This window comes from Paralichthys olivaceus, chromosome 1, assembly GCF_024713975.1.
Source record: "Paralichthys olivaceus isolate ysfri-2021 chromosome 1, ASM2471397v2, whole genome shotgun sequence".
Classification (NCBI taxonomy): domain Eukaryota; kingdom Metazoa; phylum Chordata; class Actinopteri; order Pleuronectiformes; family Paralichthyidae; genus Paralichthys; species Paralichthys olivaceus.
Genome location: NC_091093.1, coordinates 2,268,442 through 2,739,491, shown reverse-complemented (window position 1 = coordinate 2,739,491; position 471,050 = coordinate 2,268,442). Strand labels below are relative to the sequence as shown.

At 40.4% G+C, this 471,050-nt stretch overlaps 7 protein-coding genes and 1 long non-coding RNA gene across 17 annotated transcripts; 4 read left to right on the top strand and 4 right to left on the bottom strand.

Annotated features, from left to right (window-relative positions):
* Positions 1–120,594: 120,594 nt before the first annotated feature.
* Positions 120,595–125,496, bottom strand: mex3b (mex-3 RNA binding family member B). The gene is made up of 2 exons (XM_020080270.2): positions 125,033–125,496; positions 120,595–123,320 (listed from the first exon to the last, which is right to left on the bottom strand). Exons 1-2 carry the CDS (start codon positions 125,253–125,255, stop codon positions 121,918–121,920), a joined length of 1,626 nt encoding a protein of 541 aa, XP_019935829.1. The 5' UTR covers positions 125,256–125,496; the 3' UTR covers positions 120,595–121,917.
* A 35,628-nt stretch (positions 125,497–161,124) lies between these two features.
* On the bottom strand, positions 161,125–243,860 carry efl1 (elongation factor like GTPase 1). 4 transcript variants are annotated; one of them, XR_011243088.1, is made up of 24 exons: positions 243,237–243,860; positions 242,689–242,756; positions 242,483–242,567; positions 241,816–241,949; positions 240,293–240,430; positions 239,865–240,079; positions 238,835–238,958; positions 236,451–236,530; positions 234,489–234,625; positions 234,254–234,376; positions 232,216–232,315; positions 219,098–219,249; positions 217,792–217,955; positions 215,421–215,556; positions 190,151–190,282; positions 188,825–188,972; positions 183,113–183,242; positions 182,825–182,951; positions 182,020–182,224; positions 180,099–180,613; positions 177,830–178,014; positions 168,337–168,583; positions 165,653–165,723; positions 161,125–161,308 (listed from the first exon to the last, which is right to left on the bottom strand). XR_011243088.1 is itself a non-coding variant. In XM_020080159.2 (22 exons), the coding sequence occupies exons 1-22, from the start codon at positions 243,325–243,327 to the stop codon at positions 168,395–168,397; spliced, it is 3,378 nt and encodes a 1,125-aa protein (XP_019935718.1). In that variant the 5' UTR covers positions 243,328–243,860; the 3' UTR covers positions 167,177–168,394. The 4 variants fall into 4 exon arrangements, 1 of the variants encoding a protein (XP_019935718.1); XR_011243037.1 differs by having other exon boundaries at positions 161,125–165,723; XR_002202439.2 differs by lacking the exons at positions 161,125–161,308; positions 165,653–165,723 and adding an exon at positions 167,177–167,307.
* Positions 243,861–247,232: 3,372 nt separating this feature from the next.
* On the bottom strand, positions 247,233–400,881 carry adamtsl3 (ADAMTS-like 3). Of its 3 annotated transcripts, XM_020080365.2 has the most exons (33): positions 400,619–400,881; positions 399,456–399,563; positions 372,683–372,802; positions 331,077–331,204; positions 322,235–322,280; positions 318,465–318,701; positions 308,016–308,142; positions 299,259–299,333; positions 295,510–295,667; positions 293,434–293,545; positions 293,158–293,296; positions 292,065–292,115; positions 287,748–287,952; positions 287,106–287,253; positions 285,493–285,577; positions 280,064–280,350; positions 279,838–279,967; positions 274,477–274,687; positions 274,213–274,392; positions 272,180–272,333; positions 266,636–267,361; positions 265,866–266,106; positions 261,697–261,824; positions 260,132–260,269; positions 258,015–258,197; positions 257,722–257,847; positions 256,622–256,870; positions 251,908–252,091; positions 250,136–250,340; positions 249,945–250,048; positions 248,437–248,651; positions 248,102–248,126; positions 247,233–247,605 (listed from the first exon to the last, which is right to left on the bottom strand). In XM_020080365.2, exons 2-32 carry the CDS (start codon positions 399,513–399,515, stop codon positions 248,107–248,109), a joined length of 5,172 nt encoding a protein of 1,723 aa, XP_019935924.2. In that variant the 5' UTR covers positions 399,516–399,563; positions 400,619–400,881; the 3' UTR covers positions 247,233–247,605; positions 248,102–248,106. The 3 variants fall into 3 exon arrangements, with proteins under 3 accessions (XP_019935924.2, XP_019935923.2, XP_019935925.2); XM_020080364.2 differs by lacking the exon at positions 248,102–248,126; XM_020080366.2 differs by lacking the exons at positions 247,233–247,605; positions 248,102–248,126; positions 248,437–248,651; ... (13 more) ...; positions 279,838–279,967; positions 280,064–280,350 and having other exon boundaries at positions 285,489–285,577.
* Positions 400,882–416,768: 15,887 nt separating this feature from the next.
* Positions 416,769–419,541, top strand: LOC138409437 (uncharacterized). The gene is made up of 3 exons (XR_011242712.1): positions 416,769–417,131; positions 417,215–417,273; positions 417,368–419,541. It is a non-coding gene; the product is annotated as an uncharacterized lncRNA (long non-coding RNA).
* Positions 419,542–424,828: 5,287 nt separating this feature from the next.
* On the top strand, positions 424,829–427,010 carry LOC138409135 (uncharacterized). Its single transcript, XM_069525815.1, has 2 exons — positions 424,829–425,255; positions 425,550–427,010. The coding sequence occupies exons 1-2, from the start codon at positions 425,007–425,009 to the stop codon at positions 425,952–425,954; spliced, it is 654 nt and encodes a 217-aa protein (XP_069381916.1). The 5' UTR covers positions 424,829–425,006; the 3' UTR covers positions 425,955–427,010.
* Positions 427,011–433,075: 6,065 nt separating this feature from the next.
* LOC109624932 (pancreatic secretory granule membrane major glycoprotein GP2-like) lies at positions 433,076–448,961 on the top strand. 3 transcript variants are annotated; one of them, XM_069525801.1, is made up of 19 exons: positions 433,076–433,235; positions 435,764–435,892; positions 436,158–436,222; positions 437,294–437,518; positions 437,641–437,712; positions 438,758–438,845; positions 438,943–439,048; positions 439,139–439,382; positions 441,339–441,495; positions 442,265–442,349; positions 442,491–442,553; positions 443,187–443,392; positions 443,595–443,726; positions 444,424–444,611; positions 444,737–444,885; positions 446,695–446,940; positions 447,325–447,487; positions 447,632–447,721; positions 447,957–448,961. In XM_069525801.1, the coding sequence occupies exons 2-18, from the start codon at positions 435,841–435,843 to the stop codon at positions 447,719–447,721; spliced, it is 2,331 nt and encodes a 776-aa protein (XP_069381902.1). In that variant the 5' UTR covers positions 433,076–433,235; positions 435,764–435,840; the 3' UTR covers positions 447,957–448,961. The 3 variants fall into 3 exon arrangements, with proteins under 3 accessions (XP_069381902.1, XP_069381907.1, XP_069381912.1); XM_069525806.1 differs by having other exon boundaries at positions 433,089–433,227; XM_069525811.1 differs by having other exon boundaries at positions 433,126–433,235; positions 435,811–435,892.
* Positions 448,962–451,564: 2,603 nt separating this feature from the next.
* Positions 451,565–459,125, top strand: lmnl3 (lamin L3). 3 transcript variants are annotated; one of them, XM_069525770.1, is made up of 12 exons: positions 451,565–452,147; positions 453,195–453,351; positions 454,567–454,692; positions 454,826–454,996; positions 455,108–455,233; positions 455,625–455,845; positions 455,999–456,218; positions 456,565–456,672; positions 456,780–456,896; positions 457,966–458,073; positions 458,182–458,228; positions 458,567–459,125. In XM_069525770.1, exons 1-11 carry the CDS (start codon positions 451,756–451,758, stop codon positions 458,212–458,214), a joined length of 1,779 nt encoding a protein of 592 aa, XP_069381871.1. In that variant the 5' UTR covers positions 451,565–451,755; the 3' UTR covers positions 458,215–458,228; positions 458,567–459,125. The 3 variants fall into 3 exon arrangements, with proteins under 3 accessions (XP_069381871.1, XP_069381880.1, XP_019935890.1); XM_069525779.1 differs by having other exon boundaries at positions 458,182–458,232; XM_020080331.2 differs by lacking the exon at positions 458,182–458,228.
* Positions 459,126–460,768: 1,643 nt separating this feature from the next.
* On the bottom strand, positions 460,769–470,590 carry LOC109624863 (E3 ubiquitin-protein ligase MARCHF3). The gene is made up of 5 exons (XM_020079778.2): positions 470,411–470,590; positions 467,417–467,625; positions 466,265–466,469; positions 462,893–463,099; positions 460,769–461,780 (listed from the first exon to the last, which is right to left on the bottom strand). Exons 2-5 carry the CDS (start codon positions 467,599–467,601, stop codon positions 461,622–461,624), a joined length of 756 nt encoding a protein of 251 aa, XP_019935337.2. The 5' UTR covers positions 467,602–467,625; positions 470,411–470,590; the 3' UTR covers positions 460,769–461,621.
* Between the last annotated feature and the right edge of the window lie 460 nt (positions 470,591–471,050).

Below are 471,050 nucleotides of genomic sequence, written 5' to 3'. Positions count from 1 at the left end.
ATAAAATGCTGGAGAACTCAACTAATCAGGCGTCCTCTGTGCAGCGACAGTTTCCTGTACTTAAAGTGCCAGTGCCTCGATAGCCACCTGTTGGCTGTCAGCTGCAGTATATGTCCCACTTCCTCCATTTTAGTAGATGACAACCCAACTAAAAAGTCACAGTTCATGTCAAATTAATTTTCATCATGATGGCTTCTGTAGTTTCAAAGGTAGTTAACACTGATGAATATACAATTGGTCATTTTTCTGGTTCAGTTTGGTGTTAATATGACATTTTATTCTATGAAAACTGTGTGAAAAGTCATGATTGACAGCTGAGATATACTGTCAATAAGACCTTGCTGCTGGTTCCAAATGTGTAAAATGGCAGCAGGATATTTTGGCTTCATTTCGGGATAGTAGGATGAAGTGGACACTTTTTGTCCACCTTCATTTACAGTCTATGATGGAAACTGCTCTCTTTTTTTATTTTAATACTGTCATGTATTAGTTGGTAGAGTTGTGTGTTTATTTGCGTGAACCAAAAATCTCATCCTCCTGACAGCTGCCAAAGGTCAGTGTCAAGAAGAAAATTCTTAATAATACATGACAATGTCCTGTAACATCAATAATCCAATGTATTCCCTGATTCATATGTAACAGTTGCATTGTCTTGATCAATTCTTATTCACATCATTGTGCATGTGTTGTCAAACAATAAGATGTTGTTTTCATGTGGTTATCCTAGATGCATGTGTTTTCTTAGGTTGAAGTGCATTGAGCTCTCAGGGCCACTGTACATGAAAATAAAATTGGTCTCAACATTTCACTGTTAAGTAATTGTAAATTGATGGCTGGTGAAATCTATGGACTATTTTATAACTGAGAGTGACTGAAAAAGATTATGAGTCCAATTTTCTTACAGGAGCTGTTTTCTTAACTGGACACACATAAGCTGCTGTTAAACATGCACTGAACTCCTGAGATCCTCCGGAGGTTCTCTCTCTGCATATGTTCAAATTTCCATGTGTGGATTTACTGTCAGTGAGTGGGGGGGGGGGTTGATGATGAGGATTTGTTGACATGTGAAGGCGTCTGGGCAGAGAATCTCCTGCTGCGGAGATGGTTCAGACCCGATTCTCTGGAGGTGCAGTCCTTATATGATATGACATAACATACAGTGAAGCTCCTTAGTCCTTACTTCACCCAGACCTAATAGTGAGGAAGGAGCACCATTGCAGCACCTGGTGGCAGAAAAGAGAACCGCATATTGGATTTAATGAGGATTGTGCATAGTTGAAGGAAACTGCATAATAATTGCAGGATCCCAGCAAGAATGCCTCAAGCACAAGTAGCAACACTGAAGTGCTGTCACTGTTTAGTAATTAATGAATGGTGTGGTAAAATGTAAAACTGCTCAAGTTTTAAAAAAAACAGCAAGTGGGTGAGCAGGTGAAAACCTTTGCACTTGTTTTTGCATAAAAGCAACTAGCAGCCTCACAGAGTCCATCAAGCTGCTGAATCATCCCATTAGTACCATCAAAACGGCTCAAATCACACATAAAAAGGTCAGTTTTATCTACATCCTCGTGGGAAAGGCCCCTCCTCCCTTTTCCAATACCACCAGCATTACCACCTCCTCCTCCTCACACTCCCCCCACTTGGCATTGCCAATACACCTTGTCAACCAAGTCTGGATTATAAAACACATCATCTATCTGTGTTAGTTTCCTCTCTTACCTGGGTAGAGGACCCAGATAGCAAAATTAACTCAGCTGCCAGAGAAAAGTTAGGCTCAGCATCCATTCATTGCTTTACTCCTGTACAAATGGAGCTGGAGGTTAAAATCAAATCTACACACTTTTGTTGTATTTCTTTAATATTGTTAGTCAGTGCTTGTACCAACCAAACCTAGATGACCTTTTGTCACCCTTGGTAACCCTGATGATGTCACAAAGGTTGTCTTTTATAGTTTATAACAGATAGCCAAGTTTAAAAAAACAAAACAAATCACTGCATACTCTAAAAGTTAGATAGTCCTTAGCCGAGCTATCTAATGCTATGTCATGCTATGCTAGGGTCAGTCAACATTACCAAGTCTATGGAGGGAGAGTGCTTTGCACATTCACCTGTAGGGGTAGACTCTCCCAATACCTGTTGGGATGAAGGGGTAGGGCCAAGTGTTAGGGCTTAATAGACCTCGAAACAAAGATTTTTCTGAGCCTCACTTCAAACCAAGCAGTATGTAAACTTCCCAGAATGACTTGCGAATCACTTGCAAGCTGGGAGAGACCCGCAAATGTAGCAATTTCTCCATTAAAACAGATTTAAAAACTATGATATTAAATGTAATATATTAGTTTAATATTGTTTCAATGTATTCAGTAAACATTTTTCACAACGGCCTTTAAAAAAAGCTCATAGCATGCTAGTGTTAGCATGTTCGCAACCTTTTTTTTTGCATGATAATCCCCTATTGTCACATAATTGTATCTTTGAAGATACACAATACACTTGAATCAGCCAGAGTATAGCAGCAATGTAACTGAACTTAACTGCTCCTAATAACACAATAGCATTCTGACAGGGTTGCATACAGACCACTGCTAGCAGCCTGAAGCTGTGTGCTTCTGATTTATATGTGAAGTAATGCAGATCATCCAAGCTTTTCAATTTCAAATTTCATTTATTCACCTGCAATAGCATAGATGTTATTATATTATATGTCTGTCACTTTAGTAACTGCATTTATTTAATATCTCAACAATGTTATTACAATGGCTTCCCCATCAAAACGTTTTGTCTCATCTGTTTACATCGACGACTGCAACTCTGCTTGGTGCCTCTGTTACCAGAACTAGACTGAACCCAAATGTGAGATACAGACAGAGTGAAAGGTTTAAAAGATAATTTATGACGAGCCTAAGTGGGGGGAGCAGGCTGGAGAAGGTGAGGCAGGCAGATTTGTGGCTGAAGGCTGGGCTTGGCCTAGAGTGGTGGATTGAGCTGCTGATCCTGAACACAGGTCACAAACAATCAGCTCAGGGACAGAAACACTTCATGAGATAATTCTAGAAAATAGCCAGCCTGCCTGCTGCCAGGTTGGTGACGAAAAAACATGATGATTCTGTCCTGCTAGTTAGCTGTTATGCAGCACTACTCTGGTATTAAGAGTTCGGCCACTAGGGGCTGCTGTAACACCAGCCGCAGCCCTGTTATGAAACCTGTGTTACCCTTTGTCTGACTGCAGCACTGCTGCAATGTAGACAGACAGGGGTGGGGACCCTCTCCTTCTCTCACTGCTCAGTGTCTCCTCTTACTCCATGTGTGTTTTGTCTTACTCTTACTGCAGCAGTGCTGTGTTGTAGACATTTACAGGGCGGGGTCTGTCTGTCTGCTTGTCCCCCTTTCATTTTAATTATTGTCTTGATTATGCATCTATAATTGTATTCAAGAAGCAGGATAAAAAACAATAAATATATATGAAAAGATAAATGTCAGTTAATAGATGTAAACCATGAGCAACAAATTCTTTAAAAACACAAGCTTCATTGAGATTGAACATCTTGTCGATAGCTCTGTAAACTTATTGCGATTAACATTAGACTCCATAGCACCTCTAAAAAAGAAGCATGTCAAACAAAGTAAATTAGCTCCCTGGTATAATCTCAACACATGAATTAAAACAAGCATCAAGAAAACTAGAAAGGAAGTGGTGCTCCAACAACTGTGTTGAAAATCATGTAGCCTGGAAAGATAGTGTTAGAGCATATAAGAAGGCCCTCCACAAAGTAAGAGCTACTCACTACTCCAGATTACAGCAATAGAGGAAAATAAAAACAACCCCAGGTTTCTCTTCAGCACTGTAGCTCGGCTGACAGAGAGTCACCCCTCCATTCAACCCAGTATCCCCCCTTCCCTTAATAGCAATATCTTTATGACCTTCTTTAATGATATAATTCTAACTATTAGAAATAAAATCTACAATCTCCTGTCCTCACTTGACATTAATACACCATCAAGCACAGAAACCTCAGTAACAGCTGAGAATCCTACCAATTACTTAGACAGCTTCTCTCTGATCACCCTTGATCAGCTGAACACAACAATCTCATCCTCTAAACCCACAACTTGTATCTTAGATCCTATTCCTACAAAATTACATGAAGAAATTCTACCTCTAATTAATATTACTTTACTGAATATAATCACTCTATCAATATCATCAGGATATTTACCTTGGTCATTTAAGCTAGCTGTAATCAAACCTCTTCCCAAAAACCCACCCTGGACCTGGAGGTTTGAGCCAACTACAGACCAACATCCAACCTCCCTTTCCTGTCTAAAATCCTTGAGAAGGTTGTAGCCAATCAGCTGTGTGAGTTTCTCTAGGAAAGTCATGTGTATGAAGACCTTCAGTTGGGGTTTAGTGCTCATTATGAGTCATCTGTGTGCAACAAAGTTAACAATGGTGTTCCACAGGGTTCTGTGCTCGGCCCAATTTTATTGTTGTTATATATTCTTCCACTAGGAAACATTATCAGGACACACTCAGTAAATGTCCTCTGATATGCGGATGACACCCAGTTAAACTTATCAATAAACCCAGAACCCAGTGTTATCAATTAACTAAACTTCAAGCAAGTCTCAAGGACATAAAAACCTGGATGACCCAGAATGTTCTCTTATTAAACTCAGATAAAACAGAGGTTCTAATACTTGGCCCTAAACACCTTAGAGATTATCTAATGATATAGCTGCACTAGATGACATTGGCCTCGCTTCCAATGAAACAGTCAGGAATTTGGGAGTCATCTTTGATCCTGATTTGTCCTTTGATTCTCAGTTAAAACTAATTTCTAGGACCGCCCTCTTTCACTTATTTATCATTTAAAAAATCAGTGTCATCAATCAATGTCCTGTCTCAAAAAGATGCCGAAAAACTGGTCCATAGACTTACCATAGAATTGCAATTCCTTGTTATCAGGCTCCAGCAGGAAGTTGTTAAAGACTCTGCAGCTTGTCAAAAATGCTGCAGCACGTGTCTTGACAAGAACCAGGAAAAGAGACCACATATCTCTTGTATTAGCTTCACTACACTGGCTTCCAGTTTAATCGACAATAGAATTTTAAATTCTCCTCCTCACCTACAAGGCCATTAATAATATGGCACCATCTTACCTTAAAGAGCTCATAGTACTATATCACCCCACTAGAGCACTGCATCCCCAGAATTCAGGTTTACTTGTTGTCCCTGAAGTCTCTAAAAGTAGAGTAGGAGCGAGAGCTTTCAGCTATCAAGCTGCTCTCCTGTGGAATCATCTCCCAGTTTGAGTTTGGGAGGCAGACACCCTCTAGACACCCTCTCTATGTTAAAGAGTAGGCTTAAAACCTTCCTTTATGATAAAGCTTATAGTTAGAGCTGGTTCAGGTTTGTCATAGACCTTCTCTTAGTTATGCTGCTATAGGTATAGAAAGTCGAGGACACATGACACACAGATATTCTCTTTCTTCTCCTTCCTTATCACATCAAAGAAATGAATATCTCATCAATACATGTTACTGACTTGACTTCTTCCCTGGAGTCCCTGTGCCTTATCGTTCACAGATCCACATCATGGATTATGATGGTGTATTGCGAATTAGAGATTGTGATCATAATTGCTGATCCTGTATCGTATTGGTATTTCTGATTGTAGTGGTGGACTATGATCAAGGTGGCAGATGATGGTGGAACCTGATGGCGGCAGTGGTTCACGATAATGGATTATGATGGTGACTCCTGATTGTGGACTATGACTACAACAAGACTGCTTGATATACAATATAACTACTGAGATACTTGACCATTACTGACAATATTACCTCAATTCATTTACCTTCCATCATACTACAATCTGTTTATTCTAACCAATGCTGTAAATTCTCCATTACACGTGGTATCTATTGCACTTCTGTCCGTCCTGGGAGAGGTATTCCCTCACATGTGGCTCTCTCTGCATTCTTGTTCCCCTATTTAAAGGGTTTTTGGTCAACAAGTTTTCTTGTTGAGGGTTAAGGGCAGAGGATGTCACAGCTTGTTCAAGCCCTATTAGACAAATTGTGCTTTGTGAATATGGGCTGTACAAATACAATTTGATTGATTGTTTGATGAATGAAACACAAATACCCACTACAGTAACACAAAATATGCAGTATGTAGATGTACAAACCATTCAGAAAAACAGGGCAGTATTATTATTCATGTCACATCTGGCTCTTCTGATTGCTCTGGCAGCTAGATTAGGCAGAGATCTGATGCTGATGCTCATCATGAATGAAACTCAACACACTCACAGAGAGGGAGAGAGAGAGAGAGAGAGGGCAGAAACTCACCGAAGCAAAAATGACATACGCATCCAGAAGCAGATGAACAATGCCAGACACGTGTGGTTAAAAAATACAGTACTCAAATCTTTATTGGAAATGTTGCTAAAGATGTGTACAAAACGATTCCCCCCGATTATATTCAAACCATGTTGATAGTGAACTCTGTTGTCCTCACTGTGACCTCAGCGTAACCCTCCTGCTCTGTCTGCCTGCACAATGTGTGATGCTGCTATGTACAGTGCACTGCTGACGACATAGGAAGGAAGGAAGGAAGGAAGGAAGGAGAACAGTATGAATGAACGCTGCAATACCCCAGGGCCGGTTCTGTCAGGTTGGGTTTGAGAGCAGGTCTATTAGCTGACAGCTCTGCTAATTGTTGCTCATTATCTTCCCACATTTGCTGCAGTAACAGCATTGCACCAGTAAGTGTACTGGACCCACTGACCCCCTCTGAATGGGAGATATGGACGAAAGCACTCAGGAGAGCCCCAGCCTGCTTCAGATGCTAAGGTAGACTGTCAGAGTCACTGTTTGAGAAGGGTCTGGTGCTGAAGGAGCTGACACTTGCAGCTGTACATTACAACACTGACCAAAGCGTGATGAGTTAAGGTTCCGTCAGCAATGACGTTTCTCTTGGCTTACTTTGTGACAAAGCTGCAAATTCAGTTGGAGCTTTTGGATGATGAGAGTGAAATATGTTTTTAAGTGACTGTTGATGGCACTGTTTTGATCAGTTACCATGGTGGCCAAATAGAATGTGAAAGGAGAATCATGCAGATGAAGTTGTAGCAACACAAGATCAAAATTAAACCCAAGCTCCCAACAAAGCAGGGGAAGTGAAATAATTCAAACCACACTGATTTAAGACAGGTAAAATGTAAAGACGCGAATTAAAAATCCAGCTCTAGTACAACACAGTGTGGTTCAGTTTGTGTATATAGTAGTTCATGTCTGAAACTCATTAAAGCTATTTTCTGGCATGAACTCTGGAGAATATCCACAGTTTGTCTTTCCCATATGAACAATGCAGCAGGAGTTTCTAAGCTCAGATGTGTTCAGAATGACAGAGGTGTCGATCTTTTGTAAACAAACACACGTAATCTGAGCAGCAGAATTATCACGTTACATCCTGCCTCTGCTTAATATCTTCCACCATCACCCAAATTATCACCTTGAAATTCCACATGGTTTATTTATTCCATTTTGCATTTTCCATTAATTGTCATCCCTAAAAAATGATCTTCCTCATTGAAAATAGATTTAATATATTTTGTATCTGATGCTGCATTGTGTGTTCTTTTGGAGTTGGAAATCCATAGAATAGAAAATTCATGTCTGTATGATTTGAGACTGAGTATTAATTAGCTCCAACAGGAGCTGGCGTCCCTTTTACTCAAGTTCTGAATAGGTATTTACATGTAATAACTGTTATGGTGTAGATCCTATGGTGTGTTTGTTCTGATATGAATTAGCTGCATTGGAAACCTGAAGTCCGTTAATGATGCTGAGTCATATTAGCAGCGGGCTGTCTTCATTACTCAGCAATGATTAAACATCAACATAAAAGACATTCTGTCTCTGTCACTTTTACTGAAACAACAGCAGGCAGCACAAAACACCTCATATAAGAGTCTGTCATCAATAACTTTTGATCATTGTTCAAAAGGCATTGACATTTCATTCATGGAAGCAGGTGATTATATGGTAGACTCCCTATTAAAGTCTAAGCACTGTTTGTGAATGAACTCTTAATCTGCTTAACTTGGTAAATGAATAATTGAACAACCAATCACACTTGTATTAAATATTTTTAAATTGCTCTGTTGAATGCAAAACTGTTGTTTGTGTGAGAACAACTGAACACCTACACCTACCCACCACAATGCCCCCTTCCCCCTCTACCAGAGCGTCACCCCTTTTCATCCTGGAGAGGGACGTTTACAAGGTCTTAAGGAGACAGAGTTCTCGGAAAGCAGCCAGGCCTGACTCTGTCTCCCCATCCGCCCTGAAGCGATGTGCCGATCAGCTGTCTCCAATGTTCACAGACATTTTTAACACCTCACTGGAGACAAGTCAAGTGCCAGCCTGCTTCAAATCCTCCACCATCATCCCCAACCCCCAACAAACAAGGACCACAGGACTTAATAACTAAAGACCGGTCGCCCTGACTTCTGTGGTAATGAAGTCTTTTGAATGTCTGTCCTGTCCCACCTCAAGGACATCACCAACCCCCTTACCAGACCCTCTTCAGTTTGCCTACAGAGCCAACAGATCTATTGACAGTGTTATAAATATGGCTCTCCACTTCATCCTCCAGCTCCTGGAGTCCCCAGGAAACACGCCAGGATCCTGTTTGTGGACTTTAGCTCTGCATTCAATGCCAATGCTCCAGGACAAGCTCTCACAGCTGAGGGTGCCTGACTCCATCTGCAGGTGGATCACAGACTTCCTGTCTGATAGGAGGCAGAGCTGGGGGAACATCTCTCTGACCCCCAGACCATCAGCACCGGATCCCCCCATGTTCTTTCTTCCCTGCTTTTCTCCCTGTACACGAACAGCTGCACCTCCAGTCACCTGAAGTTTGCAGACGAAACCACCCTCATCCACTTTTTCCAGTGTGGGATGAATAAAGTCTATCTTATCTGACTTATCTCTGTCAGGGACGAGTCTTCATACAGGTGGGAGATTGACCACCTGGTGCAGTGACAACAACCTTGCCTTGTGAGCCGAACATCTCAGGAACACCTTGAGGGAATTATGTAGAAAGGTTAACTTGGTGTTACGTTATGTGGAGCGGGTAAGGGAGCAGGTGGACCCAATAAGCAGAACAAAAGGGTTTTAACAAAAAGTGTCCTTTAATGAATAAGGCAGAGAATAACAACAAAATCCAAAAACAACAGCAACTCAAAAATGCTCTTCAGCAAAAACAGGGGAAACACAAGGAGACACTAGAGAACTTACAGGAGGGAGCAGAAACAATGACGAGTGGTGAACCGACACAAGGGATGACATGGTACACCAAAGTACAACAACGAACTGACAAAGACCAAGGGAAGCACATAGACTTAAATACACACTGAATTGATGAGAAACTAGAGACAGGTGGCACAGGACAAACAGGTGAACCTGACAAGGTTGATGAACACAGGGTGAAGCACAGGATGGAACACAGAGGGGAACAGAGTGGGACACAGGGGAGGGACACAGAGAGGAATAGAGTGGGACACAGGAGAGGGACACAGAGAGGAACAGAGTGGGACACAGGGGAGGGACACAGAGAGGAACAGAGTGGGACACAGGAGAGGGACACAGAGAGGAACAGAGTGGGACACAGGAGAGGGACACAGAGAGCAAAACCTAAAACACAAATCCAAATATAAGAAACACACAGTCCATAATTGAAATGAAAACTCTCTTTTTAATAAAAGAGGACCATAACACAGGAGACATGACACTTGGACTCAGAGGTGAGCTGATTAGATTCAGTGGTCGAAGATCCAAAGTCAATATCACAGTGACCTTATGATCTTGTGAATTTCTTAAGAGTTAATGATTTTTTTCAAACACAGATTAACTGATTAGATGTGGTTGGTCAAAGGTCAAGGTCACAGGGGCCTCGCAACATGTTCATTTCCTCATGAACATCTCAAGTCTGCCTGTAGTTGTTATACTGTGGTGAGCAGGGAGACACAAATGAAGGAGACACATTTAGGTGAAAAAACTAAAATTCCTTTAATTCAAGAAAAGGCTCTTGCAGAAAAAAAGCACAGTCCAAAAATCTAAATCCAAATAATCAATATACAGAGAAACATCGGGAAAGGCTCTGGCAAAAACAACCTACATGGAACAAGGGGAATGAGAGAAACAACACAAACTGACCAGGACAAAAGGAATCAAAGAGACTTATATACACAAGAGAGGAAGAGATGATTGAACACAGGTGGAGGAAGACAGGGAGTTAAGTTAGAGACATACGAGAAGCATCATTTCAAAATAAAACAGAAAATGGAGAACTCAGAAACAACAACCGAACAGAACACAAATCTAAACACATGGAAACCGAGGCAAAAGTAACCAAAACAGTCTTTCCTCAAAAGTTCATTACCACAACAGCAGAATCATAACAGTCGGGAATTTCTTCAACTTCTGACAAGTTGTTATTCTGACTTAAAGTTGGACTGTTTAGATTTCAGCGATAGAAGGTAATGGTCACAATGACCTGTCTGAGGCATACAACTGCAGGTTGGTGATTGTAATAGGAATATGTAACCGTAAAGAATATGAAAGTACAAGTTGATAGGCAGGATTTGAAAGGATTTTGAACAATATTAAAGGGACAATTAATCAATTCGGCCTCAAACACAGCTATTATTTTCTTGTTTAAATTATTGACAAGTTATCTAAAAAAACACTAGCATATGGGTGGTTCATATTTTAAATCCTCAATGTTTCCTTAATCCACAAGCATGCAGCTATCCGACACCATAAAATGTTTGGTGCTATTTGTACCATCCAACGTGCAAGGATGATGGGACAGAAAAACAGAAAGGCTGATGGCAATTTTGCTTTTAATTTCAGTCCTTGCACTAATCTAGCTGTGAAACGATATTTAGGAATAATTCAGCTTGAGCAGAAGAGCTCGAGGCTCAAACAGCGAACATTCCACTCATCCCAGCAGTCAAAGTATGTCCTCAGCATTGTAAGCTGTAAATTCTGGCACTCATTGTTCATGTCAGCAGGAGAGAAAGCCCATTTCCTTTATTACACCATGGCCATAAAAAAGATAACATGGGGTAGAAGAAAAACTAAACCTTGTGCCTGCAAGGACCATGCCTGCTAAATACATCCTTTCACAATTAAACGGATGGTTGGTGAGACAGATGAGGAGGACAGAGGAAGTCAACAAACAGTCCTGTGTGGGGGACATCGTAATGTCCATACTGTACTGTCTTCAGCTCAGGGGTAATACCAAATCTATACAATCTATTTTAAGTTATCTTTATTTAAAAAACATTAGGTTAAAATTTTCATTAATGAGATTTTATTATTACATGTCTGCAAGGGGATTGTCAGAGGAATTGTTTAATATTTACAGGAAATTGATGTTTTCTCTTTGTTTTGGAGAGATAATTAGAAAAAATGGAGCCAACCCTGTGAGCTAGTTCAGGCAGCCAACTCAAGCTGCGATGCTCCAATCATGACACACATCATGTGACATACCTCATTCTCCACAATCATCTATTAGACACACCCACCTTATTAGGCAGCCTATGTAAGCAGAGAAATTTTCCATCAACCCCTTTGCTCGCACTGCTGCTGCAGTATCACTACCAGTTGCTTCAGCCCCTCCACCACCCCAGCATCCACCTGTAGCCTCCGGGAGGGGTTACAAGTATTTGCTCGTCACCCCCATCATATCTGTGTAATTATATCTGTGTAAGTATAATGTGAGTTGTCTGACAGAGCTGCTTTTTTCACATTTGCAGCCACAGCAAGCCACAGAGTCCTGGCTCTTGAATTGACAAAGTCGCCACCGTGCTGCCTGTCTTTATGAAGTGTTTTACCTGATTTTTCCTGCCAGTGTGCACTGATGAAGACCTAAGCTGAAATGCTGAGGCTTTGATTTAAACTGATGTTATGTTTTGAATAAAGATGAGAAAAAGAAATTAAGGTGCTGAGGATAGTAAACATGGTGCATGTGAAACATTTACATGTTAACACATATTATTGCAAATAATAGGCAGGCGTTTGTAGGTGCTTCCTACAGTCAGATGCAGATGCGTGACAGAGGCGCTGTGACATTGGGGAGGAGTGAAGCTGCAAACGTCTAATGTAAGATTTACAATATCTGAATCTGGGTAGAGCTGATGGCACTGCCACAGAGAAAACTACTAAGCTGTTGAAACCCCATCAGGCATTTCCTTCCAATAAAGCAGATTATCCTACTTGAATTCAGCTTAGTTTGCATATTTTCTTTCCAAAAGCGTTGAATAGTGTGCTATTTTACTTAAAAGAGATGGGTGAGTAAAGACACTCATAAACTGTAACATTTTGTGTGTAAGTAAATATGGTTGCAGTTTAAACAAGCATTTACATCAGCTTAAATGTGTAGATGTTCAGTGCAACATGTATTACTACTGCTGTAGCTCTAGTTAATGCATACATTGATGTAATATATTATATATTATATGGAATAATACTTTGTGTATTTGAATCATGGTAAAATCTTCTGTCTATTAACTGCAAAAACCCAGATATAGCAAAAGACGAGACAATGTTGATGTAAATGATTTTATTTTACATATTGCAAGGATCCTTATATGAAAACCTTTTAAATCATTATGATGGATGTTGTGCACACTGCAGCCTTTTATTATTTGGATCGTTTAAACATTTTGGTCAAACAATATTCAGACAGAGAAAAATGTGATCTTAGAGGCTTGCAAACAGACTGCTGCTCTCACTCAACAGTCTCTGGGGTTTTAATTCAGAATGGAGACAAAAACAAAGTGTCGGAAAGACTATGGTCACTCAAATAACCACTCACACACTTTGAGGTGGATCTACAACAGAAGAGACTGCGTCAGGTTCCTCAACTGCCAACAAAAGAGAAGTGAGGCTGCGGTGACACAGACTCACCAACACTGGACAGTTTAACACTGAAAAACATTGCCTGGTCTGGTGAGTCTGGATTTCTGCTGAGTCTGCAGATGGCAGTCTGGAGTTAACTGCATGATCCATGAATCGGCCTTGTGTCAACAGTCCAGACTGTGTGTGTTGTGATGGGGTAATTAATGCTTTCACATCACATTTTCACTCTTTAATACCAATCATTTGAATGTCACAGAATAGCCACAGTCTTTCATCTTCTCATGGACACTTCAAGCAGGATAATGCTCCAGGTCATAAAGTCTCAAACTGGTTTCATGAACATGACAGGGAGTTCAGTGAACCTCAGTGACCTCCACAATATCCAGATATGAACCCAGTAGAACCTTTGGGATGTGGTAGAACCGGAGACTGCAGCATGAATGTGAGCTGAGTCTGTTTTGAGGTATGTGTGTTTTGTGGGATGGTGGTGTAACTCCTCACCAAATCTTTTGAACCTCAAAAGCCAAGTGAACCTGCGACCACACTGAACTGTAGGTATTCAAGGGGATTTGGTTTTAAGAAGATATTATGGGGAACCATAGACATTGATGCCTGATAATGATACTGAGGGGCATTCTACAAGGAAGGTATGAAAAGACAGCCGTGAGATGTAAGGACGATGATGAGGTGCCGATTAGGTGAACCTCAGACTATTGCAATATCAATAGTGTTTAAAGATGAATAAGCATGGCTAACTTTAACCATCAATTTGGGCCACTGGGATGTACAACAGATCGGCTGCCTGCACTACAGGATTATACATCATTAAACATAGCAGAAGTCTTCTGAGGAAAGTGCCACTAATGATGACATGAATAATGTTAGTGTCTGGATGCTGTACCAAGGAGCTGAAACAAAACACAAATTGGTCTGGTTTGGAACCTGGTCCCTTTGTTTAGGTAACACAGCCCCTGGGTTTACTCCAAAATGCTGGGTCTTCTTTCTGGCTAATGAGCAGAACTAAACATGTCACTAACAAGCAAAAATATCATCACAAGTCAGAGCCTGAAACACAGGGTGGCTCAATTTGGTGTTGCTGTTTGTCCCTGACCGTGGAGCTTTCAGCGTGCAGAGCAAAAGGAGGAGCAGCGGTAATGATGTCTAATGATAGAAACTAGTTAGACGTCCAGATGTAGGTCACAGAGTGCGCGCCAGACAGACATCCATCTCTGATTCCTGTGTTTATTTTAAGGCCTATTCGCCCTATATGTTACTCTAGCTTCTGCAGCTGGCCTGACTGCCTGCCTTTGTTCACAGTAGCCCACCCCCAACCCTTACCCCACTCATCTCCCCCTCCTCCTCCTGCTTCTCAGCCTCCGCTCCCAAACATGCTGCCTGTACTTTTATTTTTCCTGGCAGTGCTCACCTCCTACAGCTCTGTCAGTCTGTCAGAAAAAAGCACAATACTGTGGGAGAGAAGCAGAAGAGATACCTCTCCATACAAATCACAACCAGATGCTTTCCTTCCCTTCCAGTTTTCTTCTTTTTCCCCTTTTTTCTTCCCTTGTTTTTTGTTCTTGTCCTCTGCTCTCCTTACCTTTCTCCCAGAAAAGAATTGGCAGAATTCAACTTACCGACATAAACAGCTTTTCCCACAAAGCAGTCCTTGTAAAAGTCTTAGTTGATTCAACATTTAAACAGTTGAATGCAGTGGCATGCCATCAAGTCAAGCAGTGCTCAACCTGTTATTAGCTAAAAAAAGAATGCAATTAAATGATGGAGATGTAGAAGCGATATTTGTTTTTACATCTGATCCCCGAACAGCATTCTGTTTCATAAAGGAGTTCAGTCTGAGCTACTTGTATTCTCTGTTTTTCATCTGTCGCTTGCTACGTGCGTCTTCACTGTGCCCACTTGCTCAGTGAGTCCTCCAGATAATCTGCTGTTGTATTCTCACATGGGCTCACTCTGGCGTTATCCAGAGTTTTAACCAGGGGGCTGGCCGGTGAAACTCCAGAGAATATCTGCAGGAACTGACACAGACACACACATTTGTCTTCTAACATTCAGGAGATTATCCAGAATGCAGAGCATGTGTGAAAGTAGCTTCAATGACACCACATTGATGTATGGACTATACAATACTCACGCCTTTAAGTTCTGTTCTGTTTTGTAATGATGAGATTAATAATTTTCTCTTTGCTTATCATGGCATGGTGTTCTCCAGCAGTAGGTTTGAGGTGTTGGATGCTGGAAAATATAGAATTTGAGTAATCAAATAATGGTAACTATTTTTCCCCTATCCTGCACATTTTATATGTTGGAGGAATGAGAAATAATTCCTATGCCTCAGCAGTGAGGAACGAGAACAGAAGATAAAGTTGTCCAGGTGGAGTTCGGCAAGATGGAGACACAGACTTTCAGAAATGTAATGTTTAGAGTGGTTGGTCTAATTAAAAACAGAATCACACATGGCTCTGCAGCTCTGCTTTCCCATGTGTCAACGTCACCACACAACACTGGTTGAATGTTACATGTTAAAAAGGTTTGACTTTAATTTTTTTGAATCTCTTACTTGTCATTTCAAATGTAAAAGGTACATTCAAAACAGCTTTCAAAATCACCTCCTAGTCCTTTTCTTTGTTAAATCCACAGTCTGTCCATGGTCTTTTATTCCATGCTCAGCTCACTGAGCTCCTTTTTTCCCCCTAAAAACTTAAAGGCCCTTAATGTTTGCCCAAGGAAGTAAAGCGAATAGGAAAAGTATTTCTTGGCACAGTGCAGTGGGATGGCATGTCTCCTCCAGCTATATCCAAATCATATCCAGATGGAGAATAAGAAGGAGTCATAGATTATGCTGGAGGTAGCTGCCATGTTAATTAATGTTTCCTGTTTGTGTTCGTCAGTTGTATTTGTGAAGGCGGAGGTGAGCTTCTTTATTATGGCAACCAATGTCGGCATGTCCTTAAATAACATGAGCAGACTACCGTGGTAAAGTACCATCACCTGTGGATCAGTGGAACCGTTGGGAAGTTGTCTTTTCCTAATGCAGCATTATCTTTGGTGAGCACCACCACAGGCAGGGACATTTCACATGTAGTGGGAAGAAACATGTTTCATGGAGAGGTGTCGATCTGAGGAGCAGCCTGGTATTCTGGGTAGCTAATGCTGGGAATGACTAGCAATGAGGTAGCAATGAGGAGCGATCAACAGATGCAAAAATTAAAAATACTAAAAGAAAACTGATATCTCCCTGTGAATAAGCGGAGCCACACAAATAGAAGACACGGACGAAGATGACGGAGAGTTTGTGGTGATAAGAGCTGATGACGGTTTCAGGGTGATGTAAACATGACCACGTGATCTCCGCAGTGGAGTTAACATGTCACTTCCTGCCTCTGCCTGCTGCACCCGGCTGCTCCACCTCTCGTCTAAATAATTCGGAGGATTCGTTGCTGTTGTGAACGCGTCTGTGCAGAGAACCTGCCTCTGTGTTGTGCATGTGTGAAAGGCAAACTACAGGTAAACTCTGGATCCAATTCTCTGGACTTTACCTGGAGTTCATGTCTGAAAACGTCTTATGTCGCTATTAACGCCAGTTTAAATGGTCTGTATTTATAAAGCGCTTTTCTTATCTTGATGACAACTTAAAGCACTGTATAGTAAATGTTTTGTCATTCCCAAACAATTATACAGTGCATCTATTTGCAGCACTTCTCTTGCTCTCTAGTATGCATCAGTCACACATCGTCTGCACAGGGCATTTAGGGGTTCAGTATCTTTGGACGATGATTTTTTAGGTTTTTCCCATTTTGCTAAGTAGCAAAGGCAACATTCATTCACTGATACCTCTTCCATATTTCTGTTTTCTCTCTTTTTCCCCCATACACGGTCTAGAACACTATGTAACATGGCCGCCTACTGGCTCACATTGGAATGGGAGAACCAACGCCAGTGTTGTCAGAGACCCTTTGAAAAAGGGGCGCAGTATTTTTATTACAAGCTCTAAGGAGTTGACCAATTACTATAAGAGTAGTGGCCAGCCAGCCATCAGAGAAGACTGGACTTGTTGGGAGGCAGGCCAAGAGCTAAAACTGAGATATTGGCTGACTAGAAGAGCTGCAGTATTACTCGTCTCAATCTGTAACACTATGAGACAAGATTTCAGCATGTTAACCTATAGCAGACCCCCAAATGAAATCAAGATGCTGTAAAATCATATGAGCACTTTAAAGGTAACAATGCGGACATGGAGAGTCTGAATGAAACACCACTCTATACCATCAGTGAAACTTGACTGATGCTACACATCAGTGCTCTTCAGGTGGTTAGTTCAGCTCAGTTCTTATGTTCCTCATTATGATCGTTATTGCTGTCCCCTTGAACCATAGTCTTATTTGTTTGAATGTCATTGAAACCATTCACTATTAAAGATGTTTGCAAATCATTTTATCCATCGTATAAACTGGACTTCTACATGTACAAAAGCCAACATACAAATTTAGCAAGACTTCATATTATTTTTCTTTACGGTTAATGATCACTGGCTACTGTAGGCAGCACTGGATGAGTATGGAAAGTACCAGTACTCAAAAGTAAATTTAACTTAATGAAACTTTTCCTGAAGTAAAATTTGAAAGCAAGATGTTTTCTAGTGATTCAGTGTGATAATGTTACTTTTCTCAATGTTAAGGATGTCATTACTTTAACAGTAAGAGGGGCTCAGTCAGGGATGATGCATACTTTGCAGTGCTGCAGTCTTGTATCATGTTTTATCCTGAGAATACATTTGGATTTTTCCATTCGGATTTGAACTCTGCAGCTTTGAAAACAGATTCTGCATCGTGTCTTTTTTTTCCACGGATATTGTGTTTCTTTTTATAGATATGCAAGTGCACAAACATGAATGCTGAATGAACTGGCTCTCTGTGTCTGTGTAGGTGGTGACTCACCCAACCCACAGCCAGACTCTGTTAGGAAACTGACCTGAATTTAAGTGTCGTGAGACAAGAGGAGCAGTGCAGAGAGGAGCACATCTCTGCCCTGACACATCACTGGTCATTTCATGGAATGACCCTGAGTGGTGTGCCCCCTGGGCTGGCTTCCCTTCAATCCTAGTCGCAACATGAGATCAGCCAGCCTGTCACTGTCCCCTTTTCATCACACTTTTAATGATTTGATGTCGTTTTTTAATTAGGACAGCTTTTAACTGTAGGTGTTAGTTTAAAAAGGCATAGAGGTAATGATGTCTGATCTACTGAGCGGGCCACGTGGCTTTCATAGTGCCATACAAGCCAGATGTATCTGTAGCACCAACATTATTTTTTATGTATTATTTTTCACCATGTATTTTTGTGAAGCACTTTGTAAATTTGTATGTGCTATAAAAATAAATCAAAATTATACTAAACTGTCACAGATGAGCAACCATGTTATTTTGCTTTGTGGGTATTGTTCTGTTTTTTCCTAGTTTTGTTTTGTTTTTTTACATTTTTTAGACATTGCATTTACCTTTAGTTATTTCTGATACATTTCCTCCTTTTTCTTCAATTTACTTTCTCTATTAAACTCACAGTGCTTTATACAACAAGTCCTGTTCACCCACTCACACACACATTCATCATCATCTATTATTTTACATCATCTATTGTTTAAAACCTCGAAGACACATTGAGGTAGAACCCTCATTTTCAGTGGTGCTGAGCTACAGCAATGTAACAATACAGGGATGCAACACTTCTAGACAGATCAGATAAAAAGACTGAGAAGTCGTAAAAAACCAGTGTTGAAATATAAGGAATTCTATAGCTACTGTTCTTCTGGTTCAGGAAGCCGAGGATCATGGGTAATATCCACCGTTAAGTTGTGTTTCAGTTCAGTGAGTGGAACTACGCCAATAGAGCTCCAGTCAAGAGATTGATAAACTTTGTTTTTTCTCTACTGAAATAATCAGCATGTGTGGCTGCAGAGAGCACGGCTGCTTGATAAAAATTACATAGAACTGCTTTAAAGGCACTTAGATCTTTCACTGGTTCCCCATGTATTTGCCTTCCTCCCTATTGAAAAGCTTTAGCCCCTTTTTACACCAAACTGAGCGAGGATATGCAGGTGTTTTAAATGTGGGTAACCTCTTCTAAAAAAGTCTGTGTTCTCTCACCTGTTTGCCATCAGATTAACACCTACACCTGGGAGTCATGTTTCCATCACTGTCAGAGCCGGATGAAAAACTGATGTTGGTGTGTTTTTTGTCCAGTGGAAAAGGTGTCTTAGGTTTAGTTGCCTCTATTAAAGAGATTATCTTTTCGCCCCTGTCACTTTGTCAGCAGGGTTAAAATACAGATTGGAGTTTTTCAAAAACTTGGTGGAAGGATGGGACATGGGCCCAAAAAAACGATTACATTTTGATGGTGATCCAGAAAAAAGGGGCGGATTCAGGAGTACTCTATCAATTTAATTTAAATTGTGGGTATAATGCATGGATCTTGATGAAAAAACATGTTTAGAGGACTGATGTCAGTGAGTATTTGTAATCTGGAGCAGCTTGATATAAGGGGACTGTTGGGCCTCTGTTGGGCGCTCTACATGTAAATGTGCTCAGCTATGGGATAGCACCTCAGATCTATAAGCTGTCTCTATATGTAAAACAGGCACCAGCTCCATCAACAGTCCCTCTAATATATAACAAAATATCAGCAAAGGGGCCAATACAATACTTTTACACTGTTACTCAATGTAACTTCATTTTGCTGTTACAAGTCTGAGGATGTAAACTAGTAAACTGTATGAGAACGCAACAATTGAGATTTCCAACGGAGTAGCAGCAGCAGCAGAGGCCGGTGGGGCCATGACAGCATCATGGTCTGTGTCTACATGTTGTAAATCATACACTCCCTCACTGAGGCTCAGAGGATGTGTCATTATGTGGATTACGATAAGCATCTACCTATATACCAATCTGGTGAACCACCCGTCAACCACAGCAAGTGTCCCAAATCAAACACACCTGTATAGTGCCTGACCAGCAGTTGCATGCTGGGTCTAAAATACTATTGGTGACTTCCACACGGTCTGCACCAGCTTTCTTCTGCTTTCGTCTTCTGCTCCACCAAATTCCATGACTTTCAAATCCAATAGCTGAAATATTTTACAGAGCAAGAGATAAGATTATATTCTGAACCTAATTCCACTCTGTGGCTAAAATGTAAAATGAGGTTTCTTCTTGTTGAAGAGTTTTATTTCTCTCCACAGTCTCCAATGCTTGCTCGTTGTGGGACCTGTTGGGTATCTCTGTAATATTCTAAGGTCTTGACCTTACTCTGTAAAGTGCTTTGAGGTAATGTATCTTGTTATTCAGCAGTATACAAAAAAAAGCATGAAAAAGCATAAAACAGTTTGTTTAGGATCCACACCAAAGCTTATGATTTCTTCTTAATATCATTCACAGAATGTGCAACCATGAATGTATGTTTGCAAAGAGACCAAGTGCAACAACTAAATATAATTATAATAATTTCTTTACAACTAACTTTTTAATGATCTACTTTAGGTTATTTGTAGCTTAGTGGTATTTTTCTTTTATTCAGTGGTGTTCTGTCTGGAAAATGTGATCTTTGCTCTTAAGTTTACTGAACACTATGTTGTATCATGGTTTATCATGGTGTCATTTTATATCTCTGATCCCATCTGAATGTCAAGATTTGATCTGTTTCTAGTGCTGAATCATCAGCTGCATATTTTCTTGTTGTTTATACAGAAGTACAGTGTTTTGGAGGTTGTCCAACCCTTTTAAGACCCAACTCCCACACATCAGATCAGATGTGATATTTATTCTGTTGCCGACAGTTGTGCTTTCAGGTCCCAAAGGACAGCACGGTCCACTGCTTTGTCTTATCACACAATCTCCACGTCCGCAACAATAGAAAAAAAAAAAAAGACAAATCTTGAGCTGTGTGTGAGCTGAGAAAAGAGATTTTCTCCTTCTGAGGAAGAACTGAACCCCTGGGGGAATGCAAACAGTTTTCAGTAAACCCATTCCATGTACTGGTGCACTGCCACCAATTAATTTGCCTTTACAACCTCTGTTAGACTAATTAGTGTTGTAGTGCAACTCCAGGAAACTACTATTTTAACAACACTAAACCAATCCAAGTCTGTCCTCTAACTTGCACACAACAGACTTTTCTCTCATTCGTACAAAATATTTCAACTTGTCATCATTTATTGTGATTATAATATGGGTAGATGTTCACTTATTATAAATGTTATCAAGAAAACTGATTTACTTACTTAAAATACTACAGATTTACTTAGTATAAGGAATTATTTGCTTGTTTTCTCAGTTACATTAATGACTTTATCATCATGTATACTGGCTATACACTATTGTCAAAGCATGAGAATAAAACTATGGAAAATTCACAATGATAAACTTGTATCAGTGTTTTTTACTTGTACATATGATAGTATCTCTACAAGCATCTGTGTGTGGTGGTTCGATTCTGTGCTAACTTGTATCAGAGTTCATTAATAAATGGTGGGATCCCCTCTCTCATGGCCACTGTTGCCCAGTTCAGTCAGTGTCCAACCAAGGATAAAACTGTGGCATTTCAGAGGCTTTGTGGGACGGAGGTGGGTCAAATGTCACCAAAGGTGATGGACCCTCTGGCCCCATTGACTGTGATGTGACCCAGCAATTCGCCTCGTAAAGGACTTATTGTGAGAGCCGTTGAGAAGAGAGACCATCAATCTTTGGCCTCAAAAACAGCATTGTGGGGCAGAGGATGTGAGACACCAGAGTTAAACGCGTCTGGCATTCTTCATGCACGCATAGGTGGACGCAAAATGTCAGCAAATACATGCATCTAAGCACACATACATACTGTATATCTGCATGCATAATGGAGTCTCCAGGGCCTCTCTCAGTGTAAGGTGTTCAAACCTGTGAAAATGTAATATCTGCATATCGTTACTTGTAATGACTTTTCCAAATGTTCCAAAAAAAATGATGGGGAACATTTTAATCAGCCTTGGTTTATGCCTGGTTGACTCAAGTAATTAAAGAAAATAATTAATTTAACAAAAATAAGTAATGCATTTTAGCCTGCAAACTAGTGCACTGAAGAGAGAAGCTCCAATGATATTTTTTGTGAAGTAAATGTAAGCAGTGTCAAAATAATAATATTATATATTAAGATATTAATATCAGTATTATTAAAAAAATGAATCCCGACGGAAAAGCTGACAATCAAATACATACAAGTGTCAAATGATAACCAGGGCCATATAAAGACATAAAGACCTGGAGATCCTTGAGTTATCTCAACTACATCTCTACATGGCAAATATTTTGCCAAAGCAGTAGTTTCATCAGTATAACAACAATCAGGCCATATGCCACAAACTGTTGCTCTAAGTTTCTTTTTCAACATAAATGTTGCCATACTCTTTCATACTGGGATAGTGATCAAAGTGATCAATGTTGCACAAAAAAATAACAAATGAATGAATAGATGAAAAACTAAAACTCAACTATTTCAAATGGAAGTGAGATCTGATCACAAAGGGCAACTGGAGACATGGTGGCTGTGGTCTGGGAGGCAGAGCGGGGCGTCCACAAACCAAAAGACTTGAGCAAGAAACTGAACCCCCTAATTTCCCCTGACGGTTGTGCTGGTGTGTTATAGAAAAGCGCTGTGTATAGAGGTGCTGTGTGAATGTGTGTGTGAATGGGTGAATATAACTGGTTAATAAGACACAATACAGCACAATACAAAAAAAATAATAATGAAGCCTAGAACCAGGTATGGACAGGCCTCTGACACAGGAGTCGTTCCCTGGGAGGCTGTGGCTGAGGGGTAAGAGCGGGAGTCCTCCAACAAGAAGGTCGGCAGTTTGATCCCAGGTCTTCCAATCTCTAGCCAAAGTGTCCTTGGGCAAGATGCTGAACACCGAATTGCCCCTCATAGAACAAAAAAATGCTGCTAATAGATGCACTGTGTGAATATGTGTGTGAATGGGTTAATGGCAAAAATTGTACTGTAAAGAGCTTTGAGTGATTATCAAGGCTAGAAAAGTTCTGTCTAAATACAAACCATTTACCAATATAAATACAGTCCATTTACATGTGGAGTCACATTCTAATGCCATGTGTTATTTGTTCACTTTTGATCAGATCACTCGAGACAAATGTTAATACCAGATCTGAAGAGGGAATGAAGGAACGGCTTAATGTGTCAGTCTGGATTTTTCCTCATGCACACACATGAAAACTTGGGTGTGCTTGCATGATGTGATATGTTCGGTCCCCCTACAGTCCCTCAGGGGTTTGTACTTGAGCCACTATCATTCTTTATATGCATTTAACAAATGTGTGAAACATTTATTAATAATGTTTGGATGGCACAACAATGGTTCTTTCACCTGAAGAGGCCAACGCTGGTTTATTAATTTACTAAATACAGTTCAAACTAATAATTGTCAGTAAATTAAAAAGACATATTTCTTTATATTTATTGGTTGAAAGCCAAGGATAAAACGCATAACTTAATTGTTTAAGGTTGATTTATCTCCTGATTACAGTCACACATATGAAGACAGGAAAAGACTTCATTAAAATTGAAAGGACCATTTCTCTTGCACTCAGGGCTCTGACAGCTGACTGCTGTTGTTCAGTGCTGAGGCTTAACAGCTTCATGACTGAACAGGTGTTACCACAGAGGAGAGTCTACAGAGCTCACTCCAGTTCTCCTTGTTCACACGTCAAGATAAATTCACAGGATGAAAAGCCTGATGTTGAGCCAGTTCAGTCTACCCTTCTGTTACCTGCACAAGCAGAGAAAGCTGGATCCAATGAACCCAGATGTAATGTTTAAGATACTGATAAGGCTAGCAAACTGAATTTAATCCTTGGTGGGCCAACGTGAAATCCTAAATGTTGCTTTATGTGCTTGTCTTCCCTTACATTAGACATTCAAAGGTTAAATATGTACACACACACAACAGACATGAAGTTATTTCTAATCTTCCATATGGCAGACACTTCCAGTCAGACAGACAAACACAAACACAGACAAACACAGCAAACACAGCAGGTGCAAATGGGGACCCTTTAGCCAAATACACCACACGCAGGGTTTTTTTAATATAAAAAACCTATTTGACGCCACGGTTATAAATAAGGCCCCAGGTCATTTACTGAGTGGATTTACAAAGCTTTTACTTTGAAAAATTGTCAACTTAGGCCTCACGATTGTCTTGATTGTTTCACAGACCTCTGAAATAGCTGATAAATCCTTCAGACTTATAGATAAACCACACATGAACAGTTAAAGGAATTTCAGTTTCATTTTATGAAAAACACTGACAATAATATCATCATTGCATGTTAACCAGGTAGGATGAATTCACTCACCCAACTCAAATTCTGGGACTGAAACAGAAACTGGATCCAAATACAAGACTCAGACAAAAGCTCCAACTAAACAGTTTTAATGAAGGTCTTGTGACAAAAGGAATGAACACCAGGGTTCTTCTACTGCAAAAGTGGAGATAAGCTGCATGTGTGTCAGGGATCTGCAAGGAAAAAACACACCCAACCTACCAATCCCATCACACACACACTCATTCATCCCACGCATGCTACACCAATCACACACATACATTTATACACACACACCTGTCTCTCTATAGTTGTGAGGACACTCATAATATATTCCATAGCCCCCGAACCATCACTAAATGCCTAACCCTAACCCATACCTGACCCTTAAATCAAATAGCCCTTTGAATTGGTGAGGACCAGCCAAAATGTCCTCACAATTATGGTACTGAACCAAAATTGTCCCTCATAACTATATAAAAACATGCATGCGCAGACACACACACAGAGGAGGGAGGGGCAGCCGCTATATATAAATAGCTCTGCACACAATCAGCACACAAAATATTAAAAGTGTGAGTTTATTATAGAACTGTTTGAGAAGGACTCACTAATGTCAAGGAATGTTTTTTTTAAGTAGCTCCAGAGCACAGGCCAAGAAAACTGCCCAGTCCAAACAGGAAGGTTTAGAACGGGTACTGACCAACTCACCTTAAAACAAGGTTCCTGTCTGCAAACATCTCTCACTGAGGGATTTAGAATAATTCATAGAGAAAAGATATAAGATTTACAATCTCTCACAATATTCTACCAGAGCTGCTCTCCAAGGGACTGTTGCTGTGGAAATCACCAGTTGTTGCTACAGTCCTGAATTCTCCTCCCTATTATCTTTGTGACCTTAACCAGACTAAAGCAGGGGGGACGGGAAAAGCTCAGGGCTGAAATCAGACTTCAGAGAAGGTAACAGACTAATCTCTTTCTATTTAATCTTTGAAATGCTGTTTACTTAAGTTAAATAAAGTATAAATTCCATACACAACTGTAAAGCAGGGCAACATAAATTACAGGAATACTCTTGCTAAATCAGTCATGGAGAGAAATTGGTTGGATTTTATTTTTGCATCCACAGGTGCAGGATAATGTCATCACTAAAGAAACAGCTCCCTAACATGTGTCAATCCTAGAGTATCCCTGAAAACTGATCTCCGTCTGGGACTGCATTTCTTTAGTAAGCCCTCTGGTGGAAGTAGGCTGTGACTTTGCCCTTCACAGATATTAGGAGAATGTTATATCGAACTAAATGGTTATTATTAACAGGTTATTATGTAGAGCTTGAATGATATATCAGCATGTGCTGATGTTGGCTTATCATAGACACCCAAATGTATAGGCATTCTAATTATTCTAAAACAGCTTCCGTCATAACTCACATACATGCACACACTCTTCTCTGAGTCTAAACTCTTACTTAATTTGAAATATCTTAGAAAACATTCTTACAAGGGAAGTTCCTCAAAACAAGATCAGTCCATTACTGATTCCATTCTTCAGTATCACAAGTTATCCAGGAAACGGATGTCTGCCTCAGGGTCACAGTGCAGCTGTTACCTAAAGAATCATCACTTTCCATGATGCAAATCCACCAAAATGAAAAAAGTCTATGCACTCCCTGTCTCCATGGCAACAATCTACTTTTGGCTTACACCAACACCAAAAGCATTGTGGGAGCCTGGCTGCAAAAACACAAAGTGGTCAGAAAAAAAGAAGTCCAAAAAGAAATATTGTTTAAAATAGACTTTGCAGCAACTTAAGAGGAGGTGTAAATCTGTGTCTGTGCTGCTGGTTTAACTTCTCACCTTGATTTACAAGTGTACTATGAGGCACAGGCAGTGAGGTCACCGTTGGCTAAGGTTTAACATGCAACAGAATAGATTCATGAGGGCACTCAATAGTGATACTTGGCTTCCAACTAAATTTATCCATTATCACACTTGTATTGAATTCAGTGTAGCCACACATCTCAGGTCCGTCTCACACAGTGCGTCCCAGCAGTAAGTCAGGCTAACCTCTACACCTACAAATGACTGACTTACAAATATTAATCATGTTAAATAAAATAAATGAATCATTAAAATGATTGAATGGCCGCCCATCCAGAGAGTATTATTAAATCATGTGTCAGTCAAAGTTATTCATCATTTGTGATTCTGCTGAAGGGTTAAATCAGCAAACCTGGTCATATCGATGGAAGAGCCATGATTCAAAAGTCATTACTTGAGAAACATAATGTACCACAAGCATCTTTAAATTGTATGTTATTGTACCAGACTAATGCTACTGTCCTTTTAGTGTAGCGAGTGCTTGCACTGACTTAAAGTAGCCTACACATTTATAAACTCATCATGTCAAGCGTCTTCATTAACACGAGGATGGTGATGATGTATCTGCTGCTGATCACGCTCTAGTTGCACTGCTGCATCAATCAGCAAGCTTACTAATGTGTTAGCTTGCCATCAATATGAAATCAACAGTGGGAACAATCTAAAGTCAGTTTTCTGGCTTTTTAAAAAATCACATTATCGCTGTACAGTTCACCTGAACTTCTATACCATCATCAGCACACAATTCAAGCAAAGGCCCTGATAATTTATTCCATTAATCTCTGGCTTGGATGTGTCAGAGGGGAGATGACAGATTGGAACCTGAAACTGAAGAGTGAGTGAATCACTGCTGTGTTATACACTCTTAGGTACTTTCTTTTAAATTACCAAAGGTCAGCATGACCCATTTACATGGTTTTTATATTTGATTCTCCTTTTTCCAATCATGTTTTCCATGTAGGCTACATTCAGGTAAATATCCAAATAATGGTTGATTGCATAAGCTTGTTTTTCTTAGTTATAACTAGTGATAAATGTTTGGTTTTTTCTGAGATGACCATCTTATCCTGAAATGACCAATAGATGGCATCCCTACAGCTAATGACCATGACGTACAGGAAGTCTTCAATGTAGTCAGAATGAAGAACACACAAAAAAATTGGAACAACGGAATTTTTTTGTATTTACGTTCATATATTGGTTTGATTTCATAGTCTACTTATCAATTCTGTCAATATCTCTTAGTTTACCAATTGTATGTCTGTTGCTAAATCATTGCGTTAATATAGAATTTGTGTATTAAATAATAAACATTTGTCATAGTAGATTTATCAGATTCAAATATGTGTATGTATTCATTTATTTTCACTGTTCCATCTTTGTGATACAACATAGATACATACATTTTTGCACATTGGCCTAAATAAATCCAACATCGGTAATGGCGTGGTTTTATTCATGGGAACAGGACGATTCTGCCCACGTTCCATCAATGAAAATAGATTCTAACAAAAACATTTTATCACAGTGCCTCATTTAGCTGTGTGCTCATTACTGGAGACATGCATATGAATGGTGTGCCAGCAGCTCAGCTAGAAACAGCCTATGTGAGCAGATGGTGGAGGGTTGATGCTGTTGGGTGAATGACAGTCTTTCCTGATTTTGGTGGCAGCAGGCCAGTCAGATTATTCAATCATCCACAGGTCTGATGATGATACGTGGTTGGGATGTTTGACTGTGCCTATGAAGTCATGTCAGATTTATTTCCAGCATGGTCCTCTTCATGGATATATTGGTGCAGGACAGAAATGACTGACAGGTTTAGGTTATATTTCAATTAGAAGAGACATAAAACTTGGTTTTCTCTATGGATTACTACCTGTAGTTGCAACTCCAAACAGCAGTTTAGAAACACACAAGAAGCAGAAACTACAAAATAAAACAGGAAACAGAGAAGAGCACAATGAAACAGAGTGGGACACAGAAAGAAACACAGAGTGGAACATAGAAAACACACCAGGAGCACTACAACATAAAACTGAAAACTCAGAACACACATCAAAACAAAAGGAAACCACAGGTAGACACAGATATAAACGATATAAAAGAGTCTTTTCATAAAAGAGGACAAAACACAAGAGTCATGACATACATATTAACAGCCACCCAAAACACTATGATACTTGCATTGCACACCATTTTCATTTTCGGTTCCTCTTACTATAAACAATTAATACAAATCATTTCAAATTAAAGTCCCTTTTTCATCTCTGTGCACACTATTTTCTTTTTCCTTTTTGAAAATGCACAATGAGTGCATAACATGCAAACTTGACAGAAAAATTTACTACACAATAATTTCTAATGTAATCCAACGTATAATAGTACCACAATTACATTGCGCATTCAGACTCTCATCAAAAGTCTGCTCACCTGTGGGGTCGCTCTCACCGAGACGTGCTGCATCCTGCTCCCTCAGGTTATAAATAAAAATGTTCTGCCTCTGTAAAGGAGCAGTCTCTAGTGTGTCACTTTCATGAATGAAGAAGGAAACAGGAACATATTGAAAACAAAACCTACAGCTCTGAAGTCTCATGACGGAGCTGAGGTTGGCTGAAATGAAGGCTGAATATCTTGGATCTCATGCTGTCTCAACACCTCTGAATGGAGAATACATGTGATGAAATGAGCTGTGATGGTGAATGGTTTGTATTTATATAGAGCTTTTCTAGTCTTGAAGACCACTCAATGAGCTTTACAGTACAGTTTGCATTCATAGTATGCTGATGTTAAATTGTGAGGGCTCGTGAAATGAGTCTCTGAAAACTGAAGGGGACAGAGGATTAATTATTTTCTCTCCACCTCCCCTTCCTCTCAACCAAACCTTGACTTTATGCAAATGTGGAATATTGAGATTCCTAAGGTAGTTCAAAGAAAATAAACTTTTTCAGTTATATATTAAGAGTTTTAGGCTTGATTTGTTTTCTGATGAGGGTGTGCTCTGTCAAAAAGTATTTGGTAGATATCCTTCTTTTCCTACTGGGCTATTTTTTAATCTTTTCTTTGTTAATTGCAAATCAACAAATAAATGAAAAATAAATTGGTCGAGAAATACTTTAAAGTTAGGGCAGATCATTTGTTTCTGAAACACTTTTGTATTTGTATTTGTTGAAATCCTCTTCATTTCCCAATAGCCATCAATAAATTAAATCCTGTGGCCCCAATAATTTTATTTAGCACAGATTAAATGATTGGCTATAGTACATAGCTGCCTGTGTATTTACTGTGCACAGACATAGTCTTCATGAGCTGGAGAGACATACACACCGCTGAAGCAGAGATGATAACTAGAAGTTAGCAAGTGTCCAAGTCAGCTTCTAGCTGTTGTCAGACAGTGCACGTTCATGTGTTTTGGGGTAAAACTTAAACAAGAGGGCTGATGGGAGTCGGCGGAGTGTATTGATTGCATTTTTGGAAGTGTAGCCTGCTATGCTATCTTTTCAGGATTACCAACCCTTGCTTTAACCTTCAGTTTGGATCTTGTTAGCGACAGAAGGCTTCATATGTATATATATATTATATGTTTTATCCAATTCAATTATTTTATTTCTATAGCATCAAATCATATCATACAATATCTCAATGCACTTTACATTGTAGGGTTGAGACCTTACACAGTTTTGGGGAGAAAACCAACAGTTCCCACAAAGAGCAACATTATAGCAGCTGATATAAAGCCTTTGCAGAAAAGTTCCTGGAACTGCTGCTGCTGATCCCTCCTTCTTACAGTTTGCTGGTATGAAAATCAATTTGCTATATAACAGTTCATATTATCGCTATACTTATTCTGCTCATTTGTAGAGTGAATTCAAATGACAGGGCTTTTTTGTTGGATTTGGGGGGTGACAATGCTGCCTTAATTGACAGAGGAGTGGAGGATTCCCTTCGCTCCTCTGTCACTCTCACTCTCCCACACACAACATCTCTACCTCCCCCCCACGCTCATCTGCTTCACATCTTCTCAATCTACCTTCATCGTCCCTCTTTGTTCTCATTCATCTCCCTTTCATCTTTACTCTGTGGGATTTGTGTTTTGTGTGATGAACATTTTTCTGTTATTTTTGCTTCATTAAATCTGAACAGTGAAGATATTCCAACACTGAAGTCAAGTCAGACTTGTAGCACATTAAAGAGCTGAACCTGTACCTGTATGATCTAGTCATTATTTTACCAGCCTCATGTGCAAAAACCAATGCAAGAAGCACGTGTGTGTGCATGACTAAATGTTCAAGGTTCACAGTGAAGACATTCAATGTCATGCAGTCAGAAAGAAAAAAGTCGTTTACATCTTTAAATTATTCTTTTATTCCAGAAAATGCACAAACTCGTTTTCACAGGAAAAGCAAGCAAATCCAAATGTCCTTTCATACCCCCAAACAATTTTGTTTCTTGTGCTGAACTTCAATCATTCTCCCAATGATACTGTATTCAACCAGATTCTGACATGTATTAAAGTAGTCAACCTAGTTCAGCTTAGTCACACAAAACCAGTATTGCCCTTTAATAATACTTTTATAGGCAGCCATTTTCAGTGAACAACATCAGACAAATCACGTCTATTTTATTTACAATGGCAGAGATGATGGAAACAAATGACAAGCTGGTGAAGAAAGAGAAACATTAAGCAGCTTAGACAGAGACACTTTCAGCGTGAAGATAATGTGACTTTGTGTCTTCTACACACACAATAAGCAATCTCTTGCTAAAACATTGGTAATTAAACCTTCATAAAGAAGATGGCAAATCAAAGCAGTGCCTGTGACTTGCAGAATGAAGTGAAATGACTGGAAGCAAAAGGAATCTCTTATAAAGAGAGATTATTCAGTGTTTGTCCAGCAGCTACAGAGGACACAAGTGTCAATTAAAAGATGATGAACATTTCTTTTTTAGGATTGTATTGAGTCATTTGCCTGAAAGACATTATTATTAGCTGATGTTAGAGGCAGAAGGATGAAACCACTAGTGGTAAGCAGTAAACAGGTCTTGTAGTGAGCTGCATTCAGTTTGCTTACAGTTTATGTTGCATTACAAACCTGGGGTCTGACCAGTGACTGTATAAAGATGGACAAGGCGTTTCCACATCCTCATGGGCAACAGTTAGGCCAAAATATCCCAGACACAGGCGCTGCCATTTAGCACTGGTGATGCCGTTGTGAGCCAGAGTCTGTCCTAATTGTGGAAAGGAGTTGCAGGTCGTTATACAACTGTCTGGCCAATCATGAGTCAGTCTCAGCTGTCAATCATGATGTCTCACTGAACGAAAAAATGAAAAAAGTAACTAATTACAACAAAATGTATCAGAAACATGAACACTAGAATGGTTTGTGTGATAAGAAGTACCTAAAATGACAGGACCCATCTTTAGGAGGTTTGATTGAATTATTTTAGTATTTTTATGGCTGTCAATTCTTCCAAAAATTAAGTTTAAACAAATTTGATATGGCACATAATTTATTCTAATATATTCAGACGGCTTTGCTTTCTAGGGTTGTCATGTTCAAAGCAAAACAACATAACATACCTGCTTTCTTTACTGACAGGCAAAAGATCCAGCTGACACACACACACACACACACACACACACACACACACACACACACACACACACACACACACACACACAAACAAAGTGGGGATCAATTTGGCTTCACTTCTGCTAGAATGACCATGGCCTGTTAAGGGGCCATAAACTACCTCTGCCATTGTAAATAAAGTGCAGACATGATTTGTCTGAGGTGGTTCACTGAAAATTATATAGCGCTTTTTTAGTTTTGATGACAAGTCAAAGCAGTTTTGTCATCCACCCATTCACAGACACATTCATACAGTGCATGTACGTATAGTGCTTTCTCTGTCACACACAAATAACACTCATTCACTGCCGACACAGCAGTCAGGGGCAATTTGAGACTGGGATTGAACTGCCAACCTTAGACTGCAAATAGGAGCAAGAACATCTCAGCCAAAGATGTTTTCGGGAAACACTTAATTAAAACATTAATTGTTGTTTATACAGCATGGCTCAGTTAGTCAAGTGCAATCCAGCTCCAACCAGACCATTCCAACTCAAACTGAGTCAAATCTCCTACCTCGCTAGCTCCCACTGGTGCTTATTCTGCAGCTCACCTAATCAAATTGAAAGTCAATAAGTACGCACACACACACACAAATACACACATCCTACCACCACTCCCTCTCCTTTTCCGCAGTCTCTCTCAATCTCTCTATCTCCCTCTCTCCCTCCTTGCTCCAACACCATCTGCCTGGTAGAAGGAGCAGCTTGCCCGATCCACTGCCTCCTTTTCCCTAGAGACTGTGGCTAGTGCAGGGCCAAACAAACACCAACCATCCACCAGCTAACACGGTACTGCTCCACTGGGAATTTGGAATTCACACTCACACCAAAATACTCAATTCGAATGTCCAGAACAACGGTTATAACATTTCCTACATAACATTAAGCTGTAATTTTGACGTTTGAGAGCCTTGTTGTTAAGACCAGCAAATGTTACTCAAAATATACAAGGATAAAAGCAAAGCCTTGTTTGTAGGATAATCGATGATACAACAGCTGTATGTTTGTTCAAAGATATAAAGGACAAGCTCCAGTATGTCAGCTGCCCTCATATCTTAACACTCCAGGTCACCAGGCTGAGGAAACGATCAGGAGGAATTGCCATGGACCCTGCAGACCCGGCCAACCATCTGCTCCAAAGTCTTTGTGCTAGAAGGGGAGAAGAGAAACACCATTCAAAAAGTTGTATCCAGTCCAGTCCTGCACATTGGGTCTACAGCTTGCTATGTTACAGATCTAACAAAAAATATTCAGTTATATATGATATTACTTTAGTACCCTCAGTACTGGCACCTCTGGCGTAGTGTTTTTCCAGGGCCTGGTCTGGTCTGCACCTTTATGTGAAAAATTTGATCCAATATGCCCATTTAAACCTGGTATTATGCATTGCTGTTACAGACATTTGTTAAATAAGTGTGGGTGGCATTGTGGTTGCAGTGAAGTTGACATGTTCTCCATGCCTGCATGGGTTTTCTCCAGGTACTCAAGCTTCCTCCCACAGTCCGAGACATACAGTATATGTTAACTGAAGACTGTTGGTGTGTCTGTAGGTTTGTCTCCGAATGACATTGGTTGTTTGTCTCTATATGTCAGCCTGGACTGCTGACATGTCCATGTCAGATCAGGGGAAGTGATGTTGGACTGGCACAAAGGTGAGTGTGACGACACAAGTTTTACCATCTCTAAAAGTGGACAGCTCCAAGTACAAATGTGAACACTCCCCAGATGCACTGAGGGCAAATTTGCAATCCTGAAACTCAACTACATTGAAGGACTACATACTCCACTTACATCGTCTGGCCTGCTACAGTTTTATATCACTTCTGTCTGTTTCATGTACATTGATTTATTAGTGTTTTATTACACACTTACTAATTCCTAATAAGTATTATATAATAAGTAGTGTATTCGTTTATTTTGCCAAACTGCTATTCATCACAGCTGTGGAGAAAGATCCACCATCAGAAGGTCTTTCTCAGTCTTTCTCTCTCTGTTTCTCTCTCTCGCTCTCTCAGCATGGACGTCCACAATGTTCATGGATTTATTGGATGTTTCTGTTTGCTCTTTTTCTTTCCTCTGAGCCCCATCTGAGTTGTGCCATGCTGTTTGGTTTGAATCTGTCCTTGGCTGTCCGTTGAGCTCCATCACCCATCTGTCTGACTACTATACCCATCCCTCTCTTTCACACACACCCTCCTTTACCCCTCTCCCTCAGTTTTTCTCTCTCATCCAGTCTCACACTGCAGCCTGGAGTCCGGCCAGTTTAGTGTTTCTCAGTGCTCTACATGTCAGCCTCCACACTATCAAATATTTAATAAGGACATAGATAGATGGATCTATCCATCTACAGTATCTTTCCACTGACTGTAGTACTTCTCTGCTCTAACCAATTAGAATAGAGGCTACATTTGCTATGATCTGACCTTGGTCTGATAGTTTTCTGTAGATAATTGCACAGCCCCTTCTTTTGAGAGCACAACACCACCCATATATACCCAACCTTCCTCCCAGCTCACTCTTGAAGCAACTAGTAAACAGTCCACAAAACATGAAGCGTAAGCTGAAAAAAAAAAGGTTTGGATTCAGGGATGGTATTGAGCAACAAAATCTGTAGATTTACCAAGACAGAAGTTAGAACAAGATACATGGAGAATAATAACGAAGAATCTGCACATCTTTTTCCTTTCTTAGCCACAGGAGACATCAACAAAATGAAAATTAAGTAACACTAATTGGAAGGCCAGATGAGTTTGCAGTGGTATAAAGACATTTTGTATCTTGGCAGTGTAATTTGTAGTTTTGAGGCCTATTTAGGTGACGATTCTTTAAAAAAGTGGGGGGGTTATTTTGGTTATGAGCTATAACCTCAACCATACTATGCTGCATGGATAATGTTGTAGCTCAGAGTTGAAGACATGTGGTTGTTTGATAAAATAACGTCACTGAATCAATGTGTCAATCCTCAGAAACTTGTTCTGTCTCTAGACTGACCTCTTCAAAGCAGCTTATTATAACCCATTGTCACATTTTATTTGTAGATGACAACAGACCATTACAAAACATGCCCTGTAATCTTAAGGAAGTACTTACTTAATCTAAAACACAATCTTTTACTCAACTCAACCAAGAAAGTTTATTTGTAACTGACATTTATAAATGTATACATGAATATATAAAGAATGAAATAGAGCTTGCAGATAAAATCATATTGACTGTGTGGTGGCTCCTAACTGCTCAGAGTATGAATGCTGGTCGTCTATCTGTCTGTCTGTGTGTGTGTGTGTGTGCCAGATTGTTCCAGCTCAGTTTAACCGAGGGAGAAAACCCACAAGGAACACTAATATTTACATTGCACATGGACAACTTCTATATGAGCAAATTTAACAGCAGAAATGGTTTTGTCCCAAGCTCATTGATCTGTATAAGCAGTTGGTCACTGTGTGTATGATTACTGTAAGTGGCTTCCATTTGACTTAGATATTCTCGCTGTGTTTTGTGATGTAATGATGCTTTTATCTGCAGTCTCTTTTCTCATTTCTTAGGAGTCCCAGAGAAGTACTAAAGCGCTTTTTGTTCAGGCCCGCCCACATGCTCGAACAATTTCTCCTAAATTAGACACAGAGGTACACTGTAACTGGTATATGGCATATATTAAGCATTTCGCAACTGCCTGTCCAAGTTGCAGAAGGGCAGCCCTATGCTGAAATAGCTTGTGATGAGAGGAGGGCTTTTATAATTAGTGCTTGGAGATGCAGATTACGGCCTATGGTGATTTGATCTGACCTATTTTGAAGTAAAGTAGGGCAGCAAACTGTCTTTTTACAGAGATAGGTGCCCTGCTGCAGCACTGTCTGCCTGACAGCAAGTACAAGGTGAACTCACACTCCAGCAATGACATGCTTTATCAGGATGGTTAGTATAAGTGAAATCTACTCCCTAAAACAGGATACTCATTACTAAGTATGTCCAAGAAAATGTTTCTACTCATCAACAATTGCGCTCACCTTACTTTTTACAATTTGCCTCTGCAGCCATAACGTATAGATTGGAAGGGATGGCAGGACTCGAAGTTCTGAGCAAAAGCTTGAGACAAATAAATAAAAATATTCTATTATATTGACGAAATCGAAAATGTACTGGCGAGAGTAATTTGGTAGTTGCAGGCTGGCAATCAACAAACCAGGTTACTAATAAAATACTGATACTTGAGACTTGGGGTTTAGATCTCCATGGTACAGAGTGTTCTAGGCTAAGCAGAGCGAAGTGAATGAGCTCTTGGTACCAGGGGATACAGAGACAGGGTGGTTGGGCTGCTGGCAATAGTGAACAAGGAGCAGAGGTTTTAGTGCTGGTAACAAAGGATATGAAGGCATCTTGTGGCAGAGTGCTGAGGCTGAGATGGGCAGTGACATGCTGGCTGAGCACAGCACACAGACGGAGGTATCAGGTCATCCTGAACATTTCTCAGATTAACTTGGAGAGCAGGCAGGTAAAAAACTAGAGCCAAAGATCCAAAAATCACATACAACAAAGACAGGACTGGTTTAAGGTCGGCCGATGTAACCTCACCACTAGGTTGACCAATGTTCTTGCAGAGTAGTCATGGTTCAGCTGCTTGAGGAGGTTTGGCTGAGTGATGCAGCTCAGGTGTGTGGGATCGTTGACGAGAGATTCAGGAGACTGGAAGCCACACCCAGCCAGGTACACAAACTCAACTCAACACTTGAAAAACTTTTTGGCTGTGGATGAGGGGGTCGAGCAGTTTTCCTCTAACCAGAAGGTCGGCAGTTCAATCTCAATCCCATTCCGCATGCCGAAGTGTCCTTTCGGCAAGATACTATTCGTAGAATGGCCAATAAAAAAAAAAGCACTGTATGAATGTGTGTGTGAATGGGTGAATGACAATAAACTGTACTGTAAAGCACTTTGAGTTCTCATCAAGACTAGAAAAGGACTATATAAATACAGACCATTTACCATTTATCAAAAGCAGACATGGCCAAAGACTGAGCACAAAAATATACTCAGACCATAGCCAGAATATTTAAAGGTAGGGTGAGTAATTTGTTTCTTTAATACTTTTTATTTTTTTGTTGAAATCCTCTCCAGGTCGCGATAGCCATCAATAAATAAATCCCTAAAAGATGGTATGTGTGAATCCATTCAGTCTTAATGTACCTGTCTGTCACTAGCCGACCTGCCTGCCTTTGCGCACCCTGCCAGTGCTCTTTATGTGTATAAGCAGGGCTTCCAGCTGGGGAGAAATGCACTTCTGAGACTGAGACAATAGCCAGACAATTGGAAGCGAGTCACAGAAACATTTGCCTCTAGCAGTTGTAAGGCACTGAATGTGTTTATGTGTTTTGGGAGCGTCCTTTGGGTGCAGAGGGCCTGTAGGAGGGGCTGGGATGTATCAGTTGCATATTTTCAAAGTGTTGGTAGCTTGTCCCAGAATAACCTACCCTTTGCCTTAATATGGTTATTTAACATAACTTCAATCCTTAACCTCACCATAGATGTGATTTACAGGAAAAGTCTATTTTAGTGTATTGGACCAACAAATTGATCAGAATTGATGATGGCTGTATCCAAATAAGAATTTTAATTACACATTTTTGATTATTTGTTTCAAGCTAAGATTTCTTGATTTTCCAGGTTTTGAAAAGGGAAAGTGAGGAGCACTCACTGTGCAGCTGGTTTTGGAGAGTGAAATGTTCGCTTTAACAATGATCAAGGAGCAGACACTGAACTATCTTACCTGGCAATAAAGTTTATTTATGATAGACCAAAAACCCATCATTCTGCAGTACAGCAGATATCAGTTGATGACCTCATGTAGTGTACTGTACAATAAGTTATTGGATAGAGAAAGTCACTGAACAATACAAATCAAATACATAAATAATTATGGTAGCTACTATTATGGTCTTTCTGAAATTTAAAGGGCGTATAGTCCATGGCCATGAAATGATACAATTTGTATTATGATATTTCTATAGCTACAGTTCCTTGGTAGGTTTTCAATCAATGAATATTCCACAAGCTTCAGTGCAAATTTATAGTAACCATGAAGATAAATGTCCTGTAACAATTCAATTAACGCATTAAATGGCCTTGCACCCACCTACATAAGCGAAACCCTGAAGCTCCACCAACCCGGCAGAGCTCTCCGCTCTGCTGGTCAGCACCTGCTAGAGGTCCTCCGATCCAGGAGCAAACAGTGGGGTGACCGATCATTTGCAGTAGCAGGTCCCAAACTTTGGAATGCACTGCCCTCTGAGCTACGCACCACCACTGACCTGCCTCTGTTCAAAACCAAGCTCAAAAAACTTACTTGTTTGATCTCGCCTTCAACTGAAACTGTTCTTGTCTCGTGTTTGTTGTTTGTGTATGTTTGATTTGCTTTCATATTGTGAAGCACTTTGGTCAACCCTTGGTTGTTGCAAGGTGCTATATAAATAAATGTTGATTGATTGATTGATTAAACATTGATTTTTACATAAACCTAACCAAGTTGTTTCTGTGCCTAAACCTAATCAAGTCATGACCATTACAGAAACATAACCATATCTTTACTTTTGTAATCATGACCCAGAAAGTATGTCTCTTGCATATCAGAGGGTTTTTTCAGATTTTTTGATGTCTCCATTATATGCCTGTTCAGAAGCCCTATCAGATCATTCCTGTGAATTGTACAGTTATCATCAGCCAGAATGAGGAATGCATTATACATTAATAAGAAAGTCAAAAGTATTTTCAGATTTCTCACATACCCACACACGCATCAACAACAGATGAGAGAAGCAGTGAGAGCTTTCTCCACAGACTGTACTGAGCCAGATTCACTGTTGTTGGTCTGAGGGGAGACAGGAAGGACACACACACCCAAGAACAAGAGGAGACATTTCTCCCTCCCAGTTTTCATGGCAAACAGTTGTTTTCTGAAATACTTATAATAACTCGTAATTGTTATATAATTTATATATTACAAAGTCCATGATGTGAAAGGCTTACAGGTCAACAGAAATACATATTGTAAAGCATTTTGTAACTGAAAAATACTATATAAATAAAGATATTATTGTTACTATATTCATTGCAGTCACATAACAGCAATGAGACAAATTAAGTAGAAGAAATGGCTATGGTTGTAGTGACACTAGTGTTATTGTCATTTCTACATCGTCAACGTAATTCTGAGATTACAGTGGCAGGAAAAATAAAGTGAAACCCTTGAAATGTTTGTGAACATTTGACTCAACAACCTTTTGACATATATCACATAAATAATTAAATACATTATCCAGACCTTCAGCTAATAATGCTAACAAAAGCTAACTGGAGTCATGGGACGGCAAACCTTGAGTCCAGTCAAAGAAAGCAGGTTAGAGGTGTGTGTTACTTATAAAAAACCCAGTCTAACATCTTGAAGAATCTGCTGCTGTGCGCTGTGCCTCTCAAAGTCAACTTAAAGAATTGAAATATTTATAATTGTATCAATTCATCATATTCATGTCAAAATGTACTCTATATAAATAGAGATGATTTAGAGGTAGATATTCAGCTAAGATCCAAAGGCACAAAGAATGATCAGTGGTACAAATTAAGCGTGCACTAACATCTAAAGGCTTAAAGGAATTAATGGAACATCCTTAAATCTCTGTTCATGAGTCCAGCTACACATCATAATGTAAAGTTGCATGTACGATGAATAGTTATAAAATACAAGGGTTCACTGACCATTATTAGAATTTGTTTTGTTCTTAAATTTGTTCTGAAGAGAGTTCCTAAGAAAACCTCTCTTCTTAAATTGATAATTCCAAATGTCGTCATAGGTCAAAGGTGCATGTCAGTTATTCATAATTAGCATAGTTCTATGCCCCACTAATGCCCAGAGAAGGGCTTGAGAGTGCAGTGCCTTGTGCAATCACTGAAATCAAAGACACTGAAAGGAACATTTAGGAAGTCAAGAATGTCTAAATGGAAATTGAAATACACTAACTGTGAAAAAAAAAATGCTGTTGTATTTGGTAGTGTCAGGAAGGGAGACAGTTATCTAAACAGTGAGTAATCTGACCAGCACATCATTGGAAACACAGCGCTGCAGGTTAACCCTCAGCTGAGCCTGTGGATATACAACCTGAGCCCGGGACACATCGGGACTGGACACGCTGATCCAGGCTTGGACAAAAATCTTTAAATAATATTTAGGTCGCTCATGATGGGTGGTGTGAGTTTTTTTACACTGCACTTACTCACGTCTGTAATTTGGAAAACAAGCAATTACCATCTGTGTCAGGGACGGACCAATACAAAGTCAGTGCAGCTTACTGTCACTGTATTTGGTCCGGTTGGGTTTCACTGCTCAGACGCGTTCAGACTGTCAAATTCCAAACTTATGGCTTCAAAACAGCAGTTCACATTTGGACTGTAATGTGTTGTTATACAATGGATATACAATGATGTTTTCTTTAATAAAAAAAATATTTTTCTTAATACTTTATAATTGTTTCTTCATCCTCTGCGTTTGTAACAATGCCAATTAATAATGTTCATCTAATGTTATCTTAGATCTACAGATACAAATGTACAAATTGTTTTTTTGCTGTCTTTTTAATTGTTGCTAAACAAATTCCCAGAGCAGATAATGAGTTTTTCTTTCTCTAATTTCTCCTCTCAGCAGCAGTCTCTCTGTCCCTCCTCTCTTCCCTCTCCTTCATCTCTTTAAAGAAGTGTTTAATGCCTCACAGTGTCTCCCCTCTCCTCCCTCACAGCTGCTTCTCTGGCTCTAGTCTCGTCTCTCTCCTTCTCTCTCACCCTCGCCTTCATCTGCCTCAGCTCTAGCTCAAACCTCACCTCTGTCTCCTGCAGGTCCCCAATATCCTCCATGACATCCAGCCGGCTCATCTTGGTGGTGGGTGTAATGGAGTTCGTGGCTGTCTCGTCTTCTGGGGTCACCGTGGAGGGCAGGGGGGATACCACAACCATATCCAGGGGAAATGAAGCAATGAGGACAGACTGCACTACCAACCACCTGGCCCAATTGCCTCATCCATCATCCACCACTTCCAAGATGCAGAAGTGGTCTCCCCCTCCATCAAGCTGATCCCAGTTTTTGGGGTTACATCAGGTCGGTGAAGGGAGGACAGCAGAAAAAAAAAACACAATCACTACAGTTTCACATTACACATTTGAAATGTCACTCCTTGCGCATTCCTCTCAGCAGACAGTGTTTCCCTGGCACTGTTGACGATGTGGTTACTGTAATATAGTAAACAGGCAAATTTATGAGACAAAATGGAAATATGTAATGATGTAAAATTATCCTCAGTTAACCTCTGTTATGAGCACCAAACATCATGAATAATAAAATGAGAAATTTCAACAGCTGCACTCCCAATTCAGTTCTGGAAGTCTGCCACTAATGTTAAAATCATACAGGGAAAAGACTGGTATTGCATTCCCTCGGTTAACTGAGTAACATACTGAGTAACATACATGGCATATCACCGGCATATCAATAGTGCATACACTCTGTATGGTGATTTGTTTGACCATGACAGCTTTAGCCCCCTTGGTCCATGTTCACAAATTTAGCAGTCCCTGCCCTTCTTCTACCAAGAGCCAAGATGGTGAGTTGGAGGTGTCCTTTGTCCTTTGTGACCATTTTGAGTGCATCATCCAGGTAGGCTTCTTCTGCACGGCATGTGATCATACTTGTGAATGTACCTATGCACTCAGAGAAGCAATTGTGACTACGGAAGTATGCAATTTCAGACACAGCATAACCTGGTCAATCATGGTAGTGGCCCTGTGAGGCTATACAGACACATTGCATTGCCGGATTTATCATTGAAACACAGTTTCAAAGTTTTAAATGACATCATACCAGTGATATGAGGACTGTATATTCATACACGGCCTGAGGATGTGGTCCTGAGCTGTGGCTTAGCTGTGATGTAAGAGAAACATCATTCTCCCTGAGAGGTGGCCACAGAGAGCAGTAATCTGCACTATACCTTCCCACTCATATGCAGCACTCTAGCCTCAGAAGGGGTTATTAAGATTCAGGGCATTGAGGAGTCAGCTGGAAGTAAAATGACTTATCTCACTAGACGCTTCTCATATTCAATTCATAAAAGGTTGCAATGGGTTCTCAAAGCACAGTGAAAATGTCTGTGTTCAATGGCTGTGATTGGACAAGCTTTGATACCATTCATACTGATGACTGTTTTGGATTGAGGACATCATTTGATGACTTACATGTTTCCAAGCAAGATATGCATTGTAATGAGTGTGAATGTGTAAAGCCTTTCTCTAGGTTAATGTTTCAGAGGTCGGAGACGACATTTTTATTTTTTATTTTCTTGCCAGACTGAAGACGAGGCCCATCATGCAACAGTGAAATATACCCTCGATTTTGGCTTCTGACTCACATGCATTCAGTCTCTCTGAGCAGGCACACACGGCACATACACACACACAGACATTTATAAAAGCATCTCCACAGAGTGTAGGTGTAGAGCGTATTTTCAGGTATGGATAAAAAGCATCTGCTAGTGTTATTGTTTCTCTGCTGACAGAGTGGCAGACAGTGTGGGAGCATAGAGAACCCAAAGGCTGACACACACCCTGATTTATATTAAAACTACAGCCAACCACTGCACATAATGACCATGTATGCAAAATATTTATTTTAACTTTCTATTTTCAGTCTGTAGACTGTATATGAAGATGGACGACACATCTCCACCTCATCTCATTGTACTAAAGTGAGGCCAAAATATCTCAGATACAGGTGCTGCCATCTTGAACTTTCAACGTCATTTGAGGCTTGGTATAAATCATGTTTCACCCTGTTTTAACTAACCAGACATACATAATTGTAATGACATCTGCTTAAAATGACAAACCATTATTGAGAAAAAAATATTTAATGTGTATTTAAACTTTTTTTTGGGTCCGTGTCCCATCCACTAACATAGAGAAGGCCAGGCCTATAACAAATTCTGCAGCCGAACCAAAGAGGGAAATTGATTTAGCTTGTAATCTATCATTTTATACAGTCTCTGACCCAGAACAACAGTTTGTCTCAGAGAGCAAACTAATATGGTATGATATCTCACTTGTGCTTAATTTTTAGTGTTTAAAAAGTTTTTGGACACTGTTACGTTTCCATGTTTGCAGAAACATTAACACTGACAATTAACAAAGAAAGAACTCAGGGTGGACGTGAGGCAGTCAAAGAATAAAGGTTTATTTACAATTTAAATGATGGTAAACAACAAACGTAGGTTTGAAACATGTGGGGGAAGGAGGAACTGTGGGGGTTGTGCCAAACAAAATAAACAAAGTACAACAAAATAGGGCCTAGCTCAACTCTATCTGTAAGAAAGTAAAATAGCACAAAAGGCCTGACTATCTTATCTAAAAAAGTGTCTGAAACTAATAAAAGTACATCAGTGGCAAGAACCCATAACCTAGTGTACATAACAATTTCTTCCTACGTGTGAGAATGTATAGGGTACCCCAGCCTTACCTTAGTTCAACCTCCCCACCACAAACCTTGCGTGATAGAAAGCAACAGAGGGAGAACAAAGCAAAAGAGAGGCTTTTAACACGGTGCCCTCTGTCTCTGGTTGGCTACTTGGCTGAAGTGTGAGCCAATCCACAGATCTTCTGGAGCTGGCAGCCAATCTTCCACTTCTCACCTGCAGGACAAAGGGAGGAGAGAGCAAGGGAGAGAGAGAGAGAGAGAGAGACCCCTGCACACACACACTCAATACACGTAACAGACACATTTTAGATCCACTGTTAGTGTTGAGTGAGCATCCCTGTCCCTGTGAATGTCTCTAAACCCTGTTCAAAGCTCTGGCAGAATAACAGAACACAACTGTTCCCAATATAAGCAAACAGTTTCTTGTAAATAATTATCTACAAAAGTGCCTTAGTAGTCTTTCAATACTGAAGAGTTGACCAGTGAAAACCAATGATTACATTTTTTAAATGTATATATTGACCTATTACAGGGAGACCCATTCTTCATTTACTAGTGTTTTTTTTCATACTTTTGCTGCTTTTTATGCAATTGTTCTTTCATGTCCTTAGCTGTTATTTGACAATTTTCTGACTATTTGGTTGTATATATATTTATTATTTCATGATACTTTAATTTAACTATTTTATTTTCTCTATCATATCATATTCTAAAAAATGTGATATTAAATTGTATCCTTTGGTACATATGATATAGTTTGGCATTTCTGCAAAGCTATTTCTCTTTTTGAATCACACTTGGGAACCTTTAGAAGTGTTTCCAGCTGCGATGATGCTTGAGATTGGACTTTTTTTCATCCCTGTGAGTGTGTCCCTGCAAAGTATACACAGTGATTTCTCTCTTACTTCAACAACAAAAAATGTTTCTCCAATTCTCTTGTAAAGTGCAATATTCTAAATCCCCTTCTCTTTTCTTGACAGTCCCCATGATGCTGGTCAGTGACGATAACATAACAGCTACAGTACATAGATATATTCAATCCACCCTGACAGTGACCTGACAGATATACAGCCAGAACGTCTCACAAAATAATGGCTTAAAACAATTACATAACAATAATTAATTAAAATAATGACTGTGATTGTTTTTCTGAGCTGCTTTTGTATTTATAAATTCTATCACAGTACGTATACAGCTGAAGGTTCTCCACTTCTGCTTTAGAGGACATTAAATCACCAAATGCATTGCTCCCCCTGAAAGCATCACTGAGTGCCAAAAAAGTAACTGCATCTGTTTCCTTGTCTAATTCTCATTGGAAAATAATCTGATTCCTTCAAGTAGAGGTAAAGTATTGAATGAGCAGTACATCATTTGGCATGGGTTTTATTGAAGGCAGTGCAACAGGTCAAGTGGCCAAATCACTCAATCATGTATTCTTCCAGATGAATGTTTTTCATCATTGATTCAACTTTTGGTTTCAGTTTTTGCCATGAAAAAATATGTCATCAAGAACAATTTCTCTCAATAACTTTCCTTAACAACATTAACTCCCATCATATCTATTTAATCACATCTATGGGAGTGATGAAGTAAAAGCCTAGATCGAAAACACTAACATGTTCTACTGTTGCAGTAAACATTTGTAGAGTTGTCTGACTGAACTTCATTAGTATTCCAGCTGTAGTGTACATCATGTTGGCAAAAGAACCTGCAATTATTCATGAAGATAAAACCTCTTCCCCAGCAGCTGCAATCATAATCAATATTTATATTTGTGGGACAGGAGAAATCTATCCACTAGTCAGATTAGTCAGGGACAAATGATGTACTCAAACACCCAGACCAGTACATACACACCTAAATCCATCCCTGTATATCAGAATGAATTTATATTCTATAAACATAAGTCTTTTACATCTGATATAACAGATATGCTGCACTCTGGTTAATTTAAATATTATAGATCAGATTATATTAGACATATTAAACTGTATTAGATTTAGCAGCCAAGGACCAGTTTCATAAATTGTAAATCATCAATCATTGCGACTGAGGAAGTGAGTGAGGAAAACACAGAGGAGGGAGAGAAGTCTGAGAAATGAGCAAGAGATAAGAGGGAAAAAAAGAGAAAAGGAAGTGTCCAAGCTGTTCAGCTGTTACGGTGCGTTAAGGTTGTATATTCTACTAATAGTTATAAATATGAGATGATGAAAAAAGAATAAACAGAGTGCACATTTTTCAAAAGTATGCATCGTATGTAATTTGATGTAATGTAATTTAATTTATCTGAGTACTTTGTGTATCACAACCAAGAGATGGAGGACCCAAGAATGCACAGTTCAACAGGCAGAGTAGCAAATACAGTGGTTTATTACAGTCAGGGTCAGTACACAGGAAGTCAAAAATAAAGGAACAGTATCTAAAGGAGCAGGCAAAGAGAATCACAGCAGGAAAAACAGACGATGGTCATACACAGGAAAACTCACAAAGGTATAACGCTGGTAAGTGGCGACACGAGGAACACACAACGAACTGGCAACCTAAGGGGGGGCACACATTGTTAATATATACAGACAATCAGGAGACAACAGGATGCTGGTGAGACTGATTAGGAAAGAGCTCCGGCAGGCTCTATCTGCCACAGCGAGTCATGACACTTTGAGATTATTTTCAGCTGGACCTGTATTGTGTGATATTATTGGCTGGTGCCTGCACTGCCACATTAAAGTTGAACTTTTCTCAACCTTTAACATACACAATTGTAGCAACAAAGGAACCACAATCCAATTTGGCAACGCATGACGTCACTGCATTCAATGTGAAGAAGCAGCCAAGAAGCTGTGACGACCCTTTCCAGTCTGCCTGCCTGTCTCATTCTGATCTCTTACAGAGCTGGCAGGTACCTGCGGAAGTTATAAAGGACCGCCCTTTGCAATCACGGGTCTCTCAGCTGGGCCTGCTGCAGCCACATGTCCTTTGTTTGGTTTGTTGCACCTTACAAACACACACTACATCATGTTCTCACCCATCCACACACTCCAAACACGACTGACGACCTTCCTACTTACACACCCCATCCATTAGTTACTTTGCTTGCTTGTTTAGGTTAAATAAACTAATTTTTGCTTGTTATATCTCTGTGTGGCCTCCCTTTTTGTTGCTGGCCTTGAGCCAGGTGGTAACAGCAGCTGAAACCTCCAACACAACTGTGTGAGAGCCAACTGACACAAGTGATTAGATAATGCTCTTTCTTTTCTGATTGTATCTGTGTGTAAGCTGTCAGTCTGCATTGAAGCTCAGCAGCTTAATTCGAAAAAAAAACTATGCGACCTGTGGAGCAAGACATAAAATTTTCCAGTGAGCTGGTGAAGAAAAAGACTATTCAAGATGTTAAACTGTGGACTTGAACAAGAATGTTTATTGCTTTTCAGTAGGATGCTTCAGAGCCCCTATTCCACTGGTCAAAAACATCTGGATTTTGTCTGCAGTGGGAATAGATACAATTGGCATTCACTCAAGCGTCTCCATGGCTCTGCAGTAGACAGGTTTTTATCGGTTCCGATCGGCAGTGATGGTAACACCCGGTTTAACGTGTTAATTTGGCAAGACAACAAGTAAAGAGACCACCTCAGTTTTCAGTGTGTTGTGATGTTGAAAAAATTAGAAAGGCAAACTCTCTTGGCAATGGGAAAGGAGTCAGTCACTTTTTTAAACGGGTTAACCCACATTTAAAAAGTAAAACCCAAACACCTGTTAATTATGGTGTAAAAGAGGTGTAGGTTTCACTAGGACCAGTTTTATCATAACACCTCAATAGTGACTCCCTAAGCCCAGTGACAGTGTGTGGCATAGCAGTTGACTTGTCTAAGTCATGAGAGCGGGTGAAGGATGTGTGTTGAGTGTGGGGGCGGGGCTGTGTGTTGACAGCAGCACAGGAAAAATGAACTTGCATGATGTATGTTTGCAACTGCCAATCAGATTTCTTTGTGTGAGTCATGATTATGAAGCCTCCCAAAAACTAAAACTAAATATATGGCCCCGGCTAAATTGTTCTCAAACTATTTTACTTCTAAAGCAGATCCCAGATATGTCAAGACGTGGGACAGAAGTGTATTGTAAATAAAGACACAGGCCTGCCTACACAAGCCTGGTCTGTGGGGAGTAGTTGGGTCAGTTGTGAGTGCCATGTTAGTTCAAAGTGTGTGTTGGTGTTGTTAGCAGTTAAAATGTCCAACAAACCAAACCGTGAAGCGAGGAGTGAGGAGAGAAAGAGACAATAAGAACAGGCCAATAGTTTTGGCCTTGGCGAGACCTACAGGTGCCACCACATTACTCCAACTATATATCCTCCATGACTGCAAGCTCCTGGAGGAAGAGATCAGCTGACAAACCAGAAAGGGAGAATACCTAAATCTGTCAGGTTGGTTTTAAAAAAGTGGGTTTGTTGGACTTCCGCGCTTGAGGGGTGGGACCACTCTCTACTCTAGTGTTCCACAGTTTACCCTGTTGTATTTTCCTTGGAATTTTGTTGTCCCATACTCTGAATCTTGTTTCACAGATTTCCACCCCTGACAACAACAGCAGCATACTGTGGGAAACACTGAATACTTGTCAGCATTCATCGTCCAGTGTGTTCAATCAATTGTGCAGAGAAGCAGAGATGTGAGTGGCAGTGAAGGGACATGTCTCTGGATTCCTTCACTCTCGTGCTAATCTCTTTGTTTCAACCCTTTTTCTCCTTCATAATGTGCTTTTCGATTTATACCGGCAACTCTTTTGTTGTGTCGCTGTCCTCTCCCCCTGCCACTGACCTCTCTTGACCTTTGTAAGCTCCCATGATGTCACGCTATAAGACCAAATTACCTTTGACCCCGGGGAGCTGTGAGCCTCAGCCACTGACCAGTGGGAAAGTGGAACCTTCTTGTTGGGCGCACACACACACAATCAGTGAGTGAGCTGTGGGAGAGGTGGGAGGAGGATCTCCACCATTATTGAGGCTACTCCACAGACAAGAACTTTGCTCTTTCTATAATCAGAGGTCACCTCTTTGTTCAGACCCTTACTTCACTACAATAAAGTCAATGAGGTGAATGTAGCAGACCACATACTGGAGGAATACACCAGTCTTGGTAGAGTTTCTCAGTTCAGCCATCTTTTAATAAGAATGTAGCACCTACAACAACAACAACGTGTCCCTAAGAGATAACGGCCTCTTCGAGTGGGCCTCCTGGTTCGTTATAGTACCCGAATCCACAACTTTAAAGCTCAATATTAAACTAGTTTGTTCACAAACCTCTGATGTTCACCTCATGTTAACAATCATATTATTTTTAAATTTCGAAATATTGCAAATCATGCTACAGGATGTTAAAATCCATTAATCTGCCATTCCAGTCTCAAAGCTCTTAAAACGTATTTATCAAGCCTGCAGTGGTGTTTGCATTTCCATGATTGCAATTAGGTAATGGTGCATAATTATAATCATTAATCATTTCTAACTTGCCTCATTACTATTCCGCTGTGTAATGTTTATTGCAGATCATTTTTATTCAAAACAGAAGGAGAAGGAGACTAAACACAGACATGTCAAACTGAGCAAACAAGAGAGATGGGTTTTGGTAAGAGAGGTGACCGACACCACAATGGTCACCCCTGAGTTCCAGAGTCCCAGTGTGGAGATGGGTTTATCATGTCTGATGAGACACCTCTCGTCACTTGCCCAGTACCATCCCAGAGGTGAAACATGGTGGCAGCATCATGTTGTGGGGCTGTTTTTCAGTAGCAAATACAGGGAGACTGTATGGTATGCAGAGCTTGTCAGGCCATACCCAAGAAAACTTGAGGCTATAATCGCTGCCTCAGGTGCTTCAACTACGTACAGAGGATCGGATTTAATATGTTTTCTGATATTTCAGTATTTCTTTTTCACCTATATTTACAAAAATCTAAAATTGTAAGAATACGAAACACTTCAAATTCAGTTTTCACTTTATGGGGCATTGAGTGTAGATTGATTAAGAGCAAAAAGTCAAGATTTCAGCATTAGGTTCCGACATAACGATGTAAATGATGTGAGGTATCAATGGAAAGATTGAGACCACATTGTTTCTGCAGATTTTCTTCATCACTTGTTTTTATTCATCTTCAAATATATTTTTTTAGAAATAGGATCATCCAGTTCATGTCAGAGCACAGTGTGGCAAACATTTGGATGTCATCATTGGAAATACTGACGGTTGGAAAGCCTGACCCTCTGAGGCATGCATGCCTCAACCCCAAACCCAGCGATTAGCCGGCTGGTGTACACACACACACACACACACACACACACACACACACACACACACACACACATACTTGCACATCTAGCTCGCTCTATCTCTATATCCTCACATCATAAGGTGCAATTGTCAAATAAAGATAGAAGTACAAAGAAGAAGCGCACACACACACACAGACAGACAGACAGACAGACACACACACACACACACACACACACACACACATTCCTTGCATATGACAGCCTATTCAAAAGTGTGGACTTACCCTTGATACCCTGTTATTACGATTTTAAAAATACACACAATTTCCCTTTGTGTGTATATGTAACTGTGTTAATTTGTTAGAAACAGTGAAAAAAAAACCTCAGCTACAAACAATTATAAAATGGAGACATTACAGATGTTGTTAGCATGGTGTAACCATGGTCACTTCACTGAGAGACAGACACAGACAGCATCAGCCACCAAACATTTATTTGGGGAGTCCTAAAACTTTGACTACAGTCAAAGGCCAGGAGACGTTACAGTCAACATGTGTCAACAGTGATTATCCATGTATAGTGAAGAGTGGGTTTTATGGACTGCTGTGTAAGGAAAGAGCAGCAACATGATGTGATTCTTTGCAACAAAAATAATGTTGCATGATTGATTCAAATATAAGCATTTTTAGGGCAATATGAGGCACTTCAAGTGATTCATATCTTTATAGATGCTAGAATCCTGCATGCAACACTGCCCACATCAACGTACTGATAGCTATCATCCCTCACAGTTGACTAAGAGATTCTCTCACGACACCAGGTTGACCTAAATTGACTCCACAGGTTTTCATTCTGCAGACACTCTCAGGACCCCCCATCGTCTCTGCAGCTACGCTTATCAATGTAATTCCACAGTCAATGCAAAATAGATTAACTATGGTGTGTGTGTGAAAACAAGTGGTCAGTCTCAGAGTTCACCTGAGAATGCAGCCGTTACCTTATTTAGCCTGGATGAAGAACCCCAGCAGAGGCAGATGCTTTAAGGTGAACACTTAAATGATGACATGATGTGCTTCACATGGTTATTCTTCATCTCTGTCAATTAGAATTAGAATGTCCCTACACTGTTTACAAACCTAATGAAGATGGGCTGCAAACATGATCAAAATGATGGTCACATATTACACATTATTTAATCTCTCTTAGCTAACCAGCTTCTTGTTCATTTTAGAATTGATCTTAGAATTTCCGTTTTCAGTCATGAACTCTGGAAAATGTCTGCACAATGTTGGTCACCGCTCATCTTTGAATAGTCTCTCGATTCCTTCGTAAACTTAGCTAAAATCCATCTCTTCAGGCGTTCTTGCTATGTCTTATATCTGATTGAGTGCTTCCCTTAGTGTATTCTACATGTACTGTTTAGGTTTTACTTGTTTTTAAAATAAAAATCCTCTGATATCCTCCTCTGGAGCCGCATTCGCGTTAGCATGCACACACTGCACACAAGCTCTGTGGGGTGCACGTTAGAAGTTTCCGCTAGCATAGCTACAGCAACAGTAGCGGACATTAAGGCTATAAACAGGCTGTAAATGACGCTGTTTGAGTCGAATTTGAATGCGGGGGCTTACGGACACTTGGATGACACATCATGAGCAGTATGAAGATATATCATGTTTTTTTTCTATTGTTTTATTATGTCTGAAGAAGTGGTCAGTTTACCCCTGAAACTCCAAAAGTGTTTGTGGACTCCAACACTTCACCCACCCCTCCATCTGCATAGTGGTGAGTACATAATGACAAATTTAAATTTTTTGGTGAACTATCCCTTTAATGTTATAAAGAGGGAGAGGAGGAGAGAGAAGCCCCATGTGTCATGTGTCCCCCATTCTAGACCTCTAGCAGCATGACTAAGAGCTGATCCAAGACACACACCAACTCTAACTATTAGCTTTATCAAAAAGGAAGGTTCTAAAGGTCCAGTGTGTAAGATTTATGTGAAAGGGATCTATTGGCAAAAACTGAATAAAAAATAATCCCAGTGAGGTTTTCACGAGTGTGTTTCATGTGAATTGTATAAATTCTTGTTTTCTTCACCATAGAATGGAGCCTTTACATTTAAATACTTTATATTTACATCGGGAGCGGGTTCTCTCTGGAGGCCACCGTGTTTTTATTTATAGTAGTCTAAAGTGGAAAAGAAATAAATGTTGTTTATACAACCTAAGGCTACCACAGGTTCCGTTTCATGTTTGGAAGGGGAGGGTGAGGGGAGGGGTATTAGGCTGCAACATGACACTTCACTACTAGATGTCACTAAATCTTATACACCAAACCTTTTACTCTTAAACATCCTTGTAGATCTAATGTTTTGACGTTTTGCAAAGATTACTGATTTGATGGTATTTCACTAACCATACCATCAATCAAGGTCAGCCACTGCAGTTTTTAAATATTTTTAAGAAAAGCTGTCCACAATTAGTCTTTTTTGTCCTTGTATTTGTTCAGTCATTAATCATCAAACCACAAGCAGGCACACACACACACACACACACACACACACATACTCACACACACACACACACACACACATCTAACTAAACCACACCTACTACTTTTCTGACCCTAACCACAATCTTAACCTAACCTTAAAACATTTAAAGCACGACCTCACATCAAAATTGTCTTCACCTCAATGCCCCCTAATGTTTGGAAGATGTGAACAAGCATTTGTGGTCTAAGGTGCTGAATCAAGTCTACAGTCTCTTTGGAGGTGTGAGTTCAAATTCCACCACTGCCAGGTTGCTTTTAAATGTCCTAGGTGCCGCTGAGCAATTTCAGTAGCTCAGACCTCTCTCCAACACAACCTCTGAGTGATTTGATCTATGATTATTCCTTCCTGTATAACATTACATACAACAGCTACTGGTGCAATGAACTTGGCATTTAAATCAGGTATTCATTATGAGGTCATTTCATTTATACAAACTCCAGTGTCCAAAGTGTCATTGGGCAAGATGCTGAACCCCAAATTGCCCCTCATAGAACAAAAAGTGCTGCTCATAGATGGACTGTGTGAATGGGTGTGTGAATGGCAAACTGTACTGTAAAGAACTTTGAGTGGTATAAATACAAACCATTTAGCATTGTTTACAGACAAATTATTTTTTTAACCTTGACTTAGTAGCTCAACTTATTGGATCTAAAAATGCATAAAATGTAAAAAGAAAAACATGCTCAATGAAGCATTTACCAGTTGCAAGTTGAAATAAGTAATTTGAAAATGTAAATGTATTTTTTAGATGAATTAATGTAACTGTAAAGCTGAGGTTATTTTTTTTGTCCAGTCGTTTGAAATTGCAACCATCACAGTCTCTGTCTAACACAGAACCCCCCCAAGGTCAGCACAGAAACCACCCTTTTTCTGTCTGTTCCATCATACAGAGTAAATGCATTACAACTGCCTCCTCTGAGGATCCAGTCCCCATTATCAACCCAGTCAAATGACATAAGCTTTAGACACAAGTGCCCTGACAATTTGTCCAGAGCAAAGCACAGTGATGGAGGGGCGGCCTAATGGACACTGAGCAAATTAGAGTTGATCAGCCATGTGTTGTTTTTTTAAAGTGGCTCGAATCTAATCAGGGCATATCTTATGTCAGACACAAGGGACCATACAGACCTAAACTGAATTAAAACTCAGATACATATTCTTTGGCTTAAAAGCAGTCTATATCCATCCATAATGTCCTGAAACCACCTGTAGCACCAGATTTATATTGAACCACTTTTCTTCAACTGATCTTCCTGAACTGACCTCATTAGTTTCATCATGTAAACCAACAACTTGTCAATTACACTCTGTCCCAACTGGACTTTTTAAGGACGTTTTCCCCCTGACTGACAGTTCCATATTAAATCAGATTAACATGTCTTTGTTAACAGGCTACGTACCACAAGCTTTTAAGGTAGCTGTTATTAAACCTCTGCTTAAAAAGCCTATGCTTGATCCAGAGGTTTTAGCTAATTATAGACCCATATCAAACCTGCCCTTCATTTCAAAAATCTTAGAAAAAGCTGTTGCTAACCAGCTGTGTGATTACTTAGATAGTAACGGTTTGCTGGACAAATTCCAGTCAGGATTTAGAATCCATCACAGCACCGAAACAACACTATTGAAAGTCACTAAGGACCTTTTAAGGCATCAGATGATGGACTTGTCTCTGTCCTCGTTGGATCTTAGTGCAGCATTTGACACCATAGATCATAAGATTCTGTTACAGAGACTAGAACAACATATAGGCATCAGAGGAACTGCACTAAACTGGTTTAAATCATATTTATGAGATAGATTTCAATTTGTTAACATCAACAATGACCCCTCCATGCACATGCAAGTTAGTCATGGAGTTTCTTAGCTTCTTTACATTGGCTCCCTGTAAAATTCAGAATATAATTCAAGATCCTGCTCCTCACTTACACAGATCTCATTACACTGTCCCAATAGATCACTTTGTTCCCAAAACACAGGCTCTCTTGTGGTTCCAAGAGTCTGTAAGAGTAGAACAGCTCCTGCTCTGGGTTCAGAAGACAGACACCATCTTTATGTTTAAGGTTAAATTTAAAAAACGTTTCCTGAACCACCCTTTAGTTATGCTGCTAAAGGTCTAGACTGTTGGGGGAACTTCCATCATGCACTAAGCACTTCTCCCCTTCTCTCTGTCTCTCTATTATTAAATATATAGATACATGTATCTATCTATCTATATATATTTGAATGAAAATATATTCATTTACCTAATAAAGTTGCAGCTTATTCACACTCTGACTCAGGATAACAACTATTGTTATTATTAACAACAATACTTATTCATAATTCATTATTATATGAATTGTTATTGTTATCACTAATAATCAATAACCTCATCTAATGTGATGTTGCCAGTGGTAAGTGGGGGATATGTGATGAAACATAAGAGCTCTCTCCATGTATTGGTAAAACACTGGATTGGGTTTTGTAGAAATAGAAGTCATCTACATACAGGCTAATCTTGTGTGTCATGTTACTGGTACAGATCCCTATGATATTGTTGTTTTGGCATCTTGCTGCTGCTAGTGGTTTGATACAGATTGCAATTAGTGAACATGAAAGTGCCTCTGTGAGAGTTAAGCTTTGTGAGATGATGGTGTTGGTCATGACTGCTGCCTTTGGTTTGTTGTAGAATGTTTTTGATTCAATGAGTAAATGATTCTCCGAAGCCAAATATTGTCAGGGTTGTCCAGTTTACTTTGTCAAATGCCTTCTCCACATCCAATGAGAGGATGATAGTTTGAGTATGAGTTTGAAGGGCTATGTTTATCAGATTGAAGAGATGGCGTGTATTATTTGATGATTGTCTGCCATTATAAATCCGGTTTAGTGTCTGTGAATCAAGGATGAGATAACTGATTCAATTCAAGGTACATAGAGCTTTGCTGATGATTTAAATGACTGTGTTTATTCAGGAGATGTGCCTGTAGCTTCTGCAGTGAGTTGGGTCCTTATTTGTTTTAAGCAGTAATGTGATTAGTGCTGTGTTTTCATATGATAGGGGATGGATTTGTTTTTTAGTTTTTTATCTCGTCTGCCATTCTGCTGAATAGTGGTGATAGTCCGTCTAGTCCGGGTGTTTTATTGTTTGACATTGTTTTTAGTGCTTTTTCATATTCTGTGGCTGTTAGTGGTGTCAAAGATATCTGCTTGGTCTTTTATTAGGGAGGGTAGTGTGATGTCATCTAGAAACTGTTCTACATCGGCTATGTTTTGTTCCTTGAGTTCACTTTAAAATTCATGGTAGTATTGTCTGAAGATATTATTTATTGCTTGTGGGTGATATTTTCTGTTGAGTCTTTGATTGTTGAGATTAGTGATTTCTTCTTATTGCGTTCGAGTTGATTTGCTAGGTTTTTGCCCGATGTTCAAAATGGTTGTAGTGTAATCTTTGTAACATAAATTGTGCCTTTTTATTGATGATTGTGTCAAGGTTAGCTTCTCTAATCTCTTTCAGTTTTTGTTCTGTTGGGGTGGTTGCATAGGAATATTGTTCAATTTGTTTTCTATGTCTTGAGCTTTATTTTTTGAATATGAGATGATTTTCCCTCTCAGTACTGCTTTGGCCGTTTCCCATATTAGTGTTGGTGAGGTGATTGCTGAGTCACTGGTTTCCATATAAAACGTCCATTCTCTCTTAAAATATGAATCAAATTCTTTAAGTAAGGCTGTGTTGAATCGCCATCTTTGGTTGGCTTTAGTTTTTGTGTTGTGATGCAATATGAACCTGATTGGGGCATGATCTGATATGATAATTGGATGGATGGTGGGGTCAGATATATCTGTCATCATAGAGTTGCTTTAAGTAATCTATCCATGAAAATGATTGATGTACTGGAGAAAAGTAAGTGTTTTCCCTGGCTGATGGGTTTTGTAGCCTCCAGTTTCGCCAAGACCCAGATCTGTCGTGTATCTTTTGATTATCTCTGTTGAATGCCAGCTTTTGGTATGATGTTGGATTGTTGAACTGTCTTTTGCTGGGTTGACAACTGTGTTAAAGTCACTCCCTTTGATTATCGATGATAAAAATCTTGCATTGCTGGAAGTCATGAAAGAATGTTGGGTCATATGTGTTTGGACCATAGATGCTTGTCATTGTTATATTGATATTGTTAATTGTTCCATTCATAATTCTCAGAGTTCTTCTGGGTCTGTTATAGTGGTGTGGTTTTATTGATCAGAATTGAGACACCTCTTGTTTGGAGTTGTATGTGGCAAAGTATGTTAGTTAATATTAATCTTTTTTTGCAAGTCCAAGTCAAGTCTCAGGTCTTTGTGGGGTGAGACTTGATCAAGTCTCAAGTCTTTGGTCATGAGTCCAAGTCAAGTCTCAAGTCTCTAAAAAATAAAAGTCTCATGTCTCTTCTGGTTGTAATGAGCCTTCTATCATCTGCTGCTATCCAGTCTGTTAAGAATACTGCACAGCTATATCTAATAAATTCAAAGCATTTACTGTATTATTATCACTCCTTTATCTATTAGCATACAGTATCAGTACTGATTAGTTGTTTGTTATATGACCACTTTAAACAGGCTATTAACCATGATGATGTGTGATGCTAAGCTAAACATGTTTGCTAACCATCCATATGCGTTACTGTGACTGACCTCTCCGCCGATTGCATAAAATGTTTTCTTGCTTGTTCTGTGTTATCTTGATGTTGTTCTGATATTCCGAGGGAGATGAGATTGATGTGCATGCTGCGGCTCTGACGGTCCAGTGCGGTTTCTTTCATTATTTTGTTTTCATTTGATATTGTTTCCATTTTGACAGAGAGTGTATTGAAGGTGAGTTTGAGTTCCTTGTTTTCCACCTGTAGTGTTTCAATTTGTGACTGTTTGTATTCAAGACTGGCTTTAAATTATTTCATGTCTGATTGTAGTATTTCCAGGATTGACAGTTTATGGATTTGAATACACTGACCTCAATAGTTGTGCTCCGGTCACTGTCAGTTTTGGTGGACCAGTCTCAGCGTGGTTGTTTCTGTGGTGGACCGATAATGCGTATTCTATAGAAATACTAATCCACAAACTGTTCTAGGTCGTCCAGTGTTTGTGTTGTAATCCATGGAAGATGATCAGTTGCGTTTTATTTGGTATGTTTTGAAGAAAACTTCAAAACAAGTGAAGACTAACTGACACATTCTTGTGAAGTTCTCCAGAGCTGAAGGCAACTAGTCATTAAGGGGATTTTATCAGACTGTACTCGGGAAGTTAATAATTGTTAGTGATGGGAATTTATTTAAACATTATTATTGCATTGCTGCATTAACTTCACTAGTATCATGAGATAAACATTATCATTGGCACCTGATCACCAGAGAAATTATCTTTCAACATTAGTCAATTATTAATTTGCTACCACCACTTTTTATCTTCATGAAAATATATTTAGCAAAATGATCACATGTAAGTGATCACAAAAACGCAGGTCCTGATATTGATCATGGGACTTCATGTGGAATGTGTGTGCAAATACAATCTGCAGACAGTCTTGGAACTCATATTACAATCATATACATTTGCATTTATATGTTTCTTTCATGTCAGGTCATTGCAGTGTTACTGTGTTAACACCTGTGGGTCACTCAATGCTGTGTTTTCTAATTGTTGCATAAACTGAGATACTGTGCTCTTTATGTTGCTAAGCTGTGCATGTGAATAACTGCAGTGTTCCATGAGGAAACTGAATATGGACTTTTAATTGAAGTCTTTGGGTAAATAATCTTCATATGTTTTTTGTTTTCCTTATTTTTGAGTTTTGATTTAGTCTCTCTTCAGTTCCACATCAGATTAATGCTCCAGTCAGGATTAATCAATGAGAGATAACTGACTGGATCCTTTCGACCTGCTTCTGATTCCAGCCAACAGTTGAGGATGTGCTGGAGGTGACACATGCTGGCTCAATGATTAATGTGCTCTGTCAAAAACAACATTGAAAAAAAGAACCCCAAAGCTATCAAACAACCTTTTTGGACGGATGAGTCATTCTCAGATGAAAGACATAAATAAAAACCTTCATGCGTGTGCCTATATGTGGTGTTTAATGTGGTGCATCAGAGATTCCTGAGGTGGACTTAAAAGTAAGAGTCACTGAATATTGAATAATGCAGAGGTTTGGGTGAGACAGGGCATGCAGGCCTGTGGTCCAGTTGCCCAGCAGATGCCTGGGAGGCTAGATGTATGCTGACGCAATTGCTATGTTATGGTGAGATCCAGTGCCGCCCTGTAGACATTGTGGTCGTCGTCATTCCGAGCAATCTAGATGACAAAAGAAACAGCTGGATCCAACAGAGCACAGCAACAACCACGCTACACAGCTGCTCTGCATGGTCAGTTTAACTATTTCTCTAGAGAAATTGGTCACAGAGTCCTGAAATGTTCAAAAGCCATAAATCTTCATGTGGAGTATTCTATTGCCATCAGAAGTGAACATCTGGAACAGTGGGAGTTTTCCCAGTGGGTAAGTTGACTACAGTCTAGCGATTTAAGATGAAAGAACAATTCTTAGTATTCAGCTGACTCCAGATTTCATACTTCTCTAAACTGTGATCAGTTCTGAGTTCCAGGACATTACTGTAACAACTCACTGGTAAAGTTAAGGAACATTTTGTGATGAAATGCACAACTGGGTGTCTTTAAAAAAAATTATAGTTAAAAGGATAGTTCACCAAAAACACTTTTGGAGTTTCAGAGGTGGTTTTGTCCAAGTGACTCAAAACGGCATCATTTACACCCTGTTTTTTTTTTTTCTTGCTTAAATGTCCACAGTTATCCTCCTAGCCCAGAGCCACATTCATATTCACATGCACACACCGCACAAGCACCAAGGTGCAAAAGGTGAAATCAGCAAGAACTTGCGATAGCTGCACACCTATGTGTATATGCTACTGAAACTTGCAAACATTCCAAACTTTCTAACAAAGAGGTTCTGGTAGCATGTAAACATAGGTGTGCAGCTATCGCAAGTTCTTGTTGATCTCATCTTGGGCAAGAACTTGTGTGGTGTGTGCGTGCGAACGTAAGTACAGCTCCATCAATAAAAGCAGACATTAAGGCTAAAATTATTTTGTAAATTTCATAGTTTCAAGTCAAATTTGAATGTCAGGGACATAGGGACACTTAGATGACACCACAGGGGCAGTATGGAGACATTTCATATTTTTTTCTGTTGTTTTTCTTCCATCTGAAAAAGTGGTAACCATTTACTTCAATTGTATTTGGCTGCATCACTGTTTACCCCCTGAAACTCTAAAAGTGTTTTTTGGGCCCTTCACGCACCCCTCTATCGAGAAAATAATGGGTGAATTTAATTTTTTAGGTGAACTATCCCTTTAAGGTTTGGATCAGTGGTGGCTGGTCAATACGGGGAGCTGGGGCACCACCCCCTTCAACATTCTGAGACAAAAAAACCTGTATAAAAATTTTAAACATAATTTAATTATATAGTAATATTTTACTTGTACAATGCAACTGGTTGACCTTAAGCGCCTGTGAGTATTCAATATAATAATAATAATAATATATTTCAAATTCTATTTGGTTAATTTCTGTCAAAATACATAATACTTCCAAGTGTGGGGCGCCGGCCAAGTGGATGTGATTGTAGGTACTTATACTTTTGGCATCTACAGGACCTGAGGCTTCTCTTTAATTGGTTGTTGCAGATTTTTCACGGGATGCTGCTCTCTGCGCCCCAGACACTCCCACTTTTATTTACAGCCAATAGGTATTGATTTACTATTTTTAGATCTAATGTTATTGGTCGACCCTCAACGCCATCTCAGAGACATTTGCAGACTGACCTGATTTACAGATTCAGAAGCAAGTGATGAGGAAGAGCTCACACCTTCTCCCGCTCTTGTTATGACAAACAGAGGTGACTAACTGGATGTGGTTGATTACATTCTTTTATTGTTGTTGGTTACTTACCTCATGATTAACATAATGGGAAGGCACAGATAATTTTGCATTTACATTTTTTCATTATTGTCACATGTTGCAATAACACATGCACAAGCTCATTTTTAACCATGATCAACAAGGCTGCTCACCAATAATGCCCCATACATAAAATCACAGCTGGATCAAAGTCCTTCACTGGTTAACAGTGGCTGCCCGCATCCGTTTCAACATCCAGGATATGGTCAAACCTTACACCCCGGCCCATCCACTCCGCTCTGCATCTGCCAATCGGCTTGTTGCTCCCTCACTGTGAGCAAACCACTCAACAAAATCTCGAGTGTTTGCGGTCCTGGCTCCTAAACGGTGGAACAAGCTCTAATTTGACAGCAGAAAGTCTATACAAATCTCCCGCCGCAGACTTAAAACACTTCCAACTACACCTTAGTTAAGAAGATGGTGTCTAATAAAACACTGACAACTCTTGTATAAAAAACTTCACATAACAATATTCACAGCTGCTGATTCTTTAGACCATTATGAACCAAAGAAATATAAATAATCGAAGAGTTGACAGTCAAACTTCACAACCTCTTCAAATGTCAGGAGTCACCACTGTCTCTATGACTTGCTGGTTTATGCTGGCACAATATCTGAATGAGTCATACTTTTATTCTCAAAGTTTTATAATCAACCCAAAGAAGAAACTGAACAGAAGTAAAGTGGAGAAAATATTCAAGCTGATGAAGTATACAGGTCTTTATGCTGATTTGATACAGGCTGATTTCATACAGGCACAGCTCTAATACACTCTTCATCACACAAGCTTTTTCAAATAAAACTCTCAGACCTGTGTCGCTGAAAAACACTTCCACGTCTCCTCATTTATCAACCCTGAACTCTTAAGGATTATAACTTTGAAAAATAAATTTCCACTGCAAATATATTGATTTCTTTCTTTTTTCAATTACTTAGAGTATCTGGGTTTATTCTCCCTAATATACTTGTAATGGCCCTAAACTTAAACTAAAGCATACAGCGCCACAACACAGTAGTCCTTGACAAATAGAATAAACATTTCCTGGCCTGCAATATCTGTTCAAGCAGTTTTAAATGGATTCAATATGAATATGCTATTACAGCTTCTTCATGTCCCTGTGCATTAAATGCCTTAATGGACGGTGAATGAGTGGGAGTATTATAAAAAAGGGTGAGACAGACTGGTGGGTGCAGCTTTTGGCTGTCAGCAGATTACTGGTGGTGCTGCTGCTGAGATGAAACAGGGAAGAGCACATGGCTGCACTGAGACATGGGGGCATGTTGTCTGAGGGAGAGACTTGAGTTGAAGGGAGGAAGATTACTTTTTGACGCACACACACACACAGACAGAGATACAAAGATGGTCTGAGCACAGTGAATGGGGGTGGATAGCTCATCTGTCTGGTTGGGCTGGCTTAAGTAGAGAAAAAGAAAGATGCTGAGATAAAAGGTGGCAACACTGTGCTAGTGTGTAGTTAACCAAACCATTTTAAATATTAAAGAATGACGCAAGCTAGCAGAGAACTCCAGGGAAATGGAGATTGATTTATGGATGAATAGAGACACTAGCTGTGTCCCAACTCAGGGGCCGCCTCCTTCATGGGCTGCATTAGTCGACTGTCCCAATTCGAAGGCTTCTCCAAATGTGTCCATCCATTTATTTTTAAATGTAAGTATTCAACCAAACAACTAACGGTGCAACATGTTTTCAAAATGTTGAATCAATCAAAGAACACTTTTGTTCGTAGCTTTGTTGCTAGGCCTCGGCTGCAATGGCGGGACAAGCTGGTGACACAATAGGTACACCAGATTGTCTCATTTCGGTTCAGTGTACAACGGGTCCTCCGCAGGATGCGACCGCTGCATTGAGACAAGTAGTATCTCCTATGTGATCATTAACTACAGTACTCTATATTCAAATTTTCATACAATATAAATACATTAAAATCTGCCTATGTTAGCTTGGAGTTATACAGTTCCCCTCAACTCTAGCATTTCTTACTTAGGCTTTCTGGCCTTAAAGCAGAAGTGTGACACTTTTACATACAAGGTAAATCTTTCTGTATTTCAAACTACAGCAGAGGTTTAACTAGCCCAAATAATAGAGAACAAACCATTTTTGATCATCCAGAAAACCAGAAGCTTGGTGTTCAGGAGGAAGGAATACAGTCTAAAAAAGTAAACAATTGATATTGAAGACAAACACCTTTTTGTGGCTTTGCTGATTGGAAAGTATGAAAGAAGAGGAAGGGAGTGAGGGAAAACACGACAATTTTTGTGTCATTACTCTCCCTGACAGAGGGGGGAGACAAATGTTCCGCACTGCAGGTTTAGCTCGACTGTTACTGGGTTGGTCTTGTTGCTCTCATCAGCACGACACCCAGCTTCAGCAAATTGTTGTTTTGAGCTCTGATAAAACCCACTGTACACTATAGGAACCAAAAGCAGACACACCCTTGACAGCCTATAGCTAACATCTCACAGGCAGACACACTCGCTGCATCAGAGCCAGATCATTTTCTCAGGATTGCAAAAAGACACAACTCCAAACAAACGTTGCCCTTTATCAAAAAGAACAAATAGACAAGAGATAGATAGAAAATGTTGAACTGTCTTGGATCTATATTTTTTCCCTGCTGCCACCAAGTGATCAAAAGTCAATATACAAAGCTCTAAACATCACCCTCATAATGAAAGTGTATAGCTGTCACACCAGAAAAAAAAGAACATAAAACGGATTTAGGCGTGTTTTGATAAAAATAATGTTATAACGTGATAGAGTTAAGTAACTTTAGACACTGACGACATCTAGCTAACAAACACATCTTGAATTGGACTTAGAAAAGAAGAAAGTAAAAGTCTGGCCACGGTGTCTTCAATATCAGGTTAGCGTCGTCTCCGCTCCTGTCACATTTTTACTCACTGTGGTCTCATTTTTAGATTTAAATACATATAGAGATAGATAGATAGATAGCATGGATCCTTTCCTTTCCTATCCTTATTTTCACAGAATGTGCTGTGACTGTTGGTGTCACACGACGATGTTTTATCTCTGGTTGATGCAAACAGTATATTTATGGCAATTTTTAAATGAGAAGTATAGAATTAAGTGAGTTGATGTCACAATTTAAGATCATATCTGGTTATTTTTCTTATTTTTCCTGACGTGACATAATTGGTTCAAGGACTGTGTGAAAATCAGACATTACCTTCTGTTTCTTCTTTCGGGCAGTTTTTATTTTATTTTAAAGAGAACATGACAATCTGTGGTTTCACGGATGTCAGCATATTCTATGTATGGAAAGCAGCAGATAGTCGGCTGTCTTTAAATAGGCAGAATGAACCACCCAGTCAGCTTGCTGGTCATATGACATATAAATCTTTAATTCTTATTATGTAAAACTAATGTCACACATGATCAATTAATGAGGATGCCATCATGAGCATTCAATTTATTATTGATGGTGCTGAACCTTGTCTAACAAGCTTCAATATGAGGGCACATTTCAATTCATACATTTGTGTTGATTTTAGTGCTTTGAGCTATGAAGCATTAGCAGTTTAATGTCAGTCATGGCTTGTCCTTGAAGAATGCAAACTGTACAGGCCTCATGGATTTGTCTGGTGTTAACAGACATATAAGACATAATAACTGATTGTAATCAGCACAAAAATCTAAATTATAGAAAGAAGACACTGGTTAATCATACTTAATGATGTACCTTGACCCCACACAGGATAGGGATAATTCTTCACATGATTTCATTAGCGTGTTTCCAGGTTGGCCCTTGGGTTACAAAAATACTATTTGATTCAATTTTCAGACTAAATCAACATTTACTCTAATGTTGCACGACGGTCTCACATGGTTGTAATGTTTGGTTTGTAAGGCCAGTGATAAGTACATTAATAAATCTGCCAGATAATAATCACAATTATATATATGTAGGTTAAGAAAATATTTGATATCAAATTGATTGATAATGAACAACATCATGTATGTGTACATACTGTATATATGACATTATTTTGTTTCCATGTTGATTTCTATTTTGTCGATTACTTCTCATTTTGTGTTTAGCACAATGGCTGAAGCAGATAAGTGAGCAGTCACTATGCTACTTTTCAATAAAGATGATGCTGGGGGTAAATAAATCTGTGGTTTATATGGACAAACATAAAGCATTTTTTGTTTACAGTAAGTTTTCTGAAATGTTCGCTCGTACCATTGATATAGTCTCATTGATGTTGACTGACTTGTTCTGGTGATCTGTGTGTGGGTGGCTCAGGGAAGGTAAATAAATCCCATAGTAACAGCAGCCAGTCTGATGCCTGTTAGCCTGGATTTCATGACCACAGCTTCCTAATGACATCCACACCTCTGCACACACAGACATGAGTTCCAGCCCTGGAACGTCTGCCTATGGGCTGATGTTAAGGCGGAGCAGGCAGGGCTGCTGTCAGCTCAGGCTAATGTTGATGTGGAGCAGCAGGACACAAACTAATAACACTCTACTGCTCAGATCAGTGATGACACCCAGGCTGAACAGATACTGCTCGCCAGCATATCAGAGGGAAAGGGGGGGCAGACAGTGAATTGGATCCAGTTTGAGTGAGAGGATAAGGAGGCTGTGTGTGAGGTCATGGATATTTCAGATGTGCATATCAACTGACAGTGGTTGTTGATTTCTAATAATTTCACTGTGACATATTTAAAATGTGGGTTTCTTATTTTCTAAACAAACCTCAAAAGTGAAATTACCTGCAGTCGCATATAGCACAAAACATGCAGACTGATGTCATCTGTTTATAATGCTTATAACATATTTAAGAAAATCTGTCCAATGAGAATTCTCTAAACAATTTTCTCATTATATTATACTGTATTATATACATTGTGAAGCATTAAGTAAGAGTTTTTACAATATTATCGAATATAACATCATGTTATAGGTCTCGTTTGCATAAAAATGGAAAGCTAATAAAACGATACATTCAATCAATGAATTTCTAAACAAAGACAATGTAACAAAATAACTAATAATAATTAATTTCACTGGTCTTATGTTTAATTTGCCTATTCCGATAATAGAATTTAACAAACCATAAACATTTACATGTACATATTAAAGCCTGATATTTACAATGAAAACATGTGAGGAACTGCTATCACTTGTAAACTGATGGACTGGTTTTAATACTCAGTTTACTATATCACACGTTTCTATTGGAGGTGTATTGACATCCATAATATTCACTGATCGAAACACTACAGCAAACTGGTGATATCTCAAGTTATTATTAAGATATAATGTACAGTACAAGCAGACTGTAAAATATTATACAGGAATCGTGCAGACTGTGTCAGTTTAGAAAGGTTTTACTTTTCTTTTCCTTCTTTTTTCTTTTCTTTTCACAAGTTTACTTTTAAAGAGACACCAGACCCTGGGTACTAAGTTCCACCATTCCCCCCATACTACAACTCTATGCCAAATGAAGGCATTAGGTGCTTTCAATTGTGATTCCACAGTTTCAGATCCATGACTTCAAACAAGCAAAAATGGGACCGACCGTGCCAATTGCAGAGGGGACTATGGGATGGACGCCATGTTGGAAGTAGTGCTGGTACTGTTACTGGTTTGCTTCAGTGTCTGAGCTGAATTCAGAATGCTGCACAGACCAGCTGGGGAAACAAAACAACATCCACTGTGTCAAACCACTTCATGTTTTCGTATCTGCTCCTTAGTCCAAACTGTGATCCTGTAGCTCTAATAACCTGTACTGTTTGTGTAGTATCTAAAAGTCCTTGATATACATTTAGATACCAAAACACTATAACTAGAGTCATAACCAAGCTGCTGAGCGGCAGATAATATCATAACATTATGATTACCACACACTACAGATACATATGGGTGTGCATTTTGTATAGACTGCATTAAGTCATGAAACAGTCTCAAGGGCTGTGGTTCCTGGACTTTATCTTTAGGGCAGTGCCTCCAAACAGGCAACCTTACCCTGTTAAATCTGCAAGAGGCCTGTGGGGAAGTAATGCCTGAAGGAAAAATTCAGATAACAAATAACTGACTCGCTATAATTCCATAATCTGAAAACTTAACTAAAAATGCTGGAAGGGGAAGCAGTTTCCCCAAATAAAAATTCTCCATTACAAATGAACTTATTCAATGAAAATGTTAGCTTCAAGTATCAAACGTAAAAGTACTCAAAGTACCCCCCCATGACTGCGATCACTCAACTATTATTACTGTATTACCTATAAGTGTAGGTTTGATTTAAGAAGTCACTTTTAGAAGTTAACAATGTTTTTTAATTGAAATATTTGACTTCACTATATTTAAAGTCAAGATTGTTACAGAGTCAAAACTAAAGTTGTATAATTAACACTGTAAGAATACAAAATACTTGACAAGAGCCAAATCAGCAGCTGCAGAGAAGTCGCTGATGGTAAGTCTACATCATCATGGTCTAGGTCTGTTGCTGTGCTGTGAATTGAATGTTGTCTTTACATCTCTGTGTTTTTCTGTCCCTTTATTCTGACAGTAACTCTATGAAGAGACAGGACATTTACTTCATAAAGTCTATGCATGGGTCCTGCTGTGGTGAATGAAGAAAATAAAGATATCTCTCTGTGTAATGTAACACAGTTCAACACCACAAACTACATCATCCAAAATGATAAGAACAATTTTCTGCAACAACGAACGATTCAACCCTCGTGAAGTAGGGTTTATTGTAGGACAGTGTTTTAAGACTCCTGCTCATCCCATCTCTCCCCATTCCTCCTGAACGTCCACACCCCATTTCCTTCAAAATCAGCTGCAGTGAGCTCAACGATAACTTTCAGAATGAAGCTGACAAGTGATACAAGTGTGTACAAGTCCCATAACACTGACACATGAAAGTCTGTCGTTTAAACTTGTTTAGTTAAAAAAACATTTCAATTAACAATGAGATGTTTCTGTGAGCTTTGGGTTTTTATTAAAGACAAAATAAAATGATGTGGGAGAATTCTGGGAAGGAACCAGACAGAGCGAGTGGTGAGATTCTTGTGTGGAGTGGGATGAAAGCTGTGTTGAGCGCAGAGCGAAATCGAGTGGAGACGACGGACAGCTCAGGGTGAGCACATGCACATCTCCAAAGAATGATGGATTCATATAAAAATGTGGAAGGCTAAAAATGTTCATCGTTTCAGTAGATTGATCACATATCATTTTTATCACTCACATGTTTGGCCCATCCTTTTGTGAAGTGTAATGCAGCAATTTCAATTTTTTTGCAAAATTTTCTCTAAGGACCATTACTTTTACTTGAGGAAAAATCTTTAAACCTTTCTACTTTCTGATACATTCATGAGTATTTATTTAAAATGATTAAGTATTGAGTATTATTAATTTAGCATGTTATTAATTTGGTTGAGCTAGTTTAACCTTTTTATATATATTTTGGGGCAGGTTAATATATTGTAGTATCGACTCATTATTCACTCGTTTGTACAATGTGCATCAGTCAAGAAAATAGTAACTAAGGTTGTCAAATTAATGTAGTGGAGTAAAACAGGTTTTAAATCAATTTGCATGAAGCAGAGCAATAACCAAGTTGTAATTATTGGCACAAAAATAATACAAATATCTGAGTGAGAGCATTAAAGGTTCAGTATGTAGAATTTAATGATATCTAGTGCTGAAGTTACCACTGACTAACCCTCACATCTCCCTCTCCTTCCAAACATGAAAATGAACCTGTGTTAGCTTCAGTTGTAATAATAAATCCAAAGGTGTTTAGTTTTTCCAGTTTGGACGACTGGAAAAAACATGGCGGCCTCCGTAGAGAGGGTCCCCTCCATGTAAATATAAAGTATTTAAATATAAAGGGTCCATTCTATGGTAAAGAAAACAACAATTTGTACAATTTAGATCAAACACACTGGTGAAAACATCACTAAGATTATTTTATATTCAATTTCAGCCATTAAACCCTTTCAGCTAAATCTTACACACTGGACCTTTAAGAGAAAAAATTAATAAATCCAGTGAAAATGTTTCTACTGAGTCAGTTCAAGGAGCTCCACACAGGCCGTCATTGCAACAAATAGGAATAGGATTAGCATATCCATCACACATTCGCTGTGGATGGCACTGAGTGGACCTGCACTAATTCTTAACAAAAGTCCCAGCGTTACCGCTCTGATATATGATGCTGAGTGGACCAAAGGTCTGGCTGACCGTATGACAGATGACACCAGTGCAATTTAAGAAGTCTCCTATCTCCAGGTTTTTCACTTATCCACCACACCAGATGTTTTACTGCTATCCAGGGAATTGCAGCTCGTAAGATCTATTGCCTCAGTCTGAAAATGACTGTTGCAATTGAAAAATAAATATTTCACTTGGCCAAACACATAGAGGCCAGACTGGGAAGTGACATGAAAGTGCTCGACAGCTTGGCAAGCGGGCACTCTCAGATGGCTACTGATGGCTGGTCGCCTTTATTTTTTTCATGGAGACTATTGAGATAAATGGTGCAGATTCACTGGAGGTGGGTGGGGGTTACAACAGTTACTGTTGGAAATAGCAGCCTCTGTTGCAGAATAGATTGTGTGTTGAATGAAACCAGTCCTTATATACATGTTAGAGTCAGGGTTTGTAATTCAGTCAAGTCTTTTTCAAACAAACTTTGAATCATCCAGATGCTAATGAATGTTTTTTGTAGATATACACATGGACTCAGACCATTTTTTGTACTATTGCTTTGCACAGTCATACACTTGATGTTTTGACAGTTTATTTACCATGGCGCTGAGAAGAAATCATTCTGCCATATTTATTATGGTTGAAATAGGAACAAATGTGAAATGACAGGGTTACTCCAGTAATTAAGTATTTAACTTCCATAAAAAATAGGGAAGAAATCAAAAATACAACAGAGTTAGATTGTCTTATCCCAGTTATTTAGATAATCTGGACCAAAATGGTGGGATTGCAAAAATGTGACCAAAACAATAATACATTTCAGGAATATTGTTTAAATATGTCATTGAAGCACTTATCATATTAATTAGATAATTAATTTGCATTAATTTCCAGGTTTTTTCCACTTATTTTTGACATATTGAGTAGTGGTTTTTAATTGATCAATCTATCAGTCAAATTTTATTTGTATTGACCATATTCACAAATCATAATTTATCTCATAGAGCTTAAACAAGGTGTGAAATCCTCTGCCCTTAACCCTCGACAAAAGAAAGGAAAAACTACCAAAACAACATATTAACAGGGGAACAGGACTGACAGCAGTGCAATACATGCCACGTGTAACATCAGCAAATTAACAGTATTTACAACATTGATTAGAAATAACAGTTTTTAACATAATGGAGAAGTGTGACAAAGTATTTATATATGAACAAATGTCTGATGGCGATTAAGGGAGCAGCAATGACAAATTGCAGGAGTTATTGTCAGTAATAGAGTATCTGAGTAGGCATATTGTATATCAAGCAGTCCTGTTGTAATAATATTCCACGATCCACAATCCACCGTCCTGATCCACGATCAGCTGTCACCACAATCATGATCCATGATCTGACATCACACCATGATCATAGTATAAGATCCACCATCATCCACGATGTGGCCGGAGCAGTGATCCTGGATCTGCAAACAATCAAGCACAAGGATTCCGGAAAGGAAGTCAAGTCAGTAATATGTATTGATGAGACATTAATGTGATAACGAGAGTGAAGAGGAAAGAGAAGCTCCATGTGTCATATGTCCCTCGACATTCTAGACTTATAGCAGTATAACTAAGCACTGGTCCCAGACAGAAGAGAGTTTGGATACAAGTGAGAGGTGCTTCCCACCTCCACTCACCCGTCCTAAGGAGAAGCACTTTGTATCTGTCCAATCATCAGCCATTTAACAAGCTACCAATCAAATGATTAATTACAATCAACAATGTCTCCAAAGTGCTGCTCATTGTGAGAACTGTTGGGTTTCTATATATTAATAAGATTTTAAGGTCCTGACCTTCTGTGTAAAGTGCCTTGAGATAATGTATATTATGATTTGGCGCTATACAAATAAAATTTAATTGAATTAAATGTAATAAAAAAGGTAATGACAAGGTGTAATGGTTTTTTGAAAACCACATAGGTCAGACAGAAATATCTTGCTTATTGTTGCCTGGGAAGATATTGACCAGAAATGAATGGACTTTGAAATATTTTTTCCATTGTTTGTTATTTTTCAATAACTGCATAAGATGTAGTGGTTTCGCCTTTTCATTTGGCTGGTTTGACTCCAATGACACACAAAAAAAACCACATCACTTTCAATGAAAGCTGCTTCAGCGAAGTCTATATTCAGTTGACAAACAAGATGTTAGGAGTATAGGCTAATGTGTGGAAATTCAGTAGATATAATGTGAACTTGGATTCTACAATTGTTGCATATTGTAGTTCATGTTTAAGAACTGATAAGTATTAGTTGACAGAGCTGCATTATGACTGACACGACCATGGTAGACTGACAGTATTGATGTAGGGTTGCTGTGTGGCTGGTTGGGACATTTTGTTTGTTTTGATGCATCATAGACTTAGTTACTAACATGATAAACTCCAGTGCAACAGAAGACATGTCATGGTTAATGTGATCCAAGTATTTTAAAGCTGTCACCTGTCAAACCCTTGACATCACCCCTCACACACACACACACACACACACACACACACACACACACACACACACACACACACTCACAAGAAAGGAGTGAGTTAATCCTTAATCCTTTATTTATTATTCCTATTTTCAACTGAGTTAAGGAAACAAGAGAGTATGTTAGTTTGTCACCATCAGTTGTGAGTAATGTTTGAGTTGGCATATTTCACTCAGTGTGTACAAACAGAAGCTGACAAGAGCACATTTTTAATGTAAGACAGCAAGTTCCTCAGCCGGGCTGGGAGCCTAAGAGTCTATGAGGCTAAGGCATGGGAAAACAGATTTAGGCTTAGTAGTAGAGTTGTGTTGTTTGCGTATGTTTCGTTCAAAATCATTTTTGGGTGAACGAACTGCACTGAATCACTTTCCAAAACGATCAGTTGAGTTGTCAGTCAGTCAGCAACATACACAACATTACTGTTAGAAAGAGTAGAGAGAAATGAGGAGTAGGAAGTAGAACCAAATGTTTTATTTAACAACACAGAGTCGCTGAACTCTACCTCCACATGAAAGAGTAGCTTTTAGTTTGCAAACATTCATTAAGGTCGGACCAATGTTCAGTAGTGTGTCAGTACTCTCTTCCCCAATATGATTAGAAGAAGAAAGTTCTGGTGTATTATTTAATAATTAGGTGTCGAAAATATATGTGATGTTAGATGATAGAGTGGGACAGCTTTTAGTTTAACCAGTTTGCTAATTTATGAGCTGAAGAACGTTCAGGACAGTGTTTGGTGCTCTGCAGTCTGAATGAACCAGTGATTTGGGGTGCGATGAAATATTCCAATTTACTTCCTAACTGAGTAATCTAATTTACCACCACAACAGACTTTACATACTGGTATACTTATATTATATTATTGACATACACCAAACATGTATCACAGACAGATTAGGTGAAATCTGCTTATTGTTGAAGCTCTAATATTTATCTGGTATATTAGGGCTTCAACAAAAAGCTGGTTTTACCTAATCTGTCTGACTGTTGGAAGATACCAGTGATAACAGTGATACATGTTTGGTGTATGTCAATAATATAACATAAGTATCCCAACATGTAAAATCTGTTTTCATTGGCAAACAATTACAGATTTTTTCAAATATGAATTCGTTTGGTCATGTTTGTCAGATCTATTGATGTTCAATCTCTTTAATGACGGTCTTTTTCAGGTTGAGTGGACCACACATGTGGATGTAGCAGGTCTACTGTGTAAAGACTGTCTGCTGCCGTCACACATTGACATACAGCACATCCCACATGGGGCTCTAATACTCGATATGCGATCAAGAGAGATGGCTTAAGTGCTGTTGCTGGACCATTAGCTTTGTACCACAGGCTTTTACACAACCACCCACACCCGAAATGGAAGCTGGCTCTCACTCTTTGTTCCCTCTATTGTTGCTTCCTCTTTCACTTTCCAAAGTATGACCTTGGATTCCAATCACGGTATCTAAATGCACATAAATTGATTGAAAGTCAGTTGTTTTATTATAGTTTACCCAAATACAGTTACAATTTGTCCCATGTCAGACTAAAACCATTTGCACTGCTTACCTCAGTTAATTGAAGATCATAATGTCAACTCAATATTTTTAATAATGCAGGACGCTGCTTTCACCAGGAGAAAGCTTTCTTGTGCCAGTGCCAACATTGCATTCACTCTGAGAAGCAAGGGGCTGATTCACTCAGCCAACAGTGATACTATCATTGCTGCACAAATCTGCATCACTTACTTTTTTCATGTTTGTTGGCTGTCGCCACTGTGGAGTTTGTACTGTTTACAAATTCACATCGTCTGCTGCAATATTCTGCTGAAATGTTCTTTGGCGCTATACAAACGTATAATAGCAAGAATGGCATTTCTGTCATTGCCTCAGCGCTCCGGAGCTACATCATGGAACTCTGGAGTACCATGCAGGGATATTCACAACATACTCTACGGTAAAACAACAACACAAACAACAGCAACAACCTGAGCCAGAGTGTGCAGGAATCAGTAAGACAGCTTGGTATTCTCAGTGTGTACATCATAGCAGTGTGGGCGAAGAATCCGAAGAGGACATTATAAAAGGAATGGATTTAATTGGACCTGCTTTTAATTGTTGGTGAAAACTAAAAGAGACAAAGGGATGAAGGATAGATGCCAGCCTGGTTAATCAGCCTGAGCAGATGGCGAAGGGAAGATACTCTCATCTGGGGTCATTTATAACTGTTACGTACACATGGACCTGCAGCTTGCATACGCCACTTCTCACGCAAACGTTGGGATTTATAAAAACAAACTTGACTGGAGAATGTGCGCACTTCCACGCTAACTCTGACCCATGCGTATGGACATTTTGGAGATGGGAAAAGGACGATACTGATGTGAGGTATGCCATCATCATCATTATTTTGTCAGAGGAAACGGCTTTCACTGTGGCAAAGTTGCCTGAAATTAGCAGTAGAGGCGAAACATATCTATTGTCTGTCAAATCAAACAAAAGATATAATTTAATATATATTCTGGTTTTGCAATTAAACAATTAAAATGAATACAAATGCATGTCATTCAAACAACCACTGCTGATTGAACTTTTTAAGCCTGCAACCTTTCTATGGTTTTCAGTAAGAATCATTCATTTGCAAATGTTCTAAACTTGTTAAATACTTCCTCCCCCTCTCTTTGTGTAATCACATTTCCTTTAGCTCAGTCACATCCCCTCCTTTTACCCCTGTATTTCCAGCACAGTGTGCCATTGAGTTGACTTTAATCCCTGCCTTCTGCCTCTCTGCTGTCAGCTCTCAGCACTTCAGCAGCTCCCCTCTACCTCATTACTGTTAGTGAATGACAATGCAGGACTATTCTCCTGGGGGTTCGGGGAGGAGGGGGGTTGATATAAGGAGGCTGAAAGGCTTAGAGTGAAGGAGAGCCACTGACAGATCACCACTTTCTGCTGCGCTACACTCGGCATCTATAACCTGTGTGTTGGTTTGAATTGAGTGTGTTCATGTGTGTCTCAAGGGCTAAGGAAAAGTACACACTCTACCTAAGTTTTCCTCTGTCAGTATGTGTGAGAGAACGGATTCATGTGATAACTTATTTCTGTCACTTTAGCCCAGATTATTCATCAATTTATTTAAGAAGACAATGAGTAGTGCATGCACCCCACCCCCCCTCACACACACAAACTCTACATCATATCACGATTACACTAACTTACATTCAAACCTAACCTTCCATTAACTCTAAACCTGAACATTTAATGTAATGATCTATGTTAAGGGGACTTGTTTTTGTCCTCATAAGAAGGACAAGTCCCCATAATTGTTTAAAAAGATTTAGGTCCCCACAACATGAGTAAAGCCCAATTCATGCTTCTGCTTCAAATCTACGCTCAGGCGTAGGGTTCTCCATAGGGTACACGTCTATGCGTACCCTGACTAGCAACTCCCCAAAAACATAAGTACGTGTTACCAAAACCTCTACTTAAATCTTTGTCAATATGCTTTTCCTTTATGTTCTTTTTCCATTGTCTGTCACATTGTCTCCTTCAGACATTCTGCTGACGTTTTATGAGGGGACTGGACACAGAAACTCTGCAGGATCTCACCCGGACAGTTGCATTCACAAGTCCTGCCCCCAGGACTCTCCTATTGAGTTGGCACCCACTTGTCTGTATCCTATTATGTAAGAACACACATGAAATGTTTCACAGAGGAGTGTCATGCAAAAAGAAGGCCTTGTTTACACAAGGTTGCATGGCATTCACTCTGCTTTTTGGCACTAAAAAAAAGAAGAGGAAAAATGTTCTGCTGTTTTGATCTGAAATCACCCATGAGAAGAGGGAATTCATTTCTTGCCATGGCTTAGTTGCACAAGATTAGAAGGAAGTTCACAGGAAAACGTTTGCAAGCCTATAACGTTGCTCACTCTCTACACAGACATACAAACACACGCACACACACGCACACACACACAGTTCAGTCCTTCTTGGAAGCACTTTCCATCAAATGCAGGCTAAGTGTACCTTATGTTGGTATTTTTTTCTGACATGGCAAACACTTGCCTAGAACTTTGCAGTGCACATGTAATTAAGTGCTCAAGACCTTAAGTGCATCATTCCTTTGTCTCAAATATATATGTATATCTAAAACTCTGTGAACCATGCTAGCTCCCACAGACCTGCCTGGAGATAATGTCTATAATGATTTGATGCTGTATGAATACATTTGAATTGAACTGAAAGTACATTTTTGTCAGGGAAACTTTGGTCTGGCAGGTTTTTCTCTGCCTGATCAGCCAAAGTGAGCACCACAGTGATTAGTCAGGAGAACATTTCTCTCAAGGGACAAATGCAATGTATATAGTTATTGACTTGGGTTGCTGCCTCATAGATCCCTATAGATAGATATAGTAGTGAAGTACTAGCTGATCAGTGTTGGTCCTGCTTCTTCCAAAAGTGACTTATAAATGAACAGATATCAAATTAATAGTAAAGGGCCTTTAGAGTATAAGCAAGGGACAGCTGTCAGTGGGCTCCCAGCTTCTTGGTGGCCCGTAGAAGGATTGTTGGAAACATTTTCTTGCAACTCTGGATCTAGATCTCTAGATCTAGATAATAATCTCACTCTAAAGAATGACTTTTTCAGTCAATGTCAAACGTACTGTTTGAATCAGCTGTTAAATCAGACCTAGTTTGTTCTCCGAGCATTTTACCTGCATGGACTACACTTCCAGGAATCCCTTCCTTTAAGTCTTTTTTATCTCCACATCATTGTGTTTGTACAGAGCAAAGAACTGATGAGTTAAAGAAGGACTTTTTGCTTTTAAAATCATATTCCCTTTGTTTAATATTGCATGTGGTTTGTAGAATGTTTAACAAATTGTTTTCTATGTCATTATATTAGCTTGGAGATTATTGATACACTGAAAGATGCTTAAATGATTAAGATTAAGATTCTTTGTGGTCCCACACACAGCATGCAACATGCAAACATAGGGAAATTTGACCTCTGTATTTAACCCATCCGTGTACACAGCACACACAGAACACAATCCACACAGTGACCACACACGGAACAGTGGGCAGCTATGAAGGTGCCCGGGGAGCAATTGGGGGGTTCGGTGCCTTGCTCAAGGGCACCTCAGCAGTGCCGAGGAGGTGAACTGGCACCTCTCCTCTCTGTCCATGTTGGACTTGAACCGGCCACCCTCCGGGTTCCCAAGCCAAGTCTCTATGGACTGAGCTAAATACTTGTTTTAATATTATAATTTGTAATATTTCCTTTGTAATGTGTATTTTTCGACGAATAAAAAAACACATCTATTCATTCATACAACTATGGCTGCTTCTGATAAACTTTAACTGTTTTCAATGGCCTATATGAAAATATAGGTGGTTCATGGTCAGGTCTTTGGCTACTTTATGGTCATTCTACTTAATGCAATGTTTATGTTTAAGTAGGGATCTTCTAACCTGAGCTTTGAGGTCTACAAATCACAGTATGAGGCAATAAAGTTTGCTCACATAATCTGCAATTAAAACTCGTGGAATTATTTCACCTGAAGTTGCCCAAGAATCTTTAAAATGTTATTCATGTATGTGTTTTGCAGCAGGTTAAACAAATGCACATCTTTCAGCGCAGTTCATTTGCTTTTCCAGTCACAGTGGAAGTTTTTTCCATAAACGTGGTTTTGGGGAGCGACTGGACACAGTGACTAGACACAGTCGTCATGAGAACCATAATGAAAACCATATTCCCATCAAGAGCTCCTTACAGGTCACAAAAACACATAAAACGCTCAACAGGACTGGCTCTATAAATCTTCAATAAACACAATCCAGTTGTGGATTAATGGAGTGGCAGACAGGATGCCACAGAGGTTGTGCTTAAAGAGTAGTGCATTAATAAAGCCAAAATATCCATGCCTCTTTGAAGTTCACCCATTAGTCAGCATGTTCAGGATTTGGGTTTCTCACCAGGACTGCTGCAGCCGAGACAGAAACCTTGAGGAATTGTTATTATCCATGATTAAATGTTTTGCAGTTTTGCATGATTGATGCTATTCATTACTTCATGCTTCAACAAATATGGAAGGGTAGACTGAATCACCAAAGTAGACCAGCTCCGGGGGTTGTGGTTTACAACCATGGGCGCAGCTTTTTATTGTTTCCTTCCAGCATTTATGTGCTAATATTTATCGAAGTTAAGTGGAGGGGGAAGTGCAGAATTCTGGCATATGGGTCTACAAGTTGGTAGTATGGTCCTGATCAATCCTGCTATTAACATCTGTCCTGAGATCATAAGTGGAAAGCTCTGAGGCTACATCCACATGACTATGTTTTTTTCTTGTAAATGCATCAACTCTGTGACAGATAAAACAAGTGTCCAATCTTCAGCGGAGATTTAAAGCCACTAGAACAGAGAGCTTTGGAAACGCTGCCGGTCCCATTTTAGTCTGAAAACTCAGGGGCAGCATTTTAGTCTGGACAGGCAGAAACAGAAATGTTTGTAAACCATAATGTAGACTCTCCCAACTGCTTGCTGATTTGGTCTTTTCGGTCATGACATCACCTTCACTGACTCGTCAGGCTCCTATTATATGACCCCCTTTGGAAGAAAACAACTGGCATTGGCCTTTATCAAAAGTGTGGAATGGACTGATGATAATCAATAACAAGTGTTGCTCACCCTGTTGTTTTTGTTATTGTCGACTATTGTGCAGTTAAATTCTGTGTTTAATAATGATACAACTACTAACATGTGTAGGAAACAAGTTGTTATTCAAGCAGTCTGCGACAATTCTGCAACTAACAACCAAATGTTTCCTGTTGACGGCAACGCGCACGCCCAGTATGCTATGCTTTTTCCAGCTTGTTAGTATGAACATTGATTAAAACTGATACAGAGCCAAACAACTCGTGTGGGCAGCAAAGTAGTAGCTTAAGGATGAGTTTGTAAGTTCCTGTGACCACGTGTTATCGGATCTCACTTCCTTCTCTTTATCCAAATAAACATGTAGTACATATATCTGTTCACTAAGAGAGTTATAGTGTTAGCAATCAATTAATCCAATTTTTATTTGTAAAGCCCATATTCACAATCACAAGTTGTCACATAGGGCTTAACAAGGTGTGACATCCTCTGTTCTTAACCCTCAACAGGGAAAAAAGAACGTAGAAACCCCAGAGAGAGCAACATGTGAGGGATCCCTCTCCCAGGACGGACAGAAGTGCAATAGATGCCACATGTAATTAGCCAGACTGACTGTACAGATTTGTTTGTCAATGGACCCGGGAGCTTCATAATCAAACAATATTTTACAAGTTTTTATATCAGTGATGTGATGATCAGTGTTAATTCACTGCTCCAAAAAATGAAGGACGATTAAATCACACTCAAGATCTTGATGAAAGAATTATTCAAGTTGAAAATCTTTATTGATGTACATTGTATAATTTGATGAGAACAAAATGATGTCAACAGTCAATGAAAACCAAAATGATGTCAACAGTCAATGAAAACCAAAATGATCAACCCATTGACAGCTGGATTCAAAACCACAGCGAAAATCAGAGTATCCCACAGGTGCTCAATGTGAGTTACATCAGGGGAACATGAGAACCAGTCAGTAACATCCATCATTGTCATCAAGGACCTGCCTACACACTCTGGCCACATGAGGCTAGGTGTTGTCCTGCACCCGGAGGAAGCTAGGGCCCACTGCACCAGCAAAAGTTCTGACAATTGCTCTGAGGATTTCATCACTCAGGGAACTGGGTACTGTTGGCTATGACATGGAGGTCTATGCAACCCTCCAAGGATTACCTCCCCAGACCATCACTAAACCCAACTCATGCTGGATGATGTTACAGCAGCATAATGTTCACCACAGCTTCACTTCTGTCACATGTGCTCATTGTGAACCGGCTCTCATCTGTGAAGAGAAAAGGGCGCTAATGGAGAAAATGACAATTCTGGTTTTCCAGCTTCACAGTGATGGGCTATGAGCACAGGTCCCACTACAGGTCGTTGGGCTGTCATGCCACCTCATCGAGACAGTTTGGTCAGAAACATGCACATCAGTATTCTGCTGGAGGTCATTTTGTAGAGCACTGTAGTGCTCCTCCTGTTCCTCCTCACACAAAGGAGCAGATACCGGTCCTGCTGCTGGGTTGATGACCTTCTACTGTCCAGCTCTCCCTGTGTAACTGCCAGTCTCCTGGTATCTCCTCCCTGCTCTTGAGATTGTGCTGGGAGACAAAGCAAACCTTCTTGGAACCGCTCGTATGGATGTTCCATCCTAGAGGAGCTGGACTAACTGTGCACCTGATCGGGCTGCAGGTCCCGCCTCATGCTACCAGTAGTGACAAGGACACTAGCAGAACCCAAAACTGGAGAACAATCAGTCAGGAAGGATAAGGAGAGAGCAGCTGTCTGTGGCCAGCACATGTAAAACCATTCCCTTTTTGGGGGTTCTCTTGCTTTTCCTTCTCCATTGCACCTTTTTTCATTTGCACCAAAGCAGGTGAAACTGATTCATTATCACTTGTGCTGCCTAAATGGACAGATTGATAAACCTGAGGTTAATGTGACTTGCTGTTATACTGTGACGATTAAGTTGAGGATCTCTGGAGTTCAGTACATGTCTGAAAGCAGATTATGTGTGTTATGCAGCAGTGTTGCTCTTTGTAATAGTCTGTTTGTCTTTACTACACAGGGTGTTATTTGCTACGGTAGGGAATCCCATTTTAATTGAAATGTTACAACTGAATGAAAGACCAGAAACCAAATATTATACTGGAAGAAAATACACAATACTGTTAACTGCAAGTCACAATGTGTCTTTTTCATGAGATGAAAAGGTTGACTAATTTAAACCCATTTGTTATTCTTCAAAACCACACTATCTGACACAACTGCAGTGTAAAATACAGTGCGTCTGTAATCTCAATGTCAATATGCAGTTTCAAAAAACTGTGACACTTTTACTGTTACATTTTATTATTACTATATTATTGTACTTTCACTCTTTGCAAGTATGAAAAAACATTCTTCACGCATAGCATTTTAGCTCAGTGTAAAAGGTCATCTCATTTCATATCAACACAGCTGAATATATATATATCACATCACAATTCCCATACAGGCAGAATTGTCTACTCTCGCCAATGGGATTTTTCACAAGCTTGCCAGGACTTTTTTAATAATTAATAATTGGTTTTTACACATCAATTATCATTAATTTGCCATTATAGTTACAGCAAGTTAAACAATTGCATGCATGTGAAACCTGTTTAGATGTCCATAGCTTTTTTTATTTTTTCTTATATATCATTCTTAGTGAATTGCATGAGCTTTAGGGATGTTTTTAGCGACGGTATCCAAAGCAGCATATCTACAGCAGTCTGTTGTGTGGTGAAAGTGACCTATCCATAGAAATCCTGGTTTGATCTTGTGTTTTGCTTTTCTATAGTTTTAAACAGATTTCTCTAGCATTTGCTATTTTTCTAGAGATTTTTTTAGTTATATTTCTACCATATTTTCAGCATCTAATTATTCTGTTAAGGACAGTAAAGAAGTTATATGTTTGCAGAGGAGACGAGTTTAAATTATTTTAATCCACAACATATAGTGTACTTCATTACACATCAAAACATACAGCGTCTGTGATGAGTCCTGCAGTCAACCAGACAGTCAGAGCTCAATGATATTGAGTTGTTCTGGAGGAGCTTTCACAACAGGCTCATCAGGTTTAGCACAATTGGTTCATATTGATCACAGATATGTTGTGTAGTAAACATTGTCTGCCTGAAGCCCAATACATAAACAGGAGCATTAGGCCACAGCACTGAACTCCCAGGAACGACTTTCAGCCCTAGCACTCCCTTGGCTTAAGTTTAGCTGATGAATCATTAAATGACTTTGATAATCACAAGGGGCATGGTGAGTTTTAGAGATTTAGATTTGCTGTTGCATTTGTGTTCATGAGATTGGATGCCCTACATGTTTTGTTTTTAAATCATCTATCTACACACACAGAAAGGTAGTGTGTAATATAGAGTACAGTGGCTTTCCCTCATTAAAGGGTTGAATATTGGACTCTGTGACCAGAGACTGGCACTTGGTGTAAATCAGGCTTTGCTGCCTTCACTCCCTGCAAGGTTTTATGACTACCAGCAGCCAGACTACAAAGAAGCTGTTACATTTAGCGGTGACTTGCGCCAGTCACTTTATCCAAGCCATATGTGGCTGAATCCTTGGCCTCCACGCATACTGTCAATCAACACCCACACCACTCTGAAAATATGCTCCCCGAGAAATAAATGGCTTGTGTGGGCCTTTTGAGCAATTGTGTATCTGAACATATTGTACGTGTGGTGCATGTGCTGCACGCTCCGGGTGTGTGTAACTATATGTCCCTCCAGTATTTAGATGAATAAGTGCACACGCACACGCACAAGTGCTCTATTAACTTTGAGCAGGTCTATAATGATTCTGTGACACAGAGGCCCCCACCTCATCCCTCACTGATCACACAGTCCTCTCTCAGGACAGCAGAGACAGATGGTATGAGGAGAGAGGAACGGGTCACAGAAACATAGATAGACTCAAGTTCAGAGAATGATAGGGTGACATACATACAAAGTGTGAGAGGAGTTAATAGACCATTCCATCTGACGGTGGATGTATTAAGAGAGCTGGATACAGTGCCACCAATTAGCTTTGCAGCCATGTGGGTGAGTGCACAGTCCATTGTGACGAAATACAGGGGTGGGCGAAGTCAGCTTTAGTGGCATATGACGATGTATGCAGTAATGGACGATGGGCCGGGGGTTGTCTCAACACATTTTCTTACTTTACTTGCAGACAGAGACACACACACAGACTCAGCTGATGTCTCTGGCCCGCTACAGTAAAACGTCGATTTGTTGTGGCCGCCACAAAATCAACACTGATCACCGCAGTATGATCCATACTTTTCTTTAATGAGTAAAATCTTTGTTCATAGCTGCACACGTTCATTCAATAGATCAGCTCGTCATGACTCCGTCCACTCTCCTCCTCTCTCTCTCGCACTGATTCACACACACCGACACTCACACACACACAAACAGTATCAATGGACATGTGTGGAGGAGATGGCGGGGCGTGGTCGGTTTGGCTCAGTTCAGTCGTGAATCAGCCCAACCTGAGTGTTAACTATACAGTTTTATGTTTGATTTTGTTCATGAAGGACAATGAACATGTTCTCACCTCTGCAAGTTGACTGTGTTTGTGGTGATTCTTTCAATTGAGCTGATCACATCAACTTGAGGAGAATTCCCCTCTTACATGTTGGTGTATCTTTTATCAATAATTTGTACTGCTTATCTTATTAGTTGAATCTTAATCTTCAGTATTTGGAACAAGTAGTTTATAAAACCTAAATAAAAGTCAGTAGGGCGAAAAACAAAATGTTCCAGTTACATATTGATCAAGATTTGCTCATTTCATCCATTCAAGTTATATGTACCAGTTATTTAGATGTTTCACAATGTTGACAGGTAAACAAAAAGATTTATTAGATTATTTAGATCTGATAAGTAAAATTTAAATGCTAAATAACCCCTACCTTATACAGTGATTATTGCCACAATAACGTTCAAGGGTTGTAGAACTGGATACTGGACATGTTTCTGTTTCTATTCAGTTGTACTGTTGTGGAAATAAATGAAAATACAAAATGAGGAATTGAATTACAAGGATGATGGTTCTCCGGTGTTTATGCTTTAACAAATCATCTGCGCCTTAGGGAGTCAGCAATCATACGTCTGCACTTTCAGCAGTACATTTTTCCCATTTATGCTCTGTGCAAGTTGTAGCAGGATTATGGCTTTGCCTGAGGTTATGTTGGGGAATACTGCAAGAACAATGACAATGACTCTACATCAAAAGTAAATGTAGATCCAAAGTTTTCTACATATGTTCTCGATGAGCTGCGATACGGCAAGTTATTCATCACACTGACTCAATACTCATCTGTACTCACTGCTCCACTTCTGACATGTTTAATGTTATGTTGCATGTTGTTGTTGCATGTTACATCGTGGAAGCTTGAAGTATAAAGATAGGTTGAGGTGAAGCTCATGCCCAGAATCCTCCTTCATTGTCCTAGTCTGCTCTTAATGCAGTCCTCCACAACTGGGCCACTCTTCCCCAGTGCACTTCCTGCCAGGTCATTCTTCATGCGTGACAGAGGCTTCTGCTGCCACACAGCACCCACACATGTACCAGATTAAATCAGACAGTAGCTGCTGAAAAACTGGGAAGGGTTATTTCAAAATTCTAGGTGATCCAACTGACAATTAACTCTTTGTGTGTCAATCAGCTTGTTTTGGTTTTCTGCAACACAACACAGGTCTGGACACAACGAGTTTCTGCAGACTGTATACTGAGACAAAAAATAATGTATGTACAAAGATCATTTTCTTTACCCAAACATGGAGTTGGTAACCTTCTCTATCACCACTAAATTCCCTAATCTACCCAGCTGCTATGTCAAATTGTTTCTAACAGTATTCATTTTTTATCTTGTCTTGGAATTAATAACCCTTTTTTTGAGTCTTTTATTTTAAATATTAAGCTAGTGCTTACTATTGCTAAACATCGCAGACAGCAGATTATACAGCATACAGTATTACACAGCAATTGACCTCTCAAGAGAAATTACTGCATCAGTCATCAGCCAAGGAGGAAGTTCGGTGATGTTCCTGCAAAAAGAGAGGGAGGGGCTTAACCTTTACCACATGTTTATAACTCTTACCATAATGACAGTGCTCCCCAAACGTTTGCAGAGTATCAATATTTCTTCACCTCCTTGAATACTACTTTTGACCCATCCCTTTCGTCTTTCCTGAAACATCAACCTAGTTATTTTTATGCTTAACAAACATTCAGCAGTGTCATTTATGTATCATCTATGTCAGTATTTTCAACTTCAGTTACAAGTCGAAAAAGTTGAACCCAAATGAAGTTGGTATGAGTTAAGATTTAGATTTGATGAGCGGATTTGATATTGGATTCAAACTTGATCAAATGTAATTAAACCTTGACCCTATCCACAACACAACAGAAACTGTAATTATGATATAACCGTATCGCAGAGCCACATGTTCGACAACACAACATGGTGACTTGACTTGGCACCTGCTGCTATTTCTCTGGAGCCATTGAACCCCAGTACAAAAGGTGTGGTCACCAGATGGAGGCTCTGATCAAAGAGGTCATTGATCCAGCAGCTGCAGTATGAGCACACAGGTTTAGTGTTGGGCTGCCAGAGAGCAACTGCACATCTTTTTGTTATTTAACAACTTACCTTTTCTTTGACGTCCTTGAGATTTACAATATAATATAAGTTTACAGCCTCTAGTATCAGCATTCCCCTGTTACTTTGGCATGGTTCTCTTGAAGTGATCAACTCTATTCACGAGTATCCACTTTTACAGGTACAACTTGCTAATGCCTTCTCACATGATTTTTGGGACTGTACGGGTTGACAAAGGTCACTTGAAGGCACTGTCCAACAAAAACCCTGTGAGGAATTCTGGGATACTAAGAATTTACCCATATGTCATTGACTTAGGGAGCCGGTAGGATGAAGTCTATCATTGTCCAGTTCAACTAATTCAGATATATGTGTTCCCACATACAACTCGTCTGTGGGATGTCTACACATTTCATGTTTGTATGCGTGTAAGGAACTTTAGAGTAGGTTAAGACTAATAGGCCAAGGGAGAATGGAGTTTAAAGAGCTCATTAGAGGCAGCTGGTGGAGGCAATAAAGGTAAGTTAACGGTCTCAAGGCTACAGGGCTGAAGGGTTAGAGAGCCCGAGACAGCCAAACAATCCATCACACATGGAGAACTTTACACTATTGGAGAGTGTAGCCTCCTACCATCTGGCTTCAAAGCTACAGTACTTCTACATAGTGTTGTAAAACTAGCAGAACGTGGCTTTGACTCAAGCTGCCAAACGAAAGCCAGATTTCAAAACATTGCACAGAAGATCAATTATTACTTTACGGTTCTGAGATTGAAAGACCGCTCTCTTGTCCCTGTCAGTAATATGTAAGAACATACAAACAATGTTAATATTAAGAAAATAAAACTGCAACCACTGACGTGAGCTCCAGAGAATGACCGCACAATTGAGTCCGGGCTTTGTTAGAAGTTTGCCTCTTGCATGTGGAGAATGCAGCAGGTAGATAACCACACAGAAATCTCTGGAGCACTCAAGTGAAGTGGTTGGCAGCATGCAGAAGGCAGGAACACACGGTATAAATGCCCCTGCAGAGATCACATGTTTTTGACATAGACAGTACACACCTGGTATTAACATGTGTTTTTTGTGATCCGATCACAAGTGGACAGAGTGTGTGCATTCACAGCATGTCATTTCTTTACCCAGAGTACACAAGTGTATCCGATGTCACTTTGTATGTGTGTGTCCGTGTATATGTGTGTCTCTGTTGGTGTGTGTCTCTGCGTCCTCACAAGCGAGCGAGCAAGAGAGGGGAGCTGACTGAATCTCGTGCATCCGAGCTCTGAAGAGAGATTTTAACCACTTTAATGAAAGTATTGATCATTATGTGGTGATGTTGTGGCTGTGGTAATAAGCAAATCAATGAGAAGAGAGATTATACGTTCAATTCGTAGTGAAACTGCAGCAGCTCAGAGGACATCAACAAGGAGGAGGTTCGTTATTTTGTGGCCCAGGATGGATTTGACATTTCTAATATTTTACCCACTGGACTTCACACTGCTAACAGAATGTGAACACGTGGCCCAGACTCCTTCCGAATGTGGTCTGGCTTGATCGGATCGTTATCCGATCTGAGTGTGTTCACGCCTGTACTTGCACATTAACACATGTTAATACCAGGCGTGTACAGGGCCATTGACAATGGCATCAGCCCTTATCAACAAACGTTCTGACATTCCAAGTTAACATCTTCGTTGGCAACTTTTTCATCCTGAGATATTTGCTTGTGGGGAATCTGTCAGATAATCTCAGGAGAAATTCCAAAGACTGTCCACAGCAACTGACTCTGATGTCTGTCTTCTCACATACAGCCCCTTCGGATAATTTCAGGTGATTATCTGGAGTTTAGTGCATGTTTAAAAGTTTATGCTTACATGAGAGTGTTGAAGCCCTTAAAGCTATGTCAGAAAACATTTCTTTGTTACATTTACAAATACAATCCGCAAAGTTGTAGACCTCACATCTTTCCTAATTGAATTAACATTGCCTAGGCTTAATTGCATGAGCTAAGTGAGAGGAAGTAAAGTTCGTTGAAGCCTTTTTACTTTTTCTCCCCATGCTTCTATTGTTTTTGCTAACCTATCACAGGGTCTGAAACTGCCTGTTGCCCAAAACCTGCCTGAGCAGCAGAACACAAGAGCTTTTTCCCTTAACCAAGACTTACAGGCAACATGATGCAAAATAAAAGTGTAGGTTAGAATGAGAGTGAATCAAGATTCATGGCCCATCAGTTATTTTAAAATTAAAATACTGTACCCATTAAGCACTAGATTAGTCATTGAACAATTGAGATAATTGAGCCAAATGAGATTCGAAACAAAAAATTCCCACTTATTGAACTGAGTAACCTGAGTTGGCAGATGTCCCTCCATGTGAACATGATGGGCATGTGTGGTAAATGTTTTCACACATGGATTCAGGAATTCCTCTATTGACTTTTTGAGGCAAATCAGTAATGCAATGCTGCTAACTTTACACCTTTGTGAAAAACTATCCCCAGATTCCTAAATGTCAACATTTCTGTGAAGGAGAGAACTCTCCAAAGCTGGAGCTTCCACTATATTTTTTCAAGATGAGACACTTTCTAAAGGGATGCTCAGGTTATGTGGCTCTACAATCACATATGAGGAAACGTTTCCTCTTGTGACAGTGATGAGCAGCTTGAAGACACCGACGAAGATGTTGAGAGAGTTTGTGCTGATAAGAGCTGACCACGTCACTTCCTGCCTCAGTCTGCTGCACCCGGCTGCGACACCTCTCGCTTAAATAACATGGAGGATTTAATGCTGTTGTGAACATGTCTGTGCAGAGAACCTCCCACTGTGTTGTGCATGTGTGAAAGGTAAACTCCTGTAGCCAAATCTTTTACCCAGAGGTCATGTCTGAAAACAGCTACTGTGACGCTCTTAAACCTGACCTGACTGCAACTCTTCTGTACACTAATCCATTAGGAACGCTATTCACTAACAGAACTTACATTTCTTCACTTAGATCCGTCTGCAGGGCACAAAATGATTGAAAAGTATTTGAAATGAAAAGGCTGTTTGCCCATGATTACAAACCAACTATACTATACTGTATACTACATATTTTTTATAACCTATAAACCCAAACATATTCCTGGATGCCTCTATGTCTGGTCTTAGTTTGTTTATAATGTGTGTTTTGCTTTTTTTGCTTTTGTGTGTGTGTGTGTGTGTGTTTTCCCCTGCTTGTATTTATATTTGAACCTTTTTTGTATCTACTTGATGCCCATCTTGAGAAGGACATCCTGGCAGAAAATATACTGGATCTCAATGGGACCTACCTTCTTTCCTAAATGGATACAAAATTTGCCAATCTAGGCCAAAGAGACACAATAACACAACTGTTCTTTCCGTCAGGATGACAACGCCACAGCATCAATGTAAAGAAGTGGGGAGTTTGTTTTGGATGGTTTGCTGACATTGTGCTACCTGAGATTATTGGAACGTTCGACTCTTGGGTTCTCTGAAATAAGAAAATCACTTCATAATCAATGCACAACTGCTCATTTTTTTGTCAAAAGTGGACACCTTACTTCACTGCTGAGGCTGGTAGGATTTATGTAGCCTGGTGTCTGCCCACACCTCTCTCAGAAGCTTTTTTTACAGCCTGCAGGTCACAACCGGTGAAAAGCTTGCTTTCCGCCTCATTTCACCACAGCTCATTATTCCTCATGCCATCCTTGTGTGTCGGAAGGGAACTGGCAGGAGAGTGTGCTGCAGCTGTTTGAGCAGCAGATAAGTTCTGCTCAAACACTAAACACAGACCAGCAGAGGTGACTTGGCTGGTGCCCAATTAAAGAGATAATAAATGTTGTTCAGTACGGAGTTGGAAGTACATTGGAGAGGCATCAGAGTAGAATGTATACCCAAGGCTCCTTAATAGGCTGCAAAACAATCTTTGCAACATCCATAGAAATGATATTCTATCTGTGTGAATTTTGGCGGTTTGAAGTCCAGATCCAGGATATTTTTGCTTTGCTTTTGCTGTGAAATGATCATGTGTCATTTATTTTGTTGTTATGTATTTTAATCATTTACATCAAGTATTTGGAGGCCAAATGTTTACACCTATTCTGGTCAGAAGTGTTAATCTCATCTTTTGCGAGGCAGAAAAGACTATTATTTTTTTTCAATAACAGACTCCAATACTTCACCCAAACAATAACCATGTCACCTTTGCAACAATGTAGTTAATGTTGAGTAATGTAGGGGAGCAGCTAAAGCATGAGATAACATTAATGCAGAAACATTACTGTAGGAAAATGTAGATGGTTTGAAAGACAGTACAGTTAAAGTTTGAATTAATATTTTACATTAACCATAAATCTAATGGATAAATCAAATGTATACCATGAAACGTGTTACTTGTACTGAAGATCACAAGGCGATCTTCACCAACCACAATCCTACATAAGTCCTATTTTGCAAAACTATTAACTATTTTACAGTCACCCCACAACTACAAAGTGCCAAACCTTACCCTCATCTATAGAATTACTCAACCACAGACTCAAACTCATCCACACAGCATTTGCACAGGAGTTACATGATGACTGGTATAAGGCTATCTGCCATTTCCCATAATATACTGATGTGAATTCAGACGTGGAAAACACTCACTCAGTCAGCTCCCTTGTTGTTGATGCAAACTGACACACAGTGTCTGCTTTGGGAAAGTGACCGCATTCTCAGTTTTAGAGTGAAGATGATTTGAGGGATGGAGGATTGTCATAAATGGTCACAATAAAAAAAAGCAATAAAACAATACTGGTTTAGATGTTAAAAAAAACTCTGCCTGTTTTCTGCTTTACACATTTTTTGTTCTCATGTTTATTTTACCCACTGATAGCTAGGTTTTACCAAAGGCCACTGAAGAAATATAAACAGATTTTTAACCAGTTTTTTGTTTACCACACCTTCATTGGTATTTGATACTGCAGTGCCCAAGTGTCCACACAATTTATTACCATCAATTAAACTTCAGTTAGTATTATTGTAATTTAATAAGGCAAATCACGTTCACCCTTTATATAGATTGGTGACCTGCAAATCCTCAAGGTGTATTTTTTGATTTTTGCATCTCATATGAATTAATTCAGTCTATAACTATGTTCCTGTTAGCTAACATTACAGTTACATGTTATTTGTTAAGGTTACTACAAAGTAGACATTTTAAAAATACTTCTGATTTGTAAAGATTCCTTTTGTGTTTTTATTGGCTATCTATGACGCATCTGTCAGTGCCTGTTAGCTGGGATCTGGCAGTAAAAACAGCTGTGGCCACTGTACAGGGTCATGACGGGGGTGCTGAAGCAAGACATCAGGTAAGATCAGACTGAGCTTTGTGACGGCCCCTGCCTTAATTAACCTATTATTCTTTAATGTGATGCAGCAGGTAACTGTTGGGCGGAGACTCTCATAGTTGGAAGCACCTGGGTTCGGTATTCTTCCTATAAAAGCCCTTCCTCCTGAGACTTGCTCTCTCTCACTCACCTGACTTTCAAGCTTGGTTCTCATCCATCCAACATCATCCCCACACCACACATGCTTCACTCAAGCATCCACGCACCCTCACTACTGATTCCACTGATGAACACACCTCATTCCCTTTTTAGTTTGTGTTCTGTTCGTTGTCTCAGATAGTTTTATTTAAATAAATTACTCAACCAGCATCTCCCTATCTTTCGTCACGGCTTCTGAGCCGGGTCGTGACAGCTTTGTTAAGGTTCTCGGTGCACGCTGGCTATTAAAATGAAATTACACGTTGCAGCTGAATACCCCTCACCTCACCCTGCCCTTCCAAACATGAAAAAGAACCTGTGGTAGATTTTAATTGTCATAAAAACTCAAAAGGTGTTTAGTTTGTCCAGTCTGGACTAATGTAAAAAACATTGCAGCCTCCGTAGAGAGGGTCCCCTCCATGTAAATATAAAGTATTCAAATATAAAGGGACTTTTCTGGGGTAAAGAAAACTACAATTCATACAATTTAGATGAAATGAACTAGTGAAACATCATGAGGATTATTCTACATTAAATTTCTGCCAATTGATCCCTTTCATCTAAATCTTACATACTGGACCTTTAATGTCATTGATCAGATCGACTTTGCCCTGGAATTTCAATCACTTATTATATGTCTGTTGCTGTTTGTTAAATAGCAAGCTTGTTCAGGGTGCAATTGATGGAGCAATGACATTTTTGCTGTGTTACTGAGCAGCTTTCATAGCGTCAGACCCTGTATGTCCTCCACATGCTGCCACCTGCTCCTCAGTGGGAGGTGGGATGGCAGCAATCTGTGGAGGGGGTAGGGGGTTAACATGGCAGAGGGGGGCTTAGTCACTAAATGGGGCAGCCAAATCCCAGTCATTAATCACCCCCTCTCAATTGAAGAGATGCTCAAGGTGTTCTGAACTCTAAGGTTCGCCAGTTTTGATTTTGCCTAATGTCAGTGAAAATGTTCAGACCTGTCAGCATCTGTGTTGTCATGCATTTAGACAGAGTGGCATCGCTATGTCATTAAACTCCTGACACCTTTACAGTGTGTTTCTGAAGTACTAAGTGGCACAACACATCTGCTGTGGTGTGTACTTTCTGCCTGAGCTGACACTAGACAAGCCCAGCACCTGTCTGCATTTTAATGCCAGAGGGATATGTGCACATAGGCCTACTTACATGGACAGCTGCACATGCACACACTGCAGCTGCAGCCCACTTTGCACCTCTCGGCACAGCTCTCCAGGAGCAACAGCACAAATGAGTCAGGAAAATGTGTAGGTGGAAACTACATTCAACCCAGCCATTAGCAGGGGTATGTGTGTGTGTGTGTGTGTGTGTGTGTGTGTGTGCTTAAGGGGGTGGGGGCACAGGTTCTGAAAAGCTTGGAATTCTGGCTGTACTAGCTGTGAGAGGCAGTTCATGCCCCATGGATTTGGTGTTGGTTATTGCAGTTACTGTGCTCATCCTCACTATATTCAGGGATACAAATGTAGAATGTACAATGTCTTTACTAATTAAAGTTCTCCAAAATCATTAAAGAAACATGATTTTTCTCCTGGTACTTATCCATGTAGGTATTTCTTGTTTTTATGTGCCTAGATGGATAGATCATCAGTCCATGCAATGTCTCAGATTGAGGTGCCGCATTCATGATTTTGCTTGTGGTACTCAGCTTTTCAATCAGTCAATCAAGCAAATTGTATTTGTATAGCATAGGGCTTAACAAGGTGTGACATCCTCTGTCCTTAACCTTCAACAAGAGTAAGGAAAAACTACCAAAAACCCTTTTAACAGGGGAACAAGAACATAGAAACCTCAGAGAGAGCCACATGTGAGGGATCCCTCTCTCAGGACAGACAGAAGTGCATAGATGCCACGTGTAACTGAGAACATCAGCAAAGTAAGAGAATTTGCAACATTGATTAGAATAAACAGTTTGTAACATAGTGGAAGGTAAATTAATTCAAGAGTTATTGTCAGTAATGGTAAAGTATGTGAGCAGACATATTGTATATCAAGCCATAACTATTGTTGAACAATAGTTGGGCGTACATGTGTAGCCAAAGCCTGACCACATGTCTCCTTTATCCTGAAGACAAATGCAAGGTTTCAGAACTCAGTCCCCTAGGGTCCTTCACTTCTTCACACCTAGGTGTGAAACCTGCCCCTGGACCCAACTTTCAACCACGATTTGTTACTTGTGCCTCAGGACCCATGAGGTCACCAGGTCAATAAAACCCCAGTTCCCCGTCTGCTCTCTCTCTTCCTTATCATTTCTCCTTGAGAAGTGTATCTCTCTCCCTTTCTCTCCACTCCAGGGACACATTCGCTCATTTGACCTTCAAACAGGCCTGCCTGAAGCAGACTGCTACAACTTTCCAAAAGGGCAGTGACGCAAAGGCTGGGCCTAAGGACTTCAGCACGAGCAGCCCTGACACAAAGTCTTGCCAGCAGGACAACAACAACAGGAGCCACAAACCAGCCAGCAAGACCACTTCACTGGACTTTAAACAGCACATCACAAAGGGACCATTCCGCTTTTCATGAACTGGTAACACAACTGGGCTAATTACTCTAGGCTATGCACAGGGCTGATAAAATTATATTATTGTGATGTATATGTTTGATTTGTGTTGTGATATTATGGGCACTTTCCAATATATAGCTGCCTACTGCTCCGTGTGGTCACTGCCCTTGTGTGTGTTCCATGTGCTGTTTCCACCTACAGATGGGTGAAAAGCAAAGGTTGAATTTCCCGATTGCATGTAGCATGATTGTGTGTACATGATTGATGCGGGGCAACATTAAAGGAATTTAAATCTAAATTATTCGTTATTTGAAAGTTAGTTCTGTTATGCTCTTCATAGCCTTCATAGCATTTTGAAAACACACTCACACACACACATTTGCATACTCACATACACATCTGTATATAGTAAGTACACTTTCAGGTAGTCTGTGTTTTTTCACCTTTATTATTTCATAATAAATGTGTTTCTTTAACATACTGTCTTCATTTATGTTGCATAGGTGTGAATTTTGGCTATCTTTTCCCTTCCTTTAAAGGGTGGTGCCCAAGGCTTCTCCCTCTCACTCTCACTAGTAATATTAATATTTAAAAACATCAATCTGATAACCAAATTTATTGAATGCCCAAAGACACAACATTTAATGGTGCCGCGTTTAAGGCATAGTAATCCCAAACAATTCGCTAAATGTATTCACAGTATTATCTGATAAACACTCAGGGCCTGATCTACTAAGATCACAAATAAAGAGTACTAAATTGCGTGTGCATAATAACAGATTCGCCCATTTGGTTGGTGGGTGTTTTGTGGGTGATCTACTAAAAATAATTGCACAAATGATAACCAGTGCAAACATGGTAGAGGCAGTAGTATTGAAATTTGTATTTTGCGTTACTGGTTCCCGCCATGGACCATTATGGAGAGAAGAGTGACCACAAACACAGAGTGAAATTGAATGCAATGGAATTGGAGGTTTTAGTGTAAGAGGCAAACAAACATGTTGTTGAGCTACAGCAAAGAAATATGAATATAACTCAAAGAAACATGATATGGGAGAGTATCTGTGAGGAAGTAAATGCTGTGGGTAAAACAAAAAGAACAGATGAAATTAAGAGAAGATGGCGTGACATAAGGGAACTGTTGGGTTTCTCTATATTAATACGATTTTAGGGTCTTGACTTTCTATGTAAAGTGCCTTGAGATAATGTATATTATGATTTGGGGCTATACAAATAAAATTGAATTGAATAAGAAGAAGAACAAAAGGATAAAAGCTCATAATAAAACCTCAGCAAATAAAACAGGTGGGGGTCTGGTGGAAGAAATGACGAAAATTGCGCAGGAGGGGAGAGCTGTGTCCTCTGTGGCACGAGCGCACAGGTGTGACACTCGGGCCATTGTACACACAGAGCGCACACCAGGCAGCTGGGCAGCGCTGTATCTGATCCAACAATGGCCATCATTGCCCTGGCAAGAGAGGGATTATTTTTGCCACTGTCAATTCAAACATGTGCAGAACCCCCAAAACAATGGAACCCTAACACCAAGCTAGAATAATGATATCTCTATGTAGCAGCAGGCATTCTGCAGACCTCTAAATTATTGACTAAAGAATGCAAGCATGCTGCAGACCTCTAAATTATTGACTAAATAATGGAAGCATGCATCCTCTGAGAGGTCATATTGCTGTTGTGAGACATGTCTATATGTAGCAGCGAACATGCTGCAGACCTGAAATTGTTGTCTAAGGAATGCAAGCATGCATCCTGTGAAGGGTATACTACTATTTTGTGATGTGAGTAAGTGCAGTAGCAAGCATGCTGCTGACTTCTAAAATAATCTAAAGAATGCAGGCATGCATTCTGCGAGAGGTCATACTAATGTTAGGTGAAACATCTATGTGTAGCAGCAAGCATGCTGCAGACCTCTAAATTGACTGAATAAAGAATGTAGCCGTGCATTCCGCGAGAGAATGTACTACTGTTATATGAAATATGTATAGCAGCAAGCATGATGCAGACCTTTATAATTATCAATCAAGGAATGTGGGTAATCATTCTTTTTAAGAGATTCTTTATTAATCCCTCAAGGGGAAATTCTTTTTACACTCATCTTTTACATGCATTTTAACCCCTGAAACATGCAATGTGGAGAGGGATGGTGGAGTGATGGGCAGCTTCGGAGAGGCGCCCTGCGAGCAATTGGGGGGGTTCGGTGCCTTGTGCAAGGGCACCTTGGCAGGGCCCAGGAGGTGAACTGGCACCTCTCCAGCTACGAGTCCACCTTCCATACTTTGGTTCATGCTGGACTTGACCCTTCGGTTCCCAAGCCAAGTCTCTATGGACTGAGCTACTGCCCCCTTTTTTTCTTTTTTAATTCTGCGAAAGAACATACTTCTGTTTAGTGAATTATCTATATTTAGCGTGCTGTAGACTAAAGTTATGACAAAAGAATAGATTCTGCGAAGTCATACTACAGTTATGTGAAATATCTACAGACTGCAGCTGATTTCTAAAATTATTGACTAAAGAATGCAAGCATGCATTCTGCGGGAGGTCATACTACTGTTATGTGGAATATCTGTGTGTGGCAGCAAGCATATAACTGAAAGATTTGGTCATTTTAGCTGAGATGATGTCTAAGCCCGGGTGAACTTGACGCTCGAAGGCTGCTAAAGGCCATGACACGTGGCTTTCATGGTGGATTCAGAGACCAGGGCAGCAGCGGTGGTAGCAGCACCGATGCAAAAGGAGTGTGAGGTGTACCACTGGGATGGGAGTCCACTTTATTTGCAGAGTAGGCGAAGGCAAGACGTGAACCAAGATCCTGACATGGCCTTTCCTTTGTCAGTGGGTAACAAGGGTTGATCTTGTGTCAGTCAAGGATGCCATTGGAGATAGAGGTAATAGAAGAGAGGGGACAGTGTTAGTTGTGATATGACAAAGTTGAACCTTTTCCCTCTCTATCAGATTTTGAGTGCTTAAGGTGGATTGAGATCATTCAAGTGTAGAAGGCGGTAGTGATTTCGCTGCACCTGAGGAACCCATGAAAGCAGCCGTGAATATGTCTTCTAATAAAGCATCTCCACACGACCAAAACTCGAGCTCTCACCTCCTACCTTAAGTGGATCACAAGCTGTGCACTAAAGCCAAAGAGAGTGGAAGGCACTTATCGTTGCTTCCTGGATGTTATTTTTAAGGCCACTGAGGAGGAAACGAATGGGGGGATTCCTGAGCAGGCTACATACTGAAGGATCTTTGCATCTTAAATTAATGAATACCTGCTACAAAGCTTTGGTGGATGAAGGTTGCATATTTCAAGATTTGAACAGAGAACAATAAAAGCACAGTTGCTTCATTATTGCAGTAACTTATTTGTTTCCTTGACCAAGATTTGCCCCAGAGGTGCAAGCAACGATAATAGGATATAATTCTAACGAGCAGTGGGTTGACGTAAGAGTAAGAATCTGATGGCAAGTGATGTCTCTACTTTGTTGTAGAGAAAAAAATATATATCTATATATATAAATGTGTATATATAATACATATTATATATATATATATATATATATATATATATATATATATATATAATATATATTATACAGTTCTTTTCATGGCTTCTTTAATTCGCACTGCTTTTGTATTGGTAGTGATACTTGCATAAGGTTGCTGTCTTAATAAGATGCCTAAGAACTCTATCTTTTTAAAGAGCCTTGAGTTTTCTTTTCTGAGAGACACTTAACATCGAGGAAACAGTCTGGTAGGTGAATGACAAATGCAAGCTGCAATTATTATTGGGCAATATCCTACGTAGTCTTCTGAAATAATATTGAATATGCAGGCTGCTGTATGACAGATGGAAGCACCATCGTCGTGGCGGGGCTGACTTTTATTGATTTAGATATATTACGTTTACCTGAGTCTTTCCGTGTTGCTATGCTGATTTATGCAAAATATGGGAAATGAAGGATCAGATGGGCCCCTCATGGCCCCTCTCCATCTCAACTCTTTCTGTTTGATACAAGATTATTACAAGTGTGTAATACTTTTGGCAGAGCGCTTGAACCAGCCAGAAAACCTGGACCAAACCAGTCATTAAATTATTAACAAATCGCCATTTGGGTGCTTCTTTAGAGCTTTGCCAAGCTCTGATACATTAAACACTTATCTTTGTGTATGCAGCGATGGCACGCAGGCCTGGAGTGGCCATCTCCGCAATACTGGGTGAGTTTGATTGCAAAGCTGAGGAGACGCTGCAGCAGCGGGTGGGAAGAATGAGCCTCCAGATGAAGTTGTAGGAACTGCAGTTCCCAGAATTCTGGTGCGGCGTGACATCGATTAGCAGCACGCTTCCTGCCGTGATCACAGCGAAAACAGCAGACGGCCCTGGATGCAGTGTTGAAGTTTGTGGAGAGTTGTCTTGGTTCTCCCAGACATGGAGGCGGGTGACCGTCTCGCTGAGGGAGGACTGGTTGATGATCAGCACAGCGAGGACCGGGTATTTTATGTTACATGCTACATGTATGGTCAATCTTTAGATTCTACAGGGACATAAGTCACCACCATCAAACAAATGAGACTAAAATAATAGAGATCCTTTGTTTCTAAGGGAGTGACACCAGTTGATGCCTGATTGAGCCCAACCACTGGCCTTCTATGATAAATTAATAATCGGTTTAAAGGAGAAGTTCGTTTTTTTTCAACCTGGACCTTATTTCCAGCATATGGTATGTAGATCTACTCACCCATAAAGGTTTGGAGTAACTTTGAGTCCTTCGGAAGCTTTTAGATCCACACGTGATCGGCATATATCCATACAACGCAAGTGATTGGGGCATCCACAATACAGCCTCTAAATAAAGCATTATCTGCCGCAAAATTCTTTATTTACTATGAATCGCAAGCACTAGTCCCCTGTGGGCAGGGGTCGCGTTAACCGAATATTTTCCGCCATTGACCGTTTTTTAAAAACGGTGACGGAAAAAACTGAGGGCCATCCGTCATTTTGATAGATTGCAGGTTCTTTGGCGTCACACTGACACATGTAGACGCGCAGACATTTTCATCTTTACGCACAGAGTGCGTTGCGGAGGTGACCAAATCAATAAAAAATAGATTCCCATCGGAGCATCTGAGCATCAGCGCATTTCCTCAGCGGGTTAAAAAGCTATGGACAGGAGGCTTTGGAGCGCGTGGTCACAGACCGGTGCAGCTGATCCACTGGTGCAAAAGGAGCGCATGCTGCGGGATTTCCTACTGCTGAAGCAGATGCTTGCAGGATCAGGAAACCCCTCGTTCAGAGAGTCTTGCCGACTTCTGATCACTTCACTTGGAGAAATGTTCCCTGATTTCAAAACTTTGGCTGAAGTGGTGCTTGTAATTCCAGTTTCCAGTGTGGCGGCAGAGCATGGATTCAGTCTCCAGAACAAATTCAAAACAGCCATGAGAAGTCATCTGTCTGAGGAAAAAGTCCAAAACCTTCTGACAATAGCCTCTGCAGCAGTCCCACTTGAGACATTTGATTACGTGCAAGCGGGCATGCAATTCAAGTCCATGCGGACCAGGAGGAAGGTGTGAGACTGTGCGTTTAGGCCACAGGTGAACTGTACTGTACATTAACCAGTCGGCCCCAAATCGTGGTCCTTGCAAGTGCAGAAGCTGTTACATGGCCTTTCCTTGGGATGTTCTTGTTATTTGTGTGTGTTCTGGTTCTGGTGCATATATTTACTTTCAGGAAATGTGAGAGCAATAACACACTAAGCCACATAGTACTGTTTACTGAAGAGAATATCACATATATATGATGTGGGCTACCATGTTTGAGAAATCCATCCAGACACAGCTAGAAAATCCAAAATCCAATGTTGCAATCCCAGACAGAGGGATATTCGTCAAAACATTTGAAAGACCTAACAAGTCCTGCAACCTTGAGGACCATATTGTCTCTGATACAGTCTCCTCAATTAGCACCCCTGTAGCAGCATGTGCACCAGACTATAGTTACAGGTAGTGTAGTGCCCATGTTGAACGTGCCGGGAAGGAATCGGTTGTTAGCTTGTCCTTTGGTAATGCTGGTTGCAGCTTTCTTTTTAAAACTGTGAAAGTGACCTGCAGCAATTTGGCCATGGCAAGTAAAGACCTGCTGCAGAACCCTGAAGCCACAAAGACCAGTGACAGACAGAGACTTCTGGAATTATTAGACTGATTAAATGCTCTAAATAATCAGTTTTTCTTCCCTTTACATATTATGAATAATAATACATGTATATTATGGTTTTAACAATGACTGCTTCTTTGTCATTAGTGAGTCCTCCTCAAACAGTTGTACAATATACCGTCACTTGTATTGTTATTTTGATGTTGTGTGCAGGATGTTGCCTGCAGATCTTTTTATAAACAGTCTATGGTGCATAGTGAAGATAGAAAACTGTGTTCATTCTACCTGGTTTATATGATATGAATTAATCTAAACTTTTCTCAATAACATTTCAAGCATGTGGTGTATACGTTTGAATGATATACAGAATAAAATTCATACATAGCATGTCAGCTATTTCAGAGATCTGTTAAACAGTCAACACAATCTTCAGACCCAAGGTCAGCTTTTCAAAATAAAAGCTCTGTAATTCTGCCTAATATAAACCATTGTACTAACCAAACGTACCTTGTGCTTTTACTATGAATACAAATTGCTTAAGAAGAAGTGATTGCCGCCATGAGGAAGATCATCACTGGCAGGCCTGTTTCTATTGCTGGCAGGCCAGTTTTTACTTGCAGGGCAAGGGGACACTGAAGAGGATGTGTTCAACTTGGTCTGCAGACTGCCTTATAGCACACTGGCCAGCCTGTTAATTCAAAGTTCATTACTGAACATATTGTGTGTCCAAATCATACTAAATTCGACACCATACTGTCTTGGGCTCTATATGTGTTCCACACATAGACAGACAGAGATATCTGGAAATACTAAATATTTGTTTGTATAGCACCATACCATAACATACATTATCTTAAGGCACTTTACATAGTAGGTTAAGACCATACAAAGTGATAAAGAATCTCAAGCAAGCGTTTTTGCGACTATGTTCCAATGTCAATGTTGACCATCTTACCTTGAGTGGAGAAAATGAGGAAGAGAGTCGCATATCTAGCTTCAAAAAGGAGATTGATGATTAACACATGGTTAAGTTGATTGAGATGCGATATGGTTCTTTACTTTTTGTTTTTATGCAACTCTACTTTCTGTTTTAACACAGATGCCATTGTATCATTGTCTGTAAGGAAGGACTCAGTGACCCTCATGTCCAGATCATTTCAGACTTTTTTTTTCTGAAAGCTTTCACACTGCTGTCTGAGTCCTGCTGCCTTCTGCTGACACTCCTGAACCTCTCACTGTTTTCTCTCTCTCACTCTCTCTTCTCTCTCTCTCTCTCCCTCTCAAACACACACACACACACACACAGTCTGACTTGCCTCCTGAGTCTGCTGTGACTCCAAAAATATAAAGAGGAAATGCTTACTGAGTGATATCATATTCTGGAAAAGGGCAGGAAAGCCTTGAAAAGTGCCTCAAGTTGGGCTCTCCCATTAATTTCTTATTTCACCACATCTGTCTTTACATTTTGCTGCTGTTCAACAAAGATGTCAACATGTGCATTTTGCTTTGACATTAATCTCCAAGACATAACCACTATATATATTCTGTCTGGTAAATAAAGTGTTTCTGACTCTGAAAAATCAGCAAATGGTTCATCCCTGCTGCTACATGTCTGTGTATCAGCCAAGTAGAAGACCCAAGTGTAGTCTGTACTGTAGCACACCTGTTGTACTTATAGGCTATTATTAATTATAACTAAAAATATTAATAGTTACTTATGGTTTAGAAATGAAGGTGCACCTTTCCCTGTTTTTAGGGGCAAATTATAATGATTTAAGACTAATTAAAGGGATTGTTCATTGTGAAAGTGGATAATCTTTTACTGTAAAGTGTCAGTGACAGATTGTTATGTTACAGATTCTCTTAAGCTGCTAAAGCTTCAGACATGTACTGGACTCTGCAGTTCCTCTGTATTTCCTCTGGAGGAGGTGCATGTGTAAACGCAAATGTCCAAGTGAGACGATCTGTAGATCTGTAGGCGCTGCAGACTTTAACCACCTAACCTTCTTGTATAATGTCCATGGAAATCTAGAAGTGTGATGTGTGAACACAGCAGGAGATTCCCTGCTGGATTCACCGTGAGAGAGTGGGGATGTTGATGAGACTTCTAAAATGCGACAGACACAAAAAGTGGTGCCGCATACACATGCAGTAGAGTTAATACGTCACTTCCTGCTATGTTGTGCATGTGTGAAAGACTACGGGTAAACTCCATAGCCAATTCTCCGGATTTTACCTGGAGGTCACGTCTGAAAACAGCTTAAGAGACTAGAAAACAGGGGGCATCAGGATTCAGATCGCTGTCAAGTTATAGATATTAGAACTCGTAGGCCTCAGACCAGATAATTCATTGCTATGTTGTATAATTATATATAATGATAATAATGATAATACTGATAAATTCATAGTTACATTTAGGTAGATATTCATATGCCTATGAGGAATGTCTGGAACGTTTAAGTGAAGACAGACAGTGTTACAAAGATTATTAAGTATTTTGATGGATGCAATTAATGTTTTTGTTCAAACAGCATAAGACCATTGTGTCTGAATAATTCAGCACAAGGCAATACTGTTGTATTTTGTAGTTCTCCAGCTATCCTGCATATTTACCATAACCCCATGTTGCAGCCTATTTGTTAAAACTGTGTATCCAGAGTACAAAGCAAGTGCAGTGTCTGTTCCTTTCCTTATTCCTCAGCTTTATGCTGTCAGACAGCCTATGTGCATCTCATCGAGAGGCTTGCTATTCTATAATGACTTCCGTAAGTAACCTTTCAGCATACAGCATGATCCACTGTTCCATAAAAAAGAAAACAACCAATAACACACGAGAAACATGCACACATGCAATCACACTCAGAGCAAAAAAAAAAAATCACACATTCATTTCCACCTCTGTCTCTTCCCTTTTAAATCTGGTCCAGATTTTGCAACTGATTTAATATTTTATTGGGAAAACCTATAAAACTTACTTATTCAGGAAATTGGACAATTTTGTGAACGCAGTGAAATCCACAAAATCCTGGAGATACAGGTCAGCAGCATTAGTTGATATTCACATCAAACATCAGAATGGGACAGAAAAAGTGATCTCAGTGACTTTGACTGTGGCATGGATGCTGCTGCCAGATGTTCTGGTTTGAGATGAGTTCCACTTCTGTCAGCCATTAACATAAATCTGGGGCTGCGGTGGGATTGGGCTCATCAAAACTGGTGAGGACTGGAAATACTTAGATTGGTCTGGTGAATCTGGATTCCTACAGAGGCACACAGTTTTATGGGTCATAAATTGGTGTCGAGAGCATGAATCAATGGCCTTTTGTACCTCTGACCACCAGGGGCATTGGGAGACAGTTTTTTGCCTTAAGTTCATAACAGGACACGCTATACAACTAAAATATTGTTGAAACAGAAATGAAAGTAACACTAATGACTAATGGTCTCCCAAAACAAAGGGCAGGGGCTAGACTAAGAGCGATAAGAACCTTGATGAGAGAGTAATGCAAGAGCTGTATTATCTCATGTAGTTAAAGGGAAACTTCAAGGCACCTGATTCAGAAGAGAATTGTTGAGTTTTCTTGCGCCACAAGCCTCTTATATGTCACATGGTGGTACTTTTGGAGTATTAGACCAGAGTTGTGGTTCCCAGTGCTGATTTTGAAAAGGGGCTTGAGAGGATGTGCTCCTCTTATCAGGGATACACGCTGCTCAGCCTCCCCTATAATGTTTATTCCAGGGTACCGAAACGAGTCTCCTGCTTATGGTCGAACTTCAGATTCAGGAGGAGCAATGGGCAACAATTCTCTACACTCACATGTTTGGCCATCCAGTTTACATGTATTCTGTTGACTTGGAGAAGGCTAAGACCATGTTCCTTGGCGAGAGGATTTCAAGGCAGGACCTTGAAGAGGTGAATGTACAGTGTGTGAACCCCACAATTGTATTGCCTTACAGATGATGTGGTCCTGTTTGCTTCATTAATAAATCAATCAAATCAATCAATCCTGTGATCTTAACCTCAACTAGAGTGCCAAAATAAAACTTTTAAAAGTGGGAAAAACGCAGAAACATCAGGGGAGCCACAAGTGATGAATAGTAGAATATGTGATTAGGCATATTGTATTTCTAAGCAATCTTAATTCACAATCACCTGCCACCATAATCCATTATCTACAATGTAGATCTGGATCTGCAACAATAAAGCACTTGACCACTCATGTACGCTGGGTATGAGCATGCCTGAGTGCATAGATTGCTAGAGTAATAGCTTGTGTCCTATGCATGTAAGCGGTTGAATTTTCTTATACTTAATTGAACTGCACAACAGCTGTTAGCAAAGACAACAGGGTTAGCAATGATTAGCCATGTTGTGTTTTCAAATTAATCCGAGTCCAGCAGCATTTCCAAACTTATCTGTAGCTGTGTTGAAACATTTTTAAACAAAAGTGTAGCATGGGATGGAGCCTGCATCAGTGTTCCAAAAGTCTCTGTATGAACTAAACTGTCAAGTTTAGTTTGCAAGGGAAGAACACCAACTGCTAAAACTGCCAATGAACACCTTGATTCAATTCCTGCTGCACACCAAAGCATTGATTGCACTTGCCTGTCCTCGCTCGTACTCTAGACATTGAAATCTGGAACTGCATGTTTACATGTGCTTGAATTTTGTTTTGTTCTTGCTCAGTAGTTTCACTGATGTGCTTTTGTATGGAGTTTTGTTCCTCTCTTTAATCAAGAACGTCAACAACCTGGCATTTATTGATTGGGGACTTTTGACAGAGATGTAACAATTCCAAGCGCACAGGAGAAGTCCAAGAACAGACGATTCACGAGTGCACAGAAAGCAGCCCGAGTGCGGAGAAGGGCTGAAGCTGGAGTGCAGGAAATCTGTGTAAGCAACAATATATCTGAGTGCAAGCACACACTTTGAGCAGAGGCAGAGCCAATTTAAGTGCAAACAGAAGCTATTTGAGTGCAAGGGCAGGATTTTAATGAAAAGTAATAAACAATCTGAACATAAAGTCAACAAGTCATGCACTTGAACCGAAAGACCATGCTCTTGATTAAAGATAGGGAAAAAAACTCCATACTTTTATACAAGCTCCCAGATAGAATAGTCACAATTTATATCATGCATCCAAACACACACAGCTGGAGGGAACTGACACAAAGGAGAGGTCTTCCCACTCATGAATGTGTAAAGCCCTGTGCTGCTCTCTGAGCCTGGGGGAGAGACTCCACAGCAGCAGCACAGCAGTTTGCATCACTTCACACACTGTCTGATCAACATAAGAAATGGGTCAGTGGGGTGGGGGGGGGGGGGTTGGGGGAGGGATGTGGGTTTTGTCAGGGAAATAGCGCTCCTAGTTCTGAGGAGCATTGCAATTGTTTTACAGTAGTAACACTGTAGGGGAGAGGGAGAAAAGAGAAAGAGTTGAAATGGAGCAAAGAAGGAGAAGAAGGGGTTGAAGCAGGAACACAGGGAGGGCTCTGCAGGGTCAGCATAACCTGTTGAGATATGTGGTGTAATTCAGCATTAGTATTTACACAAAGTTCTTAAGTAGTCAGACAAAAAAAAATTAAACTGCATAAAAACAATTCTAAACATTGGGCATAGTGCTATTTTACTAAAGTAGTAAACCATGTTACCAGACATGATACTAGTAGACTAACTAAAAAAGCAGAGGTAACCTTAGATACCACCTGAATTAAGGCAACATAAGCAATACTTTCAGCAAAACTATTTTAAAATAAGGGGTGATGGTGAAAAATGTGTAAATCATTTTCTCACTGTGAAATTGGGCTGATGCGCAACTTCAGTCATTGGACTAGGCAGTGATCATCCATCTACTGATCCCAAAAATCAGTCTGTCGGTATGTGGCTCGTATATCTCCAGAACCGTTCATCTTGTGGGCTTTGCACTTGGCATGTGTATTGCTAAGGGTGCCAGGACGCCAACTTTTTTTTAATTTGGAGTGATACGTTCAATATTAATAAACGATGAATAAAAAGGCAATTAGCACTCTGCAGCAGCTGCAACTGAGACTTGACATAGATGATCACGAAAACAGTGCATTCTTGACAACAGGGCCCGTCTGCATACACACTACTCTAAGTTTAGAGCCACTAAAAACTGGAGAAGGCTCTGTTTAAGTTTAAAAACTACAGGGCTGCATTTCAGTCTGAATGGGCAGAAATGTAGATGTTTGGAAATGATGACAGACTCTCACAGCCGCTTGCTGAATAAGTCTTTGCAGCATCTACTGCACTTCTGTCCATCCTGGGAGAGGGATCCCTCACATGTGGCTCTCTGAGGTTTCTACATTTTGTTTTACCCTGTTAAAAGTTTTTTTGGGTAGTTTTTCCTTACTCTTGTTAAGGGTTAAGGGCAGACAGTGTTACACCTTGTTAAGAATGCAACATGGTTAATCAATTACAAGCATTGCTGACCCTGTTGTCTTTGTTGACAGCTGTTGTGCAGTTACAGTCTGTATTTTAAAATGCTACAACTGCTTACTTGTATACGTAATGAGCTGTTATTCAAGAAATTCCAGTGTACACCAGCACACACGTCCTCCTGTTTCACCAGTCGTGTATGCCCAGTGTACGTGAGTAGACCCATGATATGATTTTTGAGGTGTGTTGGTATGGAAGGGGATCAAAACTGATACTGAACCAAAACACTCATGTGAATTGAGATTGCTTTGGTTTGAAAACTCACATCAAAACATTGTTGAATGAATATAGCCTTTACTGGCATGTACTTGTGCTTGGGGGTGTGGTGGGCTTAGTCTTTGTTCAGTGTTGGTGATGGTCGACCATTAAGATGTGGAGATAAACACTCATGAATCATTTACTTAACAAAAGTCATGATGAAGATGCTAATATGGTAATGATCTTTCTTTGTGAAATTCAACCTCAGTGTATTTGTATGACAGGAAAAGATAAAAAGGGCATCCGCTCAGTAGACGGTGGCCAGGACACAATTGTAGTCAGACAGCTAAAAAATGTGGCCACATGCATCCCATACCACCACCTAATATGGGTTGTTTTAATGGTAATGGTTTATTACAAATGTAATATTACTTTGCAACAAGTCAATTAGGAGTGGCAGAATAATTAAGACTTAGCAGTAAGATGGTCCTGATATATGGATACTATGTATTAATAAAACTTTTAACAGGGAAGGAGGAGCAATTCATTACATTAAAAACAACTGCAGCTATATCCAGGTCCTGGTATTGTGCATAACGGCTGATGGGAACATTTGAAGGAACTGAGCCATTGTAAAAATGTCTGCTGTGAAGATGGCAGACCTGAGGCTGCTTAGGAGGTAAGTGTGTCCCTGCAGACTGCTGCACTTAATAAATGTAAGTGTGATCGTTTTGTACAAAAACATTAATTACACTAAAAATAGCAAATTTCACCCCGAGCTTACCATTTGCTTTAGTTGCAACACCTATACTTAAATTGAGTGAATATGAGTGCAGCAGGACTAGTGATATGTGTTATTCCATGTGAGAGCTTCAGGTTTGCTATGAAAGTTGTAGTCTGGTTAAGGCTAACTTGGTGAGGGTTGAGAAGAGCATGGTTTGGGTTAAAATAGACCGTTTCACAATATTAAGAATCTGCAAAGACTTTCTGGCAGGAAGAAAATCAGAGGAGATCACCTTTAACTAGTTTGACCCTATTTTAATTGTCCTAACTTTGTAAAGCAGCCTTGGGTATCTTGAAAAGCACTTTATAAATCCAAGTCATTATTGTTATTATTTTTAAAATGTGAGTGACGATTTATCATTTGAATTAACACTGGAGCAAAAGACACTTCTGACTAGGGATACAATCAAATAGCAGTGACTTTATTAATTGAAACAGATACAGTATGACACTGCATATCTGTTTGTTGCCTCAGTGAAAATGTAAGAATAATGTATTGATCCAATTTGTCATACATTTCAATTCATTTTTTTTGGTCTCTACCTTGTAACTAAGTTTTAAGGTGCAACCTGTTTTTATCAAGTCAAAACATAACTGGTGCATAGCTGATTGCATCAGCCTGCTACTGTTCTGTACTCAATGCTTGTTGAACTAAATTCCCAAATCATTACATATAAAAAAGTTGAGAATAGAAAACAGGCTGAATGAAAATCATTATTCTGGCTGATAGACCCCTGTGGAGGCGACAATTACTGCACCATCAAGCCAAAGCCAATTAAGAAGGCAGGTCTAAACACAGCTTGCCTTTCACATGCATGCAGCAGCCTGGATAATAATCTGCCAATCACTGACAAGAAGGCAGCCATGCATTAACTCTTTGTTTGCCACTTTAAATCAATCCACAAAAGTGTGTGTGTGTGTTAGAGTGTGTGTGTGTGTGTGTGTGTGGTGCAGACCTTAGAGGGAAACATTGGGTGATACAGAGTATCTGGAGCTGCAGGCTTTGATGTCAAAAGCCACTTGGACCTGTCAACAGCCATGGCTGTGAACACACACACACAAGCACACATTGAGATGTAGTGACAATAGCCACTTATCAGCAGACTTTCCCTCCTTAAATCATTACAGGTTCAGTTTCCATGAGTGGGATTATTGCCCATTCATGACTCCTATAGTTAAGCCTCAGTGTAATCCTGTCCATAGCACAGTTAGCAGTAGAGAACCCACACTCACACATGTGTGCACACATACAGTAAAGCATAAGGTACAGCAGTTGGTAACTTGCAGTCAAGATTAACTCTTAAAGTAAGGAATGGGGATGAGAGGATGTCCTTTAGTCTCCTCTCTACGGGCACCAGGTGCGGGACAAAGTGGCTGACCCAGGGTCTGTCCTTAAGCCAATCCCGCACCGGTGCCATCCTCTCTAGGAGCTTTGCACGCTGCCTGGTGCCTGCGGTGCTCAGCTCGTCCACCAAGGAGTCCAAATAAAAAACCCTACTACAAAAACATTAAGCTCTGCTTGGTCCATTTTTGGTTGGTTCGTACTGTCAGGATTCGAGTGGGAGGGTGACGTGAGAAGGGGAGGACCAAAACGCAGAAACTAAATAAGGTTTAACAAAAAAGTGTATTTTATTTAGCGGGGGGGTAAACGTAACACAAGAAATCTTCAACAAACAAAAGTCGCACTCAAAAACAGGAGTGGAAACACAGGAAGGACAGGAAACAAACTTACGAGGAAACGTGACGAGAGCTGACGGGACACATGAACAGACAGAACCAGAATCTAGATGACGGACAGGACCAGACCAGAAATGACGATGACTAACCAACAACCACATGGGGGAACACAAAGACTTAAATACACACTGGAACTAATGAGTAACTGGGGACAGGTGGCACAAGACAAACAGGTGAACCTGATGAGGGCAGGAAGTCAACAGGTGAAAACACACAGGGAGCAAGGACTACAAAATAAAACAGGAAGCACTGAACAAACTTATCAACGAGAACAAAATACAATAACCAAGACAGGGATGAACACGGGAGAATCACAGGGTGGAACATAGCGAGGGACAAGGAGGGGAACACAGGAGAGGGACACAGAGAACAACACAGGAGAATCACAGGGAGGAACATAGCGAGGGACAAGGAGGGGAACACAGGAGAGGGACACAGAGAACAACACAGGAGAATCACAGGGTGGAGCACAGAGGAAGGCAGAAGGGAACATGAGAGGAACACTGAAAATACACAACTGTGACAGCTACCCCTCCACCTCTACCTGTACTTCGGGGAACATGAGTATTACTGTGGGTTGGAGGTGTAGCTTCATTTAGGATCACAAACTCGTCCTGTTGGAGCCAGGATTCTGTTATACAGAATAAATCAAATTTGTGATCACTAATCAGGTCGTTGATCAGTAGAGATTTGGACCTGAGTGCATTGTCTACTACTGATTAGCTACTGTCTTAAATGGGAATTAGTTTTTTATGCTATGTAGATACATGACCATTTGGTTAAAATATCAACAGTATATGAAGATGAGCAGTGTTAAATATTCTTCTTTTCTGAAATTAAAAAACACATGTTCGAAAACACGATGTCCTGCTTCCTGAATGCTCTACTCAGATGCCACCCCTCACCTGAAAACTCCAGAGATTTCACTGTTGATGTAAACACGTCCGAACTGTCAGACAAGAATAACAGTTATTATTATTATTATTGTGCATAAAAAAGCCTGGAAAAGACTTGGATGGAGATAAATGTTACCCAGGATAGATGAGGTACTAAAGTTTTTTTTAAAAAGAGCCTGTGAGCTGTGAGTTTTTTATTGAGTGTCCATGGGGGAGTGGGGGCAGGGGGATGTTCTTTGCATTAAGTCTGAAGTGTGCTCTGAGTGTTGATGCTGTTGTGCCTGTGGTGTCCCAGGTTGTGTGCTGAGGTCCTCCACCTGAACACAGCACTACTATGTATGTGTAAGAGGTGTTAAAAATGTGTATACACATCCAACACAGGCCTTCAGAACTCAAGCTACTTTTAGACATGCACCAAACTCTGATTGATCTGCTGACATTCTCCAAAGCGGTTGTACACGAGAAAACAAATCACCAGTCAGAGACTCTGAAGTGATTGCTGCCAGCCCGGAGTAAAAACTCAGGATAATGTCCATAAGACATGAGAACACAACAGGAGATTCTCCGCAGGACACACTGCGAGCCAGACATCTATAACGCAGGACAGACGCAAAACTGAAAAAAGGGCCTCTACATGTTTGGCCACCCCTCACCTTTTTTTCTGTTGTGAACATGTGTAACCGCAGAATCTGCTGTATTTTTGATTTGTGAAAGGCAACCTGGAAAAAGGCCAGACCCATTCTCCAGGGAACCGCTTCAGTGACAGGACTTGCTGCTTTGTGGGGTTTACCCGTTTTAGAGCCCTAAGAACCACTGTGTGTCAGAATGCAGGCTTCTCTGGAATACTGGGGACGTTTCTGTTGAGCGATTCAAATCTGGCAGCGAAGCTATTGAGGTTTTGTGTTTTAAACCAGGTGGTTTTATATGAATATTGATTTAACTTACAACACTATTTGTGTATTGGTGAATATTGCAGGGGGCCGACTTACCAAAGTGGGGTTTGGGGACAGCAGCGTAAACATTCCTTATGTTACAGTGGCAGTTTTTGAGTGTTGTAGTGTAGAATAATGCTCACACACAGTGTACACACAGAAATAAAACATTGCAGAGCACAGACGCTATGAGGAAAGACAATGATAATTACTGATCCAAAGACTTACAACGCCTACTTAATTGTGCTCCCTACTTATAGAACCCAGGGCAAGAGGAGACAAAGGGAGTGCACATGAAAGATGCATCAGGGAGACTCTCTTATCTGTCATTTGGATTGCTTTGTCTTCCTCTGCCAGCCACCCCCGTTATTACGCTTCCTCTCCTCCAAACAGCCACACGCTAATGACTCATTCTGCTCTTTCATAAAGTATTCTCCTAAAACAACAGGCAGGCATCTTGAGCACATAATCATGTGTCATCTTGAGATGATATTATCGGTGTTTTAGACAGAAAACTACATGCTTACCAGTAATGGCTGGTGTTGGAGAGACTCTGTGACCAAAGCCATTATAACATAGGCAAAGATGTAAATATATACTGTCCCTGTGTGCTGCTGTCTTGAATGGAATTAAGCACGAAACACTGTGACTAAAGGGGAGAAAAATCATTCAGAGCATTTCATGCCACAGAGAAGAGTATCAGCACACGGTGGCCTCATGCTGCGTAGGTGTCATGATGCGATATGCACACTCTCTCCATTCATTCCAGCCTGTGAAGCCATATGGCTGAGTGATAACATTTTACCCAGCGAGATCTGGCTTGAATCTCTCAGCCTGTTCTGGGGAATGAAATAGAGGATGCATCCTCCTCATGAGATATGCAGTGGGTCTCATTCAGCAGCCACAGCCAATGTAGCAACTAATCCATGTCACTGTAGGCACTTTTCTGTCTTTGCGTGGGGGCAGAGAGAGGTTTTGTCTCGGAAATGCCTGCTGTATTTAACCCTGAGTGCTGTTGCGTTGGCTTCCCATGAGTTTTTGCCAACAGCCAAGTGTCCTCAGCCAGGCTGCTAGATAAATTAGAAGACTTCATATGTAATGGATGCAGGAAAACACTCTGGTTTGACTTCAGACAGAGTGTTTGTTTTTATATAAATACCGACAGTAACTCAGTTCACTTGTCATTGCAGCTCCCTTAATCTCTATCAGACATGTGTTTATGCATAAATACTAAACATTGTCATACTTTCCCATTATTTTCCAAACTGTTTCTTCAAATCAATGTTGTAAATACTGTTGCTGATGTTCTCAGTTACATGTGGCATGCACTTCTGTCATTCCTTGGAGAAGGATCCCTCACATGTGGCTCTGAGGTTTCTGTTTTTCCCCTGTTAATGTTTTGTTTTTTGGGAGTTTTTCCTTACTCTTGTTGAGGGTTAAGGGCAGAGGATGTCACATTTTGTTAAGCCCTATGAGACAAATTGTGATTTGTGAATATGGGCTATACAAATAAAATTTGATTGATACATTTGTGTTTCAACATGTCTTCAAGCAAAAAATACACATATAATTAAGTATGAAATAAAAACAGTGGTTTTCTTGAAGTCCATGACGTGCAAGTCACATTTCCCCATTCACACAGCGCTTTTTCTATCATCCACCCTTCATCCATTTCTTTCAGGGGTATTTTGGGTGCTCAGTGTCTTGCAGACTGGAGGAGCCAGGGATCGAGCCACTGAAATTCTGGTTAATGAACAACCCGTTCTACCTCCTGAGCCACAGCTGTAACATGAAACAGCAACATGAGATTTTTCTCCTTAGCTCTTGTTACCACGGCCTCCACAGGCTTTTGTTTCTTAAATATAATTGTGTAATTTGGGGTTATTTGTTGAAACAACTGGTATAATTTCACAATTTCAATTAAATGTGTGATGATGGGTCATATAAGTTTCTTGCACAATTGACCTTTGGGGATCATGTTCATAGTAGTTTCAGCATGAATTCAAAAGCCAAAATACTAATAAATCATATTTGGTCTTTCCAAACAAGCTTCTAATTGATCTGTATCATTAATGTGTATATTTTTGTGGTACGTTACACACGACACGACATTTCTCACATGAAAGATGAGGACAGAGCTTTTGTTGATAAGGGCCAATACCAATGTTGATGGGCAAAAGATGTGATCCTCATGGCTTAATCGTATCAAGCTATCCCATGTATACATACTGACTGTTTGAAAACGGCTTAAGACTCACACTGCACTGTCCAGATCACAAGTACTGTATATACTGTATACATACACCTGCACGTCTGTACATTTACTACCTCTCACTGACACGTGGAAACATTCAATAGTTTAATATCACTTAATGTCATTTACCAACTAGACCCCATCTGTGGTTACATTTCGGCAACAAAAGCATTATAGTTTGGATTAAGGAAGGATTTAGGAGTGGTTTATTGCAGAACAAGTTCACAGTGACTTAAAAACAATAAAGCTCTCTCACCCCATATATATCAGCAGACAACATGCTATGGTCTGCTTGACTCCTGTGTCAACTTTCAATGTAGCAGAGAAATCTATTGGACTAGCCTGCACCTTGAATAATGATGCTAATGAGGGGCCCAGTGCAGTAAGAAGTGATGGGGGTCCAGACCAAGTCTCTAGTGACAACATGGGCAGGTAAAGTCTGTGATCACCCTTGTCAATACAAACATTCTGATTTCTAATCTTGTTAACAAAAACCTGTTTTACATATATCACTCAAAGAAATCCTCATTTCTATTGCAGTGATCTTCGAGGATGGTGTATTTGGTATTGAACATAATTAATTGAATCATAATAGGAGAATGTTGTTGATCAATGAATTTTACAAGTGGCAAAAATCTTGATTCACTTAATTTTTCACTGAGAATGAATTAGATACATTCTTTTGCAGCATAATATCCACTTGGTTCGCATTACTATATTGTTTCATTTAGACTGTTCAGAATCTGAGCACTTGGTTTGGGTTTGGGAAAAGATCCTGGTTTTGAACAATACAGACAAACTTCAGTTATTTCCCACACAACCAAAATCACCATATTTAACTGTCATCACTTATGACATTTTCTATAAAAGGTATATTTGCCTTTGCGGTTTACTTGCAACTTCTAGGAAACAGGGTTAGCATGATAATTAAGGATCAATGCCGCAGAAGAATAGGATATATCTGGCTTCCGATACCGAGTTTGGGTGTATACAAATAGATAATCCATAACCTTTTTTTAAATTTCAGCATGAGCATAATTTTGAAAAAAACATAGGGCCCCAGTATAATGACAGGCTGGAGTCTTAGCCTCTGGCTTACACCATAAATATGAAAAGAGCTCAAACAACTGTAAAGGCATCTGCCACCGAACAAGCCACAGCTTATGTTGCACTGTAAAATTGCAAACCATGTGGTGGGCAAACATCTCAATCTTGAAAGAATTAACAGAGTCTGCCTGCAGGCATACATCACTTTGGAGTGCCAAGGGTATTTCTTAGATGACAGGGAAATGAAGTGTTTATCTATCTGCCTTTCTGTGCTGAGGGAGGACAATACCAGATATGTTTCCGAGGACATTCACAGGACAAAAAGAGTGTGTGCTGTGCTGCAGAAAAGAAAGTGAGGAGGCCAAAAAGATGTGAAGGCCAAAATATTCCACATTGTTTTACACAAAAGCTTCAAATTTGAGCTTGAGAGTTAAATCCTGCAGCTTGGGAACAGAGGGAAGACGAAATGATTTTAAGCTTGTATATTAGTTACTGTAATGACTGGCTGGATTATGTGAAGCGAGGCAACATGTTTCCAATGATTGAAGTACAAACTACAGGATCATTGATGGTTGGGGTGGATGTACAAAGCACACTGTAACACCTGAGAACAGGGTTCATATCTGACGTGTGGTGTCATCTAAAGTAACTGTGAACTATTTCTTTATTATTATCTTTCCCTGACTTTAACCTCCATGTGCTGGGAGTCTAAGCGTGTAATTAAATTAAATTCAAATCTATTTATTTTGCTTTATATGTATTGCACCAATTCACTACAGTATCTCAAGGCAGTTACAGTTCGGTCAAGACATTAAAACTGAATTTTACAGGACGTCAATACACAGAAGCTAACGCAGGAGCAATATGATCCCTTTTTAAAATTCCTGTTAGAACTTGTGGTGCAGAATTTTAAATCAGCTGGAGGCATTTTACAGTCTTTTGGAGCATTAATACAGAAATACCTTACAGTCCATAGTACAGTAACAAATGTTTGGACTAGTTTCTCACTATTATTTTATGCAGGTGAAAGAGGGCTGTCCTTGTTTTATGTTGCTGGGTCAAATGACTTACCTGATCAAAAATCAGGTTCGTTACAGTAGAACTAGAGGGAATGTCAGTACCATCCAAAGTAAATGTATGATCAGGTCATGCTTCTCTGAGGTGTTTAGGTCCAAATACAACACTGCTCAAACACATTCAGGGAACACCCAAATCAGATCTTGATGAACAGGTTATTTAAGTCAAAAATCTTTACTGATGTACTTTGTACAATTGGTTGAGGACAAAATGACGTAACAAGGGTCAATGGAAACCAAAATCATCAACCCATTGAGGGCTGGATTCAAGACCATACCGAAAATCAAAGTAATAAAAATGAAATCACAAGGTGATCCAACTTGTGTGAATTTCATCACAGCAACTCATAATGTGACTCAGTACTGTGTATGGCCTCGCATGCCTGTATGAACACCGACAACGTCTGAGCATGCTCCTGATGAGTTGGCGGATGGTGCCCTGAGGATCTCCTCCCAGACCTGGATCGATCAGTGAGCTCCTGGACAATCTGTGGTGGTACTTTATATCAGATGCACCGAGACATAATGTCCCGTAGGTGCTCCATTGGATTTAGGTCAGGGGAATGTGAGGTCCAGTCAATGGCATCAATGCCTTCGTCATCCATGAACTGCCTACACACTCTGGCCACATGAGGACGGCCATTGTCCTGCACCAGGAGGAACCCAGGGCCCACTGCACAAGCGTAAGGTCTGGCTCTCGGAGGATTTCATCCCCGTATTTAAAAGCTGTTGGCTATGCTACGGAGGTCGGTGCGACCCTCCAAGTATATGCCTCCCCAGACCATCACTGACCCACCTCCAACCCGATCATGCTGGATGTCACAGGCAGCAACAATCCCCGAGAGGATGTTGAGCCCTCATGCCGCCCTCATGGATTCTGTTTCTGACCGATTGCACACCAGTAGCCTGCTGGAGGTCATTTTATAGGGCTCTGGCGGTGCTCCTCCTGTTCCTCTTCTAGTACTGCAGCCCCAGGGCCTGCACCTCAAGGCTCAGAGACAGCTTCATCCCCAGGCCGTAAGACTGTTAAACTCCTCTTGCACATTGTAATATAATATATAATACCACTGATAGTATTACTTACATTTTATTTTATATTTATCTACTTAATTATATATTTTATTTTAGTTTATAGTTTATATGTTAGGTTCATATATTATTACTTTATTTTTATTTTATTTTATATAGATATTAAAATTTTTATATTCTATTTTTTACCTTGGATGATTTTATTTCGAAATATTTTTGAGCATGGATAGAGTGAGCCTGTGATCCAAGAATGTCTTTGCCGGAGACTGCTGTATGTAATTGTTTTGCACATGACAAATAAAGTCTTGATGCCCTTCTATTGTCCAGCTCTCCTTATGTAACTCCTGGTCTCCTGGTATCTCCTCCATGCTTTTGAGACTGTGCTGAGAGACAAAGCAAACCTTCCATTAACATAAAGCAGAGGATCATTTGTTCGAAATGTACTGTAGTTTAATAATGCTGTTATCACTATGAGTGAAAATTGTTCCACAAGATCTGATATTCGTGTGAAAAAAGAAATGTCAGTGATATGTGGAGAATCACTGTTTGTGCAACTTGCAACATATGTTAATTAACCTCATCATGATCATAACAAATGTCAGCCGCTCAGAATTTGCTTCCAAACATATTGGCTGATGTAAATGAGTTGTATATAAATGTACTTTCTAAGGGACAGTTTTGGAATTTGCTGACAAACTGAGCCTCATGAGACTTCATGAAGAGAACTTCATTGACAATGTATCAAAAGGTCACTAAAGAACTGTTACACTGAAAGACTACACTAAATAATAATTCGTAGGTCTAATATCAAGCATTAAGTGCAAATCCAGAACATGCTAGAGCAGCCATTGAGTTGCTTAGCATTAAGACTGGAAGCACAGAGATATAGTCAAATCTCTGTTCAAAAATACTGTAAACATAACAATAGTCTAACTTCACAGTCAAATTAAAATAGTTTCCTGGAGATCCATCTTCAGAGATGCAGATTCAATTTCAGTTAAACATGTCATGCTTACTACTAAAGCTGTTCTTTTTATAGTTAGGTGTTCAAACTATAACTATGTTACTTTGAGACCTCCCCTAAAAACACAAATTGTTGGATTGTACACCCCTCCCTTGGTACAAGTTGAACAAAGAGGTACAATTTGTACATTAATGAGCTGGGCTGAGAGCCAGGCAAACTGTTTCCACCTGCTTTTAGTCTTTATTCTTTATTTCCTCTTCAAATGTTGATCCATTCTTTCAAATAAAGTGGACCTATCCTCTGTATTAATGAGGACACCATCAAGTTGCTGTGAGGCTTCTCCTATGGCTTTATGAACATGTGTTCTGTGCTTAAGGCAAATCCAGGAGAGAGAGAAATAGATATAGCTAAAACATTTGCCATCATAATTTGACCTAATCTTATTCCATCCATCAAAGATGTAAATACAGCAGCAGCAGGACAGACTGGTTCTTTTTATACTCCACTTGCTGCCATGTCGTGAGTCAGTGTCTGCTCGCCAGACAGAGGAGGACTGAGACGGTTGCAGTTGGCACATTTGCATAAAACTCTTCTACCAGGATGGAGTTCAGTTCACATCTTGCAAGCGTGGGCAGCGATTTTACTTTAGTCAGCCACAAGTAACATTTGGAGGAAGCTGCAATTCACAGTGGCATTCAGACATACATGAGGAGGGGTAAATATAGAAGTAATAAGTAGAAAGAGCATACAGCATGAAATTATTTGCTTCCATTAGCAGGCTCTCACACGCAGAGAGTACAATCAGTGTGTGTGTGTATGTGTGTGTGTGTGTGTGTGTGTGTGTCTGTGTCTGTGTGTTAATACTTTTATTTGCTGGAAAAACCATAGAATCTGATGAGAGGCTTAAACTGCAGGACTTGTGGGCAAACAGGGAGGTGAGAGGTGAAAATGGCAGGGAGGCAGAGGTCGCTGTGTGTGTGTGTGTGTGTGTGTGTGTGTGTGTGTGTGTGTGTGTGTGTGTGTGTGTGTGTGTGTGTGTGTGTGTGTGTGTGGAGAGATACAGAGACAGAGGGCAGACGTCGGTCTGGTATGTCTCCGCCGATACACTCTCCGTCTGGTATAATAAAGACCATGTGGAGTCACACAAACTGTGACCGCTGTGCTCTGCGAAGGATAAAAATCCATTATGCACATAGAGGCACACACACATAAATGCACACACACACACACACCCAGACACATGCACACACTCGCATATAGGGAGAGAAAAAACAGAGACGGAGAGAGAAAGAAACAGAGGGAGAGAGAGAGGGAGGAAGAGACGTGCCTCAAACCGTGTTCATTTATAATGCATATGCCGAGGTTGGGCTTTGAACAACAAACCCAGTGCCCTCCCTTCTCTTCCATCCTCCTCCCCCTCCTCCCTCAGCGGTGGAGGGGAAAACCCACAGCCTGCTCAGACTGCTTCTTACAGGCAGGGATATGCTGGAGGAGAAGCTTTAACCATTATTAAGTCAGCTCAAATGAAGCACACTGGCCTGCTATAACATATTCTGAATATAAGAATTAGAGTGAAATATATGCAAAACCTTTTACAGATAAATCTTGCATGACATAATCATCTGACATCTTTAAGAATTCAAAGTGGAAACTATCAACGGATAATTGTGGTTCAATAAGACTAGGCTCTTATTATCTTTGTTCTGGACAATCTGACATCGTACTCACAGTGTAACAGTTACTTAATGGAAATTTGGAAAATAAATTACTGAAAAGCAATGAGCAGTGAGATGATCAACACCTATAGTGTAGCCAAACATGCTTTGCAAAGGCGAACAGTAAAATCACTACCCAAATGTTAACATTCATTACTGACCAACTGCCTGGTTCAAATTTAAACTTGTGTCAAGAACGGTGTAGATTTCCGACCAGACCAGGGGAGATGTGCTGCACTTCTCGAGAAGTCTGTCAGTTAATTTCAATTCAATCCTACTTAAATGCAGCCAAATCATAACACAGGCCATCTGCATTGTAAGGTTATTACAATTCTTGATAATCTTGTATGAATTAAAAGATAAAGAAGGCAGAAGCACGTTGCAATGACAGATGTGCAGTCTTCATTGCATGGGCTGATGTTTCAGCCTTTGAAGGAAAGGCTTTTACTTTCAACAGATGTGTTTACTGTGTACAGATCAGTTTACTTTACTTCTTGTTAGCTGTTTAAATTCTGAGGAAGACAGTGTTGCTAAACATCAGCTTTTATAGTTGCGCTCGTTTTTAAATTTCACTGACTGTACTAACTATTCAGTGAGCACGCAGTTTTCTTATGCAATGAGGGATTATTGGCAACAAATTCATGGATATGCACCTTTGGTCAAAAATCCACCAAAATTGTATGGGTTCTCACTTGGCCCATGAAACACAACTGGTTGGAGTTTCTAACATTTCAAAATAACATCTGGGATCATCAAACTACAAACTGCTCTGTTGAACTGTGTTGTTCTGCATTCAAAACTCAGGCTGTAAGAAAGGACCTGACCTGATTTAACCTGACTGGTACTTGACAATGCCCAATTCATTAATTATACTGACTATCATCTTGGCCGTTTCTTTAGCCTACTAGACAGTAAATCTAATATTTAGTTGCAACACACACACCTATGATAACAACAAAATCCCCTCTCACTTTAGTGCCTCTGTCTTTGTTTGTCAATCATATACTGCGAATTACACACAAAGCCAGATGTGCGACAGCTGTTGGTTCAGAAACTGTGTGTTTAAATGGGTGAATCACATAAAGTAATGACTAAACCACAGAGTGGTGACAAGCAGAGAGCACAGCATGAATAAAGTATAGACATTCACTCAGCAAAGTAATGGCTTCTCCCTCCGATGTTTCTGCAGGAAAGTGGTCTTTCTGTGTGTGTGTGTGTGTGTGTGCATGCATGACCGTGCATGTGTGTCCAAATGGAGGTCCATTAAATACATGAGATGTAGGTCAAAAGTGGGAGATGCCAGACATGCTCTGTTGTTCCTCTGCTGTTAGCACAGACTGGCACACCAGACAGAGTCGTCTGCAGCCAAATGCTCAGCCAGACAGAGCTTTGTAAAATGTACATCATGGATGAGGAGCTGTCATCTGACACAGTTTAAGACTTTTCAGCTAATGGCTCAAAGATCAAGACTGTCACCCTCCCTCTACTCTTCGGGTGCCCATTGAGGAAATAAAACATACTTTGAGGAGTAATGTGTAACTGTATACTTCTATATGTTGTTGAGTGGTGCACTCACATTATCAAAAATGTTTTCAGTAATTTTTGAGCCTGGAGGAATATGTAATTTTAATCAAGGTAAAGGTGTGTTTCATTTGGCGTCATATCCCCGTTATGCATGTGTCAGTGTTGTGTTTTTCTGCCAAGATATTTAATAATTGATCATTTATTCAGTTTTAAGTCTACTTCTTCGAATCTGGGTCATTTTGAACTTTTTCTGAATTATACTTTATTTTAAAGTAAGTATAATTTTGTATCTTAAAAAAAAGAAATCAGGTGAGAGAAGGGGAATGTTTTACAGCAATGGTTCAGGTGGCCCTAACCATTCAACTACCAGGTCTCCTCTGAGTGTCTATATGTTAACCAGATGAAGGATTTCTGCCATCGGGCGTCTGGATTTCAAATTATGGATGAAACAAGCTAAACAAACATGAGCAGATTTGTGACATCACCAAACTCTATCTTTTTTTAACCATTGTGATTGAGAGACGCCTGGTGGCAGAAATCACAGATTGTGCTTTTGAGGACAAAGTTTCATAATCTGTCTCACAGAACAGATTAACTTCATTCCTGTGTATCTCATCAGAGACTGTGGAAAAGGTGTCTGGCATGCATCAAGAAACCAAGGGCATCCACTTTTGTTCACTCTGAATGGATGCTCATAGGCATGTTATTTGAGACAATGTCACATTAGACACACCTTTTAGTTCACAATGCTACAAAACTACAATATACCTACATAATAGTCTTTTACAAAGCAGAGATCTATCTTTAAGAATCACAGAGAAAGATAAGATAAAAGTCAGAAAAACTTAAAAAGCTAAGGTTATATTATGATATAATGTAAGTCGGTGCTACACTGTATTTTTTTTCTTTCTTCTTATCCTTGATCATGGGAGAAGCAGTAGGTGAAGGCCATGTGTTTAGCATTTGGCTAAAATCATCTGTCAGCTCTTTTCCGCAGTGGTGAAATTGCTTCCTAATAATATAGCTCATAGGGCCAGTTTCTGTGGCCCTGTGCTGGATGTTTCCATTTTAAACTTATCATTAGGGCCTGCTTGCTCCACATTTACTATCTTGCAGCAAAGCATGTGTTTAAACGTCAGTGTTTCCAACAGGACCACATGACATGAGGCAGCACTTCAGCACAGGGGAGGAGATGGGGGAGGAGAGGAACACGAGAGCACTAAACTGTTCTCTTATGTCAGACAGAGGAGTACCAAAGGTGATGCCCGTACACACAGGCTGTTTGCTTTCGACAAATCCAGCAGACTGCAGAGAAAATAAAACTGACTGATGTGGTCTTAAAACACTGTTGGAATGCAGGTAATTTAGCTGTGAGAATAGGTCACACAGCACTTTTAATTAGTGATAAGGCAAGCCAGGTTCCCCCATCTGACTGCAGAGCATACGCTCATAAATTAGGCCACTGTGATAATCCTGCCGTCTCCAAGCTTCCATTAGGAAGCAGAGAGGGGTCAAATGTTCAGAAATCTATTACACTTCAATAATCCTCAACAGCCTCACCTCGGCCTGCTGTGAACACCAGCAGACCCAAACAACACAGGTCGGGAAGGACAAGAGCAAGACACCTCATGAATGTACCATTTTTATTGGACTTATATAGAAATACTTAAAAAAAAGATGAAGTAGCACCATTACTTAAGTTTTACTTTTTATCATGTATAACTTTAAATGTCAGAAAAATAAAACTCTTGATACATTTTCAAATCTTGTCTCAGCAAATATAATATTAGTATTTGACCATGAGGTTAAAGGCCCTTTATCATAAAATAAAATATACTTTGTTCTTAAACTTTGCTCAATAAAGTACATTTACGCTCAAGTAACTTCACCTACATATACATAAACAAGTGGTAAACAAATGTATTAAAATAGAAATACTAAAACTATAGTGGTGCAACAGAAGCCTGTAATTCCCACTGGAATCTAATTCATACAAATTTTAGAAAGCATCAACAGTTTCTTTGTGTTCAACTTACTAAGTTTTGTACATTTCAATGTTTCATAATAATATAGAATAAAATATGCTTTTATATTACTGAATAAAAAATATGCTGGGTGAAGCAGATTTAAAAGACATTTTTTGCTGAACCTATAAAAACTCCATCCCAACAGAATACTGTCAAATGCAATACACACTGTGTGGACTTGGATTTCCTCCCAGTCGTGTGATATTAAAATAATACAGTGATCAATGCCATAAGGCCATACTAAAAAATAAACAAGGTCTCAACCCAGCTACAAAAAGTTCACTGAACTTAAATTAAAATATCTGTAAACATCTTTGCAATAAGAAATATAATCTTTCAAGTCAAAAAAGAATAAAATACTTCAATCTGTATTAATGTCATTTAAAACTTTCAACTTGTGGAAATGTATTCTATACATATATATGTAGGATATGTTGTTCCTCTCCCACGTGTGGTTTCTGACTTCAAGCTGCAGTATCTTGTAAGTCAATAGTCCTGTTTAGCTGGAAGCCCTCCACGTTTCCCAGCCATGGCCTCCCTCTTACTACATTCAGTCGGCAAAACTGGAAGGCTCAGCCCGCTAACAGCCTGCAGTTTGACCCACTTAATTCCATCCTGACCCCACTTCATTTCTTAAATATATTGTACAATTTTACTAGAACTATTGATTACTATGCTGTAATATTTAAAACATGCACTTAGATGTTGAAAATATTTCCCCAGGCTACAGTATATTAACAACTACGACTGAGCCCCAAAAGGGTGTCTGGCCCCTCTTCTAGATACTGCAGCCTCTTACATACATATGTATATCTATGTACACGCTCCAAATGATGATTGGGTGATCCCATTAAAGCAGTATGAAGAGTCTGTTGTTGCTATTGTAGCCTGTCTCACTGACGAGATAGTCAAAGAGTTTCACTTCTTATGAAAATATACGTATAGCCTGAGTGACGCCTGTGTGGCAGACAGGGCATTTGGGCTCGCTCCTCTCACAGATTCGATTGGCACATTCCATACAGAAGAGGTTGTGCCCACAGGGGACCAGCGCTGCGATGACCTCACTCTCGAAGCACACCGAACAATCACGGCTGCCTTTTCGGCTTGTGCCTGAAGAGGTGGAGGAGGATGAAGACGAGGAAGAGGATGAGGCGGAGGAGTCGCATGGAACCCCAGGTAGGTGAGGGCCCGGCAGGGAAGCAATGGTACTGGAGTAACCAGGGAAACTGAGCGGACCACCACCCGGGTCACTGCGCACCCTTCGGGCTAACGGGTGCTCAGTGGGGCCTCCAGTGTGGCTATGGAGTGGAGGCGACAGTCTGGGCTGTGGGGTACATCCATTGACCCTTCTCTGACTCGCCACTATCCCATTGGCATTAGTGGATGTATTGGTGGGGAACATGGCTGATGTTGAGGTGGGGGAACTGCCTCCAGTTGAGGAGGGGGTTATGCGACTATCACACTGGGACCACAGCAGACCCGGCGGGGCTTGTGTTGGGTCAAACCCTGGTGAAGAGTCAAAAGTCAGATCAGTGCAGTCAGGTGAGATCACCTCACTTCCGTAAACGAAACCATTGCCATTGGTGTTGACATTGATGTTGTTATTGTTGTTCCCATTGTTGTTGGTGGTGGTGTAACTGAGTGCAGGGCTGGGAGGGCTGTAGTCAGCCATGCGTGAACTGTTATTACCAAAGTAGGAGTCTGTGGAGGCACTGCCCAGAGAGGAGGACGAGTCGTTGCGGTAGTTGGAGAAGGGTTTACGCACTGAGGTGAGGGTCATCCCACCATTTGGCTTGGACCACAGGGTGGCATGCCCGTGAAGATCAAAACCAACATCTGTGCCGTTAGCATGGAAGTCATTTTCATCCTGGAGCTCAATAAGGCCTCCTGTCCTCATAGCGATGTGGGCTTCAATCTCTTCACGTGCTCTGTCCACATTCTCTGGCATTCCCGTCACCTCAAACACTGGCTCCTTATCTCGACTGGGTGTCACAATGTAGGTGTGGGTCTGCTGCTGGATGCGCTTGACTGTGGCACCCTTGGGGCCAACAACCAAGCCCACCACACGGTAAGGCACCCGCACCTGAATGGTTGTCTGCCCTGGCAGGTTAGGTGGTCCAGGGACAGGGGTACCACTCCCATTCAGGCTGGTGTTTTTGTTTCTGGAGGCTCTGATCATGGAGAAGTGCTCAGCAGCAGAGATGATCTCCCGTCTGGCCATAGCCACGTCCTCCCTCCTTCCAGTCACCACAAAAACAGGCTCCTCACCTCGAACAGGGGTCTTGATGTAGGTGTTGGTCTTAGCTCGCAGCGCTTTGATCTTGCAACCTGGGGGATGGAAGCAAATGGTGAGAGTGAGGACATGTCCCAAAATAACAACAGCTTGAAACATGTCATGTGTTAAACCATTACTTATGGACTATTCAAAACAGCTGCTGTATGTTTATTATTGTCTCACAAAAGGCCAATGGTCTGAGAAATGAACCCCCCCCCCCCCCCTTTCTTTAGAGAAGAGTAAATTCAAACCACATGCTGCACAGCCTTGCACATACAGCATGACAAAAAAGCTTGCTGCTGCTGGATCCACAATGTGACCTGTTCATTTACTATAACACAGTCAACACCTACAACAGCTGCTGTTTAGCTCGTATTCTTATTTTAGGAAGAAGCCGCTTAATCACTTCTTAGTCTGACACTGCATGTCAGTGCAATGTCGGCACATTAAGTCGCATTCCAACACCTGCCAGCACAAACGCACATCTCTTTATCAAATGTCTGGCTGAGGAAGCAGCCGAGGAAGAATGACATAATTAGTAGAGCAGAGCCGGCTGAGCGGGACAGGGTGATGCAGGGGAGGGTGAACCCACCTCACCTCAGTCTGCACAGTCCATTTAAATTCACAACATCAGTATCAGTCCGGTGCAGGTTAAATGAGGACCAGGTCTCTTATACCAGGCTGAATGAAAGTGGCCCCTGAGGAGAGGGTTAATGCTCAGTTTTATCTGAAATGTATAATGATCTAATAAATGTGTGTGTGTGTGTGTGCGGGGGGGGGGGGGGGGTATCTGATGTAAATAAAAGTGGTTCACAAATTCCCCACAGTAGAGTCGCGGTAGGTTCATGCTTCCTAAATATTCCTTTGTTTTTCTGGGAACAACAACAGCAGCAGCGGCGCTGCAGGGTGTGGAGAAGATTCCGCATATGTAACCAGGCACCAGTACCGCCCTGCAGCCCTGCAGCTGGAGGACAGGCTGGGTCTGTGCAGCTATGGGCGTCTGCTGCTTGTGGCAAGGTAAGATCGTGACCGTTGTCCTAATTTGATCCTGCGCTGCTCGTCGCCACACACCGACCCGCTGCAAGCCGCTTACTAACGAACACTCTGCGGTCACTGTCAGCGCTCCCCTCGCTCACTGACCTACATGTCCTACTTTACCAAACAATAACCGGACCGTGTGCTGCTCATTGCTGCTCCTCACCCAAACGTGTCTCTCAGTTTAATACGAGTGGGTGTCCCGGTACGAGGTGTTCTCTCTATTCAAAACCAAACTCCATTCATTTCTTTCGCCATTTAGTGATCAAGCGCTTACCTAGAAGCACACACACATCAGATATTATCACTAAGTGTCTCATCGGAGCTGGATCAAGGCGATCTTTGATTCTCACAGACAGAACCACCCCAGCAGGATCTTATTCTACTTAAATGTCAACTTCTTGAATCGGCTTCTGCTGCGCGCTGCCGCCCACCTCACTGTATTTATAGAGGAGGAACAACGTGTGACCAACTGACGAGACGGCCGCACAAGTACACGTTTTACTACCGGGCGGATGTATAGTGATGTGTGTGCTACATATTCAGACACGGTAACACGCAGCAGTTCGGGTGCTTGTGCGGACAAGCAACGCCGTGTTAAGTTATTACATGCAGGGTGAGAGCGTGTGTTGGTATGGTGTTCCCCTCGCACCGCTGCCCCCTGAGCTGTACGGACCCACGGCTCCGCTGCACAACATGACAAACAAGCCAGACGCACGAACACACACACCTTGTCTGCCCACAATCTCGGCCACATGCTCGGAGCTGGGCACCGGGACGCATTCCGTCATGTTGACGCTCTTCTTCCGGGGCTCCTGGTTGTTGTCGTACAGCGGGTTCTCGTCGTTGTCCAAGCCGAGCAGGGAGAGCTGGTCCAGGGCGATCTGCAGGGCTCTCTGCTCGTCCAGCGCATCCCCCTGCACGCTGTTGTCGGCGAAGAGCGAGCTGGGCATCTTTGCGGCTTCGCAGCGTTGCGGGGACGGATAAAAGGCAAAGAAGGAGGGTGGAGAAGGAGTGACCGGGGGGGAGAAAGAGAGGAGAGGGGAGGAAGAGGAGGGGAGAGGCACCGGACCCGGTTCTCAATAAATGGCTCGTGCAAATGAATCAGTGCGGCTGTGGGGGGGGTGGGGAGAAGCGGAGCAAGGTGCTGCAAAATAACATCCACCCCCTGCGTTCCCCCGGTACACACTGGATGTCCCGGTCCGAGCCGTGCCGGGCTGCGCTGTGCACGGAGAGGAAGGAAGCAGCGGGTTTACTCCAGAGCCGGCGCGGGCGATAGTAAGAATATTCCTCCCTGACAAAGGGCCCCTCCCCGGCTGCTCTCCCTCAGGTCCGCTGTTGCTTCTGTCTGAGTCTTTTGCACAGCCAGACGGAGATGTGCGGGTGACGTCACCGCCTGGGCAGGGACGCTGCGGTGCCGGGCGATCATTTGCATATCCGCGAGCTGATTAGCTGAGCGGGCGTCCAGTGGGCGGGGCTTGGTCTAAAGCCCCGCCCGGTTCTTTGTTCTCTTTGTCTGCTCCCGTTGGTGGAGTTGACACAGAACAAAGATCTGAAAACATAGAGTCACCACAGTGGACATCAACAGTCCCCTGCTCTCAGGCAGCCCCACACATGGCACACATGGTCTGTCTCCTGTCTCCTGCTGGCATGCCTCACTTGCATTAAAGTACAGTTTATGTGTATATTATATATATATAAAGTGTAACTATTAATTTGAAGTGTATAAGGAGAACTATTACTTAGATGTGTTGACAACACCAGACGTCGGTATCAGACTGTATCACCTCAGATGAACCTCTGTGGGGGGAGATGAGGACACTGGGTGGATGTAGTTACAGGACAACAACAGAACATTTAACATGTCTGCAAGCAGCAGTTCACAGTGTTTGGAGCCCTGGAGACCATGTTCAGTCTCAACAGCTTTCAAACCATATTCAGAATTGTTGTTATTCTAAGGATTGCATGAATTTCTGCAATTGTTTTAATGTGGCTAAACCAGCTTTTAAAAAAAGTGTGTTTTATTACTTTCCAACTTCCAGCCACTGAGGTTGGATTTCTTTTTTTCTTTTTTTTTAACTGGTGTGTCACAAACAGGGTTAGTAAACTGTAGAAAACAGCATGATCAGTGATTACGTGAGGACCCTTTGCTTTATATTTATTTTATTTTCTGGAGACGATCAATTGCCCCTTTTCACACCAGAGCCACTTGGTAAAGCATTTTTGTACAGTGTGTGGGTTTTATCAGCCTGATAATTTATGATTTCTCCTAATTTTAGGAAAACTGCTTATAAACATAATGCTTTTGAGTTCACCACAGAGAATGAAACATTTTTTTCATCTAGCTGCAGAGACTCCTGCTGCAAAGCATGGTCTGTTTGCCTTATATCTGCGATTGATGTTGACAGTACATTTTAGAACTACCAGTCCAAAATCCTAAGGAGTATTCTATTCTATTCTGCTATTATTGGACTTTTAAAAGGTTGTTAGATTTCTCTGTGGTCTAGCTTGAAGAAGGCACATTTGACTGTTTTGATTTTACACTTATGATTATGTTCACATATACAGCAGTGGTCTCTCTGGGAGCTCATGAAATAGTGATTTGGAGCCATATCAACCAAAAACCAAAGGTTAGAAGAGATCATTGTGATTGGATTCAAATACAGGCCTACGGTCAGATAAGAGAGGGGATACTAGTTATATCACCCACATACAATTACAAATAAATTCAATGTGATTTCAGGACAAACATTATTCCAAAAATGGTTTGGAATTAAAAAAGAGGGTGTGTATCTCATTGCTGTAGAGAGGATGCCTCTGTGTCCACAACACTTACCATTTAAATCTATTGAACAATTGAGAAGAATTGAATTGTTCCACATTCCCAAGACACATTTGCATTCATATGCATTTGTAAGAGATATGGGGTGGGGGGGGTGGGGGGTGGGGGGCAGCTCTCTGTTCATGTGATGATAGAATTTAAACCACATGTGGACAACACATTGTGAATATGGAGATGTTTTCATCATTCATAATAAGAACTGAGCTCCATCTGCTGATTAAGTACATGTGAAAGCTCTGTAATAAGGTAATGAGAAAATTTCAAGTGAGGATTATTTTCTGAAAATATATGATAATATTACATATTTATTCCCATTGAAACTTTTCAGCTCCAGTACTGCTGTGGAGTATGACCTGACTTGTCGGTGAAAATGTGTCTGCTACTTTAACTAAATATGGTGAATCAAATTTATTGAATTTTCTGAAAATTGCTTTTGAAATCACATGGATGTTTTTCTAAGCCCTTAGTATATTTTGTAAATCATCAATGCATGAGTCGATCAGTTTACATTATCGTGCTGTTATGGAAGCACTCCAACAATGTAATAATATTTTTTCCACATATTTAGACATTCATAATGATTTTTATTTTATTTTCATTTGACAGCCTTCATTTGATTAAGTCTGGAAAAAGCCTTTTAAAACACCTCAGATCCAGCAGTGCGATGCAGATGACAATGGCTACAGGCAGTTTGCATGTCTTTTTTCTCAGCATAGTGTGGTATTATGAAGCCTAAATGTTAAAAAAAAATTCAGGGTGATGGGTCGGTAGCCTTTGTGGACGGCCAAAGAGCGGAATAAGCAGGAGGAGGGTGGAGGTGGCTGTCAGGGGGGCGTTGTGCCAACACAAAGGGGATTTTAAGGCGATTCAAAACCGTTGAGACCAGAAGCACTTTGCTTTGTCACCTCACTCCTGGAGCACAATGCTGATGCTAATGAGGAAGCACTCACAAACCAGAGGAGCTGATGGGATGGGACCTTCTTGTTAATATTTGACACCTCACAACCTCCTCCGCATTCGTAGAAATGCTAATTCTATTCAGTTCTGCAGTGTGTTTCCCATACTTTCAAATAGATAAATACCAGTCACACACTTGAAACAATTCTAATTAAATGATTGGAAGTAGAGGGATTTGACTAAATGAATGCTATATGTTTTTACTTTATAACACCTCCTCTGAATTTAAGTCCAAATTTGAAATGAACACAGAATTATTAAGAAGTTATATTTGCAGGCAGAAAAAAGGAATCAAATGATTATATGTATTGTCAGGCATAATATCAGCCCTGGTGTGGATTCAATGTGGGACCTTTTATTCATTTGAAACGACAAAAGTAATTCAAAGTATAAGTAAGAGTAGTACTTCTGTAGAAGTTAAACTATTCAATAATTCACAAACGGAAAATATTCAAGTGAAGTGTGCAGAGATTAACATAACTCTGTGTAGCAATGTAGGAATGTTTCTCTCTACTTGTGACCTCTTCAGATTTATCTTGTGACACCTGGGGGGGGGGTCCTAACCTCCAGGTTGGAAACCACCGATTTAAAACATAATAACACACTGATATATTGTCTTTCTACATTGGCATTTAACTAACAACCAAAAACTAAATGCTAATAAGTGGGATGTGAAATTAAGCACAGAACAATCTCACCCTGAGGACCAGTCAGTAGCTATTCTAGAGCTTTCTATCACAATGCTCTTCATCACAAGATGAAATTGTTACAAATTTATTCTGCAGATTCTACATTCTACAACACATTACATTTTCTTGTCCATGTTTTGCTCAAGAGCTCAGATTTAGAGTTGTGAATCTAAAAAACAGCAGTTGACTAGGCAAACTATCTCTGAGATCAAATTAACATGTGTAAAAAAATGATGATTTGAAAGAATTAACTTTAAAACCTAAAAATGTAAACTATTTATCTCTAGTGGGGGGCACTGACAATGTATTGTATTGCCAGAGAGCCTGCTGTAGGCTATATCACATCACAATGTTGTTGTTGTTGTTAACATGGGAAATAACTTTCATTTAAGCCAGACAGAGAAAGATCTTAATACAAAATCATTTGTATTTGAGTCATTTTACAAAGATTTTCAGCAGCAATAGCTAAGCAGGGCTGCCGCAGGTTTATCGGACTAAAAACCAGATTTACTGTTGACTGGTTCCGCTTCATCCACGACCTTCCAGAAATAACACTAGAGAAGGAGCAACCTCATAGTTCACCTCTGCATTGAATCCTTGAATCTGTTGCTTTCACAGAGATAAAATATCAACTGAATTTCATCTCTGTTGTGTGTTCGTGTTCACACATTCTATAAAATTATCCCTAAGCATTGAGGCCCTGATAAAATTAATTTGTACTGACATACATTCAAAGCCTTGTCTTGTGTCGTTGCACACGCACAGATTGTGTGCCACTGTTGTTTCCTAAGCCTAAACAGACGCTGATTGCTGAATCACAGCTGATATTTGTTGTTTGGTATTAGGTGCTGGCAGCTACTTAGGGGCGATTACCCGTATGCCTTTTAATGAGAGGAAGAAAAGCTTAGCCTGCTCTAACCCAGAGAGCAGCGGAGGCAGACAGGGCTTAGTGATCTCTCTGCCAGTCACTGCGCAGCTGCAGGGCTGCAGACACTGGGTCACAGTAAACATCAGGTCACAGGATCCTGAGCAGCCTGTCTGCTCACAGCTTCATCACTGTAACACTCTGACTTCATATACACTTGCACATGCTACAGGTTACAGTACTGTGTTGTTGAGAGACCACTTGTGTTTGGTTAAAGGTCCAGTGTGTAAGATTTAGGTGAAAAGGATCTATTGGCAGAAATGTAATGTAGAATAATCCTCATGATGTTTTCACTAGTTCATTTCATCTAAATTATATGAATTGTAGTTTTCTTTACCCCAGAAAAGGCCCTTTATATTTTAATACTTTATATTTAAATATTTTATATTTACATTGAGGGGACCCTCTCTACGGAGGCCACCATGTTTTTTACATTAGTCCAGACTGAACAAACTAAACACTTTTTGAGTTTTTATGATTTAAATGCTACCACAGGTTCTCTTTCATGTTTGGAAGGGGAGGGTGAGGTGAGGGGTGTTCAGCTGCAACATGCAACTTTAACACTATATATCACAAAATTCTACACACTGTACCTCTAAGGTTCAGTAGTCAAGCAAAAGCTCCTGCAGCAATGCAAGTACACTCCCTCCTCAGTCATTTATTGCCCGTTATGGCCTCCTTAAAGCTATACTAACTGATATACTGGATCAAATTTAACATATTTGGGCTCATTATTTAGTTACAAATCAATCACTCCTATTAACCAACAGCTTTTAAAAAACCACTAAACCACTGTTTTCGCACATACACTGCTAACCTGATGTGGACATCACTAGGAGGTGATATGCTAGCACATATCAACTTCATTAAGTAATACAGTATTTTAATGTTGTTTTCAGCTTGTTCTACTGCCACCAAGTGGCATAAAAGGCAATGAATGCAGCTTTAAGGTCATATAAATCTTACACTTCAAGTAAAGGGCTTTATACTAGTACTGATACATTAACCTGGACCCTGAAATTTCTATAGCAATGCAAAAATATTATGTTTTATTAAACCAGTCAACATGGGCATGCGCGTATGCAAGTGAGGCCATTCAGAAAAGATAGAGACATTTTGGTTGTGCTGTGCCTGTATAAAAACAGTTCTTACAAACTACTTTGTTTGAAGCATACCGAGACTTTGGATGTTTCACAATTTTGATGATATATATTAAGACATATTTCAGACTGAAGTGGCCAATAGCAATGATTTTTAATATGGTCCAATTATGTCCCTGGTATTTTGGTCACAGTGTAAAAGCCCCAGGCACTGTCCTACCACAGGACATCACAACAAGCCAGTGAAGAAGCTCTATTATATCAGAGGTGGGTGGTACACAGTGTGCTGTGTAACAGACAGAGAGGAGGAACAGCAGAGAGCACACACAGATGGCAATGGAAGGATACAGTGTGCTTGTGTGGTTTAGGGACTGGCTGACATGCAGCGCACACACGTGTGCATGTGTACACACATGCAGAGTCACAAGGTGGGTAACAGTGTGGTGTCGCAGATGTTTTACTTTTAAGGTGCTTCAAAATGTGAGCTTTTTGTCTGTGGCAGCTTAGTGAGGCAAAATGGAGGTGTGTTTGTGTGTGTGTTTAAGCCTTTAACCCACAGAGTCAGGACATTTTTGTCAAAGTAAGGACGTTTTGGCCAGTCCTCACTTTGTGACCCCCCTTTAATGGACTGTTTGGGGGTCAAGACTTGGTTTTAGGGTTAGGTTTAGGTTAGGTTAAGGGTTAGGGTTAGGCATTTAGTTTGGATGGGTAGGGTTGGGGAATGCATAAAGCCAATGAGTGTCCTCACTAAGATAGCTGTACGTGTGTGTGTGTGTGTGTGTGTGTGTGTGTGTGTGTGTGTGTGCGTGTGTGTGTGTGCCACAGATTGTAACCTGATCCACATTCAAGGTTAGACAAAGGAAAATGGTTTTGGTTGTGGTGCATTTTTACACAAGAAAGCTTCTTTCCTTATAGGTCCTCAGACACCACTGGATGCAATCAGTGAAGTGAAAGCGTCTTTGTTCTGGCCGGGGGAATAATTGTGTGTGTAACTGGTATTAATTTTCCTGCCGCTGATCCACACACCAGAAATATCAAAACAAAGAACGTTGAGGTTTGAAAGACAAGAGCTGTCACTGAGGAAAAATAAACTATTTAAGAGAAGAAGATAACTGATGTGTGTCTGTTCTTCATGACAATCCAGCAAATAACAGATGACAAAGGAGGGAAAAACAGGAAATGCTTGATTCATGTTTTCCTCTTGTTGAGAGCAGGAGATGTAAAGGTATCTGGAGCTGATTGTGAGCTTATCATTATGCATGTATTCTCCCTGTGTGTTATTTTTTTCATCTACATGTGGACGTTAGCACTGGGGGAAAAAAAGTTTTTATTCTACATAAAGCACGTGCAGAGGGACAGTCTCCATTGAAGTGTTGGAAGCTATAGAAATGTTGCAGGCTACGAGCTGGAATCAGGAGGTATGGATACAGCACTGTCTGCCCCCCCCCCCCACTCCACACACTTTTTTTTTCTACTCCTGCCTCCCCCCACTTCCATCTCCTCCTCTCATCCCTCTCTCCCCATCTGCTTTCCATCCCTCCCTCCTTCCTCTCTCCTTGCTCCCTCCTCTCGTTGTCCTTACATCTCCCTATCCCCTCCCTCCCATCCTCCCCTCTTCCCTCCCCTGTTCGCTCTGACACACTGAACTGAAGTGGCACCGCTTCCCTACGCTGTGATTGGCTGCCTGCCAGACGCTGGGTGAGCCAAGCAGCACAGCGGCAGGGCAGCTGGAGCCGCCGGCCCACAATGCACCACAACGCACTGCTCACCCTAACCCTTTTTCTCCTCCTCTCCCTCAACCTCCTCAGTCAGCCACAACCCAGCTCTTTGTTTTCGCCTCCTTCCTTCTCCTCTCATATTCAGTCATTGGTTAACTAGCACATGGTGTCATCCACAATTACAAATCTTTTTCATGTCTTGACTTTAGTTGAAAGGTGACGTAGATAAATTACCTGGAGGGAAAAAAAGAAGCAGAATCTTCTCATATGTGCAAATGCTTACAGTGATTTACGTTCGTGTTAGATTGATAAGCAACTTGTCGTGGTGGTGTGAATAAAGACCTTTCAGAAACAATGCCCAGCATGGCACGAAAACACAAGAACAATGCAAAACATCTTTTTCATTTATTTTAAAAATACGACCAACATTGCTCTCCCAACATATGATAGCAGTCTTTTCCTTCCCCTTTCAACCATGATTCTGATCTATAAGCAATCTTCTGTCTTCAAAACCTTTTAACAATTGGGCCATGTTTACCCATTCTTAACCAAGTTTTGTAAATCATGATAATGATCTTTCCATTTTTCCCTAAAGAAACAAAGCAGTTTCCTAATTGATTTTTTCTGTCACAGTATTTTCATTATTTAGCCATTATTACAATGTCTTCTAATTTTAATGGGGCTCTTTCTAAGTAGTTTTTCAGAAGCATGACCACAATCTTTCACCATCATACACCAGTTAATCATTTTGTAACCATAACAAATGATTTTCTAAAATGATGATTGATTTGTATCTATCCCAAACCACAAATAAGTGGTTTTAGACTTAACCAAACCATAGAGGTGGCAGGTCACTAATTTGTTTCAGGTATACTCATTTGGATCAATAATGTGTGTGGGGTCTGTATACATGAGGAAAGTATACAGGCAACTGTGCATACAGTATAAAAGCATGTTGTGCAGGTCAAAGTGGAATCATGAAGAGGAACAAAGCAGTGTTTTAAGCTCCTTGACTGTTGAAATTGATGATAATTTGAGGTTTGAACTCAATCAGCAGCCAGCATCCAGAGAGTAGCACTAATTTCCACTTCTGCAGAGCCTAATCAGTCCCTGCCCCCCTGCCTCTTCCCTCTGCCGCCTTCACTCAGATTGCTTGCTGGTCACTCGGCAGCCCAGTGGGAAACCCCTTCCCTCTTCCTCGCCAACTCCTCTGGCAGATAAATACACAAGGCCGGTGTATAAACAGTGACAGGCAGGGAAGGAGAAAATAAAACGCTCCATCACATCTCCCCCTGGCTCAGCACAATGTTGTGGCCTACACGTATGAATGGAGCACAGAGAAAAAGGAAAATACATGGAAATATTTTCATAGAGACATTTCTTCTAGGCAACTTCCCCTTTGAGATGTGTTTTCTAGTTTTTAGCATCTCATGTTCAAATCTGGCAAGTGATGGATTAGTGTACTGAATGCTAAAGTGAGACAGTTGAATGGCTGTGCAAATGCCTGCTGCCGATTCCAGCTTCTGATTGAAAACCTGATCTGGTCTCTGTTATTTCATCTAATATAATTGGTATGATGGGTATAACACAGAGCCAGCATGGTGTCCTGTTGCAGTGACTCTTCTTAAATATTTGTTTCATACTGCACATTGCACTCAGGAACCCTGTCTGTCATTAGAAAATCTCAAAAATGATCACTGGTTTGGCAAAGAAGAAAAGCACTGGGAGCTGTTGTAAAAATGTCTCGACCTTACAGTGATAAGTGCTTTGAGATATTGTATGTTGTGATTTGGCTCTGTACAAATACAATTGAATTGAAAAACTCTAGGCTTTTATTTTACACTGCCTTGAAATAAAATACATAATGTCACCAATACATCATTAAATGAACTGTATGGTAAATGCATCATAACATGGATGCAGATTTTTCTGAAGCACCTAATTCTGAATGTGAAATAATGTGCTCTACTTGTTGCCAACAATGCCACAATGCAATCCAGATCTAAACATTACAATTGTGCAATACAACACTTGTCAGTATTGACACTAGATGACACTGGCGTGAACTATTGAGGTTCTATTACTGAAGGCTACATAGTAATTAGTGAAGGAGTGATGATGGGATAGGACACAGTTTATGAAATGGTCATATCTTTGTTTTAAATCTGTTCGAAGGCTGGGAATGTGTTTACATATTGCCAAAAAAACTGCTCTGTCTGTGGTGTGGAGCTAAGGGCAAGAGCCAAAATGCCTGGGCAAAAGCTAAGAGGAAATACATTCATTAAAAGAATCAATGGGTCGCTAAAGTCATCAAGTTTCAAATTCCACTAGATGCAGCATTACAGAAACTATCAACAATAAAATTCAGCTGCTGGCAGCTTTAGTGCAAAATGTCTATTTAACTTAGAAAAAAACACTTTATTTGAAGTATTCATCTTATAGAGCCACTGTACATCATACACCAACGGAAGTAGGTGACTTAAAAAACTGCAACGATCAAATCCCCCTTCCTCAGCCAGAAAGCTCCAGGCGTTCCTATATAAACATTAGATCATGGTTTCTGGCTCGCTCTGGGTGGGGTTGCCTGCCCAGCTGCATACAGAGATGAAGGGATGGCGGGGTGGATGCATGAAAGGATGGATGATCGCTCCAGGCAAGCTGGCAGTGATGGTACATTACAGATGTGGAGACAGGGAATGGGCTCTGAGTGATGTTTCCATGGCGGAAATCAAATCCTAATGGACTGGAGAATGGCACCAGTGGGCGAGATCCAGTGGAGCTCAGAGGTTTCTGTAACATGCTGAGTATAGGCTTCCTCCATTAGTGTGTGATAGAGATAACATACAGTCAGCCGTAATGCCTCATTGGCGACATTTGAAATTGCTGTACAAAGATTACTCATTGTCACATTTTCACTATTTGCACCTCATAATGTCATCGTTTGTTAGATGTTAGACATATTTAATTCCAAATAATAATTCTTATATGTGTATTTGACAATATAACATGTTCCATTTGTGTGAGCATAGTATACAGGAAATACTGTTGTAATATGTATGGTACTGCTTTCCCCTCCTAAATAGTTATAACATTATCTTTGTTTAATAGTATGACTCCTGTCAGCTAAGAACAGGAAACGGAGATTACAATTTGCACAGGCTCACCAAAATTGAGCAATAGAAGATCAGAAAAAAACGTTGCCTGGTCTGATGAGTACATCACCGGTCACTTTATTAGGTACACCTTGCTAGTACCGGGTTGGACCCCCTTTTGCCTTCAGACCTGCTTTAATTCTTCGTAGCATAGATTCAACAAGGTGTTGGAAACATTCCTCAGAGATTTTGGTCCATGTTGACATGATAGCATCACGCAGTTGCTGCAGATTTGTCAGCTGCACATCCATGATGCGAATCTTCGGTTCCACCACATCCCAAAGATGATATATTGGATTGAGATCTGACTGTGGAGGCCATTGGAGTACAGTGAACTCATTGTCATGCTCAAGAAACCAGTTTGAGGTGATGTGAGCTTTGTGACATGGTGCATTATCCTGCTGGAAGTAGCCATCAGAGGATGGGTACACTGTGGTCATAAAGGGATGGACATGGTCAGCAACAATACTTGCAGCTGAAGACTCATCAGACCAGGCAACATTTTTATAATCTTCTATTGTCCAATTTTGGTGAGCCTGTTTGAATTGTAGCCTCAGTTTCCTGTTCTTAGCTGACAGGAGTGGCACCCGGTTTGGTCTTCTGCTGCTGTAGCCCATCTGCTTCAAGGTTCAACGTGTTGTGCTTTCAGAGATGGTATTCTGCATACCTTGGTTGTAACGAGTGGTTATTTGAGTTGCTATTGCCTTTCTATCATCTCGAACCACTCTGCCCATTCTCCTCTGACCTCTGACATCAACAAGTCATTTTCGCCCACACAACTGCTGCTCACTGGATATATCCCTGTAAAGAGATGGTTGTTCGTGAAAATCCCAGTAGATCAGCAGTTTTAGAAATACTCAGACCAGCCTTTCTGGCACCAACAACCATGCCACATTCAAAGTCACTTAAATCCCCTTTCTTCCCCATTCTGGGCCAGTGGTATAAAGTTCAGGATGATGGGAATATCAATTACTTAATGGTTTTTGGGAATCAACCTAAGTTTGGATATTTTTGGGATGTTATCATTAGGATCAAAAATCAGGCATTAATCAGTGTTAATGAAAACCCATCATGTGTGCACCACACAATGTGGAATGACTATCAATCTCCTGGTAGTGCTGGAGAAAAAAATATTTTTTAACGAGTCAATTCGTCTTGTAAATGTGGAGATATTTCAGTCAATAAATAAGCATTTAAAGTTGGTGATGTAGAATCAAATAAAAACTGGAAATCACCAAGGATTCGTTTAGTTGGCTCACTGGATATCTGAAGCAAATTTCACAGCATTCCATTTAGGAGCTGTGGAGGGAAAAGGTCAAGGAATCATCAAAATCATTTGAACGGTCAAATTGGTGGACCCACCAACCAAACAACACCGCCATCCCTGAAGGGCCAAAGCCAAACAAAGAAAAACAGCAGAGATTATTGTGACACTGCAAAGAAAATAGGTCCACACAGATGTACTGGATATTTAAAAGAAGTCATTGAGGGAGTAAGACCGTTCCACTGTTTGAGGCCCTGACAGAAAATACACTCCTAGCAGAGTTTAGCTGCAGGATCTGATCTATGTTAAAGTCAAAGCACAGTGTTCCACTATTGTATCAGACATAAGTGCCTCTCAAAGTTTTGAAGATATGAACCTTCAAAAAAAACTTCTGGTTGTGCCACCAAATATTTTACACCTTTATTCAAACCACACTCCAAATTCTTTTGATCAGAACAAAACTTTAACTAGATGCATCTTCAAGCCCTTAGAGGGGACTTCCTCCTGAACTAACTTTGTAGACCCTCGAGCATGTATAGGCCCCCACCCTTAACTCAGACGCAGCCAGGCCTGCACTGAAACAAGCTCCTAATGTACTGCCATGTTTTGCTGCTGCTGAAACTGTTTTCTTTTCTTTTAATGGGAAGCTGACTGTAGCAAGTTTGGCACCATGAATCCAGTCTTTGTCCCAGTTGCTGCATCTGCTCACTACGTTAAACTGCTTTGGAGTGTGTGTGTGTGCCGTCAGGTCCACCAGTGATGTTGGATTACTCGGAAAAATATATTCTGGGTCAAATGGCAGTACACTCCAAACTGCTTGGGGGGAGTGAAAAGGGATAGTGGATATGGTCTTTTGAATTGGAAATTAACCGAATCTAATGTATATTTGGAAATGTCTTAATGAATTAATTGCATTTCGATTCAACAAATCCATTGGTAGTCACACCAACAAATGAGCAAATGACAAACAACATTATAAGGAGGGGTTATACACACACGCAAGCACACACACACACACACACACACACACACACACACACACACACACTCATTCATGAACATTGCATCATATTTTATTAAGTGATCAAGTGATACTATAAAATTAGTTAGTGAAATGACTTACTGTTTAGCTTAGATTAGTGCACTGGTAGCAAGTGCACATAGATCACTGTAGCAGTCCATTCTCATGGTTCTTTATTAAATGTTATAGACCAACACTTAGAAAACCCTTTTTATTAATGGTACCTATGGTGAAGTTGACTACATTCAGCATCTTTTGGCTTGTGTGAATGCCCATACCACAGGTAGGTGCAAGTAATGGACCTCAGGAAAAACAGTGAAGTGACATACACAAGACCATGATCATGCTCATAGATTACTGCCTAAAGTGGCTGTGGCTCAGGAGGAAGAGTGGATCATCCACAAACCAGAGATTTCAACCATGATTTCAAGCGTCTGTCAAAAAGATACTGAACCCTGAATTGCCCCATATGTGTGATGTGTAGTACAGAAAGGGTTGCACACCTGCACTGTAAGAACGTGTGAGTGAAAAACAAATCTATGCCGTGAAGAGCTTTGAGTGGTCATCAAGACTAAAAACACAAACCATTAACCATTCAACACTGTGATTAAAATTCACATCCTTTCATGAGAAAGAAAGCAGCGTGTATTCCTAGGCAGGACTGTATGAACTGTTTTGCTGCCACACAATTGGCCAAATTGCATGAATAATAATAAACAGGTGCTCCTAATAAAGTGAGTGTGTATCTTTGTTATTTGTGGATTTGGTTTAGCATCCCTCTCTCCCCTCAGAAGACACACCAGCAAGCCTAAACATAGAAAAACAAGGTCAGAGCAAATTTTAGGTTTTTTTTTATGGAGACAGGACAAAAAAACTGAGAACAGGGGCTGCCTGAAAATGCATGGTGAAATGTGGGAACAATAGTGAATCATTTTCCAAGAGGGGTGTTGCATATCCCTGCTTTTCAGAGAGACAGATGGGTGGACAGAAAAAAGGAGCTGTGATTCTTGTTTCCATTGACTTCAGGCTTCATTGATTGGCTGCTTGGCAGAGGTCCAGGACGAGGCGAGGCTCCTGGCCTCTCAGCTCTCCCAGGAAGGCACTGCGGCAGCAGGGCTGGCCACAACTCAATGCTGGGCCTGTTCTCTCCATGTGGGTCAGGCCACCATCTGATAACCTAGCAGGTTTAGCACAGAGTGGATGGCCGATAAGTTTGTTCCACTCCTTGTCTCCACTGGAATCTGGAATGTTTATGATTGCATATGTAAAGGAATGCAAGTCAGTTGAGGATGTCAAGTTAGACATAGACATCCACACACACACACACACACACGGCCTCCCATATTCGTTTTTTGCTCTCTTATAAGTGACTTATATAAGTGATTGGATCTCTTAATCCAATATAAATATATATGTATATGTTAGGTTTGTAGTTGAATGCAACAGGGAATTTATTTGTCATACACCTGTTGAAGTGCACTATACCTGTTTCAGAGAAGGTAACATGGTTTCCATGCGCAAAAAAACGATATACCTCTGTAGCACCAGTACTTTGTGCAAAGATAGTTAATATGCAGCTCTTATACTGTCTACATTATAACATTAAACTTATAACTGACACCTTGAACATCATTCCCCAGACAAGTCTGTTTTCGGTCCAATGCCTCATCCCTCAGCTCTGTTATGCTGTCCTTTGGTAAGGGAGTTCAAGAATTTGGTGAATACCTTATAGAGATATAGATATTGTGAAGGTGCTAGATGAAACATTAGGGCTATTACAGATCATTCTCTGGAGAGCTTGAAGCCAACATTTGACAGCAATCCATAAACTAGTTGTTGAGACATTTCAATAACAAGCAAAAATGTCTGTCTGCTTATTGCACCGGATGATGAAGTGAGGGGATCGCCAAAGTGCTTATGACTCAGACAGCAGACAGCCAATGAAGAAGAGGAAGAGGATAAACCATCATGGGGGGACAAGTCCATGCATGCCATGCACCACCAGCAGATAGAAGAGGTGGCTGACAAATCTGACCAAATATATCAATATATCAAACTGCTTTTTCATGTGTATAGTATTATTTTACTAAGCTGTGTTGAGCTGAGCCAAGCCATCATCACATGCCTCTCACTGTGATCATTTCCTCCCTCAACCCACTATGTCTCTAAGTCTCTGTGGGAGTTTAACTCTTGTTCTCTCAAATATCAGCCTTGTTATCATTTATTGATTCGTCTCATACAGCTGTATCGGAACTGTATTATGGTGTGCTACATTACTGCAAACCTTCATTCTGCTGCTTCACATTTCTCCTGTTACCACAGGAACTTTTTCAAGATTTAATGCTTTTAGTTCCTTTATGTAACCAATGATAGGTGACACTCTGTAAGACTGGTCTAGTGTTTACACTGCGTTGTGTGATTTCTTTGTAAAATGATGAGTGAAACACGTTCCCAGTGCTGAGGAAATGTATTCTTCTTTGTAGTGTTCGGAGCCAGCCTGGTTACCTGCCTGGAACCACACCGTCACACCTCCAACACCGGAAGTCTCTCTCACACAAAACCACAGATGTACAAAGCAACACCTCGAACATCACTACAGCGCCACCCAGTGAAGGCACCCCGGGGTACATATATATATGTATAGAGAGAGAGCAAGTGGAATATCACCAAATAAACTCTGTTACATTTAGTTTACCTACTTTTCTTGAGTTTAACTTTATAATTAGTTGATTTAAAGAGGGGCCATTTTAATCTTATCACCAATGAACTAGTGAACAGCATTGTGCTGTTATTGGTCGCATTTGATTTGGCTTTTGATTTCAATACTAATAGGTGGTTAGTTAGTGTTGTAGTTCACAGGTCACTCACAGGTCATTTACTAAAAGCAGAGAGCATTGATTCCTCTATGAAAGTTGCTTCAGCAACAAAGGTCATGGGACAGACGCTCCACATGTAGTAGATGGTATGATAGGTTATACAGCCATAACAAACAGCCTGTGTTTCACCATCAGTTAGGTACAAAGGTATCAGAATGAAGTTCCTCTTCACACATGTGTGAATGTAATGTGGTTCCATTAAGAAAACATTGATTTAAACAAGTATTATGTGGCATAAGATTAAGTATATGGTTAACCAAGACGGAATCTTTCAGACTTGGAGAATGTTACACACTGGTAATGTCATCTCTATTTGCTAAAGCTTCATTAAATTCTTCTGTCATGTAGGTCTACCAAAACTTATTTACATTAATATGCTTTTATATAACTTGTGAAAATCTTGTTCAATAAAGATTGAAGTGAGTAGGCAATAAAGTGGAAGAAGTCAAGTGAGCTGAGATATGGTCTGACTAAGTTTTGATCTTATACAGCATTATGTACTGAACAATCTAACTGCTAAGTTAAATATCGATGTCAGTGGTTGGTTGGAAAATGAAATACAGACAGAATTACATAGGAAGAATTGTTTCTGTGGCATTTTCAGGTTGCACCAGACACAGTGAGGTTACATCCTAAGGAGAAAGTTTTGAGGTAGCTACATAATGCTTATCTCGGTGTAATCAAGACCAGTGGTGAGTCTGTGTCCGCTGGGACAAAAGGTTCTGTTGTGCTTGATAGTCTGGGAAGCCGAGGTGCTGATTGGAGTGTACGCTAGAGGCAAAATACTTTCTATGCTTTCATCTTAATAGGCTCAAACTTCCACAGCTGTACCACAGCAACAGAGAATAAGACAATGGAGACTTGTTGATGCTGCAGCAGTGCTTATTAATGTGTAATGTGTATTAATGTGTTTGTTGATTTAAATGGACATTTGTGAATTATTCCCTTAAAGATGATCAAATTAAACATTCAAATCAAAAAAGTCAATCTGCCCCTGGTGGGCAGGAAATGTCATTATGAAGAAGAGAGTGTCCTAATGATTACATTAAGCAACAACAATTCCACTTGTGGAGCAAATGGTGTAACATTTTGCATCAGACTTTAGTTATGGGCACTGCTCAGACTTGTTGGGACAGCATCTGTCCTGCAGGACAGTTACATGTGTCAAGTCAGCCATAGAAGAAAAGTGCATTGGATGGTCTTTGGACTTTGCAAAGGCTCAAACAGGGCTAAATTTAGAACCTTTTTGCTTATTACTTAGGTAGAAATGTGAAATTGACATTTGAGTATGAAGTTAAAGTAACTTTGACCCAAACAAACTGTTCCAATCCACCAAAAGACTGAGTATGCCTGCTGTGACCCTACACCTCTATGGTATTGGCTGAAGCTGATGCTATGTCCATCATAAGTAAAAGGACATAACTCTCCTTAGAACTGTCACATTAGAGAGTAAACAAACATGCATGAGTGATCAATGTGTCTACCCTCTGTCTTGGTTCATGACATAACTTAATCATGAATTAGTCTGTGTTTCCATTGAGCAGGGAAAAGAAAGGACAAAAACAAAGTACTGGACAAAGTATGTGTTGGTGAAAGTCTCAACAAACAATCCTCACTACCAGATAAAGTCTATCTAGTTTGTAGAGACAAAACCCTACAGTTAAAACTTGTGCTGGATCTGACTGTGCTTGACAGACATTTCTTTCACTCTCCAACAAGTTTTGTTGCACATGTTGGGGCCTGACAGCTTACACCGTCATCACTGAAAGTCTGTTTGTTTTAGGTTTGCTAACCTCAGCAAATTCTTTGATAGTTCCACAAATCTTAAATCTGAGCAGAGGTCTGGTTAAACACATGATTCACCTGGATGGTGATGCCTCTTTTCAGAGCAGACATTTAGACTTGCCGGGGCATGAGCAGCACAGGTGTTAGAAACTCAAATGTTAGTGATTTAGTAATTCATTTAGGTGTGGTGGTAAGCCATACCAGTAAGCCATTATTGGCTTAAGAACCACCAGCATAGATAAATGGAATGCAGCCATTGGCCATGTTATGTTTTGCAGCGGTGTACAGCACATCTAAGGCTACATCCACATTACTACATTTTCATTTGAAAATGCATTAACTCTGCTGGGCCTGTTTTAGTTTGAAAAGTCCAGCCTTTTAGTTTGAAAGGGCAGAAACAGAGATGTTTGGGTCAGGATACTATCACATGCACATGTGCGAAAGAAAACAACTAGCATTACACTACACTAACCAGTGTAGAATGTTACACTGATAATCAATTACAAGTGCTGACCCTATCGTCTTTGCTAACAACTGTAACGCACTCAAATTCTGCATTCAACAATGATACAACTGTTTACAAGCATAAGAGATGAGCAATCTGCTGTGATCACATGGTATACATTTTCAGCTGTGTTAGCATGGATGGGGATTAACACTGATACAGAGATCATTTTAGTTTGAAATCACCTTTTCAAACAAAAATGTGTTAGTATGGATGTAGCCTCAGTGTCTGTCATGGGAAAATACCACACACTGCATAGGAATCTGTCAGCTTAAGTTTCAAGATGGTGCATTTTCTAACAGAAAGTATGACCAACTTTGGGTGTTGAGAGGTGAGGATTCATCTGACAGGGATAATCAAACAAAAGAGGCCATTAGTTGCATTAAGGGAACTGAAGGATCCTCTTTTTAACAAGTTAGCCTCTACTTTCTCTCTTCCAACCAAGTCTTATTTTAAATCTGTCTCGTGTCTGTTTCCTGTCTTTACAGATGTGCATCACTACATGTCTTCAGTGCCCTTTAAATGGTGCAATCCAGAACAGCTGAGGAATGTGGGGAAGGTGGGTCATTCTTGTGACTGAGTAACAGGGGAAGTGATATGTGGCTCAGACCCTGTACTTTAGCCACTTCACTTTGAACACAGAAAAATGCAGCCTCTCCAAACAGACACAAGACGTGTTTGTTTTATGTTTTAACCATCCTACAGAGTCGAATTATATGCTGGTAAATACATATTATGTATCCATTGGCAGTGAGTCTACTACACACAACAATAGTTATATATCTTTGGTTGTATTGGGCAATTATAGCCAATGTAGTAAATAAATGAAAATATAAATTCTTATTTATTGTGAATTAGCTTTATCTGCAGGCATATGAATTTCAGGGGATCAAGCAAAACTTTGTATTATCATCATCATCAAGTTTATTACATATATAAAATTAAAATATTAAAAATATATATATATTACAAACCCCTACCTACCTACTGTTTGAGCTAGCATTGTAACAAAGTCAGTTTGCAAAGCATAATGGTTCCCATTCCTGGTGGGTGACACTGCTGTTTTTTATCCACACACCCATTAATCAGTCCTTGATTAGATACCTGGAAGAAGAAGCAATAAATAATAATAGCTTCATTAATATTATCTCAGAAGTAAAACAATGAGAAGGATACTTATTTGAAGGGAGACTTTAGCAACCAAGGATAAGCTGTTATTTCCCTTGTTTGGTGTGAGATAGTGACTGTATGTCTAAAATTAAAAGCAATATTTCTGTTGGCAGACATGGATGAAGACGGGAAGCCATGCAGGAAAAACCTTATTTTCCAATTCCTGATTAAATAATAAGCAGTGTGATTGAATCTTCCTCTCTCTTCCAGAACAGCATCACGGAGTGTTGCATCATGGTATGTTTCCCTACAAAATGACACCAAAGTATTAGTTTATTTTCTATTACTAGTCAATGTAAAACAGAGCAGCTTGTAATCAAGCCGAATGAGTTGTGCATTTTCAGATACCTGTGTGGAGCTCAATCAGTCAATCAATCAAATTTCATTTGTATAGCCCATATTTACAAATCATAATTTGTCTCATAGGGCTTAACAAGGTGTGACATCCTCTGCCCTAAACCCTCAACAAGAGTAAGGAAAAACTATTAAAAAAAACATATTAATATGGGCAAAAAAAAGGTAGAAACCTCAGAGAAAGTCACATGTGAGTTATCCCTCTCCCAGGACAGACAGGGGTGCAATATATACCACAGTTTCTTACATGAATGAAGAGGTGTTTCAGTGTTTGTTATTCATACTAAATGTCTGACGGAGATGAAGGAAGCAGTAATGACAGTTGAAATGACAGAGATGTTGTCAGTAATGGTAGAATATGTGAGGAGGTTACCCTGTATAGCTAAGCAATAGTTGTACGTCAACTAATAAAAGTGCTGTGTATTTTGCCCTTTCCTCTACATTATGATACATATATCTCATTATTACAATGTTCCCAGCCAACTGTATGAAAAGCTTGTTCTTCAGTTGTTTGAATCCCTGCAGCATCCAAACGCAGTGCCATGGTTCAGTCCTGTTCCTTACAGCTGTTCAGTGTTTTCATTAAATGGCCTGAACACTACACATTACCTTTCATTTAGCTGACGCTTTTATCCAAAGCGACTTACAATAAGTGAATCACCCATGAAGGTACAAACCCAGAACAACAAGAATCAAGTAAGTACAATTTGCTTCAAAAAAGCCAAACTACAAGTGCTACATGTAACTTAATTATTTATCTTTTTCAACCAAGGTTTTATCGGAATAGAAGTGTCTTTAGTCTGCGGCAGAAGATGTGTAGACTTTCTGCTGTCTTGATGTCAATGGGGAGCTCGTTTCACCATTTGGGAGCCAGGACAGCAAACAGTCATGATTAAGCAAGCCAATTGGTCGATTCAGTGCAGAGTGGATGGGCTGGGGTGTAAGGTTTAACCATGCCCTGGATATAGACTGGGCCTGCTCCGTTTGCAGCACGGTATACAAGTACTAATGTCTTGAAGTGGATGTTGGCAGCCACTGGTAAAAAGTGAAGGGAGCGGAGGATCGAAGTAGTGTTATTGAACTTAGGGAGGTTGAAGACCAGTCGAGCTGCTGCATTCTGAATAAGCTGCAGGGGTTGGACAGCACTAGCAGAAAGACCAGCCAGGAGGGAGTAACAATAGTCTAGAGCTGACAAGAGTCTGGACCAGAACCTGTGCCGCCTTCTGAGTGAGAAGGGGACGTATTCTCCTGATGTAGTGCAGCACGTATCTACACAAGCGGGTTGTTGCAGTAATGTTGGCCGTAAGGGACAGATGACTGTCGAGTGTCACACCCAGGTTCCTCTGGGGGTGGGCTACAACAGAGTTATCGATGGTGATAGTCAGGTCATGGGTGGGAGAGCCTTTCCCAGCCACCAGGCTGTGGTATAATCCCACAGACCTCCACATACGTAAAACAGTTGGTTGTTACCTGGTATTCAGATTATTTATTTTAGGAAGACAACGTTCCGTCTTTAGTGGTAATCGTTCTCACTCTGTTTACAATTTTATGTAAGCAAAAGTAGTGGATCGCATCATATACTTCCAGTACATGGCAGTGTAAACCCTGTTATTGTTATGTATATGTATGAGGAGTCATTGGTTAGGATGATAGAAACGTCTGTTTAATTGTGTCAGTAGTTTTACCAAAGCATTCAAATAACTACCTGATGGAAATAAAACATGTGAACAGAAAGACACAACAATAATGGTTCATACAGTAAATGTGGTTGATGTTTAAATAAACAGATCGTTTCATTGGTTCTGTCTGACCGTTGAGTCCCATGTACGCCCACACGTGTGCATGCGCACATGCAGTCACAGAATATTAACACCGGCCTGTGTTTTAGGAGGGACACGTGCACTTGCATGGAGTTACTCATCACAAACAGATGAGTCTACATACACACATTTGGGACATTAAGTCAAGTCTGGGGGGGGGGTCAGCAATGCAAAGTTGTTTCAGACTCTTCATGTTTATCCATGGGAGGAAAGGAAGTTGGCTTTTTTAATTTAGCAGAAATTCAAATAGACAGAGTAGACATGAATCCAAAGGAGTGGGGAAAAAACCTGAAAATCACAATCTACTGTCTTCTATCTACAACCTTTCTATAAACTATAATGTGGTTATTTTCAAAATATGGTGTTCAGTTGGGTGTGTAGACTTCATATCCTATAGAAGTGTATAGCTGCCATACGAGAAAAAAGAAAATCAGGTCAGTATCACTGAAATGTATTATTTCAACAAAACGTCATACCATTCACACCTGACCTGACAAATCAAACCTGACCACGGAGCTTGCAGATATGAGACGAGTATGTAAAATATGCATCAGATGAAAGAAGAGGGGAACATGTTTGAAAAGGGCTTTAGAAAACATCTGACGACGCCAGTTCGGATATAACAATGTTTGCTATTGGTGCCAAGTCAGAAAAAAAAAATGGATCAGTTTCACATTGCAACATCAAAGGGATATTGTATAACAAGATTTTTATTACACAATATTTTCACATCATTAGAACACACAAACCTATGATATTATCACATGAAACTTTACAATATCATCCACTGAGCTCAATAACCGCTGATCATCAGTTCCATGTAAATGAGCCATATCACACATGCTTCATCCAAACATGAAATTCCTGTTATAACAAATCAAGAATTTATCATATGATTAGTTTGTATTTTATAATAATGTAATATTTTACAAAATAACATCTGATGGAAATGAAACTATTGGTTTGATTAGTGTAATGATGGCATTTTTACAGGGTCAGACCTTGAATTATAACTTTAAACATATTGTGAATAGTATGACAGCCAGAGGAAAAGAAAGATCAAATTTAATATTTTATGCACAAATTAAATCAGTAGAATAAACTAGGAAACACATTGAAAGAGACAATTTTATTTTGCTGAGATTCTTCGCGAGTCATTGAAGCAGCTTGTGAAAAGAATTCTAAAACAACTTGGACAACCACAGTATTAATCTGACCACCAATCTCTCTATATATATATTTTCAATTTTCAGTCATGCCAATTACCATCTTGTCCAACAATTGAATGAAAGTTCCAAATTGACATAAATGCCTTCACACTGTGGGATGCCAAACAGGCAGCAGACTTCTTTAATAATGTTAAATAAAGAAATTGATTCAGTGTGAGAAGCAGAGGCCATCGTCACTCAAGCTCACAATGGTCATTAATCAAGGCCTCAATAGTAAAATACGTTCAATCCAGCAATGCTGCAGCCTGTGAAACAACAAAACAATACTTTTCATTCTTGTCTCTCCCTGAACGGCTCTCTCCATAAATGTGCTGCTAAGTCTGAGTGAAGCTCCGAGGAACATTACAGAACAATTCAGCAACTGTGTGTGCGAATGACAAAAAAAGAGAGGAAGGCAGCAACTGGCTCAGGCACACAATTGTATCATTGCAGCTGGACAGACTCAGACACAGTGTTGTTAGGCTGTAACCTGTAATAGCGTCTGTAAACTGATCCTTGTATTCTTGACTTAATCAAGCTATGAATCCATGGAAATAACTGACACTACAGAATGGGATTTAAATCATTCTGAATTTGAACTCTTTAGCCCTTTTCAGACCTGACCTACGGGTAAAATCCGGAGAATTGGCGACGGAGTCGTAGTCTGCCTTTCTTACACAGCAGGAGGTTCTCGGCACAGACACGCTCACAACACGATCTAATCCTCCACTGACAGTGTTGAAAGTCGAGGCAATGGATCCAAGTTCAAAAGACAAAATTAAGTTGCACCATCCACTTTTATAGAACCTGTTTGAGTATCCCTTGCTGCATTAAGGCTTATTTTGCAGACTGTTGGTCGACAACAACCTGTTGGTCTGTACTAAACTGTTTATCTGTAGACAGCTTAGAGAGCTATAGCGATTAGGCCTACTTATTGTTACCTTACTGCTTTTGACCAGCCAATTAACAGCCCTGCAAGAACTCCTTCATATCTAGCTACCCAATATTTTGTGAGCATTCAGTTCACAGTGCCTCTTTCTGTGTGGCTGAACCTTTACAAAGCTCAACAAAGAACAACCCTCACCTCGACCATGTCCTGGATTAACACTAAATCCTTTTCTGCAGAAGCATCTAACATCAGTAAGGGAATGAGTTTGGACAGAAATGGAAAGTTGCCCCACATGGTTTAAAGAGATAGTTCACTGAAAAATGAAGATTCACTCATTATCTACTCACCACTGTGCCAGAGTGTCAGAGGTAAACAGCATTGCAGCAGAATCCAATACAACTGAAGTCAATTGTGACCACTTCCTTTAATGTAAGAAAACAACAGAAAAACCCCAACATGACTCCATACTGCTTGTGCGGTGTCATCCAAGTGTCCATAAGCCTCGACAATCATATTCGACTCGAAACGGCATCATTTACACTGTGGAGACGCGTTCATGTACCCACATGCACACTCACCACCACACACACTCTCGCCCAGGGTGCACATTCGTATTGCTATGTATGCTACCTTAGCCACTTCCGGTAGGCTGTAAACATGGTGTAAATGATCTTGTTTTGAGTTGAATATAAATGTCAGGGCTTGCAGACACTTGGATGACACCACACGAGCAGTATGGAGGCACGTTGTGTTTTTTTTTCTGTTGTTTAATTACATCTGAGACTCCAGAAGTGTTTTGTGGACTTCACACAACCCTCCATCGGCATAGTGGTGAGTAGATAATGAGTGAATTTTAATTTTTCAGTAAACTCTCCCTTTAAGCTCTTCTCTGTCACCTCTGATTTTGTTCACCTACAGTAAACACACACTACAACTTCTTTTGTCGAATAAGTGTACTCAACCAAAACTGATGACAGCTCCGTGGCTGCTGTATTGAGATAGTACATGATAAATTACAATTTTATAGTCACAACATAGTTTGGGAGTGTGATTGGATCTAAATGACAACAGCTACCCAATGATATTCAAAGAGAGGAGGCAGAAGAGTGTTTTTCTGAGTGTGTCCACAGTGTTTTAACAGCTTGGGTATTTGTGGTGGAAGATTTCGGAGGAAAAGGTATGAGGTAAAAAGAAAAGGATGTATTTTCTCTGTGGAGTCAGTTCATCAGGAATGAATCTAATATCAGAACTGTAGAGCAGATGAGAGGAGGGTATGGAGGGGGGGAATCTTCGTTTCTGTTATTCACTCTTGAAAGTCCTGGCATGAGAGCAATATTCCAACTTCCCATCTATTGAATATCTCAGTGATAACTGTGAGCCATATTTGTGCACACACAAGCAGTGCTCAAAGCACTGCTACCCCATCCTCCCGCCTACTCTCTCGATTCACCTACCACCTACTCAATCACCCACGCACACACTCCCAGTATGAGTGCCTGCCCAGCTCCACAGCAGCTTCATGGAATCAGAGCTCCATTGCTTCCCCTGAGGCTGGAGGCAGTTACTCCCAGCAGCCCGTGTACACCATTAACAGCCTGGTGCATTGGCCTACGTCTGGCAGCTCAGAGCACAGTGTTTTCATCTGGAGACCAGTGTAATACGTTCTGGCGAATAAGTCTTCATTTTAAAATGAAAACGAGTTTTTCCCAGACAATGCTTTAGCTCTGTGTCTGAAAAATAATACTCTGTCCATACGAATTTATCTTTCATACATATTTCATGACCATGCGTGTACACTGGGTGTGTGTGTGCCGGATGATTTGATTGACTTGATTTTAAAATAGGAGAATGTTGATAGTTTCCCATCAGCTGACAATAGCCGAAGTTAGCCACAGTCGCGGTGGTTATTCAAATTCAAATTATTTTTGTGATCATGGGGATGAAGGTCCTCCACCGTTCATAATAATGTTACTTTATACCAAACTACGATTCTTTACTAACTGTGTCTATAATTTGTGCGCTTAAATATAACAAGATCCCAGCCATAGCATCGTCACATCATAAATTGAGTGGAGAATCTTCTACTGCTAGATTCATGTGTGAAAGACAAGCTCCAGTACGGGAAACGGCCTTACACATCTGGCAGTTACTTCTTTTAATGTATTGTTCACTGTCCGTATTTCCCATTTATGTGTTGTGCTAATGTTGTCGTTGCTACTTTAACTGTAAATGAGATTTGTAAAAAAAAAAAAAATCGAACATCAGGGTAAAGAGAAGTGCAAACCTAGCATCGCCCATAGAGTCACAGAGGCCACATTCATGAGAATGATAATTATGTTGAATGGAAATGGGGTAAAAGAAATGCTAAACAGATATGAAATTAAAAGCAAACATATTTTAATCACTTCCATTGGTACATGTTAATACATGCCGATATCAACCAGACTGCATCACCACTATAATCTGCACAATTTTGGAAAAATATACATGTGAATACTGACAAATAAACTTTTGTACCCTCAAAAGTGAAGACAGCAGACAGAAATCTGGCCAGGAGGCTTCTCACAAGAATCCAATAGGAAGCCAGACTGGGCTCACTGTGCCTAAGGATACTGATCTACGGTCATCTGGGTGCATTTATCTTCCCTGCTTAATATTTACCACCAAACACGCCTACACAAAGAATACAAGGTTAGTGTGCTAAATTACTAGTGCAACTACTTAAATGAATCATAAAGCACATAAAAAAATATAGAAATAATACTAAACACAACATCTTGAATGAAAACAAGCAACACATTTTACAATATGTTTTCATCAAACCTGATGAACAGATTGTGAATCCATGATTTCTTCCTAACAGACAGTGAGCATGTGCACATGAAATGTGAAAATGTATCAAATGCAATTATACAAATGACAGTTTGTTGAGCACTTGAGGGAAATATGGTTTCAAAGCAAATGATTCGGAAGCTCAAAGGTACTCTGGATAATTTCTGGCTCTTTAAAATGCAAATACTGCTTCCACGTTGCATGCTAAAACAGATAATACTTACGCAACGGTCATTTCAATAACACATTCTTTTCACTTGACAAGGAGGCCAACACTCACATGAATGTAGCTGTGTGGGTGGACAGAGAGCTTGGGGAGGGATTAAGCCATTTGAGGAGACAAATACTGAACAAGGCCTACCAGAACCTCAGCCAGCAATCTGAAGGCATCAGGCTCAGTAAGAGGCGAACAGAGCACCAGAGAAATTAAGAAACAAATCAACTCAGTAACCAGGGTCAGCAGAACACATTTATTTGACTCGACAAAGCTTCATGTTGGCTAAATGGCAGTCACTCAACCAACTTCCTGAACTCAGCGCACACTAGCAATCGTGACAGGAGACGGAGGTGAAGTGAGTGTGTGCCACGCACTACACTGCCTGTAGCTCTTAAAAAGTTAAATGAAGTGGAACAGACGGTATTGGAGTGTCAAAGCCATGAGAGAACGGGTCTGCAGACTGATACCACTGTCACAAACACAAACCTTAAAACAGAATAACGACCTTCTGCTCAACCTGCATTTGTAAAATTTGGGTCTGAGAATATGAAAGTTCTGTTAGTCTAGAAGAGGCTCAACATCATTTCAAAAAAAGATCATTTTCAGTCAGTCCTGCACCACCTGAACAACATGATGAAGTTCCAGACATGAAAAGAGAAATTTTCCTTATTACACATACCACATACACATACCATATATAGTATTTGCAATATGTATTATATAAGCTGAGCAGTGAAATTCAAGAATTCAGTTGGGTTTGAATGATAATCAATAATCAGGAAGAAATTTAAATACATTAACATAATAATAAACTCTAAATAAATTAGGGCAATCACTATGTTCTTAGTTTTGGAAAAAGCAAATAATAATGTAAAAACATGCATCACATATACAGACACATATAACTACAGGTAGAGTAGAAACAGTGACTGACCAGGAGGCAGACACTTCTCTGTGCCTCTATTTGAACAGTCACCCTTACAATATCCTATAGAAACTGTGTCTGCCCCCCAACCACCTAAATTCATTAAATCAAAAGTAAACAGGAGAGGGGTGATACATTCAACCCTCGACCAAAAGAAAGTTACAATTCCTTTGAAAATCTTATAATCAGCCTCATACATCCAAGCCTGAAATCACATAAACCAATTCATCTAGTTATCATATATCATCTGCCTGCCCCTTATTCAGAATTTTTATCTGAACTCTCTGAATTTCTATCAGAACTAGTTCTTAGGACAGATAAAATAATTATAGTAGGTGATTTCAACATTCATGTAGAGGTTGCCAACGACAGCCTTAGTTCAGCTTTCAAATCAATAATAGACTCGATTTGTTTCAGTCAATATGTGAATAAACCCACTCACTGTCTGAATCACACTCTTGATCTTGGTCTGACATATGGCATAGACATTGAAAATGTAAAATTATTTCAACAGAACCTTCTTCTGTCTGACCATTTTTTAATTACATTTGAATTTACAATTATTGACTACACTGATTCTGGACAGAAATTCTATCATAGTCAGTCACCATCTCTACATTTAAAGTTTAACTTAAAACGTTCCTTTCTGATAAAGCCTATAGTTAGTTCTGGATCAGGTGAGTCCTGAACCATCCCTTAGTTATGCTGCTATAGGTCTAGACTGCTGGGGGAACTCCCATCATGCACTGAGCACTTCTCTCTGTCTCTCTGCCCCCCCACATTCATTTATTTATTTTAATACATGTCAATAACTATGTGACTTTTTTCTCCCATAGTCTCTCTCTCTCTTTGTCTCTCTCATTTCAGATATCTCTGACCCCAGAACCTCAGGACAACAACTTTTACCATTATTACTACAATTAATTACAATATTTCAGTAAATAATTATGATATGAATTATGATTGTTATCAATAATAATGAATAGTCTTTACACTGTTGTTTACATTTGAACTAGTCAGATCTGATACCTGATGGTGTTCAAGTGTTCCAGGTCTCTCTCGCCTCTCTCTCGCCCTCCTCTCCACTATCTCTCTCTCTTCTCTCCCCTCTTTTCCACCCATCTCTCCTCTCCTCCCCTTTTTCTTTGCTCCCCCCAACCGGTCGAGGCAGATGATCGTCCACATTGAGTCTGGTTCTAGAGGTTTCTCTCTGTTAATGAGAGAGTTTTTCCTCCACAGTCTCCAAAGTGCTGCTCATTGTGGAAACTGTTGGGTTTCTCTATATTAATATGATTTTAAGGTCTTGACCTTCTGTGTAAAGTGCCTTGAGATAATGTATATTATGATTTGGCGCTTTAGAAATATATTTGAATTGAGTTATTCTGTCTTTGCTCACCTCTCGGGTTTGTCTCATGATGCTCATGTTTTGCAGCACAACAAAAGAGAAATGTCTGCAACACCAGAGTTTACCCTCCATACTAGTCAGTAACACTGCAGGTGCTGTTTTCAAAATGCGTGTGACAGAGTGAACACACAACCATCCAGCCTGTTTCACTGACAAACATCAGCCCAGATGTGATTATATGCGTCAGTAACACTGAAGGTCAAACAAACTGTGCTTTAAATGTGTTGACTTGATCAGCTTGTGTATCATGAGGTGTGTGCATGCAGCACGCTGAACATTAATAAGACCTTGGCACAGACTTTATTGTCACATGCACAACAATTACATACAGCATGTCACTGGCAATGAAATTCTCGGGTCACAGGCTCCCATCTAGCCATGCTCAAAAATATTTGAAAAACCCAACAAGCACAAATTAAAAAATAAAATATAAAAAATAAAATAACATATATAAAATAAAGTAAAACTACAGTAATAAAAAATAATGAAACATACACAATAATAAAATATAAATTAGAAACCAAAATAAAATATGTGCACTGCTGTTGTATTCATTGTTGCCATGTACATGCACATGAAGTGGGTGTGAACTATGCAAACACCAGACACTGTGATGACACACATAAGCTCAGGTTCCTGAGGCCTAATGTCATCAAAATCATAGAGCTGCTAATAATACGGTGAAGCAGAGTGAAGGTGTGAGTAGTTGTGTGGTGTTTGCAGAGATCTCCACAGTGTTCTGACAGGGGCACGCAGCCTGGTGTAAGCCCCTCACACATCCTCGCTGCAGGGACTCTCGACACACTGGACTCTTATGATGACACTTTACTCCCAGTAAAAATCAAATTTGGCATTTTTGAAAAGGCTGTCAAACTGCTGCAGCGCTGCAGCAAACGAAAGAGCAAAGTCTGTAAGTTTAATGATGCACACTGTGGATGGAGCAGCTTGTGATTCACAGTGGGAGTGTATAACTGGAAACACATGATGTTACTCACCAGTTGCATTACTCGGGTGCAGAGAACGTATGTGAAGGCTTAATGCTATACTTTGCTGCATGAGAGGTTACTACTGGTTTAAGCTGAGACATGAATCACACTAAATTATATAGTTTGACATTTAGAGAAAAATACTCATGTTTGCTATCAGTATAAGAGAGAGTGAGGTGAGCCTGTTCATTATAATAGAGAGAATATTTGGAGACAGTTTACAGAAAAAAAAACTGTAAACAGGAATCTCCAACAGACCGGTTTCAGGGTGGGGATCTACGTTGGTGGAGTTAAGAGAAATGAGGGAAGAATAAAAAGGGGGGGGGCAAGAGAGAGAGACAGGAAAAGCTGTGTACGTGTTTAAACAGTACATCTACCAGCACTTCTACACCTCACACACAACAATATATCAAGGGAGAAAAAAAAGCCTGTTTCAGTAGAAGCAGATCGAATTCTTTGTGTCTGAGAACTTCAGCAGTACACACAAATTATAATGCTTATAAAACTTGACTGGAATAGGATTTGTTAATAACTTTGATCACATCTGGACCTGAAAGGATCTCTGTAAGAGAGACCACAAGGGCACCAGACAACAAAAACCTTTTTCTACATTTACAATCCCTATGATGTGCTGTGAGTATAGGTTTCACAAGTAATACCCCCCGTCCCAGTGACTCTCACACTGGATCCCTATCCCATACCATCATGTCTATTCAAGTTATTGAAAGTAGGTGTTCCCATTTAATTGGTCATAAAACTAAACACATGTTAGCTAACCGTCAAAATCTGATTCAGATGAATGTCTCTTTCTCTGAGACTGCAGCCTTAGGGTTGCTGCACACTAGAGGATTTCCAACTCTTGATGGATTTTAACAACATGGAAGATCACAGACATAATGACAGATTCAACGGATTTAAATCGTATAATCTTCAGAACACACACATACCATATGTAGGAAACTATTTCACAGTGGAGATTCCAGAGACTTGAAATCGCACAGAAAATGGCGATATCTTTTTCTTCAGTGTTTTTATGGCGGTTGGCAAACAACTTAGGCGCATTACCACCACCCTCTGAACTGTAGTGTGGAACACTCAAGTGATTAAACGTGACTTCGGAAGAAAAACCAACATGAAGGAGGAGCGATGTTGTGTGTTGGTAACGCTTCCCGGTCAGCTCACTTTCTCTCGCTGTTGCAGGTTTCTGTTTGAGCCAATTAAAGCAAATATCAATCATGTTTGAGATAGGGGAGGCTCCGAGTTAATCGGTAGCATTAAGATTATTTTGTAAACCCCCCACAATTCAGGATTATTTGGGAACGCTAATTGGCACAAATCATAACAAGGGGCAAATTGGGTCCAGCAGGCTGTAGCTGGGCTGAAAGAGGCTTTTAAAAACGTGCTTTATTAAATGTGAGATCTTTAAGGATCATAAGCTCAATTGACTATTTTTCACTGAAACCTGGCTGGACTTGATTTCACACGAACAAAGGCATCACCACGAAATTTCAACTCTCTAAATGTTTTTAGATCTGACCGGAGAGGTGGAGGTGTAGCAGTACTTCTCTCGCATGTGTTCTGATACAGACAACTCACTTTCGGGGAGTATCTTGCTAAAAAACCCACTGGAGACCTATGGTCTCTCTCAGCATGTAACAGGACCCACTCACAACCTGGACCATACTTTAGACTTAATCTGAATGTGAATGCATCTTTTTTGATCTCACTCTTCTTCCTATGAAAATAAACTCTTAATTGTACTGTCAAAACTGTACAAAACTGTACCTGCCTGCTAACTCTGCTGATATTTTCTGTAATGTCACATCTCATATGTCATCCTGTGATGACATGATAGCTGCTTTTAATTAAGGTACTAAACAAGTTTTAGATGAGTTAGCTGAAGTCGTTATAGTGGCTTACACTCAATTTTGGAATTGATTTTACGATTTTAATGTTCGTTTTTAAGGCCCTACATGGTCTGGCACCTCACTATCTTACTGACATGCTTATTAGCTATGAACCAGCTCAACCTCTTCCATTATCTGGAGCAGGTCGTCGAGTTATTCCCCAGATCTCAACAAAAAGTGCTGAAAGAGCCTTTATGCTCTAAGCAGCTGGAACATCCTACCATGTCAGGTATGCTCCAACACTCCCATCTTTTAAAGCTAAACTACATTAACCCAACTGCTTTTTATCTTTATGACAATTAATTATAATTGTTTCCAAGTGGACGCACACTGTGTGTTATAGAAATAAAGATTTGCTTGCTTGGCTTCTGTATTAAAGTCTCGCAGATTCTGTGACAGTCTGCAGCGAAACAGGACACAAGCAGAACATTTTCTCTGCATGAATTTGTATGCATGGACACACACATACACACAGCCCACACACACAGTGTATCCTCTTATTCTCAGTAGAGGTCGTAGCACTGTTCGGCAGCTTTATCTAGAAGGACAACTTATTTTACAGTCCATTACCTTTGAGTCCCAGACTTGTTCTGCAGCACATGTGGCTGCAGCACAGCGACTCATCATGTCTGCTGCCACATAATGGAAACTGTTGCCACTGCCGAGGTTGTGTTTTTCTCATTTTACCTCATCATTTTGTGAGGGAACAGGACACAACTTGAAACACTTTCTCCTGGATTTCCAGGTGAATCAAGAACAGCACTGTGTTACACGGAGCAGAAACAGTGTCAGGAGGACTGTTTTAGTGAAAACTGATCCGTGGTCAGGCTGTTTGGAAAGACACCAGTTCCCCGGCAGGCTGGGGTCTTCAGAGAGTGTGGGCAGGCTAGCTTAGCAGAGTTTGGCAAAGTCAGTGGTGGTTCAGCCCTGACGGGGGTTTTGTGAGAGAACACACACACACACACACACACACACACACACACACACACACACACACACACACACACAACCACACACACACACACACACACACACACACACACACTGTTACTGTCTGAACCTGCCAGGTTTTTTAGAAAGGGTTTGTTCAGGTTTCATGCATTTGTTAGATTTAATGCAACCAACGAGTTTCAACAGAAAACAGACAAAACCAACCTGTTTCTAAAAAAATGTATTTGCATGGCCAGGTATAATAAACAGTTTGAATAACTGAATTTACTGAGAGACAATGTCACTTTTGAATAAGGACACAACCAAAATGAAAGGTTGAAATGATCCTCCATATCCACACCCTTGCTCAGTTTATTACTCTCAGGAGTTTTGCTGCTATGTAGAATCTTGTTAGCAGCTTTGACAAATAGCTTAGGGTTGATAAATGTTAGCAAACTGTAGATAGATACTGCTGTGACTCACATGACTCATTTAATTTGTCTACTTTATGATGCTTCTCTACTGATAATACACACATTTGAAATATTTAAATGGTTGTATCACAACAGTAAGGCAAGTACTTAACACTCTGTATTTAAGTGCAAGATATGTTATGACCTCACATGGTCCCACTCCTCTCAGTTAGGCCATTTTCACTTGTCATTGTATTATTGGTACTCGTAAGATTGTGAATGGCTCATGACAGTGTGACAGTGAGGCAGCAGGCACAACACCAGGCAGTCAGATGATTTAATCCTGTGTTTTTCACATGCCAACATCAATTCTGGGGAAATCATTACCTCCTTAAAGCAGCTGGTTTAAGAGCATCCTGTGGAATTAAAGTCACTGGTGTGCAGTGCCTGTTCTAAGCCTGCCTGTTTCAAACGGGCTGTTTTCTTGGCCTTAATGCTCGGGAGCTTCCTCAGAATTATTCCTTGTCATTAGTGAGTCCTCCACAAACAGTCCTATCCTGTTGGTTTATACACTAAGGATATTAGCAGCAGTTTGACTATTATTGCAATGTTACCATTGTTTCCCACTTCATTGATGATGACAGTGCACATGGAGTCAGCAGATACACAAGCAGCATCAATACAATTTTCCCAATAAGTTAAGTTAAAAAATAATTCTTTCTCTTAAGCTTTTCAGCTTCCAATCAAACACGCTGATGTCATACTGCCTGTAAGGTGACTCAACAAACTGACAACACAGTACATCCACTCAGTACACTGGTCAGCTCTTCTATCATCTTTAAAGCTCCAAAAGATTGGAGTACATCGGTGGTGTGTGTAATTGAATGATCAACAGCTGAAATGTTATTTATTCTTCAAGCAGAGATCTAACACAATGCATTTGCATGAATATATATTCCTATATATATATATATGGTTTAATTTTTCTAAAATGTGCAAAATGGGAATTTCAATTCATATCCTTTAAGTTCCTTTAAATCCTCTCCAGACTTACTGCATATGGAAGAGATGAGGAGAGAGGGGAAGCAAAAGATCAGGATAAGATAAGTTAACTTGCAAACCACATGGCTGAGCAACAAGCCGATCATTTCTCCAATGGAAGCAGTCGACCAGCCCAAACCAAATCTATTAAAACATAGATGCGTAGAAAAGAAGAGTGGTGGTGCACAGTGTGGCTGTCTGCTTTTCTCATTACTGTCTATGAGACCGACTTTTAGACCTTTTCAGTCTCTCTGCTGTGTCTCCAGTTTCATTTCCTGCAGACTGAAGCCAGTGGAAAGAGGCCGTCCTCCCACATCGAGCAGCAGTGTGATCTCATAGCCTGCAGAGCTGCACTGCTGAAGTGTACACACACACACACACACACACACACACAATCCCCTGCTTTTCTAAATATTGACTTCTATGCAGAGGACTATATAGTGAGCTCAATGGCAAAAGTAAAAACACATCTTACTCACTACTCTGAGCATTTTCTCAGCACTGGTTATTACAGTCATTGTTGCAGGGTTATGACCACAGACTGTATATAAAGGTTATGACATACAACAATAATGGTCGATGGAAAATCCGATGCCGTTTGTGTTGTGATGCTCCGCTCGTATTCACATTTGTTTGACAGGTCGGGCTGAACCTGCTGTCCTCTCTCTATCTCTGCCACAAGGGCAATGGATGATGGTATACATGTATGTTGCTCAGTTAGTGACCATCAGTTGTACAATTCTTTTCATGATGCATTGTGGGAAACGAAATGAGTGCAGTATATAGGGTATGGAAAAAATCACAAAACATTCGGACAGCACTACAAAATGGCGAATCCATTTTATAGTGTAACATATAGTGATTAGTGAGGGATTTCAGACACAGCCTTACATAAATTACAGGGAGATTTACCCAGGCTACTATACCACTGCCACTCTTTTAGGGGACACTGCTTCTGTCCCTAATTGGATAAGTCATCAGGACCTTCGGAATGATGTTTTGCCTCAACAGGACTGTGCTTTGTTTCCCCATGAGGACAACGAGCCCTGACAGTGCATGTACGTATACCAGCAAATAAAAGAGCATCAGCCGGCCTCACCCAGGTGAATCACATCAACTGCTCCTGCACAGCCAGTCCCCTCCCCCTTGTGTGATGTCAGCTGTGATGTTCCTTTTTCAGTTACAGGCTTAATTAATCATCATCAGCCACAGCAGATGCTCACCACAGCTCTCCCCAGATCACCCAATGCAGTTTCTCATCAATGCCATTGTTAATTAGGTAGAATTAGATTAAATGTATAATTGTGCTGCCTACTCCATACAGTCTGATTGTTGCCAGTAGTTAAGACATTGCATGACTTTGTGACCCTTGTTTGAACCGTTCTTACTCGTACATTGTTTTGCTGGATATTTAATGTTTATTTTAAGCATCAGGCATAACAATAGGACATTTATGAAGACAGTAATGTCTCTCCCTCACTGTAGATGTCTGACCTACAATGAAATGAGATGTGCTTCCCATTCTGAGCAGCTCACTGGTTACTGGCTGTGTCCCAGATTCATCTGAAAGTGCCTACATCCAGCCAGTCTTCAAAAAACTGGGCTTGATCCTTCCATCCACAGCAACTATCTTCCCATGTCTAAGCTTTCATCTCTAAAGTTCTTGATAATCTTTTATGTGTAAATACTTTAAACTGTTTCTCTAATCATTGTTGGAATAATGTCACTTCTGTCCGTCCTGGGAGAAGGATCCCTCACATGTGGCTCTCTCTTAGGTTTTTAAACTTTCTTCCTCTATTAAAAGTTTTTTTTGTTGATAGTTTTTCCTTAATCTTTATCAGAACCAAGAGATGGAGGACCCAATAATGCATGGTTCAACAGGCAGAGTAGCAAATACAGTGGTTTATTACAGTCAGGGTCGGTACACAGGACGTCAAAAACAAAAGAACAGTATCTAAAGGAGCAGGCAAAGAGAATCACAGCAGGAAAAACAGGCGATGGTCATACACAGGAAAACTCACAAAGGTATAACGCTGGTAAGTGGCAACACGAGGAACACACAACGAACTGGCAACCTGAGGGAGGACACACAGGGTTAATATACACAGACAATCAGGAGACAACAGGATGCTGGTGAGACTGATTAGGAAAGAGCTCCGGCAGGCTCTATCTGCCACAGCGAGTCATGACACTCTTGTTGAGGGTTAAGAACAGAGGTAGAAGTCAAGACAAATTGTGATTTGTGAATATGGGCTATACAAATAAAATGTGATTTATCGACGATTGATTTAAAAAAAAATAAAAATCAGCATATTGCAGCTGTAGAAAAAAACGGTGTGTTTGAAAAGAGGATTTGGCCAAAATCACATAAAATTACATTTGGATGTATTCTGACAGGCATGGTTTCAATTTTTGACCTCGCTTCTTGACCAAAGTGCAGCTATTGCCCCTAGTGATCATGTGTTCTTTCAAACAGACTGAGACACTGGGGCATTTCTGGAACTGCATTAAATTGTTTTTCATCATAATACGTCTAATAGGAGATTGTGTGTATCCGTTAATATCATCCTGTCATCCCTCTTCCATGTAAAGTATGGTGTGCCTCAAGGGTCTATTCCAAGCACAATTTTCTTCATGGTATAACGTATACACTTTCCTTGGGTGATATCATATCCAGAGACACTGTATTTGTTTTCATTGTTTTGCAGATGACACCCAGCTGTACATCCCTCTCAAGTCCACTAACCTCAGTATGCTGGGGTCTCTACAGGATTGACTGGCTGATTTCTTTAAGCTCCATCCTAATTAACAAGAAGTCCTTGTTATTGGGCCTCAGTATTTCACCAAACAAATACTGCTAAATGCTGGGTAATGTCAGTGTCGACTAGATAATGGAACATTTTTGTGAACAAAACCTCATTACATCCAAATTGTTATCCAAAGTACATTATTTTTATACTGTGTGTCTTAAGATGTTTGCAGTGCATGTTCTATTATAATTGTAGCGTGTGCAAAAGTCTGAGGTGATTGTGGCTAAAGAAATTAGTTTATAATTCCAAAACAGCATGATCTCTTCGGATTCGATATAAGTAGCAAAGCACTTTCAGGAGATTTTGCATATCATATCTTCAGTTTGAGCTTTTCTTGTGTCTAATGCCATTTTGGTGAGGGTTAGTGTATTTCCAGTGTGAAATGGCAAATGAAAAGCCAAAAAATACAAAGTAATATCGAGCAAAGATTACATTTTTCCAAAATGACTGGTTTGTCCAGATTTCTTTGTATGCTTAGATGTTTACTTTTGTGATGAGGTCCCAGCTAACGGTTCCCTCTGTTGATTCTGTCAGACCCTCCTTGTGCACCACATCTGTGCAGAGAAACAGTGCAAAACCACTAATGTGCCAGATTAACCTTCCTGCAGCTCCTCTGCAGTCATAAGAGGCTTTTACTTTGTCTTTCTGCCCGGCAGATGTTGATCATGTCCAGACTTGCAGAGTTCTTTAACTGCCATTTCTAATTATATTTCTGTAGCCTTCCCTGCTTTCTAGGCATCTATTTGTGTGTTTTACTACATGGTCATTCATTAACTCTGGCATTGTCATTTAATGACAACCACCACATAACTAATGAGTGAATTATAAGAAAAGTCTCCCAAACTTTTGTGTATAAGTTCTTTTTTTCTGCTTAAAAAGTAAACGTGCATTGACATTTGACTAAAGATACATTTTAATTTGCTGCAGGGGTTGTATTTACTCTACTCTACTCTCTGTACTCGTCCTGTTGGATCTTAGTGCAGTGTGTGACACCATAGATCATAAGATTCTGTTACAGAGACTAGAACAACATATAGGGATCAGAGGAACTGCACTATACTGGTTTAAATCATATTTATCAGATAGATTCCTCCAAGCACATGCAAGTTAGTTATGGAGTTCCACAAGGTTCTGTCCTTGGACCGATACTCTTCACCTTATACATGCTCCCCTTAGGCAACATCATGAGAAAGCACCACATACACTAGCATTGTTACGCAGACGACACCCAGCTGTACATTTCTATGAAGCATGATGAATCTAATTACTTAGTTCAACTTTAGGAATATCTCAAGAACATCAAGGCCTGGATCAAAGAGCTGATCAAAGAGCTGATAACACCATATTATCCAAATAGATCACTTCGTTCACAGAACACAGGCTCTCTTGTGGTTCCAAGAGTCTGTAAGAGTAGAACAGGAGGTAGAGCATTCAGCTACCAGGCTCCTCTCCTGTGGAACCAGCTCCCACTCTGGGTTCAGGAGGCAGACACCATCTTAACGTTTAAGGTACTCCCATCATCCACTGAGCACCTCTCCACTTCTCTGTCTCTCTGACCCACACGGGTGGCTGTGGCTGAGGAGTAGAGCGGTCGTACTCCAACCAGGAGATCGGCAGTTTGATGGCTGTGTCCACCATCTGCATGCGTGGTGTCCTTGGGCAAGATGCTCAAGCTTTAATTGCCCCTCACAGAAAAAGAAAGTGCTGCCCATAGATGCACTGTATGAATGTGTGTGTGTGAATGGCAAACTGTAAAGAGCTTTGAGTAATCATCAAGACAGAAAAGCGCTGTATAAATACAAATCATTTACATTTATTTATTTTAATACATGTCAATAAATATGTGTATTTTTCCTCCCAGTCTCTCTCTCTCTCTTTCATTTCAGGTATCTCTGACTCAAGAACTGCAGGAGAACAACTATTATTATTATTAACAACACTAGTTATTAGTAATTAATTATTATATGAATTGTTGCTGCTATCATCAATAATAAATCACCATTTACACTGTTATTGTATTTATTAGAACTAGTCAGAGCTGATACCTGTGAACCACAAGTATAGTATTATTTTGTAGGTTAGACCAATTTGTAAAAAGTACTTAAAAGTTATTCTTATTGGCTTTTTATGGTCAGTTGGTTTGCGGCTATGAGCATTATTGTGAGTTTGTCCTCTTCTGTACATTGTTACCCTAACCTTAACTCCACTACAGCTTTCATAATGTTATAAATTGAACTTATATTAGTGTGAAATATAAGTATGTTGTCCAGCTGCTGAAGGCCCACTTAACAAAGATGGACTCATTCATCTAGTTTGTTTCTCTTCTCTTTTCATTTATACTGCAACAAATTATTGCCATCTTAATCCTCATCTAATAAAGCTACTATCTTCACCACAGTTATTTCGTCCCTCAACCTTCTTTTGACTCCTTGTCTAATATTGCTCGGTATGTATTCAGGACATTTCTTACATTGCATATCAGATGGGTTTATTTAAATCTGTAATCATAATAAATAAAGTTGTTAGAGATGTTTGCAAAAGTCAAGATGCTCTTTGAGAAGACTCGATTCATCCTTCAGGTGGAAAAGTGCATGAGACAGCTGGACACTGGATGATCAGCCTTGAGGATCGTACTGTATGTAGGGCTTGCTGCTCTGTTTACAATGTGACTATCTTTAACTGGGAAGCTCTCTGAACAAGGTAAGGCTTGTGCTGTCCATCTGTCATTTTCTCCTTTTTCACATGTATTTTCAATCCTAACTTCACAAACACTTCATTATCGACATTGTATATCACTGACTTTATTTCTATCCAACCTCTAATCTCTTGTGTTCTTTTGTGTTTTGTAGATGCCTCTTTTGAATCAACTCAGAAAGAGGAACAAAAGCTGGGGGAATCGTCTCCAAGAGGACAGGGAGAGTCATTCAGAAGAAATTTGTCACAATCCACCTTGTAGACTTTGAGTGGAATTTCATAGGTCAGTGAGAGCTCTCTCCCCAGGCACTTCACATCAATGCAACCACGGTTATTTGTCAGATTTTGTCTTTCATTTTGTACATATGATCATATTCTTGTTCTCCTATCCACTAAATATGCATTATTTGTGGGAATGCTTACATAAAAGGGAACATGCCCACATTGTAGGATTTGATCATTTAAGCCTTTTGAGGTTACTGTGTATAAAACAGTCAGTATCTGAGCAGACCTTATATCCTCCGCTTTATTTCACTCTGTTAGAAATGTGGACCAGTTATTGGATGTATTTACTTCATGCATGTCACGTCTTCGTCTTCACACCATCTGTGCTTCACACACAATACCTCAGAAACCATAGATCAATTTTGATAGTATTCAAATTAAAATTAATAGTTTTAAAGAGATTTGTCTGATAAAGGCACTCTTTATTTTTACCAGGACCATTCAAGTCTGACTGGCTAGATTTTACATTTTCCACTTTATTTAACCGCAGTTGGCATTTTAGGCCACTGCTGCTCTAAAACTCACTGAGACAACAGCCAGTAAAAGTCAGGCTAAACATTTAAAACCAATGCGGTTCTCAGAGCTTACAGCTACAAGCAACAAGAATATATAGACAGTCTTAACACTGACCTATTGACCTGGCACAAGCAGGCACATCGACTGGGTGACTGGCCTCTCGACACACTCCACTCCTCTACAGCCTGAACAAATGGACAGAGAATGAGTGAAGGCAGAGTCAGCTGACACATGAACAGAGAGCCAGCCAAAGCACTGTGAGAAAACCTTTCCTTGAAAACCACATGTCCTGGCATCAGTGTGAACCTGTGTGTTTCCATGCTGTGACTGTGCTGACTTGACAGAGTGTAAGGGATCTTGTGTTTTGTGTCTGCAGGGACTTGCCAGACAGCTCGAGCAGGGAGAGAAAAATCCACTCAGCTCTGCAGAACACATCAGCAAAGTATATGGTCTCAGCAGAAAGGGGGAGAGAGAGAGAGAGAGAGAGAGAGAGAGAGAGAGAGAGAGAGAGGGAGGGACAGATAGAGAGAGAGAGAGAGAAAGAGAGAGCAAAACAATACCGTTTTTTTCAGAGACATAGACACAGACAGAGATACAGAGACACCAGAATAAGATGGCAGTGCTTGTATCCTGGATATTTTGGCTTTACTCTTGTACAGTAGTTGGAGGTGGACACGTGTTCTCCATCTTTATTTCAATCATCAAGATGGAAGGGTTACTGTCAGCTATACTCAAAGGTCAGAAATAAGAAAATGACCGGATGAGCAGAATAAGGCTTCTTCCAGGTTGTCTCTCTCTCTCTCACACACACACACACACACACACACACACACAGAATCAATAACTGGGCTGTTTAGGTTTACACCAGCTGGACTGCCCTGTGTGCCACACTGAACAGGCAACTCCAACTCTAATAACAGTCTCTGTGCTTTGTCCTGAGGAGGGGAAGGGTGGGGAGGGGAGAAGAATGATGTAATGGCGTAGCCCGACTCAGCTCACAGGAAACAAAGGCAATCAATTTAAGAGCAGTGGCCTGCTGCCAGGCCTCGCCTAAACTCATCTCTCTGGACGCATGAGCAGCCGGCTACAGCACATTCAACACAATAACCTGCTCCGCTGTGTTTTTCTGTACTGTTTGCATCCTGCCAGGGTATAGACAGGTATTATTTGTATTGGCCATGCTGATGCTGCAAAACAACCCTCTGTGTTGTACATGGGAATGAGACAGATTATTTCAATTGTTTATAGCAGAATTTCGATATCCAGCACACAGTTTCCTGAAGAATGAGGAACTATCAAAACTTAAATATACTATAAATATATATATATATATATATATATATATATATATATATATATAAATATAATATAAATATACCTATTTAAATGAATGGCATTATATAATGGTACCCATTGTAACAACATTTTTAAAATTTATAAAACAGTGATGCTTATGCAGTATTTTAACACAAATTGTTAATTGGATTAAAGCAAAACATACTTGATTTCCAGCTTTACATAAACCGGGGCTGGTCAGGAAGGACAAATGGTGAGAGGCATCAATATTTCAATTGCATTAAGAAACATTTCGCTCTTCCTTTGGGTTACACAGTTTGTTATAATGACCAACAACAGCAGTATCAGAGAAGATTTATTGACAGACTTGTTGTCTCAACTCAGAGACATGTTTTTCAGTGGAGACACTCTGATGCCTTTGTTGACATCTCACAGCTGCAGCATGAACATCAGGCAGGTTGTCACACTGCATGCTGCCCAAGAGAAAATTACACATTAGGTTGATGGCATGATGCAGAATCTATATCATGTTTCAATGCAGAAATGTGGACTTGGTGGTAATATAATTTGGACAGTTGCTCTGCTCTATTCAAGGTTCATTCAACCATCATGACTTTGGAATAATTCTTTTTTTCAGATTTGTACAACACATCTGAGGAAAAAGTTGATATTCCACCAGTCTCATCCTTTCCCATGGACATTATGTTTTTGCATTTCCTGCACTGTTACCTGATAGCATACTAAATGTTAGCCTGTGTGGCTTTGAGACGTCAACAGTAATGTTAATGGTAGAGTCCAGGTTGCTGTTACCTAGCAGCAGTGTTTTCTCATGACTTGAACTCCAAACATTCCTCCTACATGATTCACAAGTGTTTCAAGCTCACAAGTTCAGTTTGAAGGCAGCCTTTGTGACGGTGAGCTGAAACAACCAGTGTCAAACCAAACATCACAACGTAAAGATTGATTGATTTGAATGCTGTGATGTGTAAACTATGCAGGCTGCTTTCCCTCTTCTCCTAGATGATTAAAACTATCCTTGTTTCCCAATTTTCACTATATTCATATTTTCCAAATTAAAAACCTTCAGGGTCTGTGTAATGCAATTCTAAAAATCAGGAGTCAAAAGGAGTGTGTGTGTGTGTGTGAAGGATGGAATTAATTTGAGCCACTCGACTACAGCAAATCTGCCAGATTTTGCCCGGAGTAAATGTAGCTCCTCAATTATGCATGACAGTAACTGACTCCATGATGCAAGACAAGTCCGTCCCACCCAGTGGACTAACCAAGGTCTCACAGGAGGAGCTCACCAACCATTAGCAGTAAGTGGACATGCAGGGTGGGGGCTATCGACTGGCACCACTGTCAGTGTGGGCCTGCAGACAACAGGATAAAGCTGTTTGCAGGCTTTTTGAGAGTGTGACACACAAACACAGACAGCGGTGTGGTGTTTGATTGCATTAGTGTAGAAATGGAGGACTGGAGAGGCTATGAAAGCCATTTACCTCTTCTGACTTGTCAGCACATTTTCTGCTGCTACTGTATCAGACCACAATATCTCCACTACTTGTTCTTGCTGAGAGTTCTCTGCTTCTCTGCGTACTCCACTATCTTCTCCTCCACGTAGAGACCTTTACGGCGGCGGACAGCGTTCATGTATTTGAGGGCCTGGTTGGCAGAGTCTGCTTTCTCTCCAAAGTGCAGGTACTCTTCTTCGGTGGTGGGAACCCAGTATGGGTCACTGCTTATAACCTGGGACACAGAGAGCAGGAGAGGGACAGACATGTGATGGTCAGTCATAGTATAAGACAACATTTATCATCTACATGTAATTCTGCTCCTTTCTGGTTGATTGTACTCAAATGTGACACAAACCTTAATTTTACCTACAAGTAACACACAACTGTTATCTGTAACTGTTCAATCCAAACACAATGGATTTAAATTATACTATATACAAATATAACATAGTGAATGGATTTGGAAAATATGTTCCTATTTGTTTATACCTTCTCCTTGCTGACAAAAGCTTACTCTATGCATTGTATGCAGAGAGAACATAATGGTTATAATACTGAAACATGCCCCAACAGTTCCCCAGAGCCCAAGGAGGAATATCCAACATTTAGAATCTCACAGATACACCAGTTTACAAAGATAGGAAACAGAGAAAAACAGCAAATCATCAGAGCAGCTGAAAGCTAAAAACGTTTGACATTTTGCTTGAATCATGACAAATAACAACTAATGATGATTAACAAACGTTGATTAATAAATTGATCATATAACTAGTAGTTAGGCACAACTGATGCTACTAGTCCTCTTACTAAACTGGATCAACTGAACAAAAGAGGACACACACACACACACACACACACACACACACACACACACACACACACACACACACACACACACACACAGTTCAGCTCAAGACAAAGGCTCTCAATGCTGCACACTGATGTGTGACACACATTAGTAACAATTACAGTTGAAGCAACAGGCAGCAGGGCTCTGCACCTGGCTCTAGTTACACTGGGACAGATGGCAGAGAGCTAGCTACAACAACGGGTGGATTAGAGGACACAACCCACACCAGCCCCGACAACACACACCACACCACACTGCACGTGAACAGCATATGCTGTACAACAATGGGATCGAGTGGGGAGTGAGGAGACACGTGGAATCCTGCAGCAGTCAAGTGCTTGACTCGCACCTTGAACTCAAGGCCACCCCACATTTAGGATTTATTGACCCAATAACTAGCTTTAAAAGACAAATAATGAGTACTCTGTGAATACTGAGGAGGGAGGGGGCAATCAATACCAGGCACGATAGGAGGGCTAATATTGTTTTCATCTTGTGAGCCTTTGTGTGTGTGTGTGTGTGGGTGTGAATGTGTCATCATGGCAAAATGGAGACACCTGCTGTAGAGGGAACTACCACAGAGGCAGCTTTAAATTCTCTGACAAGAGTTTTTTCGACTTTTCATCTGCTATAGCATCGCACCTGTGCAAGACACAGTCATGAAACTATACAGGTGAGTATTTGAGGTCAAACTGAGTTTGAAGGTGGCTGTGGTACTCATGGTAGTGCTCTACTGAGAATGTAATACTGAGCCATGGGTTGGAATGTCAACATTCGACGGGTCTGTTCCCATCACAACCTGGTCTTTGTCTTTTTTCATGAGATTGATACTGTGGGCTGTTATCCCCATTTTCAAATTATTAAAAGTCATTATAAACTTCATTTATATTCATTATCAAGTAACTACTACATTATGACATGGGTACTTCATAGTCTTGAATACATAATTATGAGTGCTCTGTAGTCTTTACTTTAGTCTTACTACCATATAACAGTTAAGTGATGTCAATGGGTCGTAGGCTTGGTGAAGTGATTGCAAAGTGTAATGCAACCAAATATTAGATATTATTGAAACAAGTTTGAGATCAACTCTTGCTTTACTTTAACTCACTTAAAATGGGGCAGTCTGATACAAAAGGTGCAATGTCTAAGTTGTGTGACACATCTAGATGTAAAAACCAGGAAATAATACCTGAACTCTTGTCATATATCTGATTTTTGACCCTAAAACCCAATTGTCTTCAATGTACAACACAAAGGAGTTGGCTGTATTGTTTCACTAGTTCTGGAGGAGTCTCTGAGCACCTGCCAAAGTAATCAAAGCCACCTCTGTGGTACTTCCTGCCAAATGTCTCAAGGACCATGACAACACGCTCATCTGTTAAAATGAAGACAGTCTCTGTCCAGTTGAGCATTTCACCTCCATAATGGAAATGATCTCCACCAACAATAACAGATATACAATAATATCTCATGATCGTTCACATATGTGCTGGTGTAAACAGGAAGCAAAACGTGTAATTACTGTCGGTTGCCTAGTTGCAGAAAATAAAACAAGAGAAGGGATTTCTCTTCTTGGACATAACCTGAGGAGGAGCTGGTACAGTAAGTTGTAGCAACGCTTAGCATCTACTACCCATTGTCGAGTCATGTTTGATAAGACCCAATCAGGAAGTGAATGTGGGTGTCGACATCATTGTTTCCGAAATTCTCAAATTTGTATATATATGTTATTTCAACCTTATGCATGTCCTGCATCTCCTTGCGATTATCAGCTGAAACATATAAATGTAACTGTGATACGATAAAATCTAGCATCTCTGCCATGCTCATACATCATTCAGGTTCAATGTATAACCAGGCCAACAACACACAAACACCTACCCACGCACACACACACACCCCCCCCGTTTAGTTGGACTGTCAGACAGATGCTTCGGCTGATCAATACAAGACTTATTCACACAATTCTTCAGTCTGCAACTGAACAAAAGCTCCATTCTGATGGAAATCTAATGTAAACGTCCCCACAGGAGCCACTAACTCTCCAGTTACACAACAATGCAACGCTCGAAATCTGCTCTCTCTGCCTATGCACTCATTCATATGTTAATCCAAGATTCTGGCCATATGAAATCGCTGTCAGAAGGAACGCTGACACCAGCACTAAGCAGCCGTCGAGTCCTGAAGCTGAGAGGGCTGGGGTACTGTGGTGGTGGTGGTGGGATCAGGATAAACTCTTTGTGAGGAAGCGTCTGCACATAAATGAAATGAGACAGGCAACTTTTAATGAGGCAAAGACAATAGCTACGGGACAATGGCTCGGGGGGTGGGGGGGGGTTGTGCTCGTGGTGGTAGCGTGTTGCCAAGTGCTACAAGATTTTGAGGGTTAAAATGATGACATGAAGGTCACTGCACACACACAAAAGGCCTATAGGTGCTCGACAGGCTCTGTGGCAGCTGCCAGAGATTAGACAGACAACGTTCTACATTCAGAACAGGCGCACAATCTTGGCAGCATACAATCTGTTACAGAGTATGTTTGTACCAAATGTTGGCGGTGAATGATGAATGAGCTTTTTTTCTGGTGTGTCATGTTCACACGTGTCGTGAACTCACCAGAAACAGGGTTAGTAAACATTAAACAGCAGCATGGAGGCCAATGACTATGGTGGTTAACTTTTACATCTTTACTTTTTCTATTCAAGCTCAACGTGGACTGAATGGTGTTCAAGTGCTGCTTGACCAGAGAGAGTGGAAAAGAGATACAGAAATTAGCAGTGGAGGACGACAAGCGCACATCCACACTAATCTGCAGTATTTTTGATTTTAAAATGCATCACTATTTTCCACTTGTGTCGTGTAAATTCATCAAAATTGGCATATTACAATATGTTTGGATGTACCCTTAAAATCATTAAGTTTATCATTAATGATTTAATGCTCGTATTAGCTAATAAATCCACCCCCCTACAACCACTTGCTTGGTTTAAGTAGGTATGAATTTGTGGGACCAAGATTTTTTTTGTTACTGACTACAACAAATGTTCAGTGTACCATGTGACAGACTACCAAGTCTGTCACATGGTGAGTGCTAGAGTGTGTAGCCAAGTTCTCGAGCAGTTTTTACCAACCTACGATCACTTTTTAATTCCAAACGTAAGCCGAGATCTACCACCCTGATTTCTCCCAAAAAACCCACTCAGGAGGGTCATATTTATTTATTATTTTGGGAATTTCCGTTAAAGGCTGAATGTACGAGCATAAATAAACACAGAGAGAGGCAGTTGTGCAACTTTATCTGTTCAATGCACAATATTCACATTAATATCAATTCATATTTACAGCATCTGTTCAATGCACGACATTTAGCTTCAGTTCAATAATATGTTCTGCAGAGGAGCTGCTACTGTTATTGCACAGGCTTTGCCTTGAATATGGCCATACATATCACTATTTCCTTGTATACAAGTGTATGTAGTCCTGTGTACTCAAATAAATACCAGTACTATACAGTATGAAGCCGTGCATCTTTCGCTCCTGCATATATTTCCCCAAAAAAACCCTTATTTTAAACAAACGAATGGATTCGGTTATCAGAAACACTTTAATTTTGAAACCCACACAGAAAGTGTTGCAACCATTTATGTTTGTGACATAAATTCAACAGATAAACATTAAAACTCAGCTGAAGGATTCTGCTGTGAACCACAAAGTTTATCTGTCTGTGTCACAAACATAATTCCAACACTTTCTCAACCCGTTTCAAAGTCAAAGCACTCCAGAGTTTCACTTACTGAATCCATTCATTTGTTCTAATGGGGCTTTGATTGTTACTGACAGACTGGAAGATGAAGGTCTTCATCGCAGTGTCCTGATATTTAGTTTAGTACACAATCCGACTTGAAGAAATGCAGTGGATAAACCAGCAGCTCTGCCGCCAGTAGAGGACACACAGCTGATCTGTGTAGAACCACAGCCATTGAGTCTAGAGAGTTATGGTTTAAGACATAGACCGGTAGATCGTGATCGACAGGTTGGTGACCACTGTTCAAGAGGTTGTCTGATAGTCAAGACGTTGGACAAAGATCCATAATGAATACTCCTGCACTTGTCAAGTCTGGATGGAATGAAAACATGAATCTGTTTTTCTGCAGCAGACAAGGAGAAGGACTGGCTGATGCATGCTATGTTTTTCAAATGGAAAACAAAGTTCTGGTAATGATACTGGTAATTTGTGATTGAATTATAGGTCACCATTGAAAACTGCTCCAAGCTTGTGGCTGTGCGGGGAGGGAGAAAAGAGGGGAGCAGCTGATAGCTAGGCACAAGTTGTGTGTGGTTTTTGTAAGGGATTTGAGACCAGTGATGATCAAATCAGATTTGTCAGATATGTGTTTGAGGGAACTGGTTTGCTGCACTATTTAATTTTGCGGAGCCAGCTGCATTTAGTGGGGAGTTAGAGCTGGGCATCAACAGTGCATCAGTGGAACTGGAGACAATGGCCCTGTTCAGACCTGGTGTTGACATTCATCCTGAGAGACACAATTAGAAGTGCTAAGTCTGTCTGTTCACATCTGGCATTAAAATGTGTCCTGAATGTGTCTCCTGTGACCACTTGTGATTGGAACTCCCTTTCCCCGCTCTGTCTGAAAATATTAATGCAAATCACTCTGAGTTTACATATGAGTCTAATTACATTGTGTGTGCGTTCTTGTACTTTTACCTTTTTGAAGTACATTTTAGGTATAAACCCTATAGAGTGAGGACATTTTGACTGGTCCTCACTTCTTCAAAGGGCCTAGAACTTTGTTTTAGGTTTTGGGTTTGTTTGTTTGTGTGTGTGTGTGTGTGTGTGTGTGTGTGTGTGTGTGCGTGCACGCGCATGTGTGTGTGAATGTGAGCGAGAAAGATTTTACCAATTAAATCAATCAATATGTTGAGATGAGTGTTTGTGGTGGTGGCCACAAACTAATCAACATATAGTCACTGGGAGACGTAAAAAATACATTTGATTCATAGTGAACCTGCAACAGGTCAGACGTCCTTCATATGTGGCCCAGGGCGGATTTGGATTCGCACAGCGGAAGAACATGGCCACGTCTCCCAGACCAACTCAGGATGGATGTTAATACCAGGTCCGAACAGGGTCAATGACAATGAATGGTGTTACCAAGCGGATCATTTAAAGGACTGCTGCCTCTAAATGGATTGGACTTATTAACTTTTAGTTAGAATATGGGACATCATCTACCCAGTATGTTGTTCAAGTGGGTAATGCAACTACAACATGGATGCTAATATATAAACATTACTGTTGAGGCTAACAATTCAGCAAGCTAACAGGTATTTAAAGTAATGCCGGAAATGTAAAGAGGGCAAAGAAGAGGCCATAGAAAATATAAACTAAAATATATAAAACATAAAAACATTTTCCTCACAAATATACAAAGTCATAAAAACCACAAGGGGGCGTTCACACAGACTCACATTTGAATTTGACATAAGAGCGCATGGACTATTATTCCTTCTGAGAAAAAAAATACCGTGGCCACGACTGTTGGAGTGTCCCACATAGAGCGTGAGGTAATGGAGATCATGAGACAAGAGAGTTGAGCAGTGGAGAATGGCGAGGCTTAAAATATTCTATGTCCATGGTTGGAGGTTTCAAACAAGCCCCTTTTCTTACATATACAAAGGCTGCATTGAAGGAGTCCACAACTGCAGAGTTTCGTGTTCAAGGACTGCTCTGTAGTAAAGTGTAAACTTATGTCTAGATTACATTTCCTTCGACAGCTTCCCGATGCACTTTGAAACTCAAAACAATTTTGAGACATTTGCAAATCCTTGGGTGTTTAGGGCTTGATGTTGCACAGTCAGTGGGCAAACACATGTTTGCTTTGGCACCACTGACAAACATGTGCGACATACGTGTGATTACATGAACACTTGTGTACATGGTTCTGTGTAGAAACTCTGAGAGGTTGATACAGGAAAAGTTTTATAGGATTAACTTTTACAACTTTTTATAACGAGTAAGTCAGTGAGGGACAAGTTTTTTGGAACACTGTTGTTCTTTCATAATGAACTGGAAAGAAACGTTTTTATAATCAGAATAACGTGGATTTACAATCAGGCTTCAATTTACCACTTTTCCGTCTCCTAAATGTTTGTACGCGTGGAATCGGAGTTAGTGCACATGTCCGCACATTACTGTTTTTATATATCCCAACATGTCAGTTATTATCTATGCTTCTGTTTTCATTATGTCTGTCAGTCAGTTTGTAAATAGGATTATGCCAAAACTACAGAACAGATCACCAGGAAACCAGATGAAAGGATGCGGCATGGGTCAGGGAATAACCCATTGTATTTTGGTGCATATCAGGACCAGGGGCAGATCCAGAATTTTATTTTCTTTATCAATGTGCGATAGGGCATTTTGCAAAACATTCTTTGCTTTCTCAGAGAATAATTAGTGGATCTTGGTGCAGATCCAAATGAAAACCCAGAACTAGTGGATTTAATTGTGGTGTCATGATGTTCAAAATCTTGATTTGTAGATTCTATGGATCAACAAATCCATAAATCAAACCATAAGACCATAATGTTCATTAACCAGCTCACATCGGCACCTCTGGACTTTCTGCAGACTTTATACTAGGTGGCCAGGCAGCCTAAACTCTGGAGGCAGACATTTGTGTTCAGACATAAAGCGCCTGTGGAGAAACTGCAGAGGATCTCCAGACTTCAGCGCATGTCTGAAAGCAGCTTTAGACAGTATCCCATCATAGTAGTTTTCCACTATTCTCCATACTTTACCAGCACATCTCTGTAATAAAACTGCACAAGCAGGATGTAAAATGAACACTGTGAAACATTTACGACGTTAAATCACAGTGAGGAGAGTCTGTCTGACATGTGGCTGTGCAGCAGCAAGAATCACTTGACCCATTACCCCTGCTGACAATGTCCATATGGCCTGGAGGATGTGCGCTCGTGTGTGTTGCAGCTTGAACGAGCCAGGCAGCAGGTATAACGGTCTGACACACATGTTGGCTATTGCAGCTTTGATCCAACTCCCTTGAGGGAATTGTCTCATTAACCAGACAGCCTCATTGACCTACAGCTCCATATAACAAGTCACACTAAACCTGCTCTGTGTGTGTGCGTGTGTGCGTGTGTGTGTGTGTGTGTGTGTATCCTCGATGAACAATGGTTTCGGAGAGTATTGCTGTTGGCACAGATTGTTTCCTCAGACGTAAAAGATGTTTATTTTCTTTGCCGTAGATTGTGTTATATTGAAAGGTGCTACGTGTTTTGTCCAGCTAATGTTCATTATGAGGTTAGGCTAAATAACAGAAACATTTCTCTATAATAGAAAATATTTCAACGGCACCACAAACTACATCATCCATAATGATCATACCTTTCTGGAACAATTGAAACACAGCTGAACATTATAACTTTCATACAGTTAGGACTTATTGCAGTCAAATGTATTACATTAGACTGTACAAGTCTGAAAATGTTTTTCCTAATAAACTGAGAACTAACTGCATGTCATGTCACATCACATCTGAAACACATTGGCTAAAGCTTGCATGCTCATTGTCTGTTATGGCAGGTTAACAGTTCACGTACCAGCTGTGGTTGCATACACTAACTCTGGCTAACAATTTGTAGGAAAAATCCCTTTTGCAACAGCAAGATCAAACCGGTCCTTGTTTTATTTATGAATAACAGGTCTGCCAATTTCATGTCTCCAAAATGTGTTTTAGGAAATGGGCAAATATATGGAGGAAGAGGACAACATAACACAAAACAGACACTGAGAATATCAGACCATTGAAGAGGAAAAAATGCCTCCTCAACAAAACAAGCATTTTTTTGAAGCTCTAAAATAAAATCCCACCAGGAAATTGATTGTTATGAGACTTTCATCTGGTATCAACACACTGAAAAAATGAATGTCAATTAATCTGATAAAGTAATTGTTTTGTTGAACAATCCCTGAATGGGACATTTTTGCCAGGTATAAAAGCAAAAGTTGTGTTAATTCTAAAATGCTTTTCCAATTAAAGAACTGTTGGAAAATCACCTCCTTCTTTTACTTTTATCCTAAATCATTACCTGGAAATAACCATCAACATTATCAATTCTTTTCATTCAAGTTTTGTTTTTAAACATTAGAAAAAATGTTTTAATCTAAAGCAATGATTTACAATAAAAGCCTAAAGTTCAAGCTCCGATATGTTTTTGTTCATGTTTCTGTTTGCTTTAGACTTAGTAAGTAAAGGTGATATAGACCCTATCGGAGCCAAATCAGATAGTTTGCTGTCATTGTTTTTTCTGCGGGTGGAGTTTTCCATTGTCTGGAATGCCACTTTGAACACAGTTTTTGTGGGTTCACCATAAAAAAAACAACAAAAGATATTTCCCTTTATGCAGTTCACCTTCCCAAGCGAATAACAATGCATTCTAGTCTTAAATAAGGACAACGTCAGCGAAAATGTGCAGAGGTGTCAACCAGTTTTAAAGTGAGACAAATGTTGCATTCAGTTGGTTCGAGGCAGTTAGGACGCAGATTGCAAATGCTGTTGTGTCATTTAATTCGGCAATAATCACCTCCCAGTGGCTGAAGACCAACTGTGGACTGGCCAATCCGCTGGTCTTCTTGCGGATCTCATCAGCAAATCCAAAGCTCTCAGCCACCGGCAGAATGGCCTTAATGATGAACATATCTGTGCCTTCCTTCATCTCTTCATGGAGGATGCGACCCTCACGTTTCCCCAGTACACCATACATACGGCCTAGAAAAGAAAGAAACAATCAACTTGATCCTACGATTCTATAAAAAAGTGACATGACTTAATATGGAACAGAGCATTTTTCATTTGAGACTGTTTCTATCAGGCTGCAAACTTACTTTGGCATTTCTGAACAGCCATTGTTTTATAAGCCAACATATTCACAGATACAGAATATCAGCCGATATGTTGGCTTTGCTGATTTATTGATGTAAATTTAGTTTGAACTACATTTTTACATTGAAGGGCCACTGTAGCTATTTTGTTATTCATTACTATTTTAACGACTTATACAAGTTGTGACAGTGGGAAGTCAGAAAGATGTGTATCAAACTTTTATCAGCTTGATGAAGGGAGAGGTTCAGTATAACCAACACAGTAAGAATGACATAACAGACTTTCAAATCTTATTAAACACTTTACGCAGCCAGACAATACAACACCAAACTATTGTCCTAATAAAACTTATTACATGTGACCGGCAGGACCAATCAACTAAGTGAATAGACCAGGATGCTGACTGGGTGGAAGCAATGTCTAACATCTGTAGTCACAGAAGAACAGGCACAATCTGCATCAGGTACAGCAAAGCAATGCACTCAGTAGTCTGGTGTATGTAACTACAGATGCATCGAGAGTGATGAACTGATGAAAAAGTCAGAAATATATATAATTTTATTTTTTATGAAGGTGATCTAAAGGAAAATAGCTGTTGACCATGATGACTCAGTAAAAGGATAAAGCAGATGTGGGGTCCTTTGGACACATCCAGACTGAGCCAAAAGTCAGGAGTCTTCTCTTCATTTGACGCCTCACTTATTCAGCCTGCTTGGATTCAACTGACAAAGCAATTCTTTCTTTAACAAGCTGCTGTAAACAAGCCTGAAGATATTGTTTACCAACATGTTAAATGGCATTTCAAGCCTCATTTTCATCCTAATGACTTTCAGAGGACAACAATTTAGGGAGTGTTGTGGAGCATTAGTATGTTATGAGCTCTGCAGACTTGAGTCTTTTTCTTGCTGAAATTACAAACTGAGACATTTATAGTGTCTTAAAGCAGGATGGTGTGTTTTACACAAACACACAAACACACACTGAGCCTCAGCCTCAGAAGATGTGTATGCACCAATGATCATGGCCTGACTGTTTTAGGAAATGTAAACACACTTTTGAATTAATGCTTTAATATATTAAAACTGTATATACTAAGCCTGCTGCAACAATGTAGCCTCATTAGGCCTCATACACTAACATGTGCGCAGAAATGTTCTTAGGATATTCTTGGGAGTGACCAATCAGTCATAGGCCAAGAATTTAACGATTTCAATATGAACATCCTTATATACTGTATTATAAACTAAGAAAACTATCTCAACTGGTATAGTTGAAGATTTTAATGAGAGCAATAAATGAGGATTAAAGGGCGTTAATTTCATGCTTATTCAATACATTTGGTCAATGCTTTAGTAATTTAGCTTTTAGTTAAAAGGGTGTGTGTTTTCATTTTCTCGGACAGCTGTGTCTTCATCATTTGTGCGTACGCATGGTCTGGGGAACTTTTGTTCATACTCTGCAAGTACTACGTAGTAGTAACTCAGTGGATGTACCTGAGATGGCGTTGAGGGTCAAGCAATTACATTATATAAAAATAAAAACACACTTGGAAGTATTATGTATTTAGACAGAAATTAACAAAGTTGAAAACAACTTATATTGAATGCTCACAGATCCTTAAGGTTTACCAGGAGCATTGTGAGTAAACTATTATTATCTAATTAAATTATGTTTTTATACAGGCTTTCATGTCTCAGGATTTTGGAGGGGGCGCGCCCTGGTGCCCCGAATTAATCAGCTGTCACTGCTTGAGTTTAATGTCCTCCAACACACAAATAAACCATACAGGTTTAACATGCAGTTGATTAGTGACAGCACAATCACAAGTTACCTGCAACATTACCTTCTGTATTGACTGATTATACATATACATACAATATGGCGCGAATGTGACAGGGAGAGAAACTGACCCTTGTGAGATGTATAATATTTTCTTTGTGTGGAGAGGATTGTCAAAAATACTTTCTTACCCAACACCTCAGCGGTGGCCATGATCTCACAGGTATACATGGCGGCCATGAGTCTCTGAGGCTGAGCCTGGAAGGCATGACGGCAGGCCTCCTTAGTGGCAGCGATAAGCTGGCCAGAGACTGGCCCATAGCAGTCTGCAGTGGTAGTCTCTGGTCTGCGTCTGGCCTGGCCTGGTCCTGCTGCTGAGCCCTCCGCTTGTGGAGATGTCTCACTTCTTCTTTCCACTTTTTGGTGTGCTAAATCCTCAGGAGATATGGAGTCCTGATTCTGAGATAAGGCTAAAGACTGGATGTCCCACCTCTCAACAGAGAAGCAAACTCCCATTAGGGGTTCCTCACACATGGGCCCTGACAAAGTTGCTAGCTGGAAGCCACTGACGATGCTGTTGTCTAAGTCTCGCAGAACAGTGGCCTGAGCTCCAGCCTCACTTACTTTGTCCCCTCTGCTCAGACACTGCCACACTGAGGGCCGCTGGTAGCCCTCCACACTGTTCAGCAGAATGTTGGGGCCGTACCTGAAAACAAGTGCAGTAAAATGGTGAGTAACACATTACAAGGTACAACAAATCACTGTGTTCATGCAAACCCAGGCCACATACACTCAGTGGCAGTTTATTAGGTACATCCAGCCAAAAATTATGTAATCTAATCCAGTCCTGCAATCACACCTCCATCATGACAGTTGCACTGTTCAATTTTAATGCGGATTGTACTATAATTAAAGTCAACTAAATACATAGTTTTTAATTTTCATGTGTTTAATTATTTATCATGAATTATTATCAGATTTTTATGTTGAGATTTTGTGTTTTATGCATGAATAGTGCTAAATAAATAATGTTTTTCAAATACTTTAAGATTTTTATAAGATATTTTTAATATGACCATATCGGACTGAGACACAGACGGACTGACACACGATGGATGCTGATCTCCGCCATGGTAACATTCACTTCCTGTTTGGCAATTTGTCTTTAAAGTAACATTAGTTTTGTTGCAACAATGCTTCTTACTGAGCAGAATTACAGAGATTTTATTTTGAAAAGTTGTGAATTTGGGTCAATTGGATCAAATTGTATATATAAGCCACACATGTGAGCATCAATAAAGTATTTTCAGTATCATTTATTGACTATAAAATCTTCACTGCAGATAAACCAGGTAGGATGAAAACATTTTTTCTAACTTCACCGTGGCCCTTGGACTGTTTGTACACAATGTCCAGCACACAAACAATAAAAACTGACAGTTTATTATAGAACTGTTTGAGGAGGACTCACTAATGGCAAGGAATAATTCTGATATAGATCCAGAGCATTAACACTGGCCAAGAAAACAGCACATTCCAAACAGGAAGGTTAAGAACCTGCACTGCACTAGTTTCATTAAAAACAGAACAATAGAATCTACATGAAAGACTCATCACAGGACTGTTGTATTTGACTGCATTAGTTTTTGAAATATGTACCTGACACACTGCCAACTGAAATGAAAATCGTAAAAACAAAACTAGTGCCTGTTCTATGTTTAAAGTGAAGCACATCTGTAGTGAAAAACATAAACCTGTTGTATAATATTATAATGAACTGGTGCTGCTATCTTTAATAAAGTCAATACATTTATAGATATCATTACTTTTTTGTCATTATAACAACCAGTCTGACAGAGCTTAATCCTCTTTTCCACACATCTCCTCTCTCCTCCCCATTTTGCTCTGCTCATCGCAACCAGTCAAGGCAGATGGCCGCCCACATTGAGTCTGGTTATGCTGGGGGTTTCTTCTAGTTAATGAGGGAGCTTGTTTTTCCCCACAGTTGCCAAAATTCATTTTGGGAACTGTTGGTTTGGTCTATACTTTTTAAGGTCTCTACATCAATATGTTTAGTGCCTTTAGATAATGTCTGTTATGATTTGGTCAGACCTGCGAGGACCAAAAGCCCAGATATGCTCCACAGTGTTCCTCCACTTCCTCCCCTGCAGTAGGCTTTCCAGCTGGGTCTTGAGTGCAGCTATGGCCTCCAGGGTCCCGAGGCTGACGTCCAGACTCTTCCCCTCCCTCAGGGACATGTTGACCTGCTCCAGAGTTCGGATCAGCTCGGAGTTACTCTCCAACAGACAGGTCACCTCTGACAGGATAAACAACATTACTGACACGGACTCATGGAAATTCTTTCATTAAGATGCAAGACCTGTCGCTTCACTTTTCATCAGTCTTTGTCTCTGGAAATCTGGTCTGACAATTCACATCTAGTATTTAGTGGACACTTTTTTCTAGCTTTTCTATCCAAACATCCCAGAATATAGCCCAGCAGTAGAATCAAACCCATCAGGGCTCAGACACATTTATAGAAGTATGTCATCAGAGGAGATTCATCCCACAGGCATAGGAAAGAAAAAAAAAGACCATGTGATTTGCACCTTTCCTCTGAATCCTCAAAGCCTCAGTAAGCTTCGATTGATTGTCTCACAGTTTAAACCTCAGTAAATCAGCAGGGATAGGGAGGGGTGGGACTGCATTAGAAATGTGTTATAACGAGACAATCTGACAGTGGTAGTATGCTGCATTATTTTGGTTGGTTGGACTCGTCCTGTACCATCTCTCTCTACGATGTCATTTGAAAGATTTATCCACACTTCTTCCTTTTGACGTGGTCGCCTGTCACAACACACGACCTAGTTCGTTGAAGTGGAATGAGATGTAAAAAGTTCATGTGTCCAGGTCTTACCCTGTGGCAGGGGGATTGCCCGGATGCTGACAGTGGCCAGTTTGTTGGGAGTGGTGAGGGTCACCAGACCACTGGGGTCCACATGGAGGTTGTCTGATGATCGACCCTGTGACACCTCTTCTTTTACCTAACAAAGCATACAAACATAATGACACACTTAATTCCCCTAATTATTCCATCACAGTAAAACATGCCAGTCTATCACTTGATCCTGATTTCCAGTCAAGATAGCAGACACAACTTTACTGAACTGGTTGTACGCTGATCGACTATAGTTCAGTGACTCACCTGGTGAATGATGGCTACTTTCTGCTGCCTTCCCATCTCTTCATTCACCATATCCACTTTAGGAGGACGTACCACGGTCTCCCTGAATGGAATGATGGGCTTGGATGCGCTGATTTCAATTTTAGCAAACCTTTAAAAGACAAGTGAAACTCCTGTTACTGATTTGTGACAGTTAATATGGAGCGTGTTCAGAAAGTCCTAATAATCTCCTTTCCTAAGCATTATTCCTTGACCACGATGGAATACCTCTCAAGTTCAAGGAAAGATGTGGAGGAGAAGCCGTAAAGAGCTAGGAAAGGAGAACCACGGTTCTCAGAGACAATCAGACTCCACTTACACTTGGCATTAAAAAAAAAACTGCTTTATTTATAACAGAAAATGTGCAATATACACAGTACTCTGTGCTGTGAACTGATGGTTATAATAACATTTTTTTTAAACAAAATGACACATCCTGAGAAAAGATGTTTTCAGTTCAAACAGAGGAAACAGATTTCATTAAAAATGAAATAAAACAAACAAGACCAAAGTGTTTAAACTAATATAATAATATGAGGAATATATGTGGAGAAAAATTTTTGTGTAATGATATTTTGAACTATAAGTTCATTATGTTTGTGTTTATTGTGGCTCCTAAGTGGACAGATGTAACAGAGAGGAAATCAGGGGCCCAGAAGATGTTGTGAGGATTTACATCAGATCTGGATCGTGTCATGAGAATAAAACAGCTGTTCGGTTTAATTCTATTTACCTGGCTGTGTCCAGGTGCAACTACTGCCTATAATAACACTCATTTAGACTGTTTTCATAGAGCAAGCTGTGCCTGGTGTGGGAGACCAAAGGAAACAGGTGACAAGCTCATATCAGGGAAAAAATGTGCGTTCAGAGCAGTCTGACGGCTGAGCTTCTGTCTCACAAAGATTTGTATCTACATACATGTATCTCTTTATTGAAGACTTTGTCTCATGTTTAAGAATGGACATCCAACACTGTAACATTATCTGACAGAAAGTAAGGAAAGGCCCTTTAAGCAGTAACTCTGCAGGTAACAATCTTCCACTGGTCAAGGCTAAATTTGAAGAAAAGTTAAAGAGAAATTTATAGCAATTACACTAGGATTTGGAGTCATTTGGAGTCTTATAGTTATGGCAAAAAATTATCGGAAATGGTCCACATGAACACCAAAAACACAAAACTTGTCTGTGTAATAAATATTCTCAAAATCGAATGGCTCTGAGATATCCCTTTGACACAAACGGGGTCAGCAAAAAACCTCTTTCGCACAGATAACAAGGAGCAATTACAGATATAGGAGAAAAAAAAAAATTTATATCACAAATTTAAAAAAAGAAGACATTAAAATACTGAAAGCCATAAAGGACCTCGATATATTTTGCCTCTCCTGATTTATGTCCTTGCTTAGTCTCTGCTTTAAATCTGTCCTGGAGGAGTTGCGGCCTGTGAACAACAGGGTTGGATATAATCCATGTGAGACGTCGTACATGTTAATATGAATAATAACACTTTGTTAAGGTGGGCTTCAAATCTCTTTGACACTTTAACTCTGGCACTGTGAACTTGTTAATCCCCTGACAGACACAATGCTCTCAGTCTTGAGGAGTGCCCACATTATTATATCAAGTGTTTTTTAAAACATCGACAAATGCAGAGCTGAAACTACGAGTTATATCAAACTCAAGTAAATTAATTGGCAGCTTTCTGCATAATCACTTTATCATTCAGGTCATTTCTCTAGCACACATGTTACATACCTTAAAGACTGCAGATTTCTTTTTAGATTTCGGGCTTTCTGTGTTTTTATTCACGATGCAGTCAATATTTTAGGGTTTGGACATATGCAGTCATCTCATGCTATTAACTACTGATAATTGCTTTTCTTATGTTGTGCAGGAAAATTGATTTGATTGTTATTGAGAAAATAATCTGCGGCTTAATCAATGAAAAAAACAAACATAGTTGATGACTACTTTGAATGGTGTGCTCTAATAAAACAATTTCAGGATGGCTGGGCAGGGTGACACTTCAACCTGCATGGTTACTTAACCTGCCGGTCAAAGCACTTCTCCAAACATCAAGTGTTTTAATGGAGTTTATGTCCCTGAGTAACGTTCTTCTATTAACCTTAAGAGCGGCTCTGGTAATAAATTATTTAATCAGTGAAACCCCCCTCTCTTCTGCCTGTAAGGTCATAATCAGGGCGAACAAAACACTTGTAGCTTTTGCATGTCAATACTGACATGAGCCATACCAGGATAAATGGACAAACACTATTTTTCAAATAAAATACAAGCCAGTGAGCCAGGTTTGTAATACAACATTTAGAGTTTAAGCTCTAAATTGGAGTTTGGTGTCCAACAAGCAGCTTTCAGAAGACCACATTCTGACAGATTCAATGTTCTGCAGGCAGGTTTTGTGGTAAGCGATTTAATAGCAAAGAAAGTGAAACCTAATTCAGCAGCAGACTGCTCCACAAGAACAAAAGCCTGCTATGACTCACAATATGCTGGTGAGTTTTTCAAACTCCGGGCATTTGGTAATTCCCAGGACATGGAAGTGAAAGAAAAGGAACTGAACATATAAGTCATCATCGCTGCCATCTGACATCAGCACTTCGCAAAACAAAGAAAAACAGTTCCAGCCATCATCAGAGAGGTTAGTGTGACAAATGTGTTCACGTATTTAGTATGGCCCTGAAAGAATGGTATAACAATTAAAATAGAATTGAAAGGCAAAAAATGGTTCCCCGCCATTTAGTTTACAGATGAATCTGGAGCTTTGTCTTGTTGACAAATTCTGTGAAAAAACTAAAACCAACAATGACCTGATATCACTAAGTGTCTACCTTGAACCACATAAGACTGCTGCTGATGTAACTAAATAACCAAATGTATGATTTCCTCCCATCAGATCACTGTTTAACTACAGTGTTCAGATGCTTTTTTTTTTAAACAAGTACACTATTTCTGAGCTGTTTTAACCCCTTGCTTAGTATTTATAGGATTTTTTTGACATCTCAAACATCTCAATTGTTTGTGTGTCGGTATGCCTTGGTGCAGCTTCCTGTGCAGGACAAAACCTCCACACTGATTAGGTCGTCTGTCCAATTGCCTCTCTCCGTCAGCATTATAGGCTTTACTAAACAACACTGTTGCGTCTTGTCTGACCCAGGGTTCACTGGGTCGTTCTTAAAAAAGATGTCTGCGTTTATGTTTGTGGTAAGGGCTGAGACGGCATTAGACACAAAGACAACGATATGTGCTCATCTAATCCAGCTATAGCCAGAAACACAAAACGATGATTCGAATTCAGACAGAAATATGATAAGTTCTTATGAAGGTATATGCAGTGCAGTAAAATGCAGTCACCTTTATTCTATGCAAACACAGGCAAAGACAAGTATGCACAAGGATGTGATTTTACGAAATTCGGAGAACCAATTAGGGTAATACAACCAACACACATCACTTAAACCCCACCCAACTAAACTGCCCTTTTGTCAATAACTGTCATCCTATCGGTTGAGAGAGAGAGAGAGAGCGCGAGAGAGAGATAATCCCCTCAGAGTGGTGTGACGTCATAGTCTTGTGCTCGCTCTGTGGCTGAGCAGTGCTGACCTCATTCTAAGCGTAACACACTGCAGGTCAGGCTGCTTGCCAGCGATGTCATAAGGGGTTCAGACTGCCATCGACCAGCCAACATGACTCTGTGTCACAGAGGTGTTGATTAAACACTGTGGTCAGTTTGGAAACTGGAATCTGTACAATGGTATTAGTCCAGGGGTTCCGAAAGTTTTCCATGCCACGGCCCCCCAAACAGCATTAGCTTCTGGCCGGGGAACCCCCCCCCTTTGCAAACCCACAGACAATGCTACAACATATGTAAAGAAACATCAACTTTATAATGTTTTTTCTTACTTGTATTCACTAATCAATAATTATTACATTTGTTTAGAATAAGAACATCATTAACTAACATGTCTTCAACACTGAATAACAAACTTTTCAACAAACTGTTGACAATAAGAACAGAACAAAAAAAAAATCAAACCTCTCTAAAGTGTGTGTGTGTGTGTGTGTGTGTGTGTGTGTGTGTGTGTGTGTGTGTGGAAGAGACAGACAGATTATTAGTGTGAGGGATGGGCTTGGGGACTCCTACACAGTTTATAATAATGATTAAACAAACAAAAAAAAAAAGATTATATTTTATGATAATGATTAAAAAAAATAGTTAGATTCTATTTCCCTCCAATTTTCTAAGGCCCCCCTAGCGCCCCCTGGCGGCCCCCACTTTGAAAAACACTGTATTAGACTACATTATATATATGTTTTTCATGGTTGTTTCTCATCTATTCATAAAAAGAGGTCAGGGGTCAGTAAAATTCACACCAACACAAAATATAACACTACCAGATATGCAATATAGGGCAGACTTGACACAAATAAGTATACTGTATACACGGAATTCAGCCTGAGCCTACATAACCAAATATACGCTCACCGGTCACTTTATTAGGTACACCTTGCTAGTACCGGGTTGGACCCCCTTTTGCCTTCAGAACTGCTTTAATTCTTCGTAGCATAGATTCAACAAGGTGTTGGAAACATTCCTCAGAGATTTAGGTCCATGTTGACATGATAGCATCATGCAGTTGCTGCAGATTTGTCGGCTGCACATCCAGTACAATGACCTCATTGTCATGTAACAAGAAACCAGTTTGAGATGATGTGAGCTTTGTGACATGGTGCATTATCCTGCTGGAGGTGGCCATCAGAGGATGGGTACACTGTGGTCATAAAGGGATGGACATGGTCAGCAACAATACTTGCAGCTGAAATCGAGACTCATCAGACCAGGCAACATTTTTATAATCTTCTATTGTCCAATTTTGGTGAGCCTGTGTGAATTGTAGCCTCAGTTTCCTGTTAGCTGACAGGAGTGGCACCCGGTTTGGTCTTCTGCTGCTGTAGCCCATCTGCTTCAATGTTTGACGTGTTGTGCTTTCAGAGATGGTATTCTGCATACCTTGGTTGTAACGAGTGGTTATTTGAGTTACTGTTGCCTTTCTATCATCTCGAACCACTCTGCCCATTCTCCTCTGACCTCTGACATCAACAAGTCATTTTCGCCCACACAACTGCTGCTCACTGGATATTTTCTCTTTTTCAGGCCATTCTCTGTAAACCCTAGAGATGGTTGTTCGTGAGAATCCCAGTAGATCAGCACTTTTTGAAATACTCAGACCAGCCCGTCTGGCACCAACAACCATGCCGCATTCAAAGTCACTTAAATCCCCTTTCTTGAACTTCAGCAAGTCGTCTTCACCATGTCTAGATGACTAAATGCATTGAGTTGCTGCCATGTGATTGGCTGATCAGCTATTTGTGTTAACAAGCAATTATGCAGGTGTGCCTAATAAAGTGGCCAGTGAGTGTTTGTACCCAGTCACAACACAGGAGCCCAGCAAAGAGACAAACACAGAGACAGTCAAACGTAGAAGAAAACACAAATAGGGAAGTATAATAGTCTGTTGTAGGGAAAGCAGACAGCATGTTAAGGGCACTATTAATACTGATGCACTTGGTAAGACCTTCTGTAAAATGAGCTGGGAAGCACTTTACCTCTTGATGAGGTGGGAGAAGAAGCATATATATATATGATAGATATTATGAGATGTCACACACACAGACTAACCGTTCTCGGAGGTCATCCAGACAGCGTTGGAGATGGACCTCACCAGCAGTGACCAGAACATGCTCTCCTGTTTCCTGGATCAGTACCTCAGCACAGGGATCCGCCTGGTTCAACAAACGCATTCCACGTACTAGCTTTGGCATCTCACCTAACATACAAATAAAGAAGATGGAAACCCATTCAGTGCCTTTTCTGCTGTATTTACAGTCCATAACATACAACTTTTCTTAAATTTTGGCATGGCATATTGCAGTCTACTGTTGAATTTGGTTAAACTTATAATTTTTCTATATGCTATAGCTATATAAATACTGTCTAATTACAGCCCATTACCATTTGCTATGACACACTCTTCATCATCTTCCAGATATTCCTACACTTTGATGGAATTCACACACCACGGGTCTAGATATAAGTTCTGATGAGAGAACCCAGCTCAGAGACAGGGGTTTCCAAACTCTTTCTAATTGAAACTGGTCTATTCTTCAGCAGCAAATTTAGTTTTACCTGTACTAAGGAAGTCTTTCTGTTTGTAAGTTAGGAGGATTATGCAACAACTACTGGACAGATTACCACAAAAATTGGTGATAGGACAGTATATGTTAGGGAAGAACCCATAACATTTAGGCACTTATCCGGATCAGGGGTGAATCCAGAATCAATTCATAGATCTTGAAAAAAAAAACAGGCATGTTTAGGGGACTGATATTTGATTTTGTGCAGATCCAAATAAAAATCCAGTGACTTAAAAAGCGTTTTTCATTTAATGACTGGTTTAGAAGTTTAAGCAGGTTGTCCACAAACCAGAGGGTAACCAAAATTGTACTGCGTATCAAGTATCAAGACTAGAAAAATCCTACATATGTAAATAAATACCATTTACCATAAATTAAGTGTTGGGCGGAGGTGTGCGCGCTACTGATTACCATTCTAGTTTTATGCTTAAATCATTGCTCTCTAGGCTTATTGGATAAAGGCTACCAGTCATCATCACAGCAATCAATGGACTGGGTTGACAGTCAGACACAGAGCTGCTGCCTAGGGACAAAAAGGGGGACATCTAAGTTGATGTATGATGCCTCTGATTACCTGTGACCAGAGTATGTGCCCATGTACAATGACAAAAAAATAGAAAAATTATATATACTATATAAAGCAATTAAATCTGAGCATGCTAAATGTTGAAACCTTACTGTACCACAGGAGACAAAAGTATGTCGTTTTTTTATTTTTATTAAACCTGATGTGTAAAATAACTCAAATCGGTATGTCTGTAAAAAAGGTAAACATTATGAAGTAGGCATGTGTGTGCCGTCCAACACCTACTTGGATGTTTGGGTTCTATTGCTACCCGTACGATGGGCGTGGCCTCAAAGTTGAGTGGGGTGAAGGGTGGGCAGGCGGGGGAGGTTGACAGGGTGGCTGACTTCAAGACCCACTCCTGCAGACCTCCAACACCTGGAGACACATAGGAGAACAACATCAGAGTTTCCGTTGCTTCAGTGGCCTGCAGAGTGCCTACACTTCAACAAGCATCCCTGATGAGGTTAGTACTTTGATTTATTTCATTTGTAATAGATAATGAACAATATCGAACAAAAATGTTATCATTCGATGAGATGTACTAGTGGTAGCTTGAGGATACACATACCTCATCAGCACAAAGTTAGACAAATGTTGCACGAAAAGGAAATGTGTGTGTACAAATCATGGACAAATGTAACTTGGTAAGGTATCTCCATATAATTAACTTTTGAAGCTGATTGGTTGTGGAGGTGGGAGGTGGGTAGGACACACACATTTAGAGGAAGGTCAGTGTTGGGTCTGTCTGCCTGTTATGTGAATGTGCACAGCGAGGATCTAGTAGTTTTATGCTGAATCCTGTGTGCCTGCCCATGAGGACGCTATAGACTTCATGGATTTTTTAACAGCCCACAAACACAGGCAGGATTCCTACTGCAGCTGGGTAAAAGCCATGCTCATTGTCAAGGACCCTACTAAGATTTTCTGTGTGGGTAAGGTCTGCTTTTAAAAAAGAAATCAAAATATAACAGCAAGAGCAGGCAGATCTTTCTGAAACACCCTGAGATTTAGTTGGAATAGAATGAGAGGCACCCTGCTCCACACTGTTGAAGATCAGCTCTTTTCACATCTCATGCTAAAACCGAATGTAGTAGGAACACTGCTGAAATAGTTTATTGACATATTAGTGTGTTCCTGCTGATTTTTCATATCTTTGTACATGGAGATTAAAGCATGTACATTCACCAGTGTTTTAATCTTGTTTCTCTCATACGGTCTCATAACATTTCTTTTTGATGCATTTGGAAATTATGATTTGGCTTCCTGGATGTACTGTGTGTACACAAGTACACATCCAATCACACAAAGTGTACACAAACCCATTAAAATATATTTCATAGTGATATGAAAAGGTTAATGTTCTCCAGGTAGAAGCATGAGAACCATATACACTACTAATGGCACTTGTACAAAACTCTAATTGCTGTTGGAGAACTGACTCTTCTACTGACCAGGGCCTTGCATGTACTCAAGTAATTTGGAGGAGTGTAGTACATGAGGTCAGAAAGGAAAGAATATTGTTCCTTCAGTCACAGGGGATAATGATGTTCGTGCCACTCTGCAGATCAAATGACATCATTATTGTGGGAGGCTAATATTGTTACACTCTTTGTGCTCTGCAATTCATTAAAAGTCAGGGCATGGGAGGAATGAATAAATAGAGAGACTTCATAAAAAGCACAGCAAGCACAAGAGGACCAAATGTATGGAAAATGAGAAAATTGAATAAAAGCACGCAGAGTTAATCAGTTAATTACATTAAATGTGCATATATTAAGACATACCTAGCGTTTTAAGAAAAAGAAAAAGAAGTACATCCAAAAGTCAATTTACAGGCATATCTGGCATCACCAGACAGTGTCTTCATTGCTCGTCCAGTGGACTCACAACCAGAAACTGACAGTAATTCTCAACAGCCCCCTGTGAAGTGTATTTGCTATCTGTAAACCCACATACCAGCGCTGGGAAGAATATCGACAAACTGCAGTTTCCTACTTCCAAGCAGTATTTTAATCTTGTTCCCTTTCCACTGCCGGCGTCCATATAGGTGAACTAGGCGATTGCATAGAGCGGCACTTTGGCAATGGCGAAGAAATGTGAATAACTGAGCGTGGGAATATACATATGTGTGTCCTCCACATACACGCGGAGCGAGATGCAGAAATGACAAAAAATGAAATACATGATTGTAAGTTCATCATCCCAACAACAACCATCCCAATACAAATGGAACCAAGTGGTGTATTAGGGAGATTTGAACTGGTATTTACTTTGAGGAGCTGAAATTTATTTGGAAAATATTTCAATATATTTTATGTGCTGCCATGATTCATGATATGGATCCGCAAAATGCCTGCATATTGCTTCATGCATACTTTAATACTGTTGGCACTTTGAGAACACTAGCGTTGTATTAGCATTTTGTGCGAATGGCATATTGCAGCTTGTGTGTTGTTGCTCGTGGTACGTTGCAAAAAGAGGGGCAGCAAAATTATTTTTCGCCTAGAGCGGCAGAAGTACACATGCCAGTCCTGTCCCTCCCACAATACACACATCCTGGTTGCTATACCATGACTACTTTCTTAGGGGAAGATGAGAAGTGAAGGTGGGCTCATCTGGTAACCAGTATCTGACAGTGGAGAGAATAAGTGAAAACAGTACGATATCAGGATCCAGTCACATTTTCATCATCAGTGTGTAAAAAAAAAAAAGAATACTGTGTAACAGAGACCAGAAATTTTGAGAAAAAGGGGCATTATTAAATAAAAACACCTTGCATGACACTTAAAAGGAAACACTCTTTCTTGGCTGACTTGAATCCAAAAATAAGCCATATAAGCCATTACCCTAGACATCATCAGTGAAACAATGATGGCACACCGCACTATATCTGCTTAAGAAATCACAAATAAGCTCAAATCTAGACAATGTAATTCACAAAATGTCATAATAATAAATATACTATATATTATACTATCGGTCAAAGCAGACAACAAATAGAAATGTTGGTGTGTCCCAATAACGAAAGATGATAGACTAATGAAGAAGACATTTACACAGCATTTGTTATCCTGTCACTGATACATTAGAGAGCTATTAAAAATTTGAAAAGCATGCAGTTGTCCTGGACTGTAAGAAGGGGATGCTTTGGTTTGAGGCCATGCCATGAAAGTGCATGTGTTGTGACCTCAGGTTTTCCTGGTTCAGCCTGGTTTACAGTTCTGCTTAGGATCAAAGCAGAATCTGCTGTGCACTGCAGCCTAACTAAGCAAGAGGTCTACGCTGTGTGAGCATTTATACTTACACAGCCAAAACCAAGCAGCTGGTGGGTACGCTAAGCCACAGCGAGTGTACATCAAACAATTGCAACTGAAACAGAGAGGATGATGTTGGAGTTGGAGCGAACATCTGTGATTCAGAAGAGTGAAGACGTCTCATGAAAAGAAATTATACTGTTGTGTGCTTCTCCAGCCACTGAGACATGGACGGGACATTCTACAGATTGGACCAATCACTGCTGTTGTGGTCTGCATCAGTGAGCTGTATGTGCATGTACCTTAGGCGTTGATTCATGTGATTAAAATATGAGAAGCACAATGGGCCTTATGCACAAACAGATTTTTTCTCAAGAGTGGGAGTGGTTGGTTTAACATTAAGCATGAAACATACTGTACAGGATACAGGATACAACATATTATATACTTGTACATCCAAATGTGTACCTAGTACATAAGTAAAAGCAACCACTTTGCAATCAGTCCTGATTGACCAAAGTGGAGGAAAGTCCCAACTGCTTGAATGTACACACACAAGCACACACTCACTGTGCATACACCCCAGGGACCAAGCCTGGTTATACTGCAGAACTCAGAATGACTCAAGCCTGAAGACATTTCCTCCAACCACAAGTACAGTTGGCTGTAACTCTGGTTATATAAAGATATTTTTTCCCATCCTCTTTATGCCCCCACTTCCTCCCTCAGCCTCCATTAAACCTGCTCTCAAAACACACAAACGAATGAGAGAGGGACAAGGTGAAAATGGAGAGGAGGTATAAAGAGAGCTTTAACTAGAAGGGAAGCAGATAGACACACATGGACATGTGAAAGACTTGCATGTATCTCATTGGACTTATGTACTGTAAAAGTTGTCCTGCTAAGAGACCCTCTAACAATCCACGCGTTAAGCATCACTGGATCATTTTTTTTGTTTTGCTCCATGGGATCCTCTAAGAACACTGATGTCATATTTCAAAGGAATGGAGTGGTGAGTGGGCAGAGATTTTGTACTGCTTGATATCTTATCTCAGACTTAACCTGCTCTGGGGCTGGTTGGCTGTTGAGCATAAGTTACTATGGTGATTCACTCTGATGTGAGTTGAAAGAGCTTCGTAGGACCAGAAACCCTAACTTAGCATGAAGTTACCCCGATAAACGCAAATCCTGTTTCGTAGCGGAGACCCCTGCTCTTAGTAATGCTGCTATAGGACTAGATTGTTGGGGGACACACTATACATGGAGCTTCTCTCTTCTCTGCTTCCTCTTTATCACATTAGCGTCTCATCAATACATGTTACTGACTTGACATCGTCCCTGGAATCCTTGTGCTTTATTGTTTGCAGATCAATGATCGCTGCTGCAGCTGCATCACGGATCATGATGGTGGATCTCAGATTATGACGGTGGATCATGAATCAGAGATTGTGATGGTGGATTGTGATGGAGGCTGATTGTGAACATTAGTGGATGATTGTGATCGTGGTAGCAGCTAATCCTGGACTATGATGACAACAAGACTGCTAGATATACAATATACCTACTCACATGTTCAATACCTACTGGGGATTAACTGTTCCGTTTCCATTGCCACTGCTGCCCCCTTCAACTCTATCAGGCATTTTCTTATGTATAAATACTTTTAACATTTACACAACTTTCCTTTATGTTAAAAACTGTTTCTTCTAATCAATGTTGAGGCCATGCCATGAAAGTGCATGTGTTGTGACCTCAGGTTTTCCTGGTTCAGCCTGGTTTACAGTTCTGCTTAGGATCAAAGCAGAATCTGCTGTGCACTGCAGCCTAACTAAGCAAGAGGTCTACGCTGTGTGAGCATTTATACTTACACAGCCAAAACCAAGCAGCTGGTGGGTACGCTAAGCCACAGCGAGTGTACATCAAACAACTGCAACTGAAACAGAGAGGATGATGTTGGAGTTGGAGCGAACATCTGTTATTCAGACGAGTGAAGACATCTCATGACAAGAAATGATACTGTTGTGTGCTTCTCCAGCCACTGAGACATGGACGGGACATTCTACAGATTGGACCAATCACTGCTGTTGTGGTCTGCATCAGTGAGCTGTATGTGCATGTACCTTAGGCGTTGATTCACTGAAGAAATATGAGAAGCACAATAGGCCTTATGCACAAACAGATTTTTTCTCAAGAGTGGGAGTGGTTGGTTTAACATTAAGCATGAAACATACTGTACAGGATACAGGATACAATATACAACATATTATATGCTTGTACGTCAATGTTGGTACTTTGACCTCTGACCACTGAAATGTAACCTGTTGTGCCAGATGTCATGAAATTCCTTGTGGGCAGTCCTGATATATCACATTCAAAGGAACGTGAGGTTGGGTTACCTTCACCTTTAACCCCCAGGTACAAAAATTGAATTGGTTCATCTTTGAGTCCAAGTGACCATTGTTTACACTGTTACCCCTCTTAAGCAACATATTAAGAAAAGCACCTACCAATCTCTTTGAAAATGCTATCAGCTTTCAGTCATGATTCAGAGAATATCATACTAAAGAAACAACAAAACAACACAGGATTTATACAATGGACTTGTCTCTATACTCCATACAGATCCATGTTGGATCTTAGTGCTGCATTTACCACCATAAACCACAAGATTCTGTTCCAGAGACTGGAACAACACATATGTTTGCATGTAATGCAGATGATACCCAGATGTACTTATCTAGGAAGCCAGGTGAATCTAACCATTTAGAAAAACTTCTACCTGACCATATAGGTATCTATCATTGCATTAGCTTGGCCCCCAGCTCTACTGTTAGGAACCTTGGAGTTATGTATGACCAGAACAATTGTGTGTGGGAGGGCCTTTGTCCACTTGTGCAATATTGTGAAAATCAGAAACATCTTGTCTCAAGGATGCTAAGAAACTACTCCTTGAATTTATTACATTGACAAAAGAAATCATGTTTTGCATTGGGTCCCTGTAAAATTCAAAACAGCTTAAAAAAATCCTTGGTCATGGTCAGACACCATTTATTTTAAAGAGAGCATGGTACCTGATTGCCCCTCTAGAACACTTAATTTTGGTTCCATTAGTCTCCAATAGCCTCCTCACCTGTGGAGCCAAACACTCCATCTTAAGAGTAGGCTTAATATGTTCATCTTTGATAAAGCTTATAGTTAAAACTTCATAGGGCTTGCTTCCAGCCATTATGTCTTCAGCTGTACACATTCATATCCTATGGATGCATGTTACTACCTTCTTCTCTCAACTGTGCTTTCAGGTCATTCTCCTCTCACTCCCTGACACCTTCTGCTTCTGGAGCTGCCAAGACTGGATCAGTGACTGGAGCACCTACTGCCCCTTGAGCCTGCATAACACCTTCGGCTACAATTATAACTAGTCTTGGTATTAGTCTTGTTAGCCCAACATCTTTATGTGGAGCTTGCATTATTCTATCTTCTCTTTCCTCCTGAAGTGAACATTTCTCAAGACATGTTTTTCCACTGTTGCATCATTCAACTGCCTGCAACATGCTGGTTTGAACAGTTTTTTTCAGTTTTGTATTTATTTATTTATATATTTTTGGATCAGTACAAAATTAGACACATGTAAGCAATGTTTATCAGCTTTGTAATAGCACTGTGCAATTGTGTTACTTTCCAGGACATTACATTGTATGTCATGTGGGACGTTGATGCAAAAAAGCAACTGATTCTCTCACTGACACTGATGTCTAAGATGTTTAGACTTTATCCCTAAGAAAAACAAACACAAGAAGTATTGACAGTTGGCAGTCTTAGTGATCATGTTGATCTGATTATTCCTTGACAGAGATTCAGTAAGTGGGGCTGATTTTATGCCTCATACATTGATATAACAGAGGAAGTCTGATTGTCATTCACAGGAAGCATGTAGAGCCAAATGTATGGCAAGAATTAGGCTGGAAAAAAGTGCTGTAGTGGTGGAAACAGAGCAGATTGAAAAGCAATGAATACAATGTGGAGCTGGAAATTGTTAAATGTTCTTTTTTGGATGGTGTTTTATTAGGTACAAGGCCAGAGCCCTGGAAATCTGCTCCCTTTTAATGTCCGATGGAATTTCCCTTGCTCTGGAAAGTCCCACTTACATCTGACAGTTTTGGGAGTGTGTGTGTGTGTATACTCAATTTTCTTACCTCTTTAGGATCTTTTCCAACATAAATACTGAGGACCAAAGCCCGATTCGAATGAGTCAAAACAATATGGTCCTGGTTAGGGGTAAAATGTGAATTGTGGTTAGGTTAAGGTTAGAGCTCGGCATGAATTGGTCTGGGTCCAGGATAGGGATAAGTGGTCAGGATGAGCATAATGAATGAGAGTCAACACAATGTCCTAAAAAGGATAATTGCTTAAACACGTGTGTGTGTGTGTGTGTGTGTGTGTGTGTGTGTGTGTGTGAGAGTGAGTCCGCACATGTAAAATTTCCCAAAGCCATTACTGCTGCGTAGATGACCATTATAGACATTTCATTGAGAAGAAACACTGATTACATCTACTTCTGTACCATCTGTATGTGGAAAACAATCTTTTCAACCATTCATCTCATCTGCCTCACACTTGGTATGTCTATTGTTAATTTCCCTAAGAAGTGTAGTGCCAAATTTGGGGCAATTTAGATGCACAAAACATTTAATATTAATACAAATTTAATAAACAGACGAGCAGCAGTGGTCACCAACCTTTTCAAGCCCAAGATCACTTTTTAATTTGTGATCGACAGGTTGGTGACCACTGGCATAGGGTGTGTGGCAGGCATTTTCTACCAGAGGAAAAGATCGAAACTCAGATTGTACTTCATTGTCTTAGAAAAGCTTGCCAGTGTTAACCATGCTATTTACAGACACTAAAAAACTAGAGAGAACTCTATATACTAAATATAAATGCTCAATACTATTTACAATACATCCAAAACCAGTGAAAAAAATATTGAATTCACAAGAAAACACTGTGTGGAGATTAAGTTGGACACAAGAGTAATAGTATAGTGTTGACAGGAAGTGAACTGACAGGGCAGTGCAGAGACCGGAAGTACCTCACACTACATTTTGATGATTTTATTATTTTTATTTTACCTTTCATAAAAAATATTGACTGTAAAATCTTCATGGCAGATAAACCAGGTAGGATGAACACAAAGTTTTAAAGTTAAAGCCTAACATTTAGCTGGAGTTTGATTTGATCGAATTGTGCCGCTTCATCATCTTCACACAGGCTGGCCCCACCCCCACTCACTCACACACCGACACAAGGACGAGGCGGGAAATGTCGACCAGTTGTGACAAAAAGTGTGAATATAGGTTTTCTGTGATGGACCACTATAAACGATGGGTTGTACCATGCCAGCGTCTTTGAATATTCTGGGTTTTGAAATTCCAACATTTGGAACAGAAAAGAGAAGAACACTAAAGAACATGTTGGACTTGACTTCACATAAAAATACAGATACAACAAAAATAATCTGTTCCACGGATCTTCATCAACTAACAGCTCAGGAAAGTAAACAGAAAGAGAAGTGCCTTTGCTGCTTCAATAACAACAGTGTTCCTATATACAATATGTATAGGGCAGTCACTCTCTATGGTCAAGTCACTCACTCACTCACTCACTCACTCACTCAGGCATACACCAGCCAGCAGCTCCAGGAAAACTCCAAAGGGAATAAACAATCCACCAGATGATTTCCTCCGGACTCCAACTTTAGAGACTAGGCGTCGTCTCCCGAGCGGCAACAACGCACTTTTGTAAAGGTAAAACAGACGAACCTCTCCGACCTCCACACTCTGAAGCTACTGGTCACTGCTGTGTGTTTGTTTAGATTACGCAAGGTTGTGGTCCTGGGGTTGTGAATGGATTGGAGGGTGAATAGACTTGTATTAGACAGACATGCAACAGGCCTCAGCTGCTCCGGCAGCATAGGAGGTTGGGCAGGGAGACGTGAAGCAGTTCCGTCTTCGCATATCAGTGGATAGAAACCATGGATGTCTAGACAGCAATTTCGGGTTTTGGTTTCAGAATTGTTACAGCCCTCATGATTGTGTTATAATATTATCACTATAACAGTGGTTTAAAATGGTTTCACAATAATGACAATAGTGTCATTTATGAATTTAAGAAAAAAAGGAAAAACTGACAAAGAATAAAACACTATAATCAATTCTACTGACCCGTCGACCCAACTATCATACATATGCTCCTCCCATCCTTCCCATTGGATTAAGGGCCTAAACTTAAAGCACAGTGGATCCGACTCTTTAACTAAATTCTAGAACATATATGCTCTCCTGTCTGTTATCATAAATACTTGATATGTTACGCTAAGTTACAAAGCTAAAAGGCAAATATGTCCATCTAGCCAAAACTAAGGCAGATTAATACAACAGTTCCGGAAGTCTAACTTGATTTTGTGTATCAGCGGTTTAAGAGAAGTGCTGATTAAATGTATGGGTATTTTAGATGCTCTTATTTGTGGTGCTGTTGAATTGTTTTGCATTATATAGAGAGATGATTAAAATAGTTTATATTTCCCCATTTATATTAATGAGCACAGTTGTCACTCGCCAGCTAACTTTGAATTACTCCAATTTGGAATGGAATTGGGTCCTAGACCACTTAGCAGACTTCTAACCCTGAAGAGGTAGAACCATTCTGTGTTTGGCACAGAATTGTGTAGAGGCCACAATACAGCTTAATGTGTTAAACAAAAAAAGCTTATTTGACCATAAGCTTTGCTAAGATCATTTGCTAATGTCCACAATGTGCAAAATAGTATATTGAAGAGAACTTGTTCAGTTTTAACTTTTGACTAACAAAACAAACTAAACTTAAACATTTACGGGGGTTACACATTTCTATCATAAATTAGAAAGATTGGTTGGCTGCCGCAAACATTTCCCCACAAAGGGTAAGGCTTAGTGGACACTGGCTATTCCTCAATAACTCGCCCACTCAATTTATTCAACCATCATAAATCTTATTACATAACTTCAGTCTCTGATCTGCATGGAACATTTGTCAGAAAGTATCAACTTTTCAAGTAATACCAGCTTAATTAGTACTACCTGAGATGTCTCAGTACATCAAAAATGACCAAAAAAAGGTTTTATCACATTATTCAGGAAACACACTGTTTATTGCTTTAGATGGAGAGATGACAAGGCCTGCTAGAAAACTTCCTGTTTTTCTTTATGAAAGAAACTGTACATGGAGCCAATGCAATTCTCTCAATGCTATTAAAATTCCTGTATTTTCCACTCCAGCTCAACTATAACATCTCTTGCTATAATACTAAAGGGAATCAGAGCTCTGGCTATTTTAAGACTAAGTAAAAAAGATCTACTCCACAGAGATCTTGGCCTTCTCTCATTTTACAGCCAGACTACACATTTCTTTTCAGATCTGGCAAGACAGTCGTAGGACTCACAAAATGTATTCTTAAAAGAGGAGGCTGAAATGTCAGGATAACTGCTAGCTTCATATCCAAGTAAAACTCTATATATGTAATAGTGCTGAAATAAAATTCAAAGGGGTTGTTTGATCAGGAAAACATATTTCCTCCTGCCCATATACAGAGCAGCTTTTTATTGTTGGAGAACATTAAAGGGAAATTTCACGCCAAAATGAGGATCACTCATTATCACTCATTATCTTGGAGTTTCAGGGTAAACAGTGTTGCAAACAAATCCAATATAATTGTAGTCAATGCTGACCACTTCTTCAAATGTAAAAAAACAACAGAAAAAAAACTTTCCCATGGTGTCATCCAAGTGTCCATAAGCCCAGACATTCAAATTTGTTTTGAAACAAAGTCAATTACATCGCGTTTTGGCCTAAATGTCTGGAGGATAACAGCGGGCTTTTAGGCTAAAACCATGGTCTAAAAAGAATAGTTTTTCAACATAGTTCATCTTTCAGAACCACAATGACCCAAAGCACACAATCAAGAAAACACTGGAGTAGCTACATGACAGTCACCAAGGGGGCAAGCCAAAGCCCAGATTTAGATCCCAGAGAACATCTATGGAGAACTGAGGAGGCAGTTCACAGAGGCTTTCCAGAGCTTGCGAGGATCTGACGTAAAGCTGATAGAGACTTACTCAAGAGGCTTACTTAGAAAGCTTTTATTGCTGCCAAATGAGCTGTAATAATAACTACTGAATCTGGAAGAGATGTCAGTTTTAGTTTTTTAAGAAAACCGCTACATTTTCCAGACCATGTTTCTTCTTTGTCTTCATACATGGGTTTATTGAAAGAAAATAGCAATCTTATCAATCACAACGTGAGTCTTCAATACAACAAAGTAAGCACAAATTGAACAGGTCTGAATACTTTGTAGAGCCACTACATGTCCTTAAGATACAGCTCACTTAGGGATTTGGTTGTTATTGTGAGCACACACTATCACAGAGGGACAATTGCTGATCGTCATCTCTGTCCTGAGGAATCTGCACTGTGACTTGACATCTGCATCTGTGTTCCCTGCCCAGACATTGTTACACTGATCCAAAATACCCCTAGACACTACAAAGATATTTATTGTTACAGCTCTTAGTTATAAATCACATTAAATTCAAATATGAGCTAACATTCACCCCATTACATAAATGTGTTGTTCCAAGCCCATAAATTCATAGTCGCATGGAACATGTTACATTTCTGTAACCCCAAAGACATGACTTCAGTCTGATTTGAATGTCATCACAGAAAAGGCTTGTCCTGTTTCTTAGGGGCACTGTAATGAAATTGTAATTTCATTATCATCTCTTGTGCATAAAGAAAATTAGATCAGTGTACAAAAACACACAATCCTGTGAAGCAGCCACATTTGAGTTGTTAGAGACTTAGGCCAGATCCCATTTCACCACTTAACCCTAGTCCTTAGCCCTTCCCCTTCATTTTGTGTGTTCATGTGTAGGCGTAGGCTGTCCCAATACCTGTTGAGATGAAGGGGTAGGGCAAAGTGTTAGGGCTTTATAGCCCTCATAATGAAGATTTTCAGATCCAAACTGGAAAGCAGTGAGAGAGGCCTGCAAATGTAGCAAATTCTCCATTAATACCTATTAAAAAAAATAATATAATGATTGTAATATCTTTGTTTAATATTGTTTGAATGTATTATAGTTATTTTTTTCATAACCTTAAAAAAAAAAGAAGCTAGGATTAACAGGCTAGCGTTAGCACGATAGTGATCTTTTTTTGCATGATAATCGTGTATCTTTGAAGATACACAATACACTTGAATTAACCAGCATATAGCAGCAATGTAACTGAACTTAACTGCTCCTCTAATAACAAAGCATTTTGATTTGTATGTGAAATAATGTAGATCATCCAAGCTTTTCAATTTCAAATGTCATTTATTCACCTGCATTAGGATATATGCTATTAGGATATTATAGATTTGTCACTTTAGTAGCTGCAAACAATAGCATTGGTTTATTTAAAATCTCAACAATGTTCTTACAATGACAATCCCCAGCAAAACCTTTTCTTGCATCTATTTACACCCACGACTACTGAAGATGTGTCAAGTTCCCAGAACGACTGCTGATGACGTAACCACTTCTTGAAGGGATGCCCCAATTCATAGGGGAAGGTTTCAACCACTAGCCCTTGTGACTCCAGGGGGCAAGGGGCAAGATAACCCTTGAAAACAAGGTATAGGGGTAGGGAGAAGAGGTGAAATGAGATTGGGCCTTAAGCAGCAAGCCAGTAAATTTAGCCTATCAAAATACTTCTGATATTATAAGTGGATCCACAGGGTCCATTACAGTGGTAAGAAGCAGGAACAAGAGCAACTCATTCTTTTAATTACAAATACATTGTAAAAGTTATCTCGAAATGTCAACTTACCAGATAAGGACTATAGTTATTATACTGCTTATGTGTATAATGTGAACACTGGGAATAGTCACACTGATGTGTGAAGTCTAAATTATTTGGAAGAATAAAGTCTTAACACTAATAATGTTAATGTATTTTGCAAATTCACATTTATCACAGAATTGTGACACAGTTAAGACCAACAGTTTACACTGAGTGACTAACATGTGCCCTCTTATGAGCCACGCATCATACAACCATTGCAACCTGACTTACAGTGGACCTTGCTGTATACGGCTTTGTCCATAGCTACAATGGAACATTACGAAAGGAAGACTAAAATGAATTTATCTGACAGGAGTCATACTTAACCGGCATAAAAATGATGAAGATATTTACACTGTCAAAGCAACTGAATTGGACTGCAGTTGATTTTTCTTGATGTACTTAATTTATCAATATCAACACTGTGATACCAAACGTACCAAATTCATTTCAGTGTCCTCCACTCTGACACAGATATTTATTTTCCTGATAATCTGGTTGTTCTGTCGGCTTATTTGTAAAACCTGTCAACAGTACTATAGACATCATTTCAGGTGAGATTACATGACAAACACAGAGCTGTGTGCAAAACTTATCTTTGAAACACTGATTCTAGCTCAGTGTGACTCAATCTATGTCTGTTACAGCTTTTGTTCCTCTTGGCTCTTTGTCTTTAGAGTTTGAGGCAGTAAAAAGGAGAAAACATCCATTTTCCCTCCTCACTTATGCCACCTATTGGCTATGTGAGTGCTACCAGCATGCTGACTGTACCACATTGCTCAGACAAATGATGGCAGACAGCCAGCAGTACTCATACTGAACAATAGAGAAGAAGGAGTGAGAGGGAGCCATGGAGATGCTTATTATGGCTGATGAGGTCAGCCAGGCCCTGGATCAGTGCCTAAGACCGGGTTACTGCAGTACAGAGGTAAAACAGTAGAGGTGTGGCGGATATACTATAGGTTAGCACTTAAACACAAGAGGGTTGTGCTGCCATGCTCTACACCTGCCGAGAGTCAGCAGCCAGAGGAAGACACCCTCCACGTTTGCCCTTTTTGCTACACTCACGCATGCACACAAACTTTCTCTATGTCGGGTGTCTATGTAGGCCATCGACTTTCTAACTTTACACATTCAGAGCTGACCCACCTGCAGCCTGATTCTATGAGTTTTCCTCAACTGATAAACACATGGCTTACACAGGAGGACTTTGTCATGGACAAGACTATCACCGCTGTCAGGTATTCTGTCAGAATCAAATCATCTTTGTTGAATTGAAATGAACCTGTAATTGTTATAAAGTGATAAACTATCCTTCTGTTGGTTGGAGACATGGAAAGTCTGGAAAAGTAAAACCCAGTCTGGGTCCTTTAGGAATGATGATGGTTTTTATTTCATCCTCTTAAGTAGGCCTGTCGCAATATTTTAGTGTTCTCATTTTATAAAATTTTTGGCAAATTTCTCTCAAAATATGATTAACTACTACGGTTGTAAGGATAGACAATGGTCTCTGTGAAAGTGAGAGCCCATTCTACGATACATTCATCCTTTATAGACAGGGAGTCTTTATAACGCCTTTGTCTCCTGTCTCCTCTGCTCTGTTTGTGTCAGCAGAGTGGGGAGTGTGTGTGTCTGACATTTGGCGAGAGGCAAGGTCCACACCCTGCACAGTGTATCACAGGTCTCACATACACTACAATCTATGGTCTCCAATAAACTTAACCCCAGTCTTAATGTCTTAGGACTGTGGGAGGAAACCTGGAGGAAACATATGCAGACACAGGGCCCTCACCAAACTGGGATTCAAAACCAAGAACCTTCTTGCAGTGCCACAAAGTAAATGTTCATGTCTTAAATTATTATAATAATTCATAGTTATACCATTCAATTGATTATTTAATTCATGAGACACAAAAACATACACACACCCCACTTGCTGACACAGAAACCGAGCAGAGGGACATCTCACCGTCTGTCTGTATGATTCTCCTGTTTTTTTTTTTGTAAATATAACAATTTCAATGTAAAAAGACAATCAATGAAAGAGAGTTGAAGAGAGGTGTTTTGCACAGCACAGTGTGTGGAAATAATTAACTAACAATATTAATGTTGGAGTCTGAAGTAGATACTGCATCACAAAGGTCACAGGCACAGGAGGATTATTTTCTTGACATTATAAAATGTGTATACGTGTGTTATAATTTGTTTAACTTTTAAACATCATGACACCTTGACTCCACTTAAGTATCTGTCTACATCTGAAAATGCCATTCTAGTATTTTACGAGTATAGCAATCATGAAGTTGCTTTCATGTACATACACTGCTCAAAAAAATTAAGGGAACACATCAAACTTGATGAACAAGTTATTTAAGTCAGAAATCTTTACTGAACATTGTATAATTTGTTGAGAACAAAATGACAATGGTCATGGAAACCAAAATCATCAACCCATTGAGGGTTAGATTCAAGACCATACCGAAAAATCAAAGGAAAAAAATGGGAATCACAGGGTGATCCAACTTGCGTGAATTTCATCACGGCAACTCATAATGTGACTCAGTACTGTGTATGGCCTTCCGACAATGTCTGGGCATGCTCCTGATGAGTTGGCGGATGGTGTCCTGGGGGAACTCCTTCCAGACCTGGATCAGGGCATCAGTGAGCTCCTGTACAGTCTGTGGTGTTACTTGGCAGCATCGGATGCACCGATACATAATGTCCCATAGGTGCTCAATTGGATTTAGGTCAGGGGAACGAGAGGGCCAGTCAATGGCATCAATGCCTTTGTCATCCAGAAACTACCTACACACTGACCCACTGCCAAACCGGTCATGCTGGATGATGTTACAGCAGCATAACGATCACTACAGCTTCTCCAGACTCTTTCACGCCTGTCACATGTGCTCAGATCTCATATGTGAAGAGAACGGGGCGCCAATGGCGGAGCGGCCAATTCTGGTGTTCTCTGGCAAATGCCAGTCGAGTTGCACAGTGCTGGGCTGTGAGCACAGGTCCCACTAGAGGTCACCGGCCCCCCCCGAGCGACCCTCATGGGGTCTGTTTCTGACAGTTTGGTCAGAAACATGCACACCTGTAGCCTTCTGCAGGTTCCCTTATTTGTTTTTAATAGTTCTTTAAAAGTGTGAAACAGGGATGTCAACGTATGTTAACCAGTATAATATTATTATTAATATAAAATATTAACCAATCAAACAGTATTGACTACAACACAGCAGTATGACACATTTTAAGATCATGATCTTGTCAGACAAAATGGACCTAAAACTAAATCTGACAAGTATCATATGAGTGATTACAAAAAAACATTACATGCGACTGTGTCCCTTTCCTAATTTTACAGCTATGTGGAAATCAACTGTGATTTGGCAAGTTAATGATTTTGTTTTCCAGAAGCTCAGTTTTCCAGGTCCAGACTGATTGGACTAAATTCCACAGGCTCAGTCTCACCAGTGTAGATCAGCTTTTCCATAAAATACATGCAAACATCATAAAAATATATTTTCCCTTTACACTTGTTTCAACTCAAACACACTCAGAGGCAGAGCTTTTAATGACATACACATTAAGCCTATGGACCACATGAGAGGATCTAACCTGTTGTTACATTTATAACGAGGCCTATAGGTGAAAAATTAAACATACTAGTGTTTAGAGTTTAAATGAAGACAAATAACTCATCCATGCCTTTCCATCGCCCATCCTCGTCTTGCCAATCACATCATTTAATCATCATAAATGACCTGAGACAACATTTCAGGGGAAAACGCAAAATAAGAAAAATCTAGATCAGCAAGAGTGAGACAGACGATTGTAAGGAGACGTAGACATAGAGAGAGGGAGATAACGAAGAGAAGAGCAGTGAAGGAGAAAAAAAAAGGAGACAAGAGGAGGCGACTTGAGGGAGGATGTGGTCAATAAATTTCCGAGGGGAGAGCAGAGGACTGATGAGGTGGAGAATGCTTCATGGCTGTGGGATCCCAGCAGGGCTCGGCTGGGACTGGAAACTGTGTCAAGGACGACTGAGAAAGAGACCGATGAGTCAGGAGCATCAAAAAACTCTTAGTTCTGCACGCGCACACACACTTTTGTAATTCTATCTAATGCTGCTTTCAGACATGCACGGTTTCTCCTCCGAAGGTGCATGTGTGAACGCAAATATTCCAGTGAGACGATCTGCAATTTCTACAGACTTTATCTGCCTGGATTCCTTGTATAAACTCCATAGAAATCCAGGAGATGTCAATGTGTGAACACAGCAGGGATCCCATGCTGGATCCTTGCAAGCGAGTGGGGGGGGGGGGGGGGGTTGTTGACGCTTTTAACACGTGACATGCGCAGAAATGAAAAAAAACTAAAAGAGAACAAACATCTCCCGGTGAAAAAGCAGGGACACAGACATGGAAGTAACAGACGAAAATGTCAAGAGAGTTTGTGGTGATAAGAGCTGACGGGGTGCTCTCTGTACAAAATCACGTGAACTCTATACAGCAGAGTTAATACGTCTCTTCCTGCTTCTTACTGCTGCACCCAGCTGCTCCACCTCTCGCCTGAATAACACAGAGGATTTTGTTGCCGTCTGTGCAAAGAATCTCTTGCTGTGATGTGCATGTGGGAAAGACAGACATTGGGTAAACTCCGTAGCCAATGGCGGTGGCACTGTGCATGCAACATGACAATAAAACTAATCTTAATCTTAATTCTCTGGATTTTACATGAAGGTCTTGTCTGAAAACAGCTTTAGTGAGTACAGTCATTGACATAATGGATTCCCTAGCCCATTAACCATCCAAACTAAATGACTAACGCTTACCCGAAAACCAAGCCTAACCCTCAAACAGCCCATTGAAAAAGTAGGGTCTATGCTTAAAATGGTCCTCACAAAGATATAAGTACAGGAACACACAGTTGGTTTAATTGCGTAAGGACACATTTTTAAAAAATGAATTCCTGAATACCTTCCTTTAAAGGCCAACCCTGATTCTAAGGTATAATTTATCAATATTGTGTCATGAGCTTATATGTTTAAGGGAGCCCTCAACTCACATTGTCTCTTGATGAAACCATTTGAAAAGTGGTCCTTCAATCGAGAGTTGTTTCCGATGTAAAAAATGAACTGTGAAGCTCTAAGTTAGTCTTATTTTGTATTTAAACAGGTATAAGATAAAACATCAATAATATCATTTGTTGGTATTTGAACGTATTTTCATTTTAGATGGAGGAGAATGTTCCCCTTCTATCAGTCTCTATATACGTTAAGCAAACACATGTTGGTTCTACAGTATCTTTGCTTAACAACAGATACTTATCTTGTCAACAAACTATAGTCTCTGGTGAACAGCACTATGATGCATCATTTGAGCATAAGTGGTACAGCAAAACAAAGTTTAATAATATTTCAAGTAAAGGACTAAAAATAAACAAATGTAATCTTGAAATGCAGAAGAGCAAAGCTCCTCTTTGCATTGATGGAGTACAGAGCACTGTAAAATAGGTTTACAGAGACGATTAAGTGACTGAAGTGGAACACTACAAGAGACAGTGTCATTATTCATGATCTGATCTGCTGTGCACTGAGATGAACCCAGCTAGCCTTTGCCGTCACCCTGGTGTGGTTGACATCATTGAAATTATTCAGTTGGTGTATTCTTTTAAGGATCTGGGTCGCTAGTCACCACTGGCATGCCGGGAGAAGCCTAATGCAGAACAAATGTTTTCATAGAGTCGTCCAGTGTTGACTCAGCATCATTCATCTCGCTCAGACTTTTTTCAGTCCTTTTCCTTTTTCTTTCACCCTGAGGACTGACTTGGATGACTCTGGTTGAGGCTGTGTCTCTTCAGACAGCTGCTTTGCATTAGATACTGATGAAGAGAGTTTGATCCTGCCCACATCTTTAACCCCTGTGACAAACAATTGGCCCTACTAAGCTCATCATCAAACACCACTGAGTTGCCTGTGTATTTTCCCTCTGCAGCAATCACAGATAAATCCCCCAGCTGGGGGTATGATACTAATTGAAAACACTGAACAGACCTAACCAAAGGACTTTTGTTAAGGCACTCAGAGAGTTTCCATGGTTCTTTACTTGTTCGTCCAAATACAAGCCAGTCTGTCTCTTATTGGGCAATTTTAGATCAGCTGTTAAAAGATCTGCTGATCTACCAAGTTTTTATTAATATCAGCAAAGAGACAGTTTTGAATTTAAGAGGGAAAAAAATCACTAATAGCCACATCAAATCTAGTCTACAAGCTCTTCAACTTTAGAAATTGTTCTTATTGTCCCAATGCCCTCTGTAGAGCAACCATAGCCCACATGTATTATACAATATATGCACATCAGTATGCAGTAGTATACCTGAACGTTACCTCTAAACTGTGGTTGCTGTTATGAGAGCCTTCATTCTTCTGATTTCTGTATGTCCAGGGTGTACGGACATGAAATTCGCTCTTCTGTCCATTTGTCAAAATGGAGATGCAGTAATTATACCAACAGTCCTGCTGCAGACCTGCAGCCGACCCGCTGCCAGTGTGAACAGCCAGCCATGACACGCAGCAGAACCGTGGTGCAGCCGTTCTGTACCGCATCCTCAGCCAGTGTGGCCCTGGCTTCATGGTAGCCTCTCTGGCATTACATCCGTATTGAGTCAAATAAGCCAATTGAAATTATCATATCATGCTACCGTAAGAGATCCTTAACTTAAATCCACACAATGGAAGAAGTGCCTTCGGCTACACTCAGGCTCTCCCGACAAGTGGGAAGGATAATTTTAGAGAAAGTAAGGTAAAGTAGATGGAAAAACAACCACAGAAGCCGAAGAACCATATAATCTAACAAAGTACAGTTAAAGGAGTTTATGATGCATGTTTTATTTGTTGTGACAAAGATGAAACCTAACATAATACAAAGACTGAAAAGCATTAGAGGAAAAAATGCATACCCTGCATGCACACTGCATATGGGCTATATACACTACTATATCTGGCCAGAGTTTCATAGAAATTTTCACACAACAAAAAGATCGATAACTTTGTGTTTTGTTCAGTTGCTTTTGGGAACATTCTGCTGTCTGTATCACTCGCTTTTTCTCTGACACACAAACACACCGATCATCCACAGCACCAGGGCATATAACACCAGTTCATCAAAACATCTATAAAGTTTCCAATTGTCCTGTGCAGGCAGGATTCTTGAGATACCCCTCTTTGGTTTCTTCGCTGGCTCTGCCATGATGAACATACTGAAAATAATGATCTGTTCCTGAATGGTTAACCAGTGTTGCAGAAGGCAATCCTAGGCATTCTGGGAGAGCTGTGACAATGACAGAGATGGCGTTATCACTATTTTAAGTGTGTGTAGAACAAAAAATCCTTTATTTTAAGGTACATTAAACTACACTGTGCTGCTTTAAGGTAATGAGACTAGAGGCAATGTTCTGTAACCTATTTTAGATTAAACAGTTATTCCCCAAAAGTTTGCATTTCTGATTGCAAAAAAAGGGTGACATTGAAAATAAAATCAGATTATTTTACAACATCATGTCTCTTGACACTTAAAAGTACTCTTTTTTTATGCAGAGTATAATATATGTAGCGGAAAGCAAAGTATTTGCTTTGTCACCTGATTACACTCAAATTGATGCAACTATATTCAAACTATTGATTACATTTTGACTATGAATCCAGTGTGTTGTGGTAGTATATGTTGTTTTGTATAGTTTCCACCACTTCCTGCTAAATGCTCCACCGTATTCACCAATATCTTCTTAAGATTCAAAAAGAATTTCTAAGAAAAGTCATCAGAAAACTGTCAAAGGCATATGCCAGTTAATCCCAATTAGCATAGGTGAGAAAGCAGGGCCATGTGGACTCAGAGAAATCATAAACTGAAATAAAAATGTAAGAACTTCAAAAAGTCGGTGGCACACCTGACTCAGAGTCCGAAGTAAATGAGTCAATACATGGGGTGCAGTCACACATTCAGTGAAAGCTTCTTTCGGCTGGAAGTTGCACAGTTGAAATAAAAAAATAGTTTGTTCTCAAATCTGAAGTAAGAAAAAAATATTGTCAAACATAGAGGTGAAAAGGGAAGGGGAAAGGTTTGACAGAGTTATATGATCTGGACCAGTGAATCATCAGAAACACAGCACTGCAGGTGAACCCTCAGCTGTGGAAACCTGTCTCAAATCTGAAGTCTGTCTATTTTAAGATAAAAATGATAAAATATTATGGCAATTTCAATTATACAACTGCAGAATAAAAGAACATAGTAACTGAGATTTTACACAAATAAGTCAGTAGTCAAGTGTGCGTAAGAGTGCTCTTGAATGTGCGTAGCTTCTGTCTCAAATTCCAGTAAAGAAAACATTGATGAATGTCAGAATCTTCTTAAAATCTGTATAAGCAGGTTTTAAGAAGACATTTCTTCTTAATAGGGATTGGGTCCTGAGTCCCATCATGTGTAGTAGTTTAGTGTCATCTGGTGGTAGTATCAAAAAAGACACCAGCGTAGACAAGACCGCATGACAGTATCCCAAAGATCCAATGAAATGATGTTCAACAAAACACTAAGCTACAGACAAAAGCTTGTTATCTAAAATGCAAGGACCAAAGCAAATTCTAAGCATCAAACCCTACCTGCAGCTGCCACAGTGGATGATTGAGGCTGCATGTTGGATTCAAAGCTGAATTGTCATACAGCCAAAGCATGGTGTGAGGCCTTGTTTCCCTGAGGTGCTGTTTCTAATAGCTGGCAGGAAACAGAGGAGGGAGGGCAGCTCTACGCAGAGCATACAGCCTACAGCAGCTGCCTTTCCTTTGTCCTTCTGCCTCTGTGAATGTGTGTGTGCATGTTATCTGTTATTCATTTAAAATGGCCATGGTGGACCATAAGCACTCTCATGACACACTGACACACAAAGATAGTGCTTTGTCATGAAGTCTGCGCAATGTACTGTGGTTAAGTAGAAAATGATGTTTCCCACATCAAATGGTGCCTTGTGAGCACATTGTGAGAATGGTGTTCTCTCCCCTCAATTACTTACTCCAACCCTCAGATAATAATCAGGGTCTAATCAAGGCCAATCCTGGTGGGGTTTACACACTGGAGCTCTGCTGGCAACTTCCCCACTGCCCGCAGTCCACTACCAGAGCAGGAATGATGGCTCCCATATGGCTCAGGCACACAGAGAAAGGCAGAGTGTGATTTTGTGGGTCTGCACAGGATAGAATTGTTTCCACACTGCCTGCCACGAGTTGAACTTTCTGCTTTGTCATCAAGCTTCTCAGTGGAATGCAGTCCAGTGGAAACTATATGACTATGTCATATTTATTCCAGGGGCATATTATAATCTATCATTTGATTTTCATTTTCAACTTGAAGATGCCTAGCATATAATAGCATTTAATTAACAGAACAAACTAGAAGGTTGCTTGGAGAGCGTGTACCTAGTGCCCTATGTCGAAATGTCCCATTTTACCCAATCAGCTGAAAAGTGTATGGTTTTTTCCTTGGGTCATGTCCTACCACTCCAATAAATTTGTGCAATCATGCTGACAGACAAACAGACAAACGCAGATGGAAACAAAACCTCCTTTGTGGCAGTGCATCACATACATAAGGCGACTGTCCCATCAACTTGTGGAAAGAGGCTTTCCATATTGTTTCTTCTTAGCATACCTCTGATATCCCTCTTTTAGCATTAGCATCACAAGAGGTATCCTATATGCTTACACCTGCATCTACCTCTGCATTCAAAATGAAACTGTATTTAACATTAGCAACACATTATTAGCTGTCCGATAATGTAGTTAAGACGAAGGCCCTTAATATCGATTGCCGTTAACGTTGAAGGGATCTACACATACATGTAGATCCCTTCGAGTTTCAAGTTCTTTTTGTACATGTCTGTAATGAGGGAAATCAAGCAATAGCCATGCCACACAGACTCAGAGCAGCTTACATTAACTGCATCGGGCTTGAGTCAGGTTCCGACACAATAAAGTTATTTTCTGGTTTAACAAGTCTGAAACAACGTCTCTGAAAGTTCCATGTTATTCCACCTTGTAGTTCATCATTGTAGTATCATAACACATAGTATAACATTACATTGTGAATTTATAAGAGTCAAACAAATGTTTGGTCTAAGCCACAGATTAAATCCAACACTGTAGAACCATTGACAGATGTTTAAACTGTCCTGTGAAGGCCACTCAAAGATCAGCTCATCTGTAAGTCGAAAGTCCAAACTAAATAAGGAGCAGGGGATCTGTGATACTCAGTCGAGGGCTAATTGTCCTATAGTGCATTCTGCCCCACACCCTACTTACTGACAGATGACTGAATGTCTATATCATAATGCACACCTCTTAAATAATTCATGACAGTCTCACAGGAGCATCTTACAGCGATCAGACGTCAGTTCAACATTTCCAGCTCTCTGGATAAAGTGGCCAGGAACATTAATGTGAGCTCACATCCATACTGCACAATCAGAAACAATCAGGACATGCCACATTGTGTACATGCACACAAATACACACACTTTAGTTGATTTTAAAGGTTCAGTGTGTAAGTTTTAGGTGACAGTAATAAAAGGTAGAGAATGAGAGACACAGAACTATACAACTTCTTCAAATAATCATGTGCAATATCCGTTTATCAAACAATGATTTGCTTAATCATTCTGTCTCTTAAGTATCAAAAAGGCAAATATAGCCATATACTTTTTCCCCAGATGATAGTCTACAATTTAAATATGTTCATTCTACCTCTTTGTAAGACAAAGAAATGCAGAATATACTTATACTCATCAAGGTGGAACCAGACAATGTATGGCATTTTAGCTTAAGATGTTAATTACAACAACACATTTATTATTGAAAAAACAATTTCTTTGTTGATGTTTCAACTCTAACATGATCACTGTAATATTTGCACTACCACAAATCAGTACTACTTACATTCTAATTCTTTTATTTTACTCAGTAATATATATTTTAGTTGTGTATTTTAATATATTTTAGTTTTTATGTTGTATTTTTTTTTTTTTTTTTGCTTTTGTGGTTTTCTATCTTAACACGGACTGCACAAACACATAAGCACTTGAATTACCAAAATGCTTCTGGTTCAATCTTGTGTTTTTTCGTGCTTGGTGGTGGATCGTGATAGTGGATCATGGTGGCAGCTGAGTGTGGATTATGATTACAACTATATTGCTTTGATATGTAACATGCCTGCCCACATAAATTACCATCATTGACAGTGATTGCTGCTTCCTCCATCTGTCACACATTTTTCTTTTGTATAAATACAGTTATACATTTATAAAAGTATCATTTATGTTAGACAGTCTTTTCTCAATATGTTGTAAATATTGTTATTTTGTGGAGGCACTCTGCTACATGCAACATCTATTGCACTTCTGTCTGTCCTGGGAGAGGGATCCCTCGCATGTGGCTCTCTCTGAAGTATTTTTTTCTTCACTCATAATGAGAGCTAAGGGCAAAGGATGTCTTGTTAAGACCAATGAGAAAGCCCTGTTAGGCAAATTGTGATTTGTGAATATGGGCTATAAAAATATAATCGGATTGATTGAATGATGTGTTTTTGGCTGTGTTTTGTTTTTGGCTGGACCACAACAGCAGGACCTGTCCTATTAGGATGCTGGTCTGTGAATTAATGATAGCATTGGCTGGGTGTTGTGCTTCTCCTTTGGCGGTCGCTCTATCAAGAGGATTTGGCACCAACAGTTAATTACATCATTACATTATCAGAAAGTGAAACTTGTTTCTGTTAGCCCACACTGACACTCTCAGCTCCGGTGTCAGGTATTTGCAAGCTCGGCCTACCTGCCGACAACTAGGAATGTACAGAGCTAAAAGGGGCCAGGCAACCACTGATGTGTCTCAGTTTGTAATGAAAAATTCATGAATAGATCTTAGAAAAACAATATCATGATGTAATATGAAGACAGCTGACAGAGCAATCAACAGCAACCACAACAATGCACCATGAACTGAGGTGTGTGATTTTCAAATAAAAACTGCAAACTTATGTACAATCGTTTAGAAAAAAGCACTTCTCAGAGAAACGTGAAGGAATCTAGGGGGGTTCTGGGTTTGAGTCAAAATGTGGATCAAGATTTGAGAGGGTGTTATGCAGAAAAAAAACATGATGTGCAGGGTCCAAACACTGTTTCCAACCTCAGCCTCCGTGATCACACTGAAATCAGATCTGTCAAACTGTGATCCAAATTCTGTCCACCGAGGCAGTGAATAAGAGCCGCAGCAACCAAAGAGGGGGACCAGGGACACTTACCTAGGATGTTTCCTGCAGGCACCTCCTCCAGCTCTTCTAGCTCTCGGCCCATCAGCAGATATATGCTTTCCATAGAACAACAGGACAAATGAGGCACCTCGCACACACTGTCTGAAGCACTGCAACTCTCCGGAAGCTGGCAGAAATGACACAGAACATCATGTCAGGCGTGAACCGATGTGTGTTCACTTTTGCTGGGATTGCTAAAGATGGATATAAATACCAGGTCTAGACAGAGACCTTTTCCGAAGTCACGCTAGCATTTTCTATGCTTTGGGTCATTGGCGTGCTGAAAGGTGTAATGTCGCGAGATGGATGTTAATACTAGGTTTGACCTGCCTGACTGTCACTGAGGGGCCAAGCCAGTGCCCAGAATTAAACCAATAGAAAATCCGTGGAGAGACCTGAAGTTGATACACACACACCCTATCTGACGACATGGAGCATATCTGACAGTAAGGTCTCTAATAGGTACTGAATTAAGGATACAAATACATTTGTAAATGAGCAATTTCAATTGTTTATGTAAATGCCCTGTCCCAATTCACCCCTTAGTCCTAACAATTGGCCCAGCCCCTTTATTTTGTGTGTGGCTGTGAAGGGGTCGAGTTATCCCATTCCTCTATATGATGTATAGAGGTAGTGGCCATCTATCCCCTCTAACACCCCTTCAACCATAGGGTATTCAGTACCCCCCTAAAAACAAAGGGATAGACAGAAGACAGAAATGTTTAAACCCAGAAGAATATCTTATTTTTTAATCCAGTACAAATTAAAACCTAATTGAATCGCTGTGACCAGCGTTTCTGGAAAATTGAAAACAATCTGAGTGAGAGTAACGAGTAACATTCGTTACTCTTGTGTCTTCCCCACACATGCTCACGTTTTTAGTGCAGGGTAGAAGTTTCTATGGACGTTACATTGAAACAACCAATGTAAACATGCTGACTGACGATGTATTCATCAACAGATCAATCTGTCCCATCTGTCCAGCAGTTGTCAGATGTGTCACTGTTATAATGTTGGTTGAAAATTGTTGTTAGTCGATATTGTTTGTCACCGAGATAATGTTGGTTGGCTACTGATGACCGAGTGATGTCCCAATTCCTAGGAGAACATTTTTTAGTCCTCTCCGTTGTGTTTGAATGGGGACACACCCAGCAAAGAGCACTTCATGAAGGGTAGGGCCCAGTGAGAGGAATTGGGACAGGGAGTTAATATATCTGCAAAAATATATCAAAAAGTGTTCTCACTTTGCTATTTTGGTTTTTTGGGTGTAGATTGATGGAGAAAATGTAATTTTTACAAGTTGTCTATAATACAGAGCGTGAGAAAAGTAAGGGTCTGAATGAGTCCTGTGGTCACTGTTCAGTAAATTGTTTGTCAAATCCCTTGAGCAGTTTGTAAGGATTAAACTTGATTTGACATTATAACTGCACAAAACATGATTTGAAGGTCTTAAAATTCAAAAAGTAAGAGCCTTGTAAAGAAATGGGTGTGATGACTTTCTCTTCTATTAGCTCACCACTGTAAAAGTGAAAACACTAAGAACACATTAACAGCCCTGGAACAGCTGTAACATAAAGCAGGCCAACAGCCAATCAAATAGCTGTTTGGGACAGACAGAGTGTGATGCACAGTATTTCCTCTTAGAAAAGGTTGTTGGGAGAACAAAAGAGGAACTGCATTTTAAACATGAAGCAATAGATTATATAAAGACTGGGAGCACTGGGGTTGCGGGCTGGTTTTATTGGTTGGAACTTATTTTTATTTATTTTATTTTATTTTTTGCTGTTGCTACACAACAGGTGTTGATTTGAAAACCATAACGATAGTGGGAGGATATGCGGTGCACTGCCTGAGGAAATATTTCAATACAAGAGGCCTTTAATTAAAGTCAGATCATTTCATCAATCAAATACAATTTAAGTATTTGAAATGTTAAAAGGTACCAGAAAGCTTCCAAAGTGAATAGGTTATATAAAGGGAACCTAATATACCTTTATAAAAATAAATATATGCTTCTTTGTGAGTTCTTGTGACGCCGGAGAATAAATTAAACACACATGGTCCAGTTGCCAGAATTATATTTCCCTTGTGTTTCCCTGTAGCTCTGTTCGTTACTATGTGACATCACATTCACAGCTCTAGGTTTGCTTGTAACTGCGAACACAAAACAGATAAAACCTAAAGCACAGCATTCTCTTCCTCCCAACCAACTGCACAACCACTATCAAAAATCTATTCACTTTAAACACTGGCATATCCAACCAAATATTTCAATGGCAAAAAGTTGCAACTTTATACCAGATCTGTGCATTAAACAAGCACAGAGAAGTGGAGAGCAGGCGTTGTGTAGGTGTGGGTTTACCATTCTCAGGCCGTGGGTGGGGTCATACTTTGGTCCGAGCACAAACACTCTCTGTCCTTTCTTGACCACCCCGCTGTAGACCCTGGCAAACGCGACAAAGTTCTCCTTCTGCTCCTCTTCCTCCTCTGACTTTGAGTCTTTCAATGTCAGACTCTCCATTTTAGCTGACAGATAAACAGCACAGACACAGACAGTTAGGATTGGGCGATAAAACCATATTGATAATAATCACGGCGCTGATTAAAGATAAGATAAGATCAAACTTAATTGACCCACACACCAGGACACATTTGGTGTCACAGCAGCAGACATGTCAGAATGAGGTAGACAGGAGAATAAAGAAATATAAAAAGGCAATAGAATAAAAAATGTAATAAAATTAAATGAAAAAAATTTACATTATATACATCTCTTCACTGTAGTGGTTTGTATGAAATGTTATAAGTACATTTATAAGTACGTTATAAGTAAGTGCATTGGCACAGGATGATTGTACGAGCAAGTAAAATCTGTTATGTGCATAAGAACAAATATCTTAGAACAATGTTCTACATAGGAGGTTTTTTAGAAGAACACTGTACCTAAAGACAAATTTGCTAAATATTTCTTTTCTGGTTATCTGATTTATATCGCGATATATATCGATATCGACTGATATGAAAACAAATATTGTGATAAGATCTTTTTCCATATCGCCCAGCTCTACAGACAGTGGTCCAATGAGAGTCTATAACAAGAAGCCATCTAACGGTTTTGTTTATTTGGATGAGCGTGAATCTTGAAACTATTTCCGCTGTATTCGACATGTAGCTGGTCTGGCTGAAACCTTTAGGAGACACAAGCACTGTAAACATTCTCTCACCTGTCCACCACCACACTGTTGAATCAGAAACACTACAACTATTCTTTATTTTTAAACAGTCTATGGCACAGGTAAACTAATGAAGCTAACCCTGCTAATTGGGTGCAAGCCAGTTGCACGATAGCAACTCTATTATTATCTATCGATATTGTTATGATATGAGACATCTTAGACATTTGTTCAAGCCTGGAGGTAAATATGTAAGTGAATATTGTATAAATAAACTTTACATGGTGTTCCTCTGAGTATTTAACACTTAGACCTCAACCTGTAGCCACAACTAACTTTCAGTTAATTAATTTTTACCACAACCTGTCACTCATTGGCAATATCAATCCAAAATATTAGTTCTGGTCTTTTGTCAAGCTGTAATGAGTTTGAACAGTAGAGATGAAAAGATGTGACAATGGGAGACAGAAACAGTGAATGCAGAGAAAAGCTCACCTGTGCTGAGGCCTGCAGGTTGGCCTTCCTGTGGCACGGTCCCTGTGTGGGTGAGGTCTTTGTGGCTCTCTGTCTGATCAGCTGCCATCCTGTCAGCATGTCTCTGTCTAGCAAGCTCTCTGCGCTGGGCAAGCTCCTCCTGGGTTAACGGCCTATGCACGCACAACCACACAAGCACACACACAGAATTATATGAATTTAAAACAAACACATCTTTACACTCGGACTGGGTAAAAACAACTAAGTTAGGGGCGGCGTACAGCTCACGTGCTCAGCTGCCGCCCCAACGACTCAATGCCTCAACCTACAGTGGTCCTTGGTTCGGTTCTGACCCGTGGCTATTTCTGCGATGTCCTCCCCCAATCTCTTTATGTCCCCCTTTCACAGCATGCGCTCCTTCCTATCCATTTAAGCCAATAAAAGCCCCAAAAATATACTGAAAAAAGGTCATTCTGCCTTCATTAGCAAAAGTGATGTATGTGATCATCCAAGTAGTCTGTGGTTGTGATGTTTATTGTTTCCGTGTTGTTTCAGGTAGCGTTGAGCAGAGGTGTGGACTCTAGTCAGACTCAACTCACAATTTTGATAACTTCAGACTTGATAAAATCAAGGACTTGGACTTTAACACCAATGACCTGAAAGTTCACTTGGACTAGACCTCATTTACTTGTCATGACTTGACATATTCCATGGGTAAAAATCATTTATCTCAGGGTGTATGAGACAAAGTAATGTATCAGTCTAACTGTTAATTGGATTTGAGGGTGAATGGTTAATTTTCCTATTTTTGGGCCATGATTATTTTGCATTGAAGGGGCCCTGCTGTATTACCCTGCCGCATGTTGTCCCTCCTCACTCCTCCGCTCACTTCACACGTTAAGTATAAACACCAACGCTAATCAGAAGTTATTAGGATCCAAACAGTACTGAAGTTTACTTTGTGTTAGGAGTGGGCAATATATTGAATATAATCAATGTAGCGCCGCTTGCTCCACGTGCGATGTATAAAATGACTGTATCGCGAGCATCGAGCATAAATTGTCACGTGATTGTTTCAAGCCGTCAGCATGAAATTCTCTCTGAGTTTCCCTTCTCTGGCTCTCTCTCTTCTCCCCCCTCACAGCAGACTGCTCACTCCCCCGCCCATCCAGAAAAGTCTCCTGCCTGCATGCAGATTTTAGTATCAGGAGTAGGGAGAGACTCAGAGAGCATTGAGAGAGAGAAAGAAAGAGACGAGCACCAGCGAGTAGACGAGTGTTCAGAGACGGTAATTGACAGTTTGTTCATATTCTTTTTGAACCCTGGACCGAACAAATCAGTTTACAAATGATAAATGTGAACATGAGCGGCGCTCACTCCAGCGAGAGTGAACGCTTGTGTGTATGTGTGTGTTCAGAAAAAGTTGAAGTTTACACACACAGACCCCAGGGCCCCGCCACCACTCACTCCGCTACACAGTGAGATGGGAGGCGTGTTCACGTAAGGCAGCCGGTCAGAAGCAGAAGAACACTGGAAATATATTTGACTCGAAACAAAGTCATTTACACCGTGTTTTAAGCCTAAATGTCCACTGATAGCTTCCGACGCGGTGCATTCAGCGACAGTCGGAAATGCTAATGTCCGCTAGCTTAACCACTTCCTGTGGACTTTTATGAATTGAGCAATTGAACACAGTAATAAAGAGGATATTTCAAAATATCGAGCTGTATATATATACATATATACACTGTGTATTGCCTAAAAATGTAGTCATATTTGTTTTAGCCCATATCGCCCCAGCCGTACGTTGTGTAACTTGTAACGTGTGTAACTGTGTTTGATTCGCTCTAAAGTTTATGGGGCACTTACTTAAAAATTAAGCATCGATTAATAACTAAATCAATTTCTGTTTGTGTGAAGACTGACTTAGATGGGCAGACACGCATGCACGCACTCACGCACGCACTCCTGCAGACAGGAGAGTTCCTCCCACAGATTATGAAGCAAGGCAGTGTTTTAACTTCGTAGTTGCAGAAGAAGTGACACCCTGTTTATCCATGAATGAATTCAGCAGATTATTATAAAGTTCTACATGTCAGTGATTAGAAAAGACCAGAGGAGCCAAGTTTCTTGTTTACCGGCGCTGAGTAATGCGCTTTGACTCAGTGGTGCAGCCAAGAGGGGTTAGGACCACCCAGGTTATGTAAGGGCTATAGTTTTCGACCACACTAGCCTTAGTGCATTGATGTGGAAAATCTAAAATTATCAAAATAATAGCATTGCTATTAACTTGCTAATTCATCTATTATTATTAGTTGTATTTTATTTAGAACACACAATGTCGTGTGCAAGTATTTTCTGCTGGTATTCTCGAGCCGCTCCTCAAGAGAGTGGTGGCTGTGAACTCGAGACTGAGAGAGGTCCAAATCCATAAATGAATGTATCGGTCTAACTGTTAACTCGATTTGAGGGTGATTGGTTATTTTTCCGATTTTTGGGCCATGTTTTGTGCTGAAGTTAAGACAAGAAAAATATCCATCCACCTTTTTCTCCATGGTGGGCAGTTTAAAAGACAGCTCTCCTGTTTTTTATATATACTGTATATATACACACACCGAGTCTTCTCCCTTGCTATGCATTTCCATCCCTTACCAGCCTCCCCCCTGTAAAACAGTGCTTTCCAATGAACGGGACTTTTTGTAAAAAACTCTCACTCTGATGAATGAGAACATAATCAAATACTATAAAAGCAACTGACTCACTCCAACACAATCCTCACTCATTCATTCAGTCACCCACACCTCACTCACCCAACAACTTATGTCAACTTGCTATATTAGCATGACTGTTAGGATACAGTAAAGTAAGTATTTACTCGTGTTCAGAAGTAGTATTCAGTATTCACTCTCATTCGTCTTGTCTGTGGGGAATGTATGTGTAATTTGAAAATATGATGTTTTATCAGTGTCTCAAAACAGAGTGATGCAATTATAGGAGAATCTCACTTCTGTGCACAACTGGGAGGATTCTACTGCATTCTCTTCAAGAGACTCCTCCCTCTATCCAAAGAGATCCTCCCTGAATCCCGGTGAGTTTTCCCTCCAGCCTGTGGTACAACTGACATGATGCCGGCAGCCAGTTACAAGATGCAAGGAGCAAAAGCAACCACTGTACATGGCAGCCACTCTCAAAGTGTGACTGCCCAGAAAAGTACATCAGTTTTCTGAGGCTCCTTCACAATGACATGGCAGCAACGGTCCTCTGTAATGGCAGTATTGAAACCTTTAGCCATAAAACATGGATGTGTCATTGTCCCAACCCTGTTAACAGTCTTCATCGCAGCCTCATTCTCCACCTAACCTATCACAGTTTACTGCAGGTTACAGACAGAACAGACTGCAAGTTGTTCAGTCTGAACTATTTCAAGGCCATGATCTTGTTTTACACATCCACCACGAAAAAGAGAAGAAAAGAGAAAAAGATCTTCAGTGCATACTCCATGCATTTGCTAGTGTACACACTCCTTGGTTTGGCCATAGATATTAAGATAATCAAGGTTCTCCACCAGCCTCACCAACAATAATTGGTAGTACAAACCTTGAAACCTTACCTGGGAAGTCTTTCCTCAAGGGCAGATGTTGACAGAGAAGTACATCACTGCATTTGCACTGCCAGTGGGGCTTATACAAAGTTTTTTACCTTGTTTTTTTAAAACTCTGACCTGCTTCTGATTTACAAAGCAAACAGTTGCAAACACTTATATGGTGCAGAGACCTGGACTACCTACAGCAGGCATATAAAAGCCCTGGAGTTCTGCCAGCAGAGCTGCCTGCGAAGTGCACTAACATCAGTGTCCTCGAGGAAGCGAACATCAACAGCATTGCCACCACAATCATTAAATATCAGCTGAGACAGATTCTCTACTCACAACCGAGTGCTGGCAAATGAGCATCTGGTGGACAAAAAGGCGTCTCAAGGACAACCTCAAAAGCTTCTGCATGAACAACTCAAACTGGGACCTTGCAAAAGAAAAAAAATCTCCGACAGGCTGCCAGAATCAAACAGCAGCAATGAGAGGAGAGAGTTCACACCACCCAAAAGACCATCCCACATTCCACTTCCAGCACCCCACATCAGTGCCCACGCTGCAATATAACTTGTGGTTCCAGAATTGGCCTCTTCAGCAAACTGAAGAGCAACAAGTAGGACCCCCCCCCAGGAAGAACATCATACTCAACATTCAGTGACAGCAGATGATGGGGTGTTTGTGGGCGCAAGTGAGAGAAAGAGAGCAGAGACAGGAGGAAGTGAGTGAATCAATGTAGTGTGTGCAGCTCTGGATTGAATAGGATTTTACTGAAAAAATTACAAAACTTTATGTGTTGACATTGTGGCAGTGGCTACAAACAAATCAATGTATCGGCACTAAGAAGAGTGAACATTTATTTGATTTATAGTGAAACTATAGCAGGTCAGCTGAGAATTCGGGCCCTCGGCCACATGCATCCAAGAGCACCTCTGACTGTAGTCGTGTGATAGGATGTCAAGACGTTCACACCTGAATGTAGAACTGTCCACTTGCGATCAAATTACACAGGATGAATGTTAATATCAGGTCTGAACGGTCTTAATCTTAAGCCCATTAGCTGAACGTCCTGGAAGGAAACCCTTCTTTGACTGGGCCCTCCAAAGGTTTTGTCCTTGTTTCAGCCTCCAAACTGGGCTTATTTTCAGTTTTTCAATTCAAAAATGTGTATTTGTATAGCGCCAAATCATAACATACATTGTTCTCAAGGAACTTAAAATAGAATGGTCAAGACCCTAAATTTTAATGAAAAACCCAACAGTTCCCACAATGAGCAGCACTTTGGCGGCTGTCGAGAGAAAAACTTGAATTAACTGGAAAAACTATAGCAGAACCAGACTCAATATGGGCGGCCATCTGTTTCGGCCACTTTTTTACTTGCTCTCACTGGAGGAACAACACCGGTCTCTAAGGTGCACTTAATAACTGATATCATGTCAAGACTGACAGTAGGCAATACATCTTAGATGTATGTTTAGAGTGAATAATATAAAATATGATTATCATGTCCATTCATTCAGTATTATGGTAAGAGCCATTCACAACAAAACAAATAACCTTCAATAATACCATCTGAGTTTTTGGAGCTCAAATTAGAAATATAGGCTGACCTTGTCTCTTTACCAGCAGCTTTTAAATGTGTGGCACCTTTAACAAGCTGAATTAAGCTAAATGTTGAAATAGTATACAGGAAAAAAAAAAAATAACTAAAACTCAGCCTACAGGGGTCTATATAAAAGAAAATGTTACCTTTTTTAGGATAAGATCAGTGTCACAACCATGACTCAAATGCTGTGGGAGAAGAAAAACAAAAACAATCAAGGGAGGCCTAAAATGAATGGGACTGTATAGTTTGGAGTTGGTCAAGTGTCATGAACAGGTTCAAGCAGTTAGGTGTTCGAAACAAATGAAGGACTTATTGGAAAGGGATCAGACCACATTTAGAGCAGGCTACATAACGGAGAATTGGGGAGCAGGCAGACAATTAAGTGCAGTGAGCTCCTATTTTGACCACCCCTGGGCTGGTGATAGATTGTGTCTTGATTTCCAGATAACTGGGATTTAAAAACACAAAGATGACATGGGGGGCTATTGTATGAGGCCATGTGCGGATCACTCTGGATTCTAGCATACGTGTGAAAAAGACAGGAGAGCTACACAACGGAGCAACATGGAACAGTAAGTCGTTGAGTTTGCAACCTCATAAGATACAGGGACTGCATTTTTTTGCTGGATCACAGTGCAAGACCATTTGAGGCAGCTTGTGTAAGCCACAACAACTTTGTGCTAAATCATGGCTATCCAGGATTACAAGGCTGGATCACTTTAAACTTAGTACTGCCTTTATATAGTGACTTGTTGACAAATCAACAGAATCATTATATAATCTGCTGACTGGCTTTAAGGCAGAAATATCAAAAAGAGGCAAAGTTCGAGTTATGTTGTGAGGGCGACTCTAATTTATAAGAAATTTGTTGCATAAAATGCGATATCAATCATCAAGAATGTATTTTTAATTTATTACAATGATAAATATCATTGTAGGAACATACTCATATGAACACAACTGACATGTACTGCAACAGTACTGGACAACGAAGAATGTCAAAAACATGAAATCAGTTCAGTGGCAAACTTTGAAGTCCCAAGATACCTCAAGGACAAGCTGTAAAAATAAACACAACTATCCCTACATCTACTTTGCTACATGACCTGTGTGTATGCAGTGTGGCCTGTGTGCACATGTGCTATGTGGTCAGAGTGTTGGCGTATGTGCATATGTGTGCATACCCTCTTCAAAAAGACCACAGTGACTATAGCAACACAGCTGTTCACAGCAGGCCTGAGTGACAGCATCCAAAGAGTTTAGCTCCATGATCACAAGCCACTTAAAACAGCCCATAATTTGCCCCTGACAACAGCAGCAGCCCTGCAGACGCACTCGGGCTGATTGCACGTCTCTTTTGCATAAATTGGTTATAAATGGGACCACAGGCTGAATTCAGGATTCCAAGAGAAAACCACAAAAGAGCAAACCTCGGTGGATGATGACCTGGCTTTAAGAACAAATAACTTGTAAGTGACTTACAGCTTCAAACAAGAGTCAGCTCGCAGATTAAAGCTCAATCCTCTCCCAATATTTCCTCCAAAACCCAGAAGAAAAACTAAGAAGCAGACAGATATTGAAGTGAGGGTAATCAATATGATGTGATGCACTTGAACATCTAAATAAACACTCTGCCCTGTAATACATACACGTCTTCATGCTTCCCATCAGACCACAACAAAGTCAAAACAGGTTTTTTTGTTCGTCAGGAGGTTGAATCAGTCGCTCATTTGTAATAATGGGAATGCCAGGACTTGGTTTTTGGCCTCACACACTGTGGTTATGAAGTAATGGCTTCCAAACACTGGTGCCGGACGATTACAACCACAGAAAGACCTTAGCTTTAACATTGTGAAAAGGGAGGAAAAAGTAAGCTGGAAAATTCAACAATATACTGATATTAAAGCTGTCTGCAAAACACACTAAATGATTTTGATGGAGGAGGTTTTCCATTCTAGCTCTAGTGTCTGTAAATGTAACCGAGCAGTGACTGAGATAATATTCTTTCTCAAAATGCAAACGAATGTCCTATATAGAGTAGGTTAAAGGATCATTTTTTAAAGCTCTGTCAGCTGTTTAGCTGTCATAATGGAGGAGATTCTTCTCACTGAAGATATGTCGACACTAGAAAGTCCTCCAGGTCTCCAACAGTATGCTGAACGCTCCGTACTGCAACACTCTGAGGAAAATAGTGTTTATATGTCCATAGAAACTAGGAGTCTTCTGTGTTCAAATTCAAAAAGAGTCATCAGGAAATGTCCTATAAAATTTGACACAGCAGGTATTTGGTGCTATCACAGTCACCCAAGGGGAGTTATCCTATCCAGCTGTGGCTTAATCCTTTTGACAAATACATATTGATGAATATGTTGGACAGATGTGATGTAGCTTAGCTTTAAACAAGTGTAACTGTCTCCAATTTGTAATAAGGACAGTGCACAATTTATGCACATGGAAAAGTAGCAGTAACTCCGTTAATTAGAACTCATGACATGGGTTGGTCAGGGGTGTAACAGTAATGAATATTCAGATGTTTAAATTTAAACCAGACAGGTAAGATCGAGGATCAACAATCTTTTTAGCCATAGGACTTTTTTTTAAACAACCTCAAAGATAGCTTAGTCACAAGAATTCTGTCAATGCTAATGAGAACCAGGGAGGACATGAATCCAACAGCTGAGTTTCCATCTAAATGTGACCACATTTCAACAAAGTATTCAGAAAATTGGCTGAAGAAGATGCAAACGTGGGCTCATTTCTATCTACCACTGTTATGCAAATGATAATGAGATTAGAAGTAGGTGGCGCTAATCCTCCAGTCAAGTGCAATTATAATTAAAAGTGTGTGCAAAACAAAGCAACAACAAAGGAAAACCATGGCTGGCTCAATGTCCTAAAAGCTTGGTGATGATGCTTGTTTGTTCCTTATCAATTCATGGAACAGTGACCTCATTGATCCGGACATGATATTTTCTGGCAAAATCTTTTTTCCTCTCTTCTGGAACAGAAATATAAGTTTTCTTATCATTCTTTTCTTTGCACATTGCAGTCCCATTTAACATTTATCAATGTGCCAACTCCCTAGAAAAGATATTTTTTTCATCTGCCTATCCACTCTCCACTTCTCTGATGCAAAATGCGACAATGTGTATGAAAATGTTGATAGATAGAAATGCACCTAATATTTGCTGGTAAAATGCAACTGGTTCATCTGTGCATATGACAGCAAAGCTTTGTAAGGGATTACAGTAATTGATCACATTGTAATTTGAGTTAGACATGATGTGAATGTGTTCTACGGTTCACAAATAGTAACAAGATAATGATCCTCTCCATGTCTTGAACCTTGCTGATGGTGTCACACAGTTAAACCAACTGTTGACTGCAGACTGTCAGGCCATGGTGGAACATAAATACGTAAATACATTTACGACCCACCCCTCTGTAGGCAGTTGTGGTCATGGACTGCCACACAGATGTCAGCAGTGTTGCGGGTGAAGGGCAAAATAAAATGGAAGTGCTTGCAAACTCATTAGCCTGATTTCGGACAGGCTTTTTCCTTTCTTTGTCATTTCATAGTGTGAGATGACCTTTCTTTCCTTCACTCTTTCACATATCTGTATCTCCACCTCCCCATCCTCTAACTCAGCTCTGACAGCCTGTCTATATCTCCTCTCCCCTGCTTGACACTCTGTCTCCCTCTGAGAGCTTCAGCAGAGTCTGCAATTAGGATCCAGTTCTGTCACAAGCGGGGGAAGGAGAGCAGAGAGCCAGTGGGCTGAGGTGAGATCTTTCCACTCTGCATTAGATGTTCTGGAGATCAAGAAGCTAAAGACAGGGAGAGGCCTGGAGGGGGAGTATAGATTAGCATTTTCAGGTTACATAAGGCCTCCCAGTCCTCAACAGACATGTCTGCTCATATTCTATTAATTTTATATTACCATGAAATCCGAAAGATGAGTATTTGTATTTGGGTTTCAGCTCAGAATTTCAGGTTTTAATTCCTGGTATTTACAAATTAGGACAAAACATGTTTTGTTGGATTGACAAATGAGCAGAGGCTCTGGTGTTCCTTGTTGTTGATGCATTTCTTTTTAGATTAATAGTTTAAACATTGAATGCCTTTGGGTGTCTGCTGTTGTTGTGGGTTTCACCTGTAAAAACTGTGGAATTAAAAGGCCAAACCAACAAAAAAGAGCAGAGAGTTGTCTATGTGAGAAAATCAAGCCATTTTCAGGCAAGGAAAGAGGGAAAATCAATCAGAGCTGTTGCAAAAATATTGGCAAAGCCACTATAACAATTTGGAATGTCCTGAAAAAGAAAGAAACTACTGCTAAACTGAGAAACAGACACTGAGCAAGTCGGCCAACAACAACACTAGCTGTTGACTGAAACATTGTGAGAGCTGTGAAGACAAACCCCAAAGTAGCATCAGCTACAAATTCCACAGGACAGGGGTGAACATATTCACCATCGACTGTTCAAAGGAGACTCATGCAGAAACATGGAGGCTAGACCACAAGATCCAAACCACTCATCAGGAGGAGGAATCAAAGGGCAAGACTGGTATTCAACATCCAAACATTCTGGCACAATGTTTTAACCTCTACTAAAATGGTGGTATGGCTGAAGTGGTCAGAAACAAAGAATCCGCTCATGATCCGGAACATACAAACTCTGTGGAGGTGGTGTTCCGGCTGCTTCTGGAACAGGCCATGTATTGTTCATTGATGATGGAATGCATGATGGCAGCACCAAAAGTCTACAAAAAACCGTCTGCCAATGTTTACTGACAAATGCATTCAGATTTTTCAGTAAGTTATAAATGAATCAATCTGCCTTCTTGAGCAAGAGGGCAAAGTCTGTACAGTTTTTAATGTTGAAATCTTTCATCAAGAGTGATGCCACATCATTAATTTTTTTCCATTCTTATGTGACAGGATGTAGCGGGAAGTCAGCGGGCTCGGTACATGACTTTAAAGCTCTACAGGCTCAAAAACCACAGAAGCCTGGAAAACCATTTCAGTGAGCATTTTGACCTGAAATGACTAGGAGGAGTGTATCCATTTCCTTTGCTACCTCAACTGTTATTACTAATGTTTCAGCTGTGCTGACTTTGGCTTTTTACTTTCAAATAAAGTGGTGTGTCTTCACTCTGGCTTAAAGACTGTATGCTTTGTTTGCAACCTGCTCATGTTTCTTGTCTGCTGGACTTTATTGTATGGCAACATTGATGTGTATTGAGTATACAGAAACTAACAAATGAAAGTAATAGTGTTCATCCCAAAATCAAAATAGAATTAATCTCATAAATAAACAAGGTTGACACTTAGTTGAGCACATAACACCCTCAAGGCCAAATAGTCTGTTTAAAATGAATCAAGCTGCAGCAAATTACACACACTCATTGCTACCAATCACCTAAATATAACAGATGAATTTAATCAAGATCCAGGAATTATACACTGCATGGGAAAAAATATTAAGATGCTTAAAAAAGTGATAAAAACATTCTCAGAGGTAACTATGACAGTACTCATGTGAGAACATTGTCATATTTTTTATCCTAAATGTGGCAAGTTTTCCTAAATCACTCACATACACATATTTTAGTTAGCTTTTTTTATTTTTACATTTCAGCTTTTTTTTTTTTTAAATCTTTCTTCCTTTTTTGTCGTGGCACATGGCTGATGATTTCTCTATTCACCATTTCCAGTAGTCATTATCCACATATAGCTAACTTTTGTCTTGTACTACCAAAGTATATTATATTAACCATCCATTTACAGTTTACTGCTGAAGAGTTTTCAGTCTTAAATGCAGCTGAGACATTTTAGCTGCTGTTCCTCATTAGAGGTAGAAATAAGACAATGAGCTCTCTCTGACCCAATCATTGCTCACACGTGCTTCACAGGCCAGGCCATTAAACCAAAAACTTGGACCTACTCTGTGATGACTCCCACACATCAATCTCAGCCTCCTGTAAGCATATGTTTCCAGTGAGGAATGGCAGCAGTCCACTCTTTGCTGTAACATGTCAACCCTGCCTTTTTAATGTGAGGACGCTTTGCAATTCATCCCACCGGAAGAAGACGCAGATCTAATCTCACAGCTTCATAAAGGGCTTGAAGACAGAATCTGTGACACCAGACTTAGATTAATGAGGCACACACTGAAGCGGGGAGCTGTGTGATGTTTGAGTGCAATCAGATCCTAAAGCCAGACAGGCAGGCCAGGGTAGACGAGGCCAACTCCATCTATCACTGACAGTGGAAGAGTCGGGGGGTTTGTGGTTTATCCTCTGCTCACCTCTAAGAAGGACAGATCTGGGGGGGCTAATAGCTTTGTCCTACTTGGGGAGGAAGAACCACAACCCATTCCTAAAGGTAAAGAGATGCAAATACTAAGAAGAGGTGGCAGACTACCACTTCACCATCCCACAGTGAGACATAGGTTATGTCTGGACTTTTCTATAACTGACTTCATTATTGACTCCATGTGATCTTTATAAGTGCTTCATAATTTGTCATTAAAGGGCTCACGTGCGATTGGCTACTTTAAACGCCAAATAAATCAACAGTACCCTCCATAGCCACAGCTTTGACGTGTTTCATGTGGTCTTATTGAAAGAAATAGTTGTGTATTCAAATAAATCCCTCTTAAATCTATGGATTACAGAACCTTCATTAGGATGTAGGTTTTTGGTGGATGTAAGTTTAGGTCTAAAATTTCTCTGAAAAATGTACTCCACTGGGCACACTCTAAAAAAAGTCCAATGGGAAGTATAACTATAGACCAGCATTGATTTTTTGAGCCCAACACCAATGTTTTTTTTTTGTTTAGTTTTTCTTACAGAAGTTAGAAAAATCTGATATTGCTATGTATGTTGCCAGTATTCAACACATTACAGGAACATTTTAATGAGGATCACTTCAATCTGATTATTGAAGAAGAACATTTTACAGGCAGAAATTTATATAAGAATTTCTTTTCACCTACTGGCCAAAAATGATCTACATATGCATATGTTGTTGATGAGCAACTAATGTCTGATATATTAGCTGGCAAATTTATCAGCCTAATTCTACTGGAGAACCACACAGAGAGATGTGTGGGGACATTGGCTTCCAAACATGTTTTTCTGCAGGCTAGTGAAAAAACATCTCAGTTACACATTTAGCTGTTTGTCGTACTTCACTTTGTTGGTTTGTGTCTGTAGATTTCAATGACAATAAAATGTAGCATAGTGTATGCATCATATCATTTAACAACCACAGCTCACACAGAAAGACAAAGTCAGACTTCAGTATTAGGGTGAGTGATCGGAATAAGATTGCTACTTTACACTGCAAGTCCCGAGAAATGTCATGTCCCAGTCCCAACAAGTTGGCCTGCATAAAAATGCTTCCTATTGGTCAGCGACGTGACGTATGTCATACACCACTGATGTGTACCACCTTATGCTCTGTATAATGCTTTGTCAGCAGACATAGTTGGAACTACTTTCAAACACAGAAGCCATTAGAAGAAATAAGGACACTCTTTCTGGAGATGCATGTTGCCTGACTTTACTGGGGTGGAGGTGGAAATGTCTGAGATGGATCTCAGACCATAAGCATGGAGAGGTAGCACGAGAGGAAGGTGACAGAGTGTTTGTTTGTCTGAGATTTGGATAAACCAACCAGTTAACTATAGTAATGTCTAGGTACTGCAGTTAAAGCAGTGATTTGACACTAAAAAGTGTTTTAGCACATATAATAGCGTTTGTACTGTATTCATGAGCTGGTACTTCACAGGTTGTGAGTAACTTCAGGCAATCTCTCCATATTTAGGTCCAGGGCAGAACTGACATACTGAGCATGCCCACAGCCCTGCGACATGAGAGAAGAACAGGAAAGCAGCACCATCTACTGACAACACTATCTGTGGAAACACATTCTCAATTACCTCTGTCTGTTCTGAGGCAAGGCCTTGGTGTCCACAGCAAACATCTTGGACACAAAGACGATAACTGGAGAATTTTCTCCGCTGGAACACTGTAGGAATGCTGGAACAAAACAAAGAGGAGGAGAACGAGTCAAACACACATCTGAAATCACAACACAGAAGGAAGATTAAAGCCAAAGTCATGTTCCATTGTTTTAGCTGCTTCCAATACACAGCAAAGCAATGACATACCAAATCCAAACATGGTATACATTTTAGATGACACACACCACATGAATACAATCAGACAGTGGGCAATAATCGAGAGGCAATCATTTCCTTTTTCACACTGATGATTAAGGATATACTGCAAAATATCTTATGACATAGCAGCTAATTCCAAAAAACTTTATATACTATTCTCAGCCAATCAATCCAAGAAATGGCAGACAATAAATATGAACATGTGAATAGGTTTTTTATTTGTTGAATCCCTCACCCATCTACCTCTTGTGGTGTTTACAAATTTGTACCTTGGAATTTTCTGACACACAAATTGGGATGTGTTTGCTGATGTATTCAGAAAGGACATTGGTGTTCAATCTGTTGTTATTTATTATACATGGAGTTTTTCGTCACAATTTTATTTTCTGAGGAAAATGTTAATATTCCAACTGTTTCATCTTTTCATGTCTTTGCATTTCCTACATCATGTTATCTAATTGCTAGCTTTCTTATATGTTAGCCTCTGAGACCTCCACACACCATGTTGCTGTTGCCTTGCAGCAGTGGTCTCCACAACTTAACCACATGAACGCCAAAGACACCATGAACATGACTACCAAGATCGTTACCTACAAATTTGAAGGCAGCCAAAATGCAATGCTGATCAGCATCTAACGCAAAAAACGTTTTTATATATATTGCTTATGTTATTTAAATGTGTAAATATATCTCATACAGTGAACAGGTATCTGACACTGTTCTAATACTGTATTAAAAAACATTAAGATGAAAATAAATTATTGAAAGCATTAAAGCTTAACTGGGAGACTGTGAAAGATAGCTATTGTAAGAAGTTTGGCGTCATATACTTAAACTGACATGAATTAACACTTATAATTATGTAATTTGAAATGGTTTCTATGGTTACATGTCAAAAAACTTTTAAGTAGATAAAGTATACTTTTTGAGAGCCCACTCACCTTTGAACCCGAAGAAAAAACTGAATTGGAGGTTATTAGTTATATTGCACAAACTGATTAAGAGCAAATTACTTCCTGCAACTCATCAGATATAATCTACTTAGTTCAAAAACGTTCTGTACATCTGTGGGAAGAGAAAGAAGGTAGATGAAGGCCTGCCAGCCAGCCAGCCAACCACACACACAGGAATTCTGGTGCTGTAAGATCTCTGATGTTTGAGTCAGACAGATCAGAGTAGTTGGTGGGTGAGATTTGATCATCCTCTAATCAGACGATTAAGGACTACATCAGGGATGAGAGGCCTGAAAGATGCAAAGAACAAACTACCCTTCTAGAGTTTTATTTCTGTGCTGTCCGTACCATGCTCACAAAGCTGCCAGAGAGAAATACATGTTTTACAGATAAGTTCTTCATACCTGCTTCTTATAGTTCCTAAAATATTCTTAGTGAGTTTTCAATATTTCCCTTAAACAGGCTGAGAGAAAATCAGCTCAGCACTTATTGGCTCTATAATAAATGTGATCTGACCAGCATTAGGTCGCAACAGCTCCTCATAAGTCAAACACTGTGCAGTGCCATTATAGTGGTAATTAGAATAACAACAGACATAAATAAAGTTATAAAAATGTATCTAGCAGAGGTCGAGAAATGTTGACAGGTTCCTAGAGCACATCAGGTTAGCTGCACCCTTCTTATTCTTGAGGATCTGGGCTTCACCTTGTTCAATCGGATATGAAACAATTGACGCTGCATTCAAGTGCTAAGTCTAAGATTGTTGTTTACTGCATGATACCCCACCCTCTTTTCAATGTAGATGTGTGTGTGTGTGTGTGTGTGTGTGTCTATACAAATACCTTTTTTCAATTCCTGAGTTTGTTTGGGCAATGAGTCAAACCGTCGCGCTCCAACAGTCATCAGTTTCTCCACTCGCTCTGCTGCCATGTCTAAGGGACTGGGAAGCTTCTCACACACCATTGCTACAGTTCATGTTAAAGATCAAATGTACAAAAACCCTCAAAACACTCAACTGAGGCAGCACAGCAAACATAAGAGGTGACAGCAGACCATTCACTGTTTGTTCCAGGATACAAAGGACAGCTTGGGATAACGGTAACCACTGGCTGCAGATGGCAGACAAGAGGACTTTGGGGTCAGAGTGACGAGACTCCCTGGCCATCACCTTTACCCCAAGTGATGTCACAACTTTCTCCACCTTCTCCTTGTCCCTGGTGACAGAAACATGACAGACATCTTTACAGTGAGACCAAAGTGCATAGATAGCAATGGCTTATGACATTTATATCCTGCAGTGCTTTGTGCCAACAGCATAACAAACAGGTGGTACTGTAAGCTTGGTGATATACTACTTACCTACAGGGTTAGTTGGTGAAATACTGTAATCGGTGAGTATAACACTCAACACACAAGCAGCTGGGAATATGCTAGTGTTTGTCACAAAAGCTCATAAGAGATGAGATGGCTTGCCAACTGACTGCACACTAACCAGATCCCCCAGAAATTCAGCATGGAAAGGTTATATGGAAGTAGAATCCTCAGGGGACATTTAGGATAAAAACATGGTGTAAATGACCTCGTTTCAAGTCAAATTAAAATGCCAGGGCTTACGAACACTTGGAGGAAACCACAGGAGCAGTATGGAGGGATTTTTTTACATTAGAAGAAGTGGGATCTCAAGAGTGCATAGTAAGTGGCTGATTATCAGTGTGGTAGACCACCTCCTCTTTTAGTGATAGTTTTCCCATTTCTGCTTTCAAACCATTAGTTTTTCTCTGGCCAAAATTGAACACATCTGTGCCCTTTTCCTGTATACGTACAGTAAGTGCACTGCTGAGTCCTGAATGAAACTGGCTGTCCAGTGCTGTGCCAGTATTTCTCATTAGTTAGTTAGACCATGACAGCCTGCTAACGCTACATTCTGGTTGTGCCATGCACTTTGGAAGTGTTTGGTTGTTTCCCCAATCTACAGTCAATCTACATCATCAGGGAGGCAGTAGCCACGGAAGTTGGTTGCCAGTTCACCTCCTGGGCACTGCCGAGGTGCCCTTGAGCAAGGCACCGAACCCCCCAATTGCTCCCCGGGCGCCTTCATGGCTGCCCACTGTTCCATGTGGTCACTGTGTGGATGTTCCGTGTGTGCTGTGTTCACACGGATGGGTTACATACAGAGGTCAAATTTCTACGTGTTTGCATGTTGCATGCTGTATGTGGGACCATAAAGAGGAATCTTAATCTTAATATAGACCATCACTATACTGGAAAGGTGGTCTATGATGCTACCTATAAGCAACTTTCAATGCAGTCGTTCAAACAATCCCCAGGTAGCCTAACACCCATTCACACCTCGGCTGTGAGACTGGGGGACTGCACTTTAGTTTTTAAGGTTTTGCTAAAACAGTCGGTACAGTGCCACCTCGTTGTTTTACTAAAAAAAATACATCCTTGTTCTTACTTTGCATGAGAGCAAAGCCCATGATTCATGGGCTATAGTCATTTTGTGGCCAGTGGGTCAACAGCTCAAATGTAAGCTCAACAATTTTCAAGGTGAACTCACAAGAGCTTAAATACCAGGTAGACTCCACTAACTTAGTACTGAATAAGCGCTTTGCATGAGAGGTGAAACATCTTGAAGAAAGTCAAACTACTTTCATAAAGCATGACCTGGATGATTGAGAATTTGTGTTTGCTTTTCCTGCCCTCCATTGCTTGATATTGATATGCTAATATCTGTCTTTTGACAATCAATATTATCATCATAATCATTCTAGCATTCACTGGACATTGTACTTCCATAAACTTCCAAAAACTGGTATCCTGTTCTAAAATAAATTAGAAGCAGTACTTAAAATTCCAACTTACAATAAAGTCTGAATCATCTATACAAACCATTTAATAAAATTGAGACCAGAGTGGTTTAGATGTTACATACCCTCTTAATTTACACATTAGAACTCATTCAATTAAGAAAACAATTAAAAGTGTTAGTGAATCTAAAATATAAGAGTGTGCTTCAGGGTAGTATCTTTCACCCACCTCCGAGTGACAACTGCATCATATAAACTCCAAATGTTATCCAGCACGAGCTGCACAAACAGTGGCTTCTTTCCTTTGGCCTGCAGCAAAGAAGGAGACAAACATTACACATCAGAATGACTGTGAGAGATAAGGAAAGACATGACTGAGCATTTGTTTGCAGTAGAGTTTAATCGTTGTCCCATTAGACCAGAGATTATTTTCCCTAATGCTCTCTTTTTGTCAAATTCAGGAGTGTTATGTATATGCTGTTTCTCAAGGTGGCTTAAGTCCAGCCTTTCCATCATAAAGGCCTGATTGATGAGTGCTGCTGAGACGGTGGTCCTCTCTGACCATTGAGGTAGTTCCAAAACTTTTCCTTTTCACAAATGCACCTTCTTAGAAAACTCAGAATTTTAGAAATGGATTTGTATCTTTGTCCAGATCTGGGCCTGACCTCAATTCTGTCTGCTGGAGCGCTACATCAATTAGGAGTCTGTCAGGCATTTATCAGAATAAGACAATACAACAAGCAACTGGTGACAAATGCTTATAAATGATTACTGCTTATGTTGATTAGCTGATGATGACTGGCCATTCATTGATGTGCTGTCAGAATGGGTGACTCAAGTAGAGGGAGATATATGGGGAAGCTGTGGGAGACATCTTCAGACTTGGGGGTGACAATTTCTCATGTTGCTCTGTTAGGGTTTGTATATTGTTGCACCTTCTGGTCTCCTTGATGCATCAAGTCTACATTCAAATCTGCTGCATAAGACATCAGCTGCTGCCTGAGTTCTGCTTTCACCAGCTTCCAGAAAATGTCTATACTGAAAGACATGTTCTTGAATAAAGAGAAAAAAGCTCCATAGATTTGCCTTTAACACGGTAACTTCAGGTTACATTCAGGATTTCTGGTGCTACGAGGCTCGTTCACTTTTTATCAGGGTAAATCACTGTGGTAACTTTTATTTTCGTTTCAATTAATCTATTTTGTTGTTTGTATCTGTGAGTAACTGGTGGGCTTTTCTCAGGTTGCGTCATTCTGTATTAAACAGGAAACGTCTTATGAGGATTATTACAATTTACAACTGTTACACATCACAGAGTACTTTAGATTTTTGGCATATCTTCTGGTATAAATAAAGTCTGTCTGATTTTCTCCACAGCGTGGTTCACTTTTCCTAACTCCTTACAGCTTCTCTTACACACCTTTCCTTGAACTTGTGACGTATACCATGTGGGTGAAGGAAAAGTGGTTAGGAAATGAGATTATTTGGACTTTCCGAATGCAGCCATTGACATATCCAGGTGATCAATTAGGTTGTTGATTTAAACAGTTCACTAGTTCACCCAGGAATAAAAATTCACAAGACCCAACATTCATATTCTACTTATAACAATGTCATTTACACAGTCAAGCCAAAATGTTAGGGACTGTAGGACATGCTAATGTGCACTAGCTTATCAACCGGAGGACTTTTAGGCTTACAAAATGGTGTAAATGACACGGTTTCGAGTCTAATATGAATGCTGGGGCTTGCAGACACTTGGATGTCACCCCACGAGCAGTATGGAGGTATTTTTTTACATTTGAAGAAGTGGGATCTCAAGAGTGCATATTAAGGGGCTGATTATCAGTGTGGTAGACCACCTCCTCTTTAAGTGATAGTTTTCCCATTTCTGCTTTCAAACCATTCGTTTTTCTCTGGCCAACACTCCTGTGCCCTTTTCCTGTATACGTACATTAAGTGTACTGCTGAGTCCTGAATGAAACTGGCTGTCTAGTGCTGTTTTTTTCTGTGATTTTATTAATCAGAGGATTTGGTCACCAGTTATTTCACTTGTATTGGATTCCGCTCTAACACTGTTTACACCTGAGACTGCCAAAGTGTTTTCTGGACTCAAACACTTCACCCAGCCCTCCATCGGCATAGCGCTACGTAGATGTGTGATCCCTCCAACTATCCCTCCAAGGTGATGTTGGAAATAACCTGGCATTTTTCAGAGCCTGAGTCCTGAGTGTGGAGACAGCAGTATGCTGTAACATATTTATGCACAACGTGGATTTACAATCTTCAAACCGAGCAGCAGGACCAGTACCAAGACTACATATGCTGAATTGGAAGCAACTAGAAGATTGTTGCTACAGCTACATGACATGCAGCTCTCAGTTTCCACACTGTGTTTAGACTCATAGATGATAAATAAATTATTTGTGTTAGGCCTATGTTTTTTCCACACCGAAAACTGATCGGGAATCACTAAGGGAACCAATAAGGAATCAAACCAACCAAAGTCGTATCAGTATATAAAATCTTAACAATTCACATTGTTAGTCATAGGAGAAAAGACAAAACATTAAAAACATACATTAGGAATATCTTCAATTATAGTTACTTTACCTGAGCTCCTTTCATGATCTTTTTTGCTTTTGCATTGAGGTAGAAATCTCCCCACAGGGTTTTGAGCAGCACTGCTGCTTTAATGCCCATTTTCTGGCTGTAGATATGGGCAAACTGCTGGATGCTACAAAACACAAAATCATACTCTTAATGGTCCATTTACACTTTATATGCATGTTCACAAACAAAAAAGCTCTAATCTTTATTACAACACATTGTAAGAAGATTCTAGCCCTGGAAATGAACTGGTTTATTTATAGCAGATAATGATCACAAGGGCATGGCAACCCTCAGAACTAGGTCTTCATGTTCTCACTGTCATACACCAAACTCCCAGGGCAGCACAATGACTTTCTGACACCGTTTGGATGTAGAATTTGAAGTGACCTTACTAATCTGCCAGTTACAAGTAATGAAAGGTTTCACTAAAAATGTTTAATTTCAAAGTCCATTACTGTACAAAAGAAGGGGAGCTTGTAAGGGATGAAACAGGTTGGAGTTTAGTCTGGTGGTTCTATAATCATGTCCATGGCCACAGGTATTCAATGTAATCTGACAGTGCTATCTAGTGGACATGATGATTTTTCTTATTCTATCACTCTTTAGTTTGTGTACCTGTCACTCATGCACCCCATTATCAGCAGAATGAATTCTATGGCAAATGCAGACCCAGCCCACCCCAGGTTTTATGTGTGTCCTTTATCTCAGGTTCAGCTCTTTCTCTCACATTTGAACATGAATGTACACAATAATCATAATATGCACTGAAATTATGAAAAAGTGTTTAAAAACTCTATTTACTCTTCTATTTTTGAATTCTAATTTGCTGTTTTTTACAACTTGAAAATCAAACAAACAGATACTCTGATCTAGATTCCTGAGCAGTTCAATCGTTGGTGAAAATGAGCCATTTTCTTTCTATTATTTTCCTTTGAATGATTAGACAAATAAACTCAGCAACCCTAACGTATCAGTGGAACTCATGACCAAACAATGTCATCATTGGAGGTTTAGAAGAAACTAGTCACACCTGAAGCCCCATCCATCTATGGCGCTGGCAAACACCACATTCCCTTGGTCAGGAGAGAAGTAGAGTTGGGAGTCATCCGCCTCCTCCAGCCCAGCGCTCCAGTCGTGAACATGCTCACCACATGCCATATTCCTTTCTTTCTCTTTCTCCTCCTCTTTCTCTGCTCGCTCCTCCAACACTTTGGATGTGAACAAACCACCTGTCACTGCATTCACCTACAGGAAAGAACCCAGACATGCAACTGAGAAAAACCTCCTTTCATTCATTAATATACACATTTAAAATATTTGTTTCAGATAATAGTTAGAGTCAAGAATAATTTTACTCAAGGGTAACTTTGCATTGCAACATTGTGGCTGAAGTGCTCGAGGATTTGTTATGGAATACACTGAGTGTGGCTTGTATCAGGTGAGAACTGAAGCCCGCACCTGTTCCAGAATCTTCTGCAGGTGGGTGTAGGCTTCCTGAGAACTGAGCTTCAGCTCCATGATGAGTCTATCGATCTTATTGATGACTAGAACAGGCCGGATGTTCTCCAGCCATGCTTGACGCAATACAGCTTGGGTCTACACACAATAAACACAGACAAACAGCAACAAATTGTCATTTCACAGCAAAGCAATTTTAAACACTGTGGCATGAATATGATAGAAGAAAATCTACTAAACAATACATTCAGTAACCTTTCACTCTTTATCGTGACATAGCTTTTATATTAAATGCAAATTTCAAAGTACATTGCCACCAGGGTTTCCCGCAGCGCTTTATAGTTAAGGCGGCCGCCTTGACAACAACGGCCCCCTGCCTTGACTACGTCCCCCTGAAAATAAATAAATAAATAAATATTCAATAGGTTAAAATAAGGCCGCATCGCAATGAGGCGGAATAGCCTAATTAAATATGTTAAGCCATCTATCATCTGCTGTAACTGCGTGGCAAGGCCAACATTTCTTCTTTTTTTTTTTATTTATCGGGAAAGAAGCTAAATCTGACAACCGGACAGCATGCCTGTTGTCGTCGTGAGAACTACAGTGCCACGCTCCTTCCCCCCAGTCCAACAGGCACCAGAGCCATGCAAACACGGTACCTGACCGGAGCCTCGGGGAAGTGGCACTGTAGTCTGTAGTCAATTTACACTCAATAGCCCATATCTCAAAGTGAAAACATATTTTAAAGAAGTTTTAGAAAATGTTTTCAAAATCAAAAATGTTTAATGTCTTCTTGACAAAAAAATGTTTTTGGCCCCTTTGCTGTGGCTCCAAACTGTTATCAGACGACTCCTGTTTATTCCAGGTCTCTTTCACATGTGTCTGAACTTGACTTAAGTTCACCTGTGCCAAACTGAATTTGATTTTAGAAAGGCGCATCTCAATTAGAGGTCATTGTGACTTTGACCTCTGACCTCCAGGCACCAAAATCTTATCAGTTCATCTTTGAGGTCAAGTTCAAGTTTGTACCAAATTTAAAGACACTCCCTCAAGCTAATCTTAAGAAGCCATGTTCAAGAAAACTATAAACATACTGAGCTGACCAGTCTTCCTGTCACTGCTGCTGCTCAGTAAGTGTATGAAGCTCGCACACTTAACCAAGAAGACTGGAAGCTGTAAGTACTTCCAAAGGGACTCACTGAACTAATATTTGATTTAAGTTTTTGATTTGCAAAATTTTCAAAACCCACGTTTTCCAAAATAAGTGATTGAGTGCAGATAGATGGGCTTAATGGTAATTGTGTCTTTATAAAAATAAATATAAAGAATATAGTTTGCAAAAAAGCAAAGGAGTCTGAATACTTTCTAGAGCCACTACAAATACCAATCAAATCCAAAAAACTCAAATACAGAGACATAACTAAACATTAAGAGTTTGTATACAGGAAAGACTGTGGATGCAGTGATGTCAAATCCCTGCCTTTATCTACAGAATGAGTAAGTGAGTGGACAGAGAGACCTACCTGTGGACACACGCCCTCTACAGCATCAACAACTACAATGGCACCATCACACAACCTGACAGCAGTGGACACCTCCGAGGAAAAGTCCACGTGACCCGGAGAGTCGATCAGATTTAGTAAGAACTCCTGATCTCCTGAGGAGACGAGAGGGACACAGACAATCAGACAAACTGATTCGTCAACTTTTCATTTGAAACTGAGTTCAGTAACAGTGAAGCTCAGATGAAGCAAACAAATATTTCCATTAGTTTTTATTTTCAAACTTTAACATTATAAAAATCCTCAAGAATCAGTAGCATGTATGCCAATTTACTACACAATAACATTCAAACTATGTGGGCTAACTGTTGTAACACTTCACATGAAAACATAGGTGTTCCATGATTCACTCAGTCTGCATAAATATCAGGTGTCAGCAGATCCACGCTGGCAGGGAAAGTGTTTATAGTGAAGTGATCACATTGCTGAAGTTTGTTTCATTTTGTTATTCGTATTCTGCGCGTGCTGTTGCATTGTGCCTTATGTTTTTGAGAATTTAATTTCAAAAAAGGAGTTTAATTACAGCAAATGGTCTCAGAATTAGTCCAGGAGTGGAGGTAATGTGGCACCTAACAGTTAGACATTGTCAGTGTGGCTTTTACTTAAGAACTGATCAAAGTGGCCTTACCATGACTGTAGTGCAGAGAGATGGCACTGGACTTCATTGTGATTCCTCTGACCTGTTCATCCTCTCTGCTGTCCAGATACCTGAGCTGGTGGAGCAACACATCACAGACAAGCACAAGTGAAGGCAGGAACTGGAACCCTGCACAACATGGGACGGTCTTGGAGCATAACTTTGAAAATTATCTTTGTAGCAATGAAGTCACAAACCTTCCCAGCCAGTCGACTGGATATGATGCCATTACTTGCTATTAAGCAGTCAGCAAGAGTAGTTTTGCCTGCAAAGACAAAGATGGTTCAAAATAACATTAGTAATGTACTTGCAGCATAAACTTCACATTGGGCTCTGGGGAAATGGTCATGAGATAATGTCATGTGCTACTCTAACACATTTAACATTTTCTGACATGTTTTATAATAATCCACTCTGTTCTACTTTTAAACTAAATTGACATGGATGAAATTGTAAAGATGTCAATTATGTATAAGCTCTCCGAATAGTGACAGCAAAAGAATTTGGCGGTAGAGCACAGTTTCAATGACTTAATGAAATAAAACAAATGCAGTGTTTACTCAAACCCTGAATACTAAAGTTTTCATTTAACCTGAATGAACGGTGACACGTGATGTCACTACTGCAGATAAGCTAGTGAAAGTAAACATGACTCCACTTCCCATGACATCTGGCTCAGTAAAGAAAGGTTCACACTCGTTGTTGCTGCAACAAGTGTTGAATGTGTCGACGCATGAGAGCTCACCGTGGTCGACATGAGCCAGGATGCACAGGTTTCTGATGTTAGCCGGGTTCCTCTGCAGTGCGATGATCTTCTCCAGGCTGGTGTGGCCCATGATGACACTTACCGTGCGAACGCAACCCGCTTTAACCCGCTAATCCCCTGGAGATAGTGTAGCCTGCTACCACCGATGGCTGGAGCGGTCTACAGTTCGCGAAGCTGTGCTACAGGACAGACTCTGCTAACTGCGAGCTATCGTCGGGCAGCTTCGTGACGAACCGCACAATGAAGACAGCAGTGGGACCAAGGATGAGAGCGAAGCCCTGCCAGTCGTTCGTGCGACGCGAGCGGTGACATGTGCTAACACTGAGGCTAACACTGAGGCTAACAGCCCGCGGACCGAGGCTACCGTCGCTTCCTCCGTCTCCACAGCCGCTCACCACCACGCACTGCTCTGCTGAGTCCACTCCGACACACGGCGCTCTGACAGGAGGCTCCCCGCTGAACACATGTGTCCAGACCTTGTTTCCCGGAAGTCGATGACACACATTAACCACGCCCACTCGCTAACATTGGCGCTGCATTCAGGAAGCATTGGTAAACACGAGCGTTTTCTGAGAATTCCCAATGACCTCTGTATTTTAACTTAGGCTGCTCGGTTACTTATACCACATTCATTATTACTTGAACATAATGCAACTTAACATTCAGTTAACAGAATGCCACACATAGCGAATTCAATAAACAATGGTTTGAGAGAGACTGTCTGCTAATAACACTGTGCACCGTTCTGGGGGCATGTTATAGTGCAGAGTCCCTGGTGTCCCCAAAGATTATATAGTTTAATCCTGTGTGCAGAAGTTATTATCTTGTGGAAACGAGATATGTATTGTACCAAGATGTTTGTGTTTTAATCACTCAGATGCACACAGCCACCAGCTTTAGACCTGACCTCAGGTGCGATACAGGCAACATGTCAATGATCCACGAGGTGGACTATTTCCCCATAATTTGACTGCAGGATATCTCTGCTAACATGTGTCAGTCTCTTTCCCTTAATGCTAGATTATTTAACGCTGTTAGAAAACATCCAGTGTCAGTACATAGTCCTCACATCTGGATCTCAGTCAAGTCAGTCCATTAAACCACTGTCCAGACCTCAGACAAACTCCTGCTCTGTCTGTAATGTGGAAAAATATCACTTCAGTACTTGGCCAACAGATGAGGCTGCTGAGCAGATCCAAACATTACAGCAAATCCACAGCCCAGTACAGAAATGCAAACACACCTGAATGATTTTTTATTGTGATCAAAAAGATGCTGACACATCTGCTGCTCCTGCTAAAATTCAAATATCTCCATCACTATTGCAGAACTTTTAAAGATCTCTAATAGAATAATATATTTTCTATGTAATTGCTAAAAAATGCAAATATTATTGATACTAATGCAGGAAATAAATGTTCCATACAAACTTAATACACTTAATTATAATACAATAATATTTGACAATATAATAGATGTTTAGGAGTGTCTAACCCTCCCTAACATAGTACCTCACTCAATGTTCTATCTTACTCATCAGACCACTGTATAACTGTGCACTCTTTTCCTCTTGTGACTTGACTCAGGTACTTGGTATTACATAACAAACGTACCTTCTAATACATGTTTTAACACATGCACCAGTTAATAGATTAACATTATTCATTTAAATAATCAATTTTGTGGAAAACGGTTAACAATTTACCAATGGGGCTTTTGTTGGATTAGAAAACTCTTCAGATATTTGTGGTTGTTATACTGGCATATAATGAAAACCCTGTGCTGCAGTGGTTAGCACTGTTGCGGGTATTCCTCCCACACTCAAACACATGCAGGTTGAAGTGAAGAGGAGAGTTGGTTGTTTGTCTCTTTGTGTCAGCTTCGGTTTGCTGGTGGTCCAGGGTGTCACCCAGTGTCTCTAGTCCCCCTGTCATCCCCAAAGGCTAGTTGTGGCTGGACGGATGAACGGATGTATAAACTGAAACTTCTAGCCTGTGAATATGCATTGATATTAAATGTATGCAAGTTTATTCTTGAACTTGGAATCAGTCAAACTAATTTAGGGTTAGGGTTAGTTTCATTTTCAACACATTCAACCCAAGCTTTTAAATTCAGTGATTTGCATGTTGGGTGATGACTCTTAATGTTCCAAATGAGAAAATAAATCCACATTTATAAAGTGATCAAAAGTGTCTTTAATTCTTTCCATTGTTATCTAAAGCACTGTAATGATTTATGGTATTACCTCATGTTACCTCAGCAAATCCACAAGCAGGATAATGTGACCATATCAGAACTTGCACTGTCAACACCAGTCAGGAAGAAACGCTGGAGAACATATGTTACTGAACAGCATTTCACAATGCAGATATTAAAAACTAGAGATTGAGCTTGTACACATGCAAATGAAACCAGGTGTTAGCAAACATACCACCCATTCAAAATATATACGTGCTTGATCTTCTAAGATCTAAAACAGGAGTTAAAAAACACAATCATGAATAAGTACGAAAATAAGTCTCACACAATCTACATCGCTCGATATACAATATTGCACTTAGAACACAGTATATACAAGACATTTTACAATGCAGCACATCAGTATAATAACCAGCACAAAGGTAACAGACCAACAGACCAGTCCAAATCAATGCTGTGCTGGTGCGTCTCGCTCCAGAGTCTGTTTCACCTCAATGAGTCCACTTTTCTTCTCTTGTGATACTGAAGTTATTTTAAAAACGGTCTGTACTGTCAGCGCTGAGAGTCATAGTTTTGGTGAATATGAAGTGAATATGAATTCATGCTTTCACAACTGAAACTCCAGCACATCTCTGATTAGTGTCTCACAACAGTCACACCCATCGCTCAAGTGAATGGTCTTTCAGGACATATTCTAAATTCTCTTTTACATACATGACTGGACATTGCAGACATTCAACAAGACTTCCACTGCTTCATTGTGTGAATGTAGGGGTTTCACTAGGCCAGTACTTCCAGGAACTCTGTTCACACTTTAAATCATCTGACGATTCGTCTGCCCTTAACCCAACCATCTCTACTCGGATGTCCAATCCCAACCAGGTTTGCCTTGGATGCTCCATTGTCTCCTGGATTCTCCTCCCCACTCTCTAATCCCCTGCCACTCCATTTCTACAAAAATATAAACACAACGACCTCTCCAAAAAGTGTCAGCACAAACAATTAAAAAACATTGACACTAAAAAAGCAAAAGAATCATTCACCATCAACTTTTGGGTTTGATTTTTACAGATATATGGTTTGACATTGTATTTTAGACTGAAGTAACCAATATCTGAGATGTTTTTGTGTCAGTGTCTGTAATTGCAGAACAACTGTTAACTGGTCAGAATTGAAAAGCCTTTGAAACAGCAGCTAAAATACACAGGACTCAGAGTAAATGCATTCTCTTAGGGTCAGCAGCTCTTAAAAGTAAGGTGGAATCACTCTACCTATCTAATGGTCTGGAAAGTCCTGCAGGGGTAGGTTAAAGCAGGGGTTTTCAAAGTTTGAGACTCACCTCAGACAAAGCCTTCCTGTGTTTCTTGTCAGACTTAGTTGCAACAATATTGTTCCCAGATCTCTGTAGTTTCTTCACTGAGTTAAAGAGAATGACCAAACTATAAAAAAAAAGTATCCATTTGCAATAAACCAGAATTCCCCTTTAACATTGTATATTCATAATTCCATAAACATTCTTGAACAATTGCACAAATAAATAGTTTGAAGGAAGAAATGAAACTGCAAGTTTTCTGGGCTTTTTTATGTACCTGCTGATATGATGACCCTCACATATCAGCAGTGGCTGACACAACTTGTGATTGTGGCAATATTGGCAAAGCAATACATCAGTCAGAGAGCAGACTGACACAATGAGAGCAGTGATACATGTTATACAATGCACATTATATTCCTTTTTGGCCTAGCCATATTTTTACAGTGTCACAGGCAATAAAATGTTCTGTTTTTGCAGGAAAGTCCAAAATGGTCCATTTGATCCACATAATGAACACTTGTCTCAGTAAGAGGTTGGGTCCAGATCAAAAACTAAACCCCCTTGTCAGGTCTTTTGAGGCTTCATTCAGTTTCCTTTTAGGAAGTGAACTAAGGCTTGTCCCGTTTACATAAAGTATGTGCTGTGTACTTGAAGCATCCCCTCACAGACAATGTCCTTCCAAGCTTTGCTGTGTGGTTATAACTGGTTACTGCCACTAGGTGGAGTCAGAGTCCTGTGAACATGACCCACAGCATCTATGTTTGTACATGTCCAGGTCACACAGCTTTAGTCTCTTCACCACGCTGCAGTACTGGGTTGTGTCCTGGCATTCACCTGCATGGAAATAAAACACTGAATGTACTCACTAAAGAACAACAAAAACACGTCAACACATAGTTCGGACAGTTTGTCATTCATCATGGTGACAGAAACTGATATAAAACTGTGTTTTCTTTAGATGTTAGAAGCTGGGCAGATGTTGAGGTTGTTAGATCGATAAAAAAAACGAGTTGCACTTAGGTTGACCCCAACATGAAGTGATGCAGAAAAACATTCAGATGTTTATTTATTCATTGAATTAACCTGTTAATCACCTGCTGTGGTAGCTCTGTTAACCATAAAATCAATTTCAAGAATTTGTCATTATCATGTTAAGGTGGTGACTGTTTTTGATGAAATCCATTACTGAATAGTCCATTGGTACAATTATTATCAAGTTGTTAGTATATATTTCATTTAGAATAGTAACATACTACCACTGTCCATGTGTTTTATCTAAATCTTTAACTTGAGGAGCAATCTTAGTTGGGGGCCTCAGGAAATGTCCTACCTTGCCTAATCGAATCCGGTCTTGGCTATAGGAAGAATAGAGATCTTTAGTACACTTCCAATTAACTTAAATGAAATTCTGCATCAGTCAGTGCATACCATTGCTTAACATATAAAAATGGTACTTTTGTCTTTTTGTGAATTTAACTAAATGAGCATTTACTTGTATTTAAATTGATTTCTTCAAAGGAAACTCAACCACAACTGATATACATTTCTTTATTATAATTTCATTAAAAAATAGATCTAAATCTCTGAACTTACAAGTAAAGGTGCATCAACACTGCTGACTGTTTTAACATACACACACAAACAAACAAATGCACACACACTTACTCCCACAGGTGGAGGTGTTGCAGTGCTGCCAGGTGGAGGGCCGCTGGAGCCAGGCGCAGTGCTGGACAGCCAACGTCCTGCTACTCCTGCGGTGAACACAGTCCACCCTGCGTGATTGAAAGCCACTCCCACAGACTACAGTGCACGCCCGCCATGCACCAGGATGCCATTGGACATCACATAGGTCTGAGGAACAGTTACGAACTGAAACAGGCCTGAAAGAGAAAAGTTTTAATAATTTTTAATCTTTAATGCTACACATTTAATGCTGTAGCAGTTTTACACTCCACTATCCCCAGAGGCCCTTTTTCAAAAGCAGGTTAATTGTATTATCTGAAGAACTATGCAGAGACCCAAAACCTAGAATGTCCTAAAATCTGGAACATGATTCTTTTTTGGATCAGATAACTCATTTAAATGTTCAGTGTGTAGAATTTAGTGACATCTCATCCCATACTTCACCCTCCCCTTCCAAACATAAAATAGGACTTGTGGTAAACTTCAGCTGTCGGAAAAACTCAAAAGGTGTTTAGTTTGTCCAGTCTGGACTAATATGAATATAATAACATGGCGGCCTCCATAGAGAGGACTCCCTCCGGATGTAGATATAAAGTATTTAAATATAAAAGACCCATCCTAGGGTAAAGAAAACAATAATTTGGACAATTTAGATGAATCTAGTGAAACTACATTAGTGAAAACATAACTAGGATTATTTTATCTTCTTCTTCTTCTTATATTCAATATCTGCCAATAGATCCCTTTCACCTAAATCTCACCTTTAAACCAGTAGCCAGTATTGCCAAGATCAGAAACTTGACTCTCGTGTCTCAAATCTGTTTCAATTTGAGCATGGGACATGCTCTACAACCACATATTGTGGATCTTTTTACATATCTGGATCACACAAACAAGTTCCAATGTCTTCCAGGAAAGGTTCACATCTTTTTACCAAGTTCGTCTTTAACTAAAATTCACAAGCTCATATTTACACCAAAATAATATGGACAGGAGGGGGCTGTTCTGATGGACATATGGGAATGTCCGCGCTGATTTATGATTCAGGCTCGCACTTTCCCCCTGTGCTCAGTCTTAAGCTGGGCTAACCACATCCTGACTCTACTTTACACACAGACATGAGATTGATATCTATCCTGTCATCTCATGTGGGAAAGAAAATAATTTTAACATAATGTATATTGAACTATTCCTTCAAATTGGCTATAAACAATCATACCCTCCAGGACTTCTGGCAGGAACTGGCACCCTTGTGAACAGCAAATCTTATGGCTATATCTTTATCCAGATGTGTGCTTAAGTTTCTATAAGAGTTCTTAATATTAAATATGATGTATTGATGTTACATGTGACTCTGTCCTTTAATTTGAATGCAATTGGAGAGCTCAGATGGCAAACCTCCAGTAAAAATATAATTTAAACTAGCTTCATGAGAACAAAGTCCTGATATATACTGTCATAGTATTTTCATTGTATTGGAGAATGCGTACCTGTCCCTGAGATCGCAGTCTGTGTACGAGGAGCCATTGGCATGTTGGCAGATAACGGACCTCCTCTGAACAGATGTGGTGAGCCCCAAACACATCCCTGAACACTGAAATGGAGTAACATGGAGTTTAGCCTGAACGATGCATTTCATTTCTACAGTATGTATCATCCACACTGTTGGACTCATTGGTACCTTTCCCCATGGACTGCTAATCCAGGCGGGACAGTTATTAGCAGTGCAATGCTCTGTGTCTGTGGGCCGGGTCATCCTCTCACAGGCAGCTACAGACAGGGTCCTCACTGCACCTCTGGCATCCAGCCGCTGACAGGTGATCTGCCTCTGTTTCCAGCCACTACCACATGAGACCGAGCACTTGGACCACTCTGAAACCAGCCATCTGACAGTATGGCAAGGAGAAAGTATACAGATTCATGTTTCAAAATGAGCAATAGCAAAAACAATATAATACATTTGTGTAACTGTTAACACAATAGTAACATCATTTCAAGTATTCACTCTTTATATCTTTCGCTATTGTGACCTAGTTAAACCAGCTTCTACTGCAGGAGTTATACTAAATCATGCCTGGATCAAAACAGTCATGTGACAAATGAGTTGGAAGACAAAAAAAATTGTGTAATATATAATATTTACAAAATATAAAGCTTGCCCTAACTTTGAAAGATTAGATATATTATTGGTGTCCTGAGCAGAGCACACCATTACACTTCCTCAGTGTGTGTTGTGATCCGAGCCTCTCTGTTCTTTGTTTTTGTGGGTGGTCCTGGCGTGAACTCATGTTCATGTTAGAGTTTCCCTGTGAAACTGTTGTCCCTACACATGTTTAAAAAAATCTGAAGTGATCAGCAGGGATGTCTGTAGTGTACTTTCAAACACTTCACAAATGAACCTGAGAATGTCTGAATTACAGTAAATAACAGGTCGGATAAAAGTTTCAGATCCACTTCTCTTTCTATCTGCACACTCCCTCTCTCTTCATTGCCCATGTGTGCAATAACTAGGAACTTCTTAGTAATGTACTGTTAAGACATAAAATTATTTGGTTGTGAGATTTGGTCATTTGCTTGAAAAAAACTAATCACGACAACTTTTGAAGCAGCTCAGCCACGTAAACAAAAGCTGGTATTTTAGTGAGTGGATTCACAGAACATTATACAGCCCACATACCATTAAGGCACTGCTATTCATTACTGCTTTTATTCTTTTTATGTCGATCATGATCAAATAGTATTTGCTGAGATCTGTGAAGAGGTTTTCGCAAAAATGGTAAATGGTCTGTATTTATATAGCTCTTTTCAAGTGTTGATGACCAAAAGCAGTTTACAGTGCAGTTTTTCCATCCACCCATTCAGACAAATTCATATAGTCCATTTATGTGCAGACCATTCTCTATCACAGATCACTCACACACTGCCGGCTCAGCTGTCGGGGGAAATGTGGTGTTCAGTGTCTTGCCCAAGGACACTTAGACATGCAAAATGGAGCCAGGGATCAAATCTATCTCCTGAGTAAAGGACGAGTGGGATTAACGATGATCTGGTGGTTTAAATAGACTTTTGGGAATCATTTGACTAACCTCCCAGTTTGTATCGAACCTTTGATTGTCCTGCTGGACCTGTTATCAGAGGTGGTTTTGTTTTCAGTGATCTCAGTTATTACATTGATGAGTGCCATGTTATTATATAAAACACAACTTTTGGTTGCGATAAATCGTGATAAATTGCCATTAAATATCATAATGTATGACATACTAAGAAGCTACAATGCTCATTGAGCTTGGAAATAAATACAAATAGTTCACTGACCAATTCAAGGCTGCTGCCTTATATTTCATTTAATCTTCATCATCTCATAATAACCCATTCTTGCTGTACCAAGGGCTGCCTCTGCATATGACCTAATCAGATCAGAAATGCAGGACAACCTTTTATCTACATGTGTACCTGGGGGGGCAGTCCAGTCTGTTGCAGGGGACCGGGGAGGTGATGGGCTTTGGTATGTGCTGACACATGGTGGGCTGCACGTCCTTTCCATTCAGTGTGACACAGTGAATCCTCCGCAGCCAAGTCCCTCTGTTCCCACAGGAAGCACTGCATGTGGTCCAGTCTCCAAAGCGCCAGCCAAAATCTGTGGATCCATATCAAAGAGAATATTTCAGAACACCTTAGGAGGCAGCTTTAACAATCATCTGAGGATTTTCAAAACTAAGTATGCAGTACGCCCAGAGTCTCAATTTTTCATTTCTGATTTTGAAATACCCATAGAGGTAAGAAACTGCCTGAGGCACAGCAGCCACAACCGGCAGAGCCACAGTATAATACGTAAAAGAACCTGACGCCACTGACTTGGACGGTGGTTGCACAATATGCTTATGGAAGGCACTGTATTCATCCATCCATTCATCCACCCATCCTACTGCCAACTCTCTATCCACCATGTCCTGTGAGGGTCATGAACTTGTATTTTAACACTGCTGCTACTCGACGAAACATTGTTCTGCAAAATATTAGACAAATTTTGAATGTGTATAATTACACTTTCCTCACTTCTAATAACTACAGCAAATGTATCAAATTATCCATCGTGTTGCCAGCTTAGAATAACAAGTCCAATATTTCTTCATGATGATGTGGATGGAAATACCTGAATGTATATGCTAGTGATACCCTCTGTGGAACCTTCAATTTCCTGATCACATGGAGCCACAGATTAAACTACAGGTGTCCACTAGCAGCCTTGATGAAGTATTCTTTACAGTATTCATTTATTTTAAAGGGCACCTGAGCCACCTGTCTCTACCAGCTCTCTCAAAGTCATAATCCCTCCTTAAAGGTCCAGTGTGTAAGATTTAGGTGAAAAGGATCTATTGGCAGAAATGTAATGTAGAATAACCCTCATGATGTTTTCACTAGTTTGTTTCATCTAAATTGTATAAATTGTAGTTTTCTTTACCCCAGAAAAGGTCGTTTATATTAAATACTTTATATTTACATGGAGGGGACCCTCTCTATGGAGGCCAACATGTTTTTTACATTAGTCCAGACTGAACAAACTAAACACCTTTTGAGTTTTTATGATAATTAAAGGCTACCACAAGTTCTTTTTCATGTTTGGAAGGAGAGGGGGAGGTGAGGGGTGTTCAGCTGCAACATGCAAATTCATTACTAGATATTACAAAATTCTACACACTGTACCTTTAATGTAGATATGGTGTCTTTATTGATAAATACACAGTCATCAGGACATCTGCATCACAATTAAAGATTGTGGAGGGTTTGCCTTGAGGAAGCATACTTGATGGGGTTTACATTTTTTGTATCTAGGGGTTTAAGTTTTACCTATAGCAGAATCGTGCCGATGGCAAAGTGAAGAAATTAATGTTAATTGCTCTGATTTCAATATTGCGCTTTTACAAAATATAATTTCAATAAAATATTGCATGCAGCAGGTAGCTTCCATTTTGTAATTGTGTGTAGCTGTGACGTTGTCAGTCACAACTACAGCACGTTTACAACCATGGTTGTTTTCAGTTTGAGGTCCTAAGTAATGAGTCGAGCTTCACCGAACTCTGAATAAACACATGCGCAGCTCTTTGTGCAGCAGTGGTGGTGCAGCTTCAGGATTCTGTGGACTGAGTCAGCTAATTATCTACAAAACCCTTATTACTTGACAGCCAGTGGATAAATGATGACATTCAGCTCATCACAGGTCAGATTTGACAGGGGCCCAGAGAAAACTACAGATTTAAATATGCACGCACCAACTCAACATCAACTTCAGTGACCTCACATATGTTGATAACAATTTTACTATATTTACGCTCATTCATAGCCAGCAATTTTAAAGTAGTCTAGGTTTCTGAAATGTGTTGAACTAAATTCATTGCGTTGCTCGCATCATTGTTCTCTTCCAATTATAAGAGTTGGTTCCTCAGTTCATGCGTCGCTGAGTGGAAAGAACCGGTTCAAAACATGAACTGGTTGTTGATGAAATCTGCTGCTCCTTAAGGCTGCACTTCAAAACAAAACTCACAAACCTTAAGAAAGTTTCTAAAAAGTAAATGATGATGTGCAGCAGTTCCACTGTAATGTGGAATATAACAGATGAAATTTGGTATGCGGCAAAGCAAAATGTACACTACCACTATCACAGGAAAATGGTCACACATCAGCGGGGGGCGCCACAGTCTCTGTATTGTTTATGTATGTAAACTTTGAGCACAGCTGCCACATGTTTCAAGCAGCTGAACACAATCATTCCTCACAAGTCTAACGTTTTACGTGTCTCAGGGGCTGTCACACAGTCAAAGGGATAAAAAGTGCAACCAAAGTTCACAGATAAAGTGCCACTGCATGCTGGACCACCTGTCATAGCTTCAGCTGCTGGGCTCTTGACAGCCCTGTCTACCCAAGGTGCACTGGTGTACAGTAGAGGAAGTAGGAGCAGAAGATTTGACCTTGGTGTGGAGTAACCTTGTTCTGCACCAGAACTGAGAGTGGCCAATCAACAGAGCAGTGTGGTGTGTGGGAGAGGTGGGAGAAGAAATGAAGACTGCAGATTATTATTATTATTTGAATGTATTCTTATACTGTTCTGTGCAAGGTTAAAATGTTTCCTATATTTTCAAATAAATACAAGTCTCATATTGAAGAAAATACTTTGCTAATGTTCAGAAACTAAATAAAAATGTTTTACTGCACCAAATAAAAATACGACCTCAAACAGAAGCTTTTGGCCCAGCCCCCCACTGCTGCTCATAAAATACTGTCATGACAAACTTGGGTGCCTGTGACGCATCAAACGAACAGGATCAATCAAATCCAACATAAAGGTCAGGGTAAATTATTTTTAACTTTGTTCTATTCCGGGATGTACAATCTGTTTTGTGTTGAAATTGTACAGGACAACTAGACAACTGAAGGCTTCTATGAATGACTGTTGCTCAATAGTGAAAGGTGAAGCATTCTAGATGCAAAATGCAGCTACAGATGCAAAACAACCCGAGACACAACTCTGTGGAGTACCAATGAGACATGTCCTGCAGTACATCCCATCAATCTCAAATCTTCTGCCTTGAGAGAGGGATACAAAATGTTTTCAGAGCTTCAGTGCCTCTGACATGTCAAATCTTGTTCATGTTTTCAGCCACAAAGTAAATTGTGCAGATGTGCTCGCCTTCCTTCAAATAACTTAGCTTCTACATGAAAGTAAAGGCATTCACATGAGATTCAAGTGGATGGAGCACCTACTGCCGAAGAGGAGATTGTTTCATATTTTCCTCTTAAATGATGAAAACAGACGATGATTGAGTTTGTATTTGTTGTTTCCGGCACAAGCAAGCAAACCAATCAAATACTGTGTGAAGTAAATGAACGTGCATGTGAATGACTCAGTTCAGTCGACTTTAGACCAGCAAAAAACCTCGTCACAGTTTTCCTCCAGACTTTGTGTGTTCCCACGGTCAATGAGACAATCAAACGAGACACCAACATCAATGACTTAACAACTAGGAAATCAAAACAGAAGTCTTTCTTTAAATGTGCATTCAACATTCAGCAGACCATTTAAAATATTTACTTGGCAAACTCATGGTATAAGGGTTTGCAGAGTTGGCGTTGGAGTTACTTCTGAAAACGTCCACAACATTAACAGTGTGACTGTTGTGCCCAGTGTAAATCCGGTGCTGTCTCCTCCACCGACCAACATTCATCAGTCGCTCTGAGCTGAGTTAGCCAGAGACTCTGCACAGAGCACAATGCATGGCAGTGGGTATAATGGTAGGAGACATGATGTCTAGAGGTGTAATTGTGGCTCCAGTCAACAGATAACTTTTGGAATAGGCTCCCTCTGCTTTCACATAAGCTTCAGGTCATATCTTTACTCCTACACGATGCAGAGATATACGCATGATGCTCTTTTCTTTCTTCTTTAAGACATTTTTTTCCACCAAAATAATATTTCAAAACAATATGAATCATCCTGTCCGTCACAGTCAGGACATTTTCACAATCCTTGGTAGGCAGGCAGAAGTCGACATGAACTCTAAAGATACCACTTTCACTGTGTGTGTTCACACAACAAACATACAGTTAGTCAGTATCTCACTCACTATCTCTATGAGACCATCATTATGTGGATGTCCTTATTATACACTGCTTCCTGTATACACCCAGCTCTACTTAACTGTGGGAGATACTTTTTTTGCATGTTGCTCCTTTTTCTTTTTAATTCTCACTAACTTCAACAATGCTTCATATTAAAACTCTTTTTTGGGTCAGTTTAATCACAACACTCACTGAGACACACTCAAAAGCATTTTCACAGAATTTGGAGCCGTGTTTTCCAGACTTCCTAAGTTGTTTACCTTAAATGTACTTGTTGTTTTGGACCTTACCCGTAGCATTGAAATCTATTTATTTGATCTGGCTTTATTTAATTAAAGTCAAGATATCAAGGGGCTAAATTTCCATTCAAGACAAAAGGTCATCTCATGGTTGGTAAATTATTGCTTATACTACATCATTGTATTCATGGTATATTTTTACTATAATTTGTAATATTAAATCCAAGTATTTAATTGGAAAGCAACAGTTTACACGTGCACACACATATACAAATATACGCACGCATAGCCATACACGACTACCTGAGGCTCACCTTCAGTGTGAATGTATATCCAGGCATACAGCATTTGTTTGGTACTGTTGATGAAGGTTTGGCATTGGTACCGGCCTGAGAACTTCACATGGAGTGTGTTGACCTCAAGGACACGGCCCCCCACCAACATCCTGTACTGCAGGCCGAGACCAGTACCCTGGGACTGGGCTGGATATGGAACCTCATTGAGGGTCTGGTTGTTGTAGTCCCAACGCATTGGCAGTTTGTGGTCAGGAAGTACCGGACAACCTTTTTGCAAACACACAAGCAGGCTGAATTTCAATGGACTGATAAAATTGCTGAAAGGTGGACTTCACATATTTTACACATCAAAGTCTGTTTCCAGGTGCTGGGGGGGAACTACAGCAAAAATACAGTTAAAAAAAAGTTACATATAGCCTTTTGAGAGCTGTGCTAAATCTTATAGTTTGACCCAAGAGGACAAATTGCATTTTTGATTATTTAGATTTTAACTGAATACAAAGATCTATGAGGTAGAGTGTCTGTGGATCAAGAGATAAAGAGGGTCATCCACCAACCAGAAGGTTTGTGGTTTGATCCCTAGCATCTCTAATCTGCATTTCGAGTATGACCTCAGGCAGAATACTGTTCCCCAGATTGCCAACAGTGTAAAACACTGTATGAATGTGTGCATGAATGGGAAAATGCAACTTCTACTGTGAAGGGTTAAAGAGACTGGAAAAACACTATATAAATGCACTCCATTTCCTATTGGGATTGAGATAAATTGGATTTGTTGATTAATACTTTTTGGTGATCAAAATCTCAACAGAGTTGTAATTTAAACAGAAAATAACATCCTCAGCTGAGCTGAATAGATGTGAGGTGGTAAGCTAAACATGTGTCTTTTAACAGCTCTATAATGTGAATACTCTTAAAACAGGATCACACACATAATGGAAAGAAACAAGTGACCAGTTAATCATATAATTAATTATGTGTGTAAGCATTGATTTATTTATAGGTGGTGAGACACATTATCTGTCTTAAAGGTGAAGGTGAATGAGATTTAGCTGCTCTGCTTCTGTGTGAGCATGTGGCAGTATAGGTTGTGTATGTATGTGTGTTTGTGCTTGTACCTATACGTAGAATGTCTCCAGGTTTGATAAAAACACTTGTTCCGCGGCGTGAAGCCATGAGGACCCTTCTCCTGTTCAGCTCTTGCAAGACAGGAACAACCCTGCGCTCTCCAGCAGTATATGGAACTGTGCACACGCACACATACACATTCACACACGTTTTGAATGTTGCACACAACCAACATGTTACTTCAGATTTTATGATCTGAGCATGTGTGTTTATGTAGCATGTTGTTGTATGAAGTTATATATGACGAGGGGATACCATAGGCCCAGTTTGTGTGTGAACCCACCATAGACCTGCAGCACAGTAGAGGCAGAGGACTTTCCTATGGTGTTATGGGCTGTGCAGGAGTAGGTGCCTTGGTCGTGCAAAGAAACGTTTCTGATCCACAGTGAGCCAGAGAGAAGGGAGACAGCACTTGAGTCAAACAATCCACGCTTCCCGTGCCATTTCACCGTGGGTGGAGGAACACCTGAAAGATACAGCGAGCAATAAGAAAAGTCTGGGGAACAACTCAGATTGCAGAATGCAATTTACAGTGTAATCATCTATGGGGTTACAATAACACAAGGACACAAGTATGTGAGTAGGTGGGAGAAGACTAGTGTTTAGGCAGCTCTTTGTATTGCCATCAAAGTAGACGAGAGTTCACCGTCGCTTGGCAACGGCGACATGGACTCTGTTGCCGTTTTAGCAAGTTAGAAGGTGTAATGCAGGGAATGTAAAACGTAAAAGATGAGGTTGTGAACATTTTCCTGAGACGTTTTACAAAGTTACAAGGAAAACTGCCTCAGGATTGAAATGTGTCAACACCACATGGCTGCCTCAGTCTGAACCCAGTAAAGATGCAGGCACCCTAATTTTTGCTGAATATAAGATAGGCTCTTCAATGACTAAAATTAAGACATATTAACCTCACCATCCAATGAAATAACATTATTTCCTTATTTGGTTGGTCCAAATAATAATCTATCATGTTACTGAAAACCAGGTTTCACTGTCTCTTTAAATGTCAGCAGCTCCTTAAACTCTAAAACGCAGAAAATGTTTAATTTCAAATCCATAACATATATACAGTACTATACGACAATATATAAATAGTATAAATGCACGATTTTTGTATAATTTAATGATGACTACTGCATAACTGAAGAACAGGACTACACGGTAGATAAATGGATGGTTGGCAAAAGGGAGCTGCGAGGGCGAGGCGGAGAAATAGAGTGCTCTGAATTAACCTCTCTGCAGCAAAGTCAGCATGACAACAAACAGCATAGGGAAATGTCAGTGGGTGCACTAAGTCTGACATAGAAGAAAAGTAGAAGAAAATATGGCTGAACTTCTTACACCTAAATGTCCATCCAGTTCACTGCCATGGCGATTTTATTTTTAATATTCTGTGATCTGTTCTGGACAGATCATATAGGTCATATTACTTCTGTCTAATGCCACAGCTTTCCACAGGTGAACAAAGGTTTCTTTTAAGCATCGAAGTTGGCATCTCCCCCATGACGCTTGCCAAAGTGCCCTCGGGCAAGAAAGGCTGCTGACTGCTGTGTCTACAGTGTGTGGGTGATGTGTCTGTCAGAAGGTGCTGCACATAGATGAACTGTGGGAGTGGGTGAATGGCAAAAAACTGTACTGTAAAGAGCTTTGACTGGTCATCAAGACTTATGAATAGAGACCATTTACCTTTACAAAGAGATATTCATAGATCCTCCCCCTTTGTCTGTACTAAGGTTGAGCTTTTTAATGTTGTCAGTCTCACACCTTCTCACTCCTTTCATTGTTCATTGTCTTAAATTGTTACGTGCTTGTATGGACAATGGGTGGAAGTATCAGCTGATATGTAAGCACTGAAAGAGGCTAAAAGGACTGGCCACAGGAACAAAGTGGTAAAAAGACTGAGTGGCCACACTGTATCTAACTCTTAGTACATCCAGAGTAAAAAAAAACTCTGTTTCTTACACCTGCAGTAAAGGATCTCTGTGTGGACTAGTGTGAATTGACCACTGGCAACTTGTATGTTACTTTTAAGGTGTTGAATTTCCCAAACAGGATGAGGCAGATCGACATCCACTTTGAGTCTGGTTCTGCTAGAGGTTTCTTCCAGTTATTGAGTTTTCCACAGATGCCAAAGTGTTTTCTTGTTGTAAGAACTGTTGTGTTTCTCTAAAATCTTGAAGATTTCAACCTTACTATGTAAAGTGCCTTGAAATACTCTTAACTACAGACTGGAGACCACTAGCATAACGTGACTCGGTGAATTGGCCCATCAATATTAATACTTGTTAAGCTTCCTTCTAAAATGTCCAGGTGTTGTGTGACTGATATGACATGTGTTGCCTGCCTGCAGTCCTGCCATCTTTTTAGCAACAGACTTCATAATCCAGTGCTATGACCTACCAGTGACTGGGCAGTCCAGTGTGAGGTTGGTGCCTGGCCGAACACTGACTCGTTCCCCAACCACAGCCCTCAAGCTGTGTCCCAACACCAGCTCGTGGTCTGAAACATTCCTCCATGACACTGCGATGGCCGGTGGCTCTGAAGAACAGAGAGACTATTAGTGGAACAGCAATAAAGGCATATTGGCTCTTTGTTAGTTATTATAAAGCACTTATTAATGCCTTATGCTTAATGACCTTATTCTGCAACTACTTAACAGTTTTCCCCTAATAACCTCCTAATTACTGCTTATTGATGGTAAGTGAGGAAGTTGTTGTACATGAATTACAATCAAGTGCTTGGATATGTTCACTTTGTGTGTTCCCTAATATAACGTGTTACCTACTGTAGTTTGATATTTATATAAAGGGATATTTTCTGAATAAATGTGGGTTGGCAGGAATATCAGTTGTATAGTCAGTCAGTCAGTCAGTCAGTCAGTCAGTCAGTGAGTCCACCAAATTGAGATACTGGAACTATCTGGAAAACTAACATGATGGACTGACATACAATTAGTTTGCGGTAACCAGAGGACAAACTTTGTTCCTCTAACTTTTCATCGGGCATCATCATCAATTTTTGGTTTATGACTAAATCACTGCAATGCTGACAACATCCCATCCTGTTTAGGATTAATGCTTATCATCATGTATTGTTATGATAACTAATAGAGTAAGATGACGAACATGGGAAACGTTATACCTGGTACTAATCATTTAGCTTTATATTCAGCAATTGACTGACTGTACTAATATATTATCATTTCAAGTTTATCTGTGCAGCACATGTTAACAAAAAGACAACTCAAAGTGCTTGACATAAATATATTATAGATATAAGGTAAAAATGTGAAAATACAAAAATGCACTGAAACAGAAATTAATGTATAATGAAAAAAGAGTGCAGTGTAAGAGACAAGTCCACTTTTGATTTAATAAAAGGCTGTGGCAAACAAAGAGTCTTCAGCCTTGTTTTTAAAGAACCAAGAGTAGCAGCAGATGTGCAGTTATCTGGGAACTTGATCCAGATACATGCATCATGAAAAAATAACATTTTTAGTTAGATTCTTGAAACAGGAGGCAGATCTGTTACAGACTGTTACAGAAGGGATGTAGGCTGACTTACACCAACATTCTCTTGTAGTAGGTGTTTGTTTGTGTTGAGGAATTATATTGTTGCAAGAAAGAGCTAACATATGTATCTTTTGTTATTTAATTGTACATATGTGATCAAACTAGTTCCTCCTGCGCAGACTAATTAAATTATTGATCTATCTTGGTATTGACACTGTGAGTGATGCAAGCATGTTAGCATTCTGACATGCTCAACGAGTTCCAAGCACTGTTGTGCAGCACAGCTCAGGACAAAATGTCTTCATCAGGCTGAGTAACACCAGAAATTTAAAAAAAGGAACAAACTTCAAACCTCAAGCATTTTGAGGGAATATTAAATGTAACAGAAAATGTGCATCATGTCATAACGACAATTGAAACTTGAGTCCAGTAGATCTAAAAGAAAGGACACACCTGCCACAAGTAGCTGAGATGTCTCTGAGTCTGAGCCATGCATGTTGGCAGCTGTGCACTTATACTGGCCTCTGTCAGACACTCTGGGCTGAAGGATGTGAAGTCCTCTGGAGCTATCCCACGAGACCCTGCAGACAGACAGGGAAAACATACTTTGTCCACCCAGCTGTTCTCAACAGATTAGAAGCTAAAAAGCTGCTCGCACTGCTTTCTGAAAGAGACAGCTTAAACAGAGGGAGTTGCTCAGTTCAGGGATTCATGTTTGGTTAGAGACAGAAAGAGGAAAAACAAAAAAACAGACATAAATAAATACATGATTCTTTTGCTCTTCACATTCTGCATCAACTGCAGAATTCTGTTTGAACAGTGGACCACTGCGACTGCAGCTATACCAGATGACACCTTTTACCTTTTGATTCTTCTTCATTTAATAAGGGAGAGCACTCAAGAACTAGAATGCATTGAGAGGGCAGAACTTTTACATATCCTTCACATATCACTTTTGTCACAGAGGGTGCTGTATTAAACAAGTAATAATATGTTGTTTTGTCCATCATTTCTATCTATTGTAATTACACGGTACTCGCCGAGCAATTGCTGAGTCACAGTGACATCACTGCAACAACCAGGAAAGATGAACCAGGTAGCTAATTTAACAGTTAATCTAAAACTGTACTTGGAGGTAATATGCAGAAAATGCTCCCATCAGGTGAATGCATGTGCAGGGGGGAATGAGAGGCTTTGGAATAAATCATGAAAGGTTATGCTTTAAATGATTTACTTTTATTGTTATCCCTTTTTTGTGATGGGGAAAAAGAAAATTGGATACAATGTTTTAGGAAGGCATCTGACTCACTGGTACTACTTTTGCTGACTGTGTCCATATGTAAGGCATTAGGGAAGTGTATGTCAAGGAAATTGTGTTCACCAAAATCCCCTGACAAATCTGGTGGCTTGAGATGAATGATGTATGGTAGAGGACTCTCCACCAAGTCAAGATGGGCACAGACCCTTCACCACCCGTTTTATTATAGTTACAAGTAAATAACGTGTGGATACAGGCTTTTTTGTGAGTCAAACAGCAGAATGTGTTCATTGATTTTACATCATTATTCATTTCTCCTTCTGTTGATGTAGATGTAAGAGCTCCCCTTAAAAATAAAGCATTATTAATCATAACTTATTAATAATATTTGTATAGTACTTTTAAATACAAGCAACAAAGTGCTTAACAGCAAACAATATAAAACTCACAAACAATTTGAATAAAATAATGTTAATAGTAATAAAAATACAGATGATAAAAGCTTAAGATGTGAGATAAAATGGGTTACCGATTCTGCAAGTCTAATCTCATCTGACAGATGGTGCCAAAGTGTAGGCAAAAATGTCTGAATGGTTATCATTGACCTACCGGATGATCTCAGACTGTGTCATTGCTCGTGGGAGGATAAAAGATCTAAAACATAGGGAAAAGCCAGCTACTCCTCTTTGACCTGACCTTTAATTTGATACCCTACTCTTTCACATGAGTAGTTGTTCTGTTAAAATTTATAGTATCATGACATAATTTCAAGGAGTTGGATATTAGATGCATTCTTGGCTTCACTTGGTGGAAATATCTAAAATACATGAGGGTATCTGGGTGTACATATCAAATATATGTTTAGAATTATACCACTGCAGTTTTAAGCCTCAAGAAGTTGTCGTGTTGACTCTTTGACATTTTGACCATTTGTGCCAAATTTGAAGAAACTCCCTCTAAGCGTTCTCAAGTTATTGCAATGGGATGGATGGACATATACAGACAGACGGACAGCCTGAAAACATAATGCCTGTGGCCACTGGCTGTCGCCACATAAAAAGGAAACGTTTTTTTGCCATTTTCCCTCAATTATAATACAGCTGAACATTTTGTCCTCAAATGACCTGAACAGACCCCAGTAAATCCAAGAAAAGGTATTTAAAAGGTCAAAATTAGCACATGTTGCGGAGAGCCATCTTCAGCTGTTATCATGCTCAGTTCTCTCCACAGCTCCGTGTAGTAAAGGGCACATGCAGAACATTGTGTTTACAGCCCACATGTCCTGTAAATGTCAATCGAGGGTCTGTCTCACTTTGGCTTTGAGTTAGTGTCTTTCCTCCTCTATGATGGGGGCGGGGAGACACTTGATGAGTACAAAAACAAAGCACCTAATAGATACAGTTAAATTCTCATGACAGCAATTCATATTTTCAAGGCTAATAGAAAATAACATTAAAAAAGTAGACAACCACAAAGGAGACTTGTTGCTGCTGTGGAGTTGCTAGAACCAGATAAAGGAAACTTCTTCCAAGGTGTCAGTTTGTCTTGAAAAACCATCTTGGAATAGATTACTGATTACATACAAATTATTGTTTGAGGGATCACTAATCTGATGTGAGGGATAAATTGCTGTCTGTAAGCTATGCATGGCTCTACTAAAGCTGAAGATTTGTTTGAGCAAGATGTTTTGTGCAAAACCAACTTATAGTAACATCATCACCCATAAGCACTACCATTTGACATCAGATGGCTTGCCAAAGAGAAGCTGTGCAAGCTATCACATTAGAGAGGTTAGTGTTATATGTGTGATCAAAAATCAGATATAGTCCTTCAAGAATGTTATAAAAAAGGAAATACCTCTTGAGTTCCATCAAAAATCTGATCAATCAGTTTAATCTAGTGGATCCACTGCAGATACGTCCACTACATGATGTGAGCAGCAAAGCAGGGGAGAAAATGACTGAGGCTTGTTTCATCAACAGTGAAAACATCCAAATACATTGTGGTGGTAAGCTAGGCTACACATGTCACGATCTTGTCTCTGGAGTGAATGTACAGAGATGAAACCGATATTGATCTTGTTACCCAACACTCGTTCATGTGGCAACTCAGGACCTTTATCAAAATGTCAATGTCTTCTAGAAAAAGCCAAGCAAGAGAGTAGGCTAATTAAAAAAACTATTAATGATTCACTATGGTTTAAATTTTGTATGAGAGAAGTTGCCATAGCCACATGATCTGATGGTACACAATCCAAGATGGCCTAAAAATACCTGCTGTCACAGCTTCCTCAGCTGCTTATTATCTCTGTCAAAGAACTCTGTGCCTTTTGTGTCTCTGTAGCCCTGACACTATGAATCATATAAATGGGAATGAAGACAGAAACAATCCAACAGTCGCTTCTTGGACTATTTCATGGTGTAACTTTTCATTATAACTAGTTCACATCTGATTTGAAAGCTTTTCTTGCACAACTATGTAAAGTAGCTCTGGTCAGGACTGGAAAATGCTGCAATGTCCATGGACTAAATAATGGGCTTTCATACCTGCTCAGTTTACTTGGTGTGGAGCCCAAAAAAGCCATTCAGTTTTGGTTTAGTTCATTTTACACCGAGAGAACATTAAGTCAGTGACATGCATCTCATTCATACATGAAACCAAATGTAACATTGACTGATGTTGAAAATGTTGAAGAGTGCAGCTTAAAGGTCCAGTGTGTAAGATTTGGGTGAAAGGGATCTATTGGCAGATATTTAATGTAGAATAATCCTCATGATGTTTCCAATAGTTCATTCCATCTTAATTATATGAATTGTAGTTTTCTTTACCCCAGAAAAGGCCCTTTATATTTAAATACTTTATATTTACATGGAGGGGACCCTCTCTACGGAGGCCACCACATTTTTTACATTAGTCCAGACTGGACAAACTAAACACCTTTTGAGTTTTTATGACAATTAAAGGCTACCACAGGTTCTTTTTTCGTATTTGGAAGGAGAGGGTGAGGTAAGGGGGGGTTCAGCTACAACATGCAACTGTAACACTTGATGTCACAAAATTCTACACACTGTACCTTAAAGTAAAGATGATGGGGTAAACGATATGGTTCCATTTATCATTTGTCAAATTTATAATTTCTCACCTGTGAGTGATGCAGTGGTTGCTTCATCATAAGTATTTCAGACAAATCCACCATGGGTACCCAATTTTATTTAACCATGTATTGTTTTGATTTCAAAAAAACACTTATTAAAGCATTTTGGTTTCAGCTGTATTACCTGGTCTATGTTATCGAGCTCAAGAAAATTTGCAGTACTGGGTTAAACACGTCTTTCTTTGACAAGTACTAACACTAGTATGTTACCTGTCAGTGAGCTGCAGCAGAGCTCCATCTTTGCTCCAGCTGATTTTGGGAGACGGGATGCCCTCTGCAGGACAAAGGATGGTCAGCGATCGGGTGGCATTGGTGAGGAGCGCGCTGTGTCCAATGGTGATGTTGATGTTCTTCTGAAAAGCCAGTGGCAGGTTCTGTTGCTGTCTGATGATCCTCGGTGTGTTCACAGGTATGCCCAGTGAAGAGCGCTCTGACCAGTTGGGCAGACTGTCTAAGGGAAAAAGTCATATCCAAACACAAAGATAAGATTATTGGTCCATCATTCTCAAGGAGAGGAATTGTGTTTTTTTTTACAAACTATCCATTTACTTATAAATAAGTTAAAAAGATACACAATTAACAAATTACTGACAGAAAATTATCCATCATGTATACCACCAGCATATCACAAGGACAACTATTCCCTCTGACACCTACAATCAGTTCAGAGTGTCCATTTAATCTAACCACAATCTGCATGTTTTAGGACAGAGTAAGTAATGGAGAAGACATGGGGAGAACAATGCTTACCACCATTCTAACCTCCTTTTCATGTTCATGCAATCAGTGAGAATTTTAATATTTCACCTACGTTCCCTGAAAACCATAAAATGGCCCGGCTCGGGATTACATGTCTGATAATTTTTTTTGTTATTATAATAATTATTATCAACATTCATCAATGTAATGAGATGGAAGCCACAGAAAGGTGGTGTAAAAATAATGTAATGTGAAACACACTCTTCCGTGTTTATAAGTACCTTTAGCTTGTAGTCCTCCCTCTGTAATCTGGGTCCAGAGCTGGGCAGCAGACATGTGGGTCAGCAGTGAGGAGATGAGCTCAGTAGCTTGCTCCTGCTGTATCTCTCCTCTGTCAGCCTGCAGGGTGATATTAATCAGCCTCTCCTTCAACCGTGGCTGCAGTGAAACCCCCTGGACACCAAGGGGCAAAAGAGATACACTGACCCTGGGCCAGTATGGAATCATGCTTGAGTAGTGACTGTGGCAACTAGGCAGCATTTCCTCCCTGATGGGACCAAGGGTGGTAGGAGAAAGTCTCCCAGTAGTCCTGCTGTCACCGCCAATCAGCTGGAGGGTGAAGATATCTGAGGCAGGTCCAGTGACACATTTGTACACCCCAATGTCCTCTGCTGTTACAAAGTGAATCTTCAGAGAGCCAGATTTGGTGATGCCCAGGTGTTTGGAGCTAGGTATGGGGCGTCCGTCTTTCAACCAGCGGATGTTTGCCTTGGGGAACCTTCTGACAGGGCATTTGATGACCAGGGAGGTGTTAGGTAGGAGGTAGGCATGGCCACCAACAGTCAAATGGATGCGTTTCTCCTTGTGGGTCTGGATGTAGATGTGGTGCTTACCCATTAGCATAGGACACCGTTTAACCCCACTTTTATATCCCCGGGCCTTTGTTGGATGTCGCACTTGGTTCTTCACCTTCTGTGTGCCTTTGGGTCTCAAATCTTTATTGTGTTCTGTTAGAGTAAATAAAGAAAGACAGGGTAGTTTTTTTATGGGTCTTAGTTAACAGAAAAACAAGCTTCCTTCCCGGTTACCTCTTAAATGTCAAACATAATCTAGTGATATCTAGTGTTGAAATTGCATGTTGCAGCTGAACACCCCTCACCTCAGCCTCTCCTTCCAAACATGAAAAAGAACCTGTGGTAACTTCAGTTGTCATAAAAACTCAAAAGGTGTTTAGTTTGTCCAGTCTGGACTTATGTAAAAAACATGGCAGCCTCCATAGAGAAGGTCTCCTCCATGTAAATATAAAGTATTTAAATATAAAGGACATTTCCTGGGGTAAAGAAAACTACAATTTATACAATTTAGATGAAATGAACTAGTGAAAACATCATGAGGATTATTCTACATTAAATTTCTGCCAATAGTTCCCTTTCACCTAAATCTTACACACTGGACCTTTAAGTAAGTTAAATAAACTTATATAAGTTGTAAAATTTTGGATATGCACTTTAAGAATGCACCCTGAGAAGTTAAGAAATACCTCACATGTCACTAAGTAAGACACTTTTATTTCATCTCATTGACCCAGATTTTTTTGTTGCTTTTAGTTGCAGTTATCCGCATCAACTCTAGAGCTGTGATCTCATGCAAAACATGTCAGGACATTTTTTTCTTCTTTTTCTTCTTCCTCTTCATTAGATTTTCTCATGTCATTTAACATTAGAATTGGAGGAAGGGGGAAGAGTAGGGGCAAAACCAAAAGTGTATAGTGATTACACACAAAATGAAGAATATTCAGTTTCAGATTGTGATGTTTGAAAACTAGTACAACTCACATTTTTACACACCAACCTGGCACAAATAGTCAATCAGCAACATTTCGGGAACAGTTTTGATTTCTGTTTTTCACATCGGCCAAAAGCCTTTAGAGTTGTGTATGTGTGTGTCCCAAACCTTAAACTGCCAGCTGATATTCAGAATCAGTCTGGTCTTGGGATTTGAGGGTCTTAGTCTTAATTTGTGGCTTCAGTGTGCAAAGTTTTTGTGTGAGAACATTTTAATCAGTTTTTGGATTCAAAAACGGACAAACAAAAAATTTGTGCATAAAACACACTGAAATGTCTCAACAAAATATATTATTCAAGCCTGTCGTTATTTTTTACAGTTCAATTTTCTACTTTCTAAGAACTGGTTAAGGTCAACATTTTTGATTCATTTATTTATAAGTAGGCTAGATAATTAATGCAGTGGAGCTCTCTGGTCTACTTCTCCCACTAAAATGTTGATTTTGGCTCTTGTAAATTCAATCTGTATTATGTTCACACCTGGTTCACACAGAGCATTCCATGCACTAAACAGAGATGAGAAAAAGTCACATTAAATACAAATTAAAGCTTACGAGATTTTGCAGAGAGTCCATGCTCACAACAGCACTACATTCTCTCAGAGGTCTTACCCAGTGGCAAGAGCCATTGTTCATGCAACATGCAATAATTTATCCGACCTTTGGTAAGGTGAAACACATTTTATGTCAACAAGGAGGCCTGCAGTATTAATAACAGCATAGACTGCAGTATATTGAATGTTATGTCAAAGCCGCAGAGCCTGAAGATGGACGAAGGCCAGGCAGTGTGACACCTTTATTTGTGCACTGTTACATCAATGAAAGGCATAGCACAGAAGAACTCCTGACAAATGGGAGCAGTTTGGGTCAGTGTGAGTAATGATGATTGTAAACCATACTGATTGATGGTCATACTTAGACTATGAGAAAATGCAAACAAGACCTTCCCACTTCCCTCCTGTGGAATAACTGGGCTAAATGTGAAAAGCCAAATACATCTGACGTCATTAACCAAAATAAAATATTGTGAGATAAGGTCTGGGGTAAGTTACTTAATTTAAATATGGTTTGAAAAATGGGAGTGCAGTTCATGGCCATAGTGATTACTACTAGATGGATTGGCCTGCTGAGCACTGACTTCATCAGTATGTTAGTAGAGTGGACACTTACCTCCTTCTACCTGAAGATTTGTATTGAGATAAAGAAGGTTAAGCAAGGTGAGACTGCAGTGAAGTATTAGACTGAGCTGTACTTACAACAGCAAGGCCAGTCACGTTTGGCAAATGTATGGAGTTTGCTGTGGAGAGGCTGTCTGGAGAGTTGTTGTGTCAAATCTCATCACAGGTCTACCGCTGGGCAACAAACAGCATCTGTCACTATCTTTTTCTGTCTCAGCAAAGGACTTATGCCGTTTGTTCTTACAACTACAAGGTTGGAGCTGCTACTGACAGTAAGTTTTTGCATTGTTTTGTATTAGCCACTGGTAGTTGAGTTGTGACTGATAAGGGCCAATCAGGATGCAAATGTGGGCATGTGTATCATTGTTTACAGTTCCAACCCTGGACCTTTAAAACTAAAATGGAACCAGCAAAGTTTTCAAAAAGACTCCACTAATGTGGACAGCAGGTGTACACATTACAAATGTGATGTGTTGGGACATGTGGACATAGTGAGGGAGATAAGTTCAAACCATGGCTCTTTTCTCACCACAGCTCAACAATCACTGCGTAAAAAAGTGGGTGTGATCGTTTAAAGTGTTGGTTTTGGAAGGTTTAAGAAATGATAAAAAGCAGCCCCCACTCCCATCTAATGCTGGTAATGCGTCACTGCAATTTTTTTTTTACCTGAGGCAATCTGACTGTAGCATTCTAACATCTTAACTATTCTAGTGACCCGGCCTTCACCTTTATACTAATTAGCCAATAGTGTTTGTGAGAAAGAGCAGGGAGCAGCAGCTGGAGAGAACATTTCACGAAGTACACTTGGACTGTGACTCTCAGGAGTCACCGTGACATTTGCAAGGCATTAAATCATCTGTTTTACAGTCTGTGTCCCAGCTGTGCTGAGTTAGAGGGACTCATACAGCATTACAGAATCAGCAGAGGTGGCTCTCCCAATGTTGGAACAGTGTTGTGTGCATTTATTTCACATGCACACAGTGAATATGGATGTGCAGACAGTGGAAGAGAACTCCCTTATGTAGCCTGGCCAAAGTCTTAATGTGAACTCATCAACACCAAATGAACAGCTGCTGAACTTGATTTTCAAATCTCATTCCCACATGTAGGGACCGCACACACTTGTGAGCTGCCTGCGTACGGACTATACAGACCACAATATTCGCCTCGAAAAATGAAGATAAGTTTGGCTGGGTTTCCAAAGGGAATGTTTTCCCTCTAATGATTCATGTACAAAGAGAGAACAGGATCTGCTTACTGCCCCAGGGGTAATCACTTTCCACCCATACACACATACAGTACCAACACTGTGCTTGTGGGAATGTTTATTAAGGCTCTGGCCTCTCATAGCTGCAGTTATCCTTATAGAGAATTTATATTACTGAGAACATGCCAACATCTCTGGATTGAGTGGACTTATTCTAGGAGCAAGTATTAAGAATGATTCACTCTGGTATTACTGTGTATCTGTCATTGGTCATTTAGTGCAACATCTTGACACTTGACTAGGCAAGTGTGGCCTTTCAAATCTGGGTCTAAATGGAGACTTCTTTAGACTACAAGAACCAACAAACTGAATATTCATATTTCTCTCAACTACAACGATCATTGTCCTGCATAAACGTCTTTCTGCTCAGTAATACACTAATGCCCAAAGTATCTGAAACCACCATACATCCAATCATCATTAGCAACCATCCACCACTGCAAAAAATTATCCACTCTGCAGCTTAATACCTCACCACTTAACAACACATATTTTACTAGTTTTATACAGAGAGAGTCGGTATACTTTATGGAATTGAACAACTCCCCAGAGATTCCATAAACAGTTATATGGGAAACAGTCAAAGCATTAATCAGAGGACAAATAATATAAAACTCAACTAACAAAAAAAAAAAAAAGGAACAGGAATTAGAAAAACATCTGGAACGGAAAATTCTCTCAGACAAGTACTAAAATAATCATAATGAACAAATAATGAGTCTCAGTTAGACCAAATTATCAATAAAAATTCATGACCCAACAATAATAATTTTGAACTTGGCAATGAAACAGGCAAATACTTAGCTAATCAGTTACAGCATAAAAAAGAAAGAGCAATAATCCCAGCCACTAAGAATGCAGCAGGTGAAACTACCCCAAACCCATATGAAATAAATACAATCTTCCAGAAATGTAACAGTGATATGTGATATGTTGTGGAAGATAAACCTTTTTTAAAAGCGATTTAGGAGTGGTCCAAAGCAGGGAGAAGCCTAAGATTTGCATGGGCCATCGTCCTCCTCTTGGCCTGGGCGCAGCTCGATGTAAATGAAGAACACAAATGAACAAATAACATAGGGGAGGGGGGGCCTCACTAAAGAGATGCATACTATTTATTATGATGGTTTTTATTATACTATATATTATAACACCTATTATTATTTATTATATGTACTATATTATAGGGTGTTTGTTTGTATTTACTTACTTATTTATCTTATCTACCGTCATATATTTATAACTACCAAAGTACTAATACCACATCCTATTCCTCACCTCAGACCACAGCTTTTCCAAGTCGATTTAACATGTGCATGTACCATGGACTCATGCAGACAACGCTCGCATGCACACACACGCACACGCACACGCACACACATACACACACAGATGGTGTGATGGATGACACCAGCCACAAAGCGTGTCAAAGTGTTGATGTTCTGACCCATGCTATATAACTATAGAACTGCCTTCCTTAGTATAATCAACCACAACAAAGAGGACAAATATATGTTTGAGTCTTTGTATGAACTCTTACTGGGACAGGCCATCATGCGGCAGGTTCGCACAAGTGGCGGGGAGGGTAATCCTGAGCACTGTCCCCTGTCCAGTGTCACCTGGTGGCCCACAGCTGTCAACTGGCGACACAGCTGCTCCCTCCGCTGGATCCCCAACCCACAGGACACTGAGCACTGCAGAATAAAATAGAATTGAACAAAACAGGAATGATTTTGCATTCTGCAATCTCATCACTCGAAGGCCCAATCCCATTTCACCCCTTCTCCCTAACCCCTTAGCCCTTCCCCCTTCGTTTTGTGCGTCCCTGTGTAGGTGTAGGATGTCCCAATACTTGTTGGGATGGTGGGGTAGGATTTACAAATGACGATAATGATTGTAATATCTTCGTTTAATATAATTTCAATGTATGATGGTCATCTTCTTCACAACAACCTAAAAGAAAAATCTCTAGTGCGTTAGAATGCTGGCGATTTATTTTCTTTGTTGCATGAAAATTATATTTTCACATAATTTCATATCGCAAAATTATGTATAATAATGTGTTTAGGAATGTAAAGAGGACAAGAGGACAAATCATAATAAAGCCCCCTGCATGACGGCTTGCAAATTTCTACCATAGAAATTCTGACACATTTAACATTGAGCAAAATAGAAAAAGAACATGACCTTAAATAATCAGTTTACGTTAGTTGCCATTGTAATGACAAGTCTGGATCACAGCAGTGAATAGATTGCGAGAGCAAAATAACTCAGAGACGCATGGATGAATTTTCACAATTTTCACATTTTCACTTGGTGTAAGTATTACTGAGTGTTTCTCCAGATGATTAACTTTTGGAGCAGAGCGGAGGACGACATCCCTGCAGTAGAGACACGTATGCTTGTTGCGTGAATGTGCAAAGCAGAAAATAGGTGGAGATAGAGTTGGCAAAGATGGTCAAATCTTCATTCAAGTTTTAAAGGCCACCGATGCGAGGAGGATCTCTCCTGGTTTTGCTGGTGGTTAATCTGAATGAGAGACAATGCAGTGTGTTTGTGTGGGAGAGAGGAAGAACAAGGCAAAGAGTGCTGTCCCCCTCTTCTTTTTTGATTCCATTTGGTTTCAAAAAAACTTAAGATCCTGTGACTTAGTGAGCAGCACACACAGATTTTCCCTCTGCACATGTAGCACTCTCTAGTATTTGTAAACTGTTTGTGACAGGCTCTTGTTGAAGGTTCATGTCAGTGGTAAGTCTCAGAGTGAAACACTTTCCTTGGGTTTACAATACACAGGCTATTCTAAGATAATTACTGACTTACTACAGTTGCTCTCGGAAAGGGAAACATTCATGTTTTAAAAGTAGACTTTGGTGTTGTATAAAAACTGTCATGAAGATTTGCAAGCACAGCTGAGTGTGATGTTTGTCTACATCTATGGAATCCAGTCATGCTCTCTTCTAATGTCCCCATTCATCCCTCTCAGTTCTCGTCATTGCAGCTATTTCGCAAGTACTCAAGTTGTTTTTTTAGATTCATCTCTTGTGTAAAACTGATGCTTAATATACAGTATCTGGCTCAAAATAAATAATTTGTTGTGTGTTTGTCTGTGTTGTCTCCTTGGAGAAGTGTCACTTCAGGTCTCTTTGAGTTTACAGTTAATTCATGAGATGTATCTTTCCCCCCCTTTGTCTTAAAACTCCCTGCAAACTGTGCCTTCTTTGTACAGCAGTTTATACTCATAATCATATGCAGTGCTAATAGGATATGTCAGCACACGTTGCTTTGGGATTTTTGGCTCTCCTCTCCTTCAAAGGTTATGACTGTCATGACAGTTTGGTATCATCAATGGCACAAATTTGAACCCCAGAGCTGACTAAAGTTCATAAAATGTTTGATTTTGATTGATTGATTTTATTTTGCTCATTGAAACCAAATCTGCAAAATGCATCCACAAATACTGTATGTTATCAAATGCTGTTTTGATCAGACCTTATATTCTATTAAATTATCATTTTTTTGGTGATGATGAAACAGCAGCTTTCATTCCAGCTACACTCTTTCAACTGTGGGTACCTTTCCCCATTCTCCTCCTGCTGTGTAGGGCAGACAGTCAGTGTTGTTGCAGCCTCGGTCAGTGGCAGGTTTGGGGCCCCAGCAGGCCACGTCTCCCAACCTCCTATAGGCCCCTGTGGACAACAGCTGCTTACAGTAGACCTTTCGCATCTGGACACCCCCACCACAGGACTGGGAGCACTGGGAACCAGCAAAAGATTGAGGTTTTATTATATGCAGTCAAATACAATACAATTCACACACACAAACACAGAAAGTCAATACCAGCTGCCAAGGTTCATTCTCCCAGGCTGGAGGACAGTCAACATGGTTGCATGGTTGCAGAATGGCAGGTTTGAATTCCCTGCACTCCTCCTCAGAAACACTCAGAATATCCTGCTGGTCAATGGACAACAGACGCATGCAAAACACACTCCTGGTCTGTATTCCAACGCCACAGGACGCAGTGCAGCTGCTCCACGCTGTCACCTCCCATCTGCAGTGAGATATAATACAAAGACACGAAACACTTCTTTAGGCTTTTAGGGGATAGAACATGGAATTGGTGTAGGATAGTTCATCTTTATGGCACATCCTAATATCCTGTAGCATAATAAGTTACTGATTTTGAATTTATTATAATACTCCAATGTTGTAAACAAAGAGATTGGTGAAACATGTCTTTCTCAAAATGTCTTTGCCCTGTTAAATCTCTTTCTTCAGTCCTCCTACTCGCACTGTGTGGAAGACATGACAGGAGTAGAACTGGAACTAGACTGGAGAAATGAGGGCAACCTGAAAATCAAACATTCTCAACAAGTCCAGCATGATTTTGTGGCATCAATCACTCATGATGCACAGATCTCCCTGGGCTTGTGATGGACTGCTCTGGATTGCTTCATGTCCAAAGAAAAAAAACATTGCACGATGTGGCACAATTATATATAAAACAAATGACTAAGGGTGTCGTGATGCCAAAATTGAACATGCACATTATGAACAAACTCACGACAGAGAAGAGTTTAGTCTGTGGACTTTAGAATTAAATGTACACATTGCACACTGTAAATGAGAACCACATTATTAAACAGTGATTGACTCACAACTACCAATCAGTAGGTAGTAAGTAATCATCACACTAATCACAACCATGTTCCTGGAGTTATTATAATGTGGTCACACTGCTCCACTGATTTACAAGTACCAATGGGCAGATGAGGCACCTCTGCCATTTGTATGGAAGTTTTTCATCGAAGCAGTCTTCTGGATAAACTGAAGACTTTTAGAGCATCCATCAGCTGTTGGCAATGATGATTTTCCAACAGGATCAGCTGCCACAGCAGGCTTTTCCAAAAGACTATGTTGCTTTTGAGAGTCAATGTATATAGTATTTGCTTGTTTTGTATTATCTTGCTCACATTCTGATTTCAAATGATCTGATTCATAAATGGCATAAGAACTAAATCTCCAATGCCTTTAGGTCAGTACATACATAGCAATACTACATTCACAGTTAGGCTGCTAACTAGTATTGTGCTATTCTTTGCTGAAATATTCATCATTCTGATCCTAAACATTTCTGTTTTGGGGCAAGGTTACAACCATTAGTTGTTTCCAATATTAACACTCTCATGTTGTGCTGATTACTGCTAATAACTCCTCTGGTACCTGCTTATCCAGATGTTGAAATAGCTGGTCCCCTAACCTATCTCTTCCAGGTGTTTCTCCACTTTAAATGACTTGATGAAAGGAAAGTATTCACTTATGTTGTATAAGCAATGCTTTAACGGTTTAACTAAAAGTGTTTGCCTTAGTTTCATTAAATTGGTACTGAATATTTGATGCACCAAAATCCACATTTTCCTAAACTCTCTTTACAGTTCTGTGTCTTTTTCTACTTTTACCTTTTAACACCCTTTGATTAAAATTGTATACTGTGAAATCACTAAATCTAAACATAGCTGGATCAAGTCAGGTTTCTCAACAAATACAACAAACCTGCACTATCCTGTACTTTCAAAAGCACTCCAGACTCTTTCCATTTCTAACTTCCTGCTCATAACTTGCTATCCATGTCACTATCTGCTGAATGTTCACAATCTTGAGAGCATTTCACATCTCTTTTACCCCTCATTACATTTGTTCCCATTCCCCTCCACCCTCCTAGCCTGTCCACTCTCACCTGTGCCACCACCAGACTTACAATGTAAATGGGCATATATGTCTGTAATTTGTAAACCTTGCTCATTAAATCAGTTTATCACATTCACAGAAATTAATAGCTAGAAAAACATTATGATTACAGTCCACCTTCCACCATCTCTCTCTCTCTCACCCTCTCTCCCTCTCCCTCCCTATCCAAACAAACCACAGATGATGCAGGTTCACTTATGCCTTGGCTGTCAGTAATCTAATGCACAAACTGAAAAGTAATCAACATATAGCTCACATCTCTATGCATCTCTTCACTCTCATAGGTTGGCTGTGGCCATTAAAAAACCTGGACCCACGTATTAATGCTGCAGCCCCAGGCATGGCCTTTAAAAGAGACATTGCCTCCACCTCAGTATTGCTCTATCTGATGTCTTATTTTAGCCTTTCCTGGTCCTGCACTGCTTGCTTTACTTACCCCAGCACCACTGGGGCAAGTAAGAGCCCCACTGCCTCAGGCATATCTTCATTTGCAGAACTGCAATCATGTCAACCCTTCACTATCAATGCAGATGCTGCTGTGCACTGAGCTTCACTCTCTGCACTGGCTGCACCATCATGACACAGTGAAAGTAAGCTGTTACTAACTGGCGTCTTCGTTGTCTGTATTTATTCATAGTAACAGTGAGACATTAGTCCTACCATGAAGTAGTAGTGGAACACAGAATTTACCTGCTATCTCTTGTATTCAGCATCTTGTGACACAAAAGAGTAGAACCCTCACATACTTTAGATAGCAATAGACCATGCATACATTTTGGAGAGAAACACTATCACAATGTTTTTTAGGGGGCATTTCACACATTGTGAAAAACTGGACCTCTTCTACAACTTAGGAATCACATACAGAGACCTGGTTTGATTATTGCTTTCATACGATTCGTAGCGTCAGACCAAACACAAGGCCAGAGATTAGTTCTTAGTGAGAAGAATGATGGATAGCTGTTACTTGCAGAGACAGAATCAGGGAGACAGGGTGAGTGGGAGAGTTATAGACAGGCAGAGTAGAAGCAGGAGGGGAGTGAACAAACCTCACTGTGTTCACACTGTTGGCCTCCCAAAATCCAAGGCAACAGACGACACCCTGTGTGTGTGTGTGTGTGTGTGTGTGTGTGTGAGATAGCATGCGGGTTTATAAGGCACTGTATTCTGCAGCTGCTTCCTGTTAATGTCCATTAGAGGAGGACAGAGTGGTAAATCACAGTGTGATTCAGATATGTCTGCAGTTTGCAGGACTACTAAATGGGCAAATGTCCATCTGCTGTGTGGAAATACAGTGACTTATAGCATTCACACACACATACACATACACACACACACACACACACACACAAATACACACGCACACACACACACAAACACACACACACACAAACACACACACAAACACAAATACTTTACATGCAGAGGCATACACTGATGGTTACATATGTGAAATATTACGACCTTGGTGTGATATTGAGTTATAGCCACTTTTACAAAATGTCCTTCTATGATCATTCACAATGACCTCATAGTACACATCACCATTAGACGCACAAGGCAAGATTTTTGGAAGAAATAGTCTGACTATTTGGGAAATCATCTAATTTATATTACGCAAGTGTTCAAGAAGTTTGTCGTTGTTAATCAACCTATAACATTAAATCTGCAAAGAAAATAAGTTTGCACATGTATTTGTGGGCTATAAATTAAAAACAAAGTGTGTCAATATTTTGAGGATATTATAAAGAACTTTTGTGATGATCTCTTCACTTTACAAACTTACACGTGTCACTGATGCTTCAAGTACAAACTTACCCTGTTTTTAGACCTCAATCTGATTAGACAATTATAATACAATCACTAAGCATAGTCAAATTTGATGTCAGATTAAGGCAGAAGATTTTTTCATCCCATGGTTACTTGTTTACAACTTGGAACATGCAATAATCACTAAAGGTTATCTCATCATAAAACAAATACTGACATTAATTGAATGATTCACAACTTGAATTCATGTCATGAAGACCACACACACGAAAAGATTCAACATTAAAAGTTTCTGGTAGCCTTTGAGCAACACAGGGAATGAAATGATTTTCTGGTCATCCATCATTTAATCTTCTGACAGTTTCTTTATCAGTGATGCATTCAGAAAGAAACATTACAAAGAGTGTCCGTCTATTTCTACTTATTCTGCTACTTATTTAAGTACTACTTGTTATCCAATTTGATTGTGGGCTCAGTATTAGTCAAAAATGTGTGTAAGCCTGCCACCATAGGGACCATGGTGACACCTTCGACATGAGACTGATCGTAGCTTAACCATGCACTTGTACATCATAGGTGGGCTCCACTATACTTCAAACATGAATACATTGCATTCAGTTTGTTCCCCTTTCTATGTATGCAGTACTATTGATAATATAATGTAAAGCCTCATAAGATGCCATGTGGCTGGACATGAGTTTAAAAAAATATTTCTTAATCAACAACAGCTGCAGAAAGCCAGCTGTTCTGTTGTCTTTGGCAATGTGCAGCCTCACTGGAAAAAAAAAAAATCTTCTGTGTGTGTTTATGTGGGCGTGTGTCTGAGAGCACATTATTCTACCATGGTGAAAGCTTGTTGTATAAAGTGCAGGCTGACAAGTAATTTCCTCCACCGAGAGGTTATGTCTTCATCTGCATTTGCAAAAACTATCAAACCGATTTCCTTGGAATTTTATGAAGGCGTCAGGCATCAGCAAAGAAAGAACTTCTTGTAATTTGGGGCAGACATGGCAGATCCAGGATTTTTTTTTTTAACATGGCGATATCAGTCATTAGCCTTGGTGGATGATGAACCAATACCTGCCTGCTCTGCTGTTCACTGAACCAACGTGAAAATATATCCATTCAAAACTTATGATCAAGTCAGACGACAGCTACTGATAGACCTGCAATGACTCACATTTGCATTTAATTAAAAGATGGGGGACTTATAAGGAGATGCAAATTAAAAAGACTAAGGATACTATTTTGGTGTTGCTGCATGTCTGCCCTTATAAACCAAATGAGGTACATAGGGTTTACTTTCTTCAATGTCCTGCCTTGGTGACTTGCTGTGTGGACAGCGGTCGTAAAAGGTTGTTGTATTGCAATGTTTGCAGTTTAAAGCTCAGTGATGGAGTGGAAGAAGTAAGCTGCTTTTGGTGTGAACACAACAGTCAGAGTGACAGGCTCCAGGGTTTCTGTGGACTTTCCCCACCTGGCCCCTCAGTATAAAGAGGAATCAGATTTGAGAGCACAGCAGGGAATCCACCGCTGCAAGCGAGTTGGAGGGTTGATGACACTTTTAACACACTGTAGTCTCACACACTTGTAATAAGCACTGCTGGAGGGGTCACTGACTCTTATGTGCTTTTTCAGGCTCTTTAGGCTCTAAATGGCTTCAGTAAACACTTGGTCTCTTACCTTGGGGGGCATGGTTCAGGGTTACAGATTCGTATCATAACTGGTGGCCTGCTGGACAAATCACACAGGGAGTCCTCCACAGCCTCACCTCGCTTCCTGTTAACACATCTCACAACTGCTGTCTGCTTCCCTGAGCAAAGGAAATAGACAAGAGCCAGTTGGACATAATATGGACAAATGGGTCAAGGAGCATTTCAGCTGTCAACATTCATTTGAGAAACCTCACCAGCAGCACATGTAGCTGAGCAGGCAATGAAGCCACTGTAGTCCCAACTGTACAGTTCCTTCATCTGGTTGTAAGGGGCTTCATGATCTTGGGAGCCTGATAAGATGCCTGTACATGGCCCTTGGTTGCAGGGCCTCTCTACCTGCGGTCTGTCTTTGCCACACTCCTCCTCTGGAAGGTCCACCTCCGTCTTGGTGAATGAAAGCATCACCCGGCACTTCACCTCACGAGTTTGCTTGCCTGGCCCACAGGTGGCGCTGCAGGGTGACCAGGGCCCAGGTACAAATCTGAACACAGTTGTAGAGAATATACACAGGGGTTATTAAATTCAGCAAATGTTTATAAAGCTATGATTCACAGGGAACTTCACCTACACCACCACCTCCAAAAGTTAAAGTTATCAAATGCTAAAACATCTGATGTAAACATTTGCATGTTTTGTATAAATGGCAAAACACTAGGCTATAGTGTGTTGCTGTGAACTGCAAGCATATGTGTGTTTTGACCACACGGATAGGCTAGTCGCTGCACAGTGACACATCTCCAGGCCCAGTTCCAAAGACAAATAATCATCCAACAGCGTGTTACAACGCAGGAACATGCTGGCTCATATTCACCACGTGTATTATATATACTGATATACTGATGCTGCCATTCAAACACTTTGTTTTACCTGGGATGGTAGGTATTAGAGTGATCATCGGTGCATGAAGAATGGATGATACAGAACAATCTGAACATCTGACATGAGCTATTGTATTCACAGTTGTATTCAACATTTCCATTTGTTTTATATCTTGGCAGCTGCAACCTATAATACAGGGCATGCCCCTCCAAATAAGACCAACATTATTTCTCTATACATTTTAACTATTGGCTCTCTATTTGGAATGTTCCTTAACAATCTCTTAACATTTATTTTGACACTTTGCAGAAGGCCAAAAGTGGATTGATCTGCCACTGAAACACTTAAAAACACATCCTCCTGTTTGATTCACATTTAATGGTATTATGGTTAAGGGAATAAGTCTTTTAGAAATAAAACTGAAACTATTTAATTATGAGCTGCTTTTTGAGATTCATGTGGAGTAGGGAGCAATGTGCTTGGAGCTGAGAGTCACACAGATGGAAGTCAGAGAGCATGGCTGGTTTTGGTGTTTTCATGTGTAGTTAAGAACAGCACCTACTTGTTTATGGTTTAAGTGTCCAATATCTAATTAATGATTGTTAGTATTGTCAATGTTAAAATGATGGCGGTACAGGTGTGTTATCACTAAGATTCTGTGTATTCTCCAACAATTCTCAACTGCTTCTATCTTTAACTACTACAAGAATGCATTCCAAAAATGTAACTCTCTTTGTAAACAGACCGTCAAGACTCTGTGAGCATCACAGTCAATGTTAGCTTGTTCAGACCACGACTTGAACTGGTGCCTTTAAACATGAGAACAAGGTTCCATAGCCTTAACAAAAATTTAACCCAAAACATGACTTTGCCTCAACATCAGGGCTCAGATTTAACCTTGTGTACATAACCCGAACAAGAACCCATTACATTTTGGTAGAGATCCTCAACAGGTGGCGTTTTTTTTATACCTATTGCAGCTCAATTTACTGCCCTTCAAAATATGAACTGAGCCCCAGCAGTTTCTGCTAATTTCTCTTCACCAACCTGGACAATGCCCACTCAACTTCCATTATATGCTGTGGTTCATCTTGCCAAAAATGAATTCTGAAATAAATTGTGATGTATTTTTTTTCATGACAGTTGGTAATGGGTAGCCAAGATTGTTACAGTATTATACTTAGAACGCCAATAAGAAGGTCATGGCTTCAACTCTAACTAAGAGGCTTCACTGCAATTCTAGTGTAACCATCTTCCAGGTTCATGTTTTGCGTGGGAATTATTTGATTTATTGATAACTGATACTTGATAATAAATTTAGTTTACTGGAAACCTTCCACAGTTGAGACCTGGTGTATTGTGGTTTAAGACAGATTATTCTTTTGGGGTTTTACAGTTAAAGGTTTGGTGATGCAAGATGTGACAGGTATTGGTTCGATTTCTCAGGCCTAATGATGCATTTGGCTATTTTGTAAAAGCTGGTGGCTAGTGGCTTTTAAGTACAGGTTACTGGCATGTCTGGGGGTTGAACCAATAGCACACTGTACCATTATATATTTACTTCCTCTATTATTCCAACACTCAACAGATAAACAACAGTAACAGATAACATAGGTTTCTATTTTGTAAATGCTGGCATTGACAGATTTTTTCTACTGGCCAGTATGAGGGTTAACCCGTGACCTTGGTGTTATTAGTATTACACTCTAACCAGCTGAGCTAACCAGCCAATATTTATACATCAAATATTTCTATAATTTATTATCCTAAAATTATTTTGGGAAGAATAAACAACAGTGTTGCTGTTGAGTCATGTGTATGGTTGGTGCTTGAGGAGGAATAATAAAGTGAGGATTGCTTCACATGTGGGAGGTAGTAAATAGTAAATACTGGAAAGTCAAAATCATTCAAAATTAAACTGTTTGCAAATGTTTTTATTTCTGTAATCTTGTAATAAAACCCAGTGACCAGTGTGAAGGCTGACCACACTATTGGGATGTTGTTAATCCTTTTTAAAGTGGCAGTAAGTATTTGTCTTTTCATTACAGCACACATGCAAGGTATGCATCATTGCAGATGCTTTTCATCTTAATTTAAGGCCTACGTTTTGGGTTTTTAGTATGCTTCACATCTGGATCAAATTCCAACTGCTTTTTTCATTAATAATAATCTGACCTAAAGGAGAATTCTTCCAGTTCCTGTACTTTGGTGTAAATAAAAACGAAATTTGCTTGAGTTCACTGTGTCTCCTTCCCATATACCCACCACAATAATGCCAGCTGCTTCATGTAATGAAATCCTAAAACTGCTGACTGTCAGGAGCACCAGAGTAAATGTGCAGCAGTGAGCTTGTTATGGCAACTAATCTGAAGTGAGCAAGTGAGAGATAGGTTCCCTGGAGGTCAGGCTTTCTCGAGGGGAACATTTTAACATTTGACTTTGTCTTGATTAAGCTCAGTCACACAAATCAGTAGGAATGCAGAAGTGGCTGTGGCGGAGGGATAAAGTGGTTGTCTTCCAACCAGAAGTTTGGTAGCTTCAATCCCAGCCCATGCCAAAGTGTCGTTGGGTGAGATGCTGAACCCTGAATGGCCCCTCATAAATGTTGAATCGATTGAATGGAATTGATGGAATTGAATCTGAAGAGAGAGAATTGCTTTTGAATAAATGTGGGATTCTACATCCATATTGTCATGTCTTCCACATTGGTCAGTTGTTATTATGGAGGCGTCCAACAGAACAGGACATTATTAACAATTTAATATTTTCAGAGGTGGGAGGGGCATATAATCTGTAAACGCCAGGCTGTGTCTTGTACAGTTTTGAATTCACCCAACCTAATGGAGACTGCTTGCCCCAACTTATTTAACCTTTACTGAACATTTCCTGAACTTTTACTTAGAGCTGTCTCCAAATGATTGACACCAACTTAAAAAACGTCAGTGTGACTTGAATGTAAAGTTTCTAAATAATGCATATCCTGTGTATCAAGCTCTGCCACCATAATGCCTCAGGCTTTGAGTGTGAAAAAGTCAAAAGACTGCTTTGTCTAATAATTAGGTTTCAAATATTTAATATTTAATCTCAAGTAACCGTGTAATTAGGAAAACAAAGCTTGTGGAGTTTTCAATATACAAGTGGTGTGTCTGGCCAAGGGAAGCAAGGCTGGGGTTCTACAACATTGAATGCATTACAGGAAATCAGAATCAGAATCAGAATTCTTTATTGTCATTGTTTAACATTGTCACCAACATTCAACATTGAAAATTCTTTTTGCAGCTCTTCTTGTTCCAGCAGCGATTGAAAGATTTTAGAAATCAGACATAATCAAGAAGTAAATAAGTAAAAAAATAATTCAAATGTCAGTCTGACTGTCCACCTGAGTAATAGTGCAAAAGTATTGATTTTACTTGATTTTAAAGAAAGACCTTTCTTTAGCTTTTTGATGACCAGCTTAAAATAAATCGAGGTAAAGTTATGTTAGGAAGTCAGGTCATACACCTACCTGGGATCTGATCACAATGTGACCACACTCAAGTGCATTAACACAGACATATAGGGACAACAGGGATGTGGTGAGAATGGGAAGTCAGAGGCAGAGCTGAACAAACACACACACAGTTGCAGTGGGCTTGTGGCTGGCTGACAGCTAACGTCCGTACCATAGCTTGTTTATAGTCTAAAGGTCATCATACTACAAATGATACTGCACAAATGGTAGAGCATGGGGTTTTTGCAGCACTTTAACAATGTCATGCTACATCTGCCTTTTGTTCTGAGAAAGGACACTCATTATTCACATTCAGAAACAGTTTTTAAGGGTTGTTGTGGTTGTTCCTCTAGTAAGGGCAGCCTCTCTTCTTCTTCTGTTCCATTTATTGGTGGGTGGCAACATCTAGGTGCATTACCATCATTCCACAGGATATGCCTCTTCCTGACTCCCCTGAGGGCAGCCTCTCTTAAAAGTATTTTAATTTAATCATTTCAGATCCCCCCCTTAGTCCCCCTTTTAGTGCAATTTTCTTAATTTTTACACAAGACCTAAATGGCCTACATGATATTTCTTTGTGCCTGCTGCAAAGTCATTGAGGTGTGTGTGGGAAGTGTTACTGGCATATATTTGTGTCTGCATAGTTTGTGGTGAGGTTTGTGAGGTGTGTATGAGCTGTGTGAGCTGATGGATTCCAGTTAGGCTATCAGAGCTGACCAGGCCCAGAGCAGAAGGCAATGAGCACGCTTATCGTCAGCAGCGGAAGGAGGGGAAACAGAACCAGACAGATTGACACAGGGCTGGATAAGCTGTGTTTGCTGATGTGTGTGTGTGGTTTGTCCAAAGCACTTTACTTTGAGCTTGAAACCTTCAAATATTGAGCAGATCGCACTAGCTATTTTACCTCCATTTCACCCTCCTGAGCCACAGCTGCTGGTAAGAAGTAAAAACTAGCTGGAAAGCTACAGTTGTTTGTACATTCTATTTAAAGTCTTTCACTATTACTAACTGATTTTCTCACTGGAGGTGATTTGCAGAGCAGATCTGTAGGCTATATAGCAAATGGGACATATATATATATATATATATATATATATATATATATATATATATATATATATATATATATTTGCTATATAGCCTATAGCCTACAGCCTACATATATGTATATATATATATATATATATATATATATATATATATATATATACAAGAACAGAAGATGGCACTAGTGATAGATGTTGCAATCCCAGCGGAAAGCAATATCAGATATATGTTTTGTTTCTGTCTAAATGTGCATGTGTGCATACTCACGTGGGATCCTCTGTGGCAGTATGGTGTTCCTCCAGTTCGTGAGCTTGTTTTAACCAAGGCACTTTGGCCTCCACTGGCATGGATTCTGACAGGGAGACAGAAAATTAGTTACAGGGATCAGTATTCAGTATTACTGATTCATGCCCTGATCCAACCAGGGATGAATGCATCTCAGAGCAGGAAACTGGAAAGTGGACCAGGAGGGATGCATGTTGTTAAAACTTTCTGACTTTTAAGTGTCTTGGTTCTCATGAGTTCTCGGCATTGGCAATGTGCCAAGCTTTATAATACCCTTTTTAAAACCCTTTTGTATGTTCCATGATTGTCATAGTCAAGCTTAGATGCTGTTAGAAGCTGACACAGTTAGGATCAATGATCATAAGTGAGAAAGCACAGATTATCTGACAAACTGTTATCTAAAAAATAATCTAACCGAAAGAAGATTTTCTTTTTGGTCTGTGATGAAACATTAGACAAATACCACCCAATTAGACATTTTTCTGCACAGGATCACTGCAGAGTTTGATACAGGGGAAATTAATTTAAAATATGTACAGTCTGGTTTCAGCAGATGAACAAACTCTGAGCACCTGGAGACGGCTTGGTTGTTCTATGTGTAGTGTTTTGTTTTTTGGACAACACCTGAAGGCAGCACCACCCGGGTACCTGAGTGTGATCGATCCATTCTTTTTATGAAGCGATATCAAAGAGAAGCAGTTCCAACCATCGCATTAGAGAGGCTGCTGTGATATGTGATCAGTATTTCAATATAAACTTTGAAGGAAGTTATAAAAGTTGCAATGGCCCTCTATAGGGAAAAGGTTCCCCACCCCTGGTTTAGACTAGAGTAAGGTCTCTGTGTATGACAGAGAGCACTCACAGCATACTGTCTGAGTTTGGATTGAGTCTAAGACTGAGAGTTCTGTTATTATGGAAAAAGCTCTTAACTGGCGTTGAGATTTTCAGTAAAGCATGTGAGACTATGAGCTTCTTTGTGAGGGATTAAATACCTCTTAAAAAACTTAGTTTAAAGAGGAGGGATGCTCATTTATGGTGCATCATAAATTAGGGGCCACATGATGGAAGCTAATGTAAATGAAACCTGTTGTTTTTATAGTGAGGGTGGTGACTGTGTGGGACACAGCTAGTGCGCAATGCGTAACGGTCAAAAAGGCCTGATTCACAACTGCAGTACTGTTGTTTCTACCATATATCACACACTTGAAGAGCACATGCATGTGCACACAGCACAACCCATGAAAAAAAAACATATTAACCCATTTAATAAATCATTTTGACAAATAACATGTATATTCATTTGCTAGATTGCTTTAGGATCAGTGTGTAGCTTGTATGTGCAATATTATAGTACTGTACAATGCCTTAGATGAGATAATGTTTTAAAAGTCCACATATTAATATGCAATGGGATGCAAAAGTATTTGTAATGGAGTTCCGGAAAAATGCTTTTTACCTTAATTTCATTGAATTGAGCATTTGTACCTTTCATTGACACTGTATACCTGATATAGAGCCACACCCCTTTCCCCCACTGTATTTTGGACACCACTGTCAATATGTTGACAGCTCTCCATAAATGATGAGTGTCCTACCTCTGGGCTTGTGGCAGGCGATAGGGACCAGACAGTCTTCTTTAACGTGAGGTTTGAGTGATGCTTCACAGCCTCCAATGTGCTGTCCACGATGGTCGATGCAAAGAACCACCCGGTAACGCAGGCCTCGGCCACACGTAACTGTGCACTAAGATGTGATAGTAACACACACAATAATACACATGCTCAAATATCACACACTACACAAGTTCCATCAAACAATTCAAGTGGGTACGGTTGATGGATGAATGAATCCCGAGGTCGGCAAACATTTAGGTTTTTGACCTTTAAAAACAGCTTAGTCTACTTGGGACCATTTCAAGAAATGATTGACTATTTTAGATTGTTCCATTTAATTATACTTATTTGTATATTTTCAGAGATGTGAAAAAATGAAATTGTTCAGTAACTTTTTAGAAATGGTAAGAAAGTCTAGTAAACAAACAGTTTTTGTTTAGCAAGAATATGTTTTCTCAGCTTTTCTTCTTTTTTAATGTGTAATTGGTACAGCGTCCTGGGGTGTAACTGTAATCAGTGTTTACATCTATCAGAGGGCTTACTGCTTTGTTGACTAATTATTTCAGCTCTTCGAAGGATTTATCTATTTTTTTTTTTTGCTGGTGTAATCAGACACTCACTGACCTGTGACCATTCCATGGCCACCCACTGGGGGCAGGTGAAGGTGTTGCAAATCTGTCGGGTGACAGGTCGAGGGGAGTGGGTACACTTCCACTCCTCCACCTGAGAGAACTGTCCCTGGCTGTCCTCCTCCACGCAAAGTACACTGCGATCCTGCCAGCCACCACTGCAGGACACAGAGCACTGGGTCCAGGGGCCCTGCTCCCAGCTGCATACAAAGGGAGGGAACCGGATTCACTGAAAGTTTATCAATTAATCATACATCTAACATTGTTGAATAACAGGCATCTGCATGGTGTGTCCTGCCCTCATTTAAAAAAAGAAATGATGTTTTTCTAAAAAACATTTGATTCTGAGCACCTGTTCATACTACTATCATAAATCCCGCAGATACAAGCCAGGAGCTCAAGTTAATGTTCACATTGTAATCAGCACGTTTTAAGTGTAGTTACTATAACAATTCAGGAGCTATTGTGACACTATTTATCAAGGCCTAGTTAAGTGAGACAATGTTGGTGTCAGGCGACAGCTAACTGTTAAGTATTAAACAGAAAGTCAAATGTATGACAACACACCAATATATTAAGAACCCTCCCCCAAATTTAAGTTCACAGATAATAATGAATGCCCACAGGGTACAGTTCCACTCCTCCACCTGAGAGAACTGTCCATGGCCAAGGCAAAAAAAACTCCTTAGGCAGCTCCCTCAGTCCATGTAAAATATCCACAAAAAGATAGAAAAACTCAGTAAAGGTCCTCCCTTCAAAATGTACACCAGAATGGCCGAGAAACATGGAAATAGGAGTCCAATCAAGAGTTGAAAAAAAAAAACTTCTGCTCAGTGGTTATGGTGCTTCACTCACACTTTATTCTCCTCACAGATAAGGTATCACCATAAAAATGAAGCAGATATCCTTTCTTTTCCCTAATCCTCCTCACTAAAAACCTCCTCTCTCCCCCAAACAATTCACCTCTCTTTGTTTTCCTAAGCCTTTACACCTGTGGAAGGGGACTGGCAGTAGAAATCACCTCTGAGAGTGATTACAGCAGGAAACTACACAGAAAAGCACATGTGATGAGGACAGAGGTTTCACTTTGCAAGGATTCAGCACTAAACCATCTAAAATAGGGACTCTGCATTTCTGTGTTGTTGAGAGAGTTCAGAGGAGAGGAGAGGACAGGGTGGAGCTCACAGAATGGCTACAGTAATTCAGATAACCAAGCTTTACAATTGTGCTGGGCAGAGAGGCATCTCAGAATGAACACACAACACGCACACACATCCAACCTTGAGCTGAATGGTTCTACTTCAGAAGACAACATGCCTTGTGCCAACAGGCTAAGCTGCCGCTGGTGGTGTGATGGGGAAATCAATGTTAACTCCTCATTGTTTGGCCTTAATCTAAATCAACCATGATTTAAATATCACAGTGTATCTGTGTATGGTTGTTGAACATGACAGTGAGTTTGGTGATCTCCACAGTCACCAGATGTACATCCAGTAGAACCTTTAGTATGTGTTAGAACAGGAGATTAGCAGCAAAAGAAAGTGTCCTACATCTTGTGGAATCAATAACATGAATCAATGAAGCTTGAAGTTTGAGAGCAAAGGGAGTACCCAGTATTTGGATGGTGTTCTTACTATAGTCCTTAGTGCATGGTTATGTCTCTGAATGCTGACAATAGTTTTTAATGTAATCATATTTATATATTTTTATCTAAATCAAAAAAGTGTTCACCAGCCCTGGCAGTATACATATTGGCCCTATCTGTATTCCTAATGTTCGGAGTGTGGGTGAGAGCGTGCTGTGCACATGTTGCAGGACTAGGCTGACTGCAGGCTCACTTCACCGCTGAGATAGATAGATAGCCTAACAAAGGTTTGCTCTTGTTTTAACAGGGTTTTTGTCAGTTTGCCTCTTCACTTTCTTTACATCCTCTGTCAGTTGAGCCAATTTTCTCAGTTTCAATACTTTGGCAGTGGTTTCACAGTTCTACCCTAACTCTGTTTTGTTTGCAGAGCAGTAGATGCTCTCCCTCAGTGCTGTAAATCAAGCCTCTGTTCCTCCACACAATCTTTGAACGCCCTCGTACAACCTCCATCCTAAAACTTGCACAGTGTAGACAATGTTTACAGGGAACCAACCTTTTGTCATTATTCTACAGCCATTACATTTTGAGATCAGCATTTACTTGACATGATAAAGCAAAAAAACTTGGCTTTATTCTAAATGTGGATGATAAGCAGAAAAGCACTAGATAAATATAGACCATTTACTAAGTAACCCAATGCTGTGTCTATTCCTTCTGTGGCCACTCATGTGTGGTAGTTCTGCCCTCATTTCGTCTATGTTTTAACATTACGTTGCATGTGTTGCTCTTCACCAGAGGCCCCTGTGGTCACTTGATAACAATCAGGGAATCCCCTGTGGAGCTGTGTGCTTGTGACAACTGGCCCTAGCCCTATTTACAATTGTGTGTATGCTTGTTATGTAAGTCTGCATCCTAACTATGATGCAATTCACCTATTCTGTTCTTTATCAGAATAACCTGCATGATGTTTGTTGTTTCAGTACCTTACAAAGCACTGATTGCTGTGGACGGACAGCCAGACTGACAAGCAGACATTTTTATGGTCATAAGACACAAGGGAAAGAACAGGAAAAAGATGGAACAGCCAGGGAGAGACAGACACAAACAGAATGTGTTTCGCAGCACTCTGTAATTGACTGCACTGTCGCGCACTTCCATTTGTGCATGTATTAGAAATGTGGTGCCACCGTAAAGTATGTCTCCCCTGAAAGGCACTGTGAAATTCAAACACTGACACAATGGATACCATATAATTAACTAATGAAACATACAACTGCAATACAGTACACAGCAGAAATAATAAAGTTATTTGACCTGTCAGTGGAGCTTAAAGTCAAGCGGGCTTCTGGGAAAAAGCCTTGCACCTCCTTATTTACACACATCAGTGAACTCTCTCTCTCCACACACATTCCAAGAGTAGGTGTGCAGCAGTGTGCTGCAGTGTTACACGGCAGAGCACATCTTAAGGAAATGATGGCTTATTATTATTCTCTCCCTGTGACAGAGTGTGAGGCAGTCTCCACCAATCACTTCCAGTCGGACCACTGTGCCAGGAGCTGAGCTCACAGAGCTGAAAACCCCACATCCAAGGAGCACACTGCCAACTACTTTTGGAGGAATTTTTTTTTTAAAGTCATATGCAGAACTGGATTGCTCACTCTCCCCAATGGATAGATGAAGTCAGAGTGGAGGAGGCGAGAGGCCTGTGTTGATTGATGAGTAATGCTTTGCTTTGGGAGACAGCTGCCGTGGAACAGAGCACAGTAACTGTTTTTAAGACACAATGGAATGAAGATGAATTTTTCCCCATTTGCTCCTTCTCAATGTAAAATTGGATCAGTTTGTGGCTGAAGGGAGAGTGGCAGAGCAGAGGCTTTTCACAACCCAGACTATATTTTATTATTCATCTTGTTCTTTGCTTTGATTTATTAAAACTCCAGTGAAATGATGCCTGCTTTGCTTTTTGTTTTTGGCCAATTGAGAGCAGTGGAAATTAATTTATATATCACCACCTTTTAAACTAGCATAAATTGTTTGTGGACAGTCACACATCCAATGTACACACATAGCATAATCCTTCCTCTGGCATCAGGATTTTTTTCACCGAATGCATTTAAGTCCTACATTCATTAATCTTTAAAATCTGCTTTGGTGTCCACCAACCTCTATGTATTAAGCTGTGAAATGTGCCACTACATTCACAAGCAAAACATTTAGTACAGTCTAATTCATTTAATTTGATTCAATAATTCATAACATAAAAACTATAATTTAAGAAAATGTAACATTTTAGGTGACAACACAACAAAAATAAAAGTAAATTATTAAAGTGAGTGACTACTATTTCCTACTAAGAATGTAAAAATGTATGACTAATCATTTGGAAGAATGTTGTGGCACATGTACTTTAATTCCTCCAGGCGTCTTATGTGGAGGATTTACAGCAGCTCTCCCAGTGAGGGACGTTTAACATGTTGAAAGGACTCTCAATAACTCTTATTTACATACTTCCTACTGCTACTTCTCCCCCTTGTTACTCCAGGGTGCATCAATGGGCGTATTAAAACCAGTAATTACAATCACAAATTTCTCAAAACTTTGTGCCTCTTCACCTCCTGTGTTAGACCTCAGCCAACACTCTCTCCAAACTGGAAATAATTCAAAAAGAGAGCAATGAAGAACAGTTTCCAGTAACTTTTAAAATGAGAGATTGTAGGAGCTACTCACCGAGGCAGAGGTTGGAAGTGGTCATATGGCATCACCTCTTTGAATCCATCACTAGAGGAAACAAAGTATTCCAGAGCACTGTCAGTTTATGAGATTATGATGTCAGAACAGCATCCCTTGAGCTTGTAGGGAATCCTGTCAAGGCATATATGAAAACTGTAAAAACAACCAGAATGATACTCAACATTAGCTTCGGCCTTCGCAGTTGTAATAAAGTCATAATAGGGTGTCAAAAGAAAATGCTTATTCATGCCAATTTATAATTTCTGCTCCTCAGCATATTGATCAGATCCCTTGAGCCAGCCCTTCATTAAAGGGCTGCAAATTTGTTTTAGTAGTTATCTTATATTTATGGGAGGTTTTGAACTTGTAATGGTTTGGCTTGGCCTGAAACTCTGAGCTCTGCCCAATCAGATCCTCAGCAAAGTCCCTCCAGCATTGCCAAAAAGCCTGGAGCACTAACAGGACTGGACCTCTTCTAAAGCCAAAATAATAAATGTCATTCCCAACTGCTGAACTAATCATTTGAGACTCAGTGGATTGTATGTAATGTGAAATATTTGTTTCAGTCTGAATCTCTGCAGTTTTCAAGTCATCGCAGGATCAACGACTGTCAAGAAATTTCTGTGTGTATTGTATTGTATTTGCACGCTTGTTTGCACATGCTCTATGGTTTACTGCATGTGCATATTACTTGTATCTGTTTAAATGTGTTTCTTAAACAGTTTTTACTCGTCTCACTTGCAGCTAATAAAATCCGTACAGTAGCGTTCTTGTTCTTATCTTATCTATGTATATGTTTAGGAGAAATTATAACATCTAGCAAGTATCAACAGATGAAAACTAGTCTTTGCTCCCCTTGGCACAATTAGAACATTATTTATTAATAATAAGCCAATAACCAGAACAGAAATATGCACTTAGTAAAATGTTGCATCATAAAGTGTAGTGATGCCTATAGTTATTCATTACTTCTACAGTCACTGCATGTGGTTATATACAAAAAATAGCCCTAGCTTGGTTTGGGTCAGTGAAAGGATAAAATGTTCCTGTGATATCAACAATGTAAAATAAAACTGAAAATGATCTCTACCCCTCTTTGCAGGGGTCCATGTTGCACTCCTTGAGCTTTGTTGTTGGTTTGGTGTTTTCAGGATAGCTGTGACAGTGATGCTCAGGCAGGGTCTGGTTGGATCGGATGTCTGTGCACTCTGCAGAGTTGAGCTGGTAGCCTGGGGAAGGATATTGGACAGAGGCTCTTTAAACTGGTGAAGCTGGACGTACAACAGCTGAAAATAACAAAAACAGAAACAATGTTAAACTATCCATAAAACTGTGTACAGTTACCATCAACTAATGGCCCCCTCACCTCCTCCACAGGTGACAGAGCAGGGGAAGAATTCAGTCTCCCTCCACTGGTACCTAATCGGCTGGTAGAACAGAAACTGGACAACTGTGTCCTTGGGGCCTCTGTACTTCATCTGGACAAAATGGGGTCCAAAGTCGGGTGAAGAACAACATTGTGTTAAGTAGTGTAAAGTAGAGGAACATCAGAGAAAAGTAGAAGCTCAGCTCAGTAGGATCCCAAGAACCACACAGTTTGAGGAGTTTTCAAATTAATGTCTGGAACCAGGTTACTGGCCCCATGTGTCCAATCAGTGCTTTCAACCCAGCCACAGGTTCACATCTCTCTATCAGTGACTTTAAAACTCTCGAGTGTACAAGAGAAGACACAGTAGATGGCGTTAATGTGCCATGACGTTGGTTGCAACCCGCCAATAAACCCGAAGGAAGAAAAAGAAGAGAAGCCAGAAATAACTCATGGAAGTGACCGGAGAATAGAAGAAAAAAATTCAGATTGACAATTTGACACAAACTGACTCTGTCAGTCTTTTTCAATGGAATCGTTCCATGTTCTTTCAAAGAGTAAAGAGTTGCCTCAGATTGTAGAACGTGTGCTGTTGAACCGCCCTTCCTTTTCTTTTGATGATGAAATTGGAGTGTAAGTCACAACCTTACAGCTTAGGATAGGATTTGAACGTGTCCACTAAACTACTGAATGTGCTTTCTTTACACTGACCTCCAGAATGCAATGCATTATCATCAAATAAATTGTAATTTTATGTCATAACTTTTACCTAATGTGTCTTAGTTGAGTGACAATAACTTTCATCTCCAGGAAACAAGTGAAAGTGAGTCAAAAATTTAAATTAAAGTAAACATACAGTCCAGCAATTAAGCAACATGACTTGAATCTGCAAAATCTGTGGTTGCATCCCAAATCCCACACCATGGTGACAACTGATTCATCACTTTCAACTGTTGTATGTTGTAACCATGTATAGAGAAGAAAATACTGCAAGGTTTGGACAACACTCCTCACATTATATCTAATAATCAAAAATGTCAACATTGATCAAACTTGCAAACAGTTTATAACATACTGCAGAGGCCACTTTATTTGGTTCTGCTTGCAGGGAGAAGCATGGAATTTGTGGCTGCAATGCTATTTCGACCTCAAATTCATCCATCATTCATCATTCAGTCGTGAATTTGAAAAGTTGTAACATAATCGTGGCCTCTGTGCTGTTTCCTACAGTTGACTAAGCCTGTTGTCACTCAGCCCCTATTCCATTGAGGATATTTTGTAATTTCAGAAGACGTTACATTACCACTAGCTTTTGGTCTCTTTCAAGCACTATGACACCAAGCCATGGCAACCTCACTGTGACAATAAGTAACAGTCACTTCATTGTGCATAGCCTACTATATAACAAGGTTCCTCTTAATAAAAGGCTAAACAATTTGTGAAAACAAATGGGAACTGTGGTTTTTCTTTATCAAAGACAACTCAAACAAAAGAAAATGTTTCATTGATTAGGGACCAATTTCAGCTTTAGATTTGTTGCCCATGTATATGAGATTGATTTAAAATAAACTACACTCAGTGTATTCATGGTAATGAAGAACCATTTTCATGGGCTCATGAATGTGGTTTTGAGAGTTTCTAAACAACAATTGAGCACTGTGACATAGAAGAATGTGATAGACCAGGTTTTGAGCCACACACACTTGGAAACATTCATTATTGTTTGGGGACGTCTCAATATAAATTCATATATTCTTGAAAAATGTCCAATAGTAAGGTGACTTGTAGAATAATGATATTTATATAGGTCACATTGGTGAAGTTAATGGACAAGGCTTTTATCTTTGCAAGACCTCTGACTGTGTAGAGAATGTCTTGAGCTGAAGAGCTTGTCTTTGCTATAATCTGTAGAATAAAAAGGGTTGTGAAACAATACAGTCATTTGAGGAGCTTTTTCTGTAAGATTGAGCAGCTCCTGGCATTACTATATATTGAGCAAAATATGGACATCAGACGTTGGATATGCTAAGGCGGTTATTGTTTAATTCTTTGCATGCCCCCTTTATTTATTTTCACCTTGATGATGAAATCAGCGTTGAGTGGACCATTTGACTTTAGTGTCTGCCTTTCTGTCCCTCTTTGAAAATCCAAGGAGGTGTTTCCTATCACGTAGGAGCCTGTGGACATCAGACTGGTCTCCTCCTTCCTTCCCTGGAGAGAGACGGCTTCAATAGCTGAGGGAGAGACACCGCAAGATATTTATCAGTCTACACTTTCAATCATAATATCACATTTAACTTAAGAGAAAAAGTAATATTCAAAAACAGTAAAAGGCCTTGGCATTAGCTAATGTAATTAATGTAAATGTGTGACACAATATCATTATGTTTTCTATCCACTTAATGCTGGTAATTCAGGTGTTGTGGTGGCAGCAGATTCAGCAAGTGGCCCAGGAGAGGTGTCCTGACAGACGGCCAAACCACCGAACAGACTCATTTCACTGGGCAGTTCTACTCCTTCCAAATGTATGAGCTCCTCTCCTAATCTTGAAATGCAGCCACCCAGAGAATGAAATTCATTTTAACTCTGTAACTTGTATCTGGGATAGCTGTTGAAGGGATGCCTGGTTTTCAATTGATTCAATGGGACCTTATCTGTGGACATAGTAGATGCCCAGAGCAACAGCTCTATCACTAACCTCCCCACAACAAGACTGAATGCTCTAAACTTTGACATGACCATTAGAGAGCAATTTCACAATGTTCCTCTTGAAAGTCATCTTCATCATTCTTGATTGGTCAGGTTTATGTCACATGTAGAATCATTACTGCTACAGTTTTGAGAAACAGTTTTTTTTTTTACCCATCAATGTTTCCAACAACTGAAATCTCTGTATATTTCAGTATATGACAGTATATGACATCAATGAAGCATCGTGTTAGTTCATGCAGGACAGGGAGTCATGTGCTCAGCTGTCAGCTACCGACGGGTTATTGGTGCTCGTCAGTCACCCACCAACCACAGCCCGTTCTCTCACCAAAGCGGCCACTTTAAATGCAACCTCATCCTCACTGATCCCTGCTCGGCTACACACACCCACGCCTGCCGCAGGCAACTTGCCTCCACCACCCCAGACTCCACCTTTTAGCACCAAGTCCAAACATGGCTGTGGTAAATGATATTCATCTTAAACAAATGTACCTTGCCAGTGCCAATCATAACTGTATCCCCATTGTGCAACAAATGGGTTAATCATGACAAAGTGTTCCTGACTGAACTATTGCTCTCACTGCAAAAAACACCAATATCACTCCTTCAGTGCCCTGTGCTTATTCTGAATTTTAAGGGAGTTTGATTGTGATAATAATTATTATGATAACAAAAACAGCAACCCATTTTGATGCAGCAATTCAATTTGAGTGCATTGTAATATTTGCATGAACTATAGACTGTATATAATGGCAACAGCCCATTATATCATCTACTGTACCTGTGTCTTGTCTGTTATTACTCTCATTCTCACTGGCCCATTTTTCAAAGTAAAAGATTCATGTGCTGCCACACTACCAAATTTCTGATGAGATAATTAAAACTTGATAATATTTGATTTCAAGAGTTCATGAACTTGGAGGATTTGAGTTTGCCAAGTCGAATACTTAAATTTCCTCTCTTTTACTATGGTCTCTCCCTCTCTGCAGCTTCAGCGTTCCCTGTCCACCACACTCATCTCCTGGTAGTTGATGAATGATCTGTTAAAGTAATTAACTCCTCAATTCTGAACCATCTGACAATGAACACATTCAGTAAATCCAGCAGTTTTCAGCAACGTGTAGGAACTTGAGTATATTAGCAGAGTGAAGGCTTGTGTACATGTGCTGGGTTCATCGTGGGATGTTGGTCTCAACAGCTGACGATAAAACAGGTCAGGAAACCCCAAAAGATAAACAAATATTCAAACTGCTCCGGACACGTAAATCACAGGGTTCAGGCCAAGTTGGAGCTTTTTGTATATTTCATATCCAGAAAATGGAGTGTTTTAACAAAACCTTCCTTATGAGTTTAAGACAGGTCAGTTTCAGATTCAGTCCAAACTTTTGGCCTTGTGAAGAACTCACCAACCTAAAACATGGTTGCTCAATTACCAACTCAGCTACAGAATGTGACATTGGAGGCTATGGTCACTGACGTGCATATGGACCGACAAATGAACTAACCCTTACCCTAATTGAAATTAATTCAATTTTATAGCCCCAAATCATAACATACATTATCCCAAGGCACTTTACCATGATTAAATTGTGTAACATAAACACCATAAAGTCTTAAGATTAAGAAAGAGAAAAACATAATAACAATAGCCTATAAGAATAAACTCCACCGTATTTTTTACTTAAATAGCAAATAGCAAATGTTTTAGGGTGTTTGGAATCAGAAATCTTGTCATAACTCAATGGGATGGACTTACCATCGACTAAATGAAATGAATTGGATGAAAGCCACTTGTTTTCTTGGCAGCAAACTCAGCAGTGAGATCTGTGAAATTCATATTGGATGCAACTTTGTTTTCAGTGGAGAGAATAGCGAGTGCACAGAGTCTGTCCTGAGACGCAGCTTCAAACAGCTGTGCTCTCCTGATAAAACAGTCCTGTAATCATGGAAAAATGCTCTGTGTGTTTATTTAATGAGGTTTGGACATTCGAAAAGCATCAACCTGCTCTGATGCAGTACCTTTGCTGAACAGTGTTTATTTTTCCATTGTACAAAGTTTATTCACAAAGGAATCCAAAATGCATTCATTTGTGTGAAATCGGTGTGGAGAGCAGCCCCATCAACTATAAAACACATCACTCATGTAACCCATAAGAGGGCTAGAGACACCCAGAACTGGACAGATGCCATCTTTTTGAAAACAGTCTCAGCGGTTTAGTTTATTTGAAAGCTTTCACACTAAAACAAACAATCCAAACTGGTAGAACAGTCAGCTAGCGGTGTGCAAAAGGACGGAATTCATACATACTCAGTGTACTTTCCCTTGAATTGTACACTAACATTTTATTGCAATATTTATCAATCCAGTCTATTCCGCATTAAATGTATTTGAAGTCGGGTTGCCCTGTTTGTCTGCTCTGTAGCTTCTCCTGCACTGCCTCATGCTGTACAGCAGACCCTTATGTTTGGTATGTTAGTTGCAAAGAGAATAATACTCAGCGAATGGAAAGCTACCAGTGCTCCTTGTTTCTCCTGATGGTTGATGGAACTGGTTTCAAGGATGCATCATGAGAGGCTTTGGAGCAACACGCAAGGTTTTCGTGAAAAATTTGAGAGCACTTGGGGCCAAATTTATAGGCACCTAAACTTTCCTGAATGACACCCGAATTTTGCACGATACCTATTCTGTCTATTCCTCGCCATATACTTTATTTATTTTTTTACTCAATGAATAATTAGTATAGGCTGTAACGCTTATCTCTGTACAGTCTGGCTTTTTTTACTTTTTTTTTTTGTCCATTGTGATCATTGTCCTTTATGCTTTTGTTTGTATTGTATGTTTAATTTTTTTTCTGTGTGAAGTTAAATATAATTAAAAAGAAATATGTTAAAGTCACGATTTGTATAAAATGCATTACACACTTTCATGAAGTACTAGTGTTTGTATTTGCACCCGGGGGGGAAATAGTTGGACAGCAGCCATTTGACTAAAAACACTCCTTTGGAAAGCCCAGCTTTGAAGCAAAATGTTTTGTATAAGATGGTGAAAACTGTTGCAACATAATTGTTAACTCACTAGAGGGAATTAAACATATAATAGAAATGTCGACACTCACATATCACATCAGGTCCTTTGGCACTGAGTCTGAGAAAGCGACTTCCCACTGGCACCTCCAGAACTGTTTTATGAGCTGCAGGTGGACAGAAGGTAAGTAAGGTTTCATTGCAGCACAAAACACAGCACAAAATACAGAATGGTTGTAAATTTGAGGAAACTTGTGCATAACTAAGTGAAGAATGGAAAGATGGGACAGTGTTCTCATTACCATTACAACTTGGTGGACATATCGTGTAACAGAATGGAAATAGATAGATAGATAGATAGATAGATAGATAGATAGATAGATAGATAGATAGATTACTTTATTCATCCCCGGAGGGAAATTAAGTCGTCATAGCAGCTGGTATATTTGAATACAATAAAATACAATACAATAGAATAAAATAAAATATTGAGGTAGAAAGAATAAAAACAGAAACACAAGATGAATAGGTAGATAAGATAACCTGCAGTGGCAATATGATGGTAATAGTACTGATGATATGATGGTAATGTTATTGTTAGACAGTATATAAAAATAGTAGTACAGTATATATATATATAGTATATAATATAACATAATATATATTTATATAGATAGTAATTATACCAATATAATAGCAGTATATAGTAATAATGGCAGCAACAGTATATATTATAATAATAATAGTAGTGGTAATAATATAATAATAATAACATGTACACATGTATAAATATGTGTATATAGACTTATATATACGAAGAATATACAGAGAATATGAATATAAGTAACACAGAGTATTCACAAAGTCTGATGCTGTTGCCAGTCATGTTAATAAAAAACAGGCTTGAACACTAAAGATTACAGTGGAAGTGTTTTGACAGGGTGAGTGTATGTCTGTGTGCTCATGTCTATTGCTGAGAGGACCAGTTGCAGCTTGTTAATACACCCCCTCCAATATCCTGAGAAAAAAAGCCTATTTAAACATGTTAAACATAATTTAGTAAGATATTAGATACTAATACAATAAACCAGCCACTAGGGACACACTTTTGGGTAGGTCTAGTGCCAGACCCAAGCCCGGATAAATGGTGAGGGCTGCGTCAGGAAGGGCATCCGGGGTAAAACTTGTGCCAAAACAAACATGCGGATCACAAATGATCCGCTGTGGCGACCCTGAAAAGGGAACAGCCGAAAGATGAAGAAGAAGAAGAAGAAGATTAGACACTAATACAATGCACCTGGTAGACTGTAAGCGCATGTGAGCATTCAATATAAGTTGTTTTCAAATTGTATTTGGTTCATTTCTGTCTGAATATATATACACTTCTTGGCGGGGGGGTGTAGCACAAGATTCTGGGCCCTATACACAAGCAGTCTCTGTGGGTCCACTCCGTTCATGGTGTCCCTCATGCATATTTCAAATTTTTTTAGTGTCACAGTCAACTATCCAAATGAATCTGTAGTGTTTGTTATAGGGTAGTATTATGGCTCTGAGTCATATTGTGTGTGTCTGTGTTTATGTGTTGTGTTGTTCTCCCTCCCTGCCTGGGGGTGGTGTTGTTTTCGCTGTTTTCTTCTTCCCGGCTCCTGAGGCGACCGTGCTGTCGCTATACATCAGACTGAAGTGTTCTGCTGATTACTGTTCTGATTAATGCTTGAAGCAGTCCTGAGTAGTGGTAGGGAAGAGAAGCCTTTTTGTTTTTGCATCCTTTTTCTGTTTTGGTTAGCTAGGCAGGTAAGATCCCTGTATTTTCTTTTTGTCTTTTATTTTAAAGTAGGGAGGTTAGTTTGCTGTTATAGATTGTTTTGTTTGTTATTTTGACTGTGCTCTTCCTGATGTTCTTTTATTTAACAAATGATTTGTACAAATAAATCATTTGTTTCGACTTCAAAACAATCTGCGTGGCACTGGTTATACTTGGGAGAGGGGAAAGAGGGAAGGCGTTTATGTTCTGCTCTGGTAGCTCCTAGGCCAGGCGTGACAGGTAGTCACTAATAAACAGTACATAACCAATTTAGTTTGCTGTACAACCTCAGTGGATCATCACTCAGTGGGAACGAAGCTCATTTATTTAGTTGCCTTATTTTGAAAGGTTGGTCAGTGAATTTGTGTTTCCTGTCATTATAAGCAACGTATCTGTATGGGACTTTTATCGTGAAGGGTCACCAACGGAAGTGGGTGTTCTTTTCGAGCGAGACTTGACTAGATGTAGAAAAATAAACGGGCATGTCGTCCTGGTTCAAGTCCACATTGTTCAGTTCTTATTTTACAGTTCTCAGTTACGACACCACTGCTTCCTGGTTTTGGGTATACCGGCAAGTGATCGACGATGAGCTCCCACCCGAAGCTTCTCCCTCTCTTGCTATGGGAAGGTGACTAACTGGATGTGTTGTAAGTAATGCCTTTTATTGCTTCCCATGTGCTGTTTCAAAGTGTTGGCATAGAGATACTGTGGACAACGACCGGGGTGTGAGACCTAAAACATCTCTGGAAAAATACAAATGGCATGCAAGTTGCCACAGTCATTTAGCAATCTTTGATGACACTTACTTGCACATATCCTGCTGTGTAGTCATGTAATGTTAACTGTGCCTTTTGGCAGACCTCTAAAGGAGCTGTTTGTCCTAAATACAGTGCTGTTTTAATTCTAGAGATGAATATACTTCACATTTTGGCCCTTGACCAAAGTTATCTGAAATGACTGGATGTCGACATCAATATCCAGAGTCATGACAGAGTCTTTCAAGGTGTCTATTACAGTCTAAGAGAATGCCCAGATTTAAAACAAAGATATCTTTGATGAGTTGTGTGGAAATAGAATAAATACATTGCCACAATCTCAAATAATCACATAATCATTACTCCCATCTGTTTGACTCTGAGTTTCCTCAAGAAAGGAACCGCTCCCAGCTCTGTCTGATTTTCTAAATGGGGCCAGGCGAGGATTTCATCTCATCCTGCTGCTCATTATACTGCGCGTGGATTTATGTGTGTTGAATGTTACCAACATCAAATTTTCATTTTCCTTCGAATATCAGTTGAAATTCATTTAAATTTATAGTGTGTGTAGATTGAACTCCAAGGCTCTCATTTAGACACTATACTTCCATTATACTTTAGAACCAAATGCCTACACATTGCTGCTCATCCATAATAGACAGTGTCTGTCTTCATGTCGTTCCTGCTCAGGCCCTTGAAAGCTGATATGTCCTCCTCTGAGCTTTCACCTTCCAGCCCTGCTGTCAAACCCTCCTCCACCTCATTTTCTGACAACCCTTAAGTCTGACTCTCCTTCCACAAACCCTTAGAATTCTTCCTGTGTCACTCGCCCTATTATTGCCTAGGTATAAAAATGGATTAAATTGCCAAGTGTGTGATAACGGGCTCTTTTCTACACATTTCAGGTTGTCTTCACTTTCCCCAACTCCAGTGCAAACCTGCAGGAGCTAAAGCTGCCTGAGTGGTATCTCTGTAGCCCTGCAGAGTAGTCAGAAGCACACCTTTGGCTGCTGTGTAGGATCCATAACCACAAATCGCCTTTCATATTTAAGCTGTATCAGACACATTCAAATAAACCAGAAGAATTTTCATATTAGTGACATTTTTTTTTTTTCAAAATTGCAAAATGTTTCAGCTTGTTATGCACGTCAGTGCAAATCGATAAATACACTTTTTATATTGCAGCATTAATTTGAGAGACTTGCACTGACTTCCCTAATAACATGTCTCCCTCACTGTACTCCCTGCTTGTGGTAAAAGCCGTTCACTGTTTTTCGAACACTGAGTAATGGAGACCACCACACTACAGTCACTGTCAGCCCTAAATCTGCCTGTTTTACAACTGCACAGCAGCCCTGATCAACTCTGCAAAGCTAAATAACATCCACGTGTGCAGTGATGCGTCAGTGAGCTTTGCTAACTAGTCAATCATGCGACTCTCTTAGGGCAATGCTCACAGCAAACACAAACAGCACACAGCGGAACTATTGAAGGTATTTACTGCTGGAGAAGGATTTATGTTTTTCAGCCTGCAAGAGTACTTTCTGACTTCTCACAGCAGAAGTGTTTCTCCCTTTGTGGTTAAGTGAGGAGGTTTGGTGTTGATGCAAGACCTTTATAGATAAGTGGAGGATTAATTATATTTTCTACATTGTATGAAAGTTACTGTTCCACTGGCGAAAATATGAGCGCTGAGCTCAAACAATTAAGCTGCCATGGCTGCAAGCCAAATTGGCTTTACCCCTTAACATAATTATGCTACGAAACTACATCTGCAATGTCCCAAATTCATGGGATGAATGAAATAAATTCAGCTGCAGTCATTTGCATTTTTTCTGTAAGCTAAAATGGACATTAAGTGTAAATAAATTAGAGAAATGAAACACAGAATAAACAGTAAGAAGCTCATTTTATGAGTCTGCTCAACCCATAAACATGAGGGGATACTGCGGCCAATTCATATTCCAAATGCAATCACCGAACAGTGGAATCATGAATAATGGATGAAGTGGAACAAAGGTGATTCTCTGTGCACCTGCAATGGTAAATAAACCTGCTTACCAAGGTAACCATAAATGGTCATACTTGGTTTATTTTATTAGCTCTTCTTTTAGGACATTAAAGATAAGGGAAAGGTAAAAAAAAGACAGGAGATACTAAAAAGTTCAGTGTGGATTTAGACAGATATTAAATATAATTTTTTAAATTATGTTTTCATTAGTGTACATCCACCTGCAAGAGTGGGTACTCTTCCACTGTGTCCTGTATGTTGCGCTACTATGTTTCTACAATAGTCTAGAAAGGACAAACCAAAGGGCCAGGACCCTTATCTGAATGCCACTGCAGGTTCTCCTTCACACTGGAAAGGAACAGGTGAGTGTGGGGCCACACCAAGTCAGTAAAACTTCAGGTTTATCAATCTGTCCATTTAGGACGCACAAGTGATAATGAATCAGTTTCACCTGCTTTGGTGCAAATGAAAGTAAAAAAGGTGCAATGGAGAAGGAAAAGCAAGAGAACCCCCAAAAAGGGAATGGTTTTACATGTGCTGGCCACAGACAGCTGCTCTCTCCTTATCCTTCCTGACTGATTGTTCTCCAGTTTTGGGTTCTGCTAGTGTCCTTGTCACTACTGGTAGCATGAGGCGGGACCTGCAGCCCGATCAGGTGCACAGTTAGTCCAGCTCCTCTAGGATGGAACATCCATACGTGTGGTCGCAAGAACTTTCCTGTGTCTCTTAGTACAGTCTCAAGAGCAGGGAGGAGATACCAGGAGACTGGCAGTTACACAAGGAGAGCATCTGATAAAATGATTGTGGGCCACAAATCACAATCAGTCCCATGTTATTGGGTAACACCAGTCTCAGAAAAATGTATATATATTTAGGGTATGCAAAGTAAAACAAACCTAGGCACCTATACAAAGGTATAAGCAAAAGCCCAGTATAAAGTGTATCATGCTCAAGAGGATATTGTTTTGTTTCTTTGCTGCAGCTATTCAACATTCACCTAAAGAGGAATTAAACAAGTAACATTTTAAAATACAATTTTAGACATAGAAAAGGAATAATAAAAATACATTTAATTGAATAAACCAAGTGGATTAACAGTAATTTCACGGTAAAGGTCAAATTAATGAAAGGGTTAAAATGTGGGTCAACAATAAATAAGTAGACTAACAGCAGATTAAGTGCATATTGAGATGAGAGGAGGTGTACAATTAAGTAGTTTGAACTTAAGTTTGCACTAGTGCAGTAAACTTTAAAAGAATGGACAGAAATTGTGGATGGAAGTCCTACTTTCCTCTTTTTGTTTTGAATAAAAGCCAAAGTCATTTCAGTGGATTGAATTACTCCAATATGTACAGGCTCCTTAAAGGCTCAGGCGACATGCTGTGAATGGGCCTACACTATAACACATCTCCCGGTATTCTTCACTGTCTCCTTCCTGAGGACTGTGGATCAATTAAGGGGGGTTGTTGGATGGGATAAGACTTTAACCTTTTGCTGTGGATCTGAGCAAAACACAGATTCTGTTTCCACTGTGAAGGTCTACAATCTATCCACATTACTGAGTGCTACAAAGACAACCGTGTTTGGCCCACTTGTTTGGCTAAAAAGTACTTCAAAAAAATGTTAATGAAGGCTTTACAGTAACTGATTGTCAACTAAGAGTTCCTCTTGCATATCAACTTTAAATTTCTGAAATTAAAAAAGAAATAAAAAGTTTAAAATAATTATCATATTAAATTGGAGTTTTTCCAAGCGCTGTTAATAACACTTCACAGCTTATTAAGTGTGATGAAGCTGTGGGAAAAACTAGTAAGTGAAGTTAGGATTAATCTTTTCTGGAAATACTGGCTGTTTCACAAAAGTAGTGCAGTACTTGCTCAATAGCGGCCTGTTTGGAATGGACTGTGAGCTAGAATGTGAAGTCTAACAATACATTTCTTTCTCTCTACTTGTTTAACATTTTGTCAACAGAAATGCCACACCATGAATAAATGTATGTCACCTACAAACTAAAAACCATAGAAATATGTTTACATAGGAACTGGCTTTAATTCCTCATTCTTGAACTGATACAGTACTCATGCTACATTACCTCAGGACTTCAGCTTTCACCTAAATGTGAAAGCTGAAGCATCACATTGTATGTAGATATGTATTTATATCACATATACCCTGCTCACTTGAGACACTTGTTTCGAGAAAGAGGACCCAAACCTGCTCAAACTACAGATTATTGGTTGACCAGTTAACCTGGGATCAAATGAGAGCAGTGTTAAAGAAGTAGATGATACAGCACTGTCTATAATGACCAGGTATGACAGCTGCATCCACTCAAATGTCAACACAGCTTAACTCACTATACCTACAACCACCATCACATAACCACTGAACTCATGTATGCCACTGCAAGAGTAATCCTGGAGATACTTGGGTATGAAATCAAGAATACATGAAGAGAATGCCCCCCATGGAGAAGAAAGTTGGAAGTAAAGATCAAGAAAGCCCAGAGGGATGGAGGAATTTTTTATTTTAAAGGTTTTGGAGAGGTTGGAGTGGTGGTTGGACACTTATCCTTTAAAGGGTTTTACTGCATTTCCCTGCCCAAGGTAAAAGTTAGGTTATGCTTGGTAAAAAGTACAGAATAAAGTCCCTTGTGGAAATGTGGTATGCACAAATACTGCACTGATATCTGCTCTGTGCACAAAAAACAATAAACCCAGATTTTCTGTTAATTTATCGACATAATATTATTGTAGCAAAATTAGTTTTGTAGTGTGTTGGAGTTTCTTCTACAGCATATAGTACCATAGCCTTCATGTTTTCTTATCTACATGCAATTATTCAAATTGGTAAGAAAATCATAAGGTTATGTATGTGAAATATTGTTATATATTGAATTATTGATGTAAAATTACATCTTCTGTTGGTAAACAGGTGAAAGGCTAAAATATTATGTAAATGATCATGAGGAAAAATAAAGACATAAAACATTGTTGGTAATGGCCATTATCAAAGACAAACTATATACACTGCATGTATTCTTCTATTTAGTATAGACAGACATATACATCAAGCAATAATCCAGAAAACTGTGGAAATGAATGAAAACTGGCAACTCTGGCAAAAGGTTCATGGCTGAGGCAGGTTTGCTGATCTAAAACTAAGATGGAAACAGATTATAACCCATTTCCAAATCAAATGTCTGCTTGGTTCTTCTTATTGTGCACAGTGCTTTGTTGTAAATATCAAACAATATCAAACAAGCAAAGATGAAAAAACAGATTTCGCCATAACACAGCTATTAATTAAATCTCTGGGTGTTAAATCTGAAAAATAGTACAAGAAGAGAAAATTGGATTGATCTGTGAATAGTGCAGCTCCATGTGTTAGTGGGTGGGTTGCTGTAGCCAGATGGCATTTTATTGCAGAACCTTGATTGATAAATGCTGAAGACAATGAAAGAAACTGAAAAACTCCTTTGTCCCCCATGCCATCAGACTGTACAACTCCTCACCTGGGGGGAGGAGGGGTAAAAGGAGGACAGAGGATGGGAAGAAGCAGTAGTAGCCACTAACCACTACCCATAACACACTGGATTCTGTGCAATAGGTTTTTAAACACTGGACACTGTGCAATACATTTTTAAACACTGGACACTGTGCAATAGCCTCACCACAACCTTGTAAATAAAATGTCAATTGTTTTACTGTCTTTTTTACTATTTGTCTCTTATTGTTTTTTGGGGGGGGTTTTTTCATTTCCACTAATGCTGCTGGGATTTTAATTTCCCTGAGGGGTCAATAAAATTCGATCTAATCTAATCCAATCCAAGAAGAGCAGGCCAAACCAGAGATGTCCCCTGAAAGCCTTTGGCCAATTTACTAAGGAATGAAATGCAGATGAGACAGGTGTGAACCCCTAGTCCCAGCAGACAGACATCCAGCTTTATTATTTACTTCCCATAGGGTCTAAGTGGGAGGAAGGCTGGGCAGGGATAACACATGTTTTGTCTACTGTTGTGAAAGCAACAGAGACATACAGGTCTGAGCTGAGGGCTACTATGTAAAATGACCTAGAGAGCTAATGGAGTGAGCTATTTGCAAAGCGCCAGCATGTGGTGGACATTTTGAGTGGGGAAAAGGCTCCAAGGGAATGTCAGAGCCTGCTCTTTATAACTTGAATGACCTGAAGCTTAAAAATGTAACAAATGTGAATAAATAGATGTATGTGAGTTGGACATAGATGGAGCTTGCGTCATTGCATGGCCAGCGATACGTACATTGTTCTGGTGTCAGGTGGGGTAGGACCTGCCCTCGCACCAGCCGGCAAGTGGAGCCATCACCGCCACAGACGCCACAGTTATCCACCTTTGCGCCACTGGCCAGCTCCCGATCACAGCCCACTTCCTGCGCACACATCACAGATGCACACTTAGAGAGAGATATAGGACTGACCAACTCATCCACTGGTCAGGGACAGAAAGACAAGACATGCACATTCACATTCGGTACCACAGCAATGAAAAGGTAATAATTAATTAACTGATGAGTTGAATGATAGAAAATATCAACATACTATATCATGTCATTTATCAAATCAAAATATGTTTTAGTAGAGTACAAATTCTCCAGTTCCAATCATAGAACTCCTATTGTTTTCTCTTGTATCACTGTGAACCAAATCAGTCTTGAAAACTGTAGTAACAAACAAATACATCTATGATTCTGACTATTTCAACATATTTGCAATTCGTAGACACACAATAATAATCCTCAAAAAAAAAATGTAACCAGATGCAATTATGTTTCTTACTATGATTCATTTCTTACTACTACAATTAATATGAAACATAGGAGACAGGGTATTACAATCACACAGGTTGTCAACAAGCAAATGCTTTTTACAGATAATCTTAATTATCACTGAATTCAAAGTAAAAGAGAGTGATGGCTGTACTCCCTAACTGCAAAAACAGTAAAAAACTAGTCAATCACAATTGCTCATGATTTTCTTCTACTGGGTTTATTTTAATGGCACCTTCATGTAAACATACCTGCTAAAGATGAACATGGAACAGTAACAGTATCATTGTGAGCATGTTAACCACTGCAAATCATTTTATAACATCACCAATTCTAAATTGTGCCTTGTTTTATGGATGACTGGCGACCTATTCAAGCCTCATCCCTCGTCCCACAGCCTGGTCTGTCTTTAAATTCAGCAACATTAATACAAACAAATTTTAAAAAACATGTATAATCAGTTTCATCTCAGTGTGTCCTTTCATGTAACCTGATCCTTGTCTGCAGCATTAAAAATGAATTCAGCATGATGTCAGAATTAACTGCCCCGACACTGTTTCAGATGCAATTAGAGAAAAGGCTTTTGAGTTGATTTATAGTAGATGGATATTTCTATTTTACTTCAGCCTGCAAAAAACAATAATATGGCCATGCTGCATGGTTTGATAAGCAAGGTTTACATACCATGGGGGAAACTAAATCAATCATGACATTTAAACTGATATTTAAAATATTTTTTCATAATTTTAGGCAGTTCTTACAGATACAGAAACCTTACTTATTTAAGTGGCAGATAAACACCAAGATCTCTTAGGTTTAAAGACTTGTTGAGTTACAATAAGATCTTTGAAAGTGGATAATTATGCAACACCCTTAACTAAATCAAAAGACTTTAAACCTACAATGCTAATGCTTTTAACAACCAAGTTAGTACACCCTGTCGATGGAGCTTTTGCTGGGCTGCAGCGATGTACATATGTATTCCAGTATCCCGTGACATCATTGCTGTGTAACATGTGAAACATCACCTCTGACCTCACAATTATGCTGAGAGGAATGATAGAAGGAAAGGGTTTGAAAATTCTAACCAGAGAGAGGGCAGTGGGATCACTGTTTCTGTCTGCAGTTATAGTCTCTCAAATTCTCCATTTCAGCACTATCTGTACAGATGGCAAAGATGCTGGCTGTCAACCTCACCTACACTAAAGCACTGATCATGAACCTCTTAAAAATGAGTTACAGTATATCTACATTTTCCTGGCAAGTGCTTAGTTTCGTGTGAATATTCACTCTCCTCAGGTGGAAGTAGGATGAAAGTCTTACATCAAAACAGCCATCTGCACTGATGCTCACTTTTATTGTTGATTGTGAACATTTTCTAACCTAAGAATCTTCATGTAAAATATTTGCAATACTGTGTTGTACCAGAATGAAGCAATAAGGGCATCAAAATGAAAGATGAAAAAACAACAGAACTATTTCCAGTTGATGTGTAAGTTCAAACAAATATCCTATCTGGTTCACTTGATTCTCCTCTCCTCTCCTGTGGTGGTATTACTAGAGACAATTGAACTCAAACTGTTTCTCTTTTTCCTGTTGCATGCATTCTCAACATTTTGTTGCAGTATTTCTCTTAAAACTGGTGATTTAGACTTTGCCACCCCAAACTATTATGTTACCCCTTAAATCACTTTAACACTGTTCAGTATGTGTTGAGATGTTAAATTTATTCCAGAAGTAAAAGTATGTTTTATCCCTGGGTTTGATTCAAGTAACAACTGCTCTCGTGCACACAAACAGACACAGCCTAATGTAGACATGCTGAGGCTTGACATGCTGAAGTGCTGTGACAGGCTTACAAAACAAAATGGCACATACACATGGATACACAGCACTGCACATTTTAGCTTCTCTTTCCATTTACTCCTAGGAGTTGTGTTTATCTTCTCTTCTACTTGTATACAGCTGGATTTCATGCTGCTCTGTGCTGTATTATTAATCCATACACATTCACTAGAGGAAGGATTGGCCTCATTCCGTCACTGACAGACGTCCTGCTACAACACCAGAACATAGAACACCTTTCATTCTGCCCTTTCATTCCTGCCAGGCCCAGGGCTCTCCCTGCACATCAGGGTCAGCAGCAGCTGTTGTTTGAGCACACATCCATCATCCATCTCCCATTATTGCTGCAAAGAAACCTGTGTGCCCAGTTGTTTGGAGGATTTTCACTTTAATGATGCAACAGAAAGAGCCTGAACTTCTCCAGAAATTGCTTTTTGCTCAGGCAAATTCTGTCACATCATTCAAACTAAGTTCAATTTGAGTGTCCAAGTTGTGGCCAAACAACCGTAACCAAAGTGAGAGGAGGGTAACTTTTTCTAGCCTGCAGGAAATTAGCTTGTCAATTGATTTGCTTTTTGCTTTTTCCAAACAGCAAACAGCTTTCCAAAATTAAAGTCTCCTATTTCTGAGCACTCGGCCCACACTAATGTTGATACATTTCAAAACAGGTCTTTGGCAGTGCCCATTATATTCATTATTATAGTATAATAGCCCTTCAATGACAACAAAGCTGTTGCTGTTTGGACTTTTTTTTAAATGAAAAATATGATGCAAATCTCACTCTCTCACAAGTTTTATTTTTGACTAAATATTATGACTGACATATTCATGTTTGTGACATAAAGTTGATTGAAAGTCACTGATACAGTGATTCATTGATTGATTCATTGAGTGATTCATTGAGTGATTCATTGATTGATTCATTGTGCTCACAGGAATCCAAATGGCCTCAGATTAACATGTCTCATGAGGGCATCAGGTAACATTACTGAGAAAGACATAATGCAAGACACATATTGCAGATACATTAAAGATGTGTGTAAGATTTAGGTGAAAGGGAACTATTGACAGAAATTTAATGTAGAATAATCCTCATGATGTTTCACTAGTTCATTTCATCTAAATTGTATGAATTGTAGTTTTCTTTACCCCAGAAAATGTCCTTTATATTTACATCGAGGGGACCCTCTCTACAGAGGCTGACATGTTTTTTACATTAGTCCAGACTGGACAAACTAAACATCTTTTGAGTTTTTATGAGAACTAAATTTACGACAGGTTCTTTTTCATGTTTGGAAGGGTGAGGTGAGGGGTGTTCAGCTGCAACTTTAAATTTCAACACTCGATGTCACTAAAAACTACACACTGTACCTTTAAGGTTGTTGAATAAGTCTACATTAGAACACAAAACGGTTAATTTGTCCATGCAGTCATCCAGAATGCTCTGGACAAAACATTCAATACATTGTCAACAAATATCCTTTGGATTTTAGTTGACAAGATTAAAACTGCTGCAGTGACTAGATTTAAATCAACATGACTGTGGACAGCAGCAGAGCACGTATTTCTGTATGTACATATTTGACTGTATATGGGCACAGGAAGTTAATTATGGAAGAAGTGGTTATTGTACAAAGTTTGATCTATTGGGTGTTAACAGTTAAATCATTTTGGACGTACAGACATGATAGTGATAGACAGGAGCCCAGTTATACTGTACTCTAAAGAGCCACTAGCACTGCCCAACTCTTTGCACACCATTCCTGCATTACTACTTTTATAACACCCCCTGTGGGGCTCAAGTTGATTTGTGACAGAGAATGTAATACATGCAGTCTTGAGGATTTCCCCATCTAAAATGCATATTCGTCTCACTTTCTCACAGCAGGGGGATCCTGTTCCTTTTGGTGCTGCCGTCACTCTGTCTCTATTGACCAGTACTGACCTATCGAAAAAAACGTCCTTATAGCTAAGACTAGAGCTGTGCACTGTAGACTGCCCTCATAATGAATGATTATCATGAGGTGTCAGGGATGTTGTTGCCAACAGACTGATTCACGGTGCAGTTAATACTGAGACTGGTATAATAATATTAATAATAATAATAATAATAATGGCTTGCCTTTATATAGCGCATTTCACAGGACCCAAGGATGCTTTACATATGTCCGTGAGTACAAAACCGAAGAAAAAGAAATACTACAAAACAAGATAGAAATAAAAAGTGGGGTGGAGCATTAACTGAGGCCAAAGGCTTTAGTGAAGATGCTTGAGGAGTTTTTTGACGATGTCGAGAGATTCTGTGTTGCGTATTTCAGCAAAAGTTTGTAGTTTGGTGTTGGAGAGCAAACCTGAGTTTGAGGACTGCAGCCTTCTGAGCCGAGTGTAGGGGTGGAGGAGGTCAGTTAAATATAGTGGGGCTAGGGTGTGGAGGGATTTATAGGTTAGAAGGGGGATTTTGTATTTAATACGGGCCTTTATCAGGAGCCAGTGGAGGTGACTGATGGTCGGGGTGATGTGCTGCCAGGGCTTAATGAGTGTGAGAACCCTTGCAGCAGAGTTCTGTTCATATTGGAGTTGTTTCAGGATGTTGTACAGGACTCCAGGCGGGAGGTGATGAAGGCATGAGTGAGGGTTTCTGCCAAGGAGTCAGGGAGTGAAGGCCAGAGTCTGGATATATTTCTGAAGGTGGATTTGGTGACGGATTTGATGTGGGATTGAAATGAGAGGGTGGAGTCAAGAATGACACCCAGGTTGCGGACCTCGGGGGATGGGAAGATGGAGCAGCCGTCAATGTTGAGGAGGAGATCTCCAACCTATGCACACTAACCAGGCATATCACTAACTATAATTACCGCCTCATGGTTGTATGTCTCCTCCATCCAGTCCAGTTGCATGTTTGCCCAGAAAAAAATATGTGAAGTGACTCACATGTATGAACGAAGGAACCATGAAAGATGGGACAGACAGACAGATGGGGACGTGATCACCAAGAAACAATGTCTGCAGCCATAGATGTCACCTGTGCAGAGGCAAGACTAACATCACCACCATGCAGTTGTATTTTTACCAACTAACCAAGTGGGAGGTTTCCATCTACTCTACCAGGGGTCGGCTACCCGTGACTCTGGAGCCGCATGCAGCTCTTCAGCCCCTCTGCAGTGGCTTCCTGTACAGTGTCATGCATGAACATGTTCATATCTTTTGTGAACGATGAACTGAACAAATCAATTTTCATACGGTGAATGTGAGTGATGTTCATTCACGCTGGAGTGAACGTGAGTGATGTTCATTCTTGCTGGAGTGAATGTCACTCACGTTCACATTCATTTTTTAAATCATCATCGTTTCAGGCCATCATGTGAAATACCAGGAGGGAGAGCGTGGGCAGTAGACCATGCCACGGGGCTCTCATGGGCACCCTGGCAACAGGAGCTGGAGGCCGACGGGGGACCAGGAACAGGAGTTGCAGGAACAGGAGCGGGGGATGTCAGCTTCATCGCCAACCTTGGAGCAGGAGCAGGGAATGCTGGCTTCACCACCGATACAGAAGGTCCACGTCTCTGGCCCAACATTGGGCGCCAGTGTGGCAGTAGACCATGCCACGGGGCTCTCACCACAGCGGCCAGAGACAAACCAGATGCTTTTCAGCATCTTTTATTCTTCAAACAGCACAAACATAAACTCAACAAAACTTAACTTAAACTTGCCAGCTATTTCAGCTGGTGTCTCAGCTTTGCAGCTCAGCTCATCCTCTGTATCCATGAAGTCTCCACTCATGTGACTCATCAACATTTTGTGCTCAGTGCAGGAGCACGAGTGGTAAAGTCTGTTTAAGATTGACGATGTAAAAACTGAGTTTAGCCATCAACTTTAGTTTTCACCGTTACACATTAAAACACATCAACACCAATACTCTTTATAACAAACTTTTAGGAGACGTAATGACGTACTTTAAACCCCTGCTCTTAAAATGCAGATGTGTTGTCAATTATTCACGTTTCAGTCGATCACAGTAAATCTGTTTCTGCAGTATGATAATCTTGGTCTGTGGTAATATTATTAAACGATTTAAATTCAACGTTACTTTACTTTACAGCCGCAAGAACAAACTCCAGCTCAACCATACAACTTAACAAAACGTTAGATATCTAACATGGTGGAGTTTATTCTCCAAACGCACACAGTCGCCTTCAGTTTAAAAGTTTTATCACCATAAAGTGTAACGCTTCTCTCTGCCACGTGGACCGGTTCATGTCGGTGTTGTGTCAATTTAATAATAACCCATACCCGCTCCATTAGCATAACATTAGCATTACTGCTGGTATCTTGCCTGGAGGCTAGCGGGGCTAAGCTTACAAGTCAGGTACCGGGACATCTATACCTGCTCATCACTGCTGACACATAAATAAACAGTACTTTACTCACCACAGAAACTGGAGCACAGACGTCTTTGACTTCTCCGTCAGGACAAGCAGCCCAACAACAAACCATATTATTAATCCGATATGTGAACCCCAAGGGTTAGGGTTAGGGTTTTATGAAAGAATTGTTTGACTCGTTATGTAATGATAGCTCAGCTCTATTTCATATTCATTTCCCAGTAGGTTATAGCACTGTGCCATCATACACATCTTCAGGGCCCTGGAAGAATTTCTAAAGAAATGGATTGCACTTAAGTGTTTCCTGCCAAGACGTGTCAAAATATCTGCTGTGAATATGCTCTGGTTAATTTGAGTGTAAATAAAGTTTTTCTAAAGACAAGCAATTCGGCCTGCACTGACTGTATGCTTCATATTAAAGGTTTATCAGATGAGTGGGAATGCCCCTCAACCACACATTTGGAGTTGTTAAATAGGAGGGGACTGTGTCTAAAAACTTGAGGAAAAAAGGTGACAAATGTTCTCACGTCAGACAGATTGAAAGTTAAATATGCACTGCACATTTAATTTGTCTTACTGGGAACAGTGTGATAAAAGTCTAAAGAAACAACTGCTAAAACGCGTTCATATTAAGTTTGCAAAGTCAGGGGTAAAGGTTATATTTGAAGATTGTTCAGCTGTCTCAATGTGGTTAAAAAGGTTACAGCATGTGAAAAACATTATTGAACCTTAATGTCGTCACTACTCATGGTACCAGTCCTATTTAGACCAAATAACTCAAAATGAGTGTGTCCATTCATGACTGTAAATATTTGAACTATAGACTTGGTTGGATGACAAACCATGCAGCATAGGTTGTTTAAGCATACTGAGATTACTGGTTTGCATTAATGGGTAAAGCTTTGGTACAGAAACCATACACTCTGCTTCACCCCCTTCTAATCCTGATGAAATCAAACAGGGGTCGAAAATGCCAAAGAGTATAACATTCACATTGCTTCTGTGCACTTTTCAAATAAACATTGTTAAATCGTGAATCAAGTCTCTCCTGATTGAAATCAAATTGAGGAGTTGCCATGCATGCAACCAATCACGAGTCAGTCTCAGCTGTCAATCATGATGTTTCAATCCACTTTTATAAAATCAATTAACAGATCAGAAACATTAATACTTGAACATACTGTAGATCACTGTCGTGAGAACTACCTAGAATAGCACAAACCTTTGTAAAAATGTCCTTAACCTGTATTTTCCCTTTTTAATTTGGTCCATGCCCCCACCATGGGGATATCAAGATGATTTGACTTCTCTATTGGTATTGATAGCATCTCTGACGTGTAGTGTAGTGGGGTTGATAATGAAATAATCTAATGAAACACAGACAAAGTCAAGAATAGAAGGATGGTGCCAAGACGCATTGAGGACACATTTGAGATCAGATTACTCAGAACATAAATAGATGTGGTGTGAATCACACTTGGCTACATTCTTTATGTAGTGTGAACCTACACACCACATATGATTTTTGTGTATTTTTTCTTTTCTAGTTTTTGATTTTTTAAATAAAAAAATTCACTCTCTCCCCCTCTTTCTCTTTCTCTCTCTCTGCCTCTTGGATTGAAACATGCATAAACACATTGCCAGCAGATAGGTCCGTCGCAGTCAGACTGGCCTTGGTGAAAAGAAAAAATGTATGTATTAACTTGCTGGTAACAAGGGAAGTGAGATCTGCTCAAAAGAAAGCACATGTGGGGACATGCTCTACTGCCAGATGTGAAATGATGACGTTAAAGTCATCCACTTGTGATTAGATGTTAACAACAGGTCTGAACGTGGGTACGAATATGCAACATTATAACATAACTTACATCCTACATTCTCCCATTAAACTTTGAAGATTAAAATGGAGGACTACGTATAGAAATGCATTTTATAGTACAAACAAGAGTTTACCTGTTGCTTTGTGTGTTTCTCAATATTAAATGCTTTTCAAACTTTTTTGTCAAGAACCTCATACAGAATGAAACATGGTCAAACTGACAGCAGCAACAAATGAAAACCAACAATCTGTTCAGACCTCATCAATTCTTGTTCCACACTTCAACAAAGCAGATTGGAACTCAAACATTCACTTGACAGTTGGACAAGAACTGTCAGAATATATTTTACTATATTATAATAGGTTTCTACCCCATTTCTGTTCCGTTTACTCACTTCATCACCTTTTGCAAAAGAGTATTCATACATAATTCTTTGTCAGGTGTTATACATGAGCTCCTCTTCCTCCTGTCATGCAGTCACAAACAACCTCCAATGAAGCAGCAGCCTGGGAGGGGGAGCAGTCCACAGTAAATCCCACTCAGTGTCCTAAAACAAAGCTCTCCTAAATATAGAGTCTCTGACATGATTATGACACTGCAGGGACCAGAGTTTCCATGTCCTAGCTCACCCGTGCATTTCCTCATGGCCCTTTACTATACGTGGGAACACATTACTGGCTGCAAAGCAAAGCAGCGATGAATACTCACTATAGAGCGAGTGGTCAAAAGGACAAAATTAGATAAAGAAGTACAGAACCAGGCTGAGCTCTAGGATAACAGGGAACTTTCTAAAGAAAAAAGGAGAGCATCGGTGTTCTCAGCAAAAGGCAAAACAGCAACATATTGTATCTTATTTTAAAAGGAACAGCGTGCAGTGAAATAAGGTTAATTTAATAAGAATACTGGTCATAACCCTGATCATGTAATAGCTGCTGTGTGTGTGTGTTTGTGTGTGTGTGTGTGTGTGTGTGTGTACAAAATAACTCAACAAAGCAAGCATATGTTCACAACATATAGTGAAAAAATATTACTTGGGAGCATATCTCTAGATTACTAACTTCTGGAGCTGATTGGTTAAAATGTCAAGGTCAAGGTCAACAAAAATATGGTTGAAGATATTTCCATAATTAATCGAGACACAATCTAAAGCTTATATACTGCAGGATATATGTTGCCCCTGTGTGATGCTAAAAGCTGTTGGTAGTTAAACAGGGATTTCCTTCCCCTGAATCTGAATGGCAGCACATAGGGTGTCTCTTGAAGTGGGAATAAAACCTATTATCTGTCACGGCTCTGGACATTTCCATGGTGTTTCCTGCATCCCTCCTCCTTTTCCTCCTCCTGTGTGTGTGTGTGTGTGTGTGTGTGTGTGTGTGTGTGTGTCATTAATGGAGAAAATATTACATTTGTGGGAAAAACACATGGCCCTACCCCTTTATCCCAACAAGAATAAGGACACCATACACTACACGTAGTAGTGCAAAACGGAGGGGAAGGGCAAAGGGAAAGGGAGAAGGGGTGAAATGGGATTGAGCCTAAGAAATAAAATCCAGGGTTCAATATATTAAGTATGATAAAGACAGGGAAGTGCAGAAAATGACAAAGAGCTGCAAAGAACAAGTTTTACATGTACGCTCCTCACATGCATGCACTTTCAATAAATTAATAAAACTCAACATGAAATATGAACAAAGCTTTACAGGACACACAAGAGCCTCTGCTCCAGCTAACAGGTGTTGAAACTAAACTGTCCTCATTTTTTTGTTTTGCTGCAATTTTATACCGTTGCTCTATTTACCAACACGGTGAGATAACTGTTGGAAGTGTCTGACTACACAATATCTGATAATAACAATATCTCTATGATATGACCCCTTACCTGACACACTCCATTGATGCACATGTTAAAGGCATCTGCCTGACATCGTGTCCCATCCAGAACCTTAGGGGCAAGTTCAACGGTGAGGCTTCTCCCTTTAGCCTGGCACTGCAAGATGCAGGGTGCAGAGGGGTCATACGGTGCTGGGACCCACTCATACGTGACACCCTGGTACTTGATATCATTGTGGGCTGAACACTGCTGGGCCCGGAAATCACCTGACTCTGCAGGGCAGTCCTGACGAAAGGAATAACAAGATCAAGGATAGGTGTTGGAATGTGACACCACAATAAATCATTATGATTCATTTTAGTACATTGGCAATCAAAATATGTAATTTAACTGTATGTAAAAAGATTAATAGTAATTGTTAAGTTATAATTTCAATAATCAAATGATTGACAAACAGCTTTTAATAATCCATTTTATGGTTCACATTTTCTCTTGCATCTGTGGAGTCTTGGTTACTGACTTCTAATCAATACAAGTTATAGCAAACATCGATTTAATCAATGCAGATTCCAAAGTATTTAGATGTATTAAATATTTAACAGCAAACGTTTAATGAGGAAATAATTTAATTAATCACGTTTGACCTCAAGGATACACGATATGTTTAATGGGAGAAAAACAAAATATAAAGCAACTGATTGTGTAAAGAGGCAAATGTTTGATTTTAACTTTAATTTAATTTAACTAGAGCAGAATTAGCTTTAAAGAAGTGGTGTATTTGTGTGTGTGTGTGTGTGTGTGTGTGTGTCACATCTTCACACAGCTACACTCTGTCAGTCTATATATCCTCTGGACACCTACAGTACTTGAGTCCTGTAAGCCGAGTCTTCAGTTCAGATGAACCAAGCCTACATGCGTAAATAAGTGCAGTACCTGGTCATGTAGATAAAAGCATAGATAAAAAGGAGATTTTATCACAGGGGTGGGAACGTCTATGCATCCCACTAGTTTGATTGATTGGGCCACCAAGGCAAGTCATAAATGTAAAAAAAAATAAAAACACACAGACACATGAGCACATACGACTTAAAATCTGTGAAGTGCCACAAAAAATGTCTTGGTCACACCAGTCCGCCTGCATTTAGCTGCTCTGTCTGTCCTCTCTCCTTAGTCATTGAGCGAGGTGGAGATTACATTCACCACAGGCCCCAGGCCCTCTCACTCACAAACTGACACATGGACAGTGAAGCAGAGATAAGATGAGAACTCGTTAACGTGAAGAGGCGGTAAATGTCAAAGGGCGTGAGTGTGAACACAGGGTTTCCATGACTGACCAACAATGATAAATTATTAGTGCCGCTGTTTCAGAATCAGTGCCAAATCAGCAGTTGGTTTGTACCATGTCAGAGTCTCCTGCGTTGGTGTCTTCCCTCCACACTCCTGCTGACCTGCGCTCACTTTAAACTTTAACAATAAACACCAACAATCACAAGTTATTAGAAACTCAGCAGTACTGAAGTTTACTTTGTGTTTGTGAGACAGGTGTACACACACGCACGCACGCACAAGCACGCACACACACACACACACACACACACAGAGGAAACGCTGGCATATTGACCTACTACAACACAAAGCTAACAGACTAATGTTTATTATAACCACACCATCCTTTTTACTGAGCTGGTTATTCATCAAGGATATTTTAATATTTGTAATTCTAATTCATTCATTGTCAGACTGAATATTTTTAAGAATGAAGTTCATTGCTCTTATATGAAATAATGTACTTAATAGCATGAATATGCTACAAAATTGTCATCGTATCAGTGGTATGAAATGGTTGCAAAATGATGACAATAATAAATAACTGTGATAGAACACTGATGTTACTGAATCATGAAAATATTTGATTGCATACAGAGAACTCACACTATTACTGGACTGGGAATAATACTCAGAGACACAGAGGTGGCATTATGAAACCATTAAATTATATTTTCTTAAAGTAGAACACAGGGCAGGCGGTTTACACAGGTGTATATTCTGTAGGAGAAATGAAACATAAAATATAATGTCTGTTGGACTTGATGATTTTACACATATGTTACAGTATCTTTTACAAACAACTGACAAATGCAGAGCAAGATAACCAGACAGCAGGTGGGTTTATTTTTAAAGTGATTAAATTCTGGCAAATTAATTGAAAGACATTTGAAAAGATATTGCAGAGAACCTTTAAACAATAAGTCTGTTAATATGACACAAAAATGACATTTGTTTAGGGAAACATCATGATTTGGGTTAAAATAAGCTCTCTGTTAAGGGCTCTGTTAACTATGTAAAGGTGAGACCTCAAAATTACAATGTAATAATAGGTTGATACTTTTCAATGTCGTGCATGCAAGCATGAAAAAATGGCTTGCTACAATAATTCATCGTTTGTACAGGTCACTGAAATATCACTTCTCATTCTGCTTTTAATGTGAAGGGGGGCAAAATCTATGGTCACCATCCTGAGACCCCAAATTTCCAAAGATTATCTGAAGCTAAAAATAGGCCAAGTTAAATCAAGTACATCTTCATCATCCCATACATATACATTTTAACATCGTTTCTCAATACAACTCCTCGCACGTAATAACATGAAGAATTATTATAACATGAAGAAGCTGCTTTCATACTCACATGGTCACATAATTAGTCCATGTACTATGAAACTTCCTTGAGACATGTCTTCTTTGGGATTTTGAATCCACAGCTAGCTTACCCTCTCAGACCACCATAACAGAGTTCAGCAAAGAGTCTGTGATGTAGCATTTGACACTAGGCCTGGGCCGATAATCAATAAATCAATTAATCGCACGATAAATTAAAATGAACTCGATAATTTTGCCAGCCTCGATATATCGCCATGTGCACGCGTGTTTTGTTTTCCTAGCCTCTCGCCGGATGACAAGAGGGTTCACTCTGTGCTCGGTCTCAGCACCTGGGGGCGTTGGTTGCGGAATGAACGGAGTGAACCCTCGGCGGGGCCGCTAGCATTAGCTACACATGCTACACGCACAGAGTGCAGCGAGTGAGCGTCGTGCGAGGAGAAAAGATGATTGCAAAGTCAAACGCTACAGCCCACAGTGTGGAAATGTTTCGGCTCCAATGCGAATGAGCAAGGTTAGCCCATCAACACGGACGAGCCAGTTCAAAAGTGGTGGCAACGGAAAAAGGCAACACAACAAAGTTGCATGCCACCTGAAGCATCACCACCCGACCCAGTGTTCCCAGCTGGGGAAACAAAGTGCAGCTCGAGATGCAGAGCCTTCGTCCCGACAGTCAACACTCACTGAGGCGTTCGGTCGACAAAGTCAATATAAACGGAACAGCGCAAAATGGTGTGCGCTCATTGAAAGTGAAGTTCACTAATCGCTAAAGGTAAAAAAACACTGAGAAATAAAAGTTTATTGTCTTTGAAAGGGTGTGCATTATTATTATATATTATCATGTTGACAATAATATCGTTTATCGGCAATGGTTCGTGTGACAATATATCGTCCAGCAAAATGTGTTATCGTCCCAGGCCTATTTGACACACATTTTAGTTTAGTATTCATCTGGCTTTTACAGGAATGAGAGATGGCACTTATTATTTCATGTTAAGCCCAAACAAGATCCATGATTATTAACATCCTATACAACCTTTGCACTTCATGCAAAAACCTTTATTTTTACACTACTAAACTAAATCAATCTATTATCTCCTCAAGTTAACACATATTATCGCAAACTAAATTTTATCAATGATTTATAAGGAGAAGACTCACCGTATTACTGCAGGTTCTGTAGCGGATGTTTTTTCCATCACAGTTTCTGCACAATAAGGGAAAAAAATGGGGAAAAAAAGTTTAGCACAAAGTAAACCAACTGGTGACTCAGGGAAAAGTCAAAACATAATGTTTAAGAATAAGTCTGAAAAGCATGGAATGAAAAGAAGAGATGAGTAAATACAGATATATGGGTCCATATTCACATTCATCATCACAACATGCATGATTTGCTGGAAACACCTCACGTGAGTAGAGATCACATAACAGATAAGATCCTTATTTTACCATCTAAATTACAACCGATAATACTTAGTGTCACAAAAGGATCAAATTATCGTACACCATGCGTTATTCATGGTTCATCTTACAAAATGGTACAATTAACTTAAAAATACAATTAATATTGTATATCTGGCAACACTGCACTACACCTTATAATTGATTATATTAGTCTCTGAGCTCTGGAGGGATGAAACACCCTTCTTCTTAAAATGATTTCGTAATCTGAAATTTTGCAGATGAAGGTAAAGGGCACTATCTCTGAAGAGTTATGGTTTGGTGAAAACCTTTGTTTTTTCCTTTTTCTTTAAGATATTTTCTGCACATTATGCCTTGATAAGAAAAGGTTAAGTCAAGGACAAAAGGGGAGAGAGAGTGGAGAAGACATGCAACAAATAGCCTCCATATGTTGGAAACTAAGGAGCTTTTGGAAATGCCACCATATTGTTAGGGCTGGACGATTCTGGAAAAAATAATAATCACGATTATTTTGATTGATATTGAAATCACGATTAATAAACACGTTTATTCATTGATTTCAAAAAAAGTGTTTATTGCGCCACCAAAACTCAACTTTAAATATAACTTTTAGAAAAACAACCAGTAATAACGTCACCGCCTCCGTTATCTCTCGCTGTCGCCGGGAGCCGGTGGGATATGGAGCGGCATTGTAAAGAGTGTCCTCAATGGAGAACTGTGTTGCGGTGGCGGTGGCTGAAGTTGACGCTATTGCACTTTTTTGGGTCTTTTGCTCCGTAAATACTTCGTCATAGACCACTTTATGGCTGAACTTTGAATGGATAAACATATTTGTCGCGTTGCCCTGGGGTGCAGACACGACGGCGTGACAAACTTTGCAAACAATCTCTTTCTGCTCTACGTCCGATGATTTGAAGCCAAAATGTCTCCAAATGACCGAACTTGTCCTACCTTTCTTTTCAACTAAAGGTTCAGGCTGCTTTCCTGCCATGTTGTCAATCGCTCTTTCCACAATTGATCCACAAACTCACTGCTGCAGCTGCAGGCAACATAGGTGCGTTCACTTTGCTTTTACAGCGCAGTAATTAGCATACACGAAGCACATTAATTGTTTTTCTTCTATTACAGTTTTTTCATGATCGTGAGAAGCCAAAATCGAAATCGGGATCAAATTTCATTTAATCGTCCAGCCCTACATATTGTTTTCATTATTTTCATCAAACCATTCAGTGACCACTCTTGTCCTCTGGATTGGGGCTTTGTCATGTCATCCCTCCTCTAATTTGTCAGGATTTTATTTTTGAGTCAATTGTTTCAAGTGCCTACTGTTCATGTTGAAATTGTGACAAAATATTCATGAGGCTCCATACATATAATTCACTCACACTGTCTAGTTTTGTGTCGTTATGCTTCTCTCCCCCGCAGTTTTTTTGTGCAATATGTTCTATGCCTCTTACAGGTTTGGAATATTTTTTCCTCTTTCTCACCTAGAACTTTGATGAGCTTCTCTGGATCAGACAGGGCTGCAGGTAAATTCCTAAAGTACAGACTCAACATGATGGATAACTACACACATACACAAACACATACAGAGACACATACCCATGCACACAGCCAAACAACTGTAAGGTTACAGCACACCCCACCTGCAGCACACATAACTGAGCCAGCAGCCATCTCAGCGATTCACTAAGCTCCAGCTGGCAGAGTCCAAAATGCGGGCGCACACACACACACACACACATACAGCATGTCAGAATAAATACCCGCCCTGTGTGAAATGTGACCTGGCACAACATTCGTTTCCCCATGACAGCATGGACACGCTGTTAAACCCTTTCCACCTTGTTAGCAACAATAACAAAACCCAGTCTCTCTGTGTGTGTTAACTGCCGTAAAGTCCACATTTCTCCTGCATCCTTACAATAACTGTCGACTGAACTGGTAGCAGCTCATTCATGCCAGTGTAAAGTAGGCCTGGTATAATCTGCCATTCAGGGCAGACATGGAGCTGAAAATCACTGAAACCATTCAGCAAGCTCCAAACTAATCCAGGCCCAAACAACCGCAAGCCATGGCTCCATATTAATGGACCTGTTGATACATTTTCCCACTAAAAATCACTAACTAATGTTTGTGTTTGGGTGTCCTCCAGTTAGTGCATACTTGTGTATAGCTGGGTCACCTGTGTTTTCAGGGTCTGAACAAAAATGCACTTTTGGTCACTGTAATGCAATCTGCCTCATTTTACACAAGCAGTATACTTTCTGTTGGTTGTAACATACATCTAATGATGCACTTCGAAACATGCTCCATAATAGTACCTCGGGTCATCGGGTGTTTCAGGTCTTTTAAAATTTTGCCCAGTTGACCCGACCAGGAGTGATCAGTTTGTGTCCTGTGTCCAAGAAGCAATAGCCCATTGCTTGTCCCTACTGATTCGCAACCATCCAGTGAACCGGGGTTGTTGTCCCAGGTCCCCTCATTTGCCAGTCAAATTTTGACGCCTGTCTGGACTCTCTATGTTGGCGTTTGGTGGTCACATGGTTTTGAGAATGTAATTCTACACCTTGGTGCTCTAAGATGCTGTCTATGTGCTACAAAGTTCCCCTTCCTTGGCACAAAGGATGTTTCCATGTTGCCCCGGTAGAGGAGGATTGGTGGAAACATCATACACTTACTGGATGAGAAACTTGCAATAGGGTCCCGCCTTCCACAAGTTGGACCAAGGGATTTTTCTGGTCCATGCCCTTTTCTGCCACATCACCACAATTTGGATGCAGCTCCTAAACTCTGGCCCTCACTTATTAAAAAGACCAGGTGCCATCTCTTCTTACCCTTGGCTCTGTTGTACGGAATTAATGGGATGCTGATTTGAAACTGCTCTGCCAACTTCCACATCTTGCACAAGGGCTCTTTGTGATGCAGTCATAATTCCATCTTGTCCACTGCCTCCTGGGAACTCTTATTTCCTGCTGGTGCTGATCTTTATGTTGGCCTGGGAGACGTTTGTGTCATTGGATTACCTGTACTGCAGCACCTCCCTGGCTTGGGTAACCATGTGTGTTGGGTGGGAGTTTAAGCCTGTTACTCTGCCTATGTGGGGCGATGCTGCTCAGGCTTCTTGGTAGCCCCTATTACACAGAGGAGACCACTTATCATCCTATCAAATCCCTTGACCATGGAAATTGGGAATTCATACACCAGTGATGGCCAGATCTTGGTTTCTTCAAGGTTCTTCATGGGTTTCTCTAAAACTGACAGGATATGAATAGAAGTGAAAACAGTTAACCACCTTCCTTTTCTTTAGTATGTGGGAGCTGGATTTTCTGGCATGAAGTACACCTAAGCCCAAGTGGTGAGTCTCTCGAGGTATTCATCTGCTTCCTTTTTCCAGTGTCGCCTTCACTATTGACGGGTATGGAACCATATGCTTATGCTTATATGTGAGATTCAGCCATAGCAGGCTGAAAGTCACCACTTATGATAATAATAATAATAATAATAATTTGGGTTTGTATAGCGCCTTTCAGGGTACCCAAGGTGCTTTACAGGGGGTAAACACAAAATAAAAGAAACAAACACAAGATAATAATTCTGATACTGATACTGATGGTTGGCTGATGCTAAAGTCCATAAGCTGTGGTGAACAAGTGGGTCTTCATGAGTTTCCTGTAAGTGTCCAAAGATAACTTCCTTAGCATTCCTCTCTGGTCAGCTGTGTGACACCAACACCAATGTGCTACATACATCCTGGGGCTCTCATCACTGAGCATTGAGAGTCTTAAACAGCTGGTTGTTAGTAGAATGCTCCTCCATTAGAACCCATACACTTTCTGTATGTCTCCATTGCTGGTTCAAATTCCTCCTCCTCCAGATCTCCCTAAAAAGCTTCCAAAGTCTGTGTGTTTGAGGTCTCTTGTACTCTAGGGTAGTCCACTGGGTTTAGGGGCTGACCCAGCTCTAGTAGCCTTGATAACAGCTTGGATTTCCTTCCAGCTAGGTTATTTCATGTTGAACTCTGTGGTAGATCTTAGTTGACTGATGAGGGCTGTGCATTCTCCAAGTTCTTATCTTCATGCTGCATCACTGTGCTTCTTGTTTGAGTGTGTCAACTAGCCACTAGGTAAGGGTTTTCTAGGAAGTGTGTGTTTCCTGGTTCTTTTTTGGACCGGCTCCTGTGTCATTGTGCTGTATCTTTGTTCCTAAAGATACGGCAGAGTTCAGCCAGCCCTTTTTCGCATCCTTGCTTGCCCATTTAAACTGCCTCTTCAAGAGGCACAGTTCATGTCTCAGCCTTGTGATCTTTTCTGCGCTGCAAACTAGCGTCACTCCTTCCCTCTGCTGGCTAGAGGTCATTTCACCCACTGGGGTTGTGCAATGCATGGTACCAAAGTTTGGAGGTCCTGGGCACAATGGGGGCAATCCTTGCCCAGCTCCTCATGCATCTCACCAAGGTTGTTCACTGTGCATTGCTTTAGTTGTCTCAACAAGCATTTCATCTTGTTCTGGTATATCTTCAAACTAGGAATGGGTGAGGGGGTAAACAGGGTAGATCAATCGTCCTCAAACCAGATGTCCTGGACATTTAGCCATTGGTAATATATCATATTTTTTATGTTGTGATTACACTTTATTTCCATTTTTCCTGCCATCTTCTCCCTTCCTATCACATCTACTACCCTAAAAGAGTACACAAGGACTGGTTTATTCCACTAGACTCAGATCTTCATGTACCCTAAGTTGTAGACATGCTACAACTGCCTCTGCACTGCACTTTGAATGTTGAATTTCACTCTGCTCTTTGCCAATCTCTGCTTGCTAACACCAGTTTTTGCCTGTGGATCACCTATACCTACCTGTAATATCTGCCACACTCAGCCTGCCTTGCTCTGATGGGTTACAATGTTTGGAGGCTCTATGCTCTGTTAAGCCTTGAACCTGACTTTCAGCAAACATGATCACATTTTAAAGCTTGTTTCATGTTTTACAACATATTTTCTTTATATATATTTTTTGTTTTATAACTTCTTTAACTGTTTTGCTTGAACTTTTTTGATCTCTAATCTGTCTTTGTGCCCGGGTTTTTCAATAATAGAACAAGTGAAGGTGGCCCAATCACAACAAATCTCCTAGATAATCTTAACATCCTTAACAGCAGAAGGACATAACAAGCAATCACAACGATACCTTCATGTCTGATTGATTGTAAAAGCCTCCTGAATATGTGATTTACACAGAATGAATCGGCAGCATTTTGTTGTCTGTGGTCAAGAAACAGCTGAGAAAATATATAGGGATGATTACAACACATAGTGTTGTAATGGGAGTTTGACTCCATTTGAAATACTGAGGAAAAGACATTCTTGTAGCCTGTCAGGAGACAGATGTTGAGATGTAAATAACTAACAATAACATATGGAGTGAATAAATTAGACTAAGTGCTTCAAACACTGTCCAGTGCTACTTAACACTGGCTATAAATCAGTAATTACAAGGCATTCAGGCATGACTAAACAAAGGCAAACACTGAGAAGAAGAAAAAACAAATACGACTGTGAGGAACCAGTCTGGAACAAGGTGTGTGAGATTTCAGGGTACATTTAATTCCTTGCTAATTTAAATGCAAAAATTAGAGAATCAAATTTCATAACATGCAATTAAAACCATTTGTATATGAATCGATCAAGAACACAGTTTAGACGTCACTTTAGGGCTAGGGTTTTTTTAAATCAATGTTATATCAAAAAGTAATCAACTTAAAGTAACCAGCACTTTCAAAGAGTAGTTGTACCGTTGCCAAATGTTGACATTAAAGAATAAAAATTCAAAGCAACATAATTTAACAATATTAAAATAGATCAAATCTACATGCTCGTGTTTAAATCAACAGTGGGACAGTGTTGATTCTTTCAGTCACAGACAATTTTTTCCTGTCTTTGTTGAGTGTTTCTGTATGATGACAGACAGAGCAAGTGGAAGTTAATGTAGCCTTAAAGGGGAGAAAGACAGTCTGGCACCAGAGGAGGCAAAGCAACAGACAAAGACAAACTCCACCTCCAAAAGAAAAAAAAACAGGCACGCACAGAGGGCCAGGATGTGTGTGTGTTGCAGATGAAGCCAGATGCACAGATATACACACACACATATATATATTGTCTTTAGGTCTGTGTGCTACTTACTGCCATCAACTTCGATCTCCAGACATAATTAGTGAGGCCTGGTAGTGTGTGAGTATATATACAGTATGTATATATATATAAACTAGATAAGATCTATATAATATACTATATAATATAATAAATAATATAATAAATAATAGTATATGGTATATATCTTCAGTCTAATGTTTCATCTGAGTTTTGCAATTGCAGTTTGTACTTCTGATGGCAAATCGGATCAGCAACTGAATCAGAAAGCTGTGACCTAAGTTGACATGGTCTTCAGAGTCACATGAATATCTGTCTTTTAACAATGGTAACTCTGCAACCCATAGGAAACATTCAATGCATTAGACCACCTCCAGAAAAACCCAAAGTCCACTCTGCACACTGTATTTTCTCTTCTATTATCTCTCTTTTAGTACCTCTTGTATCAACTTACAACCACAAGGTGCCAATTAACAAGCTTTAGCTCTGCTATGTATATTCACTATATGGGTGGTTTATTAGCATGCTGTAAAGCTCAAAATCATGTCTTTGATGGCCAAACAGGGAGATGTTTTAGCAGTGGCATGGCTGTGAAAGTGAGACTCAGTTGTATTCAGAAATAATGGAGACAAATGTGTTGTAGGGAGGCTACAGAACTTTGCCTCAGGGCACAGTCTGAAATAGATTGGCTGTTATGACTTCCTAAACAAGCAACACTGCACCACAAATCGCTGAGCAGAGACAGGTTGAGACCGACAGTGAGAGCAGACAGCCTGATTTGGAAACTGCAGGGATTTGAAACCCACACACTTGTGTGTTTATCAGGAACATACAGAAAACACCCAATGCAGTCTCCCTCTTCCCGTCTCCCTGTTATCCCATCCATAACGGCCTGCAGAGATGCTCTGCACTCTGTCAGAGTTTCCAGCCCTGTCTTTACCTCTCTCTCTGTTTTCAGTGGTGTTGATGTATTCCCACACTGAGCAATGACTCACGACAGTATGGGTTGCTTAAAGCTTCAGTGTGTAAGATTTAGGTGAAAGGGATCTATTGGCAAAAATTTGATAAAAATATAATCCTCTAAATTCTACAAATCGTTTCATTTATCCTAAAAATTGGCCCTTTTATTTAAATACTTTATATTTACATCAGGAGCGGGTCCTCTCTATGGAGGCAGCCATGGTTTTTACAGTAGCTCAAACTGGACAAACTATATCTTTTGAGTTTTATGACAACTGTCTACCACAGGTTCTCTTTCACGTTTGGAAGTGCAGGGTGAGGGGAGGAGTATTCAGCTAAAAATTGCAACTTCACCACTAGATATCACTAAATTCTACACACTGAACCTTAACCATGTTTTACAGGACTGATATTGTGTGTAATTTGGTGCAGATCTAAATAGAAACCCAGATATAGTGAATTTAAATAGTATTTCTTACAGGGACTGAGAGTTGTAGTTGATTTTGTTTATAAGTGATGCACACTGAAGACCAAGGTTTCATGGTTACACACACACACACACACACACAGTATTTCCTGTTTCATGTGTTGTTACTTCGTGTTTTACTTTGACACTCATGCTTGTCTCTGTTTCCTTTAGGTAACTTCACTCCTACCATTGTGTGTCTCACGGATTACCTTCCCCTCCCTAATATGTTTCACCTGGGTGCACTTGACCTGATTTCAGTTTAGTATATATGGTCTGCATCTCCCCCTGTCCAGTGCCAGTTCGTCGCGTCTTGTATGTAGAGTTCCAGTGTTATACCCATATATTGTCTTGTGTTTTTGACCCACTTTTTCGTATTTAACAACCTAGTTTTAGCCTCAGGTTTTTGGATACCTCTGCCTTGTCTTTTTGTCTGCTGTGTACCGAACCCTGACTGAAATAGATGACCACTGCTTTTGGAAACCGGACATTGTTTCAGAGTTGTGCTTTTGGGTCCTCAGTTCTTGTACTCAGTCGTTACACAATGCCTTGTCGAGGCCCCTTTGTGCTCTGGGGTAGTTTTGACCAGTTAGTAATTCAGCTTTGTGGTTTAATTTTAGGGTTGCTTATCTGATTTATTATGAAGTTAATGTTTTTGATTTGTCTGTGCATATCTTTTTGTGTTGTAATACACAAAATTAATTTGTCTGACTCCAATGAGCCTGTTTCATATAACCTCTTTGTTTTTGGTCACAAGACCACTCTCTGCATACAATAAAGATTAAAAATTTGGTGGGCATTCAAAAATCGATATTACTGGTAAAGATTTCATGGTCAACTCAATTAAAAGTCTCATCATCTCCAGCAATACCTCTCTATAGGGATCACATGCTAGACACTGGATTCTTTTCTTCCTTTTTTCTGAATTGATTTTTGCCATAGTGCATTCCCATATTTTGAGGATGCTATAAAAATTGTGTCTTGTGATGTGTCAAATGAGGCTTACCCTCCATTGAGGCAACGTCGCAGAGAGTAGGAGGCTCCTCCGCCGCAAGTTCGAGAGCAGTCACTCCAGGGGCCCCAGGCATCCCACCCAATGTCCCTGTCCTCATCTGAGCGGGTCATTCTGGATGCCTAAAACAATACCAAGACAAACATCACTTATTACCATCAGCAGGTTGACCTAGTCTTGACAAATTATTGGATTGGCTGCTGTTACCTTTGGTAATACCCTGTGTGTAGCACCACCATTAGGTCAAATTTTCACTTTGTCCTATACTTAATATTATGGCTACTATGATGTTGATCAATAGCACATTTCTTGGTGATATGTTTTTAAGTGACAAATAAGTAAAGACATTACATTTACTGCTACTAACAAAGAGGGTCACCATCTTCACTGTTGACCAAATGAGAGGATGTTATTAGTTTGATCTCTCTACATAGATTTCAGAGGAGAGGGCACGAGGCATAATTGCCTGAAGGTTTGTTGAAGTCAAGAATTCCTCCGAATCAAAGAAAAAATATACCATTGGTCTGAATACTCTAGATCAGCTCTCCTCAGCCTGAGGGAGCAAGCAAAACACACAAAAAAAAAAAAATAGTTTGGAATTTAGCTGAAAATAAAAAAAAATACAAATACTGTATGTTTCCACTCTAAACAAACCTTACACAATTTACTTCAGGCCATTTAAGAAGCTGCTTTCAAAATAAATCAAATATAAAAAAAAGATGGTTCACATCCTTGAAAGCTGAATTAGAATTGAAATGAATGGATGTGCTTGTACACTGTTTTTTATTCAAATTATTAAATTAAATATTAAATCTTTATCTCAACCAGGGGCGAAGTAACCTTTTTTTTGGAATATTTATATTTTATCTGTAAGGTTAAGGAAAGCTCGCAGCAATGATACAAATAACTGTGGTTAGAGTTTGCCGAAGGTTAGCTAATGCTTGTGGCTATGTTTAGATTTAAGGAACTATTTGCAGGTATGTGATGGGACACATTATCCAGTTATACATTAAAGGAATAATCTGACTTTGGTGAGATCAGGAAAAGGAGTGTTGAAATATAATATTTTTTGATAATAACTGTTATGTATTATATGTATTGTGTTAATAATATCACATTATGTAAAATATCGAGCACCTCTAAAATCCTTTCTATCTCTTTTTGCTGTGATTGAGTACATCACACTCCATATAGGTATCACAAACTGTACCTACAAGCTTAAGTACTTAAACCCTGTAAAAATAAGTAACTTCAGCGGGTATAATAGCACTTGTGTGATTAGATCATCTAGTTTGAGGAAGTTGCATCACCAAGCTGCAACACCCTCACTGCAACAGACCACCCTCTGACATTTCCTCTATCTTATCTACTGTGTTAAAAACTTAGATGAAAGAGAGGGAGTGATGGTTGGAGAGACTCTGATAGAGAGAATGGGAGAGATGGAAAGAGAGAGCCTTTTGTTGGCTGTGGGTCACCAAAAATAGGAACATTGGCTACCCCTGGGTCAGTGATGTCACCCCAGACCCTGTGGTGCCAGTGTGTGTGTGTGTGTGTGTGTGAGAGGAAAACTAAAGCACAATGAAGTATTTATAGAAAATAAGTCAAAGAATTGAGTTTCAAAAGTTCTTTCTTGTTCTAAGTTCTGCCCTTCAACCTGTGTGTGGCACTTTCACAGGGTAAATATCCGAAGCACAGATTTATGCAGTTTAGAAAACTGTTTTTCCTGAAGAAGTGGTAGCACACACCCTCCTCCAAAACACTTCTTGCCATGTCAGTGAAACTCAGCACACAGGAACAAACTCTAATTCCTCTGACAATGTTATTTATGCCTGGTCAACCATCATTAACATTTCTGACATGCCTCCATGGGCTTCATTTCACCCTGCCTCCCAGGCCCGGATCACTGGCTGACCTTGGAGCTGGCATAGTGAAAGTCTTAGCAGTCTCCAACCTTGTTCTGTTGTACCCACACAGATGAGATAGATCTGTGTGTCTTAGACTGCAGTAGAACTTGGTATTCTCTCGCTTTTCTCTGCCTGCTGCATCTAAAGAGACAGACTGATCCGCTAGAGAGGAATTAGACACGTTAACACACAGCTAATAGGATAAAACCACCTTTTGTTGTCTGGCTTAGCCGGCTAACAGCCATCGCAGACCTCCAACAGTAATAACATCGGCATGAGGAGAATCTGTCCAGCCAAGGCTTTTTTGGCCTGGATGGTCAGCCAGGCCTATTGTGTGAGCTCTGCATAGTTCAGTATCAGCAATCTGTGTCTACTGACAACACAGATGACCTGGACATGTACAATATTTTTTTAAGTTTGGCGTGCAAACAAAATTATGCTACATGCATTATGATATATGTTGTGAATGACTGGACCAGATGACTCAAAGTATTTAAATGAAAGAATGTGAGGAGTAACATTTTTGTTTTAGTGAGCATGAGCACACAGGGCAACATAAAAGGGTCACAAGCAAGAGAGAAATCACCATGGTTTTCTTTGCGATTGCTTTCATAAGTGAGGATGACATTAACAGTGTCTTTCAGTCGGCTATCATTAAAAATGGTGCTTTGTGATCTCACACCACTGTGGTTAAGGTTTTGTTCAAATATTTTGGTGATGGCTGGGAAATATTATAGTTTGAGTTAAAATTTGCTTTATTTAAAAAAAAAACTTGTTTAATGTAAATTAAAGATTTGGTTTTAATGGAAACGTGGACTGTTATCAAATGGGAGGGATTAGAGGTCTCCTGTTTGAATGACATGTTCTATCCAGAGTTCCTGATCATGCAGGTATAATTTGGTGAGTAAAGAATTGCTCCCTTTTTTATTTTTTTTTCTCTAATAACAGAATTTTAAATCATTAAGAGTAAATTAGTTAACCTTGCATTTACAACAACCCTGTACAAAGATCTTTAAGAAATTGACAACAATTATTTTATGTCTCTCACTAAAGCTTAAAGTAACAAGGTCATTTACACTATGTTTTTAGCCTAAATGCCACTGGACACTAGAATGTGGCTCCAGAGAAGGAAATCAGAGGACATTTAGGCTAACAACATCACGTAAATGACAATGTTTCAAGTGTCATTTGGATGTTGGGGCTTTGGGACACTTAAATGACACCACAGGAGCCATATGGAGGCATTTGTTTGTTATGTTTTTATTTCACAGTTTTTTACCCCAAACACCAAAAACTTCACCCACCCCTCCACTGGCATAGTAGTGAGCAGTTAATGAGTGGATTTTCCTTTTTGGGTGAACTATACCTTTAATCAGTCATACTTTTTACTGAAAAAATACAGAACAAATATTTGGAGAGGCTCTTATGACATGTTTGTCAGATCTGCATCACATATGCAAATACTGAATAATGAATTGTGGATTTGGACAACTTGTCATGCATTGATTTGTTGAGGATGACAAAGCTTAGCAGTTGAAATACTTGAATACTCTTTTATTTGCTTCCTTATGTGTCAGCCTCTCATGGGTTCATTTATTCATTGATGCATTTTAATTATTCATTCATATATTCGGTTAACTTCGTTTCCTTCATTAATCCACAATTGCGTAATAGATAACTGAAGCATGTACAAGTGTAAATCCCATTAGGCTTCCTCACATTTACGTAAATAGACTTAGATCATTTTGGTGGTTTGTAAGAGCTCATTGCAGGACACAGTCTCTGTTTAATGTGGTGGCTTACTACACTATAGGTGTGCCTGTTGATTAGATTTTGATCCATATTGTTAATGCAAACTGATACAAAAAATGTTTTAAAGAAACTAAGTACAAGGAAGGATTATTCTGCCAGTGCCCACGATTCAACCATGTCTGCTAGAAAGTTTCTTTGAAGCTTATTTGCTTTAGTGTTCACTGCTAGCATTTAGTTCCAGTAATAAGAAAGCAGAACGAGGTCCATATGGTGCAAAACAAAATGAAAAAGGGGATGCCAGGGTTGTGTATGGGCGCAAAAAGGATTTGCCTTTTATACAATTTCAGTCACATCTCATACAACACTCACAGTGTTGAAATCCTTAATGACCATACCATACATTTTAGATCCTCAGCCAAAAGTTGTATTAAAACATTGAAAAATGCATGCCCTATACAGTGCATCTTTGTACAGTGGTTTCCATTCATCTCTGCCTGGAATAAATGCCTGGTTAAATCTGAGCCACAATTCAGTATATCAATGCTAAGTTAAACACCAAGTATGCTTCTTCACAAGATGGTTGAATAGCCTCCAAAAACCGGAGCAACCACACCTTTCTGATCTTGGATTAGATGACGGCAACAATTGTCTCTGAAACCAGCAATCAGACATTCGCACCAGCAGAGACAGTGTGAAAATGACTCTCCCATCTCCCTAGATGTTTGAAGATTATTTCATCTGCCCCATCTCTATGACAACCTTGTAGCGAGGCCATTTGGATCAGATCTAAACACTTTTATTGAATGATAGATTATATGATTGTTAAGGCACATTGAAGCCACAGATATCCTGAGAAATCCAATAATCTGTTCAATGTCAATATGAAGTTTAATATGAGGACACAAACAACCAAATTCTGGCAATTTTTTTCTTTAAAATCATACTTCCTGGTACAAAGTAGTTTTATATCAATTTAAATCAGAGAATGCCAGCTCTCTATCCCTCTTTTCTCTCAATCCCTGTCTCAAAAGATATGAAGCATCTGAAATAATCCTGGCAGAAATGTTCAATAATCCATTTAAAGCTTCCAGCAGGCTGACAGTCTGAATGCTGCCTCTACTCTCTGTTCCATCTGTAATGTTGGTCCAGTCTTTCTTCCCCCTGGGGCTTGATGAGGGCATCGTATTTGTGATGAACAGACTCAAATTGGGGCAGCAGTAGCTCAGTCCATAAGGATTTGGCTTGGGAACCGGAGGGTGGCCGGTTCAAGTCCAGCATGGACCATAACCATGGAAGGTGGACTGGTAGCTGGAGAGGTGCCAGTTCACCTCCTGGGCACTGCTGAGGTGCCCTTGAGCAAGGCACCGTACCCCCCAATTGCTCATAGGGCACTTTTCCTGGGGGCTGCCCATCACTCTACCATCTCTCTCCAAAAAAATATGCATGTTTTTGAGCCCTGTGTGTGTGTGGGATTGTGGGTTAATGCATGTATTAAATGAAAAACATGAGTGTAAAAAGAATTTCCCCTTGTGGGATCAATAAAGGAAGTTTAAGTTTAAGTTAAATCCAAGTTCTGACTCAGTGGTAATAAGTTACAGTCATTTTGATTCTGTCCGCTCCTCAGGTCTTTATATTAATGACTCAATACCTCTTCAAATGGCAGGTAATCTCTCAGAAGTTATAAATAGGGAAACCAAAAACTCCACAGAGTAATCTCACTTCAAGGAAAATGTTTTAAAAACAGGTACATGACTGAATAACTTTTTTTCTTTCATTTCTTGTAGTATAGATATAAAACAAGGATCTTTGACCTTTGAGTCTGTCTCATTCGTATGGCTGGCAGGTTGGACTCTGAACTCATTATAAACCATTAAGCTCATTCCCTGCCTGATTGCAGCAGAGCCCTCAAACTATACAAGACCTGGCCTCAAAATGCCATGACAACTGTAAAAACCCCAAGTACCAGCCCTAATCAGCAACACACCGTGGCCTTCAGACACAACACTGAGCCGTTTATCATGCTTAGGAGAACTGTGTTTACTGAGCAAAGCCAATATGGTGAGCTGGGCACATGTTCCTTTACCAGATCTCACATGAGACTTGTCAAGTGTGGCCCTCATTGTCAAATTTGGACTTAGCTTTGAAAACTTACACAGCCCCTATCCTGGTGATATGAGTTTTTCGCTGGGGATAATGGGATCATGCAATCTGTTTTTTGTAAGTATGAGATGAACCAGAACTGTATTATCACTCTTATGTGGCAAAAACAGCTCCTACCTGGCAGTTAAGTAAAAAAAATGGAATAAAATGAATGTTCCTGGTCCTGAATTGCCCACTGCAGTGAGGGGTGGTTGGTCCTCACCAGAAAAATAACAGCACTGGTTGTTAACATGTCAAGAATACCCGTTCTGAAACTTTTGCAACAATTCAGTGTCATCTGGCAATGCCCTGCATCAGCCAATCACACACATGTCAATACACATTCCATGATAGAACACTCTGCAACAGTAGCATAGCACTTCCTATAAGCATTAAAGCCAATGGATATTCAGTCCGAGACACTGGGTAAAGGTAGTGACATTTCATAGTAAACGCACGAGACTCTGTTGATCAGGTTTTATTTGGTTACAGGAAAAAAATTCAACTCCCAACTGTCAGTCACAGAAAGACATTGTTTACATGATGGGTCCTTGAGGTCATGAGATAACAATGTAACCAAGCGTCTTGGGTTCACCTCACTGGGCATGTTAAATAAGAGAAGATGAACCACTTGCTTGAACAAATTTCCGATTGACAGTGAAAATCTTTTCTGGAGCCTAATCCCAGTTTGTTCAAACCTGCCAATGGAGTGCATGTTGCTACTTCTGTTTTATGCAGAATACTATCCTCCATACTATTGCACTGGATAAATCTACAGAGTAAAATGTACATTTAGCAGTGATGCCCCCATCTCCTAGTACCGCCATCTGTCATTTAGATGTTTACTACACCATCAAGAAAAATGGACCAGACTGAAACTAACCTTCATGACAGCAATAGTAGCAGATATTTCAAATTTAAGGTCTGTCTTGTCTCATGATTTTCCTGCACTCACTCTCCTTTATCTTACTGCACTCTGCATGGACATCTTTACCTGCACGTCTTAGGATCATTCCTTTGAACAAACATTTAACCTCTCAAATGTGCATTAAAGAGGAAAATTCTCTTAAAAATGACTTCTGTAGGAATATCCAAAATACCTTAAAATAACAATGACACACTCGAGTGACACTGTAGGATTCCATATGTTTCTGCCTGTCTCTGTCCCAGATTACTGGTCACAGGCAGAGATCACCACAGTTGGGTTATCAGAGAGGAAAATATAATATGAGAGCCAATTTATAAAAGATAAAAGGCTTTGGCATAATGTTACATGGTTAACTGATTATTTTTTAAAGCTTTCCTTTAAGACCATAAATCAGTGTAATTTGCTTGTTTACCTGCTTCTGCTGCCTCTTAACGCTGAGTGAGAAAAGACTATTAAAGTAATTTTCTTATGTTATGACTCACTTGTGTATGGCTAGCTTTCTAGTCAGTCACCTGTCACAGATCCCAGAATTATCCACAATGATGTAAATAAGTCCAAAAACTGCTGCTCCCATCTTTGCTCAGTATGCACAGACCACACACACATGCACACACACACACACACACACACACACACACACATACACACGACTCAGCCTTCATTGGGATCTCAACTTAACACATGTAAAGTTTAATGGTTGTATCTTGCACATAGACACTATCAGAAACCAGTCCACAGACAGACGGACAGTAGCTGTAGTAGAAGTAATCTCCAGGACCGCAGTTTGCCAGGATCACACACACACACACACACACACACACACACACACACACACACACACACACACACACACACACACACACACAAAGGGAGAAAGGGATAGAGAGAGAGCCACGCTGTCACAGCTGGTAAAAACATGCAGGGATTTCGTAGAATATCCGGCAGGCAGGTTGCTTTCATGCTGGTGTTAACAGCAATCAGAAGCTCAGCATTCACATGTGGACACACACACACATGCTCACACCCACACTCAGACTTCTGTCCTAGTTTCTCATCTGTGCTGCTGAAGCAAGCAAACAGAACTTCATCAGGCTCTTTGCAGCCAGGTAGACACAGACAACTATACAACATATAGGTCGCTCTAGGCAATCAAGCACTTTACACAGACTCTATAATTCATTTTTCTGCAGTGCTCAACCTTTAACTCCTGATATTCTCCCTGACTTCCTGATCTGAGACACTGGCCAGTCAACTATATCATTCGGCCCAAGAAACAAATCAAGAATCTTCCACAACAAGTCTGACCCTTAGATACACCGCACCAGCTCATCTCAGCAACATGAGGAGAATGTCAACGTTTTTAGTTGGAATCAACTTTATTATCATTATTAATTATTACTATCTAGACTGCATCAGCAATGTGGAAGATATAAAATACCTAAAGTGAAAGCCATCTCCTCGTGTTGTATTTATCTAAGTTTAATCTATGAATTTACTTGGTCCCAATAATTCAGCACGTCTTTATTAACACTTGTTTTTCAAGTGTTTGCACAGCTTCCTGTCGGATAATCCATCCACAAATCACCTTTAAACTGCAGTCAATCAAAATATTATTCAATGTACAATCAATACCTTCAGTCTGTGAGCCTGCAGGTTTAAATATAAGGACAGTCATTGGCTCATGTCCCACCCCCCAAGCTGTAATTGGACAATTGGCTGTTGGTCATATTGGCATGAATGCTGTGTCTTCATCTCATAAAAGAAGGACTCCATTGGTTGTTGGTGAGATAATTGGGTTACAGTAAAATGTCACAATAAAAAGATATTCATTATCAAATAATTGAGATGTACCTCTTCACGAGAGTCATTGTTTACATGGAGTTATCTACATTTTTTTGCAATTTATAAGATGAAATTTGAAGTTATGTGCTAATTTTGTTTTGTGCCAATGTATTTCAATACTTTTTCAACATTTACATTTGCCATCAAAAAAATATGTTCCTATTTAACCCACAGAAAAATAGTTTCTCTCTAAATATATACCACTAAAATGTTCTGTATTTAAGGACATAACCAGAGGAGGCTTTGGTGCATTGAGTAGTGTTTTCTCCTGCTTTTACCCATGCTTGAGTAACTCCATTTTCCAATGTGCACCATGCCAAAATAGAATGTGCATTAAAGTAGGCAACAAGTATGTCAATTAAATTTCCAATGATTCTGTGATGCTACTACAGAGAGGGACTAATGTGGTTTTCAAAGAATCACATTCTCAAATCACATTTTTTACTGTGCTTGTGCCAAATTCTTACTTGCATGATTGTATGTACTACACCATGGAAGAAGATATATTATATTTAAATACATATATGTGAACATGATTTCTCCACAATGGGCAAAAAACAGCTATTATATTGTATAAGGACGGTGAAGCATAGTCCTAAAATAGCTCAGGTGCTCCTCAGAGCCAGGAGGAAGTCGCCCAGTGAGCTGAAGCTTCTCAAGCTTCACATGAACAGCAGACCTACTGAAAACAGAAGGAGAGGTTTACTGGGAACTATGGAGGCATGAAAGATTAAATTCATTACTAAAGGAACATGTCCTCATCCTATCAAGCCACATCATTGGCTTTACCTATGAAGGGTACACTTAGTGGTACGCCCAAATGCTGAGTCCTTATTTCAGCTAAGGGGACAGAGCCTCAAGCATCAAATTCATGTTAAAATTGAGGTGGATGACTAAGAAACACTGTATTAGTGATTAGGCAAGAGCTTGCTTGACATCGAGGAATATGAGAAGCCAGAGCAGAGATAATTAACCCAACTGAAGATTTGACTTACTTTTGTTTCAACATCCAGCAGTTTGTTTGCCTTGAAGCACTGACTGTACTATGTTAAGAGAAGCTGGATGATACACATTAATAGAGACAGATTAGAAGCAGTGAGATAACAGCTAAAGCTGAGTAATGATGCCGGAGAGACAGCTTCTTCTCAGTGGAGGCCGCAGCTCTACTGATATTGGTCATTTAAGGTGAAACATGAGAAAAAAGTAAAACATAACACATTCAAAGTAGCTTCAGATAAACAGCTGGGGAAGGGTTTCAACCAGTGGTCACAAAAATCTCAATGCACTAAAGTATCACAACTTTTTCTCAACATGGGTGTTAAAAAGAAATAAATTGCAATTTTGATTTACAATACTTACATAATAAAGAAAATTAAGAATCATAATACTATACAATCACAATACAAATTGAATGACTACCCAAATATCATAATAGTACAGAATTAGAGGATAAGTGTATATTGCAAGCCCTGTTGTTTGGTCAACGTTGGTTCCTCTATATTTATTGGTATAACTGTTTATATTTGATACAATATAATATGGCTTTTCCAAGAGGTAAATAGTGTGTGTGAAATCTAATATATGGTAGAATCCTCAGCCCGATTCATTACATTAAAGTTACTAAGCACAGCAAGAACAGTTATGTCCAGGGGAAACTTTCAGTGTCAGTCCAGGGTGATCTATGTAATCTGAGAGAAGTAATGCATGGTGAAGTTAAGTGTTGGATATCTGTGTATCTTTCAGGTCCTGTCACAGATATGAAATTGGTATTTGTCTTTACACTGATGGAAATATGTCCCCAACTGTGAGCAAGATACTGTATAACAGCCTACTGAGTGCCCTGAAAAAAAAGAATCACATTAAAAGTATACAATAATTAAGAAGAATAACTCTCCTAATATGTTTGTCCCCACACATTTCCCCAACTTAGTACACACATTTAAAACAATTCACATACACACAATGTAATAACAAGCAGTGCCTGCTGGAAAACAAATTTCATCTTCAGTATTTACATATGCCTGCCAGTGCTACTCTCTTCCAGGCACTAATACTGCACAGACCAGCCCTCAGAGCTGCACAAAGACGCAGGACTACAGAAGCCCTCTGAGCTGTCAAACAATATGTTGCACACAGCAAGAGGAAAAGGGAAACCGTGGGAAGCTGCTTCAGACAATAACCAGCCTTAAAGCTACATGTCTGTTTCTGACGCTTGACTAAGACGATGTCTGTAGAATTTCAAATCTTTCTGCACCTTCTTACTAAAGGCGCCTTCCGACAAAATTCTTTATGTCAAGTGTTTCAAGGACTTTGCCTCAAATTTAAGACACATCTGCTCCAAGGTGAGAACCACAGTCACATGGAAAAGTGGTTAACTGTGTGAGTGATGCACAAGAAAGGGGGACAATAAGATACAAACACAAACACATATATGATTGTTTAAGCTCAGACTAAGAATTATACCACTTGTTAACACTCTTTGTAACAGCTAAGTCTGTCAGCTCTTGTTTGAGGGATTTTCGCTCACTCTTCACAACTGGCTTCTTCGTCTGTGAGATTCTTATGCTGTCCTGCATTAATGTGGACAGATGTTTATGTTTGGAAGATGGCAAGGTGGACAGATGTTAGGAGATGGAAATGTGTTATTTTCATGCATTACTGCACCATTTATCTACTAACAGGCCTGTGGCCAGAAAATTCTATTTTAACTCCATCAGTCCACAGGACTTGTTTGTTAAATATATCAGGCTTGTTTAGATGTTCCATAGATGTCTGATGCTGAACTATGCTACAAGGATTCAGTGAAGGGTTTGTTCTGTACAGATCCTGACCCCCACCTGGTCTAAGTCATGACTGGATACTAAAACTGATCAGACTTGGTTTTGATCTTGGTCTGACCCAAGTATCAGTGGTCTTGAGTAGAGCTCTGCTACAGGTGATTGTGTTTAGTTAGAGATGGAGACAAGCAGAACAAAGTCCATAAAAATGTATTGTTACTACGTATAATGTATAATTTCAGGCTCAGTCATGCTGATCTGATTTGCCTCTACTATTAAAAGATGTCTGATATGAAAAATCCTTTAACTTTTGTAAGATTGAGATTATTGTTGTTGTCATGGTAATGGTAATATTTACTTTGAAGCTCAACTTTGCAGCCTCAGTTCAATCACCACTGTCAAACACAAACTACTGTTGTCATTAGATCATTTGGAATGACGTTCAGCTCCAACAGTTAAAAAAAAAAATCAGTGACAAGCTACTAAGAGCTGATGTATTAAACAGGAGTAGCAGACTGTTTTCTTAAATCATCGGAAATCCTGTTTAAACTGCACAGAGTGACTGGTGTTGCTGTTAAAGTTGTGATGCTTTGCAGCAGAGGATACCAAAGACATGAGACAGGCAAAAGACCCAATGTGGATGGATGTGAATTTATGACATATGTATGATAAGAAGCTTTTAAATTTTCCAATTATTTCTTTTACACTGTGCAGAACAAATCCCACACATAAACACCGACTCAGACAAACACAGATGCTCGCAAGTACTAACAAGGCCCAGCAGTTGGAGAGAACCTTTAGGCCACCCACTCACCACCATCATCAGTCAGGAGCAAACATTTACTAAGAGACCTGTTTCTCTGAACACTGCTCTGGTACGCAACACTGGGCCACTCACATCCCAGGCCACTAATTTGTTCCACAGTGATTCTAAAGGCTGGGGGGAGGAAATGTTAACTGTATTTGTGAGAAATGGGAGGCTCACACTTAATCACTTGTCAGTTTGCAACATAGATCTGCTCAAGTTCTCAAGCTCACTTGCAGCGACTGATGCAAGGTGGGTTTTGTTTTTATTTAAGTAAATGTTGCAGTCACAAATCAACTTGTCAATCAACTTATCATTTTGAAAAAATGAGAGCAGGGCGGTCAAAGCAAAAGGAGAAAACATTTGAACTATTCCACGACGATCAGTGCTTTGTTATTGTTCAAAATTGAATCACTAACTAACTTTGTCCAGCTTCAGCTGTTTTACTCAATACTTCCCTCCATCTAGCTTCCTTCACTAATACGTATAGATCTTGTATGCCACCCACAGTGCAACTTCAACTCAATAAATTGTTTCTTTATTCCAGTGCACTCCACACCGTAGGTTTTCTCCTTCCTGATTTTGACTGCTATAAGGCTCCTGTTGATATTTGCCTTCTTGAATGAGGCTCGTACACTGTAAAAGACTGGAGACATGCAGAAACTCGGCTGTCAGAAACTATTAGGACTGTGCCAAAAACACAGAATCCACCAAGGACAACATAAAGTGTTAAACAAAAGAACTTTAGGACTTGTCTGCTTTTGATTCAAATCAATTCCTGGTGAGTCTCATTCATCCTTTTCAAAACCCAATTTATGTCTGTCATGTTTGGCCTGTACACCTTCCTCTTCACTGAATGATTGAAGTCATGACCATGCATGCAATTAAAATAAATTGGACTCTTAATGGGGAATTGAACTTGGCTTTGCAATAAATATTTTTTTTCTCTTCTCCTTGAGAAAGTGCTTTATGTTCTTATCACAACATCTCATTCAGCTACAGACTAATGACAATAAAGTGCATTTTGACATGAGTTTCACAAGAAATAATCTCAGAGGAAGAAAAAACAAACAAAAAACAAAAGTTCATATTTGAAACTGATTACAACAGTATGCTATTATATCAAAATGAAATATGAAAGTATACTGAATGAATGATAATAACATGAATATCATAATATACAGTAGATCAAGTCCCTATCATCCGCTGGTGGTCACTAACATCCGACACCATCAACTAGCGGTAGGCATTAATTAGTGCGGTAGAACGTACAAGGGATATTCTCCATCTTGTCCTATGTTCTTAAAAGGGACAGCGTTTAGTTTAAAAAGGCACAGAGGTAATGATGTCAGATCTACTGAGTGAACCACATGGCTTTCATAGTACTGCAGTACAAGCCAGTAGCCAGTCAGATTTACCTTTACGCTCAGAATGGGCTGAGGTGTTCAGGCAAGAGGAGGAGGTGTGCTCACCGGGGAGCTTTATGGGCAGCGAGCCCAGCCTCCTAAGGTCAGTCAAATGACATTGTTGATATATTGTCTCGAGGATAGGGAGATGGGGGCATCATTCAAGGTAAAGGCAGTGGTGACAGTCATTGTTCGGTCTAATAGATCCATAGTTATAGTCATAACTTACATTCTCTGTATTCCAAAAAAAAATCAACATTTAAACTGTGGATGTGTGTGTGTGTGTGTGTGTCTGCATGTCAGCACAGGAGAGAGAGAGAGAGAGAGTGTGAGTCAGGATGGACTGAATTCATTAAATTTGATGAATCTAATATATAATAAGTGCCAGTTCGTAGGTTCATTTATACAGTTGAATGAATTATCGAGGAGGCGGAGCATTATATTAGCAAAATAAAATGACAACATTACATATTCAAGTCATATAAATGTTGCTGGGAAATCAGAGACAGTGATGTAATGACGAGGCACTGAGGCGGCTCTATAGCTTATGGAGAAGCAAACTGGTCTTTAAAAGAGTTCGCACATTAAACTAGATCTGAATGAGTAATAAAACTTGATCCACTTTAGTAGGAAAGGGGGTTTGAAAGCCTTCATGAGGAACTCAATGGGACTGTTGGAACTGTCGCCAACTCAAGGCCAGCTGCAGGTTACTATCAAGCAGCACATAGCAAGATCTCTGTCCCCATGCGCTGCTGTTCTACTCAGTCAGATTATTGCAGAGTGGCGATGAATTCTGGTGGCGCCACCGTCAGCCACCTCCTCTTCATCAAGCTGTAAGCCAGGAATGACCTAGACATTGATTCACCGACCCACATGACCGGATTTACAGCAATAACATCGGACAAGATAGGTGTGGCAAGATCATCAGAAGTGAAGGGGCCAAACAATAAGAAGGTAACATAGCAGATGTGGGTTTCTGTATGACACCAGTAGAGGTTCAGCAGAATACCCCTCACCTCACCCTCTCCTTCCAAACATGAAAAAGAACCTGTAGTAGCCTTCAGTTGTCATAAAAACTCAAAAGGTGTTTAGTTCGTCCAGTCTGGACTAATGTAAAAAACATGGCAGCTTCCATAGAGAGGACTTGCTCCTGTTGAATTTAAATATAAAGGGCCCATTCTAGGGTAAAGAAAACAACAATTTGTACAATTTAGAAGATTACACACTGATTACACTGAAAACATCACTAGGATTATTTTATATTCAATTTCTGCCTATTGATCCCTTTCACCTAAATCTTACACACTGAACCTTTAAGTCTTCAGACAAAGTATGCTGGGATTTGGTGCTATACAAATAACTACACCAAATTGAAGGGAATTATTTTGCAATGCAGTACGAAACACTGCTTTATAGATGAACATGAATTTCAAGATGTTGGCAGCGATCTTTTTCCTCAGACTGAAGAACATCTCAAAGCAATGTATGTGGGGAGAGATTCCGATGAGCACCATGTATAGAGTAAACATCTAAAGACTGCACACAGAGAGGGAAAGGGAGGAAGAGGGTAAAGGAGAGAACAGATGAGCAGGATAAAAGGTGAGAGGAGGGAAGAGAGAGAAGTGAGTGATGGAGAGTGGTGGAGATCCCTGGGGAGGGACAACAATAGCACAATGCAGGAAATGAGTCTCGGGGCCTGCTGGGCTAATGATGAGGAAGCTGAGGAACCCTGCACAGCCCTGTTCTCTCTGATGAAGCTCAAAATAGACTCACATACAAATGTCTTTTACGATACTAGTGAGGGCCCTTGTAGACTAACCTAACCACAAAACATTTGCATGCCAAACCTGAAAGTATGAGCTGATTCTAAAACTGAGAAATTGTCTTTTCTGCTCTACTTGCATTAAATTGGTTTCAGCTACCATTGACACTCCTGACAAATACATCTATATGTTTAGCTGCCAACAAAATATGAGTGTTTTAAACACTGACTAGATTTTATGAAACAATAAATCATTAATATATGAGTTAGACCCATTCTAAACTTTTGTTTAGATTTTTTGCACATAATTTGCAGTGGTTAGAGACTGACAAAATTATATTATTATATAATAATATTGTCTCATGACAATTTTATAAAATAAGAATAGGTGGTTGCATTGGGAGGTTTGTTAAAAAAAATTAGAAGGTCTGTAACTTTAGTCAATGTAGTTGCAAATAACATCCTTTTTTAGTCTGGAAAGACTTCATCTCAGTGTCATGTTAAATGTCTTTAAAGAGCACAGGCAAATGGATTTTATAAAGTCAGAGTCTGGCTAGCTGTTTTCCCCTGCTTTCAGTCCATCTGCTAAGCAAAGATAACCACATCTTGATTCCAGCTCAGCCCGGTTCTTCTGTTCTCAAGACAAAGGATTGATACTGATCTCCACAGTTCCCTCTCAGACTAAAAGCAAACAAGTAAATCCATATTCTCAAAATTTCTCAAAATAATCAGTTTTCTTTCAAAGCAAATACAAACCCACCAGGTTGGTTAATACACAGATGAAGTAACCCATGCGGGTCATCCAATTTTACACCCTATGGAGGGAAGTTATGTTTAATAAAACACCATTAATTTAGAGGATGACCCTTTTTGGTCTATTTTAGGGAGGACACAATCCTTATGAAAGTAGAGAAAACACACATGCACACAGAAATGTGACTGTGTATGTTTTTGCTGGTTTGCTTCCTTGTATAGAAAATTTAAAAAAGACCATTCAGGTTGGGATTGTCATTAAAATCCAATGATTTACTCCAGAGTAGGCAGGAAGAGAGTTCACCTCATATGCGCTTGTCCTGACCACCCTCTCATCTACTTATCAAAACAGCCCCAATTAGGAGTGAAATCTCCAATAGCCCCCCGTCGACTAGTAAAACCTACCACCGCCAACACAGGTCAGTAGGCACTCTAATCATAAAAAAATTGAATAAAAGCATGCATATTTACATTTAAAACAAAGCTTTAAACATTGCATTACTATGATGTCTGGTAGAACTGATCTCTCCAGAGCCAGCTCAGGATCCATGAATGGAAACAGAAGATTTCACCACAAGTTGTCAATCTATATCAAAAATACATTTTATCCTCGTATGTTTACATGCACCATTGCTACGACTATTGACCTTATTCAGAACAAGACATATGGTGTTCACTGGAGTTGCTGATAGAATATTCCATTCATATTATAGTTTACCTGATTATGACTGTCATCACGTCTACTATGCCATTACAGCAGTGTCATTCCGCCAGTTTCAGGAAAATGTATACAGTGTGCAGCAATTTGACCTCAAAGACCAGGGTTTCTCTTCTGCCTTTTGTTGCATGAATGTAAAAACATCTTTGGGCAACAAAAGCAATTTGGCCAAGGTTTTGAAAAGATTCTGGTTTAAACATCCAATATTTATAGTCTTGTTTCTTCATATTTGTAGTAATATTACTGTGTTGTCTAAACTTAGCATTAAATAAAGGTTATTGATGTTATTATAGCTAATATAAACCAAAAAACATAAAAAGACCCAATATTTACCCATGAAGAGGACTCAAATCTCAACAACCTCAGCCATTGCATTTGACACATTAGTAAATTACTGTAAGTAATTCATTACAAAGGTTCATTACCATTACATGCAGGTAAATCTATATTCTTCCGCTGACTTGCATATAGAATTGTCAGAGACAAGCTGCAAATATAAAAATAAGCCAGGTTTCATAAGAGGCCAACATCTTAATCAAACCACATGTAAAAACAACACAAATAGGAGAAGGCTTGCGTATGTTAGCATACCATCCTTTGTATAATCTGCTATCATCCAGGCTGTTCTCTGCACATCCATCACTGTCTGGTTTGGATCAGCCACCAATGATCTGGTATATAATCCATCTACCTCATGTATATAAATGATCCTGTGACAATCCTCCCATATTTATCAAGCATCTGCACTCTGTATCATTTCTCCATTTCATTGTCATTGTTGTTGTGTTTTTATGTTTATATATTTAATATATATATGTGTGTGTGTACTTTTTATGGCATGCCGTTCAGGAAATTAAACCTCTGAATATGTTGAATGAAACTTTGAATATATTGAATGAACCTTGAATATATGGAATGAACCTTTAAATATATTGAATGAACCTTGAATATATGGAATGAAGTCTGAATATACTGAATGAAGTCTGAATATATTGAAGGAAATCTTGAATATATGGAATGAAACTTTGAATATATTGAATGAAACTTGACTGACGTCAGACTTCACCGCAGTGCCTGCGACCATCTTCCAATCTCGTTGCAGCAATATTAAACTATGAGGACATCAGTAACAAGTGAGGTTCATCTTTCATCTTTGGGCCTGATCTTCTAAGATCCCAAATAAAGAGTGCTAAATTGCGTGTGCATTATAAAAGATTGCACATTTAGTTGGTGGGCATTTTGTGGCTGAACTTCTAAAAATCTTTGTTGTGGTGAAAACTAAGTTCCACTCATGGTCAAAAAGTCCACAAATTCAGTCGCATAAAAAGCAGGAGAAGTTTTCACCACAGAGAAGAAGGTAACATGTGGTGACACTAATACAATTTTGTACTGTAACCTTGAAATAAAACTTTTAGTGCTTTCTATGACATTATATATCAGTTTTTGACACATTACAACCTCTTTATATACAGTCTATGATTAAAACCAATGACTGCAAATCCTACCAAGTCCTTTGCAAGAGGTTTCTATTTGTTTTAGTTTTGAAATGTATAAACTGTATTAAAGACAAGCTTGATACATAGAAATACGAAAGAGATTGACATACCAATTTACAGCCAACATTTAACTTTTACTGTGGTACCATTAATGATGCAAACACCTGAAGGTGCAGGTTGATGCTGATGACTCAGAGTGCCAACATCAACAATTGTTTCTTTTAAGGTACATACAACAAGATATTTCTCAAACTGTGTTAACAGTCTCCCAGTCTCTCAGTCTGAGATGTGTGCTGTGTGTGAACAGCTATAGGGTTTCAGCTCTATGCTGTGGGCCTGTGGCCTCTGTCCTAACCTGACAAAAGGATTTGAGGGTCAAGTGGAAGGTAGTTAATTGGTCTGTCAGAGTGATGACCCCCCCCCATACACACACACACACACACAAATTACACACACACACACACACAAAGACCATGTACAGCCTGTCCCCACTCAGTGTCATCTACACAACTGTGCTTCAATTAGTAGAGAAATTGCCCTTGCTGCCATGTCACATTACCTGTGTCATAGACTCTCTCTCTTTCTCTCTCGCACTTTCTCTCTCTCACACACACACATGCACACACAAGCTGTGTATCTGAATTCAGGGCCCTCAGTCCATGGAGGACCCACTCTAAGAGGCTGACATGGGCTGCATTCCTCATCGCGTAAGCTGAACTGAAACGTTCTGGTCTTCTTATTGCATCATCAGCTTGCCTATACAGGCAACAGAGCTAAAGACAAAAAAAAAACGTTGCAAAGTTGTTTTTCCTTTGAATTGGACCAGACTAGTTGCGCTGCTGTGATGCAATTGGTCTTCGAATGCAGTCTCCAAAGGATGCGGCCCCCAACTTGAGACACAGCTACACACACACGCACGCACACACACACATGCACGCACACGAACAAACACACACACACACACACACACACACACAGCAACAACAGGTGGAGGTGGGGTCCTAACATTCCAGCCCTGGTAACACAAAGCCTGTTTAATGCTGTCAGTGAGACAACCTTTGTTTCACAACACTAATGCTGATCTTCTATATTCATATGCAGAGAGAATTAGTATAAGGTTAAAAATAAACATAGTCGGGATGATAATGGTGTGGGAGATCTACCAGTCCTTAAAGAAAGAAATCTGGCTTTGTTGTTTCTAAAACTGGGGAACATTTATAATGTATCTAACAGGTGTATTGATGAGGTTGTTGAAGAGTTACATTTTATCTCACATTCAGCAACAGTCCCCATAATCCAAGACAATTTACATTCCTGTTTGAGGAAGCACCCGCGTGAGATTGATATGTGTGTCAGACACGGTGACTGAGCTTTGTAATGCCCTGGTTTTTCAGAAGCTGTTCCTTGGACTTGATGGACTGAAAACCAGTGCCAAAGTGACCAATCTCAAGAACGCTATTTTCTGAGGATTCTTTTTCATTTTAGAGCACTATCAGATTTTATTTTGATAATATTGTTTTGTATTTCAACTTCACCAAAGAGGCTACAAAACTGATAGTCTGAAAGAAAAGGGAACACAAGACACAATGCTACTGTATGTGTGTTATATGTGATTGTTTCTCTGTCAAGTTGCTTAATGTGCAAGAAATACTGAATTAACAGTTATTTAAAGATGTTCAAGTAAGTAAGTATTTTAGCCTTAGAAATGCTACAGTTTTTGTGTTTTGATGGAAATGATTGTTGTGGGTTTACTCATGTCATTGTGCAGCTTACGAATAAAAATTAGGGGTGTAACGATTCGTAACTGCTTCTTTGGAGTGGAGTCTTTGCAAAACCTGTTTCTTGCTGCTCACAGCAGTAGATTGCGAATGTCTCCTCAGACATACAACTGTGGTATCTTGTGTAGCTTTGAACATTAGCTAGTTCCACATTAAATGGAATGTGATATTTGCTGATATTTCATTATAATATATTTTTTTCAATTAAGTTATCAAATCAGTATGCATGCATCTGTGCTATCATATATACAAAACCAAAACCAGCTGTGAAAGTACTTCTTCAAAGCACTGTGAGTGTATCCAAAGTCCAGCATATCACTTCCCTCTGTACCATAGATCTCTATTGTTGTCCAGAATGTACTAAAACACATCAGTGAGCCTCACAATTACACTGGGCGACATCTTTCAGTGCTCTGAACACATGGTGTATATTTAATTGAATTCAATTGTAAAATTCAAGTTCCTGCTGCCAGAAATGATCACATCAGCACAAAATATGTATCCATCCACTGAAAATGGATGCCAACAAATTCACTATTTCCTTTTGAAATGTTTGTTAAAAACTGCAGTGGCCTCTTTTAGGAAAGTACTACGCCCTTGTTTGAAAGGTTCGCTTCTTCAGTAGGAACCAAAGCCAATCAGAATTAGGAGGTGGTAGTCATTGAACATTCACTGCAGTCAATTGCACTGCAAATAGCAGGTTCCTGACAAAGATAAAGGGAGTAAATGTCAAGGTCCTGTCCTTACTTCTACTTGTTCACAGAATAGATAATATAAAACTTATACATATATACAGTAACTCTCTAAATTTCTCCAATTTTCACACCAATACTGAGCTGCTTTAACAGAAACATCTAGACTTCTTTAATCCTCTGCCAAACCATTACTTTCTGCACTAAGAGCAAGAACAACATTTGGAAAAGCTTGATTCAGTTACTATGCCCCATTTGTGGAACAAATGACCACAGGATTGAATGTTAACCCCAGATCCGAACTCCTTGCAAAGCAGCTTAAAACCCTGATATATTCCCATGCCGTGTAATGTTTATACTGCAACATATAATATTTTATGTCTTTTGCTTCATTTTCATACCAGTATTAGCCCAGAATGTGCATTCATGTTTTTGCAATCTCTTTTAAGATTTGAAAGTCTAGAGCATTTGGAACTGCCTCCTGTATCTGAATAAATCAAACCTTAACTTTAAAGGAGTATTACATCCATAATTTGTCTTTTGAGTATCTTAAACACTTACCTCCTGTAGATTTGAAAAGTGACCCAGAACATGCCTGTTTACTAAAAATATGTTGCTATGGCACAAAATGGGTTTTTAAGGTTGCTACTGGCAGATACAGTAAGGTAGATGTGTTTTTTGAAAAACATTTTAGCCTCTTGTTCTAGTAAAAGAAGTGTTTCCTTTTGCAAATGAAGTGTATTGTACATGGACATTATTTTTAGCTGTCAGGGTTATTCTTAACATTTTAGAGTTTGTTCATTAACAGCTGCAGTCAGCCTAGGCATGCAATAGATTCCAACTGTGAGAGTTACAGTAATCTGTAAAAAATTTCATTGAGACAACTCCTGCAGACTAATCCACTTATTCACTGTTGATCTTTGCATTCAGAGTGTTTAAAACACTTACAGTGTCTCCACAGCATAGCTACAGTTGTCTTTGCATAGCTCCGATCTCCACGTTGTGCTTTCCACAATTTAAGTGTCATTTTGGAAAATACTAAAATGAGTGGTTTAAGAGGCTGCCATGTACACTTAAATACATTTATTTATGATATGTTTTGACACACTGACACACATTGCTCGGCTTTGATTGTGGGATGCAGAGTTTGTGCATCCTTTAATGTTTAGATGAAAACCTGATGTGTTTCCATCATACACAGCTGTGAACAAATGTGAACTGACAGTTTTAAAATTCTAGTTTATATTTATGTGTCTGGGTCCATTGTTTAACTGTTGTACACATACCTGACAAAAGGCAGATGTTATAGGTTGCCTCGTGGCCCGACATGCAGCAGCGTGATCAGCTGCGACATCTGGCTTTAACACTTTCGCCCTGTAGATGTCTTGGAATCGAGCATGTATCAGCTTATAAGGCTGCTGAAAGAGGAACGAGGCATCACCCAGACCTACTGCTTTACCTGCCAGTCTGAGACCACTTCACCATTCAAGTGAATTATAGTCTGGGGCTTCCATACCAACCACTGCTTGGAACATCTGGAATACACAGTGAGGTATGGCAGATGAAAATGTGCAGCCACGTAAATTTCATGATCCAGACTTTCATAAAATAACTCTTTCTCTTTCTTTCTCACCCCCTCAGTCAACTGCAAAGTCCTGCATATGAAAGAACTATACAATCTGCAGAAATGAGCACACATTGTGTCTGATCTTTTCTCTGCACCCATTAATCACACAGAGTGTTATTGTAGCATTAAGCTAGCGAATAATGACTGGATGGTTAAGCGGGGGCCTAAGTGGTTAGATGATGGAGGCTGTAGTCAGAAGTCAGGCTGGTGTTGGGGAGTGAAAAAGGAAAAGCAGTGCACTATGCCGGGTGCAGTGTGATAGCAGTGCAGAGCACATAATGTATGCACATGTGAGTTAAAGCTCTCTGCAGTTGGCTGAGACCTTCAGCACACCTGCACAAATAACTGCTCTGTTCAATAGCTTTTCTGAAAAAAGACAGACTGCACTCTAAACAACTGAAAATAAGTGAAAACAAAACTGTGTAGTAAAAAGATAAAGATGCAAGCAGTTATATTAAAGCTAAGAATTCTGAAACTAGATCATCCTTCTCTGAAGTTTAACCATCAGAAAATGAATCATTGAATTGCAGAGCTATGTAGCTTCTCTGTACAGATGTTGAGATTATCCTATTCACAATTTAATATTGTTCTGTTCAGTTTGTTCCCTGAGTTGTAAAATAATTCAACAACCTTAATAAAATCAAAATATATAATGAATTCAAAGTGTGTCCAAAAGTTATTCAGTTGTATTTACAACTGTAACTGTTAAGGAAAAAGTATTAGTATATAGAATACAAGCCATACATAAAGGTATTTTGCTTTTTTGTTGTCACTTTGTACACTGTACTGTATAACCATTGGAACTAAATCTGCTATATGGAATAAATATTTCAGCTCTAGATGTTAACACAGGTTGTTATTTATCCATTGTATTTATATTATTTGCTTTAATCCATGTCACACTTCTTGCTGCGGCAGGCTGGCATGTCAAAATCTTAAGCAGTGTGGGAGCTTGCATTGTGGGAGTTGGACATTTCATTGATGGGTCATCACTGAAAAAATGGGATATATTCTTACAGTTTGACGGGCTGGTGTCAGGTTTAGTGGAGGCAGGAGGACCCAAGAGGCAGAGACAAAAAAGTTTTAACATAAAGTGTCCTTTAATGAGGCAGGGTTCTTAACAAACAGGGTCAAAAATCCCAAAACAGAAACAAATCCAATAAACTCAAAAAGGCTCAAAAAGAAAAGGTAAACACCAGGAACTCATAGGGAAAATGGAGGAAAAGCGACGAAGGGGTGGAGAGACAGCCATGTAAGACAACGGACTGTCAAAGACAAAGAGACTTATATACACAGGGGGTGGCAGGGGGAATTGGACATGTGAAACAGATAACCGCAGGGACAGGAAACAGGACAAAGACAGGAGGTAAAGGTGGAAAACACACAGGGAGCAGAACCTACAAAATAAAACATAAACATAAAAACAGGGATAAATACCATACACAAGGACTCCATAAATCAAAATGAAAACACTCTTCATTAAAGTCCAAAAAATAAGGAGTCCAGAGTCATGAGTTCACAGTCATGACAGCTGGATACTACTGACTCTAAACCCACATACACCAATTCCAAAAAAAAAGCAAAATCTAAACTCCTACACCTCTGACTGACACATACACTAAATCTCTCATAACAATGATGCTCTCAGACAGTTTAAAGGTTAATGACAGCAGCTGTAGAGTTATTTAGAAAAACAAAACCACCATGACTCAGTGATCTCAGTGAGTAATGTTGCATCATAATGCATCAGAGAAAAACAGGATCTCTGTTGGGGAAATACAGCAGATGTAAGCTCTGGATAAGGTGGAGGGATTCCTCAAACCATTCCCTCTCATCTCCACTATAGGCAGCAGCAAGGGACGGGAGTGGCTACAGGTGCAAATCATTTTTCTTTCAGACAGTAGGTCTCACTCTCTCTATGCTTATTAATTAGCTGATTGTTGGCGTTTCTAAATGGCCAATCAAATTTTGCCTCTTTCAGCCAAACGTGCCACTGCCGTCAAACTTAAATCCCTTGTCCTCTCTTCCACAGTCCGCCATCATTCAGTGACGTGCATAAGACAAATCTTTCGCTCACCTTGCTTATAACTTTTTTTCAATCTTGATGTGGGACACTGACAGTGATTATCCCAACATGGATCTGCTCCAAGAGATAACCTCCAATTCTTCAGGTGGTCGGCACATGAGCCCGCGCTGAGCTGAAAAATCTCCTACAGACGAGGCTGACTTCCATGCCAGCTCCAGGCCTGTCCGTCAATTCTCCAGCGACCCCAGCCGAGACGGTTCGCAACTGCAATGCACCAACAAGGCGGCTTCTTCCAAAGCCCCCCAACCGAAGAGAAGTAACACATCGTCCATCTCCCGTGCTCCTGCACCCACTTCTTCTTCAGATAATATTCTGATGACCGCCCTATAATCCCTGGCCCTCACCATGCAGTACATCAACACTCGTCTAAAAACCCTCGAAAACGTAGCCTTCTCGGTGCAACCAGCCATGCACACGTTTACTCAGTCTGCTAATATTTGCGCACGGCTCAGATAAAAAATATTACAGGGCAAAGACATTAATCTGATCAGCCTCATTCTGCCATCTGAGTGTGATACGGGGTGTAATTGCCTCACTATCTGGCGCTAATCGGCAATCTAAATCTGAGATACGGAAGAAACATATTCTAACAGTATTTCAAAGCCAGCTGTTCTCCATCTGCTGGATGATTTCCTCCTGATAGATTCCCCTCAAGACAGCTCAAGCTGCGTGCGTCCCTCTCCAACTTAAACTGTGCTTTCCATGTCTCAGTGTCCCTCTCTTAGATGGAAAAAGAAATTGCAGCACAATTGCAACATAACAGAATCCTCACGTGCAGTTAAAAATATTACAAAGGAACAAAATACAGCATTACAAAGGTGTTCTCCCTCCTCTGCACCTTAACTTCATGATGCGCGTCATCCCTCGTGGCACTCCTTCATTTCCCGTCCATTTGACATGGCATCTAAAGAAAGTTGCCTATCTGAACGCTGCACTATCACTGGAATGGCATCACTTTCTCCTACTAAAAGCATAGCATAAGAGAATCAGCATACCTCTGATTCTCTGCAGTTATTCACAGCTGGAGCGGTATCTGTGTTTTTTGGGTGGGGCTCTTTCAAGGACAGAGGCTCACAAGCCGCTGGCACTTTCCTTCCCAAGTTGCAACTCGTAGTCTGCTCTGTTCGAGATCCATTCCATCGCCACAGCATGCCATGTCTGGGGCCAGCACCAGAAACGCATGTCCGTCTTTTGCAACAACCAAGCTGGAGTCAATATCATTATAAGTAAAGCTTCTCATGTGTCTAGCTGATTCTCTCCCGTGTTTTAATTTCCAGACATTTCAATGCATCCGAGCAGTAGCCTGCCACCTACCTTTCCCTGTTACGCTCTAATAAAACAAGACCCTCTGATTAAATGTTTGAATCAGCCAGGGTTTACATGAGGAAAGGATGAGCAGCTTCTACTGTAAAAACCTATGAGTTTGCCTGTAACATGTTTGCATTGTTTTGTGGGGATTCCTATCCTACGTCCTACTCCACCCCCTTTTAATCCTGATGACATCACATAGGGGTGTAAAATGCCAAAAGACTAACATAACATTCACATCACTCTCTCTGTGCGCATGTCAATATATGGTTGTTAAATGGCTGATTGAAATATCTTTAGATAGTTACAACCGCCAGCTGTTGACAAAGGTTTATCATTCCCTCTGATGAAGATCTGTATCTTTCATAAAGATACTCATCAGAGAAGGTAAAAGGATTTTTCAGTCTCTAAAGACCCTTTCCTCCTCAGAGACTCCTGTAATGGAAGTTTTTTATTTGTGGATGTGATATTGCATGAGCAGAAGTGTGTGTGTGTGGAAGATTGACCAGATTGTTTATCTAAAAGGGCAACTTCAGGTTTACAATCTATTGCTCAGAGATTTTAACTTCATGGCCTCTTTGAAGCCTTTTAAGGTATCTATTTGTATATGGTTGGGATCTCACACCCAGGGTCTCACTCCAAGGTCTTCCACAGAGACGTAAAGGCAGGATGTCTCCTCCACTAATTAAGATACAAGGAGAGTAATCAATACATTTACACACCCAATGGGAGGAGGCTGTGAGTTATAAGTACACAGATTGTCCTCTGATCTTTGCTCATTTGTACATGTCATTATGTGATGTGTACTGTGAGTCCATCTGCAGATGCTGAATTTAACTTTCAGAAAGAAGTGTTTGACTTTGTGCTTGCAGGCATTTCCACCACACTCCATGGAATCCTGTATAAAGGTGATGTCATGTTTCAAAGGAATTGATTGGTTAGTGGGCAATGCTCTTTCTATGGGTTGATCTCATATCTCAAACTCCGAAGTAGGTTAGCCATTCAGCATAAGTTACCATGGTGAATGGTGGTGAAACACTATGGTATTGCTGTCCTTTTTTGCATCTTTTCTGCCATCCCCAAATCACTGTCACACCATCGATCCATTGCCATTTCTATTCAGAACCAGTTCCACTGCCTCCATCATCTTTTACCCTTTCTGAAGTCAAGATGTCTCCCTTTGGCGTGTCACTTCTTTTGCTCCTTCCTCATCAGACATGTCCTGTCTCAAAAAGATGCAGGAAAACGAGTCCATGCTTTTGTTTCAGGTTTACTTGTTGTCCCTAAAGTCTCTAAAAGTAGAGTAGGAGCCAGAGCTTTCAGCTATCAAGCTCCTCTCCTGTGGAATCATCTCCCAGTTTGAGTTTGGGAGGCAGACACCCGCTCTATGTTTAAGAGTAGGCTTAAAACCTTCCTTTATGATCAAGCTTATAGTCAGAGCTGGTTCAGGTTTGTCATAGACCTTCTCTTAGTTATGCTGCTATAGGTTTAGAAAGTCGAGGACACATGACACACGGAGCTTCTCTTTCTTCTCCTTCCTTATCACATCAAAGAAATGGATGTCTCATTAATACATATTACTGACTTGACTTCTTCCCTGGAGTCCCTGTGCCTTATCGTTCACAGATCCAGGGCCACAACTGCGGCCACATCATGGATTATGATGGTGGATCGCGAATCAGAGATCGTGTTCATAATGGCGGACCTATATCGTGCTGGCATCTGATCGTAGTAGTGTATCCTAATCATGGTGGCAGCTGATCGTGGACTATGATTACAAGACTGCTCGATATACAATATGTCTACTCAGATACTCAACCAATTTTGACAATTCATTTACCTTCCATCATGCTACAAACTGTTTATTCTAACCAATGCTGTAAATACTCTTATTTTTCTGATGTTCTCAGTTACACGTGGCATCTATTGCACTTCTGTCCGTCCTGGGAGAAGGATCCCTCACATGTGACTCTCTCTGAGGTTTCTACATTATTTTTTCCCTGTTATAAGTTTTTTGTTTCTTGTTTTTCCTTACTCTTGTTGAGGGTAAAGGGCAGAGGATTTCACACCTTGTTAAAGCCCTATGAGACAAATTATGATTTGTGAATATGGGCTATACAAATACAATTTGATTGATTCCTTGACCCATATCACCCAGATTTAAGTGTGTTTGTGTGTGTGTGTGTGTGTGTGTCTGTGTGTGTGTCTGTGTGTGTGTGTGTGTGTGTGTGTGTGTGTGTGTGTGTGTGTGTGTGTGTGTGTGTGTAGTGAAACATCCGTGCAGCATGCTGTGTGGTTCTCTCCAGCGACAGTGACAGCCCCTGCTATTCTGGTTGTATGTGGCATCACTGCTCGTTACTGTCTTTCTAATACCTGGGCCCAGTATTCCACCAAGATATATGACTCTCAGAGTCCAGCATGTTGCTCTCTTTCCTCCTATTCTCTCCATGCCAGCGCCTGAACCTTTTTTTTGTTATCCTTAATTACGTTTACTCCACAACACTGTACCATACATAATTTACACAACTACATGTACACTACTGACGCCACTGACTAGCACAAAGATGTCAAACTCAAAGCCTGTGGGCCACATCCGGCCTGTGGGACAATTATATCCGGCCCACCATAAAATATCATACGTCTATCTTAACTGATCTGCCGGTGCGCAGTGCCCGGCTAGACGCACTCGGAGCAAGCAAGACCTAATCTCCACTCCCGGAGTGGGAGCCAAGCAGCGTGTACGGGCTCCATAGGCCGAGCCACGATGCTCAATGACTAGCTAGATGCACACGGAACAAGCGCCCCTCCTCACCTGCCGAGTATTTGGTGTTAGTAAATTATTATTTATTATTTATTTATTATTTTCCAGTGTTCCAGAGATCCCAGTGCCTGCGTGCTGCTGTCTGTCAAGTTCCCCCACAAGCTTTTCTCTGTGATGAAGATGAACAAAAACCCACACAGGAGTCGTCTCACTGATGCACACCTTCACTCCATCTTGAGGGTTTCCACAGCACAGAACCTAACCCCAAACTTTAATGAACTGGCAGCCAAGAAAGGATGCCAAACATCTGGCTCTGGCACATGTACATAAAAGAAGAATGAAGCCAACCTGCATATGTTTTCTTTTTGCACTTTATCCAACATCATGTCTATACTGTTAAAAAAACGTGGACTTTGTTTGGCCCTCGACGTAGTCCCAGTTTTTAAAGTTGGCCCTCTCTGTGACTGAGTTTCAAATCTTTTTTTGGAACTTTGCTTTCTCTAAGAAAATGCTATTACTTCATCCATGAATTTCATGGATTCAAACAAAACCAATAAAATTGCTTTTGAATGTCTTTTATTACAAATCCATGACTCGTCACTAAAAGCAAGTGCGGCAACAGATGAGAAAATGGAAAATATTGTAATTGTCATCTGTGGGAATTGAACCCATTAAAAAACCTGCTAATTCACACACACTTCAGTATTCCCATATTTAACAATGCACATAACAAGTCGTTGGATTTCAGTTGTCTGTGGACTCTGCTCTGCAGCAGGACCATACCTTCACAAATCTCTTGCACAAGGCTAATACCAGTTCCCTGTATCAAGTTTAAAACTCCTGTCAGTGCTCCTCTCCTTTCTCCCCTCCATTCCCTCTTGACCCCGAGTCAACGGACCAGTCTTTTAACCTCCCAGCCATTTTACACAAATTGAATTAAACAGGCCAATGAATGGAAATTGCCCCTCCATTTCTTTCAGTCTGGAAGTGGATGAGGGTAACTCTGTTGTAACCACGGTAACCCCCTCTGGTCCCTGAGGAAACCTGACTGCCAAGTGGCAAGTTGCACTGTGATTTCACATTTTGCACACACACACACACACACCCACTCTTAACCAGTCATTAACTTTTATTGCAGTGGAGTAGGAGGAGAGAGGGTTGAATGGATTACTATGGTGTTTGTAACAAAAAGGAAACATGCATAGATTTAATGCTGCATTGCACCCTCCTGGGAGGAGCCGCTTGAGCCTTTTGTGTTCTACAGAGCTCACAGTACACCTGCTTTTTCTCAGTCTACACAATGTCCCAGAAACTTTATCCAAAGTGCTTTTTCAACAAGCCATACAACAATAGGAAATTCGAATCAGAATATTTTTCAAAAGCTGTGTGAGTCATCAAATAAATAAAGGAAAGGGAAAAAACCCTGTTCTTTTCATTTTTGAACGAGTATGTCCAAGGCTTGTAATTTGTCTTTTACATCTAGTGCCCCTAGATTTGGCAATGCAGTTGTGCTATATAAGATTTTAGCCAGGCAGAGCAGGCCAGGCCATGGAGAGACCCATGGCCTGGCCTATATTCACTGATTTGACATTTTCTGAATGTTTTCACAGAGCAAGAGGCTCTGTGAAGAAATGAACATTCCCAAATCAGAAGCCCTGGATTAATGGTGACATCCATGCCACACTTAAAGCACAGACTGACACCTACAACTCAGGTGATCTGGAAGAGTACAGGAAGTCCAGGTACACGCTCCGGAGTGTTATCAGCAGTGCCAAGAGACAGTACAGGGACAAAGTGGAGTCTCACTACCAGGGCTCCAACACCATGAACATGTGGGCCTGACTAAAAACCCTCACAGACTACAAAAGAAATAATTACTTTTACACTCGCTTTGAGAGCAGTTAGTCAAATCTTTTATCACCTCCTCCCTCCCTTACTCACTGGACCCACTGCAGTTTGCCTACAGGCCAAGTAGGTCAACTGCGGATGCCATCTCCCTCACCCTTCATACTGCCCTCGCCCACCAGGACCAGAGGGACACATATGTGAGAATGCTGTTCATTGACTACAGTTCAGCGTTCAATACAATGGTGCCCCTGAAGCTCGTCACCAAGCTCAAAGTCCTTGGGCTCAACACTGCCCTCTGTGATTAGACACTGAACTTCCTGACGGGCAGACCCCAGGCTGTGCGGATAGGCAGCTCCACAGCCTCCACCCTGACTCTCAACATAGTGCTCAGTCATCTCCTGTACTCCCTGTTCATGCATGACTGCGTGGCCACCCACAGCTTCAACACCATCGTTACATTTGCTGATGACACAACCGTCATAGGCCTGAACACCGGCGACGATGAGATGGCCTACAGAGAGGAGGTCAGAGCCTTGACATCTTGGTGCCAGGACAACAACCTCCATCTCAACATCAGCAAAACAAAGGAGCTGATCGTGGACTACAGGAAGAGACAGGGAGTTAAACACGCCCCCCTGTCCATTACCAGGACGGAGCTGCCATCCATGGAGGACCTCTACATCAGCGGTGTAGGAAGAACCCTGATCACCCAAACCATAAACTGTTCTGCCTGCTGCCACCTGGCCAACGTTACCGCAGCATCCGGGCCCGCACCACCAGGCTCAGAGACAGTTTCATCCCCCAGGCCATAAGACTTTTAAACTCCTCCCATAAATAAATTCAACACTGCCTTATTATTTCAGTGAATGCTACAAGCTCACAAATAAAGCATCTCACAGCACTCTCCTTAGAGGGAACTCACACATATTTGAAGACCACAAATAATATAGCCCCCCTCTTTTCTGTGAAGCCTTGACTTATTAGAAAACAGTGAGGGGAATGAAATTGCACCAAATGCAGAATACAGGTCAGAAAGAACTCTGGGAGTTTATTCCAATCTCCTTCAGGACACATGCTGATACATGCATTTTAATGATGTTTGTCCTTATTCCTTCCATCTAATCGCCCCAACTTTGTGAAATCTGAAATGTATGGTCCAGAAATCAGTGATATGAATAGCATTATAATGGAACTGAATACATATTTACAATCTAGGACAACTTGCACTGCGGCAAACTTTGCCAAATTATTTAAGTCTTTCTCTCACTGATTATATTGGCAGTGCAGAAAAATGGGCTCAAAGCTGTATGTTTTCCTTGTGTCATGTATTCCTTACAGATAGGATAGCATCTCCATTTAAAATCACTTCATATCCAGACATGATTTTAACATGAAAACATTAACACTCGTTAAGTACATTGCTTGTTTTTCTTCACTGGCACTCTTGCTGCTTCTCCAAACTGCTGCTTCTATTGTAGGTAATACACTCTGGATACATGCGTCATTCGGCCTCTCTTCAAATAATTCAAACTAGTACCTCAAGTAGTGCTATTAAAGGATGTGTTTTGTAGACCAAACAACCATTTGGACTCTTGTAGAACCTTCTGATATTTTCTTCAGTATCACCACAGAGGATCCTGTCTTCTCAATCCACCTCCAGCACTCCAAGTCTGTCAATTGGTCTATATGGTCTGTATTATAGCGCTTTTCTAGTCTTGATGACCACTCAAAGTGCTTTACAGTACAGTTTTACACTAACCTATTCACAATAACTTTCATACAATGCATCCATGTGCAGCACTTTTCTCTATGAGAAAGGACAATTTGGGGTCCAGTATCTTAGATATCTATCTGCTGAAGAACCACAGGGAAATTGTATGAATATTCATTGATAAAATGAGGCTGGCTCCATCAGAATCTCAGTGCCTGGCAGCAGAGGAAAAGGAAAGGCCTCTAACATATTGAGGGTCTAGCTGGTGCAGAACATTTGACTTAGTTAATGAAATAGACCTGCTACCTTCAAAGAAAGAACTGCCAGCCTTCCTCCTTCTGACCTGAGATCAAGAATGAGGAAGAGTTTTCATATCACTATATTCACTAATTTGCACAGACAAATGTATGTTCAGACTCATTAGGAACAGTTTCTGGCATGTGGAAACACAGGTTAGTTTTTTTTAATTTTAATTTTGTTTTACCTTAGTTTGATAATTGGACTCATCAGCTGTTATAGAATCTATAGAGCTGTGATAACGGATCTTTGTCCTGAACTGAGTCCAGTTTTACACAGACATATCCAATGGAGATGAACCATCTCAGTACAAACACAAGAACTCACCACTCTGGGTTAATTATCCGACAGATATGTGTGTGTGAGGACTCTGGACTTGTTGCCTCTTTTATGAAGAGAGTTTTTCATTTCGATTATGGACTCCTTGTTTATTATATCTATATCTGTATCTGTATCTTTAATTGTGTTTCCTTGCTTCCACTCTGTGTTTCATTCTGTGTTTCACCCTGTCTCCTGTTTTATTTTGTAGTTTCTGCTTGTGTGTTTATCACCTTGATGTCCTGCCTTGATTAGTTTCACCTCTTTGTCCTGAGCCTTTTTGACCATGTGACAAGCAAATTAAACAGGTTTGTGGAAAACTCAGAGCAAACTATTCTTGCTACATACCTTATACATAATACATATAAAAATATAAAAATGAAATGATGCTGTCATGGAACAGAAAAGACCTTCCTTAGCCAGACTCCATCGACCAGGAGACTCACATGTGGAAAGTCAAGAACCAAGCTCAAACAGTGATAGCATCCACAGCAAAAGAAACACTGGATCGCATCGACATCCAATACTACCCCGACATCCACTGCATCCTCTCCATCTACCTCACAATACCAGTGACCACCTGTTCATGTGAGAGGTCATTCTCTGCATTGAAGACTGAAAACCTGGCTACGATCAAGCATGTCTAAACAACAAGGTTGAGACTTTCTCCTTGTACACATTACAATGGAGCAACAGCATTAAGGTAAAGGGTGGCACCAGTAAGGAATACAGGAGCTATGACATAATATATAAATTCCTCTATTTTTGTTTACAGCACATTAACACCAAAAGCTTGAATCTTGTCTTTACAAGTTGACATCTTCTTTGGTGTCCTATGTATATGGGTCCTCTTTTTCATCCTAAGATATTTGCATTCAGTTTAGTTTTTTTCAGTTTTGCATTTGACATAGATAGATATATAGATAGATGATAGAAACTTTACCAATTAACTTTACCTCACTCTGTGTGTGAATGTGAATTCCTCTGACAATAGCCTGCTGTATTCACACATGGGATCACTCAAATATTCTCCTGAAATTTTACCATGTGACATTTGAGCTCCAATAAATAGCCACTGCGGATCACTTATAAGAGATATAAAGGACATCGGGGAGCACAAGAGCAGACATATATGGACAAATCTGACATGTGGGCAACAGTTCTGAGGTCATCAACAAGGGTACTGAACTCCCAAAGCTGTGCAGATATGAGTCAGATACCAAACACAGTGCTGGAGTCACAGAAAGGTGACACAGAATACAAATGAATTTGTTGTTAGAGGTACAGTGTGTAGAATTTAGTGATGTCTACTGTTGAATATCAGTAACATCCCCTGTAAAATATCACATACCAACATACTGTGCACACTGTATATTTATATTTATTATTTCATCCATGCACTTTGCACTATTGCACCAAAACCAGTAACGTTTCCTTGTCTATACACCAGATATTTATGTATATATATTTTTTACTTATTTTTACCTATTTAGCTTTTTACATGTACATAGCTTTTGTTTTTTGTCTTTGTTCTTGTTTATGTTTTTTTTTTAAACTGTTTGTACTAAGAGAGCAAAGTCAAACTGGAGTCAAATTCCTCGTGTGTGTTCACATACCTGGCAATAAAAGTGATTCTGATTCTGAAGTTGCATGTTGCAGCTGAACCTCACCCTCTCCTTTCAAACATGACAGAGAACCTGTGGTAGCTTCAGTTGTCATAAAAACTCAAAAGGTGTTTAGTTTGTCCAGTCTGGACTAATGTAAAAAACATGGCAGCCTCCGTAGAGAGGGTCCCCTCCATGTAAATATAAAGTATTTAATATAAAGGACATTTTCTGGGGTAAAGAAAACTACAATTCATACAATTTAGATGAAATGAACTAGTGAAAACATCATGAGGATTATTCTACATTAAATATCTGCCAATAGATCCCTTTCACCTAAATCTTACACACTGGACCTTTAACTGCTTGTAGTCAGCAGGTTTTATTATTATGAGCTTTTTTTTTTTCTTCTTCTTATGTCACGCCATCTTCTCTTAATTTCATTGGTTGTTCTTTTTGTTTTACCCACAGCATTTACTTTCTCGCAGATACTCTCCCATATAGCTTTTTTAAAATTTATATCAATATTTCTTTGCTGTAGCTCAACAACATGTTTGTTTGCCTCTTCCACTGATACATCCAATTCCATGGCATTACACTTTGCTTTACTCTCCATAATGCTCCATGGCAGAAACCAGTAATGCAAAACGCTCATTTCAATACTACTGCCTCTACCATGTTTGCACCTGTTATCATTTGTGCAATTATTTTTAGTAGATCACCCACAAAACGCCCACCAACCAAACAGGCAATTTGTTATAATGCACACGAAATTTAGCACTCTTTATTTGGGATCTTAATAGATCAGGCCTTAAGTGTTGACGCAGCACACAGCGTGAATGACAGAGACACAAGGGACAATGTAAATTACTGACAGAGCCTGTAATTTACAGGCTGTTAAAAAATAACGGTCCAAACATGTATGAAATGACCCCACATTAACACTGTCAGTGGACTTAGAGGAGCTGTGCATGGCTCGCTGGTGTGTGCACCTAACTTGGTGGCGCTGCAGCCGGGCTGTGCGCCTTCTCCTGGCTGTAGCGATGTCCACGGTCTCTGCATCAGTAGCCAGGGACTGTTAATGTTTATTTATCGCAAGTCATATCATCATCACGATATTAAACAAAATTATCACATATCACATGTTTTCCTAATATTGTGCAGCTCTACTAAATATGTCTGTCACTGATCATAACATGGAAAAATCCATGACTAAGAAGGGGCGATCATGGGATGAACCAACATCATTAAATAATTACTTTAACTACATCAACATGCATTTTTTTTTAAAGAACAAATTAGACTAAAATGTTCTTAAAATAAAAAATAAATTATATAATAAAATAAATTACATTAAAATATAAAAGTGATCAAAAAATATAGGATGTGAAGTTTGAAATCACAAATCATGATGAATAATGGTAGCTTCTGACTTTACATAATCCCACATTGTAGTGGCTCACATCATCACAGTAACACAGCCTCCTAACAATAATCTACCAGGACCACTTCCATCTGTCAAAGCATTCTACTAACTCTGATTCATCCAAAGTTTATTTTTCTGATGATTTTCTTAGAAGGAGCCCTTTGGCGCTGACACACTCGGCATGACATTGATGCACAGAGGTATTCAGTTCCATTTTAGAAGAATCATTATGAAGTGTTTGATGGAAAATTCACAAAAAATACACTGTACTGTAAAATATCTTTCAGTGGCTGCATGAGGGTAAAAGATGTGGTCTGGAGTACAGTTCCCTCCTGTTCCTAAATGGATAAAATGGCAATTTACTTCAAATTGCTGTAATTAATCCATGTCTTGCGGGGGGAGCGTGATCACTCTGACAAATACTGTACATGATGTTCATGATCACACTAATTTTCTTCTGTCAATGCCCTCCTGGTAATTCTCTTTAGCCCATTGGAGTTGAATACATAATAAATGGTCTGCTTGTTCCAGAAAGAACTGAGCTCATAAAAAGTAAGTAATTGTGTAAATCACAAGTAAGAGAAATTGTTTTTGCTATAAATCTTAGCTATTACAAATATTAGACGCATGTAAATATGTAAAAACCAGTGGTGGTTGGTCAATATCGGGCGCTTAGGTGCCGTCCTCCCTTGTGGAGAGTGCTTTTTTTTTTTTATTTAAAAAAATCTAACATTAGCTATGGTCAATTATTGAAGTATTTCTGTGTTTAAATTTCACAATTATGTGTGTTGTATAACATATAAATAAATGTTCAGTGGAAATGTGTGGGAAACAAATGTTTGGGATACAGTCGATGGTTCAGCGCTGGAAAACTCGCCCATAATGCAGAGACGAGTAGCCAATAAGGAACTGTTGCTGGGTAAGATATGCGTACGGCAAAGATAAAAATAATGCCCGAAGGATGATTCTGATAGCGGCCCAAGCCTGGTCCCTCAGTGTCGGTGCTGGAGGAAATCAGACAGTACAAGTGACAAAGTTGGCCACAGGTACGTACGAAACAGCATCACAGCTGCCAAATTCGGTACAATCTCTTCTCCAACCTCCATTCGAGAGGAGAACTTTGGTTGAAAAGCTGCAAATTAAAGATATCGGACCAGATTAACCTGATATTAAAATCAGCCAACAAGCCAGCGAAAGAGGTCAAACGTACACCCGAGGATTTTCGTCACTGGTACAGCAGAAAGGCTTGGCTAGCAGGGTGTATAGAGTATGAGTCACAAGATGTCCAGCAGTATATGGCACCTTCTTTTATTTTGTCTTCATAGTGTTTGTTAATAGCACTGTGTATGTTTCAGGAATGTGTTCCTAGTAAACACTAGTAACCAGACTCAGTCTGTAGTCTAATGACGGACACTCTACTTACTGCCTGAACACAAGGGCAACAACTATTAATCATTTACATTATTTATCAATCGGCTGTTATTATTATTTTGATTTCGTTTTCAAAGTTTCGTTTTTTAAGTTCATTTGTGCAGTAGGCCTAAAGCCTAGTTTATGCTTCTGCGTCACGTCGACGCCGTACCTACGCCGTAGGTCGTTGAGCATTCGAAGTTCTGCGTCGAGGGAACGCGTTGCTCTGCAATTCACCGCCATGCCGCTAGGGGATGTAGCGGTGTGTTTGTGTGGTTATAGCCGAATCCTCGCTTTTTCTTCCGTAAAGTAAACAACAGTTAAACAATGGCGACCGAGGTGGAGCAGCTGTATTAGTTGTTGGAGCTCATCAATATTGAAGAACAAATGCTTATATTGCAAATGTTGAAGCGCAAGCTACAAAGAAAACGTTTGCGGAGCTGGTTTTTACGACGAGGAAGAAAGACCGGAAAAACAAACGCCGGAACTTACGTTCTGAGCGGACCAATCACAGCGCTTACGGTCCGCGTCGACGTCCGCGTAGTTAGGATTTTTGGGAGGCGCACGTCAGGCTACGGCGTAGGGGTCTGCGTCGACGCCGTGACGCAGAAGCATAAACTAGGCTTAAGCAGTAAACTGTTAGCTATGTGTTTTTGTATGAAAATGACTGACATGTTTATTACTGTTTATTGATTCAATAATCACCTACTGTTTCACAAAGAACTGGTAATAACATAATGTTAGGTAATATTAAACTGACAAGTAGTTCACACTTGACGAGGTCTATCTGATGGAAATATTTTATATACAATAATGGGATCTATTTTATTCTGTGGGTTTTTTCACATAAATGTCAAGAGGTTTTAGTCTTTGTTTCCAATCATAATCACAGAGTTGCATCATCTTATTCAAACTTCCCTGCTGTTTGTTAGAAGCTCTATTTTAAAATTCAAGTGCATGGACACAGAAAAAACCTCCAACAGAAAAAACTTGACTAATGTATTAAAATATCTATAGCTTTTGATTATTTTTTTATTTTCATTATTGTAACTCTTATCTCTGTGGGTACCAATTTGCTTTAAATTGTGAAGCCAAAACATCGGTATTGGTTATAAACGCTGCCTCCATGCCTCAGTTAGTGAAATGCACCAAACTAAGAAAATCTTTTTTTCTTAAAGATGGTTTCTGTTATTTTCAGAAAGCTATTAACACACTGGTGTTTGTTAAATTATTTCTGATAAGTTTGGTATTAATTAGGTCATTGATGATATAAAGGGAATGTATTGGCAGGACCTGAAAACCGCAGCTCCACACAACAATAACAACTGCACAGACTCTGGCTCCAAATCACATCATTAATGCAAGATGGCAGCACCTGCTCTGGTGCTTTGTGATACCAGGGACCTCATTTATAACCGTTGCATAAGCACAAAACGGGGCCTGAAACTTGAGTACGCAATGTTGGGATTTATAAAATCAAACTTGATGGGAGAATGTGTGCACTTCCATTCTTATTCCGATCCATGAGTACGAACATTTTGGAGATGGGAAAATGACGATGCAGATGTTAGGAGGTGAACCGAAGCAGATTATTGATGCACTTCATGATTAACATTAAAACCAACAGCGCTATTTGTGCTCATGCAACATAACTATTCCATAAGAACCTTCAATTGAAAAAGATGCACATCAACTTACAGCAAATTACATTCAGATAATGCATTTTATAGATTGGGGACATCACATCTGTTCTGAATTTAATATTCCGACTATACACCCTGGCCCTACCTAGTATTAGAATGGTGTTTACAATAAAGTGCACGGTAAGAAACGGCTGGGCGATAACGCGATACACGATATATATCTCCATATTTTGAAATTTTCTCTAAATTACTGTACAAATGTTAAATTCAACCGTTTGATGCACAAATTTCACCAGTATGATGAGTCAAGTAGACCCTTCATTCACATGCAAAAAGGGGAAAATCTCAATTAAGTTACATTTAGCAAATATTTTGAACCAGGCAGCCATACTTATAAGCTTGTAACAAATTAAAATAAATGACGTCATGGGAGGCCTTCCTACTGTGGCCTAGTTCTCAAAGACCCTTAATAAATCAGAGCTCAAAGCAACAAAAAGGTGCATTCAACAAGACACCTTGAGAAATGTATTTCTTTGTAAACACTGTGTGCAAGCCACAGAGGCAGAAGTCCAGGCTGTGACTGAGAAAACCTCACTGAACAATAACCCTCACATCACAGGAGGAGCGGGAGTGATTCAAACAAACACTAAGTAAACTTCATGTAGTGATCAGGTCCTAATAACGCATGTTTATTAGTTAAAGTGAGAGCAGGTCAGTGGAGGAGGACACAGGAAACTCCAGCTCAGTTCAAAACAATCTTCTGATCATTGAGCAGCTGTGGATCATAGAGGAAACTCTGGATTGTACCTGTTTGTTTCTACTGTTCTTCAGCAAAGTCACTTACCCGCTGCACATTAACCACACACACACACACACACACACACACACACACACACACAGGCGTGTCACTCACGTTCATCATTTGTAAATTGATTTGTTCGGTTCAGTGTTCACAAGGAATATGAACAAACTGTCAATAACTGTCTCTGAAGTCTTGTAAACACACTCGGACTCTTCACTTTCACTTTCTCCATGCTCTCTTCCCTCCTCTCCTGATGCGAAAATATGCATGTGAGCAGGAGAGTTTTCTGGATGGGCGGGGGAGTGAGCAGTCTGTTGTGAGAGGTGCGTGAGAAGAGAGCAAGAGAAGTGAAATTCCCATGAAATAATAAAATGTGGCATTATGAAATAAAAGTCCCATGAAATAATAAAATGTGGCATTATGAAATAAAAGTTCAGTGAAATAAATAAATGTACTCTTTTGAAAAACATCATTTTGAAAGTAAACAGATTCAGTTATATAATTATATTATGCTATATTTATATATTTGTTGCCATATATTTTTATTTCAGGGTTTATTTCATAGCCATAATTATTTATTTATTTAATTAATTTTGATTATTCAAATGGCCTTCCATACAAAATGACCAACCTTAAACAAGCCTCAAAAACTGCTGGTTTGAAAGCACACAGCATATTAAATGACACTGAGAAGTAAAGAGACAAGTGATTTTCACAGCAATAGAGTAGTGCACTAAACATCAGTCTAAAAAACTTAGGGGAAAACTGAAAAAAAACACTTCCATTAATAAAGCAAAAAGAAAACTTATGTCAGCAGTGGTGCGCGTTCACTATGTGAACCAGCCGAATGAAAATGAAATATTACAATTTTCCTGGTCATGTCATCCTATGAGCATATAATTCTTTACCAGTCCAACTGATGTTGTATAGTCACGGTAAACACAAATATCCTTGACTTTGAATGAGATTAGTTCATTTTTTTATGATGCCACTTCACACACATGATTCTAAGTTTAGTCTTTGACATGATCAGCACTTCACAGGAGCGTCTCTGTCAAGACCACAGACTACATATAAAGATGGATGCAGTGTCCTTGACGTCACCCGTTGGTTTCTGAAGAGTGAAAATGAGGCTCTCAGAGCTGGAGCCATCTTGCCTTCACAACAAACTTAACAAGAGGTAAGTTACCCTGAAACTAACCTAATGATTTATCTATGATCATAATCATACTACATATACGCACATGCCTGTGTGTTTTTTAACGTTTCATTGTGGTAATTTACCGTTTATTTAACACATCTAATGAACAGATTGAAGCAAGTTAACTACCTCAGTCTAAGTGTTCACATCTTTAGTAAAGAGGTGTGTTGTCACTTGATTGTGATTCGAATAAGTTAAAATCAATAAAATGCATGTGATAGTAACTATTCACAAATGTTCTGATACATATGTGAGTGAAAACCTCTGCACAGACTCGGGCCATGGTCCGTGACTGGGATTAGCCTGTTAGCTCAGGTGAAGCCCAGCAGACCACAGGCTAGCGAATGGAGTGACGAATTTATGGTGACGTCACGTGTCAATCTAGTGATAATTATTCCAAATTTCAAATCTCTATATTATCTAAACGAGCGGGTTAGATAATAACCCCAGACACACACACAGTCATTACGGAAAAACTAGTGATTGAGACTAAAACCATTTTTTGAACCAGGCTGTAAACAGATTTAATTCTGCTCTAAATTCAATCCAATGGGAATTGACTCCTTCTTGGAACCAGCCTCAAGTGGCCACCCAGTGAACATTGGCCTCATTGCTCACCCCGAGTTGTTGCCCTTTGGTCAAGACTCATTAATCTAAATGACTGTCAATCTCATATCTACCATGAAGACCATGTAACAGTGTTATCCGGTTGGGCCTAGTTGGAGCCATCGACAGAAGCTGAAGACATTTCGGTTGAAAATATTTGCATCAACTGGTGAAGCAACAGTGAAGAGAGTGTGACCGACCTGGTCGTCGTATCTGTAGGTTAGAAACTGATCCTCAGTGGCATCCTCCATGAAACTGCCCTGAGATGAGAGGCCGAACTCTGGCAGGAACACTGCACTCTGGGGCTGAGTCTCTGCACACTGACAACACATAAACAAAAGCAGTTTCAGTGAATCATTTTCGTGGTGAAGTCCATGAGAACTATTGTCATGATCATGCATAAATCTGTAACACACACACACACACACTGATCTCCTTCACTCCCTGGTTAAATAAGTGAGCTCTATCCAGGGATGGGCAGTATTTATGATACATGTATTTGAAATACATATTTAAAATACAAAATAGCATTTTGTCATTTGTAGGTTTGATGAAAATGGATGAATATTTTGTATCAAAATACTAAAACAAAAAAGCTCAGGCTTGATGCAATCAGAACTTTGAGGTTCAGAAAATTGATAATCCAGCATGAAGCAAAACCCAATGAAAAAGAAGCACAGTGTCACGCACACTGGTGCTGGCAAGGGAGAACCCAAAAGCACGCCAACAGACAGTCTTAGTGTGGGCAACGTGGTTTATTCACCAACAGGCAGAGAAAAGACAGGCAGAGGTCAAAACCAGGATATCAGTCAGTACAGCAAACAAATCCGAAGGGGCAGGCAAGAAGGGAATCCAAAAATCCAAGCAGGGTAGCAGTCAGGTCAGGAACAGGCAGGCAAGAACACAGAATATAACGCGGGATAGCTAGGCAAGAACACACTAGACAATCTGGCAGGGAGCGAGTGAAAATGACTGGTATTTATACTGAGGAACTAATGAGCAAATGAACTGCAGGTGAGGAGGTGGGCGGGGAAAACCACGTGAGGGAAATGACGTGATAGCAAGGCAGGAAGAAGGGCAGGCCCTGAAATGACAGGAGAGTTAGTTATGAGACATGGAACCAAACAAAAAAAACAAAACAAACTAAGTGTTAGTGTGACTACGTTACACACGGGGTGAGAAATGTGCCTGTTGCTATGCGTGCCATCGATATTTAGCATAAATTGCTACATTTCTTGACATTTCCTGTTTTGGTGTTTGTTTCAGTATCCTGGGCTAAATCATATATACGGAGTGTTCAGCTAACTATTTAACCCGAGAAGTAGATATCTAGTAAAGGTTTAATTTCCTAGCTCTGAAATGGAAGATGAGACATTAGCGGGAGATTCTGCTCCAAGCACAAGATCTATTTTGACCTTACTCAAACCGTCACCATGGTCTTTACCTTGATTGATTACCTATATCAACAAAGTCATGTGCTTGCCGCCCATAAAGCACCCTCCTTCTCATCTTTGCTTCACTCGCCTCATCTAAGACCTGAAGGTAAGTGGTATATATTCCATTTTTATCAATCTGTCACTTTTTTGCATGCGCCTTCTGTCCGCTTTCTAAAAGTGAGGCAGAGGGTTACATGCGTAAACTCTACTCTTTGTTCCAGGTAGCTTAATTTGTTGTTTATCTCAGTCTGTCTGCATGGTTCATCTTATCCCGACCTACAGGCAGAAGCTGAAATCTGTGGTCAAGACGGTGAGGAGATGGACCGACGACGCCATAGTGGAATTACAAGCCTGCTTTGACTGCACTGACTGGAGTGTTTTTGAGGCTGCAGCCTCAGACCTGCATGAACTGACTGATACCGTGACATCGTACATCAGTTTTTGTGAGGACGTGTGTGGGCCCCTAGCTGCCCTGTGGACAATGAGATTCGAGGCCAAACACAGCTTATTCAAGAAGGTGGTCAGACACACTGGTTGTTTCAGGAATATCTTGCTGTACCTTGCAAATAAGCACCAGCTGATGGTTGCATACCATCAATCACATGGTGTCAAACCATCACTTGCACTCACAAAAACAACAGAGGTCTCTTTAGATGTGCTTAAGGATGATCTAAAAGACCTGGTGAAATGCAGATTCCCTGCTGTTATGGCTGTGCATGTTGCCAATAATGTGTGCAGTTTAGGCACCAACTATGCAGTGGGAATGTTGTTGTGTTGTGGTTCCACTGCAGGACTGCCTGAAGCGTTGCGGATAATGGTGATTTGTAACAAACAGACTTTTTTTTGTGAGACAACAAAATACATTGTACAATGAACACCTGAGGAGTTACACAGGGAGTGTGCACTTGAGCAAAGATGGCTTAAAGATTTTTATCCTTTGGCTCCATACACCCTTGCAGGAAGACGCCTGACAACTTTGAAGCACCACATTTGCCTATCCTTTTAAGTATGAGGAGAGAAGCTTGTGAATAAATGTCTCTGTGTATTTCTCTTCTCTGTTGTTGCAGCTTCTTACTGTTGATATGGCACCCTCAGCGAAACTGCAGATCATTTTTGGGGAGGATGATGTCCGCAATCTACTTTTACCTGCAGGCATCCCAAGCACACTTCAGGACCTCACTGATGTTCTTCGAGAGACATTTGATATTACAGGACAGTTCACTGTTAGGTACAAGGACATGGATTTCCACGGTCAGTTCTTCACTTTGACCTCGATTGAGGAAGCGCAAGATAAAGCTAACCTCAAAGTAGTAAAAACTGAACCAGTGATCTTGAGTCTCACTCCTGTGGACATGTCAGAAGTCGAATCTCCAGTTCCACTATCCAGTTCATGTTGTCCTCCCCAGATGAGAGTGGACCATCCTACAGGTTAAGCCATGGCCATTTAAATTTGAAATACCAGTCTTTTCTTATGATGTAGACCTTGCACTGGAAGCAGGAAAGCAAGCTTATGAAAATGATGGCACACTTTTGAACAACCCAAGAGTAACTAGCATTCTTGAGAAGCTTGCAGAGACTATATTTGGCTTTACAGCATATCCAACTGGTGTCCAGATTTTAGCTGTTGCTGAAGCCTTGTTAGAAAAATACCCATGCCTCAAAGAGCCAGGGTCTTTTAATGGCCTATATGGTTGGCAACAGAGGATAAAATGTAAAATGGGCAACTACAGGGCAAAGTTAAGAGGTCGCCAATTAGCCATTCGAGAGCTCGGGGTGAACACACTGAAGAGACGACGCTCCAGTGAAGAGGGTTCACTTAAAGGCTTTAAAAGGCCAAAAAAAGCTGAAGTCAACTATCTGCCACCACTGCCATTTGGTGAGACTGAGGAAACCTTACAGAAGAAGGGGTTGTCAAGGATTGCCCCGCAATCCAAGACCTCTTGGAGAGATGGCCTTCTCTGTTCTGTGAAAATCAAGTAAATCCAGTTCTTGTTCATGCAGCAACTAAGTGTATGTGAGATCTCATGAGTCATCTTTAACATGATTTTGTGTTTTTATCTCTCATTTCAGATCAAAGAGGAGTTTAAACGAATAACCACCATGCATCTGGAGCGAACCTTTTTGTCCAGATTGGACAAACTCATGGAGATATTTCTGAGGAAGGGCGGGACTGCAAGGACCAAAATAAAACCAATGTTGGACTCACTGAATGGGGTAAAACTTCAAATTATTTTCATTACATAATCTAATGATGAGGTCATACACACTGAGAATGTATCACTCTTTTATTTATTTTATTTTTTTTGGCCTGAAGCTGTTCTTATCCTGTCACTGTGGCCACAATTAACAATATTATGCCCATGATTTTCTCCACAAGTGTATACAAACCTGTCATCTGTGCTCAAAAGCAGAGAGATTTACAGAATTTTCAAAGTGACCCTCTGAGTGCAGCGAGATCCCTTCCTACTGCCCATAGACTCCAATATAATCATTTCCCCAAATTTACACTTGTGTGTGGGAATTCCTGTCCTTGCCTGGTTCATTTTATGATAGGAGGTACTGTTATGTTGCGAAAAATTCATTTGCAGGTCCAGTGATGAGGCAGAAAACTTCCCTCACTGGGCAGAGAAAGTTTCTGTACCCACAGATTATGACATGCACTAGACATTGATTCTTGTCTCAACACACATCGTTAAGAAATTCATGTTCATTCAAGTTGCACACTTCATAACGTTAGAATGCAGTTGCAGGCTTACATTCCCTATAGGTAACTTTCTGTTTACATCTGTATGTTCTGTTATGTATGTATGTTACATATGTTATGTTATGTATTCTCTGCAATAAATTTTCTTTTTGTGTTTAATAGCATGATGTCGATGGCAGAAGGGACATTATCATCCGTTGCTTAATTGAGTATCTTGGAGAGAGTGGAGAGGAGCTGATCAAAGATTATCAGGTATCTGATGATCATTATGGCCATATCAAAATGACTGTCTAGCCTTATAATCTGGTCTAAACTTGTGATATTATATTGAAGGTCAAAGATTCTCTACACTTGTGAAAGATGCATATTTTTAATCTATTTTTTTAACAGATTTCTTAAATTCTTTTTATGCTCTTACCCTTTATATTTTTAATCATAATTAATCTTTATCTTATCTATCTTAAACTTTAACGTGCCTTTTGTCTCGGTTTTTCTGACTATTTAACGATCACTTATTAACTAAATTTTTTATGAGCAAAAGAGTATTTGATTTAATTTATACCTTTATAACCTATTTTACTGATTTAATCCCTCAGTTTTCAGCTCCAGTGTTTCCCCCATGGGGACCTTACACACTGGGAGTAGTTCTGGTCTACCAACCCATGGACATGGACATGGACAGCTCCAGCCTGGGTGGCTGGAGGGCTCTGCACCTCTGTGTGGAGCCTCCTGTCTGCCCGGGCCAGGGTGGTCACTGTGGCGGCACTCCCTGTGGTCGTGGGCGTTGACCCCTCTCAGTCTGGATGGCCCCAAAAGTGACTTTCTTTGTCTCAGGGTCAACCTCTGTGAAGCACATTGTGTAACTTTACGTATGAAAAGTGCCATATGAATATTGTTTGATTTATTTTCTCTTAACCTTTTCTTTTACTTGGAATCTATTCTTAGTTATTTCTAATTGTGGCTTATTTGTTTTCACCGGACATCAGCCAAGAAGCAGGGAAAGAGGACTGCAGTAAGCACATGAGGAAGATCACCATTATCCATCCCAATGTGGCACAGGAAAACCAAGATCCTGTGTACGTGTCAGTCATCATTGAGGGGACAGAAGTTCTGAAAGACTGCGGAAGTGTGACAAACGCTTGCCTCTTGTTCATGTGTGTGGTCTATGCTGTCAACTTAAGTTACCCAGAGAAACTGAAATATACGTTTGAAGTATTTCAGAAGCTGTTTCTTGAGCTTGACATCCTTAAAATGTCAGCAAAGGTCCAGTCTCTCCACAAGAAACTTTTAGTGTGAGTGTTCCAGTGTTATTTGTGCTTTTGTCCAGCACAAACAATCTCTTTACATTTTGTCAGTGATTATGACAGTGATTTCAAGTGTTGCTCAGTTTTATATAAGCTCTTTTTGTTCTGATCATCCTGAGAATGTTAGCGAAGGTCCAGTCTCTCCACAAAAAAACTTAAAGCGCCAGTGTTATTTGTGCAGCACAAACAATTTGTTTGCATTTTGTGTCAGTTTTCTGACAGTGATTTCAAGTGTTGCTCAGTTTTATATAAATTCTTTCTGTCCTGAACATCCTGAGAATGTCTGCAAAGGTAGTGATTGCAACTGTTAATGGACAGAGTTGATGTATGTATTCTTTACTGTTCTGAAAGTTGATTAGAAGAAAGGGGACAGTGCATGCTGAGTTCTTGAATAGCATGTTTTTCCTCCTCAATGAACATCTGCCTTTAAAATCCATGAGGAAGTAAAAGCTTCAATCTTTTGAAGTTTGTAATAGAGCCCAATTGATGGATGAATTACAGAATTGGAAGGGAAAAGTCAACTGTAACACTGTATTTGTTTGTATGCTGGAATATCAGTCCTAAAGTCAGTTGGTGCTTTGTCATTCCGCATTTAAATTTAACACTGCTTTAATTTTGAGCTTTATAATGGTCTCTGAACTCCCTTGATGTATGTACTCTATGTATATGTATATATATGCACTGTTTTGAAATTTGCTAGCAAGAATTCCTATGGCCATGTGTTTGTGGTTATAATGTTATGTAGATATTTAAAATATATCTATGCCATTTCAAATGTGAAATAAAAGTGTCTTTCAAACATCCCTTAAACTGCAAATATTTGTTTTTGGAAAATATTGAATTATTATTTAATAGAATAGTACAAATATTTACTTAATTCGATTAATATTAACTAATAGATTCATAATAAATATTACTTAATAATTACAAAGAATTTAACAAAGAAAAGATGAGTAAGAAACACAAAGAAACATCAGCAACATTTACTTGGGTTTTGTAATTAGATGCAATGGTAATCTGAGTGAAAATTACAATCTATAGGTGAGTATTGCCAGTGCAATTTACTTGTGTATTTTTCATAAAAAATAAGTGGTTCTAGTAAGTAAATATTACTTAGAAATAGCCTGAGTAAAGATTACAAGCACTTTCTGTGTGGAAAAACTTTCAGTGCAGGTTGTGCTGCACACTGAGACTGGACAGGAATATCTGGTATCTGGCATTTAGAGGACTCCTCAGAGACAGACAGAAAGAGACTTGTCTGTGTATGTGTGTGTGTGAGTGTGTGCCTGCGTGTCCTGGCCACTTGAACTGTGTGCGTGAGAGATGATCCACCATTAAAATTAGTGGGAGTGGTGTCTCCTGCAGGCTTTTAGAGCCACTTAGAGACAGACACAGCAGAAGTGCCACTGGTATGTGTTTCCCTGGAGAGTGTCTGAGGACTGGCACACTGTCAGCACTAACCTCTTTACCCTCTCTCTTTCTGGCTGTCTCTCTCAAATCCCTGTTTGCCTTACTGTCATATCCACTACACCAAATCAGGTTGTGCAAGGTTTCAAATGTATAAAAATATAATTATGAATTGAAAGAAAAAAGATATTTACACTAAGCAACAACATATACATGACGCAAGAAAAATATACCATTCTTCCTCTACCTGCAGTGTGTCACCCTGTAATGGTCAGTGTAGGCAGTGTTTAGCAGCAGCAAGAAATTAGAAGATTGCATGGTTTACAGCAGCACATGACAGAGCAAAACGTGAACATTCAACAATTAGGTTTTTTGTTTTGTTTTTGCAAACTAGTTCCAGTCTATATGGTTTTTGTGCTTTACCCTCCTCTGGGTTTAATGGGTCAAAGGTCTCAGATACAGTTTTAAGTGTCCGGAACTTCTGCTCTAATTAACTTAATATTTCAAATGATCTTTTTCAATCGTTATAATTAGTTTTCTCTTCAAAACTACAGTAACAGATTTATGTAATCTTAGACTATAAACACAAAACCTGCAATGTTGTTTCCAGATAATGATGATGTGATAAAATTGCGGATGCCTATTTATATATTTAACAGACAAAGATTCACCTTCATTCAGAGCAGTTTTTGTCACAACCTGATGAATAAAAGTCATTTTTCGTCACACAATGTGTTTATTGCTACATTGTATTATAAATGAGGCACACACATTTGAGTTCCCATGTCTGGTGAGTCATCTTGGTAACAGCAAAGGAGGAGGTTAAGGGTTTCCTGCTTTAATACATCGGCACATTCAATCTCAAAATATTTTGCACTGTTTTGCTACACATTGCAGATTAAATGAAACGTTAGCTTAAAGGTTCAGTGTGTGAGATTTAGGTGAATGGGATCTATTGGCAGAAACTGAATTTAAAATAATTCTAGTGATATTTTCACTAGTGTGTTTCATCAGGTGTATGAATTGTTGATTCTTTACCCTCGAATGACTTGATCCAGAGGTTTTAGCTAATTACAGACCCATATCAAACCTGCCCTTCATTTTAAAAAAAAGCTGTTGCTAACCAGCTGTGTGATTACTTAGATAGTAACGGTTTGCTGGACAAATTCCAGTCAGGATCTAGAATCCATCACAGCACAGAAACAGTACTATTAAAAGTCACTAATGACCTTTTCATGGCTTCAGATGATGGACTTGTCTCTGTCCTCGTCCTGTTGGATCTTAGTGCAGCATTTGACACCATAGATCATAAGATTCTGTTACAGAGACTAGAACAACATATAGGGATCAGAGGAACTGCACTAAACTGGTTTAAATCATATTTATCAGATAGATTTCAATTTGTTAACGTCAACAATGACCCCTCCATGCAGATGCAAGTTAGTCATGGAGTTCCACAAGGTTCTGTCCTTGGACCGATACTCTTCACCCTATACATGCTCCCCTTAGGCAACATCATGAGAAAGCACCACATTCACTACCATTGTTACGCAGACGACACCCAGCTGTACATTTCTATGAAGCATGATGAATCTAATCACTTAGTTCAACTTCAGGAATGTCTCAAGAACATCAAGACCTGGATGACCCAAAAGTTTTTACTTCTAAATTCAGACAAAACGGAGGTTGTTGTAATCGGCCCTAAACATCTTAGAGAATCACTGTCTGAACAGATAGTTACATTGGATGGTGTCAGTTTGGCCTCCAGCTCAACTGTGAGGAACCTTGGAGTTATATTAGACCAGGACATGTCATTTGACCAACACATAAAACAAGTCTCTAGGACAGCTTTCTTCCACCAAAAAATGCAAATGTAATGGGGTGTCTGTGGCTGAGGGGTAGAGCGGTCATCCTCCAACCAGAAGGTCAGAAGCTCAATTCCCAGTCTTCCCATCTGCATGCCAAAGTGTCCTTGGGCAAGATGCTGAACCCCAAATTGCCCCATAGAACAACAACAATAAAAGTGCTAGCTATAGAAGCACTGTATGTATGAATGGGTGAATGGCAAACTGTAGTGTAAAGCGCCTTGAGTGGTCTTCAAGACTAGAAAAGCTCTATATAAATACAACCATTTAATATCATTTATTTTGTGAGAAAAGGTAGCAACTGTAACATCAAGCGTAATGAAGTATTAAACATATTCAAAATCACTGTCTGTGAGTTTCATCCCAAAAGAACACCAAGAATGGTCTTCTCAGCAGCCATAATTACAATGCTTGCAGATCACAAAGGGTGTTCAACACAACACTGTTTGTATTAAAATAAACATTTTGTTAAGTTTTGTCCAGACTGAACACAACAGAAAGCCAAAGAACTGGAGTAAGTGGTGTTTCTTTGAATTTTGTTATAAACTGTTGTTTCCCATTGAAGTCAAATGGTTTGATCAGTTGGTATATGTCCCACTTTTGTCTTAGTTAAATTAATGTCTTATTAATGGAGAAAATACTACATTTGTGAGTCTCTCTCCCATCTGTACAGCCTTAAAGGTCCAGTGTGTAAGATTTAGGTGAAAGGGATCTATTGACAGAAATGTAATGTAAAATAATCCTCATGATGTTTTCACTAGTTTGTTTCATCTTAATTGTACCAATCATAGTTTTCTTTACCCCAGAAAAGGTCCTTTATATTTACATCAAGGGGACCCTCTCTACGGAGGCCGCCATGTTTTTTACATTAGTCCAGACTGAACAAACTAAACACCTTTTGAGTTTTTATGACAACTGAATCCACTATAGTTTCTTTTTCATATTTGGAAGGGGAGGATGGGGTGAGGGGTGTTCAGCTGTAACATGCAATTTCAACACTAGATGTCACTAAATTCTACACACTGTACCTTTAACACTTGGCCCTTACTCTCCATCCCAACAAGGATCGGGACACACTACACCTATGAACACACAAAACAGAGGGAGAGGGCTAAGAGGAAGGGAGAAGGGGAGAAATGGGATAAGGCCTTAGACCTGATATGTGTCTAAACAAAAGACAAAAAAGGAAAAGCTTCAAAAGGAAAGAAAAGCTTCAAAAACTGCATCCAAGAATGAATAAAGTGGATTCTTCTGCTGTCTTTCTTTGCCAAGGCATTCAACCAAAGTGTTCAGTTCAACGTGTGATTAAAGTTAGTCAAAATGTCTAAGAGTGGATACAAAAGCGTGTGGATATTGTATGAGTGTAACTCAGGAAGGCACAATTTTGTTTCAGCATTGAACTCTTAATCATTTGGGTTAGGGTTAGGGTTAGGCAGACAGAGTTGACTTTGGCTTCCTGCATTAATCCCACTGTGAAATGTATGCACAGACAGCATATCATATATAATTTAAAATGCAGTTGATGAACATAACTGTTGTGTTCCTGCTCCACCAGTGTTGGTCTTTGTGAGTGTGTCATCACATGTGTCTATGCTGATGACCACAGAGAAAGTTGTGTATTTATAAAATCTTATTGTAACTGTTAACTGATATGATCATTTGCTCTTGTCTATTTTGTCAGAGAACAAGGAGTCAGGGCATCTGCACTAAAATAATTAAGATATTTATTTTGGCTCTCACTCATCACTTTTTATTACTAAGCCATACATCTAAAGTCAGCGACCTGCCTAAACAGACCACAGGTACGAAATAGGGTAATCCTACCTTCATTAATTACCTTTGAAAGCATGCACCTTCATTTGGTAGTCATATAAATGATCAGCTGGATCAAATGTAAGAATGCAATCTTGTAGCTATCATCAGAGCCCCAGCTGCAGCTTAAATAACACAGGAGCTCTCAGCGAACGGTAGCATTTATTTAGTAGTAAACACTGAATGACAAGTGTGCCCAACTGACATGACATATCTTTCTGTTCAAACCCTTTTTGTGTCATTTTAGTTATTTGCACTGCTTTTAAAAATTGTAGTTGAACTAATGCAAATGCCAAAATGGCTAAATGGATTGATTCACAGTCAATCTAATCTGGGGTCTCTTCCTCATCCTGCTAAATGTACACTGACAAATACAGAGAGTGTGAGTTTCAGCTGTGCAAAACCAACAAATATATATATGTATATAAATATAACATATTACAGTTTGTGGCTTTTCATTTTGACACCCTCTTCAGTTCAGTAGAAAGAGTATACTACATTTCTGACCTCCTGCCACTTATTTCAAAAGCTGATGACTCAGCCATCTTGTGAGAGAATGTCTCTCTGATGGCTGTCTAATCAAGGTCAGCATGAACAGTATGTTGGTGACACTGAAAGTACAAAGTAATGTCTGAAAAAACCCATGATTTGTCATCTCCCTGTTACAAATCAAAAGGTTTGAAGAGTTTGAAAAACATTTAATATATTTTCAATAGAAAAAGATTTGTGTTGCAAGAAGAGATATGATTCAAGTCTTGTTGGAGCTCGAGCAATATTAGGGTATAAAATATAGATATCTCTGCATCTGCTGCTTCAATCTGAGTACTTAAAAATTTTTTTTTATTGTAGTGCAATACATCATGTGAACAATATGCTCAGTTCAGGAAACTTTCAAATATACTTTCTGTAAAAGACTGTTAAAGAAGTGGTTAAATAAATCAGTTACACAAATGAATATGTCCTTCAACTAATTCAAGCTGATACCAGGTTGACTACTGTAAAATAATCTCTTCTTATTATAGAGGCTGAAATGGTTGGATGAAAGGCTTTGATCTCATCGTGTCTAAATATACAGAGTCTATTTTGAACAGCCAGTCAACCACTGATGCATACAGACTCACTTCTTTTTCTACAGTCTTCTTATGATTCTGTGCTTACAGCAACCTGTGTTAGTGTGCAGCTTGATAAGATGTGTTTCCCCTACACCAATGGCTTCCTGAGTTTCGTGTGCACGACAACTACTTTTGTGTAGCCAAAAGCCTGACCACATGTCTCCTTTACTATGAAGTCAAAGGAGAGCTTCCAGAACTCAGTCTCCACTCATAATAAATGTTTTTCTTTACAACACATCCTTCATTAATGTTGCATAAATGTGAATTTTGCCAACCTCTACACTGTCAAGAACTCCATATCCTTCAACTATGCTAGCTATTGATGTGGTATTTTTGGTTATAGTTATTAATTTAATTATTAATCAGAGTTCGAAATTTGTAGTCAGTAATTTCATGAGACTTAATCAATGAATTGGCTATATTTTCCCTTTCTTTAAAGGGTGGTGCCTCAAGTTAACTTTAATCAATTTAAGCTATTATTTAATATTAATATTTTAATATTAATATTCAATATCTTTCTGCCAAATTTAATGAATTCCGAAAACTACACCATTTAGGTATTATTATATATATATATATATATATATATATATATATATATATATATATATTACCTAAAGGGTCCAGCAGTTTCTGCTGAGTCTGGCTTTTCAGCTGTGTCTCTCCTTCTCAGTCCCCCTGAGTGACCTCATATCTGTCCAGTGTGTCTCCTCAAGTCAGCTCCACCGCTGCCTTTTAAAACTGAGGATCAATCAACTAACAGCTCTCACCTGCGCTGATTGATCCTTTGTGGTGCAGGTGAAGATGCTCTCCTAGCCCCCTCACCTCCACAAACACAAAGCAGCTGCTGCCCATTCACTGGAGCTCAACAAAATTAAAAAGCAAATCCAGTAAAGGAAAGTTAAGTTATGGGAGAAGAAAATAGAGTTTGAATCCTGTATTATTTTGTGATTTCCACAAACTGGAAATGCTGTTAGGTGTGCTCGAAGTATATGCAGCCCATTTCTGATGTGGAGAGTGGTCTTCAAAGTCTGACAATCCAGCTACATGATCTGTTAAATCCTTTGTTTGCATTATTTGTCTTCCACACCAAAAGTAATCCGATTCTAATGGGAAAGACCAGTACATCATACTTGCCTTCTCAGCTAATGCAGGGAACAGATTTCTAGCTTATGATGCAACCATATTAACATCTTCACTGCAATTATGAAATGTGATCAAAGGTTTTCAAGACTATTAAGTGTGTCACATTATGCAATTTACTACAACAAGGATTATAACTGGTGACAAGACCGAACCATAGTCCTCACACCAGAAGAGTCCACAGAAGAAGACCCACGAGTGCAGGAAAGTTGGGTGGCGAATATATCCTGCAGGGTCAGACTGTCGATGTTGAGTTCTACTCTGCCATTCTGGGGCATCATGTGGCAGACATTCAATACACACATATATACCTGAACTGTAGCACAATCGCAACAAGGCCCTCTATCATGAATGTAGGGTTTTTGGTCACATTAACACAATATCAACCCCCCCCTCAACTTGAGGGGTCACCGTTTTGACTCATCAGAGAAGATCAAGTTGCAGATGGTGCTTGATGAATTTACAGATTTGAAATTTCATGGAGCATTCCAAATGTTTAAATGCACGTTGTACAAGTAGGCTAGCTATCTGTTTCATTAGCAGGACAAGGCTTGTTCAGAAAATAATCATGGGAACAGACTGCTTGCTGAGTCTGAGTCACAGAGGCCTTTGACAGCAGCTCTCCACATTAAGATATGTTTTGGAACATATTTCAATTTAGCAATATTTGAGTATGTTTTAAAGGATGTCACTGAAAGATGTGTCTATTTGATTTTGCATGATTCTCTTGCAGGTCTCTTCAGATAATTAAGAGTCAATTGGACATATTAGAACCGCAGAGAGCACCATAAAAGGAACAAAAAGGAAAGTGAGTGCCAGAAAACTAAAATAGGATTAAAACAGGCCTCACTCTCTCATTGTGATTCACTTAAAAGCTAAAACCTTTCGGAACATCTTATCAGACTGACACTGCAGGTCACAAGAGTGCTGAGTCATTTGAATACAGAGAGGTCTAGAGCAGCTTCACATAGGATCAGCAGTCACATCAATGAGATAAATAAAAGCACAAATGTTTCAATGGTTTTCAAGCAGAAGAGATGCCATGATGAGGGATTCTACAGGCTATTCTCACTCTTTATCAACATTTAACATGTGTCCTTGTGATGGCTAGGTATATATGCTATCATTAATAACTTCTTTACACTCTTATTGTTTTCATTATAACTAGTCAGAGCTGAAACCTGATTTCCTGTTCCTGATCTCTCTTTACCCCTATCCTTTCCACCCCAGCTATCTCACTCTCTCTTCTCTCTCCTCTTTTCCACCCATCTCTCCTCTCCTCCCCATTTTAATCTGCTCACCCCAACCGGTAGAGGCAGATGACCGCACATATTGAGCCTGGTTCTGCTAGAGGTTTCTCTCTGTTAATGAGGGAGTTTTTCCTCTCCGCAGTCGCCAAAGTGCTGCTGATTGTGGGAACTGTTGGGTTTCTCTATGAATTTTTATGTTCTTACTTTCTATGTAAAGTGCCTTGAGATAATGTATATTAGGTGGCGCTATACATTGAATTGAATTAAATATAGCATCACTGCCAAGTCAACAGTTTGTAGACACAGTCCACTAATGAGTTGTGACTAATTCATTTTGAGTTATTGTACAGTGCTTATTCAGGGAAAATAGTCTGTTTCCTCCTACTTTCTTTTTGTTTATTGTCTGAATGCATTAAAATGGAAGTGAGCAGGCCTAGAGAACTTTTGTTGCTTTTACATACTTCTTTTTTTGTATAGCAAGACAGAATAAAAAAATACAGAGATATGGAGATAAACAAAAAAATGAGAGGATGAGAAAAGGAGGAGAGTCTAGCCAGCTGATTAGCCCAGAGCAGAGTAGAAACAGAGCTGACAGCTCAGAGTAAATGGCCACACTGTCCGTGTGTATAAGTGAGCTTTTCAGCCGCCTCCATCTGAACATCAACACACACACACACAAAGCATGTATGCAGTAGCTGTTAAGGGGTGAAAAGGTGACTAGTGATGGCCTGGCTCACTGCAGTTTGTGTGCTGTGGAGACACAGAGTGATCTTTTCACTCCTCACCTTTAGCTGAAATACCAGAGCTGACATTGAACCTGGGCACTGTGTGTCTGTACAGTAAATGTGTGTGAGAGTGATAAACAGGTCACACTGAGGGAACAGTATTCTCAAAGAGACAAAAAGGTTACTGAGCTGGGGAGCAACCCAATGACAAGAAAGTGCAACCGCTAAATGTCAGAACACAGCACATAAGCAATTAGAAACAATTACTTAATGCAAACACACGCACATATATATTTATATATGTAAAAATACGGAGGCTTTTATTTGTTTAAACCAATCACAACTGATTTTTTTTGAAAAGCAACCGAAATCTGGTGACATCTGACTTATCACCAATAAAACACCTGGAGTTAAATTACAATACATGAATTACAATACATGTACACCAGTGGTTTGGTAGAAATATTATTTTGGATGGAGTAGTACAAAAGAGGATGAGCCATATTTTCCCACAATAAAACACATGAAAATAGATGAAACTTAAAACAACTTTTATTGTTTTTTCAGACACTGTTGGAACAGGTTCTTCATGAAAGCTACAATGTGTACGAATTTAGTGATAGTGAGTGTTGAAATTGCATGTTGCAGCTAAACACCCCTCACCTCAACTCCCCTTCCAAACATGAAAAAGAACCTGAGACTTCCGGTTCCAGTTCACAGGGGTATGGCAGCATAAGGAGGAGCTCTCACTTGACAAAAGAGGATAAAATGCCCCATTGATGGAGTAATATATGTTCTGAATTACATTTGTTTCATTGAGAAAGGGGTAAGAATGACGTCTAAGCAGAAGAGTAAGAAGCCGGCCCAGAATAAAGCCAAAGAACAATGAGGAGCAGCAAGATGAGGATGCTAGCCCCCACAAGGGGAGCCATGCTGGCAACAGTTTGGATGGCGGAGACGAGGGGATGAACCTGACCCGGATCCTCAGAGAGATACGCGACTTCAGGCAAGGTAACAAAAAAACCGCTTGAGGACATTTGAGGAGAAATCGCTAAAACAAACTCATGTTGAAGCGAGGATTGAAGGCAATGAGGAGAGACTGCAAAACATGGAAGAGGTTATTGCAGAAATGCTACAACTTCAGCAACAGCTCCAGTTGAAGCTAAGAGATCAAGAGGGACACTTGAGGAGGGAAATGTGAGGATATATGGCATACCTGAGGGGGTTGAAGGCAGAATTAGGTCAGTAATAACATTTGTTGAAAAACTGCTTAAAGAGAATCTGGATATACCTGACACAAAGGATCTACAGATAGAAAGAGCCCACCAGGCACTAGCACAACCACCCCAGATCAATTTTGGTAAGATTCCTCAGTTACAGGATGAAGGAAGAAGTGCTAAAACTGGCAAGGCAAAAGAAGGGCTTCACGTGGAAAAACTGCAAAGTAAGCCTTGATCATGACTACGCACCAGGAGTCCTTGCCAGGCAGAGAGAAAACGCGAAAGCGAGGAGGGTCCCGAAGGAAAGTAATATTACATTTCAGACTCCATGTCTGTCTGTATCCAGCTCGGTTGAGGGTCTTCTATGAAGAGGAGACGAGAATATACGATACAGTGGAGATAGCCACGTGAAAGTAATCACACAACCGGCATCGCTTATCGAAAAGATTCAATGGTGGTCATGGCGTCCAGTGCGGGCTCTGGGCAAGCCACGACACAATATTAATCATAGTAACAAAATAGAGGACATTTTCTACAACTGTCTTCACAGCAGAGGGCCCTCTAACCCATTTAGGGAAATAGAGGGTACCCCTCAGAATTGAGACAGGTCAGTGAAGGGACTTTACTGTTGGAAGTCTGGAAAAAATGTAAAATGTTTTGATGTCCCTTATTGTGATTATGTTTCTTGTTTTCTTCTTTCTTTTTTATATAAAGGAAGCAATTACTGTTTGTCAGGTAATGTGGAGAAGTGATTACTTGACTTCTACCAGAATAAAATGCAAGGTTTAGTGGTTAAAATAATCTCATTTAGTGTTAATGGGGTTCTGAATCCGATAAAGAGGAGTAAGATGAGCCAATCATGCAAAATTAAAAAGACTGGGGTTTAGGGTATTTTCTTCCTCATATAAATCAGGGCACAGGAGAGGAGTGGCTAATCTCATATCAAATACTTTCAATAACGAACATATATCAGAGATTAAGGATGATGGTGGAAGATTTGTTGAGACCACAGGGAAGATAGAAAGTACGGAAATAACACTCTTTAATTTTTATGCTCCTCCAGGAAGTGAATGGTTATTTTACAGACACATATTGGATATAATGGTTAACTCAAAGGGTATTGTAATCTGTGGGGGGGATTTAAACGTCAGACTAAACCCAATATTAGATTATGTTGGAGCAGCTATTCAGAATAGATCTTTAACCAGGAAATTGACAACATTGATGGGAGAGACAGACATCATAGATGTTTGGAGAGAACTTTACCCTATAGACTGAGGTACGCTGCATAAGCTTATATACAGGTAAGTGGAAAAAAAAGGGAAATGGTAATGGACAAGACAATGAAAATATTTGTGTACAATAGGTCATATCGCCATTCCCTACTAAAAATAAAATAATAAAAAAAAGAAAAGAACCTGTGGTAGCCTTCAGTTGCCATAAAAACTCAAAAGGTGTTTAGTTTGTTCAGTCTGGACTAATGTAAAAAATGTGGTGGCCTCCATAGAGAAGGTCCCCTCCATGTAAATATAAAGTATTTAAATATAAAGGGTCTTCTTTTCTGGGGTAAAGAAAACTACAATTCATACAATTTTGATGAAATGAACAAGTGAAAACATCATGAGGATTATTCTACATTACATTTCTGCCAATAGATCCCTTTCACCTAAATCGTACACACTGGACCTTGAATGTAGAACCTACGGTCTGATCTCTTATCTGCTCATTGAGATGCTTCTTGATTATGCTGGATTGATCATGTGATGTTATCTTCAAGTTTCCCTATCAACAGTTTGGTGCATGGTGCTGTTGTGGTCAGGGCTGACATGTCGTCCATGTAGGCCCTGATTGGTGTTAATCAGAACCCCCACTTTTGTTGCTCGCCACCTACTACCCATTTTGAAACTCAAATAATCACCTCCATTGCCATAGTGAACGCTAGTGGGGAGAAAGCACAGCCAGTCATGATGCTTACTTTGAGGCGCTGCATATGGTGGTAAAATCTGGTGTGGTGAAGCAGAATTGCAGCTCTTCGATGTGGGCTTTAATCAAATTTGTGATGGACTCTGATACTTAGAAGAAGTTGAAAGCAGCCCAGAGTACACTATGTGGTACTGACCCAAATGCATTAGTGAGATCAAGGAAGATGACATGTAGATCTCTCTTCTCACTCTTAGTTGATTGGATTTGATGTCAGATCATGCTAATGTGTTCTTAACATTCAAGATTCAAAAATTTTATTGTCAAATACACAGAGAACACACGTTTCCCTATGAATTGAAATTCTTGTGCTGTCCTTTCTGGAATACCAACCAAAATTTACATAAGAATACAATATTTACATAAAATACAATAAGGGAAATATGAACATGTTAAATATAAGGCAGAAACAAGGCGAATGAGGTGAATAAGGTGAGGATTGTGCAAAACTGAGCCGTGCAAATTGAACAGTAACAGTGAAAAATTAAATAAAATGTATACAATATAAATTTAAACAGTACAATTGGAATACTTTTTGTTAAAGTGCAGACCAGTGTTGCAGTTGTGAGGTAGGTAAGAGTCCTGTCAGCTGTTGAGGAGTCTAATGGCAGTGGGGAAGAAAGAGTTTTTTAGTGTGGTTGTCCTACATTTAACACTTCTGTACCTCCTGCCTGAGGGTAGAAGTGTGAACAGTCCATTTTGGGGGTGGGTGGGGTCTTTAAGAATGGAGGCAGCTCTCCTGTGAACCCTGCCTGCGGTGGTAAATGCTCTGCAGAGAGGGCAGTGAGGTGTTGATGATTTTTTCTGCTGTCTTCACCACTCTCTGCAGGCGTTTGCGGTCCATAGTAAATGACATTTTTCTGGCTTCAGATGATGGACTTGTCTCTGTCCTCGTCCTGTTAGATCTTACTGCAGCATTTGACACCATAGATCATAACATCCTGTTACAGAGACTAGAACAACATATAGGGATCAGAGGAATAGCACTATACTGGTTTAAATCATATTTATCAGATAGATTCCTCCATGCACATGCAAGTTAGTCATGGAGACCCACAAGGTTCTGTCCTTGGACCGATACTCTTCACCTTATACATGCTCCCCTTAGGCAACTCATCAGAAAGCACCACATACACTACCTTTGTTACGCAGACGACACCCAGCTGTACATTTCTCTGAAGCATGATGAATCTAATCACTTAGTTCAACTTCAGGAATATCTCAAGAACATCAAGACCTGGATGACCCAAAAGTTCTTACTTTTAAATTCAGACAAAATTGAGGTTGTTGTAATCGGCCCTAAACATCTTAGAGAATCACTGTCTGAACAGATAGTTACCTTGGATGGTGTCAGCTTAGCCTCCAGCTCCACTGTGAGGAACCTTGGAGTTATGTTCGACTAGGACATCTCATTTGACCAACATATATTAAAAGTCTCCAGGACAGCCTTCTTCTACCTGGGCAGTACTGTAAAAATTAGAAACATCTCAGAAGGACCTCTGTCTCAGAAGGATGCTGAGAAACTAGTCCACGCATTTGTTAGCTCTAGACTAGATTACTGTAATTCCTTATTATCAGGATGCCCCAGGAAATCTGTAAAAAGTTGTTCCAAAATGCCGCAGCACGAGTGCTGACAGGAACTAGAAGGAGAGATCATATTACTCCTGTCTTAGCTTCTCTACATTGGCTCCCTGTAAAATTCAGAATAGATTTCAAGATCCTGCTCCTCACATTTAAAGCCCTTAACAATCAAGCCCCCTCATATATCAAAGAGCTGATAACACCATACTATCCAAGTAGATCACTTCGTTCACAAAACACAGGCTCTCTTGTGGTTCCAAGAGTCAGTAAGAGTAGAACAGGAGGTAGAGCATTCAGCTACCAGGCTCCTCTCCTGTGGAACCAGCTCCCACTCTGGGTTCAGGAGGCAGGCATCATCTCTACAATTAAAGTTTAACTTAAAACTTTCCTTTTTGATAAAGCCTATAGTTAGTTCTGGATCAGGTGAGTCCTGAACCATCCCTTAGTTATGCTGCTATAGGTCTAGACTGCTGGGGGAACTCCCATCATCCACTGAGCACCTATCCACTTCTCTCTGTCTCTCTGCCCCCCCACATTCATTCATTTATTTATTTTAATACATGTCAATGACTATCATCTCTCTTCTCCTCCCCTTTTCTCTCTGCTCACCCCAACCGGTCGAGGCAGATGACCGCCCACATTGAGTCTGGTTCTAGAGGTTTCTCCGTTAATGAGGGTGTTTTTCTCTCAGCATAAGTGCTGATACCAGTGTAATGAATCTATGAGAAACCACAACCAGCCAATAATCTAATCTTGACCAATTATATGAATAATAATAAATTAATAATAATAATACATGTATTTATACAGCACCTATTATTCAAAAATAGACAGGGGGAAAAAATTAATTTAAGAAAACAAATAAAACAAAGCCAGATCATAGAAATAGGTCTTGAGTTGTTTCTTAAAACTATTAACAGAAGAAGCTTGTCTGATGTGTGGTGGGAGTTTGTTCCAAACCTTTGATGCATAGCAACAGAAAGCTGCATCCCCAAACTTTGTATAGTTTGTTTCTTGAATATTGAGCAAGGGAATGGTTTGGAACGTATTCCGATAAACTGTCAGAGATATGCTGTACCATTAAGAGACTTAAAAACATGTAAAATAATTTTAAAATCAATCCTCAGTGATACTGGAAGCCAGTGTAATAATAACACTGGGGTAATGTGATCTCTTTTCCTATTTCTCATTAAAACCCTGGCGGCTGAATTTTATACAAGTTGTAGTGGATCAATGGATTTTTTCGGTAATCCTGAATATTGTGAATTACATTAGTGCAGGCGAGAAAGTATAAAAGCATGAGTCACCTTTTTGGCATCTTCCAGAGTGAGGTATGGTCTTACTCTTGCAAGGTTTCTTAAATGATAAAAGGAAATCTTTGGGACATTGTTTATGTGTGACTTAAAATCTAGTTCTGAATCAAGTGTAACACCCAGGTTATTTACTTTAGATTTTTCTGTGATGCACCAGACTTCCAAGTTTGTGAATTATGTTATGTCTCTGATCATCAGTACCAATTACAAGAATTACAAGAATTTCTATCTTCGTTTAATTTGAGAAAATTGATGCTCATCCATTTTTCCATGGTCCATTTAGGTCAGGCTATATACATGTTGGATGATCAGCTTGTTGAAGGACGTACATTTTAAGGCAAGACAACAATTCTCTTCTAGTGGAACACACCCTGCAGTGATTCCAAAGTTATTTATGAAATGATTATATCTACATGTGGTGTTATCTGACCTGGTTAGCTAGCCAGTAGCCTTCAGGTAAGCATTGCCCCAGTTTTCCACCATCTCTGTGAGGACTTGACTTGTGCCTACCATTACCAGCATAAAGGTGGCTGTTAATGGTCAGTGAGGCTCTTCTAGAGTAAGTGTGGACTGGCTGCATGTTAAATCACAATGTCTCGTATTCTGTCTCTGCACCTCTTAAATAATGAAGAGGAAAATGAAGTATTTCTTCTACTTTGCCCTTTTCCTCCTACTCCCTAGCTGATCTGTGCAGTTCCTCTACCTCTGTCATCATTTGTACACACAATGGCAACAGCATTCCTCTAGGTCATAGCTCATTGGCATCACAGACAATGCTGTTTTCAGAGGAGGGTGAAAGGAGAAGCTTGGTGATTTCGTCCAGTTGTTGTTTTGAGTATAGAGGAAGGGGAAGTTGGTGGTGGTGAGGGAATCGGGTTGGGGACCCAGGGGGGGACTTTGGATGGGTGTCCACTGGCAGCAGGGTAAATGAGATGAGAAAAGGCAGAGCTGCTACTGATGGGTTGTGTTTGAACAGCTGTCCATACATCGAGGTTGAAGGATGACAGGAAGTGGCTGGCACCAGGAAGGCCAGGCCAACAGGAAACAGATGAATAGAAACATGGAGGAGTGCTGCTTTCACTTGGTCATTCTCTTTTCCTCTCTCTTCTATCACTTATTCCTTCACTTGTCCACTCTCCTCCTCTGTGGTCTGAAAATACCATGAAAGAAGCTTTTTTCTCTTTCTGCCTTTACCCAACATTTTATTTTTAGTCAAGAAACCAAGCGTTGTAAAATAGTACTGACAAACAAGAGGGGATGAAAGGTAAAATCCAGGAAGAGAAAGAATCAGCTGAGGTTAATGACAACTAAGCTCTAAATCTTGCAGCATGTCTAGAAAAACGCCAGCACAATAAAAGGCAATCAAGCGTGATTCTGATCCCACATCTGCTTGCGATAATCCACGCAGCTAGCCAAGCATATACTCTAACCCTCCACCATGACTACCTCCATCCCATTTAAATCCAGTCATCCCCTTTGGTTCAATGCACCAAAAACATTCCTTTACTTCTCAATTGACCACACAAACTCTAAATGTATTCAGGGAGAAAGTTTCTTTTTGTTGACCAAACTAGATATGGATGAGGCATCCATAGATTTATATACCTGTCCAGTGCCAAACATTAATGACACTAAACTTAAAGGTACAGTGTGTAGAATTTTGTGATATCTAGTGTTAAGTTGCATGTGGCATAATAATGAGGATTATTCTACATTAAATTTCTGCCAATAGTTCCCTTTCACCTAAATCTTACACACTGGACCTTTAAATCATAGGCAACTTTCGGTCTGTCCTTATAGTGGAGCTCTGATCTATTCTGTGTCTTGCACCATAAATAGAACGATTATCTCCATTACACCCAGCAAACAAAGGCTGACTGTATTCAGGCACACAGCGTTAGACAGATTCTTTACTTCAGGGGATGCAAAGAGGGTGCACAGAAGTTCCCCCAAAAATTCTAAATTATGTAGTTGCTAGAATCGTTTAACAAGTGATGTAAACACATATAACGTTATACAGATTGTGGCCTCAAAAAAAAAAAAATCACAGCCTCTGCAGTGTGCATACATTTCCATGAACTGCATGTGCTGTTGTGAATAAACATCTCACTGCACCTTAATAGAAAACAAACAACTGTGGAACTCATCAATCAAACAATATTCATATAATTCACACTGCAACTGTTCACTCAGACTATCACCATCAGCACAGTTTACTTTTTTATTAGAGCTTTCAGACTTGAGTGTGTCAGTGTTTTTCATTCACACTTAAAAAGAGATAATGATGCTCCAAGAGAGCTCAATAGTAATAATCAATTGACCCGAGGGTGTAGTCAGCAGGGGACAAATAAATTGGTGATGATGCAGTCATGTAGAACAAATGAGTTCAGTTTACATGCCTGTAGCTTTAGAAATGCGCTTGTCGATGTCTTTATCAAGTGACAGGTTGTAAGTCATGCTGGAGCCCACGTAGGTATTATTATAATAATAATATAAACAATAACAATAAAAACCAATGGGTGGGAGAGAATCAGCCTTGTAACCTTGAAGAAGAAGAATGGTTCTCAGTCCCAACCCTTTGATTTGGCACATTATGTTGAGAGTAGCTCAGCAGAACAGACACAGTTCCTATGTCTTCTGTTTTCCTCAACTAAACAGCTAATTCATGGAGCTCTAACTGTGTAGTCCGGCTCACTGACAATAACACCCAGCCTAACAGTGTGACTTCATCATGATCATATGCTTCCTTAACAAGAAGTGGTGTTGCTGTTACTAACAGGCCAAACTCTGTTTAGAAACCTTGATATTTTCAAAGTTTCCTGACTTATTATCACTCATTATTAGGGACAAATGGTTGTTTTTAATGAGATCAAAATCTTTTTTAACTGATCTCCAGTTCACCAATTGGATTTGCTAGTTCTGATTCTGGCAGTTCATTCAGTCTAACACTTTTTATGGTAGATTGTATCTGCTTATCATAGTCAGAAGAGCAAGCGATAGGGACCAGTGTAGGAAAGAAAGAGGCACCATTCTCCTTATTACTTATAAGTCCTAGTACCATCACAATTTTGAAGCTGTTACTTTACAGTTAAATAGTTGCGCATTCATTTGCTTAATATGAGTTGGATTGAAATGGGCTTTTGCACATCAATCTTTGCCAATATTGAGTATTTTGATCCTAGATGTATGTCTTTACCTGACTTAAGATGGCGAGGCATACAACCGCCAAGCTCTTCTGATCGTTGGAATACAGCAAAACCAGACAGTTACAAATGAATTATTTTACTCGTGCTACATACCGGAGGATGTAGCCAGAATACCAGGCTCTCTGTGGCTTGCTGTCAGCTCCAGCAGGTGTCGGAGGTGGCGAAGACGCAGGAAGCAAAAGCTTGAATGATGCTCCAGCCTACTTGCTAGTGTAAGAAAACAGCCACACAAACCGCCGCTGCCCAGCATTCTTCTCACAAGGCCAGATCCCTCATAAACAAAATAGACAAACTGAACCTTCAAATAGCTGAACACCAACTCTGCTGCATTCTGATTATAACAGAGACGTGGCTACATCCACTGATCCCAGACTCGGCTATCGATGTAGCAGGCCATACAGCCTTTTCGCTGGGACAGGAACAAAGACTCCAGTAAGAGCAAAGGGGGGTTATGCATTTACGTCCATAACAACTGGTGCACCAATGCCACAATCATAGAACATTGTTCTAGTGACTTGGAGTACTTGACAGTCCATGACTGCCCCCTCGGCTGCCCACTGCCCTCCCTGGAGGACTTATTCAGGTCTCACTGCCACAGCAGAACTGCCAGCATCCTGAAGGACCCCTTAGATCCTGTCTAAGCAGGATGCTGAAAAACTAGTGCACGCGTTTGTAACCTCTAGGTTAGATTACTGTAACTCTCTATTAGCAGGATGCTCCATGAAGACTGTTAAAAGTCTCCACTTGGTCCAAAATGCTGCAGCACGAGTGCTGACAGGAACTAGAAGGAGAGATCATATCACTCCTGTCTTAGCTTCCTTACATTGGCTCCCTGTAAAATTTAGAATAGAATTCAAGATCCTGCTCCTCACTTTTAAAGCCCTCAACAATCACGCCCCCTCATATATCAAAGCGCTGATAACACCTTATTATCCAAGTAGATCACTTCGTTCCCAAAGCACAGGCTCTCTAGTGGTTCTAAGAGTCTGTAAGAGTAGAGCAGGAGGTAGAACATTTAGCTACCAGGCTCCTCTCCTGTGGAACCAGCTCCCACTCTGGGTTCGGGAGGTAGACACTGTCTCAGCATTTAAAGTAAAACTAAAAACCTTCCTCTTTGACAAAGCCTATAGTTAGGGCTGGATCAGGTGAGTCCTGAACCATCCCTTAGTTGTGCTGCTATAGGTTTAGACTGCTGGGGGAACTCCCATCATGCACTGAGCACTTCATCACTTCCCTCTGTCTCTCTGTCTCTCTGCCCCCCCACACCTGTTTATTTATTTATTTATTAGTTTTAACATGTCATCATGTCAAAGTGTCACTTTGTCCTCCCATAGTCCCTCTGGCTCTTCTCTCTCTCTCGTTTCAGATAACTCCGGCACTGGGACTGCAGGACAACAACGACTACCATCACCATTGTCTGCATTTATTACAAGAACTCAGCAATTTATTAATATATCTAGTCATGTTGTAGATCTATACATTGTTATTGTTATGGTTAGCCTTGATTTTGATGGTGCCAAATGGTTACCGGTCTCTCTCTCTCCACCTCATCTCTCTCTTCTCTCCCCGCTTTCCACCCATCTCTCCTTTCCTCCCCCCTTACTTTTCTTTCCTCACCCCAACCGGTCGAGGCAGATGACCGCCCACATTGAGCCTGGTTCTGCCAGAGGTTTCTCCCTGTTAATGAGGGAGTTTTTCCTCTCCACAGTCGCCTGTGCTTGCTCATTGTGGGAACTGTTGGGTTTCTCTACGTTAATATTGTTTTATGGTCTTGACCTTTAAATGTAAAGTGCCTTGAGATAATGTAAATTATGAATTGGCGCTATATAAATAAAATTGAATTGAATTGAATTTCCACCCTGGACATCATCTGTTTGACCTGCTGCCCTCTGGCAGATGCTTCGGGTCAATAAAATCACAGACAAACAGACCCCACAGCCATAAGAGAACCAAACTCAGCTTATTTTTTGTCAAAATAGATTTATCTTCTAAAATTTTCTGCTGCACTGTTTTTATATTTAAATTCTACCTCATATATACACAATTTTTTTTTTACTGTTAATGCTGTTTTTTTTTTCAAATTTATACTATGCACCTTGAGTATTGCTGCTAAATTTTTCTTGTACACTGTGCAATGACAATAAAGGGATTCTATTCTATTCTACCTCACCAAAAACTTAATTTGATGATCAAAAAAACACACCCTGTGGCTGTGTGTGCAGTTTATGAACAATGAATAACCTGTCCAAACCTTCAAAATGTAATTCCCATTCAGCAGAACAACAACAGTAAACCCTGGAATGTTGCAAATCCCAGCCTCCAAAAAAAAGACAGAAGAAAAAATCCTGCTTTGCTTCTCTGAATGGTTCAGGCCTGAAAGAGAACTGAGTAACTTAATAAAAAAACTGCTTATAAATATGTCTGTGTGAGTAATTTTCGTCTTCCACTGAGATTAATATAAAGAAACATGATCCAAATAAAGCTGATCATGGAGAACACCAGGTCCACAGATGTCTGTTGTCAGGGATTAAGTAGCTGCTATATTTGCAAGAGAAAATCCTGTGCTTAGTATCGCTTTATGTACAGAGGTGACATTCTCCATAGTTCACAAACACGTCTCCAGAAGTATATCCAGGCTGCCGAGCAACCTCTCAACCTGTGGAAGAGCTGACAGGGTTTCTCTAATCTGGTCCATGGACATTTTTATTCACCAGTAAATGTGATGATCCGCCGTGATAGTGAGCCAGGTGGTAAAGGCAAAAATCTACACTGAATGTACAAAAATATGAGTTGCTGCAACTGAGCATCATTAGCATTAATATTTTTGCCAGTGCCAAGTCAGTGTATGATGGTAAATGAGATCAGTTAATCCATCCATCCATCCATCCATCCATCCATCAATCAGTTTTCAGTACCTGGACACAGGGAAGCATGAGGAAGATGAGGACAGGCCTGCAGAGGATAAATGATTCCATCCTTAACTGGATTTTTTCCCCAGGTCAGCTTCTCGCTACCGCTGGGCACTGTGGACAGGAAGTGAACACAACAAATTAAATTAAATGCATGTAAGAATACTATAAACAGATGAGATGAAGTCCTGAACGGTGCACTCTGCTCAGTGTGTGTTCAGGGTTTGGGTCATCAGCTTGGGTTTGGAGTAGAAACAAAATTACATATGAACTTCAGTTCAGCAGCTTTTCTAAAAAAGTGGTCTAGTGTGGTCTAGGCCACGAAGGCTGAACCCACATGAAATAGTCAGGTCTACAGACAATTCCCTATGTGTCGCCAGCTTGTCCATTGTAAGGTTGGCTTCTTAGAGCACTTCTTGGAGCTAACTGAAGCTTGATATAACATAGACATAAGTACATTTGTACTGTTAGCTATTGATTTAGTTCAATCTTAAATGATCTTTAAAAATGTACTCTTCGGATTCTGTTTTGTCATTGGCATTTTTTTTTTTTTGCTAAGTAATTTGTCACTGTGTGCTGGTGGCAAATTGAATCCTGGAATAGGATGACTTGACTTGAGGATCCACCTGTTGAATCCTGTGTTGTGTTGTTTGTAGTAGCCAGTGAAATGGGACAGCCTAATCACGCTGCTGTCATGAGTAAAGTTTTCAAATGCAGCCTCAGAAGAATGCAGCCTTTGATTTGGTGCACAGCTTAAGTTACTGCTTGGCTGATAAAAGTCCAAAAATTCTATTGAAATGCTTAATGGGAAATGTAGGATCCAGCCTGTTTGAAGCATAACTCTTTCCCAGGGCAAAATTCTGGATATCTCAGCAACTGTTGCATTGAATTTTACTTATCTTATAATAAAAACCTGGCTTTACACGGCTGTTTCATAAAAATGCACAACTCAATCAGCCTTTTAAAAACCATTAAAACTATAGGTCTCATTTCAAGGGCCCTCCAATAGACGACGCTTCAAGATTAAGTTACACTACAGGTGTGACTTCACTTCATCCTCGTTGACGTCTGAAAAAAATCACATGCACCAAGGAGAATATGGATGTGAATGTGCTCCATGTGTGAAGAAGACACAGATCAATGCTGCTGTTTGGGGGAGGAATGCTCACCTTCTAAGGGGGAGAGCTCCTGCGCTCCCTATGCGCTCATACGGAGATGCAGCATCAGGTATTCGCTCCCAAAACAGTCCGATTATGTGAGCAAGTCCCGGAGCCCACGGTCCGAGTCAAACACTGACCGATCCGGACAGTGAGTGACAGGGAGGGTGTGGGGTCAGGGAGACACTGTGAAGCCGCGTCACGTCCACGGTGAAGTGTCTTCTGTCTCCGGGCAGCTCACAGTCCCGTCTGCCTGACGCACGACTTGGGACCAGTGTCAAGTTAGATCCAGATACAGAGTTTCCGATCGTCACTTTCAAATGAAAACACTGACGTAGTTGATTTATTTTGTACAACCTTCATTTTTTAAGCTGGTTTAGCCTAACTTATCTTCTTATAATATTTCGAATGTGGCCTATGAGGACTTGTATCAACCCATGTGACAAACCCATCTGGGCTTACTTTGAACAGCAGGTTAGGCAGGTCCCTTTACGTTTTTTTTTACATGGCTCCCAAATAGTCACCAGAGATGGTAAGTTCATTACTGCCTCCACATTTATAAATGTCATGTATCAAGGAGTACATCCTTTGGTATGTTGACATGTGTGGTTTTGAGTGTCAACATGTTGACTGGTTAACAGACTTGTGTGATATCAGACTGTTGTGCGCCTCATGATTTTCATCTTTGCTGACAGGGACACACAAGAAAAGGACTCATGATAAAAACTGAATAAAGGAAACTGTGAAGCATGTTTTCTGATTAATGATAAAAACTATGGAGTAAAGGCTTGTTTGATTTACAGCTCGAGTTTAATAACCTGATTTCACAGGATAGAGTGCAGCAGTGATTTTATTTATGTTATTTATTTGTTTTTATTGCTTGTATTTCAGTTTTGTTATACCTTCAGTATAGTTAAAAACCCCTGCTTTTATTCTGAAGGATTAAATAGCTGATTTCCGGCATTGCACTGGTTGTCTTCAGTCAGTGGAGGTAGCGCTTCAGAGGCAAGCCTGATGACCAACCCCTTTGTCCCATGTGATGGAGCAGAAGCATATGGAGGAGCATTCATCATCAGAGTGAATTCATCAGACCTGCTCTTCTTACCATGTCCACTGTCACATGTTGACTGTACCACGGCTCAGAGCTGACATGATGGCTGTTTCTTTGTTAGATTTTCAAAACATTCAGGTTTTGACTTTGACTAATGAGAGAACATCAGAAAGACCTCGAGCTCCTGGACTGTGCTCAGTCCTGCTCTGTGGAAATACACTGTGTATATGCAGGGCTGGATATCTATTCATATATACAGGAATATATTGACTTCATTATAATTCAAATATAAAGGGGTGTATATCAAATCTATTCAGTAACACAGTCAGTCAATATTCCAATCAGTGTAAGTTACATAGTGCAAACCAAGAAATGCTGCATTTGTATAGATGGATGTGTCACACTGTACAAACTGAATTATTCTAATACCAACAATGTGTGTGATGGAGTTCTAGCGCCCTCTTTCATCCGGACATGTACAACAACATTTTGGGAGAAATTTGTTTTCACTGAGGACTAATGCCAATCATGGTGTGATCAGTTGTGATTCATTCTCAGTAACTTCTCACGTCATTTACCTTCAGTTTAGGATATGTGTCAAGAATATGTGGCCTGTGGCTTTACTTGAGCCCATTTTCCTTGACAACATTCAGTTTATTTACTTTTCATATTTTGTCTGATCTTTAGATTTTCCTTTATTGGTTGTTTCTTATGTCATCCTCTGCTTTTATGAACCCTTGTAGAGTCTTTCACTCTCGTCAGCACTCGTTCCAATGTTTCTCATCTTGTCAAAAATGATTTACTCATTCAGCTACAACCAGATCCAAGAATACAGTAATGATGAGTTACAAGCTATTGACTTTGAGTTTTTGAATGCTCTATTAAAATTAGATTGAAACATTTCCTACTAAACAATAGTTGTATTTAGCCCTCCACTTGTCCGTCTTTGCAATTTCAACATCCAGGCCGAGATGTCGTCAGACTTTCTTCTTTTACTTTCTTCCTTTGCTCTCTCACTCAGTCCTTCCCCACCTACTTACAATGCCGGCAACCACCTGGATTTTCTTTTCACCAGAAACTGCTCTACCTCCAACCTCATTGTAACCCCACTTCTCATCTCAGACCACTTCTTCATCTGTTACTCTCTCACACTCTCCCAATCTGACCACCCTATCTCACCAACAGATTCTGTGCCTGTCTGTTGCAACATTCTGTCCCTCCTCTCTGAGCTCATCTGTTTTATCAGCCCTCCCTCCATCTGACTCTTTCTCACTTCAGCATCCTAACACTGACACAGACACTTTCCTCTCTGCTCTGTCCTCCTCTCTCGATTCTCTCTGTCTTCTTATGCCACGACAGGTGCGCAAGTCCTCCCCAGCTCTGTGGTTGTCCAACTCAGTGTGTGCCGACAGAGCCACTATGTGTGCATCAGAAAGGAAATGGCGAAAATCGAAACATCCTGAAGACCTGCTCACTTATAAATCTTTCCTGTGCTCCCTCTCTGCCACTATTTCTGCAGCCAAAAGCTCTTTTTATCAGACAAAAATCCAATACTCATTCTCCAACCCCAAAAAACTATTTTCCATCCTTTCTTACCTCCTTTACCCCCCAGTCCCCGTCCTCCTTCAACCCCAAGCCACTATGTCACCAATTTTACAAAAAAGAAAGATGACATACTCTCCTCATTCTCCAACCCACCTTCTGTAATTACATTTCCATCAACTTCATCTTCATCCCCTTCTCTTACCTCTTTCACCTTCCTGTCTCCCAATCCAGTTCTTACCCTGTTAACCTCAGCCCCCCCAACCACCTGCCCCCTTGACCCCATCCCTTCTCACATCCTTCAGTCTATTGCTCCGGACCTTCTTCCTTTTCTTTCTGTACACCAACTCTCTCGGCTCTGTCATCCACTCACATTTCTTTTCCTACCACAGCTACGCAGATGACACCCAACCAATTTCCTTCCAGGGAAAGGCTCACCCATGACCTGACTATCACCATCGATAACTCTGTTGTAGCCCCCATCCAGAGGAACCTGGGCGTGACACTCGACAGTCATCTGTCCCTTACGGCCAACATTACTGCAACAACCCGCTTGTGTAGATACGTGCTGCAGTACATCAGGAGAATACGTCCCCTTCTCACTCAGAAGGCGGCACAGGTTCTGGTCCAGACTCTTGTCAGCTCTAGACTATTGTTACTCCCTCCTGGCTGGTCTTTCTGCTAGTGCTGTCCAACCTCTGCAGCTTATTCAGAACGCAGCAGCTCGATTGGTCTTCAACCTCCCTAAGTTCACTAACACTGCTTCGATCCTCCGCTCCCTTCACTGTTTACCAGTGGCTGCCAACATCCACTTCAAGACATTAGTACTTGTATACCGTGCTGCAAACGGAGCAGGCCCAGTCTATATCCAGGGCATGGTTAAACCTTACACCCCAGCCCCTGGACTCCACTGCAGGCTGAAGACACATCTCTTCCAACTACACCTTGGTTAAAAAGATGATGTCTAATAACCATCGTCAACTGTATGTGTTTATATTTGAAAAAATAATTAAAAATAACATTAAGTTTAGTAGCACTTACATGTAGCACTTGCAGTTTTTCTTTTTGAAGACTAACTGTACATGCTTAATTCTTGTTGTTGTGGTCACTGGATATCCTAAGAAAACTGTTGCCTGAAATATGACATTGTTTGCTCATGTACAGATACATGAGCAAATAATGTCAAACAATGGCAGAACCAGGCTCAGTGTGGATGGCCTCTGCCAGGACCAGTTGGGGTGATGGAGAAAGAACAAGTAATATAGGGGAACAAGGAAATAAAGGGGGGGGGGGGGGGGGGGGGTGAGTCACAGTGTCAAGTCAAGGGCTTGAATCCAGTCCGGGAATCTCCACATGGACGTTCGCATGGTCTTCCAAGGGTGCGGTGGTCCCCCCGGGGACTCCTGCCTCTCTCATGATCCAACATGTGCAGTAACAGGACCCATGGCTCCAAAGGTGGGAGGTCCTCAGGTGAGACTGTTGGTGGTTGCGTGACCCTCCATGTCAGCCCTGCAACAGACCGGCGACCTCACTAGGTCCATCCCACATCAGGACCCAAGCCAGGACGGGCTCTGGAGAGCCGCACAGTAAGAACCAAGGAGGGGAGGAGAAGACCCAAGGATTACAGATATGTCATAAGATATAACAAAATAAACCAGGCAGAGAGTGAAGAAGAGAGAGGAAGATAAAAGATGCTGGTGCCTGATGGGGGATCCCCCAGCAGTGTAGGCCTATAGCAGCATAGCTATGGATGACTATGATTCAGGGTAGAGCTAAAAGCTTTATCAAAAAGGAAGGTTTTAAGTCTAGCCTTAAATGTAGAGACTGTGTCTGCCTCCCTCACTGAGAGTGGGAGCTGGTTCCAAAGGAGAGGAGCTTGGTAACTAAAAGTTCTACCACCCATTATAGTCTTAGTAACTCTAGGCACTACAAGGAGCCCAGAGTTTAGGGAGCGAAGTGGTCTGTGGGGGCAGTAAGGGGTTAAGAGCTCTTTAATATATGATGGGGTCTGATTGTTGAGGGCCTTATAAGTTAGTATGAGGATTTTGAAATCTATCCTCTGTTTAACAGGGAGCCAGTGAATTGAAGCTAAGACAGGAGTAATGTGATCTCGTCTTCTGGTTCCTGTCAGTACTAATCCAGCAGCATTCTGCACCAGCTGAAGGGTTCTTAAGGATCTGCTGGGACATCCTGATAATAGGGAGTTGCAGTTGTCTAGCCTATACGTAATAAAGGCATCAAATCAGTTTTTCACAATCCTGTTTTGACAGGATGTGTCTGATTCTCTTTATATTACGCAGATGAAAGAAAGCTTTTCTGGAGGTTTGACAAATTTGTTGGGTAAATGACAGATCTTCATCAATGATAACTCCTAGGTTCTTCACAGTGGAGTTCGGAACCAGGCGGATATCATCTAGGTTAACCGACTGGTTAGACAGAGTTTCTCTGAGATGCCTCGGACCCAGGATTATGACCTCAGTTTTGTCTGTGTTTAACAATAAGAAATTCTGGGTCATCCAGGCCTTGATGTCTTCAAGACAGTTTTGAAGTCGAATTAAATGGTTCAGTTCGTCTGGCTTCATAGATAAATATAACATAGGTGACAGTTTGTGACTGAGTGTTTGGGGGGTAAAGGTGAATTGTCTCTCTGATAGTTTCAATTTTATAAGTGAAGAAGTGAATAAAATCATTGCTGCTCAATGACAATGGGATTTTTGGTTCAATAGAGCTGTGGCTCTTGGTCAGCCTGGCTACAGTGCTGAAGAGAAACCTGGGGTTGTTCTTATTGTCCTCTTATTAGTCTAGAGTAATATGAGGTTCTGGCATGTTGAAGAGCTTTTTTATACAATTCAAGGCAACTCCTCCAGGAAGTAAAATTAACTTCAGAACGGGCGGAGCACCACTTCGTCTCTAACCTCTGTGTTGCCTGTTTTAGGGTCCGAGTTTCAGAAGTAAACCACGGAGTGAACCTCCTCTGAAAAAGAAGTTAATTCATCAGAGGAGCAATACTATCAAGGACAGTTTGAAGTGATGAGGTTGTATTATCCGCTTAGTTATCGAGTTCTGCAGGAGCGAGGTTGAAAAGATTGTCACGCGTTTTATTTAAGCATGGCTGCAGAATAGAGGGAATTATCTCCTTGAATTTATCAATTTTGTTATCGGACAGTAACCGACTATGGGAGAATTTTTGACTCGCCTGAGTACAGTTGCTAGTCATAAATTCAAATGAGAGAAGGAAATGATCTGACAATAAAGGGTTGGAATCACACACTACTAGATTCTCAACTTCAATGCCATGTGTCAGTATGAGGTCTAAGGTGTGGTTTAAGTTATGAGTTGGTTTATCTACGTGCTGACTGAAACCAAATGAATCTATCAGAGAGTTAAACGCACCTCGAAGGCTATCATTGGCTTCATCAACATGAATGTTAAAGTCACCCATGGTGATGATTTTATCTGCGCTAAGGACAAGTTCTGACAGAAATTCTGCAAATTCATTTAGAAACTCTATATAAGCAGCGCAAATTCATTTAGAAACCCTATATAAAGGATGGTTAAATAAACAGGTTTATGTTGTTTGAGGGTTGGGTGGGGAAGACAAAGGGTGAGGCTTTCAAATGATGAATGAATGTTATTTAACTCGAGGGGTGATTGTAAAGTAAGAGTTATAAATTGCTGCTACCCCTCCACCTCTACCTGTACTTCGGGGAACATGAGTATTACTGTGGGTTGGAGGTGTAGCTTCATTTAGGATCACAAATTCGTCCTGTTGGAGCCAGGATTCTGTTATACAGAATAAATCAAATTTGTGATCACTAATCAGGTCGTTGATCAGTAGAGATTTGGACCTGAGTGATCTGACGTTTAGTAAGCCACATTTCATTTTACTATGTTTATATTCTCTGTCTTGATTTTTACTAGGTTACTGTGGACTGCTCCTCTCCTTCCTATCTGTCTAATGGGGACATTATGAGTTTTGGAGCGCAGATACAGTCGTTATCATAGATGTAGGTGACTGATCATGAAGCGCAGAGAAGTGTGTAGGACTGCAACTCTGCTGCCTGGTCTCAACTCTGAATTGTCCATCCAAAGTGGGGTGGGCGCCATCTCTCCTCATAAGACCAGGCTTTCCCCAGAATTTTGGCCAATTATCTATATAGCCCACATTATTGTCCGGGCACCACTTCGACAACCAGCTGTTAAATTGATGCATGCGACTAAACTTGTCATCACTACTTATATTTGGCAGGGGGCCAGAGAAGATTATGGTGTCGGACATAGTTTTGGCGTATGTACACACCAATTTAACATTAATTTTAGTGACCTCCGACTGACGCAGGCGGGTGTCATTACTGCCAACGTGGATAATAATCGTATTAAATTTACTGTTACGTTTAGCCAGCAGTTTAAGATTTGACTCTATGTCCCCAGCTCTGGCCCCGGGGATACACTTACTGTACAGTTTTTCTGAATTGCTCAAACACTAATTTCTGTTGTGTGAATCAGTTGCTCAGTTGTCTAAACTCATTCACTGAATTGAGCATCATTTTGACAAAACCATAAACTATCTTCACCTAGTAAAACACTATTTGCAGATCTCAGTCCTTCCTTCTGCAAAACTCTAAACACATTCTCTTGCAATAAAACACAGTTTTCACTGTGATGCACTTGTGATGCATAATGGTAAAAACCAGTGGCAAAATATGAACACAAATGAAACACACGTGTCATTCACTGAACACAACGATTCAAAATTGATCACATTTGTTTCTCTTCATGTCATGACAACATGACAACCAATATAAGCCAGTTCAGAGTGCAAGCAGGTTGGATGACATGCTCATGACAACAATGGATCAGAGACACAGAGGACGAGTGTGTGTAAGAGGAGGTAGAGGCGGAGGACAAGAAGGAGGCAGAGGAAGAGGAGGGAGAGGAGGACGAAGAGTGGCAATTTCTGATGGTGGTACAGTAATATAACACTGTGTGCTGCTATAAGCACCCGGGGTGTTCTTCACCATCATGCCACTCTGGGGCCATGTACTGTAACACCCAGCACCTTCTCACCTTTCTTGGTGGTCTTAAAGATGTGTTGTCTGCAAATGAACGGCAGGAACATGAGATGATTGAGCGGCCTATGTTATGATTTGGGACAATGTTAGTTTTCACCGTGCTGTCCAAGTCAAAGAATGGTTCAATATGAATCAGAATATCATTATAGTAACATATACCTGCCACTGTACTCTCCCTTCCTCAATGCAATAGAGGAGTTTTCCTCCACTTGGACATGGAAGGTGTACGAGCGACAGCCCTACACCAGGCTTACAGTAATCTTCTTGAGGCCATGGAACTAGCCTGTGATGACATTGGTGATCCCTTAGTTATGCTGCTATAGGTCTAGACTGCCGGGGGAACTCCCATCATCCACTGAGCACTTCTTTACACTCTCTACTTCCAGAGTCCCTCTCTCTCTCTTTTTCTCTCTCATGTCAGATGTCTCTGACCCCGGAACTTCAGGACAACTTTACCATTATAACTATTATTAATTACAATATTTCCGTAATGAATTGTTATTTGAATTGTGACCGTTTTCAATAATAATTAATAAGCCTTTACACTTTTGTTTACATTTGAACTAGTCAGATCTGACACCTGATGGTGCTCAAGTGTTCCCAGTCTCTCTTTCCTCTCTCTCTCCCCCTCCTCCTACTCCCCACTATCACGTCACAGGGGCTCTCACCACAGCAACCAGAGACTATTTGGGTTTTAACATCATTTATTACGTCAAACAAAAACCTGCCAAAATACAAACTTAAAGAGTCCAGCAGTTTCTGCTGGTGCTTGGCTTTAGAGCTCTGTTGTCTCTCTATCACTCAGTGACTTAGTCAGACTTAGTTATTGTTTACCCGAGGCAGCTGAGGCCCTGTCCTTTTGTACCAGAGGATCAATCAGCTAATGGCTCTCACCTGCGCTGATTGCTCCTCTGGTCCAGGTGAAGGCGCTCTCCAAGCTACCTCCACACAGTTCCATGGTTAATCAAAATTTCTTGGCCAGTCCATAGTACATGAGGTTCGTGTCTGATCCTGAATCCACCAACACCGGCAGCTGCAGAGAGAGAGAGAGGAAGAAGACACAGTAACCAGAACATTCAGACATGAGGGATTTGAAATAAAGTGTCTCTGGCTCACCAGTGCCCTCGTCAGTGATGAGTGTTGTGGAACATCTGCTGATCAATGGTCAACTCATCAGTGAAGAAAGCGTTCAGGAGCCCTTTGACATCTTATGCTGAAATATTTATTGAAGCTTGGCCAAGGAGAAATTCATCCACACAACATCTGTGCATGATGCTCTCTCATATTCTGAAGTCTGCTGTCCTGCAGTCACACTTTAAACCCCAACAGATCATTCAATCTATGGCTCTGCTAGTTCCTAAACGATCCTAAACATGTATCTAGTCATGGAGATAGTATTGCCTGCATACGCAGTCTCATATCTGTGATGTGTAGGGAGTGAAGGCTTTGACCTTGCCAAGCTCTCGCATTTCCCCAACACAACAGCCTGTTGCACTATGCCCCAGAGAGGACAAGAGACAGTGTCTATGAAAATTCTACAATGAGCAGCAAAGACAAAAAGAGCCCGATCTTTTAACAGGCATAAGGCGAGGATATGTCCTGACTGCCTGCAGCAGAAGCATCTGCCCTCCTGGAATCAATGTCGGCGCTCCGTAGCTGAGCATCCTAACTGAATGGGTTCCAACGCTCCTTCAGGGAATAATGCCCTGGTAGCTTCAGCGCTACGCAGGGATGGGGAGTCGGAGCTGCGCTCGCTGTCTCCTTCGGTGCTGTGTGGAAACACAGTCGGAGCCGCGCTTGCCACCCCTTTCAGCTTTGTGTGGCAAGTGGGAGCAGGAGCGGGCCACGACCGGGCCGGCAGATGCTCGAGCAGTGTCGTCTTGCTCTGGAATGCCTCCATCACCTGGTAAATGAGCTGAAATCCGCTGCCGCTGAAGTATGAGGTGAACCAGGTGACGGTCGACGTGGGAGGGTGTGAAATGTCCAGGCTCTGGATCTCTCTCTTGGTCAGAAAGTCTCTTATCAATGTGGATAGCAATGGCTATCAGCAAGTCTAAGTCACTGGGTAAGTGGAGAGGTTCCTCTCTACCCAGAGAGACGTGCTGAAAAATCCTGCTGAATGTGGTGGTGAATGTTTGGAGGCTCTCACACACCGGCGACCTGCAGCTCCACTCATGTGGCCCACGCCTCCGCCCATCCGCTGAGGTGGGAGATGATGAAAGTGATGCGGGCTCTGTCGGTTGAGAAGGCTGGAGCCTGCAGCGCGAAATGGAGTTTGCAGCGCGACAAAAAAGACCAGCAGTCACCAGAGTTCCCGGAAAACCTCTCCGGATGGGAGAGTCTAATCATGGAGACACTGGGTGACATGATGGACGAGGACAAGGGCAAAGCTGAGGTTTCAGCAACTGTAGTGGAGGGAAGCGCCATGGTGGACGCCTGACCGCTCGCTGCTTCGCTGGAAACGTTTGTCTCATGGAGTCGCTTCACATGCTTAGTGAGGGAGGTAAGTTGCTCACCAAATGATCAGTGAACCCCTCTCTCAGGCTCCTTACTTCCTCCTCCTGTCTCATGATCTTCTCTCCATGCGCTTTGATGGCGTTGCACCAAAGATGCTGGTAAGCTACGTACGAGACGAGACGAACTGGCACAGGACAGTGAGAGAAGCAGACCATATATACTAACTGAACTGAAATGAACTACACACAACTGAAACAAATTAGAGAAGGGAAGGTAATTAGTGACACAAACAAGGGCAGGAGTGAAGTCACCTTAAGAGACAGAGACAAGCGTGAGTATCAAAGTAAAACATGAAGTGACATAAAACATGAAAAAGGAAATGCTGTGAGTATGTGTGTAAGCATGACACACCCTCTACTAACCTGTAAAATACAATGTGAATGCAGCAGCAATGAAGACAGACCATACAGTTCATCATCCAGACTGCATCTGACATGTGGGCGGAAGTTACCCCCAAAGAGACAGTCAGGGGTGCAACTGCTCCGGTGCCAAATGTAGCACCTGAGTACTGCTGTCATTTACAATTCTCTCTATGATGCATTGTTGTGGTTAAAAATTAAGTTCCAATCGTGGTCCAAAAGTCCAAAAAATTCAGTCCAATTAAAGGCAGGAGAAGTCAACTTAAAAGCAGCAAAGTTTTATTGTCGACAAGAAAACCCGAGAGCATTCAGTAGCGAGCCGGAGCTGCATCAGAAAAACTCTGACTATCAGTCGTGTTGCTCCGCTTTATCTATCATTAAAGGCCACGCCTGTTACTAATCTAACTGGTCTATCATTACATCTATCAATCAGGGTCTGACCTTGTGATCTAATCTTATTGGTTAGGAGGAGGGTCTAACATTGCGACCTTCAAGCATCAAGGTTACTTTAGTACTTTGGACTTAAGTTTACCCCTAGAAAACCTCCCAACACCTGGGTTGCTTTTTTTTGCCTTGAAGCTGGGACTCCTCTATGGAGGGCCCTCACCGTACCATGGGGAGTCTCTTTTTCTTGTCAAAGTTTTATTTACTCTTGACACCATTATATCTGTCCAAACCGTTTACTATTTTTTACAAGATAGTTGTCTCTGATTTGACACCATAATATTTCATTTTGTCAGACTGCCCTTTTTTAAAAGATTAACATTTCTTCACACAAGTTATACATACACTACATACTGATTGTTACACATAGAGTATAAAGTGTATATATTGACATTCATATTGTGACATTGTATAGTGACCAGAAATTACACTACAGCATGTGAAACATAAAATAATGTGACTAGGGCGTATATTATTAGGAATAATAGTAGACCCTGAAAATCACAAAAACTAGTGTTGATGTAATTAAATCAAATATTTTAGGTCATACCACATTAATGTCATAATAACAACTGAATGTAGTTCACTTATTCTTTGTTTTGTCTACAGACAGTATGATCTAACAGATGTGAAAACATCATGAGGATTATTCTACATTAGATTTCTGCCAATAGTTCATTTTCATCTAAATCTTACTCACTGGACCATTAAACAAATTTCCAAATTTTCACAAAACTGAAAATTCGGTTAGAATTTAAGTACATTTTTAAAACATTAAGGATTACCTGCGCTCTTTTGTGACTTGCTCTTGGCAGGGGTATTTTGAGGAATAATCGAAGCCAGCTTCCTTAGGGATATCCTCGCTATAGTTGATATAATTGAAATAAAACATATTGATGAGCAACACTTCCTCAATTATATTTGAATGGACCTCTCTGATGTAGTGGTGCTCACCTCCATTTCTGCAACAACCCTGTGAAATCCAACAGGCTCTTTTTCTCTTTGCTGCCACCAGGTGTCAGCATTTCTCCCTAACATCCACTCTATTGGCTACATTGAGGATCCCTGAAGCAGCTTGTGCACTGTCAAGTTGAAGTTGAGGATAAATCGTATCTTTTTAGATGCACGTGCATCTCTCTTTTTAGCTTTAAATGGGCTGAGATGAAGGCTAATCTATCAGAGGACTATTTGTAAAGGGTGTGCTGTCTGAGGTTTTATATAGATGATGAGGTAAATTCAACAGTGTTAGAAAAACCTGTTAAAAGTTTAGGTGGGTGGTTAAATGCACTACAACAGGTAGTGGATGGTATTTGGAGAATAGAGAAGTCAGGTTTAGAAGGAAATCTCAAATGTGGTACCTGCAGTTTTTTGCTGCCACAATTGTTGTGGCCATTGATCATGGGTGTATCTATTTGAAGAGAAGAAGGAATTCTGGTGCTCCTTATAACCACGGAGGATTTTAAATGTGCAAAAGCAAAGTTGTAGGTGGGGGTAGTTGGTTTAAACATTGCAACAGCTGCAGGTGTAAACTGGATGTATAGGGGCAAAAGCATGCTGCACGCAACAAAACTATTTCACACTTATAAAGTCTCCTGCACAGTCACATTCCTGAGTAAAGGTATAACTCTTCAGTCAGACTATGACGGATGTCACATTTTTGCTTGAGTACATACTGAGCCTGGATCTGTTTGTGAACCTGGATCACAAACTCTCACTCTACATTAAAGTAAATTAATAAATCAATGAGGACATTTATGCATGGAAGCTACAATACCATCAGTGAGCAACAAATAATCTGGTGAATTCAACTCCTGTCATCTTATTGCTCCTTCTCATGTGAGGAAAGTTGACAGCTTACTGTCAGTAGGAGTTGACCTGGTTGTTGACAGGGTTGTGTAGTTGAGAGACTTGTTGGTAACTCAAACATAGAGGGGCTGGTTTAATGCCTGTAGAGGGTTCACATTGATGAGTGATGCATCAGGCTAAAGTGAGATGGCAGCCTTGACAGGACTGTTACTAGATGTTAAGAGAAGAAATCAGGAGCTCAGGGGATCATGTCAGGATTTACATCATTTCTGGGTCTTGTCGTGAATAGAACAGATGTTTTGTATTTTTATAGTTACATGACGATGACAATGATGTTGGGTCACTTCAAATGTTGCCGCCGCTATGAACTGTGGGATGTCATTTTCTCCTTTCCTTTCGTAAAGGATGACCCTGTGTTTCCTCTGCTAAAAGAGATACGATAGAAATCAATGAAGCTTCTTTCCTTTTCATTTAGAGAATCCAAGCAGCTCTTATCATGGCAGCTGCTGAAATACTTGACCAGGAGAGTGGAGCTGTTACTTAAACCCAGTGAATCCACACCCACATGTTCCAGAACCCCCCGTGTGGGTGAACACAGGCTTTTTAAATTCTGTTATTGAGTTACACATATGGAAGAATTCATTTTGAAGACAACAGGGATTATAGTTTGTGTCACAGTTATGTATTTTCAGTGTTCCTCTCATGTTCCCTTCTGCCTTCCTCTGTGCTCCACCCTGTGATTCTCCTGTGTTGTTCTCTGTGTCCCTCTCCTGAGTTCCCCTCCTTGTCCCTCGCTATGTTCCTCCCTGTGATTCTCCTGTGTTGTTCTCTGTGTCCCTCTCCTGAGTTCCCCTCCTTGTCCCTCGCTATGTTCCACCTGGTGATTCTCCTGTGTTGCTCTGTGTCCCTCTCCTGTGTTCATCCCTGTCTTGGTTATTGTATTTTGTTCTCGTTGATAAGTTTGTTCAGTGCTTCCTGTTTTATTTTGTAGTCCTTGCTCCCTGTGTGTTTTCACCTGTTGACTTCCTGCCCTCATCAGGTTCACCTGTTTGTCTTGTGCCACCTGTCCCCAGTTACTCATTAGTTCCAGTGTGTATTTAAGTCTTTGTGTTCCCCCATGTGGTTGTTGGTACGTCGTCGTCATTTCTGGTCTGGTCCTGTCCGTCATCTAGATTCTGGTTCTGTCTGTTCATGTGTCCCGTCAGCTCTCGTCACGTTTCCTCGTAAGTTTGTATCCTGCCCTGTTCTGTGTTCCACTCCTGTTTTTGAGTGCGACTTTTGTTTCTTGGAGATTTCTTTTGTTAAGTTTACCCCTGTTAAATAAAATACACTTTTTGTTAAACCTTATTTAGTTTCTGCGTTTCGGTCCTCCCCTTCTCACGTCACCCCCCACTCGAACCCTGACAGTTTGCAGTGTTGGGCAGTAGCGTCGCTACAAGTAGCAGCGTTACTAGTTTAACTACATTTCTCAGTAGCGTGGTGGTAGCGTCGCTGTTTTCTGAATCAAATAGCTTTTCAGTAGCTTAGCTCTTTTATTAACCAAGTAGTGCGGTAGCGTCCACACAAGCTACATTTTTACAAACATCTCTGAAGCTCAGGGTAGCGGAGCTTTCTGCTGCAGTTTGAAATAAAAGGATCAGTCAGTGACGCCACCGCCATACACGGCCGTGTATGTGGAGCCGACAGAAGCACTTCCGTATGACGGTGACATCACGGACCAATCCTTGGGCTGGCTACAACGTCTCTGCTGCAGGGGAATACAGACAAGTTAGCTTGCTTGAGTGAGTTACGTTACTTGATGGAAAGATGGCAGAGGGTGAGGAGGACGGAGACGAATTGATCCCGAGGGAGTCGCCGTGGCCGTACCTCGAGAAATACATGAGTTTGAATGAAACAACAGAGAAAAATTATGTGTTCAGGTGCTTGCTGTGCAACCCCAAGAAGAAGCTGCTCTCAACGTCCAAGACTTCGAACACAAATTTAAGAACACACATTCAGGTGATTCCAGAATAAGCTAACACAACCATCGCCAACCAAGCTAATTATCACAAGTCAGTGCAGTCTGCAAACACCAGCTAACAACTTGCAAAAGACAAACTTAAATAATAAACAAATACAGTAACGTTACATATAGGAGGTAAGAGGTGGGGAAATGAGGGAACAGAGAAACACAAAATCAAAGTATGGTGGTTAGTCAAAATTATTAGCTTAAAATGTATGTAGATATAGCTACTAGTACAGAGTGGGCCTAAAAATACCACTTTTGAAACTGCCAGTTATATGGGATACTGGTAGATGGATAGAGTACTTTATTAATCCCAAAGGGAATTTAAAGTGTTACAGCCACTTGACATGATTCAAAATACAAAAACAATGAGGTAGGTAAAAGAAACAAATACAATTAAAAGGCTGAATTATATAAATAACTAAATAGACTAACTCAAATATAAAATATAAATATAAAAGCTGAAACTAGAATACAGCCTAGAGAACCCTAACAAAAACTATAACTATAATATACTATTTGCTGAGTATACACTGTTTAATTATGTTAATGTGCTACAGTGTAGGACACTGTACATTAGTGCAAGTCAGGTGGATATTGTTATGGTAGTAAGGTGCATGATTGTCCATGGATGTTAGAATTAAGTGTGCATTGATAGTTGAATAATACAATATACAAAATTGTAGAATTTTATTTCTTTTGTAGAGGGTCCACCCAACTAACATGGCCTCCATGGAAATGGAATGTGAGCACGCCAGGAAAAGGAGCACGACCCAGAGTGAGGAGGAACACCCTGTTCCCCTCATACAAGGCAGTGTAGCACAGTATTTCAGGGGTAGTACCCCCACCATAACCCAAGAGCGATTTGACAAGTTGATCCTTAACTTCATCATTCAAGGACTGCATCCACTTCACACTGTGGAGAGACCAGAGTACAGGGATTTATTCAGAGAGATTTTATCCTCCAGGCATTTGATTTCAAGGAGAACATTGGGAAGAATGCTTGAGGATGAGCATTTATCAATGAAAAGCAAACTGACTGAGACTTTGTCCAAACAGAACCATGTATGTACCACAACAGATGCATGGTCATCAAACAACAAAAGCTTCCTTGGGGTGACTATCCACTGGATAAACCAAGAAACCTTAAGCATCTGCTCTGGGGCATTAGCCTGTCGCAGGATCATAGGGTGCCACACATATGATGTTTTGGCTGAGATGTTGGAAGACGTGCACAGAGATTTCAACATAAAAGACAAGGTGACCGTTACAACCACAGATAATGGTTCAAATTTTGTGAAGGCTTTCAGTGTCTTTGCAGAAGTTCAAAGAACCATTCAAGACAGAGACGAAGAGTATGAGTGTAATGGGGTCAATCCTTAATAAAAAGTTTAAGTTAAAACAGGATATTTTTAGCGGTGTTATTTCCCCTGTTATGCTTATGGTATTTTAGATATAAAAACACAGCGCTAATTTACCTGACAGGACGGCGATGCCTATAGGATGCGGGGAGTCGGCGAAGGCTATTTAAGGACGCCGTAGTCGCTGTCTCTCTCTCTCTCTCTCTCTACTGCCGGTCCGGTGAGGTAGTTTAGCGTGCGCGCAGCAGGTGTGGACGCGAATTGTTTGTTGCGAGGCCAGCGTACAGCCGCGTGTGTGTGTGCGTCGCCACACATGCACACTGTGTCTCCTCCAGTTAGCGTGTCCCCACAAACTCAGAACAATACCTGTAAGTAATGCGCCTGAACATTTATTCGGAGTTTATACCATTGTGTCTGTGACATTAAGTGTAGTTGTCTTTTCCTGTTTTAGTATTTGTCGTCAAGACAATAAGGACGGTGGGGTCTCCGCTGTATTTTAATGCTCTGAAGGTATGTCATAATGTGTTATGTTTGCAAATGATTTGAAACATTTTGATGTATTTGTTTAATAATTGTGTGACCAAATGACATGCTTGTTTTGTAGGGCTGCCTTCTGGCAGAATATTTATGGTCACTGTTTTTTCCCACATTTAGATTTCATTTAGATTATTTGGCCTTGTTTAGAATTAGTTTTATTTCTGATTAATTTGTTTTATTTCTGGTTTCTTTGTTTTGTTTTATTTTGTTCTTGGTTTTGTGGGCAAGGTGCAATATGACTGACGGGTACTAGGCAATCCAGGTGTAAATGGCTTGAATATTAGTGAGTTATTGGCTCCGTAAACTTGAGGCCCTCTTCTGTGATTTTATTGTATTATATCGCTTGCTGTGCTAATCCACTGGTGGAATTACACCATTGTTAGGATTCTTAAAGTGTGCTGTGCTTGTTTTATGCATGATGATTTAACTTGTTGAATTGGGTCTTGAGCCGTTAATTTCTCTCCTTTTAAACTGTTATTTATATGACGTACAAGCCAGTACCCTATACTTTGCACTTGATCCTGTGCTGTTTGATCAGTCTTTTTAAATAATTGTCCGACTTAAATAAATTGTTAATCTTTTGGAATCATCAGCCTCCCGTCCCGTTTATTCTGGATACATTTGGTGAACCTGATTGGCATTTAACTGTCTCGCTAAACTTTCGATCACTACAGAATTGGCGTTGTTGGCAGGATCGGCGGCTGAATATAAAGATTTTGGTTTATTTTCAATATTCTTTTTATTTTTTTATTGTGTTTTGTTTTTGGCCCTATTAATTGGTAGGAACCACGCCAGAGTGGGAAAAAACAGTGGCTGGTCTACAGGTGAAGAGGACCACAGGCTGATTTGAAGATCTCTCAACACACTGACTGCCCATTGGGAGGATGGAAGAAGTACAGGCCCTTATGGAACAGCTGCAACAGCTGAAAGCAGCCAATGAACAGTTGAGAGAGCAGTTGCAGAACCAATCACAGTTACCTGAACCAGTTCCAGGGCCATCCACTGCTTCTCCTAATGTGGTTCCAGCAGGCAGTCTAGCCTGTGATGCAACCAACCTCCGTTATGTTTACGTACCTAGAGAGCGTAAATGCCCCAAGTTCACTGGTAAAATGTCAGTTGATCTGTTAACAGTTGAACAATGGATTGAAGAGGTACATAGATGTCTGGAGGTTAGGCATTTGCCAGTTCTTGAACAGTTGCTGTTTATTACAGACCATTTAGATGGAGGTGCAAAGTCAGAGATAAATTTTCACTCTCGTGCTGACAGAAATACTCCTGAAAAAATCTTTCAGATTTTAAGAGAAAACTATAGTTGCGCTCAGTCCTATGTTGCAGCCCAGTTACAGTTTTTCCAACGTACTCAGCGAGAGGGTGAATTTTTGCGTGATTACTCGCATGCTCTTAAGTCCTTAATGGACTTAGCAATACGTAAAACGCCTGGTGGTATCCCCAACTCTGATGTCCTGTTGCGTGATCAGTTTGTTGAACATGTGCTGGATGATATGTTGCGTAGAGAGTTGAAGCAGCATGTGGTCCAACAACCAAGTATTTCTTTTGTAAACCTTCGGGCTATTGCTATTAGATGGGCAGAAACAAGTAGACAGGGAGGTAAAATTAGATCTCGGGTCAACTCTTGTGACTCATACTCTCAGGCAGTGGATAGATCCGAGGGTAGAACAAATGCGGTCACTGCTAGCTCTAATGATGAAATGGCCGAGATAAAAGAGTGCCTTCGCAAACAACAAGCTCAATTAGATACTATCATGAAGCATGTCACTGCCCAGTCCTCTCAGCCTACTCAGAGCGATGTAGCCCTGACCCCAGCTAAACAGTTACGATTTCCAACAGATAGCAAATTAATTTGTCACCGTTGTAATAGAGCAGGCCACATAGCCAGGTTCTGTAGGGTAAACCTAACTGCTGCTAAGACCCGTGAAGGATCTGTTTTTGAAGTGGGGGTGCACAGACAGGTAGGGGGAGGGGGTTCTGATTCTCAGCCATCGGGAAACTAGGCCCCTCTGGTGCAGAGAGTCAGGCATCAGAAAAGGGTTTTGTGGACTCACCTGAAGACCGAATGGATGATCACTCTCGACTTATAGGAGATTGCCCAGTTGTGAAAATCAGCATGGGGGGTGTAGTGGTGCCCTGCCTTTTGGATACCGGGTCAATGGTAACCACGATCAGAGAAAGCTTTTTTGAGAAACACTTCAGGTCACAGGGTGTCGGGCTTCTAAAGAAATGTCACTGGTTACGTCTTAAGGCAGCCAATGGCCCTAAAATCCCTTATCTAGGATATATGGAGCTCAATGTCACTGTTTTGGGTAAAACCCTCCCTCAAATGGGCGTGCTAGTTGTAGAGGACCCCCTAGATGATCCTATACCACAGCAGCAGGCAGTATCTGGCCTTTTGGGAATGAACATCATTCGCCACTGTTACCGTCTGCTTTTTGAACAGTATGGACCTCGTCTTTTTGAGTCACCTGTCCTACAAGCTGCTAGTAAGGAGTGGAAAACAACTCTTTCTATGTGTCATCGCATTGAGGCTTTAAACTCGCAGGGGCGCTTGGGTATAGCCAAAGTCCGAGGTCGAGCTGTTCGTGTTCCTGCTGGTTCCCTGAAATGGATAAGCACTTTCTGTCCCTGCACTTTCAACACCACCCTCCCATTAGTGCTCCTGGAACCCCTAGCAAAAGGAAATCCTCTCCCATCAGGTGCCCTTGTATCTGCAGCCCTTCTCTCTGTCCACCAGGGCAAGGTGGACATTCCTGTAGTCAATGTGGGAACTGAAGATGTTTGGCTGCAACCTCATACACAGCTGGGTGAGCTGCATGTGGTTGAACTGCAAAGATCGGAGAGCTCTATCCTTATCAGGGAAATGGACGACCAGAACACGCTGGCAGTGATTCAGGAGGTGACTGCAGTGTGTCCCCCATCCATTGATCTGTCTAGGCTGTCATGGCCTAATCTTTCCTCCGAGCAGACGAAACAATGCATAGAGCTTTTGCAGAAGCATGTCACAGTTTTCAGTCAAGGAGAGGGAGACCTAGGATGTACCACACTGGTAGAGCATGAAATTCCTATAGTGGACGATGGCCCAGTTAGGCAACGCTATCGCAGGCTCCCGCCGTCACAGTATGAGCAAATCAAAACTCACATTCAGGAGTTGTTGGATAGAGGGGTTGTACGTGCAAGCTGCAGCCCATACTCCTCTCCGATCGTGGTAGTTTTTAAAAAAACTGGAGAAATTCGCTTGTGTGTGGACTACAGGTTGCTCAATGCCAAAACAAGGAAGGATGCTTATCCGCTGCCCCGAATCGAAGAATCCTTAGATGCCCTCACAGGCGCTCAGTGGTTTTCAACATTGGATCTTGCAAGCGGGTACAACCAGGTACCCATGGCAGAAAAGGACAAAGCAAAGACTGCTTTTTGCACCCCTTTTGGACTCTTTGAGTTTAATCGAATGCCGTTTGGGTTATGTAATGCCCCTAGTACGTTTCAAAGGTTGATGGAGAGGATCTTTGGAGACCAAAGTTTTCAGTCCTTGCTTTTATATCTGGACGATATTGTTATCTTTTCAAAAACTTTTGACCAGCATCTCCAACGTCTCGAGTTGGTTCTAACTCGTCTCAAAAAGCACCATCTGAAATTGAAGCTAAGTAAATGTCATTTTTTTCAATCTGAGGTCAAATACCTGGGTCATGTCATCTCAGCATCTGGCGTGGCCACTGACCCTTTTAAGATTAGTGCAGTGGCTGAATGGGCACAACCCACTACATGTACAGAGCTTCAATCATTTTTGGGATTCGCATCCTATTATCGCCGCTTTGTGGAAGGTTTTGCGAGATATGCAGCCCCCCTCCACCAGTTGGTGGCCGAAATGGATGGAACAAAGAAGAAACGCAGAACCCTTGGTAAAGCCGTTATAGGCGACCGTTGGAGTAATGACTGTGAAAATGCTTTCCAAACACTCAAGAAACTGCTTGTGACAGCGCCAGTTCTGGGATATGCTGACTTCACCAAACCCTTTGTCCTTGAAATCGATGCTAGCCATGCTGGACTTGGTGCTGTGTTATCACAGGACCATGATGGAAAACGGCGACCAATTGCTTTTGCAAGCAGAGGCCTTAGGCCCACAGAAAGAAACATGTCCAACTACAGCTCCAGAAAGCTAGAATTCCTGGCTCTTAAATGGGCGGTGACCCAAAAGTTTCGAGAGTACCTGCTGGGACAGAAATTTGTAGTATTCACTGACAACAACCCCCTCAGCTACCTGCAGTCAGCTAAACTGGGGGCGGTGGAACAAAGGTGGGCATCAGAGTTGGCAGTTTTTGATTTTGAGATAAAGTACCGCCCAGGACCAACCAATCGCAATGCAGATGCTTTGTCACGCCAGTTGCACTCTCAGAGCATATCACTTTTATTCCCCGGCTTGAAGGTGCCGCCGGAAGTCCACAAACCAGCAAAAGCCTTACTTGAAAGTGCCCACGCCATGGCTGTAACCTGCCAAGCTATAGGTGCTTTCCCATCACGGCCCAAAGCTGACCTAATTGCTCTACAGGCCACAGATCCAGTAATTGGTACCTTCCTACAATATTGGAAGAGGGGCACACCTCCAACTAAACGAGAAACGGCCAATGCTGGTAGAGGCGTTAAGAAGCTGGTGCAGCAGTGGTCCAAAATAACATTGAAGGATGGTGTCTTATACCGTCAAATACAGCTACCAAGGGAAGGACAAGTGGTGTTCCAACTCCTGTTGCCTCAATGTCTGCATGGAGAGGTCCTTAGAAGCCTTCATGATGACCAGGGCCACCAAGGCATTGAGCGTACCAACAGTCTGGTGAGGCAGAGATGTTTTTGGCCCTTCATGGGAAGTGACATTGACAGATACTGTCGGGAGTGTAACCGGTGCACACTGGCCAAAGTAGTACAACCAAAAGTCCGTACATTCAGGGGCAGTCTGTTAGCCTCTAAACCATTGGAAGTCATTGCCATCGATTTTACTGTATTGGATAAGGCCAGTGATGGAAGAGAGAATGTGCTGGTGGTCACGGATGTGTTTTCAAAGTTTTCCCAAGCATTCCCGACACCAGACCAGCGGGCCAGTACAGTAGCCCGTGTCTTGACTGAAAAGTGGTTCTACATTTATGGCGTACCCAAACGCATCCACAGTGATCAGGGGAAGTGTTTTGAAGGGGACCTTTTGAAAAGACTGTGTCAACTGTATGGAATTGAGAAAAGTAGAACCGCACCTTACCACCCTGAGGGCAATGGACAGTGTGAAAGATTTAATCGAACATTGCATGACTTGTTGCGCACCCTGCCGCAGGAAAAGAAGAAAAAATGGCCAAAATACCTACCTCAGGTTCTTTATGCATATAATACCACAGACCACCAATCAACTGGTTATTCACCATATGAGCTTATGTTTGGCCAGAAGGCACAACTACCTGTGGATTTCCTGTTGGGCGCATCACAGGAGGAACCCACATCTAGGTCGGCAGAGGATTGGATAGATGAACATCAAAATCATCTGAGTTCAGTGTATCTTCATGTTAAGGAACGGCTCCAGCAGGCAGCAGAACAGAGGAACAGACACTATCAACCTAATGCAACTTCTCTTATCGCTCCTGGAACCTTGGTCTACAGGAAAAGTCACCCCATAGGACGCCACAAGATTCAGGACGCCTGGGATCCAGCTGTGTATGTGGTGGTAAAAAACCTGGATAACGAAGGAAGGGTATATAAAATATCCCCCAGAGATGGTGCTGGCCCAGAAAAGAATCTTAACCGGTCAGAACTTAGAGTGTTACCAAACCCCATTATCAATAGGCCCATGACCCAAAACCAACCGGTACCTGATATAGGCCTGGTCGAGGATCCACCAGATTTTAATAAAGATGATGAAGACAGTGACTCAGATGGGGTCATAATCACCATGGAACCCGAGTTGTGCAGAGTTCAGGCCCCCTCCCTCACTCCCCTTGAACTAAATCGTCAAACCATGGTCACAGAATTACAAAGCTCTGGCACCCCACTATCCAGTTCAGTTCACAGCCAAGAAAATGGCCCAAACAACGTTAATATAGTAGCAACAGGGCAACCAAACCTATCACAAAATAGGCCCAAAAGGAACACAGCCGGGCGTCACACTAACCCTTTTAACCTTCCGAGGTCAGTAAATGAAACCGTTGATACCTCAGTTAGAACCTTGCAGGTGAGCCATGCTGCAGATCGTCACGTTGTTGAGACCGTGTTTAGACCCTGGGTGTAATTGGTAACCGGGACGGTGACCTTTTAAAATTGGGGCCAATGTAATGGGGTCAATCCTTAATAAAAAGTTTAAGTTAAAACAGGATATTTTTAGCGGTGTTATTTCCCCTGTTATGCTTATGGTATTTTAGATATAAAAACACAGCGCTAATTTACCTGACAGGACGGCGATGCCTATAGGATGCGGGGAGTCGGCGAAGGCTATTTAAGGACGCCGTAGTCGCTGTCTCTCTCTCTCTCTCTCTCTACTGCCGGTCCGGTGAGGTAGTTTAGCTTGCGCGCAGCAGGTGTGGACGCGAATTGTTTGTTGCGAGGCCAGCGTACAGCCGCGTGTGTGTGTGCGTCGCCACACATGCACACTGTGTCTCCTCCAGTTAGCGTGTCCCCACAAACTCAGAACAATACCTGTAAGTAATGCGCCTGAACATTTATTCGGAGTTTATACCATTGTGTCTGTGACATTAAGTGTAGTTGTCTTTTCCTGTTTTAGTATTTGTCGTCAAGACAATAAGGACGGTGGGGTCTCCGCTGTATTTTAATGCTCTGAAGGTATGTCATAATGTGTTATGTTTGCAAATGATTTGAAACATTTTGATATATTTGTTTAATAATTGTGTGACCAAATGACATGCTTGTTTTGTAGGGCTGCCTTCTGGCAGAATATTTATGGTCACTGTTTTTTCCCACATTTAGATTTCATTTAGATTATTTGGCCTTGTTTAGAATTAGTTTTATTTCTGATTAATTTGTTTTATTTCTGGTTTCTTTGTTTTGTTTTATTTTGTTCTTGGTTTTGTGGGCAAGGTGCAATATGACTGACGGGTACTAGGCAATCCAGGTGTAAATGGCTTGAATATTAGTGAGTTATTGGCTCCGTAAACTTGAGGCCCTCTTCTGTGATTTTATTGTATTATATCGCTTGCTGTGCTAATCCACTGGTGGAATTACACCATTGTTAGGATTCTTAAAGTGTGCTGTGCTTGTTTTATGCATGATGATTTAACTTGTTGAATTGGGTCTTGAGCCGTTAATTTCTCTCCTTTTAAACTGTTATTTATATGACGTACAAGCCAGTACCCTATACTTTGCACTTGATCCTGTGCTGTTTGATCAGTCTTTTTAAATAATTGTCCGACTTAAATAAATTGTTAATCTTTTGGAATCATCAGCCTCCCGTCCCGTTTATTCTGGATACATTTGGTGAACCTGATTGGCATTTAACTGTCTCGCTAAACTTTCGATCACTACATGAGGAAGAAGAGGAGGGACACCCTGTCTTCATAAATGTCACAGATATCTTACATGAAGAAGAAGAAGACTACAGTCTCCCACCTCATCAGCGATGTGCCTGCCACACCCTCAACTTGGTTGCCACAAGAGACATTGAGGATGCTTTGACCCAGTCAGAGCCCTTTAAAAAAATATCAAGATCAACAATGGGCAAATGCCAGGCACTATGGAACAAGCAACACAGGAGCACACAAGCTTCAGATATCATCAAAGACAAGTTAGGGTGCCAGCTGACAGTTCTCAGTCCAACAAGGTGGAACTCCACTTACCACGCCATGGAGCGCTTGAGTATCTTTATCCTGACAAAAGAACAAGACCTCCAGGAAACCTGTGAGAAGCTTCAGGTGACTCGCTTCAAAGCGGCAGAACTCACCTTCATACGGGAGTATGTTCAGGTAAATATTACCTTTATTTTGATGTTTTTAAGTTAATTAGGTGTTCAGGTGCTGTAATCCATGTATCTGTCTGAACATAAAGAACATAAACTACACACCTCCCAGTGAGCTTACTAGTGTAATGAATTTTTCTCCCAGGTTGTTAACTGAATGTTAAACTACTACTACTATTAGGATGATGATTATGAATAACAATAATAATTATAATTATACTTTTATTGATTATATTATTATTACTATTACGTTTGAGTAATTGTCATTTTTTTCCTTGTCTTTTTTCTGTGAATCTTTTAGGTTATGGCACCCCTGGCCAAGGCCCTTGACGTACTACAGTCCGACAGAATGGCTTACACAGGAGTGTTGGTGCCAACAATCTCGATTCTTGTCGAGAAGATGGAGCGGATGAAGCATGAGACCAACCTACATCACTGTTACCCACTGGTAGATGCCATCATCAATGGGGTGAAGCAGAGGTTTGGATACATTTTTCAAGATGCAAGGTTGCTCATAGCCTCTGCAGTTCATCCTATGTTCAGATTGGCCTACATCCCCAGTTCAAAGAAGGCTGATGTTGTTTCAAACCTGAAAGCAGAAGTAAACCAGCTTCAAACGCAATCTCCAGATGATCACATGCAGACAGATGGCGAGGACCCAACTGTTGACAGTGATGAAGTAACTGGATACTTCCCATCACTGTAAACAACAGTTCTGAATGAAGTGGACAGCTACTTGCAGTCAACTGAAACCAAACTTGTCAATGCATTCCAAAACCTGCCGATGATGAAGATGATCTTCCTGAAGTACAACAATGGAGTCCCTGCTAGTGCAGCTTGTGAACGACTCTTTAGTGTAGGAAAAGACATTTTCCGACCAAAGAGAAACCTTCTTTCCGATGCAAATTTTGAAAAGCTTCTTTTGTGTCGTGTGAACAAACACCTCTTGTGAGAAAGATCAGCCTGGCCACCTCATCCTCTAGTGAGGAGGAAACTTTGATATGCAGTGGCAGAAACTTGTTTACATTGAGAGATAGATCTCTTCCACACTCACACACACACAAACACACACACACACACACACACACACACACACACACACACACACACTGCTGTGGCTTTTGACTGAGAATGAACACACAAACAAAATGTTTCTCATGCTGCAGGATTTTCAGGAAGTGAATTTGAACCCTTTACTTCAGCAGCAGCTTTTACGTGACATCAGTGAGCATTGATGCATTTGTTATCATTCTTACTGTATACTGATGACAGATCCAACACACAACTCTTCCTGATATTTCACTACAACAGTGGACATGGGAACATTACTTTTTGAATCAACTTCATGGTAATTGCCTATGAAAGCACAAAGTTAAATGACATGAGAAAGGCTATAATAGCCAGATATAAACTTTGAACTTGATTCCCAAAAGCCTTACATAAACTGTAAGTGTATAAATATGTCATGTGTTTAATTAAGATAAGAGTTGACCCAGTGTCCTGGACAGATTTAGTTGCACATTATCTTTAATGGCATAGTTCAAAATAAACATAATAGAGCAGTTTGGAGCAGGTCTTTATTCTTTTACTACTGTGGTTTGAGTTAAGTTATTGAGTTTAGAGTTAACTTGCAGTCCGTCCTGCAAATGTGCCCAAGTTATTGAGCATACCCATGCAAACTCAGGTATGTGCGCACACACACACACACACAAACAAACAAACAAACAAACAAACATAGATGAACATACACACACTCTCAACACCTGCTTTTTGTTACTATGTGGAGCACGTTTTTTTTTTTTTGGTTTTTGTTGCCAAATTTTTGTGTTCTGGTTTTGGAGCAGTGAGACCACAGCGTATTGTTTAATAAACAATTGAATGTAACATTTTTGCCTGCTTATTTGTCTGATTGACAGTTTTATTGATCACTGAGATAGCTTTGCCTTGGAATGAAGTTGTTCCAATATAAAAAAAAAAAAATAGCTTCGATGTAGTTAAACTACTTTTGCCATGTTGCTGTAGCTTAGCTTGCTACATTTCTCTGGGGGGTAGCTTCGGTGTAGTGAAGCTTAATTTAATGTAGAGTAACTGGTAGCTTAGCTCACTACACTTTCCAAGTAGCTTGCCCAACACTGATAGTTTGTAACATGAATGCTGCATCATTTTATGAAGTTCACCAGGTGTTTATAAGGCAGGGGAAGAAAGTGGGCTGACCTTCAATTAAAAGCCCTTGTCTGGTCTCTTCACTTTTATTCATATACATTTCTTAAGATTTGTAAACCACCAGAACTTGACACAAAAACACATAAACAGCTTGACCTAGTGATCTCTGCAGAACTATACAAGGCCAGGTTGGAAGGCAGAAACTTTACTGAACAGCTTTTATTGTTTTATTTCTTTTCGTAACAGCTCCATCTTTTCAGACTGGTTTTGGGAATTGCTGAGAGACTCTCAGTCTGGAGAACGTGAAAAATTTCCACCCCTCACATAAATCAGTCGTACTATAGAAGCAGCAATATGCAGAACAGCCTCCAAGGTTTCACATCGTGTTTCTCTGTGTTTTTAACATCTCCTCCCCAGGGGCAAAAGCACACTGCACGCATCAAAACTATTTCACACTTATAAAGTCTCCTGCACAGTCACATTCCTGAGTAAAGGTGTAACTCTTCAGTCAGACTATGACAGATGTCACATTTTTGCTTGAGAACACACTGTGCCTGGATCTGTTTGTGAACCTGGATCACAAACTCTCACTCTACATTAAAGTAAATTAATAAATCAATGAGGACATTTATGCATGGAAGCTACAATACCATCAGTGAGCAACAAATAATCTGGTGAATTCAACTCCTGTCATCTTATTGCTCCTTCTCATGTGAGGAAAGTTGACAGCTTACTGTCAGTAGGAGTTGACCTTGTCACAGTTATGTATTTTCAGTGTTCCTCTCATGTTCCCTTCTGCCTTCCTCTGTGCTCCACCCTGTGATTCTCCTGTGTTGTTCTCTGTGTCCCTCTCCTGAGTTCCCCTCCTTGTCCCTCGCTATGTTCCACCCTGTGATTCTCCTGTGTTGTTCTCTGTGTCCCTCTCCTGTGTTCCCCTCCTTGTCCCTCGCTATGTTCCACCCTGTGATTCTCCTGTGTTTTTCTCTGTGTCCCTCTCCTGTGTTCCCCTCCTTGTCCCTCGCTATGTTTCACCCTGTGCCTCTCCTGTGTTCATCCCTGTCTTGGTTATTGTATTTTGTTCTCGTTGATAAAATTGTTCAGTGCTTCCTGTTTTATTTTGTAGTCCTTGCTCCCTGTGTGTTTTCACCCGTTGACTTCCTGCCCTCATCAGGTTCACCTGTTTGTCTTGTGCCACCTGTCCCCAGTTACTCATTAGTTCCAGTCTTTGTGTTCCCCCATGTGGTTGTTGGTACGTCGTTGTCATTTCTGGTCTGGTCCTGTCCGTCATCGAGATTCTGGTTCTGTCTGTTCTTGTGTCCCGTCAGCTCTCGTCACGTTACCCCGTAAGTTTGTATCCTGCCCTGTTCTGTGTTCCACTCGGCTTTTTGAGTGCGACTTTTGTTTTCCTGAAGATTTCTTGTGTTACGTTTACCCCCCCGCTAAATAAAATACACTTTTTGTTAAATCTTATTTAGTTTCTGCGTTTTGGTCCTCCCCTTCTCACGTCACCCCCCCACTCGAATCCTGACAGTACGAACCAACCCAAAATGGACCAAGCAGAGCTTAATGTCTTTTGTAGTAGGGTTTTTTATTTGGACTCCTTGGTGGACGAGCTGAGCACCGCAGACACCAAGCAGCGTGCAAAGCTCCTGGAGAGGATGGCACCGGTGCGGGATTGGCTTAAGGACAGACCCTGGGTCAGCCACTTTGTCCCGCACCTGGTGACCGTAGAGAGGAGACTAAAGGACATCCTCTCATCCCCAACTCCCCCTGCAGATCCCTACCTCGGCACCCGCCTGGCTTTTGGGGGCCCCCGCAGTCTGCGTAGAAACGCTACGACGCGGGGCGGGCACCGGAGGGGAGCCCCCTCACTCAGTTTCCATCCATCTCCACCAGTTATCAGGCGGCAACCTCAATACAGGATATCGTGGGTCCCGGCTGACGTCACTCATGTTCCGGCGTCGGGGATCCCGGCAGATGCTACCCACGTTCCAGCATCGGGGGTCCCGGCTGACGTCACTCATGTTCCGGCGTCGGGGATCCCGGCAGATGCTACCCACGTTCCAGCGTCGGGGGTCCCGGCTGACGTCACTTATGTTCCGGCGTCGGGGATCCCGGCAGATGCTACCCACGTTCCAGCGTCGGGGGTCCCGGCTGACGTCACTCATGTTCCGGCGTCGGGGATTCCCGCAGATGCTACTCACGTTCCGGTTTCGGAGGTCGCCGTTCCTGTTCCTGCCCCACGGTCGGTGGTTCAAGCAGTCGTCTCGCCAGTTCCTGTCCCTCAGCTGAGGGTTACGGCGAGCGGCTCTCCAGTTCCTGTTCCTGCCCCACGTTTGGGGGTTCAAGCAGTCGTCTCGCCAGTTCCTGTCCCTCGGCTGAGGGTTACGGCGAGCGGCTCTCCAGTTCCTGTTCCTGCCCCACGTTTGGGGGTTCAAGCAGTCGTCTCGCCAGTTCCTGTCCCTCGGCTGAGGGTTACGGCGAGCAGCTCTCCAGTTCCTGTTCCTGCCCCACGGTCGGTGGTTCAAGCAGTCGTCTCGCCAGTTCCTGTCCCTCAGCTGAGGGTTACGGCGAGCGGCTCTCCAGTTCCTGTTCCTGCCCCACGTTTGGGGGTTCAAGCAGTCGTCTCGCCAGTTCCTGTCCCTCGGCTGAGGGTTACGGCGAGCGGCTCTCCAGTTCCTGTTCCTGCCCCACGTTTGGGGGTTCAAGCAGTCGTCTCGCCAGTTCCTGTCCCTCGGCTGAGGGTTACGGCGAGCAGCTCTCCAGTTCCTGTTCCTGCCCCACGGTCGGGGGTTCAAGCAGTCGTCTCGCCAGTTCCTGTCCCTCGGCTGAGGGTTACGGCGAGCGGCTCTCCAGTTCCTGTTCCTGCCCCACGTTTGGGGGTTCAAGCAGTCGTCTCGCCAGTTCCTGTCCCTCGGCAGAGGGTTACGGCCAGCGGCTCTCCAGTTCCTGTTCCTGCCCCACGTTTGGGGGTTCAAGCTGTCGTCTCGCCAGTTCCTGTCCCTCGGCAGAGGGTTACGGCGAGCGGCTCTCCAGTTCCTGTTCCTGCCCCACGGTCGGGGGTTCAAACAGTCGTCTCGCCAGTTCCTGTCCCTCGGCTGAGGGTTACGGCGAGCGGCTCTCCAGTTCCTGTTCCTGCCCCACGTTTGGGGGTTCAAGCAGTCGTCTCGCCAGTTCCTGTCCCTTGGCAGAGGGTTACGGCCAGCGGCTCTCCAGTTCCTGTTCCTGCCCCACGTTTGGGGGTTCAAGCTGTCGTCTCGCCAGTTCCTGTCCCTAGGCAGAGGGTTACGGCGAGCGGCTCTCCAGTTCCTGTTCCTGCCCCACGTTTGGGGGTTCAAGCAGTCGTCTCGCCAGTTCCTGTCCCTCGGCTGAGGGTTACGGCGAGCGGCTTTCCTGTTCCTGTCCCACGGTTGCGGGTCTCGCCTGGCTCCGCTTCAGTTCCTGTTCCTGTTCCACGGTTGCGGGTCTCGCCTGGCTCCGCTTCAGTTCCTGTTCCTGTCCCACGGTTGCGGGTCTCGCTGGGCTCCGCTTCAGTTCCTGTTCCTGTTCCACGGATGCGGGTCTCGCCTGGCTCCGCTTCAGTTCCTGTTCCTGTCCAATGGTCGAGGGTTAGGCCGGCGCCGGGACAGCTGGGGCGGCGGTCGCTGTCGCCTCCTCCGGTGCCGCGACGGCAGCTGTCGTCTCCTCCGGTACAGCGACAGCAGCGTCATCGGTCATCTCCTCCTGACTGTCGACCTCAGCGTCAGCTGCCATCTTCTCCAGACCCTCCTGTGTCACAGCAGCAGCCTCAGCTGCTATCTTCTCCAGAGCCTCCTGTGTCACAGCAGCAGCCCCAGCTGCTATCTTCTCCAGAGCCTCCTGTGTCACAGCAGCAGCCCCAGCTGCTATCTTCTCCAGAGCCTCCTGTGTCACAGCAGCAGCCCCAGCTGCTATCTTCTCCAGAGCCTCCTGTGTCACAGAAGCAGCCCCAGCTGCTATCTTCCCCAGAACTCCCTTTGACTGGACTGCAGAAGCAGCTGATTTTCCCTGAACCCCTGGGCTCTGTTTCTGACCGGTCTCCGGGCCGCCCGCCCGAGCCCCCGGGCTCTGTTTCTGACCGGCCTCCGGGCCGCCCGCCCGAGCCCCATGCTCTGACTTTGACTGGCCTCCGGGTCGAGCCCCGTGCTCTGTTCCAGATTCCCACCCCTCTCAGTTTCATGTTTAGTCCTTGTTTAAATTCAGTTTTGGACCGTCTGGAATCCGGTCCTTAAGGGGGAGGTTCTGTCACAGTTATGTATTTTCAGTGTTCCTCTCATGTTCCCTTCTGCCTTCCTCTGTGCTCCACCCTGTGATTCTCCTGTGTTGTTCTCTGTGTCCCTCTCCTGAGTTCCCCTCCTTGTCCCTCGCTATGTTCCACCCTGTGATTCTCCTGTGTTGTTCTCTGTGTCCCTCTCCTGTGTTCCCCTCCTTGTCCCTCGCTATGTTCCACCCTGTGATTCTCCTGTGTTGTTCTCTGTGTCCCTCTCCTGTGTTCCCCTCCTTGTCCCTCGCTATGTTTCACCCTGTGCCTCTCCTGTGTTCATCCCTGTCTTGGTTATTGTATTTTGTTCTCGTTGATAAATTTGTTCAGTGCTTCCTGTTTTATTTTGTAGTCCTTGCTCCCTGTGTGTTTTCACCCGTTGACTTCCTGCCCTCATCAGGTTCACCTGTTTGTCTTGTGCCACCTGTCCCCAGTTACTCATTAGTTCCAGTCTGTATATAAGTCTTTGTGTTTCCCCCATGTGGTTGTTGGTTCGTCATCGTCATTTCTGGTCTGGTCCTGTCCGTCATCGAGATTCTGGTTCTGTCTGTTCTTGTGTCCCGTCAGCTCTCGTCACGTTTCCCCGTAAGTTTGTTTCCGGTCCTTCCTGTGTTCCACTCCTGTTTCATGAGTGCGACTTTTGTTTCTTGGAGATTTCTTTTGTTAAGTTTACCCCTGTTAAATAAAATACACTTTTTGTTAAACCTTATTTAGTTTCTGCGTTTTGGTCCTCCCCTTCTCACGTCACCCCCCATTCGAATCCTGACAGACCTGGTTGTTGACAGGGTTGTGTAGTTGAGAGACTTGTTGGTAACTCAAACATAGAGGGGCTGGTTTAATGCCTGTAGAGGGTTCACATTGATGAGTGATGCATCAGGCTAAAGTGAGATGGCAGCCTTGACAGGACTGTTACTAGATGTTAAGAGAAGAAATCAGGAGCTCAGGGGATCATGTCAGGATTTACATCATTTCTGGGTCTTGTCGTGAATAGAACAGATGTTTTGTATTTTTATAGTTACATGGGTCTGATCGGGTGCAAATGTTGCTGCCGCTATGAACTGTGGGATGTCATTTTCTCCTTTCCTTTCGTAAAGGATGACCCTGTGTTTCCTCTGCTAAAAGAGATAAAAAACAAATCAAATGGGAATTGCTGAGTGACTCTTAGTCTGGAGAACATGAAGAATTTCCACCCCTCACATAAGTCAGTAGTACTTTAGAGGCAACCATTTGCAAAACAGCCTACAGGTTATTATGACGTGTAACTCATAAAACATGGTGGTTTCTGATTGACATGTGGCATTACTCATTAATGTGAAGTTTAGATACAGTAATGTGCTCAAACCAGTTTAGACAAAGTAATGAACTCAAACCAGTTTAGACACAGTAATGTGCTCAAACCAGTTTGAAAACACGGGGTTTAATTGAGCTGAATTATTATAAGAGAGGAGCATCACAGAGTGAGACCCTGAATCTGAAGCAGAGCCGAGGTCTAATCAGAGAACATTTTCTCCCAGGTCCTCCAGATCACATCCAGAAGGCAAGAAGGTAAGTCTTTGTGTGTCCCTGTCTCTAACTCTGTCTCTGCATAGCTTTGCTGGGTTTCTGCTTCTCCAAACAAAGAGCAGCACTGAAGTCGGACAAGCACAGGAGCTGTAAACCCACTGTGTTTGTTCTGAGTCAGGTGTTCTGAGACAAGTGTTTTTATTCTGCTCAAGGCTAGATTAACAAAGAGGAAAAGTAGGGGACATCCTGTGGCCCCCACACCTCTCAATAGATGACAAAAGACATGTTTACTTCATGTTATTTAGCTCCATATGATTTCAGTTAATTTCAAGTTTCATGAACTATTTTAATTCTTCTACTATTTTTTGAGTTAGTGTTCCTTGACTATTACATTAATCAAGGTATTATTTCAAGTTAAGAGTAATTCTGTGTCTTCTGGAGGTTTTGGGAAGTAGTATACGTGCTGTGTGCCGTGGGGGTCAACAGCTTTTAGTCCCAGAGCTCCACAGGCGGTTCTTCATTGTAGTGTGATATCTCACTGACTGAGATGATATTGTTGAGCTCGTGGGTGTTTGAACTCAAACACAATCTGATGTAATAACACATATTAAACATGATGAACATTTGTACAGCCAGTCTCTGTATTGAGAGGCTGCTCCTCTGATGAACAGCAGAAAACTAACAAGATACTTACAAGCTAAGACTAAGATACAGAGAGGCTGCTGGTGTTTAGTTATCAGATCATTTCTACCTCAATGGGACAATACAGACAACTACAGTTACTTCTTATATGTGAAGGATCAATAAAACACAGCATCAACATTAGTAATTACAACCCATGACTTTAATCAACAAAGTAAAACTACTTTTATTTCTTTAAAACACAGATGTTTATGTATATGTATATTTTATTCATCACTCAAGTGTTTAGACACATTGTTGACACTGGTTTTAATCCTCCAACTGCAGCAGACAGGATTCATCACTTCATTATTTTATTTGGAAAATGCCACAAGTCAGCAAAATAAAATGTGAAGAGAAAGTGCAAGAAACTAGTGCTGCAACAACTAATTGATTCTAATTTCAACCACTTTCATAGTCATTAGTCGAATCTGTTATAATACACGGCACACATTGGCAACAGTTTCCGGAGTTAGGGGCAATAGACCAGCCAATCATGTGCCTTATGTAGGTCACATGACCACACTGTCTCCTGGAGTCAAAATTTGGAACAAAGAGACAAACATGACAAACTACAGCGAAGACAAGTCGTAATAAGTAGACTTTACATCAATAAGTACACTTTATATTAAAGTAAAAAATCAGAGCTTTTATTTTCTAAAGCATAACAACAATCCACTGAAAGATCATTGAGAGGTTTTGTGTAAATGTAGTCAGACACAGATTTAGCCCAGAGCAGCTCGCGTTGCTGTGAGTGACACAGGTCCCATTCAGGCACATTTAGCAGGACAAGCTAGTTTGACAAGTTTGATTATCCAGAATTAACTTAACAGATAAATCATTTTTACTCGTCATACATTTGACTAATAGCATTTTTTATGTAAGATACTAATATCCTTCTGACTGGTCAAAACAATGTCTTTGTTTGTTTTGAACACTCAAAACTCCAATTTCCTACATCTGCAATACTTTTGACTTTTGCGTGGGGGTTTCTCATTATAGATATCTACAGTTTAGTTGAATTATTACTCCCTTTAAGCCTTGTTTCAAATATCTACAATTTAATTCTGACCAGTTCACATGTAATTTAAGGCATCTCAAACTGAGGACAATTAAAGATGTATTGAATTATGACTATTCAGAATTGAATTGTAGATATATGAAACTGTATTAATGGTCATAATGAAGTTGCAGATACTTGAAATATAGAAAGAGCATTGTACAAGAAGACAAAGTTGCTTTTCAAATGTTCTGGATAGGATTAAATGTAGCACTTGAGTTTTTATCAGATTAATAATAATAAAATAATTCCACAGATGAATCAGTTATCGATATAATTGTACTTTGTAGCCCAACAAGAATCTAAGCAGTGAAACGTTCAAGTTACTGTCACAACACAGTTTTTATAGTTTTTATATTTACATTGAGGGGACCCTCTCTACGGAGGCCGCCATGTTTTTTTACATTAGTCCAGACTGGACAAACTAAACACCTTTTGAGTTTTTATGAGAACTGAAGCTACCACAGGTTCTCTTTCATTTTTGAAAGGAGAGGGTGAGGGGTGTTCAGCTGCAACATGCAATTTCAACACTCGATGTCACAAAATTCTACACACTGTACCTTTAATATGGTTGTGTGTGTCCTTTATTCACCTGTACTGGTTTTAAAATGTGTCATGTTTGGAGGCTGATCCAAACCAGACTGATGGACGTACAGTGAAGAGAGACTCAGTGGTGCTGGACTGTGTATTTCTGTGAAGAGTGATCATGAATGTGGTCTTTGTCTGCTGTGAGTCATCGTCTGAGACCAACTGGACTCAACAGAATTGAACTGAATGAGACTGAATTGATGGGATCAGGTGTCATTGTTCATTTTCAAACACTGGGCAGATTTGTGACGTGAAGGTGTTGACTGCGTGAGACTGTGTGTCCTCCAGCTCTCCGTCATCTGACGGCTCTCCTCCAACATGCTCCTCGTCCTGGTCTACCTGGCTGCACTCAGCCAGCTGTCTGCTGCAGGTAAGAACACACATGACTTCAACCACATGGCAGCCATTTTGAAACCCCACCCAAACTATGAGTTTAGGGACGTTAGCTGAACAGACAGAGGAACGATCAGCAGAATTATATGAGGTGAAGCAGGAAGATCATTATCAAGCTGAAGAGTTAGTGATAAGCTGTTGGTTGAGTCCACAGCTGCTGTGAGCTCTTTGTTCCATAACATATTTGCAGCTGTTGATGTGCTCCAACCTACTGATTGTCTCTCACCATGTCTCCATGTCAGCCTCTTCTACTCTGGACTTTCAATGTGCCATCAAGTTTTATGGAAGAGATTACAACAGAGCATACGTGAGTAAGATGCAGCTTGATGGTTGAAAACAGTTTGATGTCTTCCTCGATGTTTTGTGTCTGTTTTTGGTGGAGGGCGTTTCTCCAGACTGAGAGAACATGAGCACCACCAAGAGGCTCACTAAAGAAACTGACACTCAGGTTCAGTTTGTGTTTTGACAATTTTAATCTTACATTTTTTTTACTAGCTTCTATTATTACATTTCTGCTCTAACGATGTGTGATCTTTTAATTTGAACCTATTGTTTGTATCAGTTCTTATGGTCCTGCTCCTGATGCTAAAATGATCTGCATGTATTATACTGTTTATATTTTTTATTATTTTCTTGGCCTGTGTTAATGCTCCAGAGCTGCTTCAGAATTATTCCTTGTCATCAGTGAGTCCTCCTAAAAGAGACCAACAATATGTACACTTTATTGTTTTTATTGTTTGTGTGCAGAGCTTTGTATAAACAGTATATGGTCAGAGCGAGGTTAGAAAACTGTGTGTTTATCCAGCCTGGTATATCTGCAATGAAGATGTTGTATTGTTTTTCATAAAATGGATGAATTTGCTTTATTACTGTCCATGTGTGTGTTTTATATAAGTTTGAATGATTTACAGAACTGATTTTGTTTTTCGTACTTTGCATGTTGGTTCTTTCTTCACACCCATGTTCACCACCTTTCAAAATAAAGATTTAGTTAACTCAGTATAAAATATTGCAGCGCACAAGTGAACGTTGTGCTTTTACTTTGAAAATAAACAAGAAAATACTCTAGGAATGTTGTTGCTTTGACAGAGATCAGCAGCCACTACATCCGCGACTGTCTGTGTCAGTCCGATATGGTGAAATACAAGTAGTCAAATTATGAAAATGATCTGGTGGCGATCTTGACCCGTGGTTTGATCCAGTTAGAGACCACTGCTGTAGTTTATGTGAAGAGATATTCAACTGGTCTACAGACTGACTGTCAAGCTGCCAGCACAGTTCACGAGTGTCATAGATGTTTGTGGAATTAGCAGGTACATTATACACAGTTTTTACTTCATGACTAGTTTTACATGTGGTTTCTCCCTCATCCCAACAGGTGAACTTCACAAACACAAAAGCTGCACTTTGTTTCAAAGGCCATTACCCCGCTACACAAGAGAACGACTGCTTTGTTGTGATACCAAAGGGAACTCTCCAAAAAGTACAGTTGTTTAATAGAAACGATGTTGTACTTGCATCAGTGTATTCATTTCCTGGCCTCGTTGGCACATCATATTGCGAAATTCAGGTGCTATTCCTAAATCCATCAAATATGTTACAGGTGAGCTTTGTTCTGATTCATGTGAATGTCTGTTCTGAATAATCAAATAATCAAAGCTAAAAAAGTTTTTATAACAAACTTTTATTTCCCAACAATCAGAATTTCCTCTTTTATGTTTCCAGTTCAAACTTTCATTCCGTTACTTTGTCAACCAATCTATTGCCATCCTAACGGAACACGGTAGTTCATCAGCGGTAAGTACATGTACAACAAACAGTATTGTGGGGACACATTGATGATTAAGGACAGTATTTTTGATGGAGTGATGTCAGCAGGAGGGTCGGAGGACACAAGGGTACACACACACACACACACACACACACACACACACACACACACACACACACACACACACACACACACACACACACACACACACACACGGATCTTCCACCAGTTCAGCCCAGGGGTCTCATTTATAACCGTTGTAACACTGCATGTATCATCCACTGTGTGAAGTGATCGGTCCGATGGCTCTAAATATATAAATACTGTGGTGACACTCCTGCGAAATGCTGCGTGATGGATGCACGTGAATGGAAAGATGAGGAGACGAAGGTTCAGCAATGACTGATCAGCTGATATAGATCTGTGATCTTTGTGCTGAACTGAGTCCAGTATTAGATCGTCGGAACCGAACCATCCCAGTACAAACACAAGCATTTCATAATAATTCTGTTATATGTTATAGATTGGGGACATCAGAGTTGTCTCTAAATTTAATAATCCTGCAGTTTTGAATGATTCAAATATGAAAAGTTCCTCCACATTCTGACAGTGTGAAGCGATTATTTTTTTGCCTCCACCTTTGAATTTATTTCAGGCTCTCTATATCCTCCTCACTCAATATTTCTGTGAAATGTGCGCTCACATAAAACCTCATCAGACCGAAAACCCTTAGCTATTACTATAATTTAAAAAATTACCTCCAAGGCTCTAGGGTAAATTTTGACAGATACTGCTTATTGATTCAGTACTTAAACAGTAATATTAGATATAATGTAAATATAATGTGCTGAATTATAACAGCCCTGACCCCATTTGATGACAGAAACTTTACATTTTTACTTTCAAGAAGATTAAACTGAATTGAACTCTTCAGTCATCTAGCTGTAGTCGTCCACAGATGAAACAATTTTACTTCAGTTTGTCTAAACAGTTACGTTTGATTTGTTCGTGTTTGCGGCTCAGTCCCTGTCTTTGTTTGACTGTAAACTCTGTGTTGTTTTTCCTCTGCAGGATTTTACCCAGCTGATTGATGGTGTCTCACAGGTTGAAAAACTCAATACTAACCCAGTGACAAACATTGGTGCATGCAGACATTCAGGTTAGCAGTGCTGGCATTATTAAAGCCACATTAGATAATGTTACTGTTTCATTCTCTTATGAGTCAATACAATGATTTAATAATCTGTTTTTACCAGGTGCTGTTTATAAACCCAACACCACGACTTGTAATCCAGACAACTCCAGTGTAACCTGTAGTTCTCTCTTAGAAGTGACCGTTAACCCCTGTGGAGGAGTGTGCAAGTAAACACATCTCATTTATATTTCCAGTTATATACTTTTGTCTACTTTGTCCAATACTGATACAATATATGTTCATCCCCCATGTGTTAGGTGCCCAGAAGTGGCCACAAACATCACTTGCACCGTGACCGGCTCCACTGTTATCAATTTCTTTGGCAATGCTACCTCCATCCCAGATCGCTGTGCTTACACTCTGATATCACATTCGGGTGTGCAGCTGCTCGCTGTTTTCCAGGACCGCCGCCGTAAAGATGTTAGTCTTTTGGACCATGTGATCCTGCGTATGGATGGACCGGGTGTCAACATTAGCCTGGGACAAGGCGGTAGAGTTCAGGTAAGCCACCTATAGCCACAGGTTCATTTGGAGTGAGTGATGTGTCAGTGTTAGTGTGGACGTCAATTCGGAGTCAGTTCAGAGAGTCCAGCTGCTACTGTAGGATGAAGATTCCTCTGGTGTTTCATCTTTCCAACGTCTCCAACACAACCTTGATGTGATGGTTTTGAGTGTCATGCATTTGATGTTGGGTGGACAGCCCCTTTAAAGAAAGCAGAGCAGATTCATGTTATCTGTCATAGTCTCCTCTGCTCCTCTTGAACAACATCTGTCCACGTTCACTCACTCTCTGTCCTCATGTTCTGACAGGCTCCTTGGTCATGTGAGATGGTGGTTTTGATATGTAGATGAATTTATAGTCACTGAAAGAAGTCACTGTGAATCTTTTTCTGTGTTAAACCAGACAAGGATATTTCACTAACCTGAATCAATGGAATGCTTGAAAAATGCAGGAACCATTGCTGTGCAACAGCAGCTTTAATGGAGACCAAACGCGTTCAGTGAACATGTTAGAAGAAGAAGAAGGAAGATTCCTCTTTATTGTCCCACAATCACACACAGCACTACATGCAACATGGGGAAATTTGACCTCTGCATTTAACCCACCAGTGTGAACACAATACACACAGTGACCACACGGAGCAGTGGGCAGCCATGAAGGCGCCCGGGTTCGGTGCCTTGCTCAAGGGCTCAAGGGCACCTCGGCAGTGCCCAGGAGGTGAACCGGCACCTCTCCAACTTCGGTCCATGCTGGACTTGAACTGGCCACCCTCTGGTTCCCAAGACAAGTCTCTATGGACTGAGCTACTGCCTCCCCAATGTTCGTTACGATCGTAACTGTAACATGAATTTAAATATTATATTATTATATATTATTAATATATTATTATTAACGTCAGCGACAGAAAACAGAATCTGCTCGGTGTCGTGATTCCTTCGGTGTGTATCTGCTGCTGCAAATTAGTTGTATATGATATGATTAGATATATGTGATCTCTGGTCGACAAGGTTGGAAAGTCACTAAGTCATCAAGCAGAAACCAGGCTGATTATCATGCCTACTGCAGAGGCAGAGGTAAAGATTTCTACCTGATGTGTTTATCTCCTGCTGGCTGCAGAAGTAGCCACTAAGTTATGGTGCAGCAAGTCAGTGGAGAAAAGTAGCCAGCAGGGGGTCAGAGGGCATGTCCTCCTCTGTCCTCCTCTCTGTGTCATCTGTCCTTCATTTTGTCCTCCTCTCTGTCCTCATCTCTTTCTTATATCCTCCCTCTGTCAGTCCTTCTCCCTGTCCTCTTTTCTGTGTTGTCATTTGTGCTCTGTCCTTCTCTGCTCCTCTCTTTGTCATAGCTCCTCCTCTATCTGTCTTTCTAACTGAAATTATCACTTCGATTACAATCAGTTTTTGTCATAGCTTCTTAATAACAGTTAGCTTGTAGCTTAAGCACATTGCTGTGGATGCAGACTTTGGATCAACAGTTGAAACTTTAGTTTTTGTGTTTGTTAAACAGCTGGTTTTTACTTTTCACTGAACAAAAACTAACAAGTATGGTTGTCTTCAGTTCAACCAGTTCACTGTGTTCACCACAGTCTCTGCTCTAATCGCTCTGGGTGTGTTAAAATTACATAATGGATAATGTCACCCATCAAACAGCCAGAATTAGAGATAATGTCTTTTCCCTCATACAATACCGTCCCAAATAAAGCCCTGTTACCTTCTTCAGTTCAGGTAAATAAAGGCTCTGGTCACTATTTGAGGAAATGTATCTATAAAATAATTGGCATCATTGAATCGTCGGCTGTTTGGTTGAAGGCTGGCACATCTACACGTCCAAACCAGACAGAGTGGAGAGGAGAAGCAGTGGCGTGGACTAAAGTGTTGAGAAAACAGTCCTGTCAGTTGTGTTAGTCACCATTCAACCAGCAGTGTTCTTCGCTCTGTCCCTGTGCTGTGATGCAGCTGAACAGCACAACACTGAGCCTCAGCAGCTCGCCTCTGTCTCGTCACGGTGTGGACTTCTACAAGGACCAAACTGGAGTCACCGCCAAGTTCAACCTCTCCAAATACACCACCTCTGTGTTCTTTGACGGCTACACTGCACAGATCCACACGACAGGTACAGACAAACTGCATATGATAAGAATGAACATCAGTCTACAACTAAGACTTTTTAAACTGAAACATTACATTACATCCAGTTATATGTTCATGGGAAAGGTTTAAGTTTACACAGCACTGAAGAGAAATTAGACAGTAATCATTAGACCACTAGAAACCTCTTGGTTTCAACTTAAAACCTTAATCAGCCTCTGTGAATCACACACATTAGAAAAGAAGAGAAAATTGTAGGTACAACAATGATACAAACAAAAACACCAAACATGTTGGATGTAACAAACCGAGATCATGATTTTGGTCCAGTTTTATTTGTTTGACATTTCAAATGTGAATAAGGTTCTGTGCATATCCAGAGCAAACCACTTTCAATCTGTGGTCGTCAATTTAAAATGGTGGCTCTAATTTCACTGAGACGTCAGAGTTGGAGCTTTGCAGGCCAAAGACAGCCAGCAGTGAAATTCAGACAGAAATACAGAATCTCAAAACGTGAGCTCTGCAGCCCTCTGACATTTAACACCAGTTGATAAATATCTTTTATTCTGAAGTAAGTGAAATTGAAGGATTCATTTTATAATTTATGTTTGACTGACGTCCAAACGTTGACCGTCAGTGGTGTGATGGTGACGTCCCAGCTCTGTTTGCATCTTCAGGTGTGATCATTCTGAGGCTGTTAGAATCAGTGGATGACAGATGTCCTTTAAAGAGCAGCCATGTGCATCCAGTCTGACTTTTATTCGTCTGACTAATAATCTGTTCACATCGTCCAGTTTTAGGTAAACCCAACATGATGGGTTTATGTGGTAACTCCAGTGGGCCTTTGAGTGAAGTGAGGACCGAGTTCAGCTCCAGAAGGTGAGACCTGGTCACTACCTGAATGTCCCACTGACGGCTGCACATATACAAACCACTGGGTAGTGTATGAGTGTGTTTATGTGAATGAGTCAGGCCCAAGGGAACACCCCTGACCCTCTGCTGTTTGCCTCCCCTCTCCAGCTGTAAGAGGAATTACTCTGAATCTGCAGACAGAACCATCAACTGCACCAGGATGACTGAGCGGTGAGCAGAAACACACCTGAACACACACTGAGTTCTCAAAGAGTTGGTGTTGCTCTTCGTCTCATTTTTGTCTATGAGGAAAATGACTTGCTCCCTTTGATGTGGAACAGAACAAAGTACATTTACTCAAGAGTGAAGATTGTTTTTCTGTTCTACAGTTCTGTTTACCTGCAGATTCACTTTACGAATATTAAGTATATATATTGATGATATGAATGTACTTGAAGTGCTTGCTCATTGTGGGAACTGTTGGTTAGAGATAATATTGTGACTTGGCGCTATGCAAATAAAATTGAATTGAATTTAATGCTTGTGTAAAATCTGAATACAGGATTTTGACTTGTAGCCAAAGAGTTATTCTATGTGGTGTTGTTACTTTTAATGAATTGTATGATCTTAGAGCTTCTTCCATAACACACCTGCACTCAGACGACCCATCTTTTTATCTCAGGACCTTTTTAGTGTTTGTGTTGACAGGAATCAAGATTCTGTTTTAGCTCAGCAGACATGACACTTGCCCTGGGATTGTACAGAATTGGACAAAGCTCTGTTGACCAACAAACCTTCATCTTTCACTGACCTTGATTTTTCACCCACGTCGATTGAACTTTAACATTCTATCTCCAACAACAGCTGTAACCTCCTGATGGAGGCGCCCTTCACCACCTGCCACAACCACACCCACCCAGAGCCCTTCATCACCGCCTGCACCAACACTCTGTGCAAATATCCTGTGGTGGATGGTTTCAGCCAGTGCCAGTTCCTGGACGCTTATGTCAGAGCCTGCAACTTCCAGACCAATGACACACTGGAGGGCTGGAGGTCAAAGGCCGGCTGCTGTAAGACCTTCACCATCACTTCTCTTTTCAAAGCATTCCTAAGTCAGAGTGTGTTTTCATATTTCAGAGATGGAACAACTACATTTAGTTCAGCTGTGTGATCGTCTCACACTGTCCATCAAGTCATCAAGAGGTTGATAACCATCTGTCGCTACTGTATATCTGACTGACTCTAAATAACAGTTTTGTCTGATCCTCTCAGCCCCCCCCCAAGCCTTCTGTCAGGACACCCTCTGCAGTGCCCATGAGTTCTGTGCTGAGAACATCAGTGGTGGAACCAGTTGCTTCTGTCGGGCCATTTTCGCCTCTAAATACAGATCAACAGGTGCTTTAGGTAAGGAGGCTGTCTCAGGGAGAAGTGTTCCACAAGTGTACCACTACAGTCGGATGTTAGAATGAGAGTGTAAAAACATGAATTCATTTTATGAGCTGAAAACACAGCATCTGAAGAATTATGGAGGAGACAACTGCAAAAGGGCCCCAGACACGATGAGCCTGGGTTTGCTTCAAAGCTCAAGAGCTTTTTATTCATCCTGAATTTGTTATAAATTAGCAGTAAATTATTGTCTCTGTCTCGTTGTATCTTGTAGGCAAATTCTGTGTCACAATCTCCTTTAAAGGGTTTGTGTGTAGAATTTAGTGACATCTAGTGGTGAAGTTACCGCTGAACACCCCTCACCTCACCCTCCCTGTCCAAACATGAAAGAGAACCTGTGGTAGACTTCAGCTGTAATAAAAAATCATAAGGTGTTTGGCTTGTCCTGTCTGTACGACTGTAAAAAACATGGTGGCCTCCGTAGAGAAGACAATTCATATAATTTAGATGAAAACAGTAGGGTTCTTCTATTCAGTTTCGGCCAATTGATCCTTTCACCTAAATCTTACACACTGGACGTTTAACACATAAATTGTTTTAGTATAAACTGAGCTCTTTGCCTCTTCTTATTTCCTGAACTCAACTCAACCATTTCTGAGCTTGTGTATTGAGCTTCAGTCTTTGTTTCATTGCCCTTGTCTGTGCTGCTGTTCAGGCGACCCAACGGTCTGCGATCAGAACTCTGCTTCAGTCTCCCTGGTTGGTTGTCTCCTGAAGGAAAAAGGCATTGACTACTCTGAGCTACACCTTAACAACCAGAACTGCAGAGGTCAGATGAACAATGTGACCCAAATGGTGACCTTCAAATTCGACACTAGCAATCCGTGTGGGACGGTGGTCATGGTAAGCGTCTCTCCTCCAATTGATTCGCACTTTCAGTGTTTGTGGTCCATGAGTGGATTAATGTGATCGTCTCTGCAGATGAAACCTCATGCACTCACACTGTCTGACTCCCTGTGACCCTGCAGGCCAACAATAGCCATATTATGTACAAGAACTCCATCGTGGTACAAAACAGCTCCAGCATCATCACTCGCCAAGACCACGTCAATATCGACTTCTCCTGTTTCTACAACCAGCCGGACATCAGGAGCACAACCTTCAGAATCATAGACAGGTCAGTGGTTGACCAGCTTCACCTGTGAAGTCAGAACTGTCAGTCACACTTTTAACAAACCGATGTATAATTAATAAAACTGGAGAAAGAAGTGGACAAACACTGCCACAAGTGTGTAGTCTGACCCGTTGACTTGATTCTGGCCATAACATGTTTTCTTTCAAATATCTGATGAAATCTCAGCAGCAGCTTCAGATCTTCAACCATTAGATAAAGCAGAGTTTATCATTAAGACAATAATGATGAACAAAAAACCAGGATTAAAACATCCCTTAAATCCTTAAAACATTCCATGCATATGCACAAAAGACAACTCTGAGTATAAACTCACGTATGTGCTCTTTCCCTGGAATATCCCAGTAATCTATCCCCCTTGTCTGAAATTTTACTTTAGCAGTTTAATAAATACAGCCCTAAAGAAGAGACATACTCCTCTAATGGACTTGTTGATCATTTAATTTGTGTTATTAGAAAGGTTGTAACAATTCACCTTACTTTAGACAGCTCTAAGGGAAAGTACAATACGCTAATTTCAAGGAGCGGCGGACCAGTCTCCAGTTGCTTCCAAATAACTAGTCGGCTACACGAAATGATCAATAACGCCCGAAGAATGCTGAAAACATCCACGATAAACACGCATTAACTAAAAAGCAAATTATCATCAACGAAAAAACAAAGTTTGAGGGGAAAACAAAGTGTATTTAAAGCCCAAACAAATTAAATATCAAACCGCGGCGGCAATATACAAACATGGTCACAACAGCAAATAAACAATAGTTCTCCTGGGATGACAGAGTGCACAAAACAACATCTACAAAGTGAAAAGTCCACTGAAGGTTTGTCTAAATTAAGGATAAATAATATTAATAGGGGAAAACAATGGCGAAACGTGACGGTCCACCCGCTGTTGGAAAACTGCACGATCTCACCCCAGTCCGTTCGGCATCCGGGCTCCGCGATCTGGTTATCGGATGAGAGTTTATTCCAAAACGTTTATAATCCACTGTCGAATGCAGGATTCCTTCGACAGAGGCTCTCTTTGAAACCCGTGGCGACCCCCAAACAAAAGACTGCCTCTTCCCCGTCTCGTTGTGCCTCGCTCCTCGCTCGCCGCACTTCCTGTTACTTCCTCCCTCACCCTTTTATAACATTTGGTTAGATAATAAATACCTATACAAAAACACAAAGTCCATGTTACACCTCTGGCCGTGTGATGTTATTTCTCTGATATCTTTTTGTACGTTCTTCAAATGCAAAAAAACAATAACACAAACAATATGATTATTGTAACATTTGTGGTAGGCAAGTGAGAATTACAAGGTTTACATGCTCTAATGTTCAGAAAATACATCGCTTTAGTGTTGATTGCTGCTGCTCCTCTTATCAGCCTCTGTCTGAAACATTTGGTTTTAGCTCCGGTCTCTTTAAGGCCCCCCCTCCCAATAGAGCCCAGTCTGCTTCAATAGGGTAGCTGGCCTTCTCTGCCTCAAGCACTTCAAATACATGGAAGAAATGTTGTCCTCCACTCTTGCTTTGCCTGGCTTTATTAGGGGACGTGCATTAAACAAATGACTTGACATTATGATGAAGAAGGTTGGAGGAGGAGGAGCTTCAGTGTTTTCTGTTTGGAAGTGGAGCTCCCTTTACCACAGATTTTAGGCTTTTTAACTTTGCAGAAGGTTTATATTCACAAAAAAATAATAAAATACACTAAAGGAAACAAACATGAAAATATTTCTCCTTTAACATAAGAAGAACGAGGTTCACTGTGTGTGTGTGTGTGTGTGTGTGTGTGTGTGTACTCTGCAGCTCTGTGGTCCAGCAGATTATATCTGGAGCTTGGAATTACACTCTGACAATGAAGGTCTACAGTGACGCCGGCCGCACCAAAGTCATTGAGCCGAGCACCGATGTCCAGCTGCAGCAGATTGTCTGGGTAGAGCTGAAGACGGACGGGCTGGATGGGAAACTCATGGCTGTCGTGACCGACTCCTGCTGGGCTACCAACGAAAAGTCACCCAATGCCAGTCTGAGATACAACCTGATTGTTAATGGGTGAGGGACACGGAGGTGGAAGCCAGTCTGAATGTTTCATGATTGCTGACATTTCTGAGTGAGAACTTTCTGTAAATGAATAAGAAGCGAGGTTTCATCAAGAAACCTGCTTTTGACTCAATTTGTTGAATCAGAAGGCAAAGTCTGGTCCTTCCTCACTTCTTCTCCTCTGTCAGTTATCTCTCAGCACATGTGTAGTGTTTGCATATATATGTATATATATGTATAGTATAGTATAGTCATAAGATCATGCTGCCTCAAAGAGCGGTAATTCTCATTATCAGTTTCCATTGTGAGAAAATAGCAGAAGAGATGTTCAGGGGATCAAACCTGTGACTCTGACACAGATGCTGATGTCTGTTGTGTCTTCCTGCTTCTCTGCAGCTGTTCCAATCCTGCTGACCAGACAGTGAAGATGATGGACAACGGACTGGGAACATCCAACTACTTTTCCTTCAACTTGTTTGAGTTCTCTGGGAAGAGCAGTGACGTCTACCTGCACTGTAAAGTGAAGCTGTGTGTGAAGAAGGGCAACACCTGCACCAAGGTATGCTTCTCCCTCCAAATCAACCCACAGATCAGAGCAGCTCAACCCACACAAGAGCTTTTTCTTACATGATCAATAGGCAAAGACAGAGGATTTGAACAACAAGCTGAAGTCTAAAACTTCATCTCTGTGTTTTTGTGTCAGAGCTGCGGAGATAAGAGAAGACGCAGATCTACCAGGGCTAGATATGAAGACGGTAACCCAGCCTTCATCTCCATGGCCTGGACTAAATAGGTAAGACACTGTGCTGTACTGCTGGCAGGTGATGGTGGAGGTGTGGTCACTCTTGTTTTGATGTGGAACGTGACAGTGAGGACAGGAGGGTTTCACTGCTCGACTGAAAACAGAATGAAGAGTGAACAAGTCGGACAAATCACTTCTGTGATTGCTACACCTTGATAGAAAATACGTGGTCTTCAGACAGCAGCGACTGAAAACTAATCCTAGTTTGTTCTGGCTCTCGTCTCAGGTTGTTTCCATGGCGACTCGGACTGACTGAAAGGCTGTCGACCTCCTGACTGACTCCAGACTCCTGATCAAGAGCCTGGATGTCTGAATCCCTTCGGTTTTAGATTCAACGTCTCCTGAAAAGATCAGCTCAGTTTTGTTTGCTGTGACACCATCCATACTAACAAACAGTTGTGCATGGACAGATTCAGTCCGCTGTAGTTTGTGAGGTTGATTGAGTCGAGCTAGGAGCAGCAAACGACCTGATGAAACAACAGGTAACATGAAGTGTCAGAACGTGTAGCTTCATCAGAACATTCATAATAAGCTGAGCTGATCTTTGACGGAGCGTCTCTCAGCTCCATGCGTTGCTGTAGCTTCCTCAGTCATTTACACTTGACACGGAGCAGACGGCCAGCATCATCACAACAGAGTTTGTGCGAATGAGGCTCAGTGCTCATGTTTGATAACACACATCAGTGCCCAGACTGGGGAAAAGCCACAGTACACCTCCATCATTCAGCCCCTCCAGGATCTCACACACTCTTCTGACATTATTGAGGCTCAAAACATGAGCCATTTTTCTGCAGTAAAACATTCTCAAAGAAACTGAGTGCTGACAGATGATGAATGAACTCCTGGAGAGACTGACTTAAAAACATATTTTAACACGGTGAAGGGAAATGTATTATAACCAATTTATTTTCATCTATCTTACATGTACACTCCTAGAACACAACCATTAATATCACAATATTTGGATAGAGGACTGTTAACAGTGTTAAATGAACACTGGGTCATCTGGGTGCTGAGCAGTGAGAAGTTCTGTCAGCATCCTGGACTTTAACTAAGTGGAACCAAAGACAGGATCAATTGGTTCTCAGTCGCAGGCCTCATGTGATGTTCTATCCCGTACAATGATGAGTGTGACTTTACCTCTACCATACTCTTGTCACTTTTATTGTGTTTTTGTTTGTTAAGCATAAAAAAAAAATCATAAATAAAGGGAATTTGGGTGAAGGACAAACATGGGTCTGTGTGTTTTCATTGATTAGATATGACTTTAAAGTGTCCACACGTCTTTTATTGTTCTCGTCCTTATTGTTTTTTTCTCTGCTGAGATCAGACTCATGTATGATGAGTGCGGCTGAAGCGGCGGGAAACTCTGGCAGAGGTAGAGCAGGGAGCAGAGCTGTGGTGATCAAACTGTGTGAGCTGCAAAGTCAGTGTCTATGCCTCAGCTTCCTCTTCTCTCCCCATCAATATTCAGTTTAACTCAATTTTATTTGTGTAGAGACCTTAAAAATGATAGAGAAATAAAGCAGTTCTTTAAGCATTTTGGTGACTGTGGAGAGAAGAAACTCTTTAATTGGGGGAAATTCTGGCAGAAAAAGATTCAATGTGGGCAGCCGTCTGCCTCGGCTGGTTGGCATGAGCGGAGAAAAATGGGGAAGGGAGAGGAGGAGGACGAGGAAGGAGAGCAGGAACCACCATATCTAAGTTCTGTCAGACAGGTCGTTATCATGAAAATATTGAAAAGTGTTAGGCAGCACCAGTTAATATATGGGATGGTTCTGAGCTCACTTGGTCCAGCCCTAACTATAAGCTTTATCAAAAAGTTTAGGTCTAAGCTTAAATGTAGAGATTGTGCCAGCTTTTGGACCAATTGAAGGCTTTTCACAGACTTCCTGGAGCATGCTGGTGATAAAGAGATCCAGTCTAGGTAAAGAAAGCATGGACTAGTTTGTTAGCCTCCTTTAGAGGAAGGATGTTTCTCAAGAATCTGGTAAATCTGGAGGTTCTAGTAAATTCAATACACATGTAGGCAAGAGTCTTCTCGTAGGTCGGCTGAGCTCTATGGGGAAGTTGGTTCGGTGTTTTACTAGTGTCATGTGAGGAGTACAGTAACTGGATCTTTGCATTAAGAAAATAACAAGAAGAGATATTAAATGAAATATTTTCCTCCACACCATCTTCACAACTTTCAGAAATCAGGTCTTTCTTTTCTCTCTTTGTGGACACACATGGAGACCACACATGAAACTTTGAAGTAAAAATTTAATTTATTTCAGTAAATTAAATCATTCAGAAATATGTTCTTCAGTTTATCTATAATGTTTGTAGTGTATGGATGTGTGAATATGTCAAGGTTCAACTGAACCAAATGCCTAAACAACCAAAATCCAAACAAACCAACCAACCCAGGGAGGGAAGAGAGAGTGAATGGTCATGCACCCAGAGGCTGCATCTCCGTATGAGCCATAGAGAGATGCAGGAGCGCAGGAGGTGAGGTGTGTATTCATTACTGCCTCCGCTTTTATAAATGTCATGTATCAAGGAGAAAATCCTTTGGTGTGGTGACATGTGTGGTTTTGAGTGAACTTTAATAGACACTGTCTCTTGTCCTCTCTGGGGCATAGTGCAACAGGCTGTTGTGTTTGGGAAGTGCAAGAGCTTGGTGAAGGTCAAAGCCTTCCCTCCCTAGACATCACAGATATTGTTGTGAAAACTCAGTTTCAATCTTGGTCAAAAAATTCAGTCGAATGAAAAACAGGAGGGGTGTATATCAAATCTATTCAGTCACACAGTCAGTCAATATTCCAATCAGTGTAAGTTACATAGTGCAAACCAATGTAAGATTGTAATGGATGTGTCACACTGTACAAACTGAATTATTCTAACACCAACAATGTGTGTGATGGAGTTCTAGCGCCCTCTTTCATCCGGACATGTACAACAACATTTTGGGAGAAATTTGTTTTCACTGAGGACTAATGCCAATCATGGTGTGATCAGTTGTGATTCATTCTCAGTAACTTCTCACATGTCATTTACCTTCAGTTTAGGATATGTGTCAAGAATATGTGGCCTGTGGCTTTACTTGAGCCCATTTTCCTTGACAACATTCAGTTTATTTACTTTTCATATTTTGTCTGATCTTTAGATTTTCCTTTATTGGTTGTTTCTTATGTCATCCTCTGCTTTTATGAACCCTTGTAGAGTCTTTCACTCTCGTCAGCACCGGTTCCCATTTTTCTCATCTTATTTGTCAAAAATGATTTACTCATTCAGCTACAACCAGGTCCATCTGGCTAAATGAGTGTTTTAAAGTGATGTAGTAATTCAATATATTCTGATTTACATTTGTTATGCATTACTATTAGATTCACCATTAGACACTTGAAAGTGGATATTTTAAATCGAATTGAAAAATTATTGAAAACATGTGGATAACACTAGTAAATTATTATTTACTTTACTTTCCTTTATTTTAAGATGACATATTCAAGGCAAACTGATTTTTTAAGTTCTTAGACAAGTACTGCGCAATTTCACTTTTAAACAATGATTATAAACTACTTGCCTACTGTCCTGGAAATTGATCTCGTGATGTTAAATAAAGAGCTTCTCAGAGTTGTCTTTTTAATAGTAAGCTCTGCAGAGGGTTGCACAGTCAGCACGAATGCTGGAACAACCTCGAATAGTGAACGAAAAGGTTTTTCTACAGTCAGGTAAACAGAAAACACAAGGGATTACCGAATAATAGCATGAACACTTTACATAACACACAAACGTTTTATTTTGACAGGGACAGGCGGAAGTGTAGTGCGTGACTCGCTTGGTGCTGGTGACGTCAGCTGGTCAGCTGCGATTGCTATCAGCTGAGAACGTACTGAGCACGTGATATGGCCCAGCTGCGGCTCCACGGGAGCAGAAGCAGCGTCTCCTCACGGTCACCGGGGACCGATGCAGCGATCGGCAGCAAATCAGTCTGACTTGATCAGAGAAATCCTGAGGACCACCTGTGTGGGAGCGTCACCATGGCCTCTGCCACCTCCACCCCCTTCCCCTCCGGCGGCCGCTCCAGCCGACCCGCAGCCCGTCGCAGCGCAGCCGCCGGCCTGTCCTCTTCCAGCATCAGCCCGTCCCGCCTGTCCCGCATCCAGGAGAAAGACGAGCTACGACAACTCAACGACCGCCTCGCCAACTACATCCAGCGGGTCCAGGAGCTGGAAAGCGAGCGCTCCTCCATGCTGAGTCAGCTGGAGGAGAAGGACGACTCGACAAGACGGGAGATGGGCAACGTGCGGCGGCTTTACGAGCAGGAGTTGGCCGATGTCAGAATCTCGCTGGACGGCCTGGCCGGAGAGAGGGCCCGGCTGCAAATCGACTACGGGAACTTGCGCGAGGACAACAGGAAACTTCAGGCCAGGTAGAGAGGTTAGCGTCAGGAGCCAAATGTGACCATGCTGCAAATCGACCAGCCTGTAGTCAAACCACCTTTTTAGATCATTCTTCCGCCATGCTGTTAGAAGCACCTGCACAGGTGTATAACTCTCCCCCCATCAGCACACTCATCTCCGGGTGTCACACTAATATCCCTTCTTATGATATACTACTCCCTGCACCAGTGGTGTGATTAGAGACGACAGAGAAAAATCATGTTCATGTCATTAAAGGTCCAGTGTTTTAGATTTAGGTGAAAGGGATCTATTGGCAGAAATTTAATGTAGAATAATCCTCATGATGTTTTCACTAGTTCATTTCATCTAAATTGTATGAATTGTAGTTTTCTTTACCCCAGAAAAGGTCCTTTATATTTTAATACTTTATATTTACATGGAGGGGACCCTCTCTACGGAGGCCGCCATGTTTTTTACATTAGTCCAGACTTGACAAACTAAACACCTTTTGAGTTTTTATGACAACTGAAGCTACCACAGGTTCTCTTTCATGTTTGAAAGAGAGGGTGAGGTGAGGGGTGTTCAATTGCAACTTCAACATTAGATATCACAAAATTCCACACACTGTACCTTTAAGTATGTGCTCATCTAAGTATTGATTCCCCATAAACTAATGAATCAGTTCCTGGTGTGCATCAGTAGCTAAGTTTCCTTTAACTGAGGTTGACTTGGTATTTTTCAAAGTGCTCTTTTGTGTGTGGCTTTACTCTCCTTTTAAAATTAAGGTACCTCAAGTTAAATGTGGTCAGAATGAATTCCTATAGAACCTAGAACCACATAAATGAACTGGAGACAAGGGAGGCTTCAGTATACAGAATAATATATTTTATTATATAAGATTGGATTTCTTTACTGAAAGATATCTGGACATGGTAGGGTTTATAACAAAAGTAGATGATTCTCAAGTTAAAACATGCAGGCATGCTTACAAATATTTAAACAGGGTTTTGTTGTTGTTGAGAAAACGAGTGAGGTTGCTTTCGGCAAACACTTCCGCTGATGTTCTCCGTCTCCAGGAACGAGAAGAAGGAGGGTGATCTGGTGAATGCTTTGGCCCAGTGGAGGAAACTGGAAGCGACGCTGAGCTCCAAGGATGCTGAATGCACGAAGCTGCTTTCTGAGCACAGGAGACTGCAGGATGACTTTACTGACCTGCAGGGCCAGCTGGAAAATGTATGAGCCAAAGCTACATTTAATTATATTCATGCCTATTACTGGAGTGAGTGTGCTGATATGTTGTCTGGTCACCATGTCTGAGGTCCGTGAAGCCTGTTTTTGTAGAATTTGGAAAAGGAACATTACCCAATTGTGTTAGTAGGTCAATTTATTCGTTGTGGACAATCACTAACTCAGAGGCAGCACTATTGTGATGATGGTGACATGTTTGGCCTAGGTGAGTATATAGCTTTTAAAGCGAGAAAATGCATGGGAAGTGTGTTACCTGCTTGTTAGAACTGACTTTCTGACTGAGCTCAGGTCATGTTTGAGCAGTAGCGCTGTGATCGATTTGGGGTCATGTTAACCATCTCAGAAGATTGAGTGGATATGGTTGGGTGCAATTTATGGCCAGAAATGTAAATCGACCAGGCAACTAATTTCATCACTGGCAACTCTAAATTCAGATAACTCACTTATGTATTCTACTAAACAGCTGAAAAAGAACAATTCGTTTTGGCTTAAACAAATGAGATGTTAAGTTGCAACTGTTGAGGATTGTTTTTTTGTTTTATCCACACAAGCACCGCAATCCATTCAGTCAGTCCACAGTTTTTATGAGAACTGAAGCTGCCACAGTTTCTCTTTCATGTTTGGAAGGAGAGGGTGAGGTGAGGGGTGTTCAGCTGCAACATGAAACTTAAACACTAGATATCACAAAATTCTACACACTGTACCTTTAAGAACATTTTACATTATCTTACAAAGTGTTTCTTCTAATCAGTGATGTAAATGTTGTTGTTTTGCTGATGTTGTAACTGAGAACAGCAGTTACATGTGGCATTTATTGTACTTCTTTCCATCCTGGGAGAAGGATCCCTCACAAGTGGTTCTCTCTGAGTTTTCTGGGGTTTTTTCCCTTCTTAGGGTTTTTTGGTAGTTTTTCCTTACTGTTGTTGAGGGTTAAGGGCAGATGATGTCACAGCTTTTAAGCCCTATGAGAAAAATTGTTATTTGTGAATATGGGCTATACAAATAAAAATTAGATTAATCATACCACCTTATCTTTCCAAGGTTAATTTGTCGAATGGATGAAATTCCAGCAAAGCTATCAGGGACTCACATTTAAGGGCCACATCTATGACTGAGACATACGTACCCAGTGATGGAAAAAATTCACTGTGATGCCGATTGTGTTGGGTATTGCCTTATGAAGAGAATCTGTGTGACCAGGTGGAGGGTGACATGTCAGACACCAAGAACCAGCTGAACTCAGAGATCCTGAGAAGGGTGGAGCTGGAAAACCAGGTGCAGACACTCAAGGAGCAGCTAGAACTCCAGAGGAATGTCAGTGAGCAGGTAACCCAGACTCCCACCTGCACGCACACACAAGCGGTTAATTTGTGCACCTCCAAAAATGTCAAATTAAAACATGATTGTCTCTCTCTGAAAGTAGTGTTTCATACAACTCACAGTGGTTTATCTTTTGAAGGAGACGTTGGAGATCCGAAGCCGGTACGAGAAACGCTTATTGGAGATGGACACGGGAAGACAGAGAGAATTTGAGAGTAAACTGGCTGAGACAATGCAGCATCTCCGCCAGGACTATGAGGTTCAGCTTCAGCAATATAAAGCAGAGCTTGACAAGACCTTCAGTTCAAAGGTGCTTACACAGAAGTTGAACGACAAGATGTTTGTCCAAATTTATAACAAGTTTCTAATATAATGTATTAAAAGTTAATTGTGCTTAAATGGAGTTCTTCCTGTGCTTCAGTTGGAGAATGCCCAGCAGGCTGCACTGGAGAAAAACAATGTTATGTCAACCACCAATGATGAACTAGTCTGCACCAAGCTCAGAGTAGAAAACCTCAGTGTCCAGCTCCAGCAGTACCAGAAAGATGTGAGTCCAGTCTATAACACAAGACAGCAGTGTGTGTGTGTGTGTGTGACTGATCCACAAGAGCTTTTACAGAAGTACTTTGTCATTCATCAGTAATACAAGACTCACCTTTACAGAACTGACCAGCTGATCTATTGTGCTATACATTCATATGTTTATACTGTGCTCTTCTGTATCGTTTACTTTGAGTGTGGTTGAGTGTTAGTGGGGTAACTGCTTGTTTACAACGCAGACGCCTGCGTCTTGTGTTTTGATAATCTCTGTATTGCATGCATTTTTTTTTTATCTGGCTTTGTTGTTCCATGGTGTTTATTGTAGGTAATGATGTGGTGACAGTTCTTTGTTGGGGCTAACATTGATCTTCATGTTCTTCATCCCACCTCTCGTTCAGAAAATGGAGCTGGAGACTCGCTCTCAGGAGCTGGAGAGGACTTTGGACAGAGAGAGGGAGGTCTGGCAGCAGAAACTGTGTGATAAGGAGCAGGAGCTGCTCAACATGAGGAGTCAGATGAACAGCAAGCTGGAAGACTACGAGAACCTGCTGGATGTCAAGCTCGCTCTGGACATGGAGATCAATGCTTATAGGAAGATGCTGGAGGTGGAGGAGCAGAGGTACAGCTGTGTACATCACACATTTACATAAACATTTTACTGTCTGCTCTTGAAATTGAAAATGTACCATAGTCGCTTGGCTTATGTTGTGTGGCTGCCATTTTAGCTCCCAGTTGCTGCAAACCAAATAAATGTTCTCCATGTTTCTATCAGATTGCAGCTGTCACCCAGTCCCTCCCAGCACTCTGCCATACCCCGCACCCATGAGCACAGCAGCCGCAAACTAAGAGGGAAAAAACGAAAACACGAGGGAGCCTCTGGCAACTCGCCTGCCTACAAAATGTCAGGTCGATCAACAAACCATGGTCCTGTAAGCGTGGTAGAAGTCGACATGGATGGGAAATATGTCAGACTGAAGAACAACAGTGACACAGTAAGGCTGTAATGTGGCGCATAGTGGCCTTTTCTATATGTGTACTTATTACAATCAAGAATTGGCATGTTTTGTTTTTGTCACTTCATCATGCCATGTGTGTCAGTACTACTCAGCCTGTACATCTTTACATCCATAATTATCACTCTTATTGTTCAATTCAATTTTATTTGTATAGAGCCAAATCATAATATACATTATCTCAAGGCACTTTACATAGAAGGTCAGGACCTTAAAATAGTATTAATATAGAGAAACCCAACAGTTCCTACAATGAGCAGCACTTTGGAGACTGTGGAGAGGAAATTGTTGTCATTATTGTTGTTGTCTCATTTGTGCTTAAAAGGGGCAGCCACTGGGGGGTTGGGTAGTTCGGAGGATTTATCCACACTGTGAAGACATTTCGTTCCACATCCCCTCCTCCTGTGTCCTGGCTGGTTGGCAGATACTCACAGTGGGTAGTTTGTAATTGTTGAACTGTTCCGAGAATACCATAACTGAAACCAACACTGACCCACAATGGAGATAAAACTTGTGTGTGTGCGTGGTTGTGTGTGTCAGATCTGGGCAGCTGGAGCAGAAATGGAAGCTGACTCTGGGGACCTGGTTCTGCAGGGCCACAGGAGCTGGGGCCCCACTTCTGATGTAAGGGTAGTCCTCCTGAACCCCAACCATGAGGTAACTGAGTCAAACTGCCACCCTCAGAATTCACAGTGTACACAGTGCTCCAATCACTGCAGTCAAAATAGGTGTATATATTTAACAGGCAAAATGATGAAGACCAGTGAACCTTGAGGCTGGACAACACTACCGGGGCTTTGGATCCCCAGAAAGATTGATTTGAATGAAATAATTTCCCCTCAAATAATTAAAAATAATAATTTACCTGTGTTCTGACTCTGGTAAAAAAAAAAAAAAAAAAATTCAAGTTATACAAAATGGCTTTGGGCACTTTGGGTACATTTTGCAATGCTATAAAAACAGGCCTAATTAAAAAAAAAAAAAAAAAAGATGACAATGCCAATTTACCATGGATTCTAGGACACAAAGTAAAGCTCTGTCATGTGACAAGACACTTAAGGGTTAAGCCAGACAGGTAGGGGCTAGCTGTTTGCTACCAGGACACACACACACACACACACACACACACACACACACACACACACACATTCTGTGTGAGTTAAAAGTGTACACAGTAATCACACCACATGCAGTGCGGGTGAGAGAGGGGCACCCATATTACACCATCATATTAGTCAGGCAGGTTGGTTGAGGTCAAATCACAGAAACCCCCAGAAGTTGGCACCAACGTAAACCTGACCCATCCCCACATTGCTTGAGTATTAATTAAAATACAAATCATGGCCAGGAGTCTGACCTGCCAACAAATCCATGAAGAATGAGCTTCTAATGCTGCCTACATATGTCTGCTTTAAAGGGACAATAGTATCCAGGTGTGTACCTGCAGTGAGAGGCAAAAGGGGTGTGGCTTCCAAGGAACTGGAAAATGGGATGTTGGCATTAATAAGCCCAAAGCCTAGCAATCACATATTTTAACACATTTCAATTTATTATCTTAAAAATGCCGAAAGTGCCATTGGCCTCAATGTAAGCAGGTGTTGTAGATCCTCATCAATGTGATCACGCAGATGTGGTGTATATTTAAGTGCGAATACTTCTAGTGTACTAGTCTGCTTATTCTGTGCTGGGTGTTGCTCACATCAAGAGACTTGTGGTACTTTTTCAGGAGATGTCTGAGCGCAGGGTGTGGATGACGGGCAGAGGGGATGAGGAAAAGGAGCTACAGTTTGAAGAATTTGTTGCAGGCAGTGACATTCAGCATTTTCAGAGACAGGTAAGAAACTGCCCAGAACAAAGTTCAGTATTAAGAGCCTTCAGATACTTGGGAAAATGCTTTTGTTTGTGAAATTTGACTTCACTTTTTTTCCTGCCAACTCTGAAGCCAAAGAAAAAGAAGTGTTGCTCTGTGTCTTGAATGCAGAGGAGACAGTAGGTGAAGAGGGTGTTGCCTGTCAACCCACTTAGGCCTTTCCCCCCTGCTTGTCTTCTTGGAGCTGCTGTGTTGTGCATGGCTTGCTTGACATATGTTAGATTTGCTGTGGTCTTTGTATTTTACTCAGCAACATTCTAAACCCATTGTTTGAACACCAGGGGTCTTTATCACAGTCAGTCTGCGTAACCTGTTATCATGAAGTTGCTGCTTAACTCATTTGCTGTATCTTCTCCTAACTGCATGGTCAGGCCTAACCAGACCGCCTATACTGTGTGAGCGCAGCATTTGGCCCATGATGGTAACTGATTACATTTGACTTCATTTATTTTCCCAGGATCTGTCAAAAGAGACGAACTGCGCTGTCATGTGATTATATCCACTTCCTGCTCTCCTTCACGTCTGCCTGGAAAACTCTGGATTGGCTCAGACCTCTACACGGCAGAACACATGTCTGAATGATGTTAGTGTTGTTCAATGCATAGCTTCACTGTGACAAACTACAGTATGACAATTCAATGACTTGTTAGTTTGACTGTGAAGAGGCCTTACAGTAACCGTATCAACCTCAATAATCCTTACTTGTTCCCTCTTTTAACCTCTCTTACTGCTCAAGGTATGAGCTTTGCCCTGATTTTAAATGAGTGTGTGTGTACTTGAAATAATAAATATTGCATTTATAATAAGGGTTAGAATCATAAATGCAGAGAAAGCTTGTGACAATGCACAGGAAGAGAAGTTTAGAATGTGTGTATTGAGCTGCAGAACTATGATTCATAAATATATTGTCAAGACACATGGAACATGATGGGATCATGTAGTGTGTAAACAAGCCAAATTAAAAGCTGTAAGTTTCAGATTTCCTGAACCCAATAAAATAAAAGCATTGAACAGAAGGCCTTAAACCTTACATTGTACAAATATATACTGTAAATGTAAATTGTAACCACTGAAAAATATTCCACATTTTAACTTATCTCTGCAATAATGATTAGCATGTTGCAAGTGTCAAGTAAATATAGTCAAATATCTAGGTGGCTTTTCAGCTGTGGCACTTTTACAAGTGTAGTCCACTAACTTGTAACCATTTGGTAGAAAATTATTTTATTGATCACTGTAAAACAATCCGTAACAACTATATACATGATGCAAATGATTCTTTCTTGGCTGATGGGTACAAATGTCAACCCACTCCAGTGTAAAAAGTTGAGGTGTAATATACGGTACATACATTTAATTAAATGGGCCACACTCAAGTGGAGTGGTGCTACATAATTTTGCATGTCCCATGAATTTTAAGTTTTATACTGTTGTATTTATTCAGAAATACACATGTTATGAATTCTGGGTTAATTCCCATTTTTACCCATTTTTCACTATCAAGATTTGGTCTTCACACAAAGTGCAATCATGCTGCTCATGGTATTGAACAATTACAGTCAGTATGACATAAACCATAATGGATTTGATTGTTTCAGCTGCAATGTCAATTTGCTCTAGCTCATTCGTTGTATATGCCAAGAAATCGAAAAAGCTGGAGAAAAAAAATCTGATTTTTTTACGCTTTGCTTTGACAAGATGATGTATTGGAATGTGAGATTTAAAAAGGCTGATGGAAACATCCTAGATCAGATGAGCCATCACACTGGATGCAGTTCACTGCAACAGCTTCTGAAGGAAGTCTTGGCATCCCTGAAAGTGTTGGAAAAGCAGTTTGATAACCAACTGTTCAATAACATAAGGCTTTCTTCATGCCCATGCTCACTACAAAACCTCTAATCAAAAGTGGTGCAGAGTTCCTTTTGCTTTCATGTCATTCATTTCCTTGGTTTACCAGTGGTCAACACGAAACCAGGTGTTCTATTGGTTGGGGAATTTTGACAGGGTTGGAACACAAAAAAATCCAAGAGCCGACGATTCACAAGTGCACAGGAAGCGGACAGAGTGCTGAGAAGGGGTGAAGCTGGAGCGCAGGAAATCCGTGCGAGCAACAATATATATGAGTGCAAGCACAGTTTGAGCAGAAGCAGAGCAAATATATGTGCAAACGGGCTATTTTAGTGCAAGGGCAGGATTATGATGAAAAGTAATACACAATCTGAACATAAATTCAACAAGTCATGCACTTGAACTGAAAGACCATGCTCTTGAATAAAGATAGGAAAAAAACTTCATAGCTAAAATGCTAAAAATTGTGGAAGTGGGAAATATTGTCACCATTAATTAAACATCACTGTGTTAATGCATTTACATTACATTGAGGACAAAGTTCTCTGTGATTAGGAACAGTCACACTCTCGCTTTTGTTGCAATAGCAGTTTCTGCTTCACATGCTGCTGCCACTCACCAGTACATGACTCCCGCTCTACACCAGAAAGACGGTACATACAAGTGGAACCTTTAACATCAGCTGAACGATGAGCAGAGCTTCATTTAACTGTGCAGGAATGAGTCAAATTGAACAGCTAATGGATATTCAGATGAACGATGTACCTTAATAATAACATTATCTGACTTAAATTCATCTCATACAAGTAACTTCATTTTATCAAGCACTTTATTTGGAACACTTTGTTATAATGCAATCAGCCAGCCATGTGGCAGCAATTAAACAATATCAGAATGATATTTGACTGTGACATGATTGTTGGTTTGAGTTTTTCTGTATCTTGATCTCCTGATAGCAGAGGTTTTACTTAGAATGGAGCCAAAATAAGAATGGTCCAGTTAGCAGCAGATCTGTCTTAATGTTAATGAGAGGGGTCAGACTGGTTGGAGCTGAAAAAAGCTACTGTACATACCCACCCTTAACAACTGTGAGAACAGCAAAGCATCTTAAAAAGAACTTTAAGGGCACTTATAGATCACCTAGCTCCCCTAAGGCCAACACTTACACCTTATCTTACCATTTTAAACAAAGTAGAAAAAAAGTCCTGGATCCGCTCCATGGTTCTGTTCATGCCCCACCCCTCCACAAATTTTTCTGAACATCGTTTCAGTGAAATGAAAACCTGAGTTTTGAAAGCAGTTTTACTGTGATGTTCCTCAAAAAGTGCTTGGTGGGAGTATTAGAACAGAACAACAGATCTGTAGGTCATCTTGTGTTGATTCCACGTAGTGACATTAGTCCAGTCATTTCATTATTCTTCAGGAAACATGATATTGTTTGTCAGTGCGGACTGTGTGAGAAATGACGGAGCATGCCCACAGTTGCCACAGTGATGCAGTTGTTCCTGGGTCTGGGTTTCCACGGTAATGTTTGTAGGGAAAAGGTTGCAAAGGCTGGTTCAACCTCTTGGAGAAGTCTCAGTGGCTTCAAGCCTGCTGTTGAGTATTTGGATGTTACTCACCTCCCCTTCATTTGAGGTGTGTTCCGTATTGTACAGTGTAGTCTACACCATAGTCTCTTTGTTGTTGGTTTTGCTGAGGCTGTTTATGAACAGGCTCTGTTTGTTGTGTGTAATGTGGCCAGACAAGGGAATCTGCAGTCGCACTCTCTGGTCAGTTTTCTTCCACGTCTTGAACAGATTAATGTGGTAGCGCACAGATACCTGAGAAACAAATAACCATCATGTATCAGTACAGTTTCCTTCCCTATGATGGGCCTTTGGACATCCATACATTCACTATACATTTAGCTGTCTGAGGATTATAAATATTCAAATATTAATATCAAATAATAACTTTAATTGATATTCAAGTCAGCATGAGGCACCACGATAGCAAATTCACTGATTCAGTCTCATGGAGAATTTAGACAATGCTTAATAATTAAGATAACAACTATAATCAAAATTGCCTTTTCAAGTTAACAGAGGTTGAAGGATTTATAGTTATTGGCAGTGTAGAGCAAAATTCCCAATTGTCGACATTGATAAACAGACAGCATGTGTGTTCAAGCAAAACTTTTATCATTAAAATTATAAAAACACATGCTATCTAAAAGTGTACTCACTATATACAAGTGTGTGATGTTTGTGTTAACATGGGTGTAAGAGAGGGTGTGTGGGGGTCAAAATGGCAGCTGTGGCTACTGCAAAAGCATAAAGCAAGCATGGGTTGTCTCGACTATGTGGCTGAGGTCACGTGTGTGTTGAATTTGGCTGAGATGTGTGTGTGAAGTGCTGGCACCAGATTAAAGAGAGTGGTTATTCCTACTCTCCTTCCCGAAGAAGAGAGAGAGCAGAGGGTGAGCTGCCTTTTTATGTGACCTGGTGCCATCGCAGCGAGGGACCAGACTAACCAGTGGTGGCTGCACGATGGGATAGCCCTCTCAGGTATGAAAACCGACTGGGTCAACGGGTCGACTACACGAGACTGAGTTCTGGATGCTCTTTAGGACAAAGGAGACATGCAGCCAATCTACACATGTAGGCCCATCTATTGTTTCCCATTAGTAGGTCCCAACACATATTAATGTTGTAATCAATTCATGATTACAATTGTACAAATTGAACAAACTCTATTCATGAATGAAGACCATGAGATGTGGTTGAAACCTTGTAAAAATGTAGTGAGTGGACCTTGAGCTAAGATTATTTTGTCAAACTACAGTTTCCCAGATCAAAAATAAAAGCTGCTAATCAATATTTTTATGTTAACAACCAAACCAATATTGATCACCAACTAAACTGTGGACAAGCATCGTAGACCCTGAACTTACCATGGTCCAGAAGACATATATGGTAAACAGAGCCAGGGTGAGGACCAGCAGCCCCACAGCCTCCATGCCATTAGTGTAGTAGAGGTCCATGGCTCCCTGAACACACAGCCATCCTGACAGGCTGGCCAGTGGCGTGATGAACAGGAAACATACTACATCACCACACAATGTCCTCCTCTGCTGCTGCATAGATGGAGCACACAACCACTGCAGCGAAGGAGAAGGGTTAATGATGTAAAAGTACGTAAGAGGTTAAAGCCAGGACCTTGGTGGTGGGCAGTTTGGGGTCCTCTCTAACAGATAGTTAAGTTTCCTTTATTATTCCCACAAGGGGGAATTTATACATACAGTTTAACCCAATCACACACACACACAGGAGAGAGATTGTAGAGTAGAGAGATGGGCAGCCCCAGGAAAAGCGCCCTGTGAGCAATTGGGGGGTATGGTGCCTTGCTCAAGGGCACCTCAGAAGTGACACCTTTCCAGCTACCAGTCCACCTTCCATGCTGGACTTGAGCCGGCCACCCTCCGGTTCCCAAGCCAAATCTTTATGGACTGAGCTACTGCTGCCACTCTAATACACAGTCATGTGTTGATAGAATACCTTGGATGTACAGTACAGCATTTGACCAGAAGGTGGTACTAATTACTTGGATCTTGTGAATGGTTGCATGCAGGAAGAGGTAGGATTATGGGTAAGGTTTCAGTACTAGTACAAGTGTTGAAGCCAAACGTATTAGAATGCTAATATATCTTCAAACTTCTCTACTTACTCTGAGATAATAGGTTAACGATAAAATGGTATCATAATGTCATATAAAAGCACTCTGATATTTTGCTAAAATAAAATTAGTAATATGACAATGTATAGATTCTTGTATTAATTATACTATGCAAATTATAATGACTAAATTATTAATTACATGTGGAAGCATCTTTGTTGCAGCTGCTGAAGCTAAGCTATATAGTGCTGACTACAAAATCGCAACATAATAGATTTGTTCATTAATGTGATTGGGGTGAAAGTACCATTTGGCAGAAAATGTATAGTTCAAGAACAAATGAAGAATGAATTCAGTACTGAGTAGAGTACTGGGCTAAAGTAAATGTACTTGGGTACTTTCAATATCTGTCAGTAAAATCCACAGCCACTGGGCAGTTTAGGAATGATATTGAATCTCAATCCTCTCACAGTAAAATATGTGTGCAGAATCATAAATACTCGTTCAGATACATTTATTTACATTATGTGATGTGTCGTCTCCAAATTTAAATCAGAAATCATTCTTGAAATTAGACCATGTTGTATTTAGTTTAAGATTTTATTGAAAACAAATGCACTGTGCAAATGTACATATTTGCAAGTGATTAGCCCAACTCACATAGGTTTTAAGGACGAGAGGTAATTTGAGTTGAAATATATTGAATCGGTTCTAAAAACATATTTCAGTGGTGCGAAAACAAGTTATTGAGAATCGTACCTCTGTTTTAAATGATAGCCATGGCTGATGTAAAATTATCATCCAGCTCTAGCACTCAGTTTGTTGTAATTACAGTAATACAATAATATTCTACAGGGGACACATTATTTGTGTACAGGGACAAAGTTCAAATGCACAACATTCCCCAAAGGTTCAAAAAGAAACCTAGAGTTGAGGTGGGCCATTCTTGTAGGCCAAGTATTAATTAACTTAATCCAGTATTTGCATGTTTTATATTATTTTTATGTTTGGGGTTTATTATTAGCTATATGTATGTTTTGCATTTAGCTGTATTGTTTTTTTTGTGAGTTACATGGTTTTAGTCATTTTTGTTTATTTGGAGGATCAATGTGATGACAAACAGCTGTGATTAACTGGACCACACCTCACAAGCTCGATGTGGCACCGGGTGTTTCTTTTAAGGACTTAACATTTCTCTAATAGTGGAATTCACTTTTTGTTGCTAGAATCACAAAGAGAACTCAAACACACCTGTGTGACACTAGCTTTGAATTCTTAAATGGAGAACTGAAAAGTGAAATTCCTGAACTGATAAAATTGTTATAGCAAACTAAGTTTTAATTCAATTTCTGACAGTTGTGAGAATTGTCATAGTTAAGAGTGATTTATTTGACAATAATAATGCCTCTCTTCACCAACCCCAGGTCTCTCCCACATTGTTGGCCACTATAACGGGCTAATTTAGGCAAATGCCCTACACACCCCACAGGTGTCGTCATATTGACCTGTGATCAGGGTGGACGTTGGGTCAGTGGACTTGTGCATTCTGCTGAGGTGAGCTTTTCATTGAAGTGGTTAATTTGTGGGAACTATGGTGCCAGCAACAGGAATCAGCAATGTGGATGCCAATTTTATTCTAGAAGCTGTAGAGGCTAAGACTTTTATAAGCTAGTAGTCTAGTAACATAGTGCAGGAATTGCAAAGACATCATGGCAGAGGATAAAGATGAAGATTTCCTGCTATGCGGAATCAAGAAAATACAGTAAGTGAGTATATGGCAGGATTTTCTGATTAGAGATTGGATCTTTAAAGAATCGCAATGAACTTCACATTAGCTGGTTGCACTAGTTACACTGTGCATGTTTACGCATGTGTCCAGCACAGCCTGACAGCAGGTTTATGCTGATCACAGATGTAGCTTAACCCGGCAGTGCTTGATAAGCAGATTACTAGCTCTGACCACACCTGCAACAGAAAAAGCAGGAAGGAGCTCTGTTCTTGGCAGAGCAGTGAGGGAAGGAAACACCAACTAATCTGGCTCTCAGGCTAAGTGGCTTTAGTGGCACAAGAGGTCCAGATAACAGCAGCAGGCCTTTTAATGTGAAGGCAGCAACTCCTCCAGACTCCTCCTAGTGACCATGATGTCTGCTGTCTCATTGAGAAAAAAATAGCTGACTTTTAACATTGATTTATTACACCTGTAATAATAGAGCTTAGTCTCACTTTGAAAAAACTATTTAAACATGTGTTACTTTGCTGTCCTTTTTGGCTTTGGCAGAATTTGGTAAAAATATTAATAACAGTCTGTGCACTGAATCGAAAGCTGGGTACCAAAATTCACCTTTGGATGCGTATGAAATCAACATTATTTAAATGAACACATCTGTGTTTTAGATGTTATTTCTTGATCTCCATCCGTTCAGCATCTTTTACTCCAGTAACAAATATATATACTTTTCAACTGAACAGATATGTTTATTTAATCCAGGTTTTGAGTAGTTTGTCACTGCCCTTTAAATTTGTGGAGAGGTAGAAAAATGTAAAAAAAATACTGTGAAAACTATGAAGAAATGAATGCTGAGGAGCAGTGAGCTGCTAAATTACCATGTACAACTACCACTGATGATGCTGTGTGTTGCACAGAGCCTACCTCAGTGAGAGGTTTCGGCAGGTGCTCAAGGGCAAACTGGTGGTGGCAGAGTTCACAGTGGCTGCTGTTGGATGTGGTGAGCCATTGCTCCAGGCAGGCCTGGTGCACCATGGCCAGGCTACCAGAGCACTTGCAGGGGGACAGCAGCTCCCCTGAGGTCCTGTTTTCGTGGCAGATCCTGCAGAAGGGCTCCTCAGCACACACACTGGTACACAAGAGAAAACATTTCAGAGGACTGCAATTTACACCTGTATGTTGGTTTCTGAGGATGTCTTGTAAACATTGACCTTACTGGTGTTGTGTTAGTAGTTCAACAGTATGAGAAAGCTTCTCAAACACTCATGTTATTGACTTATGCAGACTTATCACTCATATGCAGATGCCATGTTCCATTTCAAACTAACAAACGCACCAGCCTTGATTATTTGTTGGCCTGCCTGTGGATGTCCCAAAACTTCCTAAAATTCAATGATGGCAAGTCTGAGTTCATAATCATTTTATGCTGAGATCAGTCAGAGCTCCCTTCTCCAACTAGTACTGCTGCTGGGATATTAACAGGCACCAAGTGATATGAACACATAACTCCCATAAAGGACAACTTACACTTGCAATAGTAGAACATGTTAGTGTTTTCCGCTCTGACTTCATCACTCCCTCAGATATAATTACACAGATATGATGGGAGTAAAGAGCAAATACTTTGTCGGAGCCTACAGGTGGATGCTGGGGTGGCGGAGGGGCTGAAGCAACTGGCAGCGATAGTGACGCAAGCAAGTGAGTGATGGGAAATTTTCTCAGCTTAAATAGACCACCTAATAGGGTGGCTGTGTATTATACTGTAGATGACTGTGGAGAGTGAGGTATATCACATGATTGGAGCAGCGCGGCTCAAGTTGACTGCCTGAACTAGCTCGCAGGTGTCACTCCATTTACCATTACTACATTTTGAATATCTGGAATATATACTATCTACTTTCTTTCTTATCCATCGCTTAGGTTTGCCGTAAAGTTTCACCCCACGTCATGGTATGGGAATTCCAGTTCCAGTTTTGTCTTTTGACACATTAAGACAGAATACTTTCCCAGTAGTATTTTGTGTAGAGATGCAGTAAATCCTCTCGTTAAACAGTTCTACAGAGGTGATAGAGTTACCTGTCAGTGAGAGCTGCACACACCTCACTGGGTGTCTCTGTGTAAAAGTACGTTACTTCTGGGTTGCAGTTGCAGTGTTCCTCCTTCAGCCTATGTTCAGGTAGTAACTTGACCTCCCCTACTGGGCTCAACACCCATAGGCCAACGGGTTCCTCGGCTGTCATGTTTGGTATCCAAGGGGCCATTCACTCATGTGAGGAGCACCACATCTGAAAGCATACACGGGGGGGGGGGGGTTATTATGGTTATTATCAAGTCAACATATTTACATATTTCTACATATTTCATTTAAAGGTCCAGTGTGTAAGATTTAGGTGCATTTAGGTTCAGAGCATCGCTGGACAGTGTTGTGTCAGTTTACACTTGAAAAGAGTTCAAAGTTCATGCAGATGAAAATTAACTATAGTTAACATTCATAGTTAATTTTTTATTGGGATGATTTAGAAACAAACTCACGAACATGTGTTTAATAATTAATCGATGGTGTTTGATCATGAATCCATGTTGCTTCGGTCATTTTATCACTGAGTCCTGACTGTGTGGGGCGATTGTGATTCTAAACTGAACTAATGTGCTTTTGCATTTTGCAGAAACCTTTATAAAATGTGTAGCACCAGACTAAACACATGTGACATCATTCTGTGCTACACAGACAGTAACTTAATTCATGTACTGATCAGGTCCTGATTACTAGTGATGAGTGTTTATTAGTTCAGTCAGACAACTCACATTTAACTGTTTATTGCAGCATTAGAACAGGTTTGTGTTTGGCGTCTAGGCTCCGACTCAATCACTCCCCCAATATGATTTCACAGATATGATGGGAGTGACGAGCAAATACTTGTAAATACCTGGAGGCTACAGGTATTTGCAGCAGCAGTGCGAGCAAAGGGGTTGATGGGAAATTTCTTGCTTAATTGCTTAAATAGGCTGCCTAATAAGGTGGGTGTGTCTAATAGATGATTGTGGAGGATGGGGTATGTCACATGATGTGTGTTACATGATTGGAGCAGTGCAGCTAGAGTTGGCTGCCTGAACTAACTCGCACGGTTCGCTCCATTTATAGTGACAGCAGGTCAGAGTGGAGGAGGAAACCGAAACTCCAGCTTGATACAAATCCACTGCAGCTTCTGCTCATGAAGCAACTGATCACTGAGCAGCTGTGACCAGAGAAACTCTGTGTTTTCACTGTTTCCACTGTTCTTCAACTAAGTCTCTGAAGTGTTGCTTCATGAACAAGCTCTGATCTCACTGTGTGTGTTGCTCTGAGCGAGTGAGTTGGGGCGAGGGGCAGAGCCAAGGGGCCTATGTGTGTTTGCGCACAAATTAAATATCAAAATCAAGTTTGGCACGTTTTTTCATCTCCTATTTTCAATCTGAGCAAAAAATCCAAACTATGAAAAACAAACTGTTCCTTTTTTTTTGGTATCAGATTCATAGATGAATAACAAACAGTGTATCATTCATTCTTTTCATATTCAATTAGAAAACCAAAATCGGAAAATTAAAAACAAGTCATTATTTTGTTTTTCATTTATGAATGGTTTTGGTTTTCTAATTGAATATGAAAAGAACGAATGATACACGGATTACACACATATTATATATTTTAAAGAGTGAAACACTATTCATTTATAAACAGCAGTAACTTAACCTTGAGGTGGTTGGGGTGGATTGGAGGTTTACAAAGGGACTGTCATACCAGAGACCAGGGGCCTCATTTATAACCGTTATTATTAAAAACTATTAATGACTCAGTGCTGTTTAATGGAATCTGAACGTAATTTATTTTATATCTTTTTCAACTGAAGGTTCTTATAAAACAGTTACTGTATCTCGCGTGAGAACAAATAACGCAGCTGATTATAGAGTTAATGATGAAGTGGATCAATAATCTGCCTTAAGTTCATCACTTAACATCTGCATCATCATTTTCCCGTCTCCAAAATGTTCATACGCATGGGTTCCACACAGAGTACGCATGGAAGTGTGCACATTCTCCCCTCAAGTTTGGTTTTAAAGATCCCAATGTTTTGGTTATAAATGAGGCGTCATGACCTTAACCAGGGACTGTCTGAACAGAACCATAAAACACTTGAATGATTCTGGAGTTGAATACTGTACTGCAAAATTGGCAGAAGATAAATATGATGTCTGTTAACATTTTGCTGTAATGTTAAATAAAAGTGTGTTCACTTAATGTGTCAAAAAGTATGTGCTTGTGAATAAATACCATGCAAATCTAACATATCAACAATGTACTGTATATGAATAGAAATGTAATCTAATCATAATTAGTCTTTTATAAGGGCTCTTGCAGTTTAGCTGTATATAAATAAAATTTAGGGGACAGGGTTGTATAAAGCCACTGTCCACTACCTGCACAGTATCGTCAGTGACTCTCTGGTAAACATGCAGTGTCACTCAGCGGAGACCAAAAGCAGCCAAAAAACAAAAATCAAGTAGAATGTTATTTTATTTTCTTGAGTTTTTACTGTAGAAGTGAAATAATCAGTGCAGATAGAAATGTTCAAACCATTTTAGTACAATTTTATATCGAGAAAATACTTTTTTCTGTATTTTCCTAAACATTTGATATGATGAGATAAAAAATCTGAAAAAAAAAAGTGAATTTACAATGTAGACATTGACTGTAAATGTACACGTGTGTCTAATGTCAAACACTGAGTAGTGAGGTAACACCCACTTATCCATATATTGTGCATGTTCTTAGCAAGCTTCAGCAACAATCCATTATTTTCTACATTAAAAACCGAGGCCTCTTGCACATAGTTGGTTTGGATTAATTTAAACATCAACTCATTTGAAATTACAGACATGCTCTCTTTAACACAGACACGCAAGTACAAGCAGTGACACATGAAACACGACATTGAGCCGAGCCAGAACCAGTCACAGAGTAGAGCGAAGCCAATGGGCTTCACACAACACCATGCACAAAGTATAGAAGTGAATTTCTAACTGAAGTCTTACCAACTGCTTGAGATCCACAAGTCCTGTGCGAAGGTGTGTGCTCCCACACAGTAAAAAACATCCCTGTGTTTATCAGCGTCGGTGTGAAGAAGCTTCTCTTCCTAAAGCCTAGAAGCAGATTAGCGTGGCTAATGGATGGCAGTGAGAATAGTGAGAGATTAGATGGAGGATAGTACGAGCTAGGCCAGGCAAATGGAAATCACATCAGAGTGAGTTACTCCAAGCAGGAGTACCACCTCACCATATCCCCCCTTAATCCTGTTAGGGGGCTACCAGGCTGGCAGCAGAGAGAGCCTCGCGCTGGCCTCCCAGCTCCTATGATAATGTAGACTGGAGCTGCCCCCATGATGGGAACCAACATGAGAGTGTGGTGTGTTTTGGAAAGGAATACTGGATGTCTGGGGAGAGTCAGTTATTTGAATAAACCATTAATCAATAGTCAACTAACATTTGTCATTTTCCTTTCCTTGTGCTTGTTTGTGAACCTCTAAGGAGCTTATTAAAGTACATATTCAATTAAAATAAATGTAGTTATTTATTAGTTATAATATTATTAATATAATTTATATATTTTGTACTTTAAATATAATGCTCTGATCTGATCTACCAAACTGAAGTAAAATGACTGACCATGGTCTCT

What these genes read in the sequence shown, in the direction of transcription:
- mex3b (XM_020080270.2), bottom strand. Translation starts at nt 125,255, where the DNA reads ATGCCCAGCTCGCTCTTCGCCGACAACAGCGTGCAGGGGGATGCGCTG. An exon ending in CGAGATTGTGGGCAGACAAG is followed by an intron (nt 123,321 to 125,032) that starts GTGTGTGTGTTC and finishes TCCATCCCCCAG; the next exon opens with GTTGCAAGATCAAAGCGCTG.
- efl1 (XM_020080159.2), bottom strand. Translation starts at nt 243,327, where the DNA reads ATGGGCCACACCAGCCTGGAGAAGATCATCGCACTGCAGAGGAACCCG. An exon ending in TTGCCTCAGAACAGACAGAG is followed by an intron (nt 219,250 to 232,215) that starts GTAATTGAGAAT and finishes GTGCGTGCATAG; the next exon opens with GCCGTTAACCCAGGAGGAGC. An exon ending in TGGGCTTTTGGTCCTCGCAG is followed by an intron (nt 180,614 to 182,019) that starts GTCTGACCAAAT and finishes ACTTGTTTTCAG; the next exon opens with GTACGGCCCCAACATTCTGC.
- adamtsl3 (XM_020080364.2), bottom strand. Translation starts at nt 399,515, where the DNA reads ATGGAATCATTTATCCTCTGCAGGCCTGTCCTCATCTTCCTCATGCTT. An exon ending in CGACGTTGCCTCAATGGAGG is followed by an intron (nt 322,281 to 331,076) that starts GTAAGCCTCATT and finishes CTTATTGTGCAG; the next exon opens with AAACTGTGATGGAAAAAACA. An exon ending in TGGAGACATTCTACGTATAG is followed by an intron (nt 256,871 to 257,721) that starts GTACAAGCACAA and finishes GTTTGCAAAAAG; the next exon opens with GTTGTCCGGTACTTCCTGAC.
- LOC138409135 (XM_069525815.1), top strand. Translation starts at nt 425,007, where the DNA reads ATGGGCAAATGCCAGGCACTATGGAACAAGCAACACAGGAGCACACAA. An exon ending in TCATACGGGAGTATGTTCAG is followed by an intron (nt 425,256 to 425,549) that starts GTAAATATTACC and finishes TGAATCTTTTAG; the next exon opens with GTTATGGCACCCCTGGCCAA.
- LOC109624932 (XM_069525801.1), top strand. Translation starts at nt 435,841, where the DNA reads ATGCTCCTCGTCCTGGTCTACCTGGCTGCACTCAGCCAGCTGTCTGCT. An exon ending in CAGCCAGCTGTCTGCTGCAG is followed by an intron (nt 435,893 to 436,157) that starts GTAAGAACACAC and finishes TCTCCATGTCAG; the next exon opens with CCTCTTCTACTCTGGACTTT. An exon ending in TACAACCTGATTGTTAATGG is followed by an intron (nt 446,941 to 447,324) that starts GTGAGGGACACG and finishes GCTTCTCTGCAG; the next exon opens with CTGTTCCAATCCTGCTGACC.
- lmnl3 (XM_020080331.2), top strand. Translation starts at nt 451,756, where the DNA reads ATGGCCTCTGCCACCTCCACCCCCTTCCCCTCCGGCGGCCGCTCCAGC. An exon ending in AACAGGAAACTTCAGGCCAG is followed by an intron (nt 452,148 to 453,194) that starts GTAGAGAGGTTA and finishes CTCCGTCTCCAG; the next exon opens with GAACGAGAAGAAGGAGGGTG. An exon ending in ACAAGACCTTCAGTTCAAAG is followed by an intron (nt 454,997 to 455,107) that starts GTGCTTACACAG and finishes CCTGTGCTTCAG; the next exon opens with TTGGAGAATGCCCAGCAGGC.
- LOC109624863 (XM_020079778.2), bottom strand. Translation starts at nt 467,601, where the DNA reads ATGGCCCCTTGGATACCAAACATGACAGCCGAGGAACCCGTTGGCCTA. An exon ending in TGTGCAGCTCTCACTGACAG is followed by an intron (nt 466,470 to 467,416) that starts GTAACTCTATCA and finishes CTTGTGTACCAG; the next exon opens with TGTGTGTGCTGAGGAGCCCT. An exon ending in TGCCGAAACCTCTCACTGAG is followed by an intron (nt 463,100 to 466,264) that starts GTAGGCTCTGTG and finishes CCTTCGCTGCAG; the next exon opens with TGGTTGTGTGCTCCATCTAT.